At 36.2% G+C, this 550,141-nt stretch overlaps 3 protein-coding genes across 11 annotated transcripts; 2 read left to right on the plus strand and 1 right to left on the minus strand.

Annotated features, from left to right (window-relative positions):
- Positions 1-35,945: 35,945 nt before the first annotated feature.
- On the plus strand, positions 35,946-150,560 carry LOC145660707 (protein amalgam-like). Its single transcript, XM_081726059.1, has 12 exons — positions 35,946-36,244; positions 72,065-72,184; positions 88,283-88,483; positions 91,093-91,214; positions 102,265-102,421; positions 104,925-105,022; positions 111,279-111,453; positions 123,751-123,893; positions 125,811-126,015; positions 133,359-133,427; positions 138,367-138,505; positions 146,429-150,560. Exons 1-11 carry the CDS (start codon positions 36,205-36,207, stop codon positions 138,465-138,467), a joined length of 1,431 nt encoding a protein of 476 aa, XP_081582185.1. The 5' UTR covers positions 35,946-36,204; the 3' UTR covers positions 138,468-138,505; positions 146,429-150,560.
- A 4,204-nt stretch (positions 150,561-154,764) lies between these two features.
- LOC145660708 (zinc finger matrin-type protein 5) lies at positions 154,765-203,495 on the minus strand. Of its 4 annotated transcripts, none has more exons than XM_081726063.1 (4): positions 203,341-203,495; positions 178,219-178,366; positions 163,834-163,971; positions 154,765-156,162 (listed from the first exon to the last, which is right to left on the minus strand). In XM_081726063.1, exons 2-4 carry the CDS (start codon positions 178,343-178,345, stop codon positions 155,918-155,920), a joined length of 510 nt encoding a protein of 169 aa, XP_081582189.1. In that variant the 5' UTR covers positions 178,346-178,366; positions 203,341-203,495; the 3' UTR covers positions 154,765-155,917. The 4 variants fall into 4 exon arrangements, with proteins under 4 accessions (XP_081582189.1, XP_081582186.1, XP_081582188.1 ...); XM_081726060.1 differs by lacking the exon at positions 203,341-203,495 and adding an exon at positions 181,418-181,550; XM_081726062.1 differs by lacking the exon at positions 203,341-203,495 and adding an exon at positions 181,383-181,499.
- A 4,273-nt stretch (positions 203,496-207,768) lies between these two features.
- Positions 207,769-461,943, plus strand: DAAM (disheveled-associated activator of morphogenesis-like protein). 6 transcript variants are annotated; one of them, XM_081726067.1, is made up of 22 exons: positions 207,769-208,035; positions 213,875-213,952; positions 271,613-271,668; positions 364,424-364,609; positions 383,204-383,332; positions 388,539-388,628; positions 394,615-394,689; positions 397,456-397,683; positions 399,996-400,193; positions 403,626-403,840; positions 408,352-408,418; positions 410,070-410,187; positions 412,067-412,199; positions 419,215-419,341; positions 425,459-426,019; positions 438,243-438,379; positions 439,138-439,299; positions 441,759-442,062; positions 442,433-442,494; positions 446,274-446,466; positions 451,993-452,163; positions 456,301-461,943. In XM_081726067.1, exons 4-22 carry the CDS (start codon positions 364,448-364,450, stop codon positions 456,595-456,597), a joined length of 3,429 nt encoding a protein of 1,142 aa, XP_081582193.1. In that variant the 5' UTR covers positions 207,769-208,035; positions 213,875-213,952; positions 271,613-271,668; positions 364,424-364,447; the 3' UTR covers positions 456,598-461,943. The 6 variants fall into 6 exon arrangements, with proteins under 6 accessions (XP_081582193.1, XP_081582194.1, XP_081582195.1 ...); XM_081726068.1 differs by lacking the exon at positions 213,875-213,952; XM_081726069.1 differs by lacking the exons at positions 207,769-208,035; positions 213,875-213,952 and adding an exon at positions 224,314-224,639.
- Positions 461,944-550,141: the final 88,198 nt, after the last annotated feature.

The raw sequence follows: 550,141 nt of genomic DNA on the forward strand, positions 1-550,141 counted from the left end.
TAATCATTCTTTTCTCCTATCTGCCGGCAGAGTAATCAAGCAATGCCATCTATTAGCAAAACTATCAACCATTATTTTCTGTCTGTATTTACTGCCATCTGTTGGGCTGCTTTATAATTACCAACAGCATTAGTAGCTTCGGAACCCTGGGTCCCAACATAAGAAAATATCACTTCTGGATTTCGACGTCGCCAAATTTAACATTGCCACGACAGGGGTGGACCATTTTTTGAAAAAAATTTCAAATATTGGATAATTGTTCGCTCACTGGTACTACGGTTTTCATAACCAAAAAGTACTGGCCATCTAAGTCAAAGGTCAAACTCGAAAACGGAGCCACATATCGAGCTGCTTTTTCCACATTTAGTAATTGGTCATCAACCGCCACATGTCCCAAAAGTACTGGCCATTGAGGTCAAAGGTCAAAATACTTAAAACCTAATAACTCAAAAACGGAGCCCCATATTAAGGTGGAGTTTCCACACTTAGTAATTTGTCATCAACAACTGACCATCGAGGTCAAAGGTCAAAATACTTAAAACGTAATAACTCGAAAACGAAGCCACAAATTAAGGTGCTGTTTCCACACTTAGTCATTGGTCATCAAATACTACATGTTTCAAAAAGTACTGACCATCGAGGTCAAAGGTCAAATACTTAAAACTCGATCACTCGTAAATGAAGCAACATATTGAGGTGGTTTCACATTTAGTCATTGGTCATCAACTACTCAATTTGTCGCTCCGTTTTTGTGTTATTAGGTTTTAAGTATTTGACCTTTGGTCTCGATGGTCAGTTGTTGATGACCAATTACTAAATGTGGAAATTCCACCTCAATATGAGGCTCCGTTTTTGAGTTTGACCTTTGACCTCGATGGTCAGTATTTTTGGGACTTGTAGTAGTTGATGACCAATTACTAAATGTGGAAACAACACCTCAATATGGGGCTCCGTTTTCGAGTTATTAGGTTTTAAGTATTTTGACCTTTGACATAGGGGTTGGAACGAGGCCATCCCTTAAATTGGAGGTCGTAAAAGGGAACGAGTGCACCCCTGCTATGTTCAAATAGGGGTTGTAATCTATGCTATGTTCGTAGTTAAAATAGGATTGAACGAGTCCACCCCTGTATTATCTGCTCTGCTAGGGGTGGAAAAAGGTGGTCATCAAAGAGAATGCTGCTAAATAGGGGATGGAAAATATGCTCATAAAAGAGAACGAGTTCACCCCTAAAAGGGAATGAATACACCCCTAAAATGGACTAAGTTCAAATAGGGGTGGAAAAATAGGCCAACTGCTATGTTAAAATAAGGATTGGAAAACGAGTACACCTCTGCTATGTTACGTAGTCTTATGTAATCTATGCTATGTTCAATTAGGGGTGGAACGAATCGTAGTATTCTCTGTTATGTTAAATATGCTCATAAAAGAGAACGAATACACCCCGTTATTATGTTACGTAGTCTTATGTCTGCTATGTGTTCTGTGCTATGTTAAATAGTGGTTATTAGCTCTGCTATGTTCGTTAGGGGTTGAACGAGTCAACCCCTAAAATGTGCTCATAAAAGGGAATGAATACACCCCCTAAAATTACTCATAAAAGGGAACGAATACACCCCTATCACAGAGGACTCAATTTCTCATATCCCCCCTGTGTCCCCCGGCATAGTGTGTCAGGCGGCACTGGGAAATTCATCGTCTGCTTCAGGCGTGACCGAGAAAGTGGGTAGAGGGTCAGTGGCGCAGAAGCCCCATTTTTCTACTACTTGTTTATTAAATAATTATTTATCATTAATATAAAAAGTGCGAAATATATTTTATTTACTCTTTATTGTATATTTTAGAGTTTATGTATATACTTCTTGTATTGTTTACTTAATAAATGTCCAAATGTCCAAACATGTCTTGAGGATGTGAACTGTGGCTTCTTTTACCTACTACGACTCTTAGCTACTGAAAAACTGAATAAAATCTTGATGTAAAATAAGAGAAAGAGAGAGATTTGGCTGATTGATTAGACAACCGTTACCTGTAGACATAACTGAAAGTAAAGTCCATAAATGCTAGCAAATACTTCTCTGAAGCGATAATTTTCGTTGTAAATAAAAGTTTCCTGTTGTAATCCATCAGCCTGCTGTTAAGAATGTAATCATGGCATATTAAAGTAGAAATTTAATTTCATTTTTATGATTTAAAAGAGACACACAAGAATATGTTGTACCGTGTGACGAAGAACGTTCAAAATTTAATACTTGAAAGCAAATAAGAGTTATGCTATGTGTATCCATATTTACGGCTCCCGGCGGGAGCTCATGTGGTTCGGATTCCACGTTAATCAGTAGGTCCACGTCTCATATAGCCTCGCTGCTGAACGGGACGATAAACTCAACTCAACTCAACAACCATATTTACGGCATATTTCATACTTGAACTATGAGGGATGCCATTTAAAATTTTTAACAATAGGCGATTCTCTTTTTTTCGTCTATTTAATTTCAACTCTAAACTGTAGGAGTAAGTCTCTAGACTTCATTAAAACATACACAATGGCTTATAAATTGTGGGATATTTTTTCTTTTTAAAGAAAATTTTAGGGGAATATTTGTTATTTAAAATTTGGAGTGAGGATAGTACTAAAAGATTCATTCCCTCTTTATTTCCCCATTTCAACTCCAAGTACTAGAGATGAAGGAAGTCCTCAGCAAAGCAGTGGAGATTTGTGTGAATGCCTTAATAAACATATGCATTCTATAAAAATCCAATAATTTTACGAAGGTTATGGTAGGAGATATATCGATGCGGTGTGGGAATAAAGTGGGGAAGTAAGCTTACTGTCTCATTTTCAGTTGATTTGTAAATCCAAGTAGTGAGAATGACGGTGAAACCTCCAGATATAATCCGTCATATTGCAATAAAATATATATCAAAACATATTGCACCAGAACCATTCTACCCCTTGTCTGTATTCCCTCAAGTATATTCCTGGCTATACCATTGACCATGGCCATCAGTGTTTCTTCCAGACCTGTTTCTGGGGGGCATTCCCCCCCCCCCGGAGCTCTGAGAGTACTCCCCGGAGAAGACAAAAACTAATACGTCTATTAATACAATAATAAATATAATTTTATAAGTAGTGCCCCCAGGAATATTAAGTGTCCCCCGGAACATTGTTTTTGAAAGAAACACTGGTGGCCATTGTTTAAGATCTTCAAAATTACTCTTTAAATGCCTGGTAGCCTTATATCAGCGTTTCCCAACCTTTTTCAACTTGCGGCACAATACAGATATAATATGAATTCTCGCGGCACACTCATAGATTTTATCATTTGTAAATATAAAATACTGTGGTATTTTATGTGTGTGTGTGTGTGTGTGTGTGATTACTGATCTCCTTCTCACAGAGAAGAAAGCTCGATTACTGGTTTTCGACCGTGGTAAATCATTATGCTAATTTTTCATTATAATTTAAAAATAGAAAACAATTGCAATGCAATATTGGACTCAGGTTTTCTTTCTTTTTTTTTTAATGTCCTTTCTTTTTCGAAAACTGTATCCAACCTTTCACAAGGAAGAAAGATCACTAAATAACGAACGAACAAATCTCTTTTACTTTTAACACACAAATGTAGGTAATTTGTATGCATACATTGCTTTGTCGAAAGGATTGAATGATATTTTAAAATTTCAAGTTACGAAATTCTGTAGTCTGCAACAATAAAGAAACATTAATGATCATAAGCATAACAAATACTTTTTTCAACATTAAAAATATACAGGAAAGTATAACAGGGTACGAAACTTAAAATTATAGATTCATAGTAGAGGTTCATAGTAGTAGTAGAGGTATGAAATACAAATATACATTTTTCCTTATGTTTTGCAATTTGATTGCTGTAGAATTAATAATTTTGTGTTGATTTCCACGCGGCACACCAGCGCAACATTCACGGCAAACCAGTGTGCCGCGGCACACCGGTTGGGAAACGCTGCCTTATATTATAAAATTGCTTAGCCACCATAATTGTAGATTCCGATTCCAGACGTAACAGCATAATTTAGATATCCGTTCATATGCGAAGAACCAAAGAAGCATATTTTGCTTCAGGGAGTGTGCGTGATCTATTAGCATTAAGAGCAACAGTGGATTTCTTTGTATTTATGGTAAACCGTCACTTGAGACAGATTTTGTTCGATATGGGTCACCAAAGGCTCGCCGAGATTAGAGTATCGAGGGGTAGATAGTGAAGAGTCTGTCACGTTGGATAATTAAGTTATAGCGTCTCCACCTCCTCTCAGTGAACGACTCCCCATTCATCTGATAAATTCTTATTTAGTAGCTCTTTTCTGCTCCTGTCCCTTTATTCCCTTTGGACGTAACACAAAAGACAACAGATAAAACGAGAGAAAAACTGGCTTTGTGTTCTTGTTCAACTTCTGTATAGGAACCAATAATCGACAAGGTCTCAGCAAATACAATGTTGCTAACTACGTTCTCTAGTCACTAATGAAGTTATTTCATCATTTTTCTTTTCGTAGCTACAGTATAAAGGCGATGAATATATGCTGTAGCTTATAATCAACGTCTGTGAGTTGTAATGCGACAAGTCGCCTATAAAATAATTCCCCTAAACATTCTAAATTGGGATCTTTGTACACTCATGTCCAAAATTATTGTCGTATGTCTATAAATATGTTGTTGTAGGAATATAATTTGATAATGAATTCGCCCGGTATTTCTTATAATGTTAGTGTATGTATAATCGGCAAAGACATGTATGTGGCAAATTTCATGTCAAAAGAGCAGTAAATATGAACAATAAAACGAAAATAAAACTTTCTTGTCCATTTAGCAACACTTTGTTTTACTCATTCTAATTTTCGTACTTATAATTCTTTTCCTATGAAATTTACCACAAACATACATTTCCCGATTATACACATAGTATCAGTATTAAAAGTACCCTGCAAAATCATTATAAAATTATATTCTTACAAGAAGACAGTTATAGATATGCAACAATCATTTTGGACATGACTGTACATTTTCATCAGGGATGCAACAAGGCTACTTGACACCGGGGCAAGAACTCGCCTTAGCACCCCCTTCCCATGATCAACCAAACCAAAACGCTCCCCGACTACACCTGATGTTGGCATCAGACAGTAATTCTCCTATTCCATTTTTCTTCAAGTGGTAAAGCTTGATTTCAAATTGCAGTACATAGTTTAATTTTTAGTACAAGATAAAATACTAACCTAATTAGTATTTGATTGCCAAATAATTTGAGAGTAGCATGTTTGACATATCCTTATAATCTTATCATAGTAACTGCAAAGCACAATATTTCTGGAATTATATCGGGATGCGCATATGTGTAGAATAAATCAACAGTCTGCTACGTTAGAATAAAATAATTAATTATAACAAACAGTCGAGCTGTTGTCTCGGACATTTTGCAAATCTGTTAAGAGTCTTTATCCCGGCGAAATTAAAATACCGCTAATTTTACAGTAATTATGAGATATCTTCAAATAGATAAAAGATAATTGAAATATGGAACAAGAGCGCCCTAGACAATATTATTTTGCGTGAGGTACCGTTATCACAAGTCACCTAGTGGCTTTCCGTTTTCAGATGTTTAGAAACGCGAAAATAAATGCCGATTTTCAAAATGGCTCGAAATCGAAAGCAGATAAGTAAGTCGTGATAATATTGTCTAGAGCGCTCTTGTTCCACATTTGGATTATCTTTTATCTATTTGAAGATATCATATAACTACTGTAAAATTAGCGATATTTTAATTTCGCCGGGATGAAGACTGAAATTGATGCAGATTAAATGAAAAAAAAAAAAAAACTGGAAGTAAAGCTTAACTTTGCGGGCTCTTTCGGCTGCAAAGGTTTTTACAATGTCCTCAAAAGATAGCTTTGAAGCTAACTTTTGCTCTATGGATATGATCCTAAGGTTGGTGAGTGGTCCTTGTCCTCTTAGGTTTCTGAGGTAATTTTTATTATCTTTATTTGCTAAAACTCCTTTCCTTATCTTGTAGTGAAAATATTTGCTCAGTTTTGCCCCCCTTAATCTGGACCCGGGACACAAGCCCCGTTTGCCCGTCGTTTCAAGATAGACGCTGAGGCCTGTATTTACGCAGGGCTCGGCAAATTTCCGGGGCGTAAATTCTCTCAAAGTCAGGAGACCAAGAATCATCTGAGCACAGTAGCACTAGAAAATGACCTGACTGTGAAGCTGAAACTTGAAAATGTGATTTGTGTTTGCTAGTGCCAAAATAAATAAGATCATTTTTCTAGTAGGATTGCAGGCATCGTTGGACTTGTATCCCAGAAACACTCTATAATGTATTACTTTTTTGTTGTTGTTTAACGTTCCACAACTATGCACCGGTACCAAAGAAGATGGTGATGATAAGGTCGATGATAATGGTAGAATGAAGAAAATGGGAGGAAACGGAAGAACTCCGAGAAAATCTACGCACTGGTGTCTGTCTACCAGAAGATTCACGTGGCAGAGTCAGTTTTTTGTGTATGTGTTGTTCTTGCTTACACCTAACTGAATACGAGCATAAAGGTGCCTAAGATACCCAAATGAGGCGTTTAAATGGACCACCCTGTATATAAGAAGCAAATGATCTTGGTATCTATTGTATACTGATGTACAACAAACAAAATGCTATATTTCATCCGCAAAGCAGTAAGTTTTATGAACCTACGGAAGAGGCTTCCAAACTGGGAATCCAAAGCTGATCGAGGGATAAGCAAGGAAATAGAAGTTGTATCGCTGAGTTCGTATCACTTCACTTACTGTTTTTCATCTGATACTTGTCGACAGACAGACGGAGTGATAGACTGACCCATTTTATAGAAAATTCCATTCTTCTCCATAACATAAGTTGGAAATCTAAAATTCTTGGTAGAAGGGGAGAGAAAGAGACAGGCATAATGGCGGGAATCAAGCCTAGATAAATGGATGGATTGCAGAAAATTTCGTAACCTGCACTGTTTGAAAGCATGAAACAGAATACAGGGTGTCCAAAAAATCATATTTTAAAGTTCTATTACGTCGCTTTGGATAATCGAACTTAAATGAAATTAGTCACATTTGAAATAAAAACTCAAATATTTTTGTGCATGTCAACAATGGACAACAATGTCAATAAACGGGACGGGATCAAACGCGGTAGAAGTAAATTCACTCGTGTTTACTTTGTGTTCACTAATTGGTAAGCACACTTATGTTTACATGCTCACATATTATTTCCACAATTGGAAGAAGAAGAAGAAGGCAATGACTTTGTTTTCCAACAAGATGGAGCACCTCCTCACTGTCATTTACGTCTTCGGGAACATCTGAATGAGCGGCTTCCAGGAAGATAGATGGACGTGTCGGAAATAATGGTAATGTCTTCTACAAGTGGCCGTCGAGGTCGCCTGACTTGCGTTCTGTAACTTCTTTTTATGGGGTTACGTAAGTGATTGTGTCTATGTGCACTCATATCCAAAATGATTGTCCCATATCCATAACTGTCTTCTTGTAAGCATATAATTTGATCATGATTTTACATGGTACCTTTAATACTGGTACTGTGTGTATAATCGGGAAATGCATGTTTGTGATAAATTTCATAGGAAAAGAATTATAAATACAAAAATTAGAATGGGTAAAACAAAATGTTGCTAAATGGACAAGAAAGTTTTATTTTAATTTTATTGTTCTTATTTACTGCTCTTTTGACATGAAATTTGCCACATACATGTCTTTGCCGATTATACACATACTAACATTATAAGAAATACCGAACGAATTCGTTATCAAATTATATTCCTACAACAACGTATTTATAGACATGCGATAATAATTTTGGACATGAGTGTACCTCGATTACCTCAAAGCCTGCAAGAAGTACAAGTTCGTGTCAGTACAGTCTTGATGTCTGCATCGCCACTCGTGGAACTCACACTCAATATCCATGAGGTACCCCTATACTAAAAAATATTTGATTTTTTGTCTCAAATGTGACCAATTTCATTTAAATACAATTATCCACAGTGACGTAATACCATTTTAATCCTCATCCGGGCAACGGTGGCCTCTCAGGCCCAGTAGCTTCATTTTTTCGAATTTCTCTATAACCATGTATATTTCAATGACATAAATTTCTGATTGTTTTATGCTTAGTCGAAGTTAAAATCATGAACATATCGAGTTGTAAAGCTAATGGATTTAAAAAAAAGTCGAAAACCTTTTCGTGAAGTAACCGGACAACCGGGGCCTAGGAGGCCCCGTATAACTTAAGTGCAATTCCTGTGAAATATTTTATCAAATGATCACATAATTATATATTAATCACGTGGCTATTGTAACCTTTAGTCGGAACAGTGACAATAGACATTGAATTTTACGTGTTCTGCACTTAAAATATGTACTGGGCATAACAGGTCCCGGTTGCCCGTTTACGTTACAAAAATGTCTTGCCCGGAGAAGGGTTAAAGTATGATACGGCCACGCTGTATTTTACAAGTAAAGTAATAGTATACAAGGAAGTGTTATAGTTTAAGGAAGTTATTTGTAAAAGCAACACACATCTAGTTAGAGTATGGAATTAGTTATAAAATAAACCATGTAAGTGTCGTAATTGTCTAATTCTGAATACAAGAACTGCAGACACATTCGAACAGCTTAGATTGATTCAATTGAATTATGTAGTTACTTTAAATCATAATTGTTTCGTGCGCTACTCGCTTGTCTTCATTTGCTGATCCTTTCTCAGGCTACCCAACTTCATTCCTACCCCCCGTAGGTCACGAAGCGTATTCCATGGTGCAAGCATAGCTGTGAAATCAGTATGGTCCTTAGATATAGTGATGATCCTTTTACGCAGATAAATTTAATGTGTTTAGATATGCAAGGTTAGAGGCGCTCATACAATCTAATTTTTTCAAGACCTTAGGAAAATCATTGTATCAGAAATTCTACATTTATAGCTATTGTATTTATATGAGTGTATTATAAATCTGGAAGTAAATGTTTGTGTCTGCATCACGAATTAGATACTCGCAGATACAAATCCACCTATGACATAGGCACTCCGAAGAAAATTTTGTAAGAGGGTATCTTCATGGTTGCTATATTAGTCCAGGCTCCAGTAATTTATAAAAAAAAAAAAAAAGTGTGTAGACATTTTGAAAACCGGCAATTTGGTTGCAGTGTTGCCATCTCTTATCTCGAATTTTTCCCCCTTGTCGGATATTACGGAATAAAATTTCCTTGCTATGTTCATGAATACTCCCTTCTAATCTGGAATCCGCCCTTCAAAACTAATAAAATAATCATGGATAAACATTTTGAGAAAGCAGTTATTTGTTTACAAGGTTGCCATCCCTCATATCACTTTTTTACTCATCAGATGCTGCTGGAAAAATGTTCCTTGTTTTGTACCTTACTGTACTCTTCTGATCTAAAGTTTATGCCTCAAAACTAATGGAAAAAATCGTGAGTAAACATTTGCGGAACAGATTGTTTGTAGGGTTGCCATCTCTCATCTCGCATTTTCTCCTTGTCGGATGCTGCATGAAAAGTTTTGATCATTTTGTGCATTGCTGCCGTTGAGTAGTGTAATTTTTTTTCTGAAACTATTTTTTTGTTGAGAAACGTCTTTTAACATGTCCTTACCCTAACAGCACAATTACATAGCAGGCATATGCCTATCATGTTCCCTCAGGTACATGGGAATGTGTCCAGTATGTGCCTTATGTACCTCTAAGAGAGAAATCACATGGATGGCAAGTCATAGTCACGGTCTATGTCCACCCATAAGTATATGCCTGACATGTAATTAGCTGGGGAACGTGCTTAGTATGTTCTAGATATGTTCCCCATGCGATGAAGGAAATGTCGCTTGTAGAGGGATACATTGTTGAGATCTTTTGAATTTGGCTAATCAGAGTGCTCCTTTAACCGGGTACCTACGTATATTCGACGATAACCGTTTGGGATCAGATAAAATTTGCTCGCCATGTAATTTTATAACAAAATGACGAGTGTCTATTTACTTTATTTCATGGTTCTTCCATATTCACTTTCAAATGATCGGCGACAGTTGCTGTCTAATAAAGTTGATGCGTTTGTTGCTTCTAGTACACAATCGCTTAGAATAATAAGCAACAAGTGCATCAAATGTGGGAGATGAATTTAGAATATTTAAATGGCGCATGACTAGCACATTTTGTGCTGTTTGGGTATCTGAAACAGTATGTACCCAAAGGACGTACCTAGAACATGACGGATATATGTCCCAAGTGACGACATAAAAACAAATGACTGTTAGAGTGCGAAACTGAGCCAGGTATATAAATATTATATTTGTGGCACATAGTTGCAAATATCAATTAGGAGTAAAAAGTATCTAAAACTGTAAGTAGCTGTAGTACATACTTAGCAGATGAATATCATATGTGCCAAGTGTCGGGTACCTAAACAGTAGCTGGGATACCTAAATGGCACATGCCTACCACATCCTGAGCTGTTAGGGTAGTAGGTTGAGCGGTTGAAAAATAATGCTGATTAGGAAATTATTATAAAAATGAAAATAATTATTTATGTTCATTTAAAATCTTTCGTTTATTGTGTGTGTCCACAATACAATTTGAATTCTACAGTAAATTTATAACACAAATGCAGTTGTAGGGACGTAAAATGTTTTTTTTTAACTTTATATGGGGGGCTTGAGAATACAGAAAACAAAATAATAGTGGTAAAGTGTGTGACAATTGTAGTGATACAGTATATATATAATATAAATGTTAACACCTAATAATCTGTTCCAGATAGAGAATAGTAACAAAATCACGAAAAAAGAGTAATATTATAGTTTGTAATACTTGTGTGCAACACTTACATCAGCTTAGAAAACCTTCGTATTAAAAACCTACACAGTGGTGAGAAAATTACTATTAATATTTCATTTAAGCCGATAGATGCAAATATGGAAGGCTACTTGTTTTCGCAGAAAGAATCACATTGGCAGTAGGATACATAGGATGTTGACGATTTCTAGCATCAACACATTCATTCGATACTCCGAGCATTTCCTTGAACGTGTTGGTAATAGCACGAACTTCATCATAAACCATATCCCATTCAGCTGCATAATCCTTCTGCCTTGTTTGTCCAACTATGCCTTTTGGAGACTTCTGTGATCTTTTAACAAAAGAGACACTGACCAAAGCTTAAAACTTTACTTTATTTTAAATTATAATTTGTAACTGTTTCGGATCGGAAACAGTTACAAATTATAATTTAAAATAAAGTAAAGTTTTAAGCTTTGGTCAGTGTCTCTTTTGTTAAAACAATTAATCCAAAGCCATGAATAGTCTTACTATTCTGTGATCTGTTTATTGTTTTATTGTACATTATTTAAAATACAGTTCTATACGTATGAGTCGTATTGAACATATGAACAGCAAGCTACAAAACAAAGAAAACTCTCGCTGCAACATCTGAAGAGTAAAAAACGTAACATGAGAGATGGTAATACCGAAAACAAACCACTGTTATCTCAAAAATTTAATCCGTAGTAAGTCTCATTAGTTTCGAAGCACGAATTTCAGTTCAGAAGATCGTGTTTATGCACAAAACAAGAAGGTTTAATTCTGCAGCAACCACTGAGAAGAAGAAATGCGAGTTGAGAGGTGGCAACCCCGCAAACAAGCCATCGGTTTCTCAAGTATTTAATTAGAATTTTTAACTTAGTTTTGAAGCACAAATTTTAATTCAGAAGAGAACAGTAAGTACAAACAAGAAAACTTCTTTCGGCAGTATCTGATGAGTAAAAAGCGTGATATAAGAGATGGCAACTCTGCAAACGAACCAACCGCTTTCTCAAAATATTTATCCAAGGTTATGTCATTAGTTTTGAAGCACGAACTCCAGGCCAGAAGAGAGAGTATCAATGTGCAAAGCAAGGAAATTTCATTCTACAGCATCTGGCAGGATGTAAAAATATATGAGAGTTGGCAACCCTGCAAACAAACCATCGGTTCTACAAATGTTTACTCACGATCTTTTCATTAGTTTTGAGGTATAAACTTTAGATCACAAGAGTACAGTAAGGTACAAAACAAGAAACATTTTTCCAGCAGCATTGATGAGTAAAAAAGTGATATGAGAGATGGCAACACTGTAAACAAACTAACTGCTTTCTCAAAATGTTTACCCATGATTATTTTATTGGTTTTGAATCGCGAATTCCAGATTAGAAGGGAGTATTCATGAACATAGGAAGGAAATTTCATTCTGTAATATCCGACAAGGAGGAAAAATGCGAGATAAGAGATGGCAATGCTGTAACCAAACCGCCGGTTTTCAAAATGTCTACCCACGATTTTTTTTATTACTTTTTAAGCATAAACTTGAAATTAGAAGAGAATAGTCGTCAGACACGCCGTTCCTACAGGTCATACAGGTTCCTACGGTGGAGCCTGTATTATATCAGGCCTATGTATGGTATTTAATATACGTGGTTTGCTATAATACGTATACAGGAGCCAGGATGGAGCCAGGGCGCTCATGACCTATGAATCATATGAGCGTATTTATAATTGTTACGGTTGTCATTTACTTGCTTTTTGCACACCTATACCCAGGGCTGGTTCTACTACTGAATATGTGCAATACATGCATTTGCACGGTGCGGCAAGTCTCGACGGGCAGTAAAATCTGTCGTAACTATATTATTTAAATTAACGTGGTCATGATTATGGTAGTTAAATTTACCAAGCTGGCCTTTTATTTAAATACTACATTTATAAATCATATTTAGCTCCGATAAGTTTAAACTCACATGGGCAGTGCTAAACCAAATGATCAAAAAAATCCCAGCATGAATTGCTTGATCGTCGTCAAATACAAGAACTTAATTCTCGAACAGTATCGAACACCTGTTCCACTTAGTTAGTTATCACAGTTTTGATATGAAACCTAGTCTTGTCTTTGTCCAAACAAGTTTCTTATCATTCATATAGTCTTATCACAAACAAGGTGGAAACGGTTTTATTAGAGAAAAACAGATATAGAAGGAAAATCAAGAAATAAAAATAAAAGAGCTAGTTGCTCTGGAATTGCAAACTGATATATTGAGATTGAAGCACGATATTAGTAGATAATTTTCAAAGAAGTAGTTTAACCAATCAGAGAGCGAGACGAGGCATTTCCGAGTCGAGACAATGCTGTTTATTGATTAATGAAAGGGATGTTTGCTATTTATGAGTGTTTTTTATGTTATTTATTGAGTGAAAATATGTGTTCAATGACAATTTATGGCTGTGAAAGTTAAAATTCGTAGAAAATACAATTTGACTGAAGGTTATCTTGAAAAATAAAACTTTATTGTTGTTTTTGATACGTTCTTTCATCATTTATTATTGCCAATATGTGAAACGATGTTGGAAAAATCCTTGACACCTGAATTCTTAGAAATTACAATTTGCTCAAGGTTTTTGAGAGTTGATGCAAGGCCAAGTAAAGCTTTATTATTGGCTATATACGAATTCTTTGATGAATTCTTTAAAGATTTATCTATCTTTGTTGGAGGATATACTTGTGATTCTGTGTAGGTATTTATGACGTGAGACCGTCCTTCACCCGAAAGGAGCCGTGAAAAAAATTAGGATTGACCGTTAGATACAACCATCAGATTTAATTACAGAGTGGCCTTCACATAGATACCAGAGTACCCCTCAAAAAGATTTTTGGAACACAATTGTGCAATTTAATTAGTGTTAAAAAAGAAACTGTTAGGGATTATTGTATACTTTTTAGAGAGCTTTGTGAAGATTGCATCCTAGGAATGTGAATGTCCTTCAAGAAATTTTTTACTCCCTTACAGAAAAAAAGAGAAAATAAAACCCAAAGTTGACATTGAACTTGGAAAAGCTTTATGTATTGTTCCCCTTTTACGTAACAGTTAGGTTGTTACATGAATTTGTTTTCCTCAAGTTTTTGTAAAGATTGTATTGAAACGAAACATTCTTTCTTTTAATGGTTAAGACCGCTGGAAAAAGAAAGAGAGGCGCCGGATCCCATATTGAACGCAAAGGTGGAAGGGCGGGGGGACTGAGTTGCCCAAACTTGTTTTGGCGGGAAGACCTGTTTATAAAATTGGTAAGAAGAGAAACGAACATTTTATTATTGAACAAGTATTCCGTTCAGAGTTGATCTCTGTTTCTTTGAGTTGGTGATTCTTGGCTGATTGATATTATTTGTGTGATATTACTCGTTGTGATTGTTTTTGTATGAAACATTGCTGGTGATATATTCATTACGCCTGTGATTAGTTCATCATTAAGGTAAGAATATTTATTATTTTTATGCATTTGAAATGTGGACATAGGGAGGGAATCAGTTCTCTTAGCAGACATATCTTTGAATCAACGAGTATTTGTTTATATGTTTTAGAGGGAACAATACTTGATTGTACGGGTGGAGACACGGGTTTGATACCAGAGGGAACTCATATGATATCCTTGATGTTTAATGGAATGAAATTGCTATGACTTGGAAATCGTTTGAAGTAAATGGTAGTGGATATAATGAATGCAAAAACAAAATGAAGTTGATCAGTTTAACGTCCCACAATTATGTCAGTTAGACTAACATATTAGATTAGATTAGATTATAAATTGCAGTTAATGAAAGCGGGATGAATTCCGAGAAAAATTAGACATAATGTTGTTCAACATAACTTTGTACTAACAGAAATTGAACCCGGGACCAGAGTAAACGTTTTATCACTGACTTACCGTACCACTTTTAGCAGTAGTAAACACACTTATCAATTGTAGGTATTGGTGTTTGAACTCTTGTATTGGAAATATAAATGATAGAATCATATCTTAACAGATTTTTTCAATGTAAATACGGACTTCTATAAGAGTAAAGTACTATTATGAGACGAATATATGTTTGAATTTTTGGGTTATTACAATCCATTGAGATGTGAAAAGTATTTGGAAATGATAAAAGATTAAAAAATGGAATTAATTATGTTAATTTTATTCATTTTATGCTAAAATATACGTGAATTACAAGCATTTTTGTGTTCCTATAGACCAGGCTCTTCTAACCATATAGAAGGTATACTTTCTCTTTTGAGAGACTCAGGTAATCCTCTAAGTTTGTGAATGAAATAGGTATAAGGGTTTGTTTACGTCCATAGAAAAAGAAGAAGAAAATAGTAGCAAAACTCGTGAATGAACCAGTCCTCCCTTTCCCCCCTAGAACATCCTTTTCCGGGCTACGAAACTATCAATGAATGAGACAAGTCTAACTGCTTTGGGTAACATACTTGTTTTTGTTAACATTTTTTTTCTTTTTCCTTCCTGGCCGGAATTCCCTTGAATGACAAGTGATGTTTTTATGACGGTCGGCCGTAAAAGGGAAGACTTTTCTGTTTTGACTGAATAAAATGGAAACAGTATTCATTCATTCATTGGAATCTTTTTTATTTTTTAAAAAAATTAGGCTAGAAAGATTAAATATTCATGAAAGAGATAGGATAAAATGGTCTATACGCATTTTAGGGGCGTAGAAAGACATTTTTACGGTGGGGTGACTGGTATATTTGTATCTTACATACATGTAAATGATATTTACTAGTTTTACGTCGCAAGAATACACATGTTGAGCTATTTTATCGTAGTTTTTTTTATGATGAGTGAAATGGTGGAATGAGAAACGGGAGGAGAACGATATCAAGACAAGTTTGTAGCATATTTTGTATGAACTTTTGATATGAATCCATTATTTGAGGGTATTTGATTACGTTTTTGGTTTATGATCATATATATTGTTTGTATATGTGTATATATCTATATATGTACGTGCCCACAACTGTTTATATGTATATATGTTTATATGTAGGCATCTATTTACAAGTATATCTGCCTGTTGCTTGTTTGTGCGTTGATAGACATCCGTTTCTTTGTTTCTCTTTCTCTCACTCTCTCTTTCTTTCTTTGCATGTTTGTATGTATGTGTGTGGCTGTTTGTGTGTGTGTGTGTGTGTGTGTGTGTGTGTGTGTGTGTGTGTATGTATGTATGTATGTATGTGTCTCATGCTGCATTATCATGCTTGTACAAATGCATGCCTTTGTAAGTCTTGGTAGACTTCCCTTTGTGTTTCCTGCTGTAGTATTGTGGCTTTGCCTATGTATGAGGTATGTGTGGTGCGGCATTGCCGTGCATGTACATAGGTTACCTCTGTAGGCCTTGGTAGCCTTCCGTTTTGTGTTTTCTGATGTATTATTGAGACAATCTGTGTGTAGGTGATGTGTGTGGTGGAGCATTGCCGTGCATGTACATAGGTTTGCCTCTGTAGGTCTTGGTAGGCTTCCCTTTGTGTTTCCTGCTGTAGTATTGTGGCTTTGCCTATGTATGAGGTATGTGTGGTGCGGCATTGCCGTGCATGTACATAGGTTGCCTCTGTTTGCCTTGCTAGGCTTTTGTTTTGTGTTTGATGTTGTATTATTGAGACATTCCGTGTGTAGGTGATGTGTGTGGTGGAGCTTTGCCGTGCATGTACATAGGTTTACCTCTGTAGGCATTGGTAGGTTTCCCTTTGTGTTTCCTGCCGTATTATTGCTGTTTGCTTATGTATGTGATGTGTGTGGTGGAGCATTGTCATGCATGTACATAGGTTTGCCTCTGTAGGCCTTGGTAGGCTTCCGTTTTGTGTTTCCTGATGTATTATTGCTGTTTTCCCTATGTATGTGATGTGTGTGGTGGAGCATTGCCTCTGTAGGCCTTGGTAGGATTCCCTTTTGTGTTTGCTGCTGTATTATTGATGTTTTGCCTATGTAGGTGATGTGTGTGGTGGAGCATTGCCGTGCATGTACATAGGTTTGCCTCTGTAGGCCTTGGTAGCCTTCCGTTTTGTGTTTTCTGATGTATTATTGCTACTTGCCTATGTATGTGTGTACATATGCGGGTTTGTATGTGTGTTTGCACATTGTAGCTTTCCGTATGTATGACTTTGTATGATGTGCTGCGTTGTATGCATCTGTATGTATGTGTGGATGTGTATTGTAGCTTTTTGTATGTATGACTTTGTATGATGTGCTGCGTTGTATGCATCTGTATGTATGTGTGGATGTGTATTGTAGCTTTTTGTATGTATGACTTTGTACGATTGTGCTGTTGCACTGTTTTGTGTCATGCATTGGTACACATGATTTTATATATGATATTGTCTTGTTTGTATTATACCTATACACAATTTCAATTTTAATATCATTTGAATATAAAAAACACTTTGTCACTTACCTAATGGCTTTTGCATAAACATATTTGCTTGCACAAGTAGGAAACTGTCTTAGATGTGAATACGTAATCATTAATATCCGGTTGCGGCAACGCGGGTGGCCGGTAGCGGAAAACGCGGCGCGGCGCGGCGCGGGCTACGCGAATGGAAAATGCGTCCGAACGCCGACGCGAATACAAAGACGTACATTATATTGTAACGTGTGCGGATAGGTACGTGTTACGCGAAGATCAGTAATGCTTAGACAACATATGGTATCTATACACACCGCTCCCGTACGCAAGAGATCCATAGTAGTTTTTTATATAGGTACGATATGTAATATTTGTTGTTTTTGTACGCAACACATTCAGTAAATGATAATACAGGCTAGATTTGTGTAAGTCACTATTCAGGTGTACGTGTACATTTTCCCGCCAAGCACAAATTTGTTCATTTTTTTGCGCGAAGGTTACCAGTACGTGACATGCTTGCGCAGTAGGTGCATTACATGATAGCTAGTAGCCAATGATAAGATGACCGTGTACATTTCCCGCCATGCACAAAATTGTTTATTTTTCTGCGCGACGGCTACCAGTGCATGATATGGATGCGCAGTAGATACATTACATGTTAGCTAGTAGCCAATGTTAATATGCCCAAGTATATTTTCCCCCCACGCACAAATTATAGTATTCTTTATGCGCAAAAGCTAAATATGATTAAGTTAGATGTGCAAAAGATATAGTTACGTATTATGCAGTACTAAGAAAAGAGTACTAACAGAGTTGAGTGCAAACTACAAACTTTTACGGGAACTTATAATAAAATGTTGGAAGTATCTATCATGATAGCCGAAATGTTAAATTTCCTTTGTTAAGATTAGAACATTGTTTTTCCAATGTCCTGGCGTCCCTATGTTGATTTTCACTGTACTGTTTAAATATTCTTATTCCTAATGTCCAAACGGACATGTTCACTTTTCCCTTTTATTCATTTTATGTTTTTCCAATGTCCTGGCGTCCCTATGGTGATTTTCACTATACTGTTTAAATATTCTTATTTGTAATGTCCAGACGGACATGTTCACTTTTCTCTTTTCTTCATTTTATGTTTTTCCAATGTCCTGGCGTCCCTATGTTGATTTTCACTGTACTGTTTAAATATTCTTATTCCTAATGTCCAAACGGACATGTTCACTTTTCCCTTTTATTCATTTTATGTTTTTCCAATGTCCTGGCGTCCCTATGGTGATTTTCACTATACTGTTTAAATATTCTTATTTGTAATGTCCAGACGGACATGTTCACTTTTCTCTTTTCTTCATTTTATGTTTTTCCAATGTCCTGGCGTCCCTATGGTGATTTTTACTATACTGTTTAAATATTCTTATTCCTAATGTCCAAACGGACATGTTCACTTTTCCCTTTTATTCATTTTATGTTTTTCCAATGTCCTGGCGTCCCTATGGTGATTTTCACTATACTGTTTAAATATTCTTATTCTTGATGTCCAGGCGGACATGTTCACTTTTATCTTTTCATCATTTTTGTTCTTTTCTAACTTTTGGAGTTTCTATAATGATTTCAACATATTATTTTAATATTTTCACTAACATTCAAGAAAGATGTCTATGTAATGCAACCCTTATAATTACACCGTAGGATACATGACTTTCATTTCCCCTCCCACAACTTATTTACTCTCTCGTTTCCTTTAGATTCTTATTTAAATTCTCCTAATAAATTAGTCGGAACACTTTGTGTGAACTGATGAATAATTGTTTTCCTTTCCCACTCAGTCGGCATTCCTTTGATATTCCCTCCCATTCAGTTGGCATGGCTTTGATTTCCTCTCCCACTCAGGCGGCTTAACTTTGAATTCCCCTCCCACTCAGTCGGCATTTCTTTGATTTCCTCTCCCACTGTAGGCGGCACTCCTTTGATTTCCTCTCCTACTGTAGGCGGCATGGCTTTGATTTCCTCCCCTTTCATATCTTTTACCTAACGTTTGCAGTGCAAGCTCCAAGAAAAATTGCAAAACATGTTGAAACTTGTTTTCTAACACTTTATATTTGTGTGACGTCATACTTTGTATTGTATATATACCGTATTGTTGTACAATTATAATCATTTGAATGCTGACGAGGATACCTGCATGACGTAATTTATTACATCTTCAAATTTAAATTTATTGCATATTATCAGTCAAGATAAAAATTGAACATAAGAAGAAATTATTGTGTTAAGGAAAACAAAACAAGAGAAACAAATAGATATATTGAAGTTCAAGTGACTGTATTAACAGACATACAGAAACATCAAATTATTATTATTATTATATTTATATTAAGAAGAAACTCAATTCCTGATTACAGATGGAGTTCTTCAACTTGGAGTTTAACGTCGTCGATGAAACCCTCTTCCAGGAAGAGTTGAAGGGGTTGGATAATGCTGAAAGAGTCCTGGCGGCTTGGCAGAAAATTGTGCAATTACAAAAGGATGGTCATAGAGCGAGTGAAAGGTGTGAGTATTTGCTTTCATTATTACATCAGTATTTTGCTTCTGATGAACACACAGTTTTGAATACATGTCTTTCCTCTGCAGATGTGTTAGATCTTTTTTCTGCAGGATTTTTCAGAGGGGAGAACATGTATCATTTAGCGCACGAGAGGTTTATTCATTATTTTAATAGGGGAGAAGGACAACTTGATAGAGTAAATGATAGAGAGGTATCTGAATTTTATCAGTATGGCTCGCGTTTTGTTTTGGCCCAACGTAATGTTCTAGCATCATCATGTAATAATTCCATAGTCAATACCCCTCAAGGAAATTCAAACTTGGGTAATATGATAGATGAAAGAATGATTGTTGATGATGCTGAACAACAAGAATATAATCAAAATTCCGTTGATAATAATGATGATTATATGGAGATACTGGGAAAGTTTTTAGAAGAAGAGTTGGGTATCGATGCAGTTTCATCTGCTCAAATAACCCAAGGGACAACTCCTGTAAACAATGTTCATCCAGATGTGCAATGTTCACGGGCTACTATTGGCTATGGATCAGTATCTCCACAAGCAGGACCATCTCAAGGAAATGTGTCGCATAGGCGCGACCAAGTTGGTCACAAACAATTTAAAAAATCAGATGATGGTAACTTCGAAATCGTAAGAGACAGCACAAAAGATTTCACGAATTTTAATCTTCGTGGAAGAGAAATCGCTGTTCGTCCAACCGGTGAAAACAATATTGAAAATCCGGAAGGATATATTAAGAAATTAGTTACCTTTGCGTTAGACGAGGTTCTCGCTGACGCCCGAGCAGAGGATTACGTTGGTCTCTGTATCGATAGCTCGAACAGTAGAAACAAAAAACCAGCGTATATTCCTTGGAGAAGAAAGAGCGATTTAAGTGCTGAAGTCATTTTAACTTCATTGGAAAATATACTAAATTCCAATGAAGAATTTTTGCTTGGAAATGAACTCCAATTTCGATTTCATATAGTTAAAAACGTAAGCGGGCAAGGTATTAGGAATGATTGTAATGCCGCCCGTTACGAAGACATGGAAAAAGTGCTTCACCGTCACATTGTCTATATTAACGGCTCTGATATGCTCTGTCTGCCAAAGAGTATTGTCTGGTATTTGGAGAAATATGAAGGAAGTAAATTTACAGTGTATAATTTGAAAAAAGATAATGATAAACTTTGGAAAAGTAAAGCAGAGCGACTTTGTAGTGATGCAAATGTTAATGTTAAAGCAAAGAATGGTTGCGATCTAAGCGATGTTGATACCTTTCAGAAATATTTTTCAGGGAAGTATCAAATTGTTGTTTATATAAGAGATGAATCCGTTAATGAGCGTAAATATAAGGTACTTGTCCCTGGAACTCCTGCACCGAAACAAATGTATATTTATTATGAAAGAGGTAATACAGTTGGCCATTTCGCACCAATTAAGTGCATTACATCGTTTTTACAAAATAGAAAGTACTGCACTAAATGTTTGGAAGCATACAATGAACAAATACGTAAACACAAGTGTGAATTGCGGTGTTCGGATTGTAAAAAGCAGCATTACCAAAACCCCACATTAAGAAAAATCAAGTGTGATGCATGTAATAGAAAGTTTCCTGAGGGTGAATGTTTTAATAATCATTTGGCACGTAATAAAGCTGGCTTTAGTGAGTGTCATTATGTAAAGGTTTGTCCCGATTGTGATCGTATGACTGACAGTAGACTTCGAAAAGTTGCACATAAGTGTGGTGAACATTTTTGTGCCACGTGTAAGGTTCACGTTGAACCTAATCATCAATGCTTTGTGCAAAAATTGAAGCCTACACATATCAAAAGGTTTATGTACATTGCATATGATATAGAAACGATGTTAATGCCGGAAAATGAGAATGGTGAAAGGAAACATGAAGTCGCCCTGATTTGTAGCAGACATACATGTTCACACTGTATAAGTAAATCTCTGGATGATCCCTGCAACTTTTGCGGTGATAAAAATGGAAATCGATCGTTTTCTTTTAAAACAATGAATGACTTCATTAAACACGTGTTAATGGCGCGTCCAGTGTTTCAACGCATAGTAATTTTGGCTCATAATTCTGGGCGTTTTGATGGTATCTTCTGCTTAAGAAATCTAATTGAGAAGCAATATATTATTCCTGATGTTCTGATACAGGGTCAAAAAATATTTTGTATGAATATTGCAAATAGATTCTTCTTCCGTGACACTTATTTGTTCATTGGTTGCAAATTAAGTAAACTACCGAAAACGTTAGGTCTATCTGGAAATTTGAAAAAGGGAGATTTCCCATATTTATTTAACACTTTGGAAAATCAAAATTATGTAGGTCCGGTTCCCGCTATTGAATATTTTGATCCTGATTCGCGATCCACGGAAGAAAGACAACAATTAATCGCCTGGCACCAAGAACGTGCTGCAAGTGGCGAGGAGTATGATCTCCAAAAGGAAATGTTGGCTTACTGTGAAAATGATGTTAGAATTCTTACAGAAGCTATCATCAAATTTAGTAACATCATAGAAGAGAAGACGAATGGTCTCCAATGTTTTATTGCTTGTTCCACGGTTGCAGGGTTAAGTATGAAAACGTACCGTACTCTGTACTTACCGGAGAATACCATTGCTGTAATTCCACCAAAGGGATTTCAACATAATGAGCGACAAAGTGCAAAAGCACTCTTGTGGTTAAAATATGTTGAGCATCAAGTTGGTAGGAATATCCAGTACTGTGGTACTGGTCCGGAGGTACGCTTCGGTAAATACAGGGTTGATGGATATGATCCAAGTACAAAAACAGTGTATGAATTTTATGGATGCAATTTCCACGGGTGTGTTTCATGTATTCCTTATAACCGTGATGAAATTATTCACGGCTCTCAGGATCCTTGCGATACGTATGCAAGACGGTACGAACAAACCATGAGACGCCGAGAATACATTCAAAATCTTGGTGTAAAGTTACATGAGATCTGGGAATGTACTTGGGACAATAAGGTGAAGACAGATAAAGATTTACAAAAGTTCATTAAAGAACATTGTACTCATCTAGCGGATCCTATTGTTCCAAGAATGGCATATCAAGGTGGACGTACTGAAGTCTTCAGATCATACGTTAATTGCAAGGATAATGAGACCATTCAATATTATGATATTACATCTCTGTATCCATGGGTAATGGCACGTAGACCAATGCCGATTGGAATGCCTAAGATTCACAGGGGGCCGGATTTTCCAGAAGTGGAAAATACTCATGGCTTAGTGAAATGCACCATTATGCCTCCTAAAAACATGTATTTTCCTATTCTCCCATATGTGGCAGGTGGACGCTTACTTTTTGGCTTGTGCCGGACATGTATGGAAGAAGAGGGAAATGAAGTTGTAGGGGAATGTACACATGAGGGAATGCAGCGTGCAATAACAAGTACATTTTGTACTCCAGAGCTACACCTTGCTCTTAAAAAAGGTTATAAGATCATCGATATTCACGAAATTTGGGAGTTCGAACTCATGGACCCAGAAGAAGGGAATTCAGGTGGTCTGTTCGGGAATTACGTGAACTCCTTTCTTCAAATGAAACAGGAAGCCTCAGGTTTTCCTGCTTCTTGCAAAACCGAAGAAGACAAAAAGAAATACATCGATGAATATTATGCCCATGAAGGCATTAAATTAAATTATGATAATATAAGGAAGAACCCGGGATTGCGCGCTACAGCGAAATTATACCTTAATTCGCTGTATGGGAAATGGGGTCAACGCCCGGACACGATGAAGTGTACAATCCTCAACAACTCAGAAGAGTTTCTTAGATACCTTTCATCGGCAAGATATGAAGTTCATTCAGTGATTCCAGTCGGTGATAGGCATTTACTAATGAACTACAAGGACTTGGAAAATGATAACACCCCTTTAGGATTTTCCAATGTCGTCTTGGCAGCATTTATTACTTCGTGGGCCAGACTTAAACTTTATGACCTTTTGACTGCTGTAGGACCTGAACGAGCACTTTACTGTGATACGGACAGTATTATGTTTTTACAACGGAAAGATGAGGAACCCGTGTTACAGTTGGGTAATTATCTTGGGGATTTAACAGATGGCCCCAAAAATTATTGTATGCGGCTTAGAAATGCTGCAGGGGAATTTCGGCACATTTACAAAATTCGGGGGATAACACTGAACCATAGAACCTCTGAAAAAATTAATTTTGAGAGCTTCTATGCGTTAGTGCGAGAAGAAATTGATTCTGTAATAATAGAAAATCCTACAAGTATTATCCGCAAACGTGGGTTCCAAATCTTTTCAAGACGTGAGACCAAAACACACCGTATGGTTAACAAAAAACGTAAACGTATTCATGACGAAGACGATATTCTTTTACATGACGTACAAAAGACTAGGACATTACCATACGGTTACCAAGAGACTTAACGTTTGACCCACGAACGCCAAATGTGTTTGAGTGTGTGCGTGCTGTTTTGTTTGCTATGCAAACTCTTTGTCAAAATTCATATTGAAGCTCGTTGTTAAATAATTGCTATGCAAACTCTTTCTTAAATTCATATTGAAGCTTTATGTATTTATTTATTTATTTATTGACTCTTATTGATTGTGATTATATTAAGAACATGCTTTAATATTCTAGTCATTTTAAATATTCTAGTCATTTTAAATAGTTAGTCATTTTTAATATTCTAGTCATTTTAAATAGTTAGTCATTTTAAATAGTCTAGTCATTTTTAATTTTGTTCAGTGAGAGTGTGTGTGCGAATGTATAAAAAGGTGAGCTTTCTATTCCATGCAATCATTTGATAACGAGATGTTAAAGTTTAATCATCCCTCTACGATTTTAATTGCTGGTCCATCAAGGGCTGGTAAAACTTGTTTTGTAAATCGTTTACTTAATGAACGTGAACATATGTTTACTACAACATTTCGTGAAATTGTATGGTGTTACGGTGCAGTAATACCACACTTGGATTCTCATGCAAATATTCGTTTCGTAGAGGGAATTCCAGATATGAATACTTTTCACATTGAAGAAAATTCATTATTAATATTAGATGATTTAATGTCTGAAACCAATGGTGATGTCGCAAATTTATTTACAAAATATGCACATCATAAAAAATTAACTGTAATATTTATAGTACAAAATTTGTTTCCAAAAGGAAAATATGCACGTGATATTAGTTTAAATGCACATTATATTATAGTATTTAAACATCCACGTGATAAATTACAAATTCAATATTTAGCTAGACAAATCATGCCACGACAAAGTAAACATATCGTTGATGTATTTGATGAAGTTACACGTTCACCTCATACTTATTTATTATTTGATTTAACACAGAAAACAAATGATGCATTAAGAATTCGTACAAACATATTTCCCGATGAAACAATGTACGTGTACACAAGCGTAAAAGACGATGAAATCATAGTGTATGTTTAGTTGTTATCAAGATGTTGAAGGTGAAACAACACTTTAGCACACTCCGTGCTCTGTGTAAATACAAAGCGGCAAAACGTAAACATATTTTGAAAAATGCGTCAGGTGATTTAATACGAACCATTTCACAAGTTGCTAAAAATACAATAAAAGGGAACATTCCTTTAAATTCTCGTCAGAAGCAACGATTACGTAGACATAAAAAGATCTTGCGAGTTCTTTCTCAACAACGTACAGCATTAAACAAGAAAAGGAAGATATTACTTCAGAAAGGCGGTGCGTTCTTACCAATGTTACTAGGTCCAATTCTAGGAGCTGTAGCAAGTAGTATTTTTGGAAGATAAAAATCATGTCAGGCTTACGTAAAATGATTTTAGTTCCTGAGAATGCAATGCATCAATTTCAATCAAATGCTAAGTCTATAGATACACATCAATCGCGATTAGATGAAGAAATGAGTAATATTTTACAACGTCGTGATCTTAGTGTTGAAGAAAAATGGAAAATGTACCAGCAAGCATTACATCAATATTTACAATATTCATCTACACAAAAACCTGTTACATTACCTATTGTTGAAAAAGAAATTCAAGGATCAACATCATCTGAAGAAAAGAATCATTCTATTTTACCCGTTGTATCGGACATTTTACAATCAGTACCGAAAACACATCGAAGGAAAACAGATCTATTAATTAAGCAATTAATAATTTCGAATAAAATAGATTGGGATCAATCAGGAACAGTAAAGATACATGGAAAACAAATTCCAGGTTCAAATATTATAGATTTAGTGAATGATGTTGTTCGTATGCGAAAATATTCAAGACAACCAGTAGGAATTCAAGAGTTTAAAATTTTGTTAGAAGAACTTAATGTTCCTAAAGAATTTATTTCTACTCCTGTGAGTACACCAAAAGTTATTAGTAGTAAAATTCGTAAAACAGATTTTTTAAAAGGTTGGAAAGAATATAAAATGTAATAAAAAATGACAAAGTTATCAAAAATATATTATGATTATTCAAATCCTGCTTCTTTATCTAGTATTAAAACATTGCAACGTAAAACTAAATTATCACAAAAGAAAATAAAAAAATGGTTAGCATCACAAGATGCGTATACATTGCATGCACCAGCACGAAAAGTTTTCGAGCGAAAGAAATATTATGTTAGTGCACCGAATGAAACATTACAAATGGATTTAGCAGATATGCAAAATATTGCTAAGTATAATAATAATTATAAATATATTTTATGTTGTATTGATATTTTCTCACGGTATGCGTATTGCGTTCCATTAAAAACAAAAAAGGGTCCTGAAATGGTTAAAGCAATCACAAAAATTTTTAAACAGTTAAAATTACCCGTGTTTCATGTACAAACAGATTTAGGCGGTGAATTTTATAATCAACATGTAAAACGTTTATTTCAAGAAAATGAAATTAATCATTATAGTGTGCATTCGGAAATTAAATGTGCATTAGCAGAACGTTTTATACGAACATTAAAAGAAAGATTGTATCGATACTTTACAGCAAAGAATACCTATCGTTATATTGATGTTCTCGATAAAATTGTACATAACTATAATCATACGTATCACAGAAGTATTAAAATGGCACCTGCAGAAGTAAATGATTCTAACATTAATCAAGTATGGAACACGTTATATGGAACATCAACCGCGAAAAAGAAATTAACATGTAAATTTCATCCGGGTGATTATGTACGTGTCAGTAAATATAAACACAAGTTAGAGAAAGGATATTTACCAAAATGGTCGCAAGAAATATTTGTTGTAGATCGATGTATTAAATCAAATCCAGTAACTTATAAATTAAAAGATTGGAATGGTGATGAAATTAAAGGAATATTTTATGCACAAGAATTACAAAAAGTAATAATTAATTCAAACAAAAATTATTTAATTGAAAAAGTACTTAAACTAAAAAAGGGGTGGATTTATGTAAAGTGGTTAGGATATCCGTCAAGTATGAATTCATGGATTAAAGCGAAATCTGTTCAGTCTTCAACATGAATTCAACATTTAAACACGACTTTTACGTTACTCTTCCTTCAAATGCAAGTAGTAAACTTTTTGATAATACAACAGCATCGTATAGAGTAAAACTTGCACAACCTATTGATTTAAGGGATGGAGAATGGGGTGTTGCATTAACACAAATCAATATTCCTTGGAGTTTTTATAATGTAGGTGAAAACGAAAAAATTACCATAAATACTGTAATTGATGGTAAACATGAACGTCACGAAATTAATATCATACCGGGATATTATTCTTCTATAAAAAGTATTTTAGATATGTTACCTGAAAATGTACGTATGATAAGACATCATAAAAATAAAAATCAAGTATTTATATCACATATTTTAAAATCATCCGATCAATGTATGATTGGTATTACAAAAGGATTACAACACATTTTAGGTTTTATTAATGAACATTCAACAGATTTTTCTCCTGTTGTATACTTAAAACCACCAAACACACAAGAAAGAATACTACCACGTGGAAAATTCCCGTTCAATTTAGATTATAATATTCCAACTGAAGTAAATGTTTGTGTTGATGTTGTAAAGCAACAACAAGACGTTGGACCTTTACTTCGAAAACTTAATGTTTATGATGAAGAGCATGCACGCATCAAATGTTTTCTATTTCACACACCACACTATGTTAAAGTAGAGAAAAAGTATTTTGACACGATAGAAGTAAACTTAAAAGATGAGCACGGGCAAAAACTACCATTTCAATTTGGAACTTCAAACTTAACACTACACTTTAAGCAAAAAAGATTTCTGATAGTATTGATGATAGTTTTTACATTACACTCGTTTCAAATGCTAGTACTGATGTATATCCTAAAAATAGTCCGTCACATTTTATTAATCAGTTAAATAATACTATTCGGTTATCTGAATCCGATTGGTGTGTTGGTTTAAGTGAAATACACATTCCGCTAACATGTCATAATGTTATCGATGGTGAAAATGTTGTTTGGTTTACATTAAAAGATGGGGAACCTCAGAAAAGTAAAATTACACCGGGATATTATTCAACCGTGTACCATTTAATCGAAGAATTAAATAAAGTTTCCAAATTCATAAGATTTAATGTGTCAAATACAGTATTCGTAGAATGTGATCAACGTGTTAAATCACTTACATTGTCACCAACATTGTCTTTACAATTAGGATTTCCTGAAAATAAAGATCTTGTTTTACATAAACGTGGATTTAAACAACCTTACGTTGATATTGGTTATCCACATCAAATTTTTGTGTATAGTGATATTGTACAATATCAATATTTAGGTGATACCAAGGCACCATTATTACGTATTGCAACAATTTGCAATGTGAAATACGGAAAAGTGCAAACAATTACATTTCAAGATATTCATTATTTACCAGTTTCAAAATTTTGTTTTAACAATATCGAAGTACTACTAAAGGACCATGCAGGGCGAAATTTGCCATTTCGTTCCGGGACATTGACGGTAACACTTCATTTTAAACGCGCTGCTCCTAAATAAAAGAAATGAAATCTAGACGTATATGTTATCAACGTGGTCGTGGAATACCTTATTTTTCAGGACCAGTTTATCAACGTGGACATGGTATCGGTAGTTTCTTTAAAGGTTTAGCACGTATTGCATTACCATTCCTTAAACAAGGTGCCAAAGCATTAGGTCGCCAAGCATTACAAACAGGTATACAAGTTGCAGGGGATGTATTAGAAAATCGTCCAATAAAAGAATCCGTTCGCGCACGTGTAAAAGAGGCTGGTGAAACATTAAAGACAAAAGCTGTTAATAAAGTTGGTCAGTTACTATCTGGTAGCGGTAAGAGACGGCCACGAAAACGTAAAGCTCCTGTAATACGAATTGGACCACCAATCAAACGTAAACGTTCTCGTACTGTTAAACGTAAAACAAAAAGAAGGAAGACTAAAGATATATTTTCATAATGGCTTTACTTAATTCAAATAGCCATGAGTGTTGTACTTCAGAATTTGACTTATTTTCCGTTCCAATGACACAAACTGCGATAGAAGCAACTTCTCATGTGGAATATCGTCCTATTTCTACACTAACTTCAGAAGGACCTATTGAATTTGTTATTCCTGGTGAAACAGGTGAATTTATTCATCCTGCTTATCTTTATCTTTATGTACGTTGTAAAATTACAAAATCAAATGGCAATAATTTAGATGCAAACGATGTAGTTGCACCAGTAAATAACTTTTTACATTCATTATTTAGTCAAGTTGATATTTCATTAAATGATAAATTAATTAGTTCATCATCTGGATCTTATCCTTATCGCGCATATATTGAAACCTTGTTAAATTATTCAAATGATGCTTCGCAAACTCATCTTACATCTTCTTTATGGTACAAAGATACCGCAAAACAATTTAATTCATTAGATGAAACAAATACAGGGTTTAATAAACGTGCTGCTTTTGTTAAAAATAGTACACCATTTGAAATGTACGGACGTATTCATGTTGATATTGCAAGTTTAGGTCGTGTGCTTCCAAACAAAGTTGGTCTTCGTATTAAATTACACCGAACAAAAGATATGTTTTGTTTAATGCATGCTCCAAATACATCTTATAAAGTAGTGCTTCAAGAAGTTACGATGTATGCACGACGTGTTGACACATCTGCACATGTTGGTATGGAAATAAATTCAGGTATGGTGCATGAAACGGCCAAATTACCTCTTACAAGAGTTGAAACTCGATCATATACAATACCTCAGCAAGTAAATTCCTACAATCTTGATAATCTGTTCCTTGGAAATGTACCTAAAGCAATCGTTATCGGATTTGTCTCTAACGCAGCCTTTAATGGGAAATCAGAAATTAATCCTTTTGAATTCCAAAACTTTAACGTTAACAAGTTGCAACTACAAGTTGGTTCAAAATCATTTCCTCCCAATCCCCTCACCCCTGATTTTTCAAATAATTTATACGTTCTAAGTTACCAGACTCTGTTCTCCGGTACAGGAATATTTTATAAAGATGATGGCCATACTGTTACCTATGATGAATATCCACATGGATACACTCTTTATGCATTTATTCTATCCCCTACTGCTACATTGGATGATACTACGTGGGATGTTGTGCGCGATGCTCCCGTTAATTTAAAAGTATCATTCAAAGAGTCATTAACACAACCAATCACTTGTATTTTGTATGCTCAATTTGACTCACTCATACAAATAGATAAAGATAGAAATGTATATAGTGATAATTCATTTTAAATTTAAATCAGTTGAGTAGCATGAGGGTTGTTGTTCACTTCTCCGCTTACCGTGGAGAGGATGACGATGAACTTATTGTTAAAGAGTTAGCAATAGCTAATCCAGATATACCATTCATACAAAGCTGGATATTTAAACCTCCGTGCGCTAATACTGAACTGTGTGAAACAATAATAGAAGCAAACAAATACTTGTGTGATAATTTTTATGGAATCCAATGGCATGAAGGAGATGTGGAATACTCACACCTTAAAGAAATTCTTCGCAAATATTGTACAAATATTTCATCTGTTTACACTTTCGGCAAAGCTCGTCAGGACTTTCTGCAGGAAATTCTTCAACGTGATATTATCAATCTCGAGGATTTGGACTGTCCACGGTACACATCTCTAGGATTTCATGTGTCAAAGTGTGCACATTATAATCATCGCTTTGGACATTACAAGTGCAGTGTGCATGAAGCTTTATTATACAGTGAATATGTAAAAGTGTATGACTATGTTTTGTTTGTGAACAATACCAGTGATAAATATATTCCTACTCCGTTAAAGAAATAAACAAAAATCATGTATACAGATGAAATTTTAAAAGTGCTTCTCAGTGATAAACAAACTGGATCATATGTGAATGGAATTTATTCCATTGATACAATTCCACAAACAGTGCAAACTCCTGTTGGACTAATCATTAATCTTGATACATCAGATTCCACAGGAAGTCATTGGGTTGGACTATACATAAACAAAAATCATGAAGGATTTTATTTCGATAGTTTACGAATGCCTGTGCCAAAAGAAATTCATTCATTCTTATGTAAAAATAGTAAAGTTTATTATGTAAATAGTCAACCATACCAAGACGAAGAATCTGTGCTGTGTGGATATTTCGTGTTATTTTTCATGTATCATATAGTACGCAATAATTCATTTGAAAAAACTTTAAGTTTATTTCATAAGACAAAATTAAAAAAGAATGATAAAATTGTATATAACCACGTAAATAAATTTTTAAAAAGAAAACAATATATTTATCTGAAATAATAATTTTATTGTTTGTATATATTATGTACATAAATATATAAAAATCAAAAAAAAAAGATTTTTTTTAAAAATAAAAGTTTCAAATTTTACTTCTTGTGTTTCATTTCACAAACATAAAAATATATAAAAAAGTAAAGTTACATCATTGAAAATGTGTTAGTTAATGCTGTTGATCGTTGGAACTTCCACCAAAAATTAAGTTGTTGGGCATTTCGATATGCACAACCTGATTTTTTCTCAAGTTGTATATTTTGTTCATGAAAAGAACAATATTCATTCATAACATTTGCACATAATTCATTTAATGGTGGGCATTGTTTTGATTCAAGATCAATAACATTATCTAACAAAAATAATTTCTTAATCCAAATGGATTTCTCTGCACCTTTACAATAAAAGGTAGCATCTTGCAAACATAATTGATATACAAGGTTACGTATATGTGATACAGTATATCCGTTTTTATTATTCCAAGTTAGTCCATGTAAGTTTGATGTTAACCAATCAACTTGTTTCTGACATCCTAAAGATAATTGATTGTATTCAATCGGAGATTTTACTAAACAATGGAAATTTACTGTATCATCACATGCAATTAAACAAAATTCACGAATAATAAATTCATTATTTGAAATCTTAAAACCTTGTATGTCGATAATGTATTCATTAACACATGGTGAAATTTCATGTTTACGATTCAACAAAAACGGAATTATTTGTCCTACAAATTCCATGTTGTTTAAACATTCTCGCGTTTTTCGTATAAAGTTTATACTTGAGATTTCACTATGATGTTCTTCAAACACTTCAAACAAATCAATAAGAGTTATTTCATTGGATAAATGCTGTACAGCAAAAGTTCCAGTATCATGAAGAAGCAAACACCGGTGTTGAAGATTCAACGTGCATTGTTCACAGGAAATAATATTTAAACGTAAGTATACATTTATAGTTTTTAAAATACACAGTTCACTAATATTATTGTCACTACAAGATACACAAATATAATCACCACCACCACTAATATGAGAATACATGTTTTTAACACTGTCACTTCAGTTTGCATACACACACGTACAATCACTTTGCAAAGCCTTTCTTTTTGTCTTTGCTTTCAAAAATTTTAACTAACTCACTCAAAAAATTAGGATCCTTTTCTTCAATTAAGTCAAAAAAGGTTTCATAAAAGAGTTCTTGTGTAAATATGCCGATAATATGCGTTCTCGCATATATATAAAATAAGTCCTCTACTTCAACATCCAGCAAAGATTTCAAGGCGCGATCTTCTAGTTCCTCTGGACTCAAAAACAAACAGTCATGCCCCATTTGATTAGCCAATGCTTCTGCGCATCCACCACAAATTAATATTCTATCAGTGTCCCAATTAAGAATTGCATCTATTACACAATCACGATCCACTTTCTGACTGGAACATGTACAGTTAAAACTCCAAAATCTGGAACTGGATCGGCTTAACAGTGAAGGTGATGCAGGTGGCGTTGGCGACACCGTTGGAGATGGTGTCTCTGGTTCCTCCAATTCGCCTTCTTCATCCGAAGATGATGAATAAATTTCATCATCCGAAGATGATATATAAACTACTTCAATAGAGTCCGGGGAATCCTGCCTGTTGTCGGTCTTTAACTTCTTAGTTCCCGCAGGAGGCGATGATAATGTCTCCTCGTCGTCGAGTTCGCTAAAAACTAACTTGCGAACGGGAGCCATAGCGTAATACATAAAACACTCTCCTGAAACTCTGTATTTAAGCGTTTACGTCACAACAAAATGGCGTCCTAACAACATCAAGTTCATACAAGTCTCCCTATCACGTGATCATTAAAAATCTTGGATTTTTTCCCATGCGTACGTGACTAATCAAGGTCGAACTACTTCTCTAAATACAATAGAAAACTTTTAACGCGCACCTGTGTTCTACCTCTCCCCCAAACAATATACGCTTTTCTTAGAAATTCCAAAACATCTATTGTATACAAATATTGTCAAGGACAAGCGACATTCCTGTCCACAATAAAAACTTTTAACGCACACCTGTGTTCTACCTCTTCCCCCCAAACAAACAAAAGCTTTTCTTCGAAATTCCAAAACAAACCTCTGCGTACGTGACTAATCAAGGTCAAACTACTTTTCTGTCACAATAGAAAATGTTATAAACAATATACGCTTCTCTCACCCCCACCCACCACATTCTTCAACTACTTCTCTGTCAACAATAATCGTTTAAAAGATTACATGTACACACATCTGCGACATCCATTGTTCCCACCTGCGTACGTAAACCCTCAAGGATAAACCACATTCCTCTTAACAAAAGACCTATTGCCAACACTCACCCTAATTTGCATAACAAAGAACTACTTCTTTGAAAATTATCTACTGATATTGAATTCTATAAACATAATTACCATCTTTCCTCTGCAGGTGTGTTTGCTTCATGTTTCGCTAACATAATATAGTATTATTTGAAGAAAATAAACAAACACAACGAGATTGTATTCGTAGTGCTTATGTCTTTCTGAGTGCGAGTGAACTTTCCCTCCCCTTCGTTGTTCATGATGAGTACCATACTTAAAATCGTGACTTTTAAAATTCGTTCTTTCTGGAGAAAAGGAACGGCACATAATGCCATTGCACGGGGCGACAAATTGCCTAGAGCCAGCCCTGCCTATACCAACACGTGTCTTATGTATCAGTGATACTCGAGTACACTGGATTGTTGATATATCTTCCCGCTTGCCTTGTGCCTGGTATGCACATAGTCCCTGGTTTGATTCTCGGTAGGAAACCATTGAACGCATTACGACGGTTTGGAAAACCCACCTTAAACTGTAAGTCCACGCTTAATATAGCTTTCAAAAAATGAAGTGAAGTCTTTATCATCCCGCAGTTATCCCGACTAGGCTAAAGGAGACAGTGATGGATGGGAAATGAATGCAGTGGTGGAATGAATAAAGTGGGAGAATATGGGAGAACTCCGAGAAAACCCACACACACGGTGTTTGTCCACCAGAAAATCTACTTCGTGCGAGCTGGGATGGAACGAGAGTCCTCACGTACCTGAAGTGAACGCTCTATTAGTGAGCCACCGCGGCACCCTCATATTGCTTTAGAAACTTCAACAAACAGTAACAGTATAATTGTTGACGTATAGGTATGAGTGCTTACATGATGAAGCAAACGGCGAGAGGGCAATCGTCCTCCCTTTTAATTTTCGAAAAAGGTTCAGTTCTTCGAAATGCATCTCAAAGTATATTAGATTGCTTGTGTTGCATTTTTGATCTATTGTATACCTAATTAACTAACTAACTCTATGGCCTATGGAACTCGGAGGTTCAATGCCGCGTTCACAAAAGCTCTCCACTGACTTCTATCTTTAGCCAATTGGAGCCAGTTTCTACTTTGTATTCCAATCTCTGCCTGCGCCTAGGTCTACCTAATGGTCGTTTTCCGATTGGTTTTCCAGTCAAGACTTTGAAAGCATTTCTGCTTTCTTCCATTCTAGCTACATGACCCGCCCACCTAAGCCTCCTAGACTTGACGACCCTAACAATGTTGGGTAAACCACATAAATTATGTAGTTCCTCGTTATGAAGTTTCCGCCATTTCCCATTCCCGTTCCTCTTGGTTCCGAATATTCGTCTTAGGATTTTGTTCTCAAATACTTTCAGTCTATGTTCTTCCCTCAGAGTAAGTGATCATGTTTCGCAGCCATACAGAACAACAGGCATGATTATCGTTTTGTATATTTTAAACTTCAAATTCCTCGACAGAATTCGCGACAAGAGATTTTGAACCGAATAGTAACACGAATTCCCTGCTTTTAGTCGACTTTTAATTTCTCCGTGAATATGATTTTCTATTGTATACCACAAAGTATAGTTTATTTGCTGTTGTTAACCAAGCTATACAATGTAGGCTACGTAAATAATTTGAGATTATAGAAGTATGTGCGTGCATTAATCAAAAGATGTATGTAAATTCCCGATTTTGCGCTCTAACCCTCCTTGTAAAAAAAAAAAAAAAAAAAAAAAAATCCTACGGGCGTCACTGCGCATACGCAATACGCTGAAATTGCATCGAATAACAGAGTTAGGAACACTGCAATTCTTGCGAAAGAAACCGGGAAAGAGGGAGAGACATGAAGTAAAAAAAATGGGGGAGAAAGGTACTGAAGATAGATCCAAAGGACCCAACTCGTCTCCTTACTGCACTCCCAATTGAATGCCTTTTTTTTATCTCCACATATGTCATTCTTTCTTTTGATGTGATCCCTCCCTCATTCGTTTCCTTCCTCCCACTTGGCATTGGCGCCATTCAACTCGAGGCTGTCAGTCGCCAATGAAACACTCTGAAAGACTTCCGTGCACACACACGTTGCGTTGCGTATCGGAAGCATTAGCAACATCAACAAAACAAAACATTTTTTTTCGCAGTTTTCTTCTCCAGCGTGTTTGGAAGTGTACGAACGTAGAATAGGGACAGAACGCAGTGTTAGGGGCAGTGTTTGTGAGTTTGTATAGTAACCCATTTGACAATACAACTTCGGTAGAATGTTTCGTCAAGTTCTTCTTTTCGTAGCTTTTGTTCAAGGTAAGATCAACTTCTTGCTGTTTCATTATTATTATTATTATTATTATTATTATTATTATTATTATTATTATTATTATTATTATTATTATTATTATTATTATTATTATTATTTAATATTATTATTATTATTATTATTATTATTATTATTATTATTATTATTATTATTATTATTATGTATATCAACAGTGGTGTATTTAGGACTTTGTTTCGGGGGGGCTGTGCACAGCACGTGAATAAGCACTCATATTTTTCCTTTTGGGTGCCAACAAATTTTAGTGAACTTGTGCATATAACGAGTTTATTTCGGGGTGGGAGGCTTGAGTTCAATAGCCCCCTAAATACGCCACTGTGTATCATCATTAGAAGAAGATAACTAGGCCTATAGATAAAATCTTGTACTCAACAGTATTCCTTTACATACACACTTATACAGTACATAAATAAATAAATAAACAATTTGTTTCGGAATAAAACTACCAATTATTATTGTTAACAAATGAACATACTTTTTGCCACCAAAAAACTGCTTTTGTTGATTTTTCGAAAACTAGTCATTAAAATTTGTCATCAAGTATGTCATTTTTCTTTGCATATGCCATCAATCAATCCCTATTAGCAAGGTTGGTTGGCCCACCGTTGGGGATTGAGTGAGATTTGGTCAAAACGGTGGCAGATGATCGGTGCAAGCCTATAATGGAAAAACGTACATTGGCCCAACGTTGGTTAAATGTGTGGTTAACTAACCAACTATTCTCCCGACCTTTACGCAACGATACTAGAGTTGACTCTTTTCCCAACCAAGAAATACGTTACTTTAGCATTGGCTAAATGTCGGGGAACCGCTCTTTTGGTTGGGAAATGGTTTGGATGGAAATGGTTGCCATAGTGGCCAAACCTAACGTTGGGTTACTGTTGGTATGTCGCATCACCACCATTTTCCCAGAGTTGGGCCAACCGATTTTGCTACTACGGGCTGATATATGCCTCATCGTTGCATTATATTGTAGTTAATTAAAAAATTCAACGTTTGACAGTTAATTATCAGTAGTTTCTGATGATCTCTCATTAATCATATAATGTAATGATTTCAGGATTATTTTTGTCTTAATACGTGGCGTGTTTAGTGTATAGCGTTGATTTTTTAAGCTTTATTCGAAAACTGCGTATCAGACGTTTAATGAGAACTGCTACATATGTAGATATCTCCTTTGAACATATTTTGGTTATATGCTATTATTATTATTATTATTATTATTATTATTATTATTATTATTATTATTATTATTATTATTATTATTGTGCAGTTAAATAATATGAGCCAAAGAACTGAGAACTTAAGACTAAAATATATATGTTTCAAAAGAAAATTAATGGCTAAGAAAGTTACACCCAGGGTTGTAAAGGCTCACTTTTAAAATGAGCTTAGCTCAGCTAAAACCCAGAGTATAAAAAATGAGTTAACTCACGCTTTAACTCAAAATTTTTAAAAGGAAAACGCTCACTCAAGCTCAATTATTATTTGAGCTACGCTCAACATCAGGAAACTTACAAATAAAACTGTCTAATGATTTATTAACATGAAATATTTACTACTTGTAAAAGTGTTCGTTCTTCGCCCAAACTGAAAAGTATGCAATCTGCAACACAATAGAGTAGTTTGGGTTTTCTAATTTGATCGGTTCCAAGATACTCATATCTTTGGATCTTACAGAACGTATGATCCCCAGCCCTATCTCCAGTCGGAAATCAACTGAAACAATTTTGCACCAAAAAGAAAACAACTGTATTGAGCGTAAAGTTAAGCGTGATATTGCGCTCAAACTCACGTACATTTCGAACCAAACTCAACCCATGGACACCTTTTTGAAAGTAAGCTAGCTTATGATATAACTCACGAAAAACGAGCGCGTTCACGTGAGCTAATTCAAATGAGCGTGCTCATTTACAACCCTGGTTATACCCCATATGTACGTGGATGAGACAGGGACTTCATTTAAGGGAGAGGGGTCAATTTCTGCCTAAGTTCGAGAAATGTTTTTCCCAATAGTATAGTAATATAGGTACTAATGATAAATTTTAAATACTTACGTATATTGCTGGAAAATCTAATTTTTTTCAAGCAAAGCCCGAAATGACACTAATGAGGAGGCATTCCTATAACTAAACTAATACGAGGAACAACTAATACTAAACTCGGAACAACTAATACTAATACTAATACTAAACTAATACTAAATTCGTAAATAGGAACAACATAAGGAAATCAAGCTTTTTACTGATTAACTGTCACTAAAAGATAAAATTACTTGCGAAACATGCTCAATACATCACCCTATATTCAATATTTTAAAGCGAAAGTGGCAGCAAATAGCGTATCCTAATCCCCCGACATACTAATCCTCTGTGGTACTCGCTGGCCCCCAGTTCACTATCCCTATTTTGATTTCCCACACTTTTGGACAAGTCACACAGAAAATATCATCGTGTAATCGTACCTAGTAAAGCTAGAATGTCGCTAGGGGCACTCGGTCGAAAAAGTAAAAAGCTTTCTCAGGCCAGCCATCCTCAATGAGGTTTTCCGGGGTTTTCCTCATTCACACAAGGCAAATGCCGGGGTAGTACCTAACTTCCTTCCCCAATCCTTTCTTTCTTCCCTTTCCCCAAATAATGTGCTCACTAAGGGACGTCGTTATGACGGGCTAAGTGGCCAATGCCGAAAACCCAGAAATCTTAAATTCTAAATCTTAGAATGTCGCTAATAAAACAAGACCTTTTAATGCAATAGCAGTCGGTGTATATAAATGAACTATAACGCATAATATCATGAAACCCTGATTCTTTATCTGTGCCAGCACGGTGAAAGTTAAAAATGAGAAGTTCTGAATAGGCTAAGCGTTTTAAAGGAGTACGAGATTATGTCTGTAAACAGCAATAAATTTGCACTTATTATGTACTGGCCCCCAGATAATTGAACTGTGCATGATTATTATTATTATTACGTATTTCCAAAAAATCTGATGAATTGTTAAGTTTATTTGAATTTAGACAAATGCAAATTATGTCTTCAGTCTATGTTATGTGTTGAAATCTTTTGTGATGACGATTTCTTTCTGTTGAAGTGCCTGCCAGATTATGAAGATCGTTTTACATCAGATTTGTTCAAATATAATGAAGAAAAAGTTTTAGGTGAAACATTTTGAATGCAAATTGTAGGTAATTGTTAATGCTGCATATTATGTGAACACTGAATGTTAATGATGCATATATAACTCGTACTACATCTCTGTCTGTGGGATTCTATAATTCGTAGAACAGAACATTAAAAGAGCTCGCTACAATTTTTAGATTGCTTATGACTTAGTGTCCCTGATTTCTCCCACTGAGAATTGAAGTCGCTTCATCCGCTTCAGTACAAAATTCAGGTTCTTGTTATTTATTTATGTATCAGCAAGTTTAGCTTACTGATGTATGCGGAAGAACAATTTCCAATATTCGCGAATGATTTTTCAACTTTTATTATTATTCTTCCTTCAGAAAAAAACATTATTTTAAAAGCCATTGGCTACATGATTGATAACTAATTTCTTTGAAAACTAATAATGTATATTCCTAGTGCTTTGCGTTAAATACAATAACAAAATCGTAGCATTTGCAAAGTTTTGTGCAAAAGGTTAAACCAGTTGTTGAGCAGAAATTTGTGGGGAGCTACAGGTTTCGTTAGTTTACTCGATGGTGTGATGTATAGTTTAGTGGCAACTGAAGTTCGAAAATATTAAAATTACCTGTTCAGTGGACCACGTCAGATATTCTTGTTTTATATTTTGTTAATTTCTGCAGCTCGTCACTTAACTAAATCCAATAACAATGACACAAACCCACTGACACGATGGTGTCCACCACAAACTTGCTTGTTCGGGGATCGAACCAGCCACCGTGTTCCCCTATAAAATTATAACAATGTAAAAAAAATATATATTAGAAGAAGTCCTGAATTAGTACAGCTCTGAAGAGAAACGCAGTCAGTGCGTTTTTTTTGAAATGTCAGTCACATAAAATTAAAACAGATCGTAATATCAAAAGTCTTATTTATTGAAAATATGACATCTCCGAAAAACTTTCGATACAACTGGAATTTGAATGATTATTCGGGTTTTATCCTAGGCTTGATGCATCCATTGAGGATTGAATCCGCGAACACACACACAGAAAGCACGAGCGTTAGCGACTTACCTTTGAAGGTTGCGGCCTACAATAATTTCTCAGTGAAGATTGAAGTGAAGAAGTGAAACTAGCAAATGGCAGGTTACAAGACGATACTGTTTATTCATTTTAATTTCACATAATTTATTTCGTGACTATCGAAATGAGACAGATGACATCAAGGTTTGGCCCTCGAGACCGAGACCAAGTTCAAGATAAGCATTTGTTATCAGAGACGAGATCGAGATTATATACAGTCTCATCTCGTCTCGTCACTATCCTTATCCAGCCTGCGCTTCGAAAGCCTTTAACAATCTTTGTGTGTGTGTGTCTCTCTCTCTCTCTCTCTCTCTGTGTGTGTGTGTGTGTGTTTGTGTTTGTTTCCAAGACATGTGCACAAAATCAAACTCCTGTGCATTTAAAAAGCCTCCAGTAGCGTAATGTGTGGTTCTGTCACGGCCATTTCTTGCTTTCTAAGCTCAAATTCGCTACCTCTTAATTCAAGAGCTTATTAATCACCTCACGTCCTTGGATTGACAGACAACATTCTGTGTCCTGCCGGGAATCAAATCCGAAACCATGCGCTCTAGACACGAGGAACACCACAGCAGAAAATACTGTATTGAGTTTGATCTTTTAAAAAAATGAGAAAAAAAATTGAAGTAATTCAATAATGAAAATTGCAATTGCTTGGTAAGGAACTTAAGAAACAGGAAGTGTCTGCTTGAAGACAAAGATGGGGAGGAGGGAGATGTTGACGTCACTTGATGGAATGAGTTACAATGTGATCTCAACGAAGATAATGGGTCGAGTAAACTCCTTAAATGATAGTTTGAGCCCTCGCTCGCACACTCTGCACACTTAAATGTAATTTTGTTGAAAGAGACAAGGCTTTAGATTGGCACGAGAGCACTTCTCAAACGTTATACAAGTGCACGAAAAGTTCCAGTTTTCAAACTGCATGGCATTCTACTTTGCTATATGATTGTATTCGTATAGGTCAAGAGATAAGAGAAGTTCGCATAATTCCCCCCCCCCCCCTCCCGAGGACCGGATTTAGGGACTTACAAAGGTGCACGTGTACCCTTCTTCGTTGTAAATATACAGTACCTAAAGTGAGAAGCTAGCAGTGAAAATAGCAACACTTTCCGAAAATTTCTGCTGTCGTGTTTCCGTTTGGGCTTAAAAGAAAACGAAATTTTGCAAAATCAATAGTTTAAATCAATTTTCTGAAGGTTGAAGGAACAAGATTCACCGAGAACAGACACTTAGAGTTTCCAGGGCAATTTCTCATTCACACCACAGATGCCTAGAAGCATTTAAAAAAAAATCAAATTTAATTTAAATGTACTGGTAGTTATTGATGCACCCCAGTCAGAAAATCCTGGATCCGGCCCTACTCCACTCCATTACTCGTTATGTTTGTCAGCATGATCAATCAACCAGTTATGGAACTGTAAGAAAAGACTGCATACAACCTCCTCTCTCCCTTGCATATGAAAAAAAAGAAATGAATCTTTGAGTTTAACGTCCCACGATTATGCCTTTTTAAGCTAAGAGAGACGATAATTAAGGCAAGGCAATGACGATGGAAGAATTAGTGAAATGAGAATGAGGGAGAATAAGGGGCGTACCCCGAGAAAACCCACGGACATGATGTTGTCCACTACAAACTAACTTGGTCGGGGATCGAACCAAGGACCCCACACATCAAAGTAAACACTCTACTACTGAGCCACCGGAGCTCGTTCGTGGCTAAGCGGTTAGCGTACGCGCCTTTGGCGTGGGAGTCCCGGGTTCGATTCCCGGCGGGAGCTCATGTGGTTCGGATTCCACGTTAATCAGTAGGTCCACGTCTCATATAGCCTCGCTGCTGAACGGGACGTTAAACTCAATGAATCAATCAATCTACTACTGAGCCACCGTACCCCCTTTTGCATATGGAGTACATTTTCTAACATTAGGAAGAAGACACAGGATAGCTAAATAGCTAGTAATTACACTTTATAGGACGAGTTCTATAATTTAAACCGCGATCTGAAGTACTTTAGTATATTTCATACTGTTCCACCGAGAATTGATGAAGTCACAGTAGCTCAGTGCTAGAGCGCTTCCCTCTGGTGCGTAGGGTCCCTGCTTCGATCCCGGCCAAATAAATTTATGGTGGACAACGTTGTGCCGATAGGCGCCGACTTTGGGGGGGCAGGACACTTTTGACACCCAATATTTAAAGGTGGAGTCCTCGCCCCCTCCCCCAGTATAATCCAGTCGAGGAAGAATTAGCAAAGAGAGGCAATAATTTCTATCGTAAACTTCGTCATGTCTTTAATTCAATATTAGGAACAGCCTTCTTATTCGATAGAAAATTCTGTTTTCAAAACGGTGTTTTTAATAGAGCGCTGAAGCTTCAACCAACACTCTGGCAGCACTGTATTGAAAAGTGAAGATCAATGTGTTGCGCAACGTTGCAGTGAAGTTCTCAAATTTTGAAGAACTTGAATTTGTTTTAATGCCTTTAAGCGAATTTCACTTAGGCCGTGAATTTCGCAACGGAGCAGTGGACCGAGATATGGGAGAGGGAAGGGGGTCTTCATCAAGCAGTTGATAGAAAACAGCTGAATATGATTATATATTAATCTATTGTTTGCCCCCCCCCCCCCCAATGTTTTCTTCAAGTCGGCGCCTATGGTTGTGCCCATGGGTTTTCTCGGGGTACTCCCATTTCCTCCCACTTTCTGATTCTACCAATTCTTCCATTATCATTCACTTACTTTAATCATCCGTCTCCCTTAGCCTAACGGGCATAATCGTGGGACGTTAAACTACAAGATTTCACCGAGAATTAGTTCTATTAGATCAACATTATCTTATTTGTGTTAGTGTAAGAACTGCACGTGTATTCTGTTTGATGAATACAATGCGCTTTGTGGGGGCGCGGTGGCTTAGTGGTAGGGCGTTCACCTTCGGTGCTTGGGATCCCTGGTTCGATCCCACGTCGCGCCGTGTGTACTTTGTGGTAGACAAACACCGTGCTCGTGGGTGTTCTCGGGATTCTTCCGTTTCCTCCCACTTTCTTCATTCCACCATTTCATTCATTTCTCATAATCACCGTCTCCTTTAGCCTAATAGTCACCGGCATAGTCACCGTCATAGTCACCGGCATAATGTTGAGACATAAAACTCAAAGATTTCATTTTACAATACGCTTTGATATCTGTCAATTATGTACACCAAATATGATAAATAAATAAATAAATAAATAAATAAATAAATAAATAGCCACTAGGCCAATGAGGAAAGCACTTACGTTGTGTGAGAAATTCCTGGTTCAATTTCAGAATATAGGCTTGGAGTGAACAATATTGTATCTGTAGACTTTCTTGGAGTTTTGGACTTTCCACCCACGCTAATTTCATCAGTAATCCCATAGCCATTCAGTTTCATTAATTTCCTTCTTCTTCAAGTGAAGCATTTGAACTTGGAGTAACTAAACGTTTCATTCCATTTTGTAGCACTGAAGACACAAAATCTGCCTTCGCCCAATGATCTTGTTTAGAATAATTAAATCAAGATGTTCTTAACATGATCATTAGACGTTGCTCTAAAGAGGAGGAGGGGTCCAAGCAGGACGTGTGCTAGGCTTATGATATCGTTGCGGCGGTCAGACTACATTGATAAAAATAATTTCTTAAATTTGAGAAACCGTTTCTTATCTGTGTACCGAGACAATATTTTCTTAGAAATGAGATTTGGAAATTCCCATTTATAAGGAAAGTAACAGAATATTTTCTCGTTTCGCTTTATACAACCTCATCTACTTTTCTTCATTTCTCATTAATGAGAGTTTCAAACTCTTGTTTCTAAGAAAAGATATTTTAGGTGCACAGATAAGAAACGGTTTCTCAAATTTAAGAAAGTATTTTTAACTAGAGTGTAACTGGATCTATAGTTGAAAGTGGATTCTTATCATCATAATGCACTCATTGGTCACCCATCGTAAATCGAACTCAGAACTCTGTGCACTAAAGGCTCACACACACATGCCAACACCAACGGGTCATAATAATAATAATAATAATAATAATAATAATAATAATAATAATAATAATAATAATAATAATAATAATAATAATAATAATAATAATCTAATTACTGAAACGTTATTTATCAATTTACCATTTTGGGAGGGGATATTTGTCAGAAATGTCTGTCCAGATAAGTAAAAGAGGTCGTATAAGCTCCGGTTGTGATCCTTAAACAGAAAGAAGTCTTTTCTTTCTTTTACTTTAAGTAATCAAAAACATAAAGTTGCACAAATAGACCTATGTATTAATATTTCTGCCGTAAATCCAAATTATCTTATGCATATTCATATACAGGGTGCTTCAAAACAACACTGACAACTTTTGGGAGGCGATTCCTGACACGAAATTAAGACAAAAACTATAGACCAAACTGGGTGCACAAATGCTTCCTTTTGGAGTTATAGGCTCCCGAAAATATGAAACAAAATTAGCTTTAATGGTTTACAGTTCCAAAACTATGGAACCTATCGAAGTCAGGTCAAGATTTCATTTAGGAATTAATATGTGCCATATCGAAAAATATATGTTTCAGAATCCTGTGGTACTCACACAACAATTTTTATAAAGGAAGTTGGGGGCAAGTAATTTGAAGTACCCAGCAACTACCTCTATAAGAATTGTTCCGGAAGTACCGCAGGATTCTGAAACTTGGATATTTGAATATGGCACATACTAGTTCCTAAGTGAAATCATGACCCGACAACGGTAGGTCACATAGTTTTGGAGCTATGGACCTTTAAATTTCATTTTTTTTCATGTTTTCGGAAGCCTATAACTCCGAAAGGAAGCATTTATGCACCCAGCTTGGTCTAAACTTCTTAACTTATCTTGGTGTCAGGACAACACGTTGTCGGTGTTGTTTTGAAACACCCTGTATAACGTTACATGCATATTACAACATTAGCCTTCTGGCTTCTGGAATACCACCCATCAATTTGTTCTGGATTTACTTTCTTTTAACTGTGAGACCATAGTGAAAACATATGATAATAAAAAAGGTCCCCTCCCCCCCCCCCCCAGATCAAAAATAGAAATCACAAAAGGGCAGTAAATCACTAAATGCACCCTCACTAGTTAATATATTTATTCATCCCAAAGGGCAGGGTTTTTTCTCTCCCTCAGTTAACAAAAAAATGCTATTGTTCCGAATGTTCCCTGCCACCACCATTATCAGTTGATAGCATCCAGCAGAGGGTTGCACGTAAAAGAAAACAGATTCACATTTTCCGCTCTATGATCTTACAGTAAGCTCTGTTTTTACATATATTTTTTCTTCCCGATTCTTTCGCTTCCATAAATCCATATGTGTTTGTGTTCTCCGTCTCATTGAGCTTTTGCAAGTCCCTTCTGTCGATTACGAGATCCATAAGAACTAGGAAAGAAGTACAAGTGATTTCTGAAAACTTTTCATGATTTGTTGAGAATATATTTACTTTACGACTTCCTGAAAATACATTCAACATAAAACTATTTCAATGATTCTATTCAAATGTCTTATAAATATAGAACAATTTTATTCCTGCATGTTCAGACGAGAGCTTCACACTCGTCAGTTGTAAGTATATCTGACGTATTCAATTCGTTTGCTGAAAGTACTATAGAAAGGAAAATACTGCTTCTAAAAAACAGAATCAGTTAAAAAGAAACATTCATGAGTATTCAGTGGGTGGCGATAAACCATCAATTTCTAGCTGGATGTTTTATAAGGGAAAGTGGGGTACAGTGAGAGACACAATTTTTAAATCGTTGTAGAATGCTTGATATTTAAGCATATATTTTCAAAAAACAGTGGTAAACTTTTTATTGGTATTTCTAGTATCCATTAAGCCTACGTATGATTCGATACATGTGTATGTAAGTGAGTGAGTATCACAAAAGCTTGGCAAAGTTAGGATTAGGAATTAGATTTCTGGGCTTCCAGCATTTAAGGCCATGTTAGTTCGTCATGTACGAGGGATGACGTCCTTCGGCGATCACAGTACCTGAGGAAAGGGAAGGAAGAGGGCTGTGACTTGTATGTTACGTACCATCTCGGCATTAGTATGGTGTGAGGAAAACCCAGGAAAACCTCATTCAGGATGGCTGGCCTGAAAAAGCTTTTACACTTTTTCGACTGAGTGCCCCTACCGGGAATCGAATGCGGGACCGCTCGAACCAAAGGCGAGAGCGTTAGCGACTACGCCACGCGCGGCCACGAAGCTTGGCACAGTGTTTTGTCTCACCATGCCCCAACCACGGAGAACAGTGAGACACCTCACATATAGTTAATATCATCAATGGCACTATAAACTATCATACATACATCTAACAGATTGAAGTCTACATTAAAGTTTAGGCAGTTCCTTCGTGGCTAAGCGGTTAGCGTACACGTCTTTGATGTGGGAGACCCGGGTCGGATTCCCGAAGTGAGCTCATTTGATTTGGGTTCCACGTTAATTAGTAGGTCTCGTTTCATATAGCCTTGCTGTGAAAGGAACGTTAACCTCAAAATGAACTCAATTAAAGTTTAGGTGGGACTGTTTTATTTTGTTTGCCCATGTATGCTGGACTCACGAAGTACCAGTCATAATATCTTCTTCAATGTCAGGAACACCTTGTAAAACAAACTTACCAGCTATCTTTCCACCTTTCCTTAAGAAAGAGATCTCGTAAGTTTTTCCTTCGGTACTTTGGAGAACACTTCCAACATAGTAAAGTTTCATTTTTCCACTAAATTCGTCAAGCACGAAACTATTATCGCTAATGTGATCAATATATGGAAGAGAGTATGGATCAATAATTGGAATATCATAATACAAGAAAATAAATACACATCATCATCACCTGTTTTTTCAATGACCACATCAAATAAACATCTGTTAGGTTTCGTAGGATTCGTTTTGTTCTTACGTCTACTTTTCCTAAGCTCCAGGATTTGTTTCTCAGTGTGTCCATTGATGACTTTTTTTTTCTGGAATTACCCACTGTTTTCAATTGTGATTGTCGTCTTGGGTACCCAAGAAATTCTTAATGACCTACAATATTAGGTTCATTATCCGATTTTCCCGAGGATAACCTAGACACCGTTTCTGCAGTGTCTTCTCCTGAGTTTCCGGGTGGATCTTCCGTTAGTGTGTATTAAGACGTGTTATAGTCTATGCTAGGATAGCCATTGGACAGGTAGTATAGAGCTAGTAACTAGGCATTAAGGGCATGACATAAAGAAAAACTGATTTATTGGAATTATGCGTAACAAAAGTGTATATAAACTTTGACCATCACCAAGGTGTCTATGAAATGAATAATAGTATCATGATTCTTATGAGGTTCGCATTCTCGCTTTCATGTTAAGACTCTCTTGTGTGAATTTCACTATGGTAACCAACAGAGTTCTTATCAGCGTACTTACAATATGATGGTGTCCATTGCAAACAGAATCTGCACAGCACTTTCCGAAACCACTAATCTCTGTTTTGAGTAAACGCGAGTAGTCACTGAGAGGCGTATGGTTGATAGACATTTGATGATTTAACTAAATTGTCTAAGGTGTATATATAGTTGTTTCCTTGCACTTTCATTTCTACTATTCGCAGAACTAAAAGTTGAAACGAGGATTGTTTATGAAGTGATTTCGATTTCACTTTTCTAAAACCTTCCGCTTTTTCAAACAAAACATGTCGTCATTTCTATTTTTAAAATGATTTCACTCTCCTATATTGTCTTTGATATTTGGAGGTGACCAGTTTACTATATACTTTACTTTAAAATCTCAAAATGAGAAATGTCTTAATATTTGCTGTTTCAGTAGAAGCTGAAGGCGATGAATCCATTATGAACTGGGAAGAAAATTTTCGTTGCTGAAAACATGTCTGTCGAACGGATAAATCCCATTTTTACAAAATGCAGACGTAATGTTTGAAATAGACATATCTTTTTCGAAAGCAGTTCCGACACTTGATGCAGCTTGATAGATATTTAGTGTATTGCCTCGGTGACGCATCATCGAGGTCTCGACAGCAGCACTTTGAAAACACCCACGCCTAAAGGCTGGAGACGGTGAGAAATATGAGGAATTGTGGGAATAGTGACCCCAGATCGTTATGCTATATCAAGGGCTTCAACTGATAAGTTACTTTAATGATTGTCTTAAATTAGAACGGCCTTTGGCGTGGGAGACCCGGGTTCGATTCCCGGCGAGACCTCATGTGGTTCGGATTTCACGTTAATCAGTAGGTCCACTTCTCATATAGCCTCGCTGCTGAACGGGACGTTAAACTCAAAATCAACTCAACTCAACTTAAATTAGAACGGAAGTGTTTCCGGGAGAACTACTGGAATGTTTAGGGTATAACAAAGTGTTAGATAACCTGCACAAAAAGTTCAGTGTTCATCCAATTACCTTTCGCTGCCAAACCATGAGTTCCTGTCGGACCACCACGAATCATATGTTCTTGAAAATGAACTTTCGGAAATACCATTACCGGAAGCACTCGCACTTACAAATACAGAAATTTGTAACCACTGTTTCTTTCTCTGCACTTTGCACTTGGTTATCCTATTTGATGCCTTTCTCAGTTATCACTTTTTGGTTTTTCGGAACAGTACTTGTTGCTCTTTCATCGAGGTTGTGTATCCTAGTATAATCAGAGAAATTGGGATGTCCTTTATAGTGTGCCATGTATTAATAGTCAAAGTAAGATTTCGTGTTGATTTATTTATTGAGTCATGTTTCATTATTGTCGGTGCTGTTAGTTTTATTTTCGTAAGGGAAACAAATTACTACTCTTATATATAGAGATTAGAAGCTGGCTAGCTGGGGGCTCCGCCCCTAGACCCCCAAGTAGGCTCTGCCTACGGCCTTGCATTTCTTATCTATCGGTCTTTGCATCAACAGTGAATTTCGTGAACTTGCTCTTCATATTTCCTGAATCTGCCCATCCGGGGACTTCGCCCCCACACACTGTCTTTGCTCGGCCTACGGCCTCGCACCTTTTGAACCCATAATTCTATCGTTTCTTTTCCTATTTCAACTATGTAAGATATAAGATTTTGTATCCCAAGAAAACGCCCATTTAAATAGCATGGAAATTTCTTCATCCTCCTTTAGACCCCTAAAAAATTAAAAGTATTCACTTTTGGCAACTTTCCTGTCGGTTAGTACTGGAAGGCTACAATCATGTCAAATTTCATCATTCTAATCCTGCCGGAAGTACCTAACCATTTTGGGGTGTAGAAGTCGTCCCATATAAATAACATGGAAAAGATTATTCAATTAGCCATAAAATCACTCTACGGTTGGAATTTTTTATTTTTGATGATTTACTCACGTAATGGTAACAAAAACGTACAAGCACACCGAACTTCAAGTTCTTATTCCAATTCTAAGTACCTAAAATATGAGATTATAGATAAAAAAAAAAAGACCCATTTAAATAACAGGAAAATTCTTCATCCCCTCTTTAGACCTCTAAAAATTAAAAATATTCACTTTTGGCAATTTTCCTGTGGGTTAGTTCCGGAAAGATATAATTTAATCATTGTAGTCCTACAGGAAGTGCTCAATAATTTATGTCAGCTGATGCAGTTTTATATATAGTTAAAATACAATTGTTTTATTTTTTTAAAAAAAAAAAAGAAATATGACAAACGTTGATTTTTAAGTAGCAAATAACCACTTATCCAGTGATTCACCACTGAATACACGGCGAGAGAGCAAAGCAGTGTTACCTCAGGCGTTCTTTGAAATGTCTGTCTTATCTCTGTCTTAACTGTGAACTGAAGACACTTTCTAACAAAATTCCGATCAATCAAATACTGGTCTGTGCGTGGAAACATAAAGAGAGGAGGAAAGATCAAAGGTTAGTTATATTTTATTCTTACTATTAGATGTTTCAATATGTTGAAAAAGAAATCATGTCCAATATTTAATCAGAATATGATTAACAAATTAAGGTGGATCACTACCCGGAAGTCAGTATAAGCATTATTCATTGCCTTAACCAATGCGTGACGAAATGGCACATACTATAAGTATTGCACTATAAAATAGAGTTATGCGTTAGCTATAACATAAGATACTATTTCCTGTGCTTATGCATTCTGTTACTAAAAAAAGTAACATATAAGAGAAAAACTTGATGATTTTTAAGATGAGTACGCAAGATGGCGCTTGCTGTTAGATCTTGCTACTCCTGTGCTCAGTTTTATGAAATTTTTACTTATAAGCATAAATTATTTTACAAGTAGTTATCTCTTTACGGAATATGGATATTATATGACCGTTTTTTGTGTTATGTTTTACATTTTATCCAAATATTATTCTAAGTTTAAGGAAATAGTTTTAGCGGCTAAATCTCATGCTTGCGCAGGACGCCATAATGCTTCGTTGCCAAACTTGTATGTGTGCTGTTGCAGTCACAGTAGTAAGGCAATTCCTTGTTAGCGTTTGAAGTCCAGAAGCAGAACCTGTGAATTGTGACAAAACTATTATAATTAATAAAGGCTTAAAATGGTGAAACGGGAGGAATCATATAAAATAAAAAAGAATCCAACTCAAAGTAAGAAGGTCGAAGAGCCAATGGAAGGGAAGAGAAAGGGAGAATAATTTTAAGAAACAGCTAAGCGCTTTTCAATTTTTACCTGTTTGTTACCATGTGAATATTAAACACACGCGTAATATAGTTTATTTTGACGATCATTTTGAACGTTAAATGTGTAATATGTGTTCTTCCTTTCTTTTTTCTTTTATTTATTTATTCATTCATTTATTTATTTATTGCTGAAACTTAATTTGCTTAGGTAAAATATTATGTCTTCTTGAAAATAATTTATTTATGTTTTTGAGCTTTCATATGCACACGAGTAGTTGCCTGAACCCGTTAGTGGAAAATACTAATTCATTTCGCTTACTAGGGAAGATCGTGGGGTGTTACTCTGACTTCATACTGCTCCTATGCTCAGTCGACTCCATTTTACATATGAAACAATTAGGCAACCGGAGAAATCCTCAATTGCAAGCGTGTTCGAATTATGAGCGTTAAAAGTTCAAAATTGAACAGTTCTGAAAAAGTTTTTGAAGTAACCATTTTTTGAGATATACGCTTCATTTTTGGTACTGGGGTCTTTTATTGGGTGCTCGACAGAATGATGAGGTCAAAATGTACGCATTTTGCAAGATAAGGGAGATTATAGACTGGAATAGTGATGTCGTCATTTCCTTTCCGTTACCATGGTGATCGCCATGTTTTTTTCTATACAAACGCACGATGCTAATAGAGCTAAAGGAGCTTATTTCTAATAATCTCCACATCCGTAAGTAATAAGGTAGAAATCGAATAGTTAATGTAAGCACAATTATCATGTAATCCACCATAAGAAGCAATTATAAGCAAAATTAACTCCCTAGTGTGTAGATTGACAAACTGTCGGTACAGAGAAAGCTGTAAAAGCATATGATTTTTTTAAAAAAAGAAAAAAAGTATTTTAGAATAATGTTAATTCTATTGGGGCATTTACACTTCTAATGTCTACTTTTTATATTATTTCACAGTATTATTTCTAAGTATACAACACTACAAAAGAAAGAAAAGGCTAGCGTTTAGAAATATTCAATCCAGACCATCAGTGGATATAGGTAACATCTTTTCTTATATTCTATAACAACTTTTTTTTTTTTTTTAAAAAAAAGCATTTATAAAAGGTACAATAATTACACTTCCAATTATGAATGGTTCAGTATATATTTTAAACAACTGTTAAACAATAATCCTGTTCAAATTTGCAATAGTATATCTATATCATGCTCATATTATTGAATGAAAAATTTTCCGGAATTATTTAAAGTTAATATATGATTATGAACAAGGTAAGGATACTTTAAGATTTAATTTAACCTGAAAATGTAGAAATTTTCAAAATATACGAAATCACAGGGAAAATTTCACAAGACATGTGAACTCGTTGATTTCAGTTTCAATGCTTGTCTTGCACATAACAGTATTTAACATATTTCTTTTCTAATTACCTTTTTTTTCAGTTTCATTGATAAGAAATATTTAAAAAAGAAACATAAGTATTTCTTTCACTCTAATGTTTGCAGTTCCGAAATATTTCATCACTGTTTTCGTTTTGCATATAGGTTTTAGGTATTTAGGCTACTTGTTGTTTAGAAAATAAAATGGCGATCACCATGGGAACGAGCAGGATCTGACGTCACACTATTTCAGTCTATTGGGGAGAGGCTGAAGCTTGACGGGTAATGGCGTTTTACAACTTGCAATTTGCCAACTGTTTGGCACACCGGGTCAGTAGGCTAATAAAATTTATTTGCCACTCCTATTCTACTCTATTGTCATTTGAATGTCACTTTCCTGTGTGGCAACCTTAACATTGAACAATGACATATGTCTTCGAAACGCTTTGCCGCGGAACTAACGTGAACGGGACTCCCAACACAGCCGGCCTTTGTGTATTATGGAAAAAATGAAACATTTCAATCCAACGAGTATGTCCTTTAGGCAAAGGAAAACGATGATTAAGGCAAGTGAATGATGATGGAAGAATAGATGGAATGACATGAATGGAGTAAACGGGAGTACCCCGAGAAATCCCATTGTGGAAGTCAGTGTTTCAATATTTCACCATTAGCTATTTTTTTTTTTTTTTTTAATTTTCAACGGATTTTAATGACGATTGTTTGAAAATAATGACCAAACTTCAGGCAATATTTTACGGTATTCCGCGAAAAATGGGACAAAAAACAACAAACAATCGGCTAGCGATGATGTGTGCAAAACCGGTTTTCTCGAGAATAAAAAAACACGTGTTCACAACTTTGAGCGCACATTCCCGTTAACCATTTTTTTTTTTTTTTTTTAATTTTTCGGTCTAGTTTGTCGTTGAATGTCTAAGAATATTCCTTGGAGTTGGACCAATATTTTCCCATAATCGACATTCCAATTCACTGAAAACTAAGCACATGGCTAGCGATGATGTATTAGAACACCTTATTCTGCGATGCATACAACCCCTGGCGTAAGCGTTGGTGGACCATCGATGGGCAACTAGAGACATCTCGCCAAAAATTGGCGGTTTTTGCAGCGACCGCGCTGGCCCCACTTTCGTTTTGAAAATTATACCACCAACAGTAGAGACGCGACGAAACGCCAATGAACCACAAAACTACTGTCCCAAAATGTTAAATCCCCTATATGCGTGATGTGTTTACATTAAGGCGAGTCTAAAAAGCACTTTTAAAAAAGTATCCAGAGATAGGCGCGAACCACCAACCTTATGATTACTAGACGCGTGTTCTTCAAAATTCAACACGATGACAATGGACAAAACCTTGCTTGTAGAGGGTCTTTTTAATTTGGTCAATCAGAGTGCTCCTTTAATCGTGTATATTCGACGATAACCGTTTGGGATCAGATAAAATACGTTCCATATGCAATTTTGTAACAAAATGACGCGCGTCTATTTACTTTATTTCATAGTTCTCCCATATTCACTTTCTAATGATCGGCAACAGTTGCCACCTAAATGAATACAATTATACGCACTCATCTCAAGATTTTTCACTACTTGATGTAGAGGCAGAAGTTACTCTTGACCCCCGGAACTCACTTTAGGAACAATTCGTCAGGAAAACATAATATATAAAAATAAACGCATGCACATGACTGGCGATAGTTCGTGTTGGTCCTTTCGTGATTCTCCGCGAGGAATCGAAGGAGTGCGGATACAATATGAAGTCCTCGCTTCTACGCGGTGGTAACTTCAACATCCTAACTCTAGATATCTGTTTCGACTGGACGAAACCTTGCGGCCAGTGGCACACTAGAGGCAATCCTTCGACGCGTCGCTATATCGGCTATCGACATTTACCGGCAAGTGGGCCACTAGGTGTTGGCGACGTTTACGGCATGGGGACCTCACCTTTTCTCTCACCTTTTTCGCTTCAATGGGAAATGTCAAGAAAACGTTGAAAAAATAAAATGAAATATTTCAGCTTTACGTCTCACGATTATGCCGTGTAGGGTAAAGGAGATAGTGATGATGAGAATGAATGAAATGATGCAATGAAGAAGGTGAAATGAAGCGAGAGAACCCCGAAAAAACTCACTCACACGGTACGGTGTTTGTCTAGCAGAAAGCCTACTTGGCGAGAGCTGGCATCGAACCAGGCACCCCATGTGCCAGAGCGCTCTAACACTGAACACTGTTCGTAGTTTGAGGGAAATTTCCCTAATCTATGGAAACTTCATAGATAAAAGGGAATGTTTGGATAACACATGAAAATCCAGGGAAATTCTAGCGCTGACTGATTTACCAATATAAATGCTTAACTGTTTCTTTGTTCTTCAAAACTAAAGCAACACAATACCAGTAGGGTGTGTATGTGTCTTCAAAGTAGGATAATTTGCACACTTTCTTGCGTGGATGTATTTGTATGTAGGGGAAAGAGGGGTAGCCCCGGTCAGGGCGATATAGCGTGAAAAACTTGTAAATAGAAGCAGATGATGGCGCCTTACTAGCAGCTGTCAGATAAACTAATTTTGAGCGCGACGCCATTGTAGGAGTAATATGTATTAAATGAAGACGTGCTGTTTTTTCGCTGCGTTTGATGTAATATTAGCCAAAATATTCGACACTGTAAATACTATTTCATTTGATAATTTTATTAAGTGACTTTTTAGGTAGACACTATGCTTACGCAGTTCTAAAGTGATCTATAAATTAATGCATTCATTTGTTTGTTTGTTGGTGTTGACCGTGATTAACTCAAAACATGCGTTTCGGGTAGCCCCGGTCAAACGGATGGGGTAATGACAATCAGTGAGCGGGGCTCCACGACATTAAAATAAACGATACTAAATAAGTCTTGACAGTCAACCCCCGAACAAAGCTCTTCAAGTGTAATCTAACTCAGAAGCCAGAAATGATGAAGTTGAACAAGGAACTTCCACTGGATCCAGGCGTATATATTCATTTGAATTTTTTGGCAATACCAATAGATTTATATTTCAAATTTATTAAGGTGTCGACTTAAAAATATATGTAACTTGAATGAATAAGTAGTTTTTCAAATCTTCTTTACGCGAAACTGTGGTTTATTATCTTTCCCTGTAGATACCCAACTATTCTAAAGTTAATGAATAAATTTGAAATCTTAAGGTGGATCACCACCCGGACGTCAGTACTTATTTCAGCTCATTGCCTTAACTACTGCGCAATGAGACGTTACATATTACAAATATTGTACTATAAAATAGAGTATTGTTTCAGCTACAGCACAAGATACTGATTCATTTGGTTGTGTCTCCTGATATCGGAAAATGTAACAAATAAAAGAAAATATTTGATTCGTTTTACAATGAGCACACAAGATGGCACTTGCTGTTAGATCTTACTAGAAGTGCTCCGTTTTACGAAATGTTTATTTGCATGTGTAAAGTATTTTAAAGTAACAATCTTATCACGAAATAGATATATTGTTTGACCATTTTTCGTGTTATGTTTCACATTTTATTTAAATATTAATTTACATTTAAGGAAATAGATTTTGCGACAAAACCTGCGCACAACGCAATAATGCGTTGTTGCCAAATTTGTACGTTTACTTTAGTAGTCACAATAAGGAAATTCCTGGATTCTAGCGTTGCAGTTCGAGAAGCGGAATTGCGGTAAGGGTCGAAAAATAATGTCTCTAGTAAGTATCCAAGCAGAATTCCCTGATTACCTCCTTTATTATCTGGAATCAGTAAACACTCGACACTATATGGCAACACCACACTATTCAAGTAGCGTTTAGCATAGCACTGGGAACACCTAGTGATCCACCTTAATGGTGTTGAAGTTCTTTTCCATGTGTAAAGCATGGGGAAATCCCTGACTGTCATTACCCAACCGTGTGGGAAATAACGGTCAATTGAGTATGTTCATATTTTAGTTTTTGGCTTGACAATGAAATAAGAGGTGTATTTTGAAATTGGCCACAATAAACTAAATAGAATTACCTATAGGATCAACTTATCGGGGAAACTTTTCCTGCTTTACGAGCTAGATTATAACGATTTTTGCTTAGGTGATCGCTATTCCCTCCTTCTCCCCTATTTTTTGTAATAAAAAAAGTAAAAGTAAAAATAATAGAAGTAGAAAGCAAACGAACACATGTGTAGTTGACATTTCCTTTAATATACCTAAATTAATTTTATCACACAACTTCCATCATAGTAATTGGAACTCAAGAAACTAGGGAAAATTTCATAAGAAAAGGGAAAATTTTGTATCAGACGATGAAAATTTTCTTAACCTATGAACATTGCTTTGCTGTTATTTGTTATCTCTGATTTAGCAAGTCAGTGCTTTCATTTTCTGGTTGATTTATGTGAGTATACCCATTTAATCAAAATATTTCTGATCACCCTAAATTGGATCCACCCGGGGATGTCCTAGTAGTAGCCGCAATATTTTGAATAATTAAAGTTCATCTGCATTCTTACTGTGACAATCTTACACGTTTTATTGGATTTTCAGTTCTTTAAAAGTAAATATTTCAATAAATTTTCATTTCAATAATATTTCAACGACATTTCAATAAATTGAAGAATTACAGATAATACTTTAGAATGCATGGCAATTGAAGAAAGAAACAAACATACAATTTAATTAGGGTGTTCACAGGCACATACCACAGCTACACACATGATACTGTTCCTTGGATTTTATCCCCTTGGATTTTGTCCTACACTCCTGACACTAAGACACCGCGGCCCTATTGCTGTTATTCGTTTACGTGAATTTGATTAGAATTAAAGTTGAACTGAGAACTGAGGTTCTCCAACAGTATTGTTTAATAAGTTTTCTTCTTTTTTCCCCCTTAAGCCTTAACCCACAGGAGACTAACTTCGTGCCTAGTTATCATAAAAAGAAGAAAAGTTATTGTGCAAACGGCAATGTATTCTTCCGAAAATCCTTTGTGTTAAATCTTGTGAGAAACATCGTAAACAGAGAGAGAGAAGATAAAGAAGAAAACGGAAGAAAGAGAATATATTCAAGCAAAAGAAATTCTTCTTTCGCCAAAGATAAGAAGTTGAGGAAGTTGAATACTTGTCTAGGATTGTCAGCTGAAAAAAATAAATAAATAAAAAATCCCCTGTGGATGTTATTCTCTCGTATCATTCTTTCCCGACCACTGCTTCTTGTCAATAAGGTGAATATAATTTCTCCCCATTCTTTCTTGACACTTTCTCCCCCAAATAACTGCGGGTGGTTTCAAATATTTGTTCAAAAGGGAACAGCGTGAGAAATTGCTGGTAGCACGAAATACATGATTTACAGTTGAACAGAAGAACTATGGAGACCTCTGACATTGACTATAAAGGCTGCATTTGTCGCAAAATACCACGCAAACATCTGAATCTCACTTGCGCAAGACGAGTACTATTAACACATGTTTTGCGTCAATTTTTATGTAGATGAATATGTTTACTGTTGACTTTTATATCTACGCCCATGAACGTGCACATTTCTTTCTTTTTTACGCGATTATATGACGACGAGAATCTGTAACAAATATTAGCAGTAAGAGACCATTCTTAATCCCCTCCCGTAACCACAATTCCTAAAGCAATTAGGCTTTTCATTCTACGAACTCATTGAAAAAAGAAATGAAATCTTTGAGTTTTACGTCCCACGTTTATGCCGACTAGGCTAAAAACGACTGATGATGGGAAATGAATGTAAGGGGGGGTGTAATAAAGAAAGAGGGAGGAAACGGGAGAATTCCGAAAAATTCACGCATACGGTGTTTGTCTTCCACAAAGTTCACTTAGCGCGAGCTGGAATCGAACCAGGGACCCCATGCACCAGAGGTGAACGCTCTACCACTGAACCACTGGTCCCGCGGACTCATTACGGAAGCATTGCGTGAATTTGTGAAAATGAAATAAAATCTTTCAGTGTAACGTCTTACGATTGTGCCCTTTAGGCTAAGGGAGACAATGATTGAAACAAGTGAGTGATGCTGGAAGAAACTGTGGAATGAGCAAGTGGGAGGAAAGGGGAGAAAACCCATGAACACGATGTTGCCCACCACAAACCAGGAACCTCACGCATCATAGATAAGCGCTCTACCACTGAACCACCGTGTTCCCCTGCGGAAATTTGTGATGTTCACATGAATTGCTTTAATAAAGTGTGGTCCCTGACTCAGTTATCTCATGGTTTGGATTCCAAACCTAAGTCGTGATACTTGATTTATAATAGCCGAACATTATATGTCATATATATATTTCAACGAATCTTTTTTTCCCCTTAATTTAGACACTCCATTTGTTTGATACTCATATCCTCGCATTTAAAATACTCCTCCGTCAGGACACACCATTTCAAAGCAATGATGATTTCAGGAGATTTTCTCCGTGCGGAAGGGAATTTCAATACACTTGGGCGAAATGTAATATTACGAAAATGTTGGGAATCTACGTACATTGAGCACGATATGGTCCCGGGAAGGAAGGAATTTCGTGGCTCCGCGAAATCATCACTGCTTCAAAGACAAGATGTCTGAGAGAAAACTGAGGTTAATTTTTAACAAGGATTTTATTTTGGGTCGTAAGTTTTAATAAGTGATAATTTAGTAGAAAGGATCGATTGTTCTTGGGTATACTGATTTATGGTATTTTCTAACGTCGTTTATCTATCAAGGTACATTCGCGAAGTGTCCCCTCGGTATTCGTATAAAACTGATTCAAATGCAAAGTTCTCCGTGGCCCATACCGGTAATTTGCATATTATGGGCCTCAATATATCTGGAATTCAATCATACTCTACTATAACGATCGGACACAAAATTGCTTTTAGTTTGTTTAGATGTAACTCGACGTGAATGTGTACAACGCAAAACAAATTCGATCAAGTACTGCTTCTGTGGCACATGTTACCCACCCTGGCTGCCATCTTGGATCCGTCATATTGGATTCAATTTTTGGTTTTTCAAATGAGAATACGTGCAAGTGATTCATCAATTTCATGTGCAATTTTCTCGGAAATTCTTTGGTATAGTGAGTTGTAGCTTGTATCGTTTACAAGGTATTGCATGTTAAATGTCAAACACTTTACGAATATTGAACCAAATAGAAAGTTGTGCAGGGCCCCGTGTGCTTTTCTAATCTTTTACGTGATTTATCGTTTACGAAGTATTCTCTGAACGTGCACACATACAGCCACACGGTCGTCAATACGAAAATGGTAAGTCTTCACCCAAATCTGGTCGTTTCTGGATTTACATTAGGTATTTTGACTGTAATACAATACTTCCTTATTATAGTATAACATGGAAGTAATGACAATCACTCAGAGAAATGTAATAATAATTATGACACCAATGTTGTAAAGAGTTTCTTTATACCTACAGTATTTCTCCAGCTAGAAAATGTTTTGATTTGTCAACATCAAAAATATAAGCGTAACTGATTTTACTCTGCAATGTCTATACGCGAAGTGCCTCGAGGGATACCATGCAATACTTTCCAGACGGTACAAACAAGGGTAAAATTCACTATACCAGTAACTTTCCGAGAGAATTGTACATGAATTTGATGTCTCACTTGCATCAGGCCCGTATTTAGATAAGTGCTATTCTGTGCTCGAGCACAGGGCGGCAGAATTTCGGGGGCAACAAAATTTTGGATTTTTAAAAAGATTCACAATAAAGTAATATTTAAAACTATCAACCCGCGCAAGCGCGAGAAAATATGTCAATGTGTTTAATTCGCTCTAATTGCAGTAATTACCAATTAGCTAAATTATCTGATTATTTTTAAAAAGTGAGAATGAACTTGAACATCATGAAAACTGAATGAAATGACTTTTTGAGAATGGCACTTGGTCCAATAAAATTCTCCCATGTTACTTTTATTAAAATGCATCTCCTTTAAGGAAAGAGAAGCTTCCAAATGCGAGCCAAAAAATAAAGTATGACAAAGCTCTTATGCTAGGGAGATAAAATTTGGTATATTCTCGTAATTTCTTATTAAAGATAAGTATACACAGATGTCTCACCGTTTCGAAGATTTATGTTTCTACGCAGGCAATTGGAAATATTTCTGTAATATTTCATGCAATATAGCCTATTGTGTAAAAATAACATCGACATTGTATGTCTCATTAAGATGAGAAAACGGGTAAACCATATGAAATAAATTTTCGAACATACTTAATAGTACTTGGCTCGAGGCAGGCTTATATTATGTCATTTTCATCAAAATCCTAAGAGAAGAAGCGAGTTCAAAGATTATGGCAAAAAAATAAAGCATCAGACAAACCCCTCAAGTAAATCAAATTAAATTCAGTATACAAACTTCTTGCTTAAACATAAATTGACTCATTTTCCAGCCTTTTCGAAAATTACACTTCCAAAGGGGGGAGGAGTAATTTATTTAATATTTTAATTTTACAGTATGTTCAATAAATTTTGAAAGGGGGGTAACCAGTGACGGGACAACAGGGCCTAGGCCCCAGTTTTTTGAGTGACAAAAGTAATTTAAGCTATTATTTATGTTTTTGAAAGTTTATAGTAAACTCATGATATAGTTTTCATAGTCAGGGTTTTGGCTACCCCCAGTTTTTCCCTTCTAGATCCGCCCCTGGGGGTAACGATTGCACCGTTTAAAGTTAGTTTTTGTAGCTAACACATGGGTTGACTTCAGCTTTTATCATTCCACTTTGATGGTAAGCCATATTCTAAGAGGGTAAGGGGCTTATGTTTTGTGCAACGAATAACAGTTCTACCGTCTGAAATCCATTTTTGGACATAGCACTCGAATGAAGCTGAGTTTTCTTAATTTCTCTTTGATATACGAATCTATATAGGTCAACATAAAATACAAGAATTATAAGTTCCATTTGTATCTCACGTCTTCGGAAAGCACCGGGAAAAGATGATGCCGGAAGTACTGGGGGAAATACGTCATGCTTTACCCAGCTATTTTGCAAGAACTCTTCTGACTGGTATTTTGGTCACTATTCTGAGAAGAATATAACATTTTCTTCTGTTATATATAATCTGTCAATAACTAGTATCAAATACAAACTAATTCATGTTCATATGAGCTTTCCATGCATGAACTTGGACCATTTCTCACTGACTTGCAGAATGCTTTGTCATTTTGGTTCAAAGTGGTGTGCTTGATAATTCATATCAGCAATGCACAAGTAGTCGAATTTGATACTCAAATAGTCGCCTCTGAATGACTAAAACTATTGAATTAGGAATGAAGGTCACTGGATTGGATAACTGTGAAAGAAAAGATAATAGAAAGATTAGTTACAGACTCGCCTCCGGTGCTTTCATCTTGCTACTAGCTGTATGTTTGAGTTAGGGAACCGCGCCAGAACTAACATTAGCGTATTTGAATCTTTTGTGTTTAAAATTAGTGGAAGCAATTTTTCACTTGTCCCTCCTTTTACAACTTCAATCCTTTTTCTTTCTTTTTTTGATGGGGATCAACGGAAGGGGAAAGAAGAGGAGATGGTTGGTTTTTGTAGCAACAATGTCTTCTACTTCATTAGCTTTGCACTCGACCGGAAACTTGATGCAGCTAATGGTGCACTATTAGCTAACAGGACAGTTGCGCGAGGAAAGATGTAAATTGATTTGTTACGTTATTTATAGTTCGTAATAATAGTTTCTCATTATTCGGTTAGAAAATTGAAATTTTGTAGAGTCATGCTGAAACATGACATCTCACCTTCCTTTGAATTTCAGTGGAGGCGCTTTTTCCAGACATGTAGAATTAGGAATTGGATTTCTGGGCTTTCAGCATTTATAACCATGTTAACCCATCACGTATGAGAGATGATGTCCCTTGGAGATCATACTATCCGAGGGAAGGGAAGGAAGAAAGGATTAGTGTTGTACGAGACGATATTTCAGGTTATCTCGTCTCGTCTCGTGCAAAACATGTCTCGTCTCGAAAAGATGTGCACGTCTCACCTCGTGTCTCGTCTCTAATGATTCTGTCTCGTCTCGTGGCAGCACTAGAATGGCTGACGTCAACAGAAAAAGCTGTTATACCAAGTGATTAAAATTACAACTTTTAACCAAGTTTGGTTTGGTTAACAGAGCACAAGACGACTACAATCTTCCTAGATCAAGTGGTAGAGCGTTGGCTTCGCATTCGGGAGGTCGTGGGTTCGATTCCCGCTGCCGACCATCCTGACTGGGGTTTTCCAGGGTTTTCCTCAGTCGTTCCAGGTAAATGCCGGGATGGTACCTACTAAACAGGCCCTGGCCGATACCTTCCCAAATCCTTTCCATTGTTATTGTTGTTGTTGTTAGATATCCAGTGTAAAATGGCCTCTGAGCTGTATCTGGTGATTGTTAAATAAATAAATAAAACAACGACTGCTTAGTTTCGACTAAACCAGTAATGAATTACTACGACAGGAATGTTTGTCTATACCATCGGTAGAGTCGAAAGGCAAGCCTTTCCCACTTATTCTAAAATCCTTTTTTTTTTTTTTTTTTCAGAATCTCTGAGGCCACTTCAACAAAATAAGGAGGTCTATGTGACTTTCCGATTTCAAAAATGCCTTAGGTTCGAATAACATCATAAAACGATATTTAAAAAAAACTAAATTTTATTGTCAAACCAGCACCCTTTGAAAACTCAGTACCGAAAAAGTCTCACACGTTTCTATCCTTGGTCGAAACCAGAAAGACCATGAAACAATGGTTAGTGACTGATAAAATTGTCATTAAGAGAACTTGTATTTCTATAACAGGATTTTTATACATAGATATCCCAACAAGCGCCAGGAATGAAATCTTCTGAAACCTAATCTCGATGAATGCTTTAACAATGTACTTGAATCTAGAGCACTATCACAAAATAAACTTGAATCGATTGAAAAATGGAAATGAAAGCTGTTTATAAGAATCATTTTTAAAAAATAACTTTAGGTATTCCCTGTTTCTTGTAGGATAGTCCTCATTTGAAATAATAAACGCTGGTATACATTCCGAGATAATAAATTTTTAAACAAAATCAAAAACTGTTTCCGAGACACGAGACGTCTCATCTCGTCTCAAAGGGTTCTGTTTCGTCTCATGGCAACACTAAAAAGGATTGGGGAAGGAAGGAGGCAGCCGTGGACCTATATGTTAGGTAGACGTAATATCCCGGCATTTGCCTGGTGAGAATGAGTAAAGCCCAGGAAAACAGCACTGAGAATGACTGACATTAAAAAGCTTTTACGCTTTCTCGACAGAGTGTCTCCAGACATATAGATGACAAGATTGTCTTTAACGTGATAACAGAGAAGCGGTATACGAAGTGTAAAAAAAAAAAAAAAAAAAAAAAAAAAAAAAAAAAAAAAAAAAAAAAACGAGACTGTTCCAATAAGTCAGTGTACTTACAGAATTAGTTCTCTGTGATGTTATCACCTTCAAAGTAGTCCCCTTCAGCATTCACACACTTCTGCATTCGGTGCTGCCATTGCTTGTAACATTCCTGGAACGAGGTTTCTGGAAGGCCCTTCAGGAGATTCTCCGTTTTCTCCTGAACATCTTTAACTGTGGTAAAATGGGTTCAATTTATGCAAGATTTAATTTTGGGAAATAAAAAAAGTCGCAGGGAGCCAATTCTGGTGAATAAGGTGGATGCTCCATTAGAGTAATGTTTTTGCTGCTTGACAGATAGGGCCTTGTGAGCGGGTGCATTGTCCTGATGCAACAGCCATCCATCACTCCACAACTGTGGCCTTTTTTTCCTAATTTTTTCACGAAGTCTTTTTAGTACTTCAATGTAGTAGTGCTGAGTAACAGTCTGACCACTGGGACCCACTGACCACTGTTTTGGTCTGTAATTGTTGACCTTGGGCGCCCAGAACGTTCATCATCTTCAACATTGTCCCTTTCCTCCGAAAACCGTTTACGCCATTCAAACACACGTGCTCGAGACAAAGTTTCATCTCCATAAGCCTCAGTTAACATTTGAAATGTTTCCGTGGCTGATTTCTTAAGTTTCACAAGAAACTTGATGTTGATTCGCTGTTCAGTTTTTACACTAGACATCTTTCCGGCAGAATGCAGTTGCACGTGTTTACTCACTGATGCAATACTCCCAACTGTCACCACCGGCTGAGTCGAAACTGGCAGCATGGATAGAGGAGGGGTGTGGCATTACGTCACCAAAACAGTTGTTGCCAACTCCAATCCTTTTTCAAGTTATGCACTTAGTCTCGTTTTTTGTGTGTCACACCTCGTATTATCTAATGAAAGGTGCTGGATATTCGGACATTCCTGGATTACATGGCGAATCAATATTGTAAAAGTAAGATATCTCAGTCTGCCAGTCACATTCATAATAGTTCACATTTAAGTTGTCGCCAACTGTGCTCCCTCCTACCTGACGCCGAGAGATGTCGCTAGCGTGCAGACAATTTCCAGAGGAGTAGAGCTACCCGTGAGACGAGAAATTTCTCGTCTCGTAGTGGAAACCGAGACCAGAATGGAAACAAGAACTACATTTTTAAATTCGAGACTACACAAGAAACACGATAATTCTCGTCTTTTAGGTCTTAAAGTGTTGTGTGTTTTATATAGTAAAACTATAAATTGATAAAGTGGTTGTGCAAACACAATGAAGAACATTTGAAGACTACAGGGGAAAAAGGAGGTAAGTCAAGATATGGTCGAAAATGAGTTAACAGCTGAATAATGTAGCCTGAAAGGTGTAGTTTGCATGCACTAAATCTCACGGTAAAAAGGAAATTAGTCACTAAGAAATTTAGTGCTAAAGACTTCGCCTACAGGGGAAGAAGTAAGTAAGTCAGTGGAAAAAAGGTCAATTGTGTAAAATCATAAACAACTGACTTACCTCCCTTTTCCCCTGTAGTCTTCATTTATCAACGTTTAAAAATGTGCAAGTTATTATACAATACACTGCAATAATGTATTCTATAGAACATGAAGAAACAACATAAAATTTTCGAGAATCGAGACGAGTCGAGAAATTTTATGATACTTCTCGTCTCGAAAACAATACTAGAATAATCATGTTTATCAACTCGTTTCCAAGTTGAAAATGCACTTCTCGTTTCGAATCTGGTCTCGTATTAAGTCAAAAATTAAGATGAAGTTCTCATATTTTGGGCAACACTAGTCAGGGTGATAGACGGCTAATACCTTTCGGTCTAGAGGAGATAAAACATTAAATCCGGCTTTGGCTTCCAAAGTTCTTTATATATGTTTTTATACAGGAGAGGCAATCTGACGCCTGACGATGTGCCATTCTGTGGCATGTGTCAGTTAATTTAATACGGCGAGACCAGGAAGCAGATGGTGCCCTACACCTGACTTATTGCCGACTTTTTGAGGCTCTCATCAGTAACTCAATTCACTAAAGTATCCAACCCTTGAAGTTCAAATATACATTCAATTCTAACTGTATACGAAACTTTTGAATGAAGCGTGTTTCAATTACTGTACTAAGTATACAGAATTGTTGTTAGGATAAGGAATGGCAACAATTCAGATCTCAGCTGTGGTCACCAGCCAGGGGCGTCATTTCAGACTTCGCTTAAGGGGGCAAGAGCACGATTGACATAAGAAGACGTTCACGTTTTGTACTAGTATATTAGTAGTCAATCGATTAAAGTATATGTATTACTCAATTTTTTTGGGGGGGGGCAATTGCCCCCTCCTGCCCTCCCTAAATGACGCCCCTGGTGGAATGAAACGAGAACTGTAACTGAGAGCCATTTATATTTAGTGCCGACAGTAGCGACATCATGCGGAATAGCTCTAAAGCTTTGGTTTTAGCAGAGTCGACGGCGACTACATTCATATCTAGCTGATTATTGTTAGAAGATTGTTTCCCGAGATTAATTCGTGGCTGGATTGAAGATCGGCGTCCTTTCAGCACCGAGAATAGGTGGCACCATATTTTAAGGTACGATCCCATCTCTGTTTCGATCCTACATTTTTCTAGAAAGACTTTGAAATTGCAACTGACATTGAACTGTGTTCTCTCAATAATGCAATGTACATCAACAGAAAGTCGGAGAGATCACGTTCTACTTAGTATCTTTTCTGAAGGTAAAAACTGGAGGAAGGGGGGGTCAACCAGAACCCAGGCTATGGTAGGTATATTATGAGTTTACTATAAACTTTCAAAAATATATAAATAACAGCTTAAATTATTTATGGCCCCCCGGCCCCGGGCTAGATCCACAACTGCATTCTAATAATAATAATAATAATAATAATAATAATAATAATAATAATAATAATAATAATAATAATAATAATAATAAGAAGAAGAAGAAGAAGAAGAACTGATTTTTTTGGTAATCTGAATGCATATTTTCGAAATACACTCAGCCCTAACCAGAAGGCTTTGTAAGCGGGTTACGTTTGGCAACATCGCACGGAAACAAATGAATGCTGAATTGCCTTCTATTCCGTTCCTACTACTACTACTACTACTTTTACTACTACTATTACTACTACTTTTACTAATACTATTACTACTACTACTACTACTTTTGCTATGGATCTGTATAGTACAAGGGCAAACTTATTTTAATAAAATAAGTTTAAAGAAAATTTTAAAAAATATATCGTTAAATTACTTTTTGAATATTATTTTTAATCTTATTTTAACGAAAGAAGTGTTATAATTTTTTTTTTTAAATAATAAAAAAATTTTCTTAGGTAGGGTTTGAACCAACGCCAACAACGATTCTCCTTACTAATATGTTGCGCTAGTTCACTCGGCTACGAGGACCGACAGCATCGGGCGTTTACTTTGTGCTATATGTAGGTGATGTGATGTCACCATCAGGATCGCGATATAGACGTTATTTATTTTTCCTACATTGTTGCAAAGCGTAACCTGTTCACAATGCCTTATGGCGTATGGAGTTCAGTGTATTTCGAAAATACGCAATCTGAATACTGGTTTACACCCCCTCTTTCGATCTTTAAATTCACTGGTGATTGTATTCTTTACGCTTTCCACAATTGATCCTTTTAACGAAAAAAAGTAATATTTACAATTATACGCGTAATACCAGAGCTAATATCTGCGGTCGTTCTCTGAGGAGTATTTTGTCATGGTGTCTTTGTGAAGTAATGAATAGTTTCCATATCAATAATCATTTACCACAGAGAGAAAGACGTCAGCGGAAACAAAGCAACCTAGCTCCTATTCCTTGCAGTTATGCCTTTCTCCTCGTCTTTTCAGACATGTTGTAGGGTCTATCGTCTACGTATATACGCTACCGTCCTAAACTTCTTTCTTCTCCTTCATTTGCCTTCCCAAGAAATTTAAGCTGGCATCGGCACTGATCACCAACGTTTTTTCGCTATTGGTACGAATTCACAATTCCTTTCTTATAGTGAACTAGCTGAAATACCCGGCATTGTACTAGAAGTATAATGTTTTAGCATAACATTTAAAATTAAAAAGCTAAGTAGAATAAAAAAAGAAAAGAAAAGCAACGATTTTAACGTTGCTCTAGTCAATTCCCAGGCCAGCTCATATGCACGTTTTTGACTAAATTTAGACTTATCCCTCTTTCTAAATAGCTTACTAAGTTCACGTCGTTTGTACATATTGACTGCTGTAGTTGATATGAGTGTATTCAGAAACAGAAACAGAAAAGTTAAAAATAAGGACGCCTCTCGGGAAAGCCCGCGCCCTGGATAGTGGGTAAGGCATCAACCAACATTCTACATGCCTCTCCCCCATGCAGTTAGTAACCTAAGCTGCTGTCGGTGGGTGTGTCTCGCGGTTTCTAACTTTTTCGAAATACATTTACTCGCGTATCTGTGGATAAAGTGTAGATAGAAAGAAAGAAGAATAAAATAGAAGATAGGAAAGCGCGAGAGAAGAGTTATTTGTGTTTTGATAGAGGGACTAAAAACCTGTATCGGTCATGCAGAATGCAATAGTATTTACATGGCAAAACCACAAGAGAAGGGTGGCAAAAATCCATGTAAACAAGTCTGTAGTAATAAATTAAGTTAAATAACCTATCTGTAGTAATTAAATTTTAATGTGTGTTGTCTGTAGTTGGGAGGTGTTTTATTGGTGGGGCTTGTTATTTTTCGAGCATGCAATTTGACCGTCTGCGTGGTCTATTATCTGTGCTTTCGGGCATCATCGGTCTGCAGGCTGCAGCTACTTCTTCTCTATGTATTATTCTCCGCTGCTACTTCTGCATGTTATTTGAGGTCTGACTTCCGTTTGTCTCTGTTTGTTTGCGTCAGTGGTTGTGGCTGGTTTTGTGTTTGCTGTTTGTTTTGTTTTCTGAGAATATGTTGGCCTTGTTATGTGAAATTTTCCGCTTGTTGTCGTGAGAGCGTTTATGGTTTTTCCAAAGATCTTCTTGGTGGTTGTTTGTATGGCGTCCAGTATCCTCTGATGATTGTGTAGAGGTGTGGAGATGGTTAGAACTGAACTAATCCATGTTAAATCTTGTTGGTTGCTATTTCTATTGCTTCTTGGATGTGATCCTGTGCTGGCTGTGGACAAAACTGCTGCTGCGTATCTGGTTGTGCTGCTTCATGCTGTATGGTGTTGTAGCTCTGAACAGGGCCGCTGGGTTGGTTTTCCTCTTCGTATATGAAGGCTGTGAATTTTTGTTGTTTGGGAGCCATTGGTCTGGATGGACAACTGCTGCTTCCTGTTCTGTGAGTCGTTGACTTACAAGTTGCGCAGAAGCTCTTATTTATTGGATTTTTGCATTCTTCTTTATGTGAGTTCCCACACCGGAAGCATACACGTTGCGTTGTACATTGCAGGCGGCGATGCCCATACTGGTAACAGTTCCAGCAGGGTATCGGTCTGGGTTGCAGTTTTGACTTTTCTATTTTATAGTGTCTTCCTTGGGTTTTGAGTCCAGTGAGGCGGTTTACATCTTCTGGGTGTTTGGAGAACAGTCTAAGCATCGGTGCTGGTCCCTTAGCTGTTTGGATCCGGATTAGGCTTGTGAAGCGGATGTTTTCATTCATTAGGGCCTCTTGGATTTGTGAAATATCCGTTGATGTGGATACTCCTTTGATCACACAAGTATGTGTGGTGTCTTGCTGTGGTTTTCTTCTGTCTTCTATGTGGTTGGGTTCTGGGGTTTGGTTTTGGTCTTCCTTCTTCCTTGCTTTTCTGTTTTTCCTTGTCACCTCCTGGAAGTCATCCTCTTTGTTTTGGTTTCTTTGCATGTCTTCTTTTTGTTGATTCTTCTTTTCTCCTGGTTTAGTAGCTGTTTTTTCTGGCTGTGCGTTCCCCTGGTCCTCATAAGAGCCGGTTGTTTCACTGGTATGTGGTTTACCTTGTTTTGGTTCCTTTTCATTCCTTATTCTTTTATCTTCTTTTCTTCTAGTATTTAGACTTTTTTATCGTTGAAATATATTATTACTGAAACTTCAATCTTTGAACAGTCCATTACCATGTTTGTTTACTTAACCACACTAGTTATATATAGGTCTAGTGTTTTATACATTAAGAGACAAATTAAGTTTTTTGTTGTCTTTGATTTTACGTGCATAAATTTTATTTTAGTTTATTTTTTTTATTTTATTCGAAATTCCATTCAGTTTCATTTTCGTCTTCGAAGTCGATGTTGAATTGTTCATTGGCAGTAGACGTGGTGTGTGATTGTATTGTGTGAGTCTATCGAAGTATTTATATATTGCAGTATATTGCTTTATAGCTCTTGTGTTCTGTGTACATTTTATAGTTTCTTTTAGTATTCTTGATTTTATTGTTTGTGTGTGGGGGGGTTTTGTGGGTTTACAAAATGAATTTTGTGCTATACAGTGTGTATTTCTTGACATTCATGTATTCGCAAAGGGTGGTATATTGTTTTGCATTGTTTGATGTTATTGATATTCCTGGTTACTTTTGTTTTTTAAGGCAAGTTGGATGAATTACGCCAAAATAAATTATTCGTAATTATTAATTAGCCAAAAGTCCCCTTGCATTGAAGGATTTCTTCTAGTAATATATTCTAAAGTAACATACGTTTGGGGAGTGTGGGGGGCACTGCCCACAACTATTATTTTGTAATGTAGATTATTGGAAGAAATCCTTTTATGCAAGTGATATTTTGGTTGGTTAATGGTTTGAAATCGTTTACTTTGTTGTAATTCACTTAACTTGCCTCTGGGTGGTGGACCTGGAGGGGAACCTGTGTTCTAGAACTTTCTCCAATATTGATCTTTCCGCTGTAACAGTGCTCAACTGTAATCTATTATATAAAAACGTTTTTGTATGTACGTTCGGATCTAGTCAAGGCACTCTAATAGCTTTACACACATTCGGATGCAATGGAGGCGCGGCCTTACATATAATTACACGTCCGGACGAACGCTATAAAAATTAATGAGTGTATTCTCAACCAACAACGCCTTTTATACGATGTATGACGTGTAGAGTCGATTCAAAGAATTTTTGAGCGGTGTTCGGTTATGAATGGTACCTTAGTGCATTCTTGCTAGCAAAAGTTCACGTTCTTAGCATCTACTGAATAATATATAACTTTCAACACAGTAGAGTAATGTGTGTTGCATAGATCGAGGGGCTTCAGATATAGTCATACTTTTTGAACCTCCAGAACGTGTGTCTCCCTCAATACCCCTGGAATCGAAAAACCTTTCGGATGCCATTAAATCTCATGAAGATGTATTTTCGTAAGAATCTGGTGACTTCTTTCTACGTGTGAAAATCTCATGGCATATCATTTTATATTTTATTAAAGACTAGCAGAATATCTGTTCCTCACACGGCGAGAATGCATTTCATTTTAGACATAAAGGACAATGGAGGTTGACTTTAGATTTAAACGGCATCAGAAGCATCACTATTCATCTCAGCAACCCCGGAAACTATGGATTCGACACTAATATCGGTCATTGTCGATCATTTTTATTTTATATATCTCCTTCCCTTCCCCTTCCCCTTCCCCAAGTTGTGTGGCTGAATTTGGATTTAAACGACATTGGAAGTGTCACTGTTCATCTCAACGACCCAGAAAACAATGGATTCAACATTAATGTCAGTCATTTTCGATCATTTTCAAATATCTTTCCATCCCCCAAGTTCTACGAATGAATTTGGACTTTAAACGACATCGGAAGTGTCACTGTTCATCTCAGCTACCTCGAAAACTATGGATTCGACACTAATATCGGTCATTTTCGATCATTTTTAAATATCTCTCCCTTCCCGTCTCCTAAGTTGCAGCGTCAAAGTGAAATGGCGTCAAAGTGAAATGATAAAAACTATCCCAGGTCCGAACCTCATTTATGTTGAAAATTTGATCGAGATCGGTCGGGTGGTTGAAGAGTTATTAAGTCTTATGTATTTTTATATATTTCTCCCTTCCCCTCCCTCAACTTGCGGGGCTGAATTTGAATTACACTTTTAGTGTCACTGTGAGTCATATAGTCATGAGAACATTAAACGAAGTTTTTTTCATTTTTCAAACGAAGTACTTATATTGTAAATTCATTCGCGGAATTGTAAGCCATTTTCTTATATTTCAGGTGTGTTTTGTGTATCTTCAGTTCCGCCAGAACCTCAGCCATATTTTAGAAGTGTTACTACCATAGTGAAAGCTCATGAAGAAGATACAGTACGTTTGCCTTGTTTGGTGGAGAATCTTGGTAAGTTCGTACACACTTGAAGTATATTTTGAGTTTGTATACATTAAGTGTTTAAAGGGGGCACCTGTGTCAAGCTATTTGTTTCTGTTACATTTTTTTTAGCTATATTTGAATGAACTTTTGAAGTCGTCGAAATTTCGTTACTGAATTCTCTATGTCTGTGTGTGTTTTATTTGCGATTTCAATTTTGAGCCCTCCTTTTGTAATGCGCCCCTATTGTCTATCTGTCCGGGATGCATTACATATTATATATTTCTTATATGATTATTTATTTGTTCAATTTTATCTGTTTAATGTTTAATACTTTTAGTTTGAATTGAATAATGAAGGTAATAAGTTCATTAATCCTTATCTGAAGATATTTCGAGTAGAGAAAGGAAGAAGAAAAATTACCTAGGTAAATTAATATATATATATTTTCCAGGAGCTTCGATTGCGATTCTAGCAAGTGAATTTTTGTGATCTTCGTAATTAGCGAAAATATTTGTGCGAACCTGAGAAATACAAAAAATTACCTTTAAAAATAGAAGGAATTCGATTATATATATATATAATATAACTTTGGAGTAGATGTGTCTTTAGAGAGAGATCTATCTCTAACTAACTCTATGGCCTATGGAACCCGGAGGTTCAATGCCGCGTTCACAAAAGCTCTCCACTGACTTCTATCCTTAGCTAACTGCATCCAGTTTCTACTCTGTATTCCTATCTCTGCGAGATCCATCTTAATATTGTCCTCCCATCTGCGCCTAGGTCTTCCTAATGGTCGTTTTCCGATTGGTCTTCCAGTCAAGACTTTGAAAGCGTCTCTACTTTCTTCCATTCTAGCTACATGACCCGCCCATCTAAGCCTCCTAGACTTGACGACCCTAACAATGTTGGGTAAACCATATAAATTATGTAGTTCCTCGTTATGAAGTTTCCGCCATTCCCCATTCCCGTTCCTCTTGGGTCCGAATATTCGTCTCAGGATCTTGTTCTCAAATACTTTCAGTCTATGTTCTTCCCTCAGAGTAAGTGACCATGTTTCGCAGCCATACAGAACAACAGGCATGATTATCGTTTTGTATATTTTAAGTTTCAAATTCCTCGACAGAATTCGCGACGACAAGAGATTTTGAACCGAATAGTAACACGAATTCCCTGCTTTTAGTCGACATTTAATTTCTCCGTGAATATGATTTTCCTCTGTTAATATTGATCCTAGATATTTGAAAGTATCCACTTTATGAAAAGTATTATTTAATATTTTAACGCATCCATAATTTGCTGTATTCCGGTCCCGACGCACTTCCATGTATTTAGTTTTCTCTGCATTTACTTCTAAACCCATGTCCCTGCAAGCGTTTAATAAGATCTCTGCATTTCTTTCTATTGTTCTCCTATCATCTCCTATTAAATTTACATCATCAGCATATGCCATAACCTGGTGAATACCGTTCAACTGTAAGCCCTGGTTGCTATCTTTGATTTTCCTTATAGCGTATTCCAAAACGAAGTTAAATAATAATGGCGACAACGCATCTCCTTGTTTCAGGCCATTTTCGACGTGAAAGCTCGTGGACAAAAATTTTCCTACCCGGACTTTACTTTGGGATTCATTTAAACATATCTTAATTAATCTAATTAGCTTTCTCGGTATTCCAAGTTCTGTAAGAACGTTGTATAATGTTTCTCTCCTAACCGAGTCGTAAGCCTTTCTAAAATCAATAAATAGCTGATGTACCGGGGTATTGTACTCCCACTTCTTTTCGAGTATTTGGCGAATGGTAAATATTTGGTCGATAGTTGATCGATTTCGTCTAAATCCGCACTGATAATCTCCAATAATTTCATCTGCGTATGGGGTCAATCTTGCTAACAGAATATTTGAAAGGATTTTATAGGATGTTGACAGAAGAGAAATGCCTCGATAATTATTACAGTCAGTTTTGTCGCCTTTCTTGTGGATTGGAACAATGATTGATTCTTTCCACTCTTGTGGCAATTCTTCCGTGTTCCAGATAAGGAGAATGAGTTTGTATATCTTGTTCCACAACTTTTCGCCTCCAGCTAAAATTATTTGGTCTAGGAATTAATTCGTGCGGGTGGACAAGAGATGGCGCAACGAACGGAGCGTCATACAGTTCCGTGTATCCACACATGTGTTGCAAACCCCTGTCATCGCGTATCGTTCGTAGTATAGGGCAGTGGATTAAAGCGTCAACAACACCAGTTTGTAGTTAAGTGAACATGGCGCAATTTGTGCCTGATAAAGTGTTTTTGCGGGGTGTCCTGCTGCATTACTTTAACATGCAGAAAAGTGCAACTGAAAGTCATCGTATTTTGGTGGAAGTGTATGGTGACCATGCTCTAGCTGAGCGAACGTGTCAGAAGTGGTTTGCACGGTTTAGAAGTGGTGATTTCGGCTTGGCAGACCAAGAGCGAGCTGGACAGCCAAAAAATTTCAAGACGAAGAATTGACAGCATTGCTCGAGCAGGATTCGTGTCAAACGCAGGAACAACTTGCAGCAGCATTAGGCGTTGATCAAACAACAGTCTCCAAACGCTTGAAAGCCATGGGAATGATTCAAAAGATGTCACATTGGGTTCCACATGAATTGAAAGACAGAGACGTTGAAAGACGAAAAACCATTTGCGAATTGCTGCTTCAACGACAGAGCAGAAAGGGGTTTCTGCATCGAATTATTACGGGTGATGAGAAGTGGATCCATTACGAGAACCCTAAACGAAAAAAGGCCTGGGTGAAACCAGGTGAACCAGGTCCATCACAACCAAAACGAGATATTCACTGTGCAAAGGTTATGCTGTGCATATGGTGGGATATGAAAGGTGTGGTGTACTATGAGCTGCTGCAACCGGGTGAAACTATGAATGGAGAACGTTATCGACGACAATTAATGCGTTTGAAGCAAGCTCTGGCCAGAACACGACCAGAATGGGAGAACAGACATGATAAAACTTATTGTTCAACATGATAACGCTCGCCCACATGTCGCAAAACCGGTCAAAACCTATTTAAAAAATGTCGGATGGGAAGTTTTACCCCACCCGCCGTATTCACCAGACGTTGCTCCTTCGGACTACTACTTGTTCGATTGCATGAACAACGATTTGATTGGACAGCGGTTTACTTCTTCAGAAGATATCGAAACATGGGTCTCTGACTGGATCGCTTCCAAGGATGAGGACTTCTTTCGCCACGGAATCCGTACATTGCCTGACAGATGGGCGAAAGTGGTGGTTAGCGATGGACAATATTTTTCTTAAGGTATTTATCTATTTTGTGTTTGTACTATAGCTTCAATGTGTGCGTACCAACCGCACGAATTAATTCCTAGACCAAATAACTCAGCCGGAATTTCATCTACACCCGGAGATTTGTGTTTCTTTAATTTCTTTATAGCGGTTTCTACTTCTATTCGGTTGGGTTCTGGAATATACGGTTCTGCGGTGTGTATCTCCTTTTCTTCACGAACACTAGTTTTTGGTTGCGTGTTAAGCAAATCGTCAAAGAAACCTTTCCATCTATTTAAGATGCTATCCGTGTCAATGAGAACTGTACCGTCAGATTTCTTTAATATATAAGCACGAGGTTGATAGCCTTTCTTAAATTCGTTGATTCCCTTATACATGTCCCGTATGTTTTTATTTCTACTATTATCTTCAAGTTCCTTAATTTTAGCTTTCAGAAAATCGCGTTTCTTTGTTCTAAACGTTTTGGAAGTTTCCCGCCTGATATCTGCGAAATTTTGTGTAGTCATTTCATTCGGATTTTGTAGCCAGCGTAATTTTGCCTGTTTTCTCTTCTCTGCTAGTTTTATGCATTCCTGGTCGAACCATGGTTTGTTCCTACGTATTTCCGCGTGTCCCAATTTTTCTTTTGCCGAAATTTTAATGCTATCTCTAATTTCAATCCATGTATCCTCAACACTAGTGCACTCCGAATCTTCTAAAGCCGAGAATCTATTCGAAACTTCAATCTGGTATTCCTCTCTTACCTGGCTCTCTTCTAATTTCTTTAGATTGAATCTCTCCGTTTTCGGACAATGAATATTACCTTTATTGAGCGATAACCTCTCTCGTATTATCGCTGCTACCAGGTAGTGGTCAGTGTCACAATCAGCCCCTCTAAACGACCGGACATTAATTATGCTAGATTGCCTTCTTCTATCTACTAAAACGTGATCAATTTGATTATGTGTTTTCCCGTCTGGCGATGTCCAAGTGTATTAATGAACGTTGCGATGTGGGAATTTTGTACTCTTCACGATTAGGTTTTTGGATGTTGCAAAGTTCACGAGTCTAACACCGTTGTCATTACTTTCCTTATGCAGACTTTCGTTCCCTATAATCGGTTTGAAAATATCCTCTCGTCCTACCTTCACATTGAAATCCCCTAATAGAATTTTCATATGGTATCGCGGGAGTTGGTCAAATATCCGCTCCACTTCTTCGTAAAAACTGTCTTTTATATCGTTATCCTTATCTTCAGTTGGGGCATGTACATTTAAAACAATAATGTCACACCACCGTCCCTTAAGAGTAATAAAAGAAAGTCTGTCAGTAACAAATTCAACCCGTTTAATTGCTGGTAATATACGTTTATGAACGAAAGACCCTGTTCCTAACTGGTGATTTTTATTTCCTTCCCCGTAATAGAACGTAAAATTTCCGCAATTCTCAGATCCATTTCCTTCCCACCTAACTTCCTGAACTCCTACTAAGTCCATCCTGTATTTCTCTAACTCCCTCGTTATGGATTTTAACGCGCCTGCTCTATAAAGACTCCTAATATTCCATGTTCCAAATCTCATGTCCATTTTCTTTTGCTGAGGTCGTGCCAAGTTATCAGTCCTTGTCCGAGGCTTTTGTGAATATTTCTGAACAAGTGTTTTTTTTACAGGATGAGGTTGTTAGCCCTACCTAAACCCCCAAGCTGGAGGACCACTCCTAGTCGGCTGTCCGCGACTGCTTATTCAGTATATTCGCAGCTAACCTCTATATCTAGAGGCCTTCTCCTCGATCCGCAACCTGAGGACGCGCCATGCCGTGGTGACAGGTTGCTACCAGGGATAATCAATATTATGAATTTCTGAAACATAATAAATCATTTGTGACGTGAATAGAGGCTAGGATGAAATTAATTATTGGTGTCCATTTCAGGATCACTCAGTAGTATGTTTTTTAAGTGGAGGAGTGTGACGTGAATAGAGACTAGGATGAATTTTTTTTATTGTTTATTAAAACAATTGATTTAAAATATACCTAGAAAGTTGATTCACGGAAATAATCCTCTTATTTGAACAAACAAAGTGAAGTGAAAGGGAAAGCAACAACTATTTCTGACCATAGAAAAGCGGACCTGTGACGAGATAAACAAGGATTTCCTGATTGACGTCACAGAGAAATAACAATTTTGTGGTTAAGAAAGACCAGAAATAGAGAACAGGAAGATAGAAGAGAAAAACAAATTGTGTATAAAAACACTAGTAAAAATTTACTAGAGGTCAGTTGATCATTCTCGGACGAAGTATACTAGTCGCGTTATCCGCACTCAGTACCCGCGTAGACTTTGTCCGTCTCTCCATTCAATTGTTGGATGTTATACTTGGAAACATGTAAGTTGGAATTATTCTTTATTTGTTTCTTAATATGCATAAGATTATTACCAGAGGTAGCATATATCATAATCATATTCCTCAAGCACCTTAGGCCTGTGTGCCAGGACTTGTAATTTGACATTGTACTAAATTTAAATTTGCATATGAAATTAATTCAGGTTTTAAAATACGCTAGTGTCCAAAACTATATGATTTAATGGTTTGAATTTATGTTATTTATCAAGATAATGGACAGGAGTAATTTATAGCATTTCATTGCAAATAATTGTACATGTTTAATGAGCTTGGTGATTATTTAACTAAGTTGATGGAACTTACATCTAACTCGCTAGTTACCTTGTTACGTGAGAGAGAACGGGGATTTTCATTATCATTACGAGTAAATAGATAAATAATGACACTAGGAATCTAGTCTATCATTTTATTTACAGTAAATTTGAATTGAATCATAAAGATGAGCTTAGTTGGCCCTCACAACTAAATTAATTATTACATAAAAGCACGACGCGAATGTCGGCATAATATCTTGGACCAACAAGCTCATTAAACATGTACAATTATTTGCAATGAAATGCTATAAATTACTCCTGTCCATTATCTTGATAAATAACATAAATTCAAACCATTAAATCAAATAGTTTTGGACAGTAGCGTATTTTAAAACCTGAATTAATTTCATATGCAAATTTAAATTTAGTACAATGTCAAATTACAAGTCCTGGCACACAGGCCTAAGGTGCTTGAGGAATATGATTATAATATATGCTACCTCTGGTAATAATCTTATGCATATTAAGAAACAAATAAAGAATAATTCCAACTTACATGTTTCCAAGTATAACATCCAACAATTGAATGGAGAGACGGACAAAGTCTACGCGGGTACTGAGTGCGGATAACGCGACTAGTATACTTCGTCCGAGAATGATCAACTGACCTCTAGTAAATTTTTACTAGTGTTTTTATACACAATTTGTTTTTCTCTTCTATCTTCCTGTTCTCTATTTCTGGTCTTTCTTAACCACAAAATTGTTATTTCTCTGTGACGTCAATCAGGAAATCCTTGTTTATCTCGTCACAGGTCCGCTTTTCTATGGTCAGAAATAGTTGTTGCTTTCCCTTTCACTTCACTTTGTTTGTTCAAATAAGAGGATTATTTCCGTGAATCAACTTTCTAGGTATATTTTAAATCAATTGTTTTAATAAACAATAAAAAAATTTCATCCTAGTCTCTATTCACGTCACACTCCTTGTAGAAGGCCTATGTCCTTCTCCATCATCTGCATATCAAAATGCAGATGAGGGGCACATTTACCTATCAATATGTAAATAGAGTATATTGTGATAAAATTAATTGCTTGAATATTAGCATACTTTAACATATATCAAGGTATTATGATTAAATTGTGTAAAACACTGGAGCGTAGTACGGGAATATTAATACAATATTGTATCATATTGTATTATATTTATTTGTGTTATTTTCGTTTATAGGCTTGTTATATTGTAATAAAATGTTTGCATCTAATTACTGGGTATTGGACAATGCATAGCATACATGGGGATGAAAGAAGAATGATATTAATATGTCTACGAAAGGATTAATAATTGAAGAAATAAGCATATTCGATGAGAATCATACATTGGATTTTTGGCTGGAAGACAGAGCAAGCGCTCACAGAGAATTTTTTTTTTCTCTTCCCGACTTCTCGTCGCCTTAGACTTCGAGATGTGGAGTCCTCACAACTCACCATGGAAAGAAATCACTAGTTTTGGGAATAAATAAAGCTCACAATACACAGGAAGGATTCTACAAACTTCCTTAGTGGTACCACTCTGGTTTGGAAACAGTGGGTAGAGACACACAGCTTCTATTGTGTAAAATGTCATAAAATTTTTAGCTTCTACATGTGAGTTTTTAGATTTCTATAGGTGTGAGTTTGTGCGATGCTAGGCTCAAGCTTCGCTTCCGCCCCCACTTCCCCCATGACCAGTACGGGTCAGCAAGCGGATCTAGACTCCTTTCCCAAGATGCAACAGCAGTTTGAATGTTTACTCTATTTTGACTTATTTTTCTATGTTAATTATTAATATTATCGTATTACGCTCAAAAACGTTCTTGGAAATACCGTATAAAATTCTTGATTTATTTATCATCGTGTATCCCTTATCGAACAAGACACTTGGATCTTGTAATTGTAAAAAGTAAATATTAACAAAGATGTTTCCTCTATCCCTCTCCAAACAAACATGGATGCATTAGTAGCAGACAGTTTTGAAGGACAGCCACAGGAAATTGGGCTTACTGCTGCTTCTGATAGAGATGACAGTTCATGTATTTCATAACTATGTGTTCTTTGTATATTTTCCTTTATTTTTATGTATAATAACATATGTTTCTCATATTAATACGTGTGTAACAAGTGAAGATAAACATAATTGTGTTAAAAACTCTCATAGATTTCTGCTGGGAGCAGAAGCTTCCGAGCTGACCGTCCTTGGAGAAAGGGCAGCACTTGTCAAAAGGGTGAAGGTGAAATTTGCAACGGAAGGTAGCTGAACAAGTGTATTTGCAGAGAGGACCACCCAGAATATTGTCGGAAGGCACACAACCTTTTGTCAAAGGACTCGAAAGGGAGCGAGTGTCTTCCTTTCTTGGTTTTGTGCGATTGATATACTTGTTTCTGAGTGAAACAAGGGGAGTTCAACTTAGTATCTAGAGGTGAGAACATATATCTTTTCGGTGTAAGGAAGTCATCTGACTTCGCTTACATAGTTGCTGATAACCCGGGAAAAACGTGAGGACATTGCCGGTCCCCGTGGATATTCCCGTGAACAACAGTACTACGCGAGTGTGTAGTGAACTCTACTTGTACAAAACACCGTCAAGTGAAATTACAGAATGTGTGAAGCCATGCGCATATCTTCTGTGTTTGTAAATAAGTTCTATTAAGTAACGACGAGTGACAAATGGAATTAACAGTTAAACCTTTTTCTCTTTTCGTTCTCTGAGTGCTAACCGTCACTCAAAAGAGATTGCTAACTTTGATATTTGTCAAACACCCCACCGTTAATATTGGTGAAACAAATACTTCCAGTATGGGCGAAAACAAAATGTGCAATATCTCAAGTAGAAATATTGCCATAGGCCTGTAACGCTTTTACACAGTGCCTTTCCTTGGACATTTGAACAAGGAGTTCAAGCAGTTTAAATTGCTTGTTTGAAGGACATACTACATGTCTACTTTGCGAAACTTCAAAAGCTAGTGTAACTAAGTTCATAAGGAACATTTCCCTTCACAGTGAAATGGAAATGCGGGAGGACATTGTGATGTTCATCTAGAACTATGTGCGTGACATCCTCGTCTACAACAGAAACTGTGTTTCGACAGAACAAAGCTATTATATCAGTTTAAATTTTGTTTGTTTCTTTATCATCGTATTTATTTTAAATGATATCTAGTGTGAAATTATTCTCTCCTCTCTAAAACTGTGTAGAGACCAAAAACTCACTAAAATGAGGAGATAAGAGAGTTTGTATAAATATTGTTTTTTTTTAAAGGTCAGACAGACCTTTATAATCAAGTTTAGTCCTCCCCTCCTTTGTTATTTATAAAAGGAAATAGTGATATGAATATAAATATATACATATATAAATATATGTGCAAAGTATAAGTGTGTGTGGTAGTGCACTACAGAAGGAGTGAAAGTAACAAGTGTATTGAAGTGTAAGCTATTTATCACCGCTCTTATCCTTATGTCCTGTTCTGTGAGAATAAAACTACCATCTCTAACCAGAATTCTTGGTCTACTCAATTTGCTGCAGGGCGAGTACCTGATACTAATCAAATGTTTGTTTTCAGGAGTGTGATACAAGGAGGCATTTTCCCTTGTCATAAGTATGTCTGACCGGCTCTCTGTATGGGGCCCAGAGATTATAATTGCCCAAGAGAACCAATAACAGTCATGAGTATAGTGGGTTAGATAAACAGGCTGCTACCTGTTATTATTATAAAGTTTTTTTTTTTATTTTTAACCTTTTTGACACTTAACAAACAACCCACTATAGTAGCTTTCAACCATGACTGTAGACCAGATAACCCTGAGATCTGTGGTTCATAGTAACTGAAATTGCATTTATGCTCTACCGATTTACAAGTGGAAGTGGCGGCTCTTGCAGGAGAACACTATCATCTCCAAGAGGGAATAGATTATGCAGATGTTGGTAATTTGCATTTCATTATTAATTTAAATATTCCCAGTCACTCCACCTTATTTATTTTTATTTTATTTGTGTTGGTGTTGTAGTAACCTTAGTTTCGGCTCAGGCTACCTGCACCTCACATCCTCCACTTAAAAAACATACTACTGAGTGATCCTGAAATGGACACCAATAATTAATTTCATCCTAGTCTCTATTCACGTCACACATTCGACAAATTTATTCCAATTTCATTTATCTCGAACAATGAATTCATAATATTCAGGCCGTTTTAGATGTAGAATACGTATTTCAAGAACTCAAATACAAGACAAAATGGGCATTGACTATATTCTAACATAACATACATCATATATATGTGTTTTAATATTTTATATTTTGTTCAATCATCGATATGAGAGATTGAGGATGTTACTTGTTATTTTATCAATATGGTGTCTATATGTTGAAGATGTGTTCCGTATAACCAGTACTGCTGCCATTGATAATGATTAAAATTAAGAAAAAAATAAGAATTAGACAATTATATGATGTACTAAAGAAAAATAATGAAAATATAATAAATATAAGTATTGCTACGAATAAACATGGTTAAAGGAAATAGAGTGAATACATAACTACGGAAGTTTAAATGATATAAAATGATTTAAATAATAATAATTCTAATGATATAAAATAAGTTTAATAATAATAATAATAATAATAATAATAATAATATCTAATCTACGAAAAAGAAATAAATATGGTAGTTACCGACAACAGGGCATCATCATCTATAACGAAGACATCCAGGAAATCTAAAAATAAATATTTCGAAACAAAAACAACAGTAAAATATATATCAAAATAAATACAATACTTAACTGCTAACAAATGATCTTCAATATTACTGTTACGGCGAGTGTTATGTATGACTCGTGGTATGCTCGGATTTCGATACCAATCAGAATACAAAATGTAAATTGAAGAATTGTATATTCGAACTTCCATTTGTAAATTCCTAGAATGTCACGGTTAAAAGTTTTCTGTATTTAATAACTATCTTAGATTTGTAATCTTGTTTAAAATTATGAAAATCTTGTTTAGGACTATTTGCTAATATATGGGTAATATATGTGCAATTATATGGGTAGTATAAGCTGTTGCGTGAGGATTACATAGAACTCTCAGCTCGCGTTGTGATTTGATTTCTTTTTTCATGTACTCACGTCATCACCCCTGAACCGAGAATTTTCCCCATTTTAGGAAATGGGGTGGTGTATCCACTGAGCCATGGATGCCCAGTTCTTTGTGGATGGACATCGAACCCGAAGAATTACAGGGTACCTTCAATTGTAACATCGTTGCGGAAAACCTGCAATATCGGCAGCTGAAGTTGTGCTAGTTGTGAGTGGTCTGCAAAGGTAATGGATCCAGAGACAATATACGGATTGACGCGCGTCTGGATTTTACAAGTAGGACATCGGTTGCTGACCCGTGCAGAAGTGTTACAATTGGATTAGAGCATCAAAAGCTTTCTGAAAGAAGTGATGGAATTTTTAGCGTCACTCTTACCTTTCCCGAGATATTGGCTAAAAATTTCGAATTTCGGGAAATTTATGGAGCAATATCTCGGGAACCGTAAGTCATAAAGAGATGATATTTTGGGAATTTTTCAATTTTGAACCCTCCGTTTTGGGCATGTTTTCGTAAAAGAACATATCGTTGTACGTTCTAACAGAACTCTAAAAGAAAAGATACGGAAAAAAATAGTAGGCCTACTCAAGGAATTATAAATGGATAGATACAGTATATTACAAGAATTGTTTAATGAGTATAATAATAAAGTACATGGAACAATTTGGTATAAAGTTTGTAGAAGTTAATAAGAAAAATTAATTCTTTTTAAGTTCGTTCTGGCAATGCTCTTGAAGTATTGTCATCTAGTTTATTTATTTATTTCACTTGCTGAGATTCATTTTTAATATTTATGTATATTTGTCGTTTAGATTGGTATCTGCATTCAACAAAAAAGAATTGCTGAGACAGAAGTTTTAAAAATCTAACGTAAGGTAATAAAAGCTTTTAAATTTTCGGTTTCTTTAACAAAGTTAAGCTGAATCGACATATTAAGAGTTAGATCGCGAACTATTGTAGAAGCATCGGCGTCAATTTTGCTTGCGTTAAGGGGCAAGACTCCCTGATGTATTTAGGTTTTCACGGTTTCCATTGGTATACAGTGTTTGTCTGGAAAATAGTAGGACTGTTCTTTTTTATTTAAAAATCACAATTTTGACACACCAACTTAATAGTTTTCAAAATATGCCCCTTCTGCATCAACACAACGTTTTCAGTGACTCTGCTAATCACTGAAGGCTTCCTGGAACACAGAAACTGGAATGGTCTTCAGCTCCCTCGTTACGGCCTCTTGAGTGGCCTGGACCAAGTCATGGTGCCGTCCTTTCATGACCCTTCGCAGTCGGGGAAGAGGAAAAAGTCTGCAGGAGCGACATCTGCCTGTAGGGTGGCTGGGGGCCTTGTTTGGACAGGAAGTCCATGACAGCAAAGGCAGTGTAGCTTGGCGCATTGTCGTGATGACGCTTCTAATCCAGGGATTTCTGGACGGACGCGGGCGACTCGTTTTCTGAGTTAAGTATTTCGACGTAAAATGCAGCATTCGCAGTCTGACCAGGTTGTACAAACTCTCTGTGAACCAGTCTTTTGGTGTCAAAAAATGATCAACATCAATTATATTTTCGACTTGCTCAATTTGTGCCTCTCAAAAACACTTAATTGACCCATGACATCACTCCAATAAGCAGTCTTGATTATATCATGGGTCTCACTCGCAGTTTTATCCAGTGTGACGCAAAACTTCACCACGTAACGTTGATCTAGCAAACGATTCATTGTGAAGATGATAATGCACATTGAAATTGGTTCACCTTAAACTACATCTACACTCCGTTAAGGCTTGGAGATGATTGGCGATTGGTGTGCTGGTAGCTTAGACACCCCACCTCGCAACCAGTGCAGTAACAACCCCCTTCCTTCACCACGTTTTGGCGGGAAAAAATCAGTCCCACTACTTCCCGGACAAACTCTGTACTATTATCCTATCTAGTAAAACGCAGGATTTATCTTAAAATGTAGATAAATCACGAACTTTGGAGAAGCAATGGTCCTCTTGGAGCCCTGAATGACGCTTCTTTTGTAAGTAATGTTTAGGTGTGGAATGAATATTGTAATACCCTATACGTAGTCTGTATTTATAACTACCAACACGTGCTTTTATTTAGCAAACAATATCACGTCCTCTCCTACTACAAAAACTACAAAAAAGCAAATAACACAAGTCGTTACCATCATCAGGTCATATAACCAAAAATCATTAGCGCCACCGGTGTTCAGAAAAAAAAAATATAAAGCTTCATGTAAAATCTCAATCAACATCAGTTTCAGCTAATCACTCATGCTCTCTTACTTTGCCTGAAGCTCTAAAACTTCTAACGCTATCCGACCCTATACCGTAAGCGTCGTCAACACCTAAAGACCCACTTACCGATAAATGTCGATCGTCGATATAACGAAACGTCGAAGGATTGACGCTAAAATGCCATTGGCGGCAGAGTTTCGTCGAGTTGAAACAGATGTGTAGAGTCGGGGTGTCGAAGTTACCATCGCGTAGCAGTAAGGACTTCATTTTGGTCCACTCTCCTTCGATTCGTTGCGGAGAATCGCGAAGCGACCCATACGAACTATCACCAGTCATTGCATGCGGTTATTATTATATATTATTTTTTTCCTGGCGAATTGTTCCTAAAGCGAGTTCCCGGGCTCAAGAGTAACCCCTGTCCCTGCATCAACTAGTGAAAAATCTTGAAATGAGTGCGTATGGCAACTGTCGTCGATCATTAGAAAGTGAATATGGAGAACTCTAAAATAAAGTAAATAATAGACGTGCGTCATTTTCTTATAAAGTTACATGGCGAACGTATTTTATCTGATCCCAAACGGTTATCATCGAATATACACGGTTAAAGGAGCACTCTGATTGGCCAAATTAAAAAATACCTCAGCGATTTATCCCTCTGCAACTGAGATTTTCTTCATCGCCTCAGTGGAGAAGTCTGAAGAACACGCACCTAGTAATCATAAGGTTGGTGGTTTGCGCCCATCTCGTGGTACTTGTTTAGTGTTTTTTAGACACCTAAATGTAAATAAATCACGCATATAGGCAATTTAACATATTTTGGGGGAGTAATTTTGTTGTTCATTGGCATTTCGTTGTGTCATGCCGCTAGTGGTATAATTTTCAAAACGGAAATGGTATAATTTTCGAAACGGTATAATTTTCAATTTTTGGCGAGATGTCGCTAGTTAATCATCGGTGGTCCAGCGACACTTACAGCATGGGTAAGTCTCTTAGCTTGCCGAAAGGTCTCAGATGTCCTGCCTACTTAACTTGCCTAAAACACTATAAAAACCCAATCTCTTTCTTAGCTTGCGTTAAGCTCTAAAAGAAATCCTATCCACAACTACCTAGCTTGCCTGAAGCTCTGTAATTTTCCTGACCGTTTAGCTTGCCTAGAGCTCTGCGAGACACAAACCTCTTTTTGCTTGCTTAAAGCACTAAAAAATCTAAACTCCTTCCACTTAGCTTCCCTAAAGTTCTGTAATAATCCTTCCCTTAACTGTCTGGGCCTTAAAATACCCATTTTTATGCGAACTACTCTTAAAACCTTGTATTAATCTCTAAACCATACTTATAGTAACTTTGTATTATAGATATAACAAAAATTTTATAATAAAAAGGTTCTAAGAAAACAAATTCCAAATGCTAGATTGCTCTACGTATCACCTTATCAAAGTAATTTTACAATTACAATATGATTTTACGTTGTTCTGTAAGGAGCGTTCAAAAAGAAACGAGCCGGAGGCCGAGGAACAGAAACTCTTTCCTATATGTTAGAAGTATTGGCCCTGGTTTTTGAGGCACTTATCCCACTGCGACACAAGGCGGTGAATGGCTGTCTTGTAGCATTTCCTGGGCTGCGTTGCAAACCAGTTCCAAATGTACTGCTGGACATCGTCGTCCGAGGTGAATCGTTTGCCCCTCAGAGCCTTTTAACGAGACCAAAAATGGCGTAATCGCAGGGAGAGAGGTCTGAACTCTATGGAGGGTGACCGAAAACCTCCCTCTTGAATTTCTGTGCGACTGCCCTGACTTTGTTGGCCGTATGAGGTTGTGCATTATCATGGAACAAAATGACTCCACGGGTGAGCTTGTTTGGTCGTTTCGATTTGATCGCTTGCCGAAGGTCGGGCAATGTTTGCGCGTAACGCTGGGCATTCATTGCTGTCCCGTGCTGCAGGAAGTTTATTAGGAGAGGACGTCTAGGTCCAAGAAGAACGCCAGCATAACTTTTCCTGCACTTGTGTGAGTGGCCTTGAATTTTTTGGTGGTGGTGACCCTGGATGCTTTCGCTGGAAACTTTTTCGTTTCGATTCTGTTTCGAAGTGATTACACCAAGACTCATCTCCAGCTATCACTCGTGCCAGGAACTCATTCCCTTCCCTGGCATAGCGCTGCAGATGATAAAGACAGTGGGCCATTCCACATGCTTACTGTTGTGGTTGAAGACTGTGAGGCACTCATTACGAGCACACTTTACGCCAGTTCAGTCTTTCCGTCATGATAGTGTGCACACTTTCGACGCTTAAGTTGACCTCGGTGGCTACGGCTTTCAGTGTAACTCAGCGGTCCTGAGTAATCAGCTGTACGACGTCATCAGTAATGCGGTGTGGTGTTCCAAGCGTGTATTATCGGCTAACGACACCAGTCCTTCTCTGAAGCGCTTGTGTCACTCCTTGATCCTTGCAAGGGACATGTAGTGTTCACCGTACATTTGTGACATTCTTCGATGAATGTTCGTTCCCCCTACTCCTTCCGCCTTCAGAAAACGAACAACACCTCTTTGCCCTTCCTTTGACACCTTCATTTCACTGTTGCACTGCTCACAACATGACTAGCGTACGCTGGACAATAGGCGTCTGTTTCTGCTGCCTTTATAAGTCACGTGGCTTGCACACGTGAATCTCTAGTGGTGGGCTGTGAACTTCTGCTCTCTTGTCAGAACGCCTATTTGTTATACACGCAACAATACTACAATTTTATCACCAGTGTGCACATTACAGCCTTCGACTCGTTTCTGTTTGAACGCGTCTTACATGTCAAGTCATAACCTATAACAATTTTGTTTGTTTTTCAAGGAACACATACCGTCAGGTGGATACGTGGAAATATTACGATAGCGGATTCTGAAGGAAGTGTTGAGCCTCCAGATAGAATGAAGATGTGGGAGAACAACACACTGGAAGTATCTAACCTCCAGGCTTTGGATACAGGAGACTACATATGCGAAGTAGTGCGATGGCAACCCCTGAGGCAATCCCATGCCATTGAAGTGATGTGTAAGTAGACGATGACTTTCTTCTTTGGTGTTAAAACTGTGCAAGTGCATTAGTGTTCATGTTCTGTAAAATAGTTAGGGACAACTTTGCCAAAAATAGTGTTACCCACGAGACTAGATTTAGAACTGTGTCGTCTCGAGAAGTATATTTGTTTCTATTAGAAGACATCTGTTTCGTCTCATATTCCGTAGCGAAAATCATCTCATATTGTCTCGTGGGCAACACTGTCAAAATTCCTTATGGTTACTTTTTACATGCACCATCTTCTGTTCAGCTCATTAATTTACATTAGAAACCAGTATTTTTTCTTTGAAATGAATGGGCATTTTAATGCTTTGAGTTCAGTTATTCTTTAAATGTGTTGTAAATTGAATGAATGTTTAGCAATTTGAATGTGTTGTTTTGTAAAATTGAATTTGTGTGTCGTATGTAAGTTTTACCCTAGTAGCAGAGACAACTTACAGACAGCTTGCCGTAAGCTTGCATCAGAAGTCGGCAAGCTTGCATCCGGCTTAATTTGAAAGCGTACAAGCATGCCGCAAGCTGGATTCTAGTAATGAAATTACATAGGGGCAACTTTGTGTTCAGTGTTCCTGACGGAAGCCTGATGCAGCCTTTTTTATGCTGGTGGTAAGTCAATAGCCAATGAACGGCCAGCGAAGCTATGACGCTCAGCGAAGGATCTAAACTATCGCATTCAAGTACAACAAAAGGCAGATTGTAGAAAAGCATGCGTTGAAAGGCAGAAAGCTTTCTTGCTACTTGAGTAATATTACTCAGAATAAATTTGGATCACAAATATTAATAGCCAATTATTTTCAAAAAGTAAAAACTCAGAAACATTATTGTTAAAGGATTCTGTAACTGTTATGTCACATGATGATAAACTGTAGCTTTTGTCTCATATAACTTCGGTGCTGAAAAGGACATTAACCTCCATCGACTTTTTTTTTCCCGAAACATTCATATTTTCAACTGAAAATAATTTCCATCGCTCTCTCGTGGTATCGGAAACTGCAACGTGATCCTGTAATTGAACTGTCTTGAAGGTGAGAATAGTATGGCCTCTGCTAGGTTTAGGTCATACCATGAGATTTGGTATCTTGCGATGTTGGCAGGCTTCCTGGCATCGAAAGCAGAATATGAGGTACTAGAGATACTGGTAGACTGCCAATCGGCAGGGGACTTCTCTCCGCCAGTAGTATAACAGTGAGATGAGCTTCGGTCTATTGATGTTAATCTCATAAGATGAGAATCTGTCCTTCCACATGGGAGAGCAGAAATGCGCTTAACGTTACAGATCGTGCAAGAGGATTGGGTTCAACGAAGCTAGAGATTCAGTTTGGCTCTACAACACACACAAAATGTGAAGAAATTTTGAAATATTTACTAAATATGATTTTTTTTCTGAAAATATAAAATTTGAAACATGCTATTTTGATTCGAAATACCATGAAAAATTAAGACTCTTGCCACCATTTCTCTATAAAGTATGCTTCGAAACATGAAAATTCAAATTTTCTCTCTCTCTCTCTCTCTGGTCGTTACATTAAATTACGTTACATTACATCGAGGATGTTTTCAAATGCGAAGTTTTTTTTTATCAATATAGATATAGACTCGAACTCCTCTTTCCGTGTCCCTCCCCCCGAAAAAACGTCCCTGACAACACTATTGACAGACAGGTCATCACATTGAAAACGGTGTACCTAAATGGAAGATGGCTAATACGAATATTACTTTGTACTTGGTCCTGGGTTGAATCCTTGGGGTACTATCTTTGGATAAAAGTCTGAGTATTGATTTACGTCTACTTTGAATAGTAAGCCTCGGTCTTAAAAAAGAACATTAATCTCCAATCGTGAGTGCCGATTCCATGACAATTTGTGGATTGTCATGAACAGGGCGTTAATAATACTACGACAGACAGATCCTTGGATTGTGAAGGCAGCTATTTCCTTACAATAAGTTTTTATGTATTAAAAATAATGCCATCTGAAGTAGCAGTGATGAAATATTTCTAACAGGTAGAAGCTCATTTACTGTGCCAACCTCCAGTTTGGGAAACGTTCTCAATTAAAAAGGAAGAAAAAAAGCATGAAGGAAATCAAACCAAAATTTACTGAATTTGGAAAATTGATCTAAACGAATAAAAATATAAGGCTAAAGATATTTATATAATATATTTTTAAATGGTTCAAATCAGTACATTTTTAGTTAAATTTGTATTGAGAAGTTTCAAGATTCATAAAATATAATCGATTTCTTTAAGTTGTAATAAAATATATGATACCACGATGTATATTTCTCATACAGATAAATATTTTGATCAGATTAACTATGAGCAAAAATCTCAGGAAACAATAAAAATACAGTGATTGTTAATTTAAAACTTAAATGAAAGTTTACGTAATAAGAACTTAATTTTTGCCAGCTGTTAAATTTCTTTTTTTTTTTTTTTTTTAAAAAAAAAGTCAATAAATAGACACGAAGAAGTGAAATATTTGAAATTATAATGTGACTTAGTATATCCTAATCCTGTGTAAAGAGCTACTGGTTTACTATAATAACTTTATATATTGATTAAAATTTATTTGTGTTTCGTGTAGATCCTCCATCTGTGGAAGCTGTTCCTGTGGAAGGAGTAGTGGTAGTGAAGTTAGGAGAAGAGGCTACTTTGGGATGCAGAGCGCAAGGATCTCCAATGCCAATAATTTCCTGGACCAAAAAGGTATCAACACTAGAAGTAGATTTGACTGCAATGCGAACACTAACATAGCAGTGGTCGATAACGAAAACAGAAACTTCCACAAAATGTTAAATCAATAAGTGACCTAAAATGTTTTAGAAGTCAGGTAGAATAGCATGTAAGGTAAACATGTTACAAGAAAACAATAATAGAAAATCAATATTTAATTTTTAAATGATTATTAGTTACTTCCAGAGTAAACCTTATACAGTAAAACCCAGTGTTGGGTAAGTTACTTATAAAAATGTAACTCGTTACGAGTTACTTTACTTTGCCTTAAAATGTAACGCGTTACTTGTCCCAGAAAAGTAACTATTACCTTACTTCGAAAGTAACGCAAGTAACGCGTTACTTTTAGGTCTGAAACTTTGAATATGTAAAAAAAAAAAAACTTATTATTTCAATTTTGTCTATTATTATTATTATTATTATTATTATTATTATTATTATTATTATTATTATTATTATTATTATTATTATTATTATTATTATTGCACATTCTGATTTTCCGGAACCATCGTAAATGTTTAGAACTGTAGGTTGATAATAGTAGCGCTACTTTATCCTTTCATGCGGACAGTTATTTTCATTGAAATTTGATGTGCTTCGCTAACTTTATTGTGAATTGCTTTATGTAGATGCAAGAACAAATTCTTACTTGACAGCTATTTGAACATTTTCTTATAATGTAACAGTGACAAAAATATGCCATACTGCGTTAGGAAAAAAGTCCGCTTATTATTATTCTGTTAAACTAATTATATAATAATAATAATAATAATAATAATAATAATAATAATAATAATAATAATAATAATAATAATAATAATAATATTGTTATGCAAAATTAAATATACAAAATATAGAGAAGCATTACACTACAACTAATAAAATGAGAACGCATTTATCAATAACTCTAAAATTGATACATGATTTTTAAAGCTAGTTGTTCTAAAGTCTATAATTAACGAAACTCTAGGATATGCAAAGCGCAAAGTGATCTGAAAAAACTCCAATATTACATATCATTAACAAACTATTTTCTAGTAATAAAGTAGGCCTGTTCATCACTTAGGTTATTCATAAAACTCCTTCCTGTATATCGTTAATTATGGCATATCCATAGTACCCATCAAACACATCCACAGTAATAACTGCAACGACTTTTAATCACTTCTTTTTACATGTATATATCTGTGTAACAAGAGGAGTGCGAAGTGTGTAGCCTACAGAATGTGTAAGAAATGTGCACGACTCGCACCCTTGGAAGTTTCTGCATATTTTTCACACATTTGTACACAATTTGCACTACTGTTGCACGTTTATATGCATATAAAGGAAGTGATCAAAAGTCGTTGCAGTTTACTCCTAAAGAAAGTGTAGATTTTTTTTTTTTTTTTTTTTTTACAGTGTGTGCTGCACTATTTGTAGTTGCTGTAGAATAATATACATATGTTGACAAATAAAAAAATTGAAAATTAAAAAAATAGCTATTTATATTAACCATGATTCTTAATTATTCATTTATAAGGATATTCGTATCCTGTAAAAGAGTTTATAAATTTTTTACATCGAAGTTTTGACGTTCCACTGACAAATTTAAAATCTATTTATTTAGTTGAAGTAGTATATCATAGGAAATCACTATATATCTTGTCTCTATAACCAATCAACGCATTACACCTCCTATTTCACCTACACTCAATATATATTTCTTTATTTAATCTCTTGGGAAAATAAATGTTATATTTTTTGTCTTACTTTGTTGCGATTGAAACTTTTTTCCCGAAGAAATTTCAAGTTCTAAAGACTCCATAAGTATAAACAGAATAGTACAAGAATGAAATATTGAAGAAAACATTATTATAATATCATTAATAGCACGATGCTTGCTCAAATTTGTGGATGAACTTCTGACTTTTGATAAATATTTTCCGCTGGGACACTAGACACTTTACTTTTAAATTCTGTCCACCGTCACCCTCAGCTTTTAAGAAAAAGCATTTCTCAAATGTTCGAACGGTAAAATATTTTCCTTCTCTATCTTCACAGAAACAACACTAACCAAAGTAAACTAGACTACTACTGTACTCGCAATTCACTCACTGAATGTATTGATTTGGAGCTGTCAAAATCTATGATAAAATCTTTCAGGTCCTTACATCAGGTGATTTTTCTGAGGGTGTACTCACATTCCAAAGGCAGCAAGTAGCACTAAAATCTTATCTGCTCTGTGCGTGTCGGTGGCTGATTGTCGGTCACTGACAGTTCATGCTCCATTGCTTCATTCTGAGAAATTTACGTACAGGAAATAACACTTGTTTCCGAGAAAAATATACATGTATTGTAGTAACTCATCCGAAATGTAACACACACACACACACACACAAAAACGCAAACTAGGTACATTATTTAAAAATTTGTAACGCGTTACCGTTACATTTACTTTGAAAAGAGTGTAACGCGTTACTTGCGTTACGTTACTTCCCAAGACTGGTAAAACCTGTCTTTAACGGAATCGGACGGGACTCGAGAAAACGAAGGTAGACCTATGCAAAAAAAAAAAAAAGTGCATGCATATAATGGATATACTGAGATAAAAAAAAAATCATGCTGTACGTACCTTACTCAATATATAGTATTTATTTCTTCTATGCATTAATACACGCAAAACTTGCAATGAGCAGAAAAATACTGTACACACGTTAACTTAATTTTTCTAGTAGTCAAGTAGGTTTTCTGTACACATTGCTGCTTGTCTGCTCAACTTTCCACAAAGACTTCAGCTTGAGAAACCACACTAACCATATCAGTGTCATTCTGACGTAAGGCAAATGTTGCAGTTCCTTTAAACTTTTAACCGTTCACCTCTGGTGATTGGGGTCCCGGGTTCGATCCCAGCCCCCGCCAAGTGAACTTTGTGGTGGACAAACACCGTGCTCGTGGGTTTTCTCGGGGTTCTCCCGTTTCCTCCCACTTTCTTCATTCCACCATTTCACTCATCTCTCATCATCACCGTCTCCTTTAGCCTAACCGGCATAAGCGTGGGACGTAAAACTCAAAGATTTCATTTCATTTTTAAACTTTTAACAGAATCTTGATACCTCTTTAGCCTACACTCTTCTTTCAATTCAATGCCTTATTTCTCTTCTTCCTCTAATACACCTTCTCCTTTCAGACTGCGTATAATTCTCAATTAAAACATGTACATCCGTTGTGTCTGTTTCAGTCCGTTTTGCTAAAAATATATCCAACCTCTCATAAGGTGTGTAAAAGCTTTCTAAATGTTGAACTCCGAAACTTCAAATTTTCCGTTAAAAGGTTTATTTTGATTTTCGTTGTCCGCGTAATATAGTTTCTGTTTAATGAAAAGGACTTAACACGATTTTCGCCAGTAAATTCATGGAACCGTGAAATATTTCCGTTTAATAAAGGGTCCGTTGAAGATAAGTTTTACTGTATTTTGGCTACTTTTGGTTCCATTGAAAGCTTCCAAACTCACAGGGAACCAAGTGCATTTTGACGCGGAAACTATTAGAGATCGTTAACATTCTCTTATGCAATGCAGTAACTATTACCAATGAATTAATTTCAGATATTAAAACTATATGCCTCTTAAACAAAATACCGGCGTTTACAAAAACACATTTTGGCATCATTCAGCCAATTATTAGATTCTGTAGAGAAAGAAGTCTGATGTGTGCGTTACGATGAAGATTTCAAGCACACGTTGCAGCAAACGATTATTAGGGATGGTCTTCCCTCCGAAGAAGTGATCAAATGCTGCAAGAGGCAGTAATCGTTGGGAGAGACACAAGCAGAATACGGTGGATGAGGAGAGTTTCATACTTCAAACTCATGGAGAGTTTCGAAAGGCAATTGAACGATATTCGTCGCTATATTTTCATGCAACATGAGAACAGCATGTCTGCTGATGCCTTCTGGAAGGTTGCATCCAAAGTTGCGATGGAGTTGAGCACTGTGACGATTCGCAATGATGACTTCACCTCGAGGAAAATATCATGGATCAACCTGATCATACCAACAACATTTTTAGGGGGATTTGGAAACCATTTTGGACATTGATCAAAATCCAATCACTGTTCTGTTTGTTTATTGTAGCAGATCAATTGTTCATCAAAAGTGACTCCAATGTAAGAAACTTTCCCGGTTATTCCTTCCACTCAGAGAACAGGATGCCTTCAGATGGTGATTCTTATTGGCCGATGTCCACTAATGTGGCACCCAATGGTCCGTTTTTTCACCTGACCGATTGTACGGAGACGCCGAACGACATATACTATATTCCTAACTCATCTACAATGGCACAAACACTTGTGATGGTCCGCTTTCACGATGCTCCTAAGAGCTGCTCTGAATATAATGTAGGTTTGTGTCCACAGAAATGCTGCGTGACGAATGGTACGTTCATTCGCCATTCCTGGCCCAAATTTAGGGACGCGCACGAGACGAGTCGAGACAGGATTTTCCTAACAAAATTCGAGTCGAGACACGGCTCTTCCAATAGAGAAATATACATTTTTCGAGTCGAGACATCACTTTTACAGCACATTTTCGAGACGAGACAGCCACAAATCTTGTCTCGTGCGCATCCCTACCCAAATGCACTGTTATCTTTTTAGTTTCTTTCAAGCTCTGAGTGCAGAATCTCCTAGTTTGAATCATTTGCAATTATGTGTTCTCTATGGTGTACTTTAATCAACGCTGTTCAACAACACCTACCTTCTGACTACCTGTGATCTCCAGCCCGTTTGCTGAACAGTTTGCCACATTAGTCATGTGACCCTAATTAATCCCTGTGTTATGTTGTTGAGTTCTCACCAAAAGCCAAAGCTGGCATTTCATTTGTACTAACCTACAGTTAAAATTATTATTGCAATTACCACTAAACACTAGCTGAAATGTCTGTTTTTCTCACGGGGAAAATAGATATTTGTGGAAAATATTTAAACCTCTTTTCCCCTTTGAATGCACATTCTAATAAAAGTTTAATGATAGAAAGCCCATAGAATACCATATTTTATGGTTAAATTTTGAACCTCTCTATTTCCTTAGGATGTGCCCTTTATTCCAAAATTCATTTGAAGCGGTTCACCGTTTTCCTGTGATATGATCAAAGAAAACAGGCAATGATTTCAATATAACGAAAAAAAAATATATAAGTATTTACCAACTTCAGAGGAAATTTTCTTAAACGCTAAGACAGATGTCTCATTTTTTAACACATATACCGCGTTTTATCTTCTAACTTGACGCGCTCGTGATATACTGAATTTTTGGTATAAATTTTAAATCTCCTCTATCCCCTTGAGAAAACTCTTTAATCAAAGTGACAATAAAAACTTGCTTGAGATTGATACTAGCTGTATTCCAAAAGTCATTTCAAACGGATCAGCCGTTTTTCCATGATTCGATTACAAAGATCAGTTTCATATTTATGTAATAGTCTGTATATAGTAAATATTTTGGCGTCACCCGATTTAGTGCATGGCCAAATCATTCATAATTGTCCACAAATACGAACAAAATCAATTATGAATGATTAGATTCGTCCATGAGAGTTTAGTAACAGCGCACTGCGAGCTTGTTGGTTCATCCCATACGCCAATTCGCGTAACACGGAGTTATAGTTTGCTATTCGCATGCTGTGACTTAAATATTGTAATTTGAATATGGCAATTACCTACAAAAAGATAAGCACATTATTCCTTTCACCCTTCTGTCTGTAGTAATAGATACAGGTAAGATAGTCAGTTAAGGAAATAAGCATCGAAACATCAACGCTATTTCACCACTCTAAATAGAAAAGAACCAAAACCGTCTCTTATTTTGGATTTACAAAAGTAGCATGTTGTCACCAAAAAGTTGTGATTATTCTCTCTCTCTCTCTCTCTCGCTCTTCCTTTTGCACTTTGCAACATGAAACCAATTGTCATTTGTTATAAATTTCTTGCCAGGTCTTTAAAAGGAAAATCTCTCAAAGCGAACACAAGAAGTTATTTTCAGTGGATAGTTTCCGGCCTTTCTCCCCTGCGTTTATTGATCTTGTAAAGTGTAACAACAGTAAAGGACATTCTGAAAGGGTTTCTAAGAGGTGAAACCGTGATCATGTACATAGTCAAATGTTTAGCTGGTATTCAACATACAGACTTAAATTGAACATTAACAACGTTGCTTCAATGTGGCCAAATTATAAGATGCAAGTCCCCAACTTACGAAGTAATAAGTACTAATACCTTATGAAAGAACACAAATTTTACAAATATAAAGCCAAGTTAGGCAAATGACAAACTTAGAGGGATACAAGTTAACAAGTTTTATTGTAATTGTAAATAGAAACCATGCTGTATTCGTTACGTGTAAAATTCATTTGATATGTATTTACATATTATACAGAAACAAGCATCCATTTGTGGAGTGCTTCATAATACAGAATCTGATTTCCTGATTGCTATGACGTTTGGGACTACAAGTCAATAAAGTCAATAACTTTTGTAAACTTTTATAATAAACACTTTTTGAGAACTCAATTGTTAAGGGAAAAGGGCCAAATAACTCCACTTTTGTCATGTGCTTTTCTTTAACTAATGCATATTCATATTCATATTTATTTGCCTGTTCATAGCTTACAATATGAGGACAATCCCCAATTAAGCATTACAGTTGTCAGATATGGTTTACATTCTCTATATGTTATCAGTAAGATATGTTTCCACAGAGTAATACCTTTTTTCTAACAATAATTCTAACAGAGTATTTCTGAATATCCGTTTTTCGTTAATGTCTTTATACTTTGTTGATAATTTGTTATATAATTTTATACAATTCATACATACAGTTTTGCTAAAATTTGCATAGTTCTGCTGGATAATATACATATTACAATTCTGCCTAGTATTGTATGAGTGAATCGTATTAGCTAATGCAAATAAATCCTTGTGTTCGATTACATACATAATTGTGCGATATATATATAAACTAGGTAATGTCAATAATTTATATTTTTTTTAAATATTTTTACATGAGGATCGTTCAGGCATAGTAAACATTATTCCAATATTTTTTTTTCTGTATTCGGAATGTACTGGCACTTATTCTCGAATTCCCCCAGGATATAACACCATAGTTTATTATTGAAAAAACTTTGCTATAATATAAGGACATGACAGCTTCCTTGCATGAACTACCTTGCAACCTATGGAATGCAAAGCACAGTGAACTGAGTTTAGTATTAACGTACGGTATTCAATATGAGTATTCCATGTTAAATCTTCATTAACATATACTCCTAGAAATTTAATAGATGTTGACATAATTCTACAGTGTCTACAGTTATTCGTACAAGTTCATTTCTTTGGCCCGGGAATCGAAATTTGATAATGTTAGGTTTTCCTAAATTCATAGTTAATTTATTTAGGTTTAACCAACTAATAATTTTTGTTAGCGTCTTTGTAGTGAGCCTTTCTGATTCATTTACTGAGTCTCCACTGACAAGAACATTTATGTCATCAGTGTTGACTTCACAATGTTGACTTCACATAGCCTAGACTGTTAACCAAATCTTTAGCAAAAGAGGACTCAATATTGATCCTTGTGGTACTCCTTTTGTTACTTTCATTATAGATGATTTAAACATTTTTCTTCTGCCATTTACCTCTTTACAGATGCCAGCAGTTTGATTACGTTATTTGTAAAACTGTTAGGAATGTACGTCGATTCAAAGTTAAATTGGAATGAACATACAGAAAATTTATGTAGAAAGTTATCCAGAGTATTGTTTTTATTGCGTAAATTAAAAACTGTAATTAGTGAGAAATATCTTATAACATCGTACAATGCTTTTTTTCATTCACATTTGGAGTATGGAATAATATTCTGGGGTAATTCTTCTGGTGCACAGAATGTCTTCAAATGGCAAAAAAAAGCAGTAAGAATAATTAAGGGATTGCCTAAAACAGCATCATACAAGGAAGTGTTTAAGGAAATTCAAATTATGACAGTGCCTTCTTTATTTATTTATCGATGTCTCATGTATATAAAAGAAAATTTAGATAATTTTAATCACCGAAGTGATGTTCATTCCTACAATACTAGGCATAAAGGCGACCTTAATATGTCACAAGTTAGGTTAACCACTACTCAAAAGAGTTATAAGTATACAGGTATGAAATTATTTAATGTACGCACAATGCCTCACAACAACTTCAAAAACTTTTGTAAATCCTTCCTTATAAGCAACTCTGTATATAGTATCTCTGAATTTGGAAAAATCTGTTATCAAGAGTTGAAAGCAAAAACAAAGACACATAGATAAAACTTGCCTGATAGTGTGATAAAACTTGTAAATATATATATATATATATATATATATATATATATATATATATATATATATATATATATATAATTGTGTGTGTGTGTGTGTGTGTGTGTTATATTTGACAATGTCTATTGCAACAAATGTTGTTTAATGACAATAAAGCATATCTTATCTTATCTTATCATATATACGATTTTATCCAATTGTTTGCCACCTGATGCCATAAGAATACAATTTTTCTAGCAAAATACCATGGTCTATAGAATCGAACGCCTTAGATAAATCAACAAAAATACCAATTACATGCTTTCCTTTATTTATATCTATTGCTACATCAGAGATGAAATTAAAGATTGCAGTGTTGGTTGACTTCTGGCTTTGAAACCCGTGTTGACTTTGGATATTATATTATTTAAAAGAAAAAAGTTATTTAGTCGCGCTCTCATTGCTAACTCAAATATTTTAGTAAAGCACGACAAAACTGAAATAGGACGATAATTATTTAACTCCAATTTACTTCCCTTTTTATACACAGGTGTAACTCTAGCTAACTTAAGCCGCGTAGGAAAAATTCCTGTCAAAAATGAATGATTTATTATATGACAGAGTTGATGTGTAATAAGAAGAGAACTTTCCTTTACAACCATGGATGACACTTCATCCCAACCTGGAGAGATGGAGCTTTTTAATCATTTTATTATTTATAAGATTTCCTCTGGTGTAGCTGGTTTCAAAAAAAGCGACTTAGGTATTCCGCTCTGTAGCTTCCAGTTATTTTCTTCATGAGCTATTTTGATTGGGTTAAATGTTTCTAAAGTTAAGAAATATTTATTAAAATGATTTGCAGTCTTATCTGGGTTACATACTACTTGAGAGTTTATTTTTATTGCATCAATTCCTGTTGTTTATACCTTATTCATTTTACCATTGATTAACTTCCACATAGCTTTACTTTTATTTCTCGCTGCTAAGATGTAATTTGTACTGTATAAAAGCTTTGCCGTTTTTATGACTCTTTTGTACGTCTTTTTATATTATTTTACATATTCAATAAATGTAAAGGCACGCGATATTTGAATTATGGGGATTATTTGCATCAGAGAATAGGAATCTGTCATTTACTAGCAAAAATTCTATTTGAATAAAGCAGAGAAAGAGGTGCAAAACTTCATGGCCGCGATAATTTCTGGATACATTTTCTATTGTCCTATATTAAAATGTAAATTTAAATAACATCTTTATATGCTAGCATATGACAATCCGTAACATATACAAAAGTAACGTGTTCAATTCGTACACCATTTTGTGTACATTATGTATGATATGAAAAAAAATATCAAATAAAATATCATCGAATTATGTCTTCTTACTACATTTCATAATAAAAGGTCAATGAGGATAATTATCAGACAATGCCTATGGAGGGTAATTATGAGACACCTCCCACTGATCTTGAACTACTGTAGGATAAATACAAATTAAGAGCACAGGCATTTAGTAACATCCTTCACAATGCTCTATCTACATTTTTAAGTTTCAGTTTGCAAAAGTTTGGATGTACCAACTTTTTAACAAATTCATTCAAAAAAATTGTTTTAAAATTCGAAATAATGCTATAATTAACTTTTATATCTCACGTGCAGTAATATCACTGTTGTGAAACCAATGGGTGTTAGTGGAATCCTGGGAGGTCACCAATTATAGGTTAAGTTGAATTTGTACCTTTAGCTTCTGTTTCAGAGTTAAGAATTTTTTGTTCTTGTATCTCATTTTGCTTATATGGAGGGTAATTATGAGACGCATGCTAGATTAATGTATTTGAGATGTATTTGACAAATAACTGGAATCTGTCTCTTTGTTCTACTATGTTAAATTTCGAAAAAGCTGTATTCCGTAGTTTAGATAGTCCTATAATCTTGTTCTTTAGTAACTTTCAAAGTTGCAGATCTACATATAAGAGTAAGCTGCATATCAATATACTAAAACATAAAGAAACAGAAGTAGCCTAAGTTGTTTTTAGAGAATAGCCTATAACTTGGTCTAAATTTGTTTCATAAGCCTGTTTTGTAATCTGAAACTAATATAGGCTATTAGCCTAAAGACCTATTATAGTCAACTCACAAAAATGTTAGAATACCATCAGTAGCTATTTCCACTTTCTTTCTTAGTTATTTTTTTCTAACTCAGCCAAATATTTGTATACCTTTATATAATAAACATAAAATAACAAAGACTTCCTTCTCTCACAATTGGACTCCTTCGTACCTCAATATCACCTACAGAAATCTTAGGACAATGGGTGTCTCATAATTGCCCTTTTGGAGGGAAATCATGACACAGCACAAATTTGACATTTACTCACCAATTTATGAGATGACAGACAATTTCTTGGCAGCAAATTGTTGCACTATTGGCACCATAAATTGCTGCCTAAGTTAACTGCTTTCAAAACTAATCTAAGCTGACAGTAAGTAACGTAGAAAAGTTGTAAAATCTGTCTCATAATTACCCTGACTAAACCTACTTACTCTAGTGCTGTGTCACAATATCTAGTGCTGTTTTGAGTGGTCATCTATTTTTGTTAAACTTTTTCAAAGTTAATATCCAATATATGAGTATTAATGAAGTTAATATACATCTTTATGTTACTGAGCAGTGATAAATAATTGTGCTTCCTAATTCTTCCTATAGGGAGGTCTTCTACCTCTTGCTGAGCATAACAAAACTATTCGAGGGCCGAAACTTCGCTTCAAAGCTGTTAGTAGACATTTGTCTGGCTTTTACGAGTGCACCGCAAGTAACATCGTAGGAGAACCAGCCTCCACCACTATTTACTTAAGAGTTTTACGTAAGTATAAATTCATATGTACTTCATCTAGCGAAAAAACATACACAATATTGTATAAATATCACTATAAAGCGTATGTAAAGAAAACGAAGAAAAATTTTCTTACACTAAAGTAAATAGAAACGATCTTAGTAAACGATGTCATATGAACTATAACGAGAATTTTAGAATGATCCAAAAAATGCATCAAAGCATTGCGATACAAAATTTTTGAATGGCCCCAAAATCGAGTTTTCGTTTCTTACAAAATAAGCACATCATACTGAACTGATAGTTTGGGTCTAGCTACACTATATGTAGTTCTTTAGATATAAAGCCTACAAGAAAATTTTTGATTGAAATATATTGCATCTTTGATGTATTTTTGGACGAGGAGCCACAAAATTTTTAAACGGCCCCTAAATCGAGTTTTCTTATTTTTTACGGAATAAGCACATTATACTGAGTTAAGTGATATTTTGGGTTTGGCTACACTATATGTAGTTCTCCAGATATAAAGCCTACAAGAAATTTTTTACTGAAATATATTGGATCTTTTGATCCAAATATAGAATCGCAAAAAGATTCAGGAAGTTGTACGGTAACTTTGAAATGAGTAAATGTAATTAACGTATTGGATTCTAAAGGATATAAATCATATCCGGGAGAGAAGGTTACGGTAAAATTTTATTTTAAATAAGTTTAATAAACTTTTTTGTGGTATTGGTTATATTTAGAAGTTTCCTAACTCTTCCTACAGGGAGGTCTTCTTGTAGCACTTGTTCAGCCAAAACTTTGATAGAAACTAGTTCTGCGGATTAAATTTTATCAGTTTCAACCTCTACGCTTACTACACCTATCTGCTTACAGTGGTTCCTTTTTCAGTCTTATTCCCAAGATTTATTTACATCTCTAGTTCTAAATTAGAACATTATGGTTCTATTTAGTTTAACATATCAGTCACTAACAAGTCTCTAGTTTTTCTTTGTGCTGTGCAGATATTTATATTCAGTAGCGTAGCCAGGATGTGTGTTTGGGGGGGGGGGCAAGTGCTGTTATAGGTACATATAGAAAAATTACAAACAAAAAAATATATAAACATAAAAAATTACAAACATCAAAGTACCAAAGTACATTGTCGGACCTCTTTGGGGGGGGGGCTCGGCCCCTCCGGCCCCCCCTTCCCTACGCCACTGTTTATATTTAATGTCTATACAAAACTATACTTCGAAAAAAATACAAAGTACTAAAATCTCAAATAATGAATAACCTTTCTAAATCAATGTTTGTAAATAAAAAAACTTAAACCCTTTTAAATTTTGGCTTTTTTAAGGTAAATTATAGACTTTCAGTCAAGCAGCTACAGCATCATCCTTATTTATCCTAGGATCATGGTTCGTACCTCATTCTCTTCAAAATCAAACAACCTTTCAAACGGTGTCATTCGCATTTCCTATCATATCCCTGAGTCGGGAAATTTTAAGAGAAATCAGAATTTTTATAATTTTTTTTTCAAATTTTGAGCCCCTCTCGAACCTAGGATCATTGTTCACACCTCATTCTCTTCAGAATAGAACTGCCTTTTAAAATGTACAACTCACTTGCCTCCATCATGTATCTGAGGCGGGAAAATTGCGAAAAAAGGGATTTTTTGTTAAAAATAACTCATTTTATACCTTTTTCTCCTTTGAATCCCCTATGTTAGCACAGACATGGTGTCTATTGATCACGAAAGTCATGAAAAAGTAACGAAATCAGAAAATGGTCATGAAAGTCAACAAAAAGTCACGAAATTTAGCTTTTGGGTCACGATTTTTTAAAATCTGTACATATGTAATTACAGACTGGAAAATTTTGTCCTATAAAACGTCAACATTCACCACAAAAAATGCCTATGGTCGGCTTTAGACGCTATCAAATCGCAAGCAAAGCATGCTTCTAACGCATGCATGAACATTCAGTCTAATTCGGACTAAAATTCGCTCTTGTGAATGTTACAAAATTTTATGGTTTGGTAAAGAAAAGGTCACGGAAAAGTCACGAAATTTCATTTTAGAATTTTAGTAGACACCCTGGCAGAGATCTGAAACAAATCTGAAAAATAGCGAGGGTTGCACTGAATGTGTGTGCAAAATTTCAATCTTCTAGGTGCAAAAGTAAGCCTGCCGAAAAATAATAAAAATAGGCCTAACAAAAATGTATTTTTTAAAGTTATGACGTCATCACCCCTATGTCTTGACGCAGAAGGGCCTGAAACCATACGTAACGTGTTCTACAATGCTTCCAGGCTTGAAAAAACAAAACAAAAAAAAAACGAAGTAAAAGAACTTAGTTTATTTTTTAATCGAATAATGAAGATACTACCCTATCGTATAAAAATAAACGATATAATTTAAAAGGAAAATTAACGACCATTTTCTCTTCACTAGAATTCTGAATAAAGTTAGAAGATGGAACCTTAAAAAATTTCAGATGTTTCTTGCACTAGATCAGCTTTATGATAGATACCTTCTTTTCTTTTCAGATCCCCCTGAAGTTAAAGCCGAAAATTCTTGGATTCACACTTCTCCTGGTGTAAGGGCAGAATTGATCTGTGAAGTGATTGCAGATCCTGATGCGGAGGTAATTAGTACATAACAAAAGAAATTCAATTATTTTAGAGCAATCTATATGAACTTTAACTGAATTATTGGATTATTGTCAATGGACTATTAGTCTTTAATCTTCTCAAGGAAAAAATACTTTTAAAAATTATTTTGATATGCCTATTTATTTAATTTTGAATAAAGAATTATTATCCATGAGTGCTTTTGAAGTTTAAGTGTGGGTATTTTGTTAAGCCTTAGAAATACTGCTTTAATGCGTGTGTTGTTATGGATTAGTTACACATTTCAGTTTTCATATCTGGTGCACAAATAACTTATTATTATTATTATTATTATTATTATTATTATTATTATTATTATTATTATTATTATTATTATTATTTTGTTAAAACTGCTAAGAAGAAAGTAAAAAATACAAAAGAGCTTGCGCTTATGTGTAAATGTTTTAATAGTTAATAAAAAATATACATATAAATATACTTTTTAGAGATATACCGAAGTAGGTAATATATTTTATATTATCTTCGTATATCGTGGCTATATTTTTTAAAATATGTTTATTTCCCATGTCTTATAGTTGTAACTAAAAACCTTATCACAAATTTGACATATTTTACTAATTTTTACATTCAGAACAATGTCAACATTCTAAAAAAATCCTCACACATGCTTTATATTCATGTTATTACTATTTGTGCCTTTATTATTATATATGTCTTTTATTACATAAGTTTTCTATTCATGTAAACAACAGGAATATTAAAACTTTACTTTTGTTGTTGGAATCTTAACAACAGAACATCGGCCTAATTCATGTGAACAAAAGAAACAGCAAGCTTACTACTCCGCAACATCCAATCATAGAAATGATCTCAGTAAAATTAGTCATGAATGAATGCAGAGAGCAATAGAGTAGTTCGAATTGTGTGAAACGCCTATTTACTGAAAATTGCCATTTCTCTTACAATTTTAAGTCTATGTTTAATTGCATATCTTGCTAAATATCCATGTGTACCATATTTCAATTTGTTCCATGATAGTAGATATAAATAAATAAATAAATAAAAAGAGTATCTAGAATAAACTGTTAAATAGAAAATAAGTGGAATTTTGTACAAATGACTATCTAAATGTAATAATGTAAAAGAAAATTAATTTGAACCTATCTGAGTTTTAGCTACAATTTTCCAAATCTGCTGCTTTTATTCTTAGTTTGTTTTATATACTACGTACTAAAGTTTTAAGTAGCTTTTCGTATTTCAAAATCATCATAATTTCAGTGAATAAATGATTAGCGTGAATTTGTAAATGAAGCGTCAATTTCTGTAACATTCATTTACCCAGATAAGTTCAATATAATGAACAACATGTGCTTTAAATAATTCTTTTTAGTTTCGCTGTTATATATACTGTGGATTATGTTTGTGCAGTATCATTTAACGTGAGCAGAGACGGCGTGGGTCAATGAAAACAATCCACGACCCATCGTGACCCACTCTGACCTACGACCCACCATGACCCACCACCCACCGTGACCCACTGCTGAGATACCGTAAGATGGGGTTACTTTGCTCAAGATTTAAAGAATTATGAAGAAAATCGCACAAACGAAATTATTCAGAACGTTGTATTTTAAACATATAATAGCTAGATATATAAGGAAAACATTTGTGCAAGTGTATTAGTAAACATCTAGTATGACCATAGTTATTGAAATATAAATTTTGGTGCAAAGTAACTCCATAAGTGGGGATACTTTGCACAACATACAAAAAAAGTATGTTCAACATACGAACATAATGTTTCTGTGCAATGTTTTTCCTTCATTATTTATACATTTCAGTTCCTGCACAAAACTGCATGTAGTCTACAAATATTGATATTAGAATGACGGTACCAGTATCAGTACTTAGTATAAATTATCGATATTTGCAAAGAAAATTATGTATTTTCAGGTACGCACAGAAACCACATTTTGATATTTTAGCATATGCCACACAAAAATGCCAACCCAGGAACAGAAAAAATGCCCGTGAACTGATTTGCCTTGCTTGCTCTTTATGTATCAGAATATCATCCCAAACGTAATCAGTGGAATATTTACGGGGTTTGAGGCTTTCAGGCTAAAGCTCACCCAAATTGAATAATTTCTTAAAAAAAAAAAAAAAAAAAAAATCTAATATTAGTCATTCCTTTTCGTATAAACTTGAAGCCTCCCAAAAAGTCTAGTGATATCTTTTTTTTTTTTTTAAAAAAAAAACCGCTTTTCTGAGTGAAGCCCCTCTCAAACTATTTTTCTGGATCCGCCACTGTTCGTAACTTATTTTCCAACAAGAAATCCATTCCGGCATCTACCTAAATAGGAAATTAACCTAAAATTGGAAGGCAGGAGGTACTTGCAGTAGTAATTTCCTATCTAAGGGGTTATTTTGGACCTGTGCAAAGTAACCCCGATTAGAGGCTCAAAGCGCCTTTTCCCAGTTTTATTTTATTTATTTATTTTTATGACTTTAATACATTTCACTCTTCAGTTTGAATTATTGCTTCAAAATCTCATTATACACAGTAGTATTCTACGAAACTGACTTAACTTTGATGGAAATTCTTATAGGTGATATCTTTCAAATTTTGTCGGCCTTTACAATGACTGTTTTCCATACCTCTACAAGAACAAACCCTCCTTATAATTAGAACTGATGTTAACAGCCAACATTATAACCAAAATACAGTTAGATGTTCTATCTTACGGTGGCAGTTGAAACTTTCTCTTTACAGTTCATCGTTTTACAGACAGAGGACTGTGCAACTCTTTTTTCATAATTTGTGCGAAGTAACCCCGTCTTACGGTATTTAACTTTCCGTAAAAATTCGGACCCCGACCCCCCCTCCTTCCGATATGTAATATAATGAAAGCGATATGATAACATCCTAGTTGGGACAGGGGCCGAACTATATACCAAAAGTAATTTCATTTGGCTTTGACATTTGGCCGTGATGATCACGCACACATAGTTACATTCAATTTTTATATAATATCGTAAACTGGGGTTACGTGGAAAATCTGGGGCTATTTGGAAAACTGACATTTTTGTGTTATGTGGTATAATAATGAGATATGATATATGTCATTTCCTTCCAGACCAATGAAAAGTGGGCACCTAAAAGAAACAATATGGATTGTCATATGTGTTGTGTCTTAATGTTATTTATAGACTGGTCTAAAATTCTCACAGCAATTGATACTTTTTTGTGTTTCTTTGAATTTTCTGTAAATTGTTCCTGTGTTTCCGTAATGAAAAGAGATTTTTACCTGGTTGTGCTAGATATCATTACTTTCAGAAGTTCCCTAATGAGACGAATTAGTTTTACATTTCTACTTCCTTTTTGGGACAATCTGTGGCCATTTTTCTAATTTCCTTCCGTTTTCTACTAAAATTGATTATATTGATCAGGGGATAGACAACGATGACATTATTGAAGTTTTGTCTGAACCTACCTACAACTGCAGAGAACAAGTTGTTTTTCAATATGGCTTTGCAGCAAATAATTTCAATGTATAGATTTTTGTCCTTATCGTACTGTGTTACATTATTATTATTATTATTATTATTATTATTATTATTATTATTATTATTATTATTATTATTATTATAACAGTACCATTTTACAAAGAATTAATGTAAATGTACACTTGTAAAAATGGTACCAGATAACTTTGTAAACCAATGTAAAGCAATTAGTGATCTGATATATACATAAATTTCATAAAAATTATGAAGAGCATATTTTTGTATCTTAAAGAAGTCTCAACTGCTTATGCGTGTATTGGCATTTGCCAAAATTTCCCTTGCATTGTTTGAAGAAACACCGTTTGTAAAAGCATATTGCAAAACATTTTTTTTACTCATTCTGTCGGCCTTCAGGAAGACAAGCTTACCATTGTAGTTAGTTTAAATTGGTTCAACAATTTATTGTGTTTAATTAAAAGTTGGGCAAAAAAAGTCTCTTTTTTTAATTTAAAACAGCCTAGGAACATATTACTATGAAAGAAACATAGGCATGTTTCATATCAATCTTCTCAGGAAAGTGCGATCTAGCAAGTGGTTCTTTCCAAATAGTTCCATCTTTCACACAGTTCTTACAACTATGAAAAGAAATATATTTTCCAAGTAGCCTCAAAGGCGGAGCTACTTGGAAACAGCACATTTTGGCTTGTGGGAGGCTTCAATCACAGTAAAATTTTGTTATGACTGCAGGAAAGGGTAACATGGACTATAAGCTCTAGAAACATCACTAGAAGAAGAAAAATTAATTGCAATAAAGAAGGGGTAGTATGAAAAAAAAAAAAAAAAAAAAAACTTTCCAAGTAACCCCAGTTTACGGTAATGCACATATTAGAGGTGATTCAAAAAAATTTTTTTCTAGTTGTCAGCTCCTCTAAAAACGCACAAGTTGTCTCGAAAGCCAAGTAGTAAATCCTATTCCCATTATTACAATTACAAATATCAATATCCAAAAGTGCCTGAAGTTCTTTTTTTCAGTTAGGTATACTCATCTCAAGTAAATAAATAAAAACAAATCGAAAAGGAAGGAAAATGGAGGCTTTGAAAGTAAAACGTAGACGAATTCACCAGTGTTCACAAGGTGCTGTCTACAATACACTAAGCAGAGTGAGTCGGTGGATCAGAGTGGGTCACGGTGGGTAATGAGTAGCGGAGTTTCACATCCTGTTGACTCACGATCCAGTGACTCACTCACAAATCTTGACTCATTTGATCTACTTGACCCATGACCCACTGACCCACTCTATCTCTGAACTAAGTATTGTAATACCATGTCTCGATGAGCATACCTTAGTTTGATTACACACCCACCACAGCCATAAATTCAATTGGTTTTATATTTGATTAATTTTATTACAAACAGAGGGAAATTATAACACACACACACTAATAACACTCTTTGTCAAAAGCACAGAAAAACTGAAAGTTGAAGATATTGAGAAAACTAGAGACATTAATGTTGCATTTATATTAGTGTAAAAACATGAAAAAATTGTAAATCAAATAAAACTGTACGTTAAAACATTTAATGATAAAGAAATTATTCAGACGATGAAACATGTCTTCCTCGTTACTAAGCACAACAGTCTGTTCTCCTTCTGTATATCTTAATTTTTTATTCTCCGCTAAAATAAGCTATGAGATGCTAATTTGATTACCGCTCGTAGTCTATATGAATGAATTTTTAATTCTTGCTCGCTGATTGTCGGTGCTGGTTCTCTGTGCGCTGATATAAAATGAACGTCGAGGTCTTAATTACAGCTATTTTTAATACGCCTACAGTGTGAGACAAGATAAATAAATTTTACTATCATAACAGACACCTAATTAACAAAATATTGGAAAGAGATACATATGAACCTAAAGGAGGAAGATGACTAAATATTCTTTACAATTTATTGTATTATTACTATGTTTATTATTCTTGTTATTATAGTTTTTCTTCTGCTTCAGGCCCGCGGTCCATTATGATGCAGAGAATTGTTTGAAAAATATGTTAAGTAATGTTCTACTCTCAACAATGTAATTGAAACTCATTCTAGAATACTAGAAAAAGTATTTTCTCATCTCCCTTTACTTCATCAACCATGATGACATTCACCATTCTTTTTCTACTTTCATTTATTGCATCTGATACTAGTTGATTTCTTTCTTAGTTCCAATGCAACATTTGCATGGTCAAATTTAACAACTTGACCACCCCGGCTCATTAGAAATTGCCACTCCCTCAAATACTGAAAATTTTGAGAGAGTAGAAAGAATAATCAAAATAGAAGTTGAAAAATGTGTAAAATAAATGTAAAAATCCCGTTCTTCTATTTCTATACGAGAATTTCCATTTCTCGTATCCGCATGCACAATAATTTTTGGAAATTTCCAAAACTGGAGTATGAAAAAAAAAGTCCTGGAATTTGTTGCCGCCCCAACTCATGGCCTTGTTGTCCCATTCGTAAATATGAACCTGGAAATTATCAAGAAGATAAAGCCCCGTATCTGATGAGTTAGTCATCTTCCATATAAGTAGCAGGTTTTGGCCTGCCACACACGTTATTTACGTTCAGTAGACTCCGCAGTTTCACACAGATAGTAGACTTCGATAATCGGAGTCACATTTCCTGCTTCCTTTGTATACGTACCCAAATGTAAGACAGCTATTCTGGCTCAACCGTCACAAGATCCTCATTTTATTTTGTAAATTTATTTCAATAGGTAATATGGTTAAAAGATGGCAAGATAGTTGGGACGTCATCACACATTTCAACACCAAGACATGGAAACAAGCATTCTCTTATATTTAACACAGTTCAAGAAGCAGATCTTGGTGAATACACATGCTTAGCAAGAAACGACTTGGGAGAAGATGAAAAAACTCTGGAACTATCAGGTAAGCGTTTTGTTCTGAATGTTGTCCAGTGTATATTTGTATTTGTACAAATTGTTTGTACGTGCAGTATTATTTAACTATAAGTACAACGCAGCTATCATATGAGCACACACTCAATGAAGTATGTGTTTTTTAATTACATGCGCTGCTACGAGGGTAAAAAGGGAAAAAATCTGTACGAACGCTAAAATAAGAAGGAAAGAGGAGCCATTAGTAAGAAGATCATATGTGTTTGTGTTCAATGACCAAGTAACGCAGTATACTTATTAATTATTGTACTTGTTAGAAGGGGGAACATAATAGTTTTTTGGTTAATTAGATCATTTTGTGAAATAAGCAATATTTCTGAAACAATGATACTACAATATTCAATAATGATTTGAATTAATAATATACTGTTTTAATACAGTTTTACGTTATAAAGTAATTTCAAAAATACTTCAAGACAACCTCACTAATTTTAGTTATTATTTCTATAATTCAGTATCTTTGCAGAAAGCAACACGCATTTGAAGTAAAAGCAACAATGGAGTTACAGTAATCTACAGTATTTTTCCATTTCTTATTACAGTTACTTTTTAAATCTCGGATTAAAAATGTGCTATAGTTCTTTACGTTATACTTGAGCTGGTTCTCTACAAAACAGCTTTTCTACTGCGTAATTTTTGATTGGGCTACACTGATTGATTAATTGGTTCTTATGTTCTTTGTCTGCAGCAAGGCCTAATTTTAAAGTGGGGGTCTCAATCATTGTAGGGCAAGAAACGAATCCGGAACGTCTTGCTTCAAAGGAATACGCGTTAGCCAATAGAGCAGAGAATGAGACTAACGTTAGGGGTACGTGATAATCCAATATAATTTTGCCTGCTGTTGTACTGTTGAAGTCGTTTACTCTCTAGGAAATTTCTTCTACAATATTCCCAGGATTCTAAATCGGGCTAACCTCTACTTTAAGTATGATTTCGTTAAGATTTCCTAGACTGTTTTCACCAAATTCATTAATATCCGTCCTGCGTTGCCTCAAATTTTTATTTTCTACATTTTGCGAAGCTCTTGTTACAGAACCTAAAACAATTTCAACTTTCCTTCAGGTAGAGCATCTGGTGTGATTTTTTTCAATAGGATTGTCTTCCAAATATTGTCTAAAAAAAAAAAAAAGAAAGAAAAAGAAGAACATAAAAGGAAAAAAAAGGTTCAAACGTTCTTCATATATAAACTGCTGTTGTAAAAATTGAAACACTAACAAGGAATGACAGTATGTGTCCAAAGCCACAGAAGTTTTATGGCATTTATGAGGTATACTGAGCGATACGTAGATTCAGCAGAGTCCTTGGTTCAGTACTTGGAGCAGTATTGCAAGAAAGTAATTTACGTAGTACTCACTTGATGTAACGAGGAGAAACGAGCGAGAAATGTATGAGCAAACATCACTATGCCTCGTCGATATCTAACGTCGCAATAGGAGACGATCGCTTTTGAACGAACACGTGGTCGCCCCAAGAAAATGTGGCTTTTCGTTTGCGAAATTAGTATGCATACAGGGTTGCCACGTCAATATGCGTGTGTAAAGTCAATAAACAGAAGGGAGGCTATGCAGCGACGATCGGACAGTGAGCGTGTAATGTGACCACACTACGGGATAGCAGACACCTGTCTACAAGGTCTGTATGATAAGTAATGAGACTCGCCGCGCCGCGGCGCGCGTGTCGCTGGAGCGGGTTTGTCGGTGATGGAGGATGTAGGGGGGGGTCCGAGCAAAGCAACGCACCGCGCGTCAGTTGGCTCCGAGCCTTAGTGGAGCGCGGACAAGCCTTGGACAAAGCCCTTGTGAACATTCTTGTCACGGCGGAAAATCAACAAACATGGAGGGTTCCATCGAACAGCGTTATGCGATCAAATTTTGCGTTCGCCTGGGGAAAACGGCTACTCAGACGCTTTCTCTCATTACGGAGGCCTACAAAGAGGAAGCCCTATCCAAAGCCCAGGTGTTTCGTTGGCACAGTGCGTTCCGGAACGGCCGGGAAAGCGTTGAGGATCTGGAGAGGGCTGGACGCCCGACAACAGTGACTACGGACGAAACTGTGGCAAAAGTGAGGGATCTCCTGAACTCAGACCGTCGATTATCGTTGAGATTGATTGCTGATGAACTCGATATGAACCACACAACAGTGCACAAGATTGTGACGGAACAATTGGGAATGAGAAAAATCTGTGCGAAACTGGTGCCGCGAGTGTTGACTGACGAACAAAAGCAACGACGTGTTGATTGTTGTCAGGAACTGTTGAACCTCATGAACAGTGACCCTAACTTTGAAGATGACGTCATAACAGGTGACGAGTCGTGGGTGTTCCAGTACGACCCTGAAACGAAACGTCAAAGCGCGGAGTGGCACACTCCTGCGTCCCCGCGCCCCAAGAAGGCCAGAATGTCGAAGTCAAAGGTGAAAACAATGTTGATTGTTTTTTTTGACAATGTGGGGGTGGTCCACAAGGAGTTTGTACCCCAAGGACAAGCCGTCAACGCCGCCTTCTACAAACAAGTCCTTGAGAGACTGCACAGGAGCGTCAAGCGGAAAAGACCGGCGATCGCTAGCCGGTGGAAGTTGCATCACGACAATGCCCCTGCCCACACCGCCTTCTTAGTGACCTCCTTTTTGACCCGGATTGGGGTGGAAGTCCTTCCACAACCACCCTACAGCCCAGATGTGAGCCCGGCCGACTTCTTCCTCTTCCCGAAGCTGAAGCCACGCTTGAAAGGAACCCGTTTTGCAGACGTCACAGCCATCCAAGCAGCCGTGACCACATTTCTAAAGGACATGCCGGCTGCTGACTTCCAGGGGGCGTTTGCAGCGTGGAAACATCGATTGCAGAAGTGCATCGACGCAAGAGGAGAGTACTTCGAAAGCTTTTAAGTCCCTGTACAGATCAGATCAATAAAACAATGTTTCCAGACCTGGTCTCATTACTTATCATACAAACCCTGTACATGTCTCTGACGGACCATGTAGGGTCATTCACAGTTTAGCATGGCGCTAGTGCATGCCAACATGTGTGCGTTTATCTGCATCGATAGTTTGACGGCGTCTACAGAACGCTGAACTGGCGACACGTATGCCTTTGCGTAAGCTTCCATTTACCTAAAAGCACAAATATCTCAGAGTACAAGAGTGGTGAATACTATCGCTGGCACCCTAACTGACAGACAATTGTGCTTACAAATGAATCCCGCTGCAATTTGTCCTGCAGTAATGGCCGTATATGCCTTACACGCTATTGTAGCGAGTGCAATCTGTCCGTGTGCATTATCAAATGTCATAACGGCCGAATGATAGGTGTGATGGTGAGCGGCGCTGTCGGGTACAACATTGTTACAGCAGTCACTAGTCAGATTGCCCCTAATACAAAGAAACGGAGACCTGAAAATATCTAGAGGCCGAGGTTAATCAACTCCGGACGCAATATTTCGAGACAATGCCCGGCTACATATAACTCGGAATGTGCTAGCCTACTTCCAGTAACGACAGGTACCGCTGATTTCTCAACTTACATGTTGACCATCGAATGTGTATAATATTGATTGTTCGCTGCTTGCTTGTCACAGTCGTTTAGCAGCCAGTGTTGATGTTTTCTAGTGAGAAAGCATACAAGTATTGTGGTAAACGATTTCTATGCCTGTTTGATTCGATTCCAGGACGTACAGAGATTTTAATTCCACCATGTGGAGGCCTTACATCACAGTGATTTATCAAGGTTAGAAGTTGTGACTAACTCCATGGTTTATTTAATCCCAATATTCAATGCTACACTCACAAAAGCTCTCCATTGACATCTGTTCTTAGCCAACTGAATACAGTTTCTACAAGGTATTCCTATTTCTGTGAGATCCATCTTAATATTGTCCTCACATCTTCACTAGGTGTTCCTAATGGTCTGTTTTCGATTGGGTTTTCTGTTCAAATTTTAAGAGTTATAAGTAGAAACAAGTTCTGATACTGTAATCATTTCTGGACAGTTATTAACGACTCTGTTATAAATTTCAGCACTCTCACACATGTCTTTCTTGGCGTTTCAATTTTAATGATCAGTTGTGTATGGGGAGTTCAAACTCATAAAAAATACTTCTAATAAAGATCTTTGATACAAATGATTTACAGGTCTTATCTTTCTTTTGCATTTGAAACATATTTACACTATGTTTACAGTTCCTTTATAATATTATACTATGCCAATTTTGGGAAATACAATTCAATAAATAGTTTTGTGCTAACTCTTAGGGGGAAAATAATTACAATGAGCTTATTCAATTTATAACAAATAATCATCGTTTCTCTTACATTTGGCATTGTCATTAAATTTTAAAGTAGAATTATTAATATCTACAATTAGGTATTTTTTTGTTTTTATATTTATCCTTAATTAAGGATAGAAGTCATGGGGACCCTTTGTGTGCGCGATACTGAACCTTCGGGTTCCATAAGCCATAGAGTTAGTTGGTTATTTCTCCCTAATATAAAGAAAATATTAATTATAATGTTACAACATGTATCGAGTCTTACGTGAAAGATGGGTATCAAAGAGTTCAAATTACGAACGAAAATAATGGCAAAATTCATAAGTTTAGTTCTTATAGAAGTAAAATACTAACTAGTGTACCTCAAGGATCAGTGCTTGATCCACCGCTCTTTCTTACATACATTAATGATTTGACACAATAAATGTTGCCTAATAAATGTGTTCTATTTGCTGATGACACCAATGTAGTTATTACAGGTAACTCATGACATGATATTGAATATAATCTAAACCCTGTATTTTCAAGATTAAGTAACTGGTTAAGTAGCAATAAATAAGTTTTAAACAATGATAAAACTTTCTTACTAAATTTCTATTATCCTCTTCAAAATAAATTTATTTCTTATGTAATGGTAAATAACAAAATAGTCGACTTTTCTATTTCAACTAAATTTCTTAGTATCACCATTAGTTCGAGACTAACTTGGAATGAGCATATTTCTCAACTCAACAAAACATTAAGTAGCATTTGTTTCGACCTCCGTAGACTAAGAGGTAATATCACAACACAGGCTTTAGTTTCAGTGTGCTATGCAAAATTCCATTCTTTAATAAGTTACGGTATTATTTTTTGGGGTTATTCTACTGAATGTATTAGGATGTTTAGCTTACAAAATACAAAAGAAAGCACTAAGGGTTGTGTTTGGATTCTTACCAGAAACTTCTTGTAAGCCTATCTTTCGAGGACAAAGTATTACCATTACCTTGTGTGTATCTATAAAAAATTATCTTGTTTACCGTAAGGAATAAACACTTATTTATTGAAAACAGTAGCGTCCATAAATACAATACTCGATTCGTTAATAATTTGCATGTTATTCCCCAAAATTTCTCGTTTCTTCAAAAAAGTGTATATATAAACTATACAAAAATAAGTTACCTGACTTTCTGAAGCAAAATAAATCATGTTCTATGTTTAAATCTGATCTTCACAAGTTCTTAGTAGATAAATGTTACTACTCGGTAAATGAGTTTTTTTGAAGACAATGTATATATGTCTTTTGTTAATTATGTTATAAATGTGTAAGCTTATAAAAGTCATGGTTATGTATGTATTATTCTATTTGCAAGTTTTTTATAGCATAAAAATTAACAGAAATAATGATAAATAAAAAAATAAAATAACCAAGAAAAATTTATTCACAATAATGGCAGAAAAATGTGTGTTCATCAAATGACGAAATAAAAATTAGAGTAATATTGTATTCTATTTTAAACATATATTTTAACTGCTAATCTTTTCCTATTCTCGTGCTTTTCTTCATTTTTCCTCTCTTCTTTAAAATCTGTAATTAAAGATTCCATCCTCTTCTTACACACCTCCATCGATTTTCCACAATCACAGGCGAGTTCGTCCCACGCATCAGTTCTTTTTAATCGATTGTAATAATCAGGATCTCTGCTATTCCACAAAACACTTCTCTGTTGATAATAATCAATCATCGAAAGCACTTCTTCTTCTCGTGACCATTCCATGGTTAGACACCGAAATGACTACGTATGCGGGTTGATGTTACGCGTGTATGTACGGAAAGCGTCCAGACTAGCACATGCCGCAACACATTCCTTTAACGTGGCGCAGAAAGACTGATTCCACTCGGAACCGAGCCGCACAAAACATCATGTGAGTTTAAGGCCAAGTTCCCGTGATGGATTAGCATCCGTAAGGATGTTGAAAGTCTACCGAAAACCTCGAAACTGTACTTTCACTGATTCTTCTCTGGTATTCACTGTGGTTGGTCACCCAGCTTCAACGAGCCCCGCGCCCAGAAGTTGATGCAATCAATATTACATCTACTTGGTGGCGCAGTTCTTTAAGTGAAGTAGAGCTACTTTTCAAACCTAACTTGCAAGAATCAGTTACTTTACGCCACACTCATCCCAGAGATCGGGAAGTCCTTATACTTATGTACATTCCGGTACCTTGGAGATAAGATTGTGTTATACAGAATTGCGTAATGTTACTTCTACATACTTGTTCTTAATCTAGACACTTACTGGAAGCGCGAAAAGAAACTACAATAATTAATTACGCTGTAAGAATGATGCACTTAAAATTGTAAACAACACAGTTGAATATAACATATAATGCATACAAATAAGGAGACTGAGAAAGCCTTTCGCCAAATACTTCATCCAATGGATTTTAATATCTATTGAATATAAAAAGTCCATTTACGTCCACCTATGCGAAAATGAGGCTTCTTCAAAATCGTTAAGACTTTTAGTTGAAATTCCAAAATTAACAAAATAAGTAACATACGAAGTTAAATAATAATAATAATAATAATAATAATAATAATAATAATAAATCTTATGCGCTTCTTATTACAAGCAAATTTTCATGATTATTGTTATTCTTTGATATGCACTAACTTACAATATTAATTTTTACAATAACAAAAACAATATGCCATTACTATTATATAAAATATATGATCAACAAAAATATATTACTAAGCAACAAAATATTTGAGATTACTAATTTATACAAAAGTAAATATTAGGAAGATTCATATAGAACATATATCGACAAATACTTTCAAACCAAAATTGCGAAATAAATTGGATGCAATTACATTCAGTACATGAATATACGAGGTGTGGCAATTAAATAACGAGACAGGTGTCATAAATGTGATGTATGGCAAAGAAAGTTACAATTGACTGTTATTCCTTTCAATATACTCCCCTCCCCTATCTATACACCGCTGCATACGTGCCTTTCATTGTTCAAAGCAATGCTGTAAGTCATCAGATGTCACCCTGTTCAAACACACTGCCGTTTTTCGTTTCACCTCTTCCACAGACTGAAAAATGTGTTCACTTCAATGCACTTTTCACTTTTGGGAATAGATAAAAGTCACAGGAAGCCAAGTCTGGGGAATACGGAGGATAGTCGAGCACAGGAATGCGCTTGGCTGCTAAAAACTGCTTCACAGAAAGGGCATTATGGGCAGGCGCATTGTCTTGGTGGAGGATCCATGCATCGTTTTTCCACAAATCCGGTTTCTTCTTCCTTATTCTTTCCCTCAGTTTGATTAGGACTTCTTTGTAGTAGGTCTGATTCAGCGTTTCACCCTGAAGCACTCATTCAGTCATGATGATACCCCTGATATCGAAAAAAACGATGAGCATTGCCTTCACTTTCGACTTGCTCATTCGTGCTTTTTTCATTCTTGGCGATGTGAGAGTCTTCCAGTGCATGGATTGACGCTTAGTCTCGGGGTCATACTGAAAAATCCATGTTTCATCACATTTGTGCGGGTCGTTCTTCATCTTCAACCTCATCCCTACCTTCTGAAAATCGTTTGTGCCATTCGAAAACTCGCGCACGTGACATAGCATTATCACCATACACCTCTTTTTTACATTGCACAACATTCCGTCGATGTTTTGTTTAATTTCACCAGAAATTTGATGTTAATGCGATGCTCAGCTTTACTGTTCACCATGATTCCGACATTACTACAGAATACTGTCCTCTTCATGCAAGCCTGCAAAGAAAAGAAAAGCTTTCAGAATCATGAAACAAACAGTGGCTGCTCATGAAGGTTCAAGATCAACAACACATCATTAGCTACCTTCCCCACACGATCCTGCGCGACAGGGGGTGGGCAGTTTCGTTATTTAATTGCCACACCTCGTATTGTAATATATAGTAGAGAAGCGGTACATGGGTTTTATTTTCCTTCACCTTTCTATTATAAAAGTTTCTGTACAAGTTTATGTACACAGTGCTACAAATAAGTAAATGTCTCTAACAATCCTTTCTCTATGAATTTGGACCTCCTGCTCAGAGCAGTGCGGAGGTCTTATGGTTGATTGTTAGGAATTTCCTACCTAGAGTAGCGTGGAGATTGGAAAGGAACCTGTTGCTCATAGCAGTGCAGAGGTGGGTAGTATCTCCTGCCCAGTGCAGCGTGGAAAGCAGTAAGGTTAGGGAATTTCTCCGCCCACAGCAGCTTGAACAGAAAGGTAGGAAGTGATCAGGTACAACTGATGTCTTCTGCCTCTTCACGTGCTCTTTTATAGCTAATTTTGTAGGCAGAGTCTGTGGAGGGGTTGTAGGGGTCTCTTCGCAACTCTTCGTGTCATATTCAGAACCGACATCCGTCGGCTGCTTTGTGATCCTTCTAGAGAAGCGTGTGGTACTGTTTGTAAATATGAGGGGATATTGCATCCCTTAAGTGGGGAAAATAACCTGAAAGATTAGTTTTAGATGGAGAACACTGACACAAAGAAACAGTGGTAACACTGATTGTAATGCACTGGAAACACTTGTGGTAAGGTACTAATAACACTGATTGTAACGCACGAGATTATGAAACGACGCTGTATAAAAAGTTGTGTTTGTCGTAAGAAAAGATCGGGGTAACACATTTTGTCCCCAATTTCTAAGGCAGAATCAACACTTGGTGTTATTTCTATCAAGATAAGGCTGCGTTGGCACTATTGTTAGTTTAATAAATATAAACAGTCCGCCTACGGTAGTAGATTCTGGTAATAATATAGTTTCTACAACCACTGGTGGATTTTGTTCTAGGACAGTTCTCTCAAGGGGCAGTGATATTTCCGGTTTGGGACTAGATATAATTCTTTGAAGGCAAATCCGTTTATAAATGAGGCATATATGGATAAGAATAGTAATAACAATAACAGCCATAATAATAGAATCAGGAGTAGAATCATCCTACAAAAAATGAAAATTACTGTTACATTTATACGTTGCGAATGAGTGTTTGCGGGGGAATGAGGTAAAATGCCGATAACAATAAGTAAAAGGGTTATAGCGCCGATAATTATGATGATCCAAGGGAAAAAGCTATGAAATTGGAATTCGAAGAAATGATCCTTTAAGGTTAGTTTAAAGGGACAAGTTTTGCCGATAGATGTCACTACAGTCTTCGTATCTCTCATGTATTTTTTTTTTTTTTACCTTTCACGAAAATTCACGATATCTCTTACAAATTTCAAACTAGAAATTTCAAATTTTTCGAGAAGGAACTTCATAACCTATCGAAGACAACAATCCGTGCCGATTTTTTATTTAGAATTTTCTTCATTGTTGAAATGGCTTGTTTGTTGAAAGGGATATTCAAACCTTTAACAATATAACTCTTTCAACAATGAAGAAAATTCAAAATAAGAAATCGGCACGGATTGTTGCCTTCGATAGGTTATCAAGTTCCTTCTCCAAAAATTTCAAGTCTCTAGATTGAAATTTGTAAGAAAAATTGTAAATTTTCGTGAGAAGTAAAAAATACATAAGAGAGATACGAAGACTGTAGTGACATTTACTGGCAAAACTTGTCTCTTTACACCAACCTTAAGCTATTTTGTTCTCGTTTTGAGCAAGCGTGCATCGAGGTTATAGATTGAACATTTGGGAATAAAGTTGAGGTCAAAGTTATCAGACAAAGTTCTTTACTCTATTGTAAAATTAGTGGAGTGTCTGGTTGGCAGGTTTAAAGTATCCGTCTCAATAAATTCAAACTGCTTGTAATAGAAGTGTTAATGAGGAGTTGATAGTGTCCACCGCCATAATGTGGTTACATTGTCGAGATATACTAACAGGTTTCCTTGTAGTCAATAATAATCCAGTAGATGTATATAAATAAAATTCTTCCGTTTTTGATAGCGAATGATTATGACAATTGGAAGATGAGTTTTTAAAGATTAAATCATAAAAGCAGTCCGTGTATTGAAAACGTGCTTGTGCTGGAATTTTGTAGATTTCGTACATTTGTTGTTTTACGCAAAGCGACAGACCCAGTTCATAAATACCAGAGATAATCCAGATTGTAAAATTTGAAGTTTGAGTTTTTAAGTATGTCTTCTCGGTAAGAAATCCATTGTTATATTTTTAGATAAAAGATGGTAATTTTTATTTTTTGTGTACGAGTGTTTGGATCCGTATTGTCCAAGTTGGCGTTGACCAGATTAAAGTCACAAAATATGATCGAGAACATTGACAAAAGAAACCTAAATCTTTTTCAATTAGAAAACCTCATAGGTTCGGATTATTCTATATAATTCTATGAACCAAAGCAGGTTTAATGAAAATATCGTTGACTTTAGTTCGTAAAAGACTTTGAATTACAAGGTTGAAATATTGTTCTAAGATTTGAAAATTTAGTAAAGTAATTCATTAGTTACCGTTGTACACGTAAGTTGGAGAATTTCATGATATGTCTGTGTAATTAGTTTTTCTACTGCTACAGTGAAATTTGCCACTAAGGGGTTAACTGGAACTTACTCTCTTTAATCTTCTGAATTTGAGAATTTAGATACTTGTTCTGAGTTTGTATTTGGTGAAGTTGATTTTAATTTTTTGATTTCGTATAAGAAAAATGCGCTTACTCCAAAATTAGCTAGTCCTAATAGGAGGGTAAAAACATTCTTTTTGGACGTGCATTGCATCCGATTTGAAAATTAGGATTTTATGGTTTTCACTTTTTAATATAAATTGGGCTTCCTTGTGAAGAATCTGAATTAATTGTTCGTAACCAGAACACGATTCGTTTCTTAATTTCTCAGCACTAAAGTCTAGGTGTAGGCGATAAGCGATGACTGTAGTGTTCTCACAATTTATAATGGGTTTCAATTTTGCAGTTCAAAGTTCCAGTTGTTTAAAAATTAGTTCATTTGGGCGTAATCCATTGAAGAAAGCAGAACAATGAATATCGGTATGTTCATATTGAAGGTGATTCACCAGATGGTATTCTTCCTACAAAGAAAGAAAAAAATAGTTAGTCTGTAAATTTTTGATCTGTGCAAAAAATGAATAAAATGTTTCTACATTTCTCACTCACACAAAATTTACTAGCTTTTCATTTCCCTTTGCACACACCAGGCGGCACCACTAATCAAACAGATCAGTGTCAGCACTGATACCAGATCAGAAAATAGATAGAAAAATCACCAAAATAACTAGAGAATTCTCTATTTTGATAATTTAGGGGGCCTAAAAACTGGAGTGTTATAATCGTAACATGATTTATTACGGTATTATGTAGGGCGCTCCGTTAAATTGGCTTCACATGTATCAGTAACATGTGCTGTTCTATAATTTGTTATGGGCATTTGTTACAAATCTGACGCACCGTGAGGTTGATTCACTTACATTTAGAATCTAATTTCTAGCTTCCCAATCGTTTAAATTGATTCAGCGATTGTTAGTCCTTGATATACGAAAGGGAGTTCGAAAATAAATTTCTCCAGGCGACTGTGGACAGAGGTGGGGATGCAAACTCAAAAAATAGCATGTGATATTAAAGATCAGACGTACGTTTTAGTTTTCCACGTAAGTACCACGTACATTGAGACATTTATCATACAGGTCTATGCAAGCTTCAAAAACCCTTCCAGGAAAAATTCAGGGCTCTGCATACGGTAGAAGCATCGAACAGCTTCTGAGACTTCAGCATTGCTTCTAAAGCGCCTGCCACCGAGGATCTTCTTCAAAGCCGGAAACAGATGGAAGTCACGGGGTGCAATATCAGGACTGTATGGTGGATGGTCAAGGCTGCTCCCTTTTCTGGGGAAAACGAGAGGGAAAACTTATTTTCGGACTCCCCCACGTATAATGTCTATAATTACCTTCTTTACCCTAATAATGTTTGCACAATGTGTTGTTTATCACTTTCGAGACTTGGAGATAGTCTTTTAATTTTTGTGGTAAAATTTAATACATTTTTGTACCCATAATGTTTCCTATTTTAGGCGTTGCAAATGCTGCTGTGTTTAAAAGCGAACCTATTATGTCATCTGAATCGAATAATACTCTGTCTAACTATACACTTATATGGGAAGTGGATAGCTATGCACCGCTCATTGAATATAAACTTCTTTTCAGAAGATATCAGGTAAGTTTACAAAGTACTGATTACTTAAAACTTTTATACTGATGCTTTTGTCTCTCAACTTCCCAATGGCTTAAATCTATTCATTATTTTTTAAAATTTATTTATTGTGGTATGTATCTTCATCCTTCATATATGTTCAAATTATTGGCTGGGGACCCAACCCAGATTGCTACATCTATAAATTGTAGGTTATAAGCACGTATAATAATCATTTTAAAAAACGAAATGAAATCTCCAATGTCCTACGATTGTCTCCTTTAGGCTAAAAGAAACAATTGGGTAACGAATGTAAGTGATTATCAAAGAATTGGTGAAATGAAAATATAGGAGAAAACGGAATCTCGAGAAAAACCACGAAAACAACGTTGTACACCACAAAGTACGTGGCCTATGATCGAACGAGGGACCTCTCGTACAAAAGGTGAGCGCATAAGGACATATAAATTGTAGGATATAAGTCCATATCAATTGTAGGATATGAGGGAGCCAGTGACGACGCTTTGCGGGCACACCCCTCAAGGAAGTTAACCCTGCCTCTCAAACATTATGGATTTTAACGTAAGTAAAGGAATATAAAACTATCCTTTTCGGTACACAAACAAATAACTGCCTACCCAAAAATGTCTCTGCATCTAAGCTTATCCCCCCCCCCCCCCGAAAGTAAAGCTGGTATCGTCACTGGTTTTGGCATATAAACATTGTAGGATATAAACACATAAAACGTACATACACAACGAGAAGATCGGCGGCTCAGTGGTAAAGTACACACCTCTGGTGTGAACAGTGCCGTGCCGTGAAAAATCAGCGTCCGGGCGAGAGTATACGACGGCTGCCCCGCCACGTCTTATGACTGAAGTCAACAGACCAGCGGCGAAGCGCCACCATGGTTGGCGCGAAGCATAAGAAAATTTTCAAAAATAAACCTGCTTTTCCTTGATTTTGAGCACCTTTTACTACTTTTTCCTTCCATTTTATATACTTATATCTTTTCTTTTTCTTCCTTAATTTTGCGCCCCCTTACTTCGGCGCCCGGGGCCATCACCCCTTCCCCGCGGTATGGTACTAGGTTTGAAGGATTCCTGGTTTCTGGTGGACAATATTATGTGTATGAGTTTTTTCGGGATTTTTCCATTTCCTCACATATTATTCTGCCACCAATTACTTCATAAGCATTCACTTTCCATAAATCATTAATCATCCATCTCCTTTATCGTAAGGAGCATAATCGTGAAACGTAAAGCTAAAAATTCGTTTTATTTTCATATATACAATAACTATTCGTCCAGTCACGGCAGGCTTGAAGTATTTTTAAAACTTGTTCTGCAGATGGCACTAGGGTATTATTAAGTGCGGTATGAATGACTACATATGCAGAATGAAAGACAAATATGCAAGCAATTCCCAGATTAAAGGGGAGAGTTGGTCAAAATAATATAACTAAATCTGCTTCTTAATTTGGGAATAGTTTTGTTATATTTTTGATAAGGTATTATCATTTTATGCCTTCAGATGGTTGTTGTAACCATAACAACATAAATGCCTGTTATTTTTGTATTTTCGGACGTTCCATTTTAGCATTACATCCTTCGGGCACTTTATTTTAACCAAAGAAACAATTAGTAAGGCTAACAGTTGCATATTGTACCGTATTTGCTCCAGAAGAAATAGGTCACATGGATTATAAAATCGCCTAATTTTCTGAAAGTGTATTTGGCATATGCAATAAATAATATAAAACAAAAAATGGAAAAGAGAGTAAGTGATATGGAAATTAATATTATTTATTTTTTAAAAAAAAATCTTAAAAGCTGTAAAATAAAAATATGTAAACACGAAAAGGATACGTTTAGAGAATATTTTTCTCAAAGGATGCGCAAAGTTATGTAAATTTAACCGATTTGACTTTTTTCTTTACAGCGAATTACAGATCAAGAGGTTCCAAATAATTGGACGCAGCTTGTAATTCCAGCAGACCCTGGAGACATAACTTCAATCCATTCTAAGTCATACACACTTTACGGCTTGAATACTTCCACAGTATATGAAGTAATGTTACTTTCAAGAAATAAGTACGGATGGAGCAAACCATCAGAAGTGTTTAAGTTTGCTACTGAAGGTGCAGGTATGTGACAAGTATTCTGTTTAAGACAAGGAAAAACTAAAATAATTAACGAAAATTTTTAAAGCTGCTGTTACTTTTATTTGTTCAGATATTTCAACTTTATGCATTCTTCAGTGAACAAGGTGATATAGTACTGTATAAAAGAGCAATGTTTGTACAGAATGTGTAACACATGTGAATTATTTTAATTTAGCAATCCTGTTTTTATATTTTATATAGATACTCGGAATACTTACTTTTCTGAAACGAAGCGCATAAAAGAAAATCAAAATAGAATGTTCGCATATGATACTTAAGCACAAAAGAATATAAAAACCACTTAACTTTCAAGACTGAATATCTCGCGGGGTGCACGGTGGGTCAGTGGTACAGCGCTTACAACTGGTGCGTTGGTTCCCTGGTTCTATCCCCGGCCAAGTGAGTTTGTGTTGGACATCGTGGCCATGGGTTTTCTCGGGGTACTTCCGTTTCCTCCCACTTTCTCATTCCACCAATTCTTCTGCCATCATTCACTTGCTTTAATCGTCGTCTCCCTTAGCCTAAAGGGCATAATCGTGGGTTGTTAAACTCGAATATTTCATTTTCAATCTTTTGAACATCTCGTGAAAGTTCAGAAAAGAATTAAGAGAAGGATGTTAGAGAAATCCGGTTAAAACCAGAAAAAAATTGCCAAAGCTGACAGCAGAACACGATCTGTTCGTAACGTGAAGGTGAACAAATTTTTACTCATAACAATGAAACCAAGAATATTTTGAACAAAGTATTAGAATAGAGAAAGACATATTTAACATACCTGGCAGATTATGCTAAAGTAATCTATAAACCACGTTGTTTTTTCTCTCTTTTTTTTTAATATGTTGAGTAAATTGTTATGGACTTTTAACATTTTTTCCCAGTTGCATTAAGTGTGCTTCTACTCCACATTTTCTACAAAATACTTTATTAGTTTGTTAGTAGAATTAAATAACTATTGAATTCCTTGTTAAAAGACATTTATTCTGTTCCGTTTCTCCCCAAGGTATTAAGTGTCATTGTTAGCCTATTGAATAATGTACTAGAATCTTACGAAGGAAGAATGTGTGGCTAGGTGAAAGTATGAGTACTACAGTCAAGGAAACGTGTCCGTTCGAAAATCATCAGAGAAGATAGTAGATACAAGAGCTATAAATGTGAAATACTGGACAATGTAAAGGTTCCGGGATACGAATGAAAAGCTGGGATTGAGGAATAGTGAAGAAAGTCAGACAGTTTCCGCTACTAAAGTTGAATAATAATAATAATAATAACTGTACACTGAAAGTATTTGAGAACAAAATCCTGAGACGAATATTCGGACCCAAGAAGAACGAGAATGGGAAATAGCTGAAACTTCATAACGAGGAACTACATAATTTATATGGTTTACCCAACATTGTTAGGGTCATCAAGTCTAGGAGGCTAGGTGGGCAGGTCATGTAGTCAGAATGGAAGAAAGGAGGAACGCTTTCAAAGTCTTAACTGGAAGACCAATCGGAAAACGTCCATTAGGAAGACCTAGGCGCAGATAGGAGGACAATATTAGTAACGAATTATAATATAATTGTTAACTGAGAAGGTTAAAACCCTTGTAAGAATGTTAAAATATAAATTTGATAAATTCAAAATTATCTTAAAATCAAGATTCAAATGAAAATAGTTACCTTTCTAAAATACAATTTTCGAAGCAACATAACTGAAGTTTCATTTAAAACACATTAGCCAAACTTCTCAATATCTTACACCCACTTGGGAGACCCGGGTTCGATTCCCGGCGGGAGCTCATGTGGTTCGGCTTCCACGTTAATCAGTAGGTCCGTGTCTCACATAGCCTCGCTGCTAAAGGGACGTTAAACTCAAAATCAACTCAACTCAACTCTTACACCCACTAAGCTAAAATATGTCACTTTATTGTCATATTCATTAAATATACCAGATATAGATTAAACGATAATGTCATAAATTTCCAGATAGTTCCTTGTCATAAACTTGAAACATTCATTAAATATATATATATATATATATATATATATATATATATATATATATATATATATATATATATATATATATATATATATATATATATATAAGATTTTGTAACTCGCTTTAACATTGCACATTTATAGTTTAATGGTACCAATGTCCATGTATTTCTCGGTTCATAATTTAATATTCTTATATCTGTATTTTCTAAACAATATTCACTGCAGTACATATTGTCTAATACCATTTGAAAAATGAAATGAAATTTTTAAGTTTTACGTTCCACGGTTATGCCGGTTAAGCTAAAGGAGACGGTGATGCAGCGGCGGATCTGTTTAAGGGGCACCCGGTCACGTGCCCTGGCATTCATGATGTAAATACAACTGCAATTATTAAATCAGTACTAATACATTAACAGAAGCTTTTTTTTTCTTTTTTCTTTTCTCTTTTATAAAGTTAGTATTTGTTCCGCCACAGCCGTGTTTGCGAGTGAAGGAGGCTGTGGTTATGCGCTCTCGTAGGATAGACGAAACTTGGCAACACAGCGACGGTTGTTTTTTGGTTGCGGACTTACAATCTTTATGCTTTGACAGTAGCCCAGCGGTAGCGGACAGTATCATCAGAGGTGGCAGGGGATCTTATGGCTATGTCCATTGAAAATGGACACAGTAATGTTGAGACCTGTCGCATAAGGCGCTGCGCTCTGTCTTATGGAACATACAGCGGTAAGAAGGTCGCGACAAGGAAACTCAACTCTGTACAGAGTGGAACGTAAGGAGGGGGAAGGGGGAAGGAGGGTCAAGCCATTTTCAGAATTTGGGGTTGGAAAAGGTTTATGCTTGGCCTTTCCGGGTGTAGCGAATGACATATTAAGGGTTGCCACCATGGTGCAGTTAATTTACAATACATTGACCTAAAATTTACACGCATAAGTTACCAATCGGCATCTGCAATCGTATTTTCAAATAGTGAGCTACACTTTACCTATATAATGTTTCTCAGAAAAGTAATTAAGAAACCACACATAATTGAAGGAAATGGACATATAGTAGTTGAAACAATTTATTGTTAAAAACAAATAAGTAATTCGTTACCCAAAATATCAATCAGGGGCGTTTTTACACATGGGCCAACATGGGTGATGGCCTGGGACGGCGAGTTTTCTGAGATCATTTTTTTAATACCAGCTTTGGAAATTTCAGGTATTTATTTATTATGCATAGTTATGGTGATATGATTTGTAAATATATATAAAAAAATCTGCTTGGCAAGAAGTAAGTAATTAACATTCTAGTTATTAATTTACATCAATTATTTCCCCTCTCGTATTGTTGACACCTTATTCTTTTATCGTAATTTTAAAACATTTCCATTGTTGATAAACTTCCAGAATTACCTACAGTTTTCAAACATATCAACCGAGCCTACAACGCAAGAAATTTGAATGTTTCAATGTTTTATTTTTATTCTTGAACTTGGCTGATCTTATGAACTTGGTTTCATAATCAGCAACTGTCTCAGAATTTCTATACTGCAAGGGTGCCCATCAGGGGGGCAAGGTGGGCGCTTGCCCCCTAGAGGAAATTGTACTTCAGAATATCGAAAATCCAATAGAATTTTTACATTAGTTACAGCAAAATTTGAAACTATTTTTGAAACGTCGCTTATACTTGCCCCTCCCCCCCCTTGGAAACCTTAACATAGGCGCCCTTGCTATACTGGTATTTAATCTATTGTTATTGACGGGGCGGCATTTTTACAATGGCTCGAAGGTGGCAAAAATGTTAAATACATCCCTGAATATCACGCTACTGATCTTCAACGATGGCAGGATTCAAAAGAATGGTCACTCCTAATATTATCCTAGTGTGTAGCAGTAGATTATTTCAGATTATGGAAGGGGGCGGGAGGCAAGACTATCCACCGACATAATTAAAATTTTTAATTGGTATTTTACTATAGTAGATTATTAATGATATATATATATATATATATAGACGCCCTAGTATGTAGGTATTTTGGATGTGCCCCACCACTTTTAAATTCTACGAGCCGCCACTGCGGTGATGATGAGTAATGAATGAAATTGTGGAATGAAGAAAATAGGAGGAAACGGGAGAACGCCGGGAAAACCCACGAGAACGGTGTTTGTCCACCACAAAGTCCACACGGCGTGAGCTGGGATCGAACCAGGGACCCCAAGCACCGGAGATGAACGCTCTACCACTGAGGCGACTCGCCCCCCTTAATACGATTTGAATAAATGACTTATCAAGGAATATGCTTCTCTAAATAGTGTTGTGGGTGATGATGATGTTCTTGTAAGACGCTGAATCGATTGCGAAAAAGCACTTGTTGCTATCTGTTACCGTTTTCGTTCTTTAGCGATAGCCGTTGAAACCAAAAATGGTTTTATTTCTGCCACTTTCGGTTCTAATAGAGGGTTAACGGAGGAGATGAAACCTATTCTCGGGATGCTGATTGCTTCTTGATATCTTTTAACGTTTTGCTCTGATGTCCATCGACAGACAGACAGATGGACGTAGCTATTCTATAAGGCTTCCGAAACTTAAGCATAGCATGGTTTGAAAGTCTAAAATACACAATAATACTATACAATCTACGAAACTAGATTGTGGCAGCATGGTGACTGAATGGTAGACCAGTCAATTCTGATATGAGAGATCTTTGGTTCGAGATCAGGATATGAGACTTAATAATGAACAAGACTGTTTGAGGGGTTTTGTTTCCTGGTACATTCTACTTTTGCTAATTGTTAATTACCTAGTATAATCACTGACTTGAACTTATTACACGTATTCTTGAGTCTACAATATATAACGTTTAAATGTTAGTTTGAACGTTGTTGGTTATTGTATATAGGATAAAGCCTTTAATTCGTACAGGCTTCTCCTATTGCATATAGAGTTTCAAACGAAAACATCACATATTAAATCGCATGTAAGTTACACTAAAAGCACAAATCTCTGAGCAAAGCAATGTTTATTATAAAATAATAAATGTGTGACAGTTTCGCCAACTAACTGAAGATTTTGGCTTTATCAAACACTGTCACAATTCAGTTAGTTGGCAAAACTGTCACACATTTATTATTTTTAAATAAACGTTACTTTGCTCAGCAATTTGTATTTTAGTGTAAATTATTTAATATAGCAAAGCTAGCATGAACCAGTTAGTTATTAAGTCGCATGTGTCAAATTCAGTGGCTGTATTTTGAAAAGAGAAAATCTTAAAGTTTTTGATCCTAAAAAATGGCAATTAGGAATATATACTTTTTTTTTTTTTAATGTTTACTTTGATCTAAAATAACATTGGAAATTTAATCGAAAATAACAGTAATATATAGGATACCACTGTGTTCTCCTTCTGAAGTTGAAAAAAATTGAATGAAATCCTAAATGCTCTATTAAATGATAAAATTTTCAACTTTCGTAACAACCCGAGAGGAGCTAGTCAATGAGAAAGTCGATTTCTTACAAATGAAATGTGGTAAGATTTGATCCATCTTCCGAAAGTATTCAAAAGAACGAGAAACTTCTGTTCAAACTCTATGTCTAAAGTGTTTAATTGGCTTTGAAATGGCATCGAAATTATGAAGATAACAGTTTTTCATAAAGAATTATTTCTGGAGAAGTGTTTGAAATATTTCAATATGGCGCTCACCTTGACGCTTCTTATCTTTAACTTCCTTTCTTTCTCTCCTATCTAATGAAGTATTCTAGTGAAAGTTCTCATAGTGTACTGCCTTTGTTGTAATTATGTTTCACTATTTTCTGATAATTCGTTTCCTATTCCTGTTTCGCAATTTCTTTAATTCAGATGTACGAGAATAGTCTGAAAAAGTACCCGACCTAACAAAGGGAACAAAATGTTTGGGAAAAACTATCTTTATTTCTCAACCTAGTCTCCTTTTAGTTCCCAGCAACGTTTAATACGAGTAGCTTCGATACTCTGTTTATAGTATGACCTGTCCAACTCCTCAAAACAGTCACTAGCCGCAGATTCCACCTCTTCATTCTTGGCAAATCTTTTACCACTTAGCCATTTTTTCAAGTATGGAAAGAGAAAATAATCCGAGGGGGCTAAATCTGGGGAATTGGATGCGTGAGGAAGCAATTGGAACTTCAATTCATTGATTTAGGCCATCGCGATAACAAATCTGAGAACTGGTGCATTGTTTTCATGAAATAACACTTTCTTAATTTTATCACTCAAATGCTGCACTAAGTTTACATAATACTCACCACTAACTGTTTTTCTTTTCTGAAGATAATGAAAATTATCCCACGAAACTGACACCATGGCCATACCACCAGATGAAACTGTCTTTGCCTTCTGCGGAGCCGATTCTCCAATTTCAGTCCACTGTTTTGAATGTTCATTCGTCTCAGGTGTGAAGTGACGGACCTATGTTTTATCATGGTTATCAATCGGCGCAGAAACTAATCTTTATTGTTGTGAAACCTAGCCAAACACTCGATTAAAACCTGCTCATGACGCTGTTTTTTGTTCCATTGTGAGCAAACGCGGCATCCATCTCACGTACAGCTTTCTCAGTCCAAATGTTTAGTTAATATTCTACCTAGGTACATACATGTTTTGAAATGCCTATTATGTCTGCCAGCTCACACACTTCAGTCGACGGTCATTCAATACCATTTTGTGGATTTTCTTCATCATATTTGGAGTGGTCATCTCGTTTTGCCGACCACAGCGATGTTCGTCTTTGCAGCTCGTATGGCCTAATTTACACTCTGCCACCCAATATTTTACTGTTGTAAACGAAGAAGCAGATTGACCCAAAGTAGAATCTAGCTAGACTTTGCTATTGATTGGACTGAGACCTCTTAAATGAAAGTATTGAATCACCTAACGATGACCTATTTTCTCTATGTTTATAAATTCAATGAGAGCGTTCATTATTGATGGCTATCAAACAAATACTAAACAACATAGCATCTTCAAACTTCCAACTTAAGCTTTATAAGGTTGGTACTTTCGACCATAGTACTATTTTTGAAACAACCACCACCATCTATACGTCAGGTCCGGTACTTCTCGGACAATCTACGCATATAAGCAAGTGGATTTAAACCCACGAGTTTTCACAAAATTTTGTTTATCTTGACTTTTTTGTTATTTTTGATGTGACATATTGGTGATATAAAGAAACTATTTTCTGTGTATCATGGTACTTCATTTAAATACTAAATTGTTATCTACATGAATAGAGATTAATATTAGGTCATACTTAGAGACTTTAATTTCATTGGCTGTCAGGACTGTTACAAAATAATGTTTTCTTCTTTCTGTTATTTCAGATTTGGAAGAGGAAGAACCAACCGTACCAATTATTGAAGACCAAATAGAGGAAGTTGAGATTACACCAGGTTAGAATCTAGAAGTATATTAGCATCTATTGCGTTGAAACACTAGATGCTGTGCTCTTGTTAGAATTATTGAGATATTAATTCGGTTTATTTAAGTATTTTGCTATTTCATATTGGCTTTCTGTCTTTTCAAGTTCGCTAAATATATCCCTTCTTATAGTCTACTATTCTAATTATACAGGGTGTATCAAAAACAACTTTACAACTTAGGAAACTCATTTTGATTTATGTATTTAGCTTACAGATATTGTTTTGGTGTCATTTTGTAGCAAAATACATTTTTTTTTTTTAAATTTATACCTAAAAAGGTTCAATGTGGCTTCCACTGGTGATGCAGCACACATTCCATCTGAAGTCCATTTCTTGCCAAACCCGCTGCGACATGTCAGGTGTGAGTTGTTCAATTGCGAGGTAGATCCTAGCTCTGAGCATCCTACATCTGAAAACGGTAGATGCAACCGTTTACTCAACACACGCCAAACTGTCATGTGCGGGACGCCCAGCTGTCGAGAAGCACGCCAGGTTGATTTTGTAGGACTGTTCACAAAGCTTTGTCTCGCTTGCTCTACAACGTCTTCAGAGGTACGGAGACGATCTGAAGATTTATTGTGTCTCAGCGAACATCTAGTTTCAATAAAACACTTATGTCGCTGATAAATAGTAGGCCTACTGGGAGGATCTTTATCATACTCTGTACGAAAATTACGTTGCACAGTTATCGCAAACTTAGATTCTTCAAACCAAAACACACAACTAGCACGCTCGGGACCAGTAAAGGCAGCCATCTTTGCCGCAACTGTCGCTAACGCTTGCGGTGGCTTGTTTCTGAACTGGTGTACTACGTGAGTCAAAACGATGTACTTTGCTACAAAAGGGCAAAAAAAAAAAAAGTCTGTAAGGTAAATGAATAAATAAACATGAGTTTTCGAAGTTGTAAAGTTGTTTTTGATACACCCTGTACTTCGTTCATATATATATTTTTTAAATCATTGAGTATCGGATTCCAGTTGTTTTTGTTTGTTGGCATGTTACTACTATTAATTATTGAATTTATTATAAATTTAATTATTTGTCATTAACAACAAGAGACTTTTCCCGCGTTTTCTTTGAAGCTGTTACGGTTAGAGTAAAATGCTTTCCAGCAAATTCTTAAAGGAATGCATTAAAGACTAAATCTACGTATTAAACATCAAAATTAATTTCTTTCAACTTTCCTCATGATTTCAAGGACTATTGCTAAGATTCTGTCAATAGTTAATGTTTTGTTGCTGAATCTAGATTTGCTTCTTAACAACAACAATTATTTTTTCTGTTTGGTTATAGCAGGAGTAAATTTATTAATAATATTATTATTCAAAATTTCAACTGAATAGTAGTGGGTTGACTTCTACAAGATAATTCCTACAATCCGTTTGATTACTTGAAGCTCGAGAGTAATTAAGAGACATTGAAAACTGCCTGTGGGTGTTGGTACTTACTGTAAGTGGCAACAAGCATTTGCTTGGCAAAAACAAGTCTCGTGTTTTGATTTCTTCCTTGAATTTTTTAAAAAGAAAAATCTACATTAAATTTTTAATTCCTAGAGAAAGTTTATTCTAAAAATACGTAACGATTAGTGTGTTCTATTTTTTCTTTGTTTCTATAGTGCATAACTAGATTAAATTATGTTTCAAATATTTCTAACCTTTTCTTGAATAAGTATGTTATTCTACAAGGTGTCACCGCGAAATACTAGAATAGTTTTTTTTTCTTCTGGTTTTGATTGAAGAGTTTGCAAAATCTTCAGTTGCAGTACTCTTGTCCAAAGCTACAATCAGATATAATGTTATAAAAGAGGCAAAGTATCTCATTGAAGTCGTTTCATTGAGGTTTCCTTAACTAATTCTGCTATGCTGAAATCGAATATGATTTTTTTTTTTTAATTGCTATCGTCTTCAGCTTTTTGTGTGCCAACAATTGCTGTAAAAACTGGAAATTCTACTTGAAGAATCCCGCTGAGAGAATCCGCTTGTTGAAACTTAAAAGTCCTGCTTGCTACTTGTAAAAGATTTAGGTTTCGAAACTAAGTAATTCAGTTTATTTTCCTTATTCAAGTGGAACTTCACGGATATATTTAGAAGTACACGTAGAATCATATCTGTTTTTCTCTGTTGAATCTATCTCTTTATAGTTCATTGGACGTTTTAGTAAAAACTGTCAGATTTAGTGAAAATCGCTTATATTAATAACACAAACAGCTATACGCAAGTAGGACGCAAAGGGAGCAAATCCACACTTGGTTAAAAGTTGTAGTCGTGTTTTAAAACAAAACAAAACAACTAGTCATACACAATAGCAAGAATAAGTGGTCCTCGTGGAATAGTCACTAACGCTCTCGCCTTTGGTGCGAGCGGTCCCGGGTTCGATTCCCGGTGGGGACACTTAGTCGAAAAAGTATAAAAGCTTTTTTAGACCAGCCATCCTGAGTGAGGATTTTCCTGGATTTTCCTCATTCATACCAGGCAAATGTCGGGATGGTACCTAACATCCGTGCCCCGGGCCGCTTCCTTCCTTTCCTTTCATCAGATAGTGTGCTCGCCGAGGGACGTCATCCCTCATATACGTGACGGGCTAAATGGTCTTAGATGCCCACAGCCCAGAAATCTAATTCCTAAAAACAAGAACATAACATCTTATTTGGTATATGTTCAGCCATGTGCATTTTAAGGGCAACTTTTATTTATTTATTTATTTATTTATTTTTTCTATATGGAGAAGAAGATACGGTTTCCTCCGCACATTCATTCATGAATCGAGATACTAACAACATAACATTATAACGAAATCAACAGTGTCGACGAAAACAACGTTTCGCTTTCGAAGTTAATTTCATTCTAGTGATAACACAGAATAAGAGCCCTCGCTGATCTACATTAATTAGAAGAGTCGTTAGAATTTAAATCAATTTGGTTTCTGCAAACGAAAGGCTATTTATAAGATATACGGTTAGAAGAGAATTATTCTCACTACCTTATAATTTTTTTAAAGCACCTGGAGTATTAAGCTAGAAATATGAATGTTTCTTCTTTTTGGAAAAGCTTAGTTTCTTAGTTTCCCTCCACTGCTACATGTACAAAATAATTCTGCACAAATAGCAAAACGTATGTGAAATATATTATCTTGACGTTGCTTTAGCTCTATCGTTTGATCACATTTGATTCTAGATTTAAAGGCATTTATTTCTATTTTAATGACAACAAAAATAATGACGATTTAGTTACCGTCACATTTTCCCTATACCAGTGGAAAAATATCGAAGTCTCAAGAAATAAAATATTGAAGAAATTAAATAACTGAAAAATACTTAATATTCAGAATCCAATAATAATCTTAATAGAAGAACGTACTGTAGTGTCAATTTTAAAGTCAGATGTAAAATCAGCACCCAAAAATAAGTTCAGAACAGATATAGTTATTCAACTCAGGCATTAGGGGAGGAATCCAGCCCAGCTTGGTACCAGTCTCAAGTTAGGGAAAATATGAAGAATTGACGTCAAGAAAGCCATCTAGTTATAAAAGCTACGCCAAAATCATATGTTGGGTTCTCTAAATATGGTATCGGAAAATGCTAGAGCGTACCCCGTAAGCGACGTGCAGAGGCTTCGCCCGACTTTTGTAAGGAATAGGCAAGGGTTGCCGAGTCGAGGATGGACTATGTTAAAGAAGCCAGTCCATGCAGCGGTACAAGTAGGAATACGAGGAAGACAGATTGTAGATCTGATAAAAAGAAGAAAGTTGGAGATCCTGTGCATGCAAGAAACAAGATAGAAAGGTATTAAGACAAGAGAGCTAGAAGACAGCTACAAGTTACTTTATAGAGCAAATCAACAAGGGGGAAACGAAGTGGGAATTGTTCTTTCTAGTGACTTGAAAGGTAGTATGGTACAAGAATACAAGAATCGCCGGAGCAATAAGTACCATCAATGTAATGTACACGTATGCTCCGCAAATAGGCTGCTAGGAGTTTGGACCACAAACTTCGCAGCATCCTGATAGAGGAAAGAGCAATTGTGGGTGGTGATTTAAATGAGCGTCACTAGAAGCACAGGAGGGATTGAGAAAATACATGGTGGCTAGGGTGTGGAAGAAAGGAACGTTCGATTTGGCTACTTTCAATATTTATTTTCAGAGGAGGAAAGAGGAAATTAAAAATTGCAAAGTAATAAACAATGAAATCGTGGCCCTGATAGATTAGTCTCGCAGCGTAGACTGAAAGTTCGCGAGTAGATACAATAAAGGCCGCGAAATGGAGAGCTGAAAATTATACGATGGAGGCTGAAGGGGGAAAATTTAAGGGGTTGTCCAAAGAAACTGTTATGGAAGAAGTAAACATGTTAGAAGAGGATATGCAAAAATGGCGAAGCGTAAACAGGATCACTCTAGTTGCAACACAGAAGATCTTGGGTAGAACTTCAGAAAGAGCATCTCTGCAGGGAAAGAGCCGTGATGGTGGAACAACGAAGTGCACGAAGCTTTTGACGCACAGAGAGAGATAAAGAAAAAAATAGATGCTTCTGGGACAGAAGAGGATAAATGTAGCTTAACGGAGGCTAATAAGGCAGCAAAGAGGACAATGGCTAGAACAAAAGCGCAAGTCTGGGATGAGAAGACTCATCAGAAACGTTTACTCTACATAAGTGGGAAAAGATAGAAGAAAAAAATCATACACATTAATCCGTGTTATACATGTTTGTGTACTATTCGGAATATTCTCATAGCTGAACAATGAATGTAATCTAGGGAATATGAATCCGAGGTAAGTCGAACTTACTCTGTTCTAAATATATAAACATATGACAGATCACAGATTTATAAGAATGGTAATTTGACATTCTTTTAAATTTAGATTTATCAATGAAATTTATCCATACGTTACTATTAATTCTTTCTTGTAACATAGCGGAAGTAGCAGCTGTGTTTGAAGTTCGAAGCGAGTCCAGTTCTCTTCACAACCCATCTCTGCTTCTATTCCTGCTTCTCATGCTACTTAACAAAGTGTGACGACAGCCTGAAGTGAATGTGTGAAGAAGTAACCTCCGGTAGGTTCTATATATTCCTTTCTACTGTTTGATAAATTGAATGCAAGAAGGTTTACAATGTTAAAGGTCTTCGCTAACTTCACTCGTACCTTTCTTTAAAAAATTGAATATGGAGAATATCAAGAACTGAGGAAGTCAGTCAGATAGTGTCTGCAAAACGCCATTATATGAACTAATACTTGTTTTAAAATCTATAAATTGCATAAATTTTGATGACCAATAATCATGATATCATAAACTGTGCATCCAAATTTCTAATGTATAAGAAAATGTTTGCAAAGGGGTTTTAGTTTGCTTAACAGTGTTTTGTAGATACTATTTGGTTTACTTTCTACATTTTTAGGTCCTTCATTGTCTTTAAGTAATTCACTAAAATTCAAGAAAGTCAGACTGAGTTTAGCAAAGAACAGACTTAACCCTTTTGGGATTTTTAAGGTAAATTTTAGACTTGCAGTCAAACAGCTACTGCATCATCACTAGTTATCCTAGAATTGAGGTTCGTGCCTCATTCTCTTCAGAATAAAGCAACCTTCCAAACGGTATAAATTAACATGTCTGTAGTATCGGTATTATATACTTGAAAAGAGGAATTCGAGAAAAATAGGGACTTTTTTCTGAAAGATTCTTTTTTTTCAAAAGTTTAAGCCGCTCTGGACCTGGCCTTGTGTTAACGTACAGATTTCAAAATCACTTGAAAAATATTAAGTGGTGTACGCAATGCGTTACGTGTACTCGGTTTGATGGTCATGTCGACAACATATATATACGAGGACAAGTAAAAAATTATCTACACTTTACATTCTACAGTTTATTTACATGAAGCTAGGATTATACTATGCACATCATTTTCCTACGTAATCTCCTTCCTTATCAATGCACTTGGCCCAACGGTCAACGAGCTTACGTATTCCTTCCATATAAAAGGTTTTCAGTTGGTCGTCAAGCCATTTTTGCACCGCATTTTACACGTCTAAATCTGAGGCAACCGAAGCTCGTCGTGGATGATATGATGGACAGAGCCATGACTGATGTTCAAAGCAGCTGCTACCTTATTTGTCTATTCGCCAGAACCATCTCTCGAGCTTGCTGAATGTTGTCATCTGTAATGGAGGTTGATGGCCGTCCTGCTCCCTCTTCATGCGTTACACTTGTTCGACCACTTTTAAACTTCTCGAGCCACAAAAACACAGTTTTACGTGATAGTGCACTTCTCCCATATTGCGATGATAGTCCTGCGATGAATGTCTGACCCTTTGACACCCTCCGACCAGAGGAATCGGATCACTGCTCGTTGTTCCTCTTCGGTGCAAACTTCTAATGGAGCAGCCATGATATATCTGATACAGAAGGAAGAAAAATGGAGGAATTAAAATCTCACTTTCACAGGATTACTACAACAGTATAACAATAAAATATTCGAGGACAGAAGACAAAGTGCGCAATGTAAGAAAAGTTATGACAAAAGTGTAGATAATTTTTGACTTGCCCTCGTGTATATATATATATATATATATATATATATATATATATATATATATATATATATATATATATATATATATATATATATATATATATATATATATGTGTGTGTGTGTGTGTGTGTGTGTGTGTGTGCTCTTGGATCCCACGAAACCTCTTAGCGTTTGCGAGAGAACAAAATAAACCTTTTGCTTTATACTCTTGAAGACCAAACAGATGACGTCATGACTCACATCATCTTGACAAGCACTTTCTCAAAACACATATGACCTGTTTCGCAATACATGTACGACTAAACAATAAAAAAAAAAAAACATTAGTAATAGATGTTATATGAGCGGTTTAAAACAATACACATTAATTTAGTAAGCTAATCCTCTAATTAAGCTGCCAGAAAGATAATTTTGATATCAATGTCTTCCTGAAGGATGAACTACGTGTAAACCACATGCAAATATGGCGCGTATGTCGTTGAGCGAGCCTGTATCCATATCACCTTCAGCAAGTGCAGTCCTTGCTAACGGCCGACTATCTGCCGTGAGTACGCTTTTGCTAGTGATGCCTCCAGCACTGTTCCGCAGTGTTCAGGAAGATATTGATACCAAAATTATCTTCTTAACTTACAAGGAGAAGGCAGACTTTGGTAAGTGAACTTCGGGGTCATTTTTTGCGAGGTGGTAGTGAACATATAAAGAGGTTATTTTACAAACTGGGAGAGCGCAATGGACAAAAATAACCGAGAAAAACTGTCTTAAAGTTTTCTACTTGCCGCATATATCGTAAGACGCGCAAACTTATCAAGTGACGGCACGGAAGAGTGAGAACAACCTGAGACTTATGTGCAAAGGGTCCCGGGTACGATTCCCACTCGAGTCAAACTTTTATTTTTGTTTTTTTGCTTCAAGCAATAAAGTAGCCATTTGCAACTATAAGTAAAATATTAATTCACCATATGTTTATAATGTATTAAAACAATAGAAATTTTCAATCACTTGTAAAATCTTTCAATAATCCATGTTAACTAGGAACAAAATTTAATCTCTTCCGTAAATATTATAGTTACCACAGTTGTTTTGTAAAAATGTTCTTGAAGCTTCGTGTCTACATCTGTTGACAGTGTGCGAATTACAAGGGGAATGAGGGGGAAATCTCCTTTGGTTGTAGCAACCAGAGGTGGCCATTTTCCACTGGGCTCGCTCGGGCTCGCGCTCACCTGTCTCAACTGGACTCGCGCTCACTCGGGCTCGCGATCACTTCTCTCAACTGGGCTCGCGCTCATTCGCACTCTAGGTAACACGGAACATTGAAAGATTTTACAAGTGATTGAAAATTTCTATTGTTTTAATACATTATAAACATATGGGGAATTAATATTTTGCATATAGTTACAAATGGCTATTTTATTGTTTGAAGCAAAAAAACAAAAATAAAAGTTTGACTTGAAAGGGGATTGAACCCGGGTCCCTTTGCGTTTGAGCCTCACTCTGCCACGCTGCCATTTTATGAGTTAGCGCGTCTTACGATATATGCGGCAAGTAGAAAACTTTAAGACGGTTTTTCTCGGTTACTTTTGCCCATTGCGCTCTCCCAGTTTGTAATATTAACTCTTTATATGTGCACTACCACCTCGCAAAAGATGGCCCCGAAGTTCACTTACCAAAGTCTGCCTTCTCCTTGTTAATTAGGAGCTGAACTATTGTTTAAATAGAGTCATATTGAGGGGCGTCCAGAATCTATTTCACACCGTCAGGCGGCTCAAGGGCCGTAACTCTGTAACTGCATTTCCCGACATATGGTAATATGACCTTTTTCACTTGTCTACCCATTAGAAATCCACTCCTAAAATTTTCCTGTACATTTTTGATACACACTCTCTCTCTCTCTCTCTCTCTCTCTCTCTATATATATATATATATATATATATATATATATATATATATATATATATATATATATATATATATATATACTGTATATATATATGATGGAAAAAGACCGATATCAGAGAGCCTTCAGTAATAGTAAAAAGTGACTTATTAACGGAACATATTACTATTTTTTCTTAGTTTGACCCAACGAAGCAGGTAAATTGATGCTAGTATTGTAATATTTATAAATCGACCGTAATTTATAATACTTCTGTAAATATTAAATTTATAAACAGAGAGGCCTTTTCTTATGTATTTGGGCCTGTTGGGAAAATAATCACTCTAAAGTTGCAGGAACAGTTAAGATCAATTATTAAAGCTTAAATTAATGATAATAAAATAATGAACAAAACATATATTTTTCAGGAGATCAATGTTACGGATTTATATATATATATATATATATATATATATATATATATATATATATATATACAGTCTATTACAAAATAACTGCACCACCTAAGAAAAATCGATATATTTTGCGAATTTTTATATATATTATGACAGATATTAATTGCAATTGTTTCAAATTATTTTTATATATCGTTCGATGTTTTATCTACTACATATGTAGAGACAAAAGATTCAAATACAATATATTATATAATAATAAGCTACAAATAACCATTATTACAAAAAGTATGAACATATTTGTTTTCATGCACTTTGTATGTATGAACACATGTTAACATCTCATTAATGAACAAGAAATGGATGCGAGTTTTCTTGAACAGTATTGTTAAGTGTATAAAAACCCTTCACTGTGTATATACCCCATTCAGTACTTTGTATGTTTCCCATGTACCGCTTTCAGTGCTGCCAACCTACTTGGCATGCTGTCTACTAGAGACTGGCACAAGAATTCGTCTAACTCATGGAACCAAACTTGTACCACAGTTTCAATAAGCTCCTTTCTTGTTTGGAAGCACTTCCTTGAAAGCTTGCGAGACATGATATGCCACAAATTTTCAATAGGATTCATGTCTGGAGAGTTAGGTGACCACCACAACCTTTGGATATGCATGTCAGGAAACCACTTCTTAACAACAGAGCTCTGTGACACGGCGCATTATCATCTTGAAATGTGAAGTAATATAAGTTTTTGCCTCAGAAATGATCCCTTGCTGTTACTAGAAGTTTAGGTTTTAAAATGTCCATGTAATACTGTGCATTAACTGATCTGTTGCAAAATTTTTAGCCTTCCGACACCTTTCGACGTGAAACAGCTGCACACCATTACACTCTCACCAAACTTCTCTGTCGGTGATATATAGTCCCTATTAAGTCCTTCCCCACTTCTCATCCACTGTCATTCCCAAGCACCCTAAATTTTTTCAACAAAGAAAATTACCTGTTCCCATTCTTCAACACCCCACGCTTCTGGTAAGAAAGTGTTTCCTGGCTTTTACGTGATTTGCGTTAAGTATCGGCTTCTTTCTAAGTGTTTTCTTCCGAATTCCTTGTTCCTTTAGCCGTCTAACAACTGTTACGTAGCTTACACTAATACCAGTATCATCGGACACAGTTTGAGCAATTTGTCGTGAAGATGATGTTCTGCTTGTCAGAGCTAGGGCCTCATTTTTTCTGTCTATCCGTGGGCTTGTTTTTCGCCTTCGACCATATTTGTCTCTCAAAGAGGAATTATTATACATTGTTTGATTTTTAATAACTCTACCAACCGTTGTATGATGCAGTTCAAGTTGTTTTGCAATTTGACATTGCGAAATGCCACGATAGTACGCCAGTATCTTTCCTTGTTTACGAGGATATGCGTCGTTCAGTATTTTACCCATTTCTAGTACGTTATCACACTAACTATAAAGGATCAATCACAAATATCGTATACATATCACAAACAATAACTCACAAGCACAAAATGTTACGTACGGAACAAATTTTCATCAACAACGATTAGCGGATCACAATTCACTTGTGCATACATGAGGCAGCCATTTGCACTATGAATGCACTGCACCTGTTGAGCAAAGATCACACAAAATCTATGAGTAGCAATAAACAAAAAAGTATCAAAATGCAATGACGATCAATTGTATGATATGTTGAGCCCCTTTAGAGATGAAATTAATTAACAATTTTCTAAGGGAAATTAAAACCTTGAAATTTTAGCAGGTGGTGCAGTTATTTTGTAACAGACTGTATATATATATAAATCCCCCTCCCCAAAGTTGCGTGGCTGCATTTGGATTTAAATGGCTTCGCAAGTGTGTCTATTCATACGAACGACCTCGAAAACTATGGATTTGGCACTAATATCGGTCATTTTCGATCATTTTTATATGTCTTCCCCCCTCACCCTCCCGTAAATTGCACTGCCAAAGTGAAATGATAAAATCCATCCCAGGCCCGAACCTCATCAATGTTTAATTTTGATCGAGATCGGTTAGGTGATTCAAGAGTTATTAAGTTGTATTTATTTTTATATATCTTCCCCTCCCCCTCTGATAAATTATATCGTCATAGTTAAAAGATAAATACCATCCTAGGCCAGAACCTCATCTATGTTTAAAATTTGATCGAGATCGGTTGGCTAGTTCAAGAGTTATTAAGTCACAAACATAGTCAATTTCATTATATATATATATATATATATATATATATATATATATATATATATATATATATATATATATATATATATATATATATATATATATACAGTATAACCCCGTTAACACGAACTCGTTTAAGCCGAACACTCGCTTAGGACGAACAAAATTTCGGTCCCGGCATCGCTGTATGTTATCTTATAGGAAGTTTTACCGGTTAACACGAATTTCGGTTAGCACGAATTACGAACTAATTTTTAGTCCCTTGAGTCAGTAAAGGTTTTGATTTAACACGAACTTTCAATCCTTTGTTTTTTTTTCAGATCATTTTTCTTAATTCAGATTTCACTCCAGATCAGTTTTGTCATACAGTATTTATACAGACGAAAATTGCCTTGTAAATAAGAGAAAAACCAGAAACAGGTATCTATCCTCTCTTATGAGGTGTTGATTCTGTCCTCTGTCAAGCGCTGAACATGCAGGTGCTTGGCAGACGAGCTGGCGACAGCTCAGACAAAACATATTCTCTCCCCTGTAACTCCAACTGGTGACAGCAATCATAAATACCTTTCTGTTACTAGCGGTACTCACCCTGCTAGCGGAGTTATCAATTTTATAACTTGACCTGGATTTTCTGCGTGGAAACCTTTTTTTTTTTAATCTTCTAAGATAGAATAATAAACTTACTGTAGTATTTTCACTTTTCAGAGGATGGTACCGAGACCGAAACTAGTCTCGATCTCGATCTTAACTCGAATTTGAGACCGGGGAGTGCTTTTCGAAATCGAGACGAGACCGAAACTCTCAGTCTCGTCTCGATACAATTCTGTGGATGGTATCAAGACGGAGAATAGTCTTGGTCTTGTCTCGAATTTGGAACCGAGGCGAGACCGAGACTACTCAGTCTCGTCTCGATACCATCTCTAGTGGTTTCTATGACATACATAATATACTGTAGTGGTATGTATAGTCTGTATACTGTAGTGTGTATGTATGGAGAACATGTATTCGAATAATAAAATTTGGGTCCCCGGTTAACACGAATTCTTTTAACACGAACTCCTCATTTTTCAGTCCCTTGGAATTCCTGTTAACGGGGGTTTACTGTATATATATATATACAAATTTACTATATGTTTAATTTATTTACCAAAATTACTTCATTAATTTTGTGCTTTCCTGGGATGTCTCAAAAACCAATTCTACAGAAAGAAAAACAATACGCAAAGAAAAAAAAAGCAATGGAATTCCACAAAAAAAAAGAACATCAAAACAAAACACATTACACAATGAGAAGTTACAGAAATTACAATGTTGAATTAGAACATACTAAATCGCTAACAAGTATACATTTATATTTTTCTTTTTGTTGTGGTGTTTATTTGTCAAACTAAAACACAGTAACACACTGAGTAAGATTATGTGATAAAATGAAAAAGAAAATTACACACAATCACCTAACAGTTTCAACACAATAGCTATATTTCCATCAGACTTCTACTCCTCCTGACTGCTTGGGAGTTGGTCATCTCTTATATACTCTCCGGAGATCAATTTTTAATTAGGTTCCGCCTCTTCATTAAAAAGTAATACTTGTGTTTTTCAGTTTACTTGTTAGCCGCACACGTGCCCAATTAAAAGTTTACGTTTTTGCTGGATATATTCTGTCCTCTAATTACCCTTGTTATTTTCCCTTATTAATTTGTTCTCTTTCTTTCTTCTTCCTTTTCCTTTCTTCTTCTTTAAGTAGAATCTTCTCTCTCTCTCTGATGAAGACACAGTTATTGTATTGAAACTGTTGTGTGATTGTGTTTTATACATTATTATCACATAGCCTTGCTCAGTGTGTTATTGTGTTTTAGTTTGACAATATGGCCTGATAGAATAGTGTTTATTTGTATTTGGTATGTATTTGTAATTATTTTATTTCTCTCATATTTCAGGATGGACTACAAGCGTCAAATTTGAAACATACCATCACTTCTACAAAATTCACGAAAAATATCCATAAGCTCTCTTACTTTAAACGATGTAAATAGTGTGTATAGTTATATGTTTATATCCAATAGATATATGCTCAGACAGTCAAATACATGTAATTATAGATGATAAATGTAAGACATAGTAATGTGTGTATGTAGATGCAGTGATTAGGTAGATTATCCATATTTTCTCTCAAATATCGTAACATTAGCCATATACATAACAAAGAAAAAAAAAAGAGTTCATTAAAAGGGAGTTACCGTGGCCCCGTATTTTTCAACTTTTTGGGGTTTAAAATGGAGATTTCGATGAACTGTGTTCAATGGCACCACTTTTGATTTCTGGAACCGAACGCTTCAAGGTCAAATTAGGGGTCAAACAAAAAGTGGGACCATTTGGGCAATGCAGACCAGTGATCGACTGGGCGAAATGGGTGTTATTTGACTCGTATTCACACGTACACTCATATCGAAAATTATTGTCGCATGCCTATAAATATGTTGTTGTAGGAATATAATTTGATAATGAATTCACCCGGTATTTCTTATAATGTTAATATATGTATAATCGGGAAAGACATGTATGTGGCAAATTTCATGTCAAAAGAGCAGTAAATAAGAACAATAAAACGAAAATAAAATGTTCTTCTAAATGTAGCAACATTTCATTTTACTCATTACAATTTTCATATTTATAATTCTTTTCCTATGAAATTTAACACAAATATACATTTCCCGATTATACACATAGTATCAGTATTAAAAGTACCCTGCAAAATCATTAGCAAATTATATCCTTACAAGAAGACAGATATAGTTATGCGACAATAATTTTGGACATGAGTGTACATGAATAACTGATATGCCATTTTCCAGAAACTTCTATTTTCATACCGAAAATTAACGGATATCCGGGATTTTGAGCAATATGGATCTGTGACCGACTGGGACAAAATGGATGTCAAGTTTCGGAAAAATGGAATATTAGTTATTCATGTACGTGTGAATACAAATCGAATGCCACCCATTTCGTCCCAGTCGGTCACTTGCCCGTGTTGTCCAAATGGTCTCACTTTTTTACTTTTGATCCCTAATTTGACCTTGAAGCGGTCGGCTCCAGAAATTAAAAGTGGTGCCATTTGGCACAGTTCATCGAAATCTAAATTTTAAACCAAAAAAAGCTGGGAAAAAAACGGGACCACGGTAATTTCCTTTTAATCAAAAAGTTTTAGATTTCATGTACATGAAGGATTGACAAGTAAAGGAAGTCAATTTACTACTCATTTCAATAATAGTTATTGGAAGTTAGTAAAAAATACGACTCTTTTCTTCTTTTCGAATTCAGCTTTCCATGTTATGCCAAATATGTCAATTTAACTTCTGAATACCGTAAACTTTATTTATTATTATTATTTTTTTTATGGGTATGCAACTCACTAGTACAATATTCTTATGCTATAATATGTTTATAACCAGTGTTTGAAGTGGAGAAAAAGCAGAGGCAGTATGTTTTATTACGATTTTGACTCGATATACCAGCTGTCAAAATGTTGAAATACAGTGAGGGTATGTTGCCTAAAAGATTGCATTTCTATTCACATAATTACCCTTATGATGCATTATGGATAATTGTACACGAAAATGTTCAAAAATCGAGTTTTTATATTAACAATTTTTAAACAATTCCCCGCAGGAGAACTCCCGAATCTCCTACTCGATTGAGGGGTATTTCAGACCCGCGGAAGATCGCATCCACAGTAGACAGCCTCTAAATCCGCCCATGCTCAAAACATGGCATTTATATGTATTATGGCAAGAAGATATACACATACATACGAAAGAAACAATTAAATATGGCACATCAAAATATAAACTAGGTGAACTTCTTTGTAGAAAACTCATTCTTAAAACAAAGGGCACGAAAAATGTAAAAAAAAGTCGGTGTTCCCATCTTAGAAATTATTTCTACGTAAGAAATAAAATTTGCTTAACTTACTGTGTATAAAAATGGATTTATTAAACGTATAGTAGCATCCAATTTCCAGTGACGGTATGCCTTGATTACTGAAAAAATCAGAGGCGCTATGGCATACCACTGCATACCGTCTCACTTCGACCGCTGTTTATAACTCTCTAATGTCTTTGTCACAACAATTTTCCGTGAAATTTAGTTATTTACTTATTGAAAAATGGTTTTTGAGAATAGAAAAATTTTCTACTCAAAAATTGTATATATATTTTTATATGTCACCATATAATTTAATTTGTTAACACTGAGTGCTGGGCTCGGAAGTGCAGGCTTCCCCAAGAATGTTGGGCTTTTTTATGCAACCTTTTAAAATATATATATATATATCTCAAAATCTAGAAAACCTAAAATAATACAACATACACCGTTTGAAAGTTTAGAGCTTGCTTTTTATTCTTATATCTAATATTCTGTATTTCAACCACAAAACCATTACAAATCACAAATAACATTTGCACGTAGTGCAAGGAAAATGAATGCAAATATGAGAATTATTATCTCAAGGTTATTTACCTGACACATCTGATATTTCTGTTGCTACATAGTCGGAATGATTCTCAGAATCGTCCAATAACTCTCCTTCAAAGAAATCGCCATCACTATCGCTCAATTCTGCTTCTAAACTGAAGCGTATTGAATCATCCGACAGGCTTTTTCTCGCCATTTTGACGGTCAAACAATAAGCACATGATTTATGAATCCTGGTAGTAACAAGATATTAATTAGGATCTTCACGACATTTGTTGACAAAATTCCGAACTACGAAGGCCAAGGAATATTTCAAAACTGCTAACTCCGTATAATAAAGGAGCAAAACCACTGAAATACATTTTGAATCACATCACGTATAAATACGGAATCTGCAAGTCTATAAAAGATCAGCTATTCCGTAAAAACACGGATACGTTTCATGCGGAGCTCAGCTTTTAATAGTCCGTTTTATTATCTAGATAAACCAGGAATTACAAGATGATGTGAGATGTGAGCGTAATCACTCAGCCACACATGAAGGATGTTACCATCTTCAGCTTCGTAATTTTACGTTACGATTTTGTTTACTCACAAAAATTAAACTCGATGTTAGAGACGGGGATACAACTTAGAAAAAAAAAAAAAGCATTTAGGAACCACCCTGGTGTACATTGTTTTGTTTTATATGGTACCGATCAGCTGAATTCGAGAAAGCTTTTTGTTTTTTTCTTTGTATCTAACAATTAAGCATAGTACTGGTAAATAAATAGAACTAATACCTACAGCTTCAAACCAATTCCAGATTTAATAAAATTATGTAGAGCTGTTTTCAAATAAGTAGATCTCTCCATTGTATATACTTCATAGTAGAGCAATTTTATTTCTTCATTTCTGTACATTTTTTTCAGACGCAGTCTTAATTATCTAGCTCATTGTATCCAATATATAAAGCTTCGTATCTCTGTAGTATTAAGTGTTTCTTGTATAGTCAAAGTTTACTCCTTCAACTTAAGAGTAAGAAAATAACTTCGAACAAAAAAAAAAAAAAAAAAAAAAAATCTGTTGAGATCAGTGCCGTGCCGAGGAAAATCAGCGCCCGCGGCGAGAATATACGACGGAGCCCCCTTACATGAGTGAGGTCAACAGACTAGCCGCGAAGCGCCACTATGGTTGGCGCGAAACGCAAAAAAATTCAAAAATAAACCCTGTTTTCCGTGATTTTGAGCTTTTTTCATTACTTTTTCATGTCATTATATATATAATTTCCTCCCGAATTCTGCGCCCCCTTACTTCGGCGCCCGGGGCGTTGACTCCCTCTCTCTTTCCCCGTGGTACGGCACTGGTTGATATAGATGTTGGTAATTTTACCTGTTCACATAGAAGTTTAGAAAAAATAATGCATTTTGCTATACTACTTATTACAAACTTGGTTCAGAAGTATTGTTACTTCTGTATTGCAGAATATTGAAAATAAAAGTGAATAATTGTTAATTGATTTGTATTGTTCTGTAAATAATTTCAATCTTATTTTATACAGTATCCATTTTACTAGGTACTTTTCTTATTAAAATACAATAAACGAATTTCTCTGAATCAACGTATACATTCATTAGAATTAAATGAATAAGCCTTATCCTGATTAAAGATACAGAAAGAGCATAGTCCTCTATGGGGTATGAAAATCATACATTAAAGAGAGAGATGCTTGAAATGAAATGAAATGTTTAAGTTTTACGTCCCACGGTTATGCCGGTTAGGCTAACGGAGATGGTGAAGATGAGAAATTAATGAAATGGTGGAATGAAGAAAGTGGGAGGAAACGGGAGAACCCCGAGAAAACCCACGAGCACGCTGTTTGTCTACCACAAAGTCCACACGGTGCGAGCTGCGATCGAACCAGGGACCCCAAGTACCAGAGGTGAACGCTCTACCACTGAGCCAAGAGAGATGCTCAGTCCCCAAGAGAGATGCTTATGCTTAGCCGAATGTTCATTGCGCGCTATTACGACTCTTGATGGGGAGTTCTTTAAGTGCTATCTTCTGCCGCTTTTTGTCATGTTTTGTAAGTTTGGCAACTTTGCTGTTGCGCTTTTTCTTAAGTGTCCATCCAGGAAGTATCTCCATGAATAGTACCGAATTCTTCCGATGCATCATACGTGAGGGAAAGTATTCTATGATTCGTGGAGAGCTCCAGGCTTCATGAAGTCGTCGCGGTTACTATAGTTAAACAAATCGATATGCAAAAAAAGAATGGAAAGATATGAGCGGTTCGAGCGAACACAATGGTAAGCGCCACATCCGGTGAAATTGAGGTATTAGGAGGAATAAGTTATGATCGAAACACAGAATACTATGTAGGTAGTTTAATTTCGGACATGTACCTGCAGATAGCAGGAGAAGCTTGTTTACTATGAGTCATTGCATTGAATTCCATGGGAATTATTCACTTTCTTTTAAAGTTTACTCGAAAGTTAGAAAATGTGACATACCATTATGTTCATCAGAGTTACTCATATATTAAAATACGTATCTGCTGCTCTAAAAATTTTTCGTTTAAAGGGAGTTGCCAGTCGAAGGAAAAACTGTTTCACTAAAGGAGCCAAATAATGGAAATTTTCATGGTTGTATTGAATTAATAGTGCAATTGAATCCGTTTTTCAGTGATCTTTTTTACTAATATACAGGGTGGCCCAAAAGTAGATATACACCCCTGCATTGATCAAATATAACATTCTAGTTTATAGGTTTATTTGCTTCGGCTGTTCCGAGCTTAAGATATAAGTAAAAACACATCAAGAACAAATAATATAGCAACTAAGTCTACCTGATGGATAACAATGAGAAATGATATAAAGTGTAGTATGGTACTATATACCTACTTTTGGGTCACCCTGTATATGAAGGATAGGCATGTTGGTATCTAATAAACTTACTCAAATCGTGATTTCAGAACGACTGAAGAGATTGCTGACATAAATTAAGAAATCACAAACAATGCATTAATTTTAGATTCAATAGGTAGTTCGCATATTGATCTACTTGTCGTAACCGTTTCTTATTGGAGTGTGGCGATTACTACTTCTGAGAATTAATATTGAATCCAAGGCAAATTTGCAATTTTCTAAAAATACCACAAAGTACTCTGAAATACAATATTATTACATATTTAATAGTGAAACACAATATTTAGCACAATTCCTGGTTTTCATCATTTATTTAATGTGAAACGATTTTTTTAGGTTGTCTGGGGTAAAATAGGCGATCGCCATTAGTACCCTGACCAATCCCAAGAGTCACGAACCTGAGAAATCTCAGATCGGAGATGTTTCAAAGGAAATTTATTTACCTCAGGTTTTTAAGGCTTAGAGGGAACAGAACATAACAGAACAAATGCAAATTATTATTAATGATTATTTATTAAAATAAAATAAAAATAAGCAAAATATTGAAAGAAAACGAACAACAATATGACTTAAATAAAACGAAACAACATTTCAAAAAGGATATATCTCATTCTTTATAGTTCAAAAGATCCTCTAAAGCAATATGATTAGCAATATGTGTATGCCAAGTGACACCTGTTCTAGTCTTTGTATCTTGAAATTTTGTAGGTCATGGCTCTGCAAAATTTTAAACTATTACTTGAGCCATGACAAGATTAATGTTGTCTAGGGGAAATGAAGTTATGATTATAGCACCTTCTATAAAGTGACGTCCCACGAGGATCAACCTCGGCTGCTGGTAGTTGGAGAGTGGCCCTCGAATTTTGTAAATTTTTCTGATATATTTTTCGAATAGGGTGTTGGCCGGAACATACAGTCACACAATGTTAATTGACGGAAATGGTACTAAAGGGGGAACTTGAGTATGAGAACATAGGTAGGATGGCATAGCGACGTAGAGATAGGAAGAATATCCGTTTTCGGATTTCATTATTTTCCCTAATTTTCTTAATTTGATTATCCACTATCGATGATGACAAAATCTCTGTGGTTGCTACAACCACATTTTCTGTAGGAAACCACAACCATCAAAATTTAACTTAGTGGTTTATGCATTTCCAGGATAATATCTGCAATCCTGTTATTCCTGGAGCCTTGAAACAAATGGAATTTTATTTTTCAATTAGAATAATAAGAAAATTTCTAGTCCAAAACCAACCAAGAGAAAACATGTCTCTGTTATAAGAAAAATGATGATTCAGTTAATTTAAAATTATCTATAAATTATCCCAATAATTATCCCGTGTCAATACAAAAGGTACTAATGAATACAATTCATACAAAGGATACTATGAAAAACTCCGTTCTTCGTATAACACTAACAATATCTCAAACTATGGCTTTCTAACTGAATGTGCAACCATAAATTTAGGCAGAACCATTTTATTGTTTAATGTCAATATAGTTTCTTGTACACTGATCCTCCGTTTTAACGGAGTAAAGGAGACAACAGTGATTCCATCCTTGTCGTTTGTCCGTAAGTTCTGATACTAAGTTTACTGCAACTAATATAAACAATTACATTACGAAAAAAAAAAAAAAAAAAGAAAAGAAAAAAAGAGAGAAAATACAGTTCTACACTTTTAATCAAACACACTATCCAATCTGACAAAGTAAAATACCTGATATTCTATAAATGTACACCATGACTCAGTAAATTCAAAACTTCTAGTTTAAAATCAAGACTTTGAATTGAATCGGCTGCACCAGAAATATGTTAAATCGTGGTCCGTAAAACCGAGTGAATTTGTATATCACAGATATATCGAGGCACATTCAGAAAGTAACTTTCCCAAAGGCCTTGAACAGAAACAATACACAATTGAATAGAAACATTTATTGTATCAGATGCAAGATATGTTTACCTATTTTTCAACATATTCTCCATCGGAATTCGGACATCTCAGCCGTCTGAGATTGGAACTACTGTTTGACAACCTCCTCCGCCTTTCCGTCATTCTGAAAATGCTAATGCTGATCTGCCAGAAGTTTCTTCAGGTGTAAGAACAGACTGTAATCGGTCGGAGCGAGGTCCGATCTATACGGTGGATGATCCAAAATCTCCCATCCGAACTCCTGCAAGAGATCTGGCGAGCTGTGTGGGCGGGCACTATCGTGCAGCAGGACAACACCAGCACTGAGTATCCCACGCCACTTGCTCTGACGAGGATTTCAATCGACGCTATGCCCCGTACATTCAAAAACTTTAACACTGCTCGCACCTCACACGCGGCGGGAGCTGAAATAGGAACCGTCTATCTTCAACCACTGCCACGATGCTACTAAGAGCACTAGGTAAATTCTGCTGAAGCATGCGTCATGTTAGGATCTTACTCTCTCAAGTGCATGTATAACTGCCACCAGGTTATAGAAATATTTTTTTGTGGACGCTCTGTATATTTCGTAAAGACAGTGATTATTTTTTCGATTTATACTTTATTCTGCGACGCAAATAAGTTCTTTCTTCGGTGGGAATTGCTTCTTTCCCACGCAATCGAACAAAGAAGTCTTTCATCGTTTTTTCACATATATATATATTTAAAACGTTGCTTTGTGGTGAGAACAGTAAGCGACGAACCTTCTCAGGGTTTCTCCCTGACTTATTAATATGCACAATATATATGCTACAGTTATTTGGAACTGAATTAAGTGCTTTCTTTAATCGTTTATGGAAATATTGCAGTAGACTGGAGCAGATCAGAGTAGAACAAGTGGCCAAGTGTCAGATCGTCGCCAGCCACATCGCTTTACCAGTTCGTTATCTAAATGTTCCCACAGTCAAGTTATCTCAATGTCTTGTGCGTCGTGGCCAGTGGACTAATATTAACGTCAACTCCATTTTATGTTCTATTTGCATGTACATACAGGTGATTTAACCTGAGTGCTTTTAACATTGATTAATGGACCAATGCAGTTCGTATCTCGAACCTCTTGGTTCGAGGAGTGTTACTCCATGTTTCAAAGCAGCAACCACGCACGTCGCGTTGGGAATCAAGTGTGATATGTTAAGGGGCACAAGCTATTAGCCGGTGAAGGACGTTTTCTTACGGCTAGCCCCAATCAATAAGTCCCAGGTTCATATACCTTGTGCGTAGTTATAAACGCGCCCTCCAACATCAGCATTCCACTTTGGAGACTGTAATTTTGTTGAAGACTCGTGTCGACTCTTCAGGACTGCTTGTAGCAGCAACCATATTGCTACGTGGGATTATCCCGGCAACTTTTCCCCTAGTGCTGATCCCCCAAGTGCATCAATGGCGTGAGAAAAGCATTTATAGTGAAATCTCAATTATAATCTTTTATATATACCGTATATCAAAGTGATAAAGGGCTACACTATAGTGAAAAAGTAAAGTGTGATTTTAATAATGGAAATAATTATACATATTCAGTGTTAAGTGTTGTGATCGTTTCTCTTCGTTATTTTTCTTTTTAATAATATTCTAATAAATAAGTATAGTGTCATTTAACCCAGTGTGCGTTGTGTGTGTGAGTGATGTTTGTGTGCGTTATGGTCTGGATGACCGTCTGATCGTCCATGAGGTTCTCGAGACGAGACATCCGAACCTCTCGGTGCCTAATGCTCATCTCATCATTGAGACCAACGAGCAACTCGAAAACGATTTTGTAATCCCTTCTTGGAGAGGTCCTTCAACGTCTTAGCCAGGTAAGTCCAGGTCTACGGAAAATACTCATTGGTAGGGCAACGGAGGACAGAACCACGACTTGACGATTACACACGCAGTCACTTCGAGCAACATACGAGTTTCCTAGCTATGGAGTCCATGGGAAACTTACTTTCTGGATGCGCCTCGTATATGAACAAATAATAACTGATTTGAAATTATGGTCCTATGAAGTGAGAATGACTAACACTCCTCTTGACTTCCATACGAATGTCCCTGGAAAATACTTTAGTGGTAAATCCTCAATGTGATTAAGGAGCTTTCAACCCCATTCTTCAAACCGATCTGATTTGAAATCTTCCAAGTTGAAGGGCAACAGAGATGGCGGTAGATCAGTTCTCCCCTGCAATTCGAGAGGCAATTCCCACACAGGTAGGCTTGTATTCTTCGTGACAACAGGAACGTGGATACTGCTTCTCTTCTCCAGCCAAGAAGTTAACGTTGGACCACTCCCTTCGTATTGAAATACTGACTGAGACTCGACACTTCTGGATTCTTCTTGTCTTACTGTAAGATAGATGACAATAAAAAATACCAGTCAATATTTTTTGATGTTTTATAGCTTCTAGATTTTATTTCCCTTACTTTAAATTTTAGTTCCTGAAAATTCCTTGTACTTACAATCTTTCGAATGTTCCCTGGGGCCTTGTTTACGGAGGGTAAGAATAGGGGTAAAAGTAGTAATAAAAAAAAGTATCAAAAATAAGAAAGGGCTAGAAATTCTTTTATGTTTTCATTATTTTTGTTCCTATTTTTATCCTCTATGAACAGGGTCCAGGAGAGAGCCGAAAGCTTGAAAGTGCAAGGAATTTTCTGGAACCAGAATTTAAAGTAACTGATTTGATTCCTAAAATTCCTAAGTCTTAGCATATTGTCTCCTAGTTTGTAACATTAATGTATATGTTAGGAGCAAAACATTGATCTTTGACGTACAGCAATGTTCAAAATGATTGTCGCATATCTATAACTGTCTTGTGGGAATATAATTTGATAATGATTTTGCAGAGTACTTTTAATATTTTGGAATTGTCAAAAAATAAAATTAAAATTAAAATTTGCAATTGTTCTCTAGGACTCGGTGGTGTTATATATATATATATATATATATATATATATATATATATATATATAAATTTGGGTGGTTAACTTGTCTTCTTTCATGGCTAAAAAATTGTTAAACTTCAAATTTGAGGATTTTGACCTAATATATATCATTAGGGGCACGAGTTTTTCGCACGAAGAATTTGAAAATTTCGCGTTTTGTCGCATTTTCCCACGTTTTGTCGCGTTTTCCCAATAAAGTTTCTCATTTTGTAGCTCTTGGTGGAAAATATATTCCCTGACATTTTTACAATTATTCCTTTACTTCATAGATCACTACAGAAATAAACCATTAATTACCTAGTAACAAAATTGACTGAATATCTCACTTGACATTATAAATTTCACTTATAGAAAAATTATATTTTTAAAATCAAACTGAAGGAAAATTAGTAACTAAACTTACTATGAGTAGGAAGTTTGCGATGGTGATAGCTAAAGCTGAACATGTTCTCTATAGCCGTGTCCGAATCATCCAAAATGCACCGTTCATGCCACGTTCTACCGTTCCATCAGAGGAAAACTTTCGTTTTTAAATCAATGTAAACGTATTTTTATAATTTCCCGTATTGTTAGAAATTTCGCGCAAAACTGCCAATTTGGCGTTTTATCGCGCAACGGAAACCAATGAAAATACACACAAGAGTATCATAAAATGTCAAGAAACTGAAAATTATTTAATTCTGACCCATTTCGTTTTATCGCACATTGCGAAAAACTCGTGCCTCTATAATATCATCTTAACACTTAGAAATTAACAATTCATAGTCTAAAATCGTTTTTGGTGCAATCTGATTGATTGATTCCTCTCTCTGATTCACAATGTTACACTTTGATCCTTGAAGATTGTAGTCTAAGGTTATCCGTGAAAATTTACCTTTGGTGCAATTTGATTGATTAGTCACTGCCTCTGATTAACTACAGATTTTGGACTTGAAATCAAAATTTGTTATAAAACCAGATAAGCAACTATTAAAGCCGATTGATATAAATCCAATTTTTTAGATTTTGAGCCTTAGGGTTTGTAGCCATGATTCATACATAGTGGAACTATCTTCAGTGAAATTTGATTGATTGACCCGTGCCTCAAACTTCGAATTACAAAGTCTAAATTTTTAATTTTAATCCGTTAAAAGTTTCATTGTTTTTCCAACTATTCATTTCTACTGGTCTTCAGGTCAAGTAAGGTGAATATATCAAGCTGGTCATTCATAAGAATTTAACATCGAATCAAAATAAGATTTCGAAAATACTAAAGACTAAAACAACAATGGGTAGTGGGTTCTTTACTTCTTTTTGGAAAAACGATAGATAAGGGTGAAAGGATGCTTTCAAACAGGAAATTTTTATACTGGCAATTCAAGGAACACTAAAATTATCAACACAATGGAGAAAAATTATCAAAATATGTAGTTCTACAAAGAGTGTAGTTTCCTAAAAGTACATGCATGTAGAAGATGACAAAGGTTTTACATATGACATCAATTTGCCGCCTCCATTTGGGTGTCACAAATAACTGACAAAAACTTTCCCTATACGAAAATACACACATACGAACGAAAACATACAAGAATGAGAAAAGGACAGCGTGTCAGTATAAAAGATTATATCAACAATAGAAATCACTGCACATATCTTTCATTGCTTTTACGAACGGCACACACAATAAGTTAGCTCTAAAATTACAAGGAAGGAAAAAAAAAAAAAAACTTCTGGAAAACTTGAACTTAACAACTAAATTTCTGAAGGATTTTAAAACTATTGCAAAAACGTGCAGATATTAACTTCGTTTCTACTAAATTTGAAGCAAGATTTAAACAGGATTAAACGTTGAAATATACAAATATATATATATTCAGTTTTGTGCAAGTATTTGCATATATTTTTGATTGCAATTACGTATCACTTGATTAGCTGAGAGCTTATTAGTAGTTTGACAATAATATTAAATATATTGTAAATAATATACACACTAAATATGCTCACATATGAAGATAATATATTCTAACAATACGACGAAAGTTCTTACATGTCTCTAATAAGGCCATTAAAAAAAAAAGAAAAAGAAAGAAAGAGAAGGAAGACAAACAAACAAAATGAAATATCGGAAGTTTATGTTTAAATACCTAATAATTTAAATAAAATATTTACTAATTCAAAGAGTGAAAAAAAAAAAAAATCAGAACTTGTCTTAGGTAAAATTACGGCACTTACTTCACGTGACTAAGAAACCTTGTATGAGTGTAGAATCCGAGAAGGTCATAAATCAATTTAAAGATTCTGATGATTCATTTAAATTAATCATGAATTTTAACGCATAGTTTTACTTACATGCTATTGTAATTCCCAAAATACTTTATACTTCCGCCTTTCGGCTCTTCCCTAGTAGAGCCTTGTTCACGGAGGATAAAACCATTAGGAAAATAAAAAGAAACGGCCTTACCGGGGTAGAGCAGTGTGAAGAACACTTTGTCTTAGCTGCCAGTTACACGTCAAACGCTGCAGCAGCACCTGTGAAATGGCGAGCTCAAGTTGTATGTTCTTTCTTTTTCCAGGAAACCCAGCTCATGTTAATGTTATTTGTTTCGGTTTCAAAGTAATGTGTACTGTTTAATTACTGTTTCCCATTACTTGTTTAACAAACCCATATCCTTTGGACAGTTTTAGGAAAACAAATTTTCAGAAACAAGTCTTTTTATTTCATTCTTGGCTCCCAATAAAAGTTTTCACTCAGTAATATTGTCTTTTGCTTCTTTTATATGTTTCGAAAGGCCTGAAACTGTGTGTTCTTTAGCTTCTCTATGCTTCTTGACCCCTACTTTTATTCTTTAGCAGGCCCATATAAACCTCAAGGCAACTGCTGATTTTTCATTAGAATTGGTGTGATAGCTCTTAAATTGAGTGATATTCTGTTCCAAGTTCGGGGGAGAAGGATATTATTTTTTCTCCTGTTTTTATCCCCGTGAACAAGGCTCTAAGGGAGAGTCGCAAGTCAGGAAGTTTTCAGAAATCACTATTCCATGTTAAAATTTCTGAGTGTATTAGCATATTGTATGAAACACTGGTGTACATCTACACGTAAAAAATCGATAGTCTATGCTTACACGTAAACAACACATAGACAATGTAAATGATGCAGACTATATATAATCAACCTGATATGCAATTTTAAATTTCTTAATAATATAGAAGTCCTAACATAATAGTAGTTGGGAAAGAGCAAAGAGAGTTTTAACGGAAGAAATTGAGATTGGATGATCTTTCTCTCTAAAAGTGAAGTGAAAGAAAGTCAATCTTTTTCTCTGTAAAGTAATGATATGCATAGCTCCAAATACGCAGGCGTAATATGAAGGTAATATAGCGCTATTTAATGAAATGAGAAAACAAACGAGTTTTAATACACCAAATCCTCTATAGGTGCGAATTCAATGATATACAACGAGTGAAAAAGTGGACGACTGGTACAGGACTTGATCCCGGGATCTTCGGCGTATCTTGCCGATCCATTAATCATTACTCTACTCTTTCACTAATTTTCCTTCTTTCATTAATATAATGATAATACAACTGTCAGACGTATTCTGTATATGGGCACTGAATTCTCCAAACACAACAGGAGGTTGTGGTACAAGCCATGTGATCTGAGTGAAAGAACACGCACCTCAAGGATGAGAAAGTGTATGGCTGTTCTGGACGCAGAATGGATAACGCATCGGCGCGGTACGCCGAAAATCCCGGCTTCGGATTTCAGTCCTGTCATCATCCACTTTTTCATTCTTTATGTATCGTAATATAGCGCTGTTTATAATTTCATGTTCTCCAGATATCTGCATTTTGCAGCACGACAGCGTAGGAAGAAAAAATGAAATCTTTGAGTTTTCCGTCCCACGGTTATGCTGGCTAGGCTAAAGGAAAATGAAATGAAATGAAATCTTTAAGTCTTACGTCCCACGGTTATGCCGGTTAGGCTAAAGGAGACGGTGATGATGTGAAAGGAATGAAATAGTGGAAAGAAGAAAGTGGAAGGAAATGGGAGAACTCCGAAGAAACCCACGCACACGGTGTTTGTCCACCACAAAGTTCACTTGGCGGGAGCGGGGTTTGAACCCGGGACCTCATGCACCAGAGGTAAACGCTCTACCACTGAGCCATCGTGGCCCCTGACAGTGTAGGAAGAGTGTTATATATATATATATATATATATATATATATATATATATATATATATATATATATATATATATATATATATATATATATATAAAATATCCAACATAGGTATTGGAAATAAATATTACTCTGTATCAACCTGTTACGTAATTGTTGATAATTATAATTGGAGAAAGTTTTATTGTTAATGTGTAGTAATATTGAATTTTTAGTTATAAAGTAACAGAAAACCTTTCCTAACTTTTGAGAAGGGCAATACAAAGGATATTTCTTAAAATACTAAAATGAAAAGGAACCTAAATTAATTCACCCATTTCTTATATTATATCTTTTTCAATAATTATAAATACTTTGAAAATATAATTTAGTAATTCTGATTAACCCTACTTGATTCATTGTTATTTCAACTTTCACTCTATCTTTCAACATCTCTGCAGATTAAGAATGGGGTTCATGATGTAATGACTAACATATAATGTAGTTTCTTTGGGAGAAGTATAAAATTGTTCCTTAATGTCTTTAGAACCGTTATTAAATAGTGTCTTTATCTTTCACTAGGCAAGCAAGCATGATATACTAGTTTTCGTTAGGAGTGGACTGTATCTTGAGTAAGCGAAGGTAGACGAACAGTGCAATGGGTTAGGATGCTATCCGCTTTCAACTCTTACTTACAACTCTTATTAACCCTTTCGTGAGCAGCGAGAAATATTCTTCCCACAAAAGGAGACTAAGTGTGTTCTTATTATTTGCTCTAACGGGAAGCGTTATTCCCAGCATAGCCATGAAGCTTTTTCGTTACAGGAATAATAATTACACTCCCCCCCCAAAAAATTGAGCTACTCGGTAAGTATGTGAATGGTGGCTGATCACCGCTTTCCAACTTTCCTTCCATTTTTCAATTTGAGTTTTCCTTTTCTTCCCTCAATACTGCACTCAAATGCTTTATATTGTAAATAAATATGAAATAATATAAAATATATATATACCTCACCTTCCGTGCGAGAGGTCCCGGGTTCGATTTCCGGTGGGGCACTCGGTCTAAAAAGTGTAAAAAGCTTTTTCAGCCCAGCCATCCTGAATGTTTTCTTCACACTAGGCAAACGCCGGGTGGTACCTAACATACAGATCCCAGACCGCTTGCTTTCTTCCCCAATCCTCTCTTCCTTCCCTTTCCCCGGATAGTATGTTCGCCGAGGGACGTCATCCCTCAAAACGTGACGGGCTAACATGGCCATAGATGCCGAAAGCCCAGAAATCTAAATCCTAAATATAGAATATAAAACCAACAATCAGCTATACTGTTAATATACTATTAGGAACTTGTGCTGCTAAATAGATGGACAATAAAAACCCATATATGTATTATCCATTGTATATAATCCTCGAGATGTTTCATTTGTGTAATGAGCCTCAAGATGCATTGTTCCTTGCCCCAGCACTGTAGCTATGTACAATGAAATTATGTTACTGTAAACCGTTGGCGCCGATTTGAGAGTAGCTTTGGAGAAGAGGGATTAGGGTGTGTGCGTTTCTTTGTCAGACATCCAAGCACAAATATCCACATGCTAGGAGATAAGCAAACTTTTGGGGGGCCGGGGCCTATTAGTCCAATAAGATCGACGCCCATGATGGAAACTAATTTTAAATCCAATAAAGTATATGACTCATAAACGTAAACTAGAAGAGCCATCGTTCTACCATTTCTAGAAAGAAAGAAAGGAAGAAAAAAAGGATTAAGCTTCAGATAAGGTTGCAGGTTTCATCTGTGCCCTTGTTCCATTTTGGTGCCTGGTTGAGTTTACCGTCCTTTTCTAGACCGAAGCTAGATATGAGGCATGGACCTTCAATTTAAAGCTGGAATCTGAACCAGCGTAATGCGTTCAATGTTCTTCCACTGGGATTGAACCGGGATCTTGTGCACCAAAATCCCAGGCACTACCCACTAGGTCAGAGGGGAACGCTGCATTATGTAGAAGACGATTATATTATTTTTTCGTTATTGCTTTAGATACGTGTAACACAACGCAAACATTAGCGGCATTTCCTTATTTTTTTTCCTTTTAGTAAAATACTAGATTTACATTACATTTCCGAACGTACACATACTCTCAATTTGCAACTATTTAGTACTTTCTTTGTTTCTGCTACAAGGAAACCACAATATTTGTAGTCTGCGTTGTCTGCATAGTATACAGAGAAAAAAAAGTACGTTATAGGCTATGTATAGATTACAGCGCAATCAGTAATAATGAGCAGACAAACGAGTAAATATAACATTATAGTCTACAGCACATCACTGGACTAAAGTAGAACGCAAGTTTTTACAGTTTACACTGGATGAGCAAAGCAACTATATAAAAGCTTTACAAACCCTTTCGCTGTTACGTGCAAATTGCCCATCCCTTTCTATCAGACTGTCTAACATACAGAAAAAATGAAATGAAGTTTTACGTCCCACGATTATGCCAGCTAAGCTAAAGGAGACGATAATGATGAGAAATGAATGAAATGGTGGAATGAAGAAAGTGAGACGAAAGGGGAGAAAACCCACGCATACGATGTTTGTCCACCACAATGTTCACTTGGCGCGAGATGGGATCGAACTAGGGACACTATGCAGCAGAGGTGAACGCACTACCACTAAGCCACTGCGGCAACAACATGCAGAAGAGGTCAAACTATAGTGTAACAATATAGTGTGGCTATACCTATATAGTTCCACACACATACCTGGTGAAGTTAGACAGGCGATCAGCTCCACAGGTTTTACTATGGTGATTCCAAAATTATGAAATTCCAGTAACACTGTCTTATGGAAGACACAAAACTGGTTTAAACTAAGTCTGATATTTAAAAATAAAAGTCAAACGAAGAACTTAATTTGGACACCAATTATTACTATTATACCTTGTTCCTTTAATTCTGCTAACTGCTCGTTGGTGTAATGAGTAAATCTGCAGTTATTACCAAATGGACATTCTCCAGTCGATAGAAATCTTTTGCATGGCGTCTTCTGGGATTCTTCTTCCACTATAGTTTTAGCACCTGAAGAAAGAAGACGACTACATTTTTAATTTATATTACAACATAGTCACGTACAATGAAGTAAACTAGTAATTTATTATCTTTTTAGATTATACGTTAAAAACCTTGTTATTATAATAACGTTCCAAATTTTACGATTCTGAAGTTCCTATTGTATTTCCTGATGGTGTTGGCACCAAGCAAAGAATTTATGTTCAATATGATTTAAGTCGAACTAAAGCAGTAGCGAATGATATGCAAGTTTCAGTGAAGTGATACCGGCTTGTAGACTTCCTTAGTCTCTTTTGAACCTCTATTCAGCTTCATCATATATACATTGGCAACATTATCCCCAATCTCAATACCCGCTTCGATGGGTTAAAATGATAATTTAAATGCACAACCCGTGAAATATTCTGTTTTCTTATAAGAGGCATCGATTTAAAATAATAAAAATTATCACAGGACCGAACCTCATCTATGCTGAAAATTTGATCCAGATCGGTCGGGTGGTTCAAGAGTAAAGTTTTATTTATTTTTATATATCTCCCCTCCCCTAAGTTCTACCGTCAAAGTGATACGACAAAAACAATCTCAGGACCGAACCTCATCTATGTGGAAAATTTGATCCAGATTGGTCTGGTGGTTCAAGAGTAACGAAGTCACAAAGACAGTCACTTTCCTTTCCTTTTTTTTTTTTTAACATATATCTCCTCCCTCTCCCAACCCTAAGTTGCACCGTCAAAGTAAAATGATAAAAATCATCCCAGGCCCGAACATCATCTATGTTAGAAATTTGATCGAGATGGTTCAAGAGTTCTTAAGTTTTCACTGCGCATTCTAGAAACGTTCAAGAACTTTAAGCATTAATTAAATTAATTAACTGTTAATGCATTCCACTAAAACTGCTAAAGGTGTTTTCAGATTTATCCAGCTATCACCATAATTTATATCAGTGTATTTTACTTGTGTCTGAGCCTGAGTTTTTTAAAATTATTACCATAAGTCCTACTTTTGTTACATTTTATTCTATGAAATTGTTCTCTTAATTTTTCTACATATTATACACAATATGACCAGTTCTTAGTTTCTTCGTTGATTAATTTCAGACAGGGAAGCCGATTTACTTGTCTCATTACATATATATACAAAGTTCCATACTCTCACGTATAAGCAACCACTATAAAGACATGCTTCAATCACAAACTCGTGTTATATTCAAAACATAATCACCAACAAACAATAAAAAAATAGCAAAAAATACAAATTTAAAAAAAACAAAACAAAAATAACCAACCCTCTCCTCACATACCTCAAGTAAACAAAAGGATTAATTCCAATGCTAATCGCTAATCTTCCTAAACTATCTCCCAAAACCACCTTAAATTACAAAAAAAAAAAAAAAAAAAAAATCTTAAATTCCAACTCCTAAAGCCACCATGGGAAAAAAAAAACCTATAACTACCTACTTTAAAGGCTACAATAAGAAAAAGGACAATCTTTAACTACACCATCTCCTAAAACTGCAATAAATATAAAAATATCCTTAAATCATCATCCAACACCGCTGTGAGTTAAAACATTTTACATTTTAAATCTAAAACCACTTTCAGTGCGATAAAATTTTATCTCCACACTAAAAAAATAAATAAATAAAATAAAAATAAATAAATAAAATTAAAAAAATAAAAAATAAAGCCTTTTTAAATTTTATAAAACACTATTTTTATAATAAAAACGATAAAAAAAATAGAGGCTTCAGAATGATAACCCAAACGTGACTCAAAATAAAGGATTTTGCTCTAGTTTGATAATTTACCGTATGCTTTGACGTTTGTTCAGCGGTCTACATGTCTTTGCATTGAGCTGAAGGAGCAGTAGAAGGGAAATTGGATTATAAACTACTCCAGTGTGAAATGATAACGAAAAACGATCGCACTGTCTACTCCAGATAGAGGAAGTGTTCTTTTAAGTTTACAAAACAAAGGAAATCTTATTATTTTATTTCCTTAAATTATCCTTAATATAGAAATGTATGTCAAACATACAGTTCCGTATACATCTAATCGGAAACACGTCCACAGAGTTAAGTTATTTTATATAATATCTTGTAATACGATTATGGGTTCGATTTCTCATAGGAAAGTATTGAACAAAAGCTTCAAGTTATACGCTACACCTAACTTGCGCTGGAGGTTTTCGTATTTTGTTTCATATGCAAATATTTAAAGGTCTATATCATGAATGAGAACCAGTTTTTGACTCAGAAACATGGGGTCAAATTTCTACTTGCCAAAGCGAGCACATTTCTAGTTAGATCGTCAGTTATTGACAACATTCACAGTAGTGCGAGAAGTCAGTACCCAATTTCTGTCTGCTGCAAATTACCAACACCATTTACCAGGTTGAACGAAGCAGAAAGCCCGCTCAAGGACAAGTAACTTGTCATTTGAAAAGCATTGTTTATGATGATGCTTTCTGACTACACTGGTTGGATGGTATGCTTTCCCGGATGCTACATTGAGAAATAAACCAATAATCATCTGAGGCCTATTCCATCATTGAACTTTGCAACTTTTCACTTTGCGCTTTGCAATTTGCAGCAAGGTTTATGTTCCACGAAAAAAATATTTCTGCAAAGTGAAAAGTGCAAAGCAAAAATTTGCAAAGACTTTGCAGAAATTTCTGACTTGTTCCACCATCATCTTAAAACTGAAAAGTGCAAAGCAAGAGTCTGCAAAGTTGTATCGTATTTTGCAAAGAATATTTTAGCTTTTCCTGAATGATTGACTAAGAGCCATTGTCATTTGGAAATGTTTCGGAGGTTATTATATTCAAGTGAAGAATCAAGTGAGGATGAGATTACTAAGAAAGTGTATAAAAACAGAATCAACTTCCACGGCATGAATTCATTTCAGTTTAAAGAATGCTTTCGTTTGACAAGTGAGCAAGTAGAATTTGTATTGGAGCACATTGGACCGGCTTTGGAAAGAACAACAAAACGTAGTAAAGCCCTTACAGCAAAGCAACAAGTACTTCTTTGCCTTCATTGGTTAGGAAATGGTGCTCAAATGCACGGTATATCAAAAGCAACTGTTTGTAGAACAATACACGGTGTTGTGAATTGTATTATAAACATTATGTTTCCAGATATAGTAAAATGGCCAAATGACAGAAACAACATTGCACGAGATTTGTTACGGAAAGGTGGTTTTCCATCAGTTTGTGGGTGCATAGATGGAACACTTATTAATATCGATGCTCCATCGCAAAATGAAGAGGTGTTTGTAGACAGACATGGGAAGCACTCAATGGTTTGATGATATGTGGTCCCGATTATGTGTTTTACAGTGCAAGTGCGAATTGGCCTGAAAGTGTACATAATAGTCGTGTTTACGTAATTCTGCGGTAAGCCGTCTATTTGAAGGAGGTTGAAGACCGTTTCCCGGTGCAGTTTTGCTTGGTGACAGTGCATATGGATTGAAGAATTGGCTTATACCACCTTTGCATAGGAATCCAGAAGATGCGTCTGAGCAACGTTTCAATAGAGCCCACAAAAATACAAGGAGAATTATTGAGAACAGTTATGGCGGTTCCCGTGTTTAAATCATATTCAAATGAGTCCACAAGAGGTTGGGAAGATCATTCTAGCGTGTGGCACGTTGCATAATGTTGCATGTACTGTTGTCGACAGGAGTTTCAGGTGATGGGCAATGACTTGGAAGAGAACGATGATGGGACCGTCGATGTCGAGGAAGAGAACGTAGCCCAACCGGCTGCAACTGAACGTTTAAATAACCTTCTGAGATACTTTTCCTGAATTACTGGATATGTACGTATAACAGAACCATTATATCTGTTGTTCACATTATTTTGATATAACTTAATCTAGCTAACCTAAACTGCTTAATCTTCGATTTCACAGATTTTGTGTTTATTAAGTATATTTATTAAAGTATTGGGATAGGTTAACTATTTCTTGTTTTATTTTATTTGTGCTGCATCCTTAAGTTAAAATTTGTAGTTTTGAATCATGTATCTTTGCATAAGCACGGTGCAAGCTCATGATGGAGCCGTTCCCAATGAACAACAAAATCATATAGGTTGGTTATAAGGTGCACAGTAGTCCTTAGAAACCTCCTTTAGCGACAACTGAGGCAGGAATGGAATTCTCTAGAAGTTGACCCAGTGGATGTGCCGTTCACAATGAACCTAAATCTCGTATAGCTTATTCAAGAATTTTCCATATCCGGGGAAAGAGAACATTTAGTAGAATTCAATTATTTCACTTTTCTTTATTACTTAGAAAAATATAATTCGCTCTTCACTACACATAAATGTATTGCACGATTACTGGAAAAGAACTACTGGTAAATCTCTCCACATATTAGTTGCATAAATAGCGCGTACATTTTGTTTTGGAAAGATGACAACCAACGGCGCCGACTTTCCAAAATTTATGTGGGTGCGTATCAATGGCGGGATGTGTTATATGTTTTCAGGTAAGTTTTGATATTTGATTGACTTATTTTTAGTTAAAATCTTATGAACACTGTCATAAAGGGTTATGCTGTGATAAAGTACTATAAAGATAAGTTGGGGCTGCCCTAGCTCAGTCGGTAATACGGCTATCTTAAACGCAATAGAAACGAGTTCAAACCCGGATCCAAACTAAAAATCTTGTGGGTGCTGGTGCTGGAGCCCCGGAGCACCCACGTAATCGGTGCGCATGATAACTCTATATTGTTATTGGTTTATTGAGTGGTCTATCAAACAAAAGTACCACTATACACTGTAATTTGTTACCCTATACCATGTTCTTTACCTTTCAATTACATTTATATCTCGATTTTTTTTTTGGGGGGGGGGGTCCTGAGTAAGAAACAACTTGCCTCTCACACAGTGAGGTTTAATTCCTTTTCGTTTAAAAAAAGCCAACGCTCCCTAACACATACAGAATGTTTCTAAACGAGGATGTTGTATTACTTAATGACATAATAGGATTCATATTAATGATAATAGAAGTAGAAATTTTTGTACTAACTGAAGCATCCAAATATTAACACAGTGCACCTACGCTACATTTCAATGACCCCCTCGTCGCCTTTATCTTGCGTGACTCTGTAGCCCTGCAAACCGATCTTCAAAATAAATGAGCCAATAGGAAGAGAGTGGACGATAACAAGACAAGAAAGGGGGGAACCTAAAGCCCCCGACTGATATAAAGACCAAAGATTAGCCCTTACTTTGGAATAATTAGTTGACATTGCAATAGACAACAACATTCTGAATAAATGTAATTCCCCAATAGTAATGGGAAAAATTGGAAGCAGAGATGTCTAAAACAGGAAACGTCGTCACCGGAAATAATATTTAACGTATCCGGCAAAAAATAAATTCAGGAACATGAATTAAATGAAAAACTATGTAACAAAAAGTATGAAAACCTCCTTAGACACTAGTAGAAGAGCCAGCACTTCCATTACTCAGATGTACACTTGGCAAATACACAAGTGGAAACACTATCCAAGTCCAGAGCAGTGGCCACGCGTAGCGTAGTCGCTAACGATCTCACCTTCGGTGCGAGCGGTCCCGGGTTAGATTCCCGGTGGGGACACTCGGTCGAAAAAGTGTAAAACGCTTTTCAGGCCAGCCACCCTGAATGAGGGTTTCCTGGGTTTTCCTCATTCATACCAGGCAAATGCCGGGGTGGTACCTAACTTATAGGTCTTAAGCCGCTTCCTTCCTCAATCCTTTCTTCCTTTCCTTTCCCCGGATAGAGTGCTCGCCCAGGGACGTCATCCCTCAAACGTGACGGGCTAAATGGCCTTAAGATGAGAGATCAGAAATCTAAAGTCCCCCAAGTCCAGAATACAGAACCAATCATTGAGACCCAAGTAAACTCATAATTTGTTTGTTGCAAGACACGGCAGTAACTACGGATGTGTAAATAAATATTGTATAAAATGCATTCAGTATTTTTTTTTTTTTTTTTAAAGTTATTCTGTGCTTGTTCATAATAAACTAACATGTGCGTCATGAGATCGATTGCGAAATATTCTATTTGCAGAAATACTTAATTAAGAAGAAACGCGATTCAAAATAAATAACACTTATGAAACTGGTACCACATTTCATACTGACAATTACCACTAACTTGTTAAATACTGGACCTAAAAGAACTTAATCTAAATGAAATAATAGGACACCCATTTACACATTTACTTACTGGAACCATAAATTAAATCAATAATTACTACTTCACAAAATCGAGCACAGTACTTCACAAAAGTACTTTATTCACGCAAAATCTAATAGGAATGTATGTAATACATAATTCACACAAACATACTGTATAATCTTTCTTATAACAGGAAATTAGTTATTCGTCACATATGGATTTAACAAAGCATTGTCATGCTTGATGTTTATAAAAAGTGTAATCATTCTTAAATAAAATTCACACTATACACTGTAATTTGTAAATCTATACTCTATTCTTCAACTTTCAATATATTTATATCTCTAAATTCTATTTCTGTTCATGAATAAATAATAATAATAATAATAAATCTGCCTCAGACATGTTTCATTAAACAAAAACGAAATTCGTTCAAATTTCAACGCTGTCACACAATTAGGTTTAAATTATTTTCGTTTAAACAGGCCAACCCTAAGTAACATATACAGGATGTTTCTAAACAACACCGACAACACTTGGGAGGTGATTCTTGACAGAAAGAAAAACAGTATAGAACAATCTGTGATCAAAAGTGCATAGTTCGGGAGGTATAGGCTGCCGAAAACGTAAAAAAAAAAAAGATAATTTTATAGATAATTATCGTAGTCGGGTCAAGACATCACTTAGGAACTAGTGTTCTATCCAAAAATGCATCTTTCAGAATTATTCAGTACTTGCGCTACAATTTCTAGAGATACAGTTCGGGAATATTTCAAATTTTCTGAATACTCTTTACCTGGCTCTCTGAGAATAGCTGCGCAAGTACCGGAGGATTCTGAAACACTGATATTTAGATAGGGCACAATGATGTCTTGACCCGACTATGATGAGACACACAGTGGTGGAGCTGAGGATATTTAAAATTCATTTTTCCACATTTTCGGCAGCCTGTAACTCCGCACATTTGACCACAGATTGATCTATTAGTTTTCTCTTATTTTGGTGTTAGGAATCACCTCCCGAACGTTGTCGCTATTGTTTTGAAACGCCCTGCATATGAAAACAAGAATACTCCAATGTCTTTGCCAATATAACGAAAACAGGAATTCAAGGCAGATAATCAATCACATAACCGTGACAAAAAGTTTTTACTTCTCGTTTTCATTTGTTACAGGGAGCAGTTACAGTAAGTCCACATTTTCCACATTGACAATTTGAAATGTTACTGATGCTTTTTTTTGCCAGTTCTTCCGTGAATTCTGACGGGGGAAGACCCACCTCCCTTTCTAGTTTCAACGCCTTTAACTTCTTATGGTAAATTTCAACACGCAGCAATTCGAGTTTCAACTTCTCTTTCTCGAATGCACTTCCTTCGACCTGTCTAGCATACTTTCTCTTCTTTAAAGGAATATTGTTAGAGCTTGTAGGCACTGGATCGCTCAGTTTAATTTCGGGCATCACAACTTCAGGAATGTGGAAATCTTCGTTTTCAATACCAGGACTTTGTTCTGGCAGCCGCACTTCTGCATATGATTCTGGAAGGAACAGCCCATCTATAACCTCATTGTCTTTCGCTAGTATAGTAAAAATAAATTCATCTACTGGATCCAGCTTAGTAGCTGCTCCGCCCTGATGTCCGATCTTCCTGGAGTTGTCTCGTTTTGCCTAGGAAAAAGAAATCTATACAGTAAAAACCATTACTTGAGTAATAAAGAAAAATGCAGAAAATAGTTCTACTACACTATTAAAAATATATACAATATCCGATTTTTGGGGAAACTGACATTTTTTGTTTTCAGTCGAAATTAAAATATGGCACGGTTATGTGTGTGTATATATGTGGCTTCAATCTAAACGGGCCAACGCAATTTTTTTTTTTTTCAAAAACAAAATCGTATTTTTGTCAATTTTAAATGCATATTTTCTTGTGCAAGAAGAGTAAGTGTCAGCATGGACTAGTTTGAAATGATTTTCCGAATAATGTTTGAAATACATTGAAACAATACACTGAAAAAAATTAAAACGCGTTTTACGAAAAAACGTAATTTTGAAACTGTCCCTTTTACATCTAAGTCACAAATATACTTATATTATTATCTTAATATAAGACAAGAAACAGCACTTCTTTTTTTCTTTCTTTTTTCTTTTTTTGTTTCTATTACATGAAACTACCGACCATCACATCTGAATATACGATATTATATACCATGGTGGAAAAAAATCAAGTTTTTTTTATTTAAATCGATTTTTTTTATATAAACCAGCCGTTTCTTCTTTCATAATACGTATCGCAAAATTATAAATAAAACTGGGAAGTAGAATTAAGTGTACACGTAAATGGCCCTCGTTTAATTTAAGAACTTTTAAATTGAGGTTGAATTTACATCACATTATATTTGCTTGGTTTAATTTTTCTTAAGTCATTAATTTAATTATATACGTGTAACTTTTAGGAATCTCATTCAGGTCAGAACAGAAGGGGTAAAGAATGAACAAAGAAGACTTCCATAAACGCATTGGTAGGTATTTTGTTAAATTCTGATACTTATCTGATGAAACTGAGGAAAAAACAAACTTTTTTTTAAAGAATCACTGGTCGTGGAACTTGAATCAATGATCATTCGAATTTGAAGTCAATATTCTGCCGACTGAGTCACTGCCGCTTTGCAGAGGAGCCAAAAGTAATAGTGTAAAAACCTACTACTAAGAGGCTTGAAAATGACAGTAAATTGGGGCCAAATACAGTTGCTACTACCTTTAATATAATAATAATAATAATAATAATAATAATAATAATAATAATAATAATAATAATAATAATAATAATAATAATAAAATAATAATAATAAAATAATAATAATAATAATAATAATAATAATAATAATAATAATAATAATATTAGAAACTTGCATCTAAGTTTGCCAGAATGTGACATTTTAAAGCAAGGCAGGTGGACAAGATCTTTCGAACAATACTGTACAACATAAGGTAAGGACAACCGCAATAAACTTTCTCGTTTCCATTAATTAAATAAAATAATACATGTTAACAATACTAAATGGTAATAATAATAAAATAATAAATGATATTACTAAAATATTTCTAAATAATGAGCAAGACTGCCTGTATACTTGCTGAGAAAATAGTATGAAAAATCCACCTCCAAGAGTAAATCCTCTTTTGCAATTTTTTCAAGCAGAAACAGCTTACGCTATATTATAGAGTTGTTAGTGAAGTATTTGTTCATGAAATATGAACAAAACCGGCTCAGCAGTTTTCGAAAAACAATCTTTAAAACAAATCATCTCGACATACACAAGAGTAAAATATCCTTTGCAGAGTTTTTCTTTACAGACCGTTCATATTCATACCACATTATAGCTTTGCTAATAAAATATTTATGGACATGGAGGTATGCGCATAAACGAGGATAGTGGAAGAGCACGCCTACACATACAATACTTTCATTATAACTCAAAATTCGTTTCAATATACTATGTGCTGACATTAATTACTCATATTCACACTCTCATTCCTTCACAAAAAGTATTTCACATCGTACTTTACCTATAAATTTTCTATTTCATAGAACCGCCTGCTCGAGTGAACACAATGTCGAGTACTTATTCTATGCAATTACTTATAGACTACAAGGGTTATGTTTAGCAGAAGGGGTCTAGAAGCACGTAAATAACAGAATTTACAGCAGAAATGACTGATGCAAATAGTTAGACCTAACATAACGTAACCAAATCTAACCTAACCTAACATAAACTAACCTGAACTAACGTAAACTAACCTAATTTTAGTGGAAATAAGCGAAATTCTATCGTTTGTTTCGGAATTATGCTGAATCCTTACACTAATATAGTCTAACATAAACTAACCTAAACACGCCGGGATAATTTTGGAACTAGGAGACTAAAATCAGGTAAAATCACCATGTTGATGTTACTTAAGTATAATTACTAAGCACTAACATAACATAACATAACCTGAACTAATCTAATCTAATCTAAAACCAAGCCTAAACCATCAGCAACACAGAAAATATACGAAGAAAGTACGAATTTTAAGCAAAGAATTCTGGCCCATTAAATCCAAATATCCTACCCTACCCTAAACTAACCTAATCTACCTACACCATCAAAAGGTACAGAACATATAGCAAGAAAGCACGAAATTTAAGCAAAATATTCCGGCTACCCAGTTCCAAAAATATACCCTCATCTAACCTAACCTAACCTAATGTGAACAGAAATTGTAACATCTTTTATTTTCAGTACTTTTTTAAAACTAAGGTTACTTTTGGTTAGATTACATTAGGATACGTCAGGTCAGGTTAGGTTAGGTTAGGTTAGGTTCAGAATTGAAACATCGCACCCGATACAGGATCCCGCCATAGGTTAGGTTCGGTTCAGAATGGAAATATCGCACCCGATACAGGATCTCTCCATACCTCAAAACGGTCAAACTTCAATTTGTGTATTCGTACACCCTTACGCATTATTCCGCGAAGAGCAAATAGTCTATCACATATTTCCCACCTCCCAATTGCACACACTGATTTTCGATATCACTACGACCACACATTGCTCACACTTCAATTACCTTTCCGTAACATGGAATTTCTCATGTGCACATTTTTTTTTTTTTAAACCTAATATTGGCCCCCATCTCTCCGACAGAACCCGAATTGCTTGACCCCTTCTGCTAAACATAAGCCGATTACAAATGACACTACTTACTAATGCTCGGTTTCTCTATAAGCCGTATAAATTGCCACGAGTAAAGGTCCAGTCTCTGTTCTCTCCAACAAGTTCTACAGATTTGGCTTTCTCCAAGACCTCTGTCCATGTTTTTTGTTTCAAACTTTTGATCAATGTATTGTCTTTATAGGAACCAAATATTATATGACATTTCTCTTTCACCACCTGAAGAACTGCTATTTTCTTCTCCTCAACTTCTTTTCTTCCCATTTCTGAAATAATTGACTAAAACTCCTAATTACAAATCCTTGTAAATACAGCGCCTAAAGTCGCACTTCAACATTCAACTGTCAGTTTGCAAAGACTTTGCAACTTTGCGGTTGCAGAACATCAAATTGCAAAGTTCTTCAAAAATAATGGTGAAACTCAAAAACTTTTCACTTTGCAAACCTTGCAAAGTGAAAAGTGAAAAAATGCAAAGTTCAATGGTGGAATAAGCCCCTGGTCTGAACTCTATTTACCAGGATTGAGCCCTATGAAACTACGTGGAAATTTTGAAATCTGAGATGAATGCTGTGAAAATTCTAGATGTGGATCAGTTGTAGAGGTCGGTATTAACCACAATCACAAGTACGGTTTTTCTGAATCTTCATCGGCTGAAACATGATACAGTGGTTCAAATTCTGAGGACAGCAACGGACATATGACCTTCCATTAAGGTAATGTTCTGTTTCTGAATTCTTCCATTCCTTCCAAATTTATAGCCACCCTGCGCAAGAAGAAAAGGCACTGTCTATTCACCCACCAAAGTCAGCATTTTCAAAGTGCACGAAAGTCAGCATTTTCTGTTTATTTCTCAGTGGGAGGGAAACTTAGCTTCCGAAGTAAAGTGAACAGTCCCTAAAATAATTGTCAGTAACGATCTCCTTTGCGGGGACCGGCAATACCGGCCGTAAGCCTGTCGCGTGTGAGGCATGACATCCCTCGGCGAGCACTTCAAGGAATGGGGAAGGAAGGAAGCGGCCTTGGACCTATATGTTAAATACCATCCCAGCATTTGCCTGGTGAAGAAAATATAGGAAAAACCTCACTTAGAGTGGCTGGCCTGAAAGAGCTGTCACATCTTTTCAACTGAATGTTTCCACCAGGAGCCAGTTCTTTGTGAAAGTGATACGTAACAGTATAAAATATTCTTACAACTCGCAGTGATGTACAGTGGAATTACTAGTGAGCGAAAATGAGCACAATAAGTTGTTAAAAATATTATGACAAAACACAAATAAAAAGAAAAATACTTTGTACGTGTTTTCACCGACGCTCATTAGATGTGGGAATGAAGATGTTCTAAAGAAAATACAAATGGTGCAGTGTAATGTCAGATTACTATAATATTCGGCCCCAAGAAGAACGGGAATGCAGAATGGCGGAAACTTCATAATGAGGAATACATAATTTATGACATTTACCAAACATTGTTAGTCATAAAATCTACGAGGCTCAGGTGGGCAGGTCATGTAGCCAGAATGCAAGAAAGAAGGAACTTCTGAAATTTTGACTGGAAATCCAATCGGAAAATGTCCATTAGGAAGACCTAGGCACAGATGGGAGGACAATATTAAGATGGATCTCGCAGAAATAGGAATACAAAGTAGAAATAGGATCCAATTGGCTAAGGACAGAAATTAATGGGAGCTCTTCTGAACGCGACATTGAATCTCTGGGTTCCATAGAGTGAGTGAGTTAATTAAGTAAGAATGAGCTAAGAGTAACTCTCGTCCGTGTCCGTAAAAGGGATGGTTCTTTCCCATATCCTTGCCGCAACAAAAAAGTTTGTCCGTATTATGGAGGTATCCGTCAAGGGAAGCTTTACTGTAACAAAATAGGAGATAAATATTCAAACAGCAAAATGTGTAACGAATATTTCATTAGACCTTCCCCTTGCTGCACTGTAGTCAAAGCTCAGCTTTTAAGGGGCTAGGAAAAATTCACGTGAGCAATTGATTTGTAGAAAAATATGATAAAACTCATAAATGATAACTAAAAAAAAAAAAAAATGTCGGAAAATCTCAGTTTGGGGTGAGGTAATAAGTATGAAATAAGATCCATACTTTAAAGAATACAGAATAGTACTATAGAACTGTGGTATTCGTCGTGGTTAGGATTCTCTAAGACATGTATATGACACTCACTTTTATCTTTCTCTCTCTCTCTCTCTACATAGTTTACTTTTATCTCTCTTTCTTTCGTTTTACCCAGCTGCGTCACGACGAATAGCGAGTTCTCCAATACTTACATTCTTGTGAGATCCGGAGCTGGGAAACGACAGACAAGAATATAAGTACCGTAAAATAAAAAGTAACTAAGCTAAACATGAACAACAAGTTAGACATCAATTACACGCATAAATAACACACCTGATTTAAAATTTATAACATATGTAATGACACTCAGCACGAATTATACTACATTTAGGATAACATCAAATCCTATTCGCGATAAATCCACAAAGATCGGTCATAACTACGTGCCGAAATTTGGAAAATACATGGTACTAATTATCATTTTGTTTTAACTGTTTGCGGATAAGACCCAAGTAGTACCTCCGGTTTGGACTTGCTAACGAGAGGATGTGAGTTCCTTATTGAAGAACGCAGCAGAGTGGATACGAGTTTCTCGACAGAACACAACACAGAGTACGAAGCAACTGATAGCAAATGAATAATTCGATCTTCACATGACATTATATTTTTACTCATGGTCATTTCGCTATATTCGGTATATTTCATACGATCTGGTACCACGGAAAATGACCTACGTCCTCTGATTACTCGTCGAAATTGATGATCGAATCCAGTGACATGACACGTTACTTGACAAGGATTACGGTACGCGTTAACAACTTTATACTAGTTGTATTTCAGTGAATTGTGATAGTATTGGTTTATATAAGCAGTGAGTATGAAACTACATCTTAAGATGATTTTTTTTTTTTTTTTTTGATAATATAATCGTTCACGCACTTTTTAAATAATGGGTTCTCTATTAGAGAAATACCTGCATCCAGCCCTGAACTAAATAACAATCTTTCAATTAATTACTTCCAGTTATAGATGCGCTCTCGCGGTCTTTTATTCGAGTACCGGTTCCCTTCTTCTTCTGGACTGTTATTCGAAGATCTTACGTTAGAAATAAAAGTTAGGTTATATTTTTGGCAGATATCTTGTTTGTTTTACGAATAGTGGTCCGGACAGAGGTACAGTATGTACCCGATCTCTCATCTGATCTCTATCCTTTCACCTGTTTTCAAATTATGCATATATTTCCGGACTTGCGCTTCACGCTATAAAATTACAAGAAAGGAAAAAAATAAATACTCACTTCTAAAAGATAGATAATATTCATTTCTTAATCTTGTATGCATTGACCCTTTCAAATGTTTTTTCCTGGCTTCTACATCATCTATGAATGAGCGATCACAGTAATCGCAATAGTATCTTTTGCCCATGGTAGTACTCCTTAGCTATCACTGAAAAAAAGAAAAAAGTTATTTTGTCAGCACCATGAACAATATAAAATAATAAGCATAAATATTCGAACATTGATTGATTATTAAATCTATTTTACTTCCAAACAGGGTTGGCAAAAACCATGGTTTTTATTGAAAAAAAAAACAAAAAACTAGGGTTTTTTTTGGTTTAAACTTTTTTTTTTTTTGTTTGTTTGTTTAAATAATTTGCTCTATGTATTTACATCACATATGGACAGAAATAAGTTTGTTTCGCCTTGGTGTTATTATACAACAATCGGGTTACGCTGGAAGGGGTTACATAAGCAGCTTAAAGCGAAATCCAAACCGCTTCTCGGCTTACATCTGAGAGAAATTGTCCTCTATTTGAACTCGAAACCAGGATTAACTGGCGATACGTCTGCCGACTCACTCACGAAGGACTCCTGATAAAAATACATCGCACTGATCTTTACATACTTGTTAATATAATTGTCAAGAGCCATTTCAGGACAAATAAATAAATAAATAAATAAATAAATAAATGAAATAAAAATAAACAGTTGCACAAGCGAAACCATTATACAGAATTACATATGGACAATTACGAAATACTGCAGAATACAGAAGAACTAATTTAGTCCAAGTCAGTTTACTACGACTTTTATTAGTCCAAGTTAAAGAAATACAACGACTTAATTTGCATATCAGTGAATATGAGAAGGAAAGTGAATAAAGATACGAATTATTTGAATTCACTTTGGTCCTGACCCATTTATACATAAGTAGATACCAAAGATACTTCTGATTTCAATAAATGCCTCTGGTGGGAATTTGTATGACCCTCTCCCCCACCCCCCCAAAAAAAGTACGGCACTTCGATGTATTTTACCAACAGTAAACACTATTAAAAGAAACAATATTTAGAATTTTTCTTTGATTGCAATCGCATAACAATAATAACAAACTATAAAAAAATCATAAAAGAAACATTCATAAAGTTATAAAAAGAACAAACGTTGCTTTTGTAGCATAATTTCTTTGAGTACTGAATGGGGAATTTAGGTCTGAATATAATACGAATAATATACGGAAGTGAAACGTGATAACCCACAAATGTGTGTTCATCAAGATTTTACGAACACTTACACTTTTATGAAATCTTTGCAAACCGCTAATATTGATTCAATAGTGCGCCAATACTCTTTCGGGGCACCGCGTCGTTTATTCATTTCCAACACTTTTTCTTTCTTGTTGGTCGTTCGGTGCCCTCTTGCTATCAGCGTCCGCCTCGCCCCCCCCCCTCCTCAGGATACGGCTCTGATAATAAACCTGTATTAGATGGCCACCAAAAACCACAAATGCTATCCAATCGAGTACAGAAAGCGCGCGGAGATACGTCCTTAGGGAGTAAGCGCATCAGCGACGGTGGGTATGTGCACAGACGAGGATAGTCTGAAAAAAATTATATCGCACAAAAACATTGCACTTCGATAGGTTAGAGCACTTGTCATGGTTTGACACTTGTAAACATTAAATACAACACGTTTTTGCATGGTGCAGAATCACTTCGCTGGTGGAAATCAATGTTACACCGTCGTCTTTCGAATTCACTGATACATTTCAAGCGCAGTACCGTATAGCAGTTGTCAAGGTTTGACACTCGTAAGGTTACAGTTAAAAATACTGGTTTCCTATATTATTCGTGAGTATTTAGTCGTGGAAACTAACATCTTAGACAGTCCTCTTTCGTATGCACTCGTTCTTTTAACCGTGAATTACCATTTCTACTACAGACTTCACAGTAGTACCTTAGAAGCTATTTCTTAGGGTAGTAGTTACATTTATTGGTGCACATTCACTTTACGACATCTTACGCGTATAAATACGTGTCCAGACGCATGCTTTAAAAACGACTGTGCAAAAACACTAACCAACTTAAGTCAGTTGGTCACTAAAAGCGAGAAAGCAAGTGAGTTTTACGTCCCACGATTATGCCGGTTAGGCTAAAGGAGACGGTGATGATGAGAAATGAATGAAATGGTGGAGGAAACGGGAGAACCCCGAGAAAACCCACGCACACGGTGTTTGTCCACCACAAAGTTCACTTGGCGGGAGCAGGGTTTGAACCCGGGACCCAATGCACCAGAGGTGAACGCTCTACCACTGAGCCACCGCGGCCCCAGCAAATGAAAAAGTAGAAATTGATCGGGAACAACCTATAGTGAAAAATTCTTGACAGGAATTTAAGGATGACATTTAGAATGTGCCCTAACTCATTTCATGGATCCAGAAATCACTTGCCTTGTTTCTGCCTAAATTGTGGTAAAGTTAGAAAACAACCGCCGTATAGCCCGCTCCCCACAGTGATTTTTAACAAATCATAGTGATTCTAACGACCCATATTAGTTCGTAATGAATCGGAATCGCACGTTATAAAGATTTAAGATGTAAATCTTGTGGTAAGGTAGCTTTAGTATAAGTAGTAGTAGTAGAAACCGGTTAGAAGCCCCGCACGGGTTGGTTGGGTTCTCTTCTCGATATAAGTAGTAGTGTTGACTCTTCCAGTGACGGTAACAAAGAACTGGAAGGGCGGGTTATATGCAAGCCCCTGCGGGACTTTTAACGCCCTTCGCTCGCTCAGCTATATCTTGTGAACAAATTAACACTTGAGATATCTAAAAGGAGAAACTAAAAGATATCCGAATTTAATATCTTACACATTTCACTTTTATACGGACTCACTCCTTTAACTGTAAAATTATCATTTGAATGACAGACTAATAATGAAATAATAATAGAATAGCACGTATTAATTTTCATGGCATATAAGTTTGCATGCATATTATCTGTACGCAATTATTTGGTCATGCGATACGATAAGTCGTCTAGAAAGTCTTCAGGAATCACTTAAAGCAAGTGTAGTGAAACGAAATCTGGTACAGATCAAGAATAGTCTGTCAACATTATAAAAAACAATTTCCGTTTAATAATGAATATAAGGCAAAATTAATAGACACCAAAATACCGCACTAACATTACTGATAGTTCCCGCTTATCTTATCATGTTACCGTTTATAATATAATAAATATCTTCGTCAAAACTGAACCATGGCAAACTCCACAATTGATATCATTTCTTTCTTTCTTTTCTTCTTCTTCTTCTTCTTCGGTACATAAGCGAAGATTATAACTTGTTTTGTCGAAGATCATTACTGGTCAAATAGGTAGGTGCACTAGCTCGCTAGACATATGTGCTACAAGTGCAAAATTCTGAAAAGTGTACCTCACACGGATTTATGATTCAGAAACAAAATTGAATAAAATACAGGACACAATAGGAAAGAAAGGACAAAATCGGGAAAAAGGTCAAAGTAAGGAAAAGGTCAAAATTGGGAAAGAAGTTCAGACAGTGAAAGAGGACTGAGAGCCAAGTTGAACAGGGCAAAAAGTTAGAGGAAAGTGGGAAATGTAAAATGAAAACAACGAGTAGAAAAAAGAAGGGGATATATGTACGTGTAAATTTAAAAGAAAGTGTAAGTGTATAGGGGAAACCACTCAACTCTCTTCCTCAGAGCATCACCACACACGAGGCGCTCGCCGTAATGGCCACTGCCGAACTCCAGCGAAGATTATTCTCCCGGCAATTATAGGCGGTGTTTTGAAAAGAAAAAGATGATAAAATGAGATGAATCTTTAGAGAGGCTTATAAGATGCGAAATAAAGTAGATCGTTGTAAATAAAGATAATAGGCATTAAGAACAGGTGGAGAGAATATGGGCGACCTTTTGGTGGATAAGGAAGGATAGGGATGAGAATTATCGTTATGTAAAATGATGGGAAAGTGATCACTGCCGTATGAGTCGGAAGAAACGGTCCGTGTGAGGTGCCTAGAGTAAGCAGGAGAACGAAAGGTAAGATCAGGAGCGGTAGGGAGTTCTTGGGGACGGGAAAGACGTGTAGGAGTGCCAGTATACAGAAGAGTACAGGCTAAGGTGGGAAGTAGGCGATACAGGGCAGAGTTAGCTGAGTTGGAAAAGTGAGATCCCCAGAACGGGTAGTTACAATTTACATCACCGCCTAAAATCCAGGGAGAGGAAAGGAAATTAAAAAGATAGCGCCAGAGATGATCAGGAAGGTGAACGTGCGGGGGAATATAAAGGTTAACCAGGGTGAGAGAGTGGACAGTGAACATTTGACATTGAAGGTTGGGGTATTGAATGGAAGGAGGGTGGAGAACGTAAGGTAAGGTTTTATGAATGCCGAGAGAGAGTCCCCCTCGACCATCTGGGCGAACATCATAAAGCCAATGATAGGAAGGAATGTTAAAGTGGTAGGAATCTGTAAGCGAGGTTTCTTGGAGTAGGAGAAATGACGGATGGAGCAAAGATATTAGGTGATGTAAGGCATACAGTTTACTGCGAGAACTCCTCATATTCCATTGTAATAGATTGTAAAAGAGTAAACCAGAATATGTTATAGTGAATGTGATTGTAATAGCTTGAGTATGATGATGCATGATTTATAGTCGGGAGGAGAAAATTTATGTTGAGATTTTTCCAAAATAGAAAGGATAGAAGAAACAGCGGAAAAAGAAAGCATAAGATCTGTCGCATGTGGCGGTTTCTGAAAAGCTGTGACGGTGCTGGCAAAGGGAGAAAAACTAATGGGGATGGTTCAGTTTGAAGAGATGGGGGCCGGGGAGAAACACAAGCCGAAGAGTGAGGACTAAGAGAGCGCTTTTTTCTAACACCTGAAGGAGAGGAAGGAGAATGAGACGAGAAAGGCCGAGAGATAGTGGCTGAATATGAAAAAGAAGCAGAGGTAGAGATAATGGACGGAGTAAAGCAAGAAGTGGTGGGAGAGGATGAATGAGAATAGGGAGGTTGATCTTCCTTTAAGGAGCGTTGAGTAGGGATCGTAGTCAACTATCGTCGTTTAGCATCGGTATAGGAGATGTTCAGTAGCCATGAGGGTGTTAATTTGAATTTGTATGAGACGTTCAGGACACTGGGGGAATGTAGTCACGTAGTCACCAGCACAGTGCTTGCACTTGGGTGGTAGAGCAGGAGGAAAAAGTGTGGTCAGGTTGGCCACACGTGACACAAGATTGCTTAGCACGACAGACTTGCTGAAAATTGCCGTAAAATAGGCAGTCAGTACATTGTTTTAGGTGGGGGATATATGTTTCAACAGGAAGGTGAAAATAGAAAAGGATGCAATGGGAGAGAAGAGTTTGGTATCAAAAGTACCAATTGTTCCGGTGGGGATGGAAGAGAATGTGGAATCCGTAACAGAAGGGTTGGGGTGGCAGTTAGGGGATAAAGGAGAGTCAGCTGAATGGGTAACAGAATAATCATCAGAGGAAGGACGTTCACAAAACATGCGGCGGACATGTAAAATAGGAGCACTACATCGGAACGCAGTGATGAATTCATCATCCGTTAAGGACGGGTCGACTCCACGTAAAATACCCTGACAAGAAACAGCATAATTGAGAATGTAAGCACGCCAATTATGTGTCATCAATAATAGGTGTTGAAGGAAACCGTTGGCAGCTTTGCCGGTACGAAAAAACCTTTAGGCCCTGAGGGCCAAGAGGACGAACACCAGTGACATCAGTTAGATTGTCATTGTACAGGAATCGACCTAGTTTCATGGGATGTTGTTTGCCCAGAGATGAAGTAGATGTGACATGAACAACAAAAGGTCCAAGATGGTGTTCTTTGTAAGTACTAGTGTTAGTATGTGCATAGGGCACATTGGATGGATGGGTATTTGAAGAATTGGGAGGCGGAGAAGTATCCATATTAGTGGGCAAAAATACGTGTCCATCAGATGAGGCTGCCATGTTAGGAAACGATAAAAAAAAATGCAATACACGAAGAAAATAAAAGTTGAAGAACACAGCATAAGTCTAGAACACAATATATAACTACAGAATTAATACGTCGAATCACTCGTAATCTATTGTAAGACTATTACAGGTATTCGTCCATCCGAAGCGATATCACGAATCAAAACAACCCTTCCTTTTTTCAATAAAAACTAGAAAAATTACTCAGTCTTCTCTTCTTCTTCTAGCGCCACAAATAAAATATAACGCAAAAGGTTACCAAACATCTTTTGAAAGACTGTCAATTTACATATCTACTATTGAAAACTGTGTAGTTTAATCAGTGGTGCCCACCCCCCTTATGTCTATGACGCACCCCCCCAATTGTCTATCCGTAGGTGTTCTTCAATGAAAAAAATCTTTTCGATTAATTTTATCCCCCCTCATCAAACATATTTATATAGATTTTAACCCCCCCAAATATTTCAATGACGCAGTTTGCGTCATAGCCCCCCCTTGTGGGCACCCCTGGTTTAATAATGTTATAAGTTAGAAAATTGGTCCAAGTTAGATAAATGTAAACCTATCGTACTATCCTATTTTATGAGACATACTTCTACTCAGGAAATATGAATTTCTGTTGGCAGGAAATGTACTTTGACTGCCTTAGGTAGGAGAAGTTGCATTAATTGGTGCAGATTTACTTTAGGGGCCTGGCTATAAAACTAACCAGAGTCTAGTCAACTTGTACTAGGTGGCCACTGAAAGGTACGAATCGTACCTAACCGTGCAAAGGTAGGAGCGAAGTAGGAAGGCAAAGCAGTAGTTAAAGGGTGCGTGTATATGGTCCAGTTATGTCAGTGTGACAAGATAAGTACCTTACCTTCAAATGGGATTTTCAACAATCTTTTCTTTTTACAAAGTTACTTCAAAGAACTTCAAACGTGCAGTTTTACTATACGGATCCATAGATAAATTTCTGTCTGGTTTCACTCTCTGTACTTTCAGCAATCATTTCCGAGGTTTGCTCTTGCATTCTTGGGGTTCACTTTAACAGGTCTTCTGCAAAACACCAACAACCTGTGCTTGGTGGCCACTAGAAAGCACTAATACCATAGCAAACAAGTGTAGGTTTACTATACGGATCCATAGTATAAGTAGGGGAGAGGGGGGTATATTTGAACATCTGTTTTCGAATATTCGTTTTTGCTTCCAAACACTCAGTAAATTTCCTCCTAGAACTGTAGCAAAAACTAAATATAATATATATTGTATTTGCCATAAAATAGAGTACTTTGTTTGATCTTGTCATTCTGTGCAAGGGCGCAGGGAGTGTCGTTCAAATGTACCCCCTTGGGGGGTAGATTTAAACAAGCATGGGGTAGATTTGAACATACGTGGGGCAGTTTTGAACAAACCATTATTTTACTAGAATAATCGTTATTTTCAGGATGAATTCGTTTACGAACAACAAGACTAATGTAACAAAGCACCATTAACAGTTTATGGCACAAGAATTAACCAATCGTGTATGGCAAGGAAATAATAATAATAGTAATAATTGCTGAAACATATATGCAGGCCCGTATTTGTATATTGTGCGCCTCTGTGCTCTAAATAATTTGCCTCCCCTTCGGAAACACATCTGAATTGAGTTGAATTCATAGTTTTTGGGGTCACTGAGATGAATAGTGACACTTTTAATCCAATTCAACTTCAAGGTCATACTCAACTCCCGAGTGAGGCAGGCGACAGTTTAAAAGTAATCGAAAACGACAGATATTAGTGCTGAATTCATTGTTTTCGAGGTCGCTGAGTTTAAGGGTATCAGTTTTCATGATGTTCAAGTTTATCCTCACCCCTTGCGGTGGAAGTAGGAGGGAATGACTTTTTTTAAAATAATCTAATAACTACTGTAATTAGAACGAATTAAACATTTTCTCGCTCTTGCGCGGGACTGAGTGTGATAGTATTAAATATAACTTTATTGTGAATCTTTTTAAAAAAAAATCCAAAATTTTGCCGCCTCCTAAACTGAGACGTCCTGTGTTCGAGCACAGAATAGTAGTTATCTAAATACGGGCTTGCATATATGCTGTACGTCATACGTTACACACACACACACAAAAGGATATGTGGACAACATATCTATAGGCGTAGGTGTGATCTGAAGAAAAATTTAAAAGAATACGATCATCGTAGCATATCTGTGAAAATATGATTATGATTCACTTTTTAATTTTGCTCGTCATACCTGATAGGCTTAATGGAAAACCTATTACTACTAGCAATCTAAGAGATCTAAGAAATTACATTTTTTTCACCACTAACCGGGTACTGGACACAAAATTTATTCTGTCCTAAAATTCTGCAAATCAACATGAAATGTCAGAATTTTTGCAGTATGTTTTGTCTCTCCAGAAGTTGTGCGATTAGAAAGTCTACACACAATATCAGCAGTTCGCACTGAACATTTGTCTTCCTTGTCTGAGAACACAAACATGTTGGTGGTACTTATAAGTTTCAGAAAAGTAGAGATAGAACAATGTTCAAATGTGCCCCCTAATTTTTGTTCAAAACTGCCCCAACCAGCATGACCAACCGAAATTTGGTAATACCCAGATAGTACAAACTATTGTGAAATACAAAGGGCAACATTAGATAAGTAAATTAATGTACCTGCTTCTGCAATGAATGGCAGATAATATCAAAACACAGGCTTCTGTCAAAAATCTTACAAAACTTCAAAAAAATTCCAACTTTCCACCCCACAAATGTAACAAAACACTGCTGTTCATCAACAGTTACACTAAAATGTCAGATAACAGTTGACCATCACGCAACGCAGTTTTGCCAAACTAAAAATTTTGAAACCACCAGATATGCTATTATTTCTAGCCTGTTATCTTAAATGTTCAAAGGTACCCCCTGTTCAAATGTACCCCCTCTCCCCTAGTAGTAGTAGTAGGAGGAGTCGGAGTAGGAGTAGTAGTAGTAGTAGGTGAAGTAGGATTAGTAGTAGTAGTAGTAGTAGTAGTAGTAGTAGTAGTAGTAGTAGTAAGTAGTAGGAAGAGGAGGAGGGGGAGTATGAATAGGAGTAGAAACGGGTAGTAGTAGTAGTGGTAGTAAGAGTAGGAGTAGGATTAGGTGTAGGAACAGGTTAAAGCCTCTCAGGGGTTGGTTGGTTTCTGTTCTCGACATAAAATGGGGAAATTAGACTTACCAAATATTTTCTGTACATTTTACAATCTATGGATCCGTAAAAAAATTACCTCTTACTGTTGCCGACGGCTGGGCGTTAGCATTCTTTTCTGCTGTAATTTCTATGAACTTGAGAAATATGTCCTCCTCTCGGTCAGAGCTTCCTATGCTAAACATTTCACAAACTAGAAATTCATCTGTAATTAGCTTATGGAAGATTATGTGCATTTGAGGTTTGACTTTAATTTCTATATTTCCACAAAATACTCATCTCAGAGTTAAGTGTACACCAAATTTCCATCACCTACAGTTACAGGGACGGCTTTATGATTTTAATTTTGGGTAGACCTGCTCCCTCACTTATGGATACATATACACATTTGATTAATGACAGTAGGAAATTGCTTTTACAGTAGTGGTTGATGATATTTGTTAAATAATTATCTATCATTAATATAAATAGTAGAAAATATATTTACTCTTTATTGTATCTTTTAGCGTTTATATATTTGCCAAAATTTTGGAGTAAGCCCGTGTCTACCCAGCCAGTCTACCCCCCGGAACTCTGAGAGTGCCCTCCCCGGACGAGACCAAAATAATACGTCTATAATATAATAATAAATAAAATAAAACCAGAATACTACGGTAACAGTGCCCCCCGGAACACTTTTTCTGAAAGAACGACTGTACCCAGCTACCCGCTAAAAACCGCCACTATATACACTATTCTATTAAAATATCATTAGAAATTTCTATGGATCCGTATAGTAAAACTGCGCCAGTTCAAAAGCAGGTCTTCCCTTTAGTTACGCGATTCCTTGTTCCATGTTCAGTGGGCTAGAAAGTACGTAAAATCCTTATTCACTTCTCTGTTAATATCATACGCTGTTTATACGCTCTTTGTCAATAACAGTCTTCGAAAAAGACCAAATTCATGGGGCTAAATTCTGATCCCTTAAGCCGCTATTGTACAACTGCTTCAAGTTCGAAAATGTTATTATTCCCCGTGTTTACTTTCATTTTTAATATTCCCACGCAAACAGCAACTTGTGTGTGTCTCTTCACTCAATAACTTTCCGTAAGTAATAAGCAAAAACTTATTGTGACATTGAAACGATTAGATTGCGAGCGGAGTGAGAAAAGAATTTAACAAATCTATTTCTTTGTAAACCGATAGCAATATTGATTTAATAGGGCGCTAATACCTTTTCGGGGCGACGCATCGTTTACTCATTTTCAACACTTCTTTCTTCTTGCTGTCGTCGCCCTCTTGCTATCAGCGCCCAGGGTAACGGCCCCGCTCGGTCCAATTGCTACGGCTCTGCTTACATGCGTCAGTTGAAGTACCTTATCAGACCCGTCCTCATTTTCCAAAATATAATGATTATTATGATGATTATGATAAGACCAAGTGCATAAGCACAGAAAAAGTTACCCGCCTTATGCAGAGTCGTTAGGGATGCGTTCGAGTCGAGTCGAGTCGAGATTTAAGCCTGTCTCGACCCGTCTCGAGAAAATGTTGTCTCGACTCGAAAATATGTTTCTGTCTCGACTCGTGTCTCGACTCGACAGACTCTGTCTCGACTCGACTCGAATTCGAGTCGAGAGTCTCGAAATTCGAGTCGAGACAAAATATACGAGTTAAAACATACGCACACATTAGCCAGAATATTATGACTACCCACCTTATTTTCAGTGTGTCCAACTTTGGCACGGATAACAATGGCGACGCGTCTTGGCATGGACGCAATGACCCTTGAAAGGTCACTGGAGAGAGTTGATTGGTACACATAGGCAAGGGCGCCGATTTTTGTGTAAATGTGGGGGGCATTCAGATGCAGAAGGCATATATATGAGGATTTTAAGACAAATTGTATTCAAATTATGCCAAATATTGTATATTCATAAATACAATGCGGGGGCTCACATGAGCTTTGGGAGTGTCCGGGCCCCCTTGGCCCCCCAGGATCGGCGCCCTTGCACACAGGTCTAATTCCCATAAATTCCAGGGAGAGGGGCGATGCGCTCTGAAGTCATGTTCAATCACATCCCATTTGTGTTCGATTAGGTTCAGATCAGGCGAGTTGGGCAGCCAGCACATCACTTGGAACTTGCCCCTGTGTTCCTCGAACCACTCCATCACAATCCTGGCCTTGTGATATGGTGCATTATCTTTTCGAAAAATGCCACTACCGTTGGGAAACATGGTCGTCGTCTGCAAGCAGTGTGTGATACGGCTTGGCCGTCATGGTGCCTTGCTCGACCTTCACTAGACACATGGATGCTCACGTGAATGTTTTCCGGAGCATAATTAAGCCACCGCCAGCTTGTCTCCGTCCCGCAGTACAGGTGTCAAAGAACTGTTCTCTTGAAACACGACGAATTCGCACCCTTCCATCGTCATGATGAAGAAGGTATCGGGATTCATCAGACAATGCAACGCTCTGCCACTGTGCCAAGGTTTAATGACGATGGTCATGTGTTCATTTCAGTCGTAGTTGCCGATGTCGTGGTGTTAACATTCGCACATAGATGGGACATGGGCTTCGGAGGCCCATCGTTAGGGGTGTTCGGTGCACTGTGTGTTCAAACGCACTTGTACTTTGCCCAGTAATAAAGTAAGATGTTAGTTCTGCCACAGTTCGCTGCCTGTCTTGTTTTACCAGTCTGCCTAGCCTATGACGTCCGACATCTGTAATGAGGTGGGGGCGCCCAACCCCTCGACGTTTGGATGTCGTTTTCTCTTGGTTTCGCGACTTGTTGAAGACACTCACCACAGCACTCCTCGAACATCCGACAAGTCCTGCAGTTTCCGAAATTCTCCTGCCGAGTCTGCGGGCCATTACAACCTGCCCTCGGTCAAACTCAGATCGCGCGCCTTTCCCATTCTACACACGGCCAGCACTCTCACTGATACTGCATGCACCGTACGCGTGACTGACTAGCAGGTATTCGTCGGCAGGTGACACAGATATCGCCTGGACGGAAATTATATCGATAGTAGGTTGGTAGTCATAATGTTCTGACTGATCAGTACATACTAAATAAATTTAAAATGTAGGAAATTTTCAACATTCTGATTAACTTGCAGGAAATTTCACAATGAAAAGAAGCAACTGACTTGGACAAGACAACGGTTAGTTGATGGGGCAATCTTTTTTTCTGGTCTTTGAGGTGTGAGCTTTGACCATGCCTTGTGAAATTTTGATGTTTGGTGCTCATCACTCGCGCTTCCATTTTTTTTTCTAATTGTTCCAGTTTATGATAATTAACAATACATTGCGCAGTTCGAATACATGTTCACGTTTTCATTCAATCCAACTCAAGCCGCTTCAGATACTATAGAGTTGTATTTGTTTACGAAGAATTAATTGCGTATTAGAAATACACCCAAACAAAACATTCTGCGTGCTCATCTGCTCAGTATTCAAGGTTTTAATTACAACCTGAATTGTTAAAATGCGAACGTAAGTTGCATTAGATATCTAAGCAGTTCCTAGTCTATGGATAATTCAAGCAATGCTAATTAAGATCTTTCTAGCAAGCACTTCTGCTGTTCATAAACCTTACGCATTGGAGTAGGAAAAAAAAGAAAAGAAAAGAAAAGAAAGAAAGAAAGAAAGAAGTAAAATTGGTAATTTTGCAACCGTGACTCACTCGGGCTCATGCTCTCTATCCTCAATGGAGCTCACGTTCGCTAATCTCAATGAGGATCACACTAGTCAAGTTTCTCACTAATTCGAGCTTTTGCTTGATATTTACTGTGAAATTCTCTTTAGCTCGATTTCGTAATGCCACACGTCCTTTCTTGTTTTTACATTTGTCTCACCATTTTCGATTTATACGGGTGGCCGTGGACTTTTCAATTAAGTTTTTGTTTTCATTTTGACCCGCCGCCATTTTGCACAGGGTTGTCGTAGAGAGTCGAGACTTGCTCCATTTTCCTTCATTTTACAACAGATTTCAAATGATGTGCTACTTAACCCTCCTTGCCATTTGAAACTTTTTAGTTGGATCCCGTCTGGGGCCCTGCGGGGAACCCTGGGGCAAACTTTTTACCCCAAAAAAGTGTGGCCTTGAAAATGATGGGATACATGTTCACCGAGTTTTCCATTTACCCAATCGTTTCCGAACAAATGACTCGGTTCAAACTATTCTAGCAGGTAATTTCCTAGCTATGGCTTTTTAAATATTTAGAAATTGGCCATGTTTTTGGCCAATATCACGGGAACGGTAAGCCATAGAGATATGATATTGGTGGGAATCAATCCCTAATAGAATGTTAAACATTTTTGTTCTGATATTAATTGGTGGCCACTGGCCAAACCACTGGCCAGTTGAACAGTGACTACCGGTTACTATTTGGTACCAAAATGTTCACCATCCTTTTAGATATTGACCAACACCAATATGATCTGTCTATGACTTACGGTTCCCGAGATATGGCTGCTTAAATTTCTGTAAATCGGTCATTTTTTTGGCCACTATCTTGCGAACGGTTAGATTGACGCGAAAAATTTAATCATTTTGTCTGATAGTTTTTGATGCTCTATCTAATGCAGTGTACAAAATAGAGAATTCAGTAACGAACTTTTTAAGTTCGTTGAATATGTTGTAACTCACGATATCCCGCCCGGTGACACGTATAACTTCGGGATTCGTCTAGTTATAACATATCCAATGCGAACACAATTGTCTCGTTCGGATCTCAGTAGCGCCACTCCCTTGTCAGTAAAACTTCTTCAAATAACAAGTTGTTATATCTCGAATTATTTTCTTGGAAGATATTTCTGGTAAATACGATAATTTATTATAATACACTGTAATTCTAGTCTAAGATACACGATATCGAAAATATGGCATTATAGACTAACATAATAATATGCAAATATTACACTGGAAAATAAAATCTTTGGAAAATCGCAAAAAGGAACCTGACATTCATGTTCACAGTCATTCCTCATTATTTGATTTTAATTATTACTTCATTATCAACGAACTTAAAAAGTTCGATACTGAATTCTCTATGTCTGTGTGTCTGTCTGTCTGTCTGTCCGTCTGTCTGTTATTTGCGATTTTTCAATTTTGAACCGTGTATTTGATAGAGCTTCAAAAACTATCAGAAAAAGTGATTAAATTTTTCGCGTCACTATTACCGTTCCCAAGATATTGGCCAAAAAATAGCCGACTTCCAGAGATTTAAGGAGCCATATCTCGGGAACCATAAGTCACAGAGAGATCACATTGATGTTGTTCATTACCTAAGAGGATGGTGAACATTTTGGTACCAAATAGTAACTGATTAACACTGGCCAATTGGCCACTAGTTTGGCCAATGGCCAGTTGTATAGTGGTCACCAATTAATATCGGTATTAAAATGCATACCATCCTCTTAGGTATTGACTAACACCAATATCATCTCTCTATGACTTACCGTTCCCGTGATTTTGGCCAAAAATGGACAATTTCTGATTATTTAAGGAGCCATAGCTCAGGGACCATAAGTTGTAGAGAGATGACATTGATGTTGATCAATACCTAAGAAGATGGTGAACTTTTTGGTACCAAATAGTAACCGGTGGCCACTGGCCAACTGGCCACTGGTTTGGCCAATGGCCAGTGGCCACGAATTAATATCGGTACCAAATTGTTTACCTTTCTCTTAGGTAATCAATCTCTCTATGACCAATATCATCTCTCTATGACTTACCGTTCCCGTGATGTTGGCCAAAAATGGCCAATTTCTAGATATTTAACGAGCCATAGCTTGGGAGCCGTAAGTTGTAGAGAGATCATATTGGTGTTGATCAATACCTAAGAGGGTGGTGAACATTTTAATACCAAATAATAACCAGTGTCCACTGATTAACTGTCTACTGGCCAACTGGCCACCGTTCCCCAAATACTGGCCAAAAAGTTCAAATTTCTAGATATTTAAGCAGCCATATCTCGAGAACTGTAAGCCATAGAGAAATAATATTTTACTAATTTTTGCGAGGTAAGAACAATGACAGTTTTCCTTCCCGCTTCATATCTCCATTCTTTTTAAGTTCGTTCTGGCAATGCTCATAGAGCATTCTCAACTGGTTTAATTCTGTGAAACTCTTAGAATTAATTATAAGCTGTGTAGAAACGCTTTCAAAATGCATTAAAATTATAAATGACAAGTACAAGGTGCCTAGCTGAGCGTACGTTGTAGAGGCCCCCTCAAGTATGCTCCCCCGCACCCCAGGATATGCGCGCCCTTTATCGCTGTCACTGGCTAATATGAATATGAAACAGATGTCAGGCAAGGACAACTAGCGGTGTTTCCCATACGATCAGACGATGACTTATTTATGGCACGTGCCATAGTAGAAGGCGGCATAGTTGAAGAAACTACACCCTCTCAGTAACCTAAATTGCACGAAAATTTCCAAAGCAGGTTCATTGACCTGACTACCGCATGTTGCCCACTTTGTCCAAGAGCGGGATGGTTTGTTTCTAACTTTTCTACCGAAAAGCATTTGTCTGGAATGGTGTTTCGGAGACAATAAAATAAAGAAAATATACTAGGCAGAGAGAGAGCAGGGAGGAGGGAGTGTACCAATTATTCTTTCCTCTAAACCAGCGTTTCCCAACCTTTTTCAACTTGCAGCACACTACGGGTGTAACATGAATTCTCGCGGCACACTTATAGATATTATTATTTGTAAATATAAAACACACTGGTATTTTTTTCTTTGATTACTTATCTCCTTCGCACAGAGAAGAAAGCTCGATCACTGGGTTTTCCTCGTGGTAAATCACTATGCTTATTTTTCATTCTAATTTAAAAGGAGAAAACAACTGCAATGAAATGTTGGACTCAGGTTATTAAAAATACGCTTACTCTTTCGAAAACTGTACCCAACCTTTTACTAAGAATGAAGATCATTAAATAACGAACGAACAAATAAATCTATTTTACTTTTAAAACACAAATGTAAATAATTTATCAAAGGATTGAATAATATTTTAAATTTTCAAGTTACGAAATAGTCTGTAACGATAAAGAAGCAATAATGGTCATAACAATAACAAATACTTTTTTCAACATTAGAAATGTACAGAAAAGTAACACGGCATGAAACTTAAAATTGTATATTCATAGTAGAGGTTGATAGTAATGTGCAATACAAATATACATTTTCCCCTATGTTTTGCAATTTGATTGCTATAGAATTAATAATTTTGTTTTGATATCCTTGCAGTACACCAGTGGACCATTCACGACACACCAGTGTCGCGGTATTTTCACTGCTAGCTTCTCATTTTAGATAGGTATATTTACAACAAAGGGGGGGTAGCGTGCACCTTTGCACCCCCTAAATCCGGCCCTGTCCAGAAGTTATGTAGCCCTATGGCGTTCATGGAAATAAAAACACAATAGTTATAACTATGCTAAATTACTATAGACTGCCAATTGCTCATTCAGAGAATTTATGGTGTTCACTTTATTGCAATGTTCTTATACAGACTAGATATAGGCTACGGATAATAGTTTTATACAAACTAGATAATCAATTTTCATTATTATTATTATTATTATTATTATTATTATTATTATTATTATTATTATTATTATTATTATATTTGAAGTACAATCAAATATCACGACATTAATTACTAGTTTTAATTAACTGAATTGAGCTGAAAATTAAATCTTGATCTCGGAAGATTAACTATTAAATTTATACGTTCTGTACCTTTCTAAAGTAATAAATGCTGGAATTGGTTTCAAGGCTGTTCCTGAGTGAATAATTTCTTCATAATAATATTAAAAGTTTTAGAAAAATTTTCGAGACATTCGAGTCGAGTCGAGATTTTTATGGGCTGTCTCGACTCGACTCGTGTCTCGACTCGAAAATTCGAGTCGAGAAACACGTTTGTCTCGACTCGTCTCGAATTTTACAAAGTGTGTCTCGACTCGAATCTCGACTCGAATTCGAGTCGAGTCGAGTCGAGATTCGAGACATGTCTCGACTCGTGCGCATCCCTAAGAGTCGTTTCGACGTATGAGTAGAGTCATGCTAAGCTACTGACTACTGCAGGAGACTTATGTTAGTCAATCTCTTTAGTATGGCACTAATCGCGCTTCAAAACGACTCTGCATAAGGGCCTACATCTCTATATATACGAAAGAAGTCACGAGTGAGTGACTCCAAACCATTTAAGCTAGAAGCTTGAAATTTAGACAATGTATTGGATTTGTGACGTAAGGTACCACTAAGAAAAGGATTTTGGAAGTTCAAGGAGGAATAGCGTGGATAGTGGTGGCAATTATTACAGTAAAAAGACTTTGTCTCTGAATCTCTGAAGGGTAGACACATGAAATTTGATATATGGGCTTTCCATTAAAAATAATTAGATACGTATTTTACCGTTTTTTGATATTTCCCATAGTAAAAATGAAATGAAATCTTTGAATTTTACGTCCCACGGTTATGCCGGTTAGGCTAAAGGAGACGGTGAAGATGAATAATGAATGAAATGGTGGAATGAAGAAAGTGGGAGGAAACGGGAGAACCCCGAGAAAACCCACGCACACGGTGTTTATCCACCACAAAGTTCACTTGGTGGGGCTGGGATCGAACCCGGGACCCCAAGCACCAGAGGTGAACGCTCTACCACTGAGCCACCGCGGCCCCCCTATTTCCCATAGTGTTGAAGGAAAAAGGGCGAGATTACAATAGTAATAACAGGATCATCATATAACGAAATCCTTTAAGGATAAAGACATTAAAAGTTGATATTTAGTATTTTCATTAAAAATAAGTAAAGATATAGGCTACTTCAGCGTTTTTTTATGTTTTCCTCAGAAGTTACGCAATAAAGTGGACAGAAAAAGGATAGAAGTTATAAGTATTGTAACCATATTTTAAAATCCCTTAAGGTTAGAGGCATGAAAATTGGTATTTAGGATTGTATTTTAAAATAATTAAAGCTGTTATTCAGCAGTTTGTTTGTTTGTTTGTGTGTGTGTGTGTTTTTTTTTCTCTTAAGAGAAGAACATAGCCTTGGAGAGAAAGGGCCAGAGGTTGTAATTGTTATAAGATAACCATATCTCGAAATCCCTTATGTTAGACAGGCATGTTATAAATTTAAGACATGACATATAAACTCTATTCATAACAAATTAAAATATGCTACAGCGTTTCCGGAAATTTCACTTTTATCTAGAGAAGAGAACAATTTCAATCTTTTTTCTCTCCATATATAAAAATGGCTTCGAAGTTTTCAGTTTTGCCATCAGGGAAAAACTTGTGGGCTGTTTCGTAACTTAAATAAAATAATTTTGTTTTGTAAATTAAATAAATATATCTTTATTTATCTTTGTAATTTAAACTGAAAGATATTTTATAATAATAATAATAATAATAATAATAATAATAATAATAATAATAATAATAATAGAGAGCAAAATTTAAAGATTGAGAGATCATGTTAATATGAAAAAAAATATTTTTTGAGAGAGAGAGAATAGATTGTTGATTTCTCGGTAGATAAAAGGAATTAAATTAGATGCATCATCTATTTATACTATATACATAATATTACATTAAATTTAATTAAGCCACTGATACAATAAAATTACAGAATTTTGAATTGAATAGATCAAGCCTGTCAAAGAGGAAGATCTCTATGCACTCTGAAATTTTTATATGTTGTTTTACATAATTGAATTAAAGGTTTTACTTTACAGGATAGTTGAGGGTTCGAACAAATTGTAGTCCATTCTGATCTGATAAGCTAGAGTAAATACTCAAATATAGATTACAGCGTCGTCTTTGACCAATCTGTCTCTATTGACCTTTTCTGGCCGTTCTGATCCTTTGTTTATTTTTTGGCCAGTTTATATATTTTTGTTTTGGCCTTTCATCTGCATGAGGGCCTTGTTTGTATTTTGTATTTTTGACATTGTCACTTTCATATTCCTGAGCCTGTTTCTTTTTATTTTTAATGACAAATTTAAATATACATAGATGTATTTTTGAAAATTATATTACAGGGCCACTTGAAAAAAAAATAACATAATTAGGACTAGGGCCGGTATGGGTTTTTATCACTTCACTTTGATTGAAATGCGTATTATCAGGGTGAAAGGACTTTAAATTTTAGCAGAGAATGATGCCATAAACCTGTTCTTGCCGTGCGAGGAACAGAAGCAAAGGCTGAAGGACGCGATACGAGGCCGTAAGCCGAGAAAATGTAGGGATCTGCGGACAAAATCTACAACTAGCTGGAAGCTAATCCAATATAAATCTAAACAATAACAACCTGGAACACGTAAACAAATTTAGTTATTTATGGAAATTAGACAATAACAACCTGGAACAAACAAAAAAAAAAAAATAAACATTTATGGAAATCCTCTTATGAAGATGATAGGCCAAAAATATAAAATTGTAAACAGAATATGGTGGCAACAATCAGGACCGAAACAAGTGTATTTTCGCAAAATTTGTCATGGCTATATTATTTTAAAAAATATATTATCTTGTTGGAAACAGATTTCATGATGATGGGAGTTACATTAACTAAGGTGATCTTATGTTTGAATAATGCGTTCATAAATCATATTTAGGTCGCATTAGTTTAAGGTCACATGGACAGTGCTAAACCCAATGGTCAAACAAATCCCAGCATTGTTGTCAAATACAAGAACTCAATTTTCGAACAAGAGTGAAAACTTGTTCCATTTAGTTAGTTACCATGTTTTGTTATAAAAACTAGTCCTGTCTGTCACAAATAAGCTCGTTGTGATTGAAGATGAAAACTTTTAAAAAATTAAAAGGGAAATAAAGAAATAAAGATAGAAGAGCTAGTTGAACTGGAATTTCAAACTAATATATTGATATTGAATTCTATAAAAAGAACTGCCTATTTCCTCTGCGGGTGTGTTTGCTTTATCTTTCAGTAACAATAGGTTATTATTTACAGAAAAAGAGACATAACGAGATTATATTTGTAGTGTTTAGACTTTTTGTGGATGCGAGTACGCTTTCCCTCCCCTTCGTTGTTCTTGATGGGCTAACATACTTAAAATCGTGGCTTTTAAGATTTGTTCTTTCTGGAGAAAGGGGGAGGAAACTTGCCGAGGGCCGGCCCCGGTAACAATGGATTCAAGTAAATAAGAAACTAAATTAAATTTTAGTTTGTGGCTACGAATGTTAGAATGCTTCACATGAGCGATCCTACTATGTGGCAGTGAAACATGGACTGTGAAAAAGCACAAGATAAGAAAGGTTGAGTCCTTTGAAGTGTGGTGTTAAAGGCAGTGGTCGAAGTGAAACGGTATACGGTGGTATGCCATACCGCCTCTGGTTTTTCAGTAATGAGGACATACAGTTTCTGGTTTTTCAGTAATCAAGACAATATTTAAATAGCCGGAATGTTGAGTCAAAATTATAATAAAACATACCACCTCTGCTTTTTTCCACTTCGAACACTGGTCAAAGGGGAATTCTCAAGATAAAGTGGATAAGCCGAAGAACTAATGTGGAAGTCTCTAGTAGGGAAGCCACACAACAGAGATAATACAAACCATTATCAGGAGAAACAAATCATATTGTGGGCACTTACATTATACCACAAATAGTACTCCATGAAAAACTAGGAGAAGAAAGAGCAAGCGGAAGGAGAAAAGGATGGATAGATGTGAAAGAATGGCTTTACTTACAAGGGGAAAGCAGACTTTGGTAAATGAACATCAGTAGTGATGAGCGCAAGAGTCTTGGTCTTGCACTTTTTGCAAGAGTCTTGCATGCAAGACCAAGACCAAGACCAAGACCAAGACCAAGACCAGGAATCCCGATGCAAGACCAAGACCAAGACCAAGGGGTGCAAGACCAAGACCATACCTGCAAGACCAAGACCAAGACCAAGACTCTTGCGCAAGAGTCTTGCACAAGTATGGTACTACTTGATTTTTTATAGAATGTAAAAAGGAAGGGAAAAATCATTACATCTTTCACGTGAACTTCTTGGCTCCAGTAAAAATACCGCCGGAGTGAATGTATTCCCAGTAGTTTATGCAATCCATGTGAGTCGATCTGCTCCTGTAACATATAGCTACAGTATATCGTTTTTTGAATCGGTTGTTCACTAGACGACCGACAGTATAATTCTATGAATTGTTACAAGCTATAATAACTTCAGTGTCTGATTTACTTTGGTCATCATTTGATCATTCACGACGGCCCATGATTGGATTTTGAGAAATCATGCGAAGAATAGTTGTGTCCATAAGAAGTGGATAAGCAAAAATAAACTAGAGCATGTTATGGACACCTTAGCTCAGAGGCAGCGCGTTCACCTCTGGTACATGTACATGGGGCACTGGTTCCATCGCAGCTTGCGCTATGTGAGCTTCTTTGGTGAACAAACACCCTGTGTGTGGGTTTTCCCGTTTCCTCGTACTTTCTTCATTCCACCATTTCTCATCATCACTGTTTCCCTTAGCCTCAGTGTAATAATCGTGGGACGTTAAAGTAGATATTTCATTTCATTTCAAAGCATATTAGTGGTGTTCTTCTTCCAAAACTAAAGAAATGTAGTATTGAACATCGGCTATTCCGTATACCATAGGTGCCGACTACATGTGTATGGCCTTGGCTCTGTGGTTCAAGCATCCGTTGGAAATTTTTAATATGTACTTATAAAATTAATATTGAAATAACATTTTCATGACATTGACAAAAACTTAGCGCATGTGACCGTAAGTTTGATTTCATAGATGGATGTTTATACGTTGAATAATTGTTTATCAATATAACTTATACCCTCCTTAGGTATACGGCATATCTAGGATTCAACGATATAACATTATACAACAATAAATAATCTATATTCACAACTGAGAATGATTTCGTACTTATTTCAAATAACTTGAAGTTTGATGCCGTTATTATGTATTTCTAATGTAGGTCAAAAGTATTTATATAAATTGAGTTTACACAAAAGACGTAGACATTTGAGTCGTTTTCAGTTTACACTCAAATTATTATAAAATATTGGGGCCGCGGTGGCTCAGTGGTAGAGCATTCAGCTCTAATGTTTGGGGTCCCGCGTTCGATCCCAGCCCCCGCCAAGTGAACATTGTGGTGGACAAACACCGTGTGCGTGGGTTTCCTCGGGGTTCTCCCCTTTCCTCCCACTTTCTTCTTTCCACCATTTTCATTCACTTTTCATCATCACCGTCTCCTTTAGCCTAGCCGGCATAACCGTGGGACGTAAAACTCACAAATTTAATTTCATTTCATATTCTAAAATATTAAGAGGTTTAATTATTATTATTTTATTTTTTTTCTCTCTTTTTGGTCAATATTGCAAAACATATCATCATCGTCATAATAATAGCTATTCTGCCATTATTGGCAGGTCACTTGCTGCAGCTGAGAATCTTCGATGACTGTGGTCCTCCGCTAATCTCTTCGTCTTAACCTATTAATTTTCTGTCTTAATATCTTTCTTCAACTACAATCTCCTTCGCCCCCTCCCTTTAGCACGTCCCTCATAATACAGTTCCTCCTCAGCCAATGTCCTCCTCTTAATACATCTAAAATTCTTCTTTTCTCCCCTACTGCTACTATTTCTAAAACCTTCGCATTCGTTTTCCGTTCAACCCAGCTGATTCTCTCCTTTTTTTCTCCATGCCCACATTTCGAAAGTCTGTTTCATCGTTCTTGCGTAATGTCCTTGTTGCTGCCCCATACAGTACATATTAGAATCAGTAAAACAAAATTTCAATATTTAATTGGGAGTTTGTTCAATACAAAGATGAGCTAATCGTGGTTGGAAAGGAAAAAATCTGACGCCTTTAGAGTGTAAAAATAATTTTGCAATTTATGGTATTTCAGTAATCTGTGCCTTCTTGGTTTTCTTTCATACGTCTCACTGTCAGGGGTAGCCTCCCCAGTTTGGGAACCAGTGGAGTATTGGATCTGTTATCTGTAAACATATGAAATTTTTACGAAATGTTGTGATTTATCTTATAAGTAGTGAAGCGTGATCACCCATTGAAAAAAAAAAAGTAAAGGTCATCGCCTATGTTGTACAGTATCATCACACTTACACGAAGGTAAAATATAATACATTTAGAAACATACATTGTATTTCCCTCACTATTGACGCAATGTAAGATTCATTATCCCTTATATCCAGAGTAAAATTTACTTATGAAAATCATAGATTTCTTAAAAGCAAAACTTGCAAGACTCTTGCAAGCAAGACCAAGACTGGGTGTGCAAGACCAAGACCAAGACCAAGACTAGGTGTGCAAGACCAAGACCAAGACCAAGACCGAGGGTTCCAGTGCAAGACCAAGACCAAGACCGCATGTGCAAGACCAAGACCAAGACCAAGACCACCCGGGTCTTGGTCTTGGTCTTGCATTTGCTCATCACTAAACATCAGAGCCATCTTTCGCGACGTAGTAGCGCACATTTAAAGTGTTAATATTATAAACTGGGAGAGCCCAATAGACAGAAATAGCGGAGAAAAACGTCTTCAAGTTTTCGACTCGCTCATATATGATACCAGGCCCGTATCCAGGGGGGTCTAGGGGGGCCGCCCCCTAAATTTTTGCTGGCCCCTCTAAAATTTTCACGGTAGGCTTGCAAATGAACTATAATATGTGATGAACTATAATATTGTTGGATCGGGCCCCCCCCTAACTTCAGCCGGGCTCCCCCTAAATTTTTGGGGTGGCTACCGGCCTGTATGATACGAGGCGTAAAGTTATCAAGTGGCGATTTGACAAAGTAAGGAGCATCTACAACTCACATGCAACGGGTCTCGGGTTCGATTCCTCGACGAGTCAAATATATATAACCAATAAAGTAGCCATTTGTAACTAACTACAAGTAAATATTAATTTACGATATGTTTGTAATGCATAAAGCAATAGAAATGTTCAAATCAGTGGTAAAACCTTTCAACGTTCCATGTTCATTAGCAACTAAATGTAACCTATTCTGTAAATTATTCATATCACGAGCAATATTATGGGTACCGCAATCGTTATGTAAAAAATGTTCTTGACGCTTCGCTTTGTGCCTTGACTTTTGCTGGCCGCCAAACTCTTGTCTTGGAGAAGACCCAGGAAGAAGAAAAAGAAGAAGAATTTCACCATTTCCAGCAAAAATGTCATACATACCCAACATGTTCTTTTGTGAATAACTTCCAAAGAAATTCATCTCAATGATTTTTCGTATCCTTTTATTGCGTTTTCTGTTATTCGATTCGGCAATTAGCAGTCCTCTTGACAACTATTGAATGTTTATAGAGTAAATTATGTTCTTGAGTTGAGAGCACAAAGGTAATTTTCAATGTGTCGATAACATTTTAACAGTTTATTCAGTTCTTTAATGACTTACTGGGAAGAAATTACAAACTTTACACCAATCGCCACTCGGGCGATAATGAAGCTCCGCTATCCTATGTTTTTTTTTATACCAAAAATCTTGTAAAACACAGTGGATCGGTGGAAGAGCGCTCATCTCTAGTGCGAGAGGTTGCTGGTTTGATCGGAGATCATATGAGTTTGTAGTGGTGGAACATCTTGTCCGTGGGTTTTCGGAAGTTCCCTCCCCTATTCTTATAGTCATAAATTCCTTTGATAATCACTCACTTAAATTGTCTTTCTCCTTTAGCCTACAGGGTATAAAACTGATATATTTCATAAGTCCGAACTACAACTGATATATAGAGTGTTTCAAAAAGAATGACCTGATTTTAGAAGTCATATATATTGATAAAAGCATACTACAAAAATAGGATAAATTGCAAATTACTTAGATGTTCAAGTTTTAGCTATGCTATTACAAATGCTCTATGTGTCCACCAGTAACAGCACGAACAACACTTAGACGATAGCTTAATTCGTCATAGACTTTACATAAAGTATCTGCGTTTACAGCAGTTATGGACTCCTACCTTTGCACAAGCATTCTGTCTCTTCAAGTTGGCGATACCAACGACAAATGTTTTTGAGTGCAGGCGGATCAATGCCAAAACGCCGACGAAATCACCCTGGACCGAAATCCCTGACTCAATCTTTGTAAACTGCAGCACACAAAACGCCCTGTGTGTTGAGCGGACGCCATCTTACTTCTGACTGACTGCAAACTAAGAAGACGCATTGACTGACATCTAACAGCGAGTTTCTGAAACTCTACGCCACGCCCATTTAAACAAGGCTCACTTCCTTGCCGGCACGTTCTATGTTCCGTAATTATTACCTCCAAATCTTTCATTCTTTTCGAAACACGATTTACATTAATATACTATTTTTTACAAACCTTGCTGCATTTTTTTAAAACAGAATGGATAAACCCTACTCTTCTTTGGAAAGATCTTAAAGTTCCTCTTTAGAAATAACAATTATACGTTTCGCAACTGTGCTGTCATTATAAATTCCAGTGATTTGTTTTGAGATTATGGAGACAAGTGTAGAATTACAATACCCGAGCACAGTGTTTTTTAAAGCACTGGACTTATTTTAATGGCCATACTGATGCAATTGCTAAATTTATAGGATATTTTATGACTTTGACTTGAAATAAAGATGTTAATTGGGCATAAAACATTGGGATTTGTTCGATTTAGTTTCATCTTTAAATAACAATAGAGGGGTTTTCAAAGAGAAAAATAGGTAGTCAGGTTTGTTTCAACAAGAAGAATAAGCTGAGATAAGATCAATTTTTGATATCTTGAATCCATATCCTGAAACCGTTTGTCGCCTTTTTTTCCTAAGCTCTATGGGAATAAACAGTGGAACCGGCAGAGGTAGTCGATTTCTAACACTTCTTGTTTCAATAGAGAAATAAAATAGGAGGTTGAATCTATCCGTGTGGTGCTAAAGCTATATCAGAAAGCAACTTCTTGCTTTTTATTATTTTTTATACACATGGCGTTCAATGTTCAAACAGGAAATCGTAGAATTTTACCACTTTCGGTTTGAATCATGTGTGCCGACTAGGTGAGTGCTCCCCCCAGGAGACAATTCCTAACTCCGCCAATGCGGGAATCGAACCCAGGACTCCTGCGCCGAAGGCAGGTATGCCAATCACGAGGTAACTCTAACAATAATTATATTAATATTATCAATAAGCGCCGCACCCATAGGATTTTTAATTTGGACCCGATTTGAATCTTCTCTTTTGCGTTCAGGTGAACCGATTTACCGACTGAACTTATCCTTATAGTACCGGCATAGTATTTTACTTTATCACAGTACAGCCCTCTATGACAGTGTTCATAAAAGATTTTAACTAAAAATAAATCAATCAAATATTGAGACTTCACTAGAAAATATGTAGGCTAACACGTTCCGCCATTGAGATGCACTTACATAAATCTTGGAAAGTTGGCGCCGTTGGTTTGAATGGAGGATAAATGAAGGGGGTGAGGCAAGAACATGGTAACCCACAATTTTAGTATTTTAAGAAATTAGAGGTTTCTTCTGCACAATTCATTTTCAAAGTCGGAAAGCTGGTTTTTCACATAAGACTATATAGGCCTGTATCCATGGGGGGCTAGGGCGGGCCGGGCCCCCCTAAATTTTCACTAGCCCCAATAAAATTTGCACGGTAGGCTTGCAAATGAACTATAATATGGTGATGAACTATAATATGGTAGGGTCAGGCCCCCCTACATTTTTGGGCTGGCTACGGGCCTGAGACTATACACGAAGGGTAAACGATCAAGGTTAAACGAAGCGGAATGAGTTGCTCTCTATCGAAGGCTGCAAAACTCAACAATTGCAAATTTGTTGGTTACCATGTTCTTGCCTCACACCCTTCAAATTTCGATTGAAAGCTTATTCTTGGAACCCTGAATCCATAGGCCCATACATACCTACACATTATAAAAACTGCATACTGCCTTTCTATTTCTCCCCACGTAGTTCGGAATTTTTCCTAACACACTACAATAAACAGCCTGGGCCTGCGGTCACCGCCTAGTCTTTGCCAACCGAGTTATCTGACGTTATGGCAACTTCAGGTGTTTATATTATTCTCATAACCGTCTGTATTTCTATCAAATAAGCGCCTTGACAACATTTCTAAACAATGACATTCACTGGCGCAAATCCCGGGAGGACGAGAGGGACATGTCCCCTCCAATCTTGGAACTGGGGGGTACTGTCCCACCAATAATCCGATTTGAAATATGTTTTTTGCGGAGAAATGTGATGATTTGTGTCCGACTGCCACAAAGGAAAGTGAAATGAAATTGATGCCCCCCCCCCCAGAATAAGCCTCAAGTCTGCTCGCCTCCCAATATTGAAGACAACTCTGCTCCCCTGATCTTCCGTAGCATTGTTTTAGAACTTCATAAATATTTTGAACGTCGCTTATATATATATATATATATATATATATATATATATATATATATATATATATATATATATATATATATATATATATATATATATATATATATATATATATATATGACATTTATGGAAGAAAGCATATAAGCATTTCTCTCCTCTAACTGCTTGTGTAGTGCTTACTGTACGATTACCTTCCCTAGAATTGGAAATAAACCCTTGTAAATAGTTCGTATATTGTTAGGCCTACTGCAACTCGGGTAACTTTGATTGGATCAGTGCTGATTTCAGTGGAAGCAGTAGTACGACAATACTGGTAATCCACGTTGATCAAGATCGGAGGTATGCCCCGCGGTAAATTTACCTTGTATGCCACCCCTCAAATCATTACTGATTTGGAGTTTAACGTAAATTTCCAGCACTGAGGTTATACGAGTCATGGAGTTGCATTGATTATTTCTTGTAATTTATCACCGGGAATGCATAGGCGGAGCTATGAGGAGCATAGGGAGGCATTGTCCCCCTCCCAACTTTTTGGCAAAAAATAAAAATGCCACCTATAAGATCCTTCAATTCTCATTTGAATTTACCGTGCCCCCAGCAGACAAAAGGTCTGTCCCCCAGGAGAAAATTCCTAACTCCGCCCATGCGGGAATCGAACCCAGGAATTCTGCGCCGAAGGCAGATATGCCAATCACGAGGTAACTAACAATAACTATATTATATTATCAGTATTAAGAATTACATGTAGTGGTAATACGTATCAGTGAAGTGAAGGAAAAAAACAACAGATTAATGACAGAAAATGCCTGTTACTACTCCGAAGAAAACCTTTCATCATTGCGAGTAATATGGAAGATAATAATAATAATAATAATAATAATAATAATAATAATAATAATAATAATAATAATAATAATAGAAAAGCAAATATTCCGCGCTATATTGGTGCGCAGGTCCCTGGGCCACAGAATAACTAGATATTGCGCAGAGATTGAGACTTTCAGAAAATAATATTTCAAGCGGTAAAAGAACAATGGATGAGACTACACAACATCGAATTTTACAATAACTGCAAGGGACTCATTCTATACCAGTCTTTGCTAAAATTGCGAAGTTTTTCGCAACACAAAACCTCACAAATCAACTGTAACTGCTATGCCTATTATCTCAACCTAAAGCGCCGAGTTTGCGTTGCGTTGACGCAAAACGTTACGGAAAGAGACCTCAGCTTATCGAATAATGTTGATAGTAAAGTCCACCCTCCTAAGATAGGCGAAACATATCGCTCACGTGGATAATACGCGTGGGCGAATGATGGAGCCTCTCCTAGTAGGAAAGTGTGGAGGATAAAGATCTTCGAGTAAGCAAAACGGAGATGGAATTATATATATATATATATATATATATATATATATATATATATATATATATATATATATATATATATATTGAAGTTTAGTGCCCCCTTTTAGCACCGAGGTTATAGAATATGACTAAGTTTAATGGTCTCGGAACCAGAATAAGTTCAGATTTAAATGTTCTCACACTGAGAATCGAAGTGGAATGATAATGTTTTATGAAAACGAAGTGGGTAATAACAAAGCAGAGTTAATTAGCTTAGCACAAAATAGATTCCACTGAAGCTTAGCTTCTGCGGTGATGAATACTCGGGTTCATGAATAATTTAGAAGCCTATTATTATTATTATTATTATTATTATTATTATTATTATTATTATTATTATTATTATTATTATTATTATTATTATTCACCGTCTTCCCCATTAATCCGCAGGAAAGTTCAAAGCATGAAACACCGACTGAGGAAGTTTTTGGATTTTGTGCAGGAATTAACAATCAGGACAGATATGCATGAAAACGTATCAAACAAAATTAATATCAAAAAGAGTAAGTAACTATCACAATGAAGAACGAACAAATACTGTATCGTACCACAACTTGCACTTTATCAAAAGAACAGGGCATTGCTTGCGTGTTTTGATTCGTCCGTCGAATTTGTTTCTCGGCTGCTTAGATGTCCCTTGCCTCCAACAGATATTGATCGACTTCCGTGTGTTCCGGAGTCACAGAGGGGACTAGACACGACGGGCTACGTTGCTCGAAAGGATTTCCAGTGTTACCTACGATGAAGTGATAGCGTTTGTTTAGTGCATTCTTTGGCCCCTTTTTACCCTATTATTGTGATTCCTTTATAAATCTGTGGATTTATTCTGTCTGTTATAAAGTTTGTGATTTGTGACTAAACCACTAGAAGCGTTTCGTTATGGGGTAAGTAATCAATAACAGATTCACGTGATGTCGTGTTGTCTTGGAATATAACACGTGGTACATTTTCTGATATTGTTTTCTAATTTCCCAATTAGTAAGTTACGGACAATCTAGCTTCTTTATCAATATGTTTATTGCCAAATTATTTTAATATGTAACCTGTTCTAATTAAGGTAACTTATAATTTGCAATGCATATCATTCTCAAATTCTTTCAATAAATTTTATCGCTTTTGAGGAAATATTTCCAGTATCTTCAGGATTATATGGCGGCTTTGGTAAATAAGAAGATAAATTCATTGTTGTGAAATGTGGCATAGTGGTTTCTGCAATACAAACCTTACTTGCAGCTCTTTCCCATATGAATACATGTAGATGGTTTGGAAGGGAATGTGTAAGGGTTAATATACTACAAGGAAATAACTAAATATTCTGATAACGTATGAAAGGTAGTCGAAATTAGAATTGTTTTCTTGTAAACTTTCGATTTTAGTAGTTATCTAGCTATTTACCGACACTTGAGATACTAATTAAAACTACCTTATTTTCGTGTTTCGAGTAAATTCTAATTTTATTTTAAACTAGCAGAATACTCATTCTTCGCAAGGGGAGAATATGTTTCATTTTGAACATAATGGGCTAAATTTGAATTTAAACTGCATCGGAAGTTTCACTGTTCGTCTCAATGACCATGAAAACTATGGATTCAACACTAAGTCGGTCATTTTCGAACATTTGTATATACATCTGCCCCTCCTCCAAGTTGCGGGGCTGAATTCGGATGTAAACGGCATCGGAAGTGTCACTGCTCATCTCAGTAACCCAGAAAAACTATAAATTCGACACTAATATCGGTTATCTTCTATTGTTTTTAAATATCTCCTCCAAGTTGCACCGTCAAAGTGAGATGATAAAGACCATCCCAGGCCTGAACTTCATCTATGTTGAAAATTCCATTGAGATCGGTCTGGTGATTCAAAAGATATGAGGTCACAAACATAGTCACTTTCATAGGCGCCGACTTGAAGAAAATATTGGGAAGGGGGGCAAACAATGAACATCATGATATTCAGCCGTTTTCTGTCAACTGTTTGATGAAGTCCCTCTTCCCCCTCCTCCCATTTCAGGGTCCGCTATTCCGCATCATCCTCTACGCTGCGAAATTCACGACCTAAGTCAAATTTGCCTAAAGCCAATAAAACAAATTCAAGTTCAAAATTTGGGAACATCACTACAACTTTACGCACCATATTGATCTTCACTTGTCATATCAGTGATGCCAGAGTGTTAGTTGAAGCTTCAGTGCTCTATTAAACGCGGTTTTAAAAACGGTTTTTCTATTCAATAAGAAAGCTGTTCCTAATATTTAATTAAAGGAACGACGATGCTTATGGCAGAAACTCTTGCTCCTCTTTGTTAATTCTTCTTGGCATGGATTATATTTGAGGGGCGAGGAGCCCACCTATAAATATTGGGGGGGGGGGGAAGTGTCCTGATCCCCCAAAGTCGGCGCCTATGCTCACTTTCATTTTTAGATTTTTAGAAAGTTACTTTTTAATATTTTAGAATATTATGAGGAAGGAATAATAGAATCCAAAAGTGCACAGTCAAAACGCAAAATTCATAGAAGAAAATTTGAAATATTGATGGGTTTCATAAGATATATTTTGCTCGTAGTAACATGATTTATCTAGATAGAATCAAGAAGCAGCACATTGAAATTTGAGTAAAAATCAGTGGTTATCAATATTTTCGAATCTAGTGCTCCCTTGAGAGAATGTGATTATTCTGAGCGCCTCTCGTCATGATAACCCAATCCACCCTAGCAAAAGGATGAATGTAAGACTTGCACGAAACAGTCTAAGAACCAGAAAAAGGCTTCAATTCTTGAAATGACCCTTGAAGGAATCTACATTATTATTTGTAGAAAAAGCCTAAAACTTTTTGCAATTTATAAAATGCTTAATGGCTTTCGTCCGAAGTCTAGGCGCAACAGGTAATGAAATCTCAAACGTCCCTTAAAAAAATAGATCACCCCTTTTTGTTCTAGTGTCCCCTTTGGAAATGAGAACGTTTCCCCTGAGGCTTAACGGCCACGTTGAGAACAACTGGTCTAAATAATTGCATAAAACAGTGTACGTATATAAGAAGAAATGCAATCAAGATAATGTTATTTAACGTATATTTAAATGTTGTAGATATTTGAAAGCATTGATTTACATACTATGAAACTTTTCAATGCTTAGGCAACTTTTATTTTCCAATATAGTGTGATAAGCGTGTGAAAGGATAGAAAAATAACCCCTTCTTTTGTAGTCAATGTATTTTGGACTATTTAATACCTCCTTTTTAAGAAATATTACACAATATCTTTATGGATCTAAAAACTCCGAAGCAGGTCGGTAGCCAGCCCAAAAATGTAGAGGGGGCCCGATACAAGCATATTATAGTTCATTTGCAAGCCTACCGTGAAAATTTTAGGGGGGGGCGGCTCCACCTATACCCTCCTTGGATACGGGCCTGCTCCGAAGGTTCATCGCTATAGAAACAAGCATACACCTGATCTTATCCTTGCCCAATCTAATCCAGTTAGGTTTGTAGTTAACCAATGCCTTTTATTTTATTTTTTTTTTTCCCTCAGGATTTGTCCGGAAAATAATGAGACTGGGTCCTGAAAATAAAATTATTAATCTGATTGGTACAACTTGTTAAAATTCTAAATACTCTTGGCTATATACACACCGCTGCCAATGAGATTTCCACGCAACGTACGCCTCATGGAGGTCAGCTTCTGACAAACCTCTTAGAACACTCCTCGTTTCAGTTTGGATGTCCAAAACATTGTCAAAACAGCAACTTTTCAAGGTTCTTTTGATCTTGGAGAATAGAAAAAGTCTGCTGAGTTCATGTCGGGACTGTGCGGTGACTGATGCAACGCGACAGCATCGATTCTAGCCAGTAATTACTCCCCCAAACGATAGCGGTGTGACTCAACGTGTTATAGTGATGGAGCTTCCATTATTTGGCAACCTCTGACCGGACCCGATTGACTCTGTCTCGCAGGCTTTGGCGTGGGAGACCCGGGTTCGATTCCCGGCGGGAACTCATGTGGTTCGGATTCCACGTTAATCAGTAGGTCCACGTCTCATATAGCCTCGCTGCTGAAAGGGACGCTAAACTAAAAATCAATCAATCAATCTGTCTCGCAGGTGTTTGAGGACTTCTACGTAGTAAGGCACATTAATAGTCTTCCTTTGAGGCAGAAATTCTTTGTGTACTACCCCTTTCTTGTCAAAGAAGTTAATGACTATTGTCTTGATCAATTTGTTATAGTTATTGCTGTAATAAGGCGAGCTTGGTGTAAACAATGTTTATGTATCACACCCGATTCTTTTTTAACCAAATATCATTACTGTGAAGCATTTTCTCAATAAATTCGTAATTATAACAATTGAGGATATGTGAAGTTCTGACATAGTGAGAGGCGAAGGGTGTCACTATACATAAGCACCCCGAATAGGGAGAGGTGCAGAAACTCACTTTAATCAAACATTTCGTTAAAATAAAGGGATTTCAATTCAATAGAAAGGGATTTTAAATCGGTCTGCAACCTTCTCATAGTAACCCCTGCCAATTATAATTGTTCTTTGCTAAGTGCAGAGAATTTAAAACCAGAATACATTTTGTAATTATCATCACTATATTGGATCCGCCATTTTGAATTTTGTAATTTTGACGTCAGATTATGAATCAGCTGTCCTAAACCCCCCATGGCTGTATGTTTTATTCTATATTAAATGATTGTTTTATGTCTAAGCTTAGACCAAAGGGTGGTCCCTAACGTTCAAAGGGTGGTTACTGCCCTTAAATCTTCGCCATTGCCGAAACAGAAAAATGTGTCGATTATTTTTTGATGTTCTACAAGCATGCAAAGTTTCATTCAAATCGGTGAGTGACACTTCCGTACGTCTCCTTGTTAAACTAAAGAATATAATCGTGGTACGTTAAACTGAAATATTTCATTTCACTTTTCAGTACAAAATTAAATTCTTTGTTCTGCGTTAAAAACTTATTAATTATTTAAAAAGTCTCCAACTTCTGAATTTTTATCAGCTGAATTTTTTATCACCTATTTTTTAAATGTTGTTTTGCTACATATGTATATTGCGTAATTACTGAAACATTCATATTTTTGTCTTCGCAATATTTATCATAATTTATATATTCTTTCCTGCAATGCAAGTGTTTGTATTTTTATCTTATTTACTAGCAGAAGGCTCTTCTTCGCACGGGAAGAATACGCTTCACTTGTGACATAACGTGCACCAAACCTGTCCTCAATCAACTTAGGGATCCCAAAACCTATGAATTCGACAGTAATATCGATCATTTTGAATTGTTTTTACATGTGATCATCCCCCAATAGGAGTAATAATGGGGCTGAATTTGGATTTAATCGGCATCGGAAATGTGGCTGTTCATCTCGGCGATCGCGAAAACTATGGATTCGACACTACTATCGGGCATTTTCGATCATTATATATATATATATATATATCTTCCCCTCTCCCTCCCTTAAGTAGCAGCGTTCAAATGAAATGGTTAAAAAAAATCTAGGTTCAAACCTCATCTATGTTGAAAATTTGATCGAAATCGGTAGGGTGGTTCAAGAGTTATTAAGTCACAAGCATATTTTTCTAGCTATTTTTATTTATATAGATAGATACCGGTAGATATATTGTTTGATTGATGGGATGCTTGTAATTTGAATACTGTGTTACTCATATATTAAGTGTTATTTTATCAACTTATCTGGTTTCCCATTTTTTACTGTTTAAAATTTATTTTTATTATCCATTATTTTTCAGTAACTATTCTGTGTTCATACAACTTTTACTTTCAAATAACTTGGCCATGTTATTTGTGATCATTTTATTTGTATTACTTTCGCCATTGTAATCTATTTGGTACACCTTTTGTATTCCTGGGGGCACATTTGTGACCTTACTAAATTGTCGAGACATTAGGAAGATATTGTAGCTATTCAGTTATTACAAGAACTTTCTTTGAATTCGTTCAATGGCATTGTATAATCGAAAATCCCGTAATTTCTGTCGGTTAAGAAACGTCGTTTCGATGTATAATGTAGTTCAGTCACCGCATTAAAGCTTATTAGCGGAGGTCAGCAGTTGTCTTCTGAATTGAGTCGTAAATTGTCACTGACTGGAAGCGTTCATTGACTACTGAGTTTTCTTTCTGTTCAGAGCATATAAATGGCAACTTTCCTGACTGTCTGTTGATAGTGATATAATACGCTCTTCTATTTATGGCTTGCATGTGTGGATGATAATGATAACGCAAGCTTAGTGATGGTAGATTTGGAGGAAAATGAGTCAGAGTCTATACCTCTAATTAAAAGGTTTCTTCATGTACTTTACTTCTCTAGGAACACTATGGCCCAGTGATCGCTAAACTGTCAATCACGAGCTACTAGTAGCTCGCGGGGACATTTCTGGTAGATCGCGTTAACGCACTGCTTCTCTACCTTGATTCCTCCACTGAGCTGACGCTAACGACAGGGAGCGCTGACGACAACAACTGCTTGTTTCTCCTATGCAACTGCTATTGTCAGCCTCATCTCACAGACTAATTTATTACAAGGGAAACTTTAACTACATTGCTTACAAAATAGTATTTTAGAACGTTGATCATTTTTGTTGGATTTTAATGTTAAAACAATTTTAATGAAATAATTTCTGTATCTTCATTTCCGAATGTGTTGTAACCTATAAAAATTATAATTGACTTATAATTCATTACAATTACTATTTTATTTGTAGCCTATTGATGGAGACAGGGACTCAGTGGTAGAGCGCTTGCCTATAGTACATGAGATTTCTGGTTTGATCCCCTGCCAGGTAAGTTTGTGGTGGACAACCTTATGCCTGTAGGTTTTTTTCGGGGTACTCGCATTTCATTGCACATTTTTATTCAACCGATTCTTCCACCCAGGGGCGGATCCAGGACGGACTTCTGGGAGGAGGGGCGGTGGGTTGTAATACTTCTACTTAGAGCTACTTTTAAAAGCTTCAAATTCTGGGATGGGTTTTATTTATATATACAATTTTAAAAAAACTTTCCTCTTCTGGGGGGGGGGGGAATCGCCCGTCCCTGGATCCACCACTGCTTCCATCATCATTCGTTTGTCTCAGTAAGTTGCCTCGTGTAGCCTTACAGCATAGCCGTGGCATACTGAAAGATTTCATTTCATTTTGACCTGTAGCGTATTGTATCAGATTTTGTTATGTAATATTTTACAAATGCTATATACTCTTGCTTATAAGCTCTTCACAGCACTCAAAGTTTATTATTATTATTATTATTATTATTATTATTATTATTATTAGTCTTTATGTTTCCTTTACAGTAAGAAAAAGTCTTCTAAAGCTAGATGACGTTCTTTATGAATGATCACAGTAATGTCTAAGTTAATTACATTGTTTCTATAACTACCTTAATTTTTACGACTGATATTAATTTAAAATTACGAAAGTATGTTGTAATTTTCTAAGGATACTGAACTGTAAGAATCAACCATAAGCTAGTAACACGCCTGATTAATAAAGCATATAAATTTTTATAACTTTCTTATATAGCCGTCTTTATTTTCATTTTTTTTTTTTTTAAAGCAATATATAGAAAGTAAAAATTTTAGGTTCCAGTATTGGTGTGTTTCTATTTGTTACGACACGATTCAGTGTGACGCGCCTAACACGCAAGAACAGAATCAAAAGTCTGCACGTGAGGGCCAGTCAAGCACAAAATCTCTCAACTAACATCAGTGTTGGCAGTCTTAACAAAATGAATAGCTACGGATTCGGGACATAATTTTATCATTTGAGGACACGTAAAATGTATGTATATTTGCTGTATGTTGTATTTACTCCACTACGATGATGCTGAAATAGGGTCGACAGATTTTTCGAGGAAAAAACGGGAGATATTACGACTTTTAGTAAAAAATATATCTAAATAACATTCAAAATACACATAAACACATATGGTTGCACATACTAACGTAGAATATTTTAATTGGAAACTAGAGCAATTTCTTTAAAAATAATGGAAATATATAAAACACACAAAAGTATGTTATAATTACCAGTGGAAGCTCGTGGTTTGGGGGGGCCGCGGTGGCTCAGTGGTAGAGCGTTCACCTCTGGCGCTTGGGGTCCCGGGTTCGAACCCAGCCCTCGCCAAGTGAACTTTGTGGTGGACAAACACCGTGTGCGTGGGTTTTCTCGGGGTCTCCCGTTTCCTCCCACTTTCTTCATTCCACCATTTCATTCATTACTCATTATCACCGTCTCCTTTAGCCTAACCGGCATAACCGTGGGACGTAAAACTCAAAGATTTCATTTCAAAGATTTCATTTCGTGGTTTGGATGACGCATTAAACTGCAGGTCTTTGTCTGATATAGATTTGGTGCTGAAAGTGATAATTTAAATTCAAATCTAAACAACTAAGTATATTACACAAATCTTTGTTATCTTTTGATTGTACTTTAATGAAGATTTTCCATCTTCTAACAGTTCCACATCCTTTTTTCATAGTTCTAAAAATCCTTGCAGGACACATCAAAATCCACAAGCACTTGGAGTTCTACTTTCATTAGTTCACAGCAGCTTCTGTTTCTGACATCAATATATCACGATTAATCCCAACTGCAATATGATCGAGATCAGGCCCGTATCCAGGGGGGCCTAGAGGGGGCGGGCCCCCCTAAATGTTTGCTGGCCCTCTAAAAGTTTTACAGTAGGCTTGCAAAAGAACTATAATATGGTGATGAACTATCATATGGTTGGATCGCCCCCCCCCCTAACTTTAGCTGGGCCCCTCCTAATTTTTTGCGCTGGCTATGGGCCTGATCCAGACGGTGTTGAAAGACGGAGGCTAAGATGTCAAAATCAAATTGTTAGTCATGAGATTGGGGTGCTGGTTAGATAGAAAATAATAACGCAACCTGTTCTGTTTCCTGTCTGAATAGCCTACTAAGTTTCATCGTTGGGTTATGTTGTTAACAGTATGAGGGGAAATCAGTTCCGCTTTTACTTTTTTGAAGTATTAAAAGAATTAAAAATATTCGTAACTATCATTGCTCATATTTATTAAGAAAAAAAGGTGGAAAATAAAAACACATAAGGTAAACTATGGTAGAAAAGCGCTGTGGGAAAAACACAAGATCTGGTAATCCTAGCGTGAAAGGAGGGTACTAAGATTTTTTCACATCTACTTCTGTGTGTCTGAAATACGTTTGATATTTTATCTTATTCCACCGTAGATCATAAATGTTTCATAGGATCATATTGTTTGCGTGAGTCCCATTTCAACCCAACTTGCAATTGTATTAGATAATAAACCTTCTTCAGGAAAACTATCCCAAATTTTAATCTAAAACAATAATTTAGATAGGTGGTTTTGTTAAAAAGGGTTCGATAATTTATCAGGAGTTTCAAATTAAGGTCTAAAACTCAAATACAATTTCAGAGATAATCATGAAAATGAGATAAAACTTCTAGTTTTACATCTCACAATTATGCCCTGTATTTTCAAGGAGGCGTATAATTAATGAAAGTCAATAATTATGAAAAAGGAGAATCCCAAGAAAACGCATCAACTCGATGTTGTCCATCACAAACTTATATGGCCTAGGATCGAACCAGGGATTCCTCACACAAGAGGTGAGCAATGTACCACTAAACCACCGTGCCCTCCAAAAAAAGAACTTGACCACAAGATAATTAACATACTAATGTTAATTATGATCAGTGGCGTATTTACGATTTTGTTTCGGGAGGGGCTTTGCTAACTTTCGGGGGGGGAGGCTTTGCCTGGAAATGTGAAAATTCTGCAAGATATTTCATTTACTTTACTATACTAAGTAAGATTTCGGGGGGGGGCTTAAGCCACCCCCCTAAATACGCCACTGATTATGATAATCGTAAATACACTGCTCAAAACATCAGTAGCAATTAACAAGTGATTCATACAGTAATTTTGAAATAGTGTTCAATAAAAAGGGGGGAATGGACGTTTACCTATCTTTTAAAAAAACTCAATCCAACAATAGCTTGGATTGAATCTTGGTTGGAATGAAATGTAGCGTCCCTTTCAACGTTACAGCTGTATGAATTGTGGACCTACAACTACCCGGACCAATCTCAGAAGATAAGTATAACCCATTTTTCGTTTGAAAAATTCAGAAAGAATACTTTATCGCAGATAGGGATGAGTTTTGTGTGGGTGAGCTTTCCAAAAACTACTCCAACGGTTTGTTCTTATTTCAAAAATAAAGAGGTATTTTATTATCAACTTCAGCGAATGAATTCTTCGTGATTTGTTTAATAAAACAAATGAGCTATATTTTAGATAGGAAACTTGGATATACTTCTAAATTATGGGGAGCGAATCTATACATATAAAAATAAAAGTAACTGTTTGCGTACCGCTTGAACCACCAGACCGATCTCGATCAAATTTTGAACATAGATGAGGTTCGGACCTGGGATGGTTTTTATCATTTCACTTTGACAATGCAACATAGGGAAGGGGGAGGAGGAAATATTTAAAATAATCGAAAATGACTGATATTAGTGTTGAATGTATAGTTTTCGGAATCGCTGAGATGATCAGTGACAGTTCCGATGCCATTTCAATCCAAATTCACCCCTTTATGTCCAAAATGAGACGTATTCTCCCCCTACGAAGAATAGGTACATTCCCCTAGTATTGAATATTTTTCGGGCACTGAGTTCATCTCAATCATTTCTCGATATAGTTTACCGTCTCTCCTCTAATATCTATTGATGCACAGTCAGACGGAAGGACAAAGTAGTTTTGTAGAACTAATGTGCACAACCTAGTTCGGAAGTCTAAAAGAATGTGAGATATGAACTTAGTTTTGTGTTCTCACCTTTTAGTTCACACGCGAAGAACAGTTTAGCATTAAATATTAAATTCCATAACGAAGCATATAAATCATGCAGTCGAATTATTTGATATTGTACCGAGAAGTTACTGTTTCCATAATTTCCATTTACCCACTTTCAATTTAGTTCTTTGCTTTATAATGTATTTAGGTGGGTTATCGGGCTCAAGCTCCCGAAATAAATTTGTTAGTTTTTCGCATTCCACGTACAATAATAATCTTACCATTTCTAAGATGTTCATTGGCTTTCTATTTTCTTATGCTCTTTGTTCAGGAATAAAACTATTTGTCAAATTTCATTCCATATAAGAAGCGTTTTTCTTTTTTCTTCTTCTTTTAGAAAAAATTCTTTCGTCAATTCTACTCTTCTGTTTCTTTTTCTTAGTTGTTACTTTCTTTAGTTTCTCCTATCATACTTTCGACCGTTCTTAATTGTAATTCAAGTCGGCCGTCGTCAGTAACACCAAAACTAAGAGGAACTGGAGTTTCACAGCAACTTGCACGATATCAACATAACGGGACTTTAGTTATTATAGTAAGGGAATATTTACATCGTTTAGTTATAAAGAAACGTGAAAGTTTGAAATAAAGAAAAGAAAGAGGAGGGAATAAGTAGCCCGGAAAATTAGGTAGGCCAAGAGGATGCTTCCTTTTTTCTTCTATGAACGAAATAAAAGGTTAAATTCAGTGCTAAATTTTTACGTGTATCATATCACATAATATTCACCAGTCTGCAATTCTTGCCATTAGAACTGCAATCAGTATATTTCAGCTTGAATTTGTTTCAACATTTTCGTTCAGGTAAAAACGCAAACAGATAAAAACTGGATATTTAGTTTTTTTTTTTTTTAATGAAATCAGTTAAATTGAAATAAGGTTACAAATATTCAACGTGTGTTTGCAGGAGCGTCATCTCAGATTTACCTGAGGGATAAGATCCTTCATAGACATACGAGTTTCACGTTTTTTCCTAGTATATTAATAGACAATCGATTAAAATATATTTAATTCTCGAAATCAGGTGGGCAATTGCCCCCCTGCTTCCTCGTGTTGTGCATACTTTGCCCCAAAACAAAATTCTAAATACGCCACTGATAATAGTACTGCCTTTTCCCGAGAAGAATATGCTCTCATTGACACGAGGCTGGTTTCTGTTGACACCCTGATTAAATGTGAGAGTGGAGTTCTGAAACAGTAATGACTTGTTGGAAGGGAGAACATGGGAAATAAACAATCTCTGTCTCTCAACCTATTATATCATTTCTCTCAATCTGTTAAATATCGAGGAAGGGACGCTTGTAATCAGGAAGTAGGAAACGATCACTACGACAGTAACATCACAGACGTTATATACCGAATGTGGAGAAAGACAGAGAGTAACCAAAATAAATGGAAACACCTTAACGAAATGCAACTTATTTGATTAATACGACATTGAGCCATCTTTAATCTGTAGTACTGTTTGTATTTGTCGCGAAATTAAGGCACCTAACTCGTGAATCGTTTGCAGAAGAATCAGAGGCCATTCTTCACACGGTGTTGCACTAAATTACATCAGTGATTATGGAGAAGGATTATCTCGCTGCTTTACAACAGATCATAGGTTCGATTCCAGGCCAAATAAGTCTGTGGTGGATAACCGCATGAGTGTGGGGTTTTCTCGGTTTTCTCTCACAATCTCATTTTCAATTAAATCTATATACATAAAAGAAGAAGTCTTCAGTGACTGAAACTGAAATGAAATCTTTCAGTTTAACGTCTCTCGAATATATGCCCTTTAGACTAAGGGAGACGGGTGATAAAGGCAAGTGAATGTTTATGGAATAATTGGTGGAATGATAGTGTGGGTGGAAAAGAGAGTACCCAGAGAAAATCCACAAAGTTACTTGGCCGGGAATCAAACCAAGGACCCCACGCACCAGAAGTAAGCGCTTTACCACTGAGCCACAGTGCCTCCTCCTGAGTGAGTGAATGATTGATTCCAAATCGCTTAAGATAGAAACTTGAAATTCGAGCAGTACATTGGATTTGTGGTACGTAAGGTACCGCTAAGGAAGGACTTCTGGAAACTCGACGAGGGAAAGGGAAATAGGAAATGACAATTGTTATATTAAAATATCCATATCTTCGAATCTATGATGGTTAGAGACGTGAAATTTGGTATTTGGACTTATCATTTAAATTAATTGAAAATGTGTTTAAGCGTTTTTTGGTATATGGCTTAGAAGCAAAGATAACTGGGTAAAAAGAAAAAGGGGAGGACTCTCAATTATTATGTATTATATACTGTAAATGAGTTTCTGTTAGCGAGTTTGAGTTTGTCTGATTGCATTACACAGTAACTATGGAACCAACTCAAGTGATACATGCCATGATTATCAACCTCAGGCCCGCCAAGGATCAAATGATATTAAATTGATGAAAATCCATATCCGAAAGGGGGAGTGGGGGAGATAATTTATGCAAAAAATTAAGTGGTGATATGTAAAAATAATCGAAAATGACTGATGTTACTGTTCAATAGCCAAAAATGACCGATGTCAAGCACAGTTTTTGGGGTCCTGAGATGAATGCTAACACTCAGGGTCCGTTCTAAGACCTAGTTCATTCCGCATTGGCATAGGAGGTGATAGATCAGAGTGGAAAGAAGTGACAGGTAAAAATAATCGACTTGATTCTCAGTTTAGCGCTAATTTTAGCAGCGAGGCTATATGAGACGTGGACCTACAGTTTTAACGTGGAATTCGAATCACATGAGTTCCCGCCGGGAATCGAACCAGGGTCTCCCATGCCAAAGGCGCGTACTCTAACCTCTTAACCGTGAGGAAAACGCGATAGTATATAGTGTCCAATCCATAGTTTTCGGGTTTGCTGAGATGAAGAGTGACACATTGCGATGCCATTATGTTTAACTTCAGCGTTTATCAGCATGAGAATGAAGCGGGAAGCGGTAACCTAAAAATATACTTTCTAAATAAAACTATACTTGTTTAACAGGGAAATGATTGATGTAGCTTAAAAATGTGATCTTACCGTTCATCTGTACTCTTTCTCATAAAAACAATCTAGTCCTATCATTTTTCTTTTAAAAATATAGGTGGAAGTAGTTTACAATTACTTATCGTCTTTTCGGGTGCAGAATACCCGTTCAATACTATGGTACTTGTACCGATTATGGCCCGGGTCCCTAATATGTCCCACCCACCATATCTCTGCAGATTTACGTTGGTGCTACTGGATGACAATATAAACTATGTCCTCTCGAAAAGCGTATACATATTTGCGTGGCTCAGAGGACATAGTTTATATTGTCATCTAGTAGCAACAACGCAAATCTGCAGAGATATGGTGGGTGGGCCATAATCGGTACAAGTACCATATATAAATGTAGTACCTTGTAGTATTGGATCCCCTTCCAAAAATTGGAGCTCCCCCAACAAACATTTCTGGTTGCGCGCCTGCTTTAAAACTTTGTTTCGTAAACAGTATTCACTAATATACTATGTCGAGTGTTCTAAAAATGGCGCCCACGGACCATAGAGCATGGCCCTCCGGGGTCTCCTTCAGCTGCTATGGGGAATAAAAATTTCACAATGTGGTAAAGTTGCAGATTAACTTGGAGCCATTAACATTACTCTACGAATACAATAAGCAGTTGAATCGATTGCTACACTAATAAGTGATGCGAATCTCAATCAATATCGACTTTAGCTGCCATCTGGGAAGAATTGATATAACTATTTGATAGATTGGTAGATCTAATCTAGAGTTCTTTATTGGCGACGTTGCTACATACTGCAATTTATGTCTCCAGACGAGGACTTGAAAAGTACACAAATATATACAGGGTGTTCATTTATTATGTAGCCAAAATTCATTGGTGAAATCCTCACACCTAAACAATAATAATAATAATAATAATAATAATAATAATAATAATAATAATAATAATAATAATAATAATAATAATAATAAAAGTATATATGCACATAGGGCAAAAACGCGTTGTTTCAAAGTTACGGGATGCAGAAATCGAGAAAATTGTAACTTTGAGTCTGCTTATTCGAAAACTATGAGAGAACAACGGCGGGTAAAGACATATTGGAGGACCTAGTACATTGTCTATCTAAATAACCATGTTTCAGAGTTGGGACGTATCGGCGCAACAGATTTTATAGAGTGAGCTGCGGTATAGGTTCCGCTCTTCCTCCCCTCTCTCTAAAATCATATGCGCCGGATATATGATTCCTCACATCAAAATAAGAGAAAAAGTTCATATGGATCTCTGGCGAAAAGTGCATAGTTTCAGAGCTAGGGCTGTCCAAAATCGCGAAAAAGCAAAATTTCAACAGGCCCTATTTCGAATTCCATAAACTGTGGATGATGGTCTTTATCAGAATAAAGGAAGCCACGCATATACAATCCAAAAGTGCATATTTCGTCAATTTTCAATAGGTATACAGGATATACCCTACATGGTGCAATTGTCAGATATGCTCTCAATAGAGTTTTTAGATATAATCTGATTTCAAGAAGGGTTCAAAATAGGTAGAAGGTAAGCCTTAACAAAATGGACATCCAATGCTTCGGAGGGAAGTCGGAAGTCTTAGGAACCGGCAGCTCCATGTTTTTTTTCTGTTCAGAATAATGTGTGATGCGATGTATTTCGTCAAGGTAAATTTCACGTTTTCTTCTCTTATAAGCGTGAAAGAAAACATTGCAGCATGCGTTTTCCGGAGTACGATAAACCGTGCTGCTGTCGATCCTTAACACTTCCGACATCGCGCCAAAGGATTCTGTGTTCACTGCTATCACGGCTAATCGTTTGCCTACTTTGGACCAATCACAAAATCAGAGCATATATCAAAATTCGGTTGGTGGCATGTCAGAGAATTTCACCCTGTATGAAATACTTTGTACACCCACTGAAAATTAATGAAATATGCATTTTTGGATTGCGTATGCGTGACTTGCTTTATGCTGATAAGGATCACCACCCACAGTTTCTGGAAATCTAAATAAGGCATGTTGAAATATGACTTTTTTCGCGATTTTGGACAGCCATAGGTCCATATGAACTTTTTCTCTTATTTTGATGTAAGGAATCACCTCTTACAGTTTGTCGGTATAGTCCATTAACACACACACACACACACATATATATATATATATATATATATATATATATATATATATATATAAAGAGAGAAAGAGAGAGCTTTATTTTGACTTGTAGAATAATGCTCAGTAGTCTGTGGGTGCCATTTTTAGAACACCTGAAAATATATATTTCTAGTATCTGTTGCATGCATAATTCTTTCTTGACAAAATATAATAATATAATGATGATGATGAAACCGGAAACAACCGCAAAAATATGGGTAAATCGCAAACAACCGCAAGTCTAAGAATAAATTTAAAGAAATAGAATTATTAGTTGGCTGATTTGGTGTTTAGCGTCTCGTTCAGTACCCAGGCTATGAGATTTAGACCTACCGTGAGATCGAACCCTGGACCGGTGAACCAAAGACTTGCACTACCCACTAAATTAGCTAGGAAGGCTGGTCTTATCACGAGGATAGAAGCAGCGCTCCATCGCTGATATTCGTTGTTATTCCCCCGTCTCAAAGCATCAATGAGTTCCTCGTGTAGGAGGCAATGTCCTCTTTCGACGAGTTTCTTGGCAGCACATGTACTCTTGTCTTCATGTATGCAGTGCTCATGCTCCGGGTCAAACTTGGGTCCTGCTTGCTAATCAAAATGTTACTTAGAAATTAAGAATTATTTTTCTTTTTCCTTTTCTCTCTTTTTAAGTGTTTCAGTCTGCAAATTATATATCTGGACATGCCGTTTAACGTGGTATTCGGTGCACATGTTCTCCCGCTAGGAATCGAAACCCAGTCTGCCACACCAGAGCTGAGAAGCCGAAGGGAGATGTAGAGCGCTTCGTATATACTCTATTGTATTAGTATATTGCCTTGCATACTCAAAATTTTTGTGAAAAAGTAACAGCCGAGGCATTTGCTGCCCTTCTCCCCTCTGCGTCTACGCCCATGTGTTGTTGATTTTGATGCTCTATCTTTCGCACGCAGAGGGACAGCTGATGTTTTGGCGATGTGGCTCCGCTTCAACTAATTACCATAAGAGCACAAGGTCTCTAACATGCTTGAACCATACGAGACATCTGCATTCAGTGTGGCTGGCAACCCTCCTCGCTGGCTCGTCTGTTTCTCTCCCCATCGCAGCGCTAACTTCCATTCCATGTGGTCGATCAGGGAATAACAGCGGAGCGCGTGCCCAACGTCGCTGATGCAGTTGAACTGTGCAAAGCAGCTGGGAGGGATTCATCACCATTCACAGCCAAACAGCCACATGAGGAAGCGGACGTGAAACAAAATTGTATTTCAAAACAGATTTCTAACGTGATACGTGTTAATATCCGAAGCTTGTTTTACAAGGCAGAAGTGCATTCAGTATTTATTGTGAAGCAGTGTTTAATATTCTGCGTGACAAACGGGAATTCACTGAACTTATTGTTTACTGCGACATGAAAACAAATAGAATGGCTTTAGTTCAAACATTGAGCAAAGCATTTGGATAATTTCGCAATGACACGGTGAGTACGATTTTCCTTTCAATATCAAGTCTTAATTTTATGCTAACGTTTACATATTTCAACTGCATAGCATAAACATTTGCCAAAAGTCATTGACATGGAAAAGGGAGCGAGAGGGGGAAGACCACCCAAATTGGCATATTTTATGAATTCATTATCGTCTAAAGTACCGGCGCGGTGGATCAGTGGTAGAGCGTTCACATCCGGTGCTTGGGGTCCCTGGTTCGATCCCAGCTCGCGCTGTGTGGACTTTGTGGTGGACAAACACCGTGCTCGTGGGTTTTCTCGCGGTTCTCCCGTTTCCTCCCACATTCTTCATTCCACCATTTCATTCATTTCTCATAATCGCCGTCTCCTTTAGCCTAACCGGCATAACCGAGGGACGTAAAACTTAAAGATTTCATTTCATATCGTCTAAAGCGAAAGTGATAATGATGCCGGCTACTCCTTCACCCCAATGTTTGACTTTGGAAATGGTGAGAAGTACTAAACAGAAACAATAAATTAACCAGAAGCAAACGAAATGTCACTGACCTACGCTAATTCAAAGCTTGTACGTGTAAACTAGAAGAAAATTTAGAAGGATGATGTCTGAAAATTCCCTTTTATATAGCCTATATGGAATCTTTCAGTTTAACGTCCTACGATTTTGCCCTTTAGGCTAAAGGGAACGATGATTAAAGCAAGTAAATGATGATGGGAGATTTTGTGGTATGATAATGCGGGAGGAAAAAGAGTATCACAAGAAAACCCACGGATACGGTGTTGTCCACCTCAAACTTACTTGGGCGGGGATTTTATACACATATATACTAGCAGAATACCCGCTTTCGCACAGGGGATGGTCATTTTCAATTATTTTCACATGTCACCATCCCCGCTTAGGAGTACTGATGAAGCCTTAATTTGAATTTAAATGGCATCAGAAGTGTCACTGTTGATCTCAGCAACCCCGAAAACTATGAATTCGATACTAATATCGGTCATAGGGGGGCGCGGTGGCTCAGTGGTAGAGCGTTCACCTCTGGTGCTTGGGGTCCCGGGTTCGATCCCGAAATGGGTTTTCTCGGGGTTCTCCCGTTTCCTCCCACTTTCTTCATTCCACCATTTCACTCATCTCTCATCATCACCGTCTCCTTTAGCCTAACCGGCATAAGCGTGGGACGTAAAACTTAAAGATTTCATTTCATTTTTTAATATCGGTCATTTGCGATCATTTTTAAATATCTCCCTTTCCTACGTTGTACCGTTAAAATAAAATTATAAAATCGCTCCTAGGCCCGAATCTCATCTATGTTGAAAATTTGATCGAGATCGGTCTGGTGGTTCAATAGTTATTAAGTCACAAACATAGTCACTTTCGTTTTAGATATATAGTGCCTTATGCAGAGTCGTTCAGACTCGTGATTAATGGCATGCTAAAGAGTTCGACTAACATATGTTTCCTGCAGTAGTCAGGCCTTTTGTATGGCGCTAATCATATGTCAAAACGACTCTGCATAACTCCCATGTAGATTAGGAGTGCTTTAAAATTACTTACTACACAATTTAATTCAAAACTGTCAACTACCATCACGTCTTACAGTGGGTAATATTTTTTGTTCTTCCTTCTTTCATATAGGATTCATTTGAACTCGAAGTCTTGCATAAACTTTGAACTTCTCATCTGGGCATTTTAGGGAATTTACGGGATTTTCTCTTTCGTTCTAGGACAAATATCTAAAAATGCTTAAATACGTGTTTAATTATTTTTAAGTAAAAAATCCAAATATCGAATTCCATGTCTCTGAGGGATTCCGAGATGTGGCCTCTTCTTATTATAATTATTGAATCCCATCCCTTCAGGCCGATAGCCAGCCGAAAAATGTAGGAGGGGCCCGGCTGAAGTTAGGAGGGGAGCGATCCAACCATATTATAGTTCATTTGCAAGCCTACCGTGAAAATTTTAGGGCTTCCTAGACCCCCCTGGATACGGGCCTGCATGTATCCCTTTTTTCCTATGTATCCCAGTTTCTTGTTCTTCCCTACTAGGCTTTTTTTTTTAATGCAGAAACACCCGTCTTGTTATTTTAAATAATATGAAATCCAAATCCGAATTTTAAGTTTCTAAACCTTAAGACATTCCGAGATATGAAAGTCTTAGTGTAATAATTGTAACTCCTACCTCTTTTCCCTTCTCACCCCTTTTTTCTTGCGTTTTAGCTCAAATATAAAAAAAGCTGTAACACATCTCGAATTATTTGAAATAAGAAATCTATATACTAGACATCATGCTTCTAATCTTGAAAGATTCCGAGGTATGGACACATTTATATAATAATTTCCTTCTTGTTTCCTATCTTCCGTGTCAAATTTCTAAAAATCCTTCGTTAGTGTCAAAACTCCTATGCCCTGTTCAAATGCCAAGTTTCTACCTTAAGCAATTTGGCCTCGGCGTTGATCAGTCAGACCTTCAGGGTTTCTTCTATACATAGAAATAAACCAGGACATTTCGGATTCTGGATGTTTTTATCCTCTACCGTTTCCTTTTCGTTCTGTACAGCCTTGTATTGTGTGCAATCCTACAGAAAGTAGAGGGTTCAATGACATCAGTTGATTGGAATTTATGAACGTCTGTGTCTCGTGTTATTACTTAAATTAAATGGGACGGAGCATACAGCTTAAAGACAAGTTCCGAATTACTATTTGAATTTGTATCCAGAGCGAACATTCCCACCGGCAACCGAACTCAGAACCACGTGCATTAGCCACTTGGCTATAAAGAGATTCTCAAGCACATGTCTGTAGTAAGGGGAAGGTTAGAGCACACAGAATGAGTAATGTTTATCTAATAGCACTGGAAATCCTTGCACTAATTCCTTGTCTAAGGAATTGCAACCAAAAAAAGCCTTGCCTCTTCTAAGCATTAAAAATTATGCAATGAATAACCATGGAACCGTCCGTCTGTCTACAGACAGAGCAACGGTAGAAGAATCGATTCAGCGTTCCAAGGATAACTTCCGATTTCTCCAGTAACCTGTACTCAGGAGTTTCGGAACCTGGTAATCCAGCACCTATGGGGGTTACGAAAGGAATACATGGGGATCGCAAAATGAGACCGCAAAGGTAAATGTAATTAGGATCTAGTAACGGAAAACATTTTAAAAGATTATTTCGATAGACATATTTCCATTTCCTTACGTGTTATCAAATGTAACATAGAATAGTTAGTAAAGTTTTAAACAAATAACGAATTTTGTAGAAAAACAATTTAAAGAAAAGAAGAGAGCGATATACAAATCGAAAAGCTTATTACAACTGGAAATTACACAGATCTGCAAAAATAAAACAACGCTAAGCTGTTTCGGTTTAGTTAACTTATTCGTGTGTTGGGGTGCGCTGAATCCAGGAATGAAACCGTTTTGTCCTGGGACGTCTGGGTTTTGAACAAACAGGTGGTCATTGTTGAACTAAAATATGAACACAAATATGCGATTTACAGAAACACCATTAACAGCGTAACACAAATTAATATACAGAAACATGCACACACACGTGAAGACAAAAAAGTAATACCACCCTCAATCAGATTACTTGTGAAATCGTCTTTTTTAACAGGTCAAACTTCGTTTGGAGTTTGTCCTTTTGTAACTGCCGGAAGATCCCTAAACAACATCCAGTAGTAGTCTGCCATCATCGTAACACTCCAGTTCCCGTCGTTCCGTTTCTTTGATATCTTGATGGAGATGTTCTCCCTGCTCTTCACTCAGTGCTTCCACATTGTCAGGAAAGTAGTCAAGGTGGGAGTTGAGAAAATTTACTTTTAAACTCATGAAGCAACCAAGCTTTCGGAACGCGCACAACATTTTTTCACCATTTCTTTGTACTGGGGGTCCTTTCGGTTTCCCAAAAGTGTTTTGATGACCACAGTAAAGGCAACCCAAGCCTCTTTTTGAGTTGGAGTCATTGAACTGATGAAGGCTTTGTCGGATATGAGTTTTCTAATATCAGGGCCAACAGAAACCCGCGTACTCGTAGCATTTGAGCAACAAACATTGTAGCCAGAACTACTTACCAACGTTTTACAAACCTAAGATGCAATCTTACTAAATTCATTTTATGAACAGATTTATTGTTTTTGGTTTTTCTTTGTAATCTCGTACTCTCATTCATGACACATTACGATCCCCATTCGGACCAATATACATTTATTTTCATGTTTCAGGAAGCACAAATACATTTAATCTTCCATGTTCATTTTTAGTTTCGTGTGATGCATTTGCAAAGCGATTTCGAGCTACCTGTTTGACCACGTTACATTTCGATTGTGCGAAACCTTGACGTTCCAGGAAGAAACTAGGGATGGCCACAAAGTTCAGGTACCGCGAGGAACCGGTTCTCGGAGATCCGGTTTTCAAAACCGGTTCCAGACCTGGATCCGAAAACTCGGTTCCAGAACCGGATCTTAAGAACCGGTTCCAGATCTGGATATGAAAACCCGCTTCCAGAACCGAATCTTAGGAACCGGTTCCACATCTGGTTCTGAAAACCCGGTTCCAGAACCGGATCTTAGGAACCGGGTCCAGACCTGGATCCGAAAGCCCCCAAAGACCCGTAAAGGAGGCATAAAGTTCGCCTTCAAAAATAATGCAAAGAGGACCATGCGCTTGTGCCTTCCCCGCCCAGACCCGTTTGTGCCCCCAGAAAAAAAATTTTGGTCCACCAGTGGGTATTTAGCCAAATGAGTTGGCCAGTTTGCCTGTTTAACCAATGAGTTTGCCAGTTACCCAGTTTATTTAGCCAAATGAGACAAGCTGCCGCCTGCCTGTCGCTTCCACCATTTCATCTAGCATACTGTTCACAGCTTGCCAGCAGCTCGGGTTTAGCGTAGGGATGGTCACAAAGTTTCGGTTCCAGCGGAACCGGTTCCGCGAGGAACCGGTTCTGTTTTCAGAACCGGTTCCAGACCTGGATCCGAAGAACCGGTTCTAGACCTGGATCCGAAGAACCGGTTCCAGACCTGGATCCGAAAAACCGGTTCCGGAACCGGATCTTCTAGAACCGGATCCGTTCAGACCCGAAAACCGGTTCCACCAGGAACCGGTTCTGGCCATCCCTAGAAGAAACGGGGGTCATTTTCGGTGCACCCAGAAGCGTAAAAATCAACTAAACTTATCCAAACAGCTTTTTGGTTGCAGACCTGTGTTATTTGTGAGGGTCGCTCGCAAGAGGGTGAGATAATGTTGTGATATGAATTGGCTTGAGAAATCCTGCTCTGTTCTAACCGTAATTGGTACAAGTCAACATTTTCGGTTTGAGCGTTAATCAGTACAGAAGAAAATGGCAATATATTGCGAGGAACTCATATCGGGATGGATTGAACGTCCTACCAATAAGATCAATCTCCAATTTATCTTAATACTAAAACCGCAGGACCACTTCTAGTTTCAGTGTTCATCTACATAGAGTAAAAACCGTAGAGGATAACACTAAATGGCTTTTTAATATGGATTCAGTATCCAAAGATAAAGTTACATCTCGAACCCTTTATTCGAACCGGAAGTGGTGAAAGTACGATTTCGGATTCAAGATTGATCGCCATAATGAAAAAAGAACGGTAGGAAAGCGAGATGCAGTTTCTTTATATGAATTCAGTACCGTATCTCTCATTTCATTCGTCCGTTTCAACTGGAAGTCGTAGAAACTTGTGGTTGGTATTACTACTTGGTACGATGATAAATCAAGGCAATGATGGCAGAATTGGTAGAATGATAATGTGGAGAAGTACCCGAGAAAAAGCACGGACATGATAGTGTCTACCACAAACTTGGCCGGGGATCGAACTAGGGACTCCACGAACCAGAGTTGAGCGCTCTACCACTGAGCCACCTTGCTCTTCTATATTTCATCAAAAACTATAGAGTTACCAATACTAGATTGGTAACGAACTTGTGTCTTTACAACACCGAATATTCTACTATTTGAGTTCTACCATTTAGGCATGTCTTCATGTTTCACTACAATTCATGCCCCCAAGTCGCTCAAAAGGACGGTATTATGGACTGTTGATAACTTACGCTAAGAAATCCTTCCTCGTCCAGCGTATTCTGCTGACGTCTCTCCCTTCGACTACCATCTCTTCCTTCATTTCGATCTTTCTTAGAAGAGAACACCCTCCTTAATGAAGAAGCGATGTACCGTACCGTAACTCCAGACCCTTTCCATCACTGAATCCAGTCATTAGTTGAAGAAGGATAAAAGTAAGTGATTTCCAAAGTGTGTGTGTCTGTGTGACTGACTATTTTGATTAACCGGGTATTGCAGTTTTCATTTGGGGGGTGAAGCTTGTAAATGACGCACTTGAAATGGACATTTCATTCGCACCAATCTATTATCATATGAGCGTGCTTTTCCTGATTTCCTGAGAAAGAGAGCAACAAACTGTGACGTCATAGTTCAAGTTCAAAATGAATGGTCTAAAGAGCAAATCTTTCAACATTTAGTTGAAGATATTTTTTGCTTTCTTGTATCTATAATAAAACTTACTGTTAGTTATTTCATCATTTCAGCGAAATAATCAGCTCACGTGGTCATAGGTTTGATATCTACTATAGCATAGTTGGAAAAATTAAAGACAATTTAATGAAAAAAGTTATAGCTCTGAAAGAATAATTGATTAAAATAAAAATTAATGTCGGAAAAAAGTATTGCAGTGTTAATTTCAAAATTAATTGATTAAAATTTAAAATGACAACTTTTATTATTGTACAAAAAGGAATTATTTTGAACTGCGAAAATTCATGGATAAAATTCTAAACTTGGGAAAATTGCCATTAATTGCAATTGCAGTGTTAATTTCAAAATTAATTGATTAAAATTTAAAATGACAACTTTTATTATTGTACAAAAAGGAATTATTTTGAACTGCGAAAATTCATGGATAAAATTCTAAACTTGGGAAAATTGCCATTAATTGCAATTGCAGTGTTAATTTCAAAATTAATTGATTAAAATTTAAAATGACAACTTTTATTATTATTATACAAAAGGAATTGTTTTGAACTGCGAACATTAATGGATAAAATTCTAAACTTGAGAAAATTGCAATTAATTGCAATTGCAGTGTTAATTTCAAAATTAATTGATTAACATTTAAAATGACAACTTTTATTATTATTATACAAAAGGAATTGTTTTGAACTGCGAACATTAATGGATAAAATTATAAACTTGGGAAAATTAATAGATTATTATGAAGTTAGGGTTTTCACACAAACTGATAAATAATTAATAAAAATAAAACGAGTTTTGGCGAAATAGGCTATTACTTTTGCACTATTTGTTGGTACTGTTTTTTTCTTCCTTTTTCTTAACATTTCCCTGTGTAAAATGGCAAAATTATGCTGTATCTGGGAATTTGTTCAATAAATAAATAAAATGTCAAAAAATTACGAAACAATTTTATCAATGCTATAGATAGAAATAGCTCTGCCTGCTGGTGTGCTGGCCAGCGCGCCCACTTTTGTTGCACGAGGTCCTGGTTTCGATTCTCGATGGAAGAGAATTGAAATTTGAACACATCACAGTGGTTGAAATTTTATCTTCAACTGTAGGTCAACGTCTCTCAGCGCTGAAAAGCATTGATGATAAATTTGAACAACAACAACAGATATTCCTATAATTTATTAAAATATGTTGATAATGATATATGTGTGTAATATCAGTTTGATATCAAAGGGATACTAATAACCTTCAATATTGGTGATGATTTAATTGCTAAGAGAAAGTCTAATGATGATCTTGTCCAGTGTAGTCATCTCATATCTAACAAACTCTGTGGCCTATGGAACCTGGGGTTCAGTGCCACGTTCACAAAAGGCTTCTATCCTTAACCAACTGGATCCAGTTTCTACTTTCTATCATAGGTGTCCAAACTCGCGAGCCCGACGCTAGTGAGCTCGGCACTCACGCTCAACCGGGCTCGGGCTCAATAATTGAGCGCGAGCCCGAGTGAGTGCGAGCCCACTTGAGATTACTGAGTGCGAGCCCCAGTGAACGCGAACCCAATCGAGAGAAGTGAGTGCGAGCCCGAGTGAGCGTGAGCCCAGTTAACAGAAGTGATCGCGAGCCCGACTGTTCGCGAGCCCAGTTCAGAGAAGTGATCGCGAGCCCAGTTGGGAGAAGTGATCACGAGCCCAAGTGAGCGCGAGCCTAGTTAACCGAAGTGATCGCGAGCCCAGTTCAGAGAAGTGATCGCGAGCCCAATTGGGAGAAGTGATCGCGAGCTCAAGTGAGCGCGAGTCCAGTTGAGGGAAGTGAGCGCCAGCCCGAGTGAGTGCAAGCTCAGTTGAGAGAAGTGAACGTGAACCCGAGCGAGCGTGAGTTAAATTGAGTGCGAGCCCGCGCTCACTTCACACTCACGTGGACTCATTTGCTTTAGTCAAAAAAAATTTTAAAAAAAATAAATAGGAAACTCATTCCATGTGCAGAATTGTAAAGGAAGAATGAAACAACTTTACAAAAAGAAAAAGCACTCTCTTGATGTCTGAGCTGTCTTTTATTGTCCAGAGGACTTCAAACAGCTTTCGATAAAGAACCGACTTTTTCATGGTTATTATGAGAGGATGGTATTTATTTGAGGCAGGTATTTGTTTTTGTTGTTTTAGTAACAACTTCCATGACCCAAGCTTTTTTTTTTTTTTTTTTTTGTGAGATCATAGAGTAAGGAAACTACTTGACCTTGCGAAGTAGGAAATTTATTTACTAGCAACTAATGAAGCTGTGCGTTCATAGAAAAGTCGAGCGAAATAATTATGTATTTAATTTTAGCTTCTTTAAATCCCAATAAACAAGAGTAGCTCTTAAGAATGTTGATAACTTGCACCATAATGGTTATTCAGCCCATTAATTTATATGAGGAAACAGTTTTAATGTTTTGAAATAAAAGAGTTTTAGCCTGTTAATTTTACTGACTACTCTTTCTTGATCTTTAAATGTATTATATGCGAAATTTAACAACTGTATTATGTAAATTTAATATATACCGGTATAAATAAAAACTAAAACAATATTACATTGAATATTTTTAAAGCAAGGAACTCTTAAATAGGCCAGAAGAAAAAATTAGTAAAATTGAATGATTAAAATCTCGTCTATTTAAAAGAAAAATACTTCCTCATATAAGTCAATAGGCTATTAAAAAAAAGAAAGCAATTCAACATCCCAAAAAAATAAGACACACACACACACCTCCTTTCATTAAAGTCTTTTTTCGAAAGCTACCCTGAAACGATGCCGTGTCGTTTGTTACAACCAGAGTTAAAGGTAAGGGAAAACTCGGGAGACGTCACCCCCTCCTCCAAAAATATCTATAGCGTCCCTCCACTTCCTAAAAAATATAGTGGGCAAAGATAGGCACAGGGGACGGCATGACGTCATGCGTTCCCCAACCTTTTCAGATCAATTTTTACCCCTGGTTACAACTCGATTTTGATGTTGTTTGACACAATATTTTCATTGCGGATTTATCAAATCTTATTATCGTGAAGATTAGTACATACCTGACGAAATAGCGAAGGGTTACCTGCACTTATTAATATTGATTCACTGTGAATAAGTGGTAAGTATTCTCATCTTCCAGACGAGCGAGATCTCATATAACCTCACTGATGAAAAAGAATATTAAGCTCCAAACAAACAAACACGAAACATTCTACATTTCACGATAGCTTCGTAAATTGACATAATTACATTTCCCCTTTTAACGTAGTCTTTAATATGAACTTTCATTAACTTCTAATTTTCTTTGGAGTTGTTTTAACAAAACATAGGCTATAATCAACGCATACTTCAAATTTTCAGTTTTAATACTCTTAAACTTGGCCTAAATTAAGAAATATTCACATTTAATGCATTTTAGCAGGACAATATGCTTTCAAATACATAATTAAAAGTAGAGGTTGCTCCTGAGGTAAGTCACAAAGTTAAAAAAAATTAAGAGGCCCTATTACAGCGAAATTAAAATACCGCTAATTTAACAGTAATTATATGATATCTTCAAATAGATAAAAGATAATCGAAATGTGGAACAAGAGCACCCTAGACAATATCATTTTACATGAGATACCGTTATCACGTCTCACTTGTCTGCTTTCGATTTCCAGCCATTTAGAAAATCGGCATTTATTTTCGCGTTTCTAAATGGCTGTAAACAAAAAGCTACTATGTGACTCGTGATAATGATACCTCATGCAAAATAATATTATCTAGGGCGATCTTGTTCTACATTTCGATTATCTTTTACCTATTTCAAGATATCACATAATTACTGTAACATTAGCGGTATTTTAATTTCGCAGTGATTAGGCCTCTTAAAGTTTTCTTGCTTCAAAGTAAGGGGAAAAAGTAAATGGACTTAGAAGATGCAGGCCTGAATGGGAACACTATTGTGGGGCTCCAGATTCCAGAAAAACATGTAAAGAGATCACATTAAGATTATATCATCCCGGTATTCATGGAGGTATCATATCACTTAATAGGCCTATTTTTTCATACCTGGGATTTACTAATTTTGTTGTACTTACTAATTCATGCAGTTCCTGAGCACAAAATTATCATCGGCCAAGATCGATTTCCGCTTCACTGACTCAGGGTTGGATAGTTGGTTTCTTAACAATGGGGATGGGATGGGGGAGGGTTAACATTCTTCAGAGCACTAACACTTTCACTTGGAATGCCTTGGTGACAGGGGTTCAGAAGGTGTATACTGGATTGTGGACCACACAATGGTTCAATACTTGCACTATCACATTCACAATCAGTATATCATACTGTAATTTGGACATCTTCGTTACGCTGACTAAACGATAAAAAAATCACCTATAATTTATTCCTAATAAAAATCATTGGACAACAGTATTACAAGCCCTCCCACTGGTCTAGTGGCTAGCACGCGCGATTTTGATGATCGATTCCCTGTGGGAAAGTATTGAACGACAGTGGTTCAAATTTCACGTTAAAACTATAAGTCCATGTCTCATATAGCCTCGCTGATGAAAGGGGACGGTGAAAGGGGACGGAGACGCCGAGCCCAGTGGAAAATGGCTATCTCTGCTTTCTATTCCTATTTCTGAGAGATCCATCTTAGTATTGTCCTCTCATCTGCGTCTAGGTCTTCCTAATGATCGTTTTCCGATTGGTCTTCCAGTTAAGACTTTGAAAGCAGTGGCGGCTTTAGCAGGTAGGCCGGGTATTCACGTGCCTAAACAAAAAATTTGAAATATATATAAACGCTAAAAGATACAATAAAGAGTAAATATATTTCCCACTATTTATATCAATGGTAGATAATTATTTAACAAATAGCGCCGACCACTACTGTAAAAGTAATTTCCTACTGTCATTAATCAATCAAATATGTATATGTATCATAAGCAAGGGAGCGGCCCTACCAAAAATTAAAATCCTAAAGCCGCCCATGTTTGAAAGTTTTCATACTTGTCTTCCATTCTGGCTGCCTACCCACCTTCCATGACCTACCCAAATGAGCCTTCTAGACTTGATGACTCTAAGAATGTTTGGTAAAGGGTGTAAATTATGTAGTTCCTCGTTATGAAGTTCCCACTGTTCCCCATTCCCGTTCCTCTTGGGTCCGAATATTCGTCTGAAGATCTTGTTCTCAAATACTTTGAGTCTACTTTCTTTCCTCAGAGTAAGCGACCGTGTAGAATAACAGGGATGATTATCGTTTTATATATTTTAAGCTTCAAGTTCCTCGACAGAATTGCAGACAACAAAAGATTTTGAACCGAACTGCATAATAACACGAATTACCTACATAACATAGATAATTAATATTAATAAAAATAAAGAGGAACAAAACTAACACAGAAAATAAATGTGTAACTTTCATTTCTAGCTATTCAGCTTACAATGAATACATATTTATGCGAAAACGAACATTTTATGTTTTAAAAAGTACATATTTTAAGGCAGCTCAACATGTGGGATTAGGCATAATGATTCCTATAGAAATTCTATACAACAGAAAGTAACTTACATTTTTTTTTTTTAATCAATGATGCAAACCCAAAAGTAATTTGCTATATTTTGCCGGAAATATTTCCTTCTTAATGAGACAAATGCTTGGATAAGAATTAATATTTATAAATTACTGTGTATGTTGTTCCTGCTTCTATTTAATTCATCCAATTGTAAAGAGCAACTTTTAGTTCAATATTTAATTAGAATCATTTGTGGTGTACGTGCTTACGTATATGTTTGCATTGCAACAAGAAATAATTAATTTCGTTTATTCAAGTTATTTACGGAAGATATGTTTACAAACAAGAATGGTCTTTTCTTTAATATTTTTATAGCAAAATAAAATAATAATAATAATAATAATAATAATAATAATATAATGATAAATTCTGTGTCAAATCTCCTGTGAGACAGCAAATAATACTATATAAATATGCATGTGAAACAGGATATTAGACTTTTCCTTGATAAGTAGACATTTTTCGTTAAAATGATGATATAATTAAGAATGTTATTTTTCTGAATTAAAATTTTCAGAAAAGCAAATTGTCCATCCAATTTTTTACATCACATTACTGATGTCAAAGAATGCCGTGGCTATGCCCAAAGATCCAAAAGAATTTATTTATTTATTTATTTATTTTTTTTTTTTTTGAAAAACCGTTCCTGTACACATGCTTCACTTTACACAATTCAAACAATTCTGCTCTTAGTAAGAAATGTGACATTAATAGAAAAGTAGAAGAAAGATTTTCAAAATCTGAAAATTTTTATAATTGATTTTAGTATTTGATACTAACAAGGAAACCTTCCGAAAATGATAGTTGCAGTGAAAGATGTGGCCTATGCCAATTGAAAGAGCTGTAACAGAGATGAGCATTCCCAAAAAATTAGCTGCCCATAGCAATAGGCTCAAGAAATATAAGGGGTGGAAGTTCGGGAAACAGCAAGGTTGGACAAGGGGGAAAAGTGCAAATTCCGCAAAAAAAAGGGGGGCACGGCAAAATACAATGCTGACAAGTGATGTATAGAAAGAGACTTACCACAATAGGAAACAAATGAAGGCCACTAGTGGGGATACAGTGTTGCCAACTGCAATGAAAAGTACATGTTTTGCAAAGAGCACTATATGAAGTGAGTGCAATATTCAGTGTCAACCTGTTATGTAGAACATAAGATATGACGTGTATAATCAGTGATACAATCTAACAAAAGAAAATAGAAAAACAGAAGTGCGCAAAACTCCATGGCTATGGATAAGTAGAGTAACAAATAAAACACAGTTCTGACCAGAGCAGAATGAAATATATTAAAAACTATACTTACAATGTGTTACAGTTTCAAGGACCTAACGTCCTCTTCATCAAACACAAACACTCTCGAGCTGTGCATATTGATCACGAGCTGTGCATATTAGAATGAGCAAAACAAGAAGCACTGTCTATGCAGGAAACCGACGTACCTAGAATTGAAAAGAAAAACGAGTTCCAAAGTTGGCAACACTGACCATGAACATCCAGACAATTCTAATATAGTTAGACCACTCGCTTCACAAAAAGAAAATTCCGGCAACAGGCATCACTCGGAATGCATCAATGCTAGAGTGATTGAGGCAATGTCAAGTCAAGGAACATGAAATGGTTGGGTTGAGCCAACAACCGATAATAGAAGTAGTGAACATTATGTCATGGTTGGGTCGTATGTGGGAATATACAGGGTGTTCCACCAAACTTTGTGACCTGAAAGATTTGCGAAACGAACAAAAATGTGACGAATCCAGTTGTGCAGGAATGTACCAAGTCAGGGGGTGATTAAAGTATGTGAGAAGCAAGTGTCCCCATGATCCCCATCATAGGGCCCCAGGAGCCAACTTCAAATTTTCAAATGGCAACAGGGACCGAGTGGTACCTCTCTCGATAGACCATGGCATGTGCAACAACATTTATAGGAAACATTTGCTATATGAAGCATGTTTTTCAAAAGGGCAGCCACAAATATATGTTGTGTCTTAACATGGCATCGAACATTGTGATCTCAAATTGCTGCGAAGCGAAAAGAGATGTTGCAAATCCAATTGCACAGGAATGTACTTATGTCGAGGGCCAAGAAAACGTTGTAAGAAGCAAGTCCCCCATCATAAGGCTCGAGGGGTCAACAGCAACATTTCAAATGGAAACAGGGGGCGGATGATATTTCTCTGGATAGATACAACACCGCCTATAAGAAACATTTGCTATATGAAGCACGGGTTTCAAAATGGCCGCCAAAAATGCACGTTGTTCTTGTCACCGAACAGATATTTTTGGCGGCCATTTTGAAATCCCATATAGTAAATATTTCTGATATGCGTTGTTGCATATTCCAAGATTTATCAAAAGAAATATAACTCGACCGATTGTGCTATTTGAAATTTTGAAGTTGGCCCCTGGGACCCTATGATGGGGGACTTGAGGGCACTTGCGTCTCGCAGAAGTTTGTCGCCCGCTGACATGGGTACATTCCTGCACAACTGGATGTGTCACATTTTTTTTTTTTCGCTTTGAAACTATTTCAGTCGCAGAGTTAGGTGGGATACTCTGGATATATCATATAGGCGGTTATAGTACTGCAGACAGCAACACACAGCAGATCATGCCTTTGATTATGTTTGCTTTCTACAGGTGTGAATATGTGATAGAAAGACCACCAAAGGTACTGACACCTCTAGAGTACTGTTTGGAGACATTCAGAGGCGATCATTGTATCTTGAGTGACGGATTGGCAGTATTCCGCTGTGCTCACTGCAAATGTATCTTCTGTTTGGACCATTGTCTCATCGAACAATTGCACGTAAAATGTGGACGAGCATGTACAAATGATGCGAAGTTAATGCCTATTGCCGGAATTTTCTTTTTGTGAAGCGAGTGGCCTAACTATATTAGAATTGTCTGGATTTTCATGGCCAGTGCTGTCAACTTTGGAACTCGTTTTTCTTTTCGACTCTAGCTACGTCGGTTTCCTGCATAGTTGGTGCTTTCTTGTTTTGTTCATTCTAATATGCACAGCTCGTGATCAAATGTGGCGCATTATAGCCAACTTCGTCTTTTCCGTATTTTTCGTACTTCTGTTTTTTCTATTCTCTTTTGTTAGATTGTACCACTGATTATACACGCCATATCTTATGTTGTACATGACAGATTGACACTGAATATTGCACTCACTTCACATAGTGCTCTTTGCAAAACATGTACTTTTCATTGCAGTTGGCAACACTGTATCCCCACTAGTGGCCTTCATTTGTTCCCTATTGTGGCAAGTCTCTTTCTATACATCACTTGTCAGCATTGTATTTTGCCGTGCCCCCCCCCTTTTTTTTGCGGAATTTCCACTTTTTTCCCCTTGTCCAACCTTGCTGTTTCCCAAACTTCCACCCCTTATATTTCTTGAACCTATTGCCATGGGCAGCTAATTTTTTGGGAATGAACATCTCTGTTACAGCTCTTTCAATTGGCATAGGTCACACCTTTCACTGCAACTATCATTTTCGGAAGGTTCCCTTGTAAGGTTTAGCTCAAGTTTCAGGGAGAACTTGTGGTACAGTTTTAAAATGCAGTTGTTTTGAGCGTAATTGCATTAATTCTAGAAGTAGGTAAAGAAATAACGTGTTTGATTATAATTTGATATGTCTTACTAATGGATGTTTACATACTTATAAGACGTGTATCTATACTTTTACGTATAATCTATATGAAAAGTACGGTAACTTGTGGTAACATCCAGAATACTTTAACTCAAAGAAAATATATACACTGTTGCATAAAAATCCAACAAGTGTTACGAAAGTTATCACTGAACTTTGATTCTTGACTGATTGGGACTATTGAGAATCCTCAAAGAAAATATACGCCGTATTATATGAAAAGCGATTCAGTTTGAAAAAGTTATTAGGGAAAATAATTTCTGATCATGTTGTTTAAATAAGGAAACTTAGAAAGTGCTCAAATTTAAGGTCATTTTTCTCGTGATGCTATGGACGGATATGTTTAGAAATTGTTCCATTCTATTCATGACCCTCAAATTAATGTAAATAGAGAAATTAGAAATTTATCCAAGCGTGAGTGCTTTCTGCCATTGACATGAACATTAGTTCCTTAGGGAAGCTACCGCCTCCCATTCACTTATCCTTGATCGATTTCCACCAAAACTAATGTGGACGTTTTAAGAAACGCTCTATTTTACCCAAACTGAACGAGTTTTACAAAGTTTGTAGAGAAAAAAATTCGAATGTATAGTGGATAAACTCAGTCTGAATTAGGTTGATATTGAGGGGGGGATGGAAACAAGGGCCCATTACAAGCAGGGCTGGGAAGCGGGGGCTTCATTATAAGCAGGGCTGGATAACAGGGGCCTTATTACAAGTGTGGCTGAGAAGTAAGTCTCTATTACTGTATTTGTAAAAGCCTAATGCATAACAATACAAAACACCATTGTTGTATGTGTTTTAACTTATTTGCTTTTTCTTGTTATTTGGAAATTATATTATAATCAGTTTTTTCTTTAATTTTTTTGAACCCCCAAGAAGTGGGGCCCTAAGCTATAGCATGTTGAGCTTATACGTAAACCCGGCACTGGTGCTTACGTCTGGTGCCAGGGACGTACGCATGGGGTAGGTCCTGGGGGTCCAAACACCCCGAAATCCGGACTTGTTTGTAAATTTAGTCTAATTTTAGGGGCAATTTTACAATTTTTAATATAATTTAGCCTGAAATTGTGTTTAGACCTCCCAAAAAGCTTTGGACCCCTCCCGAAATAAATTCCTGCGTACGTCCCTGTCTGGTGCATGGGATTCCTGGTTCGGTCCGTGGCTAAGTAAGTTTGTGGTGTGCAATATCGTGTTCGTGGGTTTTCTCGGGATACTCTCGTTTCCTCCAACTCTCTCATTCCACCAATGCTTCCACGATCATTCACTTACCTTAATCGTTCGTCTCCCGTAGACTTAAGGTCATAATAATGGGGTGTTAAACTGAAAGATTTCATTTTCATTCTCCTGGCCCTTTCTAAGTACTATAAGCAGTGGTATCATTCAGACGGATCGCCTGAACCAGTTTTTATTTCTCAGGTTTCCGGAACCAATTGTTCCAAGTCTCTCTTCACATCTAGATCCAATACTTACCAAATAAATTAATACTTGAGGTCCGGAATGTCAACATCAAAGTTAGCCATACCATCCACTGGGAGAGATTTTTAAGTTGGAAACTTCTTCAGGATCTATGAAAAATTGTGAATCAATTTGCAAACACAGGCAATCGACGAATTAGTTCTAGAATTGATCACTATTATGTGTTGTGTCACTGTGTGCTAGTAGTAAAATACTGTATATAAGAAAATGAAGACAAAAAACATTGTGTGCTTTGGGAGGACAGTACCCCCCCCCCCCGGAAGAGACTAGAATAAAATGTCTATAATATAATAATAAATAGAATAATACCAGAAATGAACCTCCAACTACACAGTATGCCCCACCGGAACACTTTTCTGAAAGAAACAGTGATAGGAAGGTGTAAAATTAAATGTAAGGGGGTCCTTTGATGATTTGTGTGAACTATTATAGCAGTGTTTCTCAAGTCTGGGTCGCGGGCCGTTTCTTTGGTAGGTCGCGAGAAGTAATTGTGAAAATTTTATTTTGATGCAGAAACATATGTTGTAAAGTAAGTACCATTCAGGAAATGAAAACTGAAAGCGTTTGTTAATGAGGTGAAGAGTAAGTGGTTACTCAGAGCACTGCCCTGTTGTACAGTCAGTAGAGATGCTGTGTTAGGATGGAAAGAGAATAGGTGAGTCAAAATCTGTTATGGGATAAGGCATTACGTTGAGAATAGTGTGAGCTCTATGTTACCTTTATATGGAAAAATTAGAATTATGATTTACAAAATTGAAATACCACCATTAGGTAGAATGACAATGTGTATTTGAATAAAAGTAACTAGACCACAAAGTACTTTTTAGTATTTAATGTGGGTCGCGGTAACAACAAGTTTGAGAACCACTGTATTATAGTATGGGTTCTGGCTGGCTCCCCAAGCTTTTATGTTCTAGATCCACCACTGGAACACAGCTAGAAGAGTAGTGATGTGTTATGTTCCGAATAGTGAGCATTACAGCGACAAATAAAGCTTTTAGATTTCCGACAGGTGAAAGAAAGTAAAAGAAGAAAATCAACTTGTGTTGAAGGTAAAGTACATAACCACAGCAAAGACAAGACGTTTTACATTGTTTATAGAAGAAAAATGCAATCACCATGGCAACAGGCAGGAAATGACGTCAGTACTCCAGTTTATATTTGGAACGACTTTATCCGAGGTTCTCCGAAATAGAACGAAAGAATATACAACGAAAACACTGCCTTTACAAGTATTATACAGAATGCATAGTAACTGACAGTTACCGAGTGTCGCAAGAAAATAGACTCCGTAAAGGACGCTACGAAACCAAAACTTTTAAAATTTTATTGCTCTCTGCTCGACCATCATTAGAAAAACAAAAAAAAGGAAAGCCTTGCTGACACAGTGCTAATGTTTGTTTTAAGCATTATTGACGGAATCCGTCCTCAAATAAGGAAGAAGCGGTTTGAGATTATCATCGCATTTCTTGCATGTGACTTATCTTTTACGTAAATCAATTACGGAAATACTTTTACTTCAGCACAATTTTATTTTTGCTATAAAATTAAGAAAGTAACTACAGTGAACTTAGCTAACAACCTATACCTTAATCAGCTGAATTCTCTATTCCAAGACAAGTTATAGTCCACTTATTTAACAGACATTGAAACTATTAAATTAGTAGCTCAGGGATAGGGTAGCCAGTTTGTATCAATATGGCTCAAAAATGTTGATTTAATTCAGCTTGTGGATTCTTGATGGTGTTAGTTGATTTAATTTTGACGTGTCGTTATGCTCTAGACCAGCGTTTCCCAACCTTTTTCAACTTGCGGCACACTACGGGTGTAACTTGAATTCTCGCGGCACCTCATAGATATTATTATTTGTAAATATAAAATACCGTGGTAATTTATTCTGTGATTACTGGTCTTCTCACAGAGAAGAAAGCTCGATCACTAGTTTTCTCCCGTGGTAAATCATTATGCTTATTTTTCATTCTAATTTTAAAATAGAAAACAATTGCAATGAAATATAGGACTCCGATTCTTAAAAATACGGTTTCTTTTTCAAAAACTGTATCCAACTTTTCACTAAGAAGAAAGATCACTAAGTAATGAACGAATAAAAAAATCTCTTTTAGTTTTAAAACACAAATACAGTAGAGTGTCGATTATCCGAAGTAATTGGGGGACATGGGTGTTCGGAAAACTGGTTTGTTCGGATAATCGAACTGTACTGTACTGTACTGCACTGTACTGGACTGTACTTCTACAGCCAGTGCCAAACCGACAGAAGTGTGCTGATTGTTGAAACACAGCGACTGGCGGCTTGGCCGGTCAGCAGCGCCTTATGAAAACCCCATTAGAAGCAATGTTCCGCCAGCGGTGGCTCAGAACGACGACTACTGTGAGAAACTTGGTTTGGGAGTGAGGGGGATGATGGAAGGTAGGGTGGGAGAGTAACAGGTGCGAGCGAGTACACAGGTCGGTTAAGCGGTCGTTCGGTTGACCGACGTTCGGATAATCGACGCTCTACTGTATAGGTAATTTGTATGCATGCTTCCTTTGTTGAAAGGATTGAATGATATTTTAAAATTTCAAGTTATGGAATAGTCTGCAACAATAAAGAAGCAATAATAGTCATAACAATGATAAATACTTTTTTCAACATTAAAAATTTACAGAAAAGTAACACGGTATGAAACTTAAAGTTGTAGATTCATAGTAGAGGTTCATAGTAATGTGAAATACAAATATACATTTTTACTATGTCTTGCAATTTGATTGCTATAGAATTAATAATTTGTTTCGATTCCCTCGCGGCACACCAGAGGCCCATTCACGACACACCAGTGTGCCGCGGCACACCGGTTGGGAAACGCTGCTCTAGACCCACCTGCCATATATCCCTCGCAGGGCCGGCTCTACCATATGTACAACACGTGTATTTGCACGGGGCGGCAAAATCTGTCATAATTAAAATATATTATTTAAAATAAATATTGCTTGTTGAAAAGAGACTTCATGATGATGGTAGTTAGATTTACTAACCTGATCTTCTATTTTAATTCATGTCATGTTCAAGTCGCATTAGTTTAAGGTCTCATGGACAATGCTAAAGCAAATGATCAAACAAATGCCAGCGTGAATTGGTTGATTGTTGTCAAATACAAGAATTGAATTCTCGAACAGTAGTGAACACCTTTTCCATTTAGTTAGTTATCACAGTTTTGATATGAAAGTTGTTTTGTCTTTGTCACAAACAAGTTCCTTATCATTGAAGATGGAAACAAGTTTTCTTTCTTTCTTTTTTTTTTTTAAAAAAATATTAACATACAGAAGAAAATCAAGAATAAAGATAAAAGAGCTTTTCACTAGAATTCCAAACTGATATATTGAGATTGAAACTCTATATTGAATTATATAAATAGGATTAGGGCCTACCATTTTTTCTCTGCAGGTGTGTTTGCTTTATCTTTCACTAACATAATAGATTATTATTTAAAGAAAACAGACACAATGAGATTGTATTTCTAGTGTTTAGGACTTTCCCCTTCGTTGTTCATGATGGGGTGCCATTCTTAAAATCGTGGATTTTAAGATTTGTTCTTTCTGAGGGCGGCAAGAGGTATTGTACGGGGCGAAAAATTGCCTACGGCTGGGTACCTCGTAATGCGTGTAATCTTTAAACTCCCAAAACCAAGGGCGGATCTAAGGGGGGAGCTATAGGGGCTATAGCCCCCCACCCTTGAAGCTCAGATATACACTGGATAAAATGAGCTTGAATCATACTTTACACTGGATAAAACGGCAAAATATGGTTTAGCTCCTCCCTTGATCATATCCTGGATCCACCACTGTCCAAAACAATCGTCCAACGATAGATTTATTCTATTTCATGATAATCACTAAGTTCGTACTGAATGAATTTTTACAAACTTGCTTTAAACTAAATTTTCTTTAAGTGCAGACGTACTTCTCTCTTTTTTTCTTTCTTCCTTTCTTGATTCTGAAACAGGAAATTAAGCCCATTTGATGAAAATTATTCTTCTTGATTTTAAAAGAAAATTTACAAATATCCAGTCACGAATTGCTTGCTTTAAGCTATTTCACGAAATCAATTGAATTTTCTCACACAGTTGAAGTGAAATGATGGCCTTATGTTAGTTATATAAGAAAGAATCAGAAACACAAGAAACCACCAGCGTAGGAAGAATGGTCGACTAACTTCAAAGATTTTTTTTTCTCCTTCTTACAGTTTCTTTGTGTTTAAAATTAACCTTTGAACGTGTAGATGAATACATCAAAGACAATGTAAACATGAACACTGCAACGCATTCAATTAGGTAGCGGCAACCTGATTTGTCATCTAAATAAGTATTAAAGTCATTACTTCATAAGGGTTCTTGAGCTGGTAGGAAAAGCTTCGTAGTTATATTTCTTTCTAGACTATTGCATACTGTGCTATCCTATGTATGCTTAAGTATGGAATTTTTGTGCATAACTGCTCTGTTCATCAGCCCGCCTATCTGTAGATATATTAGAGCAAAAACGGCAATAGAAACCAGAGGTGGTTTCTTTGACTGGATTCAACGTCCTAGGAGTGGGTTCATCTTCATTTTATCTTTCTATTAAACGGGAAATGATATAAATTTACTACCACCACCAGTGGCGGATCCAGGGGTATCCAGAAGAGGAAACTTTCTTATTTTATACATATAAATAAAACCCATTCCAGAGTTTGAAGCTCTTAAAAGTAGCTCTAAGTAACAGTATGACAACCCACCGCCCCCCAGAAGTCGGTCCTGGATCCGCCCCTGACCACCACAGTTTCAATATTATAGTCCATACAGCAAAAATGGCGAGGCAAGAAATGGTTTTATGATATGACCAGAGATGGCATGGGTCAATGAAAACTACCCACGAACCACCATGACCCACCAAAACCATCGTCATCAACTTTGACCCCATAATCCACGCCCTCCTCTACACTGACCAAGGAGTTTACACGTGTAATGAAACAACGCTCTGAAATTATCACTAATCGGAGTTTGATTTCCTACGGCCAATCATTCAACCACCGCTCTGTTAATAACGATGAATCTGACCTTAACGATATAAAATGAGCTTATTTTACGATGAGTTTCAAATATATATATATATATATATATATATATATATATATATATATATATATATATATATATATATATATATATATATATATATATATATATATATAATATTAAAATGCTACAATAGCAATTAAAAGCGACTGAGCTCCAACCTATAACTTTGGCTTTCAAATCTTTCATTTACGGTTGTGTGTGATTTCATGTTTAATAGAGACAAACATACCACTTTGAGTATGTGTACTTTAAATAAATTAGTTAAATAAATCATTTTCATAAAGTTTATGTTTTAAAATTATTGTTCAAAGCCTTTGTGTTTTAATAAGCCTTCCCTATAATCAATGCACATGAATTGTGCTGGCATCTTCCGAGTTCTTTTAAACTATATGTTGTGGACGTTTATATGTTTGTGGTCAATCCTTTCGACAATGAGATCTCGGAAATTACAGGCTCTAGAAAGATGACGTTTTCACTGATCGATTGCAAATTCCATGTAGATTGTCTAGTTCTAATTGAATATTTAAGAAACATGGCCACTATTTCTTTATTACATTTTTAGGGGTACATTGGAAGTGTTGAAATTAAAAAAAAAAAAAAAACTAAAGCATCACATCCTACGCATTATACATTCCAACAACACATTGTTGTATATAGGGGTTGTATATGTGACATTGAAGTGTTTTGCCCAATGAACACCATATATAACTAACATTATAATTAATTGTATATGTAATGTATTGTCTTATTACATACTGCATGCAAGAAGAAAGAAAACACTGGTCATATATGAATTATAAACTCCAACCGGATGTAGGCTCAAATCTTGCAAACGGTGCGAGATATTGAGAAAAAATAATCGAAAAAAGTCTCCCCTTTATGATACCCCTTGGCTTTTTTTAAAAAATCAATACGTCTTTCACTTGTGTCTGTAAAGGGACATGTACAGATGTTGTGAGGAATGAGAAAGAAATTTATGCTCATATGCGAATGATGCGTTGTGTAGAGAGCGCAGGTTCAGCTAGTATATATATATATAATATAAACATTTCAATGTTAAATTACAGATACTTTTCAGTGAAAAATAGGATGCAATTTGGAAGTCTCAAATCAAGGTAAAGTAGGCAAACGCAAAGGGAAAAAGGGGGAAATTTGACTGTCTCGAAAGGCAAGTACTAAGTACTATTGCTACTATTACAATTACAAGTGTCAAATATCAATATCCAAAAGTGCCTGAAGTTCTTTTTTTTCACTTAGATATACTCATCTCAGGTAAGTAAATAGAAACAAATGAAAAAGGAAGAAAAATGGAGGCCTTGAAAGTAAAACGTAGACAAATTCACCAGTGTTCAGATACTGTCTACAATGCACTGAGCAAAGTGGGTCGGTGGGTGGTGGGTCGCGGTAGGTCACGTCCTGTTGACCGACGACCTACTGACCTACTCACAAATCTTGACCCACGATCCATTGACTCACTCCATCTCTGGATATGAGATAACGCAGAAATGGTAAGATGTCGAAAAGCCTTTCTTTTAAATTGATTCTATACGGTATGTAAAAGATAAAATCGACTAAAACCAAAAGTTGTAGAACTTCTCTATCACTCCCAGTTTTAATATTTATTCGCATAGACCGGGAACAGCAATAGGAGAAAAACGGTTTCTTGATATGAATCCAGGATTCGAAGAATAGATACCATATCAGCTATTACCATTGTATTGAAACCGGAAGTACTATAACTTCCGATTTCAATATTGATTCCTATAGAGGAAATTCTCTGATAGATGGAGAGGAAAACTGTTTTTAAAATGAAGTTAGCGTCCTAAGAATAGGTTCCACCTCCAACTTCATCTTCTATATGAACCGGAAGGAACAATTCTACTTCTTCCGGTTTCAGCATTTAATTCCTATAGTTTGGAAGTCGACTGCGGTTTCTCAATGTAAAACTAAAGTCGTTTGTTTTGAAGACTAGGTCACTAGTTCATACAATTTTTGTAGTGTGTAGCCATAAAGAAACATTGTACTTGTAAGAGCTATCTATAATTATTTCAAAAGGTTGTGGAGAAACGTTGAGAGATTTCTTGTGTTGAAGTGAAGATTTTCAGATGGGAAACTTAAGGTTATAGATCGAAAGTTAGGGTTTTCCAAAAGTTTCGATTAAGCGACTTAATTGGAAATTTAGAGAGTTAGAGACAGCTGTAGAAACTGATATCAATGGGGAATGTTGTGGACGGATATTCAGCAACGACCACCTCAACTCAACTTTTTAAAACGTTTCTATTTATTTATTTACTTATTTATTTATACAGATTTCTGGGCAATACCGGCATCTATGAACTTAAGCCCGTCACGAATGAGGAAAGACATCCCACGGAGAGCACACTATCCGGGAGAAGGACGGAAGCAGCCTGGGACCTTTCTTAGGTACTGTCCCGACATTTGCCTGGTGTGCATGAGGAAAATTTCGCTGAGGATGGTACCTTTTCGGGGACCGAGTATCCTCAGCGGGAATTGAACCCGTGACAACTCGCATGAGAGGCGAGAGCGTTAGCACGTACGCACGCTTGACCACTATTTTCTTAAACGCAAAGATTATCCCGTGGTATATAAGGCTATAATTTGTGGAGAAAACTACTTCGTGAAATAAACTTGGCAAAATATATTGCACGTAGCAAATTGACTTTTATGTATCTCTATTACCTATACAGGGTGTTTCAAAACAACACCGACAACGTTTGGGAGGTGATTCTTGACTCCAAAATAAGACGAAAAGTATAGACCAACCTGGGTGCACAAATGCTTCCTTTCAGAGTTATAGGCTGCCGAAAACGAGAAAATGAACTTTAAAGGTCCATAGCTCCAAAACTATAGGACCTACCGTAGTTGGGTCTAGACTTTACTTAGAAACTAATATGTGCTCTATGCAAAAATACATGTTTCAGAATCCTAAGGTACTCACGCAACAATTTTTGTACAGGCATTTTAGTTACGGGCATATAATCTGAAGTACTCACTAACTACCTCTATAAAAAATGTTGCGGAAGTACTGATTATACGAAGTACGGATCTATACGATTACCATATTCTGAAATGCGAAACTGCGGAAAATGTGCCATTTGGCTAACTTGTTATAGGCCTATAAACATTAACGTTTGCCACAAGAACAATAAATTTTATGTTTCACTTTCGTTTGTTTTCAAAACATTATGAACAATTATGAACATTGAAATGTATAAAAAGTAACTAAAGAAGGGTATTTACAGGATCATGTTGTGTTTGTCTAGTCATAGATATTTCTCAGCACATCTGGTATTTTTTCAAGAATTCTTTCTTTGAATACAAATAGCAAAACGTGTCTGTGCAAGTAAAATGGCTGAAATTTAACTGACAACACACTTAAACTTAAAAATCGAATCAGGGAAGTTCGGGAGATGTATGCGGATGGAAACTTGTACTCTCAAATTGCGGACATGTCCGCATAAATGCCATACATGGCAACCGTATATATATAGTGTGTGTTTTATGTCACCAGTAGGACTAATATACAGGGTGTCTCAAAAGTTCCCTGACATAGGACAGCTTTATTATTATAAGAGTTACAACAAAATAAGTGAATGAAGTTACTATTTTTTACACTAACGTATCAGTGGCCAATCCCCATTTCAAACATGCCCCCGTTCACATTATGTTGTGGTCCAAGTAAATGGCAACGTTGCATTTTTATTTAACATTAGACGCATAAAGAGTGTACAACGCAACCGGCTCGTCCGATTAAAAAAATCTTTCACTTTAAATTGAAGACATTGTATTTGGAGACGGTTTTCCGTCTTACATTTTGTTGTAACTCTGATAATAAAGAGTTGCCCTATGTCAAGGGACTTTTAAGACACCCTGTATAATTCTTAAATACTTAAGAAATCAATCTTCTTGTAGCCTTACCAATGTTTTCAATCCTTGGGAAGGGTATTAATGGAGATAAATAAATACTCCAATTGACTTGAAACAGTCATCGGATAAATTGACGATGGGGGAGGAACGTACTCACTTACATTGCTTTGCTGTCCCGTAGATTTAAAGAAAAGTAACAAAGCAAGAACGCTCATTAGTAAAAGACCTGCAGAAATCATAATTTATTATCTTTATAAGACTAATATAAAATATCTAAAACTACTAATGTAAAGATAATGAATATTTAAGTTTACTAAATGTGACCAACAATGCGAAGGCCATTACTCCTCCCCCTAACCTTGTTTTCACACAGTTTACTCACGTTTCTCTTTTGTTTCAAAGATGAGCAAGATTTCTTTGCTTCTTAACATCATTTATAGGCGTTTCTTTCACCCAATTGCATGCGTTGATACTTTACAAATTACACTGAGAAAAAAAATCGTAGGTGGCGTACTTAAAAACGTAGGTTACATGCGTAATTCCTGTAGTTTTTGGACTTAACGTACAGCAGGCGTAGAACTGAAAACGCATGTTTTATAATACTTTCCGTATAAGTGTTCCATCTGTACGTACTTTCCGTATGAAACAGTATAGGCGGTCAGGATCTCACATACAAATGGACGTATATAACATATAACTGACGAAGGTAACATAAGTATATGCATGTGATATACGGAAAACTGTTAATGTCAGACATCCTGCAATGGCATGATGTAACATCTAAGGGCAGTGCCTATGTAGCATACGGATAACGTATGCTCCGTACTGATTTCTGTAGTAGGCAAGATGATTCCGAATATTCGAACAATATACCGCTATCCGGATAACGGATTTTTCTCAGTGTAGTACTGGGTATAATGATAAGTGGAGATTATAAAGATTGTTTTCCAAATTTAAAGTTTCTTTATACGTATATATATATATATATATATATATATATATATATATATATATATATATATATATATATATATATATATATATACAGAGAGAGAGAGAGAAAGAGAAGAATACATTGGATCTCTGGAGCTCAAGGCATAACAAAACATGGTAGAGCCGCTTTCTATCTATATTTACCGATAAACAGTGTAACTAAGTTTGCATAAAATACGTATAAACAAGGATAACATGATCTAATGAAGGCTGTGCCTGGAGGTGAGTATTGAAGATTATAACCATGCAGTAACTTTGAAAGTAGTTATTTTTTTTTTTTTTGTCGGAACATTAAAAGATAATTTGGGGGTGTGTACATCATAGAATTAGGGGTTTATGGGTGACCTGTAAAAAGAAACGAATCATAGGTCTTACGAATACAGATTCGACATGGCGAGAAAAGATTACAACTTAAAGAACATCAGAAGTGTTACTCGTGATTATGTTTCATGGCGTTAATGAATAAATGTTTATAAGAGTTGATATTCTACATATAGGAGTACATGTATTCTGGCTTCTTATTACGAAGGCAGTAGTTTCTAATTCTACTTCGTTAAAATAATAAATAGGTGCTCTGTATGTAGGGGATCATTTGGGAAGTACAGGAAGGCAATTGTGGCCCCGCTCAGTTTGAGAATTCTGTACTTTGTAATCTATTGTTACTAATATAGTGCTAAAAACTGTGAAATTCGTATGTCAGGTAAGCGTCTTCGTCCCTGGTAAAATCTGAAATGATTCTGTTGTTACGTAAAAGCTGCCGAGAAAATGCGTAATAAAAATAAAAATGTTATCTTTTACTATTATTTCGAACAACAACAGAAGAGAAAAAAAAATCTTGTGATAAGGGAAAAAATAATTCAAGGTTTCAATACATTTGCATGTTTTATCATCAGCATGCTGAACAGGCGTGCACAAAGTTTTTTTTGATAGGGGGGTCTAAAGTCAAAAGATTGCAGGGGTCCGGGTTGGGTGGAGTCCCGTAAGTTCGCCCCTGGTGCAAACAAAACAAATCTATTATTTAAGAATTATTATTATTATTATTATTATTATTATTATTATTATTATTATTATTATTATTATTATTATTATTATTATTATTTCTGGATTTTCTGCACCCAATGGACTTCTCTTGTCTCTCTTCCCGTTCATGATACCGAAGAACTGATGTTTGGATATCTCGCGTTCCTGTATATTACGTTTACATATGCCTAGAACCCTATCCGCTGATCTCGTGGCTAACGGGTGGTAGAGCGTTCACCTCTGGTGCTAGGGGTCTTGGGTTCAAACCCTGCTCCCGCCTTGTGAACTTTGTGGTGGACAAACACCGTGTGCATGGATTTTCTCGGGGTTCTCCCGTTTCCTCCCACTTTCTTTATTCCACCATTTCATTCATTACTCATCATCACCGTCTCCTTTAGCCTAACCGGCATAACCGTGGGACGTAAAACTCAAAAATTTCATTTCATTTTCTCGTGGCTAACGGGCGCGTCTTTGGTTTACATGGTACCGAGTTCGATCGGTGGAAGAACATTGAGCACATCACAGTTGATCGCACTCCACCTTAAAGTCACTCTTTCATATAGCCTCGATGCTGAAAAGAATCACTAAACTTGAACAAAGAACAAAAAAGCAGAAGATATACTGTTCAACTTATGCAGGCCAAATTTTAGGCTTAACTTTATGAGATTCTCCAGATAAATCTTCTACCTTCTACAGTTAACGAAAAGTTGGAGACTATGTTTTTCTCTCTCATCAGAAACTGATCTAACGAATTTGTTTATACTTATTTATTAATCCTATCATATGGCATAAGTACAAGGGCGCCCATGTTGTGGTTTCCAGGTGGGCAAGTATAAGTGACGTTTCAAAAATAGTTTCAAATTTTGCTGTAACTAATGTAAAAATTCTATTGGATTTTCGATATTCTGAAGTACAATTTCCTCTAAGGGGGTCGAGCGCCCCACCTTGCCCCCCCCCCTGATTGGCGTCCTTGCATAAGTAGTTTCTCTGAGAAGAATCTACAACCATAGTTAACTTTGGGAAAGAAGTTCTTTCCGACAATCTACTCAAAAACTGCTAACAATTCTGTGTTTCGTAAAGAATTATACGCAACCCTACAATACAGCACACAATTTTCTTCGTGAAAATCATAAGGGGCGGTGAGTTCTTTTGTATCTTTCGAAAAACATCATTGGGATAGTCAATAAATAAATAAATAAATAAATAAATAAATCTCGAAGTTTGAACAAATATATGTTATAAGATCTACACATGCGTAATTACGATTATTTGGTTCCGTCCGTCTATTCGTTTCTATGTAACAGTTAAACGTATCCCACTTTATGCAGAGTCGTTTTGACGTATGATTAGCGTCATACTAAGAGAATGACTACTGCAGAAAACATGTTAGTAGAACACTTTAGTATGACACTAATCACTCGTTAGAACGACTCTGCATAAGGCCCATCAAGACCAACTTTTAAAACCCAGTTTAGTAAAATGAAATGAAATGAAATCTTTCAGTTTAAGGTTGGTGTAAAAAGGACAAGTTTTGCCGATAGATGTCACTATGGTCTTCGTATCTCTCTCGTGTATTTTTTACCTTTCAAGAAAATTTACAATTTCTCTCACTAATTTCAACCTAGAGACTTCAATTTTTTAGAGGAGAAACTTCATAACCTATCGAAGGCAACAATCCGTGCTGATTTTTAATTTATAATTTTCTTCATTGTTGAAACAGTTCCATTGTTAAAGGTTAGGATACCCATTTCAAAAATCAAGCTATTTCAACAATGAAGAAAATTACAAATAAAAAATCGGCACGGCTTGTTGCCTTCGATAGGTTATGAAGTTTCTTCTCTCAAAGTTTGAAGTCTGTAAGTTGAGATTTATAAGAGAAATCGTGAATTTTTGTGAATGGTAAAAAATACATGAGAGAGATACGGAGACTGTAGTGACATCTATTGGCAAAACTTGTCCCTTTACACCAACCTTCCGTGATTATGCCCTTTAGATCAAGGGAAACGATGGGATGGGAGAATTAGTTGAATGAGAAAGTGGAGGGAAACGGGAGTACACCAAGAAACCTACGCATACGATGTTGTCCACCATAAAGTTACTTGTCCGGGGATCGAACTAGGAACCCCACGGACCACTGTGAAGAGCTCTACCACTGAGCCACCATGACTCCCAAAACTCTATTTAGTAAGATTTTCCAGAGATGGGACGGTTGTTTCATATTTTCCTCTCTCTTTTCTTCCACTACCCGTATTTTCCTCCAGTAAAACATGCTTTGCAGAATGTAAATCAGAAACTACAATTTTCTTAAAAATGTCTTTATTAGGTTTACATTTCGTAAATAACATTTTCATTTTTCTTAAGAACCTTGTAATACCTAGGGATGTGCAAAACCGGTTTTTATAAAAAATCGGAAACCGGTTTCTAGAAAAATCGACATTTAGGTTTTCACCGAAACCGGTTTCGTCTTTCTACAAAAAAACGGTTCGTTTTTTCAAAACTGGTTCGGTTTTCAGCGAAACTGGTTTCGGTGAAAACTTTTTGGAAACACATAAAACTATTTCTGTGGAAACGGAATCGGTTTCTGGAGAACAACGAAACACTATTCTGGTCAGAAATAGAACAAATTTCGAAAAAAAAAACGGAACCGGTTTTGAAGAAAACCGAAACCGGATCCGGTGAAAAACCGATTGTTTGAAAATTTTCAAAAACCGGTTTCGTTTTTTCTAAAAACCGGTTTTTGAGCCCACCACTAGTAATACCGATATAACATAGTTATTTTTCTCACAAAATTTCAGAAACACTAGTTTACTGGTGTGGTTCAGTTTTGTTCCGCCAATTTTCTCAAAAATGATAAGTGATTTTGTTACATTGTGTGAATTAAACATTTGTTCACATATATTTATGGTTGACAACCATAGATATTAACCTTAGAACATAGCATACTTCCTTTGTCTCCGAAGTACTCACAATGTCAAAAGAATATCAAAACCAAAGGCTGTAGCCTAAGCAAGGGCGCCCATGTTGCAGTTTCCATGGCAAGGGGGCAAGTATAAGCTATGTTTCAAATATAGTTTCAAATTTTGCTGTAACCAATGTAAAAATTCTATTGGGTTTTTGATATTCTGAAGTACAATTTCTTCTGGTGGGGCGAGCGCCTCACCTTGCCCCCCTTAATGTTTGCCTTTGAACCTAAGTGAGACAATATGTACAAGAGGCTATCAACTAAACTATTTCTAGTTTTGATTTGTTTCTTTTCTTTTCTTTTCTTTCTTTCTTTCTTTTTCTTTCTTTTTTTTTTTTTTTTTTAAGACAGAAATCACAATCTGCAGCTCATCACGTCGTAATTGTTGGATGCTCAAATTTCTGCAACCGGAATCGATGGGGTGGCGGTAATTCAGGCCGTTCGGAGGCAAGATACCGTGGTGGGGAACAGCGTATACTGAGATCTTACATGGTAGTCTCGCTAATGCTCTCGTCTTTGCTGCGAGTGGTCCCCGGGTTCGATTCCTGGTGGGGACACGGTCGAACAAGTGTAAAAGCTTTTTCAGGTTAGTCATCGTGAGTGAGATTTTCCTCATTTACACCAGGCAAATGCCGGGATGGTACCTAACGTTTAGCTCTTAGGCCACTTTTTTCCTTGCCTTTCCTCGGATAGTGTGATCACCGAGCGACGTCATCCCTCATACATGATGGGCTCACATGGCCATAAACGCCGGAAGCCCAGAAATCTAATTCCTAACCCTTTTAGGTTCTGAATTCTTTTAGGTAAATTATAGACTTTCACTCAAGCGGTTCATATCTCGTTTTTCTTTGCAATAGAGCACCCTTTCAAACGGTATCATTCACATTTCCCTATCATGTCTTTGAGGTGGGAAATTTTGAGAGAAATCGGGATTTTTCTCTGAAATATTTTTTCAAATTTTCAGCCCCTGTGGACCCCCTGTGTTCACGCAGAGATCTGAAAATCAACTGAAAAATACTAAGGGGTTCACTAAATGTGTGTACAAAATTTCAAGCTTCTATCTTGAATAGGAAGGGCGGGAAAAATCTTTACAGATAAAGCCCACAATGGCCCAGATTACCGCAAAAGACCCTGATCTCAGGGAAAAATTTTCCTGGGACATCCCTATTTATCCTAGGGTCATGTTTTGTACCTCATTCTCTTCAGAATAAAACAGCCCTTCAAATGGTGTCATTCAAATGTTTCCATCATGTATTTGAGGCGTAAAAATAGACAAAACCTAACGTTGGGATTACACTTTTCCTTCTGGCTGTACTAGAAATGTCACGTTTTGAAAACAAAAGGAAAGAAACAAAAAGAGTAATCTAAGGTTCATGATCTTGGATAAAAGAATAACTTTAGGTATACTTGGATCTCATATTTATTTCTTGATATCGATAAGTCACTATGATCTACTTAGTTCTAGAATACTGAAAGTACGAAATTGTTATTGCCACAGTGATTTTACTAACGATTTCCACATCACATAGAAGGGTTTATATAGTCAAATAAACAGCGTTTTATTGTATTTTATTTTATTTTCATTACGGATAAGTTTATTTGTTACTTTTGTTAAATTGTGTATCTACATACAGGTTGAAATTATGACTCAAATTGCGTCGTTGTGAATTTTAGAAGAGGGACGTAACGAACAAGAATTTTAGGAATGATCAAAAAAAAAAAAAAAAAGGATAAAAAGATTGCGATCTTAGCAAAGAATTTAGGGAATGATCCAAAAATTGTATCAAAAGATTTCGGTCTTGGCCAATAATTAGTTTTGGATCAGGGAACACAAAAGTTTGGAAAGGCTAGTAAATCGGGTTTTCGTATTATTTTCGGAATAAGCACACCATACTGAGTTAAGTGATAGTTTGGGTTTGGCTACACTATATGTAGTTCTTCAGATATAAGGCGTACAAGAAAATGTTTGATTGTATAAAATATATTGAATTTTGTGAATCAGGGTCCACAAAATTTTTGAATGGTCCTTAAATCGAGTTTTCGTATTTTTTACGGAATAAGCACATCACACTGAGAAAATTGTTCGTTTTGATTTGGCTACACTATATGTAGTTTTCCAGGCATAAGGCCTACAAGAAAATTTTTGTCTGAAATATATTGGATCTTTTGATCCAAAAAAGTCGAAATATTTAAACTTATAAAGTAAAAAAGTATAATTTATACAATAACATATTTCATCAGTAATTGAATATTGAGTGAGTTTCAGTGGCGTATTTAGGATTTTGTTTAGGACACGGAGGGCTATGCACAATACGTCAATAAGCACATTAATTTTTCCTTATGCCAACAAATTTTAATGATTTTCAAACCGGAGAGGGGACTGGAGCCCTATAGGCCCCTAAATACGCCACTGGTAACTTTACGAGTCGGTACTAATATTTTGGATAAGGTATGTAAGGATAATTTGGAGGTTGACAGTTCGTGCAACGCGCTTTCTTGAATAATAATAATAATAATAATAATAATAATACAAACTTTGGGAGAGTCGGTTTAAGCACCAAGTCGACACAACTGTATTGTATAGCAATTATGCTTACTTCGGTGCTTTATTAGATAAAAACAATGTGATGTAGTTTTGTGTAGTTGACACAGGTGGGAGGAAGGAGACTCATACGAAAATAAAATGGAAAGCTTATTCTTTATGAATACAAGAATTGCGTTCAGCCTAATGCTTTGTCAATCCCCCTTGACGAGTTTTCTGGGTACACCACTGGAGCCTTTCATGTGCTTCGGTCCTTTGCTACTCTAGTCACTTCCACATAAGAATTGCACATATACTTACGTATAACTCTATCTAATGTGATTTACGTTGAAAGATGAGCGTTTCGCTGTTAGTTCTTATATTGAATAATTCTACGTGCATTGAAAGTTTTCTTATGACCAGTGTTACATAAAAGAGCCAATAACATCTAATTTGCAGTGTAAAACATCACAAGAGAACGATGTTTATCAGACAGAGAGGCTACACATCGACGAGAGGGTTTATAATGGACAAGAATTTACTACCATTCTCTGCACAGGGACAAGACATGTGCCTCCAGGGGGTAAGGCCGGATGGGTTTTGACCTGCACCCCTACTGTGTTTGCTGTATTTGTGTGAGTTACACGAAGTGCCACTACGTGGCGCATTCGTCTAACAGCAAAATTCTCCAGATGCGTGAATGCCTATTGAAGGACCTTAAGAAAGGATTTTTTGGGGTGGGGTAAAATGTTCTTTTTCTTCTTCTTTCTTTCTTTTTGTTTCTTCCTATTTATTTATTTATTTATTTATTTATTTATTTATTTATTTATTTTTACATTTTTGTCCCTCTGAGCCTTCCCTGTGTTCACGCAGAGATCTGAAAAAAATCTGACAAATACTATTCGGAGGACTGAATGTTTGTGCAAAATTTCAGTCTTCTGGGTGCAAATAGGCCTAACAAAAAAAAAAAAAAAAAAAGGTTTTAACTTATGACATCATTAACCAATATGTCTTGACAGAAAAGCGTGAAACCATACGTAACGTGTTCTATTATGCGTCTATGCCTAGGAAAACAAAAATAAGACACACACCAAAAACAAAAACAAAAAAAAAAAAACAAAAAAAACGAAGTAAAAAGCTTTGTTGGTTCTCTTTTAATCGAATAATGAAGACACTATTACAGGTAGTACCTAAAAATAGGTACTAAGGCCTGTGACAAACATCTTGGCATTTTAGCTAAACGAATAAAACGCAAGCTCTGACGAGACGTTGCCAAGTGGTAAAGGGGTGTGCCTATGGGTAAGCAGACAAACTACAGCGCGATCAGGTGACAGGGGATAGACGTGGATGTGTGCAAAATAAACGTGGCAATACCGCTGGCCTCGCATTTGCTAACAGCATTTAAAGGGAACTTGGAGCGCCACCTTCAAATGCCAAGATGTTTGTCACGCCGTTTAGAACCTATCCTAATCCTTGCATGACAGTCTGTGCACTGCTAACTGTACTGCATTCAAACCTCGATCATGCTTCGTAACCTATATCACGCTCCGTTCTTGATAACCTTGGTGCTGATTAAGCACACCAAACACAACAATACGGAAGGCCTGGTAACATCGCTAAATTACTCACTTTTGAAAAAAAGAATTTCATAGTGTTTACTATTAAGTTATAGAATGGTGAGTAGGAAGATCTTTAACGTTATAGAATAATTTTAAAGAGTACCTTAGAGTATTTTATGGATCCATTAACACTAGCACACTTCTTTGTCCTAAAACCTAAAAGTCATACATATTCCATTTTTCCAAAGTAGTCATCAGTTGTTGTATAATCTAAGTATCTTGACACTATTCCAACAGTCTCACGGGAGACTTCCTGTGGCATATAAAAGTCTCTCGACGCTGAAAGTGGGGCAGGAGGAAAATATCAACATGGCTCCTAAAGGGCTCAGTTGATCAATTCCTAAGGTTGATTTATAGTCTTTGCGTGCTGGGCCAAAGGAACAAACCTTCCCCTCTTGTTTTGTTAAGAATTTCAGTGCGAATTTACCAATTGGGATAGTTTCGTAACTCGGGAACAACATGCATAATTCTATACTTAAGAGTGGTCATTTCTATTTATTGTGAAAATAGTATAAACAAATGATAGTAAGAGCTATCCCTTACACGCTAAGATACCGAAATGTTGATATCCAGCCTTTTCGCTTTTCGTAGAGTACTCATATATGATCGTTTAGTACAAAATAGATATAATTACAAGTTACTTGTTTAGTTACTTTCAAATAACTATTGTTATTAGTAATGATCAGGAATTAATGACGGACTTTTATAGTGTGAGTGTTGTCTTCTATCCCTTGTGGTCCATGACGTGGTCCCTAAAGTTATCTCACGTACCCTTCTCCCCCCCCCCCCAAAAAAAAGAAAAAACATCATTTTTAAAGTTGGCCAATATATCGTACTTCCAGTAGCCTTTCCCTGAACAGAGTATAACTTCCATTAAAACTGTTGTTTGTTGGGTATGCACGAATATATATTTCGAATCCCGATAACGTGGTCGATAAATAGCTACCAACTGGGTGTCTCAGGTTCTATTCCCGGTGAAGGTGAAAAAATTTATCGTTCTGTTGTCTTTGCAATGTGGCCCTAGAGTTCATCCAGAGTCTTTAAAAGAGCATCTGCAATTGTAATCTGCGAAAATTGCGATTATGTGAAAACCAGAGACAATTGCGATTACTCTCTTTTGACGGTCACCTGAAAAATGGCCTTGAAGAATGAGGTTAATTCTCTCACAGCGTGGCGTTCTCCTGCCATGCCCCGTCCATGCAACGGCCGCAACCCTTCACACATACCATGCCGTGCCGCTATTGCTTTCTACAGCATTTATCTTGGATCTGGTCAACTTCGTGTCGCTTCGTGTGCTCCGAAGAAAGCCTAAAGATCGCGGTCGATCAGTCACGACTGGACTGATTTCTCTTCAAGGCGGCCTGTTGGGTCACGACATGGGAACGGCACGTCATGTGAGAATAAAAATAGACAACCGAATGAAATGAATTCTTTAAGTTTTACGTCTCACGGTTATGCCGGTTAGGCTAAAGGAGACAGTGATAATGAGTAATGAATGAAAAATGATGGAATGAAGAAAGTGGGAGGAAACGGGAGAACCCCGAGAAAACCCACGAGCACGCTGTTTGTCCACTACAAAGTCCACACGGCTCGAACTGGGATCGAACCAGGGACCCCAATCACCGGAGGTGATCGCTCTACCACTGAGCCACCGCGCCCCCGACAGCCGAATGAATTTTCAATGTCAAAGCCTGGAAAGAAACCTTGTGGACCACTACAAGGAAGGGCACATTATGTGAATTAACCTTTTAGATGTTTGTATGGAATTTAGATTAATATTTTATATTGAAGCTTAAAACTAGCCGAAGACGTCGAGTGACAAAATTACTCATGTAAAGGTAATATACAGTATAGCTTAGAAGATTACGACAGCACAATATATATTGTGTGTTGTGCTTATACAATCAAACTGCAACTTGAGTCATCAATCATTGACCAATAGGATCGTCAAACGGATCGCAACGCATTTAACAGCTGCAGTACGCTGTTTACACAATATAATTATAATTATTCTTGCTGACTTCGAGAGGACCAGAGATGAAACGAATTGATTTCCCGGATGAAGTCTGGTTATTCATCAATTGTCGAGCTACTATTAACGGAAGTTAGAGGAATTCTTGAATTATTTTGTACGTACAGAAGTTGCTAGAAAACGAATGCATTCCTGTGCATAAATGAATTTTGTTATCAATGAAGACACATGACTAATAAAATGTGGTAGAAAGAAATGATAAGATAAATAAACTGCTTGGTTGACTCGATCCAAAGACACAACACTTGGTTCATTCTTCAAGTCAGAACCAAAAAAACATAAACATGATGTTTATGAGAATGAAAGTTATTCTAAACGGAATTTAAAAAGAAAGAAAAGAACTATACATACCTAGGTAGTGTATATGCATAACCGAGCTGAGAGAATCGTTCAGAAGCACAAAGTTACTGGCGTTTTCAGAAAATACCTGCGAACTTTGGTCCATGTTCAGAATCGGGATTTATGCACAACCTTCTATGAAACTGACGTGATACCTCATTGTTCATAATGATATACAGGGCGGCCCAATACAGCCCCGCATTGATTGAGTATGACATTTTAATTTATTAAAATGAGCTTATTTGCTGCGGTCTGTTTCGAGCTTAGAGTATAAGTGAAAAGAAGTTTAGAACAAAAATATAGAAGAGATTAAGTCAATATTTGTATGGATAACAATATGGAATTATATAATATGTCATATGCAGATAAGTACGACACTGTATACCTACTTTTGAGCCACCCTGTATAATAACAGTTCCAAGTACACAAGTGTTAAAAATAACACCACAAAATGAAGATCAACACTAATTTTAAAATCACCCAATTAATAGCGCATTTTGTCAGGGTTCCAAGTATTTTGCAGTCTCATGTTTGGAAAAGGTGCGAGAGAGATCGGTTCTTAATAGCTGATGCTGCCATATCGTATAGTAACAATAATAATAATGTTTTATTAAATCATCTCAGTATTTGACTTGCAGTTGATCCCAGTTATCATTGGAGTCTTCAGATTAAGATAGGTTACTACCTTCTTGATCACAATTGTCGCGACAGTTTTTAAATTAGATACCAGGTGCCATAGGGTGATGATGAGTATGTATATCATTTCCGTGAGTGTCTAAGTGAATAAAGTGTGGGGATCTTTATTTCGTAAAAGGGTCAGCCTATCTTTACTGTAATGTATTTTATGAAAATTTCTTAGTTGTTAGCCGGTTTAAAGGTTTATACTAATTTTCCCTGAATTCCAGATTCAAATTTGAATTTGGCATTTTGTATCCTGCCTCTGTAAGCTAAACAAGACAAAACACAAACTTTCAGTTTTATGTCCCACGTTTGGGTCGTGTAGGCTAAAGAAGATGCTGATGATGACAAGTGAATGAAATGATAGAATGAAGAAAATGGGAAGAAACGGGAGAATCCCGGGAAAATTCACGTGCACGGTGTTTGCCCACCACAAAGCTCACTTGGCGCGATTTGGGATCGAATTAGTGCATCTTGGGTAAAAGGAAACTCTAAAACTCTACCACTGAGCCACTGCGGCCCAAAATCAAAACAGGAAAAGAAACGTGTGAATATTTGTGGTCTAGTAAACTTCAGGCTATGGCTTTTATCTGGCGATATAGGAGGTTTAGTAGCGCTTTCATTGCTCTCGTAGTGAATGAGTGATGCTTTTCGTAATTTTCCAATATTTACATAATAACTCCATCAAGTGGTTTTTCTTTACTCTTCCTTATATAGCCATTTCTATAACTGTGATAGATAAGCATACTTAATAATTTCTTCGCAATTTGAAATAGTATTGCCTACGAAATAACGGATATGGTCAGAGGATATGGTTTTCCTCTTTCTGTTGTTGTTGAGGAACAGATGTATTTCAAAATAGACGAAAAATCGTTTGTGTTACATTTTGTCTATTTAGAAGTCTCAAAAACCTTGTAACTGTATGTAACTTACACCTTAACATTGGGAACACATGAACCTCCATCGGGAATCGAATCCAGGTCTCCTGCACCGAAAGGGTTACGCTATTCATTTATTGACGAAGAAGCCCTTAATTATATGTAATTCTTAGTGCGTTTACACTGAGAAAAAATCGTTATCCGGACAGCAGTATATTATACAAATATACGGAATCCTTATGTTTACTACGGAAATCAGTACGAAGCATACATTATTCATATGCTACAGACGCACTGTCCTTTTTCCGGCTTAGATGTTACATCATGCCATTGCAAGATGTCTGACATCCAATAGTATTCCGTATATTACATATGTATACGTATGTTATATACGTCACCTATATGTTACATACGTCCATCTGTATGTGATATCCTGACTGCCTATATACACGTTTATCCGGAACACTTATACAGAAAATATGTATAAAATATACTTTTTCAGTTATACGTTTGCTGTAAGTTAAGTCCAAAAACTACAGGATTTACACATGTAACCTACGTTTTTACGTATGCCACATACTTTTTTTCTCTCGGTGTAATTACTATAGCAGTATACTATGTTCCAGAGACGGAAATTTTGTAACCGAGTTGCATTGAAGTTTAATGCTCCTTTCAGAACCGAGGCTATATATGAGATGTGCATCTGTACCACATAAGCTCACACCGGGAATCGATCCCGGGTTTCCCGCACCGGAAGCGCTTATACTAGCCATTCAGTCATGAGACAGTTCTAAATTTGAGGATGCAGCACTACCTCACACTTTTCGACGTACTTTTACATTGCATTTTGTTTTCTACTGGTAGGTAAGAAAAGTTTGGAGAAAAATCATCTCAATAAATTGAAAGAGAAGGTGATTTTTCGTTGGGTCCTTCAGTGCTGGCATCACTGTGTAAGGTCAACTTATTTTAGTGTTGAGAGCGAGGGGAAAGAGGAGGGGGTTGGTTCTGTACTCCTGGGTTCGTTCTTGACACTAGCATTCCTTGATAGAGGCCTTATACTATCAATTCTCGGTATAGAAGTCTTAAATCAGGTTCGTAAGTAGGTAGCTATAAAAAGGTTTGGGCACTGTTGATATTTGGAAGAAGTCAACGCCCTCTGCCGCCCACGAGATCCGTCGTGACGTTGACCTGGATAAAATCGATACAGCGTCTCGTGCTCCAGTGGATGAGTGGTGGATGGCGCCACGTTCCAATACATGGCCAGCGGGAACGACGCCGCCTTCTTACCATAACATTTATTTGCTTCCCAGTAAAACTTACTGAAGGACCAAGGTCATGGATTTATTGGTGAAGGAACAGGGATTTCCCCTCTTCTAGAGTCCTGCCTGACCCTCATACGGAAATCTTTTTCCCCCCTTCTTCAGTAATTTCTATTAATCTATTTCAACTTTTCATAACATATTTTTTTTTTTTTTTTTTTTTTATTTTTTGAAGCGAGCAATGTGAGCTTCTACTATTCGATTCAAATGCAATTTGTATGTCTGTTTGCCTGTCTGACGATAAACTCTCATGAACTTCTCCAATTTTAATGGAACTTGGTATATGACTTTGTTCAACCTTCCGAAATAAATCAGTCGTTTGGAGTTGCAATCCATCAATAAAATTGTATGGTATATTATTCACTCCATGCTGCAAGTTTGCACATATCCTTCAAAACAATTTCCCAATATAAAGTATTAGCGTAAGGGCCGGATTAAGGGAGAGGCTTAGGGGGGCTATAGCCCTGGGTCTTCAGGTAGACAGGAGGCTCTACTGTAATCAAAATCTCAACTAGTTATCTAAAAAGAATCATGAAGATACAATCATTATCATAAGATAAAATATGACCAAAAATATTAAGCATATTCCATTAACTTTTCTACTGTAATTTCACAGAATTGTATTACGTGAAGTCAGCAAGGGGCACATTTTTTCTAGCCCTGGACCTCAAGATGGGTTAATCCAGCCCTCATTAGAGTCAATTATCCCCCTCGCGGGGTGAAATTTTAAAAAAGTACCAGTTTAATATGTTCCGTTTGTCAGTCATTTTTTACAATTACTCAAGCGCTCTGAAATCGATACAAATAAAGAAAAATAAGAAAATAATAAGTAATCTATATAAATAAAAATTAAAAATTGCTATTGAGTGCTGAATTTGGTTTTAAGCGGCATCGGAAGTGTCACTGTTCATTTCAGCAATCCCGAAAACTATGGATTCGACACTAATATCGGTCATTTTCGATCATTTAAACGACATCGGAAGTGTCACTGTTCGCCTCAGCGACCACGGGAATTATTGATTCGACACTAATATCGGTCATTTTTGATCATTTTTTATATACCTCCCCTCTCCCAAGTTGCGGGGCTGAATTTGGTTTTAAGCGGCATCGGAAGTGTCATTGTACATCTCAGCGACCCCGAAAACTATGGATTCGACACCAATATGCGTCATTTTCGGTCATTTTTATATATATCTCCCCTCCCCCAGGATCGAACCTCATCTAAGTTGAAAATTTGATCGAGATCGGTTGTGTGGTTCAAGAGTTGTCACGAACATAGTCACTTTCATTTTTATATATATATATATATATATATATATATATATATATATATATATATATATATATATATATATATATATATATATATATATATGTGTGTGTGTGTGTGTGTGTGTGTGTGTGTGTGTGTGTGTGTGTGTGTGTGTGTGTGTGTGTGTAAAAAAATGATTTTAATAAAACATAGTGTATGTTATCTTCAGGGCATCCGGATCATTCCCACAGGTTTTGGTTGTAATCTGTTAAATATAAACTAGTAAAAGGAGGGGGAAGCTCCCTCTAACTTCAAACTTTTCTTATTTCAGTCACTGGTTGTTCCCTCCAAGCCTTCACCTCCTCTGCAAATTTCGAGCACGCTACTCACAGCTTCTACAAAGATCTATTTAACAGATTAACGACAAAGTATTGTGAAACTAAAAACGCACGAAATTTTGCATGTCTGCGTCAAGACAAGCCTGATCAGTGGCGTACACAGAATTTCATCAAATGGGCTTCCAAGTTTGTTTCAGATTTTTTTTTTTTTTTTGTGTGTAGTATGTTATATGGTAAATGTTCCTTTTTTATATATTTCATTGAACGGGATAGGGATTAAGTTATGGAACTTCCCTTTGAAAATAAAATGAAATTAAATCTTTGAGTGTAACGTCTTACGACTATGCCCTTTACGCTAAGGGAAACGATGATTAAGGCAAGTGAATGATGATGGAAGAATTAGTGGGATGAGAAAGTGGGAAGAAAAGGGAGTACCCCGAGAAAATCCACGGACGCGATGTTATTAGTGCTCGAAGTGGAAAAAAAAAAGCAGAGGCAGTATGTTTTATTACGATTTTGACTCGACATACCAGCTATCTAAATGTTGAAATACAGTGAGGGTTCGTTGCCTAAAAGATTACATTTCTATTTACATAGAGACTGAAATCCCTTGCAAACCTTCTCTATAGTTACGGGAAGGGGACAAACATGGAGAGACTTTGGTAGCCCGCTAGCAACTTCCTGAAAAAAAAAATTAAAATATCCCCTTATGTTGTATTATAGAGAATTATACACAAAAATTCTCAAAAACCGAGTTTTTATATTAAGAATTTCTTGTGGGAAAACTCGCGGAACCCCCCGCCCTTTACTCGACTGAAGAGTATTCCAAACCTCTGGAAGATATGCCCCCACAGCAAACACTCCCTAAATTCGCCCATGCTCGAAACACGACATTTATATGCATTAAGGCAAGAAGACATACACATAGAGGAAGGTTACCAAAGAGCACGCACTTAATATTCATCTTGAAAAAGCTCCAAAAATAATAAAGCAAAAATTATATAAATTGAATATAATTTTAATTGAAGTTTCAGCTACATTGTAAGAAATGGAAAACTTTACTACTAAATGTAGATATGGAGATATACGTTAAAAAGTGAAAAAACCCAAATGCGTACTCTTAAGAACCACTGTCCCAAAGAGTGCGTTTCGTGGTCCCTAAGAGGGCGCACTCAACACCTATCATACTTGAAACCCAAATCCCCTTCGTAAGACGAACACTGATCATGTCACCATCGTTCACAATTAATGCACTGACTCCAGTCCTCGTCAATTGGTTCTTCATACAATTCGTGACACATTGGGCTTGAAATTTGGTTGATCTCAGCTGCAGTTTTTCTGTTGAAGTGGATGGCTCATTGAGATGATGAAAAAGTTTTCTCTTTGACTTAACATTTCCTTTAATTCGTTTGCTCTGAAGGACCTTGTGAAATGGAGCACTTGTAAAAATTTCAGATCGAAGTTTGGTACGTGCAGTTTGTCGTATTTCTTTTATTTCGGAAGAGAAATGATGTATCTCGGATGAACAGGCGTGTTTGAAGTTGCGGCTTCTGTAAGTGTATGACGTTTCCCTTTCTCTATTGTATTGCCATACCATGAAAGGCAATAGCAAACTACCATGGATTCACCATGCCTGGGGATCTTCGGACAGAACAGAAGATCATCATCATCATTATCATTCTAATTCAATAAATTTTGTAAATTGAAAATACTTCTTATAGAAGTTGATGCTTGAATCGAAGACAAACAATTGCAAATAATTCTACAATCCATTCAAATATTCTGTTACACTCCGCTTTCTTAAACTAACTAACTACAGAGAATAACCATATAGTCTGTATGATGAATGCCGCTACCTACATACACTCAAGGAGTACTCGCGCACTCTTTGGTAACCCACTAATGCGCACTCTTTAGGAAACAGCAGTCAATTCGAGTGAAATTCATCCAGGTGGCTGCATATGCAAGACCTCCCGAAATTAAGCTATGGTAAACAATTCTATATACATTCATGTTTTCTTCCATGCAACAAAGGTACTGTAGTTAGCTATTATATCAGAAAAAATTCTTAACTAAGAGTACTAAAATATTACATCAAGAATTCAAAAAAGTTATTTTTATTTGTATTTTCTGTTTGGAGCTATACGTTAACCTCTGTTTTCTTCGTATCAACACTCACACAAAGACGCATCAAACAGCGTAGCAATAATAATTCTGTGTGTTATCACTTCAGCGTAATTGGCGCTGCGCGCTCTTAGGGCGTGCGTACTCTTTGGTAACCCTCCTCTACATAAGAAAGAAACAATTCAATATGGCACATCAAAATATAAACTAGATTAACTTCTGTGAAGACATCTCATTTTTGAAAACAAAAATTAGGAAAAAGATAACAAAAATGTCGGTGTTGTCAACTTATAAATTATTTCGACATAATAAATAAAATATTTCTACCTGCAAAGCTATTCGTTAATTACTGCATATAAAAATTGAATTATTAAAGGTATATTAGCATCTACTTTCCAGTGACGATATGCCTTCATCACTTATAAACCAAAGGCGGTATGGCATACCACCGCATACCGTCTCACTTCGACCACTGGATGTTATCCAACACAAACTTACTTGGCAGGGATCGAACCAGGGACCATATTCACCAAAGGTACGTGCTTTACACTGAGCCACCCTTATGATTTTCAACTCGAGACGAGACCGAAATTTAATTAGAAATAAGCCTTGTCTCATCTTGTCTGGTCTCGATACCATCCTTAGGTGAAACTGTCGCCGTACAATAACAGTATGAGATGATAAGTTCCGACTACTTTGCTAGTTTCGGGCTTGGAAAAAGCATGAGAAACTAATTAACACCTTCTGCTATATCTAAATAATGATTATAATAATTTTTGAAACTAGGGAAATTCAATAATGTTTTGATACTTTCAGTTGACCGCAAATGTCACTGAAATCTTCCGATAATTACTCTTTTACTGACCGCAATTGTCACATGTTGGACTTGTCTCAACGCCGTGTAATCTTACATATTACCTGCAATTAAGGAATGCTATCGTCATGAAGCCAAGTCTCTTCATGGAGAAATGTGCAAGATTTCGTATTACTTTTAAACACGAGACTTTCCAGGTTTTAAATTATGATATTTTCTAGGTAACAGTGCATATCTCTATAACAATGATTCTACATCGGTGTGCCGCGGAAATTTGCAAGCAATGTGACATTGAAGGTGGGAAATAAATGAAAGTAATGTAATTCAAGAATTACGGATTACGGATCAGAGACTTGGACATTGAGAAAAGCTGAACTATCTAAGCTGGAAATGTGGTATTGAATTGTGGTGTTGGCGCAGAATGCTGTGCATATTCTGGACCGAAAGGAAAAAGGAACGAAGACGTAAAAGAAGTTAATGAAAGACGACAGATCATGAAGATAATATGAAAAAGAAGAAACAGCATGCTTGGCCATCTTATTCGGCACTCCAATTGGATCACCGTGCTGACAGAGGGAAAGGCAGAAGGAAAACCAGGAAGAGGAAGATCAAGGATAAAATATTTAGATGCAGTTACGAAGAAGAGACTTTATCAAAGTATGAAACAGCTCTCCCAAGAGAGAGAGAAGTTTTAAAATTTTCATGTTGCCCACCAACCTATGATTGAGGAGAGAAAGAATAATTCAATATAAATTTGGAGAGTAAAAGGAATAAAGAAAAAATATTCCCAGGCCTAAAAATATTTATTTACCAGAGATGCTAAAGAATGGCCACTATAGTTATTAATGAAAATCTACGACAGTGCTGTCAACACGTGCTACTGATACTCAATAGAAGAAATTGTACCGTGACCAAAAGAAGAAGAAAAGGTTGTGAATCACTGCTGTAAAAATAATTGGCGAAGCAGTGAGAGTGTTATTATTGACTCTAGAAGAAGCAAAAGGAAAAGAAAAACAAACTTTATTTACGTTCTTTATTTACTGACGTTCAGTTTATTTCATAATTTTGTTGATTGGATCTTCTTGATTGATATTATTAACTTTAAGATTTACTCAATCTATTTTCCCTCTGAGATTCCATGTAAGTTAATATTGAGTCTATATTTGAACTATATATTTGTATTTGTTCAATGTGGTATCCTGCATAATTGGGGAAAGTTTCATTTCAGTACTTTTATACTTCTTTTGTAAGGGGGGGGGGTACGGGGACTCAATGGTAGAGCGCTTATCTCTGGTGTGTGGGGTCCCCGGTTCAATCCCCAGCCAAGTAAGTTTGTAGTGGACAATATCATGTCTGTGAGTTTCCTCGGGTACTCCCATTTCCTCTCACCTTCTCATTCCACCAATTCTTCCATTATCATTCACTTGTCTTCTTCGTCTCCCTTAGCCTAAAGGGCATAAACGTCGGACGTTAAACTGAAATATTTAAATGTATTTCAAATAGTATTATTCATTTTTTTCATCCCCCTTTCAACCTTCTGTCCTGTTGGTTTCCCTCCTAAAGCTATACAAATAGCAAATTTCAATTTTCCATGTTCAACCGGAAATACCCGTAATTTTATATCAATAGATCAGTTCATGCAGGGGCGTACGCAGGGGGTGGGTCCTGGGGGTCCGGAACCCCCGAAATCCCGACTTTTTTTTGTAAATGTAGTCTACTTTTAGGGGCAATTTTAGAAATGTTCATATAAAATTTCTACTTAAATTGCATTTGGAGCCCCCCGAAACGCTTTAGACCCCTCCCGAAATAAATTCCTGCGTACGTCCCTGAGTTCATGTATCTGTACATTAGAGATATGCTTCTGTTCTTGACAATTATTCTAATTCCTTTTCTTTTGATTTTCCAGGGAAATGTTTAGACTTTCAAGATGAAAATTCTCTCCTGGAGACTCATATTTAGAAGGTAAGGAACAGGAGGTATCTGCGTCATTATCAACAACAATCAGCATATCAAAATAACTGAGAAACTTAACTTTTTCTTTTATTTGTTAAAATGTTTGCGTGTCGCTTGAAATGAGCCAACAGTGTATTGGAGGGAATCGGGCCAATTTTTAACATGAAATTCAGCCATTATGTCTTTATTACAATAAAACAATAAAAGAATATTATATGATATCAGATTACAGACACTTATTCAACTTATCTATGAGGTGATAATGTAATATATCCATTTCTTCCTATTGTTTCCTTAAAATTCTGGAAGAATTTCTTGAAAACCTACATAAATTTATCCAAAAAATTGACAAATCTGTACAGAAAAATCGAATACGAGTTTGTGTGATTGAACCAAGTAATATCGTGCTACACTATTGAGTGAAGTTTATTTTTTATTTATTTTTTTCCTCTTAATTTAAAGAACCAAATTTACATTACACATCATGACAATTTCATTTTAAGACCATACAAGTCATGATGTGTAATGTAAATTTGGTTCTTTAAATTTAGAGGAAAAAAATAAATAAAAAATAAAATTCACTCAATAGTGTAGCACGATATTATTACTTGGTTCAATCACACAAACTCGTATTCGATTTTTCTGTACAGATTTCACAATTTTTTGGATAAATTTTTGTAGGTTTTCAACAAATTCTTCCAGAATTTTAAGGAAACAATACAAAGAAATGGATATATTACATTACCACCTCATAGATAAGTTGAATAACTGTCTGTAATGTAATATATATAATTTTTGATAACAACCTGTATATATAATATAGGGTGTTACAATATTTTGGGAACAGATTAGTCACATCAACATAAGAAAAAAAAAAACATATGCACCTATGGTCAAAAGTGGATAGTTTCAGTTACAGGGTACCGAAAACGTGAAACAAGTGAATTTTAAAAGTTTATAGCTCCAGTTCTATGCGACCTATCATAGTTGGGTCAAGACCATTGAGAAACTGGTATGTGAACTATCCAAATATAGGTAGATAATGATCAAGTACTCCCAACTCTAGAAATGATTGTGCAAATACCGGAGATTCTGAAAGATGGCTATTTGGATAGTTCACATACTAGTTCCTTAGTGATGTCTTGACCTGACTACGATGGTCCTATGATAGTGGAACTATGGACCTTCAAAGTTCATTTTTTTTCACGTTTTCAGCACCGTAATTACAAAATTATGCACTTCTAACACAGGTCCATATGAACTTTTTATTATTATTATTTTGATGTGAACAATCTATTCACAAAATATTGACAAATTTTTGTAACACTCTGTAGAGAGAGAGAGGGAGAGAGATTGATTGATTGATTTGTAAATATGATTGGTACTGCTTGTTCCATTCTATAAAAATTATCCAAAAATCAAAATTTTGAAGGTTTTTCACCTATTGTATCCCCATTGATAAAGCTTTAGTGGAGGGGTTCTCACCTGTGGTACACGAGACGCCATTAGTGGTACGTACGACTTATGTAAGTATTAATTAATAATATGCTTTGGTCTTAGGCCGGTGGGAAAGGTTGAGAAACCCTGCTTTAGTGCATTAAATACTCATCTAGATGAGTACAGGGGTCAATTTTCTTTCATAGGATAATTATACATTGATGCTTTCCTTTTAAAATTTAGAAGTAGTACATTGATTCAACTCTTAAATTTGGGAATTATCAAAAATATATATTGGTAAATGTTCTCTAAGACTTGGATAAATACTTCTCTAAATTTGATTGGCCCTTTCATTGTACAAAATTCTCAAACTAACATTTAATACTTGGCGGGAATTTTAAATTTTGATGAGAAAATTGAATTCGCGTGAGGCGCGAATTTTAATGTTGTTTAATGTTCACTAAGATAAATTGTAACAACCATATGCATAAATAGAAAATATCATCATTGTTCTTTCATTAAACATGAATAATTAGGCCTGATAGAATAGTTACGGAAATACTTCCAGGAAATTGTGAAACTACGTGAATCAAAGTTCCTTTCATACAGTTACATTTAAATGATATTATTTAGAGATGAGACAACGTCTGCTGTACGTTAAGTCCAAAAACTACAGGAATTACGCATGTAACCTATCTTTTTAAGTATGCCACCTACAATTTTTTTTTTCAGTGTAGCTTGTTGAAGTTAATATATTTTTTCTATATCTGATGGGTAGGCTATTCTGGTTTAGTTTTGTTTACGCAGCTATTTATATTTTCAACATCTTAATCAAGCTGTCCGACCCCAGGTTTGAAACCTAGGACCACCCAATTACGGATACCACTCTAACATGATTATAGCACTGCAAAGAAAAACAAACAAACAAACAAACAAACAATATATATATATATATATATATATATATATATATATATATATATATATATGGGACAGAAATGTAAATACTAACTGTATATTGCAAGGGGTCCTTCATATGTATTGTAGATTCTAAAGGGGGCCGCAGCCTGGAAAACGTGAGGAAAGACTGGAATAGATCAATGCTTGAGAACTTCAGGGGCAGCCCCCTGGCGAGCGTATAGGCTGAAAAAGAGTGGCAGGCTACTGACAAATAAACTGTGAAATGATTAATAAACCGCCACTTTTAATGATCATTTACAGTTTAGCACACTTTACAGAGGGTACGTGCGTGACAATTTATCTTCTTGTCATGGGGCACGGTGGCTCAGTGGTAAAGCCTTCATCTCTGGATTTCTGGTGCGCGGGAACCCTGGTTCGATTCCCGGCCAAGTAAATTTATGGAGGACAACATCATGTCCGTGGATTTTCTCGGGGTACTCCCGTTTCCTCCCACTTTTCCATTCCACCATATCTTCCATCATCATTCATTTGCTTTAATCATCGTTTCTGTTAACCTAACGTACATAATCGTCGGACGTTAAACTAAAAGATTTCATTTCATTTCATTTCATTTTTGTCATATATAGAAGACGACCTGAAGTAGACGGTATTCATTAAAGGGCAAAAAAGGTTGGGAACCAATGGAATTGATCATTGTTATTGTATTATGATTACTAAACAGCCTAATTTCCGAAATGACAAGCAGATCACAATTCTAAAAAGGTTAGCCACCACTGCTATACGTAATAATCAAATTTAGAAATATGCAAATGGTAATTTGTCCTTTGGTGCTGTAATAAATAACGTTACTAAATATTCTGAATGTATTGCTGATAGGTCAAGGTATATGACATTTATTCTTAACAGCTATCCAAGGTCCTTGCATGACCCTCAAGAGCAAAAAACTAGGAAAAGTAAAAAAAATCATTAAAAAATTCTGCTCCGTGACATTTTCGCTTGTTTTGTTAGTTACGCCAGTATATTAGGCAAGCCCGCTTCACCAAAGAGTAGAACTGGTTTCATACGACAAAGGCTTACATCAATCTTCAACCTTGAAGAATGACTTTTCATCTTAAGTTGCTAACATGGATTCCTATTGCCATGGAGTTACGTTCTGCAACTTCATAACAATTGCAGAATAGTTGTTGCATATTTATTGTTTCATCATATTCTTGTGTCTTAACGAAGAAAGAAGGCAACAAGTAGTCATGGATTGATATATTCTGCGAATGAACAATTACTACTAACTACTGTATGATTTAAGGAATCACATAATTCATCGCCGCAGAAACAAACCTTGTTCATTGTATTCTATTATCTGTCAAGCTAATCTACTCGGGATTCTTATTATCTATTTCGTAACATCCTACTTTATATTACCCCTTCCACTTTCTGCTTGGAATACTCAGAAGTCTCCATTCCCTTGTTTTCCCTACTAGAACCCTACCTACCGCCTGTATGAAAGACGTCTACCCCTATATTTCCACCTTATAATCCATATATGATCTTATTTTTTTGTTTTGTATTTTGATTTATCTTGGAAACTAGATAATTTTCAACCCATTCTTGGAGAATTTAGTGTAATTTCTTTTTGCTGATTTTCCATTGGCTATAATTATGATACTGGGTCGAAAACTACCCAAGGGGCAAATGCATAAACTTTAGCCGTAACAAGATACGTAAGTGGGTCGTTTTCGACCCGGTGAGCTTAAACGGGTTAACTATAGTGACGTACGCAGAAATTCGTTAAGGGGGATTCAAGCCCACAAGTTCATACAAGAGGGTGTCTATCGGTCACGAAAAAGTCACGAAATCAGAAAACGATCATGAAAGTCAAGAAATTTAGCTTTTGGGTCACGATTTTGTTCTATAAAACGTCAAAATTTATCTCCAAAAATGTCTAAGGTCGCCTTTAGACGCTACCAAATCGCAAGCAAAGCACGGTTCTATCGCATGCATGAAAATTTGGCCTAATTCACACCCAAATTCGCTCTAGAGGCTGTCCTTCAGCGGGCATTATTGAACAGTAGCGATGCAAATCGTATCGCCACTGCCGAAACCACCTACACATCTAACCAGTTTATTCAACTGTGAGAAGACACCAAGTTTTTATCGCTTCAGGAAACAGCTTTTGAAAGTAGAGATAACATAGATAAGTGCTAAAGAATGTAGACACTGTTATTAGTCTTTAAATGTTTCGAAATTTTATGGTTTGGTAAAGAAAATATCACGAAAAAGTCACGAAATTTCGTTTTGGAATTTTAGTAGACACTCTGTATAATGTCAGATGTTGTATATTAATATAGACATTTAATTTTCGTAATATCTTGCTCAAACCTTTAAACTTCGTTTGCGTTCAGCAGTTAGTAACTTTATGGTATTCGATGACCTGCTCCTGTTATGAAGTTCAGTGCTGTGTAGTTTCTAGGACACAGAAGTTTCTTGTTGCGATAGGACTTGCTGCATCCTTGCTGATGCTTTAATTAATGAAATCTCTACTTAGGGCATCGAGTAAAGATAATTAGCTACACATCCCTGAAAAAGATAATGCTTTAGAAACACACTCTTATTGTTAAAAAGCACTCTTTTCTTTGAACAAAATCCCAAAACTTCCAATTTTTATGCTAAATGAGAACGAATCCGTCTATTGAATGAGAAATGCATTAGAGAACGACATTAAATTCAGAAGCAATCGCTTCCATGTGCAATCGGTGTGAACGGCACTTTTGGCAGAATGCTCTTGCTTCGTGGATTGTCAGCAAATGAGATGATTATTGGCAGCAACAAAATGTTTTCGGCTTGACCAGTCACGTCTGTTCCTTTGGAGGAGAAAAAAAAAAAAAAAAAAAAAAGGTATCATCTTGGCGTCCGACCAAGTCACGGAAAGCTTCACAGTTAACGGAACGAAAGCTCTGAATATCAATCCGTGAATATCCTTTTGGACGCTGTTCAATTACAATGACATCATTCATATTCTTTCTAGTTTCCTATTACATCGAGAATATAATGTTAAAAATAGTATTCGTCTTGAGAAGGGCGACCCTAGGCAATTTTCTGCCCCGTGCAATGGCATGGCTTGCCACTCCCCTTTCTCCAGAAAGAATAAATCTTAAAAGCAACGATTTTAATTATGCTATTACCCCATCATGAAATTCCAAGGGGAGGGAAAGTGCACCCGCACTCATAGAGACTTAAAGACTTCAAATACAATCTCGTTGTGTCTGTTTTCTTTAAATAATAATAATTTATTATGTTAGTGAAAGATAAAGCAAACACACCTGCAGAGGAAAGATAGTATTTTTTTTTCTAGAATTCAATATCGAGCTTCAATCTGAATATATCAGTTTGCAATTTCAGTGCAACTAGCTCTTTTATATCTATTTCTTCATTTGCTTTCTACATCTGTTAAAATAATTTTAAAAAAATAAAAAAAAAAAACTTGTTGCCACCTCCAATGATAAGAAACTTGTTTGTGACAAAAACAAGACTAGTTTTCATATCAAAACTTTTCACGAACTAAATGAAACAGGTGTTCGCTACTGTTCGAGAATTGAGTTCTTGACTATTTAACAACTAAGCAATTCATGCTAGAACTTGTTTGACCATTTTTTTTTTTAGCACTGTTCATGTAACAAACTAATACGACCTAAAGATGATTTATGAATATAATATTCAAATAGAAGGTCAGCATACTAAATTTAACTACCATCGTCATGAAGTTTGTTTCCAACAAGAAATATTTAAATAATATAGTTATGACAGATTTTGTCGTCCCTTGCAAACGCACATATTGCACATATGGTAGAGACGGCCCTGCATCTTGATATCCCAATTGGAAGTATAACCTAAGATGCATTTACGACAGAGATACCACAGGAGAGATGTTAAGAAAAAAATAATTAGCTTTTGAACAACTTACCAATTTAAAAATCTGTACAAAATTGTACAATTTATGCAAGGAAAGCTCTTTTTAACCAAGGCCATATTCAAGAAGGAAAAAGGCTACAGAGCAGAAATATTGAGAAGTACAAAAATGGTTCAGCTTTCCCATAGAGGCAGGGGTATGTTACTAGAAGCATTGAGAGTGTTGCATTATGACCTATGTGGAGAACCCCCTGTTTGTGAGAGTCCAAAAATATCTTACGTGAAGAATATTTAGAACTTCTGAACTTAATGATAATGATGGAGATATACCCTAATATATGTACGGCATTCGTGCAATTATATATTACTAGCAGATTCCCATTCCTTGTACAGGGAGAATACGTTTTATTTTGGACATAAAGGGCAAGGGGGATCAATATGGATTTAAACGACATCGGAAGTGTCATTGTTCGTCTCAGCGACCCCGAAAACTGTGGATTCGGCATCCCAGGTGCGATCGTCATCTGTATTGAAAATTTGATTTAGATCGGTTAGGTGATTCATGAGATATTAAGTTGTATTTATTTTTATATATCTCCCCCTCTCCCTCTGATAAATTCTACCGTCATAGTTAAAAGATAAAAAACATGCCAGGCCAGAACCTCATCTATGTTGAAAATTTGATCGAGATTGATCGGGTGGTTCAACAGTTATGAAGTCACATTAGTCACTTTTAATTTTATATATTAGATTTCAGCCATTGTCCATTCACTGCATGATCAAGGTCTTCCCAACCTTTTTCCTCAACCATCTAAGGTATCTTGAGCAATATTTTCCCATTCCGTTCTGCTTATTGATTTTGCTATAGTACATTGTACGACGAATTACCCCCAGGTTCAGTCCAGGGCTGAATTAAAGCATCTAGAGGCCCGGGGCTAGAAGAAAATATATGGCGTCTGCTTACTTTGCCTAATACATTTCTGAGAAAGTACAGTTGGAAAGTTAAGGGAATATGTTTCATATTTTTGGTCATATTTTATCCTATGATGATGATTGTATTTTGTCTGATTCTTTTTAGACAGCAAGCTGAGATTTTGATCAGAGTGGAGGCCCCTGGTCACCTGGAGACCGGGGCTACCCCCTAATCCCCCCCCCTTAATCCGGCCTTGGTTCAGTCAATGAATGTTTTCGTCCACTGATTGTAATTATTTCTCCTTGCCATGTCCAACCTATTTCCATTTTAGTGCATTTATTTTCATGACGATATCTGACTTTTTTCATCTTCCTGACATGTAATTTTTTTTCTTTCTCTGTCATTCATTTTTAGCACATTCCTAATCGTACGTCCTCTTGTAGTCTGCAGAAGGTCAATGTTTTACTGTTCATGACCCCGATCCATATGTCACAACAAGTAGAATACATTCTTTGAAAGTATATCGCTTTAGTCACATAACAGTTAGCTTTTCAATATGAAGCTATTCCTTCCAAATGCATCCCAACCAAGCTTAATATTTTATTAATTTTTGTAATGATGCCATACGTAGAGATCTTTCGTTCCAGGTATTATTTTTTTTCTAATTCTGCATTTTCAACTTCTTGGGATAAAGAAAAAACGTGTTGTATTTCATCCAACAGTTTACACACCAGAAAAGTCTTTAAGTTTTACGTTCCACGTTTATGCCAGCTAGGCTAAAAGAGATTATACAACAGCAGAGTTCTATATGGCTCCAAAGTTAATTTGACATAGAAACAGAAGATTCGTAATGCAGAACAAATTAAGGGCCTTCACTGCAGCGAAATTAAACTACCGCTAATTTTAAAGTTGTTCTGTAATATCTTAAAAAACAAATAAAAATATTCGAAAACCAGAAACGTAGTGAACTAGATAATACAATTTTGCATGTGATACCGTTATCACAACTCATCTATCTGCTTTCGATTTGGAACTGTATATGGATTTAGTATTTTTTTGCGGGTTCTGTAAATAGCGGCATACCAAAAGCAGATAGGTGAAAAGTGGTAAAAATATCACATGCAAAATCGTATTGTCTAGTTCACTACGTTTATGCTTTACGAATATTTTTATTTGTTTTTAAGATATTATAGAACAACTCTAAAATTAGCGGTAGTTTAATTTCGCTGTAGTGAAGACCCTTAAGTCGTAATCTTAACCGTTCTATTGGCATTTTTTAAAATTTAATCAACGGTCTTTTATATTTTCTCTTATCTTCATGGGGGGACGTAATAATAAAAGCTAAAACATTTAAATAATTTATGAATAAAACGTATTAATTACGACCCCCAAATGAGGATCATACGAGTTAATGAGACAAAGAATTTTCTGGAGGAAATATTGATCTGTAGTGCATCCTATTTGATAATCTTTTCGGAGCAGTATTTTTATCCAAACACATTAGGCATTGAAAAATACTCTTTATTGTGTTCTTACAACCACTTAATCAATTTATACTATGTGAGTCATGGAACACGAAAACAGTCTTTGAGACCTAAAACTTGGATCAATTAGTATTGGCCACGAGATTCTAGAAATTTATCGCACCGTCCCGTATCGATTCTAGTTTCAAAAACGAGACGAGAACTGCTATGCTTCTCGTCGCGTCTCGAGTTTCAAAAGGTACTTTTTTTTATATACCGACTCTTGTTCCGTTTTCGAGACGAGACGGGAAATGTCCTGTCTCGTGGCTAACACTACTATTGTGTGCTTTAACATAAGAACAAAATGTAACAGTAATACATATAATACGACACATTGATAATAAAATAAAACAGATGCTTTGCATTGCGTCTATATGCAGTGCTGTGCCGTGGAAAATCAGCGCCCGGGGCGATTGTATACGGTGGCGCCTCCGTGATATATTCCAAGCTATTTTTCGTCTCTTTTTCTTTCCTTCTTTTCTTTTCTTTTTTCCTTCCAAATTTTGCGCCCCTTACTTTGGCGCCCGGGGACGTCGTCCTGCTGTCCCCTCACAGCACTATCTATATGAATGGTCCATTTCACAAAGGTACTTGTCTTGTAACACTAGAGTAAGACTTACCAAATACAAACATTTTACAACTCTATGAGCCATAAAATTGTTACGGGCAATAACATTACTACTACAAAGGGTGTTCAAAAAGTTTTACACAGTGGTCTCTAAATTTTTTTTTTTTTTTTTTTTGCAGGAGGTGATTTTTTTTTTTTTTTTTAACATGGAACATTTAGCTATACACTGAGCCTACTCAATGTAGCCTCCATCAGCTGTGACGCATCTGGTCCAACGTTCTTTCCATGATGTAAATGCACTTTGGTAAAATTCTGGGGATTGACTTTTACACCATCGCTTGCATAGGAAATAAGGTCTTTCTTACTATTAAATGTTTTACCGCGCAGGTGAGCATTCAGACGACCAAAGAGGAAACAACAACCATGTTTCATCCCGGGTAATGCCGTCAAAACATTGTTACCACTCTTCAGTAAAGGTCGTCATGAGACCCTCGCACACATCCTTTCTCATCTTTTTCATTTCTCTTGTCAATAATCTAGGCACCCAACGTGCACAGATTTTTCTGTACCCTAGTGACTGTACCACTGATACCACACTACCCAATGAAAAACCAGTCATTTCACCAAACTGTCGTGTCGTCACACATCTGTTACAGGGGCGTCATTTAGGGAGGGTAGGGAGGGGCATTTGCCCCCCTGAGTTTGAGATCTATATAGATTTTTCAATAGAATAGTAGTAAGTCAGTGAAAAATGCGGAACTTTACTTAAATCAAGGGGTCTTCCCCCCCCTAAGCCAAATCTGAAATGACGCTACTGATCTGTCATTTTGGATGATTTGATTAATGGTCTCCTTATTCACATCACTCACTACCGTCGATGGTCTACCGCATCGTGGAATGTCCAGTAAAGAGAAATCACCTTCTTTAAACTTCTGCAACCATCGCTGAATACTGCTGCGATCCAATGTGTCCTCCCCATAAACAGGGAGCAACTTCCTGTGAATCGATGTGGCAGAGTCATTGCCGGTCTTCAAGAGGAACTCCATCACCGACCGTTGTCGCAACCTGACATCTACTTCACGGTCGATTATGGCTCACCTGTAAATAAAACAAAATACTTTTATATACCAACTTATAGCTAAATATTCCAAGTATGTTCACAAAAAATTTCATTCTCCTCCTGCAACAATTAAAAAAATTAGAGACCACTGTGCAAAACTTTTTGAACAACCTTTGTACTATTTACGACTTTTACTATTTCCTGTGTCCCTGCTTTGATACTCGGCCAAGTAAATTTGTGGTAGACAACATAATGTCCCTGAGTTTTCTCGGGGTACCGCACTTTCCTCCCACAATCCCATTCCATCATCCTTTCATCATCACTTGCACTATTCATCGTCCCCTTTAGCCTAAAGAGCATAATAGTGGAACGTTAAACTGAATTCTTTTTTACTATTTCCTAGTATTTTAAGACTTGTAGAACTTTTACCTTTTTTGTTTTTAATTTGATTTGAGTTGAGTTTAGCGTCCCTTTCTGCAGTGAAACTACATGAGTCGTGGACCTACTGCTTAACATAGAATCAGAACCGCACGAGCTTTCACCGAGAATCGAACCAGGTTCTCCCACACGAGGAAGTTGTGTAAGTTTTTTTTAAATTTTAATTGCCGCCTGGTGATGAAATATTGTATGATTTCGTAAGCTGTGAAAGATGAACCTGGTAGATGATATATAATAATTCTTGGTTAGTTGTCTAAGAGAGGATGACTTCTCTCAACTTGAACACTCTTATTAGCATTAATCAAATAACATTCTAATCCATTAATCGCATAGCAAATTGTCAAATAAAAAAATGAAATTAGCAAATGTTTGAAAGAACGTAAACTATTCAGGTATTTTTAAGATTTTGAAAGTGGGGCATTAAGTCACCAGGTTACTGACTGAAGAGGCAACTGTAGCTTTTGTCACACTATGCTGAAATGAGGACAAGTCGTTCAGGAGTAGAAAAAAAATTGTCCTACGATTTTCGATTGAGGGATCATTGTATTCTATATATTCAAGATATCCAGAAGAAAGACACTAGAGTCACCAAACAGAAAAAAAAAAGAAATACAGTTATTTTGATGTTGGTCACAGAAGACAAAAACATGGGAAGCACTCGACACGAGATAAATCACGAACAAAGCAACTCATTAACTTGGTGGTGCACTAAAAATTTGCTGACTAATCAAAGAAAATCTTTTCTCCTTTTTCGTGAATTTCCATGCTTAGCAAAATAAATGAGTGTTCTTCTTACCTGCATGGTGACACAGTGACAGAGTGGTAAAATCTTCATCTCTACTGCGAAGGCTAACTTCTGGTGGTTCAACAATGTGGCTCTAGATTTTCTTTGCCTTTTCTCGTTTCTTCCAAATTTTGCTTCCTTCTCATTCACTTACCTGGACCACTTAATTAAAGATAGGGATATGCAATCAGGGGCGTATCCACGGAATGGAAAAGATGAAATGAAATCTTGAAGTTTTACGTCGTACGGTTATGCCGGTTAGGCTAAAGGAGACGCTGATGATGAGAGATGAGCGAAATGGTGGAATGAAGAAAGTGGAAGGAAACGGGAGAACTCCGAGAAAACCCAGGAGCACGGTGTCCACACGGCGCGAGCTGGGATCGAACCAGGGACCCCAAGCACCGGAGGTGAACGCTTTACCACTGAGCCACCGCGCCCCCTCTACGGAATGGATTCCCCACTCCGAACTTCTTAATTCTTTTTGAAATAATTAAACTTCCACGCCTTGCTTTCAGTTTAACGTCCCACGTTTATACGCTTCAGGCTAAAGGAGACGATGATTAAGACAAATTACTGATGATGGAAGAATTGGTGGAATGAGGAAGTAGAAGAAAACAAAAATAAGCTGAGAAGACCCACGGAGATGTTGTCCATCACAAACTTACTTTGCTGGGAATCGAATCAGGGACGCCACGCACCAGAGGTAAGCGCTCTACCAGTGAGCCACCGTGCTCCCATAATTCTTTCTAAATAATATACTAGTGTTTTGTGTGCACAAGGGGTGCACTCACGGTGCGCTTAACCAGTCCGGAGCCCCTCTAATCGTGCGACTTTGGACCTTGCCAACAAAAATTTCTGAGTGGGTGCATGTATGGAACTCCCTCCGTGGGTCGAGATGTTCAGGACTTGCTACCAAATTCAGCTTTAACCCTTAACCGAAAATAATCTTGATTCCATTAAAACTTTTTTTAATCAGTTTATTTCAAACGTGTCAACAACTCCGTATCCTTTTGATGATCTATGGGTTTCTGTGAGATCATGAAGTGAAGCAGTGGTAGGTGTGTTTAGTGGTGAAATGCATGAGAGTCGGAGAATACAAAATGGTATTGCCATTGCGGCTATAGCCCAGCGTCGTGAGAATAATAAAGGAACTACTTGACTAAAAGAATTAGCGGAATCCGGTCAACCAAACGATCAATAAGGATGACGGGACTCACGGCGTGCTGCCTCAATTCCAGGTGACCGGTTAATCGACTGAGGTCTTTCTATCAAGAAGTTTCGTTTCTTTACACCTGAATAGTATTCTTAACAGGGGCGGATCCAGGACCAACTTCTGGGAGGTGGGGGTTGTCATACTGCTACTTTTAAGGGCTCCAAACTTTGGAATGGGTTTTATTTATATATATAAAATAAGAAATTTTTCCTCTTCTGGGGGCGATTGCCTCGATCGCCCCCTGGATCCGCCCCTGATTCTTAGGTTACGATGGGTTAGAGGGAATTATCTTCGGTGAATTAAAATGCAATATTGTCACCCGTCCATGATAGGATAGTAATAAAGTCCACTCTAAAAAAAAAAAAAAAAAAAAAAAAAAAAAAAAAAAAAAAAAAAAACCGTTCTCCGGACTGCGGTATATTGTACAAATATACGGAATCCTTTTGCTTATTACAGAAATCAGTACGGAGCATATCTTATCCGTATGCTGCATAGGCACTGCCCTTAGATGTTACATCATGGCTTTGCAGGACGAATGATATCTAACAGTCCTCCTTATATTACATACATATATGTATGCTATTTTCGTCAGCTACATATGATATACGTCCATTTGTATGTGAGATCCTTGACCGCCTATGCTGTTTCATACGAAAGTACGTACAGATGGAACATATATACAGAAAGTATTATAAAACATGCGTTTACAGTTATACGTTTGCTGTACGTTAAGTCCAAAAACAAGATTTACAAGATCTACAAGATACGAGTTTACGTACGCCACATACATTTTTTCTCACTGCAGTTTTATTAATTTTCTTACCTATGTAGTTGGCGTACTCCCTTTCGGCGTGGGATATCAAGGACATGTTAAGTTATAGATCCAAGTCTCATATAGCTTCGGCGCTTAAAATATGACTGAATTCCAATTTAACGAACCAACCACCTAATTTTATGAAATATTTTTTATTTTAAAAATACGCAGCTATTAAATTTCTCGTAGTTTTTTTAAAACGATTTTCTAATGTAACTTCTTATGATTCATATTACTAAATATTAACATTTTGGCTACATGTATTTTAACGCTTAATAGTACTTTTGTTTTTATTAGTTGTAGGGGAAAAGTACTACTTGTAGTGTTTCAAATGTAAAATCATCTAGGGTTCGATCCCAGCCCCCACCAAGTGAAAACAATGTGTGCGTGGGTTTTCTCGGGGTTCTCCCGTTTCCTCCCACTTTCTTCATTCCACCATTTCATTCATTTCTCATCATCACCGTCTCCTTTATCCCACACAGCATAACCATGGGACATAAATCTCGACGATTTCGTTTCATTTCATTTTCATTTTTCGGCTTGTTTGGTTAATTTAACAAGCAACAAGAGAAAATAAAACAAAGAAATTCACGTGTGTGAAATAAAGATTTAAATAAAATTACAGTATTGATCTTTATTTCTGCTTTTTAAGTTTACAATATAATAAACTTTTAATTCAATTTTAACATTCTGATCATTATATTTTCCATTAAATTTCGTTTAGTAAAACATCAAAGAAGATAATACTTTTATTTTACTGAGATGTGACGAAAGAAGACCATGTATTGTCTTCATTTGAAGGTTTCCGCATTTTATGTGTGAACGTGTTTACAGGGCAGTTGCATACCTGTACAGGAACTATGCTTACTTACTGTTACTGCATTTTGTTCAATCTGGGACGCGGTGGCTCAGTGGTAGAGCGTTCACCTCCGGTGCTTGGGGTCCCTGGTTCGATTCCAGCTCTCACTGTGTGAACTTTGTGGTGGACAAACACTATGCTCGTGAGTTTTCTCGGGGTTCTCCCACTTCATTCCATCATTTCATTCATTTCTCATAATCACCATCTCCTTTAGCCTAACCGGCATAAGCGTGGGACGTAAAACTCAAAAGATTTTTTCATTTTGTTTAAGTTAATATATTGTAGTCAGATGTGTAGCCGAATGTTTGGTGTATTTTATATAATTTTACTTTATTGACGATAAGTTGAATTGAGTTGATTTTAGTTTAGCGTCCCTTTCAGCAGCGAGGCTATATGAGACGTGGACCTACTGATTAACGTGGAATCCGAACCACATGAGCTCCCACCGGGAATTTATTGACGATAACTTATCGACGGGGGTAGGACAGCGTTTTAGGGAAGACTTTTCAAGAAGAAACTAAAAACGTAAGAAAGAAAGGGGAGAATGACATACACAACAGGAAAACAATTTGGATAGAATCAAGGAACGTATACATCTGGAGGTAGGAATATTAGAAAATAGACAAAAAATATGGTTTAGGGAAAGAAGTGGGATAGAAAATAATTTAATCAACTTTTCCCAACACAACTCGCTAATGATACAACGATCAAGTAGCAGAAAAAAGGAAAGATACGCATAGATAGAAACCAAGGGCGCCGATTTCTCTGTAAATTTGGGGGGGCATTCAGATGCAGAAGGTGTATATATATGAGGATTTTAAGACAAATCGCATTCAAATTATGCCAAATATTGTATATTCATAAATACAATAGGAGGCCTACATGAGCTTTGGGGGGACCCAGGCCCTCTCGGACGCCCCAGGATCGGCGCCCTTGATAGAAACGTCTGGAATTTTCTATTCGACGAACAGATATATCAAATAGAGTTCATAACATAACAGCAGAGGTTTTAGTCCAGTTCCTTTGGGCAGATATCTTCTCAAATCACATTGCTGTACTGATTAAAATGAAATGAAGTATTTTAGCTTAATATCCCACAGTTATGCCCTTTAGGCTAAGGGAGACAGACGATTAAGGCAAGTGAATGATGATGGAATAATCGGTGGAATAAAAATGTGGGAGAAAATGGGAGTACCCACAGAAAACCCACGGACACAATATTCTCTACCACAAAGTTATTTCTCGGATATATGAGCAGTTTTGAAAGCATCTGTAATACACTGGTCCTAGTACCGTAAACGGAAAAAGATGCAGAGAAACATGTGCTATCGAAATGTCTCTTGAAATACATAACGAATACTTGTCGATGTCTTCAGATTTCGCGACAACACTCTAATAACCAATTGTCACCGCTAGAAGTGATTGACAGAAACGCCATTTCGGATTTTACTAGGCAGCTATAGATTGTCGACCGACATGAGAGTTTCATATTTTTTTATTATGATTATACAATTTATTAAAAAAGCACGTGCTTCCCAAACTAAAGGAGGTATATCCCCTCCCCTCCCCTCCCCTGCCCTCCGTAAATAACGTCCTGGCTCCTAAAACCGTCAGATTTAGCGAGAAACGGCAAACGTTGGCCAAACTGTTTTTTCATCAGAACTAAATAAGAAAAGGTCAAAATAAATAAATAAAAAATACAACTAAATATCTTGTACAGGATTAATACTTGTATGTAGAATTCGTGTGTTTTTTAGTATTTGATTTGACTTTGTTTAGCGTCCCTATAAGCAACGAGGCTGTATGAGACGTGGGCCTACGTACTTCTAATGTGGAATCCGATCCATATGAGCCACCTCCGGGAATCAAACCCGGGTCTCGTACACCAAAGGCGAAGACTCTAACCATTTAACCACAAGGGAACTCTTTTAGTATTGAAGATCTTGCTGATAATGATATATTGACAGCATTATCCTCATAGCAAGTGGAAAGAGAGAGAGAGAAAGAGAGAGAGAGAAAGAGAGAGAGAGAGAGAGAGAGAGAGAGAGAGAGAGAGAGAGAGAGACCTTCCATTTTGTGGTGGTAGCATGATTAAGTTGACCAATGGAAGTTATAAGGAAACATTCAGCAATGCTTCTTCTTCATACACTTGTCAGGTAAAGAATTTGATTCCACTGGAGTCTTTGGCGACCTTTTAATTGCTTCCCTGATTACTATGCAGATTAGAAGGGATGGGTAATTTTCACTGAAGAGTGTACCATAACCATCGCCCCATCAGGAGTGTGAGTGACTCCAGCGGGCGGTGACCATAATAAGAAGAAATCGAATGTTTATATATGGCTATTTTACTTTGGGCTTCAGAGCTCTAACACTCTACAGTACCATAACACAATATATGCAGAATATGATGAGTGAGTGCTAATCGCCGATCGGATTTCGTTTTTCTCTCCTGAAGAGCCACAATATTCTTAGCTGTTTACTGTAGGCGTGATGTGCCATATGTAGCACAGAATGATATATCACGTCTCTTTCTATACTTGTTTAGCACAGAAATCTTGTTTCACTTCATTCAAAAACCAGTTGATGACGTACTTAGAACCAGTATGGGCTGCCTCCACACCTCAAGAGTTCGAAAGAAAAAAGAAATGTGAGAACAGTATGAAGTGTCCGTTTTGCACCATTTCTGCGAAAGATCTTTCTGTCTATCTGTGTATGTGTATTGCATAGGGGCCGGGATCGGGATTTCATATTTTCGTGGGCCCAGAAGCATTGAATGACTGTTAATGCGTGGCATTATTACAATTCAATAGTATCCAATTTAGTAACTGAACATTTCCTGGGGTGCAATGACCTACAAACTTGAGCTGCTAAGAACCACGCACTTTCGTTTCCCTGTAATTTGTGTGTGCAGTGCTTTCTTTGTACTGCAGGTTCTCACGCGTTGTTTTGATAGAAATTAAATCTTTAAGTTTTACGTACCACGATTATGCTGGCTAGGCTAAAGGAGACGGTGATGAGCGATGAATGAAATGGTGGAATAGAAAGTGGGAAGAAACGGGAGAACCCCAAGAAAACTCACGCACACGGTATTTGTCCACCACAAAGCTCACTTGGTGCGAACTGGGATCTAACCAAGGACTCCATGCACCAGAGGCGGTTGTTTTGATAGAGCAGTCCATGCTTCGATTCCTAGTGGTAGTGGTGGTGAAAGACAAGAGGTGTTCTCAATTAAAAATGGCAAAATTGAAGTGTATTCTGAATCTAGTCAAGTACGTAGATACGGTTTGTCACCAGACTAAATTAGAGGTCCAGAGGGTACTCAAGTGCCATCCGACTCTCTCTACCGCTGGCCATGAGCAGTATTGTTACGGTTGATTCTAACCGAAAGATGGAATCCTTGTTTTCAATGGAGGCGTTGGCCGAACTGCAAAGAACAATAGGATGTTGCTTTGGAAAGTTCAATCTCGCAATATGACTTTTGAATAATTAAAAACGTAGAAAGAACAGCATATGAAATGTGCGTAATATTGATTAATAGGACTGTGCCGATTTCTGTATAACTTTAGGGGGAGATGGGATCAGGTAAATGTGTTTTCTTGACAGATATCCTGATCTTGGGAGCCGAAGCCAACTTTGGGAGGAGGGGGCTTGGCTCCCTTAGGGTTGGCGCATGTGAATATACTTTAATTATTTTCGGTGTTAATCCAGCAGAAAGAGGAAAGAAATGGTCAGCTCTTGAATGAAGAGGCAGAGGTGCCGGGTTTCGAAAACTAGAAACAATCTCATTGAGAGCTGACGCGATGACTGCAGTTCACTCGCGCCATCTGGCTAGCTATTGCCCTTCGAGGGCTGGGTGCATGCCGAGTGGTTACTATTTCCTAGGAGCATATCTGTGGTCTGGTTCGAGCCAGGAACACAAAAGTGTTGTTGTTCTGTACTTCATCATCTTGGAGGCGAAATAATATGGTGGGGAAGTAACTTTATATGATGATGTGCTTATTCGGTAACTGTGACGGATTCAGTTCTCAACATTGTTACAGAGCCTGCATAAATATGGGGACCCTGTCCCTCATAACCTCGTTGTTAGATAATGACTAAAGCAAAATCAATCAAGCTATGTTTTCTGACTATAAAAAGAATACTATTTCTAAAAGTTGTAGTAAATGGGGGAAAGTACCGTTTGAAATGCTTTGTACTTGGAAAACTAATAGTTCTTGCTATTGCTTTATGAAAAAAATGTATACGACGTAAAAGCAACTCTTGGCGAATGTGAACATCAAAAATAAAATATTGTAATTTGTTTTTATTTACGTGAGATTAATATATTAAAAACATATTTACAACCGATTATAAGACCATTATAACACGTTATTGTCGTTTCCTGCTTTTATTAGACCTTTTGAGTATGAGAAAATTCCACATTCTGAAATCTTTGTCATGAAAATAACAGAGGAAAAATTACTTTAAAAAATCCTGCAGAGCGTCTTCCCTACTTGCATCAAGATGGGAAAAAAAGGTGCTGTAGATAGTCAAAATGTATGTAAAGTATTTTCTATTCTTGGATAGGGAGTCAAAATAATTAATATATGAACTTGTCCACTTGACAGGGCGCAATTGGGAACAATAATTCTGGAGACCCCATGTTCCCAGGCAACTTACACTAAGGTATAATTGTATGAAAAAAAAAAAAAAACATTGTAAACACTTTGTTATACAATTACAAACAGTGTATACATAGACTTTTTTTGTTTTAGTTTTATTTTTTTTTTTTAAGAACTTTTGGAAACTGGACTTAGGAACGTTTTCAAACTGTATTGGCTATATGTTCCTTTACGAGCATTTAGGTTATTAATTTTAAGGAAGATCTTGATACATTAATTTTAAATATGGCGTTTAGTACCACTAAAATTAAAAAAAAGAAGAAAACGTCTAATTTAAGTTGGTTATTATTCTAGACACAACTTAATATTTTACTTAAATAAATATAGTTTTTAAGCTGTTGCTAAGATATGCTCGTACTAGTATTTTTATAAGTAAAACAGTATTTGTTAAACTTTTATTAGTGTTGATGTAGTAGGTACTTAAAGTAATTTACAAAGAAATAAACTATTAAGAGAGTATTAGACCTTCATTTCTTTGTCTGCGCAATAATTAAACATCACCGATCAAGACTTCACCAGAATTAGATTTTGGAACTAAACAATAATCTATGGCACAAAATAAAATATTTATCTTCATAGAGCTTTAATAAGTGTGTTTATGAACTCAGTGCATAAAACAGTTCACTAGCAAACACTTGGATTCACACTCTAAATAGAATTGTATTAAAATTCTTTTAAGTTAAATTTATAAAATTTCATTGTTATACCTCTCACTAAACTCTACCAAATTAAAACCTAAATCATATATACGTCATTCTATTATATAATTCATTTCCCTGTAGTAGAATAAAAAGACAACCAAAATATATACTTAAAAAGGCTTGCGAGTTAATAGATAAAACAGATAGAACATACATCCTAACTATATATAAAACTACATGAACTGACACAAATTAAAGGGGTACTTCCGGTTGACGTGGAAGGTTGAAATTCAGCATGATTGTAACTTTCTGAGACTAACCAACAGGAAAATTACCAAAAGAAAATAATTTTATTTTTTAGAGGGTCTAAAGGGGGATGAAAATAATCTCCATGTTATTTAAATGGGCTTTTTTTTTAACCTATAATTTCATATTTTAGGTACTTGGAATACAAATTTGAAATTCGGTAAGCTTGTACGTTTTCGTTAGCGGTACCCAAGTAAATGAGCAAAAATAAAAATTTCCAACTTTAGAGTGGTTTTATGGGCAACTGAAAAATCTTTTCCATGTTATTTAATATTTATATGGGACATCTTCTACACCCCAAAATGTTTAGGCACTTCCGGTAGCATTAGAATGATGAAATTTGGCATGACTCTAACCTTCCGGGACAAACTCCAAGAAAATTGCCAAAAGTGAATATTTTTAGTTTTTTAAGGTGTCTAAATGGGGGATGAAGAAATTCCCATGTTATTTAAATGGGTGTCCTTTAGGTAGTTGAAATAGGAAAAAAAACTTGAAATTCCGTAGAATTGTGTGCTTAAGAGGTACGAGGCCGTAGGCTGAGTAAACGCGGGGGTCAGGGGGCGAAGCCCCCAGCTGGGCCAAATTCAGGAAATGTTAAGAGCAAATGCACGAAATTCACTTTTAATGCAAAGAATGATACATAAGAAGCTGAGCAAACGTGGGAGTCTGGGGGCGGAGCCCCCAGCTAACCGAAGGCTAGTTTTAATATAAATTTGCATACATGCAAGCTTACAAATAACTAACAATTTGTATATCTCTTCAGAACAGTACGTACGTCTAGTCACAATAGCATAATTTGAACGATTGTAAAATAATTTTTAAAAAAAGTTTTTATTTTTCTTTAGAGAAAAATGAAAATTTAAATGCACTGTTGAAAACAAATTATATTTTTTGATTTAAAACTCGCTGAACATTCACAATTTATAAATCAAACATTTTATTCGCCTTTATCAAAGTTACTTTTCTTGCTTTTATTTCTGTGCAAAGTATTTTAGAATTTCCCTTCTCATAATTTAAACTCAATGAACAAAATTGCCAAACTGTTCAAATGTTTTTGCTGAATTGATGATCTCAACTGAGTTTTGATTAGTTTCAACTTGGGAAAACTTCTTTCTTCAAATACCACAGTCACTGGAATAGTCAATAAGAGCATGCATGTATATATATATAAAATATTATTGTGTGTGTATTTGACAATCGAGAATAAATTACACTCCACCGCGTGTAATAGGTCCAATCGGCTTAACTCTTTTAGTATTTCCACTTCTTGAGGTAAATTTTAGATTTTCAGTCAAACAGCTATTGCTTCCTTACTATTTATTGTAGGATCATGGTTCATACCTCGTTTTGTGTAGAATAAAGCATCCTTTCCAACGGCACCACTTGCTTTTGTCCGCATTGTACACCAGAAACGGGAAAAACCGGAAGCTTTTTCGAAAAAAAAAAAAAAAAAAATGCGTCCCTCTGGCCCGGGCCTGGGTTCACGTAAGGATCTGAAAATCTCTTGAAAAATACGTAGTTATGTGCACGACGCGTGTGCAAAATTTCAATCGTGTATCTTGCAAACTAAGGGCGGAATTTTGTTTTGAAAATCTGAATATTCCGTTCTATAGAAATATTCAAAAAAATTACTGTATCATTACTATTTGGCGTAGTTTCATGGTTCAAAAGCCATTTTCTCGGGCCATTTCCAACGGTACCACTCACATGTCCGTATCATACATCTGAACCAGGAAATTAGGGAGAAACCGATTTTTTTCTTTAAAAAAAAAAAAAAAAAAAAAAAAAAAAACTTCTCGGAATACTTTGCACCTCGGGCACGGGCTCACTTAGGGATCTCAAAAAAATTGAGAAATACTCAAAAGTGCACACAATACTTATGCAAAATTTCAATCTAGTATCTTGAAAACTAAGGGTGAAACATTTTTGAAATTTGCCTTAAGAAAAGAACATCGCGGCCCTCCGCCCGTACTTGGCGCCGCCAAGTTGAGCATCCGGTCCAAAATGCATCTGGGGTATTTTTTGGTCCATGTTTGACTTGACCAATAATAATAATAATAATAAAACATCTTAAATGCCTGTTATAGGACCTAAATAAGCGGTCAAAGACAACATTACGCTATGGTAACAAAAGTTACCATAAATTCCCGAAGATAACAAAAGTTAAGCCCGGCCCTGCCACTCGGAGACTTGCTCCTGTACTGGCTCCATTATGTCTTCCATTATATAGTACAGAGGCATTTTATGTTTCCTTTGAAATAACACGAATTTTAATACATGCAAAAGTAGTTGGAGCAAAATAAGAAACGAATTAATATATCGGGGAGGACACGTTACCCTGTTACTACATTGCAATATTCCGCTAAAGTATCCGGTATAAGTACCACCTGTAGTGAAAGGATAGTTATAGAGAATGTTTTAGTAGAATACTTAACGATGTAGCAGCAAGGTAATATGGTTCCTCTACTTGTTATTTCGCTTTGTATTTTTCTTAAAGTATAACTGTGTCCGACTCCTTTCCTAAAAAGAAAGAAGAAACAAGACTTTCAAATAATTTGTTCACTCACGAAAGCCCAACAGGAAAGTCGTCGCTTGTAGTGTTGGCCATGAAACTAGATTCATGGCTATCATATATCGAAAGGGTGAAAGTGCTTTCTCTTCTCACAAAGTACATTTGTTTCTATTAGTAAAGCTCTGTGTCGTTCTCTGTCCTTGTCGCTTGCAATGGATCATACACTTTGACGGGTATTCTTATAGTACGTACATTTTCTTGGCCTAAGACAATAGTTGCTTGAATCATGTTCGTCAGGACCAGGGCCGTGCTGTGGAAAATCAGCGCCCGGGGCGAGAGTATACGGCGGCGCCCCCATACATATATCCAAGCAGTTTTTCCTATCTTTTTTCCTTTTCCCCCCGAATTTTTCGAACCCCTTACTTTGGCGCCCGGGGCCGTCGCCCCGCTCGCCCCCCCACGGCACGGCGCTGGTCAGGACAATCTATTGACCAGAGTAAAAGATCAAAACTATATATACTATTGTCTGAGGTATATTATTACAACAGCATTCTAGTCTACCTCGCAGTCTAGTGGCTACTGCATGTGCCTTTGGTATATGTGGTCCCCAGTGGCGGATATAGTAGATAAAAACTGGGAGGGAGGGTTGCCATAACCGAGACTATGATAGGCATATCATGAGTTTCCTATAAACTTTCAAAAATATATAAATAATAACTTCAATTATTTTTGTCACTCAAAAAACTGGGGGCAAACCCCCCGGCCCCGGGGTAGATCCGCCACTGGTAGTCCCGGATTCGATTCCCCGTAGAAGAGGACAGAAAATCATAGTTCATTTGTATTAACCGCACTTCTCATTTAGCCTAAAGGGCAAATATCGTGGGACGTTTAACTATAAAGGATCATTTCATTTTCACACCAGCATTCTGTTCTGCGTCACTCCAATTTATAAATAAAGGATAAAAGTGCAAAACGCGAAAACTTTTCATAGTATAAGACTATAACTAAATCACGTTCCTATTCCCTTATAGCTGCATAGCAAATGTGCGTATCTTGGGTTTGAATGCCAGGTGCTGACCCAGATCATAAAGACCATTATTCGGAGCTTCTTTACTTAACAAATAGCGGATCTTGGGGTCATTTTTTCTTCCTGAAACTTTGTCCGAGCGGGACAAAACCAAATTGTGAGGGGCTATACTGGAACACTATTTGCTAAAGGATGTGCTAGCACAAGAGTGACATAGGTTAAACAATTTATCTTGAGGGGACAGGGATTTGTTAAACTTCGTCAGGGAGGGGGCCAAATCTCCCTCGTAAATATGCGAGGAAGAAGGCAAATACAAAAATAAATAAATAAATAAAAATGTATATGGATTGACCATATCACTCAGTTGAATGCGGGGGGGCGCGGTGGCTCAGTGGTAGAGCGTTCACCTCTGGTGCTTGGGGTCCCGGGTTCGATCCCAGCCTCCGCCAAGTGAACTTTGTGGTGGACAAACACCGTGCTCGTGGGTTTTCTCGGGGTTCTCCCGTTTCCTCCCACTCTCTTCATTCCACTATTTCACTCATCTTTCATCATCACCGTCTTCTTTAGCCTAACCGGCATAACCGTGGGACGTAAAACTTAAAGATTTCATTTCATTTCAGTTGAATGCGACATTAGGCCGGGCAAAACCTATATCAGCTGAAACTACGAGAACTACTGAGTCCTCTTAGAGCACAAATGAAATGAAATATTTACGTTTTACGTCCCTCGGGTATGCCGGCTAGGTTAAGAGTGACAGTGATGATGAGAAATGAATGAAATGGTGGAATGAAGAAAGTGGGAGGAAACGGGAGAACACCGAGGAAAGCCACGCACATGGTGTTCCGTGTTTGTCCACCACAAAGCTCACTTGGCGCGAGCTGGACCCCACGCACCAGAAGTGAACGCTGAACCATGCGGTCCAAGAGCTCAAATCAAGTTTGGAAATAAAGGTACCATGACTCAAGTACTTTTTAGTGAGTTGCAATTCGGTTAGTGTGTTCTTTTTTTGTTTCTTTTTTTTAAATCATGCCACTTTGACAAATGACTCATTTGTTACTGCTTTTCTCATGGCTACGCTTGGCGCTTTCTTTGCGTATAGAAGACCCAGACTATCTGCTGCATTTACTGCGTCTAGTGTGTAATTGTATTGTAATTGAACAAATAAAACGCATCAACTGTTCTTTTCCTCCAGTGATAAGTGCCGCACCGCTATTATTAAATCCCGCCGGTGTCTTGAAGTTCATGCTTCTCCCATGACCACCTGGACGTGAGAGAAGGGATCAACACAACAGTAATTAATACACAGCGCAGCACACACGTACTTTTAGTAGGTGGGTTCAGTGCGGTTCTTGTAATTTCCCATGTAGGTCATACTGCAGTAGTTCTTGATTTCTCCGTGCCGAGGTGCTGCCTTCTTCATACTCGGAAGAACACAGCTGATGTTCAGTACAATAATTCCGATTGTTGTAGTGAGTTGTGTGGCGGTGATTACGATACGAATGCTTGAATGGAAGTGCTTGTGTTGTTTTTTATAGCTGTTACGTGATATAAATTTTTAATCTAGAAGACAAACCTCATCTTTCGTCTTGGAATATACGACTGGTCATTGTTGTATTTTTGTTTTTGTTTACTGTTATTACAAAGGTCAAACGTCACACAGAGAGTAACAATCAAACAAGTGCGTTTGTAGGCGATGTGCTACTAAAGAATCCCTCCCAATGACCCTTTGGGAGAAAATGGGCAAGATCAAATTGGTAAGTTTAATCGTAATGTATTTCAGACACGTTACAAATTGCATCTTTCAATCATGGATGTTACATTAGTCCTTTTTGAGTGTCTGTAATGTTGCAAGTAGATTTGTATGTACAGTGATTTAAAAACAAACAAACAAATGGATATTCGCCTCTTTAATAGAATACCAAATGGGTTATAGTTAAGGAGCCGTACTTCCCATTTAGGGAAGGACGAGAAACGCCATACTTTCAGGAATTATTCATTGACTATCTAGGATGTTAAAAAGTAGGTAATAGACTGAGTTCTTGCCCTTGTACTTAGGGTGTTTAGGTAGTGCAACAGTAAGATGTATCCTCGTGCACGGGAGATGAGAAGTAGCTGTTCTTAACTATTACCGAAAAATGACATAACTCAGTATCATCGACGTTTCAAGAGAGCGATTTGAACGTTTGTACTGCTGTAGTTAACAGGGATTGACAAATGGTCTAGTTGTTCCCCAGGAACATGCTCGCCGATCCTTAGGGGGCCAGTGCCCCAGGTTTGCTTGGATTTCTGATTATGAAACATATTTGAAGGGCATACCCCCAAAGCTATACAGAAACAGGCGCCACTGGAGTGAGGAAAGAATGTATATTTTAACGATCGATATAGTCTTTTCTTTAGGACCATTTCAAAAATTAAATCCTAATTAGGATAATTATTGATTTGTCACTTATGCATTTCTTTCATAATGTCTAAACTTGCATCCGAAGAAAGCATGTTCGGGTGGCATTTAGTATCTCCCCCAACTCGTTTCATGGTTCCAGAACCAAGTACCTTGTTTTTTGTCTAAATAGTGATAAAGGTAGAAGTACAAGGACCCTGGGGGCTTCTAACTCCCTTCGTTAGCTGTCCCTAGTTCAGCTATATTTTGTAAAGTAATACACTGTAAATCTTATATGTGTAAGATTGGGGGAGGTACTAAATATCAACCTTTTAATCAATAGTATAGAAAAATACGAATAAGAAACACCTATGCCCTCCAAGCGAAATCAAAAATGTCCCTGCTGGTAAAACCCGGCTCGATCTGGTTTGAGACCTTTTTTTCTTTCTTCGATTTTGACCCGAGTAGTCTAATATTGAAATCAATCCAAAACGAACTCAATGAAAGACACACCATCACAATTACTATAGGGATTGGTTCGTATCTCCTTTGGTTAATAGCTCTGCGTTTATTTCATTGCAGCTTTGATTCAGGCACGTACGCAGAAATCTATTTCGGGAGTCTAAATTCAATATGAGGATAACACCCCCAAAGCTATACAGAAACCGGCGCCACTGGGCTGAGGAAAGAATGCATATTTTAACAATCTACAAAATCACCTCTAAAATCAGACTAAACTTACCGGGGGAGTTTCAGACTCCCCAGGACTCGCCCCCTGCGTACGTCCCTGCTTTGATTAATTTATACTTACGTCCTGATTAGCAGCCAATCTATAAAGGAAGAGTGAGACCTACACTTTCAGGTGGGATATGAATTACTGTAGCCCGTTTGATCTATCGAGAATCGAACCGAAACCGCGTGCACCAAAGGGATGTGCTTTAGCCATGCCATAAAGGAGGGCGTTTTCTTTGAATTTGACTAATTGTTCCCTGAGTTTAATCTTCATATTCTGAAGGAAAACCTCTCGGAAAATGTAGGGGGTACAGCGGCGCAGTGGTAGAGCGCTTACCTCTGGTGCGTGGTGTCCCTGGTTCCATCCCCGGCTAAGTAAGTTTGTGGTGGACAACATCGTGTCCGTGGCTTTTCTCGGAGTACTCCTGTTTCCTCCCAAACTTTCATTCCACCATTTTTTCCATAATCCTTTACTTGCCTTAATCATCGGTCTCCCTTAGTCTAAAAGACCCTAATCGTGGGACGTTAAGCTGAAAGATTTCATTCAGTTTCATTTTTCGGAAACCTTTGGCGTGGGAGACCCGGGTTCGATTCCCGGCGGGAGCTCATGTGGTTTAGATTCCACGTTAATCAGTAGGTCCACGTCTCATGTAGCCTCGCTGCTGAACGGGACGCTAAACTAAAATCAACTCATTTTTCGGAAAGTGTAATTTATTGAGACCCAATGATCAGCCTTCGAAGTTGGCCAGTCTCTTTCCTTTCCCCGGAACTAAGATAGCTTAAACTGCGGTCACATATCACTGTTATACAGGGCATGTCCTTCAGGACGTAATATCAAAATCAAGAGCACCTATAATCTTCCTTCGGCCAACTGTGTTAAAATCCGCATTTGAGAATATAATGTGTGTTCCAGTGCAATCCTCTCACATTTGATTTAGTTCCCGATCTCCCACCGAAATTTTTGGGGCGGAGAGGGGGACAAAACCCCCTAATCAGGTGGCTTGAAGCCTTCTAGACTTGAAATGAACATAAAAGAATAAAGAGCAATTTTAACTCCAGTTAAATTTTCAGAGGCAGATCTACTCCGGTCCGGGGTAGTCTAGTCCCCCAGTGTTTTGAGTGACAAAAATAATTTAAGCTATTATTATTATTTAAGTTTACTAGCTGAACCTGCGCTCTTTACACAGCGCATCATTCATATTTGAGCATGAATCTCCTTGTTATTCCTCACATCTGTACATGTCCCTTTGCAGATACAAATGAAAGAACTCTTGGTAAAAATCGGCAAGAGATACCGTAAAGGGGAGATTTTTTTCGATTACTTTTTCAATATCTCGTACCGGTACCGTTTGCAAGATTTGAGCCTACTTTCGGTTGGAATTTTTAATTCATGTATGATCTGTGTTTTCTTTCTTCTTGCATGTAGTATGTAATAAGCAAATACATAAACTAACTCTATGGTCTATGGAACCCGGAAGTTCAATGCCGCGTTCACAAAAGCTCTCCACTGACTTCTATCCTTAACCAATTGGATTCAGTTTCCTATTTTTGCGAGATCCATCTTAATATTATCCTCCCACCTAGTCTTCCTAGTGGTCGTTTTCCGGCTGGTCTTCCAGTTAAGATTTTGAAAGCGTTATTACTTTCTTCCATCATGGCTACATGACCTGCCCACCTGAGCCTCCTAGATTTGATGACCCTAACAATGTTTGATAAACCGTATAAATTATGTAGTTCCTCGTTATGAAGATTCCGCCATTCCCTATTGCTGTTTCTCTTGGGTCCGAATATTCGTCTAAGGATCTTGTCCTCAAATACTTTCAATCTATGTTCTTCGTTCCGAGGAAGAGACCATATTTCGCAACCATACAGAACAACAGGCATGATTATCGTTTTATACATTTTAAAATAAGCTAATACATTACACACACAATCAATTATAATGTTAGTGATATAGCGTATGGTGTTCATTGGGCAAAACACTCCAAACAATAAAGATTCAACTTAGACTGGAGAAATGGTTATCCTTCGTTTTTATTACAATTTGGCCATGAAACAAACACCTGAGAGATATACAGCCCCTATGTACAATTATATGGTGTTGGAATGTATAATAGGTAGGATATGATGCTTTAGTTTGTTTTTTTTAATTTCAACACTTCCAGTGTACCCATAAAAATGTAATAAATAAATAATGGCCATGTTTTTGTTTTAAAATGTTGAGTTAAAACTGGACAATCTACGCAAAATTTGCAATCGGTCAGTGAAAACGTCATCTTTCTAGAGCCTGTAGTTTCCGAGATCTCACTGTCGAAATAATTTGCCACAAACATATAAACGTCCACAAACGTATAGTTTAAAAAAACTAGAGATGGCAGCACAATTCATATGCATTTATTTCGGAGAAGGCTTATTAAAATGCAAATGATTTGAACAATAATTTAAAAGGATAAACTTTGTGAAAAAGATCTCTTTAAGAAATTTATTTAAAGTACACCTTTTTAAAACTATTTGTCTGTTATAAACGTGAAATCACAAATAACCGTAAATCAAAGGGTTGAAACCTAATGTTATAGGTTGGAACTCAGTCGGTCTTAATTGCTATTGTAGCATTTTATTTGAAATTTATAATAAACTCATGATATATTTTTCTACATATCATAGTCTAGGTTCTGGCTGACCCCCAGTTTATACCTTCTAGATCCGCCTTGGTACTTTCTGTGTGTTCAAAGTACTGTATTCAGAACTGATTCATTGACCCGAAAATAAGTCTCATTTTTTAAAACTCAAATTTCAACTGAAAATTTAAGATACGGCTTAACGATAGTACTATTAACCATAAAACGAGACGAGAAAATAAAGTTGTCTCGTCTCTTGAATAATTTTTTGTCGTTTCGTCTCTCATTTTCGAAAGGATTTTCTTTTATCGTATTCTGGTTAACACTACCGTTAAGCCGTATCTTAAAGTTTCACAATTCAAATTTGGATTTTTAAAAAACAGTCTGTTTATGCACACAAAAAAATAGTGATTCCTCCCCCCCCCCGTAGAATTCGTCTGTATCATGAGAGGAGTAGGAAGGGTGTCATATAACAAGACTTAAAGCATATTTATTATTCGAGTGTATTGTGTAATGGTTTTTAAACGTCGATAAATAGGTCTTCATTGTGTTCGTACAATCACTATATCATGAATCATGTATAAAACAACATTAGAGATCAAAATTGGTAAATTAGTGTCGCCCACGAGATTAGTGAAGTTTGCTCATTCCGAATGGAATTCAAAAACTTAATTCTCGTCTGTCTCGTTTTTAAGACGGGAAATTTCTTGTCTGGTGCACACACTAATGTAACTACATTCGAAGAAGATATCAATGGAATCAAATCATTACAATGTGGACTTCCACTAAAATGCACATTTAACACTTAATATTTAAATAAGAATTGTAAAACATTTAATTAAAATGTTCTTTAAAATATTTCTTAAAACACTTTTCAACATTTGGAGATATCAAGGAAAGGAATACCGTCCGAATAGTCTTTAAAAAATATATTTTATTGGTCCACGTCATAGGTGTCTGCTTTTGCCTAGCATAAATAGTGTGTGAGACTGCATAGTGCATAATTATATCTTTATACAGTACTGCATACAAGCGATATCTAAGGACCACGGTGGCTCAGTGGTAGAGCGTTCACCTCTAGTGCATGGGGTCCTTCACTTGATCCCAGGTAGCGCCAAGTTAATTTTGTGGTAGACAAACACCATATGCATGGATTTTCTCGGGGTTCTCCCGTTCCTTCCCACTTTAATTCCACCATTTCTTTCATTTCTCATCATCACCGTCTCCTTTAGCCTAACCGACATAACCGTGGACGTAAAACTTTAAAGTTTGTTGTTGTTACAACGGGAGTACGTATAGTTGGGGAAGAAGAATTTCTGAAAACTGATGCACTGTGATACCGATTACTGTCTGGAGCTTAAATAAAAGGACAAAAATGCGAAGAGTACTAAAACAGATGTATTGGGTCAGGCACATAGCCAGGGGGGGTCCGGATTCCCCCCTTTCGAGACCAGAAATGAAAAAAAAATTAAGGATGAAACAAAATGACATGAGAAAAAGAAGGATCAGCGTTAAAAATAAACTACAGGAAGCTTTTGGTTACTCTTTGTTATGAGGATATTTGTATTACTTGCAATATATGGTGGCGAGGTGAGCGAGATATCCTGGAAGAATCAGGGAATTGGAAATTTCTAGAAAAGTTACGGAATTCTCAGAATTTTTGCTACTAGTCAGGGAGATTTCAAGCTTCCGAAAGCATAGTACCGTTGTAACCATAGTGTGGACATTTTTTATCATAATTTTTCGTCATCGCATCCTTGCAGCATCAAACATGTTATTTCAAAAACAATTTTCTACTGCTTCTTTAACCTGTCATTTGGAACAGACAGTAGTTGACGGAATTATAAAAGCAAAACTTTATATGGGAAGAAAGTTCTGTTAACATTTGATTCACACAGAAAGGAACGCAGATATTGTGAAATATTTTACAAGACATTATTGAGTGTGTACTTTTTATAATAGTGAGTATGTATTTTAATATGTTGATAGTAAAATAGTTTAAATTGAAAGAGCTTCTTGGCCTTCAGAATTTCATGTCACCCCCCGTTACGAAATCCTGGCTAAACGAACCAATATATGTTCAAGTAAAATAGTTTAGAATGATCGAGCCCCTGATGTGATGACCGCAGTATTTCATGTCACGGATCTCCCCCCCCCCCCTTACTCGAAATCCTGGCTACGTGCCTGATTGGGTTCATTACTCCACACCAAGAAACTCTCATAATGAGAGAGAATGAATTCAACTGAAAAACAAAAAGATAAACTCTCTCCCCGTTGGACTGCTGGTTAGCTCCTGTGCATTGGATGCACTTGTTCTATTTTCAATGGTAGAGCACAAATGGAGGTTTCATTTCATTGTTCAAGTCTTGAATTAGTGATAGGTATTTAAGGACAAATTTATTTCTTTCATTCGTAAATGGTATTGATTTAACAAGTATTTAACATATAATTAGTGTGTGTGTAAAAGTGAAATGTTGTATTTGAGTTTAAGGTCTCTTTCAGCAGCGAGGCTATATGAGAGGCAGCTACTGATTAACGTGGAATCCGAACCACATGAGCTTCCGCCGGGGATTGAACCCGGGTCTCCCACGCCAGAGGCGCGTACACTAACCGCTTAGCCACGAAGGAGCTCTAAATACTTTGTCTTGTACACTTTATACATAGTATAAATTGATATAGGCCTATATTGGTAGGAATTATGGTCTTCGTGATTTAAATTATATTTCATGAAGAGAACTTAAAGTAGACGTCAATATAAATTAGTTGTGGTACTGTAAAGCTAATTTGTTAACAAATCATCCGTAATAAATTTGATTGGGCATTGTTTCAGTTTGGATCTAAACATAATTAAATATTACATACAGTAGGGAACATAATTTACGCCTGTCTTTGTAATCGTAAAATTAGGAGAACATTGTATTCTATCACTCACTCAATTCAGTCATGGATGCTATAATCAAAGTTTCTACGGCAAGAGTTGCTATAACGAAGATGGTAGAAAGCAAATCATTATAGTGCAGTTTTACAGTGTGTTCTCAAATTATTATTATTATTATTATTATTATTAAAATAGTTGAAGCGATTCAGTCTCGTTTTGTGAGGTACTTATAAAGAAACCGGACTATATCCAAAATTCGAAAAATATACCGACCTCCTTCGTAAGCACGATATCTCATCTCTCGAAGAAACACGTACCACCCAACGCTTGATTTTCTTAATGAAATTATTGCAAAATAATATAGACTCTGAATATTTACTATTCCAGATAGAATTACACGTTCCAGGGAAACGTACGCGTCCTAGAAATATTACTTTTTATTTATCTACAGCTAGACCAAATACGCTATACGTGTCACCTATTAGTAGTGTTACCACGAGACGAGACGAGACGAAACTTCAGGCTGTCTCGTCTCGTCTCGTGCAAAGCATGTCTCGTCTCGTGTCTCGTCTCGTCTGTCTCGTTTTGTCTCGTCTTGTCTCGTAAAAACATAGCAGCATACCATGGGAACGAAAGTAAAATGTAGCAGGCTGCACCATGCTAATCAAGATACAACTAACAAGGGAAGAGAGGGAGATTATATATCGAAGTGGAAGATGGTTTATATACCAATCGAAAGCACTAATGACGCCTATTACAAAACTGTAATAAAAATTTTTTGAATGCATATACTGTGCGAGTTATATGAATATACAGGGTGTCCAGAAATTGCATTTCCACTCCTTGAAATCGCAAACGATGAGACAGATGCCAAAACTGGAAAACACGTTTTTGATCATTATAAAAGTACAATGTATCAAAGCAAACATTATTGTTCCAGGGCCACCCGCAGAGTCCCAGGCGGGATCCAACTCAAAAATTACAAAAGGTAAGGGGGTCAAGTAGTATATCGTTCGAAACTTCTTGGGAAATGAAAGAAGACGAACAAGTCCCAACTCTCTAAAATTACCCTGTGCAAAATGGCGGCCGGTCAAACTGTCAGCAAAAACGTCATTGTAGAGTCTATGGCCACCCTCCAAAGAAAGAAAAAAAACTGAAACGGTAAGACAGATGTCAAAAAAGAAAAAGATGTGTGTCATCTTTTCAAAAGTACAATGATTGAAAGTAAAAATGTTTGTCCCAGGGTCCTCCACAAGGTTCCAGACGGGGTCCTACTCAAAATTTTCAAATGGCAAATATGGTCAAATAAAGCTGTTGAAAAATAAAAGAACACGGAACAAGTCTCGATCCTCTAAAATTACCCTGTGTAAAATGGCGGCCGGTCAAAATGTACATCTTCATTTCGATTTTCTGAGCACGTTCACTTTCCATTTTGCAATCGGCACTTGTTTTCATTCTGAGACATTTGTACGTATTTACTCTTCCTGGTGCAAGGAATTCTTTCGATTGAATCATTTTATAATTGATAAACCAGATAACGAGCATAAGTACCACTGTTGTGCAGTCATAAACATAAATAAGTAGAGGTAAGAGTCTTTACTTCTGATGGCTCCAACCTCTACTTATTTATGTTCGTGGAAGTACATTATATGTTAACTAGTCAGTTCTATACTCAAAGATGTCAAATGTTGTCGTTTCTTTTCTTTGTCTTAATTTGCTTTTATTTTATTATTTTTTTCTTTATTTAGATATTATTGGGCTCAAAGAGCAGAATCTCACAGCAGGGGCATTTCCTTTCCGTTGAGTACAAGAATTAAAGTGAAAATAAACTAAAACCCGGTTACAGAAAGAACAACTAAAATGCAAGATGTTTGCACAGTATTATCGTAGAGCGTCCATACTTGTTCTTTCTGCTTTCATTTAATAACAGCTTTAAACGATGTGCTACTTGACCTCCCTTGCCATTTGAACAATTTGAACATGACCCCGCCTGGGACATTGTGGAGGACCCTGAGACAAATATTTTTACTTCCAATCATTGTACTTTTGAAATGATGACACACATGTTTTCCTGTTTTGACATCTGCCTCACCGTTTCAGGATTTTTTTGGGGGTGGCCATCGACTTTACAATGACGTTTTTGCTGACGGTTTGACCGGACGCCATTTTGCACAAGGTATTGAGACTTGTTCCGTCTTCTTTCATTTCCCAAGAAGTTTCGAACGATATGCTACTTGACCCCCTTACCTTTTGTAATTTTTGAGTTGGACCCCGCCCAATACACTGCGGGTGGCCTTGTGACAAGAATTTTTGCTTTGATACGTTGTACTTTAAAAATGATCAAACGCATGTTTTTCGAGTTTTGGCATCTGTCTTATCGTTTGCGATTTCAAGGGGTGGTAACGGATTACCTGGACACTCTATATATCCATATAACTCGCATAGTATATGCATTCGGAAAATTTTTATTACAGTTTTGTAATAGGCTTCATTAGTGCTTTCGATTGGTATATAAACCATCCTCCACTTCGATATATAATCTCCCTCTCTTCCCTTGTAAGTTACACACAAGACAAGAACACGCAAAACAAGAAATGTCACGGTAGCTACACCGTGAAGCCTTCACCTCTGGTGTATGTAGTAGTCGGTTCGATCTCGGTTAGTGCCATGGGAGCTTTGTGGTGGACAAACATTGAATGTGTGTGGGGACCGCGGTGGCTCAGTGGTAGAGCGTCCACCTCTGGTGCTTGGGGTCTCGGGTTCAATCCCAGCCCCGCCAAGTGAACTTTGTGGTGGACAAACACCGTGTGCGTGGGTTTTCTCGGGGTTCTTCCGTTTCCTCCCACTTTCTTCATTCCACCATTTTCATTACTCATCATCACTGTCTCCTTTAGCCTAACCGGCATAACCGTGGGACTTAAAACTCAAAGATTTCATTTCATTTTTCGAATGTGTGTGTTTTCTCGAAGTTGTCTAGTATCCTACCACTTTCTTCATTCCACTAATTTTCCCATCATCATCCATTCGGCCAAAGTTGCCTAAAGGTCTTAAAAATAAATTCAAATAAGCTCACAAGGCAAGCACAAATAGTTTACAAGATAATATATCTCTGCTGTTAGTTGTCTGAGGCTTCTCGACCCTGGCTTTTTTTTTTTTTTCATTCTAAAACATTGAAATTTGTTTCACCAGTTTCAATACACGAATATACAGTAAATTGCTCATAGGTACGTCGAAGATGAAGACACTAATGTTAAATAATGTTTACACGAGAAGCAAATTTCGATGTAAAGGTGTCATCATCCCCGACACTATCGTATACTATCAGCCCACTTGCTTTATAGTGTCTGTATATGTATATATATACATTGGTATATATACAGAGAGAGAGAGAGAGAGAGAGAGAGAGAGAGAGAGAGATGGAAAGATATATAGATAAATAGAGAGATAGATATGTGTGTACAATTTGATTTCATATATTCCAGCCTTTAGGTTTCACAGTGTTAACCCATAACAATCCAAAAACTACTTTCCATTTTAGCATATATAGATTTGTTGCAATTATTTTTTTTTTAAAAAAAGCTCGGAACCAAATAATTTTATTGAGTAATGGAAAGTATTTGATTGAAATTTTATATGTTACTGCACACTAAGCTCTACTTAAAGTGCCATAGTAATGGGAGCTGAACGACACATCGGACGAAAGAATGCTTGGAGCCAGTCTTCATATCCATGGTTCAAATCTGTTCCCATAACCGCGGGGTGTGTGCTACTATGTGGTGCTTGCCCCGTTTGTGTAACAAACTCATGACAGTACACCCAGATTAGCTAATGGCTAAAAAAAAAAGTTGATTTTTGGGTGGCCATTTTGGATTAAAGTTCCTTATATTGTCGGGATCTATTCGCAATCATACAACCTACATCTTCATACCAAGCCGAGCGGTCTGCGGCGATAGACCATCGGCTTGAAGGCCCCGGGTTGAGTCCCGGAAGGGTCATGTGTATGGATTTTAACAACATTTGTTTTTTCGTAGTGTGTCGGGGGGGGGGGGAATCGTACGGGATAAAAGGATTTCAGTCTGAAAAAAATGGAGAGAATATCCTCCCCAGGATACTTTCATGGGAGTAAGGAATTAGTAAAAATATAGGATATACATTTTATAGCAGTTTTAAAAACATGGTTTGGGTATCCTATTTCTTTTCTGTTAATTATATTCTTCAATGTTCGAATTTTGATCATTCTCATGATATTTTCTGCTTTCAACGGAGTTGCATGAATATTATACCAAATGTTCTTTACACTTATCACTAGAGGTTTAGGATTTACATTTACATATAGGATATACATTTAAATATAGGATATACATTTTATAGCAGTTTTAAAAACATGGTTTGGGTATCCTATTTCTTTTCTGTTAATTATATTCTTCAATGTTCGAATTTTGACCATTCTCATGATATTTTCTGCTTTCAACGGAGTTCCATGAATATTATACCAAATGTTCTTTACACTAGAGGTTTAGTGCGCCTGTAAGAAACAATTTCTGAAGATAATTCAGGTCCTAATGAATATTATTCACTAGGAAAGGGAAGTATTCCCCTCCTCTCGAAGCAGAGGGCAATTTCGCACTCTGGTCAGATCAAACATTTCCGCGTAACAAAACGAAGGTCCCCCTGTAAAACTTCTTTACCTAAAGTGTTATTATTAGTATCATAAATTTGCTGAAAGCAAACAATTTGAAGGGTTCGTCGATAATATCTTTGCTTCTTTTGTCGTCCGCCCGCCTTCCAAACGAAGAGGTGAATTTTACAACATGACTGCTGTATAATAAGCGAGCGATTGGTAAAATGGTAAAAGTGTGTTTTTATGTGTGTGTGAGAGAGAGAGAGAGAGAGAGAGAGAGAAGACAAAATTTTAGTTGCAAGATGACATACTTCAATTGCCGTTTTCGGTTCATATAGCAAAAAGAATACCGCCACCAGAAAATAAAGACAAGTGTAGACCTTACCCAGTTTTCAAATTGAATAGATGGTGGTGGTAGTTCGGTTTCTTGACCTTGTAAAAATCTTCCCTGTCTTTGATTTTGTTTGTCATCATTCCAGCCAGAAATTTAAAAAAAAAATGAGAATTCCTCAGTTTACAGCAAGGGGAATTGGGGACAAGACATTAAGGATGATATTCCTGGAAGCTCATGTATCACGATTGTTTCATTCAATAGACAGAGGACACTTTTCTATGAAGGCTTCTCAACATGTTTTCTCACAAAGGGGATTTTCCTTTTGCAATCTATATGACCACTGGCAATTTCAATCTTGGTCATTCCCGCCAGCGTTTTCATTTTCGAGACACGAGACGAGACGAGACATTTCACGAGACGTCCCGTCTCGTCTCGTGTCTCGTCTCGTTTTCGAGACGGGATAAGTAGTCTGTCTCGTCTCGTGTCTCGTCTAAGAGGGTTCTGTCCCGTCTCGTGGCAACACTACCTATTAGGAGAATGTGTTATATTTTTAACTCCTATGCTGAAAGTCATCCTGAACTTGACATATTTACTACAAACGATCGTTCTCTAAGAACTATTGTGCAATCTTATTGAAGATTCATGAATTAAAATGGCCATATCTATAAATGTGTATTTGTAATTATGTAAGTGAATTCATGTATGCTCTAATTATATACAAACTGACTAGGTCACTATCATTAGGTAATTTACCTGTTGTGATCTATATGTAACCATAAATAAATAAATAAATAATAATAATAATAATAACTCCCATTATTTGCTCTTGTTCTATATCCAGATAACCCTTTAGACTTTCGATACACTCTTAGGCACCACTTACGTCATTTCCACAGAAACATGGCGTGGGGTCGTTTTCAGTGGGCACGCTTTGAAGGACTTGCATATATAAAAGAAAGAAATATATATTTATTTATTTCACACCATGTTCTTTTAAATTAAGACAAATAAAAAATAGTGGAAATCCCCCTTTTAGTTCATTTGAAAAGAAAAAAAAAAGTTCCCATATAAATCAATAGGCTTAACACGCTTAAGTTAACACCTATGGCTTAGCACCTACAAATCAATGGGCCAAGGGCGCCCAGGTTATGGTTTCCAAGGGGGGCAAGTATAAGCGACATTTCAAATATAGTTTCAAATTTTGTTGTAACTAATGTAAAAATTCTATTGGGTTTTCGATATTCCCAAGTACAATTTTCTCTTAGAGGGAGGCAGCGCCCTTGCAATGGGCGTAGCTACTCAACAGGGTTAAGTTCACAGTCTTACAAAAATTAGCTTCTACGGCATTTTGTCATATTGTATGTACAATTTTACTTGCCCAAGAAAAAAACTACTAGCCCACATCTCACAATAGAAATGATTTACTTACCTTCAGTATGATACTAAGTACTCGCCCACACCGATGAACCACTCGCCCCAGGCGAGTGGGCGAGTACTTATTTGCATCCCTGTGTTAAAGTGATGCTGATTTCATATTTCAAACGCTTATTTCTCACTTTTATACAGGGTGTTTCAAAATAACACAAACAACGTTTGGGGAGGTGATTTCCGACACCAAGATAAGGCAAAATGTATAGGCCAAAATAGGTGCACAAATGCTTCCTTTCGGAGTTATAGGCTGCCGAAAACAAAAAAAAAAAAAAAATGAACTTCAAAGGTCCACAGCTTCAAAACTATTGGACCTACCGTAGTGAGGTTTACCTGTACAGGTAAACCGGAGCGTGTGCGCCAGCTGCTGAAGGCCAAACAGCACAGGCGTAGCGACCGAAGAAGAATCGAAATTCAGTTCTTAGTACCTGCGCAGGCCTGTAGACCTGAGTGTGTGCGTGTGTGTGTGTGTGTCACTCTGGCATACCTGTACAGTGTTTAAGGGAGTTATTGCTAGTTCCTTGAATAGGGAACATCGGTCGGAGTCTTCTTGTTTGCTCGTCATCTCTCGACTGAGTTAAAATTTTCATATTTGCAGCTACGTGTGTGTGTTCTAGTCTGCACAGTATACCTTTCTGGTATACCGGTGAGGTTTACCTGACAGGTATGTCGTAAAGTGTGTACCGGGTGTTAGGAACTAATATGTGCGCTATCCAAAAATACATGTTTCAGAATCCTAAGGTACTAACGCAACAATTTTTATAGAGGGAGTTTGACTACGGGCATATAATTTCTTGTACTTACCATCTATCTCTATAAAAATATTGCTGAAGTACCGCAGGATTCTGAAACATGGATAAGGCACATACTAGTTCCTAACTGAAGTCTTAACCCGATTACGGTAGGTCCCGTAGGTTTGGAGCTATGAGCTTTGAAGTTCATTTTTTCATGTTTTCGGCAGCGTATAACTCCGAAAGAAGGCATTTGTACTCCCAGGTTGGTCTATACTTTTTGTCTTATCTCTGTGTCAGGAATCACCTCCCAAACGTTGTCAGTGTTGTTTTGAAGTACCCTGTATCCCACCCTCGCACATCACGCAAGCGTTGTGGAATATTTTCCAAATACTAGAACGTGATAAAATTAAATCACTATTTTCCCTTCTGAATCTAATTGGCTTCTCTGTTCCTCGAATTTCAAGAAGCGACTTATATTTGAGTATTGTCTTTCTTCCTTTTAATTTTAGAAGTGAGAAACCCGAGTGAAGGGAATGGTTGAGAGGATTATCAGAATCGCGTGTGAAATAGCTGGGTAATTAGAGTATAGGGCTTCACTGGCGGGGATGTAGACCAACTAACTTGCAGTATGATGATGGAGCTTCAAGCCTTGAGGGCGTCAAATAAGAGAAAATTGTGCTCGTGCAAACTTTCCAGCCCTTTTTAAAAATATATAGTGTCTCGAAAAAGTATTCGTAGTCCCAGTCTTACGTTTCGTATAACTTTAATGGTAGTATTCATATCAAGGATATAAATCGAGTGATAAAATTGCTTTTATTAGTGTCGACTTTCAAATAAAAACTTTTTTCTTTGTATAGTGTAACAATCACTAAATGAGTATTACTATGAATAACACCAATTTGTACTGAGCTTAACGCTTGCTTTGCATATTTTATATGTCGTTAATAGCCCACAGTTCGTAGATTTATATAATCTAGGTTACTATTTTATCAAAATCCATCTAAACACTTCATTTCGATATTACCCTCTTTTATTGTAGTACGTAATTAGTTAAACATTTACACTCTTAAATATTGTACATGTATATTTCACAAGATGGATTCACTATATATTATATGTTTTTCGTTGCTATGACAACTTACAAAACATGTCATATCACTATCACAACCGAACATCAATCATAATAACAGAAAAGAAATTACATCTCTCTCTCTTTTTATTTTCTTCTTCTTCCTTTTTGAATGGCTTGTGCATATTTTAAAAGCACATTTTGCCCGTAAATACAAGTTATTATATAAAAATTACACAATATCGTTACAATAGCAAAAAATTAGAAACAAAATAATTCTAAAATTGTACGTGGAAAAAGTATTCATACAGCTAACATATTCAAGAAAATAGTATAATAGTAACATCACTTTTCAATTGATTAATACTTTGTAGGCTTTCTTTTAACAGCTATAATTATTTGATGTCTTCTGTAAATGGGAAGGAAGTAAGTTCGCTGCATTTTTAGGTGAAACATTGTCACATTCTTCCAAGAAAGCATTTTTGAGAACTGTTTTGTTAGAAATAACCCTATATCTTACTTTTTTGGTCAAAAACTTCCCATTAATACTCTAAGGGATTGATATATGGTCACTATGTGTTTGTGTGAACCAGGAGCGGATCCAGGACGGACTTCTGGGGTGCGGTGGGTTGGAATACTGCTACTTAGAGGTACCTTTAAGAGGTCCAAACTCTGGGATGGGTTTTATATATATATATATATATATAAAAAATAAGACAGTTTCCTCTTCTAGGAGGAGGGTTATTGCCCCGATCACCCCCCTGGTGTGAACTTGTTTGGGTACATTATTAGCACCCATATCCTAGTATTGTAGGTGTGGTATATTTTGGATTTTATCGTATCGTTATTGGGACCCTTTTTGCAGTTCTTTGCCGAATATATTATTTTTCTTTTTTAATAGGGCCTATACTGACTTAAGTCTAATACAGATTTTCCTGACATACCTGATTGGTTGATTGTCGGTGATGAGAATTTCTTTTCATGCTATAGATTATCGTTCAGCTCCGATCCTGATAGTCCAGATTGATGGCAGTTAAATATTGTGGAGAAGAAGTAATGATGGGCTAGTACTCCTTTACTAATTCCTTTTGTAATCTATGCCGATCTCCCACTGTATTGGTTGTAATAATCGTAAGATTAATACTGTTTCACTTACGAAAGATATCTGTCTATGTCTGCTACAATTTAAAAACTAAGTCTGTTGAACGCAGAATATTAACTTATGTCCATGATAACGACGCATAGGGTATATAAATCTTGAGTTGTTAGTTTCTGAGTATCACTGGACGCCATCTTTAAAATTACTGAAGATTTCAGATCAGGATCCCTGTCAAAGTAGATAGCCTAAATGCTCGTGGATGTAACGTACAGCCATATGCAGTCTTAAAACTTTTCCCGAGTCCGGGTTCCAGAACAAATTTCGACATTTAGGAAGTGTGAAATATGTCTGTGTCAGCTTTCGATAATGAGTTCTTTCGTTATGTAAGTAAAGTTGTGACCAGCGGATAGGATGACTTTACAGACGTGATTTTATAACAGTCTTTACATCATTTTCCAATTCTTCACCTACATTATTTATGAGTAAAGTTAGTTCCGTGTTTTATGTTTCTTAAACTTATACCACAAAAACGAAAATTAGATTTGACTCGAAATAAAATCTAAGATTAAGTGTACCACTGTAGGGTGAAGTATAGTTTAAAAAAAAAAAAAAAAAAAAAGGTGGAGTGAGTTTTTCAAAGTACAATACTTTTTGTGCTAAATTATTTTTAAAAACATCGTAACATCGGGATTAGAAATGGAACATTATATGTAAGCAGAACTCATTTTCAGTATTACTGCACTGAGGGAGGGAGGGGGGGTTGACGCTAGCTATGGCACTGTATGTCACTCTTATGCGAATGGGATTCCCTTCACATTTTGATTTTGCTCCTCTCTCGGAGAAATCTTCCTGGAAGAAAGTTTGTAACTAACTGATGCACAGTGTTAAATGTACCCAGTATACTACCAAAGATGGCAGCTGCTGAAAAACTATGGCGCACCAATATTCTAACTCACAGCAGCAGCATTCACAGCCGTAGCTAGGAGGCCGTCGCCCCGGGCGCTGATAGCAAGAACGCGCCGAACTAGCAAGAAGAAAGGAAAAGTGGTGGGAATGAATTAACGATGCGTAGCATCGCGCCGAAAACGTATTGGCTTCTTATTAAATCAGTATTGTTTCCGGTTTGCAAAGAAATAGATTTGTTAAATTTTTGTTGCTCGCTACGCTCGCAACCCAAACGTTTCAACAAGAGTCACAAAAAGGTTTTACTTATTACCTTAAAAATTATTATATATGATTTGTTAATGACAATGTGATATTCAAGGTGCCGAGTAATGACATACTCTACGCAAGAGCGTTTTCAAAATCAGAAACAGTCAAAGTACGTAATACGTGCTCGACGTTTTGATGGGATGAGTGCTTAGATAATCACGCTTTTCTATCCAATCAGATTAATCACGACGGTGAGAATGAAGGCTTTGATAAATTCGCAAAGAAGGCTCCTTCTGAATTTACGTTACAGTTCACAAAATATTTTTACCGTAAAAGAATCGAAATTAAAATTATATTTGTGTGTTCACATACAGAATAAAATGACAAAAATTTACAATTATTATTTGAAAGTAATGCTGTCACCCATTTTGAACACTTTAAAAGCACATAGTTTCTAATGTATTAAAATTTCATTTTTATCGGTAGTATGAAACCTTGTAAATAGTTGTAAATTTCCATAACTGTTCTCCAAATGGATTTGTATACAACCTAAGGTAGTTTCGTCAAGTTTAACGAAAGTCCAAAATAAGTCTCTTGAAAACAACTCTTGTTCCTTAAAGGAATACATAATTATCACTTGTAGCTGTTGCAATGTTCTGTCCAAGCGCTAGATTAAAAAAAAATCAAGTAGCATAACAACCAAAGCTGCTGCTTCTTCTTCTTCTTTTTTTTTTTTAACTTTGGTGAATGAAGAGGCGCCGAATTCTACTTCGCCCCGGACGCCGAAATCTCTAGCTACGGCTCTGGCAGCATCTCAACTAGTCTCGAAAATTTAGGTGAAGTTAATCTGTAAGAAAAGTTTGGACGAAACCCTTTTGGTAATGGGTTATAAGAGAATCAAAATGGTTTGACGTTAGCTTGTTGACTACGCACGAGCTCTATGTACCACCACTCAAAGAAAGAAGAGCAGAGTCACGCAATCACGCAACTAAAAGCGGAGCTACTACTTCAAAGAGACCTGCAGAAACAAACAGTAATGAATCGTAATGCGAACAAGAGGTTAATAGCAACGTTATATCAACGAAACAATAATGGAAAGGAGAAAGACGTTATACAAATATTGCCACCACTTAGATTATATGAGGAGGAAGCGAGGCATTCGTACCTCACAATCAAACAATGAAGGGCTTTTGTCTGACAGATTAAAGCCCGTTCCATAATTTTAAAGTGATGTGTGCTGAAAATATTGTTTGTGCGAGACTCAGGTAATGCTGTATTCAATGACAAAGTGCACAATGAAACGGAAGTGCTAAAACGATCTGTTTAAAATACTTCCCAAGTTGCAGAAACGATTAAAGGTTCTAGAAATCTCCAGGCAGCATCAGTTGGCATATATTGAAGGAGTGATGAAAACAAAAGACGATACAATAGACCCACGATTATGCGACCTAGTTGAAAACAAATGTCTGACAGGTGTTAAAATTAGGAATATACAGTGGAACTTCGATAACTCAAAGCACTAGGGATGCGCACAAGACAAGATTTGAGGCCGTCTCGTCTCGAAAATGTGCTGTAAAAGTGATGTTTCGACTTGAAAAATGTATATTTCTCTGTTGGAAGAGCTGTCTCGACTCGAATTTTGACAGGAAAGCGGTCTTGTTTCGTCTCGTCTTGTGCGCATCCCTAGTGGCTACAATAAAAATTAGAGATACCGAGGTTCTGCTTTCCTCAAGAAAAGTGACTATATAGTCTTTATAACTTGAAGTTTTATTCATTCAACCTCTATAAGTCGAAGTGTTGAAAGTTCCTTACATTAAATAAAATGACAAAATAAAATGCTAGACATGAGTAAAACACAATTACAGTAAATATTAGCAACAATGACAGGACTAACATCAATGACAATTACTTAAAAGCATAGAGCTATAGCTTCGAGTTATAGAAATCACATCAAGAGAAATTGAACTTAGAGGTAAGCTTTGAGTCGCAGAGTTTCGCAGAAACAAAATTTCAAGTTACCGAGGTTTTAAAATATGATTATGAAACCCTTAAAATTTGACTGATCGAGGTTGTAATTTTTAAACATTTGACTTAGAGGTTAATTTACCATTGATTATTAGGAAGAGTTCAAGAGAATATATATATATATATATACACACACACACACACACACACACACACACACACACACACACACATACATACATACATACATACATACATACATACATACATACATACATACATACATACATACATACATACATACATACATACATACATACATACATACATACATACATACATACATACATACATACATACATACATACATACATACATACATACATACATACATACATACATACATACATACATACATACATACATACATACATACATACATACATACATACATACATACATACATACATACATACATACATACATACATACATACATACATACATACATACATACATACATACATACATACATACATACATACATACATACATACATACATACATACATACATACATACATACATACATACATACATACATACATACATACATACATACATACATACATACATACATACATACATACATACATACATACATACATACATACATACATACATACATACATACATACATACATACATACATACATACATACATACATACATACATACATACATACATACATACATACATACATACATACATACATACATACATACATACATACATACATACATACATACATACATACATACATACATACATACATACATACATACATACATACATACATACATACATACATACATACATACATACATACATACATACATACATACATACATACATACATACATACATACATACATACATACATACATACATACATACATACATACATACATACATACATACATACATACATACATACATACATACATACATACATACATACATACATACATACATACATACATACATACATACATACATACATACATACATACATACATACATACATACATACATACATACATACATACATACATACATACATACATACATACATACATACATACATACATACATACATACATACATACATACATACATACATACATACATACATACATACATACATACATACATACATACATACATACATACATACATACATACATACATACATACATACATACATACATACATACATACATACATACATACATACATACATACATACATACATACATATATATATATATATATATATATATATATATACATACATATATATATATATATATTTATATAAATGAGTTATCGGGATTGAACTGTATAATATATAATACTTTTAACGAGGGAAGCCCCTAGTTTGGTGCTAGTGTTACCAACCATGGTCACTGTTTTATAGTATTAAGAAAACTGCCATTATAGATGTTCCGAAAAAGACCGCGACACGTTGAGTACTGGCAACACCGCTGTGAGCTGTCAAGGACCTTTTCTTGCTTGATCCTCTATAGCAGTGATCGTCAAACCGTCGCTTGCGAGCTACTATAGTACTCGCGCCGAGTCGTGAAGCTTGACCTAGATCTACCGATTTCACCACCCAATAGAACGCGAGGGTGTGTTCCGATCGTCAACCCCCATCCATCAAATTTTGTCAGTGTCGTCTCTCGCGTTACACGGAAAACATCTCCCGAGATTATAGTGTTGTCAGATTGGCGTCAAGTTCCGTTTTGCTATTTTTTTTTTTTTTGCGCGTTGTTTTCGTTGTTACTATTTGTGCTAGTTTTTACAGTAGTTATTGTTGTGCAGTGTTATTATTGGTAATTTTTAAATGCTTTTTTTATATACTCGTTTACTATCTTCAAAGTTTGGCAACATTGTTGGTGAATTTCAGCTGTTTGACGTTTTCCCAAGTGTGCGCTCGGGAAGCGGCTCCACGAATTGTACCGAAGTTTTCCGATGTGTTGGAGCTCAAGCAAAATATTTCTACGATTGGTTTAGAGCCCAAGCTTCACCACTCGGCGCGAGTACTATAGTAGTTCGTAGTAGTTCGCTGGGACATTTTCAGTAGATCGCTTTAACGCTCCGGTTGACTAACCTTGATTCCTCTACTGAGCTGACGCTAACGACAGGGGGTGCTGACGACAAGAACTGCTTGTTTCTCCCGCACAACTGCTATTTCAACCTCATCTCACAGTTGATTGTATACGCGTGGGATTATACACATTATGTTCTTCGTGTGTATATTAGATATTTGGTAACTTAAATAGTTCGACTTCATATTTACTAGAAATGTAAATTTATAGGCAATAAACAAATGTAAGATTTATTTTTTTAAGTTGGTAGTTCTTTTAGTTCGTAGCTCACAGTAGGATTTAAAAACGGTACGGTAGCTCAGAAGTTTTGTAAGTTTAGCGACTACTACTCTATAGGATGAATGATATTCGTTAATTTTTTGTCCTTCGTAATAAGTCGGTTGACATAAAGTTATTCAAGTATTCCTAATGTATGACCAGGAACGAGCTGGCCCATCCATCTTTCCGGGTGAGTCAACGTAAAAAAGATGAAATAATCTATTTCTAGGAAAAGTTGCCTATGGGGGGGGGGGACTCTATAGCTAAGCCTGATAAACCAAAGTTTGCTAGTCCAGCCCGCCTCTGAGTATAAATTTGAGGTTTGTAGACTGTGCTAAAAAAAAAAAAAAAAAAAAGTGGGTCCTGGATTGTTAGGAAACAAAACTGTTCATAAACGCAATGATAGTCATGTTTCCGTCGTATTTTTGGTCCTTTTCTATTATCCCTGAGAAAGTTTCCATGTCTTGACTATGTCAGACACACTTGCATCGAAAGAATATTTACAAGTAAATATCGGTATGTAGTAGCGTATTTAGGGGCGGCTATCGGGCTCAAGCTCCCCTGAAATTGTTAATTTTTCACATTTCACGTATAACAATAATCCTTCTTACCATTCCTAAGAATTTCATTAACTTCCCATTTTCTTACGCTCTTTGTTCAGAAATAATACTGTGTTTTGTCAAATTTCATTCCATGTAAGAACTGCGTTTTTTGTTTTACTTTCTTTCGTCCATTCTACTCTTGTTTGTTTTCCTTAGTTGTTACTTTCTTTCGTTTCTCCTATTATACTTTCGACCGTTGTTGTGATTGAAGTCGGCCGTCGTCAGTAACACCAAAACTAAGATAAACTGATAATTGAAACCAGAGTTCCACACCACCTTGCAAGGATATCAACATAATAGGACTTAAGTTATTATAGCAAAGGAATATTTACATCGTTTAGTTATAAAGAAAGGTAAATGTTTGAATTAAAGAAAATCAAGAGGGGGGGGGGAGGAATAAGTAGCTCGGAAAATTAGGTAGCCCAAAGAGAATGGTTTTTTTTTTTTTTTTTTTTGTATGAATAGAATAAAAGGTTAGATTCACTGCTAAACATGTGTGTATCGTATCACATAAGATTCAGGAGCTGCAATTCTTGCCACTAAAACTGCAATCAGTATATTTCAGCTTCAACTTGTCACAAACATATTCTTTCAGGTAAAAACGTACACAGATAAAACTGAATATTTCCATTTTTTCTAAAATGAAGTCAGTTAAGTTAAAATGAGATTACAAGTATTCAACATGTGTTTGCAGGAGCGTTTTTGTCTGGGGGAGCAAGAACCTCCACCGACATAAGAGTTTCACGTTTTTTCCCTAGTATATTAGTAAACAATCGATTAAAATATATTTAATTCTCAAACTCAGGTGGGCAATTCCCCCCCCCTCCTTCCTCGTGTTGTGCATAGCCCCCGAAACAGAATCCTAAATACGCCACTGTCGGTGTGTATCTAGAATCACTGAGCTGTTTTATATCTATGCTAAATATGTTAGTCATGGCGGAGTCAACTCTAGAATTCACCCCTGTTTGTTTACACGCGTTCTTCCTCGCAGTGTTGCAAATTTGGTCACACATCTCACGTGCCTTCAACCATTTAGCGTTGTATGACTTCTGCCTAATAGCGCGTGTGTGGATTCTCGTTATGTTTGTGCTGAACTTCTCACGCGCGCCCAGTGTTTCTTCCAGACATGCTTCCGGCCCGCAGGGACGCAGAGCCAGTATTCGTAGGTTTCATTTAAGAAAATTTTCCCTCGACTGAAAGAAAATTTCCCCTTACCAAATTTTCCCTATTTTGTTGAATGTTCAATACCTATGACAGAAGTTACGTAATAAAATTAATTTAGCTATAAAAAAGGAAGTGTCAATCATATTTATTTTGTTCATTTGCTTTTTTGCTTATATTTTTTATTTTATTTTATTTTATTTTTACAAAAAAAAAATATATATATATATAAATCCACCCAGTCAACAAAGAGTACAAATTATGCTACTTTGAACACGAAAACTATAGGTATTGTATTGGTTTATTTTAATAACAATTAACAATTTAAGGATTTATACAGGTCATTCAGTAAGCGTGTGAACTTCCCTGGATTTTCATGTTTTATCGAAAAAATAAATTCCCTTTCTGCTAAATTTACCTACGAAATTTCCCTAGATTAGGGAAATTTCTCTCAAACTACGAACATTGCTCAGAGCTCGCCAACCGCTCTCACCCGGAGTTGAGATAAATAGCAAAACATGTCATCCAGAGGTATAACGGTAGATTTCTTTAAGGTATATACTCAACTGTTCATATATGTACAATGGCGGATACAAGGGGAGGGCTATAGGGGCTATAGCCCCCCTTGACGCTCAGGTATACACTGGATAAAATGGGCTTCAATCCTGCTTTACACTGGATAAAACGGCAAAATATGGTTTAACCCCTCCCTTGAATATATCCTGGATCCGCCACTGATATATATATCCACCCTAGGGACCCTACTATATTTCATTCTTTCGTAAATTAAAGATTGGTATACGCTGGACTAAAACAAATATTAAGTAGGTCTACGTCGTGTATTCCCACATATGCCCCATTACATCCCTTACGTCATCCTTGTGCAGCACACATCCTTTAGCAAACAGTGTTCTAGTGCAGCCCCCTTGCATTTGATACCCCCATCTCTGAAAAAAGAAAGAAAGAGTGTTCGGGCCAATAGTTCATGGCGCCTTAATCTTTCTAGAAAGTGTAGTGCGTGATTCGAAACTGTAACCATTGGGCAGTGTTGCCAACAATATCGTAGCTAAATCCCTAAACTTAAAATCTCCCTACTTTTTACTTAAAAATCTCTATAGGAAATTTCAACTGAAATATTAATACTGAATATGAAATAGTGCATTACAGATATTTTATATAACTTGGCTACATAAAATTATGTAATAAATTATTTTTGTTCATCAGGAAGTGCTGATATTGCTCACTGTTCATTATGCATCTTCTTCCGGAAACAATGAAAGACAGTTTTGTATTTCACGGATGTTTTCCAGTACCACTGGGTTCGAATTTCGTGAAGAATAATCGAACCTTTATAAATACTTCAGTTCTGTAAAGATATGTATCGAGCTGTTATGTAAAAAGTAGACTACTAATGACTGTTTCTTGTGCGTTCAGGGAGGAAGTTTTAATTAAAATGGATTTAAGAAGCTCTGACTACATTTTATTTATCTTTGTTTTAATGTAACTCAACAATAAGGAAATTCGTTACAGACAACTCATGTTCTACAGTATTCTTCTTCCTCGTTTTCGAAAACTGAAATCTGAACCGGTCGACACCAAGGTTGGTAACTTGGAAAGAATAATAATTTGTCAGGGTAATGTGACGCACGCAGATAATTGAACTATACTTTCATCTACTCGTTATTTTAAGTCCCTACATTTTCTACAAATTTTAAAATTCCTTCCATACGTGTCTGATTAGCAAAAATTTGTAAATTCACTACGTGTAGAGACATGTCCTTACTGTTGACAACACTGTTATTGCGAAGAGTTGATGCGCATATATCTGTTTGTTTGCGAGACGTGGCAACAGTGGAATTCTTGCAATGGTACGATCTCATCGGCAGCCACTAACTACGGCGCTGTTATCTCTTCGTTGGTGCTACTTCTACGTGATTGGAGATTGCATCCGCCGCCATTACTTTAATTTTCAGTTTCTCCCTTTATTCCAGTTCCGTATAATTTCATCCGTTCTTAGAACCGCCATACTTCAGGTAACTAACCCTAGGATATTACTCTATCGTTCCATACTTGGTTGGATACCTAGTTGTATTTTACGTATTTTCAACTTAACTTTATAAACTTCACCCACTCAAGCACGGAGAATAGAACATCTAACGGATTTTCGCAATTTTGCCGAGGAAATTTATAAAATAGCAGCACCAGAAGCAGATAACACAGACAGAACGAGATAACTGACATTGTCCTTCATAGTTCTTCGTGAATGTCGTCGTAGTAAAATTTCTTGCTGGATGTGGTGAGTTTTCTCTTCTGTTATATTATTATTATTATTATTATTATTATTATTTTTTTTTTGAAGATATGGATGTATCTTCTTGTTAGTAAACTAAGTACGTTACATTTAAATATAAATGCCGACTTCGGTGATTGAGAGTACGTAGATTTTTTTTTTTTGAATATTTTGGGGGGTGATATACTATGTGAGGCGTTTTGGTAGTAACAGCGAAATCAGCAAAAGTTATGAGTAATCTCAACGTAGGGAAATTTAATTTTAAAATGTTCGAGTAGAAATACCAAGCTGTTCTGTGGGAGCCAGTTCTGGTGCCTATATGTATAGTATGTGGGAGATTATTTTTCCGTTAGAAAATAGCTTTATTATTATTATTATTATTATTATTATTTTAATAAATGGGTGGTTATTTCGACCGTTCTGATTGCACCAATCAGAGGGATTTGTTAAAGTGCTATTTTCTCATTTGTTATAACTTATTTATTTTCAATTTCAGCTTTCAATACTATACTGAAAAAAGTTTTTTTTTTTTTCTCGTGTGACTTTGTTAGCTTCACCACCTTTGCAGGTTCTCGAATACGTGCAACCAACACGTTTACAGCGTATATAATTTCAATCTTTCATATAAGGCTTACTCTTAAACCACATTAGAAAGCTACTGGGCAGTAACGTACGCAGGAATTTATCTTGGGGAGTTCCAAACTCAATATGAGGGTATTTTATATTAAAATTCCTAAAATTGCCCCTAAAATTAGGCTAAATTTACACAAAAATCGAAATTTCGGGGTGGGGGATATCCGGACCCCCAGGACCCACCCCTGCGTACGTCCCTGCTACTGGGCCTGTTTATCTCTTATTATACAAATGGACTAAGCTTGCCATTAGATAAAAAATTCATATGCGAGGTGTGTTAGAAAAGTAATGAGATATTTTCTATTAACGATGAGTTTTATCATTTTCATAAATCAAAGTTATCCCTTCCAAAATAGTCTCTTTAGAAAGTTACACAGGATGGAGGCGTTGTTTTCAGTCTTCGTAGCAGTGCAGGAAGGCTTCTGCTGGAACACATTTCAGCTTCTCAGTTATTCATCTGGATATTATCCAAAGAACCAAAATGGCGTTCTTTCCAGTGCCTTTTGAACAAGAAGAATAAAAGGAAGTCACAGGGACTGAGATCTGGCGAATAGATGGCTTAGGAACCACAGAAATGCTTTTTTCTGCCAAAAATTCGTTGATGGAGACGGCCTGTAACATGGTGCGTTGTCGTGGTGCAGCACTCAAATGCGCACAGTGCCTGGTTACACACGTGCTACTCTTTTCTTGAGTCTTTCAAGAACTTCCCCATAAAAAGGTCGACAATTTGCCCTGCTGGCACAAATTTCTTATGGACGATCCTCAGGCTGTCAAGAAAACAAATGAGCATCAGTTTGATTTTTTTTTTTTAATTCGGTCATTCTCGCTTTGATCTGTTCTCGGCCTTCTAAAAAGGACTTATGCCATCTAAACAGTTTTGCCCTGGATAGGGAGTGTTCTCCATAAACTCTTTGTAACTTTTCATAAGTCACAGTAATGCATTCACCAAGCTTTACACAAAATTTGATGACATAGCGTTGCTCAAAATTTCGCGGTCCATTTTTGTTAACGTACCTATAGTCAACGCCAAGGGTTTACTTAACTGCCGTGTGAAGGCGAGACAACAGTTTGGTCGTTCATAGGCTTAGTGTCTCCGTAGTTTTCTAACACACGTCGTAAACTCATTGTTTGCATGGCTATTTTAATGTGAGTCGAAACATTATCCGAATTCGCCTCAAAGTTCAGACTGATTTAAATAACTCTTCTGAGACAACTTTTCCAAAGTAGATTTTGAACATTTTTTTTCTTTTTCAAAGCTGAGATCGACGTAAATTCCTATCTCGTTTCCGGAAACAGAAGATTTGTCACATTTCATGGAAATTATTAGACAAAATTTGAAATAAATTTATCCAAAGTCATCTATAAACCGTACCGTCATTTCAAGTTTTGCTTGGGGAGAAGGAGGGGGACTCTGCTGTTATATGTAATTTCACGTTTCTCATTCGTGTATATAATGGAAAACGTTTGAAAAATAGTGCAACTTAAAAACCGATTATGGCGTTACACCATCTTTCATCTTTGGAAGTGCAATATTACACTATTCCGCGTGCAACGCATCACTCAGGTCCATTAGAGAGGATGGAGGCGGAAATCTCTGCAGAATTGGTGTCTTCGAAACGTACTACAGGTTCAGTTATGATCAGGTCCGGAGGTTAGACTGGCCAGCGCAGATGTTCATTCCGATGTTCTTCAAATCACATCGCTACAGCTACAGCTGTGTGAGTGGGTACTTTATCATCCTAGAATTTGGCGTCATTGCCTAGGAACAACATAATCTGAACCATAGGAGGGATTTAGTCCCCCAAATAGCGACATAATTACGTACAGTTATGGGACTAGTAAGCGTCAACACAGGACCCACTGAAGCCAGGATATTGTGGCCCATAACGTCACAGAGCCACCGCCATGTCTAAGAGTTGAGTGGAGACAGCGGTTTCTTGCGCTTCTAAGTGCCTCCGCCACACATGAACACGGCGTTGCATTGGTTTGAATGAAGGTGAACGACTCATTCGACTCTATCACACGTTTTCAGTCATCAGTGGTTCATGTTAAATGTTCGCGGCATCATTGGCGTCGTGCTAAAACGTTACGTTCCCTTATTAGCAGTTTCGTTCTTGCAACTCGACTCCCTATGCCCATGGCATGCAGAAATTATTTTCATTGTGTGCAATAAGGGTCTTCATCCCTCCTATATACAGGGTTAAATTTTCAGATGTCTGTATAATATCGACAATTGTCAATTGATAACCTCTCTTGATAGAAAAATAATTGCGCCTCGAGAAAATGTTTTCCAAGAAAGTGCAACATACGAAGGTACTGACAATTTCTTCTTTGTCCTCTTGTGGATCCGTCATACTGCATTAATGCAAGTCAGTAACATATTAGTCTTCTGTGTTTCGAAGTACCGTCACACCAAATGTCGTGCCTTTATCTTCAGCGATTGAGAAGCGACGTTACAGCAGGTGAAAAGAAGCATCCTACTTTTTAACTGCTGTTCCGAGTTTGAATCAACTGTTTCCGGGGATTTGGAATTAGCGCTTGGCTTTAATATTTGTATTTTAAGCTATCGTATCATGGTCTTTAAGAAGAGGACATTTTAGAATTTCAGAGATTTATATTATTCAACACATCTCTTAAGTGCATATCAAGAAAATATAATTTATCCAAGTAAACTATTATAATACACATGGCGCTTCAGAAATAGTTTTCGGGGTCGATGAGATGAATAGACACTTCCAATGTTGTTTAAATTCAGCCCCGCAACTTAGGGAGGGGGAGTTACATACATAAAAATGATCCAAAATGACAACATTAGTGTCGAATTTATAGTTTTCGGGATCGCTGAGTTGTACAGTGACAATTTCGATCCCGTTTACATCCATATTCAGTCCTGCAACTTGGGGAGAGGGAGATACATGAAATGATATATATAAAAAAATCAATATCAGTTTCAAATCCATAGTTTTCGGCGTCACTGAGATGAATAGTGATATTTCTTTCCGATGCCGTTTAAATCCAAATTCAGCCACGAATATGGGGAAGAAGAACGGACGAAAATATAAAAATGATCGAAAAGGAACGATATCAGAGTATGCTTTAGTAATAGTAAAAAGTGACTGAGTAACGAAGCATATTATATATTTTTCTTAATTCAACCCAGCGAAGCGAGTAACTAATGCTAGTTAAGTGTTTGTGATGCAGATGAAAGGCAGTTTAGAATAAATAAATGAACAATGGGACCATAGTTTCCTCATATGGTTATATAGTTAGTGTACACACCTTTGGCTTAAGAGACGCAGACTAGATTCTTGTGGAAGTTCATGTGATTCGAATCCCACTTTAAGCTTATGGTCCATACCTCATATAACCATTGTGTTAAAGGGGACGCTTACCCTAATCCAACCAACAATGGAAGGAAATAATTAGGGATTTGGTCCTGTCTATAATATTAATAGTGGTAATTTGGATTTTAGCAGCAAGGCTACATGAGACGTGAATCTACAGCTTAACGTGGAATCCGAACCAAATGATCTTCCACAGAAAACTGGACTATCTATATATTAAAATACTAGGTTTATATGTTTGTGGCCAAGAAAAGTTTATATGTTTGTGCCAGTTCTTTTTGACAATGAAATGATATCTCGGCAACCAAAGGCTCTAGAAAGAATCCGTTTTCACTGATCGATTGCATATTTTATGTAGATGGCTCACTTGTAATTGAATATTTAAAACATGGACGTTATTTCTTTATTACATTTTTTAGGGGTAGACCTACACTGGAAGGGTTGACATTTTTAAGAAGTAAAGCATCATATCCTACAAATTATACATTCCAACACCACATGGTTGTATACAGGGGCTGTATGTTTCTCAGGCGTTTCTCATGGCCAAATGATAGTGAGAAACGAAGAATAACCATTTCTCCAGTGTAAGATAAATCTTTATTGTTTGAAGTGTTTTGCTCAATGAACACCATGTATATCTCTGACATTATTATAATTGTGTGTGTGTAATGTATTTGCTTATTACAAACTGCATGCAGGAAGAAAAAAAACATTGATCATACATAAATTAGGAACTCCAATCGGAAGTAGTTCACCTCCGGTGCTTGGGGTCCCTGTTTCGATCCCAGCTCGCGCCATGTAGACTTTGTGGTGGACAAACACCGTGCTCGTGGGTTTTCTCGGGGTTCTCCCGTTTCCTCGCACTTTCTTCATTCCACCATTTCACTCCTCTCTCATCATCACCGTCTCCTTTAGCCTAACCGGCATAATCATGGGACGTAAAACTTAAAGATTTCATTTCATTTTTCCAATCGGAAGTAGGCTCAAATCTTCCAAACGGTGCGATATATTGAAAAGATAATCGAAAAAAATCTCCCCTTTATGGTAGCCCTTGCCAATTTTTATCAAGACGTCTTTTACTTGTGTCTGTAAAGGGACATGCACAGGTGTTGTGAGGAATGACAAGAAGATTCTTGCTCATATGTGAATGATACGCTATGTGGAGAGCGCAGGTCCTATACTATAAAAGTATCAACCTGGCAGTATGGTGAGAAATATTTATTTAGTGTTATTTTAAGAACAAGTAGATATTTGCGAAAAGTTTAAGAAAAACAGGAAATAAAATTCTCCATTCAGACGCGCAAAAAACATAAAACACTATTGCAGGAATTTCTAAAAGAAATTATTATTATTATTATTGAAATTTTGCATCTTTGTGACAGGTTACTGCACTATGTGTCTGAGGACCGTGCATAGAAATTTGATACGGGTAGAATACATAGCTGTGGAGAATAGGAGGAAAGAAATCCTCGTCTTCAGTTAATTTTTGCCTCCTGAAACTTTTTGGTCATGCGAGACTTCTTTTCACTTTCCATTCAGTCACTTTCACTGAATTGTTGTTGCCATTTCACGTATCAAGTTCTTTATTGATTTTACAACAACGCTTCCCCGTCTTAGTTTGATGACTCTTCTTCACAATACATACTTAAGACAATTCCCTCCTTGACATTTCCTTGGCTCAACCCCGCTCTGTGTAGTTGATTACTTGAGATCTATTTTGCTATAATAAAATATTCGATCATTTCGTTTCAAAGCTACTTCCATTGTACTTTCATACAACAATAGGGACAAGGGAATCCTAACAGTGTTCATAGTTTGAGGGAAATTTCCCTAATATAGGGTAATTTAGTATGTAAATTTAGCAAAAAGGGAAAAAGTTTTTTTTTTTTGGATAAAACGTGAAAATTCAGGCAGAAATTCTCGCTCTGACTAATTCACCAATATAAATGTTATTTATTTTTTGTTCTTCACAAATGAACCAATATAATAGCAATTATGTGTGTGTGTCCAAAGTAGCAAGATTTGCACCTATTGTTGGTTGGGTGCGTTTGTGTATTTTTTTTGTAAAAAAAAAAAAAAAAGAAGGAAAAGTAAAAGAAAAATAGGAGCAAAAAAAAAAAAACAAATATGGCTGACACTTCTTTTAATATAGCTAAATCAGTCTTATCACATAACTTCCATCATACAAATTGGAACACAACAAACTAGGGACAATTTGATAAGAAAAGGAAAAATTTCTTAATGAAACCTACGAACTCTGAATCCTGACAAAAATAGAATTCGAGATGTGAATGCATTTACATGTCTCATGGGTCTTACCTTACCTTACCAACTGGCGTTACAGCTCTTTGTGAGCCTTGGCCTCCCTAACAATGTGCCTCAATGCTTTTCTATCCTTGGCGATCTCCCACCATCTCTTCACTTTTAATCATTTTAGGCCTTCCGTTACGTCGTCTATCCACCTTGTCATTGGTCTTCCTTTCCTTCTTACAGAATATATTTGCTCTTTAGGGATGCGCACGAGTCGAGTCGAGTCGAGATTTAAGTCTGTCTCGACTCGTCTCGAGAAAATGTTGTCTCGACTCGAAAATATGTTTGTCTCGACTCGACATGTTCTGTCTCGACTCGACTCGAATTCGAGTCGAGACATCTCGAAATTCGAGTCGAGACAAAATATACGAGTTAAAATATACGCACACATCAGCCAGAACATTATGACTATCTACCTAATTGTCAGTATGTCCACCTTTGGCACGGATAACAAAAGCGACTCGTCTTGGCATGCACGCAATGATCCTTGGTAGGTCGCTGGAGAGAATTGGACCAGATGTGCACACACAGGTCACCTAATTACCGTAAATTCCGGGGAGGGGATGATTCGCTCTAACGTCACGTTCAATCACATCCCAGATGCGTTCGATTTGGTTCAGATCCGGCGAGTTGGAAGACCAGCACATAATTTGGAACTCGCCCCTATGTTCCTCGAATCACTCCATTACTCCTGGCCTTGTGACATGATGCATTATCTTGTCAAAAAATTGCACTACCGTTGGGAAACATGGTCGTCATGAAGGGCTGTACGTAGTCTGCAAGCAGTGTGCGATACCCCTCGGCGTCATGTTCAGAATCAATGTCTAGCGAATGAACACCTCCATGATAACAGAAAGAAGTCGGTGTTAAGTCAATAACAAAAGAAAGCTAAAGAAATTCATATTAAAAGTTATATCAGTGTGTAAATACAGAGACGCATCAAAGCTCGAAAACTTAATACACTATTACTCCTATTATATGTATCAAGCAATCGTTCAGCTGTCATTTGACAGGATGGAAATCCCAGGCTCCTGAACAACTATGTTACTAGAGTAAAGTAAGGAGTGTATTTATCTTACAGTGAACTCTTTGATGCCAAGTGGCCTAACTCCAAAATTGAAATTTTCCAGGAGTGAAAGTTGAAGTTCAATATCTCATGGACAATCCAAGTTTCTTTTATGTTGAGAACCAAAACCGTAACTACTGTACTTAGTTTATTGTTTTATGATTTAGTGTTTACAAAATCCTTTGAAAAAATACCTATCTATAGAAGTGAAAGGTACCTATCTCTACTAGTTCTTGGCATCCAAGCAGTCCATTTATTGTAATATACCATGCAAAATAGTTTCGTATCATAATATGTGATGTACAACAAATGCTACATTATATATTATGGACATTACGGAAGTTAGAGAAGAAATATTTGGAGAGCTTCGAAATGTGGTGTTGGAGGAAGATGGAGAAGATAAAATGGACAGAGAGAGCAACAAACGGAGATGTTTTAAAACGGATAGGAGAGAAAAGGACACTTCTAGCCACCATTCTTCGTAGAAAGGCCAATTGGATTGGACACATCTTGCGAAGAAATTGTCTTCTTAACGCCGCCATAGAAGGAAAGATGGAAAGGAAGCAAGGAATAGGAAGAAGAAGAATACAGCTGATCCAAGATTTGAAAGATAGGAGAAAATATTGAGAGTTAAAAGAGGAAGCTGAAGATCGAGAAAAGTGGAAGAAACATTTCCAGGCCAAAATCTAAAATTGAGTAAAAAAAAAAATCCTCATTAGTCCCAGGACCTGCCGAAAGGCAGAATACCTAATAATAATAATAATAATAATAATAATAATAATAATAATAATAATAATAATAATAATAATAATAATAATTATTATTATTATTATTATTATTATTATTATTATTATTATTATTATTATTATTATTATTATTATTATTATTATTAATAATAATAATAATAATAATAATAATAATAATAATAATAATAATAATAATAATAATAATAATAATAATAATAATAATTATTATTATTATTATTATTATTATTATTATTATTATTATTATTATTATTATTATTATTATTATTATTATTATTATTATTATTATTATTATTATTATTATTATTATTATTATTATTATTATTATTATTATTATTATTATTATGCGTTCTATAATTTCCTAAAGTAATAAATGCTGCAGTTGGTTTCAAGGCTATTTCTGAGTGAATACTTTCTTCAAAATAATATTAAAAATTATAGAAAGATTTTCACGAGCAGTCTCGACTCGAAAAATCGAGTCGAGAAATAGGTTTGTCTCGACTCGTCTCGAATTTAACAACGTGTGTCTCGACTCGAATCTCGACTCGAGCGCATCCCTATTGCTCTTTCATTATTTTCCTTTGTATTCTCGATTCTGGCAACTTTCGAATCTTCGTAGAGCTTCTTTTGCCTTGTTCATATCAAATATTTCTGCTCCGTACGTTACGATTGGCCTGATTAATGTTTTGTATATAGTAACCTTGGTTTTCCTGTTTATGAATTTACTTTTGATTAGTTGCATGTTTGCGTAGTAAGCCTTGTTTCCCTTGTATATCCTTTCTCCTATCGTTTTTCCCTATTCGCTTTGTTCGTTAATTGAAATAATCAAATACTTAAACGAGCTCACTCTTCCAAATTCTTTCCCATGTATAACTATGCTTTTCTCTTTAAATTTCTCTGGTTTCCTTGTGACAATCATGTATTTTGTTTTGTTGACGTTTGTTTCTAATCCAAATTTATTTGCTTCTTCTTATCTTTGATAGGTTTTCGCCAGGTCTTTTTCTGTTTTAGCCACTATTGCAATATCGTCTGCATATGCGTATATCTGGGTGCTTTTGGTGAAAATTGACTTCTGTTTCCTGTACAGCTGCATGTAGTGCTATAATAAAGAGCGTGGCGGATAGCTCGTCTCCTTGCTTGATTCCTTTGTAATACTGAAATTCTCGACTAACATCATTTCCTAGTCTTACCTTAGCGCTTGTTTGCCGCATTATCATTTGTGTTAATCAGCTTACTGTCTAATGGCTCTACGTGTCGTAAAAATGTTTTGTTTGCCTTAGTCTGTGGCTATTTGAGAATGCGTTTTCGAAGCATTACCCCCTAGAGCGAACGCGACCAAGGTGACTGTTTGGTAACTTTACTTTCGCCAGAGTTATAAATCATACTGTGAGCCAGTCAGGGTTTCCAGGTCTTTTTTGCCAAGTCCAGGTCGTTTATAATAGCAGATTTCCATTGCTCTGCACAAAGTATCTTCAAAGTAGCTATTTCTTTCTAAAATCTTCCTGCTTGGCAACACGTCTCTCCTTTTTGTCCTTCCCTTAGACATATTTTAAATAGCAGGAGGTCTATTCCGAAACGCACCAAATACGCTCGAGCTGACGTTTTCTCCGCGTTTTATTGCTTGCGCGTTTGTGATTAGCTATCTACATTTAAATACATGGTCATCGTATTCCAAGCGTAAGCATGGACAAGAAAATCGCTTTGCAAACGCTACAAATAGCCGGGGACTTATAGTCTCTGTCTCTTCGACTTAATTATGTATACTTGCCTAGAGGCCATCTTATTGAACGTATTGTGGGAGGCACGCTGGCTCAGTGGTTGAGCGCTTACCTCTGGTGCCTGGAGTCTCTGGTTCGATCCCAGCCAAGTTAGTTAGTGGTGGTGTGTCCATGGGGTTTCTTGGGATACTCTAGTTTTCTTCGACACTCTCATTCCACCGATTCTTCCGCCATCATTTACTTACCTTAATTATCAGTCTCCTTTAGCCTAGAACGGCATAATCGTAGGACGTTAAACTGAAATATTTCATTTTAATAAATGTATCCGAAACCAAGATTCTCAAGAAGGGGGATGGAAGTTACTTGCTACTCCTTAAAATAAGAATAATTTATTGTTGGTTGAAAATTCATTAATCTCCAAAACTACTTCAGCCATTTTGCTCATTTTTCATTAATAACCTTGTATGCCATAATTTTTTTCTTATAATAAATTTTGGATTTTTTTCGGACAACGTTCCCAAGAACTGTTCAGACGATTTTGCTCATTTGACAAATATTTCATTAAAAAAGCGCATAATGTGACTACGTACATTATTCTTATCAAACAAACTATAAATATAGTTTACTCTTGGATTGAATTTCCTTCGGACGAAGTTTTCTGAAAATGTCTATTATGGCTTCGGTCATAGACCTATTTCATAAATATTTCAGTGATAGCTGAAATACGATAACATTTAATTTAAGAGCCTGACATGCAATATAATAATAATAATAATAATAATAATAATAATAATAATAATAATAATAATAATAATAATAAATTACCATTTTTCTTTTTGCTTGTTTTTCAAAAGTGAAAGGAGATATTAAAATGAAACTTACCACAATCATGGATAATGTTATTCTACAACAGAAAATATGAATCTAAAGACTTTTCAATGTTACTTTCCATAGAAATTACAGTGTTACCAAAATAATAATTCCCCCAAAATCTAAGTTAAGGCAGCGACTAGAGAAATGAACCCAAGTGCATTTGATTACGTATCATTTGTCTTGGTAGACTATGAATAGTATTTAAATAATAGTTGTATAGTTTGTAATAAACAAAATAGTTTTAACATAGTTATTAAAATTAAATAATAATGTTATTTAAAAAGAAGTTCACAGGATTCCAAAATAACATGATACATAATCAAATGTAGTTGAATTTGCTCCTCTAGTCGCTGCCTTCACTTAGTTTTTTCGGGGAAATGTTATTCTGGCAAAATTGTAATTTATATGGATGGCAACACTGAAAATTGTTCAGGTTCATATTTTCTGTTGTAGAATAGCATTATCTATGACTGGTGACTTGCATTTCATTATCTCCCTTCACTTACGAGAAACAAGCAAAAGAAAAATGGTAAATTTTGTATTATTCGTACGGTTAGTAAGTTAGGCTCTTAAGAAATGGATCCGAGAAAGATTAGTTTGTTGCTCCATTATAGTTGCTAGTGGCCGGGTTTGAAACACAATTTACAACCTTACTGGTCAAACTATATCTATGGGCTTCAAAATTAAATTATTATAATTAATTAATTATGCCATTTATGCCTTATATTAACTTAGTTGTTGTTATTTAATTAAATAGATTACATTTTAATTGTAAGGAAAGGCAAAGTTTATATGCATTTTAATGTTGCCCCTTATTATTGCGCGGCACCAAAAATGTTTTTATTTAATGACTAGTTTTCGGCTAGCTGGGGACTTAGTTCGTAGACCCCGTATTTGCTTTGCCTACGGCCTCGGATCTCTTACTTTAGAGCTCCTCCGTGGCTAAGCGGTTAGCGTACGCGCCTTTGGCGTGGGAGACCCGCGTTCGATTCCCGGCGGGAGCTCATGTGGTTCGGATTCCACGTTAATCAGTAGGTCCACGTCTCATATAGCCTCGCTGCTGAAAGGGACGCTAAACTAAAAATCAAATCAATCAATCAAATCGAATCTCTTACTTCGTCCTTTGAAAAGTTTAAATACCAAATTTTATTTCTCCAGCATTCAGTGATTTTGAAATATGACCATCTTATTTTAACAAATGTATTTCCCGCTTTTGTTTTCTTTCCACTTTTTTTGCTTCCCTTGTAAGTGAAATATCTTTTAAATGCTTAAACATATGTCTATTTATTTTAAATGGAAATTTTAAATACCAAAATTTCATGTCCCTAACCGTAAAGGATTTCGAGATCTGGCCATCGTGTTATACTTGAAACTCCACTCTTTTCTTAGAGCTTTTTTTCTTCCCTTGTAGGGAAAAAATAAGAAGAAACGATGAACAATGCTTGTAATTATTTTAAATGGGAAATCCAAATACCAGATTTCATGTTTCTACCTCAGAGATATGGACATCTTACTGTAATAATTGTCGCCCCTATTCTCTCCACATTTTTCGTCAACTTTTACAAAAATCATTCTTTAGTGGTATCTTACGTTTCAAGTGCTGAACATTGTTAAAATTTCAAATTTCTAGCGTAAGTGCTTTGAGCTGGGCGTTGATTAATCAGTCAGTCAAGGCTTGTTCATTTATAGCCTATATACAGATTAGACAGAGGTGGAAATGATACTTAAAATTGTAATTTTGATGGAAATGGACTGTAGAATGAGTTTTCTATATCAAGTCTGTAGTATAAACACTTGACAGTAATGATAATAATGGTTGTAAAGTAGTATGGAGTGCGTTTTTCGAGAATCCAGATGCATCAACCTCTTCAAAATAACCGTATGTTCTTGCTATTAAAGTCAGTAATCCACACGTCGAATCAGTGTTTAGTGTAATGAAAGCTTTATAATATGAAATCTAAGTTTTACGTTCCACAATTACGCCGGATAGGCTAAAGGAGACGTTGATGATGAGAAATGAATAAAGTGGTGGAATGAAGAAAGTGGGAGGAAACGGGAGAACCCCGGGTAACATACATACACGCTGTTTGTTCAACACAAGGGTTACTTGGCGCGAGCTGGGATAGAACCAAGGACCCATGCACCAGAGGTGAACGCTCAACCACTGAGCCACCGCATTCCCGAAAGCTTTATGGTCAGATTGACTTGTGATGACTGTAATTCGTATTCAGAAGAACTTGAAATGATCTGCCAAAATTTCCACAGAAAACAGTTCTTCAAGTAAGAACTGATCTTGATGCAGCGAGGAGTAGGGATGCGCACGAGACGAGTTGAGACAGAATTTTCCTGACAAAATTCGAGTCAAGACACAACTCTTCCAATAGAAGCAGATACACTTTCTGATACACTTACTTGGCTGGAGATCAAACCAGAGACCCAACGTACCAGAGGTAAGCGCTCTACCACTGAACCAGTGTGCCTCTCAAAACCCTAATTGATTAGGATTAGGAATTAATTTCTGGGTTTTCGTCATCTATGGCCATGTTAGCCCGTCATGTAGGTCTATGCGGCATCACGTGTCTCGGCGATCAGACTCTCCGAGGAAGGAGAGGAAGAAAGGATTTGGGAAGGAAGGAAGCGGACTGGGTTCTGTATTTAGGTACTACCCCGGCATTTGTCTGATGTGAATGAAAAAAAAACATTCAGGATGGCTGTCCTGAAAAAAGCTTTTACACTTTTTCGACCTAATGTCCCCACTGGCAATCGAACCCGGGAAGAGAAACTCTAATTGAGAATACGTTATAAGATTGTAGGTGCAAAGGCATTAACAAAGACAGTTTTAGGTAGACAAGAAAAATATAGGCTCATAAATATTTTGATTGTAATAGAATAGCATCTAATTAAAAAGTTTTGTTTCTGCGATGATAAACTTGCATGTTAAGCCAAAGAATGAGTGAGATCGGCAAGATGATGATTTGAGAGCTTTCTCTGATATGTATATGAGAAAGCGTAAGTTAACAGATAGCATTTCAGAAAGTGCATGCAGTTTCTGTTTCTCCATATTTCCAAAAAGAAAGCGAGATTCTCGTGCAAAATGAAAGTGAATGGAAATGTCAAACCAAGTCGTTTGCAGGCTTTTCTTCTGCAGGTTGTCTGCTGTTATTTTGAGCTTCGAGGTAGAATGCGGAATTTAATTTACCAATGAAAGAAATATTCAGAAAAAAAAATCTGTAATAAGCGGTTTTAAGAGGTTATTATTTTTCAATATTAAAGAAATGGCAATTTTCCTGGTTCTTTGTGATCCATATCCACTTTCTTCAAACCATAATTCATCTGCCCTCAATTTCCCTCACGCGTGGTTCCGGATTCTATCATCGCTGGAGCACATGTGGTTTAGATCTCACGTTAAGGCTCTAGGCACTCCACCTCTCATTTACACTGAAAACAGAGATTAAACTCCAGCAATTTACTTACACAGAAAGCTACAAATCAAAAGATATTTTATCGCAGAAACTAGCTAGTATCGTCCGATTCGTTGGGCACAGATAAAATTCAGTTGGACTTTTAATTAATTTTTGTTCGTCCCGAGAATTTGTGCTTTTTCTTGCATCTTTGTCATTGCCTAACAGTAAAGTGTACTCACTTGAAAGGGAGGCTACTAATTCTTGACGCGTAGACATTCTCGTCCCCCCTCCCCCAAATCCTAAGATAATGGTTCAATTATGTTCGCCATTTAGCATTATATAACATAGAAACTTTAATTTTGAACACGTGAAAGGCCAAGAATGAAAATTTAAATAATCGCGTACAACAGTGGCTCACAAACTTTTCTGAATAGCGGCACACTTTACTGAACGCTTACGACATGGACACTTATACGATATTTTAATTAATACTAATATAAATTATTATACTATTGTAAGACTGATAGTTTCTAAAGTTGTGTCTGTATTTACTGAGCAGTATTACTGCCGCTGGAGGCCCTGACTGATACACTTTATCCCAGGCCCGCAACCAAACGGGGGCTAGGGGGCCCTGACCCCCCTAAACTTTTCGTGGCCCCTACACACCTTAACACAAAATGGTGTTATTAATACGAAAATCACAATTTAGGTATTGTTAAGAGAATGTTTAATGACTTGCCGCCCCCTAACATATTCATGGCCCCCCAAACCTCTGTGGCTGGTTGCGGGCCTGCTCTATCCCAAAATTAATTTTGCTACGTAATTATTTGATGCTTCGGGAAATGAAAGTTACTATGTTTGACTTAATAACTCTTGAACCATTCGACCGATCTCGATCAAATATTTAACATAGATGAGGTTCGAGCGTGGAATGGTTTCTATCATTTCACTTGGATGGTTCAGTTTGGGGGAGATATATAAACATGATCGAAAATGACCGATATTAGTCTCCCAATTCATAGTTCTCGGGGTCGTTGATATGAGCAGTGACACTTCCGATGCCGTTTAAATCCAAATTCATCCCCACAACTTGGGAGAAGGATATATATATATATATATATATATATATATATATATATATATATATTATTACTAGTTTTTTTCTTATTTTAACCCAGGAAAGCGGGTAACTGACGATAGTGATTTTTAAATTTTAAAATTTCGCGTTATACCCTGTGTGACTGGGACACCATTGTATCGCGACACAAAGGTTGAAAACCCACTGGCGTGAAATCTTTCAGTTTTACGTCCCATAATTAGTGTTGTAAAAAAACGGTTTTTTTTCTGTGAAGTTTTTTTTTCAATAAAAAACATCGTTCTTTTTCATGTTTTTTTTTTCAAAAATCTGTTTTTTTTCTGGCAACTATTATTTATTGATTTATGTTGCAGATTATTGAAATAATCAACAGAACTTGAGTCGAAGCCCTCGTAACTTACAAATCGTTTGTTTCTTTGAACCTATACGAGCAAAATTGTGTGATTATTCCTTTCGGTCCCAGGTCATTTTTAGCGTTTTCCCACATTTCCAGTTAGTGACTTATTGCTCAAAAACTATTCATTCGATTGACATGGTTAAGGCCTTGTTTTTAAGAAAATGGATGTGGCTATTTTTTGGTATAAGTTGCATTGCAGTGTTGCCAACGGGTGGGAAATTATTGAGGGAAATGTAGGGGTGAAAATTTACAAAAAATTCCCTAACCGAATTTCAAAAAATTTTTGTATCTAGCACCACTGCTGCTATATGGGTTCAAGTCACCTAAACAAATCTTTGGTGTGTTGACAAGGTACAGTGAAATCCTGAAGTCGCTGGCTTCCATTCAAAGAGCGAAAGAAAAAATTCTGTCATACACATGAAATTTTGACACTTTTTACGCTTCAGAAGCAAAAATCAAATATGCCGGGGTACAGCTTCTCTAATTATCCTATTGAAACTTTTTATGCTGCGTTCTGTAGGGCAAAGAGGAAGCTTTCAGGTAGTGGTACGTTTGTTTTAATGTAGCCAGTAAGAGGGTAATAATAAAGGGGAAAAGGGAAATTTTCCGAATTTTTCACCTAATAGCGGGAATTAATTGTTTTGGCTGGAAACACTGCCATCAGACAGACGAAAACTATCTGAAAATAAACCGTAGTACTCCAAGAATATATCCTACAAGTATAATGGCGATATATAACAAAGTAAGCATGAAATTTTAAAAAAATCTCATTCTACCTCAGAAATTCACCATTTTCTTACCATTTCCAGAACATGGTTTATTATAAACCTAAACTGTACTTCCCCTAATTATTCTAGTGAACTTTTTATGGTGCGCTGTGTAGGCTGAGGATGAGGCTGTTAGACGCTGGTACATTTATTCGAATGAAGCCAACAAAGAGGAAATAATAGAAATAAAAAAGGGATTTTTTCCCAAAATTTGCCCCTAAAATCTGGAATTAAAATTTTTTGTGGCTAGCAACACTACTATCAGACACACGCAAACTATCTTAAAATAAGGTTTTTTTATCTCTCTAATATATCCTACAAGTATTGTGACGATATCTAATAAAGTAAGCATGTCAATAAAAAATGTCTCATTCTACCTTTAAAAAAAATCACAGTTATCTTTCCAATTAGAGAACAAGGTCCACTGTAAACCTCAACTGTACTTCCCCTAATTATCCTATTGAAACTTTATTTAGTGCGTTGTGTAGAGCAAAGACGAGACTTATAGATACTGGTACGTTTGTTCCGATATAGCCAACAAGAGGGAAATAATAGAGACAAAACATTAATTTTTCCAAAATTTCCCCCTAAAATCTGGAATTAAAATATTCTGTAGCTGGCAACTCTGCTACCAGACACGCAAACTATCTTAAATTAAACATTGGTACATCACTAATACATCCTACAAGTGTAATGGCGATATTTAAGGAACAAAGCTTCTAATTACCAAAAATATATTACGGTAAACAAAAAAGTAAGGAAAAACTAGAAAAATCAAGGGCTAGAACCTAAATACGAATTTTACGTGCGCCTCCTAATTACCCCATTGTAACGATCTGTACTTTCGTTTGTTAAGTAAGGACAAATGTTCGATTGGCGTAAGTTTACTTGCACTCGGACGTATAGGTACGGATTTATAAACAAAAATCTCGAATTTTTTGCCCAAATATAGGAGAATTATAATTTCCCTAATTGGCAACACTGCGCGCAGGCCCGTCCAATTGATGTCAACAGTTAGGTATCCATCCGAGGTATCTACCTGGCAAGTCTTAAGGATGGCTTTCTACAACGAAGGAAGCTACAAGGGAAAAAAATGTAAAGTAAATTCTCGAATTTTTGATTGGGGTGAAATTTGAGAAGGAAATTCGACACCAGAAGAAAAAGAAATTAATATGATAAACTATAGTCCAACCACATTTTGCAAGAATAATATCCTGATATCTTAATTAGTGTCCACACTGGAGCGGATTAAACAAGTGACACACCTGTTAGTGCCACTTTGGCCACCTGGGCCACCGAGTATACATTTGATTACATTTTTTTGACTACTAACTCGTGTTGTTGTTGTAGTTATAATCTCGACTAATAATAATATCGTTGTAAACAATAACTTTATAAGGAAAATTTTCTCTCCTTTTTACATCTTAGTTCCAACACTGTTGGTGAGAAATATATGGGTGTTTCAAAATAAATTTTGGGATTTTAAGTCTTCGTAGTACTTATTACATTTTACGTACAATTATAAGCAATACATCAAGTAAAAGAGCGCCTCAAACAGTCTTTGCTACAAGTGTTCAATGTGAGATTCATTCGTCACACGGCACACATTTAGTCGATAGGCGAGAAAGGCCCATAAACTTTCCACCATATGGCACAAAACACATTCAATTTAGGGAAGTTTCGTTTCAACTGTACCATCTCCTGAGGATTTACTGACGGCCAAATGCAAACATTATCAGTGTTCACATGAGCTCTTAGGTAAATGCCAATTACCACTGAAGACGACACGATCCAGAAAATCTTCATTGTTATGCAGCAATATTTCACTTGCGAAATTTGCACGTAAACCGTAGTCTGTAGGCTTTAGACCTGTAGCAACAGCAAACAATAAAGACGTAGCTGCAAGCGTCTCCTTAATATTCTTCACACAGACGGTTGCATTGTACAGGTTCAGTCTTTATTAAAACACAGAAAGCTTTCTGCTCTCTAGTCTCCATCTTTGCTACTTGCTCTTTCTAACGGCAGACAGAAGAAACAATGCATGTACATGCGTGCGTACAAAACTGTTTGAGTTGCTCTTTCATTTAATATAATATTTATAATTGTAAGTTAATTGTAATAGATACTACAAAGTTTCAAAACCCTAATATTCATTTTGAAACACCCTGCATTACTTCAAATTCAGTCATCCTTTATTCATGTCTTTTATCTACATATCATCAGGGTCGGTCCTAGTCAATTTGTCGCCTCGTGCAATGGCATAATTTGCCGCCTCTCCCTTTCTCCAGAAAGAACAAATCTTAAAAGTCATGATTTTAAGTATGCTACTCAAGCATGAACAACAAAGGTGAGGGTAAGCGCAGTCGCACTCAAAAAGGCTTAAATACTTACTAAAAATGCAATTCCGTTGTGTCTGTTTTTTTTCTTCTTTAAGTGTTAATCTATTATGATAGTAAAAGATAAAGCAAACACACCTGCAGAGGAAAGATGGTAATCCTTTTTATAGAATTCACTATCAAGCTTCAATCTCAATGTATCAGTTTGCAATTCCAGCGCAACTAGCTCTTTTATCTTTATTTCTTGATTTCTCTTCTATATCTGTTAACATTTTTAAAAAAACTTGTTTCTATGTTCAATGATAAGGAACTTGTTTCTGACAAAAACAAGATAGTTGTCATATTAAAACTGTGGTAACTTACTAAATGGAACAGATATTCACTACTATTCGAGAATTGAATTCTTGCATTTGACAACAATCAAGCAATTTGTGGTCGGATTTATTCGACCATTTGCTTTAGCATTGTCCATGTGGCCTTAAATTAATGCAACCTAAACATAATTTATGAATGTAGTATTCAAATAGAAGGTCAGCTTAGTGAATGTAACTACCATCATCATGAAGTCTATTTCCAACAAGAAATATTTAATTTAAATAATATACTTATGACAGATTTTGCCAGACCATCCAAGCTTGCCGTTCCACGCAAATGCACGTGTTACATATATTGGCGTATTTAGGGGGCTTCCGGGCTTGAGCCCCCCCCCCCGAAATCTTATTTACTATAGTAAAGTATATGAAATATCTTGCAGAATTTTCACATTTTCAGGCAAAGCCCCTCCCGAAACAAATTCGTAAATACGCCACTGCATATATGGTAGAGCCGGCTCTGCATATATATATATCTTGACAAATTATTTATATATGACAGAAAAATACTATTAGGCAAATTAGTATTATTTTTTACCTTTAGACAAGTTATTGAAATTTTATACTGTTCGTGACATTATTTTCGTACTTATTAAAGGCCTTCTTTCACGAAAAAACAAAATTTCATTTCTACTTTTATTTCTTAGTTGATATTGATGAAAACTGCTGAAACCCGAATTGTTAATAGGTATGGTATTCATGTAAATTGTAAAATATTTGTAGCGTATCAGTATCTATCGTTTAATTTATGTTGCATTTTACGGTGATTACAGCTACATAAAAATATTTCATACTTAAATAGACGTAAGATGCATTACAAATGACTATTTGAAAAAAAACGAAATTTAGAAAAAAAACGAGAGGCAATGTTTTTTTTTCTAAAAAAAAACGTACATTTCTGAAAAAATACGAACCGTTTTTTTTTCTATTTACAACACTACCCATAATTATGCTCTGTATGTTAAAGGAGAAGGATGAGTAATGAACGTGGTTCTCAAAGAACTGGTGGGATAATAATGTGAGAGTAAATTAGAAAACTCTCGAGAGAATTTTCGGACTCTCATCGTGGAATCGAGCCAGGAATTCCTTCGATCAGAAATGAGTGTTCTACCATTGAGCCACAGTTGATTGCTGTTACTTACATTAATTATAGTTAGCCAGTAGCATCTCTTTATGTTCCTGTCCGTCCTAAACTCAAGTTATTCTTCCTTAATTTTGTTGTTTAGTCTTTGATCAGTATTAGAAGCATTTTTTTTTTTTTTAAGCGTGACATAAGGCTCTGTAGTTCAATTTCTTAAGTAGTAGTATCATTGCTGTCTTCAAGAAACTTCACCTATTCTCTCGTCTCCTATATTTCATTAGAAATTGAAAGCATTTTACCTTCTCTTTAGTATTGATCACGAGATAAGAAATTTACAGTCTCGTCTCACGAGAAGGCCTTTGTAAAGTTGGGAGGTGACGTCAAACAATTATTCTCTTCTCGCTTTCGAGACATCATATTTCAGTGTAACGTCCCACGATTATGCCCTTTACGCTTAGGAAAGCAATGATTAATGCTGTTGAATGAGGAAGAATTGGTGGTGTGAGATTACGGAAGGAAACGTGGGTACCCCGAGAAAACCCATAAACATGGTGTTGTCTACCACAAACTTTCTTGGCCGGAGAATTCAACAATGGACCCCACGCACCAGAGGTAAGCGCTTTACCACTGAGCCACCGTGCAGTGAGGAATTCAATATAACTTTTAAGACCATTTTTGTGCTAAAAATTATGCTAAACAGTTACCCACATGTTTGTCTCATTGAATTTAACTTGAAAGCATTTGATTTGAAAGGTTCTGTTATTGTACTGCTTTATGCAGACCGTCCTTCTACAGGCGTTGAGCTGCGGGTGAAGAACAACAAAGATAATGGTGAAGATATGCAATGTTGTTGTTGTCTTCCGGAAAATGTCACGTAGTGAGGAGAAAAAGATGGAAAAGAATAAGTATGGACTAAAAAGTTACAGAAAATAAACCAAAATATCCCTTAAAAAGAAACCAGTTTTACAGAGCCTAGATGTCAGAGTTTTGTAAATTTGAAAATATACTTTTGTACTTTAAAGTAGCTAAACCTGCGCTCTCTACACAGCGAACCATTCGAATATGAGCCTGAATCTTGTCATTCCTCATAACACCTGTACATGTCCCTTTACAGACACAAGTGAAGGACGTCTTGATAAAAATCGGCAAGGGGTGTCATAAAGGGGAGACTTTCTCGATTATTTTTTCAATATCTTGCACCGTTTGCAAGATTTGAGCCTACTTCCGGTTGGAGTTTCTAATTCGTGTACCAGTGTTTACTTTTTTCTTGCATGCAGTATGTAATATGCAAATACATTATACAAACAATTAATTATAATGTCAGTGATGTACCGTGTTTATTGAGTAATTCATCTTAGACTGGAGAAATGGTTATCCTTGGCTATGAAACAAACGCCTGAGATATATACACAACCCCTATATACAACTGTTTACTGTTGGAATGTATAACTCGTAGGATATGATGCTTTAGGTTTTTTTTTTTTTTTTTTTAAATTTCAACACCAGGTGTACCCGTAAAAATGTAATAAAGAAATGACGGCCATGTGTTTTAAATATTCAATTAGAACTGGACAATCTACGCAAAATTTACAATCGATCAGTGAAAAGTCATCTGATTCGCCTGTAGTTCGCGAGATCTCGTTGTCGAAAGGATTGGCCACAAATATATAGTTTAAAAGAACTCCAGAGATAGCAGCACAATTGATTTGCATTGATTTTGGAAAAGGCTTATTAAAATACAAAGGCTTTGAACAATAATTTAAAAAGTAAACTTTGAAGAAGATCTATTTAAATAATTTATTAAATCTATCTAGATCTTTTAATAAAGATCTATTTAAAGTACACATAGTTTAAAATATTTGTCTTTATTAAAATTAAAATCACAAAAAACCGTAAATCAAAAGTTTGAAATTATAAGTTAGAAGTTGGAGCTATGGCATTTATATTGGTTTTGTAGCATATATTGAAATTTACATTATCGAATTATATTTGAGATTTCCGTAGTTGTTATGTATATATGTATACACATTGAATTATCTCGTATGCTTCCCTGTATTTAAATGGGAAGCACAGGAGCTAATTGCCTCTCCTGAGATAGAATAAATGATATATTAGATAAGTTCCCTTCTCGTACTTCGAAGCGATCTCTCTCTCTCTCCCATATATATATATATATATATATATATATATATATATATATATATATATATATATATATATATATATATATATATATATATATATATATATATATATAATATAAAATTGAAGAAGTTCGCTGAAGTCTACCCGATCGATCTCGATCAAGTTTTTAACGTAGATGGAGTTCTGGCCTGGGAACGTTTCTATCTATTCACTTTGACGTTAGAACTTAAGGGAGGATAACATATACGAGGGTCATTTAACTCGAACTTGCAACACTGCTACGATTGGAATGTCGTGTGGGCAGGAGACAAATGACGAACGTAGTGTGTTCCGTGGGGAACCGGTCAAAACCCCCACAGCCAAAACCCCCACACTCAAGAAATGTCAAAACGCCCACACGATCGGTCATAACCCCCACACAAATGGACAAATCTCCCAAATACACGAACGGTCATAACCCCCACAGCCAAAACCCACACACTGGTAGACGGTCATAACCTCCAACGGTCATAACTCCCACACAAATGGACAAAACAGCCACACATACCAACGGTCACAATCCCCACATAAATGGACAAAACCCCCACACAAATGGACAAAACTTCCACATGCAGAAATAGTCACAACTGCCACACAAATTGACAAAACCCCCATACTCATGTATTGCCCTTGTACTTTTTAATAACATTTTTTATTCCACTTAAACTGATGTTGCAACTATTCTTCTTGGGCGTCATAAAGAGCCACAACAAAGACGTGAAATGACGATCATTTCAGAGTGTGGGGGATTTATCCGATTTTGTGGGAGTTTTGTCCATTTATGTGGGGATTATGACCGTTGCTATGTGTGGCTGTTTTGTCCATTTGTGTGGGGGTTATGACCGATTGTGTGGGCGTTTTGACATTTCTTGAGTGTGGGGGTTTTGGCTGTGGGGGTTTTGACCGTTCGTGCGTTTGGGAGATTTGTCCATTTGTGTGGGGGTTATGACCGATTGTGTGGGCGTTTTGACATTTCTTGAGTGTGGGGGTTTTGGCTGTGGGGGTTTTGACCGTCCGTGCGTTTGGGAGATTTGTCCATTTGTGTGGGGGTTATGACCGTTTGTGTGGGTGTTTTGACATTTCTTGAGTGTGGGGGTTTTGGCTGTGGGGGTTTTGACCTAGACCCGTTCCGTGGATGTATACGGGTCAGTTCAACGCTGCTGCGGTCCCATATTACAGTGTGTGTGGCGGGTAGACATTGTTAAAGTGATTGTTGTGTGAAATACCGTCCTAACGAAATGTTCACGTGCAGAACAGTGTGTGTTTATGAAATTCCAGGTGGCACGAGGGCGAAATGCTAAGACGATTCACAGTGGATTAGTAGAGGTCTGTGGTGAAGCTGCTGTACCGTATCGGACAGTGGCGAGATGGGTTGCAGCATTTAAGGCGGGATGACAATCAACAGACAAAATGCACGGTGGAGGGCATATGCGAATGGCTATAGACGAAATTCATCTTGCAAGACTATGGACACTGCTTGACGGTGATCGTCGCTGGGTTTGTAGTGAATTGGCGCAGGAGCTGAACATTTCTTCCGGATCAGTGTTCCGCATGCTAACACAAGATCTTGGCATGCGGAAAATCGCGGCTAGATGGGTACCCCATGCTCTGACAGAGGTTCAAAAGTGGGATAGGTGTGAATGTGCGCGCCTACACCTTCAACGTTATAGTGAGAAAGGTGATGACTTCTTGCATCGCATTATTACAAGTGACGATACGTGGGGAAGATCCTACGAGCCTGAATTGAAACGTTAATCGAGTGAATGGCGCCACCCAGAATCTCCATTACCAAAAACGCTTAGGCAAGAGCCAGCAAACGTGAAGGTGATGATGATGATATCATACGACCACTAAGGCATTACCTTGTAACATCAAGTTCCACCCGGCGTTACTGTCAATGCTGCATACTATGCTTCATACCTCCGTCATCATTTGCGACCAGCATTGCGGCGCAAACAGCCACATTTCCTGGAGTCTGGACCAATTCTCCTACACGACAATGCCAGATGCCATACAGCAAATCCAGTACAGACTCTGTTACGCCGATGGGGTTTGGAGGTACTAGTGTAACCGCCATAATCCCCGGATATAAGCCGCTGCGATTTTGATCTTTTCCCAAAAATGAAAGAACCTCTCAGGGTCAAACGTTTCAGAGACATCCCCAGCATTGTCCGTGCCTTAGGGCGCACTGTCAACACCCTCTCACAAAGTGGGGCTTTGACAGATATTCAACGGCTACCAGACATCTAGCGAAGGGTTCAACAGGCTGGCGGAGACTACATCGAAGGACTTTAAGCTTCTTGAGGTGAGTGATTCACTTCATTCCATTTCACAACTATGTTGCCACTTCGAGTCAAATGACCCCAAATGAGATAATATAAACTCTTGAACCACCCGACCGATCTCAATCAAATTTTGAACATAGATGAGGTTTGGGCGTGGGATGGTTTTTATCATTTGACTTTGACGGTAGAACCAACACAGGGAGGAGGAGATATATAAAAATCAATCTATATGAAACTGCTGCAACTTAGGGATGTAGGAGGGGGAGAAACATTTAAAAATGATCGAAAATGACCGATATTAGTGTCGAATCTATAGTTTTCGGGAAGTGAACAGTGACACTTTCGATCCCATTTAAATCCATCCCACTAAAAACAAAAACAGCATATTTTATGGGTACCAAACATATGAGGTAAGGAGTTTTGAATTTAAAATTTTTATTTTAACCCAGCGAAGCAGGTAATCGATGCTAATATATATTATTCTTTATCAACTTATTATATATCAGCTCACAAACTCTTCTCCAGTAAAAGAGCTCCTTATACTGCTCGTTTAAGTGTTTGGATTACTTTGTTTTGTGTTTAGTGAATATGAGTCACACTCTATAATCGAAATTTGTCAAGGTGAAAGGAAGTTTAAAAATCTCGAACACACACATACAGACAGTTGTTGCTGCTTTACCAAGGAGAAAATTAAGCTTCAAATGACCTTCGTGCAGTTATTACAACAGTATAGTAAGTTGGTTACTGCATGCCTTAATACCTCTTGTAATTGGTAGTTATGCATTTACGTATAATTTCGTTTTTTTATTAATCACTTTTTAAAACATTATTACATATTGTTAATTTTTTGTAATTAGTAGTTGACCGAACAATAGCACGGTATTTGAGAGATTTTGAGCATTCATTTTTCATTCTATATATTTGCAATTTGCTTCGTAATATTTGCCATACAAATAACTCATTACTCACACATATGATAAATTGAATCTTTAATGACAGTATTATGATAAACAATTTTAATTAAAATAAATACAAAGATTCAAAGTTTATTACACTTTAAACGTCAAGTAAATATAACAAGGTATTTTATTCCCAATACACTCAAAAACCCCATAAGAGAAGGTAAGGTGGGCTATGAATTTCTCTTCTATAGTAATTATATCTGGGTACTCTAGTACAATGATTCTCAAACTTGTTGTTACTGTGACCCACATTAAGTAATAAAAAAAATATTTTGTGACCTACTTACTGTTATTCAAATACACATTCACATTATACGTAATGGTGGTGTATTTCAAAGCAATTAAATTTTGTAGATCATATTTCTAATTCCAGTTCGTTCAATAACAGTCCGTATGAGTGATTAATATGAAATTTATTTGGGAATGTTGTGAACACCCCGAGCGACCACAAATGTTACAAAGTAAAGCTCAATGGTTAAATTTTAATAAATCAAAATTTAGTTGGTTTCTTTTATATCTATCGTAAATATCTCACTTTCAAACTAAATTGTAATGTAAATTTATGAATGCAATGATCCTGCCTCTACGAGAATATGTCGGCGATGGTCAAGCAAGTGCAATGTAAATTTCTTTTTCAATAACTTTATCATATGAAATTGTACGCACGTGCAAAAAGGATTAAAGGGTTTCCATAGAAAGGTAACACAGAGCTGACACTACTCCCGACGCAGTACCCTACCCTGTGACAGATTTTGACTCACCCATTCTCTTTCCATCCTAACACAGCATCTCTACTGACTGTACAACAGGGCAGGGCTCTGAATAACCACTTACTCTTCACCTCATTAACAAACACTTTCAATTTTCATTTTCTGAATAGTACTTCACAACGTATGTTTCTGCATCAAAATAAATTTTTCATAATTAAAAGGGAAAACTTCTCGCGACCCACCTAAAAACGGTCCGCGACCCGCCGATGGGTTGCGACCCACACTTTGAGAAACACTTCTCTAGTGTATATATATATATATATATATATATATATATGCCAGTCTTCGCGGTAGAGAATATTCAATTTTCCAGCTACAATAACAAGCGGAGAAGGCAAATATCGTCGAGTTAAGGCTTTGAAGGTGGTCGGGCGGACGCTGTTTGAAATCTTGATCAGTAAGTGTATATTTAAGGTATCAGTGACTAGTTTTAGTAATAAATAAAGCTATGTCTGAAGTTAACCAGTTTAACTATACCAAATAATGGCCCTATATCATTTGGTGTAAATATTTTGCAAAGGAATAAAGGCATATTCTGTGAAATCATTTAGATTTTAAATCTACACTGTACTGTAGATATCACATGGAGTTCATTTTCCCTTTATTTTATAATGTTTATTGCTTGTAGATATGTGCTTTTTATAAATGTGTTTCGATGTCAAGTACTCAACTTGATCTATAAATTTTTAACGAACTTAAAAAGTTCATTATTGAATTTTGTCTGAGAGTCTTGCAATTTTTTTAATTTTGAGCCCTCCATTCGATAGATCAAAAACTATCTGAAAGAAATGATGGAATTTTTCGCGTCATTCTTACCGTTCCCGAGATATTGGCTTAAAAAGTTCTGATGTCGGGAGATTTAAGGAACTTATCTCTGGAACCGTAAGTCATAGAGAGATCATGTTGGTGTTGATCAATACCTAAGAGGATGGTGAACATTATGGTACCAAATACTAACCGGTGGCTACTGTCTAACTGGTCACCGTTCCCGATATTGGCCAAAAAAGTTCTGATTTTGGGAGATTTAAGGAGCTATATCTTGGGACCATAAGTCATAGAGATGGTATTTTGCGAAGTCCTCCATTTTGAGCATGTGTCTTCGTAAAACATCATATCGTAGAACGTTTTAACAGAACTCTTCAAAAAACATGTGGAAAAAAAATTAGTACTGAAGGAAATTATAAATGGATAGATTACAAGAATTGTTTGAGTATAATAATAAAGTACCGTACATAGAACAATTGGTATAAAGCCTGTAGAAGTTAATAAGAAAAAATAATTCTTTTTAAGCAGGGCCGTGCCGTGGAAAATCAGCGCCCGGGGCGAGAGTGTACGGCGGCGCCCCCATACATATATTCCAAGCAATTTTTCCTATCTTTTTTTTCTCCCGAATTTTTCGCCCCCCTTACTTCGGCGCTCGGGGCCGTCGCCCCGCTCGCACTCCCCCCCCACGGCACGACCCTGCTTTTTAAGTTCGTTCTGGCAATGCTCATGGAGTAGCTATTCTCAACTGGTTAAATTCTTGTTCCCTTACAGTTATCCTGCATCTTCATTCTATTTCTGTATTTAATCCCCTCGGATTTCCAGTTTCCATACATTCTTAAACCACAGTGGAAAGAAGCTGTTCATTCTATCTCTATTTCACTGACCTAGTAACTTCACTCTGCTTGGAAAGGCAAACGGGCTCCAATCTGCTTTGTGGCAGAATATTCACATATACGTATTATTAAGAATATGATAAGGGGACATGTTAATATGCGTTGTATACAAGTGGAATGTAAGAAGAAACTTTGCACTGAAAGTTACAAGAAACTAAAAATTGAAATTTACTAGTAAGACGATTTTGACCATTTTGGAAAAGAGATTTAAACCTGATTTAACGTTGTTCTGTTAGTACTCCTCTAATTTGTTACACGTTCTTAAATATCTACTAACAATGGTAACATGTTATTTTCCGCCAAAAAAAAATGTTAAAATTATTCGTAATAACAGTGTTTGGGTGTAAATGAACCATAATACTTTTTCATTATTCAAATGATTTTGCATTAAACAGTTAAAAAGGAGTTTGTTAGTAATGAAAGTGACATTATTCGAAGTCATCTAAATATGTTGTAGAGAAAGCGAGAAGAAACACGAAAGTCAACAGCGAAGAACGAAGCCCACTTCCACGCTGAGCTGCTCATGTGAGTAAAATCCCTTTGCACACAACTGGAGGCGTCTACACCACATTCACAAAGAAAGAAAGGAAGATCAAAACTTACAACAGTGAAATATTGTTTGAACTGAAGTACCAGTCACAGATGTATATATTGTCAGCAATAGGACAAAGAAAATTCAGGCGTGTACAATCCTTTTATGTGAGTCTTAAAAAATCCAAAATATATCCGTATTAGTAATTGTTCCTGGTTAGAATTTTATTGAAACATTCCCAAACTTCGTACAAAAGAGGAAATTTTCTTATTTTATATATAAATAAAATCCACCCCAGAGTTTGGAGCTCTTAAAGGTAGCTCTAAGTAGCAGTATTACAACCCACCGCCCCCTCCCAGAAGTCCGTCCTGGATCCGCCCCTGCCTAAAATTGTGATATTTAACATTTGCCTTGTGGTTCTATTTGATTGAGTATTATTATTATTATTATTTAAATAAAAGACCCACAATTAGCGATGCAATTAGGCTAGTTGTCGCCCGGGACAAGAACTCTCCTTAGCGCTCCCTCCCCCTGACCAATCAAACCAAAACGCTCCCCTGTTACACCTGATATTAGCATTACACAGTAATTCTCCTATTCCATTTTTACTCCTATCCTTCAAGTGCTAAAGCATGATTTCAAAATTGGAATACATAATTTAATTTTTAGCACAAGATAGAACACCAAACTAATTAGTATTTGATTGCCAAGTAATGTGAGAGTAGCATGCTTGACACATTCTTATAGTCTTATCATAAAAACGGGGCCGCGGTGGCTCAGTGGTAGAGCGTTCACCTCTGGTGCTAGGGGTCTCTGGTTCAAAGCCTGCTCCCGCCAAGTGAACTTTGTGATGGACAAACACCGTGTTCGTGGGTTTTCTCGGGGTTCTCCCGTTTCCTCCCACTTTCTTCATTCCGCCATTTCATTCATTACTCATCATCACCGTCTCTTTTAGCCTAACTGGCATTATTGTGGGACGTAAAACTCAAAAGATTTCATTTCATTTTTATCATAAAAACTGCAAATCACAATGTTTTTGGAATTACATCGTAATGTGCATATGTGTAGAATGAATGAACAGTCTGTTGCTTTAGAATAGAATATTTAATTATGCCAAACAATCAAACTGTTGTCTCGAGTATTAAATTCGGATATTATGCAAATCTCTTAAATCGATGTAAGTTAAGTGGAAACACGAAAAGCTGGAACTAAAATTTATTTTGCGGGCTCTTTTGGCTGCAAAGGTTGTTACAACGTCCTCTAAAGATAGCTTTGAAGCTAACTTATGCTGTATGGATATGATCCTAAGGTTGGTGAGTCGTTATTGTCCTGTTAAATTTCTGAGGTAATATTTTATGATCTTTAGTTTAATAAAACTTCTTTTTCCTTATAGTGAAAATAAATGTTTGCCCAGTTTTGCGTCCCCCTCAATACTGCGCCTGGGGCAAAGCTCCGTTTGCCCTTCCCAACTTAGTTACGTCACTGCCACTTAGGTATTATATACTATAGTTGAGAATCTTAGGCATGTATGGATTATACAGTTCCGTAAGATAAATATTGTGGTAGTATCATGTCAATTAACAAAAGAGGTTGACATGTAAAAATCGAAAACAACCGATATTAGTGTCAAATCCATAATTCTCGAAGTCTCTGAGATTCATAATTACAATCTCGATAGTGTTAAAGTCTAAGTTCAGCCTCCATGAAAAATAAAACGCCTCAAATGACTGAGATTAGTGTCGAATCCATAGTTTCGATTCCTGAAGCTTATTAGGTTACAATCACGATGACATTTAATCGCAAGTTTAGGCATGAATGGTTATATCAGCTGGATTTTGAATTGATATGGCAATGGTGAAGGTATTGCTCGCACATCTATATAGTATACTTGATGAATATATATTCAAGCGTAACTTCGGAACGTCTGGAGCAATGGTAAACATGTGACCTTCAATCTGGAAAAAATACTGTGGGAGTAAGACACCCCAAGGGGTGGAAATGTTAAAATGCAAAACGACTGATATTAGTGTTGAATTCATAGTTTTCGGGATTGGGAAAACGTCTCTCAAGTTTGAAATGACTTTTGGAACATAGATAGTACTCACTTCAAGCTGGTTTCTTTAATCATATCAACTTGATTAATAGCGTATTTTGTGAGGGTATGGGGCCGCGGTGGCTCAGTGGTAGAGCGTTCACCTCTGGTGCTTGGAGTCCCGGGTTCGATCCCAGCCCCCGCCAAGTGAACTTTGTGGTGGACAAACACCGTGTGCGTGGGTTTTCTCGGGGTTCTCCCGTTTCCTCCCACTTTCTTCATTCCACCATTTCATTCATTGCTCATCATCATCGTTTCCTTTAGCCTAAACCGGCATAACCGTGGGACGTAAACCTCAAAGGTTTTATTTCTTTTTTGTGAGGGTATGGTATTTTAATATTTACGCCAAAAGTAGAGTATCTTCTATATTTTGATTATTACACTTTTATTGAAATAAATATTCTAAGAGGAAAGTGGTTTCAAATATTTCCCACAAACCTATTCACCCCGTGCGAAGAACAAGCGTTTGGATTCGTTATTTATATATTTATTATTTACGAACACAATTCCAGATACAGCTGAACGCCACTTTACACTGGTGTATCTAACAAATCTATAAATGTTACAATAGTGACTATTGCGATCCGCAAACTTTGTGACGGATAAAACAATGTGCTTCTCTTGTGTTTGCGGTGCCTTTATCATAATACCAATGATTAGAACAACTTGCATTTCTTAGTTGGCCTTCCTCTGTTTATTTAAATATAACAATTTTCCTTTTATTATGATCTCAACTATTATAAACACTACTGTCGGCTCCAAATGACAGGTTAAAGAAGCAGTACAAAATTATTCTTGAAATAACATGTTTGATACTGCAAGGATGCGATGACGAAAAATTACGATAAAAAATGTCCACGCTGTAACACAACGGCACTATGCTTTCGGCAGCTTAAAATCTCCAACTAGTAGCAGAAATTCTGAGAATTCCGTAATAACTTCTAGAAATTTTAAATTCCCTCACTCTTCCAGGATATCTCGCTTACCTTGCCACTAACACAAATCTCCTCATAAGAAAGAGTAACCCAAAAATTCATGTCGTTTTTTTTTTAATTTTTAACGCTGATCCTTCTTTTTATTTCATTTTGTTTCATCCTTCCTTATTTTTTTCATTTCTGATCTCGAAGGGGGGGGGGGGGGACGGACACCCCGTTGGCTAAGTGTCTGTATATACCCTTACTTTTACATTACATATACTGCAGCATGTTTTTGCGTGATCAGTCTCTAAATGAGTCAGATTGAATAGAATACCACATTAAAATATAACATTTACGTATTGTGACCATTTGAATAGGTAGAAAACGTTACTTTTGAAATTATGAACATGCTGTGTTATAGAAGATAAATTAACTGGATTATTTTATATACCTTGATAATTTAGCAGGATTGAGATTTATATCATGCATGCTTAAGTTGCAAGAAGTGATCCATGAAACAGATAATGCATTGTAAGAGAATTACAATTGGAATAAACATATGCTGCATTGAGAATATGCGATATATTCAGTATAAAATGTGCAGGTAATATTCTAAATTCACCTCTAGTAAAGAATAAGTAAAGCAACAATTTTTGAGTTTTCAATTTTTATACTGAACATTGTGGTGTAAATTAAGAATAGCTGAGTAAGATGCAGGTTCGTGACTAGCCCAATTTCTTACTGGGCAGAAATTAATGATATGGGCAAGTTTTTACTTTGATCATTTCATTTAATGATTCGTCCAATCAAGAGATTCGTAGAAAACTAAGGCATATTTTTGGATTTAGGGGGCCAGAATTTTTTGAGTTAAAATTTCTTTCTTAGTATATTTTCTGTTGCTTCAGTTTAGGTTATTTTCGGTTAGGTTACCTTTGTATGCCCCCTCCCCCCGTTCCAAGACTATCCTGGGAACTAGTTCCTCGGAACAATTCATGAAGTATCACTAAGAACCAGTTCCTCACCTCACCTAACCTATCCAACAACATGTCACCAGTAACGAATTTAGAACGGATAGCCTACGTTCTCAAAACCGGAGCCTAAAGGTCCAAATCACTGAATCGAATGAAATAAGCAAAGTGAAAACATGTCCGGCATACGTTTAGTTTTGGGGAGCCACCCTTCTATGTTAAAATTACGATTCGGATTGGGTTAGGTTATGTTTAACCAATAGGGTTAAATTACAAAGTTGGGCGTCCGTTTCCATCAAAATTTTTAAAATTTACAGGAAAGATATTGATAATTTGATCGTTTGTGTGCTTGATAATATATGAGAGTCTCGAAAAATCTGTTTATTTGTTACATATAAGCGGTTATAAACATGGGACTATACGGCGAGCGGAGGGAACTACTTGGCGCAAGGGAACCGAACAGTTGCATTGTGGGAAAGAAACGAGCATTTATGTTATCAACATGGCGAATGTACAAGGGCAGTGAACTAACAATTTTAACATTTGTGAAGCAACACGTTGATAACGAGCAAAATCTTTTAAAAGTTTGTGAAGAGCACGGACTAATGAACCTAATAACAAATTGCAGAAAGTATGGAAAGAAGATAACATCGAAAAAAACGTGGCGAAAGCGGACGCCCAACTTCGGAATAAATGCCAATAGTTGCACCAATGTATATTCATGTACGCTTACCAATAGTCCCTACAGCCTTGGACATATTTCGCGTCTTATGTAACGTATTTTATTCCATTGACTTCTTAAGTTACACAGGGATGATAGATATACCCTTATGTAACATCAACTCTCTTCTGCATTTTTTTCCTGAACTAAATTAATATTAAAAGAAGAATAACAGGTTTGAAGGAACACCACAAAACTATTTATTATTTATGAGATCTGACACGGAGCTGTAAATTCTTTCCAGCTTATATTGTCGATTGCTCATTTTTGAACATATCTTTATTTAAACAGACAACTGGAAGTTTAATCTGGGTTGAATATGAACGCTTGGGCCCCGTGGCCATCTCGTACCTGCTGGCATGCTCTATAGTTGATATGTGTTCGCAGTTAACGCTCTGTTACTTGATGTACAGGGTAGCCACAAAGTCCTGTTACCCATGAAAGTAACAGAAACCACCAAACGTACGTAAATAACTATACGGAAAGAACTCAGTGACATGAGCAACAGTGCTTTTGAGAAACTTTTATTGAGAAGAGAAACATTAAGTGTCCAAAGAATTAGTCTGTTGACCATCATACTCATGACAAAGGATAATACACCGCCATGTTCTGTGCGACATTTTGCGGAGCATTGTAGGTGTAATTTGGGTGAAAGCCTTGTTTCACAGCTTCTGTCAGTTCGGCAGTGGTATCATAACGGTTTTATGCAACGATGTCCTTTTTGAACCCCTTAGCACATTATCACAGATGGTGAGATCTGGGCTTCGTGGTGGCCAGGCAATGGTGCCGCCAGATCTGGATTACCACGACCAATCCAACGCCCAGGAAAGACTTCCGTAAGATATTAGTGTACGGCGAAGGCATAATGGGCCTCATCGTGCTGAAATCAACATGCCCAGGTATCGCTAGTGATTCACAACATCGTCGAAAAAGAACGTCCCAAACACGCGTCTGCTGTCCACACCTGCCCTTATCACATGCGGGAGATCCTGTTCCAATTCTTCATAAAAGTGTGGATTGTCCTTGGACCAAAAGACCACATTGCGTGCGCGAGAATTCCTGTAAATTGTACACTCATCGGTAGAGATCGCGTTGCCGCGTTTTCGTATTGTGCCGAACGTCTGAAGGAATGCCGCACATGCTCCACTCTCCAAAACATGTCTGATTCTGATAATTCTTGCACGGAAGTTGGTCGATATGGGTGCAGGCCTACTTATTGTTTCATATTCTTTTGCATAGTCGACTGGTGTATACCGAGTTCCGCAGATCGCTTACACGTCGACTTCTGCAGCGATCTCTCCACGGACGCCGCGACGAAACGACATTTTTCAGCGCATGTAGATGGTCTGTCACTTCTTTCCTTATCCTTCATACTTCTTGTGACGAATAGTTTCTGTTCCCATAATAAAAGTGTTTGTTTCGGGGGAGCATCTTGTTGAAACCTTATCAAAAAGTCTGCACTCACTTCTGCCAGTGTCTTACCTGTATGGTTTCTCTCATGCACACAACAACTTGCAATAATACGCAATACTGTAACAACTTGCAATACTGTAACTGGGAGTATGTCATCGATCACACAATCTGCAACAAGGGAAAACCTTACATTAGCATTTATCAAGGGATAACGGGACTTTGTGGCCACCCTGTAATTATTCTTTGGAAATGCATCTGGTTCCTCGCTTTTGATATTTGCCGTGATACAATAATAGGGCACTTGAGTTTGAAATTCTTAGAATGTGAAAAGGTTAACGGCTAGATATTTTGTAGATTTAGCAAAAAAGCTTATCATTTTACACAAATAAGTAAGATACACTAAATTGAATTTATTTGGCAAATGAAATTGCAAGAAGTTCCCATCTAGTTTAATAGGTTTGCTTTAATTTCAAAGTTCTGTACAAAGTTCTGCTTTAGAGAAGGCAAGAAATAATTGAGGAGAGACAGTGCCTGGTCTAGCATCTCCGTGGCTACAGGCTTGGTCAGATGTAAAATTAACAAGAGAAATGCATCATGCATAGTGACCAGACACATGCTCTGAGACTTGATTTTTACGCACGTCTAAGTGACAAAATAGTAAGTAGCAATGCAAGCATTGTGACAAATAACGCATCACTGGCGGAGTGCAACACATTGTGTAGAACGTACGACTCACCCGAGGTACGAGAAATGAGCTTCCGTGAAAGAGGTGTATACAAAATAGCTTCAAATTTGCAATATAAAAATATGTAGGCTTATTTTTACTGGGATCACTAGGACGGAGAATTTTTTTTCAAACATTTAGAACTACATTAACTTCCGCCAAGAATCAAACTCGGGTCTCCCTAGCCAAAGGGTCATACACTAAGCATATAGCCAAAAGAGAGAGCTCCTGGCAATTGAAATGTTACTCAATGAGGAAGTCTTACCAAAGGCTAGGGAGCTCATCGTACCGAAATATCAATTTTTATAACTGTTTCCTGTTTCTCAGCCATTCTTAATCTGCTTGAATATTTTAATAATCATCTAATACAATTCTTTAGTATTTATCCCTCATATGAGGACTGTACACAATATGTAAAATAAATTGCACAATTTTGTGTTCAATTGACTTTCTTGAAAATTTTTAAATTTCATTTCACGACTAATTTGGCAGCAGTTCCATGCATGGGCTTCTCTGGCGGGGGGGACGGGGGACGCGTCCCCCCAATATTTTGAAATACGAAATATTTAATTTTAATTTAATTTATTTAGATACTCACTAGCAGTTAGATCATTTCCTTTGATGTCCCCCTCAAATTTTACATGCCAGAGACGCCAATGGTTCCATGTAGAATAGGCCCCAGTCCTCGTTTCTAATATAATTAAACCCTACTTATTTCTCTCATTCCTTACTGTAGGCTATTCGTTATGGGAACAATTGCGGATGTGATTTGGTTAATTTCCTCTTAAGAGGAACATAACTTTGAAAGAACGTATATTACACGGAAGCATTTATGGCAACACATGTGCTACACATATCAAATAAAAGAAAATCGTATGGTAAGGAGTTGTTCTCAAACTGTACCCGGGACCCCGTGCACTGAAGGGGCGCGCACTAGCCACTAGCCACTAGACTAGAGGGAGAACTGAATTGAAAAGTGTTGCCAGTGTATGTGTAATTATGATTGTACGAATGGTGTGCATGGGCAACATTTAGAGGAGCCAAAGTACAATTACCTTCCCCCCCCCTTCCGAGTTTAGATACTGTTTTAATCAATAGTATTGTGATATACTAATGAGAAAGTGAAACTCGACTTACATGGGTGGAGAGTCCTCCTTCCTCAAATAAAGCTGTAAATAACGCTCCTTATAATGTGTCCAAAAGACCATCGATTGCGCTATCGAAGCTGCGACCACTACTTCGATTACCTACAACTTGCTCTGTCTGAGCCATGAGGCTGGTTGCATGTTGATCAGAGGACAGTGAACAGGACAGCCAAGATACAGTACTGTGAGCAGCACACAAAAGCCTCGTGCCACATATTGAGTCGAGTAGATGCTAGACAAAGGCCTCTCCAATGTTGTGATTGAGACATGCGATCAATACACCAAAGGATCTCTGTCCTCCTCCCTTTGCCTCGGCTTGGCTGTTCTGCCTTTGGTCAATATGTAACCTACCTTAAGTGCTTCTGCTTAAAACCCATCTTTAACGTCACAGAGCATCCACTGGGAAATGATTGCTTTAATGAGTTAAACAGTAACCATGACCGACGCTGATACTGTATATTTGTTTGATCCAAGAACCTACGCCGCCAAAGATGCCGAGAAAACTTCGACACCGGCAGAGCCGTAGCTGAAAATTTGGGCGCCCGGGGCTAAGAGAATTCAGTGCCCCCTATATTCATCTCGCCAGGCTTTTTTTTAAACATATAAGAGAAATATCTTTCGTTGTTATGCTACGTTGAATTTTTATCAAGCTGCTTGAACAGACCATTGCAACAGCCAACAGCCAAAAACGATCGTTGTGTATTGTTTTACAAAAAGAGTTATTTTCAAGAGACTTATTTTGGACTTTTTGTTAGTCTGGACGAAAGTTCCTGTGGTTGTATACAAATTTACTTAGAGAGTAGTTATGGAAATTTACAACTACTGTATTTACGTTTCATACTGTGGATAAGAAATTCTATTTAAATTAGAAACTATCTGCTTTTAAAATGTTCGAAATGGGTGACATAATTAATTTCCAGTAATATATATATATATATATATATATATATATATATATATATATATATATATATATATATATATATATATATATATATATATATATATATATATTGTAATTTTCTTCTATATGTGACCACACAAATATAAGCAGTTGATGGAGAACTGATCGCAATAAATTCCTTCAAACTGGAAACAATTCATGTGAATGGAGAAAAAAATCACTGGTAGTGAGTAATCTTTGAAAAAGACGAAATGCATTGGGTTAAGTTCTGACCCCTTAAGCCCCTATTCTACAACTGCTTTAAGTTCGAAAATGTTACTATTCCCCTTGTTTACCTTCATTTTTAATATTCCCGCGCAAATAGCAGTTTGCGTGTGTCTCCTTTTATTTTCACACCTTCATTTTCATTGTCGTGATTAATCCGATTGGATAGAAAAGCATGATTAGCTAAGCAAAACTCATAATCATCAAAATACCGAACACGTATTTCCGACGTTGACCGTTTCTGATTTTGAAAACGCTCCTTGCGTACTCTATAAGTGATTACTCGATACCTTGCATATCACATAGTCATTAACTAATCATATATAATAACTTTCTTCATGTAATAAGTAAAAACTTGACTCTTATTGAAACGTTTGGATTGCGAGCGTAGCGAGGAAGAAAACTTCTAACAAATCTATTTCTTTGCAAACCGACAAAAATATTGATTTAATTGGACGCTAATACATTTTCGGGGTGAAGTGTCCTTTACTCATTTCCAACACTTACTTCTTGCTCGTTCGGCACCCTCTTGCTATCAGCGCCCGGGACGACGGCCCCACTTGCCCCTCTCCCCTTAGCTACGGCTCTGGATATCGGTAGGTCAGTAATTAATCCAGGACTATCACTTCATGACATGTCAGATAATACGTGTCACACATTATAAATTTGATAATTTGATTAACATATAATTGTGTGATGGTATCCTGCTTTTCTTGAGTGAAAGCTTTGATTTGATAACGAACAGCCAATACTTTCCGTAAACTAATTAAATTTTCTTCTCTATGGAAGAATTTGTTCTATATTTCTTAAACTCATTTCTTTTGTTTATCTGTAATCAGCAGGAAATACACTTCCTGCTCTGAAAATATAGTTTTGACTTAGGAATATTATTGCGCCAGTTTCAGTGCTAAACTCTCCCCTTTGTCTATGGACGGTGTTGAAATGTGTGTTTACATTATAATGTGTCAGTGTTTCAGAAATAATACGATTGTTGGAAATTGTAAATGGCAACTTCAGACTGGCTTCCTGGAGGATTGACAAGTAATTGTTTCTTCTTAATTTGATTCCTGTTAATTTTTTATTTCTTGATACAAACAAACAATATAAATTAGAGAATTTTTGACTGATATAGTAATGAGTGGAAGGTATTGATTTAGTCGTTACTTAAGTTTCAAACCTATTATTAATCTGATATTTTATTGCGTTCTGTTTGATTACGAAGATCCATGTAGTGCCTATTCGTAGCTAACGCGCGTCATCTCTATTTGAATGGTCCTTGGCTCGATTTCCGAAAGATGTATTTGCCTTAGATACAAGCCAAGTAGTGGCTCTCCCACTTCAAAATACCAAGTTCGATCTTATGGTGAAAAGGGAACATTAATCTTGAACCAACCAAACCAATAATTACGCAGGTAAAGTAATTTTGTCGCCTTTTATTTTTCTTTCTTGTAATTTTTGAAATATGATTTAAAGTTAGCACAATGTTCGAAGAATCCATTATATATGGGTGTTACAAAAATTTGTCAATATTTGGGTAATAAGATTCCTCACATCAAAATAAGAAAAAAGTTAATATGGACCTGTGGTCGGAAGTGCATAGTTTCCTAGTTAAGTCCGATCGGTATAGTACCGAAAACGTGAAAAAATGAAGTTTAAAGGTCCGTGGTTCCACTACTATAGCACCAATCGTAGCAGGGTCAAGACATGACTGAGGAACTAGTATGTAAACTATTATGTGAACCATCCAAATATCCATCTTTTAGAACCTCCGGTACTTGCACAATCATTGTTAGAGAGGCTGTTTCGGAGTACTTGTTTACTCTTCACCTACCTTTCTAAAAATTGGTGTGCAAGTACTGGAGTTCTTAAATATGGATATTTGGATAGTTCACATACCAGTTCCTCAGTGATGTCTTGACCTGACTGCGATCGGTCCTATAGTAGTGGAGCTATAAACTTTTAAAGTTCACTTATTCCACGTTTTGGCACCCTATTAACTCTGAAAAGGGGCCGAGGTGGCTCAGTGGTAGAGCGTTCACCTCTGGTGCTTGGGGTCCTGGGTTTGATCCCAGCCCCCGCCAAGTGAACTTTGTGGTGGAAAAACACCGTGTGCGTGGGTTTCCTCGGGGTTCTTCCGTTTCCTCCCGCTCTTCATCCCACCATTTCATTCATTACTCATCATCACCGTCTCCTTTAGCCTAACCGGCATAATCGTGGGACGTAAAACTTAAAGCTTTGTACGAATGTATGTAGAGTTATGAAGATTGGAGGAGGATCCGGACCCGGTGCACCCCCCGTGGGTGTAGCCCCTGCTATCGGATGACCATAGTAGGTACGCTACGTAATAGGGACAACTTGGTACTCCAGTTTCCTCCCACTTTCTCATTCCACCAATTCACTTGCTTTAATCATAGTAATTCTTAGCCTAAAGGGCATAATCGTGGGACGTTAAACTGAAAGATTTCATTTCATTTGATTTAATTTACTATTAATAGGTCGAATCATATTTAGATTTCAGCGTTAACATTTGTGTAACCACAAGTTAATTTGTGTACAAAGTAAACAGAAATAATAAATAAATAAATGTAAACAATTAAAACTTTTAATTAGGGATGATTTTAACTAATAGCGTACAGCGAGCCGAAGGCCCAGGGGGAAACAACTAGTGATCATATTACAAAACTTGATAACTTAAGGGAGCATGATGGCTAAGGGTTGAGGGTTAAGAACTCTGAAAAATAATATTACCGGCACGTGCTCAACATCCTCAAACAACATGAAAAATACTTCTATTTTAAACGTTAAATATATATAGTTGAGTCTGGCAAAAATGTCGGTCAGCCTATAAAATACCAGTCAGTGGGAACCCTAGTGAGTGGTAAAGTACCCACCTCTAGTGCTAGGGTACCTGGTTCGATCCCACGCCATATGAGTTTCTGATGGATAGCATTGTCATTCCACCCATTCTTTCATTGATCATTCACTTCCAATAGTCTACAGCGTATATAAACGCGAGGTGTAAAAGTGAAAGACGTCGTCAAGGAACATGGATGAAAATAAACGATAAAATAAAACATTGGTGATTTGAGAAAAGCGATCTGTATCAAATATAGAAGTAGGAAAGGGAAAAAAAAAAAATACGTTTGTGCGAATCAAATGTCCATTCAAGAAGCGTAAATTCCAAAGGTCAGAAAAAAGAATCTTCCAGCTTAACGTCCCACGATTCTGACCTTTGAGGTAAGGGAGACGATGATTAAAGCAAGTGAATGATGATGGAAGACTTGGTGGAATGAGAATGTGGAAGGAAATGAGAGTACGGAGGAAACTCACAGACACGATGTTGCCTACCAGAAACTTACTTGGCCGGGTGAGCGCTCTACCACTAAGCCACCGTGCCCCTTACACACACACACAAAAAAAAAAAAAGAAAGAAAAAGAGAACTACCATATTCGCTTCTTCAAAATTGTCACAGTCTCGAACCACACACTTTTGCCATCGTTTAGCCTACAATTGGATTCTATAGCAAAGGAAATCTTGGGTATGCGATGAGAAAAACAGTCAGCCGCACGTTGCACTGTCCGGTCATCACGGAAAATCTTCCTTCCCAAGAAGAGCGCGTGATATCGGAAGAAGTGGGAGAAATATCTGGGGAATATAATGGGTGAGGAAGGGTTCATGCTGCATCTCATGAAGAGCCTGTACCGTCTTTTGTCATGCATCATGAGGCTATCATCTATCTGTTGACCATTGTTGGATACCTGCGGATGCATTTGTCACGCATTTCATGTAATCTTCACCATTATAATGATTTGCATTTATTGTATCACTAATAGTTGTTTCTGCAAATCACTTTGTTACTAAAATTACTTAGTTACTTGTGCAGTTAATACCTGTGTTAATGTTCAGAATTTTATTTATTCATGATCATATTCTGGTATGTTATAATCTCGTACTTTTACAGTGTCTAAATGACTTTTCTGTTGTTTTCCATTGCAGGCGTTTCCGGCGTGCCCGGTTCGCATGAATCTGGATACCCTCCCGAGGATCAGCCTATCCAGCCTTCCCCGTCCTAATCTTCGGGGTCTCTCCAGCCGCATCTCATCAACTGTTCCCAGTTTTTGTTTTGTGTCATCGAGCATGGCTCCTCCGAGAGGAAGGCACGGCTGGTGCGGCTGCTTCAAGGTATTTATTATAATTATCATCATTACATCTTACCTGAACTTAACCATATTCAATATCTTTCAAGTCTTTCTGCTCTTGTAACATTATCACGTATGATAACACAGGGAGTATTAATATTCTAGTTCTTTCCTAGACTATGGATGAAGATAACGAGTTGTAATGTCTTTTATATTTTTATTAAAAAAAAAAAAAAGTTGTGTGTAGTTCTTTAAATATTGTTTAACGGAAAATATTGTCGAATGTAGCATCTTCTATTGATTAGGATCTTATTAAAATACTTTCTTTTTTTATATTGTTTTTAATCATTCAAGTTTCTTCTTTTTATAACTTTTCATTTCTCTTTCTTTCTTTCTTTCTTTCTTTCTTTTTATTCATTCAATCTTTCTTTCTTTTCCTTTCTTTCTTTCTCTTTCTTTCTCTTTTTCTTTCTTTCTTTATTCAATCTTTCTTTATTCAATATTTCTTTCTCTTTCTATTCTTTCTTTTCTTTCTTTCTATTCTTTCTTTGTCTTTCTTTTTCTTTTTCTTTCTTTCTTGTTTTTCTTTCTTTCTTCTGTTTTTCTTTCTCTTTCTTTATTCATTCAATCTTTCTTTCTTTTTCTTTATTCATTCAATCTTTCTTTTTCTTTATTCATTCAATCTTTCTTTTTCTTTATTCATTCAATCTTTCTTTCTTTTTCTTCCCTGTACGAAAATGATTAATCAATTTCACTTCAACTCTTGTTTGTTAAACTCCCTTTGAACTCGGACGCTATATAAGGTGGGTCCGAAATTTAATCATAGGGATTCATTTCCTGAGAATATCTCCTTAACTTACGAAGGTTTTTCTATAGTTGCGTTAGGCAAATGTTAGGAAGATAAAATTCCCTGGGAGATTTCTTCTCTATGCTTTAAACGTGTGACATTTGTCATCAAACAGCAAAGACTTGAGAATAAAAGTATGGTAGAAACGTGAATAGACAATTTTATTCTCCTCCAATAAGTAGTTTTACAAATTTAAAAAGTAAAGACCTAATAGTCAACTTACAAAACATAGAATTCATTCCACGGTATGAGATATATATTTAGCTGACGCAACCTTTGAACAACACTGTAAGAACTAATTCTTTTATAACTCACCTGGTGTTGAATATTTAGAGAAAACAATCGAGCATCGAGCACCTTGGATATCGAAATTTGCGGAACGAAAGCGATAGACCATCTTTTACCAGTCGCTTTTGACAACGTATCTTGACCTTAGCGTTAGCCATACAATACACATTTATTCTGGGTCTGCCAGGGGCGGATCCAGGACGGACTTCTTGGGAGGGGGGGCGGTAAGTTGTCATACTGCTACTTTAAGGCCTCCAAACTTTGTGATAGGTTTTATTTATATATACACCGTATAAAATAAGAAAGTCTCCTCTTCTGGGGGGGATCGCCCCGATCGCCCCCCTGGATCCGCCCCTGGGGTCTGCACAGTATTTGCGCTTTTATCAAAATAAAAGTGGAAAATTTAGAGCAGTTTCCCAAAATTTTATTTTTACGGCACAATATCTTACGTCAGATTGTAACAATTCCAACACATTTTGCATGTTTACTGTCTTAAACTGCCAGCTGTCAAATGACGTTAGTTTTTACCCGCTGCGACTAAAATACTCTGACATTCGGGACACTAACGCAACATCTTAAGCAAAAGAGTCAATACCTTTTAAACCACCTGATATATCCTTCGATGAGGAGCGTTAAATTAACATATCTCGCAGATGAGCTGCATGCCAGAATAACTGTAAGTAATATGACTTGTATTTCTGGTAGAGAGGTGGATATCTTTTCAGAAGCAACCATAAAACGGCAAATATGACCAATAGTCTCGTTAAACAGTTTTCATCCATGATTTGTTGCAAAATATGGCATTTTGCCACAACTGTCGGTCTTTACATATTTGTGATCCTCTGATATCATAATGTTGTACTAGAGGGCAGTGGCTCTTGCAGAAAAAGTGTTCCGGGGGCACACGTATTATTTCGGGGGGACACTGCGTGTACAATTTTTTATATTATAGACGTATTATTTAGGTCTCGTCCGGGGGGGGCACTCTCAGACTGCGGGGGCATTGCCCCCCTAAAAACATGTCTGGAAGAAACACTGCTGGAGGGAGCACAGAGGAAAACTCCAGAACAAGATGCGACTTCAGCTCTAACAAGGATAATTTCTAAAGATTGGAAATTGTGCTATTGGAGTGGGAGACGAACGTTGATCAATGGTTTACTGTGCTGGTGTGTTAACTACTACGACATCCAATCCGCAATCTGACTAGTGACAGCTTCACTCTTGAGGTCGGCGCTGAACTTCTTGGCCACGTGGAATATACCACGGCTATTCTTCTTGGTCTTCCCTGAGTCTAACAATATATTATTGAACGAGTGAATTAGATATAATAATGTAAATGGATAGTACATTAAGCCAGATACCCGGCTTGATTCCCGGTTTCGATTCTAGAGGATATGATGTGAGATATAATAGCTTATTTCTCCAATTATGATGTTAAGATAATTGATAAATCACTATCACAGAAGAGAGAGAGAGAGAGAGAGAGAGAGAGAGAGAGAAAAGAATGTTCATTCTCAGCTGTAAACAAAATTTTGTTTATGCTACTGGGTATTAATCACATTGTAACGCAAGAACTATTCACCAGCTTTGTTTCACTTACTCTTCTTTTGAGGACGAAATTTTGAACATCCATCGTTTTGTTTCTACAGTGTGCATATGCGTTTGTGTGTACATTATGGTCACACGTGGAGAGCAGTGGAAAGCGACGAAGCGTTGATGGAATCACCCGACAGAGGAGAGCGCATGGTGCAGCCGGCAGAGAATTAATGTGTGTCGAGTCATCTTCTTTCGCGAGTCATTTTTTGGGTCAGCACAGGCTGGTTTTCCCCTTTGCCCACTTTCATTTTTTCCAATATTACTTAAAAATCGTACAAGTAAGCCAAAACAACTTTCACAGTTCTTTGTAAGTTATATGTTTCCGGGCCAAGGGTGAACACAGTGTCATATGCTAATTATTGAAGATCGGAATATGAGAAATATGATCCATTATTATTATTATTATTATTATTATTATTATTATTATTATTATTATTATTATTATTATTATTATTCGTATAAATAAATAGCGCATATGCCTTTTTCGTGCGTGGCACTGAATTCTATTCTAGGCGCAATACACGTTTTTCCATTTAACGTTTTAAGCCCCTTTTTTATTAGCAAGGGCGTATGAGAGGACGAGGAGTATCAGCGAGATCACAATACTTAAAATTGGACAAGAACCCACTGATTCCAGAACCCATCGAAAATTGAACTCAGGAATGAAAGTTAAAAAGTAACATTCTGATGAACTGAGTCAGAAATAATAGGTAGGCCTACTAAGTCGATGGACTGACCACATAGTACTCAGTAGAATATGTATGATACAAGCATATTACTATTATTGTGCGAGGGGCCGCGGTGGCTCAGTGGTAGACCGTTCACCTCTGATGCATGGGATCCTTGTCCCAGCTCGCGCCAAGTGAGCTTTGTGGTGGACAAACATCGTGTGCGTGGGTTTCCTTGGGGTTCTACCGTTTCCTCCCACTTTCTTCATTCCACTACTTCATTCATTTCTCATCATCACCGTTTCCTTTAACCTAGCCGGCATATCCATAGGCCGTAAAACTCAAAGATTTCATTTCATTCTTCGTTAGAGTCATCTTCAGTAAACTACAGCTATTTGGGGTTAGGAAGAAAATTCTTCTCCCCTAGAGAATTCTATAAGAACCTTAAGTTTAAAATTTGGTCCAGATATGCTGAAGATATGGTTTGTTAGCGGGATGAACAGACAGGCAGACATCGAAGAACCAATTTTTCGGTATGTAGGGCACATGAAATCTCGATTTTTTTTCACGGCGCCATACTTTCTTCTCTCCTACCGTCTCTCGAAAATAATGAAAATGGGTGTTGAACTGTTTAGGAAGTTTACTTCCTACCAGTGGAAGGACTGCAAGTAAACATTCCACCAAAATATCAGAACAACAGGAATACGGATTCTATAAAAATAAAAGTGAGTATGTGACTTAACTCTTAAACCACTCGACCGCTCTCGATCAAATTTTCAACATAGATGAGGATTGAACTTGGGATGGATTTTGTCATTTCACTTCGATGGTACAGTCCGCAGCAAAAAACCTGCAACATGAGCATGTAAGTTTATTGTAAAGCTACGCCTAACAGCGAAGGGGATCAACATAACGTTTAAGTGGCACTAATCACGCCAGGATGAACCTCGGCGTCCTTTCCTGCACGCTTATTTTGGAGCAAAAGACTTCGTCGTTTTACAATAAACTTACATGCTCATGTTGCATTTTTTTTTTTTTTTTTTTTGCTGCGGACTGTACAACTTAGAGGAGGGAGATATTTAAAAATTATCGAAAGTGACCGATATTAGTGTCGAATGCACAGTTTTTTGGGTCACTGAGGCGAGCGAACAGTGACACTTCCGATGCAATTTAAATCCAAATTCAGCCCTTTATGTACAAAATGAAACGTGTTCTCACGGTGCGAAGAACGAGTATTCTGATAGTAAATTGTATTCGTAACCAATAACTATAATAATGTATTCGTATTAATGATAATGGAAAATACTATAATTCAACCATTTATTGAAACTCTTTCCATATCAGTCTAGTTGAGTTGAGTTTATTTTAGTTTAGCGTTCCTTTCAGCATCGAGGCTATATGAAACGTAGACCTACTGATTAACGTGGAATCCGAACACATGAGCTCCCGCCGGGAATCGAACCAGGGTCTCTCACGCCAAAGGCACATACGCTAACCGTTTAGTCACAGTCGTTCATTTGTCACAATATCCATTGTTCCCTCTTTTGGTATGGGGCTGGTGGGATTTTGTGAAATTCAGTATAGTGACAATGGTGAAAGTAAAGTAAATATAGAGGAGACCATAGTTAAAATACACGTACAAAAGGACAGGACTATATTATTATTTTTTTTTTCCTTTTTCCAATATTGTGGAAACCATAACGAATATTTGCCGAGCATAGAACCTAACTCGATAATACATTTAAAAAGTAAAATGTAAAAGTCTTGACAGGAAAATCAACTAAAACCACAATTTATAAATTTCCGGCGATTGCACTAGAGATTAGATAACCAACTTATGTATTAAAAAAATATATACATAAGGAAATTTTTGCTGATCTTCCTATACTGCAAATAAGCAAACAGTATTCAAAAGTTATTTTCTAAAGTAACACAAAGTTGTGGAATACAAGCTTTTTTAATTAGTTTTGAAAATCGTCAGAAGTAACTTAACTAATTCACAAAACATTGTGGAAGAATTGAATCATATCGTGTTGATATCTCAGGGTTCTATATTAGGGCTATTTTTATTTGTATTAGAGAGCTTATCGTGATTCGATTTCGAGCGAGGAGCCATGGACATTTTAGTGTAGATCTAGCATTGTAAGGTAATTTTAGACGTAGCGAACGCAACGTACGTACGTGTGACCATACAACGTGTTATCAAGGGAAGACCCATTTGAGTAGGACTTGTGATGGCCTATGATGCATGGCAGTTTCGTAACGTTGTACATTGAATAATATTGCGTTAATGCACTTGTATCCAATTCTGTTCACTGTACAGCTCTTCACTTCTTTGGATATACTACAAAGTACGTATTCAAATAACGCAATGGTTCGAAGTTTTTGTATTTGATTCGTTCATTTTTACGCTGTACCTCCTACGATATTAGTCGTATTACAACACAATTTTGGCTGTTCAATACGTGGTACGTATTATAGCGTACATTGGATGGTGATTTTTTTTCTTTTCGCCATTACGTTCTAAAATGTTAGATATCCAGATTTGAAGATCAAAATGTGGAAATTTTTGGATTCCGGGTTTTTATCCGGGATACTGGGATCTGTGAGTGTAACGAATGTAATACTTATCTAATGTCTATTACGTATGCTACGTACGGTATTTTTGAATTACTCTGACATCTCATTAGTTCCAGAGATATGTGCCTTCAAAGCAATGTGTACAAATAGAGTGGTCTTTTCGTTGATATATCAATCTCTCGAAAACGAAGGGGAATGGAATCATGATTTATATAGATTTTTTTTGCTTGTCATAAACTATACTACCGGTATCGTTCCTCAAAATATGGCCCTTTCCTGGTTGGACACCCTATATATAGTGTTTTGGAAATTTACTTAGCAAAACTATTGCGTTAGCTACCAGTTTTCTCAAGAAATCCCGTCTATCTTTTCACGTTCTAAAACTTAAGCCGTTTAGTTTGATATCTTTCCGAAGATTGCAATGAATCATTTACGATTTCCGAATGTTACCTTAAGCAAGGCAAAAAGAAAGGAAGTTGTTTTATGTAATCAGAGCTTTTATGATGATTTTTGAAGTAATAAAATTGTTAGATGTGAAAGAAATACTTCGTTCCACATTTTATAACTTTCTTTTCCAGTCATTCCTTTTACTATCAGAAATGCATGTGTCGTAGTGAAGCAATGGGGCCTTCCTTTAACATGGAGTTCGAAAACATTGTAACTGGCTGAGAGTAGGTCTATTCCAGGAAATTACTGGAAGTTTCCATTGCAGTACATGCACTTATACATTTATACGTTGTTAAAATTACACGTGGAAGGATAACAAAGGAACAGATTGTATTTTACAAAAAGGTTTTCCACTCATCCGCTTATCTGAATTAGCCATTCTGGTTGAGTGGTCTTCTACTACAAAAATATTTTTTAATAAAGATAGTGAAATCGTTTGTTTTTCGTCTCGTTTCCAGTAGTAAATGCGATACAACCGAAGCAATACAAGGTAAACTGTGCAGAATTTTCAATTACTCGTCATGTATATTAATAATGTGTATTTAAAATACAAGAAGCTCGGAACCATAGCCTTTACTAATTGTAAGTGAAACCAACACAAATATGATCATGAACCAATGTTGTTGAGCAGTGATTTCCAACTTTTTTTCCCACTGATGAAACAGTTTACTCATCGTCGATAATATCGCAATAGGCTTCTTTGATTTATTAGTAAAAAAATACAGGGTGGCCACAAAGTTCTGTTACCCCCTGAAAATAAGTAACATAAACCACTAAACTACGTAAATAAATACACGAAAAGAACAGAACGACATGAACAACAATGCTTTCGAGAAGTTTTATTGAAATAGAAAACATTAAGTGTCCAAAGGACGTCTGTCGACTGTCATTCTCGTAACAAAGGATAAGCGCCATCAGCTTCTGTATGACATTTTGCGGAGCATTACAAGCTTGTTTCACAGCTTCTGGCTGTTCGGCAGTGGTATCGTAACAGTTTTGTGAAACGATACCCTTTATGAACCCCCATAGCGCGTTATCACAAGTGGTGAGGTCTTGGTTTCGGTAAAGTCGTAAAGATCACTTTGCAGCGTTTTGGTACTGTGTCGAACATGTGAAGGAGTGCTGCACATGCCTCCACTCTCCGATCCATGTCTGCGTCCGATAATTCTAAGATTTGAAACACTAACGGCAAAAGGCTCAATACTTTTTAGAGTACCTGATAGAAGTGTTTCCATTATTTTGATAAATAAAACTACGTGCTCTCTTACTACAACTATTACATACAAGGAAATAAAAAGGCATCCTTATCATCATCATCATCAGATCATGTAAGAGAAAAGTTCACTACCACCATCGCTGTCCAAAAAAAAAAAAAAAATTATAAAACATCATGTAATTATAAACGTCTTCATCAACACCACTTTCGGCTACTCATCCCTGCACTCTTAGCTTATCGAAAGCTTTAAAACATCTAAGTTAACCCAAGCCTCTTAACTTGCCTGGAACTCGAAAGTCTCCTACCCACTTAGCTTGCCTAAAACTCGAAAAACTCAACTACTGTCTTAGCTTGCCTAGAGCTCTGTGGTTTCCCTGGCCTCTTAGCTTGCGTGAAGCTCTGCGGGACACCAATTTATCTTTGCTTACCTGGGAAACTAAAAATTTCTAAACCACTTCCACTTATACCACATCAGTGTTGGGCAAATTTCAATTGAATTAACAATTAACAATTAATCTGTAAATTTAATTGTTAATTGCAATTAACAATTGAAATAAGTAATGGTTAATTGTTAATTGCAGTTGGCCATTGAAAAAGGAGAATCAATTGCAATTGATCAATTGATTGAAAGTAATTGCAGTGGAAAGTAATTGCAATTGAATTCTGCAATTCAATTGCAATTGAAATTAATTGGCAATTGATTCAATTGCAATTGATTTCCACAGCAATTACTTTCAATTGATTGATCAATTGCAATTGATTTTCACTGATTAATTTTCAACACTGTAGTTCAGAGAGGGCGTGGGGCAATGAAAACTTTAGCCACGACCAATTGACTCACCACCCGTCGTGACCCACGACCCACCGTGACCCACTCTGACCCACCACCCATCATAAACCACTCTTACCCACTGTGACCCACCAAAACCCATTGTCATCAACTCTGACCCATGATTCACGCCCTCTTCTCTACTGACTAAAGAGTTTAAACTTGTAATAAAACAAGCCTATAAAATTATCACTCATCGGAGTTTGAATTTCTACGATCAATCGCTCAAGCACCGCACTAATACAATAACGGCGGATCTGACCTTTCTAATATAAATAAAATAGAGTTTGTTCGTGTGTCTGTCTGTCTATCTTTGTGCGGCCTGTGGACGAGGCGAGTGGACCGAAACTTTTCAAAATTTGGTCACGGGTAGCTTGGTCTAGGCCCCAGACCAAGCCGAAGATTTTTTTTTTAATTTCTTACTAAGGGGTCTCCAGGGGGCGTTTACCGGGACCGGCCTGGGGACCAGAAAAGTCGACCGAGAGTTACCAAATTTTGGTCAAAGATACCTTGGTCCAGGTCCCACACCAAGGCAAAGCGTTTTCAACAAAATTCGAACCAGGGGGTCTCAGGGTGGCGTTTAACGGGACATGTAAAAGTAGAACGATATCAGTGTCGATTTCATAGTTTTCGCGGTCGCTGAGATCAATGCTGAAACTCCGATCGCATTAACTTCCAAATTCAGCGTATTCGGCTGCGGGCCATGGGTCAACCGGGGGGGGGGGATACCGAAACGTAAAAGTAATCCAAAATGACCGATATTAGTGTCAAATCCATAGTTTTCGCGGTTGCTGATATCAATGGCGACACTACCATTAGCGATGACTTTCAAATTCATCCACCGTTGTATGCGGGCCTTGGGTCACCAGAGGGGGGAATTCCGAGACATGTAAAAATAATCGAAAATGACCAATATTAATGTCAAATCCATAGTTTTCGGGATAGCTGAGCTCAATGGTGAAACTCAAGACCGCGTTTACTTTCATATTTAGCCCCCATCAGCTAAGAAAGGGGGGCATTAGAAAGGGGGGCATCACGAGACATGTAAAAATAATCCACAATGACCGATGTCAAATCCGTTGTTTTCGCGGTGGCTGAGATCAATGGTGATACTTTCATTAGCGATGATTTTCAAATTTAGCCACCATTGTATGCGGGCCGGGAGGCACCGGGGGTGGGAATTGCGAGACATGTAAAAATAATGGAAAGTGTCAAATCCATAGTTTTCGCTGTCGCTGAGATGAATGGTGATACTTCCACAGGAGTTGACTTCCAAATACAGTCCCCATCGGCTGTGGGCCAGAGGCATTGTTTTTTTTTTTTCAAAATTGGAACCAGAGGATTATAGGGACTTTTACCGGCATATGTAAAAAGTAGTAGAAAATGGCAGATGTTAGTGACACATTCATAGTTTTCGCGGTATTGGTTGGGGGTTGGTGGGGCCCAGAGGAGATTTTTTCACAATACGAACCAAGGCGGTCTTGAGGGGGGGTTTCACCGGGACATGTAAAAGTAGTCGATTTGTGTCGAATCCATATTTATTGGGGTTGCTCAGACGTATAGTGACACCCTCGATAGTGTTTACGTTCGAATTCAGCCCCCATCGGCCTTCCCAGTGAAAACACATGTACGTTGTTGGATATATATTCACACAAAATATATCCAATTTTAGAAATGTTTCTTAATTGTTCTCCCGTTGTTCAGTTTGTTTACATTGATATTTTATCTGATCCGTGCGAAGAACGGGCATAACAGCTAGTATGAAATGGTAAAGTGTTTGTTATGGAACAAATTACAATGAATTCAATTATATAGATAATAATTATAATTATAATTAATAATTATTTCCTTGTTGAATTATAGATACTTTTCAGTGGAAAACTGAATAAAATTTAAAAGTCCCAAATCAACGTAAAGTAGACCAACGTAAAGGAAAAATGTATAAAATTTTCCATATAATTAAGCTTACAAACTTAAATGGAAATTTAGCTTAATTACATGGAAATTTTTTGTGTCGTTTTGTGCGCCTATTTCTTCGTTTTCTGCGTCACAGGAAATGGTCAATGTTATCCTACAAATATGGCGGAACAAGTTAATGCTGTTCCGTCAGGAACGATTTCGAGGTCGTTTCCTTCACATCATCTTGTGCGTGTTTTCTACCGTTTTGTAAGCCTATTTCCACGTTTTGTGAATCAATGGTAGTGGGTCAAAATGGGCATTCAAAGTGGGAAGAAAAATGATCCACTCTCCCACCAGTATCGAACTTCAAGGTCGCTTTTTCGCATTGTTTAGTGCATGTTTTTACCGTTTCTGCGTATATTTTTACGTTTTGTAGGCCAACAAAAGTGGGTCAATGCGGGAGACCCGGGTTCGATTCCCGGCGGGAGCTCATGTGGTTCGGATTCCACGTTAATCAGTAGGTCCACGTCTCATATAGCCTCGCTGCTGAACGGGACGTAAAACTCAAAATCAATCAATCAATCAAAAGTGGGTCAAAGACGACCTACCAATATGGCAGAAAAAGACATATCCATTCCACTTTCAAGGTCTATTTTGACCCTCTCCCACTGATGCACAAAGCGACACAAATCATGCATAGAAAATGTGAAGAAAACGACCTCGACATTCGATGGTGACGGAACAGCATTATGTTATTCCGCTATACTTGTAGGCCCTTTTGACCCATTTTCGTTGTCGCACTAAAGTGGAAATAGGAGCACAAAACAGTACAAAGCAGGCAATATACGATGCGAAAGAAATGACCTCCAAATTCGATAGTGGCGGAATAATGGCTCTATTTCCTCACACATTGATGGACCATTTTGACGCATTTCTGGTGATGCTCAAAACGTGGAAGTAGGCGAACAGAACGGTACAAAATACACACTAAACGATGCGAAAGAACCAACCCCGAAATTCGATAGTGGCGGAACAGTGAGCCATTTAACTCCCACTTTAAAGCTCCGTTTAACTCACCTCGGGTGATGCACAAGACGAGAAATAGGCGCAGAAAACTTAAAAAAGGGCACTAAACGATGCGAAAGAAACGACCTAGAAATTCGATAGTGTCGGAACAATGGGTCATTTTGGTCACACACTGGAGGCCCATTTTGACACACTTCTGGTGACGCGCAAAACGTGGAAATAAGAGCACGAAACGGCACGAAACATTCACTAGTCGATGCGAAAGGAAGGACCACGAAATTTGGTAGTGGCGGAGCAGTGGGCCATTTTCGTCCCACATTCGAGGCCCATTTTGACCGTCTTCCAGTGACGCACAAAACATCGAAATACTCGCACAAAAGGGTACGCGATGTGAAATTAACGACCTCGAAATTCGATAGTGGCGGAACAGTGGGTCATTTTCGTCCCATCTTAGAAGCCCATTTTGACCCACTTCTGGTGACGCACAAAACGTGGAAATGGGGGCACGAAACAGCACGAAAATTCAGTAGTCGATGCAAAAGGAAGGACCTCGAAATTCGGTAGTGGCGGAGAAGTGGGTGATTTTCGTCCCACCTTCGAGGCCATTTTGACCGTCTTCCAGTGACGCACAAAACGTCGAAATAGGCGCATAAAAGGTACGCGGTGTGAAATTAACGACCTCGAAATTCGATAGTAGCGGAACTCTTGGTCATTTTCGTCCCACCTTGGAAGCCCATTTTGACCCACTTCCGGTGACGCACAAAACGTGGAAATAAGGGTACGAAACGGCACGACACATTCACTAGTTGATGCGAAAGAAAGAACCTCAAAATTCGGTAGTGGCGGAGCAGTGGGTCAATTTCGTCCCACTTTTGAGGCCCATTTTGACCGTCTTCAAGTGACGCACAGAACGTCGAAATAGACGCACAAAAGGGTACGCGATGTGAAATTAACGACCTCGAGATTTAATAGTGGCGGAACTCTTGGCCATTTTAACCCACTTCCCATGACGCACAAAACGGAAGTAGACGCACAAAACGGCACAAAACGATGTGAAGGAAACGAACTCGAAATTCATTGGTGGCGGAAGAGCAATAATTTGTTCCGCCATATTTGTAGGCCCATTTTGACCCACTTCCGGTGATGCACAAAATGTGGGAATAGGCGCACAAAGCGACACAAAACACGCACAAAAGATGCAAAACAAAGTACCTCGAAATTTGTTGGTGGTGGAACAAGTTAATGACGCCGTGAGCACCAATATAAGTATATACTGTAGTTCTTACCAGGGGGCGCGGTGGGTCAGTGTTAGAGCGTTCACCTCCGGTGCTTGAGATTCCTGGTTCGATCCCAGCTCGCGCAGTTTGGACTTTGTGGTGGACAAACACCGTGCTCGTGGATTTTCTCGGGGTTCTCCCGTTTCCTCCCACTTTCTTCATTTCATTCATTTCCCATCATCACCGCCTCCTTTAGCCTAACCGGCATAATCGTGGGACGTAAAACTAAAGATTTCATATCATTTTTTGTAGTTCTTACCATCAAGGCTGAGAACTGCACGGTCGAATTTTTTAGCCAAAGTAGAAGCCCAACCGGAATAGTGATGATGTCAACCGGCCCGGCTCGGTTTAACTGAGCGTACAGCTTGAGCTGGCTTGGTTGGGATTACCTATCGACTGGGCTCAATTTGAGCCAATGGCTTGAACCGGCTCGGTAAAGACGAGTTATCGACTCGGCTCGATTGGAGCCAATGGCTCGAACCAGCTCCGTTGAAACGAGTCCATAGGCTGGGTTCGAGTTAGCTTAACTAAGCCAATGGCTCGAACCGGCTCGGTTGGGGTAAGCAATCAGCTCGGTTCGGTTCGGCTCGTGTGAGCCTTCGGCTCGAGCTGGCTCGGTTGGATGAGCTGTTGGCTCGGCTCACTTCTCGGTTCGGCTCGACTAGTGAATGAGCTGTGAGCGAGCCGCTTGAGTCCTTGACAACCCTAAACCCGGGTCGAGCAGTTTTAAACATGTTTGGCTGGAGTCCCATAACTTCTAACAATTTTTGGCTCGAGCCCGAATACTTGCTCCTCCTGAACTCAAACCAAGAACCTCGTGACCGATGTCCTTGCCTCCTGAAGATTTCTTGACTACCGAGATCGACAGTTAACTAATTTTTAGTATTCCGATACAAACCGCCTATATTCCATGTTTATACATGTAAACGTGTTATAATAATATTTAGTTATAGTAGTAGTAGTATCATTGATAATTATATTGTCTATGTAGGATACTTGAAGATAGTAGTACTTGGAACTACACAAAGGATTTAGCTCGAATTGGCTCGACTCGACTGGAAACTCGATCCGAATTCGAGTCGAGTTGGGGAAAATTTTTCGAGCCGAGATCTCGAGTCGAACTCAAAGATGTCTGCTTCGAGTCGAGTGGAGTTTTAAAGAAAACTCGCTCGAACTCGCTCGAGCTCATTCCTATTGTATGCATGACGGGCATATAGAGTTCTTTCGAGGGGGATAGAACCATAAACATAATATATTTAAAAAATACTTAGTTTGACGGCTTTCTTCCCAGGGGGGGAGAGGGATGGTAGGTATCCAGCATTTCTTATAAGTACCTTATTTGAAATATGTAAAACAGTAACAAGTGGACAATACAATATACACACATCTTCTTATCTTCAGTTTTAATTGCTGATTTCAATTGCAATTAACAATTACAATTAACAATTACAAGTTTCAATTGCCAATTGCAATTAACAATTGAATGTTTCAATTGCACCCTTTGCAATTGACAATTAACAATTAAAAGTTTCAATTGCCTGGTGACCAATTAACAATTGACAAAAATTTAATTGCAAATTTTATGATTGAATTCAATTGCAATTGAAATTAATTGTCAATTACAAATTGAAATCAATTGCAATTGAAATCAATTGCAATTGATTTTCAGAGCAATTACTTTCAATTGATTGATCAATTGCAATTGATTTCAATTGATTTTGCCCAACACTGTACCACATTGACTTGACACCTAGTCTTCCTTTCCAAGCGCTGCTATCGGCTGAAGGAATTCAACTCCCTTTCGCCAAAGCTCTCTCGCTTAGCAACAGCTGAACCCTTATTGGCTGAACGTGTGGGTGTGTCGAGGGTGTGAGCTATAGTTCGCATTTTTGCCACAGATGAAGACATTTTGACAGCACTATAGCTTGTCTGGAGCTCTGTGGTATCTTTCCCTTGGCTGTGTAGGGCCAACATTTATTTCTCCATACTATATAGAGAACTTTGTCGTAGTCTTAGGACTACACTTATAGTGACTTTGTGTCATACTGTATATGGCAGGAATTGTATAATAAAAAGGTGGTAGAAAAAATCGAATCCCGTATGCTAAATTGCTCTACGTACTACCTTGTCAGGTAATTTTACAGTAAGGATATCTAATTATAGCACCAAAGCATAGGCCTGTTCACCTCTTCTTTTTAAAAGGACACAATATTATATTGATAATATAATGTAATATCTTAGCTTGAAATGAATTTTAAACAATTATAAAAGACTTGCATTTTTTGTTTGATACAAGATAAGAGTAGAGGTCTTTTCAATGACAGATAGTTTACTACAATTTTGAACAATACTCCATCTGGAGACAAACACGAAAATGAAGCACTTGTAAAACTGAATGTGTTTTGCAAATTAAAGCAGTTCAGTCAATTCCAGTGTATTGTTCTTCATAAGTGTTCTTGGCATTTTGCCGAGATTTCTTTCAGTGTCAGCTATTCTGTTTTATTTTGTGTATTTCTTCTTACATTATTTACGAGGAAGAATAAAACCGCTTAAATTCCGGTTTTGAGGCTTTGAATAATCATCTTACCAGGCACATCCAGAAAGTAAGTTTCCCACGCATCCCATAGCTAGGAAACCGTATGTTGCGCGAAGCGACTGCATGCACGTGAGAGAGTAAATTCCTAACATGGCGCATGCGCCAGCAGAACTTCCCTAATTGTCTCAGTAGCGTCGTGGCAGTGATTGAAGATTGGCGTTCCTATTCCAGCTCCCGCCGCGTGTGAAGTGCGAGCAGTGATAAAGTTTTTGAATGCACAGGGCATAGCACCGATTGAAATCCATCGTCAGCTGTATCGTTGCAAAAATGTCAATGCTGACCCTGTGCGCCTTGCTTTGTGCTCTAGGGTCAGTTGCTTTAACACAAAACTTCTTGATCAACAGGCACTCCGTGACAGTGGTGTGCAGTAAGGAGCGGAAAATCGGCAGGAACTGCTTGCTCATGCCGTTAGGCACATGGACCTGGCACAGCTAACGATGGCTTTCGATTAGTGCTATGCCCTGTGCATTCAAAGCTTTATCACTGCTCGCACTTCACACGCGGCGGGAGCTGGAATAGGAACGTCCATCTTCAACCACTGCCACGGCGCTACTGAGAGCACTAGGGAAGTTCCGCTAGTGCATATGCCATGCTAGTACCTTACTCTTTCACGTACACGTAGTCGCTTCGCGCAACATACGGTTTCCTAGCTATGGAACGCGTGGGAAATTTACTTTCTGGATGCGCCTCGTATATAGAGTTCTTAAATAAACTGCCATATAATCTGTGGCGGAACTTCAAAAAGTTTGTTTTCTACATGTTATACTGTGTTTTATTTTCATATCATTGTCAGCTGTCTTTTCTTTCTTCTAAACTTCCGATAATATACTATCCATTATTCACCTTATCTCTGTCGATGAGGAAACTAAATTACAGTGCTTCAATGGAAGCCACTAGAACAGAATTCAATGAAATTACCTTGCTTTTGACATTCTTAGTTTCATGCCATTGTCAACACATAATATGTCCAAAAAAAAATCTATACTTCACCTACGACAGAAATTAAATGATTGCGAAAAATCTAAACATAAGATATGACGAGTTTCAATCATGCTGTACAAATGATTAAAAAGAAAAGTATACATCAGAAGGATCCATAAAGGAAATTTCTAGGCGAAAAATCTTGAAAGTATATGACATTCTTTTTGATCAGTTAATCCTCTTAATATTTTAATAATTATATTTACTTAATTTGTTATTGTGTATTGTGTAGAAAAGTGATTAAAAATCAGAAAATATTTTTGTTACATTTTCTTTTTTTTTTTAGAAATAAAAAAGCATAAGTTTGAACGTGATGTCAACATCAGGAATAGTCATTATATTTTATTACTCTGGTGATATTTAACATAGAGTCTAATAACCTAATAATTCAAGCAACAAGCGTAATACATTTTCTTGACTGAAGTTTCTTTCTGAATTTAACTGCTGTTTTCGTGTTATTTCCTCCAATTTTGTTAGAGCATACCATATGATACATATTCATTCTACTCAGTGGCATATTTAGGGGGAGGGCTATCGGGCTCAAGCCCCGCCCCCGAAATAAATTTGTTATATGCACAACTTCATTAGAATTTGTCGGCACCTAAAAGGAAAAAATATAAGTGCCTATTCACATGTTGTGCATAGCACCCCCCCCCAAACAAAATCCTAAATACGCCACTGATTCTACCTATTTAAGCAGTTATGTGTTACGTATATCTTCCAACTATCATCGGAGTCTATAGCATGGTTATCTAATTCAGGTCTCAACATAGTTCAGAGTCAATGTGAGTATTTTCATTCTACATAACTTTTTTTTTTAATAAAAGAACATAAAGCATGTCTAATAAATGAACTTTAAAGTTTCGAGTATTAATTAGTAATATTTATACTCTATAAAAAGGAACTAAAATTTGTACAGTGAAATCTATCCATGTTCGTAAACCATAGTTTCCATTGAAAAGTACGTAACTTAAAGAAAATAAGTGTTTTTGAAACAAAACCAAATGCAATTATCATGTATACGTATTATTTTTGATAAATGCTGCGAATAGTGAAAACCATTTCTTCACTACAAAAATACTGTATAGAATATATTTGCCATTCTCATACTATAATTTAAGTTTTTTAAGTTCCATATACTAATTATTCAAAAAGGGTACAGTGTTTTATCTCATCCGCTATGGGAACAAATAGCCTCGCTGCTGCTGTAGACCCCCGTTGAACCATGATAATTCATTCATTCGCGTATAACGAACAATAAGTGTATAATACATCCTTATTTCTAGAAAATACTCCGAACCGCCATTGTACAGTACCTTTACCCATTTTGTCTAAGACCAACATTGAAGATGATCCTTCATTATGGATTTAAATTCATCCTACGTACACCCTGCTAATGGAAATACGAAAACTCGATATAGGGGCCGTTCAAAAATTTTGTGACCCCTAATCCAAAAAACAATTATTAGCCAAGATCGCAATCTTTTGATCCAATTTTTTTGATCACTCCTAAAATTCTTGGCCAAGATCGCAATCTTTTGATCCAATTTTTTTGATCACTCCTAAAATTCTTGTCCAAGATCGCAATCTTTTGATCCAATTTTTTTGATCACTCCTAAAATTCTTGGCCAAGATCGCAATCTTTTAATCCAATTTTTTTGATCATTCCTAAAATTTTTATTTGCAACATGGATCGTTCGTCATTTGTTAGTAGGTGCTTCAGAAAACGAAAATACTTGGAATACGTAGAGAAAACAAGAGTATCCATAGTCCATACTCCTGAGCTAGGCAAGAAAATCTATTATGAAGTGCACTGTAGAGTTTCGGAAGCTTCATGGCCCCGATCTGTTCTTACACTTCCCGACAATAGACTTGAAAACTAATAAACAATACCGTTTCTTCCTGTCATTTTGAATTAGTAAGTTTTTCTTTTTTGAATTTATTGATCTGATACATCACAATAATGCATGTTAAAGCCTTCTAAGGAATGAACAATCGAATTTTCAGCTGATCACTGCAGGTACCCAACGCAAAGAGCTAAATTTAACATTAACAGAGTAAGAATGAATTTGTTCTAACGCGATCGTTCCAAAATATAAAAGTGGCAAACTTACAATTAGCGTAATAAGTAATACATGTTTTATAGGGAAAATACAGATTACACAGAAATGGAACCAAGCTAGACAAGAGGCCAAATTTAAAGATTTTGCTCTATAAGTTTGACCGATATATATATATATATATATATATATATATATATATATATATATATATATATATATATATATATATATATATATTTCAGTTTTTAGCAGAAACCTCAACAGATTTAATTTATTTATTGGTATTTATTTTTTGAATTCTATTTTTTTTTGTATTGTTTTCAGAATGACGAGCCTCCCGAAATTACGTACTGCGTGGTGGATCAAACCGGCACTTTATCCCTCCAGGCCCTTACACCCACGCAGCCTATGCCGGATGAAGAGGAGCTTAATGCCAAATTTGCAGAGCTTGTGGTATGTAATTTTGGTTTTCAACTTCGTTATTAATGTATGATATTTAGCATTAGTTATAATGGATACTGAAATTAGATGTTGATCGTAACAAGCACATAATATTGTAAAGACTGAATAGGTCTACTCACTTCTAATGCCTCAAGGCGTGTAAGATTAGCAAGACATTCCAGATGAGTGTGAAATGGATATTGCTTTCATGAGGTGACGAAGAGATAACAGATAACTTTTATGTTATTCGCATTCTTATCATTAAACATTGTCCTAATTCTTGAAAAGAGCTATACATGAGCTTTCGGCTCTCGTTTCTGCCTTGATCAAGAAGGTAAAAATAATAAAAGCCTAAAGAAAATGGGAACAAACTAAAATACTTGGAAGGAGCACTGCTTAGATGATATATTGTTAGAAGTAAACGGAGCCATGAGGAACAGCGAACATCCTTCGATAGGTATGCAATCGATTCTGCCCAGTCAATTCATTTTTATTTAATTTTCTCTTTCTTCTTTCTTCATTCTCTTTTCATTAACCGTGGTCAAGGTCTCAGGAAGTAAATATGTGTATAATGTATATATAATTAGAAAAAAATACAATAATTAGCAAGATACGTAAGAAAATTATTAGCGCAATTCCTGTGCATTCTGTAAATTCTGTTTGCTTTTGTAAAACGAATTTAGAAAAATGCGTACGTAGAAAGGCAAAAGTTTTTAGAATCTACTTGATATGTCGCTGCAGTACATTATAGATAATTAATAACAAAGGCTTGTCACTACCACTCTGTAAATTTTTTGTGGTACAATTTTACATTTCGAACTCTATCTTACTTTATCAAAAGGCATAAAATAAGTTATAAAATTGTTGAATAAAATGTTTATCATGCTAAAGCGACAAACGAACCATACATATTCCTAGTAAATTGTGTTTTAGACTATTTACAGGTTAATAAAATAGAACAAGATACAAACTTTCTTTCATTACATTTCAAAGAGTAGCTAAAATAACTAAATGAAATATTTAATATTACTTTATGTCGATTAGACCAAAATTAACTTTTTAAAAAAAAAAAAAAAGAAAGAAGAAAAACATTAAATAGGGACACAAAAGAACAACTAAAAATGGTGCATTTACGGAATTCAACTTAGCATCTCTTGACTGTCATAACTGTTCGTTGTGAAGTATAGCTTCTGTTGATTTGAATATTTAGAAACCAATTTGAGTAATCTATGTAAAATAATAATAATAATAATAATATAAGCGTAACATTTTCTATCATTTTTAAAAATAAAGATAACAAGAGAATCGGTCTGTATTTTTTTATATTCATATTTTCCTTTTTTATAATGCTTTTATTAGGGTACTTTTCTATTAGAGTCAACTCTTGAGATCTTTAATATCACTCACTTCCATAGTATACAGATACGAAAATACAATATTTTCACGTAATTTTTACTCTAGCCTATCCTTTTATTGTAAAATTAATTAAGTTACTATAGATGTATTTAGATATGGGTGTGCAACGGCAATTAATTAAGGATTACTCCAATAGATGGCACAACGGTGCTTCGAGACTATATATGTGACGCCTTGAACGGCATCTTTTTGTTACTCTTGGTCCTTTACAACGAAAGTATGATGCATAGATTATTGCAGTGATTTATTGAATTATGTCATGAAAGTAAACATAAATAGTAAACAAGGAAAATATCAAATAGCTTGAGTCATAGAGAATCAAGGAGAAATACCATCGAAATCTAAAATCGTTGAAACAGAATACTCACTTTAACGTTGAAAAACTTGTCAAAACCAGCGCTATTTGAACATTTGTTATGTAAATATCAACAGACCATCATCGTTTTCGCAATCTCTGATTATTACATAACACTTGATTTAAATGCTGGTTCAAACTTTTCAAAAATCCTGTTACATCAGTTTTTCCTATTCAAAACCAACCTGAAATAATTTCATATAATTACCCTTGGACTCTTTAATTGTAAAAGTATTGGCTTTGAAATCAAAACAAGAACAAAAGAGAGAAACAAACCAAAAACATCACAGTTTAAATTTTTACCATCATCATTGTATACATGTACAATCGGCTGAAAACACTAGAATCAAACGGCGAGCTTATCTAATTTATAATGTTTTGTGCAGAAGGTTTAGGCTTTAACTTTGCGTTAGTTATCTTATAGAAAACTTGCAACATACATCATATTATGGACAAATTTGCAATTCATAGTATTAGATCTGCGTCACACAAATATAAACAATGGCTATCTTCCGTTCCTGCTTATTTCCCTCTTCTGATCAAGTGCTTCGATATAGGTAGCATGGCTGACCAAATATTGACGCCTTTTGCGCACACCTACCTTACTTAGGGGAAACTTCTATCCCATATACTGTTTAAAGAATATATGAGAATTGTAATGAGTTTGAGATACAATAATAGTATCTGAAGCGAAGATTTGCAAGTTCAAATCCTGGTAGCACACATTGATAAATGAACACCATATGAATGATTTTTTTTAAATACACTCTACTCTAGCTCTCCCTCATTATTTCAGTGTTGTTTAACCACGTGTACAAGGTGTTACGAAAATTTGTAACAATATTTTGGGAAGATTGCTCACATCAAAATAATAATAATAAAAAAAAGTTCATATGGACCTTGACATTTCAAATGACATTTCAATGGACCTTAACAACCAGCGTTGCCAGACTCACAGATCGGAATTATTCCAAAACCTGATCGAAATTATGCTAGATTCAGTCAAATTATGCTAGATCCTGATACTTACTAATTCAGGAGTTTTTCAAGAAAAAATCTCTAAAATTAAAATAACTCAGGATGTAGAAAAAAGTATCTTTTTTCCTTTTCTTTTGTTCCTAATTCAAACAAAAAAGTGATTCAAGTTCCAAAACAAACATTAAAAGTTCTGGAAACTAGAGGTTTTTTGTACCTTCTGATTTTTTTTATTATTTTTTGACTATGGCTGTTTTTCTTGTGATGCATAAATTTCATTCACACTTAAAAAACTAGTTTTCTAATTCATTTTCAGAAACATTAAATTGTTTTTACTCTCACGCCCGTTCTCTAAGGCATCGGTAAAGGGATGACCTCCTGCCGTTTTGAACTTGCTTCGAACAATAAGACTACTTGTATGGTTTACCGACTGTATGAATCAATGGAAGAGGATACATTTCTGCTGCTCTTTTTCTTCCCACGACCAACTTCTTTCTCATCTCCAGGTTTTACGGCGTTTGATAAACTTGCTGAAATTATGCTAGATTTGGGCACGATGCTAAAAGCAAGATGCTAGATGCTAAAGACATGCAAATTATGCTAGATCTGGCACCGCTGTTAACAATTGACATTTCATAGTTTCGCAGTTATAGGGTGCCGAAAACACGTGAAAAAATAAACTTTAAAGATGCATAGTTCCACTACTATAGAACTGATCGTAGTCGGGTTAAGACATCACTCAGGAACTAGAATGTGAACTATCCAAATATCCATTTTTCAGAACCCCCGGTACTTGCACAATCATTTTCAGAGAGGCTTTTTGGGAGTACTTGATCACTTTCCACCTACCTCTCTAAAAATTGATGTACAAGTACTGGAGCATTCTTAAACATGGATATTTGGATAGTTCACATACCAATTCCTCAGTGATGTCTTGACCCGACTACGATAGGTCCCATAGTACTGGAGCTATGAACTTCTAAAGTTCACTTGCTTTACGTTTTCGGCACCATGTAACTCTGAAACTATTCACTTTTGAGCACAGGTCCATATGATTTTTTTTTCTTTCTTATTTTGATGAGAGGGATCTGTTCCCAAAATATTGTGAATACTTTTGTAACACACTGTGTACTGTTCACCAGTAGTCGGGGTTAGTAGACGTAATCTTTATATGTGAGGTTTTCGTAAGTTTTAATCCATTTGGAAACAGCTATGATTCGGTTCTCACTTAAAATGAAGATTTCGTTCCAGTCAGTTGCTGAATAAGGGCGTGGAGGAGATATGGAGGTTTAGTAGTTGAACATTCAGGTAAAGGGTCGTCGATTTGATCCTATAAGTTTGTGGAAGACATCATTGGTGTGAGTTTCTCTAGTTTTCTGTTTATTCCCACAATCTTCATTTCATATGGATTCTCATAATTATACACTAGCATTAGTTTTATTCAACTTACCTAAGACACTGACCAAAGCTTAAAACCCACTTTATTTTAAATTATACTTAATCTTTTTTTTTTTTTTTGGTTGAGAATCTTTTGTTAAAATAATCAATCCAAAGCCATGAATAGTCTTATTACCTAAGACGTTAAAGATATCATCGAATATCAAAGCTGATTAAACTGAAAGAGTATAACTGCAGGATTTCCTTTTATTTTAAAAATTAAACAAAATTGAACATTTTAAAATATATGCAATGGTGTTGTTCAAATTTTTTAATAACCAGTTATATATAATATATAATATGAGAGAGAGAAAACAGATAGATATAACTCTCTTACGAAGCAAACCATACAAATTAGACAAAAGCAGATTTTTCACTGAATACCACAAGTAACAAGTAGAGACCTACAGAGCATCTTAATACAAGGTGGTGTGACGAAAATAGGTAACACTGCGAATATCTTGGAAAGGAATTGAACAAAATAGATGGTTGTCAAAAAGTATTGGAAAGACCTTAATCCAGCAATGGATCAACAATTATTGATAATGGTATGTATGCGTTTAAAATATAAATAACCCTCACCACTACTCATATGATCCCAGTTTTCATTCTTGATATCTGAGCATTTGAGATTAAGAAATAAACGCTTATACCTTGTTCTGAGAAATCATATGTTTAATTCTGTAGGTGTAAGAATTTCTAAAAACAAAGATAGTTAAACTAAGATTTACTTGTTCCTGAGTATAACCGGGTAAAATTTACTCTTACGTCTGGGTATAACAAACGGTTCTGCGAGCTTGTAATATTTTAACAACCGGTTCTAGCGAACCGATGCATAGCACCACTGAACATATGAATGAGAAAGATGAACTGTAATAGGTAGTACAGTATTAGAAAATAACTTTTTTTAAATGTTTTTCTAACTGTATTGTTGTTTGGTATGATACCTAAAATTACTGATTGAAACATATTGTTATTCCAATGTTTTCTGTTTTCTAAAAGTTTGAAAGCATGTCTATTTTTATTTTCTTGCAGGAGGAGTTGGATCTCACGGCTCCAAACAAAGCGGCCATGTTGAGTTTGCCTTCAGAGAAGAAATGGCAAATATATTGTAACAGAAAAAAGGTATTGAATTAAAATTTTCGTCTTTAAAGTAGAAATTAAACATGAAACTACATTATAAAAGGTGCATATATTTAACAGTCATTGTAATAATGCAATGATTGACTTTAAAGTTCTCGAATTACCCACAATACAAGCCGAATATTAGATTTGCTACTGGTAGTACATATTCTAGTAAGGCCCCATCCCAAATTTTGCGCTAACTTCTTTTTCTTCCATTCAGATATTGAATTCTGTAGTGGAGAAAGATAAGAATTTTCTGAAAAATGGATAAAGTGAGCAAACATGGGCGTAATCTAATACTTACCGGAAAAGGGCATGATGGGGAGGACATAAAAAAGGACATGATGGAAATATTAGGGAATAATGCTCCATTCTATTCCATTGTGAAAAGTGAGTGGAAAAATTCAAGGGGAAACACCAGTGTTAAGGATGTCTCACGTAGGGGAAGGCACTAACTACCACTACGAAGGAAAACATCACAATAGTCAAGAATCTTTTCGTAACAGATACAGAAGTGACATCGCAAAGAAAGTTGGTATGTTCCACGAAGGAGTTGAATACATTTTATCAGTAGTGCTGGATATGCGCAAGGTGGGTCCCGAAAATATTGACTGTTGAAAATAAAGCGACACACACGTCATATCTGCTGCAAACTTTACTCTTGAGGCAGATACTGTGACAATTCTCGAACGTTTTCTTATAATGGAGAAAGCAAGGGGTCCAGCCAGTCCAAGATGGAGTCAAAACAGTACCTCTCCGCATTCCTCCACCCTTAAGAAGTCCGTCATCAACTGGTAAGGTAATGGTCTGGTTTCTGGAATATGAGGGATATTGCCTTGGCTGAGTACCTCAAAAACAGTGAAACAATAAATGGTGTGTATTATTGTGTGTTCTCCAATTAAAACGTTCGAGGGAGGCCATCACGGCGAAACGTCCTGGAATGTTGCACAAACTTGTTCTGAAACGCACTGAGGTACAGATCCATTATTGCAATCTGTGGCTTCGAACTACGTATCTACCTTCTATATTCACCAGATTTAGCTCCCTCAGGTTTTTATCAGTTTCCAAAGCCCATAAGCACTTCACTGGAACACACTTCCCACCGGATATTATTTATTTATTTATTTATTTATTTGTTTGTCACCTATAACAGGACGGCTGTCCCAATTACAATAGGCTTACAGGAATTAAGTTATATTCAAATACTTATATACATGTACAATAATAAGAGTAAACATAAAAATAAAATAAAACTAAAAGAGAGAGGAAAAATAGAAAGAAAGACGAGCAAATAAAAATAAAATAAAATAAAATAAAATAAAGAAGGGTATACATTGATTGGCATTGGTGTAAAGAAAAACAAAAACAATGTTACATCTATAACGTAACGGAAAACAAGAATTAAGTATACAATGTTCGAATAATCATCTGACGCATTACTTGTCTGATATCTGTTTCAACAATTGCAAATATAAAGGATATAATAGAGAAAAATTATACAATATATACAATATTTTAATAATCATCTGACACACCTCTTATCTAATGTTTGTTTTAATAATTTCAAATATAAAGTATATGGCAAAGAAAGATCAATCTCTGGACTTTCCTTAGATACATTATTATAATTTCGACAAATTCGAATTAGGGGGGAATTCATATGCATAGAAGTTCTAGATTTTACAGTATAAAATAGCGTTCTAGTCCGTAAGTTCATTTTGGCAGTATTAAAACTTAACATACTTATGCATTCATGATTATCTATAATGCCATTCACCAATTTAAATAAAAAAATCAATTGAGATATTTCTCTTCGTGTAGTTAATGGCGAATATTTAAAAATGTCTAATAATTTGCTGTAAGAAACTCTCATGTCATAGGAATTCACCCTGTATATTTTAAAATACAAATATCGTAAAAACTTCTTTTGTATTTTTTCAATATTTCTTTCCTGTTGTTTATAGTAAGGAGTCCATACTATTGACGCATACTCTAACTTGCTACGTACTAAGCTATTAAACAAAACCGTACAAGCTCTTATGTTAGTAAATTCATTTGTATTTCTAATTAAAAATCCTAAAGATTTGTATGCCTCATTAATCATTTTATGTATATGCTGGTTAAAGCATAGTTTAGAATCTATAAGGACGCCTAAATCATTTACATGTCTAACTCTTTGTATTATAATGTTATTCATAGAGTAATTGGAATTAGGTAGGGTTACCTTTCTCGAGAACGTTATTACCAAACATTTATTTATATTAAAAGGCAATTTATTGTCAATACTCCATCTGTAACAGCTATCTAAATCCATTTGTAACTTGATTACATCATCGTTGTTCTTTATTCCTTTATACAATTTCATGTCGTCTGCATACAACAAACATTTGGAGTATTTTATAACTCGAGGCAAATCATTGATAAACAACAGAAAAAGTAATGGTCCAAGATTTGAGCCTTGTGGTACACCCGATAAGACTCTATACTGTGACGAACTTAACTGATTATATAATACATACTGTACGCGATGTTTAAGATACGATACCACTAATGTCAATAATTTGTATGAAAATCCAAAGGAAGATAATTTTCGTAGTAACATATCATGATTGAGTCGGTCGAAAGCTTTTGCAAAATCCGTATATATGGTATCAACCATAAAATTATTATTTATGGAATCTGAGATGTTTTGGATAAATGTAATTAAGTTGGTCACAGTTGAACGTCCTGGATAAAATCCTTGTTGATATATGGATATGTATGATTTAACATGATTAAAAATTACATTATGGTTACAGTGGAGTACTTTTTTAACATGTATGATGAAAAATACTACCAGGAAGGGATCATGGACCTTCATCAACACTGGCAAAAGTTTGTAGCGCTGAAAGAGGGTTACATAGTAAAATAGCTATGAACGACTAAACTCCGGACGACCCTTCCGTGGTAGTCCTACAACTTTTTAGTCACTCCTCGTATTTATAAACTACGCAGAAAACCTGATAAAATATTTCACGGAGGAGTAGGACAAGGAAGTGCAATCTTAAGTGAACTTTACGCAATGTATCTAGGACAAAAGCAGAAAGAAAGAGAATTTGGCGATGTTTCAAGTTGTCTTTGGAAGGTCAATTTTGATTGGCAATGGTTCTTTTGTTGGAACTGAGCTATTCACAGTTTTTGAAGGTCAATTTTACTGCATTTTTAAAGTTTAGTATGGAGCAATTTAAAGGTTATTTTATGTTGCAGAAAATAAGACAATAAAAGTATGAAATAAAAAAAAAAATCAGATTGTACTGCGAGAGAAATTTTGTGGTATTGGTAGCTCACTTTTTGTAGCTAAAGCAGGTTAGTATGATACTCCAGTTTGGTCATGTGACCAGTTTTTAAAGGTTTTTCTATTTATTTATTTATTTATTTATTTATTTATTTATTTATTTATTTATTTATTTATTTATTTATTTGACTTATGCTTCAATTAAGACTCTCTTTCGTCAAAATATGGGATTTGTAAGTGTCTGGTACATTTCTTTCTATGATTGTTAAGGAACTATCAGTGTCAACGAAATATTTGTACTTTATTTAATATTAAAAACATAAAAAATTAGAAGCTATTAATTTCGTAGATTTTATACAAGAAGTATTATATAATCTTATTTATGAGTCAATATTGTCTTCGATCACATGACTACCTTATATGTTTGTGCTTTTGATATAGATGTAAGGACATTTTGCTTACTGTAACGGATTTAGTTTTAGCATTAGTAGTAAAATATGTGGCTTGTAAGTGTAAGTACTAGAGAAATATTTACTTCTATTTCTAAAATTTTTAAATTACGAGGACCATTCGGAAACTAACCTCCGATTGGTTAAAAAAGAAACACTAAAGTAAATAAGAATTTATTATATACATCTCAAAATTACTTCTTTCCTCTATTTTCCAACATAGTTTCCATAAACATTCAAGTATTTATCATGTCTCTGCACTAGCTTAGAAATTCCATCAGCATAAAAATCTCCCGCCTGTGCCTTGAGCTAGCCTGTGACCGCATCTTTCAGCTCCTCATCACCACCAAAACGTTGAGATCCTGGAAATTCATCGGAGAGCTCCGAGATTGTGAAACGTCGATTTTTACGAACTTTTCCGTCAATTTTCTAAACGAGTTCATGAGTGACCGCTGATGACCTGCCACTCCTCTCTTGGCGTGTATTCTTTGGTTTGCCATAAGTATTCTTATATTCATTGCAACACACAAATATTGTAGTCCCAGCTCGATTAAACTTCCTTTAATAACCAGCAAAATTTACTACGATAATTGCTTTAACAAATAAACTATTTTTATTCCTTTTAAACTTTGTATTTCCTTAATACTTACCATTCATTTCACAGAAATTAAAAATACACTTCCATTAACTATGGCTTTCTCACTTATTGTATCTTTAATAGCACAAAGAAAACAAGTTTAAACAAGTCTGGCCACAACATTTGTTATCGTAAGGTACGGACTATTATCCTTGTTGCCTAAAACTAAATTTACATAAACATTATCATTGCACCACTTCTTATAAGAAAATGAATATAAGTTGCATTTTTAGAATAATTCCTCCAATAGGTAATTCTTTAGAAAATGAATATAAGTTGCATTTTTAGAATAATTCCTCCAATAGGTAATTCTTTAGAAAATTAATATAAGTTGCATTTTTAGAATAATTCCTCCAATAGGTAATTCTTTAGAAAATGAATATAAGTTGCATTTTTAGAATAATTCCTCCAATAGGTAATTCTTTAGAAAATGAATATAAGTTGCATTTTTAGAATAATTCCTCCAATAGGTAATTCTTTAGAAAATGAATATAAGTTGCATTTTTAGAATAATTCCTCCAATAGGTAATTCTTTAGAAAATGAATATAAGTTGCATTTTTAGAATAATTCCTCCAATAGGTAATTCTTTAGAAAATGAATATAAGTTGCATTTTTAGAATAATTCCTCCAATAGGTAATTCTTTAGAAAATTAATATAAGTTGCATTTTTAGAATAATTCCTCCAATAGGTAATTCTTTAGAAAATTAATATAAGTTGCATTTTTAGAATAATTCCTCCAATAGGTAATTCTTTACCTGATTAAAAAATGGGAATTTACTGATACCAATAGAGCACCTCACAGTTTTACTTTATGGTAATTTAGTATATGAAGGGCTAGAAGGAAAACATAGCAGGTGACAAATGCATGTTTTAAGATACTGAAAGTTTGAGTGTGGATATGTGAAAAAAAAATAACATTTTAAATATTTAGTAGCAAATATAATTCATATAGATGTTTACTATTATAATATAACTGCAATCTTATTTTTTTTTTTTTTTTTCTGGAAGCGCGGCAAACTATTCAACTCAAAAGTAGCTCAATTGTCACTTACCATGTTTTCCTCCTACATATATGAGAGGAAACATAGATACGTCATAATTGTGTCAAAACCTTTGTCTTGCACAAGGCTTTCAATAATATGTTTCTTGATCCCGTTATTTAAAATTTGGGATTTGTCTTTACTTACCCCCTCTGATGGTGCCGCTTGCCGAATTTTGTTATTCAAAATATTATCTCCTCTTCTCATGGAATGTGACCTTTGTCTTTTTTTCTCAAATATTAATTGTTTTTGAGTGAAATTATTGACTTAAGAATTATGGGGCACTGAAATATATAGTAACGAAGTATAAAGATGAGTTTCTCGTGTTAGGTTTAATATGACGTCTGTATCGAATAAACAGGTATATCTAAATATTTATTAATGATTTCAGTAAGTATATTCATGCAAAAACTGAAATGTATTAAATTGATTATTCGTAACTGTTACAAATACCAAATAAATATAGGAGTAAAATTTAAACTGTAGTTCTAAATTGTAGTATTAGTGTAAATTAGATATGCTAGTCTGTCCAGCGCGATTTTCTTTAAAGATTGTTTTAAATTCATTTCTGTTTTCAATTTCAGGACCAGGAGGGTGCTTTCACGGATCTTTCTCGCTTACCGGAGCATTATATAGAACGTGTCCATGCATTGGCGATGGTACGTAATTACTAGCAGCTGATATGTTTATAACTATGTTTATATGAGAAGTATTAGCAGTAGTTCTGCATTTGGAATGTGCTAAGTTTATAATTGTTACACATAATTCTTAAGAAAACTTAGTTTGTATTGTAAATGAAAGAGTAGGAGATAATGTTGTTCTGTTCCTCGTCGTATGATTTCTAATGCTAATGAAGTTTAGTGTTTAGGAGAAAATGCAATTTACTTTATTGTTACATCATACAACAATACTTTTCATTCAAGATAAACATGAACTTAGCAATAGTTGTGGATACAACCTGAATGAGCCCACATTACAGTGGAAGCATTATGTAAGTTAACATAGTAGTATTATCTACAGCCTCAAGTTGGTTTTACAAGATGTTTATTACATCATTTTTATCAACAATAAACATGGTCACCCAGATATAGATCTTTCCAACTGTTCTCCACAACTATTCATCTTGAGCAATTCTGTTTTCATGTTTTTCCGTAGTGTTATTTGATTATTACATAATACGAGGGGTGATAAAGGTTATAAAAACCTATTATGGCTTAATGTGTAAGACATGGCTGGAAGATCAATACATCTGATGATAGAGGGCGCTTAACACTAATTCTCGATGTAATCACAATTTTTGTTCAATCACTTATCAAAACTGTAGATTAAGTTTTTTCATACCATGTACATAGAGACCGCGTTAAATTGTCGTAGTCACCGTGAGGCAGTGGTTTTCGCATAATCACATGCCAGATAATGGTGGCCAGTCATTTTTTGCTGTAGAGAAGGGAAAAGACGAAAGTCACTGGGAGCTAGATCAGGGCTGTAGAATGGGTACTCGAATCGTTCCAAGCGCAAACGTCAGTGGTTAAGGTACTGGGTTTACCAATTTGTCCAGAGTTGTCATTAACATTATTGGCCCGTTTTTCATTGAAGGCACGACACCACTTGCCTACATATTGCTTTGCAATTTAGCCCTTTCCATACAGTTTCACAATCTGCCTATGAATATCAACAGATGTAGTGTTTTTGGCCCACAGGAACAGCACCACTGACCTCACTTCTACTTATGATCAATTTTCCAGACGAGTAATCATTTTTAATGTCCCCTTCTCAGGTATACATGATTAGAACCCGAAGTCTTCAAGCCTGCACCAAGACAAACATATAATGTAGAAATAAATTTTCTTTAAGTTACGGTTCTATGCTTTGTAACCTTTTTTTCGATCATCCCTCGTATAAATAAATACTGGAAGAGATTGTTTCTTTTGTTACTAAATGAAATACCCACACTTCAAACCTAAAAACAAATAAATTCAATGGAAAATATTTAAAATGAACCTTTTAGCTTCTGAGAAATTAATCGCTACGATTTTGAACGCACTGTAGTTCCGGAACATCCCAAAGTCGACACTTAGCAAAATATATCTTTCTCACATCCGTAAACCATAGAAAAACCCGATTCTATGCAACCAAAAAATTTGAACAAAAATAAGGTAGCTACTTAACAACTCTTTACTCGTTTCGCTTGAACACTATTACCCAACTCGCCGAAATCTAACTATGGAAAATGGTTTATTACTATATTTGGGAGTCCAGCGAGACATTGGTGAAGATTTCATTGAAATTATTCTTTTAATTTTCCAGATAAATGAAGCTAAAGATAACGTGGATACATTCCATATAATACCAACCGTTTTATATATGACCTTGATAAATGAGCCACTCCCACCTCTTTCCCTTATAACACTTTCTTCTTACCTTCTAGGTCAAAAATTAAAACAAACAAACAAAAACAAGAATAACAACTGAAACGCGTGTTTAATTATGTTAAATGAAAAGTCTAAATATGAAATGTCATGTGTCGACGCGATTCCGAGATATGAGCATCTTAATGTAATAATTACAATCACCATCCTCATCCTTTCTAGGTCAAATATCAAGAAATGTAGGAAACACATTTAATTATTTTTAATGAAACTTTGAATATCAAATTTCATGTCGTTAACCCTAAGAGATTTTAAGATATGCGCTTATTATTATGGTAACTACAAACCTTATCCTCCTCCCCTTCCCCATCCCCTTCCGTGTTGAATTTTGAAGAAAATCTTTCACTCTTTACGTTAATCAAACGTGGAATCGAGATTTTTCACGTGGAAGTCTTGTACAATACTCACTACTCCAACAATTACTCTACCCAAGTTTTGCTTAACAAGTGGTGTGGTGTTTTTCTGAGAAAGATAACACGAATAGTGCTGCAGATCAATGAAGTGTTTATTTAGAATGTCCTGGTAATTTCCAAATTTCAAGTTTCTGGCTTAAGCATTGTAGCTTACACGTTGATAAATCAATTAGTTTGTCAGCCAATCAGAATATGGTTCAAAAGCTAGGTGTTGCACTTGTGATATCAATAGTTCTGAATAGCTCTGTGAAAGATTTTTTTTTATATTTTATTTTATACATAGCATTACCCAAAATCACTTTGAGAAGATTTCTTATACCATAACAATTCTGTGTGAATTTAATGCCGAAATGGAGCGATAATTCTATTAGCTAGATGTATGTAATTATGCTATTGTATATTATATAGTGTTATTTGTGGTTATTATAATGAGTATATAGCTACATAAAATAACAAATTCAATTATATATATTCATAGTAATTGAAATCCTGTGTAATATCAATTTTATGAAGTTACTCAAAAAATAAGCTGGACTAATGCGAATATGAGTTAATGTGTTATTAATAATTGAATTTTCTATAGTTGCAGTTCCCGATGGAGAACGAAGAGGAGATTCGTCTTCGTACGAAACAACTGGATGCATTGAAGACTGCGTTGAGGACCCAGCCGCATAGTTTTGTTCTACGCTTCATAGAACTGAATGGCCTGCCCAGTTTGCTTAATTTCCTTTCCGGTATGGATTATCACACGGCACAGAGCTCTATTCACACTTCCCTCATTGGATGTGTAAAAGCACTTATGAATAATTCCGTAAGTAATTATTTCTTCTAAAACTAATGATCCAGAATGAGAAAATTAGCTACTCTTTATATTTACACTATCGGTCAAATATCAGTTTTATAGTGTCAGTTAGTAGATATGGATACCGAATTAAACAAATTTTCATACTTTTGTTTTGATAGAATTTAGTTGAGTTGAACTGGTGGAACGTGTTCCAAAATTAATAATAAATGATTCGGTTTTAAAATTAACAATTAAATTGTTTGCTTGAGATATTCTAAAAAGGTATGTAAATTTCGTGCAAAATTACTTTGGTAGTAAAATTTCCAGTATAATTTTGATTGTTTCATCTGTACTAAATTAAAGTTTCTTTTCCTAAATTTCTATTACCTTTTTCTTTTAATTTCATTTGAGTTTGTTACAAATATTTTCTTCTTGTGTGTTTTTGTATTTTTTATTACGCATATACGTATTTTTTTTTACTATGGAAGTTTTATTTATTGTAATTTGACAACAATACATTTGATTTTTTTTCTTTGTAATGACAAGAATTATCGTACAATAATCGATTTTGGTATAATTTTGTTATATTGTGAAAGATAGAAAAAAGGTAGAAAAACACAGAAAGTAAAAGAAAAAGATAAAAAAAATGGCGGGTAGAAAAGGCAGAAGGAAAAATAATGTTGAGAAAAACAGCAAATTGGCTCTGCGCAGTTAGTTATAAAAGGAAAACCCCTTGTAATAATTCACCAGAAGATAATGTACCTAAAACGGAAGCCAAATTGCCTCGTTGAACTGCTATGTTGATAAGTTGTATAAGCCCGATTGTATTCGATATTATATTCGTTATTATATGTATTCGATATTTGTATTTAAAAAAAAAAAAAAAGTGAATAAAATTGTACTTTAATTTTTGGAGAAAAGTGATTATTAATCTAGTATTGATTGCAGTTTGGCTTCGTGATGTCTTCTAAGGTCACGTAATGGTGGTGTTAGAATGAAAATTGAGAATTAAGAGGGTAGTGATGGATTTGAAATTGAACATTCCTTTTCAGGAGCGAGACTATGTGAGATGTGGATCTACATCTTTGTGGAATGTCAGCCACATTAGTTCCAATCGGGAATCAAACCCAAGTCCCTCGCATAAAAGACGAGGGTGCTAACCGTTCAAGAGAGATCAAGAGCTTACAGGAGAAAGATAGATGAGTGCGATTCTCTGAAAAGATAATGACGTTAACATCCTATTTCTTTCTGGGTGGAGGAATTTGAAATAATCCGAGGGAAAGATTTTGAACTACTCACGCACGCGGAAGATGTGATCCTAATGTATTGTCGATATGGATTGTGGTTCAGTGACAGGCAGATCAGGGAGTGGGGATGGTTAGTCTCCTTCACGAGTAGTCTATAATAAATGGATTGGATAATTGCTGTAGGGTTTCTGGCAGGTAGTCGAATTAATTCTGTCCACTTCGGTCGAACCCTTATCTATGGATTTGATGTTCAGATGGAGTCTGAAAGCAACGTCCAGCTTGCGTTTCATCATCGTCATTGATATTCTGCCATTATTGGCAGGCCACTTGCAGCAACTGAGAAGGTTCCATCTACCACGATCTTTAACTAATCTTTTTGTCTTCACGTACGATTCTTCCGTTTTGATACCGTCCATCAATTGTAGCCTTCTATGCTCCCTTCCTCTCTTTCCCGCCACCATACCTTTTAGCACGTCTCTTATGGTGTAGTTCCATCTCAGTCAACATTTCGACTAGTTTCTCTTCCTCTTTTTCAGTTTCATCTAAGATTGTCCTTTTCTACCCCACTATCCTAACATCTTCTCATTGCTTTCCTTTCAACCCACCTAATTCTGTTCATCCTTCTCCCAGCCACATTTCGAAGGCTTGAATTTGACTGTTATTTAGGGTGTTCTTGAAAGAAAATCGGAAAATAGGTGTAATTTGAGGGGAGATAAAAAGACATGTATATTTCCAGGAATAGTTGTTAGGAAGGAGGTAGGGAAGTTCTGTGAGATGGGTAGGGAGAATTTCTGTGTGCAAAAATGGATTTCTGTATGATGGGGTCAGTTTTAAAAATATAATAATGTTAAAGCATAATATAAAATAGATCAAACAAGAATAACAACAGTAAAAAGCGGTAACTAACATTTAAGTACATAATTTATGAAGAATTCCAGTAAAATATATACTTTTAAAGATGACTAAGTAATTTCTACAACAAAGTAATTCATTTATCCTGCTGGAGTAGTTACTATTATTTCTATAGATTAAATAAGCTGGTATAAATAAATTATCTTACAATATTTAGAAAGTTTGTATTTTCTTTTTCAGAATGGTCGTGCCCACGTTCTTGCCCATCCAACTGGAATCAACACAATAGCCCAAAGCCTAAGTACAGAGAACATAAAGACGAAAATTGCAGTTCTTGAAATATTAGGAGCAGTTTGTTTAGTACCAGGTGGCCATAGAAAAGTTCTTGAAGCCATGCTTCATTATCAAAAGTATGCTAGTGAAAGAACTCGCTTTCAGGTATGTATGAGTCGAATCTTGTTTTATATGTTTAATTCTAGGCTGCGTAAAATTAATGAGAAAGTATTCTTTTAAACCTGATTTTGTGATCGTCCATTTGCGGTTATTAATCATCTTTAGTTTAGAGACATAAATGTGGTTATTTCAACTGTAGATTTCTGTTCTAGTAGACATGTTTCAACTCATTTCCAAGAGGGGAAAATAATTTAACAACCCATACCAAACAGCGAATAGTTCGTTGAGACAGTTTTTACTTCTCAATTGTAATGTTTACTTCTTTCCAGGACTCCTTTCGTAACTTAGAATTCTTTCGTTCTTTTTTTGAAATGAAGTTTTAACGGATTGATAACTACGAGGGTGATTCAGAAAGTAATGCATTTAAGGAGATACCTTTATTTGTGTTTGACAGAAAGCACTGATACAGGTATCAGTGGAAAGCTTGCAATATCAGCTACAAAAATGCCATCATTTTTCAACACAGTTCCCATTACGGGCAACACACTTGCGCCAAAGCAAAACTAGGTTTTTCATGCCATCGGCGAAGAATTGTGGTGGCTGCTGGCCGAACCATTGCCGAACTGATGCTTCCACCTCAGTGTCACAATTGTAGCATTGCCCCTTAAGGTTATCCTTAAGCGTGGGGAAGAGCCAAAAGTCGCAGGGCGCAAGATTCGAACTATAGGCAGGATGAGGCAGAATGTCAACAAAACTTTGCCAGCAGATGGACAACTTTGAATTTTTTGGCGGAGGGGAGAATGTGTGTCGATACTCCATCAACTGGCGCTTCGTTTCTGGGTCGTAATGCTATATCCACGACTTGTTGTCGGCGATGAATGTTCCTAGACCCAACCTTCCGCAGTGAGAAATTCAATGACAGCCCGCTGTTTGAACCAGACGTCACCACTCGATGCTATGGATTGCTCCATTAGTCTGGAACGAGAAGAGATAGGAAGGTGAAATAAGTGGCATTCTATAGCTTAAACATCAGTGCATTAATGGTAAACAGTTCAGAATGTTTGCAGTACTATTGGCCAAGTAGTGGGCTTGGAAGAATTACTTTCTGAATCATCAATGTACAAAGAATAATTAAATAAATTCCAAAAAGTTACAGTGGTTGAAGATGATTGATAATAGTATGATAAGTGAGATTATTATTGTATTAGGCAGCCGCGTCTTCATCTTAAATAGTAACTATAACTAATTTTCCATGTCAAGTAGATAAGCTAGGGGAAACCAATACGTTTGTTTGAGTGTATTGTATTTAAAGCTAGCCTCGAAAATTTAGAGGCTAATTAAAATTAAAGTAAAACCGAATTTTCCTTTGTCCAACCCAAGATACCCTGTTTATAGCTGTTTCAAAACAGCCACAAAATATAACAATGGTCTGCATCATAAAATACCACAGAAGATAGAAACTGAACTAGGTTCAGTGTATTATTTTCAAGACGAAACAAAACAAAACAAAACAAACAAACAAACAAACAAAAAAAAACCTTGATATCTCATGTTTATTCCCTAATACATGATCCATCTTTTGTTCTCGGTTAAAAAGACGAAAGATAAAACTCGACGAAAATTTAAAAATAAAACGTTTCATTCGGTAGTTGATTGCAATTGTTTAACGTCTCTTTTAACAGCGAGACCATATGAAATGTGGCCCTATAGCTTAACGTGGGGTCCAAACCATATAGTTTCTACTTGGAATCGAACCCAGGTCTTCAGTGCCTAGAGCACGTACACTAGCCATGTAGCCACGAGGAAGCTCATCTTTTCACTCGAGTATCCTTCCAAGGTCAAGTAGTTAACGCGTGTGGATCTCGGTTTCGGTTCTCGTTTGGAGCACTTACCTTGGATACAAACACAGCTAGTAATTCGGATTCCACTGTAAACAGTATTTTCCGTTTCTTTTAGCTTAAATGCTGAAAACGAACATTAAACTCTAAGCAGTCAATTTTTCGCTACAATTTTTTTTTTTTTTTTTTAAATAAGCAAGTCTGTGCTTTTAATATATTTTATATGTTAAAAAAGTTTTTACTGTATTGAAAGTTTTGAAATACGCAAACTTTAGAAAATTGCTGGCAAAATTGAAGTTAGTTTGTGTCACTTAAGAAAAACCAAAGCAATTTAAGTATGTTGTACTATTGTTATTAATTTTGCATAGTACTAAGTCAAATTCTACTGTGCCGGATCTGACAATTATGACATTAGCTAAAAATAGACCTGTAGTTTTAATATTATGTAAAGTATACTTATCCTAATAAAATAGATAGATTAAAGATAACTTGTGTTCGTAAACCCATATGCATATTTATTTTCGGTTCAGGTTGTTCAAAAAGTTATCAACCTTATGGGAAAATATTTCTTATTTCGTTCATAGGTCACTGTCTGTTCAAAAAATATAATAAACACGTGACTACGTGATATGGCACACGGGACTTCAATTGTCTATGAATTTGAAGGCAACCCCTCCAGCATATGTGGGTTGTCGCGCGAGAATTTCGGACATTAATGTATCCATTGAGATGGAACCATATCTCATCGGTCCAGTACCAATCACCGAGTTCCTTTCCTTCTGGTGTTACACATTCCATGAACCAACAATAATAGTAGTTTTGGATACCCATATCTTCAGCAGCAGTTGCTGGACCGCTCAAATTTTATAGAGAAACAATTTCAGACACTTGCGGAAGGCCGTGTGTGTACTGCCAATGGAGACCTCCGACTGACTCGAAAGATGTCGCATTGATATTTTTGATTCAGATGAGCGATATGCAAGCAACATGTGTTCTGTTCTTCGGTTAACAACCTTACTCAGCCGCTTCTTGGCGCATCCACTACATTACTAGTCTCCTGGAACATATTATACAGCCATTTGATGAAGTATTTATTTGGATCATGTGTTGCGTACTTCTCTATGTAGGATTTTCGGGTTAAAGCATAACCGCTGGTGCAGTTATACTGTTGCAATGAATATACACTGTTGTAACGTATAGCCCGTGACTTCTCAGTTATTCAGCACGTACAATGAAACTAAAACGATTCATGAGATTTCCCCATTAAGTTCCATAACGTTTTGAACACACATGTTATCATCCCGTCATTTCGAACAAACATCCTAATAATTAAGTTATCACATAATATATAAAATTTTTATCGTGTATAATAAATATGTTTGTTAGAGTTTTTGATAGTGATGAATTTGTAAAACATACCTACCAGTGATTGATTTCTCTCGTTCTCTTATCTTAATTATGGAAAACGTGTTACACAATCCAGCGACTTAAACGATTTTGGAAAATACATGAAATAGGGTATATCTAAATACACATAATAGCTTCACTTATTCTATAACTTGATTCAATATTACTTTATTGACACTTAATTTGTGTAAATTAAGCCAATACTGATTATACTATTCTGCTTTGATTTCAGAGTATTGTCAATGACCTCGACCGGAGCACAGGCGTATATAGGGATGAAGTGAACTTAAAGACTGCCATAATGTCTTTCATTAATGCCGTCCTCAACTATGGACCAGGTCAAGAAAATTTAGAATTTCGATTACATCTGCGATACGAATTCCTGATGCTTGGTATTCAACCCATCATAGATAAACTGCGGCGCCACGAAAACGAAACCCTTGACAGGTGAGTAATTTAGAAAGCTGTTTTAAGAATTTTACACAATTCGCTTTTATCATTCTTGGTGAGTGATGTGGATGAATTTCATTCACCTGAAAAGAATTAACTACTCGTCATTCGTGTGCTCTGTTTTAGGACCTTTAATTTTCATTCTTATGATAAATGATCTACCATTAAATATTGAAGCTGATTCTATCATGTACACTGATGATACAACTTTTCTGAATGTAGCTAATAATTTGACTGACCTAGACGAGCAAGGTAGGGTTACACTGGTGCAAGCCAAAGAATGGTTTGGAAACAATGGTTTTCTATTTAAAAAAAATGAAGCTAAACAAATAATATTTACACTTAAAGATTACACTAACATTAGTATGGACAACATAAAATTTCTTTGGCATTATGTTAGAGTAAGTTGACCTAGGAACCACATATACAACATGTGTATCGTAAATTATCAAGAACGATATATTTGTTGCGATCCTTAAGAACTACAGTGCCAAATAATTGTCTACGAACTGGATATTTTGCATTTTCCAAAGTATAATTACGTATGGTTTAATATTTTGGCGTGACAGCAGTTATATAAATGATGTGTTACTATTACAAAAGAAGACTGTTAGAATAATTAATGGTGTGTCCTTCAATGAACATTGTAAGACATTATTTGTAGAACTAAAGATAATGACTGTAATAAATCTTTACATTTATTTAGTATTGAATTACACCATCCTTTCCCAACCGTTTACACACTGCGGTCCCCTTTAGAGTCTACAATACATGTGAAGGACCCTTTACAATATATATGATTAGTATTTATATTTCTTACCCATGTTAGTATATATATATATATATATATATATATATATATATATATATATGTGTGTGTGTGTGTGTGTGTGTGTTGTTATTGCTGGTATAAAATTTATGAATATGTTACCAACTTATATACATTATTTGCCTATTGATAAATTTATAGCTAAGGTGTATAAAGGACTTTTTATAATATTAATGAATTTTTAAAGCGCAGAAATTATTTGTCCACTGGTGATATCTTTGAATGTGAAATTTATTGTAATACATATGTACACTCATGTCCAAAATTATTGTCGCATGTCTATAAATTTGTTGTTGTAGGAATATAATTTGATAACGAACTCGCCCGGTATTTCTTATAATGTTAGTATGTGTATAATCGGCAAACATTTCTGTGGCAAATTTCATGGTAAAAGAGCAGTAAATAAGAACAATAAAGCGAAAATAAAACTTCCTTGTCCATTGAGCAACATTTTGTTTTACTCATTCCAATTTTCGTATTTATAATTCTTTTCCTATGAAACTTACCACAAATATACATTTCCCGATTATACACATAATATCAGTATTAAAAGTACCCTAAAAAATCATTATCAAATTATATTCTTACAAGAAGACAGTTATAGACATGCGACAATAATTTTGGACATGAGTGCACAATACTTTGACGTTGTCCATTGCCTAATCATAGGCTTAACGACAATAAAAGTATTCTATTCTAATAATATGGTTCAAGTTCTTGCAGAGTTTTTCTAATATATTAAGATAAGTGGATAGAACATACTTAAATACAAATAAACGGAAGTACGCCGAATTACAAGTAAAAATATTCCTAAAGCAGAGTCCAATAGGTTGTAGTTATTTTCGACTTGCTATATTACTTGAAATTAGACCTGTTAATAATTAAGTCATTGGCACACTTCGTATATTTCGCGTAAGCATCTATAATTGGAATATAGTTCCTGTCCAGATTTACACATGGATTTTTAATTTCTTTGTTCTTTCATTATTACTATTGAATTTACTTAAAACTTGGTTTTCTTTGTATCATGATATTTCTTATCTTTTAAATGTTGTGAAGTTGTTCATTTACACTCCTGAAACGTTTCTTAATTCTAGTAGAGATATTTTATTTCTTTTTGTGATACCTATATCCATCTTCTCATATGAATACAATATATGATATAGCCTAATACTTTGTAAATTGTCTGTAAAGTAACTTTTAGTCGGTGAAACGTTTCTTAATGAAAATTTAATTTTATTTTTCTATTGCTTCTATAAACACAGATCTTGAATTAACATTTACAACATATGCCATGTACCATCTTTAAATACATTTGTCCAAAAGAACAAAAATATATATTTCATATCCAACCTATTTTTTATCAGTTAACTACATTTTGTATCTGCTGCTTCTTCTTGAATAACTCGGCATGTGCATAAAATTAAACTAGTTTCGCCAATAACTAACTTTTTGCTTTCAACACTTAATCTTCCTTCCTAAAATACTGTTGCACTTAAACCATATGTATTAAATATTATTATCTATTTGTTTAGAGTGTAAATAACCTTCGTATGGTGTTTATTTGATCAATGGAGTGTTTTTCCTTCTGATCACACTTAAATAACTGATAGAAGCTTAAAAGAATTTTAGATATTTTTGTATACCAGATTCACATTAACAAACTTCTTGTACGCTTTCAAATTAAACCTATGTAGTTTTCTTGAGTTTGAAAGGTTTCCGGTTGTATTTATACGGCCTAAAATATAACCAGTTTCTTGTAAAAGATCGAAACTAAATTTCAAAATCACCACACTATTTACAACATAACCAAGACGCCATGTTTTGTTCATATCGTTGTATGTAGAGTGTAAATTCAGGAAAACTACTCTACACGACACTACTCTACTCTTCAAAAGACACACAGTTTCAACAGACCTCTTTTAAAACTAACTTAACATCGTTCATAGAGTTCTGCAGAGACCGAAACAAATGATAGTCTGACAGTGCCACGTCTAGGGTATACCATAAGTCCATTAAAACCTTCCAGCGAGATTTTTTCAATTGCTGACGGAAGCATCTTGAACATCGACATTTTCAAAATGAAAGCGACTGAAGTATCTTTCGACTGTTGCTTTTCATAACCTGTCTTACCCATAAACAGCACAAATTTCTTAGCATAAACAGCCTGCGCAGGATTTGCGACTTTATTGAAATAAAATTGTAAAGTCTAACTCAGTTCTGCAGAAAGTTCACTCAGTTTTACGGCGCAATACCTTACGACTGATTATAAGAGTTCCAACACTTACTACGACTGATTATAAGAGTTCCAACACTTACTACGACTGATTATAAGAGTTCCAACACTTACTACGACTGATTATAAGAGTTCCAACACTGCAAGTCTACTATCATAGCTTCAACTGTTAGCTGTGGAATGACGTTAGGTATGACCCGCTGCGGCTCGTATACTCTCCTATTTGGGACACTAACCATCTTGTGCGCAGAAGAATCAATACTTTTTTTTAGACTATTTGAAATATGCTCGATATTTCTTGAGTAATATCGTACTAGTAACTAAATTTGAGTTAATTAACATTGCAAGCAGAATACTATTTACTTAACAGCTACAACATGAAATAATTAAACAGGTTATGATTTATGCCTTGTAAATTGATTGGGTTGTTTCGAATTTAATGTACCGTTCCAGTATTGAGTATGTATGAGGCGTGGACCTACAGCTTAACGTGGAGTCCGAACCACATGAGCTCCTACTGAGAATCGAACTCTGATCTCTCACTAGTGATTCGTAAGAGAAATTGCTAACAAAATATTTGCTGATTGATAAATATTGACTATCACATAAAAACATGCAAAATGAAGATAAATAAGAAGAAAACCAAAGTGATAAATTGCACAAGAGCAGGACAGGAAGGGGCAAACGTATGGCTAGAGGGAGAGAAAATCGAAGACGTTATGACGTTTCTCTATTTAGGAAGTCGAATATCCTCGGACTGAAGAAGTGAAAAAGATAAGTTCCAGAATATCGCAGGCTAAACAAGCATTCAATATGAAAAGAAGACTGCTAACATCAAGAAATGTGTCGCTGGATGTTCGAAAACGATTTATCAAGACTAGCATCGAGCGTGGCGCTTTACGGATCAGAGAAGTGAACACTGAGAAAAGCTGAAATATCCAAGCTGGAAGCATTTGAAATGTGGTGTTGGCGCAGAATGCTGCGCATATCATGGACCGAAAGGAAAAGCAATGAAGACTTATTAAAGAAAGCTAATGAAGGACGACAGATCATGAAGATAATAAGAAAAAGAAGAAACAGCATGCTTGGCCATCTTATTCGGCATTCTGATTGGATCACCATGTTGATAGAGGGAAAGGCAGAAGGAAAACCAGGAAGAGGAAGACTAAGGATAGAATATCTAGATGCAGTTACGAAGAAGAGACCTTATCAAAGTATAAAACAACTCTCTCAAGGGAGAGAAAAATTTTAAAATTTCCATGTTGCCCACCAATCTATGGTTGAAGTAAGTAAGAAGTTATATATTAACTAGAAATTGCTTTTAAGTGACGATGTGAAAGCCACATTTATATATATTAGTTTATTTATGAAGTTAAGCTTGAATAGTAATTAAATAAATTGAAACACATTAATTTTCTAATTTATTTTTTCTTTTTCTTTAAGGCATTTGGATTTTTTCGAAATGGTACGAAATGAAGATGAAAAAGAGCTTTCGAGGAAATTCGAAAAGGTAAACTTTCCTGATAGTTGTATTTGATTTTCGCGTTCTGTGTTTGTAGTGACAACATACAATTCGTGTTGTCTGCCAGGAGAAAGAGAGAGTAGCGGAGATATTGGCGGAGAGTAGTGTGATTATTATTAACGTGAAACTACGGTTAGATGGTCAGATTTTTAAAATTTGTTCTTTTTATATTATTGGTTTAGATGATACTTTTTTTTCTTGTGCAAAAGTAGCAAAGTGTTCGTGTAGATGCATTATTTAGACATAGGTTATGTAAAAAGTAATTAAAGAAACTATGTGGGTGACAACTGAATGTTGCATTGCATAGATGTATGTAATAACTGGAGAGGCGATACAGAGCATAGCGTCGCTTCGCTTTCAAAATTGGAAAAGGGCAACATTCAAAATTTTATACGAGAGAAAAAATGAATGCATTGTTTTGTTAGTTGATAAAAAAAAAAAAAAAAAAAAAAAAGCTTTTGCACGCGCATTGTTACAATTTTAACAAGATCAGTTATGTGTCTTTGAGAACACTTAGCGAAAAATGATACGAGCAATTTGATCGGAACATCACGTGGTGGGTTTTGTTTTATGATGTAATTACTCTTTAAATGAACGATATTGCATAAAGGCCTTTGTAGGAATATACTCTAGACCTAACAGTAAAAATCGCATTTTGAGCAGGAACTGCACATAGCTGTTTTTGAAGGCGCAGATTTATCTAGTTTATCTTCTAAGATATTTGGTTTCTTTGAAATTTGAAATTTCTCTTCGTTTTGCCTATGTAACTCTCGTGGCAAGTAGTCTTTCCTTCGCAAATATCCGATTTTTCGTTACGATCTGTGTAATAACTCTTAAACTGGGTAATGTTCTTTCCTTTTCTTAACATAGGCAAAACGAAAAGAAATTTGGAAGTCAGTCAAGGAGCATATCTGAGATGGAAAAGCGGAAACCCCGGTATCAGGTTTATCGAAACATGTAAAATAAACACAACTCAAGGTAAAAAACTCAGAAATTGTATTGAGTGTTAGAAATAGAGAGACTATTTTTTGAAAATTTATTTATTCCTGAAAAAAAAAAAAAAAGAAAACTAAATTAAATTTGGACAAGGGATGGTTAAGTGATGAATGGGACGCGGTAATTACAAAATTCACGTAGCATTGGCAAAGCAATGAAAATAATAGCACGAGCTGGCAACCTTCCAAGAGAAGAAAAGAGTACACAAATCGACTCCTCATATTGCAGGTTATATCATCACCATTTCAAGATTACCGGCGTACTTAACAACGTGTTTTCCAACACTGCTCGTTCCTTGGTAAGTCCGTTCCATTTTATTCCTTGATCTTCTTCTTCTTGTTTTTAACCTCCGTGATCAAGACTTCAGGGTAGAGTCGAAAGCTCGGAACTATAAAGAATATTTAGGAATTACAGAAGTCTGTGAGTAGAATGATAGAATTCTTGAGCGTGGAGTTACATTGTCTAAAATAACCCACTTTTATCACTATTCACTGAAGTAACATAATGATAATTAAAAGCGAAATTAATGTATCTACAACATACCTTCATTCTCTTAATTCGTAAGACTCAAATAAAACTCCCTTCAATTGTTAACACGCAGTTCCTAAATGGAAAAAGAATTTTAATGTTTTATTTATTTTAGGAACACATCGACACCAAGAGTGCCACTGCCATGTTTGACTTATTAAGAAGAAAACTTAGCCACACAGCTGCCTATCCCCATTTATTGGGTCTACTTCAACATTGCCTATTACTGCCATGTAAGTATATTTGGTTGTCAAAAAACCAATGATTTTGTACGATCGAGAATAAAAAATAAATTTTCAATTAACACTTATTTATTAGGTACTGTTAATAGATATATAACCAATTCAACGAATAATTTTATAATATAATACGAATGTCAAATAACTAATAATGTATACAGGGCCGGCCGTAGGCAATTTGCTGCCTTGTGCAATGGCATAATTTGCCGCCCCACTTTCTCCAGAAAAAACAAATCTTAAAAGCCACGATTTTAAGTATGCTACCCGCTTCATGAACAACGAAGAGGAGGGAAAGACACTCGCACTCAGAAAGGCCTTAGATAGTACAAATACAATCTCGCTGAGTCTATTTTCCTTTATTTGAATAATAATTTATTAGGTTAGTGAAAGATAAAGCAAACACACCTGCAGAGGAAAGATGACAATCCTTTGTATAGAATTCAATAGTGAGATTCAATCTCAATATATCAGTTTGCAATTCCAGTGCAACTAGCTTTATCTTTATTTCTTAATCTTCCTTCTATATCTGATAAAAAAAATTTTAAAAAATGTGACAAAGACAAGACTAATTTTCATATCAAAACTGTAATAACTAACTAAATGGAACAGGTGTTACTACTGTTCGAGAACTGAATTCTTGTATTTGACAATAGTTAAGCAATTCATGCTAGGATTTGTTTGACCATTTGCTTTAGCACTGTCCATGTGACCTTAAACTAATGTGATCTAGAGATGATTTATAAATGTAGTATTCAAATAGGTCAGCTTAGTAAATTTAACTACCATCATCATGAAGTCTTTTTCCAACAAGAAATATTTATTTTAAATAATATAGTTATGACAGATTTTGTCGCCCCGCGCAAGTGCACGTGTTGCATATATTGTAGAACCGGCCCTGAATGTAAATAACACAGTAACAGGAACAGTTTTTTATATTATTTTATATATAAAATTCCATTAACATTATTTACTGTTTCAGAAAACTAAAACCAGCAGTTCTTCGAAGAGACCACTATAGAGTGTGATGGAATGATTTTTTCCCTCGTTCTAGCAATTATTAGTGGTATTTCACAAAAGGAAGAAAGAAATCACAATAGACAAAAAAACATGTTGTTTAGTAGGCCATATAATCTTCTTTTATTCAGAATTCCTAACCAACCTAAATATAAGACACGCAGAAATTTCTCAATTTCTTTATATGAGAAGGGATAACCAGGGAAAATATCAACATTTGGAAATAAAATTCATACAATTCCGTGGATTCACTTGCAGTACTTTTTTTTTTCTTTTGTCTCCATTGGGTTTTGTTGCATTTCATGTAATGTTTTATTCTTAGCCAAATCCCATACTAATCCTTTTAAAAGTATCTGTTTTCTTTATTATTCTATTTTTGATGATGTCAGTTTGTCAGTTGATCTATATTGGGAATCATGTTTTCAGAATCCACGGAATTGATAGTACAGTATTTCTTTTAATCATTGAAGCTCAAATGTAAATTTCTCTGTTTTAAACAGTGTTTCTACTTCTTGGTTGAAAAAACAATACTTCAATATAGTTTCATATTTTTAAGTGCTTTTTGAATTGGTTCAACAGCATTCGATGAGACTTGCTGACGAAAGTACTTTGTCTTATAATAAAAATTTATATCAAACTATCCATTTGCGTGTATAATGCATCTTAAAGTGGAATCTTTTTTGTACTGGAACCTTTGAACCAGCAGTTGATGTTGAGTTATTAATAATATATATATATTCACTTTCATTTTAAATATATTTATTCCAAACTTATCTTAAATTGTAAGACTTAGTTGATACATTTAATTTTTATTAATTTTATTGTATAATATAATAATTTATTAATATTGCTGTTACAGTAGATTATGGTTCCCATCCACAACATTGGCTTCTGTTTGATCGAGTTGTACAGCAGATCGTTCTGCAAAGTGAAAATGGGGAAAATCCTGATGTTTCTCCTCTTAAGATAAATGTGAAGGAGCTTGTCCATTTGTAAGTCATCTTTCTTTTTACTCTTTTTTTTTCTAAAAAGTATTTTTATGTTGCTTCATTGCTTGAATAATAATAAAAGAAAAAGTATTATAAGCTGCTAAATTAAAAAAAAAGAAAAAAAAGAAAGAAAGAAAGAAAGAAAGAAAGAAAGAAATTGCAATATATAGGAATTTACGTAACTTCCATATTCATATGATCATATGCATTCTGCCACTATTGACAGGTCACTGAGAATCTGAACTGAGAATCTTCCATGCTAGACGGTCTTCCGCTAATCTCTTCGTCTTCACGTACGACTTTTCTGTTTTGATATCGTTCATTAATTGTAGTCTCCTTCTCCCCTCCCTCTTTTCCTGCCACCATACCTTCTAGAACGTCTCTCATATACAATTCCTTCTTAGGCAATGTCCCAATCAATTTCTCTACCTCTTCTTAATAACATCTATAATTGTTTTTTTTTTTCTGTTCTCCACATCATATTTAACACCCTCTCATTAGTTTTCTACTTGATCAGCTGATTCTCTCCATTCTTCTCCACACCTACATCTCGCGAAAACTTCCCGTCATTTTTCATCATTCTTGCGTAATATGTCCATGTTTCTGACCCATACAGTACTATACTGCACACGAAGCATTTTATGGGTCTTTTTCTCAACTCTTTATTCAAGGTCCCACAAAATAGCATTTTCTTAATCCTAAGGGCTTCTCTCGCCATTTCTATCGTTGCTTTTATTTCACGTTCACATTTCATATCATTGCTAATAATACTGCCCAGGTATCGAAAACTAGTTACCTATTCTATTTTCTCTCCTCCGTCTTCTATATTTGATACTGAATGTTTCGTTCTAATCACCATGGCTTTTGTCTTTCTAACATTTATTTTCATCCCATATTCTTTACAGCCCTTTCTCAAGTTTTCTAACATCTTATTGATTTTCTCTTCAGATTCTACAACAAGCACCATAACATCTGCAAATTTATAACAAATTCAGTTTAAATAGACTAAACTACTACTTCAGCTATTAGTTTCTCTTCAGACTCAGTTTGTTACATTTTTTATTACCGTTTATAGTACAATTAGTATGCAACATATCAGCTTTTCCATTTTCTACAGATAATGTGGAATATGTCAAAACATGTAAAGAAAATTTATTGTTATCAAAAAAGTTAGTACAATATAATACAATATGAAGTACAATCAATGTATACATAGATAATAAGTACTGCAAATATGTAATAAGCGTATTTTCATGTTTTTTTTCCTTGAGAAGGGAGAACTGCGGTTCAGTGATTATACGAAGGGGAGTCAAAAAGATCCCGAAATTTTGTTGTAGCTCTCTCTTACCACAATATAAGTTCACAATTATTTAATCGCCTTCAAAGTAGATATCTTCGGAACATAACCAGTTGCCTCACCGCTCCTGCGATTGCCAAAAACACTGACAAAAGTCCTCTTTTTTGGTATCTTCCGAAATTGAGCCGTCTCTTCTATGGTGTTGAAACGTGTACTGTTGAGGTTCATTTTTAACTTTGGGAAAAGTCAAACATCCGATGATGCTAAACTATTTTTAAGGCTATCAAAGTCTTTGAAGCAGTTTTTCTCGAATTCGCACGTGAACTTAATATTTGCTGTATTGCTCGATTTGAGAAATTGCGCCAACTGATCGCCACACACTGCTCCGTTCAACTATACCAGGGGTGCCCACAAAGGGGGGTTATGACGCAAACTGCGTCATTGAAATATTTCTATAAATTGAGGGGGTTAAAAATCTATATAAATATGTTTGAGAGGGTGTAAAAATTAATCGAAAAGATTTTTTTTCATGGAAGAACACCTACGAATAGACAATTGAGGGGGGTGCGTCATGGACATGAGGGGGTGGGCACCACTGACTATACTACTTGTACACTACTTGTTATGATCTGTTCACATATGTCATATTAATAGTTAGGCAACCTAAGGACTGCAGTGTACAAGAGTGCGTCGCAAATGACAAAACTAGAACATTTTGACTGCTCCTCGTACTTCCTTCGCACCCGTTCGAGTAACATCATGCTCATGAATTTTATCGTCTCAGAGTTTGTTTCCTCGTCTTCATTCCATCAATGCTTGTGTTGCCATCCATTTGCATTTATTATCCGTCTTCTCTAGTCTTCAAGAAATAGCCACGGGACGTGGATTTCTTTATTTTTCTTTTCTTCTCTGAAAGTAAAAGGCCTGTGCAAGTTGAAAATAAGATCGCTAAAATGTTGTTACGTATGATTGACCCTTTATTGTATTGTATTGTATTGTATTGTATTTTATTGTATTTATTTCGTCCTTTTTCCATACATTTAGCACTGTATTACAATGCATATGAAGTGGACACGTCATTTATATATGCATACAAAAGTAAAACAAACAATAATAGTGAAAATTACACACACTAGGTTAATAATTAAGCCTTACTTCTTACATCTCATTACATTGTACATTTTACATGACATCATTGTTAAAAATAAACTTAGAGTAAGCAATTATTACTTGCCGTGTACTTAGAAATCCTCAAACAAATATCTAATGCTAAAATCAAGTAATTACACTGATTTACTGTACATCTTGTATCATTTCTATTCACTTAGCAGTTCATGTATTCCTCTACCGAGTAAAAGCAATGTTGTAATAAATATTTCTGGAGTTCTTTTTTAAATTTAGCAACAGAGTCCTGAGTTTTTATTTCTTTCGGAAGTTTATTGTAAAGCATGATACTCGCGTATTTACACCCTTTATTCTATCAGGCATTGTTTCTATATTGTTAAACTAAACACAACAACACACTGAGCAAGGCTACGTGATAACAATATATAAAAACACAATCACGTATCAGTTTCAACACAATAGCTGTCTTCAGCAGTTATTGTGTTGAAACTTACGTAATTATGTTTTTTATACGGGGTGTTTGAAAACAGCATCCACAACGTTCGAGAAATGATTCCTGACACCAGGATAAAACAAAAATATAGACCAACCTGGGTGCAGAAATCCTTCATTTCGGAGCCGAAAAAATGAAATATAAAGGTCCGTAGCTCCAATACTATGGGATCTATCGTAGTCGGGTCAGAACTTCACTTAGGAACTAATATGTGCGCAATCCAAAAATCCATGTTTCAGAATCCTAAGGTATTCACGCAACAATTTATATAGAGGGAGTTTGGCTACGGGCATATAATTTGAAGTACTCACCAACTACCTCTATAAAAATTGTGACAGGAGCTCTCTCGTGGCTAAGCGGTTAGCGTATGCGCCTGTAGCATGGAAGACCGGGTTCGATTCCCGGAGGGAGCTCATGTGGTTCGGATTCCACGTTAATCAGTAGGTCCACGTTTCATATAGCCTTGCTGCTGAAAGGGACGTTAAACTCAAAATTGTGGCTAAGTTCCTAAGTGAAGTCTTGACCGGACTACGGTAGGTCCCATAGTATTGGAACTGTGCACATTTTAAGTTTATTTTTTCATGTTTTCGGTAGCCTATAACAACTCCGAAATAACGGATTTCTGCACTCAGATTGGTCTATACTTTTGTCTTATCTTGGTGTCAGGAATCATCTCCCGAACGTTGTCGGTATTATATTTGAAACACCCTGTATATTATGACATAGCCTTGCTTATTGTGTTGTTGTGCTTAGTATGACATTCAAACTCAGGTAAATGTTTCCGTTTCTAAATTGCATAATCAGGCTTATTATCTTCACAAAACGTGAAAAGAGCTTAGTCAGAAAATACTTTTAAACTCATCATTTTGATATTACTTTATCTGTTTAAGCTTCAACTTTCAATGCCGTAATCTTATCCACTTAAATTTTCTACCATTCCTATCGTATACGGTTTAGCTACAAGTTGTTTGAACATCAGACATACCTAACAGAAAATTGATTACTGCACTCTGGAAATTGCCTAGTAATGAGTGACACCACTTCCGGCTTGAATAACCGCCTGAATCCTGTTTAGAAACTATCTCACGAGGTGTTGCAGGTACATTCATTGTCAAAAGTCTGAGCACATTACTGATTTTTGAGAGTTTTCCAAATAAAAGATATTGTGTCTATACGAAAGCCGTGTTTATTGGTTTTGATTTGTAAAATAAACAACGTTGTTCATACAAGGATACAAAAAACCATGAGGCACATTATTGAGGAAAAGTGCTTTGCAGTAAACAGATAAATAACGAAGAGACAACTAACGTCACGCTTTGTCTGGTGATACATAGTTTTAACGACATCTAGTAGTGTTTGTATGAACCCTTATCACTAGCTCTCTCTTTATAAAACAAACAGTTGTGTGTGTGTGTGTGTGTATGCTATTCAAAATTATTTAAAGTTGGGCGCGAAGTGTTGCATGCGATCGTGCTGCTCTCACTAGCGTGAATTAATATATTAGGGTAAAGAACTTGCAAGTGCTGTAAAATACGGATGGAAAACTGTGTGCTAAGTGTCAAATCACATGCTTAAGTTATTTTGAGAGGACAGGGCTGGGACAGGATTCCGTGCGAAAAATCATTCAGTGGTCGCAGATATCAACCGGGGTAATGCGTCGTATTCTTGAAACACAACCGGTTTACATAAACTGGTGTAAATATGACACGGAAACAGTGGTAGTCCAGAAATAATAACTTCTCGTAAGACCAAGTTCATTAGAACTTAATGCAATTAGAATAGACGTCTAACCGCTTCGTAAGAGCCGTTCTCAATTGCTAGCAGGTAGGACGGTGGTATGAAACCTGCAAATTTATGGTCTTGGTGGAGGGCAGTTGCAGCAAAGAAACCACTCCATCCAGCAGGAAATATTGCAAAAAGATACTAGTATTGTGCCATAATATAAATACTGGACCGATGAATCATAGAACAGGGTACTCTGCATCGTCGAATCGAAATTTCAGCTTTTCGGCTCCTAACGCCAGATGTTTGTGTGTCGTTCTTGTGAAAAGCGTTTTCATTCTAATGTGTAATACCTATAGTAAAACACAGAAAAGGTAGTGTCACTGTGTGGAGATGTTTTATAGACAATCAAGTTGGTGATTTAGTTCAAATCAACAGAATAATGGAGAAAAACATGTATCAAAACATATAAAAGAGCCACGCAATTCCATTAGGAACGCGGATTTTGGATCCAAACTTATATTACAACAGGATAACGATTATAAACATTCTTCCAAGTTATGTAGTAACTATCTTTGAAACAAAGAACAGGCTCACGTTATCACAAAAATGGAATAGCCGCCAGTCTCGGGATTTGTCACTAATCGAGCTCTTCTGGGATGAACTTCATATGACAGTCAGTGAACACATGTCAACGAATACTGAAGATCTCTGAAAGGTTTTTAAAAATTTTTGGAATCACATGGCTTCACAGAAGTTGGATATATTGATCAAATAAATGCATGGGATTTGTAAAACTCTTATCAAGGCTACGGATCGGCACTTCGATGAACACAAACTTCCTCAATAGATTTGCCTCAATGAAAACAGGATAGTGTATTTTCGTTTCCTTATGTGATCAATAGTGTGCTTAGATTTTTGGCAATGATTGTATGTCAGTTCAATGTGATTCTACTTGCTCATCAGTAGATTTCATAATCCTAGCAAAGTAAGGGGATATATTTTCCGTCTTTTCACTCCTGCTCCAAAAAGTCCCACAGATTTTCAGTTTAAGCATGGGTGTTTGCAGGTCACACTAGGAGCGACAAAGTGATAAATATTTTTCAAACCATGTACAAATTCTTTGAGTCCTATAGAAACAATAGTTATGAATTTGAATGATAAGAGTGTCCACTTCATATTCACTAAGATGATGGACAAATAGCTACTTCCAACGCTTTGAATCATTAGAATAGGACAGAGACGAGACTCGTTGTTTCCAGTCCACTGCAGTCCAATATGTGCTCATCAGCCCATTGAAGACATGGAGCATTTTGCCTGGTACTTGACTTTGTCTGTTGCATGAAGTTCCCTTTGCAGCTCTCTTTTGGAGATTGGAAATTGGTTGAAATTTACACGTATTCATAGACTGCAGTAGTTCTTCTTAGGTTTAAAATATTTTCCTTAGCTAGGCGTGAAACTTGTAGTTTGTTCCTCTGAGTTAGGATCTTTCTGCGATCACAGTTCTGGCGCTATTTCTGGTAGGTCATTCCTTATAGACATGTTGGTTAGTCCCTCTTTAATACACCAATAAACCTTTATGTAACTTCATGTACTGTTTGCCCATGAGCACGCGCAAACACAATGGCACCTTGGTGTCTCCCTGTTATCTTTGCTTCAATGATTCTTGACGAGCTGTTTCCATACATATGACTGTCACACTTATTCCAATTAACTGCATAATCATGCGTCAGCGGTAATGAATCATTTAGCCACTGAATTAATCAGCACACTCATCTTCATCGATTCAACCATATTCATGCTGACTACTGATGCTAAAAATCAACATTACTTTTAGTTTCTATAAAGTTCTTAAAGCTTTAAAGTCACTGCTGTTCGGAGTTTTGTTTCTGAAAATCTCTTAGATGACTCTTGGAGAAAAACAGTATGGTATTTACAAATTTGAAATGTTCATACTCACTATACAAATTATTTCATGCTTATGCAACTATATATTTGGAATTAATAAACTCTTTATAATCGGTAGCAATTTGAAAACACCTTCTATATACTTCAGTATGATAGTTTCTTGCCTTAGTAGCGCATATAGGACAAAGATCTCTTTACATATTCCTAATTCATTTCTGTATTATTCCATATAACATTTCTATATTACTTCTGTTTGTAATTTTGTTAGATTAGGTGGTAGAGCAGCCTAACCTCGCCTCATGAATAAAGGCATTTTCAATTCAATTCAATTCAATTCAATTACATTACATTTTTAATTAATTACACAGAATTTAAGTGATTATATTGTTTTTTTTTAGCATTTAGTTGAATTTTATTTAGATTTATTCCATTTTTTTCGATAGATTACTATCTTAATATTGCTTTACTTAAAGGTTAGCAAAAGAAGAGGAACTCGTAGCAGCCAGAAGCAAAGCAGAAGAGCTGGAAAAAGAAAATACGGAAATTGCTACAAAACTAGCCAGGAAAGAACAAGAACTAGACCGTAGAACTCAAGAGAAGGTAACTATTCTGTTTTGCCTTATATACAGGATCTGACAAAAGTTTTAGGACAGTCGAGTAAAATAAAAAGTACGCGATAAACAGGAATCAAAAATTCCTACACATGTTAAAGGCGATGGGGGAAATGTCATCGACTATACCACGTTTCCAATGGGCATCTTAAAATCTACCATCTTGGATTTAACTTCAAAATATCAGGGAAATTGGTGTGGCACTTCATCTAGCTCAGAAATTCATATCTGTGGTTGCTTTCTGTCTAGCACTTCCAACAGTTTGAGATTCTTAACGGCTTTTCTGTTATTTTTGTTTCAGGTATACTAACTAAAGATAGTCCTGACAAAAGCTGAACTCGTAGAGATAGTTTTGACGTCGAATGAATGTAGTGTAAGAGTAATCGCACATGATTTCAATTATCATTTTGAAAGAAATCTCATCTTACCCAAAATAATGATTTGATTTGATTTTGGGTTTAGCGTCTCTTTCAGCAGCGAGGCTATGTGAGACCTGGACCTACAGCTTAACTTGGAATCCACATGAGCTTCAGCCAGGAACCGAACCCTGGTTTCCCACGCGAAAGGCGTGTATGCTAATTACTTAACCACGAAAAAACTCTCATCCATAAGTGTTTCTACCCTAATTCAGGGATACAGGAGCTGTTAAAGACAGGCCCCGGAGATATGAACCTAAAACAATTACGGACGAAGTGACAACATTATTAGTGTTAGCGTCCATTTACAAAAGTTTTTCTTCAGTCAAATGCTGCAATAATTGCAACTTCTACGGGTTCTATTTGTTTGTTTTTAAGATTCTTCTCACAGAGGAACAACTCACGCCACTTTCTATGGACACACACTGTGTGCTTTCTTTATGGCTTTTCTCAGTAGACAGCAATACAACTTTTTTTGTTGCTTCGTTCATAGTTGTTTTAGGTCTGCCCCTGTCTTGAAAAGTTCCTGTATCCCTGAATTTGGATAGGAGGGTAGCAGCTGTTTTGTTTAAGGTAGAATTCATTTCAGGGCGATGGTTGAAATTATCTATGATGACTCGATGATGACTTTGATAACTTAATTTTAGAACAATCTCTAAGTGTTTTGCTTTCGTGGGGATTCTAATTAGTGTACATGAAATCAAAAATAAAGGAATTACCATTAAAATCTCAAGAACCGTTAGAGCTGGACAGAAAAGAAGTACAGATACGAATTTCTGAGTAGATTCTAGTGTTAACTGACGTGTCATACACACCCCTACCCGTTTAAAATTTTGAATTTGAATCCAAGATAGTGGATTTCAAGATGGTCGCGGAAAACGCGGTATGGTTGTGATATTTTTCCCCTCGTCTATAATATGTGTAGCTACATTTCATTCTTGTTTATCGTGTATTTTTTAAAATTTTATTTGACTTTCCGACTTTTGGCTTACCCGATACATCGAAGTGGAGATTATTATTAGGGCTACACAAGTGGGGTTTATAATATTGTAATGTTAGTACGTCTGTACGTTACCTTACACGATAACTCTTGAATGGAAGCAAAATTTTGAATTTTTTTTTCACAACAGATAGTTAGAGCAATTATCTCGGTTGACTTCGTTAACGGAATGAATCCGTTGGTACCGTAACGGTGACTTACATCTACCCGTCATTGCACACGATTATTCTTAAACGAAATCAAATTATTTATTTATTATTTAATTATTTTTTGTATTACAGAGCTATAGCGATTAATTCGGCCGAGTTCACGAGTGCAGGCAATCCGTTAACATGGCGGGTAACGGTGATTTTAACGGTAGTCATCCATATCCCATTTTCTATTACTGAAACAACGGTAGTTGGCAACAAACGTCCCTCAGCGGTTGACATTTACTGGACGAAATTGAAACTTCTAGTACTTGATTCCTTTTACAATTTAACTTATTAGGATCACACAAGTGTGAAACTTCTAGTACTTGATTCCTTTTACAATTTAACTTATTAGGATCACACAAGTGTGATTTACAAAGTGTAATGTTAGTACGACCGTACGTACGTTACTGCATAGGGTAACTCTTGAACGGAAGTGAATTTTAAATTCTTTTTGAGCAATAGATACCTAGAGTGGTTTTCTAGGCCAATCCGTTAATACCTTAAGGGGTGTTAATGGTAACGGTTACTTATATCCGTCTGTTATTCGATAGGATAACTCTTGAACAAAAGCGAATTTTGGAACAAGTGTTTTTTGCAGATAGCTAGAGCGATTCGTAATGATGATTTATGTCCGTCCGTTACTCCATATGGTAACTTTTTACGAAAGCTAATTTTGCAATAGATAAGTAGAGCAATTATCACATCCAAATTCGTTAATGTGGAGTCAGTCTCTTCACAGTAATGGTGACTTTAACCATAGCTCTCCACATCCCATTTTCAACTATTGAAACAAAGGTAATAGAAGTTGCACATCTCGCCAGTAGATGGCAAGACACATTCTTCAGGGGTTGACATCTACCGGACGAAATTGAAACTTCTAGTCTTAATCCGTTTTACAGTCTACCAAAGTTTATTATTTAATGTTTTTTTATTATTTATTTATTTACATGTATTTTTTAAAATTATTCTGATTTTATCAAGATTGGTACTGTATTATTGTCAATTTCATAAAATCACTAAGAATTACGCTTGATTCTATGAGTAATATCAATTTAAATTTTAATCATATTCACTTGTTAGTTTAAAATTTACTAGAAATAATCATTTTTCTTTCAGGTAACTGTAATTCCTGAAAACATGTTACACTTCTTAGCTTTCGGTTCTTCCGTGGAAAATTGTCATAAGGTTAAGAACATAAGAAATAATATTAAATAGATCAAGAAAGTAAAAGAACAGACTTAGGATCGACCAGTGGTAAGAAACACCTTGCCACACTTCTGGTCACTTATCTGAAGGTGGAGCAGCACATTGTAACACGGTGGGCTATTTATGTATTCTTTTGTTTTGTACTGGAAGGTTGCCAGATCATATTAGTTTTTTTTTTTTTTTTTTTTTTTTTAATGCCAATATTATTTGTATTTTTCAAATATCGCCTCCCATTCCTTACTCAATCAAAACTTGTCTCAATTCACTTTGGATTTCTTTAGCAAGTGAACAGTTTTTCGAAAATAAGTCTCTCAATTTCATTTTTGGTCCCAAATAAAATTATTGAATAATCACTATTGTACTGTATTTCTTTCAAATGTTTCGACAATCCTGAAAACGGCTTTAGCGTCTCTAAGATGTTCTTTGCCCCATTTTTTTGTGATACCTATATAATCATCTTGGCAACTGAATTATACTTTATAAACTTCTGAATTGAGTGTTTTTAAGGTTTTGGAGGATTTTAATGCAGTAGGAAACCATATCGTGTATAAATCTTATTAAATGAAGTTGCCAATCTAGGATATATATATAATATAGGTAGGCTGACCCACTTATTATCAGTGGGGAGCTCCTCCGTGGCTAAGCGGTTAGCGTACCCGCCTTTGACGTGGGAGACACGGGTTAGATTCCCGGTGGGAGTTCATGTGGTTCGGATTCCACGTTAATGAGTAGGTCTAAGTCTCATATAGCCTCGCTCCTGAACGGGACGTTAAACTCAAAATCAAATCAACTCAACTCAATGTCAGTGATTTTTGTCTTCAGGACTGTCGGAACATCTGAAAGAAACGCAACATATTTGAAGAATTTTATTAAGGGCTAAAAATAAAATTGAGAGATTTGTGTTCGAAAAATCGTTTATTCGCTAAAGAAATCCAAAGTTGAACTTAGATAAAGATTGGTTAAGTAAGGAATGGAAGGCGGTAATTGAGAAATATAAACAACGTTAGCATAGAAATAAAACACTAATATAAGCTAGCAACCTTTCAGTACAAAACAAAGGAATACACAAGTTGAATCCGCCGTATTACAATGTGCTGCTCCAACTTTACAATGTGCTGTCCTTGACCAGAAGCGTGACAAAGTTTTTCCTACCACTGCTCGACTCTGGTAAGTCTGTTTTACTTTCCTGATGTTTATTATTTCTCCTGTTTTTAACCTCGTGACCAAATCTCCATAGGAGAGCCGAAAGTTTAAGTTCATGGTGTTTTGAGGAGTTACAGTTACCTGTAAGTAAAATGATTGCAAGAATTCCTGAATATATTAATATTGCTTAAAAATGTTAAGTGCAAAATCATACTTTCCACAAAAATGAGATTGAAAAGTTTTGGCTTTTATAATTCAGCTTATTAAGGTCCTCACACTGTTGAACACCTGATGTTTTCAATTATGAATCTAAGTGTTCCCTGCTCAATTTTAATAAAAAGAAGTTTTTCAAGTTCAAACGTTTTATATACATTCTTTTTATTGGACTTAACGTTCTTTACATAGCAAATACAGATATATTATCCACAATAAATAAAGTGAACAACTTTTCAAATTTAAGATACTTCAATTACTTTCAAAGCTAATAAGGTTTAATCAGACAAACAAGGAATATGTCATCTTGCTTACCTTCTTCCTCTCTCTACTTCACTCCCTCTCTCCGACGCTAAAAATAAGTAAAATTTAAAATAAATCGTTCGCAGACCAAAATTTGCTTTTGTCATAAACATACAAAACTTAGGAAACTAAAATTAGGAAACTAAAATTCCTCGTGATTTTTCCCCCCAAAAAACAATAAAATAGCTTCAGACTGAAAAGCTCCATTTCCATGGTAAATCTGCTACTACAAAGAGTTGTTTTTTCTGGTATTATTTAAAAATAAAATATCTGAATTTAACAATGTTCGATTTAAATCTGAAGATCATTGTTAGCAACTGAATTTTAAAATTCACTATAAATAAATTATTTGAGGATAAGAGATGGCGCTGTAATCACTAAGTATTGGGGAGCTTTGCTCCCATTTTTTGTTGAATTTTTACTATTTACAATCCATTACTTTGGACAATTTTATTACTTGTTACAATTTTCGTATACTATATTTCATTTTCAATATGTTTATGGGCCGCTTATCCATCTGTATTATTACATTAATAGTGTGATAAACAATTTTATTTAAAACAGGCAAATTCGGCCATCTTGGCTCGTGCCATTTTAGTACATTTACTTATTTCAAACAATTTATAATTAAAACAAATATAGTGACGTAGTCTACAAGGCCCTAAGGCTGGGACTTCCTTTATAAATCTCCTGTAAGGGAGGTAACTGAAAGAAAGAAAAATAAATTATTTATAGAGAAACGATTAGGTGTTACATTTTTAAGAGTTTCTTTTACTAGAAAAACAAGTGTATGAGATTACAAACGTTACTAATCTGTATCAATAGCTATATTTGAAGATGCGAAAAAGATTTAAAGTTTTATGAAAGTATTTCACTTGTTAGTTTGAAATTTCTCATTAGAATATAACAATTCCCAGATGAAACTCTAACGCTCAATTATCGAATACTTACTGCTATTAGTATTGTTTTTTATGGTGGTAATGTATCATGGGATGGGATGGGATTTAGATTTCTGGGCTTTCGGCATCTAAGGCCATTTAGCCCTTCACGTTTTGAGGGATTACGTCCCTCGGCGAGCACACAATCCGGGGAAAGGGAAGGAAGAAAGGATTGGGGAAGGAAGGAAGCGGCCTGGGACCTATAAGTTAGGTACCACCCCGGCATTTGCCTGGTGTGAATGAGGAAAACCAAGGAAAACCTCATTCAAGGTGGCTGGTCTGAGAAAGCGTGTTACACTTTTTCGACCGAGTGCCCCCACCGGGAATCGAACTGGTAATGTATCATTTTTATGTTTGCTTTCTTTTACTTCATCCACCATATCCTTTTGTGTTTGTAGTTACTTTTCCCCTCCACAATTGAAATAACTTTTATAATGTTTATCTGATACTCAAATTTATTTCTGGTTTTCTGATTAGTTGACAATTAACTTTGACAGTTCTTTCAGGATCCAATAAACTAAAATAGCTGTGGAAATTCTATTGAATTTTTGTATTCTTTCCTTTCTGTTTTATACTAATTTTGTCAATCGAAAACTTCACGAATTTTCTCTTGTGGAGAAACTGTGTGTGTACATGTACCTTTTGAAATTTGTATATTTTTTTTACTTAATTTTTATATATTTTGTTTTGCAGGAGGATATTGAAGCCAGTTTGGCGCGTGTAAAAGAAAGATTAGAAAAAGAGACAATGTGCCATTTAGAAACAAAACAGAAGTTATCAGAATTAGAATATCAAGTGTCAGAACTTGACCAACAAATTAATTCTGAACGAGGTGAACGTCACAGACTGGAACAGTTAGTGAGTTCTGGAAGTTTACCAGACGACGCAAAAGTTGGCTTGAAATCTTCGTCTACAAGGTCGTCTCTGATATTCGGAAACAAAATAGAATCTCCGGCTACGCCTCCTCCCCCACCACCCGTACAGCCACCACCCCCTCCTCCTACACTTCCTAGACCGCCACCTCCATTACCAGGAGGTCTGGCTCCTGCCCCTCCAGGAATTCCGAAGCCCGATGTGAAAAAGAACATTCCACAGCCGTCAAACCCCCTCAAGTCTTTTAATTGGTCTAAGCTACCTGATACCAAAGTTGTTGGAACAATATGGACAGAATTGGATGACACGAAGTTATATAACATCATGGATTTGGAAAATATAGACAAATTGTTTTGTGCCTATCAGAAGAATGGTGTCACCGTAAGTATACTAAAATGTGTTTTATAATGTATTTTTTTCTTTATGTGAATAATGACTATCGATTTCCTTTTATACGAGGGAGGATCAGAAATTGGTTACAAGGTCTATATTTCTGGAGTTCCGTCTGTTATAGAAAAATGAGGCGTGTGCGATAATTTTAATACATAAAGTTCGCAACTGTGCAGAGTTTCAGCCACCCACCATCTGCGGCGCTAGTTGTGTAAACGTAAATGGCGACTCGTTTGGAAAATTCGTCTCGCGAAGAAGTCCGCCCAGTTATTCGATTTCTGTGGACGAAATTCACCTGCAGCTGATAGAGGTTTATGGAGAGACTCTAATATCTCGTGAGCATGTCGCACAATGGTGTCGAAAGTTTGTAGCTGGTAGAGAAAACGTCACCGATGAGGAGCACAGTGGCAAACCCTCTTCGCTGGGACATCATCGACCACCCTCCCTATAGCCCGGACCTTGCTCCAAGCGACTTTCACCTACTACCTACTTGAAAAAGTACCCAGAAGGCCGTCACTTTGCTTCAGATGAGGAGATGAAACGTGTGACGCAAGAACAGGATTTTTACCAGGGTGGAATCTTCAAACTCCTCCCACGATTGGACAAGTGCTTCACGATATGGAGACTGTCGAAAAATAACCTAATGTATGTAGTATCTGTTGGCTGTACTGTTTTATGAAATAATAAAGGGTGCGTGTAAAAATGTATTCACATTTTGAACCGTCATAGAAAATTTATGTTCCGTTCTACAAGGTTCAGTTGCTGGAAAGGGAAAGCTTAAAGTCCAATTTGAAGCACAAATGCACTTTCTCACGCAAATGTGATTACTGTTCAAACTGACGGCCTTCAACATCAATACCTTTCTGAGTACGAGTCACCACTGATTCCGTACATCGTACCAACGTGTCCTATGGGATTTCTGCGCACACCACTTGAATCTCATTCCAAAGTGTGTCTAAGTTACGTGGTTTACGTTTGTACACCTCATCTTTGTACCGCAGCAACATTCTCAAATTTCCAGTACCACTTAATTACCTGCTTCCGCTCTTTAAATTTCAAACGTACGTCCGCCATCTTGCAGTTACTTCCTTGCCACTAACTGGGTTGAGTAGCTAGAGCGACAATTCTGCTGCCACGTATTGAAGGAAGATAACATTACTTTCTCCCAGAAATTCAACCTTGGAGCACGGGAAATACGGTTTTTATGACGGTTCAAAGTATGTATACATTTTTCTGACGCACCCTGTATATACACGTTTCACTGCAGGCTTTGTAACATTACTTTCCGATCACTCCTCGTATTAAATGATTAATGGTAATTTAGTTGAAGAAGAAACATGAGTATTGTTGCCGAAAATACAAGCAAACTAAATTCAAATTTCCACATTTTAGGTCAATTTTAAATGAGCCATAGCAGGGTGTCTGTCGGTCACGAAAGTAATGAAAAAGTCACGAAATCAGAAAACGGTCATGAAAATCAAGAAAAAGTCACGAAATTTAGCTTTATGGTCACGATACGATTTTTTTTTTATCTGCACGAATATAGGTACAGACCAGGAAAATTTTATTGTATACAATGTCAAAATTCACCGCCAAAAATGTGTATTGTCAGCTTTAGACGCTACTGAATTGCAAGCAAAGCACGCTTCTATCGCATGCATCAAAATTCAGCCAAATTCGTATTCAAATTCGCTCTTCAGACTATCCTTCAGGTGGCATCATTGAGCAGTGGCGATGCAAATCGCATTTCATCACCGATACCACCTTCACATTTAACCAACACTCCACGGAACAGCCCTTGAAAGGACAGAAAAGATAAAAATAAGTGCTAAAGAATATAGGTACTGTTTGCTACCTCCAAAAGTTCGTCTCCAATTACTAATTCACCATTCTTCGTTTGAAGGAATCATCCCGAGAACCGAACTTGTGACCACAGATTAAAAGCGGCTCATTTAACATCTGTGTGCACCCAGTAGGAATAGCATAATTGAATAAAAACAGAAAAATAAATAAACGAGCCCCCAAAAATCTCTCTCTCTCTCTCTCTAAGCAATGTACCGAGCCCGGTTTAGAGGTATCAGATTTAAGCAAAACTTCAATACACCAAAACAACAATCAAATAGGTAGATCCAAACACCTTAATGAGAAGTTAAAATAAGAAAGGATTACGCCCAAGGATTAACTTATAATAAATCTTTATTCATACTAATAAAAAAAAAAAATCTCGCATCGTTTATTTCGAAGAAAAGAATCCAGCCCTTTATAGGAGAGAACCATTCATCGCGCATATCTCCCAAAATTGGCCGTAGAATACTAAACGAATTATTTTAACGAAAAAGTTAGGTAAGCCTAATTTTGCCTCCTACGTGAGGTGTCAAACGGGTCTTGAACCCCTAGCCTCTCCTCCCTCTAAAGGAGTGGCATGGCCCCAAAGCCAGCTAAAAAAACGGTTCAGCGACTTAATTCGCTTCCCCCTTCACACAACCCTCTTGCTGTGTGGTACAGTTTAAGACCAACAATCTCCGTAGCCCCCCAGACGCTCTTCCTCTTAAGAGAGTTGTGGTCTGAAATTATGTCAAAAACTAAACTTTTTGCATCACGCCGATACAGCCCTCTTGCTGTACCATGTCAATCTCTAGCCGCCTCTTCGACCGAGAGTCTGAGAATTCCAGAAAAGAGATCCCGTCCCCTCTTTGGACAGAACCCTAACCATCTACCTCTTTAGACGGTCGAGCTGGAATCCTCCCCCACCTATGATTCTCCTGCTCTTATATAGAAGATACAACTAACGGTCACCAGACAGACGCTTGGTTTAAATTTTTTTAAATTAACGAACAAAAAATATAAACAAGCAAGATAGCGTTCGTTTCTGGCTCTCCCCTAAGTGAGCTGTTAAAAAAAAAAAAAAAAAAAAAAAAAAAATCCTGTTGGGAAAAGAAGGAAACTGCTGTTAGTTAACAAGCCATAGAAACAAAATTACACAAAGACAAGAATAAAAATATAGATTATATGAACTGTAATAATAATTTACCCGGCCGGGATTTCTCTCTAAATCTATATTAACTGATAATACAATACACAAGAATAATAAACAAGGTAATAAATACAAATATAAATAGCAGCTCCCTAAGAGGGGACTGCATGTTCTTTAGTTTTTGAATGTTATGGAAGTTTATGGTTGGTAAAGAAAAGATCACGAAAAAGTCACGAAATTTCATTTTGGAATTTTAGTAGACACCCTGCATAGTCACACTGATTGATTTGCCGTTATTCCTTATTACAATCTCCACTTCGCATAATTCCTACTCTTCTGCTACAGACTACCAAGGCATCATGCTCATTTACGTAAACCAATCTGCTTTATCTACTAATGTTTTAGTTATTTTATGGTACTCATGTAATAATTATTCATCATTCTATTTATAATTATTCTTTAAGAAAGTAAGTGAATGCCACATTTTATTCAACTGCTTCTGTTTAAGTGTACTGTACTATGTATGGAACGTTATTTTTAATGTTTTAGTAGTGACGATCAAGGCGAGCGAAACACGTATTCGGTACTCATCTTGTAAATAAGTTGTCCAGATCTGTGAGACTTCGGTCACGCTAGTCTAGCCTCTTCACTCTGAAATTTGTATCCACTAAAATGTTCCTTGGAGAGCTGATCGAGGTTGTATAGCGAGTGGTTCAAAATTTCTTACCGAAATTTCCAATTACACTTTGTATTACGGTTCCAAATTTATCACCTGTCTCTAAACTTATATTAACAGACGATTAAATTTCATAGCCAGTGCCTTCTCTGCATTCGGAAATCGTGTCTCAACGTGAATATCCTGTTTGGATCTCTGGCCCGGCTGACCCTTCGTCTTTAACACTTTAAACCAATGGTTGCCCTCATGTTCCTGATCGGTATTTCTATTTAGTATGTCGTTACGAACTGATGAACAATCCTTAAACCAGCCGGAGAATTTTTACTATTATCTCTAATACGAGGTGTGTTCGAAAAGTATCTAATCTTTGGTTGGCCAAAATACATTTATTCATTTGGAAATCCGAAACACTAATCCCTTGAAAGTAGTCTGCTTGGTAATGAACACACTTCCCTCAACGATCCCGTCATTGTTGAAACACTTCTGGAACCCACTTTTTGGAATGTGAGCAACCGTGCCGTTGCATTCCGCATGATGTCGTCTCTTGATTCAAATCGGGTCCTTTTTATTGACATTTTCAGCTTGGGAAATAACAAGAAGTCAGACACGGAGCTATGTCGGGTGAGTAGAGAGCTTGAGGACACACAGGAATGTTGTATTTGGCGATGAAAGCCTGAATCAAATTTCGCGGGCACTCTCCTCATGCGCAAATTCTTCTTCAAAATAGAATGTACCGATCCAATTGAATGGTTTCCGCTTGGATGTCGCAAGCTTTTGACAAAATTTGATGCAATATGGCTGCTCAAGTTTTTCTAGCATTTTATAAAAAAACGGAAATCTGACGACCGCTCACTACATGTCTTGACGCGTTGGCCGACTGCGAGCGATGGCACTTTCAGAGGCGGGAAAAATTAATGACTGCGTATGAGTATTCCCTCTACATCTACACTGAAGAAGGTCTCCCGAGCTTCATTGGTTTACGCAGGAGAAAATAAGGTTTCATACTTTTTGAACACACCTCGTAATATTTTGGTAGGCGTCTTGTACATTTGTTAGCGAATATTCTGGATTCAAGGTACGGAGGCAAGAACTTGACCACCGAAGAACAATCGGACGCTCTAGAATATCTGAATGAGCTTTCAAGGCTGTATTCAGATGTTGATGAGATAGAAGTTCTACATGCCTTACATCATACTTCTTGCTTGGTAAATTAGCCTACTATAATAATAATAATAATAATAATAATAATAATAATAATAATAATAATAATAATAATAATAATAATAATAATAATAATAATAATAAAAGAGTGTCTTTAATAGGTGAGATTTTTATTTCCACAATACCAATGTCATATCTGTATTAAACAATCATAAAAACAAATATATATATATATATATATATATATATATATATATATATATATATATATATATAATATTTTTCTGAAATTTCAATGAAATATTTCAGATGAAATGTTTCAACGAAATATTTCAATTTTAAAAACAGTACTATTCACAAAAACAGTACTACTGGATATTGTTACCAAATCTGTCGATAATACATTGCCACCATGTTCTAAATTTTAAATTTTGAATTTTATAAATTCAGCAAGTCATACTTCAGTAATGTAGTAAATTTAGCTTATTTCGTAAATGTGAAATGCTATGTACATTTCACGATAAATACATGAATAAAATAAAGATAAATAAAAACATTTTGAACATTGTGAACCTTTTCTTCTCAAAAATATTAATAGAAATAAACAAATTTTCAATCCAGCAAGAATTGCAAATAAATTTCTCAGGTGGCTCTTGGTAGGGTCAACCATATAGTAGTCAACCGAATTTGATTGCAACGAACTTGTGTCGTTAATTTACGTAGTTTTTATAATGGCACAGTTCTGAATAAATATCTATCGTACACCATGCTCTCTCTGGAATAATCGGAATTAGGTTATTTATCAAAACATTTATTAAAACAATTTATTTTAAATTTTAATGTAAAATGTGACAAAGTGTACAGTTGTCAACCGCACAAAAACTAAGTTTGACCACTACGTATACCAGTAGTCGACCAGGACCTACAAGTTACAAGAGTAAGGTGCTAATTTTAGGAATTGATGTAAAAATATTTAATAATAATTGTACCTAGACCTGCCATAACCACAAAAGTCTCTTTTTAGTATATATAGCCCGAAGTAGTTAAACTGTACTTGACCAATTTGTGCAAGCTACAGCTAAATGTAAGCAGGCAATTTATGAAGGTGAACGAAATATTTCAAATAATAATTTTACCTTCGTACCAGAGAGACAAAGGACCCTTACAATGAATATAGGCATAAGTCTAGTCATTTCGTAGGATCATATTAACTCACTAGAAAATCTTGATCGCGTGTTGTCGCTTTCTTTCCTTACATAGAAACGCGAGTACTGGAAGTCTTCGTACTGTTCAGCAGTATCAGTTTCCAAATCAAGGAATAAAGCTTTGTGAATTCTGAGAATGCATTGAAGATGTGTTTGCAATTTTTTTTAGCTAAGGACCCTGTATGTCCAATGGCAATATGTGGCTGGCATTGGCGTATAGGGCATACGGACTAGTGTTTTTCAGACCGCAAGTTATATGTCCGTCAACAAGGAAAATCAGGGAACCTCGCACTTTTCTTCAATCAAGAGAGCAAAACGTTATCAATATGTTCATAGGATGTCTTAGATTTGATCCACCTTGTATCAAATAATCCTATGCCCTATTTATTATTATTATTATTATTATTATTATTATTATTATTATTATTATTATTATTATTATTATTATTATTCTGGAAGAATATTTACCAAATCTTTAGTTGCTTCACATATAGGAACCTATCATAGTTGGCAAAATACACTACAGCATTCAATTCAGCTAAATCCAATCTTTGAGCCTCAAAACTACCTCATTTCATAGACATGATCAAAAGTTCACCTCGTTGGCATTGAGAATTCTTTCTGAATCTTGCAACAAACCTTCACAATGAATACTATCTCTTTACTCTTTTAGTTCCTGAAACCAACATATCTACTGTTTTTGTAAAGCACACACATGCTTTAGATACTGTCTACGCTGTTCTTAAAGTCGATCCGGATGCCTTCTGAGAAATACGTGTCTAAACAATTGTTTCTTAAGTGGAGCATCACGTAGACCTATCATAAGTTAGGATACCTTTAAACTATAAAATAAAACATAATTGGACATACGCCTTCTTACGTAAACTAACTACAGTAACCGGGCTACAATAATCGTGTGAAGGGTAGTCACTTACACATATCAGACTTGCAAACGAGAAAACAAGATTGGGTGGGCATATAGGCTTTGGTCTACGAAATAATAATTTAAAAAAATATATATTAATTAATGAAAAAGTGCCTTCATAATTCGGATAGGTTTCTTTCTCACTCTTAGGAAGTTGAGTAGTGGATCAGTATTCTGTAAGGCGATAATACCTCACGTTCTTCAGCATCTAAAATCAGAGAAATGAAAGCCAAGTTTGAATAGCGCATACGGTCATAATTTGACACGTAATAGCAATTTTTAGATATCGCATGGCATTCTCTCTGTTGCTGGAGTTTTGCAAATTTCATAGGTCTGTTCAAAGTTATCCAAATACATTTTATACCACTCTCCTATCACAAATATTAATCTTTTCTAAAGTAGTCCACTTATATCCTATAGTCGACCTCCCCGGTCGCCTACGGTTTCCTTTGCTTTAATTTTATACTTCTGCATTGCAAACAGCATATTGACTGCATACATGCAAAGACATATACGTTCCTAGTTGATTTCTAATAAACCTACAAAATCATAGTAGTCGACCACCCTGGTCGACTTTAGAAAAATGGTCATTTGCAAGAAAACAGTGGTCGATCACCCCATTGTTTGCCTTAAAATTGACAAATATCATTATTTTCGAGTATTATACTAAACCACTAATCTCATACGAGCTTCTTGTACCGTTAAGTTTAAATAAATTATGACCGTATTTCCATAATTACATTTTCCCTACATCTCGTCAGGATTATGAAAAATTTTGATTCTTCTTTAATTCTTCAGCCTCCTGCTGTAGTCTCATATACACTGGCACGATCCAGTCGAACCGTGACGAATCATTCAATACACGTTTGCAGGGACATTAGGGAGTGTCTAAAGCTTTTACTAAGTCATTCATTGTAATTCACTAATGTATAGTTTTGATCTTACGAGCCTCCCTTATTGAAGCAGTCGACTACTAACCTAGGTCGATCATAGGCGGTTCCACCCTACTCTATCCAAGTGTCACGCTCGTGCAGATGTCTCATTCAATATAACTTCTCATCCAAAATGTACATTTACCAACTCAGAAATGGTACTCAAACGTAACCATTGAAGAAATATTAACAATCATAAGAAACATGAGAAATGTCTACTCTGTAAGTCTTGGTGAAATACCGTCCACTATTACAAAGCAACCTGCTTCAATAATTGCTCTCCACCTGACTCATGTAATAAATTTCTCGATCTAATCGGACATTTTTCCACAGCGTTTAAAAGTGGCGGAAATGATTCCCTTGTTTTAAAAGTCAGTCGTTACAATGTTAAAAATTATCGCCGTATCTCTGTTTTGTCAGTTTTTTTTTTTTTTTTTTTTAATTGAGACTTTAATGTCAAACAGGCTAAGGAAATACTTACTTACCAATAATTTCATCTCACTATCACAACATGGATTTTTCAGAGGCAAACCTACTGGTTCTGCAATTTTTGATTTTCTTCGTACGGTCATACACACGATAAATAATAAAGAATGGGCCATTGGGCTCTATGTTGATCTTACTATGGCATTTGACATCATAAATCCTTATCTCTTGCTTAATGATTGATCTTGAGTTTAGCGTCCCTTTTGGCAGCGAGGTTATATGAGACGTGGAGCTACGGCTTAACGTGGGATCCGAATCTCATGAGCTCCTACAGGGAATTGAACCCTGACCTCCCATGCCAGATACGTATGTTAACTGTTTAGCCACGAGGGAGCTTTATCTCTTACTTAAAAAATGTTCTTATGGTATGAAAGGAGCTTCCAAGAAGTGGATTGAACCTTACTTGAACTATATATATCAAGTTATTCAAATTAAGAAATAAATTAATGGAAAAATTTGAAGTTTTGTTTCATCTAAAAATAAGATTCTAACTGGTGTACCACAAGGATCAGTGTTCAATCCGCTAATTTTTCTTATAATGATTTAACACAGGCTATGTTACCTAATAATTTCATGATGATACAAATCTTATTATTTTAGGAAAAGCACGAAAAGATATTGAAAATAACCTAAACATTGCGTTCACTAGGTTAATTAATTGGCTAAATATCAAAAACTATATTTCTAAATAACGATAAAGCTACTTTGCTAAACTTTGTACTCCTAATCAAAATAAACATTTTTTTTTTTTTTTTTTTTTTTTTTTACATAATGGTGAATAACAAGAAACTATAAATTTCTAGTTTAATTAAATTTCTTGGTATAAACATTAGTTTCAAATTTAATTAGAATGAGCGTATTTTTCAACTTAACAAAAATTAAGCAGTATATGTTTCGGTCTTCGTAGACTGAAAGGTAATATCACAACACAAACCTTGCTTTCGGTCTATTATGCAAAATTCCAATCGTTATTAAGTTACGGTATTGTATTTTGGGTCACATCACTGAATGTATCAGTACTTTCCGGTTGCAAAAAAGACACTAAGGGTTATGCTTAGATTGTCGCCAAAGACTTCTTGCAAGTTTATCTTCCCAAGACAGAAAATTTTACCTCTTCCTTGTGTGTATTTATATGAAAGTGCCTTGTTTACTTTAAGTAACAAACACGTATTTATAGGAAACATTAACATCCATAAGTATTATACTGGATATGTTAGTAATTTACATGTTATTCTGCAAAATTACTATTTTTTCAGAAAAAGTTATATATAATCTAAGAGATTTCTCAATAAGTTAATTGAGTTTCTAAATCAAAATAAATCATATTCTGCATTTGCATCGCAACTTTTTAAAAAATAAATGTTTTTTTATCTGTAAATTAGTTTTATGAACACAATTTATAATTTTCATTCTGTGTTAATTATGTTGTAGACGTATTGTGTGAGTATATTTAAAAGTTATTTTATTTTCTTGTGTATTTCTGTACTTTAGGGTTTTGTTCAAGCATGTACTCGATATATACCCAAATACGTGCCGTTTCGTTCTAATTTCCAAGAACAAGGAAGTACAGGGAACGAACTTGTGTCTGTTTCTTAACAAACTCTTCCTCTTTATTGATAACTGTTGCCATCACTTCGTCCATTTTGTGTATCATGTGGCATAGTCATCTTTGGGGGTATGTTTCAAATACTGGAAAATAGCACTTTCCAGAGATGATTTATTGGCAAAATGGAATCTACGAAGAGAATCCTTGAGGTTTGGGAACAACCAGAAGTCACTCGGGGTTAATTCTGGTGAGTAGGTTGGGTGTGGCAGAAGTTCATTACCGTCGTCAGCCAAGAATGGGGTCACAACATTAGCACAGTGTGGCAATGCATTGTCTATGTAACGGATGAAATTGCCATTTGCCATTTTTGATTGTTTCTCAGTCAATTTTTTCACAAAAATTCTGTATCCAAAAGTGTACGAAAATACTCGCCGGTAATTGTATGACGTTTCTGAACAGGTTCAGACAATATTACTCCCTGGGAATCCCAGAAGATAGCGTACAGCACTTTCTCATTGGATGCCACGTGTCGAATTTTTCCCCAAGAAATTGCGTGGCTCTCTTCTGAAGCGTGTCAAATTTGCAACACTTGGTCGAGTCTTTGCCTCTTTTTGATAGTCATTAAGCATTTGTGGAGCCCAGCGAAAAGAAATTTTCCTTAGGCTCAGTTCATTTATAACTATTCGTTCAACTGTTCCCATTGTTAGCCCCTAGTGTATCACAAATCTCCTGCATGGTGAAATCTTCAATACGGGCAATGTTAGCGCCAGTTGATACTATGTTTGGACGTTTAGACCTCTCCTCATTTTTCACATTCGTTGGCTCTGCTTTGAACTCACGCACCCATTTGCTAACAGTGTTTTCTGCAAGAGTACCATCACCACACACACCCTTCAATTGGCGATGAATATCGGCCGTACAACGTCCAGCTGCGGTGAGGAATTTCGCAATTACCCATTGCTCTTCAAAGGCACTATGACTTAATTTCTGCCACTTAGTAAACAAAACCTACACTGTTTAGAGACGAACGAGGGAGGTCTCCGATCCCTCAATTGCTTTGCTGAAATGATAAAAATGTGGACTTTAGAACAAAGCGGCACGTACTTTTAGTATGTACACTCATGTCCAAAATGATTGTCACATATCTATAACTGTCTCCTTGTAAGAATATAATGTGATAATGATTTTGCAGGGTATTTTTGGTACTGATACTATATGCATAATCGGGAAATGTATATTTGTGATAAATTTCATAGGAAAAGAATTATAAATATGAAAATTAGAATTAGTAAAACAAAATGTTGATAAATGTACAAGAAAGTTTTATTTTCGTTTTATTGTTCTTATTTACTGTTCTTTTGACTTGAAATTTGCCACATACAGTACATGTGTATGCCGATTATACACACACTAACATTATAAGAAATACCGGGCGAATTCGTTATCAAATTGTATTCGCACAACAACATACTTATAGACATGCGAGAATAATTTTGGACATGAGTGTACCTCGTATATTATTTTGTAATTATTGATAAACTGGGTGCGTACTCTACTAAAATCTCAATTGTGTGAGAAACAGGCTAATAAATAAATAAATACAATTGATTATATGATCACTTTAATTGTCTAAATGTCCTTTGTCCAAATTTAATGTTGGATTTTTAGTTCTAATATGATACGATTTAAATTCATGTCTTCAACAATAGAAGAGGCCTTGTGTAAAATTTTACGTTCTTAATAGTAAGTTGTGAAGCATTTTAAGTGCTTATGAAATTCCAAAGCAGATAATTCACTTTCCTTAGCACATTTAGAAATCAAAAGTATAACAATGATTGATTATATAGATAAAATAATTTTTTATGCCTTCTTGACGGCTTTTTGACTTTGATTTTCACTAATCGAAACATTTCTGATAGAACAATAAGTTTAGAGATAAACTTTGGCAATTTCGTTTTGCGAATTTGCCAACAGAAGTGTGTCTGTTTCTATAGCATCCAGTTAGCAAGCCGATCTCTTCCTGTATAGATGGTGAACTATCATTTAAGCTAGAGCCATTTCAAGTTGAAACACCTTCCAAGATAGACTTGTGCTCCAATTGACAGACGGGTCATCTCATAACATTGAAAATGACCGGCTTTACGGAGGCATTCAAACTACAAGAGATGCATGATTATTATTTACTCTTGAAGTTTCCTTTGTGTTAAGCGTAGCAGTTATTGTATTTGTTATAGTTTCTAAGTATACCACAATAATTCCCTCACCTTATCAGACAGTGCGGATGTCATTTTTTTTCTTCTTTCCTCAAGGCTGAAGGCTCGATAGAGGATCTGAGACAAATAGGGAAGAACAAAAGTAAAGTATTATCAGTAATTGATGGAAGAAGGGCGCAAAACTGTACTATTTTGTTATCCAAGTTGAAGATGTCGGACGAAGAAATTTCCAAGTAAGTACTAGAAATAGTATTCACTATAAACGTAACATATTTATATAATTATTGTAACTGCAATTATAAGTAATACTAACATTACAATTCTGAAAGGAATATTATTTCTACATTCTTTTAATTTAATGCCTTCTCGTCAAGAACCGTAGAGATTTCAAAACTGCTTAGTAGTAGTTAAAATATTTAATTTCACGACACTACATTAAAAGACTACCACTAGCAAATAACGTATCAAGTCTAAATGATAGATGAAAGTAAAGGGAAAACACTTACGTGATCTCCATGCTAATTAATACCTTTGATAATTTAACTTCGTGAGTTCACCAGATGATGACATCCTAGTTCAATGTTTGGCGAACAAAATGAGGTACACATGAGTGTTTCCATCTCTCAGGGAAGAAGGTCAGTTCGATGACTGACTTGTAAGAGGTTGATATGGGAAGTTCGGTCCGAAGATGGAATTGTTGGGGGATGATTTGTTTCGGAATGAGGATAAATGGTTAACATGGGAATTGAAATAACGGCAGTAAGTGTTAATTAATAGAGAGAGAACTTAAGATTTCTCCTATGTAGAGAGTAGCATATCGGATACTATGTAGAAGTGTTTTCAGGCTCTTCTAGAAAGAGGTTAGTTAAATGGTAAGTCATGTTCTTATTGGAGGGAAATTATAAGATATCCCAGATTCTGTCGTTTAAACGATTTATATTAAGATTATATGACTAAGATATCTTTTTTTAAAAAAAATCTTTCTTTATAGAGCGATATTGAGTATGGATAGCAAAGATCAGCTTCCAATTGATATGGTGGAGCAGTTACTGAAATTTACTCCCAGTGCAGAAGAAGCAGCACTCCTTGAAGAACATAGCGAAGAAATCGAGAGTCTTGCTCGTGCGGATAGATTTCTTTACGAAATTTCCAAGTAAGTTTACAAGAATTCTACTATTTCTGGTATACAGAGTCCGCCAGAAGAATGTATACACTTTTTATCGTCCTATATCTGGATACTGACATTGAAATTGTTCTGAAATTGAAATATGTTGTAGTACGGTTTTTCGCTCAACAGATGTCGGTACTGTCAGCACAGTTAGTGAGATAAGAAAATTGCAGGAGCAAGCAGGAGTACGTTCGAGCATTGTAAGTACGTCATGAAGTGGTTTCATCGAAGTGCAGAGTCAGTGGAGAGGGGAGTTTGGTACTGAACCACCAACCCGCCTAACAATCAAACGTATTGTTGACAAGTTTGAGGTGCATGGAACGACGAGAGGTCGCTGCAGCTACAGCGCTCAATGTATCAGTGGAGACCGATGCACATACCTCTGTAATCTTCTGGCGAAGGTTCTCGAGCTTCTCAAGCAACGGCCAACATGTTAACTGAAAACAATGCTGGCATCTGTTGGGCGAGAAACCATCCTACAACATACTTCAATTTCAGAACAATTTTCAATGTCAGTATCCCGATACAGGATGACAAAGAGTATATACATTTTTCTAGCGGACTCTAATATTATATGCTTTGTGTTCAAGGAAGGAGAGGAAATTCATTTATTAACAACGACTTTGATATTAATGAAAGCAGATCCCTTCCAGATTATTAACGTATTTGAAGTGAAGGCTCCATATGAAGTAACCAAAACTGTATTTATGATTATTTATAGAATTGAACTTTTACTGATCACTCGAATAGAACTAATTTTTGTATCATATTTGCATTATTTAATGTCTTTGTTGAGAATTATTTTATACGGATTGAGTACAAGAAAGTCTACAACAACGATAAAACAACACAGAAAAGTATGTCCGCTGTATTGACGGAGACTCGAAGTCAAATCTCTTAGTTGTTAACAGATTTTACCAGTGATACTATCGATTTCCGTTGTTTTGGTGCTTTATTTCTAAAGCTCCTACCGACCAACCATCGCTTGTTGTAGACGCAGTTCGACGTCGACTCAGTTCAGAAATCTTTGGAACGCTGTGTACAGAATTATTACACATATAATAATAATAATAATTAATAAAAAAACGCTGCTGATTCAATTGGTAGAGCAAGTTCCCCCTGTAAGCAGTAGATTCAGGTTAGCCAGCAGCCAGATTTTTCTGCATCAGTATCATTGCTCTTTACGTACTAGTGTTTCTTATATAGAACTATCTATCTATCTATCTATCTATCTATCTATCTATCTATATATATATATATATATATATATATATATATATATATATATATATATATATATATATATATATATATAACACCAAAGCTTTCTCAAGTAAAATATTTACCGCTAATGGATTGCTTCTAGAAATTCTCACCAAATTGGATGTCATAGGAGTTTCAGGAATAAACTCCACAACACACACAAACTATTCTATCGCTAGCACCATCATTACCGATTTTTAATGCAACCGATCGTTATTCAGGATTCCAGTCCTTGTTAGTCCATCAGCCAGTTTATTTTTGCATTGATACCAGCAAGAACTCGCATTATTCTCGGTTCAAAACGGTTTTCAGTAAATTCCCTAAAAGCATTAGGTGATATATTTCTGTGTTTACTAAAAATTCCAATGTATGCAAACCTCAGAAAACTGCTATGGGCTCTCAAAGTAATGACTTACAAAATTTTGAAGACAGCGATACAGAGGTTACGAATTTTTGTGATACCCTATTTGTGTAGGTCTGTTAAGATGTTACATACAAACTAACAATCCAACTTCCTCAGTTCTTGAGCTTTGAGGCATTGAAATTGTTATTAATCTCGTAGGAAGACTATATTTTCATTAACGGAACCTCATGAACTATAATATACGTATATTAACTATAACAGTAAAGTGTACTTAATCTAAACCAATTTTCTATAATAATATTGGAGATTTATTAGATACTTATTGATGTTTGGGTAGAGTAAGCAAACTGTTTCAAGTACGAAAATAATACAGCATAATTAAATAATATATAAAATATTTCAATCCTTGAGCAGTATTGAATAGGCGTCCAGTGACCGCTAATTTCAAGACGGTGAAAATTACATTTCATCTTCAGAAATCTTTCACAAAAATGGAAAATATTTTGCAGCCTTATATGGATGAACTTATTATCATTTGGCCATAATTCAAATTTCATTTGCGTCTTCCGTCTAAACACTGTTTTATTAATCAGATAAGTTAATATGAAGTGTTCTTTTGATACTAAACATTGGTACTTCTGAACGATTTGATGGAAATAAGTAAAAATCTCAAAATATAAAGCTAATGACTGGAAGTTGCGAGAATTTATTTTAGCTTTTAATTATAGTGTAATGTATCCCAGATTATCTGTACATTCATATTATTACGCATTTTGAATACATATTTAAGGAATTAATATAACCTTTCTCATTCCAGAATACCTCACTACGAGCAACGTCTTCGAACTCTTCATTACAAAAAACGCTTTGGTGTCTGGGTAGGAGAAGTGCAGCCTCGGATACAGGCTGTTATGGAAGCTTCTAGAGAAGTGCAGAGGAGTAGACGTTTGCGCCGTTTATTAGAATTGGTTCTTGCACTTGGAAACTATATGAACAGAGGGCAGCGCGGAAATGCATCTGGCTTTCGATTGTCTAGCCTTAACCGACTGGCGGATACGAAATCAAGCTCTGCTAAAGGAACAACTCTTTTACATTACTTAGTTGAATTCTTAGAGCATCAAGTAAGTGTGAAAACATGGAATACATGTAAAAGTATCAGGAATTAAAAGTAATGTGAGCTAATTTGTCATCATGACCTAGGAAAAAAGTACAGAATTTGATCTACGTGGAAATCTTTATACAGTTATTCTTTAGTCTTGCTTAGATTTCATAATCCATTTAGAGTAATACTGTATCTAGTGTTAAATAATTCAGAGGATCGATGTTTAGAATTTTATCAGCGAAATTACTTCAGTCTTTAGAAATCACGAGAACAGAAAACTTTACACCTCATTATTATTAATAATCATATAATATAGTTAATTATTTTCTCAATTAAGGATAAATTAACAGTTAGTAATATAAAAATTAATTATCTTCCCTTCATTTTAGTTCAAAGATATACTGAAGTTGGAAGAAGACATTCCACATGTAAGGGAAGCCGCGAAAGTTAGGTAAGTCAGTGTTGTACTGTTCTTAGTTGGATTATAGATACAGCTTTGGTATAAAATGTGAAATTTCACTTAGTTTAAAATATATTATAACAAATTGTTTCTGAAATACACGCCAGTAAAATTTGTCAGCAAAATTAAGTAAGCGAGTCAAATGAAGTCACTTTATTTGTGAAAATATATAGTTAAGAAAAACATTAATAAACATGCAAAGGAATACTATACGTTATAATATAAAAAAAAGCAACAATTTTCCATATATAGTTGGTACCCTAAACATGATTTTAATTATATCTAAGGTTCCAGATAAAACTAATTTTAAAAGCATAATTTTAAGAATAAAGCTTAAAAGCATAATATGTACAGTAAAATAAAGGAAAATTCTTGCAAACTTAACTTTTTTGTTCACTTATGAGCCTAATTATTGTAACCAAGAATTAGTATGATATTTTAATCGTAAATTTTATTTTCAGCAACAATGAAAAGAAAATCTTGGTATTTCAGCAATGGATATTTTAAAAGAGTAAAAAGATTTGCTTGTATACCTGTACTAAAGTTTCTGCTCTAAGAATTTTAAAATGTAGTTCTGTGAGGAACAGGATAACAATTATAAGAACGTTAGAGAATGTAAACATTAGCAATTCATGGTCGGTGTACACTTTGAGCCAAAACAATTCATCATTTGCTTTAGTTAAGGGAAACTTCTATGCTCAATTAGATTTTAAATTTTAAAATATGTTTGACACAAGAAAATATTGAGGGTCACATGAAACTTGCAGTTAATCAACCAACCTCTTTAGTGTGTTGCAGGTGAAGAGATAAAGATTAACACAAATAAGTAGATTGTCATTCTTAAGGATTGATTTTTATTACTATTATTGCAGGATATATTTGTATAACTTTATACTATGTTACTAACTTTCTTTACTGTCAAAGAGTACTTGCTTTCAGTTTATGGATATAATAAAATATATATATATATTGTGCATAAAATATTAATCAACAGAAAATAGGGAGTTTAGGATAATGAAGTTTTGAAAGAAAGTATAATGAAGGATAATTTGCAATATGAAGCATAATTATCAAAAAAGTAAAGGATAATATGGACTATTTTAATAATAATATTTAATCAAACACCTAAGTAATATACTGGAGTTCGTAAGACAAAATATTCTTCTTCTTCCTCTTCTCAATCATAGGTTGGTGTGCAACATGGAAATTTTAAAACTTTTCTCTCCCTTGGGGGAGCTGTTTTTTACTTCTTCGTAACTGCATCTAGATATTCTACCCTTTGTCTTCCTCTTCCTGGTTTTCCTTCTGCCTTTCCCTCTATCAGCACGGTAATCCAATCGAAATGCCAAATGAGATGGCCAAGCATGCTATTTCTTCTTTTCCTTATTATCTTCATGATCTGTCGTCCTTCATTCGCTTCTTTTAGTACGTCTTCATTCCTTTTCCTTTCGATCCGTGCAGCATTCTCTGCCAACACCACATTTGAAATGCTTCCAGCTTGGATATTTAAACTTTTCTCAATGTCCACGTCTCTGATCCATAAAGCACCACGCTCCATACCATTGTCTTAATAAATCGTTTACGAACGTCGAAGGACACATTTCTTGATATTAGCAGTCCTCTTTCCCTATTGAATGCTTGTTTAGCCTACGCTATTCTTGAACCTACGTCTCTTTCACTTCCTCCGTCCGAGGATATTAGACTTCCTAAATAGGGAAACGTTTTAACGTCTTCGATTTTCTCTCCCTCTAGCCATACATTTGGCTGGCTTTCGAAAAAATAATCTGTCCTTCCTAGTTTGAGGTAAATTATTTATGATATTCCTAAACATTACAAATAAATTTTTCCTCTACATCAAACTAGATTTACAAGAAGAATATTCCCAGAATTTCTCTCCTTGTGTCAAACTACCAGTAATTAAAATTCTCTTGTTAATGTAATATGAGTAGTGAAATATTACTTTTGCCCAAGTTAATATTCAAGAACTCTTGTTAAATTCTATTACTGTTTATTCATTTTCAAGTTGAGAGAAAGCAATATAACACAGAGTTCTTTAAGCACTACAAATTAAAAAAAAAAAAAGTTTTTCTTTCCCTTTTTCTTTGTTAGAGAGAAGTGAGCAGAATTGCATTCTTGCACCAAAAGGTATTAGATTCTTCGTCATCTTCTTGTAAACTGTTTGATTGACACAAAACAAATTTTCCGTGATCACAAGGATCCTCGGTGGTCAGGTTCAGAAAAAAGGAAATCTTGAGTATCAAGTGCTATAGAAGAATAATCACGGGAAAACCACTTCTTCCATAAAAGTCAATGGAGCGAAGCTATCCCTAAAAATGCAACTATTCATGCGTGTATATTTATTATTGCTGCATAAATTCTGTGTTTAAGGGGACCTATCGTTTATTTCATTGCAAATAGGAGACACTTAGAGAAACTTTAGCCGCTTTGCTCCAACTTTGTTTCGAAAGGCTCCTAGTATAGTTCTGCTCTACAAACTGTTTTCACTGTATATGAAGAGAAATAGAGATTTAAAATGTGTTCTTCAATTAATAGTGATTCAATGTACAATCCGCGGCAAAAAACATGCAACATGAACATATAAGTTTATTGTGAAATGATGAAGCCTTTTGCTTCAAAATAAGTGTGCACGGGAGGAGGCCGAGGTTTATCCTGGCGTGATTCGTTCCACTTAGACGTTATGTTCATTCCCTGTGCTGTTAGGCGTAGTTTCACAATAAACTTACATCCTCATGTTGCAGGTTTTTTGCCGCGGATTGTACAATCTCAGAATTTATGTGCAGGTACTTTATATGTTTACTTTTTATTGTTTATTATTGTAGTGTGAAGTACAATGAAAGCATTATCACAAACATCTATTAAGGTGAATAAAGTTAATTATCAGCTAAATAATCCCATTTAGGGACAGGGCCTATCTGGTTACAATGATGTGAACAAACTTTGGAGGATATGGCTGAAATTCAGCTCAGATGTAGAAGAGATTACGTACATTCTGTATTTCAAAAGGAAATTGTCCTAAAATAGATGGAATATAGTCAAAAAGCACGAAACATTAATGTCAATGAAAAATAAATAAATAAAAAACAAATAATTTCTCTACTTATCTCAAAAACTAAAAGAGGGAGATGGCTGAAATTCGGCTTAAATATAAAAGAGACTTCTATATTTTAAAAGCAAATTATCCTAGATGGATGGAACATAGCCCAAAGAATCACGAAATATGAATGTTAAAGTCAATGGAAAATCAGTGAAAAAAATGACGTCGTCCACATATCTCCAAAACTATAATAAGGATTTGACTAATTGAAAGTTTATTGTAAAGACGTTAGGAAGAGCTTCAAAACGATGTATAGCACGTAAGGTAAATATGTATAGAACATTATCAAAAGTCAAGTTGTTTGAGTAAAATCAATAATAATAAAATATATACATATTATTTGAATTACCCAGGGCGCCCCACGCGGAGGTTTACATGCTTGAAATATCTCACATCTTGATTTGGAATCTTCAGACTCAATTTAGCACGCAACGTAACTTTTGACCTGATCACGTGACAGTCTGGTGCTTACTGCAAATCGGATAGGTCCTTACCCATTCATCCTCTCCACATATCATTTAAGTATTTTATGTGTCGTAGAATTTAATAAAAAAAAATGAGTTAATATTAAGAGCAATTTTCTTTTCAGAATATTTTTTATTAAAAAAATATTATTCTTTTGAATATTTATTGTATTTTTTGTCTTTTCTAAAAGCATGGGTGAACTGGAAAAGGATATGAGTCAGTTAAGGAATGGACTTAAAGAAGTTGAACGTGAAATTGAATACCATCGATCCCAGCCGGTTGCTCTGGGTGATCGTTACCTCACTGTAATGAAGGAATTCCTTTCTTCTGCAACGTGTCGCTTTACAGAATTGGAGGACCTCTTTCAAGACATGAAGACCCGAGTGAGTATTTTTCTCTTCTCTCATCTGTTTCAGCGCTACAACAATAAACAAGATTGAGTCACATATTATTGGTCCCTTTCTCTGTGTACACTGCATATTATGATAATATTGAACTTACCTATTCGGGAAAAGGAAAACTTTTTCTTTATATATTCAGGGATATTAGGATCCATTAAGACTATAATTTACAATTATTTGTATGTCACATTTAAAATATTGCTCGCAATCATTAATCAAAATATTTTACTAATATATGATTTATTTTATAAATGCTTCATATAAACATGAGGCAAGCAATAGTAACTTTTCGAGTTTTATTCTTTCCTAGCATATTCTTTGTGACATTAAAATGGTCGGAGATAAGATCACAGCGTCATTGCTCCCAGCACAAGAAACTATACATAAATTCGTAACGAAGCAACGAAGACGGACAAAGCTTACTAAGGCTAGCCTTTCGTGAAACTTCGACAGCCAAAGCAGATGTCGTACTATTTTTGTGCATCGCCGCAGAGAAATGAATGAAGGAAAGAAGGAAAATATAATTAGCATTCAAACTATTAACACACAAGTGAACTATCTGAAAAGAATATTAAGAAAAAGAATGTTATTATGGATACTATGAATACGCAAGTGAAATATATGAAAATAATATTAAGGAAAAGAATGTTATTATGCGTACTATTTGAAAAGAATATGAAGAATGTTATTATGGACATTATTAATACACAAGTGAACTATTTGAAAGAATAAAAATAAAAAGAACGTTATTATAGATACTATTAATACACAAGTGAACTTGCATACCTATAAAAGAATAAAAGTGACCCACTCATCAATGTCCAGGCCATGCTACTATAAATAAAAACATGAAATTTGAACAGAAAATTCTTTTTGTATCCAAAACAAAGGATAAAAAGGGATTTTTATATTTAAAAAATATTACATATCTTAAGGGAAAGGTAAAGAGAATTAAATTGTTTTGGTAAGAATAGGATATCTTACTAATCCCTGAAGTTAGAGAGAAACTTGGTAACAAACACCTCAGTACTATTTCGGCATTATCTATAATCCTGTACAATTTCTATAATATCCAAATTTCCAACTAGTTGTTCAGGAGGGGGCATAGTGGGTGGCTAAATGGCAGAGCGCTTACCTCTAGTGTGGTCCCCGGTTCGATTCCGGCCAAGTAACTTTGTGGTGGATGATATAGTCTCCATAGGGTTTCTCGGAGTTCTCCCGTTTCCTCTCACTTTCTCATATGACCAATTCTTCCATCATCAACTTCACTTGCCTTAACCATTTGTCTCCCTTAGGCTAAAGACATAAGCCTAATCGTGGGACATTAAACTGAAAGATTTTATTTTTTATTTGTTCAGGAAACGCCCAATGAGAGGATTTGCTTTAGTTGGGAATGTGAAATTCGGTATACTAACTCTTAATTTAAAATAATGTAATACGTTGTTTAAATATCTAAAAAGAAAAAAGGGATAACTTATATATTTTTTCTTAGATTCACAATTTAAACTTCATTGAAAATAAGGGAACAAGTGTTCCATAGTTTCCGACAATTCTACTTCTAGAAGGAAATCTCTGCAATATTCAAAATTCTAATTTTGTATTCATTACACCAAATTCTTCCCGCTCGAAGAACGGATACTTCTGCTATTAATAGTATAACTTATTGTGCACTGTTCTGCAATAGTAGTGTCTTGTATTAGTTTTGATATTTGTTGTTATGAGTGAACTGGTTAACTTGTATTTATATTTGAATGTTGAGCGGTTAATACAAATAAGTTTTTCGTTGTTTATTTCAACCAGTAATACTCCATGTGAAACACAAGCATTGTTTTATTTTTTCTTGCATTGTATAGTAAACTGCAGAAGAATATATTGCATGAATCACTACTTTCGAAGAAGTATTTCAGCCTACCCATTTAGAAACTTCAGGCACGCTGTGATTCTATATATATTCCAAAGACATGGCTATCGAAATTCCAGGATATAACCAACAAAATGATAGGTTTGGATTTGTTAATCAGTCAAAAATTGTTTAAATAACATTTATCATCTTTCGCTGTAGATTCAAATTATGAACATTAGTGTTGCCTGTTTATGTGGAAAATGTGTATCTATGTATTTCTTTCACAATTCGAATGCACAATAGGTGGTATGAAAACGAGGAACCACATATTTTCATAAGAAGAACTTGGTGTTAAACTTTGGTTGCCAATATCTTTGTCAAATATAAAGTTGAAATATCTTTCTTAACGTACATTCCGTGACGATAATGGCAATGTCCACTTAAAATAAATAAATAAATTCAAATATTATAAAAGTGGTAGGTTTCATTTTATGCTATTTTACTTAAATTTACATCCCAAGTTTTGTTGTATGGTCTGGTGATGGTTGGGATCGAATATGAGCAACATGTACCAGAGGAGAGCCTACTGGCCATTCAAATGCTTAAAATCAGGGTTATCCATAGGTTGTTGTTTAAACGTCCTTGATTTAAATATTCTATGCTTTGATGTATCATGAATGTTTCAATAAAGAAAATATTCTTAAGCTTTGAATAAAAATCTACCTTTATTGTAAGACACTTCGGAAATAGGTTTTTAATATCAAATATTCTTATTTAAGCCTGATACATTAAATTTTCTGTGAACATCAGTGTTCTTAGAGACAACGTGCAGCACCTATCGTGGGTTTCACATTTCGGACATCGTTATCATTATATATAAAATGGCTCCATAAATTAAATATGAAGACTATTTATACTTTCCTCGTAAAATTGATAAGTATTAACAAAATTTCACTTCGTACATATTTTATTGTAAAAATATTCTAGATTGAATAAGAGAATCTATCTATATGAAGGCAGCATAATCTATAAAAAGAACTGTATGAAACATAAGAGGTAAATTAATCATGTCATTTTATTTTTTAGTTTTACGTCTCACGATAGCGTCTTTTGGACCAAAAGGAACTGTGAGAAATAAATGATAATGAAATGGATGGTGAAAGGTGCCTTTGCCCTGAGCAGAATTTACCATTCTAATCTTGCATCTCTGAACCATGTTAGCTGGCTGTAATTTTGTTATCTTTATGGACTAATAGGGTTTCCCCCATGAACTCGTGATTAGAATGTTTGCTTTTGGTATAGGTGATCACAGGGAGTATATCGAATCGGGTACAATCCCAAATAGTGGTTAGCATCCCGCTTTAAGTATTGACTTCGTCCTTCAAAACTTCGGCGTTACATAAAGACAGAAAACAAAGTTACACTTCACATTGCTTTAAATGAAATCTAAACAGTGAAAACTGAGACTGAAGCGGGAATTTAACTCTGAGATTATACGTCTACTGTACATATGTCAATATCTATGTATATGAATATGGAATTCTGTAGAATATTTACTTTCGCTTCTATTAAATGCCATACTCGACTCCATACTTTAGCTACACTGTTTCATCTCTTCTTACGAGATCTGCTTTATATTATTTTACACCTTTTAAGTAGCAGAGATTTAATTTCGCCGTGAAAGACAGAAGTAAATAAAGTTTAATATATTTAAAGTAATATATGCTATGAAAAACTACTATAATAATCCTCTATGAAACACAACGAATTAACAGCAACCCAAACTTTGGCTCCTTCTGAACTCCACCATTTTGTCCTCCGAACTTTTTACTTTTTGAACATGACGATCGCATTCCGAAGCAACTACATATCAGCAGTGATGTTACGTTTACTTACAACATTTGAAAACAAGTCATATACGTACACCAATATCAATTTATTCTTTTCACTTCAACATATTACACTTACCTTTATCCTTATGTGGAGGTTACTATATTTATCTACAAATGCACATATCTCTTTAAACACCATCCACTAATTCTCTTCATATATTATGTATCTTGATTTCGCCATTAATCTTATCTTATTGTATCTTGAATAAATAACTTGTTTCTCCGAACAACTCTTTTCATACACATTTCTCCAATGTACACTCATGTCCAAAATTATTGTCGCATGTCTATAAATATGTTGTTGTAGGAATATAATTTGATAACGAATTCGCCCGGTATTCCTTATAATGTTAGTATGTGTATAATCGGTAAAGACATATATGTGGCAAATTTCATGTCAAAAGAGCATTAAATAAGAACAATAAAACGAAAATAAAACTTGCTTGTCTATTTAGCAACATTTTGTTTTACTCATTCTAATTTTCGTATTTATAATTCTTTTCCTATAAAATTTACCACAAATATACATTTCCCAATTATACACATAGTAGCAGTATTAAAAGTATCCTACAAAATCATTAGCAAATTATATTCTTACAAGAAGACAGTTATAGATATGCGACAATAATTTTGGACATGAGTGTACTTATAAATTTAATTAAAACATATTTCCTGAGTTCTATCCACTACTGCATTCATCGAACAACTCATACATTAAACTTACTACGGATACATTATTCCAACCAATAACAATATTTACTTGTCTCATATCATCTTCAACTATATCTGTATTTCCGTAATACATTTGTCACTATTATACAGAGTGTTTCAAAACCACCAACAACGAGGTTGGGAGGTGAGGTGATTCCTGACATCAAGATAAGATAAAAAATATAGACCAACCTGGGTGCACAAATACTTCCTTTGAAAGTTATAGGCTGCCGAAAACATGAAAAAATAAACTTTAAAGGTCCTTAGCTCCGATATTATGGAACCTACCGTAGTCGGGTTAAGACTTCACTTACGAACGAGCATGTGACCTATCCAAATATCTAAGTTTCACAATCCTGTGGTACTCACTCAACAATTTTTATAGAGAAAGTTTGACTATGGGCATATAATTTGAAATACTCACAAACTACCTCTATAAAAATTGTTGCGGAAGTACCGCAGGATTCTGAAACATGGATATTTGTGTAGGGCACATACTAGTTCCTAAGTGAAATCTTGACCCGACTACGGTAGGTCCCATAGTATTGGAACTATGGACCTTTAAATTTTATTTTTTCATATTTTCGGCAGTCTATAACTCCGAAAGGAAGCATTTGTGCACCCAGATTAATTTATCTTTTTTGTCCAATCTTGGTGTCAGAAATCACCTCTCAAACGTGGTCAGTGTTCTTCTGAAACACCCTGTATGTTCTACTACCCTTCACTTGGATCTCCGGCTTAACACTTACGGCTAACTACTATTCTGCTCAGAAGCTTTCGGAACACCCAGTCTAACTTATGAATTTGGTGCTCAGCGATTCAGAGTATGTATGGACCTTGTCTAGAAGCGTTTAAATTTTAGCTTCATTATGTACTGGAAATTTAATCAACAGACTGTGACTTCCTGTAAAGGTAAAGCAAACCAAAGCAGTACTGACATTATATTGTTTGTTGTTTTTAAGAATATCAGTTAATGGTGTAAATTATTTAGTTGCATGTTTACAACATAAACTTAACGGAATTCATGATAATAATGATAACTGTGAATTTGGCTATTTTCAGTTCGACCGAGCTGTTCGATTGTTTGGCGAAGACAATACTTCAATTCAGCCGGATGAATTCTTTGCCATTTTTGATGCATTCTTGATTGCATTCAATGAAGCTCGACATGACAATGAAAACATGCGGAAGAGGCGGGAGGAAGAAGAGCGAAGGGCAAAACAGGAGGCAGAGGTGAGTCCACATTAAATCAGAAAGGGCTTGTTTTCAAGTGATATCCATCAAGATCATTCAAAGCTCTAGAAATTCATTAAAATAAATTCAGAATATTAGGTTGGCATACAAAGGCAGTGTTGCCAGATTGGGCGATTTTTAAAGTGCCTTCGCTATTAAAATTTCAAATTGAACGACATGCTACTTTTTGGTATTACTACTTTCAATTATCTACAGGCTATAACTCTTAAGATTTTATTTTTGTAATGAAATCACGAATTACTAGTTTCTATAATAGAATAAAAGTTTTGTTTGTTGAGTATTCTATTCACAATAAACATAGTTTTACTAAAACTAACATATTCGATACTAGTTGAATTTTTGTTTTAGTATTTTTTAATCTCCAGATCTGACAACCAGACTTTAGTTGAGTTTGCGCTGTTGCAGTATTACTAACCGTGTTGCTGTCTCAGTTAATGCCTGGGAGTAACAGTTGTGTGGAGCTGTGTAAATATGAACATCGCAAATTTAATTGTTACTCTGTTGTCCATATTACTATAATGTGTAAGTGGTGTTACAATAAATCTTCGAAAATTCATGGCTCCCAAATAAAGAATTTAACAATTGAATTAAAGGAGCAAGAAATAACAGTTATTAAACATAGTGTAAACGTTGCAAAGCGTGTTTCAGAAACCCATAAAACTGACTGGAGCAAACGTATTTCCTTGAAAATAAAAAAAAAAAAATCGCTCATTTTATAGTCACCGCCTGCCCAGTTCATTGCACACTAAGGTTGACGTAGTATGGAGTTTACATTAACACGCCAACGCCAAGAGTCAGAAACTGCCATAGCCGCCTGACCATTGTCAATCCCACTGCACGAAGGCTTAAGTGTAATGATATTTTTGATCTTAAAATATTAACATAAAATAAAACGAAAAGAGAGAAAGATTTTTTCGCTTTTTATAGCTTTCTTTTTTGCTTCCTTAATATTATACTTCCTTTGCTTCCTTAATTTATAGCTTGCTATCATGGTTTCTCATTTAAATTGAAATCTCGAAGCATGATAATTCTTTTCTTTCTATCTTTCGATTTGTGTTTACTGTTAAGACTGTTGAGTATTTGTTTTATTGTTTTCAACTCATCGCTTTATATGGGAAAGAATTCTTTTTCCTTCGAAATGAGTACAATTTTAGCTGTTTGATTTAGTTACCATGATATCTTCTTTGTGTAGGTTGCTTTGTAGAAATGAATTTAAACTGTATGTAAGTTTAACATATATGAGCTTCTTCGTAACTAAGCGGTTAGCGTACGCGCTTTTGGCGTGGGAGACCCGGGTTCGATTCCCGGCGGGAGATCATGTGGTTTGGATTCCACGTTAATCAGTAGGTCTATGTCTCTCATAGCCTCACTGCTGAAAGGGACGCTAAAATAAAATCAACTCAACTCAAGTTTAATATGACCAAAATGAAATAATACAGGGTGTTTCAAAATGAATATCAGGGTTTTAAGGCTTTGTAGTATTTATTACAATTATAAATAATATATCAAATGAAAGACCAACTCAGTTTTGTTCGTACGCATGCGCATGCACTGTTTCCTCTGTCTGCCGTTAGAAGGCGCTAGTAGCAAAGATGGCGACTAGTGAGCAGAAAACAATTACGTCCTTATCGTTTGTAGTTACTACAAGGTCTAAGCCTACAGATTACGGTTTGCGTGCCAACTTTGCAAATGAAATGTTGCTCCATGGCGAAGATTTTCTGGATCGTGACGTCTTCAGGGATGAATCGACATTTCATCTAAGTGGTGATTTGAACACTCATAATGTTCACATCTAGGGGCAGCAAATCCCCACGAGATGATACAGTTATAACGAGACTCCCCGAAATTAAATGTGTTTCGTGCCATATCCCAGCGGTAAGCTTATGGGCTTTTCTCGCGTATCGACTCGATATGTGCTGTGTGACGAATAGTGATACGAGGTGGAAATGGAAAATTTTCCGTTCTAAACAAATATCAGTAATCAAGTAACAATTTCTCATTAACCATAAAATTGATTGAATTCGTGCTTAGAAATGTTAAAAAGTGGAAGATCGTTTAAAGAATCTGAAAATTTTCATGGCTCAGAAAATTTCCTGTATTATGTAGGAACAAGTGAAACAGTTTTTCATGAACCGAAAAATTTTCTGTTGTGTATGGAAAAATTGAAAAACTTTTTGTAGATAGGAAAATTATCATCATTTTGAAGCAAAAAGTAAAACAACTTTTTATGAATCGGAAAGCTTTATTTCTCTGTAGGAACAGGTGGAAAAACTTTTCATAACCCGGACAGTTTTAAATATTATGTATAGTGATGTTAGGTGGAAAATTTTCCACTATATTAAACTGCACATTGAGGTATAAAGTTGAATTCCTGTAGAGGAAAGTTAGCCAGCAACAAATTATAATTTTCCAATTAACTTTCGGGAACCGGAAAATTTTCTAATATTTAGAGTTGGCAAGTAAAAACTTACATAGTGTTTCTCTCTCTCTCTCTCTCTCTCTCTCTCTGTGTGTGTGTGTGTGTGTGTGTGTGTGTGTGTGTGTGTGTGTGTGTGTGTGTGTAAAGAAGAGGAAACATAAATAGAGTTCGTAGAGTACAAATATCCCATCCCATTGTTTAAAATGTAACAAGAAAGTGAAAAGAAACCTTTGTGAATTTATCAGTTATTTCAAAAACAGAAAATTCCACTGTTTCTTCGTATATACGCTTGCCTATGTAATGAAATAATTACATATAAGTTCCAGTTTCTTATGAAGATTATCTCTGTGACAAAAATAAGAAGAAATGCTTTGATTTTATTGTGTTTAAAGCTATGAAAAAACATAATCTTACGCGTATTAAATTAACGAAGTATGATATGAGATCAAAGGTGAATGTTGAGGGAAGAATACATTAACGTTTTTGAAACATTTTTTTATGCAGAAATGAAGAATCGTTGGTTGTTCACTTCATGATACTTTTTTCAGACAATATTTAGTATAAATAAATTATTGCTAAACAACGATGTACGAATAAGTAGAGTATGTTTTTATGAATCGAAAAATTTTCGTCTGTTTCAAAATTTTCCGGAAAATTTACGTCACTGGCGACGAATAATGCTCACCATGAAAACTTATAGCAAAAACCGTTTGAATTGCTCTTCCATTTGATGTATTATTCATAATTGAACGTTAAAGGTAATAAATACTGCAAAGTCTTAAATTCCCGATATTCATTTTGAAACACGTATATAAAAAGTATAATTTTCACAAAATGGACGTTTAAATCTTTTAAGGAAGAACATTATAAACTCAACTATTAAACCCCCCTTCATTTCAAAGAAAAAGAATGAATTCATATGGGGTATACCTACTTATACAGGGTGTTTCAAAACAACAGCGACAACGTTTGAGGATAATTCCTGACACCAAGATAAGACAAAAAGTATAGACTAACCTGGTTGCACAAATGCTTCCTTTCGGAGTTTCAGGCTGCCGAAAACATGAAAAAATGAACTTCAGAGGCCTATATCTTCAAAACTATAGGACCTACCGTTGTCGGGTCATGACTTCACTTAGGAACTAGTATGTGCCCTATCCAAGTATCCAAGCTTCAGAATCCTGTGGAACTTCCGCAACAATTTTTATAGAGGCAGTTAGTGAGCACTACAAATTATATGCCCGTAGCCAAACTCCCTCTACAAAAATTGTTGCGTGAGTACCTTAGGATTCTGAAACATGTACTTTTGGATAGCGCCCATATTAGTTTCTAAGTGAAATCTTGATCCGACTACGATAGTATTGGAGCTTATGGACCTTTAAAATTCATTTTTTCGTGTTTTCGGCAGCCTTAGAAAGGAAGCATTTGTGCACCCAGATTGGACTATACTTTTCGTCTTATCCTGGTGTGTCAGGAATCACCTCCCAAACGTTGTCGGTGTTGTTTTGAAACACCCTGTATAAATCAATGCACTGAGAAACTAAGATGTCCCAGGTATTAACAGGCTTAATGGCATATAATAGATAAAGGCTGTAGTTGAAGACTTAATGTCATATAGGAATTCTACCTTTTTTTTCCGTAGATTCATTTATTGTAATTTGTCGATTGCGTATTAACCAGTTTTCTGTTGTTTTCAGTTGAAGAAGAGGACGATGGAAAGAAAACACAGCAGAGAAAGTATTTTGAGCAAAATGGGGAATAATTTAGGTTTGAAAAACGGGTTAAACAATTGTTTAACAGACGGAGACGCTAAGGGAGAATTCGATGATTTAATTTCTGCGTTGAGAACTGGAGATGTATTTGGAGAAGATATGGCGAAATTCAAACGCAGTAGAAAACGAGCAACCAATGGGAATTCACCTCCACAAGTGAATAGCTTAAATCGAGAAGAAAGTAGGGAGAGAGTATTGCATAATGCTAAAATTGTCCAATAGATTGAATGTATATATATACATTTTTTTTGTTCCAAGAAACTTCGTTTGTTGTTTTCTTTCTTGGATTAAATTTTCATAAATTTGTTTTTCTAGTTTGAGAAATTTTTCTCTAATAAAAATTAATAAAAGAAAAAAAAAGTACAAAGCGTCATAATGCCGTCACGACCTGTATAAATATTGTTCTAGAAACCTGAATCACGCATTCTATAATACTTTTGTTTCTCTTTTAATTATTTTTGATTTCACGACGTGCACTTCGAATATATTATCAATTAAACAAAGCATGTTATGGTGAAACGTGTTCGGTAAAAAAAAAAAAAAAAAAAAAAAAAAAATGTTAATATACAGTAAAACATGACTTTATTTGTGACCATTGGTTTCAGTAGTTAAGAGAACTTTCAAACTTTCATGATGTAATACGCTTGGAAGCAATTGAGGATTTACATATATCATTGCTTCTTGCATAATCCCGTTATTCGTAAATGATTCATAACACTGTAAGAGCTACAATATGTGTTGATCAAATATTTCTAATAGTATAAATTTACATGATAATAACAATGACACTTGTGTCACGATGCTATTGAAATAATCATCATAGCGCATTTCTTCGCATACTATTTACTTAAACATAGTACTTGTTGCAAAAATAAAAATCAAGATAGTTACATGGACTGTGTTGTGCAATTAAGCGAAAATTTGCTAAATGTGTGTCTCAAAACTATTTTTCTTTCATATTTTCTACGTACTTCAACTTTGCTCGCCCGCAATAAACATTTGTATTTTTGCACGTTTTACGCAAATACTTTCAATTTAAGTTTACAGCTTACAATCTGTGCTGTCATTTTGTGACATAGATTTTTTCTTTTGAAAATTGCAGGCAATGTTCGAAAACGTTTTATTGAGAATAGGTAAGTCAACTATCCGCTTCAATAGACAACTTCCTATACTCCGAATGACTTCTCTAGTTACTAAAACACGAAATCCTTTTTAAAGTACCCGAAGCACAACAAAAGCATTTTTTGGAATATATTTAAAATTTCAAAGAATGCTGCACATGTGTTAATTTTGCACCCATGTTATACAAACTTACACCTACGCATCCTTGACCAAATTAAGGTTCACACAAGCATTCGACAGATTAATATGTACCTGTGTAATGTGGCATTTATTAAGCTTTAAGTTGCAAGAAACTCCAATTTTTTCTTGCATAATTACATCCTAGGACTTCTTGTCCTATACACATCGCACTATGTTCATGAAAGTTTGTATAAAATGAATAAATGCAAGTTTTTGAATAGAAATCAAGTCACTATGATGTGGAAAACTGTCAAGATACATAGCATTGGTAATGGTTCAGAGGAACCAAGAAAATTATTTTCATGTATGCGTGCAAATACAAAAATTAAGAAAAGGAAGAAAAAAAACCTACAGCAACATAGATTGCGACATAAATCTCTGAGGCTACACTGAATTATGTTTTGCCTCATCTCGCCTTCGTTATAGGTAATTCGATTCTTCAGTACTCGCAGAAAAAGCGCAACTTCTCCCTCTAGCACTCAAGTGTTAACATTGTATGGCGTATTGCTTTTAATGTTTCGTACAGCACTGTCAGTGTTGCTTACGGTTACTGAAAGCACTATGTCGATGACAAAAGTAGAAAGGGAAAATGTTCAATGTCGTCAGTATGAGTTTTCAGAACAAACAGCTAGACAAGTTACTATGTCCTCAGAAAGTTTTCTTATGTGTTCATTGGCTACTCCCGTTTGAGTTGACTACGGCACAGATTGGTGTGTTGAGCTAAATTGAAACTAACCTTGGAAAATTTCGACCGTACACCTGTAACTCCTTGAATTTTTGTTTCGCTTATTCTACAAGTATTGTAGATATAATAAAGTACTTAAAAAAAAAAAAAAAAAAAACTTTCTTGCTCTGCATACCCCTTTTTGGATGTTTATTTTTTTGGCAGAACGTTTAAACCTGTAAGTATAAGAATATGACAGTTTTTTTTCTTTTCTTTGAAACGAGAGACATAAATTAGTTTACTCCCCCCCCCTTAATTCTCCCATTGCTTTTAAGAATAATATAAATAATTTCTTGTAGGCTAAATTTTAACAGAAAAGTAGATATTCGGAAACAAACAAACAAAAATATCTTTAATGTTTTCCAATCCTTTCTTTCTTGCTCTTATTTTTGTTTTTTATGCCTCCCTTTTTTATTATCACGATGGAGCGAAACTTCGACGAGTAAGTACACAAAACAAAACAAGATTCGAGCTTTTGCAATATTATTAATAATTACTTCTTTTCTGACTCATAACCGTTACCATGGATAGAAAAATACCTTTCTGGCTCATAACCGTCACAATGGATACAAAAATACCTTTCAGACTCATAACTGTCAGCATGGATAGAAAATACCTTTCTGGCTCATAACCGTCACCATGGATAGAAAAAATACCTTTCTGGCTCATAACGTCACCATGGATAGAAAAATACATTTCTGGTGCAAAACCGTCACCATGGACTAAAAAAAAAGTAGTTTATTCTGTTTCGTTATTCAATATTATGTATATTTCCATGAAGAACAAGATGATAAAGCAATGTAGATCTCCAAACTGTATTGCCCCTAAAATCTCTTAAAACACTATCTTATACTAATTTTATCCTTCGGACAAAGAATCTGTGCCATTGCTGTATGCAGCTAGTATATTTAAAGATCAATTGGTGATTTGAAGAAACAATTTTTAGACTTGAACAAGTCTCAACTAGTAGTAGAACTACTACTGAGCAAGAAAATCACACCTGTAATCGTAGACAATGCCTAACTTAAAATGGTGAGAGTAAAATCGACAAATTAAAAGTCCGCAATTAACATGTTTTACTGTATATTCGTGTTGGAAATACGTGAAGAAACATCGATAGAAATCTTAAGTATTCTCCATGTGCAAGACTGATATTTGTAATCGATTTTTAAAATGTATTATTATTATCATTATTACTCTGATTTTAACCTGTGATATTTGATATTTCATGACTTGAAAGTACAAGGAGGTTTTAAAACATTATATCTGAATTTTATGAATAAATGAGCAAGAGAAACTTTCATATAGTCTTAAAGACTTGTCAAAATTTGGATGAAAACTTCGAAGCTTTTGACAATTCCCATGCATCTCCTTTACATCATTTTTGTACTATAAGTACAGTAGTTTCAAATTGTTAAAGTGAAAGTTGAAATTTAGGTATTACGCCTAGCAAAATTGTATAAAATGTAATAAATAAATAAAAAAAATAAATATACGGGGAAATCAAATATTTATTGATTTCCTGTGACTGACGTTTGTATCTCGAAAAATTCACTGCGTTTTTCACTTTTTTACACAGTTTTATAAATTTATAGACAAGTTGTTTGTTTTTTCTCTATAATTTTGTTTGTACGAGCATTTCTAATGATTTCTGTCGATATTACTTTTCATACATATATTTGTACATAAAAATGTCGTAAAAAATTACCCTGTGAATAGTGTTGTAAATTACTGAATGTCAACTGTGGTACGTAGCTATTAAGGAAATGTTTGTTGTTGTATATCAACATAAGCAAAATATAATTTCATTTGTGTATATAGCAAAACAAGTTGTTTCAAATACTGAAAAAAGTTGTATCTTGTGCTAAATCAGATCGTCAGCTGTTAAAGTAGTGTAGCCAGTTGTTATGCAAGAGTATATCTTGTCATATTTATTACTTCTTAAGCAAAAGAATTAAGTCTAACTCACATTGCCAGAGGATTGTAGGGCATGTATTGTCAATATTTACTTGTATCTTGCAACTCGATATTTGGAACAGTTATTTGTATTTGACAAAGATACTTACTAGATCTATCGTGCCCCTGAAGAAAATAAATAAAATGAAAGAAAGTTGTTGTTTGGAAATCTTCTTGTGCTAAACAGAAATTTTTACTGTGTCCACAGTTTATCTACTAGGCTAAAGAAGCAGATAATAAATGTTTCTAAAAAATTGAAAATATCGGAAGAAACGGGACGAAACTCAGACTTACTAATACTATTAGAAAGTATGTTCTGCAGTCAAAGTGTGACTCTATACCAAGGTGAATACTTCTTTACTGAACCATCATTGTGCTTAATGTTTCTGTAAACAAGTTGGAATGTCTAAACATATTGTGATGTCTAAATATGCATTTAGAGTGGCTAAACAAAATGAACAATGAAAAATACATAAGGGACCAAAAAATAAGTAAATAAATAATATCTAATCATCGATATAGCAAAACACTTTTACACAGAAAACAAGAATTCTACTAGATGGTGGAAAGAGAAAGATAAACCACGAAACATTGCTTTATTTTGACCAAATAATATAAACTAAATTTAGAAAGGTTTTATTATGAGGTAAAATGGAAAGATTTACTAGAGACTAGATAGATTATCACATAACCTGCAGAGATAAAATAACTTATTCTCTGGCAACAATGAACTCAGTATGGCACTTGCATCTAGTAGAAAGTAATGACGATGGCTACAAAATTAACAAGAGTCCGTTCCATTAATTTTTGCATAATCCTGTTTCTTGTACTGAAGCACCTTGAAGGTTTCCAAATGAACCTTTTTTTCCTCTGTTACTCGGGAATATATAAACACTAGTAAAGAACATTGTCATTTCCTGTGTATGTAACACATGGATCAAATACTTGTATTGAAGTTTAAGTTTGTCATTATAATTTTTTAGAGGTATACCAGAAACTGTTTACTACTATGCATATACTAATTTAAAATGTAATGTTTTGTGTTTAGGTGTTACTCGTAATTTACTCTGGAACAAACACTAGACATTATATTTTCAATTACATACTGTAATCTGAAATCGAAATGGAGTCCTTTGCAAGCAATTCTGTCTTTATGTCAGTATATAGGTTCAGTAATGATAAAAAATTTGTTTCGATTAACAATTAATAAATACATTTTTGGGATTATAAAACGTAAGATGAAAAATGGTTGTTCTCCTGCAGAGAGAGACTTGAGTAACAAAAATGAGACACAGTTTGTTGCAACATCTTGTGATTATTTTCATAAGATTTATTTAGGCATGAAAGATGAAAAAGAAAGCAACAATAGAGCAATTAGTAGTCATATGTTGGCGTCTAATAAATAAATTAAAAAGTTTTACCAGAACAGTTTCAAGAGCGTAAGTCAAAGAAGGTACATCAGTCCAGAAGAAATTATTCCAAGAGGAATGAGAAAGCACTGATAGACATTGAGTGGCAAAGATCATAATTAAAATTTACCATTTTTCTTTTGCTTGTTTATCCACAAGTGAAAGGAGATAATGAAGTGCAATTTACTACAATCTTAGATAATGTTATTCTACAACACAAAATATGAACCTTAAAAGTTTTCATCCATAGAAATTACATAGAAATTACAGTATTGCCAGAATAACAGTTCTCCCAAAATCTAAGCTAAGGCAAAGACAAGAAGAACGAACTCAACTGCATTTGATTACGTATCATGTTGTCTTGGAATCCTGTGAAGTACTTTTTAAATAATAGTTGTATTTAGTTTGTAATAAACAAAATAGTTTTAACATACAGTTATTAAAATTAAATAATAATGTTATTTAAAAAGTTGTTCACAGGATTCCAAGACAACATGACTTTTTAAATAATAGTTGTATTTAGTTTGTAATAAACAAAATAGTTTTAACATACAGTTATTAAAATTAAATAATAATGTTATTTAAAAAATTGTTCACAGGATTCTAAGACAACATGATACATAATCAAATGCAGTTGAATTCTTTTCTCTAGTCGCTGCCTTAACTTAGATTTCGGGGGAACACTGGCAACACTGAAAATTTTTGAGGTTCATATTTTCTGTTGTAGAATAACATTATCTATGATGGTGGTAAATTGTATTTCATTATCTTTTTTCACTTGTAGATAAACAAGCAAACGAAAAATGGTAAATTTTGTATTATTTTTAGTAAGGCAGGCTCTTATGCAAAAATGATGTACTCACGTAAAATACGGTATAAAAAGCAAGAAAAGTAAGGCAAAATAATAATATTAGTAAAATAATAAAATGGTGATATATCCCAATTTTTAAAAGAAGTATTAGTTGTGTGTCGCCATTTGTTTCCCTAGCAAATATAAAGGTTAGTGCAGAAGATCTTAATAGGATTCTGATAAATGAAGAGTAACCAAGGATTGAAATACTGGATAATAATTATATAATAATTCTTTCTTTTCTCATTGTATCTTAATTTATGTTATTTGACTTGCCATATTACATTTGTTATTATTACGTTACAGCTAGTTACAAAGTTATGTTTAAATAACATAAATTTTTTCATGACATTAAATCAGATAATCTTTCAAAAAAGTAGACCTTTTTCCATAAGAAAATATATCTCGAGTTTTCTTAAGCATTTGTACAGAGTCATTGTGTAATATTATAATCCACGTTTGTATGTTTGTAATATCATATTGATATATTATGTAGTTCTATATGTAAATACATGGAAACCTTCTTTTTAAATCTTTTCTTTTTTTAAGCACACCTTTATTTTTAAAAGGAACCTTTTAAAATTTGTTCTTAGAACGATATTGATTTCGAAGTATAATTAGGTTAAAGCCTTTCTTTTTCAAGTGTGCCCTCGGAAAATATGTAAAACAAATTTCGGTCCCACCTTCGCTGCCCTCTTACGGAGAAAACTTTCCCTTTATTTTGGGGGAAGAAGTGAATGACCTCGGCTGCGTTGGCAATTTGTCAGTCGTTTGATCTTGACAAGTGAAGATCGTATGCTACTTAGAATGGCTAACAAGACAGTGCACGGCGAAGCCCGGGAAATAATTCGGAATGGCAACCCTGTCCGCATCCAACTATAGAAAGACTTCGGCGACAGCAACTTGTCCCTCCTTTTCTGACGGAGGTACGGAAAAAACATATATCGACAACAGGGCCAGCAAGGACATACTTGAAATAGGAAGGCCCTACCAATCTTCTTGATTTGTCATAAAGATGTCTCTTTCCCTCCCCCTTCCATAGATACTTTTTGCTCGGACTTTTAACAACTTGGGTGATTCTTATGAAGTATTGATAAGAAAGATATAAAATTAAATGAAACCATGATGTAATGGCAGGTACACTGTACGTATGCCTACCTAATATTTTTTCACAGGTCAGCATATACTAATTTTAAGTTAACAAAGTACGCAGAAGTACGTTAAAATTTGACTATAATCTCCTAGTTTATTTTGTGGTCAATATTTATTCAACTCTTTTGAAATAAATTATAAAATTATATATTTATTTGTGAGATACATCATATTTCGAAAAAGTTTATTTCTACCTACTAATTATTGTTCTTAAACATTGCAATTGTAGCCCATTATTGAAAGCAGGGCGGTTAACAAATAGCGAATATGATGTTATTATATCGCTGATATCTTGGTCACTTAACAGTAAAGAAAATGTATGCTAGAAAGTGTGAGCAAATTGTTTTGGTTACTTCGTGGAACCTCGAGGATTCTAGATTATCTTACTGGAAATGTGTGGCTATAAAAATCTGACAGTGAAATGGCTAAGCATTGTAGTATTCAGGAATTATTTTGCACTGAATAGTCTATGAACTGAAGTATGAGGAGTAATCAGAAAGTAAGGTTACAAAGCCTGCAGTTAAACATACAGGGCCGTGCCGTGGGGGGGGGGGGGGGGTCGGCCCGGGCGCCGAAGTAAGGGGACGAAAAATTCGGGAGAAAAGGAAAAAAAGATAGGAAAAATTACTTGGAATATATGTATGGGGGCGCCGATTTTCAACGGAACGGCTCTGGAAATATGTATATATTATTTCATACAACCAATACAGCCAACAGATAGTATACATACATTAGGTTATTTTTCGTCATAGTCTCTCCATATCGGTTGAGGCACTTGTCGCATCGTCGGATGAGTTTGAAGATTCCCTCCTGATAGAAATCCTGTCCTTGCGTGTTCAGCCATGTTGTCACAAAGTGTTTCACCTCCTCGTCTGAAGCGAAGCGACGGTCTCCTACGTGCTCCTTCAAGTCCTAGGTGCGAGAACAGGTGAAAATTGCGTGGAGCGAAGTTCGGGCTGTAGGGAAGGTGGTCGATGATGTTCCGCGAAACTGCTTCAACAGCTTTCTTTACCAGCCGCAAACTTTCGACACTATTCTGTGACATGCTGACGAGACATTAAAGTATGTCCCTAAACCTCTACCAACTGCCAGTGAATTTCAGCAATAGTTACATGTTTCGACTACAGAAATTGAATAACTTGATGGTATTTCTTGGCGAGATTAGTTTTTCAAACGAGTCTCCATTTGTGTTAAGCTACAACTAACGCCGTAGGTGGCGAGTGGCTGAAACTGCACAGTTGCCAAGTCCATGTATTAAAATTACCGAACACTCTTCATTTCTCTATAACATGAAACTCCAGAAATATTGGCATTGTAACCTTAGTTTCTGATCCTCCCTCGTAGCCCTACAAAACGCATTTTTTCTACAAATTAATTGCATTAATAAAAGTGTGATGGGCAGATAATAAGGATAATAGGAGTGGCATAAAATGTTGGCCTAGGGTTTCTGTTATTAGGTAGGGGTTCTGAGTTGAGCGTCCATTTCGAACACCGAGCTTATAGGATGTAGACCTACAGTTTAAGATGGAATCCGTACCATCCTGATGCGTTCAAATGTTTGCTTCGTTGCACTACCTGCCAAATATACAGAGGTTGATTCAGTTACATTAAGCCGAATTTGACTGACTCTTACCTAGCAAATCCCGTGTTTCCATCACCAGCTGTGTTCAAACTGCAGGTCACTTCTAATGACTATTGCCCGGCATCGAAGTTTCCATTGCAGGAAACTGCGTTGCAGCTGGACCATGGGTATTGCATTCCACTCCTCTTTACTGGTTTTCTACTGCCCGGAGATGGTGCGAACTCGACATTTCTTGAGGAGTCCGAAAGCACGATGGCCTATGTGGTGGCTTCTGGATTCTTAACAGGGATGTCAGAGAAGGGAATTGCTGCAGTTCTAGTCTCCTGTTCCATACGGTGATAGAATTCCAGCAATGTTTCCACCGTGTGTCTGGATGCCTTGTCCTAGTGCCGTTCAACCTAGTTCACGCCTTATCCCTATAATACTGTGATTTCATGCTGGTTCATTTCAGCCAAGACATGAGTCAGGGTAGTAGGCAACGTTGATTTTGACATTTCGCTCCATCCTTCGGAGACGAAGTTTTGCCCTTGCCACAATTATGTACCCTTTCGGGAAACACTGCATGTAAGGGCACGAACTGTACTACAGTCGGTGAGGTAAATCCAGGCCTCATCAACGATAACAACAAAACTTTTACCGCTTACCCACGAGATCACATTCCTCAGTCTTATGCAGTTTCTATTTCGCTCAGCCACATGGTATAGTTTCAGGGCGTACAACCTGCTCTTGCGAACGACCCTAAGGCGTAAATCTCTGTGAATGACATTGCTGATGTCGCCTGCTATATGCGGCATTTTCTAGCTAACGGATGGTGTGTGTGTGGAGATTTTTAGATGTGGTCATACGCTAAACCACACGCAAGAGCGGCAACATTTTCGACGGATATGAGTGCCATTGTCATCAAACACCGGAAATTAGAAGTCATGTTTCTTCAGAATGATTTTGTATGTGTGTTCATGTTAGCTAACTAGTAGAGCGCCGGATTCCTCATCGTCGGGTCTTGAGTTTAAATCCAACAGGGACTTTTTTTAAGTAGAATTACACAAAAATATAACACAAGAAGTGCTTGCTTTGATAAACATTTTCAGGAAAGTTTAGGTAACCCCAAAAAGGGCTGTTTTGGGAATTGGAGTGGGGACACTAATATTGTGTCAAAGACCCTTCTGAATTTATTCCGCGTTCCATTCTTTTGGGACTGGAATCTATTAGATGACCGATAAATCTATTCCTTACCCATACCTCCACCCATGCTTCAGAAGCAAGGCCCCACAGGTCATCCTGAGTTCTTGGCTAATCTGAATCTGGCGAACTGTACCTTAGAGTTTCGCTTTACCTCTGTCCGCATATTTTCCATGGGATTGAGGTCTGCTTCACGAGGCGGTCAGTCAATTAAATCAATCTCAGACTGCTTTGCAAAGAATTCCTGAATCACATGGAAAGTATATATTAAGGGCTAAATGACACAATGAGGCTGAAATACTCGTATTGATAGCATCATAATTTTACTCATCATGTGTAAGTACTGCGTATTGTCTAAATGCTTTTCAATTCTTTGAAGCTGTCCTGCACTGCGACTGGAAAGCCAAAGCAAACATGAAATAGATACAGGACCACTGCAATTGCAGGCAACCACATATCCCGGGTCATATCGGCACCCCTCATTCGATGTAATATGGATTGATCTGAGAAAACTGTTTTCCCAGTTGCGATCCGCATTCGCATGTGCAAATGCGAGACCGAGACGGTAAATTTTGTTTTCGCCTAAGAGTTTTTCCTTCGCAGCAGCAACACGATCAGGTAACCCAGCGTGACAAAGCCTTAGGAGTGCTGTCTGCGTACTATCAGGAAAGTTGGAAGCTTCCCTTAGCTGTCTAGATGTCCTTAGTAGGTCTAACCGTGCTTAGGTTACAAATGTCGTTTCTTCCACTTCGGTAGACACATGAAAATGACCACGAGATCGTAAATTACTAATCTGACCGTATTACCATATTGCCGAATCCATGGTTAATCTACTGATTTTTATTCTCCTTCACATTCTTCCTTCCTAGATTTTGTCAGTTGTCTTTAGCTCGATGTGTTTATTTGCTTATATGTAAAATAGAGAGAGAGAGGGAAGGATAACTGTGGGTGTTACTACATGTAAAAGTAAACTCTTCTATCCCTACTCTCTTCTATTTCTCTCTCTCACTTCATATATATGATGGGTAAAGAAAGGACATAAATAAAGAAATAATGAAACAGCGGAGAGGGGCTCTGAATTACCCGAATTAAATAGTTCTGCCGTTCTTTTACAGTCAGCGTGAGCCCGCATTAAAACCTCGAAGGGGCCTTAATTTTAACGTAGTAGTTCGGAGCTAAGTTTACCACAATCTGTAGTTGTCGTCTTCAGGAACTCACAGATTTGGTAAAGAATCGATGATATTATTAATTGAGCGGTTCGGCAGTAAAAGGTGATAACCCACAAAGGGTTGAAATCGAGATAAACGGAAACAAAATTTTGTGAAAAGCTGTACTGAAAACAGTGAAAATATTACACACAAATACAAATTTATTAATTGTTGGTATTGTACTTTGTTTTTTTTAAACAATACTGTGCTCTGAATTATGTCGGTATAGTATCGATTCTGAAGTTTTTTTAAAAAAAAGAAGTATCAGCATTCAAAGTGTCGGTTGTCATGTTTTACGTGAATGAAAATACACTGCAACATTAGCTGAAATGAATATATAAGCGGAATCATCAAGAGAGGCGTAAGTTCTTGTTAGCTACAAGTTGTTTGCAGAATTGAGCATAGAAGGGAGGCACCCATTGCAGACAGTCTTGCACGTCCTGAAATTTGCTTGCGTGGCGCTATAAACCTTTAAACTCCATTTCTTCATGTTTTCGGCAGCCTATAACTCCGAAAGAAAATATTTGTGCACCAAGATTGGTCTATACTTTTCGCCTTATCTTGGTGTCAGGAATCACCTCTCAAACGTTGTCAGTGGTATTTTGAAACACTATATATATATATATATATATATATATATATATATATATATATATATATATATATATATATATATATATATATATATATATATATATATATGTGTGTGTGTGTGTGTGTACAGAGTGTTAATAAACTATACCGGCAAACTGTAAGAGGTGATTCCTCACATTGTGACGATTGTAAGTTATACAGAGAAATATCGTGTCTCCATGACACAACTGCTCTACAGGAAGACATAAATTACCTTACAGGCTGGTGTGAAATGTGGCACTTGAAACTCAACAGTAAGAAATGTGACAGTATTACTATTACTTTGAAAAAGTCTCCTGTTCCCTCCACATACCATATCAACGATTCCCCTATCACACATTCTGCTAGTCATAATGATCTTGGTGTCATCTTTGATTCAAAACTCACATTCTCTGACCACATCTCCTCAATACTAAAGAATTCAATGCGCATGTTGGGACTTCTTTATCGATTCACCGAACTACGCACTGTTTCTTCACTAGCAACTTTTTATAAGACATTAATAGCGCCCAAGATCGAATACTGCTCTCCCATATGGGCCATGGCAGCACCTACACATCTCTCCAGACTTGATTCTGTTCTCAATTTCTTCATCGCTATAGTCCGTTTTCGTGTTCCTGCACTTCGAATATTATCTAAGAAGGAACTCTTGCGACATCTTAATATTCAGACTCCTGAAGTACGCAGAACTATCTCTGACCTGAAATATCTACATAAAATAGTTAATGGAAACTTAAGATCGGAAATATTACTTCAGGAATTATCCTTACGTGTCCCTTCCCGCATCACCCGGAATACCCACCTATTCCATCTTGCCCGTCCTAGGTTGGCTGTTATACAGAGATCTCTTTTTTATAGAATACCAAACTGTTATAATCAAGTAACAACTGATGTGGACATATTTTCGAGCTACCCAGTGTTTGAAAGAGCAATTAAACGAGCTTTGACGGAATAGTTTTACTCTTACACTCTTTTTTCTATGTTGTTGTTATTGTTATCTTGTTTTTTTTCTTTCTTTTGTTAGCATGTCCCTGTGTAAAATGGCAAAGTTATGCTGTATCTGGGAATTTGTTCAATAAATAAAATAAATAAATAAAATAAGAGAAAAAGTTCATATGGACTTATGGCGAAAAGTGCATAGTTAGTGCTGTCGAAAATAATGAAAAAGCCAAATTTCAAGGGGCCCTATTTTGAATTCGAGAGAAGAATGTGGACGCAAACACCTGTATCATGATCGAGACGATTTACGAATGTTGGTTGGGAAAGGGCAAAGGAATTACCAGGACATTCCAAAGACATCATTGATCTGTAGTATACACTTTTCGGTTATCGTTCTCAGAAGGAAACACTACACCATTTGTTAAACAAAGTTTGGTTAAAGCAATCGGTGGTGTAGTGGTAGCGTGCTAGACTTCCAAATGGAAAATCTCGGTTCGATTCCCCTTCTGGTAGTATGATTGTTTCGCATAAAAATGGCTGCAAACAGAGATTCATCTTCTGATGGAGAACTTAAAAGCATCACTGGCGATAATTTGAGTAAACAGTGTGTGCGTTCTACATCATACACTGCAACGATAAGTATGTTTCATATTTATATTCGTCCCCCTGACTCTCCCTCTTTCTTGACGTTTTCCTATCCTGTCTTTGCATCTTTCACTACTGCCTCTCTCTCACACACACATACGCACTTCATGTTCCAAAGTTAAAACAGATCAAGAGCGCGATATACCTGGTCTGGAGAATTTAATTAACTCGGAACTTCGGCGTAGTGTTTTTCGTGCTCTGAGGACAGGCCCGTATTCAAGGGGGGTCTAGGGGGGGGCTGGGCCCCTCTAAATTTTTGAGGGCCTCCTCTAAATTTTCCACGGTAGGCTTACAAATGAACTATAATATGGGGATGAACTATAATATGGTTGGATCGGGCCCCCCTAACTTCAGCCGGGCCCCCCTACATTTTTGGGCTGGCTACCGGCCTGTCTGAGGATAACATTTCCAGTCCTGGTCATCTCTGACAGCAACACTGTTTAAACACACGGAAATAAGTAAAATGTCTTTTACATCCTCTGGGTTACCGAGTCTCAGTCGAATTACCGGGTCACTACGAATTTGAATCCTCGACCCAGTGGTGGTCTCCATCATCCGACTGACACGATGATCCGTTTGAGCTCTTAACGTGTTCATTCTATCTGTGCATATTACGTTATATCTGGGAGAGATGAAATCAATGTTCGATGTTCGGAACAGATAAATCTTCGGAAAAGACTAGAAAATGGTAACTTCTTTGGTTATTTGAAAACATAATTTTATTTATACTAGTTCAACACAAAATTTGTTCCCATCCTATATTTCAATGTGTTTTATTCACGTTGAAATTTGAAACATGCTACATCTATGAGGAACATAAACTTTTGCTTTCGAACATTTGTAACTTTTCATTACGTTACAGTTTGGACTTTTAATATAGGATATTTCTGATTAGAAGTAAAATAGCACTCTTCAATTTTTTCTTTCTTTCTTTTTCTTTTCGTTTCGTTTTTTTATTTTTGTTCAGTTTGCATTAGTAGTCTGAAATAGAGGATATGACTAAGGCTATCAACTGGGTATATTAGAATGTGTTTTGGATCAGTACGTCCAATGAACACTACTGAGTTTGCAATCGAACCACGCGTAAACATAGCATGTGTGTTAAACTTTTGACATTGTCCTAGATGTGTCTTGGAGATATACAGTTCTACTGGAAATTGAATATGCTATCCTTTATGCGAGTGACATAATGAATGTTTAAACCATTCTCTACATATTCAAACAGTTCTGAAAACATGGGAAAAGGTTTTTTCTGTATTACTGTTGAATTTCTGCAAACGGAACTTTATAATGTAAGGTTCTTTTCTTACTGCGTTTGAATTCCACAGTTGTATCTGTTCCCCCTTTTCTTTTTCTTCCTCTTTCTCTCTCTCTGCTTAATTTTTGAATCTCTGTGTAATAGACCTCCATTGGTTTCAACTTTACATTGTATGTGCTTCAGTTTCTCCCTACATCAACTTATAAATCTTGTTTCGTCTCGGTTTTATTATTTCATTTTATCAAAACTAACACATGTGTAGTTTGAAATCAGAATTGCGCTCATGTTGTTAGCTAATTTTTATTATGGGAGAAAAGAAAGGAGAGAGAGGATGTCTCTTTACCTGACACGATTATTTGATAAGAAGGTGTATATTGGGTGGCCTAACTGCACAGCGTTAGCTGTCGCAATTTTTTGATGCGGAGTGTACAAACTACTGAAATTTTCAGGAAGGTCGAGCTTCCTTAGGCACCCCCTAAACACGAGTCTAGGGATGCGCACGAGTCGAGGCATGTCTCGAATCTCGACTCGACTCGACTCGAATTCGAGTCGAGACACACTTTGTAAAATTCGAGACGAGTCGAGACCAACGTATTTCTCGACTCGAATTTTAGAGTCGAGTCGAGACAGCTGGTAAAAATCTCGACCCGACTCGAATGTCTCGAAAATTTTTCTATAATTTTTAATATTATTTTGAAGAAAGTACTCATTCAGAAACACTCGGCACGAGAATTTCGGAAACTGCAGGACTTGTCAGGTGTTCGAGGAGTGCTGAGGTGATTGTCTTCAACAAGTGGCGAAACCAAGGGGAAAAGACGTCCAAATGACGAGGAATTGGGCGCCCCCACCTCATTATAGATGTCGGACGTCGTAGGCTATGCAGACTGGTAAAACAGGACACGCAGCGAACTGCGCCGGAACTAAGATCAGAGTGTAATGCTGGGCAAAGTACAAGTGTGTCTGAACTAGTGTTGTCAAATTTCCAGAAATTTTGAACCTGTTTTTAAAAAACCGTTCTTTCGATTTCTTTCCGGGAAAAATTGGAAAAATTGAAAAAAATTAAAATGTTTATTAGTTTAATTTTACTAGTAATGATATATCTTTTTTTTAAACACGTGAAAAATGTAAGTTCAAAAATTTCAATATTGCGAATGTCAAAAAACAGCCCTCGAAAATAAAACTATTCCAATTATTATCTATATATTAAAATACTAGATTTACGCGTATATGTTTCTCCTCACAGAAAAGTTCATTTGTTTGTCTCCAATCATTTCAACAATGAGATCTCGAACCCACAAGTGCTAGAAACATGCCGTTTTTTATTTGTCGATTCCAAATTTTGTGTAAATTGTCCAGTTCTAATTGAATATTAAAAAAAACATGGCCATTAGTTCTTTATTACATTTTAGGGGTACATTAGAAGTACTGAAATTTTTGAAAAAAGTAAAGCATCTTACCCTACGAGTTATATATTCTAACATCACATAGTTGTATATAGAGGTGGTATATCTCTCAGGCGTTTGTTTCATGGCCAAATGATAATGAAAACAAAGGATAACCATTTCTTCAGTCTAAGAGTAATCTTCATTATTTGGAGAGGTTTTTTTTTTACCAATAAACACCGTATATCACTAACATAATTAATTGTGTGTGTAATTTATTTACTTATTAAATAATGCATGCAAATGATGCATACACGATATGGGCATTCAGTAAATGGATACTTGAAAATTTGAGTTCAATTATCTATACAAGCGGCTACGAGTCCACGAACCCTTTCTTCCTACCAATTTTACAATTAGGATTGAACTTCTTACCGGATGTGTTGCCGACCGAAGGACCACACAGATGTTATCGAAACTATTGTGCTATAGTTTCTTTGTATGCTTTGGAAGAAACTTCTGTAGATATCGAAGCCCGCCAGTGAAGCCATATCTAGCATCTTGATGCTAGATCTAAAATAGCATCTTAGCATCTTAAAATCCCATTTAGCATCTAGCATCTTGAATTTAGCATCTTGGCAAAATTTAGCATTATTTCATTCTTCCCTCTAGAGAACAGAAAAAGAACGAAAATTTAGATGGTTCACTGACCGTAGTTGAAGCGATGGTTGGAGTAATAAAACCAGTTACCAGGGACGTACGCAGGGGGTGGGTCCTGGGGTCCGGACCACCCCCGAAATTCCAACTTTTGTGTAAATTTAGCCTAATTTTTGGGACAAGTTTAAGAATTTCAATATAAAATACACTGATATTGAGTTTGGACCCCTCCCGAAATAAGTTCCTGCGTACGCCACTGCCAGTTACTATTTCCACTGTTGTATTATTGAATTCACAGAAATGTTCAAAAATAAGCAAAACGTGACTCTGCACAAGATGTTTACTTACCCATAGATTTATTATTATCAACTGAACCCTGAGTGTGAGGTTATCTGGGACGTTTCTGTCTTTTCTCAGTTTACAAATTGAGAGGGGAGGGGGTATGATCGTCAGGGAACCACTAGTAATACACCGTTAAAAGAAATGTTTCAGTACTGCGTCGGAAGCGGCATGTTTTTAATATATTTCTTAAAATGTTATCCATTCATAAAATATAAATTCCCCCTTCCTCCCCTGATTCTCTTTCCAATACAGAGAACCGACTCTTTAAATGAAGAAAGAACCCTGAACCTTCCCGAAAATGCTAAAATGAATGATGCGTACAAATAACAAATCTGTGGATGAGTCAAATAATGCAGATACATGAGAAGATGATGACGAAGATAACAGTGCTTGATGCAGCGCAGTCCACCACATGTAAATAGATTTGAAGTGTTCATATTTGTGTATGTGTAATATTTTATATTAATATCCACTGGATTAAGTGAAAGTATAAAATGGATTTGATGACTGTCAAATTGACGTCATCTTGGTAAGTCATTATTTTTTAATATTTAGTAATATTAAATTAGATTATAGTTTAGAATCGCTTTCAGGAGCAAAGCTCTACAAGACGTGAACCCACAGTTTAACGTCGAATTTGAAACACATGAGTTCCTACCATGAATCAAACCTTGTTCGAGAAAGGCGCATACGCTAACCACATAGCAACGGGGAGCTCAACATTTAGTAATATGTATATTAAGTTGTAAAATTATATTCGTTTAATTTTCACTAATATAATCTTCACAATGTAAAGCATTCGCTAGACACGTTATCTTGTTTAAAAACAAAAAGCCTATCTCTTATGTTTCCGTCTCGGGGTTGGATTGCGAGATGATAGAAGTCCGAAAGAGATGTTTTTATTATATTTTGTACAGTAGATCTGCTCCTTCATAATCTCCGTGTTTAATAAGAATGAACCTTCCTGGGTCACCAAAATGTATACGTAATATAGCAAACCATGCACATTAAATGCCAGACTTATATAGCAAACATTGAAGATGCCCCCCTAGAAATTTTTCTTCGGCCGCCCATGTCTTGAGGTACACAATTTCGCAACTCAGTAGATATGATGTGGATGTATTCAAAGTCTACTGGTTTACCCATCAAATTTAAATTTTATAAAAATATTCTCAGTGATAACCTGAGGAGAATTATTTTTTAAATTCAATCGCTAAAGGAGGTTTTTTTTTCTGGTTCACCAGGTGTCTGTAATCGTCCGTCACGAAAACTGAAGTTTCTACAAGTGTTTCCCCAGGCTGTTAACAAAGCAAATTTTTTGAGAAAGTTGTCCTCCATTAGTGTTATTTAGGAGGTAATTCCTGCCTTTGTTATATATATATATATATATATATATATATATATATATATATATATATATATATATATATATATATATATACATACATATATATAAATATAGATATACTGCCAGCCCAATGATAACAGTTGGAATCACTAACGTTTTATAATCATGAATCCAATATTCATTCATGCAGTTTCCCCATGTAATCATAACACTCTTCTTTCGGGACAATCTCATAATTTGGTACGTCTACTTACTCGCGGTGAAGCGAAACAGAAGATCTAGGACGTGGCAAAATTGCAACAGGAAATACTGTGAACATATGTTTTTCCAACACACAAAAAAAAATTTCAGGCTGGAAAGGGATAAAGATAAGTAGGAGCGAGTCTTTAAAATTAGTTCGGAAAGATAATATGAAAATCTTGCTTAATTTGCAAGAATCTATCTAATCTAATGTAAATAAAATAAAGAGTTTGTGTGTTTGTCTGTCTGTCTGTCTGTGTGTGGCCTGAGGACCAGACGAGTGGACCGAGAGTTACCAAATTTTGGTCAGGGGTATCTTGGCCCAGGCCCCAGATCAAGATTAGCGTATTTTTTAAATTTCGAACCAGGGGGGTCTCAGGGGGCGTTCACAGGACAGGCCTGGAGTCTAGGCTGAGAGCTACCAAATTTTGGTGACGGGTACCTTGGTCCAGGCCCCACCCAAGACGAATCATTTTTTTAAAAAAATTCAAACCAGGGGGTCTCAGGGGGCGTTTACAGGGACATGTAAAAGTGGTAGAAAATGGCCTATATTACTGCCGAATTCATAGTTTTCGCGGTCGCTGAAATCAATGGTGAAACTATGATCGTATTAACTTCCAAATTCACCCTATTCGGGCTGGGGGGCACCGGGGGGGGGATACCGAGAAAAGTAAAAGTAATCCAAAATGACTGATATTAGTGTTAAATCCATAGTTTTCGCAGTCGCCGAAATCAATGTGACAATTCCATTAGCGATGATGTGCAAATTCAGCTACAATTGCACGCGGGCCGGGAGTCAGCAGGGGAGGGGAATACCGAGAGATGTAAAAATACCGAGAGTCAGCAGGGGGGATACCGAAAAAATCCAAAATGACCGATATTAGTGTCAATTCCATAGTTTTCGCAGTCGCTGAGATCAATGGTGACACTTCCAATAGCGATGATTTGCAAATTCAGCTACCATTGTATGCGGGCCGGGAGTCAGCAGGGGAGGGGAATACCGAGAGATGTAAAAATGATCCAAAATGATCGATATTAGTATCAAATCCACAGTTTTTGCGGTCGCTGAGATCGATAGTGACACTTTCATTAGTGATCACTTGCAAATTCAGCTACCATTGTATGCGGGCCGAGAGTGAGCAGAGGGGATACCGAGACATGTAAAAGTAATCCAAAATGACCGGTATTAGTGGCAATTCCATATATATACACTGGCGGATCCAAGGGAAGGCTATAGGGGCTATAGCCCCCCCTTGACGCTCAGATATACACTGAATAAAATGGGCTTCAATCCTGCTTTACACTGGATAAAACGGCAAAATATGGTTTAGCCCCTCCCTTGATCATATCCTGGATCTACCCCCTGTATATATATATATATATATATATATATATATATATACTGGTCAAAAATTAGGGGATCAGATGAAAACTCATGTAAAACTTCTTACGAATAATGTGACAACACTGTATCTTGTCCAGTTCAGATTAAAATCGACTAGCATGAAGGCACAACGTGAAAACGAACCGTTTGAAACTCTGTGTACGTGATCGGTTGCGTGGCGCTACCAGAGATCATTTTGTAGTGTGGCGCTGCCAACCCATTTAAGCTCCAGGATACCTTTGTTCTCATTGTGTTTAGTGCGTCACAAATCTACGAAGTGAAATTGTGCAACAACGTGATTTGCCGGAATCGCTGGCATGGCGAGCTATCAGCAGGTTGGAGGCTGGTCAGTTACAGCGGGAGGTGGCACATGCCATAGGAGTGGCACAAAGTGTGATTTCCCGATTGTGGAATCGATTTCAAACAACTGGAACGTTTCGAAGAAGACAAGGACAGAGCCGTCCACTAGCAACCAAAGCCAGAGACGATCGTTATCTCTTGTTAACAGCATGTAGAAACCGGCGTCAGAATGCAACTCTGCTCCCTCGAGCCTTCTGAACAGCAATAGGACGCACAATATCCAGTGAAACGGTCCGCAGTCGCCTTCGAGAAGGTGGTCTCTACGCACGTAGGCCTATGGTATGTGTCCCATTAACTGCACGATACCGTGTTGATCGAAGAGCGTAGGCGGAGCAACATCGTGGATGGGGACGCAATGAATGGGACAATGTTTTGTTCTCTGACGAGTCTCGATTCAGTGTGGAGCCTGATAATCGATGTGTTTTCATCTGGAGAGAGTGTGGAACACGACACAATCCCATGTTTGTGCTAGAAAGATCCCAGTATTATGGTGGTGAACTGATGGTGTGGGCAGGAATCAGCATTGGTGGGCGTACTGATCTCCACATCATCCGAAATGGCTCTTTGATGGCTCTCAGGTATAGGGATGAGATCCTGAAAACTCATGTTCTTCCTTATGCTGGTGCCATTGGTGATTCGTTCCTTTTCATTTATGACAATGCTTGTCCTCACAGAGCTCGGTTAGTGGATAAGATGCTGGAAGCTGAGGGTATCGCTCGGATGAAGTGGCCAGCATGCTCTCCGGATCTCACCCCAATTGATCATGTCTGATGAGACATGCTTGGCAGACGAATTGCCGCAAGGCCAGTGCCTCCAACAACTATTCTAGAGCTGGAAGTCGCTCTTCTGGATGAGTGGCACAACATCCCCCAAGAACTCATTAATAATCTGATTCAATCCATGCCACGCACGTGCGAGGCTGTGTTGGCTATTCGAAGTGATCACATAACATTAAGGAAAAAATCAGTGTTGTTACCTTCCCTTTTTGTGAGCAGTTCGATAGGTGTACACATAACCGTCTTGTTTCGTGAGCCACGTGAACAAGGTTTAACGTGTCCCAACACCAGTATGGGCCCCATTTTTCTAGTGTATCTTAAAGCATTCCTTCTTGTATGATATATATGAGTCAAACATAAGCTTATCCAAACACTATCCTAAGGTCTTGTGTGATATTTCAGCTGATCCCCTAATTTTTTTGAGCATTATATATATATATATATATATATATATATATATATATATATATATATATATATATATATATAGTGGCGGATCCAGGATATGATCAAGGGGGGGGGCTAAACCATAGTTTGCAGTTTTATCCAGTGTAAAGCAGGATTATTGAAGCCCATTTTATACAATGAATACTTGAATGTGAAGAGGGGGTTTCCCCCTTGGATCCGCCTCTGTATATATATATATATATATATATATATATATATATATATATATATATATATATATATATATATATAGAGAGAGAGAGAGAGAGAGAGAGAGAGAGAGATACATGATCGAAAATGGCTTCGAATCCATACTCGCTGAGATGAACAGAAGATGCCGTTTAAATCCACAAATTCAGCCCCATTAGTACTCTAAGAGGGATGATGACATGTAAAGATAATTGAAAATTGTTGATATTAATGTCAAATTCATAGTTTTGCGGCTCCATAAGTTCATTGGTGACAGTTTTGGTGCCCTGTCCAAAATGAAACGTATTCCCCTCGTGCGAAGAACGAGTATTCTGCTAGTCTGTAATAATAACTAACGGAAGTTTCACATACTCAACCCTTTAATATATTTCTCGCTGCTCAAATTTACTCACTTGTGCGGTGTATGTGTGTAAAGTAGAATTAAAACCTGTTGCTTTAAGTATTATTTCCGTTAGCGAAATACATTGTATATACATAGGACGTTGATAATCCTAACGTAAAAAATCCGAACGCGGTCCCTAGAAGCTTTTTACATTTTGTCTTAACGCCAGCGATAAAAAAAAAAAAAAAAAAAAAAAAAAGCGTTTCCATCGACGTTATATGTAGTCAGTGTTTTTACAAACGTTTATTTACATGTAATTGTTTGTCATACATATTTTTATTTTTATTTTTTCTTAGGCCTATAAGTTTTAAGTGTGACTTACAAGATCAGTGTTATTGTAAGATTAACATTAAATGTAAGAAGCCTTACGTATGGTATTGTAATTACTGTATGTACTGAATAACCACTGTATCGATAGAACAACATACCGTACAGTATATGTAAGCCTAAATGGCATTTTCTTGGTCATTTTCGAAAATCCGAACAATTTGAAAATGCGAACTACCTGTGGTCCCAATTAGTTCGGATTTTCGACTTCCCATTGTATATGTTGCAGACATGTTACAGCAAGTAAGATTACTAGCATCAGGCCAAGAAATAGTTTTTAAACTATATTTTCCTGTTTTTGTCAATACTTCCGAACAGATGATTTTTTTCTAATGGTTTCAAAATTTCCGGAATTTTACATAAAACAAGGAAGATATGAAATATATGTTTGATTTAACATATTAACTAAAGTGATTCTGTGATTAACTAAAATAATGGTTCTGATAATACCCAAATTTTCCGTTTTTTTCCTAGCTCGGGAAAACCGTAAAAAAACTTTTTTAACCCAAAATTTCCGTGTTTTTTTTTCATAGGCCTTCACAACACTAGTCTGAACACACAGTGGACCGAACACTCCTAACGATGGGCCTCCGCAGCCGACGACCCATTCATTGGCGAATGTTAACACCACGATATCGGCAACTACGACTGAAATGAATACATGACCATGGCATAGTGGCACAGCGTTGCATTGTCCTATGAATCCCGATAAATTCTTCATCATGACGATGGGAGGGTGCGAATCCGTCGTATTCCAAGGGAACAGCTCCTTGACATCTGTTCTGCGGGACGGAGACATGCTCGCTGCGGCTTAATTATTATCCGGGGAACATTCAGGTGAGCATCCATGTGTCTAGTGGAGCTCGAGCAAGGCACCATGACGGCCGAGGCGTATCGCACGCTGCTTGCAGACTACGTACACCCCTTCATGACGGCCATGTTTCCCATCGGTAGTAGCATTTTTTGACAAGATAATGCACCATGTCACAAGGCCAGGAGTGTGATGCAGTGGTTCGAGGAACACAGGAGCGAGTTTCAAGTGATGTGCTGGCCCCCAAACTCTCCGTATCTGAACTCAATCGATCACATCTGGGATGTGATAGAACGTGACTTGAGGGCGCATTACTCCCTCCCCGGAATTTACGGGAATTAGATGACCTGTGTGTGCATATGTTGTGCCAAGTCTCTCCAGTGTCCCCACCGAGGAACATTGCGACCACGCGTCAGGTGGACATACTAACAATTAGGTAGGTCATCATAATGGTCTGGCTAATGTGTGTGTCTGTATATTTTAACTCTTATATTTTGTCTCGACTCGAATTCGAGTCGAGTCGAGACAGAAACATATTTTCGAGTCGAGACATTTTCTTGAGGCGAGTCGAGACAGGCTTAAATCTCGACTCGACTCGACTCGTGCGCATCCCTACACGAGCCTGTGTCGTATATTGAGTCATATATCCAAAATCTAGGTCGTAGAAATTATAAAGGACATTTCTTCGTTTTTCTCTCTCTTTTTTTTTAAAAAAAACTTCAGCATTACAAGGATACATTGACATGTAAAATTATTAGGAAATATAAAGAAACTGATTAAGTGCTACATGTTCACGATATTTCACAAACAATATCAGATTTCGAAATGCATATTCTTTTTTCCGTTTTTTTAAAAAAGAAGGAAAGAAAGAAAAATGGAAAAGCAATTTACCCTTGCGGGAGAGAATTCTTTTCTTTGAACAAAGCTGTTTGAAACTGCTCTGGCAACTTCGTTCATATTTCATAAATAACTATATTATTAACAATTCAACAATATCACGTAAGTAAGAACCTCTATTGAAAAAGTCCAGAGGCTAGTTTATTCTTGGGGCTGAAGTTTCTCCCGATTAATTTTTCTGAAAATACATTTTACAATTCTCTTCATACTATTTCAGACATGAATATTTCAATAATAGCATGACCTGATCAGAGGCCAATCTAGAAGGTGAAAACGGGAGGGGACGGGCACCCAGAATCTAGACTGTGATGGGTATATCATGAGATTACTATAACTTCCAAAAAAGATACGTATAAATAATTTTTGTCATTAAAAACTGAGGAGCAGACTTTGGGCTAGATTCACCACTGAACTGATTAGGAAATCAGAGCAAGAAAGTTGAGTGCAGTGCTCCGTAGTTATTATAATTCAGCAACTGTATTTTATTGCGCTTCGTTTGAAGTTTACGTTAACTTGACAACTATTTATTGAAAAAATGAAATCTTTTGTTTTACGTCCCACAGTTATGCCGGTTAGGCTAAAGGAGACGGTGATGATGAGAAATGAATGAAATGGTGGAATGAAGAAAGTAGGAGGAAACGAGAGAACTCCGAGAAAACCCACGAGCACGGTGTTTGTCCACCACAAAGTCCAGATGGCGCGAGCTGGGATCGAAGCACGGACCCCAAGCACCGGAGGTGAACGCTCTACCATTGAACCAACGTGCCCCCCTAACTACTCATTGAGTTATTTGTAACATTTAGTTGGATTATTGTTAGTATTTGTTACAGAACTACTGATATTATGTTTGTCTTCTTTATAGAAAGTTGTAATACTCTATTGAAAGAGCGCCAGCGAGATTTTTCTCCCCAACGCAGAGCATCGATAAGTGGTGGGTCATCTCTGCAGGGACTCGTCAACTCCAAGAGTGCGGCTGCTGAAAGTGGAGGTCGAAATTTTATTTTCAGAATTTGTGGTTCAGCCATAATTCTCTTTCTTTCGACAGGAAAAGTAAATCAAGCATTTGGCACAGTTGAATGCAAGAGGGAAGGGGGTGAAGGGAAAAGCTAAACAAGTTACACACAAACCATTTAGGGTCTCTCCGTTCAGTTTCCCCCGCGACGCTGCTATATTTAAGTGGATGATGGACGCTATGTGAGCCCGTAATCATTTGTTTTGTGGAGTCTCCTCCGAATTGCCATGTACATCAGAAGACCTAATCAAATATAAATGTTAGATGGGATAGCAGAGGACGCATGCGTTGTGATCCATTGCCACTACTACCTAGAACATAAACCTCTATTTGACTATAATATTCGTCGACTCTTGCACATAAAACCCTTAATGAAATGCTTACTGCAGCAGTAACGAGGGAATTAGATCTGAATCTGCAGGGAAATTAAATTCCCGAAGTTATGAAGGACAAACAACAAATGTTTAATATTCTAGATTTTTAAAGGACGAGCAGCGGCCACAGAAGATAGTCCATTCTCGTTTTATTCGGTAGATTTATTTCCTGTAAAGACGATAAATTCTTTTTTTAATCTTTCAACAACATGGAGAATGTCTACGTTACCAAGTTACTAACTAATAATACTGGGCTGTCTTTCCCAACGAACTACTAATTACGATTCAAAATTAGATGACAACTTGATTGAACGCATTTCGAGTACTAAGTCTAAGTTTTTCACTTTAAAATATTTCTGACATTTTTTCCCTACATTTTTTTCAACCTTTAACTAATTCGTCTTTCGGGTTGTGTACAAGTTTTGCTTTCGAAGTAATATCTCATAACCATGCAATTTTCACCATAAATTTTACTATTGATTGTGCATTTGAAACTGGGATAAACTATTTTAAAAGAAGGTAAAATGAAAGTTTAAGTTCACACTAAAATAACCATATGTAGAGTTATTGTTCTCTGAGCCACAAAGTCCAATACTCCATATATAGCACTTCACCAATTTCTTCCTTAGTCCAGTATTAAGCTTGCTAGTTAAGAGCGACCTTTTCTTGTTGAATGCTTTTTTTTGGCTATGGCTGTTCTTGACCTGATCTCTTTGGTGCAGTAAGCGTCTCCAGATACATCAGGAGATATCGTGGGGAAAAAACCCAAGGACGAGTCTTAATGGTTAATAGAACATTATAAGTACGAGACAAGAACTGTGGGCCAGATGGGTGTCCCGTGTATTACCAAACACACACCCGACCCCAAACCACAGTTTGGGGAAGGACCATACTGCTTCACTCGAATTTATACTGTTGATTCGTTCATTGAGACTCGTCCTTGGTTTCTTTCCACGATATCTCTTGATGTATGTCGAGCATATGCAGTACTTCCGACTTATCCAGGGACGTTCTCACAACTAGTGACGAGGACTCCCTTGTATTACTAAACACATTAGTGGCCCGAAAACACAGCATACACAAAATCGTTCGGCCCATTGTGCGTCTCTCGTACTTGTACAGTGGAATGGATCGTAGCACTTATCTTTGGTTTCTTTCGACGATATACACATTTTCATCACTTGTACTTTTCTTAACATGCCACTTGAAGACATTTCTATTTAAAAATACATTCTTTTTTACAAAATCTCATGCAACTATGTTTCCGTTTGTTTGTTTGTTTTGTAATGGGCTACGAACATAAATCCTTCCATATTCTTTACGTTTGAGGAAGAGATAATCAATCATATCTTCCATTTCTGACCTACTCGCAGTGCAAGTTTTAGATGAATCACCCTGTATATAAAATTTGTTGAATATAACGGTAGGAGACTGTTAATGGGGATATGAAAATGAGAAACATTTATTCTTTCGAAAACTTTTACCAATATAGACATTACCTGTTGGTTGTGTATTATCATCACCATAGGTATGCATGCTTTAAAATATTGCAGTAGCAGCTTTCATACTTTACAATAGATACATATATATTACAATGAATTTCATATTCAAAGATATCTCCAGTGGACAATGCGCTTCAAAAAAATCATTAATATTATAAAAAGGCAATGCCATTAACCTTTATATACCTTAGCTTGAAATTTCTCAATAGACAAATAATGCATATAGGTGGGTAACATATTCATAAATTTTAGATCAATACTAGATAAATATAAAGATTAATTACAGTCATTATCTTTAGTTCTACAAATAGTGGCTTACAATGTTCATTGAAGGACATACCACTAATTATTCTAAGAGTCTTCTTTTGTAATAATAACAAAATATTAAACCATACGTAATTATACTTTGGAAAAATGCAAAATATCCAGTTTGTAGATAATTATTTTGCACTGTAGTTCTTAAGGATCCCAACAAATATATTATTCTTGAGAATTTACAGCACACGTGTTGTATATGTAGTTCCCAAGTCAAGTTACTATCTAACACGACGCCAAGACATTTTGTGTTGTCCATGCTGTCAGGGTAATCTTTAAGTGTAAATATGATCTGTTTACCCTCATTTTTGTTAATAGAAAACCATTATTTCCAAACCATTCTGTAGCTTGCATCAGTGTAGCCCTACATTACTCCTCTAGATCAGTCAAAATTGAGTACGGTTTAATATATTAATATTATTACATCATATTTTTCAACGTTTTAAAAGTGACTCAATTAATAATCCTTGTGTTCCAAAATCATTTAAATTGGAAACATTTGGATCTCCACATATTGTTTCAAGCTGATATCTAAAAGCGTCTCCTGAAGACCATGTGACAAGATCTTCGACGCACACAGGATTCAGGTCCGGAGATGTAACTGGCCAATGACAGCAACATCTGAGCGATTATTCAGTAAACTAAAAACCAATGAAACATATACTGACAAACATATACATTATGATCTGTCACCACTTTTTGAACAAAATTGTTGGGCTAATGTAGGAGGACAGAGCACAGCAAAGTCATTAACCAGACGGTGGTAGGTATCTCACTCGATTAGTCAGTGTAATGCTTGTTCGTTGAATGGGTAAGGAGGGAAAGTTTGATAGAGTAGCCTGATGGCTGGCAATAACATTTCGATAATAGCATAACTTGTCGGATGATCGCGATCACTCGTACTTAAGGACAGTAAAACCATCACAAAACCAAACTACAGGAAGTGGGACTGTCAAATCTCATTAAAAAATGTCGAACGTCGCATATTTTCGAGGTTGGTACAACAGAATAGGGCAAAATCAATGCCACAAATAATAGCAAATTTAAGCAGACAAAGCACGAATGTATCTGAGGATGCAGTTCACCGTAGACTGATAGATATGGGACCGACCACCTGACGTCTTGATGTCCCACACGTGTACAACACTAATCGTACGATATAATCGGAGCAATGGCACAACGTTGGATGGTCCGATGAATAACTATATTATCTTCATCACATTGATGGCCGGGTAAGAATCCGTCGTCTTCCAGAGGAACAGCTGTTCGAGACGTGTAGAACAGAGTGATGAGAAGCAGGTGGTAGCTCACTTGTAGTTTGAGAAACTTTCACACGGCCACTCATGGGCCCAGTAATGCGTATGGAAGGCACCGTGATGGTTCCTAACAACTGGCAAGTCATTGCTGATCACATATACCCATTCATGCTGGCGATTTTCCGGCTACGAATGGAATCTTTCAACCGGCTAGGATTGTTACAAGGTTTCGTTGTGCAGTGGTTCGAGGAGCGCTGTGATTAATTTCAATTGCTGCAATTGAACACCTTTGAGATGTCATTGAACGTTAGATCCGAGCTCATCAATCCCGTCTTCGTAATTTACGGTAGCTAAGTAACCTGTGTGTGCAGATGTGGTGCGCCATTCCGGCAGCACCTTGTAAGGTCTGTTTGTTCCCATGTCAAATCACATTATTGCTATCCCTTGATGCAAAGGTGGATATACAAGATATTTAGTAAGTAGTCATAGTATTATGGCTGATCGGTGCATATTATATACTAGCATAGTGTCGCAAATGGGTGAGCTCTTTCTCAATCTTGAGTATTGGAAGCCAAGAAGATCACCATATTGATGTTTACAAAGTAGTCAACGAATTCCATTCCCAAACGTTTCACCGATTTGGAAAGTTGTGAGGAGCATCGAGAATTGTTGGTGATTTGCGTATATTAGTAGTTGACATTTTATGTGTTAATTTATTCAAGAAGAGATGTTTCTCTTAAGAAACTTTTTAGTTTCATGCAATTGCTTCAAATAATAATAATAATAATAATAATAATAATAATAATAATAATAATAATAATAATAATAATAATAATAATAATAATAATAATAATAATAATAATAGTAATAATAATAATAATAATAATAATAATAATAATAATAATATGTGCATTGCTTGCACAGTATGGGAAAGTAGTGACTGACTAGACGGAACATCCAAATTCAACGTTATGTTCTCAATAAATTCTCCGTGCCTTCATGATATGGGAAAACGGAGCCTTTTTGATATTTTTGTGGGGAGACCCATACATTCTTAGTTACGCTAGTTTTCTGGTATTTATTTACGTTACATTGTATATTTTATATTTATTTATTACAGTAAATATAAAGTATATACTTTATGCATGTATCATTTGAATATTTGTAATAATAGTGGAAGTTGTTTTTCTGCAAAGTTAGGTATTTTCTCAGTTTTTGCATATTTTAAGCTGTTTTTATATTTTTTTCAATATCATGGAGTAAATGAATCAAAAAGAAATTATTATATATGTTAATGTTCCGTAAGTTCAAAAGTTGTTGAAGGTTCAAATGAACTCTTTATTTTCTTTAGTAAACACTTCTTATCGGGATTAGGAAGAAGAAACTTATTAGCTAATTATGTTTTATGCGTAGTATAGCTCTATGCAGTCTATGGGGTTCTTATTAAGAGTTGCTAATATGGCAAGGCCGCCTGTTAGTTTGTTAAATAGAGTTGAAGAAGAATGCTGAAGAATTGTGAACTCGAAGAGAAACGTTGGGCATTAGCTTATTATCTTTTCTTAAACCTGTCCATAGATTATACTTACAGCATATGTATTCAAATACTCAGCATGGAGTTGGTTTTACTAGAATTTACTTTTGTGATCGTTAGTATGTGAAGATGTGATTTGTTATTATCTTTACATTGATTACCATTAAATTTATTATTTTTTTCTGCAACTCCAAAATTTATATGAATGTGAATGCTGGAGTAGTTTAATTAAAATTTTTAAAAAATGAAATGAAATCTTTGAGTTTTACGTCCCACGGTTATGCCGGTTAGGCTAAAGGAGACGGTGATGATGAGAGATGAGTGAAATGGTGGAATGAAGAAAGTGGGAGGAAACGGGAGAACCCCGAGAAAACCCACGAGCACGGTGTTTGTCCACCACAAAGTTCCCTTGGCGGGGGCTGGGATCGAACCCGGGACCCCAAGCACCAGAGGTGAACGCTCTACCACTGAGCCACCGCGCCCCCATAATTAAAATTTTAGTTTGTGATGTTAAGGATGTTTAAAATATTATCCTTAGGCCGTGATTTGATCTTTTCCTATTTATATAATTAGATTTGTCTTTCTTAATATTAGAAAAAATATTTTCTTCTTAAGAGAGTTATTCTTTTTAATTGATATTTAAAGTGTGTTAATATCAGTGATAACTGGTAATATTTAATACAGGTAGAATTGTAATATCTTTATTTGATTGAAAATAATTTATATTTATACGATTTGTACTATATATCTCTAATATAGTAATTTACTACAGAGACCGTTATGTGACTTCGTTTTAATATATGAGTTTTGATATTTGTTCTTTCAATAATATTATTGATTATTTTTCTTAATGTTATTAGAATTTTATTCGGTTCGAATGATTTCGGGTTAGTTGCTTAGTTATTGTTTACTTATTTATTATCAAAATGTTCGATCACATAATTAATGCTGGGATGCTAACTGATTTTGTAATCAAATTGGAGGTTTTGGTAGCTAATGCGTGGTTATTAAATTATGGTTGCTGAGATCATGTTTTTATAAAAAAGAAAGAAAGAAAAAAAAAGAAATCTGGGAATGTTTCATTTATTCTTTCATTTTGGCTTAATCACTCCAAAGTTGTCAAAACAAAAGTTTCTAATTTTGGGTTGACTTCAACGTACGTAGATTCAGTCTAAATAAACTCTGCTAAAGACTATAGAAACAATCAAGTGAAACTTACATTTGTGAATCATAGGGTTCCGTATATTCTAAGCATTAAAAGTATCTCAATACTTTCGCCTCGATGTTTATGCACCCTAAATCTTAAGAGCCTGCGATGGGTAAAAATAACAAAATTTACCATTTTTCTTTTGCTTGTTTTTCATAAGTGAAAGGAGATAACGAAATGCAACTTAAGGCCTACCGCTCACTGGCGACAAAACAGTTGCGCAACTATCTCGTCGTTGTCACCTGCAGTCAGCAACTTCACGGAGACAAAACAGTTTTGTTGCCATACCCTCGCTCACTGGCGACGGCAACAGAAAAGTTGCCGAGCATTTGATATCACAATTTACATAATCGGCAACCGGAACAGTTCACATAATTGCTGGTTTTGGACATAAAAAAAAAAAAAAAAAACTACCGCCCATTCCAATGGTTAAATAAATAAATTTAAATAAACTTTCGAAGGTAGCGTCAACAGAGGCGTTATTTCAGACTTCACTTGAGGGGGGCAAGAGCACCACCGACATAAGACTTTCACGTTTTGTACTAGTATATTAGTAGACAATTGAGTAAAGTATATGTATTCCTGAAACTCTTGGGGAGCAATTGCACCTCCTGTCTCCCCTAAATGACGTCCCTGAACGTCAATGAGTGACACAAATAACAGCATTTTGTAAGCTAATACGAACGGAATCAATTATTCGAATTAAAAGATAACAAGAATAACGAAAATATAAAACGACTGGAAATAACTAACAGAACGAGACTAACAAAAGCGGCAATCCGACAACACTGTGTACTCTCAATGTTCTACGTATAGCCATAAAATAAAAATTGGCTTTCTTCATTCTTCCCGCGTATTCTTCACGTTTTAAAATCGGCTGTACAGTTTTTTCTTTTTTATATTTGAAATTGAAACAAACTTGAAAATGATAATTTTATCTGTATTTTTTTCTAGTTGTGGGAAATTAATGAAAGTAGTAGCGTATAGTATGACAGCGATATGTCATTATCGAAAAATGTACCTACCTGTTTTGTTTTTTCTTGGCTGAAAGCTCATTCTAGTTTCTTATAACAGCGAAACACACTTCCTTCCATAATTTCTTCTTTATATATATTTCTTCTTTAACGCTGAGCGTTTCTCTATATCCTCAATTAATTTTTCATAGTCTTTATCACTAAAAACATGCTAGTCACTAATCAAAGAATGTATTAGTTTCCATTGCGAACACTTCCTGTCACGCGCTACACACGGAACGAACTGTTACGTGAAAAAACTTGTAGAAAACATTTATTTTTTACCTTTCTATTTGGAGGTACCTCGGCAACTTTTCTGTCGCCGTCGCCTCAGTGAGCGGACTCCCATAAGACTCAATGCATTTTTAGATGTTGCGCAACTGTTCCGTCGCCGAGCTGTTGCCCTGCTGTCGCCCTGCTTGGCGACACCTCGGCAACTTTTCTGTCGCTGTCGCCTCAGTGAGCGGACTCCCATAAGACTCAATGCATTTAGCCAGAGCAACGAGATAGTTGCCCGACAAAATGTTGCCAGTGAGCGGTAGGCCTAACACAATCATAGATAATGTTATTCTATAACAGAAAATATAAATCTGAACAATTTTCAGTGTTGCCATCCATAGAAATTACGGTGTTTCCGGAATAACATTTCCCCAAAATCTAAGTTAAAGCAGCGACTAGAGGGAAGAACTCAACTGCGTTTAATTAAATATTATATTGTTTTTTAATCCTATGAACTACTTTATAAATAACATTATTATTTAATTTTAATAACTGTATGTTAAAACAATTTTGTTTATTACAAACTGCAACTATTAATTTAAAAAGTAGTTCACAGGATAGCAAGACGACATGATGCGTAATCAAATGCAGTTGAGTTCGTTCCTCTACTCGCTCCTTTAACTTAGATTTTGGGGGTAATGATATTCTGGCAATACTGTAATTTTTATGGATGGCAATACTGAAAACTTTTGAGGTTCATATTTTCTGTTGTAGAATAAGAATTTCTATGATCGTGGTAAGTTGCACTTCATTATCTCCTTTCACATACGAAAAACAAGCAAAAGGAAAAATGGTAAATTTCCTATTATTTTTAGTATGTCAGACTCTTAAGTATTTTGAGGTTTGGGAATATTGTTACGCAAAACACTCATTTATGAACGAATGGATATTCAAACCAACATTAAAGTCATCATGGAGACTAAAGTCATAGGCAAATTGACTTCATTGTCGAATTCGACAGAGATATTGCTCAAGGTTTCTATTACAAAAATAAATACAGTAGACCCAGGCATATTCCATCCACAGCTGTCCGTTCTCTCAGTAATCCGGTCCCACATCTGGCGTCTGCCGCATAATGTTGCAACAATCTATCAACGATTGCATTTGTTTCTACTGTAGCTGCGGCAAAATACATACAGTACTATCTTGAGTTCCGTTTATTGTTCCTAGTAAAGCGGTTGCGTGATAATGTAAGCAGCCGTCGAGCATCTTCATTGCTTCAACTGAAAATTTGGGATATGCTTCATAGTGAGTGATAATCTACGTACAATCTCAAGCATTAAGTTTCTCTATTTTTTCTGTTGTAATGTATGTAACCTTGTCTTTAATAAACCATTGTACTGTATCCGTTAAACTCAATTTCAGATACTTTCACTAATCCAGCACTACTCTTTGCAAGAAATGGCTGAATTAGGGAGAGCCTCGTGTAAACAAAATAAAAAAAATTGCCTTTGTTCAACAGTTGCAGTGTGGAATAACGGACGGATATTGTACGGTCCACAGCAAAAAAAAAAAAAAAAAAAAAAAAAACCTGCAACATGAGCATGTAAATTTATTGTGAAACTACGTCTAACAGTGCAGGGAATCAACATAACGTCTAGGTGGCACTAATCACTCCAGAAGAAACCTCGGCGTCCTCCCCTGCACACTTATTTTGGAGCAAAAGACTTCGTCGTTTCACAATAAACTTACATGCTTATGTTGCAGGTTTTTTTGCTGCGGACTGTACCATTACAATCTTACAAGCCCTCTATTGTGATTCTATTAACTTAAATTTTATGTGTTTTAATATTCCCACATTAAAATCATCTTTAGTAAAATGAATGTGTGAGTATAATTGGTATTAATTGGCGTTAGCCATGATTATAACATGGGGATTGCAATATTTGATTTCTATTTAATTTTTGTGTTTACTTTTTCCAAAAGATCAAACTTTAGAGGAACAAAAATGAACTTGAAACATGAACACAAAAATTCTAACTATACAACTATAAAGTACACCGTACATTTATATTTTAAAAAAATGGTTGAAGTGCTCTTTCTTCGCACGAGGAGAATCTATGTATTAAAATGCTAGGTTTATATGTTTGTATTTGGATTCCCGGCGGCAGCTCATGTGCACCTGATTCCACGTTAATAAGTAGGTTCCGTCTCATATAGCCTCGCTGCTGAAAAGGACGTTAAACTCAAAATCAACTCAACTTATATGTATGTGGTCAAGAAAGTTCATATCCTTTCAACAATGAGATCTCGAAAACCACAAGTGCTAGAAACGTGCCGTTTTCGCTGATCGCTTCCAAATTTTGTGTAGATTTGCAAGTTCTCATTCAAATTAAAAAAAAAGAAAGAAAGAAAGAAAGAAAGAAAGAAATAAAGAAAGAAAGAAAGAAAGAAAGAAAGAAAATAAAAGAAAAAAAGTAAAGAAAGAAAGCGTCTTTATTTTTCTATTCCACATTGTATGCGTCGTATTGGCCCTATTACTTTAATATTGCAACTAGGAAGTTAAGGTTGATAAGCTTGTGAAAGGCAACCAGTAAAGGAGCTATGTATTGCGGGTTGATAGATATTTCAGGCGCTTTGCTTTAATATGAATGACAAAACCTATTGCAAGGTGGCAACCTCCAAGGCTTGTGGACCCACAATGAGGCATACTTCATCTTCTTCTTCTGCGGTTGCAACTTGCCTTAGCGAAGATCGCTCTCCCGGCAATTATAAGGCATACTTGGATATGAAATTATAAGAAAAAAATATTTGCAATTCGTATTATCTATCACTTCTTCAAGTCTTCCTACATTCTATTTATTAACATACTGCATTTATACATTAATAGCAATTCAATAATTTTGAGAGTCTTTCTGTCCTTTACTTATGTTCATAAAGGGACTTCCAGAGATATAGTGAAAAGAAGGAAGAAGATTCACTCTCATATTAGAACTGTGCGCTGTGTAAATAGAAAAGGTTCAGTTAGTAGGTTTATGAAAAATCTTAGTGACTCCTTCCCCCCTTTAGGATATGTATTTCAATGAAACTGTAATGATAGAAACGAATAAGATATCTTAATTTTTGCCATATATTTTGAACCCCATATTCTCACTAGAGTACGCCCTTCAATTAATATGAAATTATGAAAACCCAGCTTGAAGTACATACTAAGTATCCTCCAAAATTAATTCGAAACTGTTGAATCGATTCCCGTAATGTGGCCACAAACAACAGGCAGTGCTAATTCCAATGTAAACAAAGAAAATATAGAAAATGCCGCCTTCTCCTCTTGAATCAAAAACGTTCAAAAGCACTACATGTGCTTCCTTGTTTTTAATGGAGGTTTATACGAGAATACGAGGATACTCGTACACCAATTTTGATCTTACTAACTTGACGGGCTCGTGACATGCTGTACTGTTTACATAAATTTTGTTAACTCCTTGCCTTCTTAGGACATGCCCTGAAATCAAAACCACATGATAAAAACCTAGCTTCAGGTACACAGAGAAAAAAACTATGTGGCGTACGTAAAACGTACGTTATATGCGTAAATCCTGTAGTTTTGGACTTAAAGTACGACTATATGTAAGATCGTGAAGCAAACGTATAATTGGAAACTTATGTTTTATAATATTTTCTGTATAAGTGTTCCATCTGTACATACTTTCCATACAAAAGAAAGAACTGTAGGCTACGTAGGCGGTCAGGATCTCACATATAGATGTAATGAGGCATGACGTAATATCTAATCGTGAAAAGGCAGTCCGTATGTAACATATCGATAAGGTATGCTCTGTACAGATTTCCGTAGTAAACATATGGAATCCGCTGTCAGGATAACGAATTTTTCTCAGTGTATGTGCTAATTACGTTCCAAAGTACACTTTAAACTGTTGAGCCATTTATCTCGTCATGTGATCGCAAATATTGAATGTGGCATAATAATAATAATAATAATAATAATAATAATAATAATAATAATAATAATAATAATAATAATAATAATAATAATAATAATAATAATAATAATAATAATCGTCTCTTTTCCCCTTTAAGATGAGAGTTTTCAGAAAGCTGTGACAAATATCTGTTTATTTGTAATGAGCAGTTTATGTACCGAGTTTCATCTTCCTAATTTGACGGGCTAGTGAAATACTCAATTTTTCGCATACATTCTTCTCACCTCCTTTCCCCTTAGGATATGTATTTTAATGAAATTGATATGATAACAGATTAGTTTCATTTCACAGTTCAGAAAGTATGGTAGACTTTCAAGCTATGAGAATTCAATACTGAGATACATTTGTAAACGAAAAATAAAACCCTTTAAGTGATAAATTTCTACTCCTTCCGTTCTTGGGTGGAGAGATACAGTAGAAGATGGATTGTTTTCTTAAGACGCTGAATCGAATGTAAAAACTGTTTTTCGCTATTTGTTGCCGTTTTCATTCCTACGGCGATAAAAGTTGAAACAGGAAATAGATTATTTAACAGATGGTACCTATTTTTTAGAGGATAAATCGAATTCAAAAAAATCTAGATATTTCTTACTGTTATGAACATGAATATTCAAACCGGATGTACTAGGAAATATCTACCACTTCCGTTTTAAGTAGGTTAATATGGGTAAAAATAAAAATGGTTCTTTGGGACACCGATTGGGCCGCGGTGGCTCAGTGGTAGAGCGTTCACCTCTGGTGCTAGGGGTTCCGGGTTTGATCCCAGCCTCCGCCAAGTGAACTTTGTGGTGGACAAACACCGCATGCGTGGGTTTTCTCGGGGTTCTCCCGTTTCCTCTCACTTTCTTCATTCCACCATTTCATTCATTACTCATCATCACCGTCTCCTTTAGCCTAACCGGCATAACCGTGGGACGTAAAACTCAAAGATTTCATTTCATTTTTTGGGACACCGAAAGAAATTCTTCTAGCTATCTATTACCGTGTTTACTCTATGACAATGAACGTTGGTGCAGGAAGTGATTCATTTGTATAGTGGAAAAAAAAGTGTATTTTAATCTACAAGATTTGTGAGTTATATAGTTTTATCCTTCATTTTATAAGTTGATATACATTTATTTACATAAATTTGCAAAATTCGATATATACTTTTACAAATTTGCAGAAAACTTACGAGAAATTCTTACATTTTTATGAATAAAAAAAACAACGAAATTTTACACCATTTTATGACTGTGACTTATAAAACATACCTTATATAATTTATTTTTACACTACTTATAGTTGCCACTACTATCCAAAGACATACAAGACATACTGCCATATTTATGTACAGTACGTAGATGATACACAGATATTAAAAATAATAATGCATGTAGACTGGCAACAGTGAAAACATATAACTTGTTAGGAATTCCAATCAACTTAACTATCCATATTAAAAGCAATCCTTTCATCTTTGATTTGAAACCGTCCATTATGGGAGAGACATCTTCACGGAGACGAGAAGAAAGTGAGAACAATGGATTCAAATATAATTAGCTGTAAGATAATTAAAAATATAGTATTATGCATGATTAAACGGTAATAGACATATGTGATTATGTTTGTGGCATGGTGCAAATTTATTGAACACCTGTAGTTTGCCATTGGCTCGGATCCACTTCTCCAATTAAGAATCGAATCCAGGACTTCTTGATTAAAAGGGAACAAATAATACCACTCATTCATGGCGTACTATGTACAGTCAGTCATAAAAAGCTATATTCAATTTATTTGCAATTCCCTTTCGCTCTGCCTGCTGTGATCTCATCTCTTCATATCTCAAATAATGAAGAAATTACTTGGAGAGAGATTATTTCCAGTATAGATTTAGGATGCAAGCTAGCTCAGTGATAGAGTGCTTACCTCCGGTGCGTGGGGTCCCTGGTTTGATCCTCCATCAAATAAATTTGTGAAATGAAATGAAATATTTAAGTTTTACGTCCCACTGTTATGCCGGTTAGGCTAAAGGAAACGGTGATGATGAGAAATGAGTGAAAAGGTGGAATTAAGAAAGTGGGAAGAAACGGGAGTATCCCGAGAAAACCCATTAGCACGGTGTTTGTCCATCACATAGTCCACACGGCGCGGGCTGGGATCGAACCAGGGACCCCAAGCACGGGAGGTGAACGCTCTACCACAAAGCCACCGCGCCCCCCAAATAAATTTGTGGTTGACAACACCGTGTCCGTGTTTTTCTCGGGGTAGTCCTGTTTTCTTCCACTTTCTCATTGCATCATCGTTCCCTTGCCTAAATCATCCGTCTCCTATGGTGTAAAGAGCATAATCGTGGGACGTTAAACTGAAAGATTTCGTTTCCAGTATATATTGTACTTATTTTACCCAGACATGCCCATGTGCTCCTCCATAACTGTAAGTGATAGTTCTTGTAGCTAATGTATAGTCCTATCTAATCCATAGAAACTTACTGCACATTGTTGAATATTCGATTTTCGGACAGCGGAGTTGTGACTTCCTTTACATAATTATGGGCCGCCAGCTCCGTGGGTTCTTGCCTTGCAATTAACATGTGTTGGTACGGCTTTGGACAGCCCTGTTTTGTAGCTATAAACTTTCCCACAGGTTCATACGAACTTTTTTCTTATTTTGATACGTAGAATCACCGCTTACAATTTGTAGATATAGTTCATGAACACTCTGCATACATAGAGTGTTAACTAACTTGATTAATTTGATATTTTTTGTTCTATTTAGTGTCTGTGTATGTTGCATCAAGATTAATAATACAAGTTTATAACTTCGTTATAGTACCTTACTTTCTAAACTGGTGTCAAATAATAATTATCGATTTCTGAAATATACATTGAACAGCAATTTAGATAATCAAAGATCACAGTTATGTTCAACACACACACACACATATATATATATATATGTATATATATATATATATATATATATATATATATATATATATATATATATATATATATATATATAGAGAGAGAGAGAGAGAGAGAGAGAGAGAGAGAGAGCGGAAAAAGTCCCGGAATGGTCCAATTTCTCGCGAAGGATAAAGATCAGCAAAACAAAACTAACACGTGTTAAAATAGTTTTGAAAAAGCTATCCAATGATACCAAACGCAACTCCCTATCCCCACTCCATTCGGGGGTACGGGGGATAACTTTAAAATTATAGATGCGAACCCCTATTTCTTATTGCACATTTCGATTCTCCAGAAAAAGTGACAGTGATTTCACCCAAAATTGAAAACACTGTCATCGCAGATGGCACTTCAATCGACACTCAAAAAAATTATACATCAGGGGCTTCATCACTCACATTTTGAGAAATTTGATGAGGTACAGGCTTAAGGCTGAGTTTCTCCCTGATGCTTTTCCATAGTTTGTCTTACAAATTAGTATAAAAATAGCGTTCGTTGTACTCTTTCTTGGCATAAATCCAAATTGCCTTTCTCCTGTTGATGATTCGTTCCATAATCACCCATCTATAATTTCTTAGTTTGATCTCTATAATTTCCACAGACCTGTACATCTCCCTTCTTCAAAATAGGTAGAAAAACACTATACCTCCACTGTCTTGCTACCTATCTTGTTTTATAAATTTTCTACATCAGATACCATACGATATCTACACCTATCGCGCTTAAACTTTTACATGCTTCTACTGGTATGCCATCTGGACGTATCGCTTTTCTGGTCTTTATTTTCTTTAACGCTTTTTCTACATTTTCTCGGTTTATTCTTGATGTTGCTCTAAGAATTGGAGTTCCATCTCTGAAAACTTCCATCGTATTTTATTAATTTAAAACTTTCCGAAATAATCGGCCCATCTCTCTTTGATCTTGTCTTCAACGGTAAGCACTAATCTTTGCCCTTATTTTATTTGCCTTATATGACTAATGTCCTTTTTTGCCTTGTCTCTAGTATTTGCTAACCTGTATGACGTCTTCATTCCACCTAGTGTTTCAATCTTGTGATCATGGCAGCCTTCAGCTTTTGATCCAGCCACTACTCTTTTTGCTCTCATAATATAAGCCTTGAAGATATGGAAGACTCCAAAAGTGCATTCCCACCTGCAATTCTAACTTTCCTGGAATACTGGCAACCCCAAAACAGGGTCGATGGGGTCGTTGACAATTAGAAAGGCGTTGGACCAATCCTCAATTTTGTTAAAAATATATCAATATGGCAAACTGCTAGCAAAAGAAGAAAATCAATTGTTAAGAATGACGATTTCATTATCCTGTTTGCAATAGATAATATAAAGGTATAATGAAAAACCGTAACAGTACAAAAATAAACAACCACAAGAAGTGGAAAGAGATACAAACACAGACTAAGGGATACCATTGGAGCAGCAGACTTGCGGGCCTCCCATGCAAGATGAAGGTATGGGACAATAGTTGTATTTATTATTATTATTATTATTATTATTATTATTATTATTATTATTATTATTATTATTATTATTATTATTATTATTATTATTATTATTAAAAACTCGTTTCCTATCCAAATCTCGCACTCTGCCATATAGCGCATACGTGTGCACTTTTTGTCAATGGACGGTTTCAAAGGCTAAAACGGATGAAAATCTCCAAAAGAGGAGAACAAAAAACTTTCTTATGATAAATTCTAGGTTAAAGTTCGAAGAACTTACTTTTGACAGGTGTTTTTTTTTTTTTTTTTTTTTGTATCTTTTTGGGGAACAGAAAAGTTTTGCAGCTAAGAAATTACAGTGTAAAATATTGCAAATTAGCAAGAGGATTTATTTACATTGCAATTTGTGGTAATAAAGAAATTGTCATTAGAAGACATTATTAAAAAAATAAACTTTATTTCTTCATCCATCGCAAGTCTCATGGGCCCCTTTATCTTGCCCCTTCCCAAAGATCAATATCGAAAATGTAGGATATTGATATATCGATGTCGATATGTTTACAATATTGAATGTTTATATGTGTCAATATCGATATCGATATATCGACATATTGCATAGGCCTAGATCAGAGAAATGATGCTTGAAATATACTGGAATCAACAATCAAAATCTAAATATGTTCTTCCATTTTCAGACCCAAGGTTGACGGGTAAGGGGTGAACCCGATCAAACATTTGAAGCCAAAAAAAGAAGTTAAAATCAAAGCAGTTATACCTACCCCTTAATAGACAACTATTAATAGAAAATTATTACTGTAATTTATCTTTTACTTCTGTTTCTTATTATCAGTACGTTTGTCACAAACTCAGAGTTACAAGACTAGTGGAACTAGAAATGAGAGATTTCATTCCATTTTTCTCTCAGACTAAAATACTTCTCTATTTTGCTGAGATTATAATTTTTTTAAAAAATATAAGCCCCCTATTCTGGCCTAATTCTGGCTACTGGGGTTTCAAAGTAATCAGTACCCGAAAGTGTAAAGCTTGTCGATCCTCAAATCTCGGCAGTTTGTTAAAAGAGATTTCACATTTTATGTTGTTATTTCCTAGATATAAAAACACTTCTGGTTGATTCTATTCATAATGAATTTCTGAACTTATACATTCCGAATAGAAAAATGAGCCAGCTAACATCGTGCAGCTAGACCATTCAATTTACACCTTCTTATCCCATAATCGTATCTGGCAAAGAGACCTCTTCTTCTTCTTTCCCATAATAAAATCAGCAACAACATGAGAGCAATTCCAATTACAAAATATACATGTATTCGTATCAATAAAGAGAAGAATAGAAATGAGACGATACGAGATTCACAAATTGATGTAGGAAGAATCTTAAATATATCTCAATGAAAAATATAAACCAATAAGTATCTATTAGATGTACAGAAGTGAGGCAGAGAGGGAGAAAAGAAGACAAAAGAAGAAAAAGAAAAGGCAACACAGATAAAAATATTGGATTTAAACGTAGTAAGGAAATAACCTAACATAAAGCTCTGTTTCCAGAAATCTAGCCATGGGCGGCGATTAGGGGGGGCAAAGGGGGGCAGTTGCCCCCCACTTTTCTGAAATGGCCTATTAATGTTTATAGTGTCAACCAGGGAAATTTGTATATTAACATTGATATACAAATATTCAGATCATGTCTTGTCCCCCCACTTTTAACGTCCAATCGCCGCCACTGAATCTAGCAATAATATAGAATTAACGTTTTTAAAATATTTTTTTCAGAACTACTCGAATATATAGAGGATGCTTGAAAAATTCAGTAAGTCACTTTCAAAATGAATATCAAACTTGGTGGTCAAAATAAATATTAAATTTCCAGTGAAACTGTAGAATTCCGAGAAATATCTAGGATCATGCCAAAAGTTTAACACACACCCTTTCTTTGGACGTAGTTCGGTAACAAATTTGGTAGTGTTCATTAAACGTACTGATGCAAACTACATTCTAATAAACCCAGTCGGTAGCGTAGGTCATACCTTCCATTCCAGACTACTAGTGCAAACTGAACAAAGAAAGGAAAAAAGAAAAAAGACAGAAAAACTTGTATAAGTGCTAGTTTCCTGATAAATTTCTATCAGAGAGTCTATATTAAAAGTAAAAATGGTATCATAATGAAAAGTTACACATTTTTAAAAGGAAAATTGAATGTTTTTTTCCTTACAGACGTAGCAAATCTTTCATATTTCGCATTTCATACGTGGATAAAACATATTGATTTATAGGATGGAAACGAATTTTGTGTCAAATTAATACAAATAAAATCTCTTTTGAAATAACCAAAAAGGGGGCATTTTCTACTCATTTCTCAACATTTGTCAGTTCTCAACATCCACTCACGATTTCACTTATTGCGGATATAACATTGTAATTCGCAAAGATAGAATGAACACGCTACAGCTGAAACGGGTTATCACATCAGTAAGGGGATGAGGGTTACCTTTGGATCACCACTGTGTCGAGGATTCGAACCTGTAGTGATACGATAATTCGATTGAGACTCGGTAACCTACAGGAAAAAAAGAGATTTTACTCATTTCCTTGACATATGTGCTTGTTTGCGTGAACGTGTGTGCGTGTGTGTGTGTGTGTGTGTGTGTATGTGAAAGACAGACAGAGAAGACAAGAGAAAAAGCCAAGACATGATAAGGAAACGTTAAGAAATATGGATAGAAAGAGAAAAAAGAGAGAATACAAATATGAAAACCACTTATCATTACTCTGTATGATGAACGCACACATACTTTACTCGGATTCTTGAAAGTGATGAATTGTAACTTTACCAACCATAGATGAATATCTGTTGATAGCGAATGTTTTATGGGAAAAGATACTACCTTATGAGAATTCGAACCTAGATTTTCCGTTTGGAAGTCTAGCACAATACAAGTACTCCACCGGTTACCCTACCCAAAACTTGTTTAACAAACGTTATAGCGTTTCTTTCTAAGAACAATAACAAGAAAAGTGGATACTATGGACCAATTAAGTGGTTTCGAATTGTCCTAAAGGACCCATTGTTATTATTTGCCCTTCCCCAACAAACATTTGTAAATCGTCTCTATCATAATTCAGATGTTTACTTCCATGTTCTTACCGATTGCTCGTTTAGAATGAGAAGTTAATCTTTTGTTTTTCACGATCACTTTGTGAAAAAATAACCTTTGGATTGAACAGGATTTGAACCTATATTTTGAACCTATACTACTTGTAAGTCCAGGACGTTTCCGTACATTTTCTTGCTACCTAAAGCTATAAGCTAGATATTACTAAGTTCAGTTCTACTCTTTCGGACGAATCAGCTTCTTTCTGTATGGTTATTTACCCAAAGCGCATGCCGAAATTAATTTATTCGGCGAATTGCAGACAAATTAGTACCACTAATAAACGAGATAACATACAATCCAGGAAATATTACAGAAATAATTACATACAATGGAGTAATTTCAACATGCAAGTTCAAAAATACGCTTATAATAATAATAATAATAATAATAATAATAATAATAATAATAATAATAATAATAATAATAATAATAATAATAATAATAATAATAGTAATAATAATAACTGCTCGTCTTCACTGTATAGTTGTAACTTCAACGAGTAATAATATCATGAAAAATGGAAGAACATATTTAGCTTTTGATTGTTGATTCCAGTATATTTTAAGCATCATTTCTCGGATCTAGGCCTGTGCGATATGTCGGTATATCAATATCACTGATGTCGATATTCACGCATATAAATATTCAATATTGCAAATACATCGACATCGATATATCAACATCCTAAAATGTCGATATCGATCTTCGGGGTGGAGCAAGGTATAGGGGGCCCCTAAGACTTGCGATGGATGAAGAAATAAAGCTTAGTTTTTTAATAATGTCTCCTAATGACAATTTCTTTATTACCACAAATTGCAATGTAAATAAATTCTCTTGCAAATTTCTAATATTTTATACTGTAATTTCTTAACCGGCAAAATATTTCTGTTTCCGAAACAAAAAAGATGCAAATAGCACCTGTGAAAAGCAAATTCTTGGAACTTTGACCTAGAATTTATCATAAGAAAGTTTTTTGTTCTCCTCTTTTGGAGATTTTCATCCATTTTAGCCTTTGGGGCCGTTCATTGACAAAAAGTGCACACATGACTTCTATATGGAGACATGATCTTAAGCAGAGTGAGAGATTTGTAAAAGAAACGAAATAATAATAATAATAATAATAATAATAATAATAATAATAATAATAATAATAATAATAATAATAATAATAATAATATATTATTATTATTATTATTATTATTATTATTATTATTATTATTATTAGTTTTGTTGTTATAACAATTGGGTTTACAACTATTGTCCCATCTCTTTATCTTGCATGGGAGGCCCGCAAACCTGCTACTCCAAAGGTGTCAATTAGTTTGTGTTTGTCTCTCTTTTCGTTTCTTGTGGATGTTTCTTTTGTGCTGTGAGGCTTTTATATTAAACCTTTACGTCATGTAACCCTTTTCTCTTTTTGCGAGATTTTTTTTTTTTTTGGAAAAAGGAGAGCCACTGCTTTCCTCTTATGTCTATTTCTTTCCATTCATCTTGTTGGAACTGCTTAAGTAAGATTATTTTGTAACTTTTTGTCATCTATTGCCGTCACGATAATAAAATCGTTATTCTTAAGAATTTATTTCCTTTTCTTATTAGCAGTGGGCCACACTGATATATTTGTAATAAAATTTAGGTTTGGTTCAACGGCTTTCTAATTCTCAACCACCCCAACGACCCTATTTTTTGGGTTGCCTACTTTTTAGGAAAGGGAGAAATGCAGGTGGGAATGCACTTTTTTAGTCGTTTATACACTGATCCTCTCTGTCCCAGAAGCATCCCACTTTTTCTTTGTTTCTCCCTTTGCGTTAATACTTTTTTGCGCTTCCTCGTTCTACCACCACGTCTCTTTTTCTGCAGGAGAGCTTTTTTTGTGAAGTTTTACCCAAAGTTTTTACTGCATCCATTAGGATGGCCTACTGTTTACACTTCAGCATTTTTGCATATCCTCTTCTTACAGGCTTACTCCTTCAATAACACATTCTTTGAACAATACCCTTAATTATTTCTCTTTCAGTTTGCATCATCAAATTTTCGGCTCTTCATTTCGTGATCTACTGTTGTTTCTACTCACAAATTTCGGTCTACGATTACCGTTCTAGGCTGTGGCGATACGTTGTTACTATTCATTACCTTGCAGTTTCTAATTTCCTTAAGATATTATCTTTGGCAAAAATATAATCGATTTGAGTTTCTTTTCTACTGTTTCTGTAAGTTAAAAGTGCTCCTTCATCTTCTGAAAACATGTATTGCAAGTCTCCAAATCGAAAGCCATGGCAAAGTCTATCAATCTTTTTCCGTCCTCGTTCCTGTCTTCCGCACCTTAGCTTCCATGTATTCTCTCAGTCTCTTTCGTGCTTCTATCGCCATGCTCTTTCAATTCACCTTCTACCACCATCCTCTTTCAATTCACCTTCTACCGCCATGCTCTTTCAATTCACGTTCTACCGCCATGCTCTTTCAATTCACCTTCTACCGCCATGCTCTTTCAATTCACCAACTACAATTACTCTTTCCTCTACCGAGATGCTGCTGAGTTCGTGGTTCAAATCCTCTGAGAATTCTATCTTTTCTTCGTTCTCGTAGACCACGGTCTTGCGGAGCATATGCGCACACTATATTGATCATTTCGCAAGTGTACATTTGATAGGCATCACTTTGACGCTTTTTTTTATTTACATTTACCACACTATCTTTTAGTTCACTATGTATTAAAATGTTACGTTTATATGCTTATGCCGCCAATTTCTGTAGACAATGAGATCTTGGAAAGCACGAGCTGTAGAATTATGGCGTTTTCACTGGTCGATTTGAATTTTGTGTGGATTTGCCAGTTCTCATTCAAATTTTCAAAAATACCTCCTGTTATTTTTGTATTCAAGGTTTTAGGGATATTTTGAGCCCAAGATTGAGCCTATTGTCGGCAAGGTGTTGCTAAGAATACTCCTGTGTTAGACAACCAATAAATGAGCTCCGTATAACGGGACATTTCAGGCACTTGGCTCTAATCTGAATGCATGCTGACAACTTTGAAGACTTGTAAAGCCGCAATGAGGCGTACTCGGATATTGATTTATAAGAGAAAAATCCACTTGGCATCATCTATCACTTCTCCAAGCTTGAGGCAAACTGTCCTCAACATTTATATATAAAAATGCTACATTTATGTGCTTCTCTATAGCAGTTCATTCCCTTCGTGATCCGCCCGTTCTTCACTTGAGTCTCTAAACGGACATGTACAGATATAGTGAGGAAGTACGAATAATATTTATATGCATGTTAGAATGATGCGTTGCGTAGACAGCGCAGGCTAGAAACCTGCACGGGCCGGGCTTGGGCGGGCCGACCCTGTTATTTATTTAGGCCGGGCCGGTGTAACCGGCAAAACGTACCTCCGCTAATAAATACCCCCCGGTATAATATGCCTAGGCAAAAAGTACCTCCCAATAAAAGACAGTCTCTTTTGATAAACAATATAATACCCATCCAAGGAATTCATATCTCCCATTCATATCAAAACAAAAAAACATTGTCGGTACATAAAAGGTGGCTTATTGTTAATATACTACATAATACTCTACAGGGGGGTAATTATTGCCTAGGCAATTTATACTCCCCTCCCATATTTCATTAAATACACATTGTCGGCACATCAAAGGTGGCTTATTGTTAACACACTACATAATACTCTACAGGGGGGTAATTATTGCCTAGGCAATTTATACCCCCCCCCATATTTAATTAAATACACATTGTCGGCACATCAAATGTGGCTTATTGTTAACACACTACATAATACTCAACAGGGGGGTAATTATTGCCTAGGCAATTTATACCCCCTCCCATATTTCATTAAATACACATTGTCGGCACATCAAATGTGGCTTATTGTTAACACACTACATAATACTCAACAGGGGGGTAGTTATTGCCTAGGCAATTTATACCCCCTCCCATATTTCATTAAATACACATTGTCGGCACATCAAATGTGGCTTATTGTTAACACACTACATAATACTCTGTAGGGGGGTAATTATTGCCTAGGCAATTTATACCCCCCTCCCATATTTCATTAAATACACATTGTCGGCACATCAAATGTGGCTTATTGTTAACACATTACATAATACTCTACAGGGGGGTAATTATTGCCTAGGCAATTTATACCCCCCTCCATATTTCATTAAATACACATTGTCGGCACATCAAAGGTGGCTTATTGTTAACACATTACATAATACTCAACTGGGGGTAATTATTGCCTAGGCAATTTATACTCCCCTCCCATATTTCATTAAATACACATTGTCGGCACATCAAATGTGGCTTACTGTTAATATACTACATAATACTCTACAGGAGGGTAATTATTGCCTAGGCAATTTATACCCCCCTCCCATATTTAATTAAATACACATTGTCGGCACATCAAAGCTGGCTTATTGTTAACACACTACATAATACTCAACAGGGGGGTAATAATTGCCTAGGCAATTTATACCCCCTCCCATATTTCATTAAATACACATTGTCGGCACATCAAAGGTGGCTTATTGTTAACACACTACATAATACTCAACAGGGGGGTAATTATTGCCTAGGCAATTTATACCCCCTCCCATATTTCATTAAATACACATTGTCGCAAATCAATTGTTGCTTATTGTTAACACACTACATAATACTCTACAGGGGGGTAATTATTGCCTAGGCAATTTATACCCCCTCCCATATTTCATTAAATACACATTGTCGGCACATCAAATGTGGCTTATTGTTAACACATTACATAATACTCTACAGGGGGTAATTATTGCCTAGGCAATTTATACCCCCCTCCCATATTTCATTAAATACACATTGTCGGCACATCAAATGTGGCTTATTGTTAACACACTACATAATACTCTACAGGGGGTAATTATTGCCTAGGCAATTTATACCTCCCTCCTATATTTCATTAAATACACATTGTCGGCACATCAAAGGTGGCTTATTGTTAATATACTACATAATACTCTACAGGGGGGAAATTATTGCCTAGGCAATTTATACCCCCTCCCATATTTCATTAAATACACATTGTCGGCACATGAAAGGTGGCTTATTATTAACACACTAAAAAATACTCAACAGGGGGGTAATTATTGCCTAGGCAATTTATACCCCCTCCCATATTTCATTAAATACACATTGTCATTACATCAAAGGTGGCTTATTGTTAACACACTACATAATACTCAACAGGGGGGTAATTATTGCCTAGGCAATTTGTACCTCCCTCCCATATTTCATTAAATACACATTGTCGGGACATCAAAGGTGGCTTATTGTTAACACACTACATAATACTCTGCAGGGGGGTAATTATTGCCTAGGCAATTTATACCCCCTTCCCATATTCCATTAAATACACATTGTCGGCACATCAAATGTGGCTTATTGTTAACACACTACATAATACTCAACAGGGGGGTAATTATTGCCTAGGCAATTTATACCCCCTCCCTTACTTCATTAAATACACATTGTCGGCACATCAAAGGTGGCTTATTGTTAACACACTACATAATACTCAACAGGGGGATAATTATTGCCTAGGCAATTTATACCCCCTCCCATATTTCATTAAATACACATTGTCGGCACATCAAATGTGGTTTATTGTTAACACACTACATAATACTCAACAGGGGGGTAATAATTGCCTAGGCAATTTATACCCCCTCCCATATTTCATTAAATCCACATTGTTGGCACATCAAATGTGGCTTATTGTTAACACACTACATAATACTCTACAGGGGAGTAATTATTGCCTAGGCAATTTATACCTCCCTCCTATTATTCATTAAATACACATTGTCGGCACATCAAAGGTGGCTTATTGTTAACACACTACATAATACTCTACAGGGGGGTAATTATTGCCTAGGCAATTTATACCTCCCTCCTATTATTCATTAAATACACATTGTCGGCACATCAAAGGTGGCTTATTGTTAACACACTAGATAATACTCTACAGGGGGGTAATTATTGCCTAGGCAATTTATACCTCCCTCCCATATTTCATTAAATACACATTGTCGGCACATCAAATGTGGCTTATTGTTAACACACTACATAATACTCAACAGGGGGGTAATTATTGCCTAGGCAATGTATACCCCCCTCCCATATTTCATTAAATACACATTGTCGGCACATGATAGGTGGCTTATTGTTAACACACTACATAATACTCTACAGGGGGTAATTATTGCCTAGGCAATTTATACCTCCCTCCCATATTTCATTAAATACACATTGTCGGCACATCAAATGTGGCTTATTGTTAATACACTACATAATACTCTGCAGGGGGGTAATTATTGCCTAGGCAATTTATACCCCCCTCCCATATTCCATTAAATACACATTGTCGGCACATCGAATGTGGCTTATTGTTAACACACTACATAATACTCAACAGGGGGGTAATTATTGCCTAGGCAATTTATACCCCCCTCCCATATTTCATTAAATACACATTGTCGGCACATCAAATGTGGCTTATTGTTAACATACTACATAATACTCTACAGGGGGGTAATTATTGCCTAGGCAATTTATACCCCCTCCCATATTTCATTAAATACACATTGTCGGCACATCAAATGTGGCTTATTGTTAACACATTACATAATACTCTACAGGGGGGTATTATTGCCTAGGCAATTTATACCTCCCTCCCATATTTCATTAAATACACATTGTCGGCACATCAAATGTGGCTTATTGTTAACACACTACATAATACTCTACAGGGGGGTAATTATTGCCTAGGCAATTTATACCCCCTCCCATATTTCATTAAATACTAGTTGTCGGTACATCAAAGGAAGCTTAATAATAACACACTGCATAATACTTAACAGGAGGGTAATTATTTCCTAGGCAATTTATACCTCCCTCCTATATTTCATTAAATACAGATTGTCGGTACATCAAAGGTGGCTTATTGTTAATACACTGCAGAATACTCAACAGGGGGTAATTATTGCCTAGGCAATTTATACCCCCTCCCATAGTACATTAAATACACATTGTCGGTACATCAAAGGTGGCTTATTGTTAATATACTACATAATACTCAACAGGGGGGTAATTATTGCCTATGCAATTTATACCCCCTCCCATATTTCATTAAATACACATTGTCGGCACATCAAAGGTGGCTTATTTTTAACACACTACATAATACTCTACAGGGGGGTAATTATTGCCTAGGCAATTTATACCCCCCTCCCATATTTCATTAAATACATATTGTCGGCACATCAAATGTGGCTTATTGTTAACACACTACATAATACTCTACAGGGGGGTAATTATTGCCTAGGCGATTTTTACCCCCCTCCCATATTTCATTAAATACACATTGTCGGCACATCAAAGGTGGCTTATTGTTAATACACTGCATAATACTCAACAGGGCTATAATTATTGCCTAGGCAATTTATACCCCTCTCCCATATTTCATAAAATACACATTGTCGGCACATCAAAGGTGGCTTATTGTTAACACACTACATAATACTCTACAGGAGGGTAATTATTGCCTAGGCAATTTATATCTCCTTCCCATATTTCATTAAATACACATTGTCGGCACATCAAAGGTGGCTTATTGTTAACACACTACATAATACTCTATAGGGGGGTAATTATTGCCTAGGCAATTTATACCCCCCTACCATACTTCATTAAATACACATTGTCGGCACATCAAAGGTGGCTTATTGTTAATACACTTCATAATACTCAACAGGGGTGTAATTATTGCATAGGCAATTTATATCTCCTTCCCATATATCATTAAATACTAGTTGTCGGTATATCAAAGGTAGCTTAATAAAACACATAGTTCTAAATACTCAACAGGGGGGTAATTATTGCCTAGGCAATTTATACCTCCCTCCCATATTTCAGTAAATCCTAGTTGTCGGTACATCAAAGGTAGCTTATTAATAACACATTATACATGTCGTGTAACTCACATTTTTTTGCACAGTTACCACATTGCCAATAGTAGCTAAGTGAAGTAAAAGGTATAAACAATGAATTGATAACTCCATTAATGTATTAGGTGCCATGTTTAGTGTATGAGAATGAATAATAACGAGGATAAACGTAATATTTTGAAGTGTGGGTGTAAAGTGTACTTGACTGGAATATAAATGTAACAAATGAATGAACAGTTAAACAATATGAATCAATGTGATCTAGAAAGAAGTTTTGAAAAAACGTCACAGGAAGTGTCTACTGTCTTTGGAACAATGCTGATATGTGTGGTTCCGAAGTTTCTAACTTCAGCTACTTTTAATACTATTATAGGTTTCCTAGTAGTATTTCGTTGGTTTGGAAGCATGCTTGTAAATTGGTATTTATTGACTTTAGGCATCTAAAGCTCAGGAAGATGTCACAGGGATTTTTTACTCCTGAAAACCTTTACCTCCTGGAAAGTTTTACCCCCTGAAAATCTTTATCCCCTTGTCGGTTTCTGATAATTTCAAAGAAAAGTCAAAAGTTACATTAAAAATTCATATCATTGAAAGTGATCTCCCAGTGTATGCACTCACTTTGGTCAACATGGCTTTAAATCCGAATATTTGGTAGGGGGTAAAAATTTCCTAGAAAATTATTACCTCCCTGTCGGCTATTGGTTACTTCAAAGACAAGCTCAAATGTTACATTATAAATTGAAACCACTTCGTAATATCTCTTAACAGACACAATCACTTTGGGCAAGATGGCTTTAAATCCGAAGATTTGATAGGGGGTAAAAATTTCCTAGGAAATTATTATCCCCGTGTCGGTTATTGGTTACTTCAAAGACAAGCTCAAATGTTACACTATAAATTGATACCACTCCATCATATCTCTTAACAGATACAGTCATTTTGGTCAAGATGGCTTTAAATCCGAAGATTTGGTAGGGGGGTAAAAATTTCCTAGGAAATTATTACCTCCCTGTCGGCTATTGGTTACTTCAAAGACAAGCTCAAATGTTACATTATAAATTTATACCACTCCGTAATATCTCTTAACAGACACAGTCAATTTGGGCAACATCGCTTTAAATCCGAATATTTGGTAGGGGGTAAACATTTCCTAGGAAATTATTACCCCCCCTGTCGGTTATTGGTTACTTCAAAGACAAGCTCAAATGTTACATTATAAATTGATACCACTCCGTAATATCTCTTAACAGACACAGTTAATTTGGGCAGCATCGCTTTAAATCCGAATATTTGGTAGCGGGGAAAAATTTCCTAGGAAATTATTACCTCCCTGTCGGCTGTTGGTTACTTCAAAGACAAGCTCAAATGTTACATTATAAATTGATACCACTCCGTCATATCTCTTAACAGATACAGTCACTTTGGTGAAGATGGCTTTAAATCCGAAGATTTGGTAGGTGGGTAAAAATTTCCTAGGAAATTATTACCCCTTTGTCGGTTATTGATTACTTCAAAGAGAAACTCAAATGTTACATGAAACTCAAAACTCAAATGGGCAGCATCGCTTTAAATCCGAATATTTGGTAGGGGGTAATAATTTCCTAGGAAAATTTTACTTCCCTGTCGGTTATTGGTTACTTCAAAGACACGCTCAAATGTTACATTATAAATTGCTATCATTCCATGTTATCTTTTAACGAAAGGACTCACTTTGGTCAAGATGACTTAATATCTGAAGATTTGATAGGAGGGTAATAATTTCCTGAGAAATTTATACCCTTTGTTGGTTTTTGATTACATCAAGACCAATTGAAATGTTACATTATAAATTTGTATTATTTCGTGATATGTCTTAACACACTTTGGCCAAGATTGCTTTGTATCCGAAAATTTGAGAAGGGGTAATATTTTCATAGGGAATTTATACCCCCTTATCCGTTCTTGGTTATATCAAAGACAAAATATAAGGTTACTTTATAAATTGGTTTTATACCCTGGTGTCTCTTAACAGACGCACTGACTGTCGGTAAGATGTTTTTATATCAGAAATTTTATAGGGAGTGATGTTTCCCTAGGGAATTTATACTCTTGTATTGGTTCTGTGATATTTCAAGAATAAGGTCAAATTTGTACATTATAAATTGATGTTATATCGTTTTATGTCTCAACATACGCACTCACTTGGGGGACGATAAACGATGGTTTTATTTTCGGAAAGTTCATAGGGAGATAATATATAAAGAAAGCTAAACTTATTTTTATTTTTAATGAGATGTTGAAATACCAAATTAGATGACTGGAGTTTAATAGAGTCCGAAAATTTGCACGTTTTCATAAGATAATTTTCACCCGTATCCTTCGCTTCCACTTCGAAATTCCAAAAATCGTTTCTTTTTGGCATCTTACGTCTCAGATCCTATGTACTGACTAAGCTTTGAGTTTCCAATTGGTAGGACTTGAGAATCTCCTTTTTACAAGCCTTGTACGTTGTTCTGGTGGCTAGCTCGCGCTAGCTAGCTACGCCATTTTGAACGGTGTTGACAACTTTATCAATGTTTATTATATCTCCGGTACGGTTTGAGATATCGATGTGCTGTGAACGGTAAAATAATTTGTACGTTCATTGCAAACCATACATGTAACTAGATATAATATTTACCTAAGATTTTTTTTTAAAAAAATTCAAAATACTTTCAAAAAATTCAAAATTTTCAACCCCTGTAACTTCGTTTCTATTCATTCGTAAAACGTCATACCATGACCATGGTATTCAGCGCTAAAGTTCTTTCGATGTACACTATCCTGTGCATCTCTGTTGTGCTGTGTCTGCGTTAGAGGCTTCCAAACTTCGGATGTTTGTGATACCATAATATCTTTAGCTTGGAACATTGATTAATAAAAGTGGTATTTTAAGTTTACATTTGACATGTTGGTTTGAAATTTGTAATAAACTGACGTAGTGTCATTTGAAAAAATATAAACTTGTATTTGGCTGGAAACACTGTTGTGAATTTTTGTCTAAACCCGTTATACGAGGAATGATCATGATAATTTGTCTACCATGTGTACATAAGGAGAGAGAGAGAGGAATAAATTGCAATAACGTTGTTTTTAGTTGAAAGATGTGTTTTATGTTTTCAATCATTTATGTTATAAATTGTGTAATAACAGTTATCAAGATTATAAGACAACTAATATCTAATATTTTACACTACAAACTACGTAATATTTTGGAATCAAATTCTGCTTTCTCAGTTGCAAATAACATACTTTAAAATTAGATTTACATACTTTTGCTTCAAAAGATTGTTTATTATCAATATATTTTTCTTCACACGTGTTCCACACTGTCAAAAGAGTCAAATCGAGTTTCAAAATCAATACATTCCTTTCGACGCTACTGAATCCTTAAATCTCGACTACTAGTGAAACAACTCAAGAGCTGCTTTCAGGAACGAAACTATGAAATATTTTTTTAACAGTGCAGTGTTTCCAGGGGAAAGTTTCTTCCTCCTTTTATACTAGGACGCTAAAATATAAGATTTGAATTGTTCCTCTTGAAGAGCACCTTATACAAATTTCATTGAAATAATCAGAAAACAATTAATAGAAATTAACACTTTGACACTGCAACCATCTTAAGATACCTGGGGGGCGCGGTGGCTGAGTGGTAGAGCGTTCACCTCCGGTGCTTGGGGTCACTGGTTCGATCCCAGCTCGCGTCGTGTGGAATTTCTGGTAGACAAACACCGTGCTCGTGGGTTTTCTCGGGATTCTCTCGTTTCCTCCCATTTTCTTCATCCCACCATTTCTCATAATCACTGTCTAATTTAACCTAACTCGCATAAACGTGTGACGTAAAACAAAATATTTCATTTCATATGTTTCTTAAGACGCCCTCGTCGGACAGCAAATCACGTGCAAAACTGGAAAAGCATTTATTTCTTAAGAAAACATTACCAACTATCAAATTTTGGGTTATGAAGCCAAATTTTCGGACATAAAGCAATCTTGCCCAGAGTGATTCCGTCTGTTACGAAATAACACGGAGTAGCATCAATTTACAATATAACAATTGATGTTTCTTTGTAGTAACCAAGAACCGACAGGCGGTATAAATATCTTAGGAAAATATTACCCCCTAGGAAATAATTACCCCCATACCACATCTTCAGATTTAAAGCCATCTTGCCCAAAGTAACTCTGTCTCTTAAGAGATACTACAGAGTGGTATCAATTTATAATGTAACATTTCAGTTTGTCTTTGAAGTAACTAGAAACCGACAGGGGGTAATAATTTCCTAGGAAATTTTTACTCCCCTACCAAATCTTCGGATTTAAAGCAATCTTGCAGAGAGACTGTGTCTGTTAAGATATACTATGGAGTGATATCAATTGATAATGTAACATTTGAGTTTGTCTTTGAAGTAACCAATAGCCGACAGGGAGGTAATAATTTCCTAGGAAATTTTTACCCCCTACCAAATATTCGGATTTAAAGCCATCTTGCCCAAAGTGACTGTGTCTCTTAAGAGATACTATGGAGTGATATCAATTGATAATGTAACATTTGAGTTTCTCTTTGAAGTAATCAATAACCGACAGGGGGGTAATACTTTCCTAGGAAATTTTTACCCCCCTACCAAATCTTCGGATTGAAATCCATCTTGCTCAAAGTGAGTGCATACACTGAGAGATCACATTCAATAATATGAATTTTTAATGTAATTTCTGACTTTTCCTTTGAAATTACCAGAAACCGACAAGGGGGTAAAGATTTCCAGGGTGTAAAAATTTCCTGGGGTAAAAAATCCCTGTGACACCGGAAATAGTAGATATACAACTTTTGTTGTGAAAGAGAGGTAAGATCAGAGATGAAACTTATTCTTGGGACGATAAAACGATATGACTAACTCATTTACCGAGATCTCTTACCGTTTTTGCTCTATGAAAATAGACTATTGAAACTAGAAGTAGTAGTCAATTTCTGCTGCTTTCAACTTTAGCAGAGAGATATTGGGGGGGAGGGGAGAAGATGATGCATTTCTTCGGAACGTTGAATCTATTCCCGAAAACGGCTTCTGTCTAGCTGTTACCGTTTTAAACCTATGACCATTAATATTTAAACCGGAAATTGTGAATTTTTATTTCTTCCGGTATAAATTGAAGGTTGTAGAAGTAGATGGAATCTATTCATGGGACGCTTAATCAATTCCAGAAAATCGAACTTCGTTACGTTTTGCAATTTTACTCCATGGAAATAAATATTGAAACCGAAATTAGTACTATTATAGTAGTACTAGTAGTATTATTGTGCCAGTTCCAGTTTTAGTAAAAGTATATTGCTGTCGATTGCTTATTTTCTTGTAACCGGTAATCAATTCCCAAAAGTCGCTTTTCGTTATCTATTCCGCTTTTGATTTATGACCATTAATGTTGAAAGTGGCAATGGTGTGGATCTCTATCACTTCTGGTTTAAATAAAAGATTGCAAAAGAAGATAGAAGCTATTTTTGGGACGTTGAATCGATTTTCGGAAACCATTTGTCGATAACACGTTGATTTTGCTATGGTACCTGTTGACATAGCTGTTTTATAAAACTTCTGACACTTATGTATAACATGGTTTGCAAGTCTAAAGTATGCTCCAATGCTTGCTAACCATCATTTTCAAAATTAAATTAAAAAAGAGTAATAGAAAATGATTCAATGTTGCTAGTCTGTCTCTTTAAAACCATCGATATGGAAAAAAAAAAAAAAAAAACAGGACAAATTGTCGGATTTTTGATGAGTTGACAAAAATTCACTACCAAGTTGGTAATATGATGACTTTGTGTCATTATTTGCAGATCTTATACTCATTTAGATCACCCGTTATCTTATAATAATTTAGATATATATATGTGTGTCTGGTCTCATTTTACTTAGCTTTGTCGAATTCATAGTGAATTTAAGTTTAATTAACTACAAATGCCTGTTAGATATTTGGAGTAGACAAAAGTAATCGTCTCCACTCATCTTTGATAAATAAACAAATTTTAGATATGGTTTATGTTTCATCAGTATCCAGCTCCAGTGTCGTGGTGGGTGAGGGGCGAGCGGAGCAACGGCCCCGGGCGCAAAAATTCAGGAAGAAAAAAGAAAAGAAAAAAGAGAGAGGAAAAAATACTTGGAATATTATTAGTAGACCATGTACTTGTTTTCTCTTCCTGCTTTAGGAAGTGGTCCTATAATGTTACTTATGTTAGGAATATGTATATCCACATATAAAAAACGAAACGGAAAGAGTAATAAAAAGTGTTCATAATCAAGGAAAAGCTGGGTTTATTATACCAAGGAAAATTGTCTTACGCTTCGCGCAAAGCATAGTGGGTCATCGCGGTTGGTCTGTGGACCTCACTCATATGTACGGAGGCTGCGTCTTATACTCTCCCTCCGGGCGCTGATGTTCCACGGCACGGCACTCGATGGAGAACCTATACTGTACTTCCGTTTGAGATGGCCATACGGACAAACAACCAAATCGTTCTCATATGCACACCAGTATCCCGACTTTACTGTAATTCGGAAGTCGAAAAGCTTTTCATAAATTAGTGATTGCAGAAGTGCGATGTTCTTGCTAGGCGATTATTGGAAATATGTTGTTGGTTCTAAGACACGCTATTAAATTATATATATATTAATATATTAGCAGAAATGTCAGCGTTGCGCAGAAATAAGTTTAAAAAAATTTCACGTATATTCGAGCTTCGTTTTTCCATTCGAATACGTATTTGCATCGAAATGAAGTAGTAAGAACCGATGTCATCCCAGGAGCTAATGAATAAGCTTGCCGTTAACGAAGAGCAACGCGTTCGTCATTCCCGCCTTTTAGCAATAAGTGACCTTTGATGTGCCGACAATGTGTATTTAATGAAATATGGTATGGAGGTATAAATTGCCTAGGAAATAATTACCCCCTGTTCAGTATTATGAACTATGTTGTTATTAAGATACCTTTGATGTAACGACAACTAGTATTTAATGAAAAATGGGAGGGGGGTATAAATTGCCTAGACAACAATTACCCCCCTGTTGAGTAATTTGCAATGTGTTATTATTAAGCTACCTTTGATGTACCGACCACTAGTATTTAATGAAATATGGGAGCGGGGTATAAATTGCCTAGGCAATAATTATCCCCCGTTTAGTATTATGCAGTATGTTATTATTAAGCTACCTTTGATGTACCGACAACTAGTATTTAATGAAATATAGGAGGGGGGTAAAAATTGCATAGGCAATAATTACCACCCTGTTGAGTATTATGCAGTGTGTTATTATTAAGCTACATTTGATGTACCGACAATGTGTATTTAATGAAATATGGGAGGGGGGTATAAATTGCCTAGGCAATAATTACCCCCTGTTGAGTATTATGTAGTGTGTTATCAATAAGCCACATTTGATGTGCCAACAATGTGTATTTAATGAAATATGGGAGGGGGTATAAATTGCCTAGGCAATAATTACCCCCTGTTGAGTATTATGTAGTTTGTTAACAATAAGCCACATTTGATGTGCCGACAATGTGTATTTAATGGAATATGGGAGGGGGGTATAAATTGCCTAGGCAATAAATACCCCCCTGTTGAGTATTATGTAGTGTGTTAACAATAAGCCACCTTTGATGTGCCGACAATGTGTATTTAATTAAATATGGGAGGGGGTATAAATTGCCTAGGCAATAATTACCCCCCTGTTGAGTATTATGTAGTGTGTTAACAATAAGCCACATTTGATGTGCCGACAATGTGTATTTAATGAAATATGGGAGGGGGTATAAATTGCCTAGGCAAAAATTACCCCCCTATAGAGTATTATGTAGTATATTAACAATAAGCCACCTTTGATGTGCCGACAATGTGTATTTAATGAAATATAGGAGGGAGGTATAAAATGCCTAGGCAATAATTACCCCCCTGTTGAGTATTATGTAGTGTGTTAACAATAAGCCACCTTTGATGTGCCGACAATGTGTATTTAATGAAATATGAGAGGGTGGGTATAAATTGCCTAGGCAATAATTACCCCCCTGTTGAGTATTATGTAGTGTGTTAAATATAAGCCACATTTGATGTGCCGACAATGTGTATTTAATGAAATATAGGAGGCAGGTATAAATTGCCTAGGCAATAATTACCCCCTGTTGAGTATTATGTAGTGTGTTAACAATAAGCCACATTTGATGTGCCGACAATGTGTACTTAATGAAATATAGGAGGGAGGTATAAATTGCCTACGCAATAATTACCCCCCTGTTGAGTATTATGTAGTGTGTTAACAATATGCCACATTTGATGTGCCGACAATATGTAATAATGAAATATTGTAGGGGGTATAAATTGCCTAAGCAATAATTACCCCCTTGTTGAGTATTATGTAGTGTGTTAACAATAAGCCACATTTGATGTGCCGACAATGTGTATTTAATGAAATATCGGAGGGGGTATAAAATGCCTAGGCAATAATTACCCCCCTGTTGAGTATTATGTAGTGTGTTAACAATAAGCCACATTTGATGTGCCGACAATGTGTATTTAATGAAATATGGGAGGGAGGTATAAATTGCCTAGGCAATAATTACCCCCTGTAGAGTATTATGTAGTGTGTTAACAATAAGCCACATTTGATGTGCCGACAATGTGTATTTAATGAAATATAGGAGGGAGGTATAAATTGCCTAGGCAATAATTACCCCACTGTTGAGTATTATGTAGTGTGTTAACAATAACCCACCTTTGATGTGCCGACAATGTGTATATAATGAAATATGGGAGGGGGGTATAAATTGCGTGTTCAATAATTACCCCCTGTAGAGTATTATGTAGTGTGTTAACAATAAGCCACATTTGATGTGCCGACAATGTGTATTTAATGAAATATGGGAGGGGGTATAAATTGCCTAGGCAATAATTACCCCACTGTTGAGTATTATGTAGTGTGTTAACAATAAGCCACCTTTGATGTGCAGACAATGTGTATTTAATGAAATATGGGAGGGGGGTATAAATTGCCTAGGCAATAATTACCCCCCTGTTGAGTATTATGTAATGTGTTAACAATAAGCCACATTTGATGTGCCCACAATGTGTATTTAATGAAATATGAGAGGGGGTATAAATTGCCTAGGCAATATATACCCCCCTGTAGAGTATTATGTAATGTGTTAACAATAAGCCACATTTGATGTGCCGACAAGGTGTATTTAATGAAATATGGGAGGAGGGTATAAATTGCCTAGGCAATAATTACCCCCTGTAGAGTATTATGTAGTGTGTTAACAATAAGCCACATTTGATTTGCCGACAATGTGTATTTAATGAAATATGGAAGGCGGTATAAATTACCTAGGCAATAATTACCCCCCTGTAGAGTATTATGTAGTGTGTTAACAATAAGCCACATTTGATTTGCCGACAATGTGTATTTAATGAAATATGGGAGGGGGTATAAATTGCCTAGAGGCAATAATTACCCCCCGGTTGAGTATTATGTAGTGTGTTAACAATAACCCACCTTTGATGTGCCGACAATGTGTATTTAATTAAATATGGGAGGGGGTATAAATTGCCTAGGCAATAATTACCCCCCTGTTGAGTATTATGTAGTGTGTTAACAATAAGCCACCTTTGATGTGCCGACAATGTGTATTTAATGAAATATGGGAGGGGGTATAAATTGCCTAGGCAATAATTACACCCTGTAGAGTATTATGTAGTGTGTTAACATTAAGCCACATTTGATTTGCGGACAATGTGTATTTAATGAAATATGGGAGGGGTGTATAAATTGCCTAGGCAATAATTACCCCCCTGTAGAGTATTATGTATTGTGTTAACAATAAGCAACATTTGATTTTCTGACAATGTGTATTTAATGAAATATGGGAGGGGGGTATAAATTGCCTAGGCAATAATTACCCCCCGGTTGAGTATTATGTAGTGTGTTAACAATAAGCCACCTTTGATGTGCCGACAATGTGTATTTAATGAAATATGGGAGGGGGTATAAATTGCCTAGGCAATCATTACCCCCTGTTGAGTATTATGTAGTGTGTTAACAATAAGCCACCTTTGATATGCCGACAATGTGTTTTTAATTAAACATGGGAGGGGGGTATAAATTGCCTAGGCAATAATTACCCCCCCTGTAGAGAATTATGTAATGTGTTAACAATAAGACATTTGATGTGCCGACAATGTGTATTAGTGAAATATGGGAGGGGGTATAAATTGCCTAGGCAATAATTAACCCCGTGTAGAGTATTATGTACTGTGTTAACAATAAGCTACATTTGATGTGCCGACAATGTGTATTTAATGAAATATGGGAGGGGGTATAAATTGCCTAGGCAATAATTATCCCCAGTTGAGTATTTTGTAGTGTGTTAACAATAAGCCACATTTGATTTGCCGACAATGTGTATTTAATGAAATATGGGAGGGAGTATAAATTACCTAGGCAATAATTACCCCCCTGTAAAGTATTATGTAGTGTGTTAAAAATAAGCCACATTTGATTTGCCGACAATGTGTACTTAATGAAATATAGGAGGGAGGTATAAATTGCCTACGCAATAATTACCCCCCTGTTGAGTATTATGTAGTGTGTTAACAATATGATACATTTGATGTGCCGACAATATGTAATAATGAAATATTGTAGGGGGTATAAATTGCCTAAGCAATAATTACCCCCTTGTTGAGTATTATGTAGTGTGTTAACAATAAGCCACATTTGATGTGCCGACAATGTGTATTTAATGAAATATCGGAGGGGGGTATAAAATGCCTAGGCAATAATTACCCCCCTGTTGAGTATTATGTAGTGTGTTAACAATAAGCCACATTTGATGTGCCGACAATGTGTATTTAATGAAATATGGGAGGGGTGTATAAATTGCGTGTTCAATAATTACCCCCTGTAGAGTATTATGTAGTGTGTTAACAATAAGCCACATTTGATTTGCCGACAATCTGTATTTAATGAAATATGGGAGGGGATATAAATTGCCTAGGCAATAATTACCCCACTGTTGAGTATTATGTAGTGTGTTAACAATAAGCCACATTTGATGTGCCGACAATGTGTATTTAATGAAATATGGGAGGGGGGTATAAATTGCCTAGGCAATAATTACCCCCCTGTTGAGTATTATGTAATGTGTTAACAATAAGCCACATTTGATGTGCCCACAATGTGTATTTAATGAAATATGAGAGGGGGTATAAATTGCCTAGGCAATAATTACCCCCCTGTAGAGTATTATGTAATGTGTTAACAATAAGCCACATTTGATGTGCCGACAATGTGTATTTAATGAAATATGGGAGGAGGGTATAAATTGCCTAGGCAATAATTACCCCCTGTAGAGTATTATGTAGTGTGTTAACAATAAGCCACATTTGATTTGCCGACAATGTGTATTTAATGAAATATGGGAGGGGGTATAAATTACGTAGTCAATAATTACCCCCCTGTAGAGTATTATGTAATGTGTTAACAATAAGCCACATTTGATTTGCCGACAATGTGTATTTAATGAAATATGGGAGGGGGTATAAATTGCCTAGAGGCAATAACTACCCCCCGGTTGAGTATTATGTAGTGTGTTAAGAATAAGCCACCTTTGATGTGCCGACAATGTGTATTTAATTAAATATGGGAGAGGGTATAAATTGCCTAGGCAATAATTACCCCCCTGTTGAGTATTATGTAGTGTGTTAACAATAAGCCACCTTTGATGTGCCGACAATGTGTATTTAATGAAATATGGGAGGGGGTATAAATTGCCTAGGCAATAATTACCCCCTGTAGAGTATTATGTAGTGTGTTAACATTAAGCCACATTTGATTTGCGGACAATGTGTATTTAATGAAATATGAGAGGGGTGTATAAATTGCCTAGGCAATAATTACCCCCCTGTAGAGTATTATGTAGTGTGTTAACAATAAGCCACATTTGATTTGCTGACAATGTGTATTTAATGAAATATGGGAGAGGGTATAAATTGCCTAGGCAATAATTACCCCCCGGTTGAGTATTATGTAGTGTGTTAACAATAAGCCACCTTTGATGTGCCGACAATGTGTATTTAATGAAATATGGGAGGGGGTATAAATTTCCTAGGCAATCATTACCCCCTGTTGAGTATTATGTAGTGTGTTAACAATAAGCCACCTTTGATATGCCGACAATGTGTTTTTAAATAAACATGGGAGGGGGGTATAAATTGCCTAGGCAATAATTACCCCCCCTGTAGAGAATTATGTAATGTGTTAACAATAAGCCACATTTGATGTGCCGACAATGTGTATTTAATGAAATATGGGAGGGGGGTTTAAATTGCCTTGGCAATAATTACCCCCCTGTAGAGTATTATGTATTTTGTTAACAATAAGCCACATTTGATTTGCCGACAATGTGTATTAGTGAAATATGGGAGGGGGTATAAATTACCTAGGCAATAATTAACCCCCTGTAGAGTATTATGTAGTGTGTTAACAATAAGCCACATTTGATGTGCCGACAATGTGTATTTAATGAAATATGGGAGGGGGGTATAAATTGCCTAGGCAATAATTACCCCCAGTTGAGTATTTTGTAGTGTGTTAACAATAAGCCACATTTGATTTGCCGACAATGTGTATTTAATGAAATATGGGATGGAGTATAAATTACCTAGGCAATAATTACCCCCCTGTAAAGTATTATGTAGTGTGTTAAAAATAAGCCACATTTGATTTGCCGACAATGTGTATTTAATGAAATATGGGAGGGGGTATAAATTGCCTAGGCAATAATTACCCCCCGGTTGAGTACTATGTAGTGTGTTAACAATAAGCCACATTTGATGTGCCGACAATGTGTATTTAATTAAATATGGGAGGGGGGTATAAATAGCCTAGGCAAAAATTACCCCTTACAGAGTATTATGTAGTATATTAACAATAAGCCACCTTTGATGTGCCGACAATGTGTATTTAATGAAATATAGGAGGGAGGTATAAAATGCCTAGGCAATAATTACCCCCCTGTTGAGTATTATGTAGTGTGTTAACAATAAGCCACCTTTGATGTGCCGACAATGTGTATTTAATGAAATATGGGAGAGTGGGTATAAATTGCCTAGGCAATAATTACCCCCCTGTTGAGTATTATGTAGTGTGTTAAATATAAGCCACATTTGATGTGCCGACAATGTGTATTTAATGAAATATAGGAGGGAGGTATAAATTGCCTAGGCAATAATTACCCCCCTGTTGAGTATTATGTGGTGTGTTAACAATAAGCCACATTTGATGTGCCGACAATGTGTACTTAATGAAATATAGGAGGGAGGTATAAATTGCCTACGCAATAATTACCCCCCTGTTGAGTATTATGTAGTGTGTTAACAATATGCCACATTTGATGTGCCGACAATATGTAATAATGAAATATTGTAGGGGGTATAAATTGCCTAAGCAATAATTACCCCCTTGTTGAGTATTATGTAGTGTGTTAACAATAAGCCACATTTGATGTGCCGACAATGTGTATTTAATGAAATATCGGAGGGGGGTATAAAATGCCTAGGCAATAATTACCCCCCTGTTGAGTATTATGTAGTGTGTTAACAATAAGCCACATTTGATGTGCCGACAATGTGTATTTAATTAAATATGGGAGGGAGGTATAAATTGCCTAGGCAATAATTACCCCCTGTAGAGTATTATGTAGTGTGTTAACAATAAGCCACCTTTGATGTGCCGACAATGTGTATTTAATGAAATATAGGAGGGAGGTATAAATTGCCTAGGCAATAATTACCCCCCTGCGGAGTATTATGTAGTGTGTTAACAATAACCCACCTTTGATGTGCCGACAATGTGTATATAATGAAATATGGGAGGGGGGTAAAAATTGCGTGTTCAGTAATTACCCCCTGTAGAGTATTATGTAGTGTGTTAACAATAAGCCACCTTTGATGTGCCGACAATGTGTATTTAATGAAATATGGGAGGGGGTATAAATTGCCTAGGCAATAATTACCCCACGGTTGAGTATTATGTAGTGTGTTAACAATAAGCCACATTTGATGTGCCGACAATATGTATTTAATGAAATATGGGAGGGGGGTATAAATTGCCTAGGCAACAATTACCCCCCTGTTGAGTATTATGTAATGTGTTAACAATAAGCCACATTTGATGTGCCCACAATGTGCATTTAATGAAATATGAGAGGGGGTATAAATTGCCTAGACAATAATTACCCCCCTGTAGAGTATTATGTAATGTGTTAACAATAAGCCACATTTGATGTGCCGACAATGTGTATTTAATGAAATATGGGAGGAGGGTATAAATTGCCTAGGCAAAAATTACCCCCTGTAGAGTATTATGTAGTGTGTTAACAATAAGCCACATTTGATTTGCCGACAATGTGTATTTAATGAAATATGGGAGGGGGTATAAATTACCTAGGCAATAATTACCGCGCTGTAGAGTATTATGTAATGTGTTAACAATAAGCCACATTTGATTTGCCGACAATGTGTATTTAATGAAATATGGGAGGGGGTATAAATTGCCTAGAGGCAATAATTACCCCCCGGTTGAGTATTATGTAGTGTGTTAAGAATAAGCCACCTTTGATGTGCCGACAATGTGTATTTAATTAAATATGGGAGGGGGTATAAATTGCCTAGGCAATAATTACCCCCCTGTTGAGTATTATGTAGTGTGTTAACAATAAGCCACCTTTGATGTGCCGACAATGTGTATTTAATGAAATATGGGAGGGGGTATAAATTGCCTAGGCAATAGTTACCCCCTGTAGAGTATTATGTAGTGTGTTAACAATAAGCCACATTTGATTTGCGGACAATGTGTATTTAATGAAATATGGGAGGGGTGTATAAATTGCCTAGGCAATAATTACCCCCCTGTAGAGTATTATGTAGTGTGTTAACAATAAGCCACATTTGATTTGCTGACAATGTGTATTTAATGAAATATGGGAGGGGGGTATAAATTGCCTAGGCAATAATTACCCCCCGGTTGAGTATTATGTAGTGTGTTAACAATAAGCCACCTTTGATGTACCGACAATGTGTATTTAATGAAATATGGGAGGGGGTATAAATTTCCTAGGAAATCATTACCCCCTGTTGAGTATTATGTAGTGTGTTAACAATAAACCAACTTTGATATGCCGACAATGTGTTTTTAATTAAACATGGGAGGGGGGTATAAATTGCCTAGGCAATAATTTCCCCCCCTGTAGAGAATTATGTAATGTGTTAACAATGAGCCACATTTGATGTGCCGACAATGTGTATTTAATGAAATATGGGAGGGGGATTTAAATTGCCTTGGCAATAATTACCCCCCTGTAGAGTATTATGTAGTTTGTTAACAATAAGCCACATTTGATTTGCCGACAATGTGTATTAGTGAAATATGGGAGGGGGTATAAATTGCCTAGGCAATAATTAACCCCTTGTAGAGTATTATGTAGTGTGTTAACAATAAGCCACATTTGATGTGCCGACAATGTGTATTTAATGAAATATGGGAGGGGGGTATAAATTGCCTAGGCAATAATTACCGCCAGTTGAGTATCTTGTAGTGTGTTAACAATAAGCCACATTTGATTTGCCGACAATGTGTATTTAATGAAATATGGGAGGGAGTATAAATTACCTAGGCAATAATTACCCCCCTGTAGAGTATTATGTAGTGTGTTAAAAATAAGCCACATTTGATTTGCCGACAATGTGTATTTAATGAAATATGGGAGGGGGTATAAATTGCCTAGGCAATAATTACCCCCGGTTGAGTATTATGTAGTGTGTTAACAATAAGCCACATTTGATTTGCCGACAATGTGTATTTAATGAAATATGGGAGGGGGTATAAATTGCCTAGGCAATCATTACCTCCTGTTGAGTATTATGTAGTGTGTTAAGAATAAGCTACCTTTGATGTGCCGACAATGTGTATTTAATTAAACATGGGAGGGGGGTATAAATTGCCTAGGTAATAATTACCCCCCTGTAGAGTATTATGTAATGTGTTAACAATAAGCCACATTTGATGTGCCGACAATGTGTATTTAATGAAATATGGGAGGGGGTATAAATTGCCTAGGCAATAATTACCCCCGGTTTAGTATTATGCAATGTTTTGTTATTAATCTACCTTTTATGTGCCGACAATGTGTATTTAATGAAATATGGGAGGGGGTATAAATTGCCTAGGCAATAATTACCCCCCTGCAGAGTATTATGTAGCGTGTTAACAATAAGCCACATTTGATGTGCCGACAATGTGTATTTAATGAAATATGGGAGGGGGTATAAATTGAATAGGCAATCATTACCTCCTGTTGAGTATTATGTAGTGTGTAAAGAATAAGCCACCTTTGATATGCCGACAATGTGTATTTAATTAAACATGGGAGGGGGGTATAAATGCCTAGGCAATAATTACCTCCCTGTAGAGTATTATGTAATGTGTTAACAATAAGCCACATTTGATGTGCCGACAATGTGTATTTAATGAAATATGGGAGGGGGTATAAATTGCCTTGGCAATAATTACCCCCCTGTAGAGTATTATGTAGTGTGTTAACAATAAGCCACATTTGATTTGCCGACAATGTGTATTAGTGAAATATGGGAGGGGGTATAAATTGCCTAAGCAATAATTACCCCCCTGTAGAGTATTATGTAGCGTGTTAACATTAAGCCACATTTGATGTGCCGACAATGTGTATTTAATGAAATATAGGAGGGGGGTATAAATTGCCTAGGCAATAATTACCCCCCGGTTGATTATTTTAAAGTGTGTTAACAATAAGCCAGCTTTGATGTGCCGACAATGTGTATTTAATGAAATATGGGAGGGGGTATAAATTGCATAGGCAGTAATTACCCCCTTGTTGAGTATTATGTAGTGTGTTAACAATAAGCCACCTTTGATATGCCGACAATGTGTATTTAATTAAATATGGGAGGGTGTTATAAATTGCCTAGGCAATAATTTCCCCCCTGTAGAGTATTATGTAGTATATTAACAATAAGCCACCTTTGATGTGCCGCAAATGTGTATTTAGTGAAATATGGGAGGGGGTATAAATTGCCTGGGCAGTAATTACCCCCCTGTTGAGTATTATGTAGTTTGTTAACAATAAGCCACATTTGATGTGCCGACAATGGGTATTTAATGAAATATGGGAGGGGGGTATAAATTGCCTAGGCAATAATCACCCCCCTGTAGAGTATTATGTAGTGTGTTAACAATAAGGCACCTTTGATATGCCGACAATGTGTATTTAATGAAATATGGGAGGGGATATAAATTGCCTAGGCAATCATTACCCCCCTGTTGAGTATTATGTAGTGTGTTAACAATAAGCCACCTTTGATATGCCGACAATGTGTAATTAATTAAACATGGGAGGGGGGTATAAATTGCCTAGGCAATAATTACCCCCCTGTAGAGTATTATGTAATGTGTTAACAATAAGCCACATTTGATATGCCGACAATTTGTATTTAATGAAATATGGGAGGGGGGTATAAATTGCCTTGGCAATAATTACCCCCTGTAGAGTATTATGTAGTGTGTTAACAATAAGCCACCTTTTATATGCCGACAATGTGTATTAGTGAAATATGGGAGGGGTGAATAAATTGCCTAGGCAATAATTACCCCCGGTTTAGTATTATGCAGTGTGTTATTATTAATTTCCCTTTGAAGTGCCGACAATGTGTATTTAATGAAATATGGGAGGGAGGTATAAATTGCCTAGGCAATAATTACCCCCGGTTGAGTATTTTGTAGTGTGTTAACAATAAGCCACATTTGATGTGCCGACAATGTGTATTTAATGAAATATGGGAGGGGGTATAAATTGCCTAGGCAATAATTACCCCCTGTAGAGTATTATGTAGTGTGTTAACAATAAGTCACCTTTGATATGCCGACAATGTGTATTTAATTAAATTGGGAGGGGGTTATAAATTGCCTAGGGAATAATTACCCCCTGTTGAGTATTATGTAGTGTGTTAACAATATGCCACATTTGATGTGCCGACAATATGTATTTAATGTAATATAGTAGGGGGTATAAATTACCTAGGCAATAATTACCCCCCTGTTGAGTATTACGTAGTGTGTTAACAATAAGCCACATTTGATGTGCCGACAATGTGTATTTAATGAAATATCGGAGAAGGGTATAAAATGCCTAGGCAATAATTACCCCCCTGTTGAGTATTATGTAGTGTGTTAACAATAAGCCACATTTGATGTGCCGACAATGTGTATTTAATGAAATATGGGAGGGAGATATAAATTGCCTAGGCAATAATTACCCCCTGTAGAGTATTATGTAGTTTGTTAAGAATAAGCCCCATTTGATGTGCCGACAATGTGTATTTAATGAAATATGGGAGGGGGGTATAAATTATCTAGGCAATAATTACCCCCCTGTAGAGTATTTTGTAGTGTGTTAACAATAAGCCACCTTTGATGTGCCGACAATGTGTATTTAATGAAATATGGGAAGGGGGTATAAATTGCCTAGGCAATAATTACCCCCTGTAGAGTGTTATGTAATGTGTTAACAATAAGCCACCTTTGATGTGCCGACAATGTGTATTTAATGAAATATGGGAAGGGGGTATAAATTGCCTAGGCAATAATTACCCCCTGTAGAGTATTATGTAGTGTGTTAACAATAAGCCACACTTGATTTGCTGACAATATGTATTTAATGAAATATGGGAGGGGGGTATAAATTGCCTAGACAATAATTACCCCCCGGTTGAGTATTATGGAGTGTGTTAACAATAAGCCACCTATGATGTGCCGACAATGTGCATTTGATGAAATATGGGAGGGGGTATAAATTGCCTAGGCAATAACTACCCCCCTGTTGAGTATTATGTAGTGTGTTAACAATAAGCCACCTTTGATATGCCGACAATGTGTATTTAATTAAATATGGGAGGGGGGGTATAAATTTCCTAGGCAATAATCACCCCCTGTTTAGTATTATGCAGTGTGTTATTATTAATCTACCTTTGATGTGCCGACAATGTGTATTTAATGAAATATGGGAGGGGGTATAAATTGCCTAGCCAATAATTACCCCCCTCTTGAGTATTATGTAGTGTGTTAACAATAAGCCACTTTTGATGTGCCGACAACGTGTATTTAATTAAATATAGGAGGGGGTATAAATTGCCTAGGCAATAACTACCCCCCTGTAGAGTATTAGGTGGCATATTAACAATAAGTCACCTCTGATGTACCGACAATGTGTATTTAATTAAATATGGGAGGGGGTATAAAGAGCCTAGGCAATAATTACCCCCTGTAGAGTATTATGTAGTGTGTTAACAATAAGCCACCTTTGATGTGACCACAATGTGTATTTAATGAAATATGGGTGGGGGTATAAATCGCCTAGGCAATAAGTACCCCCCTGTAGAGTATTATGTAGTGTGTTAACAATAAGCCACCTTTGATGTGCCGACAATGTGTATTTAATGAAATATGGGAGGGGGGTATAAATCGCCTAGGCAATAATTACCCTCCTGTAGAGTATTATGTAGTGTGTTAACAATAAGCCACTTTTGATGTGCCGAGAATGTGTACTTAATTAACTATGGGAGGGGGGTATAAATTGTCTAGGCAATAATTACCCCCTGTTTAGTATTATGCAGTGTGTTATTATTAATCTACCTTTGATGTGCCGACAATGTGTATTTAATGAAATATGGGAGGGGGTATAAATTGCCTAGGCAATAATTACCCCCTGTAGATTATTAGGTGGCACATTAACAATAAGCCACCTTTGATGTATCGACAATGTGTATTTAATGAAATATGGGAGGGGGGTATAAATTGCCTTAGCAATAATTACCCCCCGGTTGAGTATTATGTAGTGTGTTAACAATAAGCCACCTTTGATGTGCCGACAATGTGTATTTAATTAAATATGGGAGGGGGGTATAAATAGCCTAGGCAATAATTACCCCCCTGTAGAGTATTATGTAGTGTGTTAACAATAAGCAACCTTTGACGTGCCGACAATTTGTATTTAATGAAATATGGGAGGGGGGTACAAATCGCCTAGGCAATAATTACCCTCCTGTAGAGTATTATGTAGTGTGTTAACAATAAGCCACCTTTGATGTGCCGACAATTTGTATTTAATGAAATATGGGAGGGGAGTACAAACCGCCTAGGCAATAATTACCCTCCTGTAGAGTATTATGTAGTGTGTTAACAATAAGCCACCTTTGATGAGCCGAAAATGTGTATTTAATTAAATATGGGAGGGGGGTATAAATTGCCTAGGCAATAATTACTCCTTTTTAGTATTAAGTAGTGTGTTAACAATAAGCCACATTTGATGTGCCGACAATGTGTATTTAATTAAATATGGGAAAGGGGTATAAATTGCTTAGGCAATAATTACCCCCTGTAGAGTATTATGTAGTATATTAACAACAAGCCACCTTTGATTTGCCGACAATGTGTATTTAATGAAATATGGGAGGGGGTATAAATTGCCTAGGCACTCATTACCCCCCTGTTGAGTATTATGTAGTGTGTTAACAATAAGCCACCTTTGATATGCCGACAATGTGTATTTAATTAAATATGGGAGGGGGGTATAAATTGCTTAGGCAATAATTACCCCCCTGTAGAGTATTATGTAATGTATTAACAATAAGTCACATTTGATGTGCCCACAATGTGTATTTAATGAAATATGGGAGGGGGTATAAATGGCCTAGGCAATAATTACCTCCCTGTAGAGTATTATGTAATTTGTTAACAATAAGCCACATTTGATTTGCCGACAATGTGTATTTGTGAGATATGAGAGGGGGTATAAATTGCCTAGGCAATAATTATCCCCCGGTTGAGTATTTTGTAGTGTGTTAACAATAAGCCACATTTGATGTGCCGACAATGTGTATTTAATGAAATATGGGAAGGGGGTATAAATTGCCTAGGCACTCATTACCCCCTGTTGAGTATTATGTAGTGTGTTAACAATAAGCCACCTTTGATATGCCGACAATGTGTATTTAATTAAAGATGGGAGGGGGGTATAAATTGCATAGGCAATAATTACCCCCTGTTTAGTATTATGCAGTGTGTTATTATTAATCTACCTTTGATGTGCCGACAATGTGTATTTAATGAAATATGGGAGGGGGTATAAATTGCCTAGGCAATAATTACCCCCTGTAGATTATTAGGTGGCACATTAACAATAAGCCACCTTTGATGTATCGACAATGTGTATTTAATGAAATATGGGAGGGGGGTATAAATTGCCTTAGCAATAATTACCCCCCGGTTGAGTATTATGTAGTGTGTTAACAATAAGCCACCTTTGATGTGCCGACAATGTGTATTTAATTAAATATGGGAGGGGGGTATAAATAGCCTAGGCAATAATTACCCCCCTGTAGAGTATTATGTAGTGTGTTAACAATAAGCAACCTTTGACGTGCCGACAATTTGTATTTAATGAAATATGGGAGGGGGGTACAAATCGCCTAGGCAATAATTACCCTCCTGTAGAGTATTATGTAGTGTGTTAACAATAAGCCACCTTTGATGTGCCGACAATTTGTATTTAATGAAATATGGGAGGGGAGTACAAACCGCCTAGGCAATAATTACCCTCCTGTAGAGTATTATGTAGTGTGTTAACAATAAGCCACCTTTGATGAGCCGAAAATGTGTATTTAATTAAATATGGGAGGGGGGTATAAATTGCCTAGGCAATAATTACTCCTTTTTAGTATTAAGTAGTGTGTTAACAATAAGCCACATTTGATGTGCCGACAATGTGTATTTAATTAAATATGGGAAAGGGGTATAAATTGCTTAGGCAATAATTACCCCCTGTAGAGTATTATGTAGTATATTAACAACAAGCCACCTTTGATTTGCCGACAATGTGTATTTAATGAAATATGGGAGGGGGTATAAATTGCCTAGGCACTCATTACCCCCCTGTTGAGTATTATGTAGTGTGTTAACAATAAGCCACCTTTGATATGCCGACAATGTGTATTTAATTAAATATGGGAGGGGGGTATAAATTGCTTAGGCAATAATTACCCCCCTGTAGAGTATTATGTAATGTATTAACAATAAGTCACATTTGATGTGCCCACAATGTGTATTTAATGAAATATGGGAGGGGGTATAAATGGCCTAGGCAATAATTACCTCCCTGTAGAGTATTATGTAATTTGTTAACAATAAGCCACATTTGATTTGCCGACAATGTGTATTTGTGAGATATGAGAGGGGGTATAAATTGCCTAGGCAATAATTATCCCCCGGTTGAGTATTTTGTAGTGTGTTAACAATAAGCCACATTTGATGTGCCGACAATGTGTATTTAATGAAATATGGGAAGGGGGTATAAATTGCCTAGGCACTCATTACCCCCTGTTGAGTATTATGTAGTGTGTTAACAATAAGCCACCTTTGATGTGCCGACAATGTGTATTTAATGAAATATGGGAGGGGGGTATAAATCGCCTAGGCAATAAGTACCCCCCTGTAGAGTATTATGTAGTGTGTTTACAATAAGCCACATTTGATGTGCCGACAATGGGTATTTAATGAAATATGGGAGGGGGGAATAAATTGCCTAGGCAATAATCACCCCCCTGTAGAGTATTATGTAGTGTGTTAACAATAAGGAACATTTGATGTGCCGACAATGTGTATTTAATGAAATATGGGAGGGGATATAAATTGCCTAGGCAATCATTACCCCCCTGTTGAGTATTATGTAGTGTGTTAACAATAAGCCACCTTTGATATGCCGACAATGTGTAATTAATTAAACATGGGAGGGGGGTATAAATTGCCAAGGCAATAATTACCCCCCTGTAGAGTATTATGTAATGTGTTAACAATAAGCCACATTTGATATGCCGACAATTTGTATTTAATGAAATATGGGAGGGGGGTATAAATTGCCTTGGCAATAATTACCCCCTGTAGAGTATTATGTAGTGTGTTAACAATAAGCCACCTTTTATATGCCGACAATGTGTATTAGTGAAATATGGGAGGGGTGAATAAATTGCCTAGGCAATAATTACCCCCGGTTTAGTATTATTCAGTGTGTTATTATTAATTTACCTTTGAAGTGCCGACAATGTGTATTTAATGAAATATGGGAGGGAGGTATAAATTGCCTAGGCAATAATTACCCCCGGTTGAGTATTTTGTAGTGTGTTAACAATAAGCCACATTTGATGTGCCGACAATGTGTATTTAATGAAATATGGGAGGGGGTATAAATTGCCTAGGCAATAATTACCCCCTGTAGAGTATTATGTAGTGTGTTAACAATAAGTCACCTTTGATATGCCGACAATGTGTATTTAATTAAATTGGGAGGGGGTTATAAATTGCCTAGGGAATAATTACCCCCTGTTGAGTATTATGTAGTGTGTTAACAATATGCCACATTTGATGTGCCGACAATATGTATTTAATGTAATATAGTAGGGGGTATAAATTACCTAGGCAATAATTACCCCCCTGTTGAGTATTACGTAGTGTGTTAACAATAAGCCACATTTGATGTGCCGACAATGTGTATTTAATGAAATATCGGAGAAGGGTATAAAATGCCTAGGCAATAATTACCCCCCTGTTGAGTATTATGTAGTGTGTTAACAATAAGCCACATTTGATGTGCCGACAATGTGTATTTAATGAAATATGGGAGGGAGATATAAATTGCCTAGGCAATAATTACCCCCTGTAGAGTATTATGTAGTTTGTTAATAATAAGCCCCATTTGATGTGCCGACAATGTGTATTTAATGAAATATGGGAGGGGGGTATAAATTATCTAGGCAATAATTACCCCCCTGTAGAGTATTTTGTAGTGTGTTAACAATAAGCCACCTTTGATGTGCCGACAATGTGTATTTAATGAAATATGGGAAGGGGGTATAAATTGCCTAGGCAATAATTACCCCCTGTAGAGTGTTATGTAATGTGTTAACAATAAGCCACCTTTGATGTGCCGACAATGTGTATTTAATGAAATATGGGAAGGGGGTATAAATTGCCTAGGCAATAATTACCCCCTGTAGAGTATTATGTAGTGTGTTAACAATAAGCCACACTTGATTTGCTGACAATATGTATTTAATGAAATATGGGAGGGGGGTATAAATTGCCTAGACAATAATTACCCCCCGGTTGAGTATTATGGAGTGTGTTAACAATAAGCCACCTATGATGTGCCGACAATGTGCATTTGATGAAATATGGGAGGGGGTACAAATTGCCTAGGCAATAACTACCCCCCTGTTGAGTATTATGTAGTGTGTTAACAATAAGCCACCTTTGATATGCCGACAATGTGTATTTAATTAAATATGGGAGGGGGGGTATAAATTTCCTAGGCAATAATTACCCCCTGTTTAGTATTATGCAGTGTGTTATTATTAATCTACCTTTGATGTGCCGACAATGTGTATTTAATGAAATATGGGAGGGGGTATAAATTGCCTAGCCAATAATTACCCCCCTCTTGAGTATTATGTAGTGTGTTAACAATAAGCCACTTTTGATGTGCCGACAACGTGTATTTAATTAAATATAGGAGGGGGTATAAATTGCCTAGGCAATAACTACCCCCCTGTAGAGTATTAGGTGGCATATTAACAATAAGTCACCTCTGATGTACCGACAATGTGTATTTAATTAAATATGGGAGGGGGTATAAAGAGCCTAGGCAATAATTACCCCCTGTAGAGTATTATGTAGTGTGTTAACAATAAGCCACCTTTGATGTGCCCACAATGTGTATTTAATGAAATATGGGTGGGGGTATAAATCGCCTAGGCAATAAGTACCCCCCTGTAGAGTATTATGTAGTGTGTTAACAATAAGCCACCTTTGATGTGCCGACAATGTGTATTTAATGAAATATGGGAGGGGGGTATAAATCGCCTAGGCAATAATTACCCTCCTGTAGAGTATTATGTAGTGTGTTAACAATAAGCCACTTTTGATGTGCCGAAAATGTGTACTTAATTAACTATGGGAGGGGGGTATAAATTGTCTAGGCAATAATTACCCCCAGTTTAGTATTATGCAGTGTGTTATTATCAATCTACCTTTGATGTGCCGACAATGTGTATTTAATGAAATATGGGAGGGGGTATAAATTGCCTAGGCAATAATTACCCCCTGTAGATTATTAGGTGGCACATTAACAATAAGCCACCTTTCATGTATCGACAATGTGTATTTAATGAAATATGGGAGGGGGGTATAAATTGCCTTAGCAATAATTACCCCCCGGTTGAGTATTATGTAGTGTGTTAACAATAAGCCACCTTTGATGTGCCGACAATGTGTATTTAATTAAATATGGGAGGGGGGTATAAATTGCCTAGGCAATAATTACCCCCCTGTAGAGTATTATGTAGTGTGTTAACAATAAGCAACCTTTGACGTGCCGACAATTTGTATTTAATGAAATATGGGAGGGGGGTACAAATCGCCTAGGCAATAATTACCCTCCTGTAGAGTATTATGTAGTGTGTTAACAATAAGCCACCTTTGATGTGCCGACAATTTGTATTTAATGAAATATGGGAGGGGAGTACAAACCGCCTAGGCAATAATTACCCTCCTGTAGAGTATTATGTAGTGTGTTAACAATAAGCCACCTTTGATGAGCCGAAAATGTGTATTTAATTAAATATGGGAGGGGGGTATAAATTGCCTAGGCAATAATTACTCCTTTTTAGTATTAAGTAGTGTGTTAACAATAAGCCACATTTGATGTGCCGACAATGTGTATTTAATTAAATATGGGAAAGGGGTATAAATTGCTTAGGCAATAATTACCCCCTGTAGAGTATTATGTAGTATATTAACAACAAGCCACCTTTGATTTGCCGACAATGTGTATTTAATGAAATATGGGAGGGGGTATAAATTGCCTAGGCACTCATTACCCCCCTGTTGAGTATTATGTAGTGTGTTAACAATAAGCCACCTTTGATATGCCGACAATGTGTATTTAATTAAATATGGGAGGGGGGTATAAATTGCTTAGGCAATAATTACCCCCCTGTAGAGTATTATGTAATGTATTAACAATAAGTCACATTTGATGTGCCCACAATGTGTATTTAATGAAATATGGGAGGGGGTATAAATGGCCTAGGCAATAATTACCTCCCTGTAGAGTATTATGTAATTTGTTAACAATAAGCCACATTTGATTTGCCGACAATGTGTATTTGTGAGATATGAGAGGTGGTATAAATTGCCTAGGCAATAATTATCCCCCGGTTGAGTATTTTGTAGTGTGTTAACAATAAGCCACATTTGATGTGCCGACAATGAGTATTTAATGAAATATGGGAAGGGGGTATAAATTGCCTAGGCACTCATTACCCCCTGTTGAGTATTATGTAGTGTGTTAACAATAAGCCACCTTTGATATGCCGACAATGTGTATTTAATTAAAGATGGGAGGGGGGTATAAATTGCATAGGCAATAATTACCCCCGGTTTAGTATTATACAGTGTGTTATTATTAATCTACCTTTGATGTGCCGACAATGTGTATTTAATGAAATATGGGAGGGGGGTATAAATCGCCTAGGCAATAAGTACCCCCCTGTAGAGTATTATGTAGTGTGTTTACAATAAGCCACCTTTGATGTGCCGACAATGTGTATTTAATGAAATATGGGAGGGGGGTATAAATCGCCTAGGTAATAATTACCCTCCTGTAGAGTATTATGTAGTGTGTTAACAATAAGCCACTTTTGATGTGCCGAGAATGTGTACTTAATTAAATATGGGAGGGGGTATAAATTGCCTAGGCAATAATTACCCCCTGTTGAGTATTATGTAGTGTGTTAACAATAAGCCACCTTTGATATGCCGACAATGTGTTTTTAAATAAACATGGGAGGGGGTATAAATTGCCTAGGCAATAATTACCCCCCCTGTAGAGAATTATGTAATGTGTTAACAATAAGCCACATTTGATGTGCCGACAATGTGTATTTAATGAAATATGGGAGGGGGGTTTAAATTGCCTTGGCAATAATTACCCCCTGTAGAGTATTATGTATTTTGTTAACAATAAGCCACATTTGATTTGCCGACAATGTGTATTAGTGAAATATGGGAGGGGGTATAAATTACCTAGGCAATAATTAACCCCCTGTAGAGTATTATGTAGTGTGTTAACAATAAGCCACATTTGATGTGCCGACAATGTGTATTTAATGAAATATGGGAGGGGGGTATAAATTGCCTAGGCAATAATTACCCCCAGTTGAGTATTTTGTAGTGTGTTAACAATAAGCCACATTTGATTTGCCGACAATGTGTATTTAATGAAATATGGGATGGAGTATAAATTACCTAGGCAATAATTACCCCCCTGTAAAGTATTATGTAGTGTGTTAAAAATAAGCCACATTTGATTTGCCGACAATGTGTATTTAATGAAATATGGGAGGGGGTATTAATTGCCTTGGCAATAATTACCCCCCGGTTGAGTATTATGTAGTGTGTTAACAATAAGCCACATTTGATGTGCCGACAATGTGTATTTAATTAAATATGGGAGGGGGGTATAAATAGCCTAGGCAAAAATTACCCCTTACAGAGTATTATGTAGTATATTAACAATAAGCCACCTTTGATGTGCCGACAATGTGTATTTAATGAAATATAGGAGGGAGGTATAAAATGCCTAGGCAATAATTACCCCCCTGTTGAGTATTATGTAGTGTGTTAACAATAAGCCACCTTTGATGTGCCGACAATGTGTATTTAATGAAATATGGGAGAGTGGGTATAAATTGCCTAGGCAATAATTACCCCCCTGTTGAGTATTATGTAGTGTGTTAAATATAAGCCACATTTGATGTGCCGACAATGTGTATTTAATGAAATATAGGAGGGAGGTATAAATTGCCTAGGCAATAATTACCCCCCTGTTGAGTATTATGTGGTGTGTTAACAATAAGCCACATTTGATGTGCCGACAATGTGTACTTAATGAAATATAGGAGGGAGGTATAAATTGCCTACGCAATAATTACCCCCCTGTTGAGTATTATGTAGTGTGTTAACAATATGCCACATTTGATGTGCCGACAATATGTAATAATGAAATATTGTAGGGGGTATAAATTGCCTAAGCAATAATTACCCCCTTGTTGAGTATTATGTAGTGTGTTAACAATAAGCCACATTTGATGTGCCGACAATGTGTATTTAATGAAATATCGGAGGGGGGTATGAAATGCCTAGGCAATAATTACCCCCCTGTTGAGTATTATGTAGTGTGTTAACAATAAGCCACATTTGATGTGCCGACAATGTGTATTTAATTAAATATGGGAGGGAGGTATAAATTGCCTAGGCAATAATTACCCCCTGTAGAGTATTATGTAGTGTGTTAACAATAAGCCACCTTTGATGTGCCGACAATGTGCATTTAATGAAATATAGGAGGGAGGTATAAATTGCCTAGGCAATAATTACCCCCCTGCGGAGTATTATGTAGTGTGTTAACAATAACCCACCTTTGATGTGCCGACAATGTGTATATAATGAAATATGGGAGGGGGGTAAAAATTGCGTGTTCAATAATTATCCCCTGTAGAGTATTATGTAGTGTGTTAACAATAAGCCACCTTTGATGTGCCGACAATGTGTATTTAATGAAATATGGGAGGGGGTATAAATTGCCTAGGCAATAATTACCCCACGGTTGAGTATTATGTAGTGTGTTAACAATAAGCCACATTTGATTTGCCGACAATGTGTATTTAATGAAATATGGGAGGGGGTATAAATTACCTAGGCAATAATTACCGCGCTGTAGAGTATTATGTAATGTGTTAACAATAAGCCACATTTGATTTGCCGACAATGTGTATTTAATGAAATATGGGAGGGGGTATAAATTGCCTAGAGGCAATAATTACCCCCCGGTTGAGTATTATGTAGTGTGTTAAGAATAAGCCACCTTTGATGTGCCGACAATGTGTATTTAATTAAATATGGGAGGGGGTATAAATTGCCTAGGCAATAATTACCCCCCTGTTGAGTATTATGTAGTGTGTTAACAATAAGCCACCTTTGATGTGCCGACAATGTGTATTTAATGAAATATGGGAGGGGGTATGAATTGCCTAGGCAATAATTACCCCCTGTAGAGTATTATGTAGTGTGTTAACAATAAGCCACATTTGATTTGCGGACAATGTGTATTTAATGAAATATGGGAGGGGTGTATAAATTGCCTAGGCAATAATTACCCCCCTGTAGAGTATTATGTAGTGTGTTAACAATAAGCCACATTTGATTTGCTGACAATGTGTATTTAATGAAATATGGGAGGGGGGTATAAATTGCCTAGGCAATAATTACCCCCCGGTTGAGTATTATGTAGTGTGTTAACAATAAGCCACCTTTGATGTACCGACAATGTGTATTTAATGAAATATGGGAGGGGGTATAAATTTCCTAGGAAATCATTACCCCCTGTTGAGTATTATGTAGTGTGTTAACAATAAACCAACTTTGATATGCCGACAATGTGTTTTTAATTAAACATGGGAGGGGGGTATAAATTGCCTAGGCAATAATTACCCCCCCTGTAGAGAATTATGTAATGTGTTAACAATGAGCCACATTTGATGTGCCGACAATGTGTATTTAATGAAATATGGGAGGGGGATTTAAATTGCCTTGGCAATAATTACCCCCCTGTAGAGTATTATGTAGTTTGTTAACAATAAGCCACATTTGATTTGCCGACAATGTGTATTAGTGAAATATGGGAGGGGGTATAAATTGCCTAGGCAATAATTAACCCCCTGTAGAGTATTATGTAGTGTGTTAACAATAAGCCACATTTGATGTGCCGACAATGTGTATTTAATGAAATATGGGAGGGGGGTATAAATTGCCTAGGCAATAATTACCGCCAGTTGAGTATCTTGTAGTGTGTTAACAATAAGCCACATTTGATTTGCCGACAATGTGTATTTAATGAAATATGGGAGGGAGTATAAATTACCTAGGCAATAATTACCCCCCTGTAGAGTATTATGTAGTGTGTTAAAAATAAGCCACATTTGATTTGCCGACAATGTGTATTTAATGAAATATGGGAGGGGGTATAAATTGCCTAGGCAATAATTACCCCCGGTTGAGTATTATGTAGTGTGTTAACAATAAGCCACATTTGATTTGCCGACAATGTGTATTTAATGAAATATGGGAGGGGGTATAAATTGCCTAGGCAATCATTACCTCCTGTTGAGTATTATGTAGTGTGTTAAGAATAAGCTACCTTTGATGTGCCGACAATGTGTATTTAATTAAACATGGGAGGGGGGTATAAATTGCCTAGGTAATAATTACCCCCCTGTAGAGTATTATGTAATGTGTTAACAATAAGCCACATTTGATGTGCCGACAATGTGTATTTAATGAAATATGGGAGGGGGTATAAATTGCCTAGAGGCAATAATTACCCCCGGTTTAGTATTATGCAATGTTTTGTTATTAATCTACCTTTTATGTGCCGACAATGTGTATTTAATGAAATATGGGAGGGGGTATAAATTGCCTAGGCAATAATTACCCCCCTGCAGAGTATTATGTAGCGTGTTAACAATAAGCCACATTTGATGTGCCGACAATGTGTATTTAATGAAATATGGGAGGGGGTATAAATTGAATAGGCAATCATTACCTCCTGTTGAGTATTATGTAGTGTGTAAAGAATAAGCCACCTTTGATACGCCGACAATGTGTATTTAATTAAACATGGGAGGGGGGTATAAATGCCTAGGCAATAATTACCTCCCTGTAGAGTATTATGTAATGTGTTAACAATAAGCCACATTTGATGTGCCGACAATGTGTATTTAATGAAATATGGGAGGGGGTATAAATTGCCTTGGCAATAATTACCCCCCTGTAGAGTATTATGTAGTGTGTTAACAATAAGCCACATTTGATTTGCCGACAATGTGTATTAGTGAAATATGGGAGGGGGTATAAATTGCCTAAGCAATAATTACCCCCCTGTAGAGTATTATGTAGCGTGTTAACATTAAGCCACATTTGATGTGCCGACAATGTGTATTTAATGAAATATAGGAGGGGGGTATAAATTGCCTAGGCAATAATTACCCCCCGGTTGATTATTTTAAAGTGTGTTAACAATAAGCCAGCTTTGATGTGCCGACAATGTGTATTTAATGAAATATGGGAGGGGGTATAAATTGCATAGGCAGTAATTACCCCCTTGTTGAGTATTATGTAGTGTGTTAACAATAAGCCACCTTTGATATGCCGACAATGTGTATTTAATTAAATATGGGAGGGTGTTATAAATTGCCTAGGCAATAATTTCCCCCCTGTAGAGTATTATGTAGTATATTAACAATAAGCCACCTTTGATGTGCCGCAAATGTGTATTTAGTGAAATATGGGAGGGGGTATAAATTGCCTGGGCAGTAATTACCCCCCTGTTGAGTATTATGTAGTTTGTTAACAATAAGCCACATTTGATGTGCCGACAATGGGTATTTAATGAAATATGGGAGGGGGGTATAAATTGCCTAGGCAATAATCACCCCCCTGTAGAGTATTATGTAGTGTGTTAACAATAAGGCACCTTTGATGTGCCGACAATGTGTATTTAATGAAATATGGGAGGGGATATAAATTGCCTAGGCAATCATTACCCCCCTGTTGAGTATTATGTATTGTGTTAACAATAAGCCACCTTTGATATGCCGACAATGTGTAATTAATTAAACATGGGAGGGGGGTATAAATTGCCTAGGCAATAATTACCCCCCTGTAGAGTATTATGTAATGTGTTAACAATAAGCCACATTTGATATGCCGACAATTTGTATTTAATGAAATATGGGAGGGGGGTATAAATTGCCTTGGCAATAATTACCCCCTGTAGAGTATTATGTAGTGTGTTAACAATAAGCCACCTTTTATATGCCGACAATGTGTATTAGTGAAATATGGGAGGGGTGAATAAATTGCCTAGGCAATAATTACCCCCGGTTTAGTATTATGCAGTGTGTTATTATTAATTTACCTTTGAAGTGCCGACAATGTGTATTTAATGAAATATGGGAGGGAGGTATAAATTGCCTAGGCAATAATTACCCCCGGTTGAGTATTTTGTAGTGTGTTAACAATAAGCCACATTTGATGTGCCGACAATGTGTATTTAATGAAATATGGGAGGGGGTATAAATTGCCTAGGCAATAATTACCCCCTGTAGAGTATTATGTAGTGTGTTAACAATAAGTCACCTTTGATATGCCGACAATGTGTATTTAATTAAATTGGGAGGGGGTTATAAATTGCCTAGGGAATAATTACCCCCTGTTGAGTATTATGTAGTGTGTTAACAATATGCCACATTTGATGTGCCGACAATATGTATTTAATGTAATATAGTAGGGGGTATAAATTACCTAGGCAATAATTACCCCCCTGTTGAGTATTACGTAGTGTGTTAACAATAAGCCACATTTGATGTGCCGACAATGTGTATTTAATGAAATATCGGAGAAGGGTACAAAATGCCTAGGTAATAATTACCCCCCTGTTGAGTATTATGTAGTGTGTTAACAATAAGCCACATTTGATGTGCCGACAATGTGTATTTAATGAAATATGGGAGGGAGATATAAATTGCCTAGGCAATAATTACCCCCTGTAGAGTATTATGTAGTTTGTTAATAATAAGCCCCATTTGATGTGCCGACAATGTGTATTTAATGAAATATGGGAGGGGGGTATAAATTATCTAGGCAATAATTACCCCCCTGTAGAGTATTTTGTAGTGTGTTAACAATAAGCCACCTTTGATGTGCCGACAATGTGTATTTAATGAAATATGGGAAGGGGGTATAAATTGCCTAGGCAATAATTACCCCCTGTAGAGTGTTATGTAATGTGTTAACAATAAGCCACCTTTGATGTGCCGACAATGTGTATTTAATGAAATATGGGAAGGGGGTATAAATTGCCTAGGCAATAATTACCCCCTGCAGAGTATTATGTAGTGTGTTAACAATAAGCCACACTTGATTTGCTGACAATATGTATTTAATGAAATATGGGAGGGGGGTATAAATTGCCTAGACAATAATTACCCCCCGGTTGAGTATTATGGAGTGTGTTAACAATAAGCCACCTATGATGTGCCGACAATGTGCATTTGATGAAATATGGGAGGGGGTATAAATTGCCTAGGCAATAACTACCCCCCTGTTGAGTATTATGTAGTGTGTTAACAATAAGCCACCTTTGATATGCCGACAATGTGTATTTAATTAAATATGGGAGGGGGGGTATAAATTTCCTAGGCAATAATTACCCCCTGTTTAGTATTATGCAGTGTGTTATTATTAATCTACCTTTGATGTGCCGACAATGTGTATTTAATGAAATATGGGAGGGGGTATAAATTGCCTAGCCAATAATTACCCCCCTCTTGAGTATTATGTAGTGTATTAACAATAAGCCACTTTTGATGTGCCGACAACGTGTATTTAATTAAATATAGGAGGGGGTATAAATTGCCTAGGCAATAACTACCCCCCTGTAGAGTATTAGGTGGCATATTAACAATAAGTCACCTCTGATGTACCGACAATGTGTATTTAATTAAATATGGGAGGGGGTATAAAGAGCCTAGGCAATAATTACCCCCTGTAGAGTATTATGTAGTGTGTTAACAATAAGCCACCTTTGATGTGCCCACAATGTGTATTTAATGAAATATGGGTGGGGGTATAAATCGCCTAGGCAATAAGTACCCCCCTGTAGAGTATTATGTAGTGTGTTAACAATAAGCCACCTTTGATGTGCCGACAATGTGTATTTAATGAAATATGGGAGGGGGGTATAAATCGCCTAGGCAATAATTACCCTCCTGTAGAGTATTATGTAGTGTGTTAACAATAAGCCACTTTTGATGTGCCGAGAATGTGTACTTAATTAACTATGGGAGGGGGGTATAAATTGTCTAGGCAATAATTACCCCCTGTTTAGTATTATGCAGTGTGTTATTATTAATCTACCTTTGATGTGCCGACAATGTGTATTTAATGAAATATGGGAGGGGGTATAAATTGCCTAGGCAATAATTACCCCCTGTAGATTATTAGGTGGCACATTAACAATAAGCCACCTTTGATGTATCGACAATGTGTATTTAATGAAATATGGGAGGGGGGTATAAATTGCCTTAGCAATAATTACCCCCCGGTTGAGTATTATGTAGTGTGTTAACAATAAGCCACCTTTGATGTGCCGACAATGTGTATTTAATTAAATATGGGAGGGGGGTATAAATTGCCTAGGCAATAATTACCCCCCTGTAGAGTATTATGTAGTGTGTTAACAATAAGCAACCTTTGACGTGCCGACAATTTGTATTTAATGAAATATGGGAGGGGGGTACAAATCGCCTAGGCAATAATTACCCTCCTGTAGAGTATTATGTAGTGTGTTAACAATAAGCCACCTTTGATGTGCCGACAATTTGTATTTAATGAAATATGGGAGGGGAGTACAAACCGCCTAGGCAATAATTACCCTCCTGTAGAGTATTATGTAGTGTGTTAACAATAAGCCACCTTTGATGAGCCGAAAATGTGTATTTAATTAAATATGGGAGGGGGGTATAAATTGCCTAGGCAATAATTACTCCTTTTTAGTATTAAGTAGTGTGTTAACAATAAGCCACATTTGATGTGCCGACAATGTGTATTTAATTAAATATGGGAAAAGAGTATAAATTGCTTAGGCAATAATTACCCCCTGTAGAGTATTATGTAGTATATTAACAACAAGCCACCTTTGATTTGCCGACAATGTGTATTTAATGAAATATGGGAGGGGGGTATAAATTGCTTAGGCAATAATTACCCCCCTGTAGAGTATTATGTAATGTATTAACAATAAGTCACATTTGATGTGCCCACAATGTGTATTTAATGAAATATGGGAGGGGGTATAAATGGCCTAGGCAATAATTACCTCCCTGTAGAGTATTATGTAATTTGTTAACAATAAGCCACATTTGATGTGCCGACAATGTGTATTTAATGAAATATGGGAAGGGGGTATAAATTGCCTAGGCACTCATTACCCCCTGTTGAGTATTATGTAGTGTGTTAACAATAAGCCACCTTTGATATGCCGACAATGTGTATTTAATTAAAGATGGGAGGGGGGTATAAATTGCATAGGCAATAATTACCCCCGGTTTAGTATTATACAGTGTGTTATTATTAATCTACCTTTGATGTGCCGACAATGTGTATTTAATGAAATATGGGAGAGGGGTATAAATCGCCTAGGCAATAAGTACCCCCCTGTAGAGTATTATGTAGTGTGTTTACAATAAGCCACATTTGATGTGCCGACAATGGGTATTTAATGAAATATGGGAGGGGGGTATAAATTGCCTAGGCAATAATCACCCCCCTGTAGAGTATTATGTAGTGTGTTAACAATAAGGCACCTTTGATGTGCCGACAATGTGTATTTAATGAAATATGGGAGGGGATATAAATTGCTAGGCAATCATTACCCCCCTGTTGAGTATTATGTAGTGTGTTAACAATAAGCCACCTTTGATATGCCGACAATGTGTAATTAATTAAACATGGGAGGGGGGTATAAATTGCCTAGGCAATAATTACCCCCCTGTAGAGTATTATGTAATGTGTTAACAATAAGCCACATTTGATATGCCGACAATTTGTATTTAATGAAATATGGGAGGGGGGTATAAATTGCCTTGGCAATAATTACCCCCTGTAGAGTATTATGTAGTGTGTTAACAATAAGCCACCTTTTATATGCCGACAATGTGTATTAGTGAAATATGGGAGGGGTGAATAAATTGCCTAGGCAATAATTACCCTCGGTTTAGTATTATGCAGTGTGTTATTATTAATTTACCTTTGAAGTGCCGACAATGTGTATTTAATGAAATATGGGAGGGAGGTATAAATTGCCTAGGCAATAATTACCCCCGGTTGAGTATTTTGTAGTGTGTTAACAATAAGCCACATTTGATGTGCCGACAATGTGTATTTAATGAAATATGGGAGGGGGTATAAATTGCCTAGGCAATAATTACCCCCTGTAGAGTATTATGTAGTGTGTTAACAATAAGTCACCTTTGATATGCCGACAATGTGTATTTAATTAAATTGGGAGGGGGTTATAAATTGCCTAGGGAATAATTACCCCCTGTTGAGTATTATGTAGTGTGTTAACAATATGCCACATTTGATGTGCCGACAATATGTATTTAATGTAATATAGTAGGGGGTATAAATTACCTAGGCAATAATTACCCCCCTGTTGAGTATTACGTAGTGTGTTAACAATAAGCCACATTTGATGTGCCGACAATGTGTATTTAATGAAATATCGGAGAAGGGTATAAAATGCCTAGGCAATAATTACCCCCCTGTTGAGTATTATGTAGTGTGTTAACAATAAGCCACATTTGATGTGCCGACAATGTGTATTTAATGAAATATGGGAGGGAGATATAAATTGCCTAGGCAATAATTACCCCCTGTAGAGTATTATGTAGTTTGTTAATAATAAGCCCCATTTGATGTGCCGACAATGTGTATTTAATGAAATATGGGAGGGGGGTATAAATTATCTAGGCAATAATTACCCCCCTGTAGAGTATTTTGTAGTGTGTTAACAATAAGCCACCTTTGATGTGCCGACAATGTGTATTTAATGAAATATGGGAAGGGGGTATAAACTGCCTAGGCAATAATTACCCCCTGTAGAGTGTTATGTAATGTGTTAACAATAAGCCACCTTTGATGTGCCGACAATGTGTATTTAATGAAATATGGGAAGGGGGTATAAATTGCCTAGGCAATAATTACCCCCTGTAGAGTATTATGTAGTGTGTTAACAATAAGCCACACCCGATTTGCTGACAATATGTATTTAATGAAATATGGGAGGGGGGTATAAATTGCCTAGACAATAATTACCCCCCGGTTGAGTATTATGGAGTGTGTTAACAATAAGCCACCTATGATGTGCCGACAATGTGCATTTGATGAAATATGGGAGGGGGTATAAATTGCCTAGGCAATAACTACCCCCCTGTTGAGTATTATGTAGTGTGTTAACAATAAGCCACCTTTGATATGCCGACAATGTGTATTTAATTAAATATGGGAGGGGGGGTATAAATTTCCTAGGCAATAATTACCCCCTGTTTAGTATTATGCAGTGTGTTATTATTAATCTACCTTTGATGTGCCGACAATGTGTATTTAATGAAATATGGGAGGGGGTATAAATTGCCTAGCCAATAATTACCCCCCTCTTGAGTATTATGTAGTGTGTTAACAATAAGCCACTTTTGATTTGCCGACAACGTGTATTTAATTAAATATAGGAGGGGGTATAAATTGCCTAGGCAATAACTACCCCCCTGTAGAGTATTAGGTGGCATATTAACAATAAGTCACCTCTGATGTACCGACAATGTGTATTTAATTAAATATGGGAGGGGGTATAAAGAGCCTAGGCAATAATTACCCCCTGTAGAGTATTATGTAGTGTGTTAACAATAAGCCACCTTTGATGTGCCCACAATGTGTATTTAATGAAATATGGGTGGGGGTATAAATCGCCTAGGCAATAAGTACCCCCCTGTAGAGTATTATGTAGTGTGTTAACAATAAGCCACCTTTGATGTGCCGACAATGTGTATTTAATGAAATATGGGAGGGGGGTATAAATCGCCTAGGCAATAATTACCCTCCTGTAGAGTATTATGTAGTGTGTTAACAATAAGCCACTTTTGATGTGCCGAGAATGTGTACTTAATTAACTATGGGAGGGGGGTATAAATTGTCTAGGCAATAATTACCCCCTGTTTAGTATTATGCAGTGTGTTATTATTAATCTACCTTTGATGTGCCGACAATGTGTATTTAATGAAATATGGGAGGGGGTATAAATTGCCTAGGCAATAATTACCCCCTGTAGATTATTAGGTGGCACATTAACAATAAGCCACCTTTGATGTATCGACAATGTGTATTTAATGAAATATGGGAGGGGGGTATAAATTGCCTTAGCAATAATTACCCCCCGCTTGAGTATTATGTAGTGTGTTAACAATAAGCCACCTTTGATGTGCCGACAATGTGTATTTAATTAAATATGGGAGGGGGGTATAAATTGCCTAGGCAATAATTACCCCCCTGTAGAGTATTATGTAGTGTGTTAACAATAAGCAACCTTTGACGTGCCGACAATTTGTATTTAATGAAATATGGGAGGGGGGTACAAATCGCCTAGGCAATAATTACCCTCCTGTAGAGTATTATGTAGTGTGTTAACAATAAGCCACCTTTGATGTGCCGACAATTTGTATTTAATGAAATATGGGAGGGGAGTACAAACCGCCTAGGCAATAATTACCCTCCTGTAGAGTATTATGTAGTGTGTTAACAATAAGCCACCTTTGATGAGCCGAAAATGTGTATTTAATTAAATATGGGAGGGGGGTATAAATTGCCTAGGCAATAATTACTCCTTTTTAGTATTAAGTAGTGTGTTAACAATAAGCCACATTTGATGTGCCGACAATGTGTATTTAATTAAATATGGGAAAGGGGTATAAATTGCTTAGGCAATAATTACCCCCTGTAGAGTATTATGTAGTATATTAACAACAAGCCACCTTTGATTTGCCGACAATGTGTATTTAATGAAATATGGGAGGGGGTATAAATTGCCTAGGCACTCATTACCCCCCTGTTGAGTATTATGTAGTGTGTTAACAATAAGCCACCTTTGATATGCCGACAATGTGTATTTAATTAAATATGGGAGGGGGGTATAAATTGCTTAGGCAATAATTACCCCCCTGTAGAGTATTATGTAATGTATTAACAATAAGTCACATTTGATGTGCCCACAATGTGTATTTAATGAAATATGGGAGGGGGTATAAATGGCCTAGGCAATAATTACCTCCCTGTAGAGTATTATGTAATTTGTTAACAATAAGCCACATTTGATTTGCCGACAATGTGTATTTGTGAGATATGAGAGGGGGTATAAATTGCCTAGGCAATAATTATCCCCCGGTTGAGTATTTTGTAGTGTGTTAACAATAAGCCACATTTGATGTGCCGACAATGTGTATTTAATGAAATATGGGAAGGGGGTATAAATTGCCTAGGCACTCATTACCCCCTGTTGAGTATTATGTAGTGTGTTAACAATAAGCCACCTTTGATATGCCGACAATGTGTATTTAATTAAAGATGGGAGGGGGGTATAAATTGCATAGGCAATAATTACCCCCGGTTTAGTATTATACAGTGTGTTATTATTAATCTACCTTTGATGTGCCGACAATGTGTATTTAATGAAATATGGGAGGGGGGTATAAATCGCCTAGGCAATAAGTACCCCCCTGTAGAGTATTATGTAGTGTGTTTACAATAAGCCACCTTTGATGTGCCGACAATGTGTATTTAATGAAATATGGGAGGGGGGTATAAATCGCCTAGGTAATAATTACCCTCCTGTAGAGTATTATGTAGTGTGTTAACAATAAGCCACTTTTGATGTGCCGAGAATGTGTACTTAATTAAATATGGGAGGGGGTATAAATTGCCTAGGCAATAATTACCCCCTGTTGAGTATTATGTAGTGTGTTAACAATAAGCCACCTTTGATATGCCGACAATGTGTTTTTAAATAAACATGGGAGGGGGGTATAAATTGCCTAGGCAATAATTACCCCCCCTGTAGAGAATTATGTAATGTGTTAACAATAAGCCACATTTGATGTGCCGACAATGTGTATTTAATGAAATATGGGAGGGGGGTTTAAATTGCCTTGGCAATAATTACCCCCCTGTAGAGTATTAGGTATTTTGTTAACAATAAGCCACATTTGATTTGCCGACAATGTGTATTAGTGAAATATGGGAGGGGGTATAAATTACCTAGGCAATAATTAACCCCCTGTAGAGTATTATGTAGTGTGTTAACAATAAGCCACATTTGATGTGCCGACAATGTGTATTTAATGAAATATGGGAGGGGGGTATAAATTGCCTAGGCAATAATTACCCCCAGTTGAGTATTTTGTAGTGTGTTAACAATAAGCCACATTTGATTTGCCGACAATGTGTATTTAATGAAATATGGGATGGAGTATAAATTACCTAGGCAATAATTACCCCCCTGTAAAGTATTATGTAGTGTGTTAAAAATAAGCTACATTTGATTTGCCGACAATGTGTATTTAATGAAATATGGGAGGGGGTATAAATTGCCTAGGCAATAATTACCCCCCGGTTGAGTATTATGTAGTGTGTTAACAATAAGCCACATTTGATGTGCCGACAATGTGTATTTAATTAAATATGGGAGGGGGGTATAAATAGCCTAGGCAAAAATTACCCCTTACAGAGTATTATGTAGTATATTAACAATAAGCCACCTTTGATGTGCCGACAATGTGTATTTAATGAAATATAGGAGGGAGGTATAAAATGCCTAGGCAATAATTACCCCCCTGTTGAGTATTATGTAGTATGTTAACAATAAGCCACCTTTGATGTGCCGACAATGTGTATTTAATGAAATATGGGAGAGTGGGTATAAATTGCCTAGGCAATAATTACCCCCCTGTTGAGTATTATGTAGTGTGTTAAATATAAGCCACATTTGATGTGCCGACAATGTGTATTTAATGAAATATAGGAGGGAGGTATAAATTGCCTAGGCAATAATTACCCCCCTGTTGAGTATTATGTGGTGTGTTAACAATAAGCCACATTTGATGTGCCGACAATGTGTACTTAATGAAATATAGGAGGGAGGTATAAATTGCCTACGCAATAATTACCCCCCTGTTGAGTATTATGTAGTGTGTTAACAATATGCCACATTTGATGTGCCGACAATATGTAATAATGAAATATTGTAGGGGGTATAAATTGCCTAAGCAATAATTACCCCCTTGTTGAGTATTATGTAGTGTGTTAACAATAAGCCACATTTGATGTGCCGACAATGTGTATTTAATGAAATATCGGAGGGGGGTATAAAATGCCTAGGCAATAATTACCCCCCTGTTGAGTATTATGTAGTGTGTTAA

This window comes from Thermobia domestica, chromosome 9 (assembly GCF_964235325.1).
Source record: "Thermobia domestica chromosome 9, izTheDome1.hap1.1, whole genome shotgun sequence".
NCBI lineage: Eukaryota > Metazoa > Arthropoda > Insecta > Zygentoma > Lepismatidae > Thermobia > Thermobia domestica.

Excerpts from the sequence above, each read along its gene's own strand:
- LOC145660707 (XM_081726059.1), top strand. The coding sequence starts at position 36,205 with ATGTTTCGTCAAGTTCTTCTTTTCGTAGCTTTTGTTCAAG. Across the intron at positions 72,185-88,282 it reads TTGTTTGGTGGAGAATCTTG|GAACACATACCGTCAGGTGG; the intron begins GTAAGTTCGTAC and ends TTGTTTTTCAAG. Across the intron at positions 133,428-138,366 it reads GGAAGTTGAGATTACACCAG|CGGAAGTAGCAGCTGTGTTT; the intron begins GTTAGAATCTAG and ends CTTGTAACATAG.
- LOC145660708 (XM_081726063.1), bottom strand. The coding sequence starts at position 178,345 with ATGGGCAAAAGATACTATTGCGATTACTGTGATCGCTCATTCATAGAT. Across the intron at positions 163,972-178,218 it reads ATATTATCTATCTTTTAGAA|GTGCTAAAACTATAGTGGAA; the intron begins GTGAGTATTTAT and ends TTCTTTCTTCAG. Across the intron at positions 156,163-163,833 it reads AGCAGAATTAAAGGAACAAG|TAAGACAAGAAGAATCCAGA; the intron begins GTATAATAGTAA and ends TCTATCTTACAG.
- DAAM (XM_081726065.1), top strand. The coding sequence starts at position 296,958 with ATGACCCTTTGGGAGAAAATGGGCAAGATCAAATTG. Across the intron at positions 364,610-383,203 it reads GCTGGTGCGGCTGCTTCAAG|AATGACGAGCCTCCCGAAAT; the intron begins GTATTTATTATA and ends TATTGTTTTCAG. Across the intron at positions 388,629-394,614 it reads TATATTGTAACAGAAAAAAG|GACCAGGAGGGTGCTTTCAC; the intron begins GTATTGAATTAA and ends TTTCAATTTCAG.